This window comes from Equus caballus, chromosome 5, assembly GCF_041296265.1.
Source record: "Equus caballus isolate H_3958 breed thoroughbred chromosome 5, TB-T2T, whole genome shotgun sequence".
NCBI lineage: Eukaryota > Metazoa > Chordata > Mammalia > Perissodactyla > Equidae > Equus > Equus caballus.
This window is the reverse complement of record NC_091688.1, coordinates 6,908,174-7,414,618: the sequence shown is the minus strand read 5'-3', so window position 1 is coordinate 7,414,618 and position 506,445 is coordinate 6,908,174. Positions and strand designations below refer to the sequence as shown.

Below are 506,445 nucleotides of genomic sequence, written 5' to 3'. Positions count from 1 at the left end.
TTTATATATACATACATATACACACACAAACAAAAATGGAATCACACTCTAATTTGCGACTGGATTTTTCACTTTCCAGTATATCAATAACTTTATACTTATAGCAGCCTTTTTTCAGTGGTTGCATGAATTGCATTTAGTTGATGGCTTAATTATCTATCTAACAAATATTCATTTCAAGGGTTAGGTACTGTATCTGGCATATCACTGTGCCCAAATGAATAAGACAGATTGTGTCCTTGATCTCATGGAATTTAGATTCTTATTATGGTCTGGTGTTCTTAGACTTGACAACTTCTGGATCCTAGCACACCGAGCTTATCTGTTCCAAGATGGCTTACCCTGCCCAGACCCATGTCTCATCTTGATCTTTCCCTTAGGTAGATGCTGGCTTGGATGAACCTAGTGGGACTTCTAAGATCTCCCTGTCTATTGCTCTCTTTTTTGGCTTGGTACAGACCTGGATAACTTACCTTTGCTTGCAATCGCAGCTATTAGCACTAACATTAATTAGAAAGAGTAAATCAAGTGGCTACAAAGCCCTGTGCACTTTGGATATAGTCTAAAAGACGAAGGGAAAGGACTCTGTTCTTCAACCAACAAGACCAGTGAATCTAAGGACCCTGAGATGTTTCACATAAATTCATTCACCAAATATTTATTGAATACCTCCTAGGTACCAGACACACCAATGAACAAAAAAGACGAAACTCCTTGCCCTCCTGGAAGCTGCTTTCTAATGGGAGGACACAGAGGAAGAACTGATAAAACAAAATAAACAAGTATGTAGATGGTACTGAGTGCTATGGAGAAAAACAAAGCAGAGAAGTGGGCTCTAGAGTACAGGAGTGAAGGGCAGACTGACAATTTTAAATAAGGTTTTCAGGAAACCTCATTTTCCTGGAATTTCCCCAACTGAATTTGGTCATGATAAAAGGCTTTTTCTGTCTAATATATAGAACAACTCTGTGAAAAGAGTAAAAGACACAACAAAGGTGATGATCAATGACTAGGGAACAGGAGCTGAACGCATTTCTCAATTAAAAAGAAAAAAAGATAAATCACCTCATTGACAATTGGGTCACAGATTTTGTAACTAGCCTGTGAAAAATTCCCCAGTTGTATCTTCACTCTCCTTTCTTTAGTTAATTATAATCTCAATAGAAGTCCTGTCAGTACTCGTTGTACCTGACAAGTCTACAGAGAAAACAAAGCACGTGTTAGCAAATTTTTTAGCTGACTGAACCCTTGGACAAATGGTATGGTTCTCCCCCAGGAGGTGACTTATCTGGAGATGTTAATGTTCTTTTATGTCAAATTTAACATGTACCTGTGTCCACAGCAGCAGCCATCAGCTTAGGAGCAGGCATCTTCTTGACACCAGCACCAGCTGAGAAGCTTGCTCTGCAGATAGCGCTGGCTGGCAAATGGTACTTAGGAGGGCTGAGTACTGATAAGCCTCCTGAGGAGAATGGGAGTATCCACAAATAAACCATAAAGCACACAACAGCTTTCCGTTAATGGACCTGTAGTGTCTGTTTTTGCTGTTATAAAAATGCTGTGATGAACGCTTCTCACGTAGATCTCTTCCACACTTAGCTAATCATATTCTCAAGACAAACACCCTGAAAGGGGAATTGCTGAGGGAAAATATACGCACACTCTTAAGTCTACAGTGCTCTTTAAACTTTAATGCGTGTATGAAACACTTGGAGATCTTAAAACTGCAGATGTGGATTTAATAGATATGGGGTGGGCCTCAGAGTCTATCTTTAACCAGCTTCTGGGTGATGCCAACACTGCTGGTTCTTGGACCACATCTTGAGTCACCAGTTTCTAATATGTTTTGACACGTTGTCTTCCAGGAAGCAGATACATTCTAATAGTATTTTATGTTTACAAAATAGTGCTTTAAAATGTAAAAATACTTTCACATACATTCATTCATTTGGTTAGTTCAGGGTTAACCAAGGCAAGGATAGGCATTATCACCCCTCCTTGTTTTACGAATGTGGAAACAAGCTTGGCTTGTCTACCAGGAAGTTCAGGAATAACAGGGATGGTAATGAGCATCTTAAAACCTTGTCACATAAATTCACCAAAGAAACTTTTGATGTTTGGCCTAGAGGATATATGTTGAAGAGTACATGATAATTACCTTCAAAAAGGCTGTTACATGAGGCCGGCCCCATGGCCCAGTGGTTAAGTACATGTGCTCCGCTTGGGCGGCCTGGGGTTCATAGGTTCGGATTCTGGTTGTGGACATATGCACCACTTGTCGGGCCATGCTGTGGTGGCATCCCACACAGAAGAACTAGAATGACTTACAGCTAGGATATGCAACCATGTACTGGGGCTTTGGGGAGAGAGAGAGAAAAAAAAAGAGGAAGATTGGCAACAGATGTTAGCTCAGGGCCAACCCCCTCAGCAAAAACAAACAAACAAACAAACAAAAAAACCTGTTATATGGAAAAGGTCATATAAGCCTATTTTGAGTAGACACAAAAATCTATCTAGGACCAAATATGTGAATGTTACAGAAAAGCTGAACTTCCCTCAACAATAAGGAAGAACTTCTGGTTAACAATGCTGCACAAATATAGAATGGACTGTTGTGGAAGGTATGAATCCCCTGTCACTGTAAGTATTCAAACAGAGGCTAGATTACCACTTTTGGCGGATAATAGAGGGATTCAGGCAGAACGTGATAGTGAAGTGTTGCCAAAGATTCTGAGGTCTGAGAGCTGAGATTCTATCTTTATCAATTGCAGTTCCGAGATAGGCACAGGGAGCTGAGAAGGCTTTAGAGTGGATTGAAAGTGTGCAGGTTATTAGGGGAATGGGAGGCTGTCGGCACCATTCAGCCATCCACGTGGTTGGGGTCCTGCAGTACCCCCCTGAACCATTCCTGGAAGAGTGCAAGCTCCCTTAATTTTGGCTACTCTCGTGAGAACAATGTATATATCAGCCTTGGTATCTCTTCCTCCTTCAATTTTAACTTTCCATTATATATTTCAACAGAAAAACTTCTTCCTAAAACCATGAGAACAGGAATCACAGAGCCAGGAGGACAAGTTCTCTCACTAAGTTCCTTTAGAGCTTAGGCAAATGACAAGCTAAACTAGTCTTATTATCCCTCGACCATGACTCACTTTTTTTCTGTTTAGATGAACTCATCTGTGTCTCCTGTGTGCTGTGTGTAGTCCCATCCCTTCTGTATTTCTGGAGCAGTTCTCTTTAAAAGTGCTCCAGGGAGCTTCTGGATCAAGAGGGTGAACTGAGCAAGCACGTTTACTACTCCTCCCAAAATCTCGTTGAAGTGGTAGGAAAGTTATACAAAAGGAATAAATTGATGACGGCACTGAGAAAAGGAAATGCTCTATGGACTAGATTTTTAAAAAACAGTTGTATTGAGATATAATTCATATGCTATATAATTCACCTATTTAAAGGGTACGATTCCATGGTTTTTAGTATAGTCACAGAATTGTACAACCATCATCACAACCAATTTGAGGACGTTTCATCATTCCCAAAAGAACTCCTGTACCCATTAGTAATCGCTACCCATTTCCCTCCAGCATCCCTCAGTCTCAGGCAGCTGCTAATTTACTTTCTGTCACTCTACATTTGCCGATCTGAACATTTTATATAAATGGAATTATACAATTATAATTATACAATAATTATACAATTATTCCATTCCATTTTGTGTGACTGGCTTCTTCCACTTAGCATAATGCTTTCAAGGTTCATCCATGTTGTAGCACGTATTAGTACTTCATTCCTTTTTATTGCTAAATAATATTCCATTGTATGGATACCCCATTTTATTTATCCGTTCATCAGTTGATGGACATTTGGGTTGTTTTTACTTTTTGGCCATCATGAATAATGCTGCTATGTGACTGATGTGCAAATTTTTGTGTGGATGTATTTTTCATTTCTTTTGGGTAAATATCTAGGAGTGGAATTGCTAGGTCATATGGTAGCTCTATGGTTAGCATTCTGAGAAACTGCCAAACTGTTTCTAAAACAGCTATAACATTTTACATTCCTACCAGCAATTTATGAAGGTTCCAATTTCTCCATATCCTCTCCAATATTTGTTATTATTTGTCTTTTCGGTTATAGCCATCCTAGTATATGTGAAGTGTTCTCTTATCGTGGGTTTGATTTCCATTTTCCTGAGGGCTAATGATATTGGCCATCTTTTAATGTACTTAGCAGTTGTATATTTTCTTTGGAGAAATGTCTATTCAGATCCTTTACCAATTTTGCCTTTTTATTATTGAGTTGTGAGAGTTCTTTATATATTCTAGGTGCAAATCCCTTAGTTACATGATTTGCAAATATTTTCTCCCATTCTGTGGGTTGTCTTTTAACCTTCTTGATGGTGTCCTTTGAAGCACATAAGTTTAATTTTGATAAAAGACAATTCGTCCATTTACTCTTTTTCGTTTGTAGCTTGTACTTTTGGTGTCATATCTAAGAAGACTTTGCCTATCTGTGGACCAGATTTTGATGAAATTTTTGTCAGATGGAATTTAGATGAGATCATCTTGACAAACCAGAGTAGAAGCCATGGCTCTGAACGCATGGGAGAAGGCTGGACCAGAGATGGGAGATATGTTTACTAGTGGAGGTGTGAGAGGCTCCATCAGGTCAACCATTTATGTAGTGCTTATTATTTACCAAACATTACCTAAATTTTACAGGGATTAACTTGCTTGATCATTACAACAATCCTCTGAGAGAGTAAGTCTTGTTAGCTACATTTTATGAGTGAGAAAGCTGATACACAGAAGAATTAAGTAAAATGCTGAAAATCACACAACAATGAGGGCTTAGAATCTGGGCCATCTAACTCCACAGGGTGTGTTCATAATCACTGCAGCAAACTACCTCTAAGCCCTAAATTCAGAAGTGGCAGATGTGGGGCAAGGAGTATATTGTGGGACTCTAATCAAGGTAATTAATTAAATGAGAGTTTATGAAACAGCTGTGCTGGTTCTTCTTCATGTTTTTACCCATCACCTCCCTGCATAGAGACTGGGAGCCCCAGTATTTGCTGGATTAATTCTAATTAACAGGATAAAATTCAAAGTCCTTAGAATAATATGTTCATTCTCATAGTCTACCATATCCTTGAGTTCCTAGACTTCATTGTCATGTAACTTTTTGCCTTTCCCTCTAACTTAGCCTTTTACAAAGAGTCTCACAGTTATTACTTTTGAAAAATGTAGTCTGACACTTTTGTCTGTAACTGGAATACTGTATTTACATTTAAACTATATCTACCATTCTACCATCTATATTCTATGTGCCTCACCTGTTTTTTATTTTTCCTTTTCTCCTGTTGTGGTTACTTTTGAATTGATAAAATACATTTATCCTTCCTTTTCCCTTAGCTTGTTTGTTAAATTGTCATCTACTATTCTTTTAGGAGTTTCCCTAGAGATTACGACATGCATCCTTGACTTCTTAAAGTTTATATTTGTATTTTTACTACTTCCCAGCGTCAGGTCTACACAACTCTTTAAATTCATTTATTACCCTCAAACCTTTGTAGTAGTGTTGTCATGTATATTTGATTCTTCATATGTTTAACACCTCACAAGACGTTTTGTTTATTGCTTCATACAGTCAATATTCATTTAAATGCACACACATGTTTACCTCTTCGTTCCTTAGTAGTTCCATCTAGGATCATTTTCATTTGCCCAAAGAACTCCAATATTTCCTTTAGTGTGGGTCTGCTGGTGACTATCTCAGTTTCTTTCCTTTTTTTCTTGAGCATTAATTATTTTACCTTCATTTTTAAAGGACATTTTCAACAGGTATAGAATTTTGGATTGGCAGTATTCTCCCCCCAAGCACATGGAAGATATTATTCATTTGTTTTGTGACTTCTGTTATTTCAACTGAAAAGTCAGCTGTAAGTCTTATTGTTTGTCTTTCAAAGACAGGGCATCCTTTTTATTCCCTTGTGTCTAGTCTTAAAATATTCTCTTTGTATTTGGTTTTCTTCAGTTTTACTACAAGGTGCATAGATTATCTCTCTGGGGGGCTCTGGAAGGCAGTGAGGCTGTGTTTGCCTGACTAAAAAGTCCTTTCTGAATCCCAGGCAAGTCAAATTGGGTATTTGCCAATTTCCCTTTCCGCTTGAATTTCAAATTTTGCCTCCTTAGCTGCTTTAGATTTCTAGAAATCCAAGTTTTCAGTTTCTGCTTTCTTAATGGTACACGCCCTCAAAGAAATAGTGAAGCTGAATGTCTGGCTACGCTCTCTGAGCTTTCCTTCTTTCCAGGATCTTGCTTCTGGCTGCTTTGGTAGCTCTCTGATACTTTAAATAAACATTTAAAAAAATAATGTTTTATACAGTTTTTCTAGTTGTTATCAGTGGAAAGGCTGGCCAAATACAAGCTAGCTAGTCATAGCTGGAAAATTTCAATGATATTCAGCTATTTCTAATAGTTTCCTAGGTTTCTATCTCTTATATGTTCAGAAAAACATTATTTTGTTTTTTATGCTTTGATCTCTTCATCTTGCCAACATTTAACTATGGATGAACTTTGTGAGACAATGTCTTTTTGGCATAGCTGTTCTTTGTTGCTCAACTCTGTGTAAACCCTCACCCTGAGACGGCTTCTCCTTAAATCACTGTTGCACTGCAAAGACAGAGGTGTAACTTTATTTCTAGTATTTATAAATATATTACAAAATATTTAAGTATGTGAAAGGTATAATTTAACTCACATTCATGTCCTCACTACCCAACTGGGGCCTCTTGTACCCTCCCTGATTTTATACCTTTCCATGCCTACCAAAGGTAACCAGTCTCTTGAATTTATTATCTTTTTTGCGTATTTCTTTATACTTTTACTAATATATAGGAATCAAAACAATATACAGTATCACAAAAATGTATCATGCCATAAAATTTCTTGTGCAACCTTTTTTTTACCCAATGGTATCTTTGTGAGATCCATGTTTTCTAAATCTAAGCAACTTTATCATTTATTTGCATCATGTGAGAATTCCTGTATACAAATATTTACAATTCATTTAGTTCTTTTCCACTGATGAAGGTTTAGATTCTTTCATTTTTTTCTGTTACAAACAATGATGCCATAAATATTCTTGTATTTGTGTACTTGTGCACCTGTGCAAGAGTTCCTACAGCACACATGCCTCACTGTGGAATGGTTAGGTTATACAGTATGAATATTTTCAACTTTACTTGATATTGATAAATTGTTCTCTAAAATGTTTGTACTAATTAATGCTCCCTCCAACAATGAAGAATTCTCCTTGGTCCTTATTCTGTCTGGTACTTGGTACTGTCAGACTTTAATCTTTTTGCTGATATAAATGATGTAAAATGATATTTCATTATGGTTTTAACTTACATTTGCTTGATTACTAGTCAATGCTATGAATTAACAAAGGCTTGGGGGTAATAGTACAATAGAGAGAGTAAGTTATAGTTGACACTGGAATTGTCTCCTCTGAAAGCCCGTGTCCCCAAATCAGATCTGAGTCCCTTGCCAGATTGACTCTCTGCTTAGCTTCTAGCAGAGTCTAACCTTAGAGCCCAGGCCTGGCTGTCTTCAAACCCAGGGAGCAAAATCACCATTGCCTATCTCATTCGCTTCTTTAGGATTATCCCATTCTCAGTAAAGTTGACAATAGGCACTTCATATTCTTCACGGAAACTCCATGCCCATAAAGAAGGGTATCTTCTGTCTCTAATGTCTGGACAAACCATAAGAATAGAACAAGAGTATAATAGACTCTCAGAACGACAGTAAAGATATTCCAAAGGTGGAGTTATGGAGTTTCAACACCATGTGGGTGACACCAACAGTTGGGATATGTTGGGCTGCCAAGGCCAATATCTTCCTATCCCACTCTTTCCTCTCAGGGAGTGACTGCCTGAATGTTCCTTTTTGCTGTATTCTCTTTTCTACTTTTGCATCCTGGAAACCAAATTGTAAATAAACACAACTCACATGCATCACTCAACGATGCTTTTAAGCATAGACCAACCGGTCTAGCTCCAGATTTATGGAAAATAAAAACAAAGCAAAAAACAATGCCAAATATTTCACTAGGTCTGAAGGATCACGGCTTTGCTGAAACACTCAACGTTTATTTCTAAACAAAATATCTAATCCTATAAATATAGTTGAATGTATGTGAAACGATTCATGCACAAGATTATTTAATGAAGAAAATAGCAAAACATTGGAAATAAATGAAATGTTAATCAATGGGAAACTGGTTCCATAAATTACAGTGCATCCATACAATTGAATAATATGCAGCTTTTAGAAGAATGAGAAAGTTCTCTGTATGTTAATTGCCAAGATGTATTATTAACTGTAAAAGCAAGGCACAGAACAGTGTACGTACTATGCTGTACTTTGTGTGAAAACAAGGAAAAATAAGAAAGTGAATTCTAATTTTCTCACATTTGCATAAATAAACTCTGAAAAATATTCAGAAAATTAATGATTTTCTGAAAAACTTCAGGAATTAATAAAAGTGGATACCTGAGGAGATCAGAGGATGGGAACTGAAAAGAAGTGGGCAAGACTTGGGCAGATAGAGGCCAAATGTGAAAGATTTTTCATTATTTACTTAAAAATTGTTTTTTTTTTTTTTTAGGAAGATTAGCCCTGAGCTAACATCTGCTGCCAATCCTCCTCTTTTTGCTGGGGAAGATTGGCCCTGAGCTAACATCCGTGCCCATCTTCCTCTATTCTAATATGTGGTACGTCCGCCACAGCATGGCTTGACAAGTAGTGCGTAGGTCTGCACCCAGGATCCGAACTGGTGACCTCCTGGCCACGGAAGCAGAAAATGCAAACTTAACCGCTGCGCCAACAGGCTGGCCCCTACTTAAAAATTCTTGAACCATGAAAAAATAAAACTATGAAAACGCAACAAATACACACACAAACACAACACTTATTGTTAGTCCATGATCAAAAAAGTGTCTGCATTTGGATTACTTCACTGAATTCTAGGCTTGCCTAAGCAAAGTGCATGAGCACTTGTCTGACATTGTCATTGCTAATACAATGCAGCAATGAACAAAGGGACAAAGGGAACAGAGGGAGGATATACCCCAAAAAGTAAATGGCAGTTCACTTAGGAAAGCAGACGCCGACTATATCTGTCAAAACGGCAGTTTTATCAGTTTCAGAATATTCTAAGTTCCAGTCATTGCAGAACATTTGTTACAAATAAATGGTAATGATTATTCATCTACCTTAGAATGCTCTGCCTCTGTGTTCATCTACCAGATTCTTACCCAACTTTGGAGTCTTCTGTCCACCAGCTAGAAATTAGAACTTACGGTTGCTACTGTTGAATTGTAAGCTGTGCAAGTTCCTTTCGCATACTGTATCTGTTTGTCTTCTCTTTTACAACCAATCACCAACCCCAGTTGTTTCTATCAATTTAGCTTGTTTCAAATTTGTCCTCTTATCTCCGTTATTCTTGCTACTATCATAGTTCAGATCTTCATCACTTTTTACTGAAAAAATCCTGACTGTCTCCTTGCTCTCAGTCTTGGCCCATCACTGCCCTCTACCTTAACTCTCCATCACCCCCCACCACCTCCAATTCGTTCTTTACTTGCAAGTGTAATTAAGAGAACTTCAGGTTAAATATGGTGAAATGAACATATTTTTTTTCTGCTTCCTTTTGAGGCTCCACTAAAATAAGAATAAAAAATAAAAAGGCATAAACTCAAAGGATATACAGAATAAGAAGGGAGAATACATTAGAGAAGAAACATCAACACATTTTCTGAAGACGGGAAGTAAGTTGATGAGTCATCAGAAATGAGAAAGTTAACACCGAGTACTTACAGGGGGATCCAACGTGAGAAAGGTGAATTCATATCAGTGGATGTCAGGATGGCTCAGGGATTGGAGGCCTCAGGAACTGCAAGATGTTGGTAAGGAGACACAGCAGTATTGATAGAAAATTTGTTTAAGGAACAAATATGTCTCTCTCCCATCTTGCACAACCATGAGGCTGACCTTCCTCCATTTAGGATAGATGCTGGAGGTTTGATCTTTGTAGAAATTGAACTGGTGGAGTTTTAGATTTGGAGATACAAAAAAGACCCCAAACCAAGGCACTTCACCATGAAATTTCAGAACTGCAGAGATAAAAAGAAGGCCCTACAACCTTCTAGAAAAAGGAAAAGTCATGTATAAAGACAGAGAATAAAAATGACAATGAACTTTTAACAATAATACTGAAGCTAGAAGACACAGGGGCAAGGACTTCAAAAGTCTAAGGTAATATCATTTTCAGCTTATGATTTTATATCCAACTGAACTACTAATCAAGTATGAGGCTAGAAGTAGTACACTTGAGACATATGAGAGATGACACACAGTAAACATGCATGTGTTTATTGGCTACTCAAAAGCTTCTAAGTTTCCTTGTCCCTTTCTGCCTTCCACTGCAGGTGCAATTTTTCATTTCCAGTACTGTATTCTTCATTTCTGATTGGTTCTTTTTTATATTTTCCACTTCTTTGGCCATGTTCTCACTGTGTCCATCCATTCTTCTCCCAAGATAAGTGAGCACCTTATGACTTTTTGCTTGAAGTCTTTGTCAGATCGATTTTTTACTTCTGTTTCATTTAGTTCTTTTTCTGGAGTTTTGTCCAGTTCCCTTGCTTGGAACATATTCCTTTGCCTCCTCATTTTGCCTCTTTCTCTGTGCTTATATCTATGTATTAGGTGAGTCAGCTACGTCTCCTGATCTTGGAGAAGTGGCCTTATGTATGAGATGCCTTATGAGATCCAGCAGTGTGCTTCCCTCTCATCACCAATCCAAATGTTCCAGGAGTGACCCCTGTGTAGGCTATGTGTGTCCTTCTGTTGTGGCAGCGTTGCTCTTGCTGCAGGTGACCAGGGAGGCTAGACTGTCCCCCTGGCCAGCTGGTTGTAATTCTCAGCTGTGTCTGGCTGCTATGGACCCTTCAGTATCTTTATTGGGTTTGGGGAGCACCAGCACAGTCACAGTTGGCTGCAAGGTCTAACAGCACACTCCTATTCTCATTTTTCTGTTAAGTGAGTAGGCCCCCAGCATGGCTGGTTGCTAGGTTCAGGGGCTTACAATTGCTGTAGGCCTCCAGCCTGCAAAGCTGTTGTCAGCTCTCTCAGGATTGCAGCTGAGTCCGGCTGGCCCTAGGCATGGAAATACACAATTGTTTCAGGCTTTGGAAGATGGGGCTGATCCCCTATGTGGCTGTTTGAGAAACACAGGTCTTCTGCCTCTGATAAGCTCCATGGTCTACAGGTCCACACCCACCATCAACACAGTCCTGGCCCATGAACACATCCCAATGACCTGGAGCAGACTCAGTCGCCCCACTGCAGAAGCCCTCAGATGCTCCACCAATGCCCCACACTCTCTGCCTGCTCCTCACACCCACACTGCCCTGCAGAGGCAGACCCACTTTCCTGCCTGCAGAGATCCAGGCACCCAGCCTATGCAGGCTGAAATGTTGCCTGAGGGCTTGTTGTTGGGTGGGGCCAGTCCCTAGGGTGGGCTGTCTGCCCTGGTTGAGCTGAATTAAATCAGTGCTCTAGTGGGTAGGGCAGACCTTGGGCTAAAAGTCCAGGGGAAGAACTCCAATGGCATCTACCAGCATCTGTGTCAGCATACCTGTACTAGGTCACAATAATGGCTGCCACCAATGTCTCAGTCCCTGGAGAGGTCTCACCTCTCACCTAGATGCACCCAGAGCCTATCAAGGGAGTCTCTTTTCACCAAAGGACTTGGCACCTTTCTGTCTGGTGATTTTAGGTTGCTTTCCAAAATGAGTGAGTTTGTGCATGGGTTAGTTAAGAGCTGGGTTTTTCCCACTTACATCACATAGCTTTTCTAGGAGTATTCCCTGTTGTAGTTAATAGCCAGCAAAGCCAGATATTATGACACTTGACTCAGTTGTGCTGAGTCCAAAGGATGCTTATAGCATAATGCCCCCCTGCTTGGGTCCCCCACTCCTCCAGGGAAGGCTGTGTATCTTCGGATTGCTCCTGCCCAGCTATGAAGGTCTGCAGCTCGTGGGGTGGCTTTTTTTCTCTCCAGATAGGAATTTCTGCCTCTTCTGCCTTAGTCAGGACTGTCCCTTGTTGCAGGGATTCTTTTTATCCAGTTTTCAGTTCTCTCTCAGGGGTAATTTTTCCAAAAACAGTTGTAAGTTGGTTGTGTTTGTGGGAGGAGGTGAGTTCAGAGTCGACCTATGCTGCCATCTTGATACCCTGGAATAGCTCTCATTTTTAAGTTATTTTGCTGATAAATTTGTAAGAGGAATAACATGAACTTGTTTGACCAATAAACATAGAATAAAGGCTGCAAGTCTGTATCATATCCAATGCTGATAACTCAGAGGACATGTCCATTTTAACCAAACCAATAATCTTAAATAAGTTTTTATTTACCAAACATAAATTTTATCATGTTAACCTGAAAGACATTTGTGTTAGTTTCTATTACATTTAGAAATAGTTTCTGTAAGTGCTTACTTAAGCCAATTAAAAGAGCTGTTAATTTTGGCCATACTGTCTGGAGGTAGAAAAATATCTCACACTTACAACACATACCTGTAGATAAACACAAGCACACAAGTAGACACAGAGACCTTACAGCTTCCATTAAATTTTTGTTATGAATCAGGTCCAATACAAAACCCACTAGTTTGTGAGAAATATTTGCATTTAAAAGAATGGCTCTCAGGTCCTAGAGAAGATGGGAGCAGAAAATCTACATCATAAAGACACACAGAAAGCAGTCAAGTTTTCTTCAAGATGGAGTTTCTGAGGCATATTGCCTAATCAGTTTCTAATGTCTTAATCTTTTGTCTCAATATCTAGGAGCATTTTGAGAGGAACAGGAGAGGCTTTGGGATTGCCAAAGGGCAAGTGAACTTTGAACTGCTTTCTAGAGTCATATGTCTGGTCTTGCAGAGATTTGCAAGACAAAGATGGTTACTTCCAGTTCCCTAAAGAACTGCATTACAGTCTGAATGACAAAAGAAGTTGACCCACCTTTCCAGCTACATTTTTCCAATTGTTTCTTTATATCAGGGAAATTTTTAACTGAAGAGGTGAATCAAAAGATTTTTATGTTCTAAAACTTCAGGACAATATATTGCACCTTTAAAAAGCCTGCACAAAGTGTATAATAAGGTCCTTCTCTCTAAGTGTACATTTTAACCCTAGACCAATTTACCTTGGAGAGGGGAGAGCTTTTATTATCTTTTTTATTAGCACCTGATATTAGGCTCAAGTTTTTATTTCACGTGATGTGGGCTCAAGCAAACTTATTGACTTCCCTTTAGTATGTTTAATTAACATTATCTGAAGGGCAGATTTATAAGCTATCCTATAATCAGGCAGGGGAGAGGTTCCCCAGTGAGACACATGTCTATCCCCACAATATAATCTATGATCCAATCAGGCAAAAAGAGTTGTAATCACTTTATATAAAGCCCATAAACATATCAATTTTCTTACAAAATTTTGTCCGAATTCCATCAACTATTATACCTCTGATCATGGTTTTCAATAGGACTTTATGAATAGATCTTGGTCTTATAATTTTGGATAGGAGAAGTATTCCCAACCAGATATAACATCCATTTTCAAAACACATTCAGGCAAAGTTGGTATAACCTCTTTACATAAAATTAGCTCAAACACTCCAACCTTTATAACCTTATCAATACTTACACGTTTACATTTTCTCAATTTATTGTAGTCTGAGTCAGGGTCTCAAGGCTAGTCATTATTATTATTGTTTTTGTGAGGAAGATTTTCCCTGAGCTAACATCCCTTGCCAATCTTGCTCATTTTTTTTTCTTTTTTGCTTGGGGAAGATTAGCTCTGAGCTAACATCTGTGCCAGTCTTCCTCTACTTTGTATGTGGTGTTGATGAAAATAAGCCATAACCAATCTATAAATGAAAATTTAGAAGAGTTTATTCTGAGCTAAAATCTGAAGACCATGGCCCAGGGCCTTTCTTCCTGAAGGAAGAAAGGGCACCAAAGAAGTGAGGTATACAGAGTGGTTATATAACCCCAAAAAGGGTGTTTCACACACGATTGAAATCTCCCTCCCGCAATAGTCAGGAGACTGCTCTGTCAGCACAGCGCTTGATGGACACAGCAGGTAGTGGGTCTGCTATCTCGGAGGGCATAGCAGGAGGCAAGTCTATTGTCTCGAGCTGGGTGGTCACAGGTGAGCACAGCAATCAGTTTCTAGCCTAAGGAAAGATGCTTAATCCTTAAGGAAATGCCAACGTTGGGAGGGGGAGGGAAGTTGCACCTTTATCTCAAGGGCCTTTGTTCTTGCCATAGGGAATATCTAAAGCAGATATACAATGCATGCTCAACGGCCACGGTCAGGCCCTTTTGGAAAGACAAGGTCAGGCTGAATTAGGTTTATACCAAATGCCTTCCTCATATTCTCCAATATATCCTATTGCTTGCCATTTTTATTTGTCAGTGGGATGCCTCCACAGCGTGGCTGATGAGTGGAGTAGGTGTGCACCCAGGATCCGAACCTGCAAACCTGGGCCGCCGAAGCAGAGCACATGGAACTTTAACCACTTGGCCATTGGGCCAGCCCCTAGTCATTATTTTGTATTTCCTTTTTTTTTTTTTTTTTTTTTTTTTTATTAATGTTATGATAGATTACAACCTTGTGAGATTTCAGTTGTACATTTTTGTTAGTCATGTTGTGGGTACACCACTTCCCCCTCCGTACCCTCCCCCCACCCCCCCTTTTCCCTGGTAACCACCGATCAGATCTCCTTCTCAATATACTAATTTCCACCTATGAGTGGAGTCATATAGAGTTCGTCTTTCTCTGACTGACTTATTTCGCTTAACATAATGCCCTCGAGGTCCATCCACATTGTTGTGAATGGGCCAATTTCGTCTTTTTTTATGGCTGAGTAGTATTCCATTGTGTATATATACCACATCTTCTTTATCCAATCATCAGTTTCTGGGCATGTAGGCTGGTTCCACGTCTTGGCTATTGTAAATAATGCTGCGATGAACATAGGGGTGCAACGGACTCTTGAGATATCTGATATCAGGTTCTTAGGATAGATACCCAGTAATGGGATGGCTGGGTCATAGGGTATTTCTATTTTTAACTTTTTGAGAAATCTCCATACTGTTTTCCATAGTGGCTGTACCAGTTTGCATTCCCATCAACAGTGTATGAGGGTTCCTCTTTCTCCACAACCTCTCCAACATTTGTCGTTCTTGGTTTTGGATGTTTTTGCCAATCTAACGAGGGTAAGGTGATATCTTAGCGTAGTTTTGATTTGCATTTCCCTGATGATCAGCGATGATGAACATCTTTTCATGTGTCTATTGGCCATATTCATATCTTCTTTTGAGAAATGTCTGTTCATGTCCTCTGCCCATTTTTTGATCGGGTTGTTTGTTTTTTTGTTGTTAAGCAGTGTGAGTTCTTTGTATATTATGGAGATTAACCCTTTGTCGGATAAGTGGCTTGTAAATATTTTTTCCCAATTAGTGAGCTGTTTTTTTGTTTCAATCCTGTTTTCCCTTGCCTTGAAGAAGCTCTTTAGTCTGATGAAGTCCCATTTGTTTATTCTTTCTATTGTTTCCCTCAACTGAGGAGTTACAGTGTCCGAAAAGATTCTTTTGAAACTGATGTCAAAGAGTGTACTGCCTATATTCTCTTCCAAAAGACTTATTGTCTCAGGCCTAATCTTTAGGTCTTTGGTCCATTTTGAGTTTATTTTGGTGTGTGGTGAAAAAGAATGGTCAATTTTCAATCTTTTGCATGTGGCTGTCCAGTTTTCCCAGCACCATTTGTTGAAGAGACTTTCTTTTCTCCATTGTAGGCCCTCTGCTCCTTTGTCGAAGATTAGCTGTCCATAGATGTGTGGTTTTATCTCTGGGCTTTCAATTCTGTTCCATTGATCTGTGGACCTGTTTTTGTACCAGTACCGTGCTGTTTTGATCACTGTAGCTTTGTAGTATGTTTTGAAATCGGGGATTGTGATTCCGCCGGCTTTGTTTTTCTTGCTCAGGATTGCTTTAGCAATTCGCGGTCTTTTGTTGCCCCATATGAATTTTAGGATTGTTTGTTCAATTTCTGTGAAGAATGTTCTTGGGATTCTGATTGGGATAGCATTGAATCTGTATATTGCTTTAGGTAGTATGGACATTTTAACTATGTTTATCCTTCCAATCCATGTGCATGGAATGTCTTTCCATCTCTTTATGTCATCGTCTATTTCTTTCAAGAAAGTCTTGTAGTTTTCATTGTATAGATCCTTCACTTCCTTGGTTAAGTTTATCCCAAGGTATTTTATTCTTTTTGTTGCGATTGTGAATGGGATAGAGTTCTTGAGTTCTTTTTCTGTTAGTTTATTGTTAGTGTATAGAAATGCTACTGATTTATGCACGTTAATTTTATACCCTGCTACTTTGCTGTAGTTGTTGATTATTTCTAATAGTTTTTCTGTGGATTCTTTGGGGTTTTCTATGTATAAGATCATGTCGTCTGCAAACAACGAGAGTTTTACTTCTTCGTTACCTATTTGGATTCCTTTTATTTCTTTTTCCTGCCGAATTGCTCTGGCCAGCACCTCCAGAACTATGTTGAATAGGAGTGGTGAAAGTGGGCACCCTTGTCTTGTTCCTGTCCTCAGAGGGATGGCTTTCAGCTTTTGTCCATTGAGTATGATGTTGGCTGTGGGTCTATCATATATGGCCTTTATTATGTTGAGGTACTTTCCTTCTATACCCATTTTACTGAGGGTTTTTATCATAAATGGGTGTTGGATCTTGTCGAATGCTTTCTCTGCATCTATTGAGATGATCATGTGGTTTTTGGTTTTCATTTTGTTGATGTAGTGTATCACGTTGATTGACTTGCGGATGTTGAACCATCCCTGTGTCCCTGGTATAAATCCCACTTGATCATGGTGTATAATCTTTTTGATGTATTGCTGTAATCGGTTTGCCAAAATTTTGTTGAGGATTTTTGCATCTATGTTCATCAGTGATATCGGCCTGTAGTTCTCCTTCTTTGTGTTGTCCTTGTCAGGTTTGGGGATCAGAGTGATGTTGGCTTCATAGAATGTGTTAGGGAGTTCTCCATCTTTCTCAATTTTCTGGAACAGTTTGAGGAGAATAGGTATTAAGTCTTCTTTGAATGTTTGGTAGAATTCTCCAGAGAAGCCGTCTGGTCCTGGACTCTTGTTTTTGGGGAGGTTTTTGATTACCGTTTCTATTTCCTTACTTGTGATTGGTCTATTCAGATTCTCCATTTCTTCCTGATTCAGTTTGGGGAGATTGTAGGAGTCTAGGAATTTGTCCATTTCTTCCAGGTTGTTCAATTTGTTGGCATATAGTTTTTCATAGTATTCTCTTATGATCTCTTGTATTTCATTGGTATCTGTTGTGATTTCTCCTCTGTCATTCCTGATTTTATTAATTTGCGATTTCTCTCTTCTTTTCTTGGTGAGTCTGGCTAGGGGTTTGTCAATTTTGTTAATTCTTTCGAAGAACCAACTCTTTGTTTCATTGATCCTTTCTATTGTCTTTTTTGTTTCAATATCGTTTATTTCTGCTCTTATTTTTATTATTTCCCTCCTTCTACTGACTCTGGGCCTTGTTTGTTCTTCTTTTTCTAGTTCTGTTAGGTGTCGTTTGAGGTTGCTTACGTGAGCTTTTTCTTGTTTAGTGAGGTGAGCCTGTATTGCGATGAATTTCCCTTTTAGGACTGCTTTTGCTGCATCCCAAATGATTTGGTATGTCGTGTTCTCATTTTCATTTGTCTCCAGATAATATTTGAGTTCTTCTTTAATTTCTTCAATGATCCATTGTTTGTTGAGAAGTGTGTTGTTTAGTCTCCACATTTTTGCACCTTTCTCTGCTTTTTTCTTGTAGTTGATTTCTAGTTTAATAGCGTTATGATCAGAAAAGATGCTTGATATTATTTCAACTCTCTTGTATTTATTGATGTTTGCTTTGGTTCCCAAAATATGGTCAATCCTTGAGAATGTTCCATGTGCACTTGAGAAGAATGTGTAACCTGCTATTTTTGGATGAAGCGTTCTATATATATCTATTAAGTCCATCTGGTCTAATTTTTCACTTAATTCTATTATTTCCTTGTTGATTTTCTGTCTGGATGTTCTGTCCATTGGTGTTAATGGTGTGTTGAGGTCCCCTACTATTATTGTATTGTTGTTGATGTCTTCTTTTAGTTCTATTAAGAGTTGCTTTACAAATTTTGGTGCTCCTGTGTTGGGTGCGTATATATTTATAAGTGTTATGTCTTCTTGGTGGAGAGTCCCTTTTATCATTATATACTGTCCCTCTTTGTCTTTCTTTATCTGTTTTGCTTTGAAATCTACCTTGTCTGATATTAGTATAGCGACACCTGCTTTCTTTTGTTCATTATTAGCTTGGAGTATTGTTCTCCATCCCTTCACTCTGAGTCTGTGTTTGTCTTTGGGGCTGAGGTGTGTTTCCTGGAGGCAGCATATTGTTGGATCTTGTTCTTTGATCCATCCTGCCACTCTGTGTCTTTTGATTGGGGAGTTCAATCCGTTTACATTTAGAGTGATTATTGAGACGTGGGGGCCTACCACTACCATTTTGTGTCTTGTTTTCCGGTTTTCTTCAGTTTCCTTTGTTTCTCGTCCCATGGTTTAATCTGTTCTGATGTAGAGCTGCTACTCTCTGTTGTTGTCCTTCTACTTATCTCCTCTGCTCTTGGTTTTGTAGCCCCTTTCCTTTTTTGGATTTTTCAGGAATGAGGGTTTTCCTGAGGATTTCCTGAAGAGGAGGTTTTGTGGCAATGAACTCCCTTAATTTTTGTTTATCTGGGAAAGTTTTTATTTCTCCATCGTATTTGAAGGATATTTTCGCTGGGTAGAGAATTCTCGGCTGTAGGTTTTTGTCCTTCAGATTTTTGAATATATCATTCCACTCTCTTCTAGCCTGTAAAGTTTCTGCTGAGAAATCTGCTGATAGCCTGATGGGGGTTCCTTTGTAGGTTAGTTTCTTTTGCCTGGCTGTCCTTAATATTTTCTCCTTGTCGTTGACTTTTGCTAGCTTCACTACTATATGCCGTGGAGTTGGTCTTCCTGCATTGATAAAGTTTGGAGATCTATTGGCTTCTGTCACCTGAAGTTCCATCTCCCTCACCAGATTTGGGAAGTTCTCAGCCATTATTTCTTTGAATAGGTTTTCTGCCCCTTTCTCCTTCTCTTCTCCCTCTGGTATACCTATAATCCTTACGTTGCATCTCCTAATTGTGTCTGATAATTCTCGGAGAGTTTCTTCATTTCTTTTAAGTCTTGCTTCTCTCTCCTCCTCTGCCTGCAACAATTCTATATTGCCATCTTCCAAATTGCTAATTCTTTCCTCCATATTATCGGCCCTACTGTTCAGAGCATCTAGATTTTTCTTAATCTCCTCTATTGTGTTCTTCATTTCCAATATTTCTGTTTGGTTCTTCTTTATCGTATCAAACTCTTTTGTGACATAGCTCCTGAACTCGTTGAGTTGTCGGTCAGAATTCTCTCTTAACTCGGTGAGTATTTTAATGATGGCTGTTTTGAAGTCATCATCATTTAGGTTATATATCTCATTTTCTTTGGGATTGTTTTCTGTGTATTTGTTACTTTCTTTCTGTTCTGGAGATTTAATGTATTTTTTCATATTGCTTGATGATGTTGATTTGTGCCTCGGCATGGAGATAGAGTTTAGTTGCTCCTTTCACTTGTTTCAGCTGCTGCGGTGGGGGGAGCAGCTGTTTATACTTCACCAACCAGGAACCCTGTCCGTAGTTGCTAACTGGGCCTGGGCCCCTCTTCGTAGCCACAGTGGCCCTTTGGATTCCCTCCTCTGCCGTGGGGGCCGTCACGGGGGGCTTCAGGCTGCAGGTGCCTACTGTTGTTGCCCACCTAGATGCGCTCTCTCCTTGGGGTCTGCAACGGTGTTATGGGCTTTTCCAGCGGCCAGGGGTGGGATCACTTTTATTTGTCGCTCCGTTGCTGTTGGCACCCACCAAATCTCACTTGTCCTCTATGGGTCGCAGGAGAGCTATTGGCATCTTCTACAGTCTGTGGTTAGTACACCTAGCTATGCTGCTTTTGCCCTGGGGTCTTCCAGCCTTGTGGCTGGCGGCTGGGTGCCTTCTACTGGTGCTGTGCAGAGGCTTTCCCTAAGGCTTCTGTGAGCCTGTAGGGTTTCCCCCTAGGCTACTAAGCTGGGTCTCTGGAACTCTCTCCAGCCCCAGTCCTCTCCGAGATCTCCGGCAATCCCTAGCCTCACCGGGTGGGCAACGGCAGCTGGGGGTCGCCCCGCCCTCTGGGATTCTCTCCGGGCCTCTGCCGGAGCCGTGAATGCTCAGCGTGGCCCCTCTGCTAACGGCACACAGAGAGTTTTGTCTGCTGCCCGGGCGGAGCTCCAGCGCTTCCCCTCCGGGTCGCCGAACCGGCCTTTGAAAGTTCCCCCGCCCCGGTCCTCTCCGAGATCTCCGGCAATCCCTAGTCCCACGGGGCGGGCAATGGCAGCTGGGTGTCGCCCCACCCTCTGGGCTTCTCTCCGGGCCTCTGCCGGGAGCCCTGAATGCTCAGCGTGGCCCCTCTGCTACCGGCAGACAGAGAGTTTTGTCTGCTGCCTGGCGGAGCTCCGGCGCTTCCCCTCCGGGTCGCCGAACCGGCCTTTGAATGTTCCCCCGCCCCGGTCCTCTCCGAGATCTCCGGCAATCCCTAGTCCCACGGGGCGGGCAACGGCAGCTGGGGGTCGCCCCGCCCTCTGGGATTCTCTCCGGGCCTCTCCCGGAGCCGTGAATGCTCGGCGTGGCCCCTCTGCTACCGGCAGACAGAGAGTTTTGTCTGCTGCCTGGCGGAGCTCCGGCGCTTCCCCACCGGGTCGCCGGACCCGCCTTTGAAAGTTCCCCCGCCCCGGTCCTCTCCGAGATCTCCGGCAATCCCTAGTCCCACGGGGCGGGCAACGGCAGCTGGGAGACCTCCGTGCCCTCCGTGTCTCTCTCTGGGACCCTCTGGGCGCCCCGAGCACCAGGCTGGGTCTCCCCGCCAATGGCGGGGAGAGACTCTCCCCGCGGGCTCAGGTGTGCAACTCCAAAGTTTCCCTCTGCATTTAGGAGTAATTGCGGGGGGTTTAGGTAGGGTTCTGGTCACCTGTTTCCACCGTCGCTCCTCTGTTGTGTTCTCGCTCCTGCCCTAGATGTGTGTGGATCCTCTGGGGGCGTCCGTTGGAAGAAAGCCGCTTGCGGGTACTAGGCTGCCCGTCGGGGTCGGAGAGTTTTCACCTATTTCCACATCCTCCCGGAGGAAAGTCCGTCCGCCTTCCGATGTATAGTCGCGTGGGTGTCTCAGACGTCCTGAGATGCTGTCTGGATATCCTTTGTCAAGCGACAAGTGTCCAAATAATTGTAGACTCGAAGGGCGAGAGACAAAGAGGACTACTCACGGCGCCATCTTGGATCTTCTCTTGTATTTCCTTTTTAATTTATTCTTTTTTGTAGTTACTAATAAAACAATTATGACTAGAGCTCTCAAAATTTTTTTTCCAATTTAAATGATCCATCGTCTGGCTACATTGATGAGTAGGAGCTTTAAGAGTGACTCAAATCAATAGGCCTTTTTCATCTTAACCATGGACATGAGAGGCATCCCCAAAAGAGAGTGCAAAAGAAGCAGCCCTCAAAAGATTCAGAAAATTCACTCCCAAAAGTAGCCTAAGAAAGCAAAGGCTTTCGTTGCATTTGCACAGTGCATTAACAAGAAATGAAGGTTGGAATGACAAACGCCTCTGCTGAAAGCAGTTGGGACCCCTTATGACAAACTTCCCTGAGAACTGAGACAGCAAGACACAGAGAGTGAGTCTTGGAATCCCAGTGTATTCAACTGGCCACCAAGATGTATGCTGGTATGTGCAATCTCCGGATGGCAGAGACCAGAAAGTTCACAAAGCCAAGATCCCAAGACAGAAAAAGACAAAAGAAAAAAACCTTATCATATATACATCAACAGCTTTAGCTAAGCTTTGGGTCTCTTGGAGCCAGATTAATACCTAGTTGGGAGGTGCTGTGGGATTGGGGATTGTATATGCTTTACAGAGTACCTTGTTGCATGGACGTTTTCTTGACGTTGGTGGGGGACCTGTGTCATCTACCCAGTTCTGTGACCAACTTATCCTATCATAGGTGTCTTCTTGAGGTGGGGAGTGCTCTAATGGTTCTTAACCCATGCCCACATTTGAGGCCTTTTTGGCTTCAAAGATATCCCCAAACAACAGCTTTCACCTTATGCACATATTCCCAGAAAATAGGCTTATAGAGATTCCTGTGTCTTGCCCTATGGTTCTTCTTTTTTATGACAAATGACAAAACAGACAGAGACAAGGAAAAATAGTGACCATCTCTGGGAGAAGGATCAATAAACCAAGGAGTACTCAAACCAAATTTCCCCGAGTCACTGAGTCCAAGAAGCCTAGTTTCACCAATATTTTCTCCTGCTAATCTAAATTTAGAAAAGGAAACAAAATTCACCACTCTCATTTCCATTGGACCCTGCAAGCAGAGATCCAGGAGACTGATGTGGTAAGAAATCTTCCTCCTGCCAGATCTTCTCAGGTGTCTAGGATCTCTCAGCTGCAGTAGTCTAGGAGTGAGCAGCATCCAGCCAATGAAATTTTATCTCACCCAAGCTGCCAAACTGTAGGGGAGGAAGACAATTCCTCTACCCTCTAGATCCTTCTGGCTGGTCTAAGAATTAAATTGACATGAGACAGAATAATAGGAGAAAATCAAACAAAACTTTATGACGTGTATACACAGGAGAAACCCAGAAAAACTGAGTAACTCACCAGAATGGCCAAAGCCACCACCTTAAATATCATCTTCAGGTAAAGACAAAGGAGGATGTTGAGGGTAGTGGTTCCTGACTTCAAAGGGGAGGAAGGCAATTCACATGGAAATGGAAAAGCAAGTGTTTGATAGACAGAACTTTGATAAGAATGGGCTTAGCAAGGACCCTCACAGTCTACCGATACCCAGAGTTATCTATGCTGATGGTCTGTCCTGGGAACAGAGCTTCTATCTTAAATTCTTTTAGGAAGTTGGGGGAAGGTCAAAGTTTCATTCAGAGTCTTTTGTCCTTTAGCAAAGAGGCACATTTTGAGGTGGCCAATTCTGATACCTCAAAGTCTCAAGGACCTTGGTGGACACTTTCTTAGTAAAGAGATCATCATTTCTAATTTCCATAGTTCTTATTTTTATAGATTTTGTGTTACATTAGTATCTGATTAGTTTGTTTTCTTAAGTAGGCTAAGTGTTTCCCATTGAAATATTATTCACTTTGTTTGCTTTTCAAACGTAAAAACAGAAGTCTTAGTTAGCAAAAGTTAGCTTTGGCTCACACTCTATTCATGACATCATGAATTCTATGTAGAGATTTAGTAAGACTTACGAATGATTATTATTTTCATAAAGCCTCTTAGAAAAGGAGATGCTGCATTTCTGCTGGCCAGTCATTCTTCTTTTAGCAGTCTTTACTATTAGAAAGTTATTCGTTATGTTTAACCAAATCTTTTAAATCTCATTAACAACATGCCTTCAACATGACCAATGCTTAAGAAAACGATTTGAATTTTTGCTGACTTTGTTCTCTGTAGTCACGTCTGTAAGTTTTAATCCTACTGTATTTTGTGCAAATTAAAAAATATGGTCTAACTTTGTAAGTCAAGGATAATGTCTGGTCTGTTTTTAAATATTCTAAAATATATGCTAGGATTATAGCTCACACTTTGTTTTATGAGAATATTTCACGAATAGAAGACATAATTCATAGAACTCTGGGGGAGAGGGAAGCCAGTCAATTGGTATAACATCTGAATGAGGGGCTATTTTTAAAGAAGTGATGAAAATGTATATTTATTCAGTAAATATTTATCGAGTATGTAGTATGTGAAAGGTATTGCAAGTACTTGAAGTACTGGACAAGATGTTGCCCACTCAAAGTCTTTTAAGAACATACTTTTAAAAATAAATAATTGTTTACAACCAGCACATTTATCATGGGAACATGATTGCTTCTAAAGTACTTAAAATATTTTGTACTGTGTAATAGTTTAAACTTTCTCTTACAATTTTGTTTATAGTATTAAATGTTCATGAAACTCTTCTGTTATAGATAAAATAAAGGAACACTTCAGCCACATTTTATTGGAATTGTCAGAACTTCTGAATTATAGAAATAAGACCTGGATTATTGCAATGGCTTTCTAACTGATCCGCTTGTTTCTATTCTTGCCCATTTGCAGTAAATCCGCCAGCCTGAAGCCAGTAATTTTCTTATATTGTTAATTTAATTTATGCCACCTCTGTGCTTATAAACCCCACCTTGGTTTCCCATTTTAAAAATTTTTTGAGTCTTTTAATATATGTTATAAGTCTTTTAGGTCAATCATATTTTGTTGTATGTAACATATTTCCAAAACAAAAAACAATGCAATACATACGAATGAAACAGTGAATTTAATCAGCAACAAGCTCTGTCATAACCAGATATGTAGGGAATACAAAAGCTTGTCGATCTACATATGTTAAGAGTTTTGAGATAAACAGAGGTCCAAAATTATAGTGTATCCAGAAAAGAGTTGTGGAGAAAATCTCCAAATTTTAGAAGAAAATCCACATTCCTCATCAGTCTTCTTGGCTCTAAATTCTAGAAAAAGCCAAGTAACTACTTTTTCCCTCCTTTCTATGCTATTTCTCTAGTTTCAGGATGCTTCTTTGTGGCGTCTTTCACCTTTCAAGTCTGCCCTTGATTTCCCTGGGACAGGACAGATAATTATGAGTCATAGCACATGGGGAAAAGAAGAAAAGTAGTTGTTATGGATAATCCTTAACTGTGTTCAAAGGATGATTCTTTGCTGACCGAGATGATAGATGTGAAAGTGTGGATTGGGGAAGCCAGAGAGAACAGAATTGTTCTAATAAGAAAAGAGTGGAAGGTTGGTGAGAAGAAGATAGGAAGGCAGTTAGTTTGAACCAGAGGATAGAGCAGCTGTGGGGAGAAAGGGTTGAGAAGACAGTAAGAATGATGTGTCATCAAAGAGGAACTTTGGAGGAAACAGAGATGTCTAATGAGGATTTTTAAATTAAGTTTTGCCTTATGGTATCAGATGTATCCTTTTGTCTTCCCACAGAAAAATCTGAATTATTCACTAATACTTTATAGAATTAGATTTATTTTTAGGGAGTAGTGGAAACAAGAACAGAGGTTGCCAATAGGATTAATTTATTTACTTTAAGGCCAATGTACTCCACACTCAGCTTATATGTGTGTGTGTGATACAGAACCTCTTAATCTCAAGTTTGCATGCCCGATGTGTGGTAAGCCAAACAGTGAGACAACAGTGCTTGGAGATGGAGAAAGGTTTATTTGAGTTGGCCAAAATAAGAAGGCGAGAGTACAGGTTCACTCAAATATGTCTTAACAAGAGAGAAAACAGGGAGTTTTATAGAGCTAAGGTGCTTGGCTGGAGGAGTTTTGGAGCAACAAAGGAGTCACTCCTGATAAGCCCCTGGGCAATCTCCAGTGGCTACTGGAGGCTGGCCATCCTGTGATCCCAACCTCCCTGAAGGCGTTCTGTTTCTTCTGCAAAACGAACCTGTAAATCCTAGAGACATGAGTCACTCCTCAGAATAAACAAGAAAACAGCAAATTGATAAGATTCATCCACGTCTGTGCTGGGAACAAGGTCAAAGACAATCATGTTCTTATTGAATATATCTACATTAACCCTCAGGTACCTGGCTTCATGTGGAGGGAGGAGTGCAGGAAGAATGTGGATATCTTGTGCTTTCACCTTCTGTCTTCTGTTCCCACGGACATCTCTATTTTCAGAACTTGATGACTTAATCGCTACAAATAGCTAAGGAGACAGAGATAAAGATTATTTGTGAGATTTTAAGCCTTGTGGATCATCATATGCTAGGAAGAAAAGCCTTCTTGGTGCAGCCTGTTTAGAATCAGTTTTAGAAGTGATGCTGGGATAGCTAAGAGGTAGCAGGATATGTAGGTGTAAGCCATTGACAGAGAGGGCTGAAGATAGACTTGGGGTCATAAGAACAGAGATGAGAATTATGGCAGAGAGAAGACAGCTCCTAGACGAACAAGCATTTGAACACACTAAGGTCAGACTTAGGAGAAGGCCCTTCTCTCAGAGCATGATTTAGGAGTGGTGGGAAGCCTGATAAATGCTCTCCATCTGCTGGTTGGTACTTGAACTCCCAGTCTTGGGTCTTTATCCCTTTCATTTAGGTGAAGCCTTTGATACTTCTGCTTGCCTCCTGCGGTATAAGCACAATGCCTTACACAGTAGTTGCTAAACTGATAAAATCCAGATGCCCTGGGGATAGAAACACAAATATTGCATGGGCTACACTTTCACTAAAAAATTATTTGCTGTCTCTGAAATTTAAAATTAACTGAGTGTTCTGTATTTTTATTTGCTAAATCTGGAGACCCTGTCTGGAAAATCTCAACAAAGTTAGCAGATGTCAGTCATTTAACACTGAATGTAAATTAATTTGTCAGACTTTTCTTTTTCTCGAAAGCAGATTTTTTATGAGAAAGGATAAGTCTATGAGCCAAGTGTGGACAAAAGAAGAGTCAGGACAGTGGCCCCCAGGAATCCCACTGTGGAGAAAGAATAAATAACAAAAGAGTAAGAGTTATCTAAGGGCACAGTGGTGGAGATGTGTGTGGGGTGATGGAGGGAATCTGTGACAAGGGGAACAGCAGGAACCAGGGCAAAGAGGTGAGAATGACTATGGTATGAGTTTAGGAAATCTGACCAATCTAGTATCACCTGCGTATAAAGAGGGAGGCAGGGAGAAGTAAGAACGAAGTAGACTAGGGACGGATCATGGAGTGTCTTATATGCTATGGACTTTGACATTATCCAAAAGGTGATGGGAAGTCTTTGGAGGGTTTTGAGGATGGGTTTGCCGTGCCAGATTTGCAGCAATGTGCAAGGAAGATAGAGGTGGCAGGGCATTATCAACACCTGTCTCTTCCAGATTTCAGCATTTGTCTGGGTGATCCATTATGAAGCATCATTTACATGAGTTACCTGGGGACTTTCACAATCCGTTATTCTCACCTTTCTCATTTATAGGGCAAAGTATCCTACTATTGGCCTGAGACTCTCTGGCCCCAGGGTATTTATCCACAGGCCAGGCATTGTGAGTTTATTGTTTGTCTACAGCCTTGACTGAGCTTTTGTCAACTCATCCACAATAGTTTGATTTGATAATTCCAGTAGTGAGTACAAAGCTCTCTAATCATAGCCCTCTCAAGCAGCATAAGAATATATATTGTTATATAATGTATAAAACTCAGTCATCTTAATACAGGGTGTGGTAATATGACTCACAGGGCAAAGTAGTGTCATTGAGAAAGCAGGAACATTAATTTGCAGTTGAGGCTGGAACTCATATACAAAATCTTTCATTTCCCCTTGTCTTCATGAAGTTCACCAATTAGGCATCTTGTAGGTGTTTTCCGGGCTGAATGATATCTCTTTTCAAAATAATTCTGAAAAACATCATCTATGAACATATTCTCATTGAACGTATACATATATATGAACATATTTTCGTTGAAAACATATACATATATACATGTGCATTTACGTAAGTGAGAAAATATGTATTATTTTGTTACTTGCTTTTTTTCATTATACAATATATTTTGGAGAGGTCCATGTCAGGCTGCACTCATACATTTTATTTTATATTGTTTTACACTAGAGGGTATTTGAGTTGTTTCCAGTTTTTCACCATAACAAACAAAGCTGCACTGAAAGTCCTTGTTCATCCATCTTTGTGCATTTATGCAAATATTTCTATAGGACAGATTTCTGGAAGTAATGACTCCTTTTTCAATATTCACTTGAGTAATGGAAACCCTAGTTTGGAATGAATTCAGTGCTTCACTGTTGTTTGTTGAGCACGTAGAGGTGGCTCCTGCATTTGAACCTGGCTCTTGATTCTTTCTATGACAGGTCTGGTGGCCCCCACTGTGAACGAATAGTTGTCACACTGGATAAATGGCAGAGGCAGTCAATGATCTGAAGGCTTCGTCAGAGGGCAATGAATGATGTGTCCAGAGAATTATTAAAGCGGAGGCTGGATACTGTAGAGAGCACACAAATATCAATCAAGGGTTAAATTAGGAGAGCTTTAAAACTCCTTTGAACTCTGAAAATGGTGATTGTGTGATTGCAGTACTTATTGTTTTCAGGAAAGATGAGGAAAAGACCTTAATTTGGATACCTTAGGCTGAAAATTGCCGTCACCTGAGTTTTATCTGGCCTGTCCAAAGCTTAAAAATTATAAAAAAAAGTTGCTAAAAAAGTTAAAAATCTAGGAAAAAACATAAAAATATCAATACCAGGCTTTCTAAAAAACTTAGAAAATCTGGCTGTGCTGGGCCTGCAAATTTCTTTGTGGAAGAAAAGATTAATTCCTCCATGTTTAATTTGCCAAAAGAATGATTACTATGCAATCTGTCTGCTTCACTCATTTATTTGTCAGTCTAGTCCCTGAAGGCATCCAGGTATGGATGCTTAGGGATTTCTGTAACACGTAAAGAAGGCAGGTTAGTAGTATGAATCATCCCTTAATAGGTGCAAGACTCATGACATGATTAGCAGGGTGGTTAGTGAAGGTTCTGTGATGATATTTTCTTTTCTCAGGGAGAGGTGATTAACAAACACGGGCATTAAGGCTCTGGTTACATCTCTTTTATATGAGACAAGAAAAGGTAGTCAGTGAAGCCACACCTTATTAAATCGAAACAGAGGACAACTGAATCAGCCTGGGTCACTGAAATTCAATGTAAGATGTGAACTTTAAATACATGCATGGGAATTTCAGCTATCACTTCCTATGGCTTTAAAATTTTGTTTACCTAATATTCATTTTGCCTTTGTGGGGGCCTGGAATTGGCCACCCCAAGATATGTCTCTTTGGCAGGATGATTATTTGGGGCTGGTTACTTTGCAGACAGGAAAGCAACTGAAGAGTAAAATTTACTTACCCTTTGTAAGAGACATTTACATTGTAAAGGAAATCTCCATCTGTAAAGATATCTCCCTCTCTGTACCAGGAAGAAGGGGAGATGAACTTATCTCTAAAAACTCTTAATCAATGGGGAAGGCAAGGACTTAAATCTGCATTTTTTTATTGTGCTTGTCTGGTAACCTCCTGTAACTGACTCCCCCCACCCCCAACATCCTCCTTTGTCTTTAGCTGGATATGATATTTAAGGTGGGGGCTTCAGCCATTTTGGTGAGTTGCTCAGCTTGCCTGAGCCTCTCCCATGTATACATGTTATAAAGCTTTGTTTAATCTTCTCTTGCTATTCTGTCTCATGTGAATTTAATTTGTTCTCTGGCCAGAAGAACCCAGAGAGGGTAGAGGAAATGTCTTCCTCCCCTACACCTTTATTTGTTACTAAAAACCATATTATGACACTGCATCTAGGTATATGTATGTTGATTATCAAAGCATTATATTACCAGGTTGTGGTCTTATCTTTTTAAAGAAATTGGTAAATACAGACCCAGGTGGTATGTCCAAGGGACTGCCTTTCGATCTGTGCAGCTGCCTAGTAACTAGGTTCTGTTTCAGACCTTCCACTCAAAGCCCAGACCTTTGCGAGGAGTGGAAGGAGAATCTCCCTTGCCACTAGAAGTCCTTGCTTTCCTCTGCAGACTCACCCTTGCCTTTCCCAATAACATCCAAAAATGTGAAATACTTAGGATAGATCTGACATAAGATAGGTAAGACCTATATACTAAAAACTACAAAATAATGCTGAGAGAAATTTAAAAAGGTCTAAATAAGTGGAGAGATATACTACATCATGGGTTGGAAGATTCCACATTGTTGTGATGTCAATTCTCCCCATCATAAAACACCCTTTAAAAAGTTTATTAGGGGCTGGCCCCATGGCCGAGTAGTTAAGTTTGTGTGCTTCGCTTCAGCATCTGGGGCTTGCCGGTTTGGATCCTGGGGATGACCTACACACCACTCATCAAGCCATGCTGTGGTGGCGTCCCACATAGAAGAACCAGAATGACCTACAACTAGGATATATGACTATGTACTGTGGCTTTGGGGAGAATTAAAAAAAAAGGGGAAGATTGGCAACAGATGTTAGCTCAGGGTCAATCTTCCTGACCAAAAAGTATATTTAAAAAATAAAAGTTCATTAAACTTTGTTCAGCCTGCAAATCTGTGCTCACTCTGATTCACCCTCTCATATTCTTCCTTATCTCAAACATCTCCAAGCTTGCCGACTCAGCATGTGAAAAACCTTTTAGAGTATAGATTCTCATTAGAAAGGGAGAGACTGAATATTTTCAATTTTATTTAGACTTTGAGTTAAATAAGCCAGGATTCATTTTCACATCTGCAGGAAGGGAAAGAGGAGCTCTGAGATTTTATACTTGTACACATGTGTATACAGTCTCATGTCACTTAACCATGGGGATACGTTCTGAGAAATGCGTCATTAGACAATTTCCTCATTAGGCAATTTTCTCATTGTGTGAACGTCATAGAGTGTCCTTATACAAACCTAGATGGTATAGCCTACTACATGCCTAGGCTACATGGTGCTAATCTTATGGGACTACTGTTGTGTATGCAATCTGTTGTTAACCAAAATGTCATTATGCAGTGCATGACTGTACATATCTGTAATTAAACTTCTAGGCTAAACTCTGATACTCAAAGGAGTTTCTCATTAATAAAATGTTAGCAAAACAGCTGGAAGAAGCACTGGGAATGAAAGTATTCTGAGCAAATTGTAAAAGGGTTGGGGTCTCTGAACTTGACTGACAGCTCTTGTCCTGGGGGGCTTTACTGTCTGATCCCATTGGGTCAGGATGGCATTTCTGGCCCCATTCCACTTCCCTGGTCACATCAGCTGAAACTGGTATGGGCTGCTGCAGGGACCAAAGTACACCTCCAGGGCCAGCTGGGGATCATGAGGAAGAGTCACGGTATGTTAGGCTTGGCCCTTATGTAGGAGCCCAGCTCATCCACGTGTGTGATGTAATCTGTCTTCAAAGTCTGCCTCTGGCCAAACCCGATAAAAGAAAACAATATATTAGAATAAGTGTCACAGTTGCAAATAGAAGCACATTTTCTATCTCAGAGAAGTAGTATTTTAGTTAGCACCTCCAGTAATATCCATACTCCTTTCTTTTCCAAACATTGAATTTATCATTTATTCTTTGGCAGTAAATGAACTAAGTAAGCTGTTTTTTTTCCCTCCTTCCTAATCTCTATCCAAGTTTGAGATCACTTCGGACTTTTGCCTCTGGTCATGTGGCCTGGAGTAAACCGACTCTAGGGTCTCAAGCTGACGTATTAACTTGTTTTGCCCTTCAACACGTGAGTCTTCCTTATCTGACCTCGCTTAGGATCTGCCTCAATGTTAAACTCTTACATCCATGTGTTTAACATTGGATTTATGCATGGTTTTAATATTGCTGCAATTCACTAATATAAATTGTTTCATTTTTTTAGTTGGCACATGGGCTCATTTGCTTTTCGGAACCCTGAAGAGCAGCCTACCATTTACGCAATAAGATTGACGCTGAGGCCCCTCTTTTTCCTCCTCTTTGTTCCTGTTAGCCTCTAACATAAAGGGTAGTAAGTGGAGTGAGCTGCTGACTTTTGGCACACAGCAGGGCCCCCGTCACAGAGCCGTCCCGGGAACTGGAGGAGCGCAGGGGAGTTTTGTGGAGTTCGAGGATTCCACGTCTTCTTTTGTCTAGGTCCTTAGCCAGCGACCACCTTGGGGCATTCAATGAATGACACGTTGGGGGCTTGAAAGAGGAAAGAAACTTCCTAGACAGTCACTTATTCATCCGTTAAGTGTGATCCATTATCTAACTATTCTTTCAACAAATTTCCATATGTAATTTGAAAAGGATTTACTTTTATAGAAGTAATTAATATGAAAAAATTACATTTGTCTAGCTACTTAAATGCCTTTCTATAAATCCCATTTATGGTGTAGTTGGATGAATTAGATGTGAATAATCTTTTAGGAGAAAATATTAGGGCAGGTGAACTCAATAAAATTCTTCATTTGGTGCTCTTATTACAGCACTGCCACTGTTCCGTTTCCAGCTCGCTGACTTGCTGACAGACATGCGGCTGGTGGAAAAGGAGCTCTTGGAGAAAGCATTAGAGTCCTCTGTCAGTCTCCACACTATTGACAGTTCGAGTTGGATAATTCTTTGTTTAGGCGGACTGTCCTCTGCATTGTGGGATGTTTAGCAGCATCCCCGGCTTGCACCCATGAGATTAGATTAGCATGTCCTTTTCACTTGCAAAGACCAAAAACGTCTTCAGACTTTGCCAAATGTCCTCTGGGGGGCAAAATCACCCCTATTGAGAACTTCTGCTCTAGAGTTAGACAGAAGAAGTGTAATGACTACTATTTGTCCATCTAATACTGCTTGATTATAGCAAATGTTCCAAAAATGTGAACTTTGACTAGTGACAATATAATACAATATATTAACGTTTTCCTATATATCAAGACAAATTTTAGGATTTATTTCATCAGCAAGTAGAATCTCTCTCTTTTTTTTTTTCTGCTTTATTTCCCAACTCCCCCCCCCCCCCCCCCCCCCCCCCCCCGGGGACATAGTTGTATATCTTAGTTGCAGGTCCTTCTAGTTGTGGGATGTGGATGCCTCAACGTGGCCTGACGAGCGGTGCCATGTCCGCGCCCAGCGTCCGAAACCTGGGCCGCCGCAGCGGAGCGCGCGAACTTAAACACTCGGCCACGGAGCCTACCCAAGCAAGTAGAATCTCTTACCACTTGAGTTTCTTCTCCACTTTCTCATCAATGTTATCCATCATTTCATTTGTAGTTGGCAAGGTATATGAGTCTAGGAAGGAAATGAAGAGAGAAATATTGAAAAAGACAAATAAATCAGAAGTATATAATGACACATGATGAATATCATTCAGTATTTCTGAATTATATCCTTAAAAGATTTTGTAGCAAGAGGAGCTGCCTTTGGTAGCTTTAGCAGAATAGCAATTTTCAGAAACAAAGACTTGAGAAGTCAACAAACCTGCTCTGGGAATAGTGAAGCTGGCCTGCAGTCGGAGAGCGACAGCAGACAAATTTATATCTTCAAATCACCCAATCTTATATTTCTGTGACATTATGGAGGGCCTAATCCTCAACAAGCCTCAGGTACACTGCATGCACATAATAGCTTAACAGTTTCTTCATGTTTCTTTTCTGCATCTTCTTATTAAGAAGTCTCTCAAGAAAGAATCTGGTAAAATAATTCACTCTAAGGTACACGGCAATTAAAACAGGACAATGGAAGGAAGCATAGGTTTTCCAACATCAGCTTGCAGCCAGGGAGGATATTTTAAGGAGCAGCAGAAAACTTTCAGTTTCTTGCAAATTTCACTACATCAGTGGAGGGCTTATCTGGTTGCTGTTAGTAGTTCATTTGCCTTTGTGACAATGGCAGGAAGTTATTATGACATTCACAGTACATGAACGCTTCCCAGTCACTACTAGCATCTTCTCTCAGCCTGGTAGTACCCTGTGGTCAGGTGTTTGCTGGGCCCCCACTGGAAAGTAAGAGACCAGAATTTTGGTCTGTTTTGCTGGATGTTGTGTTCCAAGTGCCAAGACAGAGCCTGGCACATAGCAGGTGCTCAACAAATATTTGCTGAAATGCATAAATGAAGCCTTTGTTTCATGTAAATTTTTTTGGTGTATGAACTGTATCCAATCTTCCCATAAAACCTCAGATGCTTGGCACTATTGTGCCTTTCAAGAGATAAAAGACAGTAGAAGTATTTTACAGGGGAGCACCCTTATAAAAGATTTTATGAGAGTGTTTATTTAAATAATGATCCTTCGTGATACATTTGAAATGGAGGTTTATTTATTCACAACATTTTTAGAAAACATACACACACTCTATGATTGTAACATTTTCTTCATTACCTATAGTCTAAGTTTTTATGGATAGTATGTTAGGTAAAGTATACTTATATTGGCCAAGATTCTCAAACCCTTAGGTTCGAGACACTTTCAATAACAATGATGATCAATGTGATTGGAGTAAATTGAAATCAATGTATTTGAGACACTGTCTTTCTCCATGTAATCTTCATATTCTTGATTTCCTCACATAAGCATACTGGTAGCCCCTGGAGACCATGGGTCTAGATTGGAGGGAGGGGGAGAAGACTGTCAATAGAGTAGGAGTGACCTGACATTGCTATTCTGACACAGGCTGACACCAAGAAGGTCTCCAGCAGGCCCCTGGCACCCACTGGGGGCCCTTCCAACTTTTGCAATGTACCTTGACATTGCAGTGACCCATTGCTGTCCTCTTGCTTAAAGCTTTGCAAAGTCCTCCCCAACTGCCCTACAAGAAATCTAAGCCCCCTAACACAGCTTATGAGGCCCTCCTTGCTCTGGTCTCTTCCTCCATTTCTTGCCACACTCTGCCTCTGCTTTATATTCCCTTATACCAAAATGTTTCCAGTTCCTCACATACTCCATGCTGTTCCTCATTGTTATGCCTTTCCTCATGCTGGTCCCTCTTCACGGAATAACTCATTGCCCAACTCCCCTCACCAGAACACCCTAAACCTTCCCCTATTGTGGCATTCCCACTACTCTATTTTAAACTCTGTGAGGTCAAGGAGCATGTCTGTCTGGTTCCCTTTATGTTCCTAGGACCTAGTACAGTGCTTGGCATAAAGTAGTTATCCAATAAATGTTCATTGACTAAATGAATGAAAAACAGAATGGCCCCACCTCCTTGCAAACACTTTAGCTGGCCAGTGGGCCTGCAGGTCAGCTGTGGGGATGGCAGCCCCAAGGGACTGGACACAGCCAATTACAGCCAAGTTTGGTTCTCCACCAGTGGGGGAAACTGCCTTTAAACAAGCTGACCTCATTGTTTCTGCTTTTGATGATGGAGTCATCAAGGAAGGGGTAGGTGTAATCATAGCCTGTTGCAAAGATGATAGAGTCAATGGCCTCAAACACAGTCCCATCCTCAAACATGGCTGAGGTCTCTGTGAACTCCTTCACAGAGATGGACACGGTGCCACGTAGGATGTGGGATGGGAGCTCATCATTGAACACAGGCTCTTTCCTCAGGATACTGTACAGAAACAAGAGACAGAGGGCCTTGCTATCAAGTACCTCATTTACAAGAAATATCTTCAACAGTCTGCAGCATTGAAACCAAATTTGAGCAGTTAAATAGCAGCATGAGGACCACTGAACCCTTTTCTTTTAGGCAATTCTTGTCCTATTGCCTATAACAATCTTTAAGAATTTCTGTCTCAGCTGACTCTCTGGGCCCCTTGAAACTTGAAGGTTCTCTTATGGGCACTTATGTTATTTGGAGACTCACCAAATAGACGAGAATAAAACTAATTCCTAGACATAATAAAGTGGTTAAGAGAGCTGACTCTGCAGCCAGTTAGCCAAAGTTTGTAACCTTGCTCCATCCCTTACTAGACGCTACTTCTCCATATTTGTTTCTTTACGTTTAAAATGGGGATAATATAGACTCTACCTTGTAGGGTTGGTGTGAGGATTAAATGAACAATTATCTGTAAAGCACTGAAAAGAGTGCCTTATTATAAGTGACCTGTTCCTATAACTAAGGTCTCATCCTACATGAGGAAACCCAGTCAGCTCTGCGGGATGTTTCATTGCCACAGTTGGTTTCCTTTCGTTGGCTTGTGGTCGCAAGAGAAAGTATACAACTTGGATACTGCACTTCAGTTGCCAAAATTCTAGAAATGATGGTTTTTTCTTTTGGATAATATTCCTCATTTTGACTTAAGTTTCCTTCAGGGATTCTGGAATTTCCTACAACTATCTCAAACACTAAGAAACTTTATAAGTCTTAGAATTTGTCTCTATACTTCTACACTGTTCTTGACCTCTATAATTCTGCAACTTCTTCTTTTATCTTATAAGGTGGCCAAAAGTAGGTAACAGCAAAACCTGTTTTCCTCCCCCACCCTTCCCCACATGAGAGGTGTCATCAACACCTCAGGGTAACTGGAATCCTTTCCAGGAGGCAACTCAGTTTTCAGAATGAATGGATTTCCAAAATTATGTTTTTGGGTTTTTTTTGAGGAAGATTAGCCCTGAGCTAACATCTGCTGCCAGTCCTCCTCTTTTTGCTGAGGAAGACTGGCCCTGAGCTCACATCCGTGCCCATCTTCCTCTACTTTATATGTGGGACGCCTACCACAGCATGGCTTTTGCCAAGTGGTGCCATGTCCGCACCTGGGATCCGAACCGGCGAACACCGGGCCACCGAAGTGGAACGTGTGCATTTAACTGCTGTGCCACTGGGGCAGCTCCCCAAAATTATGTTTTAATTGTCTAAAGGACAAAGCCAAAATATAGCTTGCAGTTACTCTTACAAGACAAAAAATCTTAACTAGCTCACGCTTCGGAACTTTATTACATTAAACATAATTTTAAATGCATGAAATCAACATTTTTTCCCTTAGAATATGGAAGTCTGCCAGCCTAGGTGGGGTAAGTGCAATGGAGTCAGGGTTTGTCTATTAAACCTGGCATTTACTATTCCCATTTACACTTTCTCTTACTTTTCCTTAATCCGTTTTTCTAAACACAAGGAAACACTTTTGCTAGCATGGGCCAAAAGGTGAAATTTCTAATGAATCCTTTCTTTCCTTACCCACTTAAATATTTTTCTTTTCTATTGATATACTGATTCTTTTCCCTAGGATGCCTTTCTAATGAGTAGGTGTTGGGCTCTGTCTCTATAGAGAAGTAAATAAACAAGCTTACCAGTTATACAGGCTCCATCAGTTCCGTGACTCTCCATTGCTCTGCGTGCTCCGTGCTTCCTGACTGTCCTGCAGAGATGTCACCCCATCGGTGGCAGAGGAGGTGTGTACATTCATTTTGAGACTTCCTACTTGCTCAGAAATGTTGATTAACACTACTTTGTTAATTACTCCTTAGAAGCATATCAGAAAATTTGAGACTAATAAGAACCAATATTTGTAAAGCTTTATAGTTTACAAAGTAATTCTTATATTTTTTATCCTATTGAATACCACAACAGACTTGAGGAGTAGGTATTATTATTGCTATCCCCATTTACCCATAAACATGGACAAGATATTCCTCAGAAAAACAATTTATGAGTTGGCTCAGCCCTCAAAATTCTACACTATGGCTTCTGGCTACCATACATGATTCCTGCATGTCAGGGCGATCCAGCTGCCTGCTCCACCCCCATTTTGTATTCTTCCATACTCCTTTCCTCCCTCAACTAATTTCAATAAGATTTTCATCCCATACATGGTCTCAGGTATATCACGTCACCTATGCATTCTTTAATTTAACCCCTCGAGTCTCAATGAGACAACCAAAGTAAGACCTAGAGAGAAGAAATTCAGCTGAAATGAGTACCCCACTCTTTTGAATGATAAAACACGTATTATTTGTAGTACCCATTTAAAGACATCAGGTCATAGTTCTCACTCTTAAACCACATGTTCATCTTCTTGACATATAACAAGTCAGAGGCAAATGAAGGAAGGGTGTTCTGGAGAAAAGATGCAAAGCGGGTAACATACAGTACGTCCCAAGGATAGCCATCTGTCGGTGTCGCAATCCAATGTGCACATCAGGATAGATGCGGAGAGGGCTGATGGCCACTCTGAGTTTATTATAACCAGTGTTTCAATATATACATTGCTTACATCAGTTAAACATACACAGGTGTTCCAGATGAAGTAATTAGCGAAAGCCAAGAATTCTTAGTGATTTCTCAAGGAGCCCTCCCTTGGCCTCTGTTTTGATATCATGTTATTGCTGTGCTCCTATATTTTTATCTTGGAGCGAGCAAGGTCTCTTAGGCAACGGTCCCTCCTGCTCCTGATATCAATATTGTTTCTCCATCTGTGCCCCCCGGGCGGCCGCCGCCTGTCTTAGGTTGCCCCCCCAGGGGGTCTTACCCGTCATTGGCTAACCGGCCTTCTCACCTCCGGGTCACAGTTTGTTGGCAATCTTTTTCCAGTGATTATTAACCCTTCCTGTGTCAGGGGCGGCTACACCATCATCCCAAAACTGACTCATGACCCAGGAACCACTTCTGGTACTGATAATGGCCTGTGGGAAAGGCAACATGGGTTTCAAGATCACTCTGTAAGAAGTAAGCAAATATGACACGATTATGGACATCTCCATACATTTCCCTCAATATTCAGGCAGGAGCATTTTTAAAGAGGTGGGTCAAGATGAATAGTCCATGACTGAAGGTAGGTAGAGGCAGAACAGCTCCCTCTCTGCACCCCAGAAGGCTAGTGCATAGCTGTTGAAAGAATAAGAACCTGACATCTGGGGACAAAAGGGCTCTGTATTCAAGTGTGACTGACAGGTTTAACCTTCACGTACTCATACCCAGATGGTGGGTCTGGGAGGGACCAGCCAATCCAGTGAGCCGTAGCAGGAGTGGGTGGCGGTAGTTGCTGGGTTGGATGGGGGAAATGTAGCTAAGCCTCTAGCTGAAATTAGGCTCAGAAGATGCCAAGGATTTAGTTCTGCTCTCTGTCCCCTTTCTCCTTTCCAGCCCTCCCTACACATCCACCCCAGCGCCTCTGCTGCACATCCCAAATCATGGCAGCTGCCTCAGCCCTGAGACAAGCCTGGCTGCTTATCTATTTTACCGTCTTTCTAATAACCCAAGGGGATTTGACTTAAAAATAAATCCTTAGGTTTTATTTACAGCTACTTAAGAATTTATTTATCAAGAACCTATTTCTTTAAAAATATGTTAAGTTCCTTCAGGGTCTACTGGTCATGTATGACTCAGTTGGAGCCCTTTGGGAGGTCTTCCTTGACTTCGTTCAGGCTAAGTTAGGTTCTCTTTTCACAGTGCTGCCACTGCCACACTTAATGTCACTGAAGTCTCATGACCTCCTCTTGCCATGGTTTGTGTACCTGTCATCCAACCTCCACCCATTACTGCTCCTCGAAGTCAGGAAGTAGTCTGACTTACTTCTGTATTTATTTCTAGTCTGGCATAGTTCTGACACATAAGTCTCAGATGTTTGTTGATCACTGGTTGATGAATTGAGAAACGATACTAAGAACCAAATCTTGTGTATCTTCCAGACCTTCAGAGTGGGGAGCACAGCAGCTCTTGCATGGTAGCTGATAAGAAATACTGTTAAATAAATAAAGGTAGAGCTTGACTCGCACACAGTTTGCTTGGAGGTGATCAGAAGATAAAATTAAAGCCCAAAATGCACACACATATATTTACGCATGTACACTTACCTCTGGTTCCAGCAGAACATACTTGCTTACCAGCATGGGCCACATTACCTTGCTTCATGGAGAGAATGTCTCAAGTCCTCCTGATTTGACGGGCACATAGAATAGTTGGATCCCTTGTGGCATGACATGGCAAACACCCTCCCCAGTGCCCGGGCTGTCGATTCAGTAGCACAGTTGTAGCCTAGGATGGCTTCCCCAAATCTTTTATGTCATGTACCTATGTAGCCAGATGACTGAGTGCGACAGAAACGTCAGATCCTGAGTTCCCCAGGTCAATCACAAGGACCCTTTGCCCCTCGAAGGCTTCTGGGCCCCTATAGTCATGGCTGTGGCGGTAGCGGCCTTGAAACTGGTGTAGGCCTAGTGAAACACAGGTAATGGTTTCAGTTGATTCTCAGAAGAAGTGCTGAAGAATCACTTTTTTGTTATTTTTTTTAAACCTAATATCAATCTTAATTTTTAAAAAAGTTCCCTAGTTGAAATGCTTCTATCCTTTTAGTGGTTTTTGATATTAAACTTCCAAATAATTACTTTAGTACCTTAAAAAAAATACTTAAGGGATGGGAACTTATATTTTGATAATAATAATGGCTAGAATTTACTGAGTACTTACCATGGGCTAGGCCCTCTGCTAAAGGGTTTATATGTCTTGGACATTTAGTCTTTTTTTTTTTTAACAGTTTAATGATGTTTAATAAATTTATATGTAACCACCACCACAATCCAGCTTTAGAACATTTTCCATCATCTTCCAAAATTCCCTGGAGCCCATTTGTAGTCAACTCCCCTCACAGCATGAGGCTAAGAAGAAAAAGAAGGTGTTCCTGTAAGTCACTCAGTGCCGTTTTGAGGGGGGTGTGAGGGACAGAGTGAATGCTTGGACGGTGAACTTACAATGAACTAGGAGGAACTGAAGTTTTTGTGACGAGGAATTATTTCTAATACATGGTAAGTAGCCATGCCGGGTAAGACAGGAGGGGCTGAAGCGTCACGGGACACACAGCGCATGATAATGAGAGCAAATATTTACGCAGTGCGAATGCTGCCCCGGGGCTCTTCTAAGCACTTGTGCAACACACAGTAACCCTCTGCGGTGGTACCACGCCCATCCCACCTCACTAAGAGAGAAACTCAGGCCCAGGCAAAGTAAATGAGCAGATGAGGGATGGAACTTGGATTTAAAACCAGGAAGTCTCGTTTTAAAATCCACACGGTCACCAACTACTTTACGCTTCCCATCAGCGTCACCTGGGTTACAAAACCTGACTAAATATGAGGGAGACATTGTATAAGTTGGAGCCAACTGATGAATGATGGTTAAGATTCTGGGAAGCAGAATGAGCAGCCCAGGAAAGAGGCACCGGGTGCAGGGCTAAGGCTGTTTGAACCGGCTGCACTACCAGTGACACAAGCGGAGGTGCTGGTGTGAAGTAGAAAGTTTTGGTGGGAGTGAGAGGGAAGCAATAACTGAGAAGGAGCTAGGCAAGCACACTGGCAACAGTCTCTCTTGGAACGAGTGTCCTCTGGCAGAGACCAGGTTAGCCATTTAATCCTGATAACATCTCTGAATGGCAGGTAGTGGTATTATCTCTATTTTAAAAGACAAGGAAATTGAAACAAAGAGGCTAAGTGGCTTGTCTAAGGTCACATGGTAAGGAACTGAGGACTCAGGAGTTGAGCCCAGGTGTTCTAAGCCTACACTCAGAACCCCTAAATATACTGCCTCTATCATTAATGGTTTCAATCTTCTATTCTCCCTGAATCTCTACTCTTTTCATTATCTCAGCCTATGAATATCATGCCTTGAGATGGGAACTCCAATATTTTTGAGCAGACATGTGTTCCTGTGGCAGGGAAGGAAGGAAGGAAGGAGAGCCTTTAGCATAGCACCTGGCACAGAGCTGGCCGTTCTCCACCTTAGTCCCCTTATACTAATTACCCCCAGTTTAGCTCTGTGTTTATAGTCCTGATGTCCTACATGGTTCTGATCTCATACTCATGCTAAAAAATACAACTAAATGGTCCAAAGGAGGCTGCAGCTTTTAGCCTATTTGAGCGGCTGTATGGAGTTCAGTGAACTCTTCACCTTCTATTTTGAAGTAGTTTCCAACTTTGGCGTAACCGGAATCACCTGAAGGGCTCCTTAGATCGTAGACTCCTGGGTCTCACTCCAGGTATTTCTGATTCAGCGTGTCTGGGGGAGGCCCGAGAATTTCCCTCAAGTTCCCAGGTGATGCTGATTCTGCTGGTCCAGGGAGCACCCTGTGAGAACCACTGCTGTGTTGTAAATGAATTCAGCGCTTGAGGAGCCACTGAACTCACCAGTTAGTGATATTCTCTCCTTATCAAAGAAACACAGGAAACCGGAAGCCTCAGAACTTGTGTTAAATCTTGGCACTTCGTTTTAAAACCACTGTGTAGTTGAAAAGTGGCTTCTTTTCTAGAAGTGATTAAAGGCTAAATGGAAAATAAACATTTCCTCTCTGTTGCAGGGAGAGGATAAGCGTTCACACAATGTGCTGCCTTGAAAGCCCATTTAACAGCTGGCAGCCTCTGCTTCCCGAGATCCTGAAGGAACTCTAATGAAATGAAGGAAAAGGGTGGAATGGTGTGTTGCTGCCGGATTCAAGACATCTATCTCCCCTCAGCCCTAAACGACCTCTGAAGGGGGACACAAAGTGCTGGAAAGGACTGAGAGGACCGTGTCTCTGGGGGTCTGTTTGAGGCTTCAGTGCCTCGCCTCAAGTTGAAAACAAAACTTCCTCTCCTCATGGTTGCTGTATTTCTCGTACATAGCTAAGCTCAGAGATTTTAACTTTTTAAATCCTCACTTTGAAATTTCTGCTAAGGTCAGAAAAAGGGTGCGGCTCATGCCTGGCAGGATGTCAGGGTTGAGTCTGCCCTTCACGCACAGCCCGTACCTGTTGTCGATGGCTGTGAGAAGGAGGGGTGGGAAGGAGCTTTCTCAGCTGCTGCCTGAAGAGAGGGAGGGCTGAGCTGCGGGCTGGGGACTGGCCACAAAAATGTAAGACTGCCCTGGGAAACAGTGGCGATGAGATTTTGGATTACTTCCGATGTTAATGAACCTCTGCTCTTTTGCCTCGACCCCAGCCAATCATAACGACAGGAGGGAAGAGTGTGTGCCCTACAGATAATTGGAATATTCCCTAAATAAAACTTTGTTCTCCAAACAAAGGAAAACAAAGGTGTTATATAACAACAGACAATTGCTCCAGAGAGCTCACATTTTCATTTTGTCAATGTGTGGGGTGGTTTGAGCCAGTAAGGAGGAAATTAAGCTCAGACTCTGCCTCTGGCTGAGAGATCTTGCCCCGGACCTAGCGATCCGAGCAGCTGTGGGCACATTATCACCATCTGTCTTGGGTTAAAACTGTGTCCTTGTGTCATCTTCCCCACCAGAACATAAGGAACTTGAGGGCAAGGTCAGAGGCTAATTCAAGAACGTTGTGCGTGCATCTAAGCAATGTGCTGCGATCTTCTTTCATACTCCATCTCTGCTTATCGGTGCCATTTCTGCCTGTCTAAATACACCCTTAAGCTTGCCTCCTTCATCATGCCTTTCCTTGCCTTCCCTCTCACCAGCTGGAAGTCATCTCTACCTCTCCTAAGCTCTGATTGTCTTCACCGTCCTCATCCCATATTCACTTGTATTAAAGTTATTCTCATACTTGTTTTCTGTCTGCTTTCAAAATGCCAGCTGCCCGTTGTACCTCTTATCTGCAGCTATAGCTAATATAGTACCCTATACAGAACGTCCTCAAATATGTATTTGTTGAATGAATAAATGCATAAATGAGTGAAATAAAAGTCCAGGTAGTTCCTGGTTTCGTTGTTTTCCCTTCTGCAGTCAAAATGACACTGATCTATTGTACACGGCTTGTTGAGCAACCTCTTCTTACAGCAGCGTTACAATCTTTCAAGGACCTGAGGCTCTATATTGGAGTATATGAAACTTAAAACACACTCACATTCAGCCTGCTAGTGTTTAAACCCCATTTGGTGTTTATTTTGCAGAAAAAACACACAGTGAAAAGTTCAGAATTACCAGGTGTCTCTCTTCCGGAATAGGACTTGCAAGATGAAAGCTTATATAACACATCTTTCAAAAACCCCTCTCTGAGCACACATTGTACCAAGCAACCTTTCTTAGAAAAGAAGGAAGTGGTGGGGTGTCTGGAGAGGGTTAAATTCAGAATGTTTGTATGTGTTTACATCCCCACAGGGCCTTCGAGTAGAATTCTGCTTATGCCCAGTGACCTTATGGAAAAGAGACATCCTCTCTTATGGATAACTCAGCTTCTGACCTTGCATCTTACTGCTCTGTCATATATTGCTTCCTTAAATAACCTCTCTGATCTGGCTGCAGTGGTTAGCTTACAGATCCCCGAAGACACCATGTTCATTGCCTTCTCTGTGCCTTTTGTGGAAGGCTGGTCACCCCTACTTAGAAACCTCTCCCACCTGGTACTGGCACACTGTCGGTGACTGCATGTCTATGGGGTACCATTCAGACTGTGATGGGAATGGCACTCTCTGGAATTGTGTCACATAGTGGTCCTCTACTTTCCCTGTCTGAGAACATCCATCAAGTCTCAGCTAAATGCTATCTCTGCAGGGAGATTCCCTTGACCTGCTAACATTTCAATTGTCCACCCTCTTCCAAATCTCAAAGCTCTTGTTTGTTGATGATCATCAAGGGCTACCTTGTTTTGGTAAAATTCTATGGTCTCTTATTTGAAACTCTTAGAGCCAGGTATATTTTCAAATTTGTAGATTTTTGGGTTTTTCTCCACAACACTCTTGTGAGATCTGGCGCAGCACTCCGTAATCAAATGCAGTAAAATTTCTCAAGCAAAACGCAAAGTGGGACAAATGAAGACTATAAATAGCCTCATATCAATTCAACTCATGTGTTCTGACCATATGACTTCAGGACAGGTTTTTCTATCAAATGAGTTTTTGCCTATTTTCTGTCAAAGGCTTGTGGGTCTATATTATGGCTTGCTTCACCAAATGGGTTGGAAACCATTTATGTAGAGTCACTATGTCACATATTTGTCATTCCAGTACCTAGCACAAAACTGCCGAAATAGATGCTCAAGCTGCATTTACTTGTTGCTCACGAGGTCATAGAGAACCATTTCATGATTTAGGCTAAGCTGGTCATAATCTCCCAGAGCAAATGGAAATAAAGAACATTGAATTCTTGAAGAAAATAACTCTTGAATATCCCCTAATGGAAATGATCTTATATCTCATATAATACTTTCAGGGTTATAGGAACCTAAATTTTTTGTGAAAAAACTCTTGAGATGAATACAAATGTGTTCTCAGTTAGCACTGATAAAGTCTATTACAGCAATTGGTTGTTGCAGGTTGGGCAAAAACTGAGACCAGGATCGAATATGGTTACAAGGTGAATGATATGATATAATGTCTTCATGCCAAATATGTATCATCTATATTCTGTCACAGTGGCTGGGAGATTCAGGACAGAAAGACTAGAAATTTCCCCAAACCTGGCTTTTGAAATTTTAAAATTGTTTTTATAGTGAATATTTTCTGATTATATTATTTCTCCCACAATGAGCATGAATGGCAAAGACAATACTTTTTCTCTCTGGATTTGGAGTTGACAGAGTATCCAATAAGCACACACACAACACACACAATCATCACTGAAATAACTTACAGTGTCTGCCTAATAGACGTGAGTTAATTATAGAATCATACTTCGTTAGAATTGGAAGGCACATTAGAGGTAACAATTTCCAATCTCTGTATTTGACAAATGAGCATTTGAGGTCCAGAAAGAAAAAAGTGACTTGCCTAAAATCAATCTGCCCGGAAAAGTTGAGACTAGAACTCGGACCTTCTGACTCTAGTCTAGATTTTTCTTCCTCCTCCACCACCCCAACCCACGTTCCTAGAATTTAAGAGCAATAGGGAGAGAATCTTCTCAATTACATGGAGGAGGCAGTGGTGCATTTTTTTTTTTTGGCTAATTACTGACATAAGCACCCTTTACAGCCTGGAGATCTGGGCTCTATCATGCAGACGACAATGTTTAATGAGCCGGAGGAGTCCTGTTCAGGACAAGCACTGCTTGTGTGAAACAGTTTTGAGTGATTGGACATGAGTGTGTTGAGAGAGATAAGACTTTACTTTCCAGATCCAGAACTATTGTGACCTAGCTCCCAAGTCTGAATTTGAACTGATTAGATTTGATTTGCATTGGGACCCATCTCGCTTCTATTGATGTCCCAGTGATGTGCCACTCACCGAGAATTTCCACAGGCCTCCAACATCATTGCTCCTCTCAAAGCGGGTGGGTTCCAGAATCTCTTCCAGACAGCACGTCTGGAGGCTGAGCCAGTAACGCCAGCTCCGATGACGGCCACTCTCTTCCCATGGTCGCCTGTGGGAGGGTCTGGAGAGAGCTTCTTCAGAAGAACGTCCATGAATACCTAGGATTTTTCAATAGAGATAACTGGCCAAGGTTTATGTGTCAGGACCCTCACCTTAACACAAGAAGACACAGATGCACACTAACAGTTTTTATGCTCATTATTTTTATCACTTTTGTTATAGTAAGATACTAAATCTGTTTTCTTCTGATTGTTCAAGATGCCAAAAATAGCAGAGTCAGTGACTGTTAGAGCAGGAAGGACTTTGAAGTTCATCAGTCCAATGCTCTGAATTGCAAAGGAAGCAACTGTCACGCCAAGAAGATTAGAAATTACTTCTTCAAGGTCTCAGAGCTAACAAGTAAAGGAGTCAGAACCAGAACTCAAGCCTTCTGCATGAAATCCACTGTACCAAATCACCCCTACTCACTTTGAAGGCTTGGCGGTAAGGGGCTTTACTCTTAATCAACCGCTTTCCTTTCCCCCGAGAATGAGCAGTTCTCTAAATGTAGAAAAGAATGGCTTTTAACAATGTCTTCTGTTGTAGAAATTGGGGAAGGGGGAGGAGTTATTATTCTTAAAGTAAGCATTCCTTTTTCTTTGTATTTTTCATGGTATAGAGCCCTGGTAAAACCTGGAAGAGACGGACTCAGTGTGGTGGGGATAACAGAATAGGAGAGGGGATGGGAGACAGAGGAAGAAGAGGATGGGGGAGGGCAAGAGTGAGGTCCCTGCTCCTGGTTCCAGAAAATAAAACAGTAATTGATATGGTCACCAAAGCTGTAAGGTGAAACCCCTGGGAGATTAAAGGAACAACGGTTCTTTTATTTATTGTTGCTGGAACTATAGAATTATTTTTGGAACTATAGAATATGTAAACAAAGGCTATGCACCTGGCCTATAATGAAAGGTTTAGTTGTGCTAAAGCGAAAAAAAATTTCAATTTTCTGGAAACTTAGAGGGCATGACTTGAGGAGCTGAGCTAACCCTTGGAGATGATGAGTTTGTAAAACTAGTGAATTCAAAGGACAGATTGTGAAGTCACTGAATCTTGTCTCTGGCTCCCTCCCACTTCTATCTGCTCTTCCTGCTTCTATACCTCTCCTTCTCCCACTTCATCCTTCCCACCCTCCCTTCCATGTCCTGAGTGCCTACCATATGTTATGCATTTTGTTAGTCTCTTGGGGATTCAAGGATGAGAAGTGCTTTCCATCTAGAAGCATACAGTCTAATGGAGAGAGAGATGATCAATGTCATGATGGAAGTATGATCCAGTGCAGTGCTGGCGCTCGGGCAGGAACATCTAAGTCCACCTGGGATAAGAATAAGAGAGGCTTCCAGAGGAAATGAGAAGGCAAGTGAGTCTTGAAGGAAGAATAGACGCTTGCTAGGTAGTAGACAACAGACAAGGAACACACGACAGGCAGAGAGAAAAATATGTGCACATGCACAGAAAAGTAAGAGAACATGATAGAGTGAGCTACAATTAGTTCAGTGTTGTGAACCATAAGGTGATGGGAATAGCAGAAGATGAAATTAAACACTCAGGGACCAGATTGTGAGGGATATTGAAATGCCACACTCAAGGGGTTGGATGCCATCCGCTGGTTTATGGTGAGCCATTCAAGAATTTTGAAGAAGAATGTGACAAGATCAGAAAAGATCAGATTCACATGGAAGCTAGAGTGGACAGTGACTAGACTCAGGGATGTTATTTCAATAGTTTAGAACAGAGATACTGAGGACCTCGATTAGAACAGTGTCTGGGAATGGAGAGTAGACAGTGGAGACAAGAGATACTAAGAAGTAGCTGTTTGGGGACTGGCTGACTGATCACAGACTTGATGCCTCAAAGAAGGTCCTTCCATCTTGAAGATTTTATGTTATGATTTATACATACATCACTCCTGATTTAGTACAGGAAGCAGAAATCATTCTATTTCGTGAATAAAGGGATATAGTACAGGGAATTAGGTGCTTGCAATAGATGGAGGGGCTGGAGGAGCAGAATACAGGGGCCTGCCACAGCTAGGGGCTGTCACACCCCTAGCACTGCCATCCAAAGGTCAGGAAACTGCTATTGCCAAAAACAGACACCTCCAAAGGGTGGGACATGCAGTTTGGCTGAAGTAAACACACCTGTTGGAGCATATTTGCTGATCAACAGAGTTGCAGAAATTCAGCCTCTGCTTCCCTTTGCCTTCCAAGCCCAGATGTCTATCTCACTGGAAGAAGCAAAATTGTATGCAAACCCTAACTGCAAGGAAGTCTTAGAAATGTAGTTTTTAGCCTTTTACTCCTTGCAATGCAGGAGGGAGCCCACAGGGGGAGAGACGATATGCCAAGTGTCACCAGGCAGCATCTAGCACAGTGGGTTATGTGCTATTAAATGGAAGCCATTACCACATTCTTAGAATACCTAAACACATTCACATCCTCCTCTAATAGTAATATAGTAAATAGTCAGAGATTTATCCCTTTGGTTGTATATTTTGTGATAATTCTTGTAGGACTACAGATCTCTCTTCCGTAAAATGAGCAAGTTAGATGATTTCTAAAGTCCTTTTGACATTCTGTGAATCTCTTAATTTACTGAGTAAACCTCAGTAAATCTTTTCAAAGATAGAAAATATAAGCCAAAGACAACACAAATATATTTAAATTGCTTAAGAGGATCTTCATTAGCCTATGTGCCCCCACTACCAAAAATTTGATTTAATTTGGCTGCTGAGAGCCACCTATGAAATTGGAAGTTTCAGCTGATGCATGAGAGTCAAGAAAGTGGAGCTGGAGAGAGAATCTTTGAAGTGGATCTCTTTGGAAGGAGCAGCTGGTGTGCTGCATGTTCCTTTCCCATCCAAGAAGTGGGATCAGAAGACCTGCTTCTCACCGCGGGCTCAACCCCACCACTTGGCGAGCAGTTCGGGGCGCCATGGAAATTTGTCTACCTGACTCCTGCCTGAGAAATCTGGAGAATGTGACACGGGCCGGCTAGCTGTGACCGAGAATTGCTTCTGTGTCGGGTTTGGCCTGTGCTCCCAGAGTTTGTTGAGATGAAGTGCGTATAAGGATTTCCTGAGAGCCAGATGTGAGCCACCCGAGAGAGCTAATATGGGGTCATATTAGATTCTGTGCAATAGGGCTAAAGAAGTGTCTGCCAGAACAGGGTCCATTCTTCTGGGTCAAGGGAACTATCAGGGAGAGGCCACCACTGTTCTGGGTCCCCTGAAGTATAAACCAAAAGATCCATACAAGTAAGAATTAGTTTTAAGCATCTACCAGGCCCAGAGACTTGGAAGCCAGAATATGACATATCAATTAAAGTAAAATCTCCTCCCCACCCTCACTATTTTTGGTGAGGAAGATTGGCCCTGAGGTAACATCTGTTGCCAATCTTCTTCTTTTTGCTTGAGGAAGGTTGTTGCTGAACTAACATCTGTGCCAATCCTCCTGTATTTTTATATGTGGGATGCTGCCACAACATGGCTTGATCAGTGGTGTGTAGGTCTGTACCCAGGATCCGAAGCTGTGAATCCTGGGCCACTGAAGCAGAGCATGTGAACTTAACCACTACGCCACTGGGCCGCCCCCTCTCACTTTTTTTAACCTCTCTTTCCCTTTCCTCCTCCCTACCTGCTTCCTCACCTTCCTGAGAGTCAGAAACCTCCTGTCAGCCTCGTGGAGAAGAAGAGCGGAAACATAAGGTGGTAAAGGAGAAAAGTTTCATGCTTCCCTTCCAGGACCTCAGGTTTCCTCTTTCAAAAGGTCCAGCTGGAGGTGCTAGAGAAAAGATTAGAACTTTAAATAAAGTCTAGGGTTTTGATTATTACACGAGAGACTGGCTCTTCTATTTTCTGAATGGAGACTGTGTTTGTGACTCAATAAGACTAGAGAAATGCCCGTTATTCAAAAGTGATCAGGAAGGTCAGGAGCTTGTGTGTCTTTTGCCTCTGAGTTCCCACAGCCTGGCAGCATCTTTAGAGAGATAAGTGGGGGTACTCTAGGTACTTAATCAGACAAGTGATTTCATCCCTGGGGTTACTTGATAGATCAAAGTGAGCAAAATCATGAAACAATGGGAGAATTGTTCACAGTCTCTTGTTCTTTCTCAGACCCAGTGACCCTCTCCTTCAGGGCTGGCCCTGGGCATTATGGAGGACCCAGGAGTTGGAGACGTCTTAAGGCCAGGGAGAAGGGTGGTCATTTCCAGGCCTCCTCCACCTCCCCCTCAGCTGGAGTCTACCTCCTGGTTGGCATCCCAGGTCTCCATGTGCATAAAGTCCTGCGCTGTTCTCTTGCAGCTCAGGGCTCTCCAGCTCAAACCACCGGTTCACACTAGGCTTTCCAAGAACCACACAAGGATCAGACTGAGATTAAGGAACATTTGCAGAATACTGAAAAATATTTAGAAAGTGCTTTCCATTTATTATCTTCCAGTAACCTGGTAAGATAATTGTTATCATGATCCTCAATTTCCCGATGAAAGAACTGAGCTGTTCTTTCTCGGCAAACCAGCAAAAACTTATGACTTGATGCTGTGTTTTTTCCAATATCCTATAAAATGGGAGTAATGAGAATACTTACTTTAGAGTGTACAGAAAAGATAACACTTCAGAAGGTTGTTCAACAGATAGTAATGAGCACTGACACTGTGCCGGGCGCTGTCTGAGGCACTGAGATTCAGTAACAAAAGAGAGGTCAGAGGACTGTCCCCTAGAAACATGTTGTCTGGGGCAAACTTCAGGCTGTGGCCTGTAAAAGGCTCCGCACTGTGCCCGTGCTCAGGAAATGCCGGGGTGGGGAGACCACTAGAAATAACCACCGTTGATTCCCCTGACTGCACACTCACTGGCACTAGGCTGGCCCTTTAATTACGTTATCTCATTGATTTTCATGAGGACCTTAGGAGTCAAGTGTTATTGTCTCCATTATCCAGATGAAAAATTGAGATTTAGGGAGATTAATCTGCACAGGGTCACACAACTAATACGAGTGGGGTTAGGACCCCATGCTGTCTCTCCTCAAGGGAAGGAAAAGAAGATGGAAAGGAATGAACATGCACGGAGTATTTATTACGTGACAGGCACTGCAGTAGACGACTTAGATGGGAGGAAGCCCCATACATTGCTGACTGTGGGACAGCTTTGATGGTGATAGCACAGTAACAGGGCCTTATGAAAAGGTCGTTAAACTCAGAGGAGCGAGGAGTTCACCCTGTGGGAAGGGACTGGAGAGAGAGTAGCAGTAGGGTTAGTGTTTGAGTTAGGTCTTGAAGAATGAAAGGAAAAGTGTGGCTACAGAGAGGGGAAAGCTCTGTCAGCCCTGGGACCACAGGAGCAAAGGGGCACACCTGGGAGAGTGCACAGAGCGGTGTGTACCTCCCACCGGAAACCTTTCAAGGCCGTCTCCCAGGTAACCATGTCTCTTTGCAAGGGATCTGAATAGCAGTTACACTCAGTGGTTAAGACTAAGAAAGTATTGATATGGCAATTCATGATGGGGAAATTTGGCTTTTAAGAGACAGCAATGTTTTAAAGCAAAGGAATATGTTTCTTATGGTGGAAGTTCAAGCATCAGAGAAAGGTCAGGTTGGTAGAGAGGATATGTTCCCATAAGTACAGTGGCCACGTGTCCTGGTTTACTCCAGACAGTCTTTGAGTATCAGTTGTGCCGGTATCTTTATTTTTTTTTAATTTTATTTTTAAAAATTTTTTTAAAGATTTTATTTTTTTCCTTGTTCTCCCCAAAGCCCCCAGGTACATAGCTGTATATTCTTCGTTGTGGGTCCTTCTAGTTGTGGCATGTGGGATGCTGCCTCAGTGTGGTTTGATGAGCAGTGCCATGTCTGCGCCCAGGATTCGAACCAACGAAACACTGGGCCGCCTGCAGTGGAGCGCGCAAACTTAACCACTCGGCCACGGGGCCAGCCCCCCGGTATCTTTATTAATAACGCCCTTTCTCACTCTCAAAAATGGTCTGACTTAATTGAAAAATGATATGATCACCTAACTTGTAAGAGACGCTCTATTGTGGTTCAGATTCTATTCCAGAGGCCCATTCAACCTTATACAAATAGTGCTGGCTTTCTTTCTGGTGGCTACTGTGTTAGATTAGACATGTGGCATGTCAGGCTATTTCCTGGAAACCTCTTATCCAGCAAGTAGAAAATAGTCAGTCTTCTGCAAGAGTCAATTTTATTTATGGAGCAGTTCTACTTTATAAGAAGACAAGTCTACCAAGGAGAACATTTTCTTAAATGATACCAGCACACCTTAGCTTAGTTGTTTCCCGAAAGCTGTGACTCAGAGCAAATGTCTCCAGCTGGGCTTATTTCCCAGCGTATTTCTGGTTTGTATTCAAGTCGGTGGTGATGCCCTGTGGGTACTTTTTCCTAGGAGTCCAGTTTCTATCTGAATCTCCCTTTTCTGATCTCCTGTTACTTTTCTAGTCAGTTTCATAGCATTCTAAGCTACCCTTTTTTATTTTTTGAGTATAGGAAATATATATTTTATTTTTTTAATTGAGGTATAATTGAGATGTAACATTATATTAGTTTCAGGTGTACAACACAATGATTTGATATTTGTATATATTGCAAAATGATCATCACAAGTCTGGTTAATATCCACCACGATACGTAGTTACATTTTTTTTTTCTTATGATGAGAACTGTTAAGATTTACCCTCTTAGCGACTCTCAAATGTGCAATCCAGTGTTATTAACTATACTCGCCATGCTGTACATTGCATCCCCCGGGCTTATATTAGCAACTGGAAATTTGTACCTTTTGACCTTCTTCTCCCATTTCACTTGCTCCCCACCCTCCCCAGCCCCGCCCCCCCACCCCGACCTCTGGTAACCACCAATCTGTTCTCTGTATCTATGAACTTGTCTTTTTGTTTATTTTTTTAGGTTCCATGTATAGCGTTTGTCTTTTTCTGTCCAACTTATTTCCCTTGGAGTAATGCCCTCAAAATCCATCCACATTGTCACAAAGGGCAAGATTTCATTCTTTTTATGACTGAATAACAATCTATTCTATCTATGTATAAATATATACACCACCATACAGAAAACTATGTACAATATACATACACCATTTTATATATATATATATATATATATATACACACACACACACACACACCCCACATTTTTTTTTTTAAGATTTTATTTTTTCCTTTTTCTCCCCAAAGCCCCCCGGTACATAGTTATATGTTCTTCGTTGTGGGTCTTTCTGTTTGTGGTATGTGGGACGCTGCCTCAGTGTGGTTTGATGAGCAGTGCCATGTCCGCGCCCAGGATTCGAACCAACAAAACACTGGGCCGCCTGCAGTGGAGCTAGTGAACTTAACCACTCAGCCACCGGGCCAGCCCCTACATACCACATTTTTTAATCCATTAACCCGTCACTGGACACTTGGTCGTTTCCATACCTTGGCTACTATAAATAATGCTGCAATGAAATTGGGGGTGAAGATATGTTTTTCAAATTAGTGTTTTTGTTTCCTTCAGCTAAAAATGCAGAAGTGGAATTGTTGGATCATACAGTAGTTCCATTTTTAATTTCTTGAGGAAAATCCACACTGTTTCCTTCTTTTTAAAAAATTATTTTTCCTTTTTCTCCCCAAAGCCCCCTGGTACATAGTTGTATATTTTTAGTTGTGGGTCCTTCTAGTTGTGGCATGTGGGATGCCACCTCAGTATGGCTTGATGAGCGGTGCCATGTCTGCGCCCAGGATTCGAACTGGCGAAACTCCAGGCCGCCGAAGCAGAGCCCGAGAACTTAACCACTCGGCCACGGGGCCAGACCCCACACTGTTTTCTATAGTGGCTGCACCAATCTATATTCCTACCAACCTGGCACAAGGGTTCCCTTTTCTCCACATCCTCGCCAGCACTTATGATCTCTTCTCTTTAATGATAGCCCTTCTGATGGGCATGAGGTGACATCTCATTGTGGTTTTGATTTGCATTTCCCTGATGATCAGTGATGTTAAGCATATTTTTGTGTACCTGTTGGCCATCTTTATGGCTTCTTTCTAAACTATTCTGTACCTTGCATTGTTTTAATGATTAGGGAGGGAAATTCTTCACCTCAAAGCCCACACCTCATTCATCTTCTCGTCCCTCTGCCTAAGGCACGGCAAAGCACATAGCAGGTGTCCAATAAGTATGTTATCAAATGGCTGACGGGGATTATAGTGTGCTTCGAAATACACAGCTCCTTCTCTTGATAGGAGCTGGAAGAAATTTAAGAGGGTCGTAAATTCTGTCCTTCCCCTGGAGCTGACGTAGAGCTTGCCGTGGGAAGACGGGGCAGCAACAGCCACCTGGTCAGGCTCTTGGATTTTTATAGACTTCAGTTCTCCATTTATCAAATTCCATAAGCAGCTCATAGTTTGAACACCAAACCGAGCAAGAGTGGTTGGAACAGGCTGCCTGTTATCCGGCTTCCCTGGGCAACAACCAGGATTTTGAGGGAGGACAAGAGAATTCACTGTGAACCTTACAGTAAAGTGTGGGAAGTTCTGGCTCTTGGCTGACAAGCTGACTATTGCTGAATACGTGAGGGTTTGGGGAGATTTCCAGATCACGTTGCATTTTGTAATTCTCATTATTGTATTTTGCTGAACCTAAGGGACTCTTGTGGGATCCACAACTGTAGGCAGAGGCCTTGATTTATTGTGATTTCTTCATCCTTGGGCTTCACTGCATCACATCTCTAGGCCTGCTGTTACCACAGTGATCCCTGCTCACTCCCTTGTCTGGGCCTGTGCTCCCTGGTTCTGTCTGATCCCAGGGATAGAAGGAGTGAGACAGGGAAAAAGGTTTAGCCTTCCCTTTCCTGGGAATTTCCTTCAGTAACAAGATCTAATGGCCCATCACTTGCTGTGACCCTTCCCGTTGCCAAGAGGAGGCCCTGGGCTGCACAGAGGGAAGCTGTTCAATCAGGCAGGCTGAAAGGTCAGAACGGCAGGGTCCCCTTTCCTTTCTCCAGAGACGACCTTGTCTTGGTACCACCTTGCTCTGTCAGATGAACTGAGGCTCCCCGCGATTCTTTTTGTGGAGCTCTTTTACTTGTAGCAGTAAGTTTCTTTCTTTTTCTCTTGCTCAGGGGCCACTCTTCTGAAGCTGGCTTCAAGAAATTAGTCTTCCTAAACCCCCCATTCTGTCCTGCCCCTCCCTAGGCTTGGCAGTTGCTTCCCACTGGCGTTCACACTCTGCCTCGCTTTACCCAACTCGGCATTTCTCTGCATACAACCTGTCTGCCAGGATATCTGGTACCCTTAGCACCCAGCACACACACCACATTCCTTCTCATCTTTCTGCCTGTGGTCGTTTTGTACAAGCCCTGTGAATGCTTCAAGACCCCCAACAAGCTTCACTCTCTTCTAGGAGAAGGCTTCCTAGCACCTGCACACTTCCCATAGATCAAATAATATGTCCCACGCTGCCTAATGTTGTAGACTTCCAGAGGTTGTTTGCTAATTATCTCACGAATATTAATTCTTATCTCTGTAGATAGATTTCACATTTCCTCTCAGAGCTCATCATGTGCACTTTTAATTTTATCTTCCTCAACACCCAGTAGGGAGTTGAGTATTCCTTGGGAGCTCCATAAGTAAATGTTGATTTAACTTGGTGACCCCTTTCTAAGTGTTTCCTGATTAGTAGCAAAGAACAACAACTAAATTCATCTGCCAAGGGTACTCTTGGTAACTGTATCTTTGGAACAGACTCCATCTCTTTCCACAGCAATGTTTGGAAACGTTCTTCCTTTGTTTTGAATATAATATGTTATGCTTATCTTTTCAGGCAAGTTTACGCAAGTACTTTTTTTGTTGTTAGTTCTGGTTGCAAAATACGTTCTCTACATTCATCGTATTATGGGAAATTAGCCTCAATTTTGGATCCACTTAAATCCGTGTGATTTTGGCACACGTCTTCCTTCTCACGTGGTCAGGAGGCAGAGTGGAGGAGGGCAGTGAGTTAGATGCTGAGAAGTTTCCTGAGTTTGAGATTATGTCCATCATTCCACAAAGAAGACATTTTCTTCTGTTTACTCAAACGGCATAGCTGTTTAACTAAGGCATTTCTGTATTCAAAAACCCCTAGTGTCACTCAGGCTTAATTTCTCTAGACGGATATTCAGTTAGTTAAATTCATTCGCTAACTCTTTTAGTTATTCATTAAAATATATATACCTCCTATGTGCCAGGGCCAGTTGTGGGCCGTGGGGATTCAGCAGTGAATAAATTCAACAACCAGTTATTGAGCAGTGACAGGAGACGTGGAGGTCAAGGAGGCACTGTCCCAGCATTCTAGCACATATGTGCCTGTATATGGAGGATGACAGCAGAGAGCGGAGAGGTCAAGACAGACAAAGCTCTGGTACAGGGCCGAATATAGGTGACACCAAAAGGAAACCAAGTTACTATATTGATTCAAAGGAAAGAAAGAACACATTTATAGAGAGTAAATTAAGAAAACCTTTATGGAAGAAGTGTCATTTGAGATGCATTTAAAGAACATTTGCTCATTGATTGTTAAGTTGTTTTCTCTTGAACTCAACCCATTCTTTTAGGCTCTGCTTTACGACGCCCAGCCTGAGATGCTGCAAACCTCTTTCTCCTTTGTCAGCTGGTGCCTTGTCTGGGGGAGTCTAGAAGCCTGGGAAAGAAGGGACTTGCTTCCTCCTGTTTGCTTCCTGTTCCCGTCAGCATTGCTGCAGCAAAATGTCCTCCTTCTGGCTGCCATGCTGGTGCTGGAGCTGTTTCCAGTTGACAGCTGTTCCAGCAGTCCTAGATCCAGTGTCTTCAGGCTGCCTCAGAGAGACCAGCACCGGCCAGCCGGCCCTCTCCGCAGGGGTGTGGGCCTGCTCTGCATGGTCCCTCTCAGCTTCTCAGTTTCAGTCTTCGCAGTCTCTCCCTTGTTTCCTCAGGGCTGGAGGCAGTAGCGCCTGCTGCAGTTAGCACCTCTGTGATATTTGTTCCCTTTTTGCCTTTTGGCTTCTCTGATATCTTGCCAAAAATTTTTAACATTGTCTTCTCTATGTTAAAATAACTGGTGAGATTTCTGTTTCCTGACTGGACACCAACTGATACAAAAGTTGGTGCCAGGAATGGTCCAAGGAAATGGACACTGAGATTTTGGGATGGGTTTGGTCATGTCCTTGGACTTGAATGCAGTGCTGAGCTCCTTGGAAGTTGGGAATTGGGATGCAGCAACCCATGGCAAGTGGTGGTGTCACAATTAGCCATATTACCACCTATGTTTGCTTGTGAGGAAATACCTAGTGAAGCAAGCACCTGTGGGAACAAGTGGCTGCTGCAATTATCTATGTGGCAACAATGACGACCACAAGGTCAAGGGGAGGAGTGACTACTTCTGGGAGCACTGAAGCACACGAGAAAGAAAACGACGAGCTCAGGTCCTTAGACTCAGCTCAATTCATGGTCAGAGAGCCAGAGAACTTCTGTGATTGACCTAAAAGAATCTCTTATTTCTTGTAGCTTCAGGGCTAACCTTGCTGAAAATCCAAACAGATTTTCATTTTTCAGGTGTCAGAATTAAAGTGTAAGCCAAATCCCCAGCCCCATCAATTCTTTCGGTGAAGCTGAGAATCTTGAACCTTTGAGTCACTCTAAGCCTCTCCGACAGTGGAACCAGCCCACCTCCCATGTCTGAGGATCCTTAAAGATCCTGTAATAAGCCCACCTGGGGCCCTTGCTTTGCAAAAGGATGGCTATTCTTCTCAAGATCTATCCCAATCCACCCTTTGTTGCCATTAGACTCGTGACCAGAGTTAGACCTAAGCATGCTCTACAGGAACAAGGATGAAGTCTGACCCAGGAGGAAAGAGTTTAGATTTAAGATGGGTTTGAAAGATGCTTGGATTCTAAGCAGGAAGATAACCACAAATGTAGACATGAAGATGGGTTTATTCAGGGAGCAAACTGTAAATCATATAGTTAGCCTGGAACATAGTTACAAGTAAGGCTAGAAAAGTAGGTTGAACCATATTGGGAGGCACCTTGTATGTATTTAAATGGGGGAAGAAGCAGGGAAGGATTGGGAGCAGGAGTGATGCGTCTAGACTCTTACTTCGGGGAGGTAGTCTGGCAGTGCTGTGCAGGATGGGCTGTGACAGGCAAACTAAGGTCTAGCTGGCCAGTTAGAGGCTTATTTCAAAAGTTTAGGAAATGATGGTAGCTGGATCTAGCTTGTCGGCAGTGGGACTTAAAAGGTGGAGAGAAGACTGCAAAATCCTGTGCCACTTTGGAAGACAGTTTGGCAGTTTCTTGCTGAAAAATTGATGACAAATGCATCAGGTTTGGGGCTGATCTGCTTTATGAATTTAATTGTAGTAGCTAAAAAAAAAAAAGGCGCACCTCGGATTCAAATGGGATTGGGGTTGGTAACCATCAACACTGCGTATTCCCTGGCTCATTTTGGTCTGAAGCTAGAGGATTGGACCAGATAACTTTTTAGGCCCTTTATTATGCATTTTCTATTATTCTATGACATGGAATTTTCTTCTTTTATTAATTTGTTTATTAACTGTTTCGCCCCAATAGAGTAACCTTCTTAAGAGTAGGGACAATTTCTATCTAATTCACGTTGAATCCCCCGGGCCTGATATAAACCCTAGTGCATAATAAGCACTCAATAACTGTTGGCAGAAAGCATGAATTCTACTTATTCCTTAATATTATCATTTTTATTGAAACTTTTGGACTGGAAAACACGATAATGATTTTGGAGCTGAAAATGCTGGCATTGGAATGCTGTTTGTAGTAAAGTTGCGGGCTGAGAAATAAGCAGATTACGTCACCTCCACTATTCTGTTTAGTGTTCTGCAGGAAGAAGGCTGATTGAGAAGAGGTTGGCAGAACATCATAAAACACTGGACAGGAGTAGCATTATCGGAGAGGATGCAAGTGACACAGTGAAATTTAGATAGGAGCTTGCCGTTATCTTGTGGGAAAAATTTTCCAGAAGCTATAATTTTCTTATTTGAAGGCTCTGGGTCTAATTTCATAGTTTAGAGCCTCTCCTTAATTTATGGAAGCCTGAGATTAATCGTTAATCATTGCCAATTCACACAAGGCCCAAGTTCACCTACACGCAGAGGATTTTCCGTCTGTTGATTTTGCTGCCCTCACACCCAGAGCTAATCCACACCAAGGTGGAAGGCGCACAGCGGCCAGCTGCAGGGTCCGGAATGAATGTTGGTATCTGACATGAGCTCTTCACCTGTCCCCTCTCCAAGACCTGTGGTAAATCCTACTGGGCTGGCCCCTTCTAGTGGCCATGAGAATGCACAGATCTCCAACGGCAGGAAGCATAATTGACCAAGGACTCAAGCTGCTCACTGGTCACTGCCTTTGAACCAAGGCCGTACTTATTCAGGCTGCTCCCAGGCAATGACTGAGTGTGGCAGGGATAGTAAGCCTATTACTTGTAGACACAGGACCCCTCTGATGTTCAACTTTGGATTCGCAATTCTCCTACGGCCTGGCCTTGCCAAACCCTTCTTAGACCGCGTGGCAGTCTAGGATACTTCTCCGGTCCCTCCTCCACTCTTTCCTTTGCTCGGGCCAGACTTGCATCCCTGTCTGACAGCTCTCCCTATCCTCCTGCTCCCTCCCTGCTGTCTCTCACAGGCCTTCTCCTGATGAAATTCTTGCTGCTTTAGTCCTGCCTTGGCATATGCTTCTTGGAGAACCCTGGACTAACACACCCATTCTCTATGATTGGACTTTTACCCTCACTGTCTTTTAGGTCAGAACTCAAGCCCTATTCTGCTCCCTAGGCCACTCGATTGGGACTCTGAGAGCCTGTCTGGTTCTTAGCAATATTCCCCCCTTGCCAATTAGATGCTGGATCTTTTCTTCATGCCACCTGCTTCTGGCTGGAGCCCTACTCAAATAGGTGGACCATCTAAGAATCACAGTGTTCTTCCAGAACTATCTGCAAGACTTTGACAATCGCCACCACCTGGAAACTTACCACCTTGTTTTCATTGTTGCTATGACCAGGAAATCGCCAACTGGTTCTCCTCTTGGATATCACCTAGGCATTCTGGCAACTGGAATTGGACACTGAAGTTGGACACTGAGGTTTTGACCACTGGCCACCTATCTGCGGTGCTAGTCCTGGAATGAGCAGGTAAGTAACATAAGCCTGTGGCCTACATGATTTGGGGCTTTGTTCCCTTCCACACCAGCCTGCAGTTGAGGTCCAGCTTCCCATATGTCAAGAATTAGATGTTGAAATATACTTCCCCCGAGGAGAGGTGACATTTTCAGCTGTTTTCAGTAATCCTTAATGGGAATGAATTATAGATCTTTCATTGAGGTTAGCATGAAAGCAGAAGAAATATGAAAGCAGTGGATATTTGAGTGACATTGAAAATATTCTAAGGAGCACAAAAGGAGAAAGGGAAAGCTGGTCACTTCAAAGGAAACATCATTGCCCCCATAGTTTGTCCTAATGTCAGGGAGTGACTTGGGCTTTCTGCATGCCTGTGTCATGGACTTGACCCAGACACAACTGCAGTCTCTGTCAGATACCCACACAGTTACACAACAAGCAGCAGGCTATACATTTCCATGTAGGGTGTGGGGTTACAACTTAATCCTTTTGGCAATCAAAAACGGACAATTGTTCTGACCAACTTGTGTTTCCAACTTAGCAAGCTGTTTATTTTCAGGGCTTCATCCATAGCTAAGTGTGGTAACTGAGTCTGTGAAAAGGAGTTGTGAATACAGTGGGTACTAAAGTCTGTAGGAAAAGATTTGAGTGATGTAGGTGGCATCTCAGGATTAGAAAGGGTAGTCGGAATTTCCTTTGTTAAATAGTGTTATCTTAACCCAAAGAAACTGTCCCCAGAGAGCTGGACTTCTGGATTGTTGGTGCTTTCCTCCTATGCTTTGTCATAAGAGTAACCCTCACCCTGTCAAGGAATTGGAAGGTCCCTCATCCACCACTACCTCTTGAGTCTTTATGTCCTCATCTGTAATATGGGCACAGAGAATGTCCCGGTCAGCTTACACGTTGCTCGTGAAAGGAGGATGCTAAAGTAAATATGACAGCTCTTGGAGAACGGTGTTGTGTCCTAAAAACCCAGGGCAATGCTGTCTAGATAGAGATGGTGATAATAGTGGACCAGGGTGATCAATTTATGTATAAATTTCACGTTAGGACTGTAAACCGAGTGTTACTAATTACTTGCTATTAAAAGGGGCATTTCACTGAACTGTATTGAGGACCATTGATCGCTAACATCTTGATCAGAAGGGCCATCAAAGAGGCCAGTTGGCCCAGTACTCACATTCCTAAAGAGCCTCACATTCATACTTCTGATGTCATCTCCAAATGAGATTACACATGTAGTCACAGATTCACAGTGATAGAACTGAAAGAAGTTATCTATCTTAAAATCTTGACTTGCAGCTGTATCTTTGGGTATGGCTAGGGTAATATGAATCTCTATTTTTGTAATAAAACCTGTAATTATATGGTGAATATATACGCAATATTGCATCGTATTCTTTTGTTTTAAAGTTTTAATTTGTCCTATATAAACATTTAAAGTAAATTATAATTTTGATAATTTTTCTGACATTTCTTCATTAACAAAATATTCTGGTAAAGAAAAAATGTCTCAGGCTTCTCTTGACCTCTGAGAGGACTTGGTGATAAGACCTATGTCAAAGGATTATTCTGGGGAGTAACTAAGCTTTAATACTTTCATTAAACTCTAAACTGAGAGCAGGTGCTTGCAATTTCTGAAAATTTTGGACTGTTGGGAGCACAGAGGATGGATTTCCATAAAAGTGTTTTTGCTCGCTCAAAGCAAAGTGAGATTTTTCTTCAGTTCTCTTGTAACATATCAGACTGCAACTGACAGAAGTCAGGGACCATATCTAAATCAGCCTTTTCATCCTAGCATTTAGCATGGCGGCTTGGCCATAATAGCTTATCAGTTAACGTTTGGGGAACTGGTCTGAGATGCTGGCAAAGAGAATTTATGAGTGAAACCCTGTCAATCTCATGTTGCTGCAATTGTTACTGAGAACAACAGATAGCTGACTTTTATTTTAATAAACTGTTACATCTGATTAAGACTCTCTCTAGATTATAGCATAGTAATACACAGGCATGGAGAATCAGAAGATTTATGTGAAGAGAAAGAAAAGAATAATTAAAAATCACAAATGTTTATTGCTCAAAGGTGGAAGCGACCTGAAAAGGAGTAAATTTATACATGCGCTTGTCAATGTTGGTTCTCACGTCCCAGGCTGTAAACTCTGTGGAGACAAGGAAAGTGTCTATCACCTAACACAGGGCCCAGCCCTCACAGAGAGCTTCCAAAAGGTATGTTGCATGCATGAATTAAAAAAAATATATATTGTTATATTTTAAAAGCACAAGCCTTGGCCAGCAGGGGCTCCTTTCTGGCTTTGGAAGGCAATAATAATAATAGAACGGTTTCTGGGAGAGCACAGTGCAATATTCCAGGGGTGTGGGAGACACAGGGGACACTTAACTCCTTATTATAGACACTTGGCTTGTTTCCAACATGTTGTTATTAAGCACTATAGAACAGGCAAAACTAACGGAAGGTGAATTATATATTCAAAAAAATATTCAAGGAAAAAAATCCTGACAAAAGGACTTCATGTATTTTTTATTCAAATAGAAGAAAATTAATTTTATAGATAAAAGTGCTTAAACAGACATAGTTTTGCAAGACTTCCTCTCGGAGTACCAAAATGACCCATATGTGGAAGGCCAGTGTTAGGAATGTTCACCTTTTAACTAATTGCCTTGAGAGCAGATGGTTTTCCACTAAATCTCCTGGCTTAAAGACAGCAGGGGTTTCTAGACTCTTGTCATACAGCTGCTATAGCCTTCTGGTGGCCTCTGCCACCACTCTAGGCTCCCGGGAGTTGGCTTTGTTACCTCACTTCAACCACTGTCAGTTAGCTTTCTGAAGCCCTCCCCTCTTAGGGTCTGACTCCTGCCTTTTTCTTCCCCCCAGAGGACAGAGTTGGCCATTGTATTAATCATGTCTCTTCATTCTGTATTTTTGGTGCTCTGACATCTCGGAGTTTTGCTAACCCTGGAGGGACTGCCACTCTCTCAGGGCTAGCTAATTCCTAGAGCTAGCAAACAACTCACCTGGCCTGAGGAGTGTGCCTTTCATAAGCAAGCCTACCAACCCCAAATCCACACTCCGACCACCTCCTTTATTGGGCTCTTATTCTTGGGGCTACTACCCACCAGCCCTGATCACCCCAGAGCCAGGTATCAGACAGCTAGGGACAGCCCTGTGCCCCAGAGCCTGCTGAAGTTATTCAAACTAGCCAATCCTAAGCCTGCTTCCCCTGCCTTGATTGTACCTTCCCAAGGACACCGCAATAAAGGCTCTTGCCCGTGTTTTTCCTTCACTTTCCTCTGCCTCCTGACTGACTCTGGTGCTTCTTCATGTGGCCCCCTGTGGTGTGGCGTGCCCCCTCCTCTTAAGATCTGTGAGTATAACAAACAAGTTTTTCAATGACAATCGTCTCCTGATCTGTTGGCCTCACCATATCTGAATAATAACAAAATCTACATTTTAAAACAGTCACCCATAGCACAGCCATTTCTTATCCTCTTGTACTTAATGCTTTGTATCTAGAACGTTTTGACTGAGGCTGAATAACCCTTAGTTTCAGCAGGAACAGCTAATACTTATTGGTTGGTTAGTAGGTGCCAGGTATGGTTCCAGGCACTGGAGATACAGCTCTGGACAAAATGGTCCTGTCTTCACACAGTTTATGTTCTAGTAAGGAGACACATTCACAAATGCGTACAGACTGTATCAGATGCCATGAGGAGAAACAAAGCGGGACAGGAGGGTAGAGAGTGACGAGAGATTGAATTGTTACATAGAATTGACATTTGAGCAGAGGCTGAAATGAATGGTGAAGTTGGATCTTACATAAAGTTGAGTCGGCTAGGTAGTTACATCTGCAAGAATATACCTATTTCTTAGAAGACTGGGGTTAGCATCTGGGATACCATTCCAGAAGATCCAAGAGTCCTTCAAAACGAATAGTCCTGCTTCCGATCATTTCAGCTGAAGGAGAAGGAAGAAGGAAGAAGGAAGGGGAGGCAGGAAGACAAAGAAGTTAGAGAAAGAAAAAATAAGAAGGAAGTAAAAATAGTAAAAAAGAGGAAAGAAGAGGAAGATAAAGAGGAAGGAAAAGAGGAATGCAAGGAAGATTGGTAGTGGGACACACTGGAGTTGGGCTTTGGCCTCGGTATTTGGCTAAAAACTACGACTTGGCTTCAGAAGCTTGAAACCTCTAGAAGGCTGAACAGCCAAAAGCCCACTTCAGGGTCCTTCCTCCCATTCTGGAAACTGGGTGTGGGCAATAATCCTGCGACCATGCAGGTTCACTTCAGATCTAATCAGCATTGCTCTGTCAGCTGTACAGAGAAAATTTTCATTTAGTTTTATTTTTAATATCTGACTGTGCACTTTTAAATACTGGTAAAAATTTCTAGATAAAATTGGGAGTGAAAAAAATCTTTTGTGCTTCATATGCTCAAATTTTTTAAGTCAGTTGAGGTATAAATATATACATATTTAGTTTTCTCAGAGTAAACTATGCAAAAATGAATGATTGAAAATCATTACTGTTGTGTACAAAAGTAGTTAAGACATTGGTAATAGTTCAGTTAGTATGGAAATAGATTGACACTAATTAGACTATTAAGACAGTGTGTTGGCTACATTAGCTTAGGAAGAATATAATATCCTTTATGAGACAATGTTTATGAAAACAATCATAGAAGGAAGAATAATAGAAATTGGACTATGGCAATTTTAATCTCCAACTTATTTTGTGCACTAGCATTTATAACATCAAACAAAGTAAACTTTATGAGCTTTATTTAATTTTCAGTTACGTGATTCCAGTTAGGCCACAAGGTTTCAAGAAAAGTTCTCTTTCACTTGGGAATATTTCACATATTGTGAGAAGACTTTAAAAGCAGAATATTACTTTGCTACCTTCAACAATTAGGAAAAGCGAAAGATTTAAAACTGTGTATAACAACATTCATGATAAATCTTAGCTCCAAGGATAAAATATAAAGAGAATAAAAAAAAGAAAAGAAGAAAGTATTGAAGGAAATCGGGTCTCCTGCTGCCCTCCCATATCTAGATCTTCTTGTCCCACTGGCCCACTTAGAAGCGAAGGCGTGGCAGGAAATACGGACTCTAACATGCTGTGGAGGTCCCCTGGTGACTGACAGTGCTGACAGATTACATTATCTGCTCCATAAGGTCAAACTTTAAAAATTTTAAATATCAAAATTTTAATTATAAAATGTAGTAATACTTTAAAAAATAAAATTTAGTTTTATTCTGATACCCCAGGAGTTCATTCTATAAGGGTAGTGTTAAACTTAGCTCATAGTTTTGACTAACTATGTAATTTTTTAAAAGACTTTCCATTCAGACAAAAGGTATATTTGGAGTTCTATTTGTTGTTGTTATTTTGCTGCTACATTCTGGAAAGTTTGTTTCCTTATTGAGAATATAAATAAAATGAGTTACTTCTCCTTAACTTTCCTTATAGAGCAGGACTCCATGCTGTGTTTCTTGGTGGGGAACAGGAGTCATCGCCTGGAGGATGCAGCATACAACAGAAAGAATGTAATCTCCAAACTCTCCCCTCCGTCCTGCAAATGGTTTGCAGAGGTAGCCTGAGAATATCATAACTACTCTGCTTAATTTGCTCTTTGTTTAGATTTAGAGTACATATTTCAAACATTGTTTAAAGGAGAAAAGAAATCATGTCAAAATGTTTCAGGAGATGATTTAGGTGAGAGAGAGAGAAAATCTTCCTGATTACGGACTGGTAGTGAAACCTAAAAGAAATGATAAATGCCCTCTTCAGATGATGATATGATTCTTAAAGGGGCTTATTTAAAAGCCTAGAAATAGTACTGTTTTACTGACTCTTGCTGAATAGGAAAGTGGAAGGTGTGAAATTCTTAATTTTTAAATAGCAAAGTTCAGGTATTGTTGGTGACTTTCAGAGTCCTAGAGGGCATCATGATTAAATCAACACAAGGAAAATAGCAATGAATAGAATAGGAATAGCAAGGAGCTTGAGCCAGTGGGAGAATAAGCAAGGTTTCTGAGGACTCCCAACAACTCTCGTGTTCGTGGGTTTCAGTACCCGGTCCCATTGGGTCAGGATGGCATTTCTGGCTCCTGGCCACTTCCCTGGGCCCACCAGCCTATACTGATATGGACTACAAGGGCCAAAGAACACTTCCACAGCCAGCTTGGGATCCGTGAGAAACAGCCATGGGATGCTGGGCTTTACCCCAATGAAGGAGGCAATTTCATCCAAATAAACAATGTAATCCGTCTGTATGGCTTCGCTTTTGCCAAACCTAGAAATGAGAGAGGAAACAGCACTGAGGATATCCAAGCTCTGTGTAGATACTTTGTAGAAACAAGAGCGGGGAAAACTCTTCAAAGCTTTTTATCAGTGAGAACCAACATCCATCCCTTGTATTGGTAATGGGAATGTTGTTCATTTGTCCTGTACTTTGCAGTTTTTTTCAAAGAACTTTCACATTGATCTCATTTGGACATTCCCCAACACTGCAAGATAGCTGAGAAAGGCATTTTTATCCCCATAGACAAATGGAGAAATTGTCTCTTGCTTAAATGAAGTTATAGTTCATGGCCATTGAACTAATTAGTAACGGAGCTAGGACTGGAGCCTGGTTGTCTCTACTCATCCTCATTTTGCTGAGTCGTTTGCATTAGAGCCATCTGTTTGAAGGCATCCCATCCTCTACCTCTCAGAGGATTTATGGGCCAGAAAACAGAAATCCACATCCATGTTCTCCTAACTCCTGTAATTTCTGATCCTTTCTGGATCTCCTTCCTGCGATGTATTGAGGAGCCATGGAGAGCTAAAACTGACTGTATCATGTAGCTTCTCAGTCCACTGTTGCAGTTCACTGTCTTGCAGAAAACACAACTTGGTACGGTGTCAGGATCCAAGTAAATCCTCAATAAATACTTGTTGAATGGAGGAATTTAGCTCCTAACTGTCACCCTAATGACCTCACTCAGGACTATTTAAGACAAAAAACAGTTCCAAGTATTCACAAATTCAGACTTTTCTATGGAAATTCTGGACCCCTGGACAATAGACGTTCTTACCATTTGAGCTTTTTCCCCATTTTCTCATCAATATCATTCATCATGTCTCTCACAGAAGGCAAAGTGCAAGTTCCTCAAAAAGAAGGAAAGACAGGTAATAGTTAAACAAGTCTGGCATAGGACTACCTTGCAATTTTTTCTCTTTAATTATGAGGTATGAATCATATTAGTATTTCCAATATTTTTGTCACTGTCTAGCAAAATAAAATCTTGAGCAAGTGAACATGTGGTCATTTTGAGACAAACAAATAAGTCATTCCCAGTCTTCTCAGAACTAGTACTTGTCACAATAATTAAAAACCACTACCAGAATAGCTTTGTATCTTTACTCTTAGGCTAGTTACCAGATGTTTAAACTCAGTTTCAAGGATTATTTTCTAATCTCTCAGCTGTACTTATAAGAATGTTATCTAATAAATTATAGCCAAACAAAGGTAAATTGGCATCTCTTTTTTAGGATTTAAGAAGAAAAACTTTATAGGAAATTATCCTGCTTTTCCAGAAAAGAGAATTTCCAGCAGATAAGATATACAATTTAACAAAGCCCCAAGTTTCTCTCTGAAGAGCCAACAGTTCCTGGATGAGACTGAGCGTATGGACTGTTCACAACTCACCAAGGACGTCACCCCAGCAGACCAGATCCGAGTTGGGGCTGTCCCAGGATTTCAGGCTCATTCTGGCATAGGTTTACGGAGTTCTCTGAGACCCAGACTAAAACATGCTTCTGTGCCCAGAGACCCTTCAAATTTAGGGTGGTTTCTTTGGCAATTTTGGGATCCCCTTGAACAAGATTAGAACTCCCAGCCCAGATCTGATTCCTCAAGATCTACAGCGACTTGCCTAGGTCTCTGTTCCTGCAATCCTTATAGGCAGGGTCACTTGAACAGCCTTTGTAGGTATGGCTTTGTTCCAAACCTTGCAACCCATCCTGTCCTTGGGCAGAAGGAGAGATCAAGAAGAAAGAGGCTGTGCTCAATAGCCCACCAGCTACTTCCACTCGGTGACTTGTAACTGGCCCCTCTGTCCTGTCATTCTGGTTCCCCCAATTGGATTGTTTGACTTATCTCCCATTTCCCCTAAGACTGAGTCTTTGCTTTGTACATCAATTCTGCATTGACTGGGTCTCTGCCTTTTCTTTCTTCAGAGCCCAAGTTACAACTCTTGTCCTCACAGGGAATAAATGTCCCAGCCTTTAATGCCAGTCTCTCTGAGCCTGAACCCTAAGCTTACTTCTTTCTGAATAGAATTTCATGCAATCACCTTCCTGGCTGCTGCCTAAACTGGAGCAACATCATCCTGCAACACATCTCTGCCTGAAGGGAAAGTGAAGGAGATTCAGGGGGTCACTGAAGTGCAGGACTATAAAGACATGGATGGCAGCCTAGGGGGGAGAGGTGGCCCGAGATAAGTAGTGGCAGGTCCCAAACTCCTGTATAGAAAGAGCCTTTAAACCCCAGCAAGTCAGGTAGGACTAGAAGCCTTACATGTGGCTTCAAAGGAAGCAGGGCTGTTAAGATCTCTCATACAGGAGTTTTTCATCTCTAGGTCTAACTAAACTTTGACACCTCTATTTGTTCTTTAACCGTGGCCTTGTTTGGTCTTAGGATATGAATCTGCTCACAGCTTCATTCAAATCATAAGTCATACCTTAGTGTGACTCTGATCCCAGTATCTGCTATTGGAGGATGTTGCCTGCCTTCCTTGCCTGACCCCAATCAAGTTTGTTGTTTCCTTTTTCTTTTTAAAATACAGGAATTCAGTATTCCTATACCTTAGAGACTGACCGTCTACCATACCTAGTACTTCCTGCCTCTAATGATCCCCTGCTTGTCTTTATCTGACACATGATAGGGAAGAAAATAAAGGAGAAAAGCCACTGCCTTTCCAAAAATCATAATTTTTTCCATAACTGGATATTTGAATTTGACTGGATATTGGCTTGGAAATATCTTCTCTTGTCAACCTTTCAAATAATGCCATTCTATTGATTTTTGAAAGCATAATTTTATAAAGTTGTCATGCACCTAAGACCAGGAGCTCTGGTGTTCTTAAATTTAATGAAAGATCTTAAGTAATTTACAGCTCTAAGGAGTTACAAATCACAAAAAACTCCTCTATTAATATCTTGTACTGTTGCATATGATAATGCAATGCATATATTTTAAAGTGCTTATAAAATATAGTACCCAAAATACAGAATTATAGGGTCTCCAAACTGCATGGGACCTAGGATTTGTCCCTTGCTATTAGGATTATCATTTTTACAAAGACCCAAAGGCATTCTCATTGGCATCCATCTTCCCCATCAATGAGTGTCTTTATCTACTTACCTTTTATTATTTGTGCTGCCCAGCGGGCCTGCATGTCAGCTGTGGGAATGGCAGACCCAAGGGACTGGACAAGGCCAATCACTGCCAAGGTGGGCTTCTCCAGTTGAGGAGGGAAGATGCCTTTAAACAAGGTGACCTCATTGTCTCTGCTTTTGATGATTGAGTCATCAAGGAAAGGATAGGCATAACCATAGCCTGTTGCAAAAATGACACAATCAATGGCCTCAAACACTGCCCCATCCTCAAAAATGGCTGAAGTCTCTGTAAACTCCTTCACATTAGGCTTAATGGACACTCTTCCGCAGAGAATGCAAGCTAAGAGCTCATCATTAAACACAGGCTCCTTCCTCAATGTTCTGCATGGAAAATAGAGACAACCACAAGAACTTTAATATTTCCTCTTTGTTTTATTGATTCATAATAATTAATGATTATTCATAATTAATTAACAAGGAAGGAGAAAACTACTCAAGATTTTTTTCTATGCCATTGAGTGTCACCAGTATGGTTGAAGAACAAAACTGATGTAAGGCAACATTGTGAAGTAACAGAAGTCGCCCTTTGCTGATGTCTTCTCTATTTCCTGTGATCCTTTTCTCTTCTACAGATCTTTCTCCAAATCCAAGAATAAACCTGCCAGGCCCTATCCCCTGTTAAAGTCTATATCAGGAAAAGTCCTAGAGTCAGAGTACCCAGGTATTTGAATTTTTCTTTGCAACCTATTAACTGTGAACTTTGATCAGATGAAGGTTTTTTAGTTTCTCTGTGTCTCATCTTTCTCACTGGGAGTGGCAGTAACAATTCTATCTGCGTCAGGTCACTGGGAGACCTAAATAATATAAAGAATTTGGCATAGTCTGTAGCACATAGACAGTGCTAGAAAATGTTAGCCATTATTCCTAACACAGTATACTCCAAAGTGGCCATTGTGATGTAAAGAAGATCAAATAGAGGAAGGAAGCCACGGTGGGAAAGCTGCAGCCAGCTCTCCCATACAGACAAAGTGTCAGCCCCATGCAGACTAAGGCACAAGTCAGGTGAGGGAGGGAAGGTCCCGGAAGTTAAATAAGACCAGGTGAAGGAGAGGGCCAGTTTGAAGCCTTGCTCAGTGGAAGTCTTGAAAGAGAGAGCTGTTGACTACTTTTTATTCAGTAATATCTCTAGTGAGTGCAGATAAATCTGAATTTAGAGATGAAGATGGATAATGTTGAAGAAAAGGCTTTGTTCTTGTAGGACTGTGGGAGCTGTGAGAGAGAGCCCAGGTAGATTCCACTGGGGATGAGACTGAGCTGGACAATGAGATTGGTTGGAATTCTGGTTGGAAAAAAGCTGGACTCAACTGTGAGAATTACCTGCCATTTATCTTAAACACACTGCCATCAGGCTTTCACTCCCACCACCAAGCCGAAGCTGCACTTGTCAAGGCCACCAGGATCTTCAAGCTACCCACTTGATGGATCAAGTGGGCCAGATCCAATAGTCCACTCTCCTCGTTTTACTCAACTTATTAGCAGCCTTTGACACAGTTGATGGTTTCCTCCTTCTTGAAACACTGTCTTCATTTTGCTTCTAGTCATCAGTCTCTCTGGATTCCTTTCCTACCTTTTCTTCCTATTGTCTCTCAGTGTCTCCTGCTGAATTCTTCTCCTCTTCCTTACTTCTTAACAATGATATGCCCAAGAACTCGGCCCTCAGAACTTTTGTCTTCTCCATCTCCATTCATTCCTCAAGAGATTTCATCTAGTTTCTTTAAGTACTGTCTATATTTTGTTGAATCCACATTTTTAACTTATGGTTTGAATCTCTCTTCTGCATTGTGTCTCCCACTGCTACTCAGCATTCCTCTATTCAAATGTCTAATAGGAATTTCAACTTTGATTTGCCTAAAACTAAACTCCTCCTGTGGTCTTCCACATTTTAGTAAATGTCAACTCCATCCTTGCATCCTGGCTCAGATCAAAACTCTGGAAGACATCCTTGACCTTTTTCTTGCTCTCATATCCTTTATCCAATCTAACTCAAAATCCTGTTTGTTTTTACCTTCAAACTATATCCAAAATCCGACCACTTCTGAGCTCTCGTTGCTAACAGCCCTAGTCTAAGTTACCATCTCCTCTCATCTGGGTTTTTGACATAAGTCTGTTAACTAGTCTTTTTACTTCCTTCCTTGACCTAGCCCCCCCCGCGCCCCACACACTGAATGATGACCACAGCAACCAGAGTGATCTCCTCAAACTAACTTAGATTTTTGTCCCTAATTTGCTAAGGTGTCTGTAATGGCTTGCCATTGTATTAGGAGTAAAAGCCAGAGTCCTTACAATGGCCTACAAGGCCCAATGCCACCTGACTATTTTGATGTCTCTAGTTTCATCTTCTGCTACTCTCTCTAGCCATCTTTTCTCCAGGAAGAGAAGCCCATTGCAATCTGTTGAACATGCCAGTGATGCCCCTGAAGAGGCAATGCCCTAGCCCTCTGTCTGGAATACTCTTCCCCAGATATCCTCATGGCTCACTTCTTCTCCTTCAGGAACTTGCTTCAAAATGTCCTTCTCGGTGAGACCTCCTCTGAGGACACCATTTAGAATTGTCCTGATGGCACTCTCCATTCCCTTGCCTGCTTTGTTTTTTCTCTACAGTACACCTCACCGTATGATCTTCTGCTATTTCTTCATTGCCTCTTTCCCACTACTAGAATGCAAGCTCCATAAGTTCAAGGATTTTGCCTATTTTGTTCATTTCTGTCTCCACAGGGCTTAACACAGGATCTGGCACATAATAAATGTTTAATAAATATTTGTTGAATCAATGAATTCACTTTGATGTAAATGGTTTAACACTTGGGTTTTTCACCTCCATCAAAGTAATTTCTTATCCTGTGACTGGTTTAGGGGATATTTTAGGAGAGAGTGAGGAGGACACTTAAGATGCAGACATTATGGCCATGTTAAGGGGCGAGTGGTGAGAGTGGAGCACAAGGAGAGTCCCTGGGCTTAACTTAGCTCTGCCGTCAAGTGAGAGGCAGTAGAGCAAGGTGGCTATGAGTGAGGGGCTCTGAACTCAGCAGATCTGGCTTTGTTTTGAACGCTGCTTCTGCTTCCTGGCTTTGGGTCTTTGGCGAAGTTTCTCATCTCTAAAATGAGCATAATAATAGATTTTTCCTGATAGTTATTGTGAGGACAAAACGAGATAGTGCGTGTCAGAGTTTTGTTAAGGCTCAACAAGGCTCTGACATGTATTAAGTGCCTAAAACATGTTAATGATTATTGTCATTACTCTAGGGACTAGAGGTGTTATACAACTTTCCAGCTGTGCAAATCTGGTAAGGAGGATTGTGAAACAGGAAACCACTCCTAATTTTTGCAGTTCTTTATCCTCTGAAATGTGAGATGTGATTATTCTACTAATACTATTTTGATTTGTTTGACGCTTGCAACACATTAGGATTGCTGACATTGAAATAAAAGTTAGCAGGCATATCATGTTTAACTCTACTTTACCCATTTAAAGGCATCAAGCCATAGTTTTCGTGCTTGAATCTTGAATTCATTTGCTTCATGTACCACCAGTCAGAGAAGGCTGTCGGTAGATTGTTCTTGAGGAAGGTTTCAAATCGAGTGACAAGCATCATGTCCCATGGATAGCCATTATCCCAGTCCCGGGTTATCACCCAGGAGCCACTTCTGGAGCTGATGATGACCTTGAAAAAAACACCAATTCAGCCAGTGAAGTAGTGATTGTTTGTAGTGGATATTGTGGTCTGCTCCCCAGATCCCACTTTAGGAATGAGTATATTACGCCAACTGCAGGGAGCGCTGTCAGAGGCAGCCCTCAGCTGTTGGCCCTCTCTGGGAGTTGCTTTGGGTGAAGAGAGGAGCCTCACGCAAGGTCTTATACCTTCTCTGGACTCCCTGCATCCAGTGATTGGTTGATGCAATGATTTATAGGCCCACAGCACCTCACCCCAATTTGGGACAATGTGGAAGGACTACCCCAGCTTCAGAGTAAGGCTAAGGGAGGCTTCCTTCCCTTCCTGCAGAAGTACTGAACCAGAGAGCACTCTCAAATAAGCCTCCTGCACGCTGATCTACATCTCAGGGTCAACCATCCCGTCATACTCTTCCAGGCAAATTTTTGTATTTTAATAAAACCTTCTCTGGAGTAGATGACCAATAACTGAAGTCTAGTCGTATTTTCCATAGTGCTTATCTGATGATCATTGTCTACAAACAAGCGACTATGATCCCCAAATAGGCATTTTGACCTAAAATGCCTACCACTGTCCCAACAGAATTTGGATTCAGAAAATGGGCTCCAATCTTGGCTCGGCTACTTACTGGTGATGTGATTTAGGGCAAATTCCTTTAAACTCTCTAATCTTCAGTTTCTTCATTCATAAAATGGAGCTCATAGGTTCCCGCCACATTGAATTTGTGTGAGGATTAGTTCAATGTGATAACCCATGCTATATAGCTAACATTGCCTGGCATGGAGTATGAGCTCCTTTCCTCCTCCTTCTGTTGTGTTAATCCCCAACAGTGAAGTTTTTCAGGTATTTTTTCTTTTTTACAGTTATTACCTATAATCTCACTTCAAGGCATTTCTCATAATGGTAGCTAAACAGAGACAAAGGATCAATTTGTTGAGAGCCTCTGAAGTTGGTCTTTCTTCCCTCTAATTTATCCTATATACAATGAATGAATGAATCTCTTAAAACTATAGTTTCATCATATTTTTCCTTAGCTCAAGAAGCTGAAATGATTTACCACTATTTATGGAGAAATCCAAATTCTGTAGCCTGTCGTTGAATTCCTTAAAGCATATGACATAACCTGATTCCAATTTTTCTTTTCTCCTTCAATTCCTATAGCTACTCTGTTCTTTGGAATCAGATCTGGCCTTCAGTCCTCTAACACTTTAGTGGCTCAAGTATTAATTTCCTCTATGAATTTTAAGAAGGCAATTGACATTTCTTCTAGTTCTCAGTTGCCTTTTCTTTGAATTGGGCATAGTAAAACCCAGACTACTTTCTTCCTGCAGTCAAGGGAGCACATTCATAAGCAGGCACTTGAGTACCATAATGCGTTATACAAATTGTTATTATTAAGAACCTCCCTTCCAGCAAGACAAATCCACATAGTCAAATAGGCAGGGCTCACTCCTGTCTCCATACCTTTGCTCATGTCATTTTCCCTCCCAAAAACACCCTCTGCCACCTCTTCAACCATGTGACTTATACATGTCCTTCAAGGACTGGTTCAGGTCTACCCGCTTTGAGGAGCCTCCAGTTCTGTAATCATAGCGTTTAGTTCTTGAGTCACTTGTTTATCCTTTATTCCAGTGGCAGCTCTTGTACTGTTGTCATGCTTTCCACTTAACTTTTGAGGTTATGTTTAATCTATGCTATCAATGTATTATTTTCCCAAACATTTTCCTTGAGGGGCCACGTAGTTGACTTCTTTGTGCCTCTATGGTTTCTAGCATAGTGCTTTGACCGGATAAATAGAAATATATTTTTATTCCTTTTGTGCTGCCATTGATCTCCTTGCTTCATTGATCATACTGCTATATTATAAAATGGACCTATGTTGGGGATAACCAGTATGACATCAGTAGGCGTGACATCTGGAGATAGGATTCCCATCTGGGGCTTCTGGGCAGTTAATCTCTAAAGAATCTTCCAAAGCAGGAAGGTGGCATTTGTTTAAACTCCCTAACGTGCCCCAAAGGGTCCTCTATCACCTCTTCTCCATCTTCTCTTCAACATCTCACACCATTCTTTTCCAAACCCACTGGGTTGCAGCCAAGGGGCCTTCTCTCAGTTTCTTGAAGCTCTAGGCTTCTTCCTGCTTCAAGACCTTCTTCCTGTACTCCTATTCTGACACTGTGCCTCTTTCTCAAATTTTAGCTCTCAGCTTAAATGTCATCAGCTCAAAACGGCCTTTCCACTTCCCAGTCTCACGTAGGTCATCCCTATGATCCACTCTTATAGCATGCTGTTCTTTTCCTTACTAATGCTTTTCATAATTATAAATTATACCTCCTTGCCTGTACTAATTTAATATCTATTTCTTCACTGGACTCTGAGTTCCAGGACAGGTATCATGTCTGTTTTGTTCACCACTCTCTCTCCAACACCCAAGCCACTTTCTGGCGCATAGGAAGCTCTCAACAAATAGCCATGGATGACCGTACACATGAATGAATGCATATAGAACTCCATATTGCTGAAATCATGTTCAAATGCTTTAACTCCTTAACAAGCTCAGAAAATACTTTCTATTTTTGTCTGTTTTCTTGAAAACCGACACTCAGAGGGATTGAGGGATTTACCCAAGAGTCTCAGAGATATAACCTTAAGCCTGAATCCACACTAGCTTTGGAAGAATTGATCAGACACATGCTGGACACCAAATGTCTTGAAGAAGATTGTCGAACAACAACGTCACTCCTTGCTGATGTTCTGTCTTTGCTGTATCAAGCTATTTAAAACCTCACCTGTCACTGAGGGAAGTTGGGCTATATGAAATGCCGCTAAGTTTTTGCATCAAGTCCCTGCCCCTCACCCCTTTTCATATCATACCTTTCAAATGGTTACTGTTTCTGTCCCTTTAAAGATAGTCCCCAAACACCTGGGAAGTGGTACCTGTTTAGCTATGTGGCTGAGTTCCGTGGCGATATCACAGCCCGAATTCCCCAGGCCGATCACCAGGACTCTCTTCCCCTTGAATGCTCCTGGTTCCTTATAGTCCCGGCTGTGGATGCATTTGCCTTTAAAAAGTTCTAGTCCTGAGCGAAAGGTGGGAAACATATGAATCATTGTGATTTCCATTTAAAAAACTGCTGTGAGAGAACTTGCGGGTGAATGCAGTCACAGCAAAATGAAATTTTAACCCTCCAGGTATGTTAGATATAATAGAAGCATATTTTAATTTAATCTGTTTGTACTTTTATATATAAAAAGACATTATCAAGATATTCATCTATGCCAGATGTGTAGTTGGCAGCCTAAATTTCAGCCTTACCTGGAAAGGACTCTTTCGGTAGGTTGGGGTACACGTGATGTCCAGAACAAACCATTACAGCATCAAAGATAGACGATTCTTTTTTACCATCCTTTTCAGTGGTGACATTCCATTGGCCGGTGATTGAGAAATCAGGATGTTTCTCTACACTGGTTACAAATGTCTAAGAGAAAGACAGAAAGATGGCCTTCTTTTCTGTGCTAACAGGTAGATTTGGCACCAACTTCATCAAATAGTATGAAAAAAATCCTTAATAGATAGTGGCTTAGGAAAAATACTTAATTCATTATTAAGGAACATATTATAAATTCAAAATTTCCTCAGAATAGAACAAACATTAAGTGGTATATATATTTCTTATGTATATTTTATACCAATATACCAAAAAAAGAATATTTTGTATTTTTTTACACCCACAAGATTTCTTGTGCGTGACCAATTTTCTGCAGTACAGAGTGACTCGTCTTGGAGATGTGACAGTGAATTCAATCATAGTCTACAAGGGGCATGTACCACGTCTATAAAGTAACCTGGTGGCTAATGATTTTTGTAACAACAACTACTTCTGAACGTATCTCCTTAGCCATTTTATTTTTTAACATTATTGTTGGCTTACAATGAAAATCTGATCTATATTCAGAGCTTCAGTTCTTCTCAAATTTTAATGTGCATAAGAATTACCTGTAAAACTTGTTAAAGTACAGACTCCTGGGCCGTTATCCTCAGATGTTTTGGTTAGTAGGTCTGGGGTAGGCATGAAAATTTGAATTTCTAATAAGCTCCCAGGTGATGTTCATGCTGGAAGAATCACTGGACTAGATTACCTGCAAATATTTATTCACGGCTAAATGGCTGCCTGTTGGTGTGCTCTCTCTTCTAAAAAAACCTTTCAGTTCTTCAGGTTATATTAGGAAGAGAATCTTTATCTGGTATTAACTGTTCTTAAAAACTTTATGGCGTAGTATTTCATATGTACTGAAGAATACACATACACCTATATGTGTAATGTTTTCCTACTTAGGAAGCATGATAATAAAATAAGCACTTATGAACCCATAAGATCTTGCGCATCATTTATTTATAGAATAACTCTGAGATTATTTATTTATTTATGCTACTGTAAATGGCTCCTTTTTTGGCTCATAATTTCTGTTTGTTGTTGCTGACATATAGAAAAGCAATTGATTTTTATATGTTGATCTTATATATCATCACCTTGCCTAACTTTTTTGTATTAAATGTTATTAATTCTAGTAATTTGCCTCTAGATTCATTTGGATTTTCACGCAGAAAATCTTATCACCTACGATTAATGATATTTTCTTTCTTTCTTGTTGTCATTCCTTTTATTTATTATTCTTTACTTACTGGACTGTTTCTTAAATGTAAGACTATTGAAAAGAGGCATAATAATAAGAATCATTATCTTGTTCTGGATTTTAAAGGAAATGATTCTAACTTTGTACTTTTTGATTCAGCACCGTCCATAGCAATATAATATGAGCAACATAAGTAATTTAAAATTTTTTAGTTGTCACATTAAAAATTGAAAAAATGTGTAATTTAACCTAATTTATCTGATATATCACTGTCTCGACAAGTAATCAAAATAAAAATTGTTGAATGAGGTATGTTATATTCTTTTTCATAATAAGACTTTGAAATATAGCGTGTATTTTATGCTTACAAGCACATCTCAACTTTGTGGCTAGTGGTTACCATATTGAACAGTGCAGATTTAAGATAATGTTTGTATATATTTTGATGGGTCAAGAAAATTCTCTTCTAATCTTAGTTTGGACAGAGTTTCCTTTTCTTTCCTCTTCTTTCTTTCAGGCACCAATGGGTGTTAAATTTTATTGAATACCTTTTCTGAACTTGGTGACTATATGGTTTTCTTTCTGTAACAGGTTTTTGTAGTGAATCACACATTTATATTTCATAATATTAAAATATTCTGTATCTTTAGTCCAAACTCAACTCAATCAATCTTTTTTTAAATACTTTGTTGGATTCATTCTTGCATCAATTTTCCTGAGGAAGATTGGTCTGTAATTTTCCTATTTCCTATTATCCTTGTCTACTTTTGATGTCAAGGTTATAAAGTCAAAGAATAGTTTGGGAATCATACTTCATTTTTTAGTCCCTGGAAGAGTTTATAAAATATTGAAATAATTTGTTCATTAAAAATTTTGAAATACATATGGAACTGTTTATTTTCTGTATAGGAAAATTTTCAGTTTCTGAGTCAAAAGAACTATAAGTCATTAAAGGTCTGTGCAGGCTTTCTACTTCTTTTCGAGTGAGTTTTGATAATTATTTTTAAAAAGAGATTTAAAAGTTTAGCCAATTTAAAAATTATTTGGTGAACACTTTTAATAGTATTCATATAGTATTCATTTATTTCATCTATGTCAATTTTGTCCATTTTTTCCTTTCTAATATTATTTATTTGTAACTTTGCTCTTTTTTCCTCAAACTGTCAGCTATTTTTCTATTGTTTATTTTTTAGACTTTTCAAAAAATGAACTTTTAATCTTCTTAATATTCTTTATTTTCCACTTTATTAATTTTTTATTATCTTCTTCATTCTACAGTCTTTGGGTTTATTCTGCTTTTCTTTTCCTAATCTTATAAATTTTTAAATCATTCTTAATTTCTAATTTAAGCTTATAATTTTCATGAAAGTTTTGATCTCTATGCTTCCTACAAGTATTGATATGTAGAATTTAAATTATCATTCAGTTCTAAGTATTTTAAAATTTCCATTGCAATTTCTTTTTTGACCCATAAGTTGTTGAGAAAAAAATTTAATGTATAAATTCATGCCTATTTTACATTTACTTCTTTATGTTGATTTCTAAGTAAATGGCATTTTGGTCTAAGAATTATATGTGGTCAAATGTTGTAAATTTCCCATATATTCTTGAGAAGAATGTATATTCTTTAAATCTAGGGTCAGAGAGCCACACTGTTAAAAATGTTGACAAGTAAGAAAGAGATACTGAAAGGAACAAATAAATATAGAATTCTTCACAGTTATGTCCCAAACTAACTTTTTGATACCATCTTACGTTAAATTGTGTGTATTTCAGGAGGTTTTTTTCTTTGGCAAATGCAGTAATGTATTCCTGGAGCTTGCTGTGGTGCATGAAGTTGGGGAAGTCATCGGGATACGGGAAGTCGGGGAAGCACATCATCTCTTTGGAAGAGTTGGTGAAGACTGACCGGTAGATGCTGGCCCTGCCTTCCTCCACACGGTCCTGCGAATGCATGGTTTCAAATGGAAGAGAGTTTGTAAATGAGTCTACTTGTCACAGTCAAAGCCACTTCCAAATAGTTATCACTCATTTTGACTCAGCCTTTGCTCACAAGTGAATTCAGTAAGATGAGGCATTAATTAACTTCACTTAAACAATTTGATGCTAATCAAAAGAATTTAGAATATGGAAAAATATATTTGCCTTAACATCTTTTCTAAGGGAAACAAATTCCGAATTTCATTATGTCCTTTTAGGAATACATAATTAGAATTATTTTATTCCTTTGAGCAATTAGATACAGTGATAGATATCTTCCAAAATTCAACCCTGCAAGATTTCAGTGTATCAACTCACGAGCATGGATAAACAAAATGTGGCATATATGTACAACGGAATATTATTTGGCTTTAAAAAGAAAGAAAATTCTTTTTTTATATGTTTTTAATCAATTCACTGTATACATTTCAGAATGGGTATCACATCATTTCGTTGAAATAGCAATGTGCTGAATGCACGATGCACAAAATTTGTTATAAAAATTTTTTTTAATGAATTTTTTATTGAGGTAACATTGATTTATAACATTATATAAATTTCAGGTGTACATCGTTATATTTCAACTTCTGTGTAGACTACATTGTGTTCACCACCAAGAGTCTAGTTGCCATTAGTCACCGTACGGGTGTGCCCTTGTGAAGGAAAGTCTGACATATGCTGCTGTGGGAATTAACTTTGAGGAGTTCCATTACACTGAGTGAAATGAGCCACTCACAAAAAGACAAATACTGTATGATTCCACTTATATGAGGTACTCAGAGTAATCAAATTCATAGAGACAGAAAGAATGGTGGTTGCCTGGAGCTGGGGAGAGGGAAGAATCAGGAGTTATCTTTACCGGTTTTGGTTTTTTATTTGTGGTGAGGAAGATTGGCCCTGAGCTGACATCTGTTGCCAATCTTCCTCTTTTTGCTTGAGGAATATTGTTGCTGAGCTAACACCTGAGCCAATCTTCCTCTATTTTATGTGGGATGCTGCCACAGTGTGCCTTGACGTGTGGTGCTAGGTCCGCGCCTGGGATCCCAACCTGCTTACCCTGGGCCACCAAAGTGGAGCACAAGAACTTAACCACTATGTTACCAGACTGGCCCAGGAGTTATTTTTAATTGGAACAGAGTGCTAGTTTGGGAAGATTAAGAAAGTTCTTAGAAGGATGGTGGTATGATTGTACAACAACATGAATGAACTTAATGCCACAGAACTGTACACTTTAAAATGGCTAAATAGTAAATTCATAATAAAAAAAATCTCCTTTAACCCTTCATGAGGTAGTTCTGGCAGATTAGCTCACAATATTTTCTTATGTACCTAGGGCGGAAGGAACTTTGGCTGTGTTTAGACTAGTGTTTTTCAAATGTTTTTGACCACAATCTATGGTGAATAATGTATTTTATATTGCAACCCAATACACACACACACACACACACAATGGAAACAAAAGTTTTATGAAACAAATCATATTCAACTACTCAAGTTGCCCTCTGATATTTTCTATACATTCCATTTAAAACTGCAGATTCATTCATTAATTTATTTCATAGCACACTAGTGGTTATCTCTAGGGTGGAAAACATTGGTTTAAAGGAAATGGAAAGTGGATAAAGCATTGAAAACTAGCAAGAACCCACAAGGAGAAGATGAGAGAGGATCTCCCAGGACAGAGTGAGGGTTTTAGGGTTGGCTGACATGCTTCACTCAACAATCTCATGATTGTTCCCTCAACTTGTGACATAAGGCAGATGGTAGACAGAATTTTAAGAATGACTCAGTGCCCCTCATCCTTGTATGGTTCTCTCCCCTTTGAGTTTGGATGAAACCTGTAAATATCATATCACTCCCATGACTATGTTGCTATGTGGGCTTCATTTAATCACAAGATCCCTTTAAAAGCAGAGTTTTCTTTGGCTAGTAGCAGAAGAAGTCAGAGTTTCAAAGCATGAGGCGACTTCAGCTTGTTGTTCCTAGCTTTGGACATGGAGGGATCCATATGCCAAGGAATACTGGCAGCCTTTAGGAGCCGAGAGGAATTCCCATCTTGCGGCCAGCGAGGAAACAAAGACCTTAGTCTTACAACAGCAGAGAACTGAATTCAGCACCAACCTGTATGAACTTGGAAGCAGATTCTTTCCCGGCGCCTCCAGATAAGAGCCCAGCCCAGCCAACAACTTGGTTTTGGCCTTGTGAGACCCTAAGCAAAGAACCCAGCTGAGCTCATCTGGACTTCTGGCCTAAGTAGCTGAGAGATAATAAATGGGTGCTGTTTTGAGCTGGTAAGGTTATAGTAATTTGTTATGCGGCAATAGAAAATTAATACGAGGCCAAAAGTGAGGTCCTGGAGCTGGCCAAAGTTGGGAAAAATTATGTACTGTTACACCAAGGGAGGAGTTTCACGTAATAAAAATGATATGAAACTTTGAGACAGGCTCGAGGTGCTTTTTCAGGTTTTGGGTGCCCCAGGATAATAAATCTCTCTAGCAATGCTGAACTCATTGGTCTTCAGCTTTTCTTAGGTCCCCAAAAGGCCATATTTACTGAGAAGTGAGTTGTAACAGCAATTAAACACATCATTTATGACTTGCTTTATTTAACCTAATAACACATCATGGACATCTTACTGTTCCTACTCAGTGTTATAGGGTATCTTAAATCCCATGTTTATAGACTGATTCCTTTAAATTGATTATATAGGAAGTTCATAAGAGAATGACTTATAGAGACCATAATTGCATTTTCAATTACAATTTTTTGGGGGAGAGTGGTCAACAAAGATCCACACCCTGCTTATTTATGGAAGTAGCTTTATTCTTTTCTGTTTACAAAAGTAATCCAGATTTCTGATTAAATATGACAAATTGTGTAGATGCATTTAACTCTTCTTTCACCCAGAACTCCTCTAAAGTGACTGTAAAGGTGTCAGGGGTATGAACCCACAAGGAATAAACAAGGGAGCGGAAAGTAGAAGCAAACAAGAAATAACATTTTGGAAGATAGAACATAGGTCGATGAATGACAACTGATGGAACAGACCAGAGAAAGCTGAAAGTTAAACCTAGATCTAATTAACTGGGAATCTGGATCGAATAATGGTATTACAAGACATTCAAGGTCTACAATCTTTTACCTCACCGGTATAATTTCTCAGCAAACTACTGGAGGACATACTCTGATGTACTCTGTTAAAATTAGAGAATAAACTAAATGGGAGGAAGATAAGAGTTCCAGAAACCAGGGTTCCCCAGGGTACCAGCGATGTGGCAGGCCCAGATGAGAGAAGGAAGACAATCCAGAAGAATACCTTTAAGACAGAGTTCAGAAGAATTAAGCTGATGGAACACCTGCTGAGCTTAAACATATTGAGGAGAGAATCATAATTCCATGGGAGAACTTGGGGGATAAATTAGAGATAGTATTTGTAAAATTAAAACAAACAAGAATACAAGGCAATTGTTAACTCCAGTGAAAACAAAAAACTGTCCAAGAAAGACAGTGTCATTAGAATCCAGTAAGTGACTCAGCAATGAACAATATTTACATGATTATAATGATATAAACATGAAGGTTTATTTAAACTAAAAGGATCATAAAACTGCCTGAGGAAGGAGGAGATGGAAAATTTTGCACATAGGTATGTCTTTTGTTCCATATATCCTAAAGGATTGCTATTTCCATATAGCATTGGTCACACAAACTCTATAGGTGCAGAAAAAGTTATAAAAGAAATGAGTGAAATGGGCCAAACCTGAATATGGCAAAACAGAGAATTCAAATTCAGTCTAAAAGGGGCTGATTATTACTATGAGTAAGGGGAGATCCAGTGTTGCCTGATCTTCTGATTTTTCAAAAGAAGAAAGATCCCTAGATTTTATGTGAAACATCCTGATTTTAAAATATTGGATCAAAATTTTAAAAACTGTGTAGCTCAAATAAAATAGATCAGCTGTAGTATAAAAAGAGCTGGTTTGGTAACTCTAAAATATATAAAAACTATGGATTTTTATCTAGTAATTTTGTGATCATCCACTCTAATGTATTATTTTTCGTAACAATTTTCCTAGAATTTTCTTGGTATAAAGCTATATAGTAAACAAATGATAATTTTCCCTCCTTTCCATTTTTCTCTTTATTTTTATTATTAATTGCTTGTCTTATTGATTGGCTCAAACTTCTAGAACATCAGTTAATAGATCTTTAAGAGAAAAGTTTAAAATTTCCTGGTGGCAGTGTTGCCCTTCTTCATTTTGCTACAACGTTCTATTTCATTGTATTGTTAACAGAGAATTTCATTTTTTTTATATATATATATTTTCAAAATTATTGAGGATTTTTGGTTAAAAAATCAGTTTTAGAAATGTTCCGTGGGTGCTTGAAAATGAGGCATATTTCCTCCGGTTAAAGTACAGGATTTACTGAGTATCAGCTAGTGACAGACCAAAGTGCAAGATGCCATGGTTGCTAAGGAAACATCTGGTCAAAAGTAACCAGGATCCTTAAGAAAAGAAAAACCAGATAAACATTAATCTAACTTTAAGATAATATTTTCTTTCTTTTTAAGATTTTATTTTTTTCCTTTTTCTCCCCAAAGCCCCCCGGTACATAGTTGTATATTCTTCATTGTGGGTCCTTCTAGTTGTGGCATGTGGGACGCTGCCTCAGCGTGGTTTGATGAGCAGTGCCATGTCCACGCCCAGGATTCGAATCAATGAAACACTGGGTCGCCTGCAGCGGAGCACGCGAACTTAACCTCTCCGCCACGGCGCCAGCCCCTTTAAGATAATATTTTCAATTTTAAAGAGCCAATAAAACCTCAAAGGGTGCTCCAAAGAAAAAAATATTTTTTCCTTAAAAAAATTAAGTTTCCACCTGAAATGGTTTTCTCTCTGAAGGAATATCAAATTGCAGATCTCTATGTATAGTTGCTAGTTCATAATGGAAAGCACTGAGCACCAGAAATTTCTAATTGGGGCTCATATAACTCAAAATTTTCAGGGCCCCCAGAATATCCATTTTAAGTATAATATTAGAATATTACAATCACATCAGCATCGCTGGACTGACATCAGGGTGTTAATGGGGCTGCGTTCATTCCAGAGGCTCTAGGGGAGCGTCCATTCCTTGCCTCTCACAGCTTCTGGGGGATGCCAGCATTCCCTGACGTTTTCAGCTTCTAGAGGCCGCCTGTCTTCCTAGGCTAATGGCCCCTTCCTCCATCTTCAAGGCCACATCACAGCATCTTCCAATCTCTCTCTTTTTGCTGAGCAGATCACATTGCCTTTTCTCTTCTGTCTCTGTGTGCCAAATCTCCCCCGCCTCTCCCTTATGAGGATATATATTATGGCATTTTAAGATCACTCAGATAATTCAGGATAATTTCACCATCTCAAGGTTCTTAACTTCATCGTATCTGCAAATATCCTTTTTTCCTTTTTAGGTAACACTTACAGGGTTCAGGAATTCGGCCTGATGACTTTGGTGGGGAGGCATTGTTCAATTGTTCATCCTACTACAGTCCACTGTCTGGCCCTTAAAGATTCGCATGCATCCCACCTGAAAAAAATACATTCACCTCATCCTAACATCCAAAAGTCTCAATCCACTGCAGCATCAAATCAAGTCCCGAATCTTATCTATGTATCATCAGCTCAAAAGTCCCAAGTCTCATCATCTAAAATTATCTAAATCAGATATGGATGAGACTCTGGGTATGATCCATCCTGGGACAAAATTCCTCTCCATCTATGGACCTGTGAAACTAGAAAACAACTCATCTTCTTCTAAAATACCATGATTGGACAGGCATATGTTACTAGTTATAGATAGTCCCATTCCAAAAGGGAAAAAGTGGAAAAGAGGAAAGGAGCCACCAGTCTCAAGCAATTTTGAAATCCAGTAGGGTAAACTTTGTTAGCTGTCAAGGCCTGAGAATAACCCTCTGTAGCTCAAGGCTCGAGCCTCTGGGTTTGAGATTCTACCCCTGGGCTTTTCCTTTTTCTCCAAGGGTAGCACATTTAGCAGCTGAGTGGTCTATCACTCTATGATGCCAGGTTCAAATTTTAACTCTTCCTTCAGCAGCAAGAGGGCAGCTGCTCTCCAAGGCCATATGAGCAGTGTGTATCTTCAGTCATGTTTTGCAAAGCCAGTTGGAATATGATGATTTGGTTAAGACGACCGTGTAGAAGAGCGCGCCAGCTCAATAGGCCGCTTGTTGAAATGACACGCAGCAGTTAAACAAAGGGGTTAAGTATTCAGGCTGGAGACACAGGCCACCTTGAACTGGCATCTTGTCTTCACCATTTACCACTTTTTAATTTTCTTTTTAAGCTTCAGATTCATTTGTAAAAGGGAAAACATCATACGTAGCTTATAGGATTATTGTAAAGATTGAATTATTCAAGATGCTGGGAGGTTTCAAGAGTTCTTTACAGTCTAGAAAATATTTATATTAATGAGAATAATGCTCATCTCTTTATAATATTTAAAGAGCTGTCAAAGACACTGTATCCTTATATACAACCTTTTTATTGAGTCATAAAATATAATACTAATTTTGCATTTGAGGAGGAAATAGTGGTTTAAAAAGGATTATCTAGCTACTTAAATTTGCATATATATTAATAGTTTATCAGAAGAAGAAGAAAACAGACGGGGAATACTTGGCCAAACACTGTTTCTACGGTTGGAGATGTGATGGAGTGGGGGGCACTAGGAAGCTCCCACACTCACTGATGTGGTTGTAAGGCAACACTGGAAGTGATTTAATAAGTGCATATAAGCATGTCTGCTGATAGAGTCCTCGTTACAAATGCACAGAGACAAAAGGGCATTGAGCAACTTCAGATCAGTGTGTCCTATTCTTGGTTCCTTGTGTAGCTGTCTCATTAATTATGCGTTTTTTGCAAGACCAAAATTAGCACCAGAAACCTTAAAGTCTGTGGTCTGAATCACTAAGAGGACCTCTAGTAACCTCAGCAAAAGAATGGGAAGAGTCATTGTTTTTTAAATGTGTAACTCTGTTTTACATGAACCTAACCAATATTTCACCATAGATTTTATCCCCAAGTGACTTACACATCAATGATTTATCAGGGGTGAATTCTGTATGCAGAGACCTTCAAGGCTAGCATGCAATCTCATTTACTTCTGAAGTAAGTAACGAACTTACTTTCCAACCTGCTTCTGATTTGTGCTTTGTAGATTCCAAACCTAGGAGGGATTATAACTGCCACGGCACCTGGTTTGGAAGCCTGTGCTCAAGCAATGTGTTCTCACCCACTTTCCACCTCACTTTCTGGTCTACTGCAGTGACGTCCAGCTCACCGAGAATTTCCATAGGCCACCGATGTCGTTGCTCCTCTCAAAGCAGGTGGGCTCCAGCCCCACTTCCAGACAGCACCTGATGGAAGCCAAGCCACTGACACCAGCTCCAACGATGGCCACTCTCTTCCCCATGGTCACCTGTGTAAAAGCCCAGAGAACATTTCCAGCAACAGGATTTCTGAAAACCTATTTTTTTGTATCACTCTTTGGAATAATAAGAAACTTTATTTTTGTACCAAGAAAGCAATATTTTAAAAAAACTAGATTAGAACTCCTTTTAGTCATCTAACTACATTTTGCAATTCTCTCTAACATTCTCTAAAGAGAATGTTTTCTCCCAAAAAAAAGAATCACTTTGCTTTTAGCCAACTCTCCAAAATTAAGAGACTGATGGTCCGGCATATGTATTTATCATTTTTGCCTTTGGTCTTTTGTAATTTACTCGTCATCAGAGAGAGTGAACAGGGTAAAGAGAAGGAAATTCACAACTAAAACACATATCTACGCACCTATGACCACAAACACATATGTATAAATGAATAAAGAAACAAATATATATATGCATGTGTACACAGTGTCTCCCCCTTATCTGCACTTTCGCTTTTGTGGTTTCAGCTATCTGCAGTGAACCACAATCCAAAAATATTAAAGGGAAAATTCCAGAAATAAATAATTCGTAAGTTTTAAATTGTGCCCCCTCCTGAGTAGTGTGGTGAAATCTTCCAATGTCTTGCCAGGGACACTATGTGTCACTGCCTACGTCATTCACTGATATCGCTTCATCTCATCATGTGGGCATTGTATCATCTCATGGCACCACTGGAAGAAGAAGGGTGAGTAAACACAATATTTTGAGAGAGAGAGAGCGAGCGAGACCACAGCCACATAACTTTCTTTACAGTATATTGTTATAATTTTTCTATTTTGTTATTAGTTGTTAATCTCTTACTGTGCCTAATTTATAAATTAAACTTTATCATAGTTATGTTTGTATAGGAAAAGCCATAGTCTATGTAGGGTTCAGTACTATCCACAGTTCAGGCATCCACTGGGCATCTTGGACCATATCCCCTGTGCATTAGGGAGGACCACCGTATATATATGTGTATGCATAAATACTGAAATATCCACATATCCACAACTATATGTATGAATGAAGAAACAAACATATATGTACATGTGTGTACATATGTACATACACATACACACACACGCCCACACATATATTTTTATTTATTTCTTCTTTCTACTTTAAGACGTGATGAGGAACAAAGTCTGGCTACGTCTGTATTTCAGTACGCCAGGTGGGCACCCTCTTTCCTCTCCTAACAATGTTCTTCACCTTCTTAATTAAAAAGAGAAGTCTCTTCATCCAAAACAATTTCTTCCCATTAATGGCCCTCCTCAACCTCCATTCTCTTCTAAGAAAATTACATTTCCTAATCTTTTCCTGTTCCTGGCACTATCTTTAGGCCCTGCTTCTAATTTTTCTATACTTTTATTTTTTTTCTTTTTGGACAAAATCACATAGATATGCAGAGAAATAGACTTGAATGACAAGAATCATGATCCTTAATTCTAAAAAAAACAACAAAAAAATCTACCTGAATACATGTCATCCTCATTCTGGCCATATTTGGTATAAACCACAGCATGTTCCTTCTCCATTTGCCCACCCCCCCACCCCCTCCCTCTCAGTCCATTACAATATGATCCTTTTTACCTTTTCTACCTTGTCCTTATCTTCCCTTCTTCTGTACGTTTAGGTCCCGTCCAAGTTGTTTGGGCAGTTTGAAAGAATAAAAGACTTTCCGTGAACCAACACTGGGGAGATGATTGTTGGAAAATAGGAGGAGCCGCTCTTAAAGAGATATTCATTTGTTGGTCCTCTAACAAGTGAGGGCAACCGTCAATTCACTGTGATGGACAGGGCTCTGTGCCAGCCCTTCGGGCTGCCCAGTCTCTGAGTTCCCTTTAGTGACAGAAAACAGGATCTACTCCTTATGCTCCCGGATGCTTGGCCTGGGAGTCAGGCCGTTTCTCTCTGCCGACTCTGCAGATTTCTGCTGCCTTTAATTATGTGCTATTTCAAAGCTCACCTTATTTTTCTCACTCCTAATTCTTTGGTGGGTATCTCACAGTAGCCCGCCACTACTGTAGAAAACCAGCTGCTTAGCTGACATATCCCAGCAGCGAAGATGGATTTCTCTGCTCCTTTTCCTCCTATCCTTTCCTTTGCCCTTTGTGGCCAAAGGTCTGGATTTCTCAAGTTTGTATTTCTTTGATACAGGGAACAATGTGTAGCCACAGAAAAGATCAAATTCCAGAAATTGATCCCCTAGTACTGGGTAAAATTATGTTGGCAGTAAGACTAAATAAACTGCACCTAACTCCCAGTCATGAAATAAAGTGAAATTTCTAAAAATTGTTTCCCTTTCAGCCATATTCCTGCATCACTTAAAATTATGACACCTCAATTATTTTACCCAGTGAGTCTCTTCATTAAGTAGGTGATACTTAGCATAAGCTGGCATATATTTAATTCTTGAGGAATTTTGCTTTTTTATGTCTTTTGGAGACGGTAATGTTTATCTCTAAGTAAGTGCGGTGAGATGAAGAGCCAGAGACATTTCAAATCTTAGTTCTGTCACTTATAGTCGTGTGGCCTTGGGCAGGTCCTTTAACCTCTCCATGTCTTGATTTCTTCATTAATAAAATGGGGATACTCTACTATTACTACCTGTCCTACTCAGTTGTTGCAAGGGTTGGAGGAGATTCTACTAGCTCGTTCTCTTTTTTCTATTCCTTGACTTGTACAGTCCCCATAACTGCATAGAGGAGGCGTCTATACAAGCTCGTAAAGACATGGTCATTTTGTATATACCCAGAGGGATATGGCGCCTCCCTTGCTCCCATAGGCCCTAGAGCTGGGATTGACAAGTTTTTTATGCAAGGGCCAGATAAAGGATATTTTAGGCTTTGCAGACCATACAGTCTCTGTTCCAACTACTCAACTCTGCCACTGCAGTGTGAAAACAGCCATAGGCAATATGTAAATTGAAGGGCATAGTTAAGTTCCAAATAAAACTTACTTATAGATGCTGAACTTTGAATTTCATATTTTTCGTGTGTTATGAAATATTATTCTTCTTTTGACTTTTTTCCCAATATTTGAAAATGTAAAAGCCATGCTTGGCTCGCAAGTCATACAAAAAAATATGGGGCCAGATTTGGCCTCAGGTCTACTCCTACTTTAGAGAAATCACATTATTCTAGTGAACAATGGATTCAGGGGGTTGCGGGTCTTCTGTCTGGCGATGTTACTAACAAGCTGCAAAGTGTGAGCACGTAGTTGTGCTTTTAAGGAATTTCCTAGGGAAGAGAATTTTGAAATGAATATGCCTCCTGCAAATTCACTTTGCCTGTCCTGATGGATCTCTCTGTAGTGGGTTAAAGGTGTTCATTCCACTCCTGCCCACCTCAGAAAGGAGGCAAGAAGGCAGAATTACTCTCCAGTTGGTGGAGACATGGCTGGAAGCTGCACCCATTCTCCAGGACTATCACTAAGTTATCAATTCCATCTGTTTATCATCTGCTTACAAATAGAGGTCATGAATCCCAACAGGCCTCAACAATGACCAAGAATGATGTAAAAGAATATTTAAAAAGTCCAACAAAATAAACACAAATCCAAGTGAAACAAGTCCTTAACTGACAAGTCCCACTGTTGTACACATTCCCTTCCAGATTAGTTGCATCCCAGAGAACTGCGTTAGTCCTACTTCATAAGAGATCATTGATTTCCAATACTCGGTATCTCATGATCAGACATGTGTGAATGAATGGAAGAGCAAAGTAAACTTTGTCTATCCAGATAGGTTCTAGGTCTGAGTCAGAGTGCTGTTGAAGAGCAAATGTCCAAAAGCGTTTTTTCTTAAATAGAAAAACACTAGACACTTTACATACACAGAAAATTTCTTCTCACAGATGGTAAGTTATTTGGATTATCCTGAGGAGGAAACAAAGGAGAATTATGCCTAGCACCTAGTGACCCAAATGGGACTGTGATCACAGGTAGTTAGAACTAAGGAAAGGTATCCTATCTGAGGGGTCAAGAAGTGGAGAGAATCAGGCCCAATTTTAGAAAGCAATGAGGATTAAGGTAGCAAAGCCAAGATGAGCCACCAATCCAAAAGGCAGGAGTGGGGACTCAAATAGGAGAAAAATCAAGGGTTCAGAGATAGATGCAAATGGAACAGAACAGAAAGGGGCCATGATCAAAGAAAGAAGGTCCTGAGAATTAATACTACTGAATGAAATATCTACATACTGATTTATTGCTTAATTTGCGTGTGGTACTTGACTGCATTTTTCTGGCTATAAGATACCAGGAGTGGAGCCCCCCCATGGCCGAGTGGTTGGGTTCGCGCACTCCACTTCGGCGGCCCAGGGTTTTGCAGGTTCCGATCCTGGGCGCGGACGTGGCACTGCTCATCAGGGCATGCTGGGGCGGCCTCCCACATACCACAACTAGAAGAACCCACAACTAAAAAAATACACAACTATGTGATGGGGGGCTTTGGGGAGAAAAAGGAAAAAAAGAATAAAAGATACCAGGAGTAATCCTAGTGTTGCAAGGAATTACTTGATGAAGATAACAGTCATAAGCATATATGAACCAAACATAGCAGCTAAATACAGAAAGCAAAAAACAGCTAAAAATCCAAAAAGAACTTGATTTGAAAATGCATTCAAAATTTAGGGGAAATTTTTAAAATAACTCTGTCAGAATTATTCTCTTCTAATAAACAAACAAAATAGATAAGTAAGGACACAGAGGGACTAGATATCACAAATCAGTAAATAAGACTATATGTAATACGTATATTATGTAAATATGTGTATATAGTACCTTACATCCTTGAACGGGTATTTGCATTTAAGTATTTCCATGGAGTGTATAAAACTCGACCAGGTACTTGACCTTAAAGTCTTAACACATTTTTTTTTTAAAGAAGTAATTTTTACAGCCCTGTTGTCTGTTAAGCCAATAAATGCATCTTTAAATGGCTCTTTTGTTGAAAGAGTTATCCTTCTGAAAAATTGAGACTTAGGAAATTTACTCAAAGGGGATATTTTCAAAATGAGCCATCTCGGTACGAGTCTCTGAGTCTGATATTGCCTCATTATTCAAAGATAAATAGAAGGCAAGTGTGTGATGTTCAGTAATCATTTCTGTGCCTGGAGCAAGAGCTGCTTTTGAACTTTCGAAAGCAAAATAAAGACCAGATAAAAACCTACTTGATTTGTTAAGAAATCACTTTTGTCATCAGAGGGAGATTAATCATGTCAGTAAGTAGAAATACACCCATTCCATTTTAGCTGGCGCAATCTATTTGCCAATCAAACTTACTGTGTCCAAAATATCTTTGTCCTAATTGCATAATTACCTGTACCTGTGGTAAAAAATGGGCTAAGGTCTTATGGCCAAAAGCAGTAATTACTGTCTTGCTCATAAAGGAGTAGTTATACCTAAATTTCTTGAGGATTGTGTAGCAGATGTAAATTAGTAGGGTAATAGGCCTAGTAAATTTGTTGAATGAGTAAACAGAAAAGTGATATAAGTATTAGGAAAAAAGTCCATTATTTAACATTATGTAGAGATATTATTTCTTTTGATATAAGTCAAATTAATCATTATTGAATAGAAACTAAATGATTATTGAATAGGTGATTAGATGTAGGGAATAAAACACTAGGAAATAAAATAATTAAAACAACAATAAGTATCATTGTCGGAGTAATGAAAGAGGTGAATAAATTTTCATTCATTTTGTCTCTCAGGGGGTTGAGTATTTTGATATTTCAATTGTCTTGGTTCCGGCTTTGAGGATTAAAGTGTTTTGAAATTTGTTATTGAAATATAATGAATAATACTGTAATCATTGAGACAATAATAATGAGTCATGTTGATGCATCTAGTTGCGGCATGTCACTGAGGCGGGATTAAAACTCTCAGTCTTTAACTTAAAAGGTTAATGCATTTAGCTTCTCAATGGTTTTTATATTATCACTGCTGATCATTTTCCAAAATATTTTAGTGAAACTAATGCAAGTACAACAGGCCTGAAGCAGTGGTTTGATACACAAATTTCTGAACATTGTAATGTAAGCCTGGTTGTGTAGATATTAAAGTTGTTTGATTGAGGCATCCTGGAATAGTGTCTGTTTTTTTTGTTCTTAAAGATTGGCACCTGAGCTAACATCTGTTGTCAATCTGCTTTTCTTTTCTCCTCCTTCTTCTTCCCAAAACCTCCCAGTACATAGTTGTATGTTCTAGTTGTGAGTGCCTCTGGTTGTGCTATGTGGGACGCCGCCTCAGCATGGCCTGATGGGTGGTGCCATGTCCACGCCCAGGATCCAAACCAGCGAAACCCGTGGCCGCAGAAGCAGAGCATGTGAACTTAACCATTTGGCCACAGGTTGGCTCCCAACAGTGTCTATTTTTAAGCCTAGAGAGGGGATGGTTCAAGAATATAAAACAACTTCAGATGAAATTAATATACCAATTGTCATTTCTATGGGTAATATAAATTGGTTATCAACTTCTACTAGTTGCAATTCTCCTGATTTAAGATCTGTTGTGGGATTATGTAAGAATGAAAATTTAGGTCTTCATCATCTGCGTATTCACAGCTTCAATGTCATTGATGTCCTATAGTTTTTAGCAGTTAGAGAAGGATTGTAAATTTTGTCTATTGTATAGAGAATCCTTAAAGATGGTAGGGCAATTAAAATTAGAATAATAGAAGGTAAAATAGTTTATATCGTTTCCACTTCTTGAACATCTGTTGTACTTGTATGAGTCAATTTAGTTGTTAATATAAATGAAATCATGTAAATGACTAGAGAACTAATTAAGAATACAATTATTAAAGTATGCTCATGAAAATGTGAAAGCTCTTCTATAATGAATGATGTTGCTTCTTGAAAATCCAACTGAAATGGGTATGATAGGTTGGTATAAAGAAGTTAAACCCATAATTTACCTTTGCCAAAGTTAACACCTCACTTATTGAGAAAGATATAATACTTATGGGTTGGTTTGAAACCAGTTGTAAGGGGTCCAATGTCTTCCTTTCTTAATTTAAATTTTCATGTAATTAGGTTGTTCAAATTTGTAATACGGTGGCAGGCATCTGTGCAGTCAGTCAACGGTAGTAGCTGTTAATTCTACTACTGATCCTTCTCATTTTGATGCAAACGCTTCTCAGATTATAAAGACTATTAATATTCCTACTGTTAATGAAATGAATGAACCTGTAGATCAAACAGTATTTCATATTGTGAAAGTATTGGGATAAGCAGAGAAATGTCAAGCATTTCTGAGAGACCTAGGAAATGTGGAAAGAAAGTCATGTTGACAGCTAAAAGTGTAAAATAGATTTTAGCTCAGGTAGAGTTGAGCGTAGAGCCTGAAAATAATGGGAATCAGTGAACAAATCTTCCTATAATGGCGAAAACTACTCTATAATATGTACCATGGAGAACAATATCTAAAAATGAATTAGAGCAATTCCTGTTAAGCCTCCTACTGTAAATAAGAAAATAAAGCCTAAAGCTCATATTATGGCTGGTGATCATTTGCTATTACTTCTGTGAAGAGTTGATAGCCAGCTAAATGCTTTTACTCCTGTGGGAATAACCATAATTATAATGGCTGATGTAAAATGTGCTCATGTGTCTGCATCTATACCAACTGTAAATATATGGTGAGGTCACATGATAAATTCTAGGAAGCCAATAGATAATATGGCTCAAATTACTTCTATATATCCAAAATGCTCTTTTTTCCCCCTGAATAATATGTAACAGTATGTGAAATTATTCCAAATCTGGGTAAAATAAGACTACATGCTTCTGGGTGGTTGAGGAATCAGAATAGACGTTGATATAAAATTGACTCCCACTCCTCCTGCAGGATCAAAGAAAGTGGTTCTTAAATTATGATCTCTTGATAACATCGCAATACCAGCTGCTAGCACTAGGAGTTAATGTTTTAATAGTATGCCTATAACTAGAATGCATCAAACAAATAGTGGCGTTTGATATTGAGATACGGCGGGTGGCTTTATATTGATTAAGTGTTGTAATAAAATTGATCGCACCTAAAATTGATGAGACATCTGCTAAATGTGATGAAAAGATAATCAGACCTATAGAAGCTTCTGCATGGGCTAAGTTACCGATCGGTTAAGGAGTATGCTGTTGATCTCGTTCCAGCACTTGCTTCAATTATTGACGAAGCAAGTAGAAGTAAGAATGACGGTGGGAGAAGTAAGAGCTTATATTGTTTGTTCCAGGTAATGCTATATCAAGGGCTGCAATTATTAAATGGCACGAATCAGTTGCCAAAGCCCCTGATTATAACAGATATTACTTACTTTAAGAAACATTATTACAAATGCGTGGGCAGTAACAATTACATTATAAATTTTACCGTTTCCTAATAAAGCTCCGGGTTGGCATAATTCAGCACAGATAAGAAGGCTGAGAGAAGTTTCTGCTATTCTGGTTCAAGCACCAAATGGTAAACACGATGTGCCAATATCTTTACGGTTTATTGTCAGTAATGAGTGATCTATGAACATAGGTAAATGGCTGAGTAAGCATTAGACTGTAAATCGAAGAATCCTCTTTTTATCAAGCCCTGTGGTGAATAACAGGTTGAACTGCAGATTCAAAGCAGCATCTGGCTGTTAACTAAAATTTCATGGGCAGGAAGTCCACCAGTCTAGTGAGGATTTAGCGTAATGAAAGTGTTTGATTTGCATTCAACTGATGTAAGATAGAGTCCTGCAATTCATATTTCAGCAACAAAGTAGGTAATACTTGCTTAGGGCTTTGAAGGTGCTTGCTCTGTGTTAACCTAAATTCCTAGTCCAGCACTGATAACATTGGTGTTAGCAGAAGGCATATAGGCACACCTTGGAGATATTGTGGGTTTGGTTCCAGACCACTGCAATAAAGTGAATATCACAATAAAGTGAGTCACACAAAGTTTTAGTTTTCCAGTGCATAAGAAAGTTATGTTTACGCTATACTGTAGTCTATTAAGTGTGAAATAGCATTATGTCTAAAAAATATACATACTTTAATTAAAAAAATACTTTACTGCTAAAATATGCTAGCCATCGTTGGAGCCTTCAGTGAGTCATAATCTTTTTGCCGGTGGAGAGTGTTGCTTCCATGTTGATGGCTGCTGACTGATCAGGGTGGTGAAGTTTGGGGTGACTGTGGCAATTTCCTGAAATAAGATAACTATGACATTTGCTGCATCAACTGACTTTTCCTTTCACGAACAACTTCTCAGTAGCATGCGATGATGATTGACAGCATTTTACCCACAGTAGAACTTCTTTCAAAATTGGAGTCAATCCTCTCAAACCCTGCCACTGCTTTATCAACTAAGTTTATGAAATATTCTAAATCTTTTGCTGTCATTTCAACAATCTTCACAGCATCTTCACCAGGAGCAGATTATGCCTCAAGAAATCACTTTCTGGGGCCAGTCTGGTGCCACAGCAGTTGAGTTTGCGTGCTCCACTTTGGTGGCCCGGGGTTCACTGGTTCAGATCCTGAGTGTGGACCTATGCACTGCTTGTCAAGCCATGCCTTGGGAGGTGTCCCACATATAAAATACAGGAAGATGGGCATGGATGTTAGCTCAGGGCCAATCTTCCTCAGCAAAAAAAAAGAGGAAGATTGGCAGCAGATGTTAGCTCAGGGCTAATCTTCCTTAAAACAAAAAAGAAAGAAAGAAAACACTTTCTTTGCTCATCTATAAGAAGCAACTTCTCATTTGTTAAAATTTTATCATGGGACTGCAGCAATTCAGTCACATCTTCAGGCTCCACTTGTGATTCTAGTTCTCTTGTTATTTGCATCACATCTGCAGGTGCTTTCTCCACTGAAGTCTTGAACCCCTCAAAGTCATCTGTGAGGGTTGGAATCAACTTCTTCCAAACTCGTTAGTGTTGATATTTTGACCTCTTCCCATGAGTCACAAATGTTTTTACTGGCATCTAGAATAGAGAATCCTTTCCAGAAAGTTTGCAATTTACTTTGCCCAGATCCATCTGAGGAATAACTATCTGTGACAGCTACAGTCTTACGAAATATATTTCTGAAATAATAAAACATGAAACTCAAAATTCCTACTTAATCCATGGGCTGCAGAATGGATGTTGTGTTGGTGAAACCAAGGATGAAGGAGTCAAAATTTCCCTGGATTAGGATGAGACCATGCTCATACCCACAAAGTTGACGTGGGAAACAAAGTAACCAAAGTTTCTGAGCTTGCTTTGCAGAACAAAAGGAGGAACCCCGATAAGAGAGTTGCTGACAGTCCCCCTGCCCCCCACCTGACTAAGCATCACACAGGAGTACTGAGAAGCTGAAATGACCAAATATAAACCTTACATGTCACGGACTGAAAATGCACCATGTGCAACACATAGAATCCTGCAAAATTTGCAGATGTGACCCATGAAGAAATATGAAAGATCGCCACACCTGCACAGAGGACTTTTAAAACTTCAGCCCTCAAAGCCATATGCTCCTCCTTCCCTCCCTAAAACCCAAGATAAAAAGCCCTGCCTCTTTCCCTTTGAGGAGGTGGATCTGAGTTTTAAGTCCCGTCTCCTTGTCCAGCTGCCTTTCGATAATAAACCTCTTTCCTTGCCACAAGCCTGGCATTCTACTTTTGGCCCTCCTGTGCACAGGTAAATGAACCCGTGTTTGGGTTTGGTAACCTTAGCAGGCATGAAAACAATGTTCATCTTGTTGTACATCTCCATCAGAGCTCTTGGGTGACCAAGTGCATTGTCAATGAGCAGTAATATTTTGAAAGAAATTTTTTTTTCTGAACAGTAGTTCTCAACAGTGGGCTTAAAATAGTCAGTAAACTATGTTGCAGACAGATGTGCTGTCATCCAGGCTTTGTTGTTCCATTTACACAGCACAGGTAGAGTAGATTTAGCTAATTCTTAAGGGCCCTAGGATTTTTGTAAGGGTAAATGAGCATTGGCTTCAACTCAAAGTCACCAGCTGCATTCTCCCCTAACAAGAGAGTCAGCCTGTCCTTTGAAGCTTTGAAGCCAGGCATTGACTTCTCCTCTCTAGCTATGAAAGTCCTAGATGGCATCTTCTTCCAGTACAAGGCTGTTTCATCTACATTGAGAATCTGTAGTTTAGTGTAGCCCCTTCACGAATTAGCTTCGCTGGATCTTCTGGAGAACTTGCTGCAGCTTCTACGTGAGCACTTGCTGCTTCCCCTGGCACTTTTGTGTTATGACGACGGCTTCTTTCCTTAAACCTCCTGAACCAACCTCTGCTGGCTTTAGACTTTTCTTCTGCAGCTTCCTCCCCTCTCTCAGCCTTTATAGAATTGAAGAGAGTTGGGGCCTTCTCTGGATTAGGCTTTGGCTTAGGGAATGTTGTGGCTGGTTTGATCTTCTTTCCACATCACGAAAACTTTCTCCTTATCAGCAAAAAGGTTGTTTCACTTTCTTATCATTTGTGTGTTCATTGGTGTAGCACTTTTAATTTCTTTCAAGAACTTTTCCTTTGCATTCACAACTTGGCTAACTGTTTGGCACAAGAGGCCTAACTTTCAGCCTGTCTCAGCTTTTGATACGCCTTCCTCACTAAGATTAATCATTTTTAGCTTTTGATTTAAAGTGAGAGACGTGTGACTCTTCCTTTCACTTCAACACTTAGAGGCCACTGTAGGGCTATTTGGGCCTAATTTCAATATTGTCAGGGCATGGAGAGGAGAGCGTGGGGAACAGTCAGTTTGTGGAGCAGTCAGAACACATATAGCATTTATAGATTAAGTTTGCTGTCTTAATGGACACAGTTCACGGCACCTCAAAACAATTTCAATAGTAACATCATATATAACTGATCACAGGTCATCATAACAAATATAATAATAATGAAAAAGTTTGGAACATTGTGAGAATTACCAAAATGTGACATAGAGACATGAAGTGGGCAAATGCTGTTGGAAAAATGGTGCTGATAGACTTGCTTGATGCAGAGTTGCCACAAATCTCAATTTGTAAAAAATGCAGTATCTGCAAAGTGCAATAAAATGAGGTATGCATAGGGGGCTGGCCTGGTGGCATAGTGGTTAAGTTTGCATGCTTCACTTCGGCAGCCTAGGGTTCACAGGTTTGGATCCTGGGCATGGACCTATATACCATTCATCAAGCCATGCTGTGGTGGTGTCCTATATACAAAAAATAGAGGAAGATTGGCACAGATGTTAGCTCAGTGACAATCTTCCTCAAGCAAAAAGAGGAAGATTGGCAACAGATGTTACCTCAGGGCCATTCTTCCTCACCAAAAAAAAAAAAAAAAAAAGAGAGAGATATGCCTGTAATATTGATACAGTAATGAATGGAGATAAAAAATTATTCTTTTTATATTTCTAAATTGTCATTTTGTTTTTATATCATTTATTGATGGAAATAATGTTAGTGATTTAGAATAAGTTAATTGTATGTAGAAGTTTAGATTAAGTAATGCTAAAATAGCTGTTAATGTTGATATAATAATGCTGCTAATTTTTGAACAATTATTATTTTGGGGAAAAAACCTGTGTGTGGTGGGAGGCCTCCTAGGGATAATATTATGAGAAGAATTATGGTAGTAATTAAAGGTATTCTGCTTCATGTGTATGGATCTGTTGTGGTGGATGAATTGTAAGTAAATAATATAAATGTAGTAAATGTTAACATAATATAAATGAACACATTTAGAGCTAGGATGGTTGGGTTATAAATCGTGTTAGCTGCTATTCAGCCTGAATGGCCAATTGATGAATAGGCTAGAATTTTTTGTAGTTGTGTTTAGTTGAGCCTTTCTCATTCTCCTAACTATAATGGATATTATAGCAATAATTAATGTATTTAGATTAATTAATGATTAAATGACATAAAACTGATATGGGTGCAAGTTTTTGTCACGTCAATAAGATTAAGTCTGATATTAATGGAATACCCTGTATAGCTTTTGGTACTCCAAAGTGGAATGAGGAAAGTCCAAGTTTTATAATGAGGACTACTGTAATAACAAAGGATGCTGTTGGATTAAAATTTTTCATAATTGTTAATTGACCAGAATATTTTAATTTAATAATGATAGCTGTTATGAAAAGTATAGATGCAGTGACTTGTGCTAGGAAATATTTAGTAGATACATCTATGGATTTTAGATTATCATTTTTAATTAGGATAGGAATAATGGTTAATTATATTTATCTCAAAACCAATTCTGGTTATTAATCAGTGTGAGCTTAATATAATGATTATGGTACATGTAATAATGTTAAGCAAAATAATAATAAAGATAAGAGGATTTATTTGTACAGGAAGGATACAAACCAACATTTTTGGGGTACTGGCCGAATAGTTTATTTAGCTGACCTTACTATAGAATATGTTGTAATACGGTAACATGGAGGTTTTTGTATTTTTACGATTAGGTTCAACCCCTATAATTATAGAAATAAGAGGGTTTAAGACTCTATTATTTATTCTATCAAAGTAACTCTTTTATCTGGCATATTTCTTATGTTTGTGGTGAAGTACTTGATGTAATAATGGGAACTGATACATGTCATGTGCATAAAGCTAGTGTTAGCAGTTAGCAGTCTTTTTCATAACAGATATATAAGTTGGTCATATCAGAATCATGGATACCATGCTTGGATTCATAAAAAGAAAATAGAACAAGGGTTTTGATAATAAAATTAATTATACAAATTTCCAATATATAGGGATTGTGGAATGGTCCTAGGAAAAGAATTATTGTCAAAGTACTTATTACGATAATGTTGGCATATTCTGCTAGAAAAATAGGTCAAATGGGTCTGTTGTGTATTTGACATCAAAACCAGAGACAATTTCTGATTCTCCCTCTGTTAAGTCAAAAGGGGCTCAGTTGCTTTCTGCTAGGGTTGAAATAAATTCTGTTATGGCTAGTGGTCATGATGGAAAAATTAATCATAATTTTGGTTGATAGTGTAAATGATCTAGTTAACAGTAGTACTGATAATAGAATAATTGCTAGCGTTACTTCATATGAAATTGTGCTTCTGCTCAGAGTGCACCAATTAAGGCATATTTTGAATTTGAAGCTCATCCTGGTCAGAGAATAGAATAAACAGCTAAACATGATACAGCTAATATGAATAATACACCTAAATTTATGTTGCTAAGTGGATATGCTACAGGTAGTGGAATTCATATTGTTAAGGATAGTGTAAGGGCTAGGATTGGTAGATATTGATGATGCTGATGATTATAAAGATTCCTTTACAAGTAACTTTAAAGTATTGGCAATGGGTTGAAGTAGACCATGAGGACCAATGATATTTGATCCTTTTCAAAGTTCTATATAACCTAATACTTCTCGTCAGATTAATATAGGAATGCTATGGCAAGTAAAATAGCAGTAATTAACAGATGATTAAATATGAAAATCCTGTTAAAAAGAGGAATTGAACTTTTAGTTATAAAAGTGTAAGTATTATATCATTACTGGATTCTGCCACTTTAACAAGCCCTGTTCTTGGTCAGCGCTGATAGAAATTAATTAGATTAAGATTATATTATCTATGAGGTGGAAGGCACTTTTGTCAAGTTGGCTTCATTTCTCTTGTCTTTTCATACTGGGAGAAATAGTAAAAAGATAGAAACCAACCGGGATCACTCCAGTCTTTAGTGATTGAACAAAAGAACCGTTAATAGATTACAACATTGGGATGTCTTGATTCAACACCAAGGTCATAAACCCTATCGTCAATATCAACCCTAGGACAGGATTGCACAGTTATCCCTGGGGAAACTTGTTGCATTGATCAATTTTTGGATCAATAAGTGACAAAATACCAACATCCACTTATGATAAAATCTCTCAATAAAATGGGTATAGAAGGAAAGTACCTCAACATAAAAAAGGCCATATATGACAAACCCACAGCGAACATCATACTCAATGGGGAAAAACTGAACGCCATCCCTCTGAGAACAGGAGCAAGACAAGAGTGCCCACTCTCACCACTCTTATTCGACATAGTACTGAAGGTTTTGGCCAGAGCAATTAAGCAAGAGAAAGGAATAAAAGGAATCCAAATAGGGAGTGAAGAAGTGAAACTCTCGCTGTTTGCAGACGACATGATCTTAAGTATAGAAAACCCTAAAGAATCCATCAGAAAAAGATTAGAAATAATCAACAACTACAGTAAAGTTGCAGGGTACAAAATCAATTTATAAAAATAAGTTGCATTTCTATATTCTAATAACGAACTAACAGAGAGAGAATTCAAGAATACAATCCCATTTATAACGGCAACAAAAAGAATAAAATCTCAGGGAATAAATTTAACCAAGGAGGTGAAAGACCTTTACAATGAAAACTATAAGACATTATTGAAAGAAATTGATGATGATATAAAGAAATGGAATTATATTCCATGCACATGGATTGGAAGAATAAATATAGTCAAAATGTCCATACTACCTAAAGCAATCTACAGATTCAATGCAATCCCAACCAGAATCCCAATGTCATTCTTCATGTAAATAGAACAAAGAATCCTAAAATTCGTATGGGGCAACAAAAGACCCCGAATAGCTACGGCAATCTCGTGAAAAAAGAACAAAGCTGGAGATATCACAATCCGTGACTTCAAAATATACTACAAAGCTATAGTAATCAAATCAGCATGGTACTGGCACATAAACAGACACAGGGGTAAATGGAACAGAATTGAAAGCCCAGAAATAAAGCCACGCACCCACGGACAGCTAACCTTCGACAAAGGAGTCAAGAACATAAAATAGAGAAAGGAAAGTCTCTTCAATAAATGGTGCTGGGAAAACAAGACAGCTATATGAAAAATAATGAAAGTAGACCATTGTCTTTCACCATACACAAAAATTAAGTTGAAACAGATTAAAGATTTGAAGGTAAGACGTGAAACCATAAAACTCCTAGAAGAATATATATATGGTACACTCTTTGACATCGGTCTTAGAAGGATCATTTTGAATACTATGTCTACTCAGGGAAGGAAAACAAAAGAAAAAATGTGACAAAATATATTTTAAGTAGCTTGGTCTACATTTAAATCACTCAGAGATTATTTTATATTTCGAGGTTATCTCAACCCAAAGTATTAATCCATTCAAATTTCTATTATTCCTCAGTTTGGGTAAAATGCTTATATTTGGATTAATTAATTAAACTCCATAGGGTCTTATCTTATTTTGTTGTTCTGCCTCTTTACAGGAAGGTCAATTTCACTGATTGAAGTAAGAGAGTATAAAACACTCAAGTGCCCATTCATAAAAATCCTTTAGAGAACAAATGACTATGTTACCTTTGCATGGTCAGGATACTCCAGCCATTAAACATATGTCACTGAGTAGGCAATGCCTGTAATACTAGAAATGCTGGAGGTGATGTTTTTGGTAAACAGGTGGGGTTTATGCTTGCTGAGTTTCTTTTACTTTTTAAAATCTTAGGTGCATGCCTTGTTGGATTAACAACCAACAAGGTTGTTGTTTAATGTAATCTAATGATTATTGTTAGATTCTAATAGAATCTAATTCTATCAGATTATTAGATTAAATTTATGTAATCTAATAAATTAGATTAAGTTTATTAGATTAAATTTTTCTAGCATTAGATTAGATTAGTCTATTAATTAGATTAATCACTAGATTAAATTTATCTAATCTAAATTTATTAGATTAAATTTATTTAATTGTTAACAATCCGTGGTTATCCAATCTGATGTATTCTTACAATAGAAGATAATTCTTGTTACCAATATGGACGGTATTTCTTCTGCTAATTAATAGATTAATCCACTATTTTATTGAGTTAATTTTTATTATTTGAATTAAAATAAGGTTGTTGAGGTTGAATGCTTTCTTAACTCATGGTTGCTTTTAAGCCAACTATGGATTTATTAATATTTACTCTCCCAGGAAGGTTTTTTCCCTATGTCTGAAGAGTCATACCTTTTTAGATTAACATTTAAATTCACATAGGACTTACTATCTTTTTAGGTAAATTTAAAGTTGAACTAAGATTCTGTCCTGGATAGCCGGTTATCACCAGGCTTGGCACGCTTTTCACCTATATTTATAGATCTTCTCACTATTTGCCACATAGACGAGTTTGTCCCTTAAATTGTCTGTAGCTTGTCTGGTTTTGGGGTATTTGACTTAGGTTCTCTTTGTGAAATTATTCTAGTTAATTCATTATGCAAAAGGTAAAAGGAGTAAACTCTGCTTTATTTATTTATTTGGTGAGGAAGATTGGGCCTGAGCTAACATTTGTGCCAATCTTCTTCTGTTTCATATGTGGGATGCCACCTCAGCATGGCTGACAAATGGTGTAGGTCTGCAACCAGGATCCAAACTCGTGAACCCAGGCTGCTGAAGCAGAGTGTGCAGAACTTAACCAATATGTCATGGGGCTGGGCCCGTGTTCTTTTTAAATACTTATTTCATCATTTCCTTATGGCACTTTCTCTATAACACCCAATAGAATTTCTATCCCCTATACTTTTATTAGTAAATAGATGTTTTATTTAATTTAGACATAATTATTAAGCTTAGCTAAGTTTGGGCTAGCTTTAGTGCAAAGTGGTCACTTTAAGATGAAATCTCCTGGGTGTAAACTAGGTGCTTTATTTAAGCTACACTTTGATTTGTCCAAGCACACTTTCTCTTGAGTTCCCGTCAGTTGCACAGATAACTTCGAGTCACTAGAAAAATCTGCCAGAGCCTTCCTTCCAGAACAGGAGACCTAGGGAATAAGGAAGATCACTTGCATGGCTCGTTAGGAGGAGATTCTTTATTTTGGTGGCTTTCACAATATTTTTGAGCAGAGAGATAAGACAGCCTTTTGGCCCCATTGCATTTCCCTTGATCTTAACCGCTGGAACTGGATTGGTGTACAAGGGTAAAAACAGATTTCCCAGGCTAGTTTTGGATCCAGGAGGAACCGGGACAGGAGTTCAGAGTTCACACCAGAAAAGCTGACCATTTCATTCTTATAGTCCACATACTGCGCCTGGCAGCAATATGCCAGCTGGAAACATACCTAACAGCAAATAGGAAGAAAAACAGGAATCTTCTTAGCTGATGCTAGCTTGATGCTCATGTCTTTACTTTAAAGCAATAATTTTCAAAGTTTAATTTCCACTTAGAATCACAGAATTTTGAAACTTGAGAGGACTTTAAGGATTAAAATTCTGAATGGCCTTACTATGACATTTTGGGCAAGGCAATTCTTCAATGTGTGGGACTATCCTTTAGGTTGCGGCATATTTAGCTTGCCTGGTACTGAGTCAATGAATGCCAGTGATATCTTGCCACTGACAGCTACTGATAGATCAACCCACTTCTTTTATTATTAGACAACAAAATGTGAAGGATGTCAATGGACTCATTCAAATTGTAGCTGACTAGTTCAACAAATATTTATAACTCTTACCATGTGTCGGGACCTGAGCTAGATGCCGAGGATATTAAGATTTATAAGATGCAGATTTGGTTCAGAGTCTAGCAGAGGAGGCAGACATGTAAATAGTTATCTTCATTATTTATACACATACACACACACCATCTACTGTGCCAACGTGGATGACACAGTAAATAGGCAAAATAGCAAATACATAAGGTTCGTGGAGCTTGTTGGAATTTATAACCAAGGAGAATGCACATGACCCCTTTAATTTGCATCTTAAACTACATTCACGTGTACTTTTCATTCATTAATCTAGCCAGTGGGTGCCTGCTGTGATCCAGGTAATGTTCTAAGCATGGGGATACATTCCCTCCTGTAGTTTACATTTGAGCCATTTTCTTTCTTGCTACTTTTCCAGTTCTACTCCTAAATGACTCACACAATGGTATATCTTTAAAATTTAGGATACCATCAGTAAGTTTTAAAGTGAGCATTCTTCCCTTTCACTATTCCTTCCCGCCCCAGAATATCAAGAGGAGATGCATCACTTATTGGCCCATAAGTAACAGAGAAGCCACTAGAAACAAGTTCTTACTTAAAAAAAAAGTTTTGAAATTGCTTTAGTAAAAGGTGAAAGATTTATACGATTTGAAGAGAAACCAGGGTATGAAATTGCTTTAGAAAGTTTAAAGTTTATTAGAATGTTATATGATTACTGCTGATTTTATCTTTGGATTAATCAGGTTGATTTGAAGCTTAGCATGCATTGGTTATATGAAACCTAGTATGTTTGTGAACCAGTTTTGTTGGCTTGACTTCTGAAGTTGTGGGAACAAATTCAAATCTTTCTTTTATCTTTTCATCAGAGAACAAAAAGAACCTTGTTTAAGCACCTAACTTAGCATTTTCTGGTGTAATAAAAGTTAAAGTTGTTATATGATCCCGATTTTATAGTTGTTAACCTCAAAAATAAAATAGCCAGTTTTTTTTTTTTTCAACCAGCAAAATGAGTTTATTTGGGATACCAGAGAATTGTAATTTCAGACAAGCAAGCTATGGTGAACCACAGGCAAGTCTGAAGCGACAAAAGTGTGAAAACAAACAGAAACCTCATTAAAAACGGAGTGGACAGGCCAGAAGAGGGAGCTCTGCAAGGATGGCGGACCCAACAGGAAGAAGAAAGACTTCCTCTTCTTGCCCAGCTACAGCTCAGCCAATGAGAGACTGTCACAACTTAGCCAATGAAAAGCCGCTATACTTCCAACTTGCGATTCCTCCAATGCGCTGCAATGGCCCTCCCAACTATAAAAGAGTTTTTCCTCCCCTGGAGGCCAGGGCTCGGATGTGGCTGGTCATGGCTGCAGACTTTGAATTGGAGTCTATTGCTAATCCCAGATAAAGCCATTTTTTGCTGGAGGGATAACCGCCTCTCTATTTGTTTAAGGTCCGCATATGGTCAGCTGTTATTAGGTTTTAGGAGGAAATTGGGGAGAGTTGTTTTGAATAAAAGTTCGCTGGAGAACAAGAGTTCCAGGTTGTGGTGGTTTCTTATTGTCTGTAAGCAGTGGCTAGTGCTTTGCTGCTGGAGTGGGGTGGGTTCTTCCTTCCCTTTCCTAAAAGCAGGGACGAAATTCCCATGGGAAAAATGTCCTCCCTTGTACCGGAAAAACGCTAACATTCTTATCATCACAGATAAGAAGTTGAGACAGAGAATTTTACACAAAGGATTCTATACAAACAGATCTTGTTGAAATAATTTTTATCTTCCTTCTTCCTGCTGGTTTTGTAGGCTGCAATGAATGGTATACGCATGAGAACTCCCCCTGCAGGGCTTCCTGACTCCATTTTAAATGAAGTTTTCCTTTATTTATTATTTATTTATTTTCCTTGTTTATTTATTTATTTTCCTTTATTTATTTTCATTTTATATAGTAAAATGAATTTTTTTCTGTTGTTCCAAGGAATTACTTCAGCTCAAAGAAGCACCTGTTTATTTTTACATCTTAACTTTCCTTGTACCCATTATCTACTGTCAAAAGAAATTTAGGGAGCTTTACTTGATGTGATTATTTTTTTGAGCCGGAAACAAACTGGTCTTGAACAGGGAGACTGTAAAGTCAAAAGTGATGTGGAGTTCAGAGGCATGCCATCACAGGATGACTTATAAAGTGAAAAGGAGGAAATTGTTTAGCCTTTAAATGGTGATGATGATGATGATGATGGTGACAATTACGATAGGGGTTTCCAGACAGCAGGGGATTGGTCAAAAGTGATTATCTTATACTATTTTAGGAAGACGACTTAAGTTTTATTTATCATTATCGGAGACATTTATGATGTAATAAGAAATACCTTGAGTCGCACTTACATTTATGAAATAAGGTAGATTAAGTTTTGCTTAAGTGGCTTAGCTGGTTTTGTCTGCTCAGGGGATCTTCAAGCCTGGTCTCCGTCTTATTTTATTTTGACATTATAATATCTTAGTTATCATCATCATCATTGGATAATGATATTTCATTTCTAATGATATTTCATTTCATTTCATTTCATTTCTGATAGATTCTTGCAGAGTTTAGGAGCCCTGTCCTGTATTCTTACTTGGATTTTCCTTGGCACCCAGTACAGCGTTCTACGTATAAATGTGTTCTCACCAAATTATTTACTGAATCTTCTGAGGTTTCAGAAATGTAGCCCAATTGTAGACGTGGAAGTCCAGTACAACAGAAGAGACTATGGTTTTTAGCAATTTTCCCTGAACTCAAGCCAACAAAGTTATAAAACCTTGACAAATACAGTCGTCCCTCGGTATCTGCAGGGGATTGGTTCCAGGACCCTGCCCCCTCACCTGTGGATGCCAAAATCCGTGGATGTTCCTGTCCTTTATAGAAAATGGTATAGTGTTTACATAGAACCTACACAATCCTCCCATGTACTTTAAATAATCTCTAGATTACTTATAATACCTAATATAATGTAAATGCAGTGTAAACGGTTGTTACACTGACTTGTTTAGGGAATGACAAGGAAAAAAAGTCTACACATGTTCAGTGCAGACTCAGCCATGGTAGGCCTTTTGATTTGAGATTGGTTGAATCTGTGGATGCCGAACCTGAGGATACAAGGGCCGACTGTACTGTTGCACTGTTCTCCTTCCTCCTCTTGATGATATCAACCGTCAGCACATCATTGCTAGGGAGTTTGATCAGACCTGGGAAAAAAAGAGTCCAATAACAGAAATATTTTCTTTTCACTTGGAGACCTTATATACCTAGCAAATAAATCAATCTTGACAATAAGAGGCAAGCATTATAATTTATAATAAGAAATATATATATACACATATTTTTTTTATTTTGCAAAGAAAAATTCATCTTGAGCTAACATTTGTTGCCAATCTTTCTTCTTTTTTTTTTCTCCCCAAAGCCCCAGGGCATGGTTGTGTATCCTAGTTGTAAGTCCTTCTATGTGAGCCACCACCACAACTTGGCAACTGACAGACGGGTGGTTTGGTTCCATGACTGTGGAATGAACCTGAGCAGCTGAAGCAGAGAGAGCACTGACGTTTAACCACTAGACCATCAGGGCTGGCTCAAGAAATGTATATTTGATCTTCATCCCCATTTCTGGCACAGAGCTCCCAAAACTATTTGAAGTTCCAAAGTGATGAGAATGGTAAAGATGTCTTATGTTGTGTTAATGAAGTGTTTTGGAATGCTCCTAGGTCACCTAAGGATGGAGGCTGGTTGCCAGAGGAACCAACCCCGTTATTAGGGGGTTGGAACTTTCAGAGGAGAAGAAAGGGGGCTGGAGATGGAATCTATTTCCAATGGCCAATGATTTAATCAATCATGCCTATGTAATGAAGCCTCCATTAAAACCTAAAAGGACAGGGTTCAGAGAGCTTCTGAGTTGGTGACCATGGAGGTGGTGGGAGAGTGGTGTGCTCTGAGAGGGCATGGAAGCTCCACACCCCTTCTCCATACCTTGCCCTATGTATCTCTTCCATTTGGGTGTTCCTGAGTTATATCCTTTCATAATACACTGGTAATTTAATAAGTAGAATGTTTCTCTGAGCTTCTCTAGCAAATTAATCAAACCCGAGGAAGGAGTCTTGGGAACCTCCAATATGTAGCCAGTCAAACAGAAGCACAGGTAACACCCTGGACTTGTGAGTGGCAACTGAAGTGAGGCAAGGGGGTGGCAGTGTTGTGGGACAGAACTCTTAACCTGTGGGGCCTGATGCTATCTCCAGGAAGTTAGTGTCAGAACTGAGCTGAATTGTGGGACATGCAGCTGGCATCCTGAGAATTGCTTGGTGGTGTTGGGGAACCCCCTGACACACACGTGGCAATTGGTCTCAGAACTGTAATATTAGATAAGAATGAGGTGAATGAATAAGGAGTAGACAAAATTTATGTATAACCTCCATAATGAAACTTGAGGTCACCAAACAATAATCTTGTTGGTCTTTTTAGTATACATCAAACCAATGAATTATCCAAAGACTCATATATGCGCAGAAGGTCTAGTTAGAAATCTACCTAGCACCAAGGTCGACAACTCCCTCAATCCTAAAAGCCAGGAATAAGACTAAGATACACTTGTGGGTAATAGTATAGGGCTCAAGACATGGGCAGAGAATAGGGCATGAAATAAAATGAAGAAAAAGAGTGAAAGATTGAAGGATGGTGATTTAGAATCAGACAGACCTGGTTTGAAACTCAGCTCCAGGAAGTATTAACTGCATGACCTTGAGAAAGTTATTTCATTTCTGAATCTTTTTTTTTTTTAAATCAGTAAAATAGGGATGGGAGACTACTGCAAAGGTGTCCACAGGGATAAATTAGCTGATGTACATGAAACAATGGCATATGCTACTTAGCAAGGAGCGTTTCTGCACACATAACTCATTTAGCAGCAAAGTATGATCTTCCTGGAAGAAAGCATAGCTGGTAAGGAAAATAGAAGCACAATAAGTATACTCTTCTGTTTAAGAGAACCTTTCTTAGATTAAGGCAGTGCATTTTCTAGGTCTTAGTAGAAGTAAGCAAACAGCTCTAGAATTCATGTGATGAATCACTAAATGTGCCCTTATTTAATCACTTAAGCCTAAACTAAACGTAATCTATTTTGCCCTGAAACATGCATTAGAGTAATGGTTCTTAAACATCAGTGAATATCAAGATAACTTGAATAGATTACAAATCACAATAAAAAAAATTACCATGACCAGACTTTATTCCAAGCCTACTGGATCAGAAAAGAAGGGTGAAGCCCAGAAATTAATCACTTTCCCTGTAATACCTCACCTCATCCACTGGCCCTAAAGGAAAAGAAAGCAAAAAGCTTCTCCAGGCATGAACACTGCTGAGTTTAAGGATCAGGAAAGTCCAGTATATAAACTAGACCAGACCACACTAGATTTGGTACTCCTGGTCACACAGGCTAGGGGTTCTGGATACCTTGGCCAGCTCCTTAGTAAGGAGTGTCAGCATCCTGCTTCATGTCTTTTACGTAATGCTACTTATATTTATGCTTAACTTAGCTACGGGGAAGGTCATCTGGTTCTTAAACCCAAGTGTGGGTTTGAGATACTCTTAAATTCTTGTGTGACTTGCGTAAAGTCTAGAATTAAGAAAGAATGTTTGACCTTGTATAAATTACTTAATATTTCTGAGTTTCAATTTTCTTTCATAAAATGGGGTTATTAATAGTAGCAACTTGATAGGATTGTGTTGTAGTGGTAAATTCCGACAATAAATGACTATTTGTATTTTCTATTACAATCAAGATTCTGAAGTCTCAAATAGCCGAAACTCAGGGAAACAGCATTAGTTATAGAATACTGACTAACAAAGTTTGTTGCCATCTAGAAATGCGTTAAACTATAAAACCACCCAGTAAAGAACAAGGCATAAGGTACAGTTTTCTTTCTGACTCCCTCTCCCTGACTCCTGGCAACTTTTGATGTTCTGTCTTCTTTGTTATTTTGCACTGTTACTATTATCTCTTGCATTATTATTTAATTTCTTATGCTTGTCTTGTCTTTCCAATTACCCTTTAAACTCTCTGAGGGAAGGGAATACATATCACACTCATGGTAGTATTTCAGGGCCTAGCACAGAACCTTGAAACAGAAAGTGCTCAGTAGAAGATTCAATTGATGTAGGATAAAGATGCTAAAAAGAGTGATAGGGAGGAGAGACAGGAGTCTGTGGTGAGCAGAGTTAAGTGTGTCAGATGCAGAGCAGCATGGGTATTAAGGATGCTTAATCTCTCCCAACAGCTGGATTCTGGCTTCTGTAGAGTCCCATCTTCATTACTTAAACTTTGTGTATATGATTATTTAAACTGAATACATATTTGAAAAGCATTTAAACAATGCAAATATTTCCAAAAGGTACATATTTGAAGCTAGAATTACGATGTCATTTTAAGTTAAATATAACTAATATGGCTAAACATGATAGATTGGACCCGGGGTGTGTAGACTGGCAGACACACCTACACTTGATATCTCCCCAGCAATTGAGTGGCATGAAAATATTATACGAGGGAGCTGACCAAATGTCTTTTCAGAGAAGAGGAAGAGCAGAGCATGATTCTGATAAAATTTGTTTGTGAAGTTGGATTATGAAGAGTTGGTAGGCTTACTATTAAGAATTTTAATTTCTGAAATGTTCTTTCATTTTCAGTCAGATCACCAAAACAGAGGAAAATTGAAAAGTGAAAGGAGTGTCTTTGAAGGAAAAAAATATTATTTATTCAGTTGTGTTGAAGATCTCTCTTTCATCTCCATTTGAAGAATAAAGAATCTCTTCTATTAAAGTGCCTTTGTGTCAATGCAAATCAGAGTGATGGGAGGTAATTTTAGGACTACACGTTTAGAAAAGACCTACAGAGATAGTGCCATCAAAACCTTCCCGTAGACAGGGAATATGGTGAAACGGCTGTCAACAGGGAGTGAGGGCTGAAATGATAAGGAGGTGAAGGTCCCTAGATGCAAAGAGAGCAAAGCACACAATATAAAGGTAAATAATTTAAAACCAACTTTGTGATGTTGCAAGAGACCGAAATTTAACATTGGTGGCAATTGAGGGATCATTTTACAATATGCTTTGTAAATATCTTTTGTAACAAAAATAGTTGTGAGCTAATAAATGTGAAAGTGCGTTTTTATTTCAAGCCATAAAATAAATCTCTGAAGCCAAGTACGCATAAATATAGGCCTCTTAAGAAATAAACGTTTTCTAGTGCATGCTCTGATTTATCTGCCCTGCAAAAATACTATCTTCTTATAACTTTTCCTCTTCTATAAATTCAATTTAATATGGCAACTAGATTATATGGGTGGAAAGTGACCAGGGACAGCACAGAGGCAGGCATGCAGCCTGGTGTTTGTTGAACTGGTAGATGGCTCTGGAAAGGGCGAGTCATCCAATTCCTCCTCCTGATGGTGGGCCTCCCAAATTATCTGGACCTCCCAAGATAAACAACCTTAGCAATAACAGGACATTTCCAATCCATGTAGGAGAAGCCTCCAACCTCGCACTTCCCAGTGCCTCTTTGTCACCACTTTCTCAAAGCAGGCAGGCTCAAGTGCTTCTAATTCCAGGAAGAGTAGCTCTCGTAGCCATGATCTCCTGTGGTCGGGAAAAAGTATAGGGCCCCTGTTGTCATTCATCTAGCACCTCGATGTCCTTTTCTGTTTTTGGCCCCTAAGCATGTGCAGACAGAAGAGGCTACGTGGAGCAGCTTGCTCTTGTCCACCTTTCTCCCCCTTCCTGACTTTACTTTTCCCCACAATACCTCCCACCAGCCAAGATGATCTTTTATTTACTTACTTTATTTACTGTCTGTTCCCCTACTGTCTGCTGGGATACAAGCTCCATAAAGGCAAGGGTTCCTTTTGATTTTATTCACTGCTGCATCCCCAGCACTTAGCATAATGCCTGAGACACAGCAGACGCTCAGTAGTAATGTGAAATGAAGACTCTACTAAAATGTTTTCTATTTGCCCCCAACTCTGCCTGAGTCCAGTTTTGACCCATTTACCAGAAGGTTGATTTGGGAGCTGGTTTTTGGATATCTCTGGGGCCTGAGGAAGAGTTACGCCAAGTGAAGCCTTTTGAAATTTTTATAGGGTGACGAGATGCTTGACCCTGCTTGCGTTGAAGCCACAATGCTACTCAAAACTGTTTTCATTTGTGTAGCGTGTTTCCCTACGGTTACCCAAGGACATGTCAGAGCATGTAGCAGGGAATTATAAGGGTCTGTGACAGTGGGTGCGCCACTGCAGTCTGAGTGTTAGTTTCCTCCAATGCAAAGTATCAATAATAATACCTATATCCCAGTGATGTCCTGAGAATTAAATGAGGTATATGTGACCTGGTACACTGTAGGCATTTAGCACGGAGCAACAATTTTTGATCCTCCACCATGTGTCAGTGACCATTTTAAATTGTGTACATGCATGGCCTCTAATCCTCACCACAAACCTACAAGATAGATGTCATCTTTTCCATTTTATAGATGAGCGATATAGCTCAAAGGAGGTTAAGTGACTTCGCAAGCCATACAGTTGCTGTTAAATCTCAGCACATTGGGCACAGATATTTTACATTAACCAGACTAACCCTATGGGTGCACGAAATACTACTAACCTACAGCTAGGTTATGGATCATTTAAAACCCATTTATTTAAAATGGATCATAGGCTATGCCAGCATATGCATGGTGGATCTGTGGATTCTATGGCTCCCTCCCATAGTCTGATCATTCTAAGCATGATATCCCTTCATCTTCCTCAGGAGAGCATGGCTGAGTTTAAAGAATTTTTCTCCATTGCCTGGTAACTGGTGTCAAGATTATCCAAAAATTCTAGAATTCCTTGGTGAAAGAGCAGAGAATGAATCTCATTATTTTAGCATAGACTTAGTATCCCTTTGGCCACCTGGAGCTGTGAACCATGAACGAACGCTGGGCAGCTGTCAGAACAGTTTTTCCTCTCTCAGATTATTTCTGTTTGTCTTCCTCCACTAGACTGTGCGGACCATAAAATGCCAAGTATGCCCCCCGGTTTCTGGGGCAGTGCCCAGTGCTAGTAGAAATCTACTTAAATGAATAAAAATGGAATGAGTGAATAAATGAAGATAAGGAGTCTTTCCAAAGTGTGTTTAGTTAAATAGTTGTAAATCTGTGTTCCATACCTGACTTTAATGCTGGTCAGGGTAGAGATTTCCATCCCATCTTATAGAGTCATACAGATCATTTTCTTCTGGGAGTGACACAGTGGTTTGTTTCCTCTCAATAGTTATAGAACCAATTCCCATATGTGCAATGATCAAGCTCTTGCCAAATGTTAGGGGAAGAGCGTGACAAGTTTAGTAGTCATAGTAGCAAACACTCATATTGCATTTACCATCTGTGCTGTTCTGAACACTTTACCTTCATTATCTCATTCAACACAAAAAGCAACCCTGTGAGGAATGTACTATGATCATCTCCATGACCCAAATGAGGAAATCAAGGCACTAAAAACGTAGGCAATCACCCAAGCTCATACAGCTAGTAAGTGGTAGAGCTGGGATTTGAACCCAAGCCATCTGGCTCCAGAGTCTACGTGTTCAGTTACTACTTTGTAAAGCCTCCTTAAATCAAGGAATATACAGTAAATATAAACAACTGTAATAACTATATAGTGGGACAATATCTTGATATATTAACTAATTTTCTTGTTGTTTTCAGTACTTCCTGAACTTTATGATCCTTTCTCTCCTTCAAAGCAGCGCCTTAGTACCCTGAGGGAAGGCATGACAGAATAGAACACAGAACACAGAAAAGATTAAATTGTGAGCTCTGGGCATAAACAAAAGATTTGAAAAATACGATTTTCTCTCATCCTCCAGGCCAGGTGGGCTTGTCTACTCAGTGGACTGGAGAGAACTGGAACATACGATTCTAACTACCCCTCTGGTAAGTTCCATTGATGGGAGGGGGGATAAATGCACTCCAGGGATTTGCATATCTCTGGCAGAGAGGCCCTGAGCCTCCTGCCCATCCTTACAGACTTGAGGAAGCATGTAGAAGCTGATTGGGCCCCAGAGCTTCCTGGGGCTTGAGTGCGGAGGGTAGAATTAAAGGGCAACAGGCCTTAGGCAGCCCCATCTAATTTACCACAGTTGGCGTTTAGCAAAAGGAACTGATGCGTTGTCGTGTATCGGGAGGCCTGAGTGATTGGGAGAGCTGAGTGTCATGAGATCTCGAAGGTGGGGATGAACGGGGTCCAGTGGTGGCTTAATGGATGAATGACGCAACGTCTGACAAACGACAAACATGAAGCAGTCTCAGAGGATGTCATTGTGGTGATGATGACTGAGGACCAACTTCATCATGTGTCTGTCCCCCTCAAGCACCTGACCGTTTGGTGCTGTGTGAGCGACCTCAGGATCCTACCCACAGATGGAAGTGGGACAACAAGGTGAATTAACTGAGTATAAGTTTCTGTCACCAGATAGAAAAAGAGCTTGTGACAAAAATTAAGTTGTTATAGAAAAATGCAGATAATATAGATAATATAGAAAACTAAATGTCTTACATATTAAAATTTGTGCTTGTGAAAAACCTTCAGTACAGTAGGTAACATTTATTGTTTAATGTATACTAAGAACTATGCCAAGTACTTTAAAATAGTCATCTCATTTAGTCTTTATAATAAATTTAGGACGGGGGTTCCATTCATGTTTCCCCATTTTACACATGTGGGAATTGAGGCTTGAGGTAGGTAAGTAAATTGCCCAAAGTCACAACTGAATCACTGAGTGAGGAGTCAATTCCCATCTCACTAGATCCAAAGCTTCTGCTCTTAAACATTCCGTCACTTCCTCAGGCTTTATCTCCATGGAGTTGAAATAATATAATAGAAATTTGGGACTAATGTTTATCGTCTTGTTTCTCTTATCCCTGATATTCCATTTTCAAGACCTCTGGCATCTACACCCAAAATCCACACGGACTCCATCTACTTGTTTTTCTTGTCCCTGGTACCACCAAATTTTACTGTCAAAGCTGCCACGTACAAAGACCAGAGGGAAGCCTGCAGACCATGAAAAGCTGCAAGAACGCTGCCTTGACGATCTTCTCAGTGTCTTAAAAGAGGGGACTAGGGAAAGGTACTTAGGTGTTTTGGGAGCTGGAGTTATCAAAGGGAGGTTTTAAGACAGAAGAAAGAAAGCAAGGTCCTGGTCAGAATGTGTGAACTTGGCCGAAGATATTGGTTTTTCCTTGGGAATGCCTAAGTCTGTGCAGAGTTCTGTTAGGTCGGTTAGTCTGTGGTCTTCTCTTGGAGCATATGGATCTGAGGGAGCTGGTGGTAAAGCTCTCTGAGCTTAGTTCATGCTACACATCACCTTTTGGTGTGGTTTATCCGTCTTGTGAGTCACCGCACATTTCACCACCACTGCTTCTCTCTTGGCCTCATGCAACAGCCCAACTATTCTGTCATCGTCTTGCTCTTCAATGGCTGCCTTGGACTTGAAATAAAACCCAAAATTCTTGGCACAACCTACACTTCTGTCAACAATTCCAGTGTCATCCTGTGCCACTCCCCACACACACACTGGTCCGCCAACCCTGGCTGCTTTCATTTCTTCAACACATCAACTTGTTATGGCCTCTGTCCCTTCACGCATAGTGTTCCTTCTGCCTGAATGATCTTCTCCACTCTTCCACTGCTACATTCTGGTATAACTGCCACATATTAGCTTAAAGAAGCCTCTCAAATCCTCATTTTATGCTAGGTGTCTTGAGGACATGATCTCAAAGTGTATTGTATTTCCTTTCATAGCATACATAGAAATTTACAATTGTACAGTTGTTTGTATGCTTCTTTGTTTAATGTTGCCTCCCCAGCAGACAGTGAACTCCCTGGGCTTAGTATCACATCCTCAGTACTGCTTGGCAGACAGCACTTGAGAACTATTAACTCAATCACAAATGAAGAATTGTGGGGAGTATACCTGGGGTTGGTTTTGGAAAAGATGCTGGGTGTCCTTCTGATGGCTCAGGCTCGCCACTTCATGTATGAACCTGTGGCTAGCTCGGTCTGTGACCAGCTCTTGATTAAGGAAGGTAATAAACCTAAAGTTTTTTTTTGGAAAAACTTAATTAGGAATATATCCTCCTACAATAAGTAAAGTTGTTGTGAAGGTAACAGATGTAAAAGGTTTCTGTAATCAGGATCTTCGTATGAATGGAAGGTCCTGTAACCACAAAGCGCAATGACCTCATGTTATGAGCCTAGTAAGACTGGAAGCCGCAGAGCTTAACAACGAGTGTTGGGCAGGGTATAGTCAAGAAGTCTAGGTTCCAACCCTTGCACCTCCACTTACTAGATGTGTGTCCTTGGCAAATTACTCTCTATCTCTGTGCCTTGGTTTCTTTATCTATAAAAAGGGAATAAAGCGATTGCTTACTTTCAGAGGGTGGTTATGTGGATGAAATCACACAATGTAGATAAAGTGCTTGGCTCTTAGGAAGAGCTTGATGAAAGTTTACTATGCTCACTTTAGACATGGAAACATGCTTTTGGGAGGGAAGTGGGAAAGCTGTGGGACCTGCAGAGCCAAGCAAGTGTTTGTTATTTTGTAATGTGGCTGAACAAATTAAAAAACTGTGAAGAACTTTCAGAAGTCAACATTAAATCTGTGAAAGGATAGTATTTTGAAAAAATATTTCTTCATTTAGTAAAGACTTAACCAGTGTTTGAAATACTTTAATATCCTCTGAACGCATGGATTCTACTTATTTAAACTTTTCTGAAGTAGTTAGAGAACACTTCACGGTTGGGAATTTTTGCTAGAAAACACATCTGTAAATTGGTAGACATTTTGAAAGCAAGGAATGAACTAAAATACTCCAAAATTCCAAGATGTTATGCAATGATTTATGAAATTCATATTGCATGTATATTAGGCCTTCTTGCTTTCTACCTTCTGTGTCTTCTTGAGGAACACCGTGGAGTACCCTTTCCTAGCTTATTTGTTGCAATGGTCATCATGTTCATTTTAGCCACTGTTGGCCCAAACAACTCCTATTTCTTGGGGGTTTTCCTCCATCCACTCATCCTTCTCTATTAAAATGTCAATTTTTTTTTTTTTGCTGTTCTTGGCTACAGTTATAACCCCTTCCTCTGTAGCCGATACTTTGTGAAAGAAAATTTTATCTTGGAACATATTTCATATCTACAGCTGGTGAAAAGAGAGACTAAAAGGAAGGGAGAAAGGCATTAACTGAAATCAAGCTGTAAAGAAACAGGACCCTAAAGTACTAGGAATTAAATTCCCTGCCATTGTGGGATAGTTTAGTGCTTCTGGCCTCGTAAATGTATTTCTAAGTAACGATATAATTCCAATCAACATATTATTATAGAATTCCAGTTCCCATGTTCTTTGACAAAGGACCTCCAAAAAGAATGTTTCTTACCATTGTCCTTCTAAGCTGTGGATTCTTGGTTCTACTGGATTTTCTCTCAATGTCACAGTGAGGTGGTGAGGGAAGAGGCCAGGAGAGAAGGTTTCCTTGAAGAGGAATCAGCAGAGTCTGGTGAGAACAGAGCATTAGGAGCAAAACTGCTGACTTCAACTCTTATTCTGCTGGAGCATCTGGTGGCCTGTGGAGGCTGGGTTAACTTTCAGAGGCTTTGCGTTTTGCATCTTACCCTATCCTTACTGGGTTTGGAGGATAAAGTGGGATATTGCCTTTCATAAGTGTAATCTTGTATTTTGAAATATTCCAAGTGCAACAGAACCACAAGGTTCCCCATCTCATTGCCCTGGCAGTCTTGACGGCAGCCCTCCTATGACCTCACCTGCAGTACCTTAGTGGCAGCTTGGCTGGATTTCCCAGCTGTACTCTTTCTGCTTCAATCTCTGGCAGATTGCTCAACAAACCAATTTTTCCTGATATTCTACTTTAATTAAATTACAGCCCTGCTGCAAATCACGTTCATGTTCAACGCATCTAGCTTAAATTCCTCTGCAGGACGTGGTTTTATAGTTCCCCGAGTATTTATCTAGTTCCCAATGTGGGCCAGGCATTGTGCAATGTGCTGGGGATTCAATAACAAATATGACATGGCCCTTATCACAATGGAGCTTGTAGATTAATGGTGAGACAGCAGATGACTTCTGTCTTAGTCCATTCGGGCTGTTATAACAAAGTACCACAGGCTGGGCGGCTTATAAACAACAGAAATGTATTTCTCACAGTTTTGGAGGCTGGAAGAGTGGGATCAGGGTGCCAGCATGGTCAGGAAAGGGCCCTCTTCTGGGTCACAACTTCTGGGTATATCTTCACATGGTGGAAGGGGCTAGGGAGCTCTGTGGCATCTCTTTCATAAGGGCAAAAATCCCATTCATGAGGGCTCTGCCTAATGGCCTAATCAACCTCAAAGACCCCACCTCCTAATACTGTCACATTGGGCATTAGGATTTCAACATACGAATTTTGGGGGGACACTAACATTCATACCATAGCAATTTCTTTATTTCCTTTTCAATGATAGTCACTTATTTAAAAATCATTCATTTGATCAACATATATTTGAGTGCCTGCCAAATGACAGGCACTGTTCTGGTATTTGAGATTATAGTGGTGAATAATATTAAATTTTCCATCCTCATAGTGCTTACATTTTGGCTTAGATTACTCATAAAAGTCATACATCTTTATAATTAAAGAAAACAAAATGTAAAAATCTGCTTTCCTATACTATATCCTTCATTTCTACTTCTCAGAGATAATCAGCATTAATGTCTTTTTGGGTACTTTTCCAGCAATTTCTATGTATATGCCAAAAGGTATGAGTATTTTATATTTTAAGCAAATGGATCAAACTCTAACTCTACATAATGTATTTAATTGAGTCACATTTTAACATCTCTGCAATGGTGACTTGTCTTACAATCAATGCCATCTTATAATTTTAATCTGCAGAATGTTTTCTTTTTTCTTTGTGGTACGCAAAATAATGGTGAGTCTTAGAATTGAGCCAACAAAATATGGTATTCAAATAGTAAACAACTTGGTTACAAGTAAAGAAAACAATACTGTACCAGTCAGAAATTACGTTAGACTGCGAGTAACAGAAATTAAAACCAATAGCGTAAAAAAGGAGTGTAATTTTTCTCTTCTAACAAGGAGTCAGGAGTTGGGAAGGCAGGGTTAAGGCTTGGCTTTTATGTACCACTAGCGCTCAGGCTCCTTTTATCTCGCTCCTCCTCCTGTGGTCCACAAGATGGCTCCTTTTCTTCCCAGTGGTATGACCACATTCCAAGCAAGAAGAAAGGGTGTTATCCACCTTTAACCATTCAAAATATGATACTGGAGAAGGAACATGGTAAATGCAATAAAAGCTAGGGTTCAGAAAATGGGAGGATGGGAAACAGTCCACACATACCATCAAATCCTGCTGGACAGAGACAGTGAGGACTCCGGGCCCTAGCATGGGAGTAAGCTCATTGGTTGGACATTTTGGCAACTCCTGGTCCTGCTTTCTGAGAGAATCTCCCTTGTCCATTGTCCTCTGTGACCTGGATCTTTCCTCTTCAAGGTGGAGATTATGATGGATGCATTTCTAGGAGTTTGTCTGGCTTTTGAAGCTCAGGTTTTTTTGGTGTGACTTTGGGTGCACTGAGATTATTCTAGTAATCAAAAACTGTTGTAATCCAGGCTTGGGGTTTCTTTGACCAATCTATTCCATCAAAATAAGCAGGCTTGCTGTCTGTTTGCTTGCAGTCATTTTCACACACAAGAAACAACAGCCAAGGAGCTTGTAAAGACGTACTTTTTATATATGAAAATTCTGATCTTTTACTTACCGGCTTCTGTGCTGCCTCTTTAGATGGCTCCTGCTGTGAGAAAATTTGAGAAAATGGAAAATGACAATACCCTTAATCCCATTTACAATAGAGACTTTTGCATAATAAAATTTTACAAATTTATATTTTTGCAAATACAAATTTTGCAGTCACACTAATTTTACCGCCTAAACTTCTGCTTGTAATGTCTTCCGCTTGGAGTTGGCTTTCTTAACTCTGTACATCTACAGGCTATGGGACTGTGGCAGATAGTATTCCCCCTAAATGTGTGCAACTTTATTTCCAATCCTCCACATTCTTCTTACAATCTTACTGTGACATTCCTCCTATTGAATGATGGGGTCTATGTTCCTTTCTCAAGCATCTTGGCAGACTTGTGGCTACAGCAGAAGTGACACAATGTGACTTCCAAGCATAGGTCATAAAAAGCAATACAGGTTCCTTTGGGTTCTTTTGGGATGCTTGCTCTTGGAGCTCTAGGAAGCCCAGGTCACATGGAGAGGCCACGGGTTCTGGCCGACAGACCCAGGTGAGTTCCAGTAACTGCCCCTTCAACCTCCATTCACGTGAATGTTTGGGACCATTCCATCAAACAAAATAAAAGTAAAAAGGGTCATTTTCACATAATGCTGAAAGTGGACACGCTGATGACATGCGAGATGATATAGAGACACTAGTCTAGACGATAATTAAATAAAAATGCTTTAATTGCAGATTGATGCATTAAAGACATAAATAATTGCCATCAGTTAGAACCTCTGAAGAGAGATACTTGGAGGACTATTATTTACTCTGTAAAACACGGAAGTTTTTGTTTGCTCAAAGCAAGAGTTTTATCAAGATAACTGACAAGCAATTGTTTTTAAGTTTGAGAATTCTCACTTTGCACACTTTTTTGAAAGATAGTTACTGATTTCTTAAAGGGGATTAAATATTCAAAATGGTAAATGAATAATTTGAAAGACATGAGACTTTAAGGAAACACAGTGAGTGAGTATATTGAAGGTACAAAGCAATGATAGGGAAATATAAAAATTTTATATCAAAAAGTTCATTTTGAAAACCCTATCTCTCAAATAATTCATTGTTTGACTCATAGAGAAGCTATTATATGTATATATTTGCCAATATGTCTGAATTCCACATAAGACATTATATTAGCCAAGATATTTAAGCTACGCTTTGGGAATACAAAGAAGCTGAAATCCAACGGCTTAACATTAAAAGTGTATTTTTTGCTCATATGACAGTCTAACATGGGTGGGCACCTTTTCTGGGAAATTGTCCTTCAAGTAATAACTCAGAGATTCAAGCACCTGTCATCTTGTGAAGCCATCCTCTTTAACAAATGGCCTCTGATACAGAAGAGAAAGAGCGAGTTTAATACTTAACCACTCAGAGACAGAAGTGACACCCATCACTGTCACTCACATGTGACTGGCCAGAACTAGTCACTCGGCCAACCTAACTGCAAGGGAGTCTGGGAAATCTCCTCTTCCTATGTACTAGAAGGGGAAAAAATAGCAAAGGATCTAGCTACTCTGTGTCACAAATTCTGTCATTAAACTGATTATACCAATAAAATCAAAGCACTATAGAGTCGTCCATTTTCACCGCTGTACAAAAACACTGGCTCCGACTACAACTCTACTCTTGTCAGTCCAATGGAAGAATTTTGCTGTTGTATACCAGGCCAGACCTAGGGAAGCCACACCTGGCTAAGGAGCCAGCGTGTTACCCAGAGGACACAGCACTGGAGCTGAGAGCAGGAACTAAGTGAGAGTATTGTCTTCCTCCGGGAAGGGGGACGTTTTGGTGGTATGAAGAGTTGTGTTATGTTCTTCATTCTCCTCCAGAAAGGATCCTTTAGACTCATTTATTTGAAGACACAATTGATGAATACTTCTCCATTATGCTAATCCTTCCTGAGATACAGTGTTTGCATTTTAACAGGGGTGTTTTTATGGCAAAGGGTAAACAATTAAAACTGTAACTTCAGGCTTTGGGGAGGCTGGGTGCTTGGAGAGGGGCTGTATTAGTGAGTGAAGACTCAATCACTGCAATAAAGAGATCTGTAAATGAAAGGCTAAAACAGACAATTCTTTATGTTTCTTTAATGTAAAAGCCCAGAATGGGTCAGGCTTGCTCTGAGAAGCCATCTGGATATCCAGGCTGGTGGGGGCTCTGCCATATTCCAAAGGGAATATTATTGTCTGCAAGGTTGAAGCTGAGTTCCACATCCACATTCATACAGCAGGAAGGATAGAGCAGATGTTTAGGGTATGAGATTTCCTCCTTAAGCAGCTAAAGTGATACACTTTGCTTTGTGTACAAAGTGGTGAGAACTCTGGCCTCCCCTAGTCCCAAAGGGGCTGGTCTCTGGCTGAGGAGCCATGTGCCCATGTTGGGGCAATCAGCAGACTCCACCGTGGAGTGCTTTCCTTTGCCTTGAATTCGCTTCTTCAGACCTGCCTCATATGCTCCACTGCCATGGAACTCCACGTTCAGAAGTTATACTTTCTTTCTCTTATTTGAAAAATAGGGACCGGCCCCGTGGCCAAGTGGTTAAGTTTGCATACTCTGCTTCAGTGGCCCAGGGTTTCACTGGTTTGGATCCTGGGTGCAGACATGGCACTGGTCCTCAGGCCACGCTGAGACGGCATCCCACATGGCACAACTAGAAGGACTCACAACTAAAATATACAACTATGTACTCGGGGGATTTGGGGAGAAAACGCAGAAAAAACAAAGGAAAAATGAAGGAGATTGGCAACAGCTGTTAGCTCAGATGCCAATCTTTAAAAGGAAAAAAAAATTAAAAAAAAAGAAAAGGAAAGAAGATATCTCCGTTGTTATGATGGTCGCACTAGGCAAACCGTTCCTTACAGTGTGTTGACAACCCTGGCAAGTAGCTTGTCCATGGGTTTGGACTATAATACCATCACTGACTTACAGACTGATGCTATTCACCAAATACATTCGCTGGCTGATCTTCGGGCCTCATAAGGATACACTGAGCAGACAGGCCCTGATGACCGAACCTTGCCCTTTAGTCTAAGTGCACCTGAGGTTGTGTAACAGGAGCTCAAGGGAGATTCCCCTGGGGTCATGCTGTCTCAGGCCGGGTGGGAGTGACGCACGTTCCAGCAGAGGCTAAAGCCATCACCACTCCTCAGGATCCTGGTACAGGGAGGGTAGGGTTTGCTCAGGAAGTCAAGTCAGTGTGCTCAAGGAGAGTGGGACTGTTTCCTATCATTCTTTCTTTTTCTTTTTTTTTTAAATCGAGGTATCACAGAAATAAAAGAAATAAACCTAAAATTTGCATGGAATTGCAAAAGACCCCAAATAACCAAATCAATTTTGAGAAAGAAGAACAAAACTGGAGGCATCGTGCTCCCTAATTTCAAACTATATTACAAAACTATAGGAACCAAAACAATATGGTACTGGCATAAAAACAGACAGATAGATCAGTGGAACAGATAAACCCATGCATATACGGTCAATTAATTTATGACAAGGGAGCCAATAATATACGATGGGGAAAGGACAGTCTCTTAAATAAATGGTTTTGGAAAAACTGGACAGCCACATGCAAAAGAATGAAACTGGACCACTATCTTACACCATACACAAAAATTAACTCAAAATGAATTAAAGACTTGAACATAAGACCTGAAACCATAAAATTCCTAGAAGAAAACATAGGCGGTAAGCTCCTTGATACTGCTCTTGGCAATGATTGTTTTGAATCCGGCACCAAAAATGAAAGCAACAAAAGTGAAAATAAACAAATGAGACTACATCAAACTAAAAAGCTTCTGCACAGCAATGGAAACCATCAACAAAATAAAAAGGCAACCTACTGAATGGCAGAAAATATTTGCAAATCATATATCTGATAAGGGGTTAATATCAAAAATATTTGAAGAGCTCATATAACTCAATAAGAAAAAACCAAAAAATCTGGTTAAAAAATGGGCAGAAGATCTGAATAGACATTTTGCCAAAGAAGACATACAAAAGGCCAGCAGGTACATGAAAAGATGCTCAACATCACTAATCATCAGGGAAACGCAAATCAAAACTACAATGAGATGTCACCTCACACCTATTAGAATGGCTATCATCAAAAAGACAAGTAATCACAAGTGTTATTACTTGTGATGTGTGAGGATGTGGCGAGGATAGGTGAGGATGTGGAGACAAGGGAACTCTTGTGCACCGTTGGTGGGAATGTAAATTGCTGCAGCCACTGTGGAAAACAGTGTGGAGGTTCCTCAGGAAATTGGAAATAGAGCTACCATATGATCCAGAAGTTCCACTTGTGGGTATTTATCTGAAGAAAATGAAAACACTAACTCAAAGAGGTATCTGCGCCCCACGTTCATTGCAGCATTATTTATAACAGCCAAGACGTAGAAACAGCCTAAGTGTCCATCAGTGGAGGAACAGATAAAGAAGATATATATATATACACACACAATGAAATATTAGTCAGCCATAAAAACGATGAAGTGTTGCCATTTGCCACAACATGGACAGAACTCGAGGGTATTATGCTAAGTGAAATAAGTCAGAGAAAGACAAATATTGTATGATCTCTCTTATATGTGGAATCTAAAAAGCAAAAAAAAACAAAAACAAAACAACACAAAATCAAAGTCTCAGATACAGAGAACAGATTGGCGGCTGCCAGATGTGGGGCAACGGGGGTGGAAGAAATGGGTAAAAAAGAAAAAAAGTTGAGCTTCTGAATGGAAATAAGCATCTCTAACAAAAGTAAACAGCAAATGAATGAGAAAATGAAGGCAAGTGTGCCCCCGACCTCGGCGCTGGCACCAAGGGTTCCATTTCAAATGCTGCTCAACCATTTCCCGGAGAAGCCACCCAGGAAAGTCACTTTACCTTTCTCATCCGATGGTTTCCTCATCGGTGAAACAGGGAGGGTACTGCCATGGCTCAGATGAGATGCTGCCCGGGGTCTTTATTTCTGTCTGACTGCCAACATCCTCTGAGTCCGAGGAGCCCTTCCCCAGAGAGCCAGTGAGCTGCCAACTCCATCCTCCTGCCTTTGCTGCACAATCTGGGCTGTGGTCCAGTCTGCCACTGCCCTCTCTTGTTCTTGCCCCTTCCCAAGGTGCTGCTTCATCACTTCCAAACTCTGTAAGTTGCCCCGTTAAAAAAAAATTGAGGTAAAATTCACATAACCTAATAGCAATCATTTAAAAGTAATTTAGTGACATTTAGTATATTCATAATGTTGTGCAGCCATCATCTCTGTCTAATTCTAGAACATTTTCATCACCCCACAAGGAAATCCCATATCTCTTAAGTAGTTACTCCCCATTGCTCCCTGGTCCAAGCGCCTGGAAACTGCTAATCTCCTTTCTGTCTCTGTGGATTTACCTATTCCAGATATTTCATATAAATGGAACCATATAGTATGCGGACTTTTTGTCTGGCTATTTTCACTTAGCACAATGTTTTAAAGATTCATCCATGTTGTAACATGTATCAGTACTTCATTCTTTTTTATGGCTGGATAATATTCTACTGTGTAGATATACTGCATATTGTTTATCCATCCACGTGTTGATGGGCATTTGGTTTATTTCCGCCTTTTTTTCTATCACTTTTGACATAGACACTGTTAGGTAATTTTTTTCCTGAGAAGTTCGGTGTTCAGCTATCATTGACTTGGTAATTTAACACACTAGATACTTTTGCATTTTAGGTCTTGGCTAAAATACATCACACTGCTGGAGGAAGAGGCTAGAGAGAGCCCAGCCACGTTCTGGGAGGAGCTGGCTCTGTGGCTCCTGCAGAGCTGTGTGTCAATCCCGTGCTCCTGGCAGTACCTCCCTAACCTTAGGCACTTAGAGAGCCTTTCTTCATCTGCAAGTCTGGGATGGTAAGGTTTGCCTTAAAGTGTTACCATGAAGATTGCAGGAGATAACATTTATGCAGGGTAACTTGCACGGTGACTAGAGTACCTTGCACTTGTCAGTTTCCCTTCAAACGTAGAAAGCCTTTAGGGTATGTTTCAGAGAAGACTGGCTGCCAAGATGGAAGATGTGTTGGGATCACCCCAATATGCCTTTCTGATCCTAGGTGTCAATTGCAAGCTCCAAGGCTTAGCCCAGTTGGGTCTGGTTGGCAAGCTACAAATTCCTTTTGATTTCAGGGTGGCACCAGCTACTTAAAATTTCCTATTCCTTTAATTGCACCCTTTCCTCAGACCTGTTAGTTCACTCTTTCATTGGACCAAACCCAAAAAACTCCACTGGGAGCAAAAAAAAAAAAAAAAAAAATGAATGGGAAAGAATGCTTTTCTCAAATAACTCTCATCAGTTGGAGAAAACAGACCTGAAAACAGGCATTTGAAATCTGCTGTAATAAATATTCTGACTCTGTATGGAATCATAGAAGGAGGACACTCCAGCTAGTCTTAAGAAGCCAGGGAAGAGTGCCAGGAAGAGATGAAGAACTGGCTGAATCTCCAAATCAAGTGCGAATTGGTGATTCACTATTTATCAGCCTGGCATCAATGTCTATTTAGATATTGAAAAAAAAAAAGCAAGCTATACTGGAAAGTAGACTAATACAAGTGTATTAAAATTCTAATTTTTAATTTGCCGGATGCTTAGAATCCTGACTGTGCCTGTCTAAAGAGCAACTCTTTTAGAATTTAGATATCTTTATTTAGATCTTGAAAAAAATATCTTTTTAAAATAGTGAAACAGTCTCTCTTCCCCTGCTGCCTCACTCTATTGTGGAAGAACTCAGTGGCAATATCTTCTCAGAATCAGGCATCTGGAAATGCTTAATTTGTATCCTTATTTCCCAGTACAGTGCCTTGCTTACATTAGACACTACATAAATGTTTATGTGTACATGATTGCTTCCTGTCTAATTGGTTCCTATTAGCAGGCAAATCATAGATAAATTTTATGAAGTTTTTCTCCACACGTTCGACACAGCGCTGAATGCTGGGGATACAGAAATATCTAGATCCCACCTCAAGGAGCAACTAACACATTGACTCAGAATACTGTCTTTCCTCTAGACTCACCAGGACTCTTAACAAACGCTGATGCCCAGGCCTCAGGCCTAAAGATTCTGATGAAAATGGTCTGGATTGAAGTCTGCTTATTGGTATTTTTTTTTAAACTGTCCAAGTGATTACAAGGCACAACCTGGGTTTATACCTGGCAGGAAAAACACATCCATAAAAAGGCAAATACATGGTATAATGATGAAGAGCCCTGGGTCTGGAGTCCTTGAGTTCAGATGTACTGCTCTCCTCTCCCTAAGTTGCGTGACGATTTACCCACTCTCTCTAAGACTCAGATTCCTTATCCATAAATGAAAGCGGTAATAACACTCAACTGCTAAGATTTTTGGGAAGAATAAATTGGATAATGCAAGTAAAGCACTTTGTACAGTATCTGTCATATAGTAGCCATTCAGATTTTATCAATTATTATTGTTCTTTTGTTTGAGGGTGTAGGCAGAGTGTGCTACGGGAATACATTGAGGACTAGAGAAGGTCTCTCGGTGGGAGGGTATTTTCTTCTCTGCCAGGTGCCACCATAATTTTGTTGCGCAAAATGGAGGCCAACTGTCATTCCTGAAATAGTGACTTCATCAGGGACCACTTGCATCCCCTCCACCTACATGGATATCAAAGGCAATGGAGTGTATGCTAGTGCCTCATCTGAACAACGGGGCAAAAATATCTCTTTTTCAGGGTTATGGTGAAGATGAAATAAAGCAATTACATGAAAAGTGCCTATCACATAGTAGGTCTGTAGCAAATGTCAGCCCCTTTCCCTATACCAGGGCCACAGCAATGTGTCCAATCAAGCTCAGGATTAATCTTCCCTTAAGCATAGTTACTGACACATCTGACCACCCAATATCAGAAAACCTGGTCATGGGTTTGTTCATTCATTCATTCATCCAGCCATCCATCCATGTGAAAAATATATATATTAAATACTACTACATGTATGGCACTGTGACAGCCCCCGTGGATACAGGTGTGACCAAACAGACACAATTTATGATATTAGGAGCTGATGTTTTAGCAATGGGATCAGAGTACAGGCAACTACTTGTACTTTTTTCATTTAATTTGATCCATAACTAATTATCTAGTTATTGTTATTGCGGTAAGTGCTACAAAAGTATATAGGGGTTCAGAGAAGCTTCCTGTTGGAATAACTTGTGGATTGGAATTTGAAAGATGGGTAGGAACTGACTGGGTAGTAAGAAAGGAAGAGTGTCTCAGGTATAAGAAGAGCATGAGTGAGGGCCCTAATGCATGGGTGACATGAGGAGCTGAGAAGGCTGGTACCTTTAGAGCAGAGTAAGGAGGTGGGTGTTGCATGGAGTTGGCAAATCATGCAGGGCCAGATCCCACAGGGCATCAAAGGTCATATTAACTATTTCCATCTTACCTCTACAAACAATGGGGAAGCTTGCAAGGATTATTATAATTTTTAAAAAATGAGAGTGGCATCATCATGTGCTAAGGGGAAATGTGTAATTCAAAACCACAACTGTCTACTCAAGAAAGTAGAATCTATGGAAGAGATGCATTTATGTCTTCAGAGCAAGTGGAAGATCTGGGTATCCAGGTTGGAGTTGGAACCTGTGGAGAGCCAAGTGTTTTAGAAAATAAAGTGAAAATATCTCAGAGTTCCTGGGGGAATCAGGAAATTATGGGGTGAAGAGAAGTGATGGGAGGGAGAAAGAGAAGAGCACTAGGAGATGATGAAATAGGTTACTGTGTAGGTTGAGAGTGAAGGAGAAATCCCTGGTGGTGTGGTGGTCTAACAGACGTTGAAGAACATGTCCACTATAAACATCACAGACCATCAAACCTTTTATAGAAACCTTAAAATTTGTATACGGTCCACTATACTCATTTTTTTGTCAGGGGGAAGAGACAGTTATGATCTGGTTTGATTTGTTTTGTTTTGTAGAAATCTAGGCATATTAGTTTCCTATTACAGCTCTAACAAATTACCACAAATGTAGTGTCTTAAAACAGCACAGATTTATTATTTTACAGTTCTGAAGGCCAGACATCCAAAATAGGTTTCAATGGGCCGAAATCAAGGTGTTGGCAGGACCATAGTTACTCTGGAGACTGTAGAGAAGAATCCATTTTCTTGCCTTCTTTCAGCTTCTAGAATTGCATTTCTTGCATTTCTTGGCTTATGGCTCCTATCTTCATTTTCAAAGCTAGCATTATAGCATCTTTTAAAAAAATCACCTCCCACCTTCCTCTTGTAAAGACTGTTGTGATTACATTGGGCCCACCTGGATAATCCAGGATAATCTCCCCATTTTGAGATTCTTAATTTAATCAAATCTGTAAAGACCCTTTTGCCATGTAAGGTAACATATTTGCAGATTCTGGCGATTAGGCATTGGATACCTTTGGGGGGTCATTATTCAGCCCACCACAGCAGACATCCTGCTAGTGTAGAAAATGGGAAAGGAATTTGCCCTGACTTTGAAAAGTGAGGTCTTGGACATCTAAGTAATATGAAATAATACAGATTAAGGAGAAAATAAAGTCATCCATTCTTTTATTATTTCTAATATTAAGTAACACTCATAAATATCTGAAAATTTTTGTTGAAGCACTAGGGCAATATGTCCTGTTCGCGTTTCATTCACTTGGCAAGTGTTCATTGAGTATACATCAGGTACCAGGCACTGTGGGTGACAGAGGACTCAACCAAGTGTAAGATACAACATTTGCTTTCAAGAAACTTCAATTTTATGGGACAGAAAAAGGAAATTAGTAACTGCAGTACAGTCTGATGAATGCAGTGAAAGGTATACAGAGCGTTACAACAGTCACCTGCTTGACCCAAGGGGCCTGGAAATTGCATCTCAGATGTATCAGTCAGGGTTCAATTAGAGATGCAGAACCAGGGATTTGATTGAAAGCAATTGCGGGAGTGGGTTAAGTAGTCTCTGCAAGGCTGCCGTCTTCACATTGGATGCTGGAGTTTAAAGTCTGCAGGGTAGACAGTTGGGAAGGGAAGAGAGGATGGGTGTAAAGTGGGAGAGCAAGGTCAAGGTAGAACCCACAAGCTGGGGACTTTGTCAGTCTCTTACTGCCGCCAACATCGATGATGATGATGATGATGATGCAGGTGTCCTGCAGGAGAAGCTGTTGTCCTTTGTCAACAGAACTAAACCCATCTGGCCCCGAAGTCAGAGAAGCTGGAGGAGGACCCAAGGAAAGGTGGAGCTGCTGGTGCCCCACACCAGCGAGGTGAGCCAGCAGAGAAATGAAAACCTGTGCAAACTGCAAGTCGACACATTACAAGGCCACAGTATGTGCATCAACAGAGGAAAAGGGGCTTTCATCTAACAGCAAGTAGTTTATTGTGGCTGGAATGGTTTATGCTAGGGTGGAAATACAGGATTGGGAGGAGGCTGAGGTGAGAAGAATGAAAGATGAGCCTTCAGTCAAAACAGATCACTGAGGATCAACATTCATACATCAACTCTCTTATAAACCAGGACAAAGTGTCTGGCTGGATCCTGACGGCTGTGGAGAACCACTAACTATGATGGACTATCTAATTTTCATTTTAAAGTGTTTGAGCCAATTAGCACAGCATAATCTTCCCCCCGAGTCTCACCACTCCCCATTTTTCTTTCCTCTCAGTTGAGAAGTGACAGTTTTATCCACCACAAACTCTCCAGCTTCCCCCAACACTCTTCTTGCCTCAGTGTCTCTACCTGGAATACCTTTCCCTGCTCTCTTTCCCCTTCCCCTGCAAGTTCCATTTCCTGCTTTGTAGACATGACCCCAGGCAGCATTCATCCCGGCAGGATGAAAATGACCATATTGTGTGTCACTAGACTGTGACCTTCCCGAGCATGGGAACGTTGTCTATATTATCCAAATATGTATGTGTGTATATATATATATATGTATGTATGTATATATCCTTGTATGTGTTGTCCCCATTGCCTAGCACAGTGTCTGGCACTTTGAAGGTGTTCAGTAGATGCTTATTGATTGAATCAAGTTCCAGGAGCTTCTCATCAAACACTTTGTTTATATGATTTTTCAATTTTATTAGTGGATTTGATGAATTAGGGCTTCTGATTACTGTCAGAAAGAGAGAGGCAACAAATTCTCAGGTTTCTATATTTAAAAAGAGAATTAAGAAGAGACAGTCAAGGCTTCCAGAATCCTTTGAAAAAGCATCTACAAACAGACTTAAGTTATCAAGAGGGAAAGGAGAATCATTCCTCTTCAGAGGCACGAGTGAACCTCTCATCCTTTCCCAAAATCTCTTCAAAATTCTCATCCATAAGGCCTTCTTTGTCATTCTTGGTTTCCTTAATCCCCTCAGGACTGCCTGTCAGGTTGTTGTGCTGGTTATAATTATAAAGAGGCTTCAATTTTTTGGTGTAGATGAACTTAAACAATCTTTGGAGGCTTTGTTTAACATTTGAAGTGTTCAATCCATTGGCTACTTCCTTAAAAATGTTGTGGGTTATTTTCGCCAACTCCCTAATCACAGGGTCTTCATCCCAAAGCACTCGGTCAACAGCTATAACAGCAGAAGGGTCTTTAGTTCAAGGCATCTCTCTCAGAGTCTGAAAGTCCTAAACTTGAATAGCCCCACCACCTTTCACAGAGTCCCCCTCCTTCCCTCCCCACACTCTCAGTTTTCATTACTTTGACAAATAGCACCCAGGAAGTTTTATCTGCTATCACACCAGATTTTATTAACAGAAAAACAGAAATATTCACTAAACATTGACTGAGTGGCTATCATGTGCTGGGTATTTCTGATAGATGAGCAAAAATATATATTCATGAAGAGGTTCAATATTGCTCATAATAATGAAAAAAGTTGGAGTCAGTCAAATGTTCATCAATAGGGAACTACTTAAAAATTAGGAATATCAGAGGCTACCCCAGTGGCATAGTGATTTAGTTCATGCTCTCTGCTTTGGCGGCCCAGGGTTTGCGGGTTTGGATCCTGGGTGTGGACCTACATACTGCTCATCAAGCCATGCTGTGGCAGCATCCCACATATAAAGTAGAGGAAGATTGGCAAGGATATTAGCTCAGGGACAATCTTCCTCACCAAAAAAAAAAAAAAAGGGAATAATGAATATCATAAAATGAACTAGCACATACATGGACATGATGATGTAGATCCATATGTCTTGGCATGAAAAGATGTTTATGATACATGAATAAGTGAAAAATGTTATAAACAGTTATGATAGTCTTAAAAATAAATATGTAATAGTTTATATTCTTAAAAATGTCTGGAATAATATATATACTAAAATGTTAATATCATTATACCAAGACACTGGGCTTGTGGGAAACTATTATTTTCTTTCCTAATGAAAAGAAATAGAGAGGGAAAAACAGGATAGATTTAGAAAAGAGAGAGAGGGGAAAGAGGAGGAGGAAGAAGAGAGAAAGAAGAAAAGGATTCTGAGAGACATGGAGGGAGAATTACAGTACTTAGCATTTCGAAGGCAGTAAGTAAACAGACGTCGAATAAACAAGTGAATGAATGAATAAATGAATGAAGAAGGAAGGAAGATAAAGATGTGTAAATGTAAGTTCATCAGCTGTAACAAACGCATCCTTCTGGTGGGGGATGCAGGTAATGGGGGAGGTCACACATGTGTAGGGGCAGAGAGTACATGGGAAATCTCTGTAACTTCCTTTTAATTTTGTTGTAAATCTAAAACTGCTCTAAAAAATAAAGTCTATTACAACACCCCCTCCAAAACAGAAGGAAGGCAGCCACCCTATTGTCTACCTTGACTGTTATAATTCTGATCCTGATGGGGAAATAGACGGAGGCTAAGAGAGAGATGCCGAAGATGCAAACATTTTGATAGAATAAACATTACCTTTCTTAAATTCCCTTTGGGGCAAATGTACATTGCGTTCCTCTAAAGTGTAAATTCTTGGAGGAAAGGGACTTTGCTTTGTTTGCTGAAGATACACCTCAGCAGCTAGAATAGTGCTGTCACATAGTAGATGCTGGAAAAATATTTGTTGGATGAATGAGTGAATGAATCCTCAACTCTCTGTAGTTCCCAAGAGCTCTAGGATGATAGCTAGGTCTCAGGTAATGAGTGGGATAGATGGAGAAGTTGAAACAGATTGAGAGAGACAGAGAAAGGAAGAATGGAAAAGAAAAAAAGATGTCCCTTAACCCAGTCCGTCAATTGATTCCCCCAACTACCACCCACCACTCCCACTCTCCTCCCATCATCCCTGGCACAATTATAGAACTCAGATGTTAATCAAATCACAATGGTGAATTTATTTAGACCTATGCATAAAGATTTCACTATAGCTTCAACACTTACCCTCAAGCATGACTTCGATTTCATCTCTGAGTAGCAAATGGCCACCCAATTTTGCCAAGTACCCTATGCACAAAGTAAAATTAAAGTTACCCCAAAACACATCATGAAAACACATTCTCCCATATTATCTGGCTACCTTTATTGCTTTCTTCAAAGCAAAGCATCTCTAGATTATCCTTGAATCACCTTTTAGTGCTTTCAAGTAATTAGTATTTAGTAAAACTTGTATTGAGTTATATGTATGTGTATAAATGTGCACAAATCGTAATGGCATGGTTCAGTGAATGACCACAAAGTGAACACTTCTAGCTACCACCTGGGTCATTAAATAGTATATTACTAGCATCCCAGAAGCCTCCCTCATGCCCTTCCCAATCTGCAACTCCACCCTTCAGAATACATTCTTTCTTGTCTGCCTCCTTTTGTTCAACATTATGTTGTAAGATTAATCCATGTTCTCTAATATAGCAATAGTTCATATATTTCTATTTGCTACATGGCAGAGGTTGGCAAACAGTTTTCTTGAGCCATAACCATACTCATTGGCTCATTTGTTTACATATTATCTCTGGCTACTTTCACCCTACAATAGCAGAGTTGAGTAGTTGTGACAGAGACCACATAGTACTTGAAGCCTAAAATATTTGCTATTATTCCTTTTACAGAAAGAGTTTGCTGAACGCTGCTATATGATATTCCATGCTATGAATGAAGCATCTTTTATTCATTCTGTTGATGAGGGGCAATGTGTTGTTTCCAATTGGTGGCTATTATGGATATGATGTTATTATGGGCATTCTTGCACATAAATTTTGGTATGCATTTGTATGCACTGATGTTTGGTATATAGCTAGGAGAGAATTTATTGGCTAATAGATATGCTTTTATTCACCTTTAATTGTTACTGTCAAACAGTTTCCAAAGTGGTTGTACCAACTTTTACTCCCACCAGTAGTGCACGAACATTTTCATTGCTCTACATCCTCTCTAACACCTGATTTTGTTAGTCTTTTTCCTTTTAGTCCTTCTCATGGGTTTGGTGGTAGTATCACACAGTGATTTTAATTTGCTTCATTTGTGAAGATTCATAAGAGTTTTGTATATTTATTGGCCATTTGGACATGTTTTTTTGTGAAATGCCTATTCAAGTGACCTTCCTGTTTTCATATTGAGTTGTCTGGCCTTTTCTTATTTATTTGTAGGCATTTTATATTCTGGATACTGATCTTTTTAAATGTTAAATGTTACCCACCTTACAAATATCTTCCTACTCCATGGCTAAACTTTTCCATTTGTATTGTTTTTTGATGAACAGAAGTCCCCAGTTTTAATGTAGGCCAATCCATCATCTTTTTATTTATGGTTATTGATGGTTGGCATTTTTTTAACTCAATTGTTTAGTTGTTTATTGATAGTGTATAGAAACCCAGCTGATCTTTGTCTATTGATGTTGGACCTAGAAAACTTGATAAATTAACTGATTCAAATAGCTTTTCTGAATTCTTTGCATTGTTTTAAATATGCAATTATTTGTCTGCAAATTTTGAAAGTTTTACTTTCTTTTATCCAAACTTATACATTTTATTTCTTGTTATTACTTTATTTCAGTTTTGGAAAATTTTTGTTTCCAAAATTCAGTTTTGTTCCTCCAGCTCAGTGAGATAGTTAAAATTTCTGCACAGTTTCTCAGCCTTCCAATTACCGTTTTTGCATTTAGAATTGGCAAAATCTAAAAGGCAAAATAATCCAAATATCAGGCCTATTTCTTTTGGTTTTTCTATGCTTCTGTTCTGGATCACTGCCTTTAGAAGGCTCTCCAATGTCTTCAGATAGGTTTTAAAAGTCTTTTTGAGGATGTTTTTATTATCCTCATTTTACAGACAATAAAACCAAAGCTCATAGAGATTAAAAGTAACTTGGCAAAGGGGCTGGCCCCGTGGCCGAGTGGTTAAGTTTGCGCGCTCCACTGCAGGCGGCCCAGTGTTTCGTTGGTTCGAATCCTGGGTGCGGACATGGCACTGCTCATCAGACCACGCTGAGGCAGCGTCCCACATGCCACAACTAGAAGGACCCACAACGAAGAATATACAACTATGTACTGGGGGGCTGTGGGGAGAAAAAGGAAAAAAATTAAAAAAAAAATCTAAAAAAAAAAAGATTTCTTTAAAAAAAAACGTAACTTGGCAAAGGTCACATAGCTAGGGGTGTTCATTCTGAGATTTGAATGCAAGCTTATCTGACTCATACTAATATTTGGTATTGTTTCTGCTTCAGTCAAAATACTGACCACAAAAATCACAACAATCGATCGATCATTTTTATAATACAATCTACGGTAAAGTTCAAGATACTCTGTTGGTGGGTGGAGCATGGGCTTAAAAATTTCAAAATAATACTTGAAACACAAACCTGTGTTGTAAAGGTATCCTTAATTGGCATGCTCTTCTATCTGTTTAATTTGTAATGCAATGCAGTTCCTTTTAGAATTAGATTGAAGATACGAATAAATGAACGAAAATTTCCTATGTTGGAGAGTATTAATTTCCCCTACTATCAAATTACCTTTTTTTCCCTTTAGTTCTCTTACTAAAACTATTGAGTTTTGACTGGACACATGGCCACCCAACAGATGAGTAGATTTTCAAAACTTCTTTGCTGCTAGGAGTGGCAACACACCTATCTTCTGGGCTAATGATCATTTAGCAGAAGTGATATTTGCTCTTTAAAGAGATGGCTGTGTCGGGGCCAGCCCCATGGCCTATTAGTTAAGTTCAGCACACTCTACTTGGCAGCCCAGGCCCGGTTCCCGGACATGGACCTACAGCACTTGTTCACCATTTGTCGAGGCCATGCTGTGATGGCATCCCACATACAAAACAGAGGAAGATTGGCACAGATGTCAGCTCAGGGTGAATCTTCCCCAGCAAAATGAGGAGGACTGGCAACAGACGTTAGCTCAAGGCCAATCTTCCTGAAGAAAGAAAAAAGATAGAGAAAGAGATGGATGTGACTGAAGTGGTTGCAGGAGCTGGGGCATTTTGGACCTGATGTAGGAAACTGTTTGATGGGAATTCTAGAGCTACAAAAAGCTGGCACTAGTCTAATCAGACTGTTAGATGAGAGAGAAATAAACTATTATGTTGTTTAAGCCTTAGTTATATTTGGGTCTTTCTTATACCGCAGGAACTTATTTCATAAATACAATATTACCACCAAAGGAACAAAACAGGTGGCAAAATTAAGCAAAAACACCTAAAAATTAAATGGCCCTATTGAAAGTCACAAATAACGTTCAAGCAGAATTTGATGTATTGAAGAACTTGGCAGATTAACTAAAATGCAGACCAGGCTCACCCGGCTGTGATCGCAGCTGGGTGGAGAGAGCAATGGGTGGTGGTGTGCAGGCGGGTGAACAGGAAGCACACCTCCGTCCACAAGTGGGGTTGACAGTCAGCTCCACTCAGTTGCTACCACGCAGAAACGTGGTTCAGGGTAGCCTTATCTTCCCTTTCTCCCCCCAAAATAATTAGAAATCCAGATACTTATGTAAAAACTCAAATTTTAAATGTTGACAGTTGTGACACGCTTCTAGCTGCCAATCCAATTTCATTGTCCCCTTCTTGCCTATTTAAAAACTCATAATTCCAAGCATCTCGTGGAACTAATGGTGGCACTGTGACAGTTATGATCCTAGGGGAGTCTAAGATAAATCACTGGCTGGGACTTTGAAGAAAGCTTTTTAAAATTGGGTTGACCTAGCTACACCTTCTGCCCTTTACTTTCTTGTTTTTCCCCTTGGTGTAACACTTGAAATGCTGAAGGTAATCAGAAAACACAAATGAGGATAGAAGCCACATGCTAATGATAGATGGCATTGTAAGGCCAATGATGCTGTGAATGTCTATGTACACACATCATTTCTCACGTGTGAGTATATCAGAGGATAAATTTTCTTAAGAGGAGATTACAGAGTCAAAAGAATATGCATTTCACATTTTGATGGATGTTACCACACTGTTCTTCTTAGAAATTGTAGCAATTCACACTCTCACCAGTAATTGGATTACCTACTTCCTGTAACCCCGCCAAAACCATGTAGTGTGAAACTTTTTGATCTTTGTCAGTTTGATGGATGGAAACATTTCGTCATTTCAATTTGCATCACTTTTTGGATGAAGTTGTGAAAATTTTATTTTATGAGCCAAATAATTTTTTTTCATGTTCTCTGTCTGTTTTTCTAGTGGGTTGTCTTTTCCTATGGATTTCTAAGGATTCTTTAGACAGTAAGAACTCACCCTTTCTATGTGATAAATGTCAAAAGTATTTTATCCCAATTTGGCTTTTGACTCTGTTTATAGTCATTTTTCCTGGCAGAAATATGTACTTTTTATATAGTCTATCAGTCTTTTCTTTATGGTTTCTGGATTTTGACTTTTACTTAGAAAGATACTACTCACCTCATGATTGTAAAACAAATTCTTCCATACTATTTTATCTAATTTTATTTATTATTACAGTTTCATTTTTCTTATTTGAGCTTTTGACCATCTGGAACTTATTTAGTGTAAGAAATGAGATAGGAACAAAATAATTTTTAAAATTCCAGATGGCTCACCAGGTGTCCCTAAATCATTTAAGGAATATTCTATATTTTCATCACTGTTAGTTAAAGCTAATGATTCACTTTCTAAAATACCACATGCTTTGGGGCTTATTTCTGGATCACATTTTGTTCCACTTGTCTGTGTGTTCGTTCCACGTGATTTTGATTACTGTAGCTATATTAATATCTGATAGAGCTAGTCCTCTCTCTCTCTCTCTCTCTTTTTGGGTTAGAATTTCCTGGAGGTTCTTGCATGCTAACTTTTCCACATTAATTTTTTTCTACATTAATTTTAGAATCAGCATGTCAATTCTCTTAAAAAAGAGCCCTGTTGATATTTTAATTGGCATCTCATTCTGTGTACAGATTCATTTCGGAAAGAATTGGCACATTTTAAATTTTGACTCTTTCCTTTCCAAAATATGGTTTATACCTTTCTATTTACTCAAATCTTCTTTGTGTTTTTCAGTAATGTTTGCAAGTTTTCTTCAAAGAAATATTGCACACGTTTTAAAATTTCTTTTTAGATCTCCCTTCCGCCTCCCGTCTGTCCATTTCTCCTTCCTTCCTTCCTTCCTCCTCTGCTCCCCGTGTCGTCTCCCTCCTTCCCTCTGGGACTCTCCCCACCTTCCTCCCTCCCTCTTTCCTTTCTTCCTTCTTCCTGGCTTCTCCTCTTCCTCATTCTTTCCTTCCTTCTTTATTTTTCACCTATTGTAAATGAAATCTTTTCTTCCACTGTATTTTCCAACAAGTTAGTTGTTTTTGTACAGGAAAGTTATTGATTTTTAAGATGAGCATAATTTAAAAGCATATATTTTTAAATTAAAAATATAATACATACAAAAAGGTATATATAATGGATGTACATTTTAAAGAATTATAATAAATTGAACATTCACATGCCCTGCTACAGGCTTAAGAAATAGAAAATACCAGTGCTTTTCAAGCGTCCTCTAAGTCCTCCCACAAATAGATTTCCTTCCCTCTCCTTCCTAGTAAACCATTATGCTGAATTTTGCATGGACTATTTCTTTGGTTTTCCATACAGTTTTCTAGCAAATTAGTATGGATTCCCAAATAATGTACTTCTACTTGTGTGTGCTTTGCCCTTTATACAAATGGTATATATTCTTTTTTTTCCATGCTATGTTAGGTTTTTGGCGTTCTTCTATTTTGGTGAGTGGAATTATTTTTTTTTTTAATTTCCTTGTTATCTAATGTTTCATTTATTATTATACAACAATTATTTACCTACCCTACTTGTCATGGACGTTTGGATCATTTCCAGCTTTTCTGCTATTACAGATAGTACTGAAGTGAACTTTTGTTCATCTGTCTCCAAGTACACTTATGCAAGAGTTTCTCTAAGGCATACAATACCTAAGATTGGTATTTGTGGCTCATAGGGACATTATGTTCAACTTCAGCTTGCAAGACAATGTCTATTTTCCAAGTGTTTGTATCAATTACTACTCCCAGTATTACCAACAAAAATTCCCATTGCTCCACATCTTTTTCAACCCCATGATATATGTGTGTGTGTATAACTCTAATTTTTTCATTTAAGTATAACATACATATCAAAAAGTGCATATGTCATAAATGTACAGCATGTGGAATATTCACATGCTAATCATATGTAAGGTCAAGACACAGGACATTATCAGTAACCCAGAAATCCCCTCTTAGGCTTCCTTTCACTGTCCACAGCATAAACATTATCCCAATTGCTAATACCACTGGTTACTTCTAGCTGTTTTTGTATTTTATACCAATGGAATCATACAGTATGTACTCTTTTTGTGACTGGCTCTTCTTTCTCAACCCTGTAAAGTTTATCCACATCGCTGTGTGTAGTTGGAGATTTTTTATTTTTCTTTGCTGTGTAGCATTTCATTGTGTGAATCTACCACAATTTATTCATCTAAATATTGACTCATAGGATTGAGTTATAACTAATAGTGCTTCTTTGAATATTCTAGTGAATATTTTTTTGTGAAAACATGTATGTATTTCTGTTAGTATTTACAGAATTCCTGAGTTATAGGATATGGGTGTGTTCAGTTTTAACAGGTACAACTGAACAGTTCTCCAAAGCAGTTTGTAAATTTTCACTTCCAACAGCATGTGAGAGAGTTCCGATTGTTCCATATCCTTAACAACACTTGGTATCATCAGTCTTTTCCATTTTAGACATTCCACTGGATGTATAATGGTATCTTATTGTGGTTATAATTTGCATTTTCCTGATGACTAATGATGTCAAATATCTTTTCACATGTTTGTTGGTCATTCGCTATCCTTTTCTAAGAAATTTCAGTGAAGTCATCATCCATTTTTCTATTAGGTGGTCTTTTTCTTATTGATTTATATAAGTCCTTTATATATTCTGATATTATTTTTTTGTTAGATATCCATATTGTAAACATCTCCTTACATTTGCCTTTCCTTTCTGATAATGGTGTCTTTTGATGAAGAGAAACTCTCAATTTTAACATCCATTTTTCTTTTCCTATATTTAAAAAAAATTTTGCCACTCTGTTGATTGTGAATTGGAATGTTATTGTTGTTTTAGTCTGCATGCCTCTAATTATTAATATCATTGAGCATATCTCACAAGGTTATTTGTATTCATGTTTTCCCTTCTGTGAAATTTCTCTTTTCATGGTCTTTATTTTAATTTATTCGTTGTCCTTTTTATTTTTTCTGCTATTGAATGTTTGTATTTTGCTTAATAGGTTATTATACTTAATATATTTGGGATATTAACATGTTTTGTTATATGTATTGCAAATATTTTCTCCCCATATGTTGCTTGATTTTCATTTTTTTGTCTTTAGAAATATTTTGATTACTTTTGGTTATAAGGACATTTTCCTACATTTTCTTCTAAAAATTTTTAAAGATTTGTGCTTCACATTTACATGGCTTGATACACCTGGAATTAATTTTTATGTAGGGTGTCAGCCAGGAATTCATGTATGTGTGTATTCCCAATTGTCTTAGCATCTTGATTAGACAGCCCATCATTTATCATCTGATATACACTGCCACTTCTGATTTATACATTAGCTCTCTATATGTGTGGATCTGTTTCTAGGCTTTCTATTCTGTTTCATGGGTCTGTTTGTCTTTCCTTGGGTCAGTAACAGACTATCTAAAATTCTATAGCATTGTGATAAAGCTTTATAACTGGTTGAATTGGTAGCCCACATTTTTTTCTTTAGGAGTATCTTGGCCTTTTGCTCTTCCACATACATTTGGAATCAACTTGTCAAGATCTATACAATTATCTGGTTTTTTACTATTACATTGAACTTGTTGATGAGTGTTTCTCAACAGGTGCTCAGTGGGGTTCTAGATAGGATAGTTTGTTTGCGAATAGCACTGTCACAATTAGTATGCTGAATACTAAGCATACTCTTGTCCACTAAATGCATTATCAATCTGGAAGCAAGCTGGCAAGGTAGCTTGGGAGATGTAGACCATAGCGGTCAGCTTCTTAAGGCATAGAGAAAAGCAAAAGATGGTGGAGAATGGACTGGGAGATGGAAGTCCGCAATTAAGTAGCTATTGCACATCCTTTGCAATAGTTGATCCTTTCAATCTTTAGTTGGCTGAATTCCATCCTTCAATGATATCTTCAAGAAGGATTCACAGCAATTATTTACCCTGAGTTCTTCTGTTTTTGAAAATGATTTCCTCTTATCATCATGGTTGGATATAATTTTGCTGATTATAAAATCCTTCAGTTACAATTTTCCGTCCATTTATGATTTTGCAGGCACGATTCTACTTTATTTTAGAATTGAATACTGAAGTGGAGAAATCTAACACCAGATTTATTTATTTTGTAACTTAAAGGTGACTTCTATTTTTTTTTTTTTTTTTTTTTTTGCCTAAATGCTCCAGGCATTCTTTAACTCTAAAGTCCCATAACTGTATTAGGAAATGTCTTAATGTTTCATTCTGTATGAAATATTCCCTGAAAAATTGTTTACCATCTTGGGCCTGCCCAGTGGCATAGTGATTAAGTTTATGTGCTCTGCTTTGGTGGCCTGGGGTTTGCAGCTTCGGGTCCCGGGTGCAGACCTACACACTGCTCATCAAGCCATGCAAAGTAGAGGAAGACTGGCACAGATGTTAGCTCAGTGACAATCTTCCTTAAGCAAAAAGATTTATATTGGCAACAGATGTTAGCTCAGGGCCAATCTTCCTCATCAAAAAAAATATATATTATTTACCACCTCAGTATATTTAATCAGGCCTTTTTTATTTCTTAAATTAAATGTTTGAATACTTTTTTCCCATTATAATTGTATATTTTTCTTCTTTAGTGATATCATTTATGTATATTTACATTTCTTTCATCTATCTTCTATACCTCTCATTGCTCCCTAATTTTTCAAATCGTTTCTTGTTGCTTTCCATTTCATTTTGCTAGCATTTCTCAACCCTGAACTCCTGTCCCTTACTGGGTTGAATGAACAATATGTATTTTCTCTTCTGCTGGTTGCAATGCAGTTTTTGTAATGGTTATGTATTTTTTTCTTCTACTTTCCCCCCTACACTTTGAAAGCTTATTTTTCATGTGCTCCTACTATCCTATCATATAGTCTCTGTGTGCTCGTATGTATACTTTAGATCTTTATTTCAAAAAGCTTTGGGTTCACAGAAATATTTATCATGATCTTCATGCTCTGTAGAAACATTTTCTAAATTTGTTTTTCTTTTTTCTTTCCTCTCTTTTGCCCCAGCGAATACCCTGTAGAAAGACAATGCCATTTCCTTTTTGATTACTTGTTTTTGGATCTTGCAATATTATATGCAGAGGACTGTTTGTGGAAAGTTCCAGGGTAGAATTCAGGATAGCAGGAATTCTTTCTAGTTTGAAATAAAGTTCTTATGACACAAGGCTTTCTGTGAGTGTGTGTGTGTCTCCTCTCTGATCGACACAGATCTAGTGCTGATGATTCAGTTTGTCTCCTACCCTGACTAACTGACAGACTCCTGTCTACAAGGACGATGGGACGGTGTATTTCCTTGTTCCGTGGTGGCCCTGCTGCTCCATCATGCCAAATAGCGTCACGGAAAGATCCCACCACCGAGTCAGGAACTCACTTCCTGTTGTTCCAAATAAAGCATTATCGGTTTTGATGTTCGTGGAGAGAATCTAGTGGAAAAACCTAGTCAGGTTTATCAAAGATCAAAAAAAATTTCGTTGCCTTCTCTTGGAATCTTCCTGTACTCCCCTCCACCCCTATGTTTTTTAAAAGTTGACTGGATTTGGTCGCTCTTCCTCATCTATTGTAGTTTGCGATTACAGATGTCCCAGCTTTGTTGAAGATGGTGTTTATGTTTTTTAATATTCGGATTCTTTGGGCAGCAATTTTAAGTGGTGAAGAGGAATAATTAGTAGTGATATGCCACCATCTTAAATTTCAAAATTCACCTGTTGATTACACTTTATATAATAATCTAATCACACAGCTGTACTCACTGTGAACCATAAAATAGAGCTCTATTCTCATCACACCTATTAACATCTATTCATCATAGACATCACCATGACAGGTGCTGTCCATCACAAAGAAAATTATGATTTCTTCAAGGAAGACTTCCGGCTGCTACCCGATTCTGTACATTTTGAGGCAAATTAGGAAATGAAAATTGAATTTTATTTACCTACTAAGATAACTGATGATCTCCTCAGATATGCCCGAGAGCTCCTCAAGAATCCTAAGGTATCAGATATCAAATCTGTAATGTAGTTCCCACGAGAAAGAAGCTAGAATAAAAAGTAAAAACAATACTCTCTCAATTGTTGAAAAAGCACATTGACTGCCTCCATAGTGGCTTCCAGAGAAAACAACTTGGTTGCTTATACCAAATCCAGACCAATTTAAAACTTGGGGATTTTTATGTATGAACTTCACCCTTCTGCTTTTGTGTATTATTCAATTTATTAAATGAGTCCCAAGACCGACTTGGTGTTTCCAACCTTTGCTTAGCATTCTTCCATCCCCACTTGTCTATCATTGCAGTTCATGCTGGTTTTCAGAGGACCAGCCCATTGTGCGGTGACAAAGAAATCCCGGTTTTTCTTTTGATGATCTGGAAAGCTGTTCCTACCTTTAAACCCACCCATAGCTCAAAGTAGGTGGGTTGGAGGAAGAAAATAAGATAGATGATCAATGTTGAGGCAAAGGAAGTGGGAAACTTTAATTTTCTCTGGTCCTAAGCCCTGGATGTAATCACTCGTTTGTTATCTTTTCTTCACATTCCTTCTCCAAGACCCGCTCTTGTCCCCACAACACTTTTCGCCACTTTGGGTATCCTTTAAAGTCCTGTCTGTAACTCTTAAGGCAGTAAACATGAGGAGTCACTTACGAGATTGTTACAGATGTTGAGTACCACCAGCTCAAAATTGTAATACTCGTCTTTGAGCAAGTACGATTTTGACCAATTTAACTCTAAGGCACAGATTTCTAACGTGTATTTACATGCCTGTGAAGTGGAAAAGAGGTCGGTGAGGATCTATTCATCCAGTGTTACGCGAAACACTGTGATTCTCTGCAAAACTAGGAAAAACAAGATCACAGGACTTACTTTAACTACGCTTGTCTCTGTGTCCTCCAAAAACAGGATCAGAGGCACCAAGCCCATAAGGACCACATCATTCAGCATCCATGTGTATTGACTCATGTCTTTGAGCAATTCACCAAAGTGTCGAATGGCCATACTCCGAATGCCTCCGTTATGCTGGAACATGCACACAGAAAAAGGTCTCATTTAAGCATTACTAGGGCTTCTTTCTTTAAGCATTTCTATAAACATTTTCATATGTATGTTTAAATATATTTATATACTATATGTGTATATATACTATATATGTATACGTACATATACACATATTTATGAAATTATTCCTATCATTTATTTTTAGAAAAGATTCACCTTGGGTCTGTCTAAGTAGTCAGCTCTTCTTTTGATTTTAAAACAAGATTTGTTTACCAAAATCTAAATTCCACTAAAAAAATCCCCTGTGAAAGTAAGTTTCCTAAATTTAGGAAGACAGTATTTAATAAAGTCCTAAACATATAAACTGGAACAATCTGTGTAACTTGGGGATAATTTCTACAAAAACACTTAAAGTAACCACACTGTGTTCAAATGTTGCAGGCCTTTGCAGAGGTGCCGGTGAACACCAACAAGACCTCTTTGCACACTGGCATAGAACCAGGTTTCCAAGGACTTGCTTATGCCAAATAGGAAGGTGATTAGATTATAAATATTCTAGAAGAGAAAAATTGCAATTTCTTCCTCTGAAAAATTGTTAGAGGAATAGGTTAATTTTTAAAAATATAATATCACCTGCCAGTTTTTAAGACATGTTTATGATCTTTTTTAATCTCTTCATTTCTGTTCTCAGGAATATATCAGATACATTCCCCTAAAAATATAAATGGCTAATATGGCTTCATATGTTCCTTCCCAGATGTATTTATGGGGAGCGAAGTCTAACCCTAAAGCAGTGGTAGTCAAATCATAAGTTGCAGGGGCCGGACGGGGGATGTGGATGAGCAAAGCAGATGGCATTTCAGGAAGGCAGGGAGATGACGGAGACCGGGACAAAGAAGAACCTGGCCAGTGTCAGAGAGGACACCCAGCTCCGGCAGACTGTTGCCAAGTGGGTTTGTGGGTTCCAGTATTCCCTGACATTTCATTCACGATTCAGATTTTTGTGAGAAATCTTTCAGCTTAAGAATATTGGATTTATACTGTTTTGGGGCTAAACTTAACACACCTGCATGTTGCATTCATCTATGGGCCACTTGTTTGTGTCCATGGATGCCAGGAAGACATGCAAACCATTGAAAGGCCATGTGGACCTGTGGAAAGAGCTCTGGAGTGCCCACACTTGTTGAAATCTCAGTTTTGTCCCCCAGAGGTTCAGTAAACTTGAGGAAGTTAATTTTTTTTCTTTTAATATAGAGAAACATAGTAACATAGGCTCATTGATATCCTAACATTTTTCAAATACTCTGCCTTCAGGGAATGACATAGGGTAAACTGATACTTGATAGTTTTCTATTTTCTCTAATTTTCTTCTTTTCATTTGGCTTGGTTTGATTAGTTTAGTCGGGGTTTTCTCCAAAATGATTTCCTTTTGAAAATAGTTTTTTACTTGCACACTCTAACTACATACTAGCATATGAACTTGGCCAAATATTCACTTCTCTTTGCCACAGTTTCCTTATATGTAAACTGGATAATAGTAATCGAATTGTTTAGAGAATTATAGAAGATAGTGCATGTAAATCCCTTAGAATAGTGCCTTGTATGTGGTAAATGCTCAATAAATTTTAGCCACTATGACTATTACTATCATTGTTTGGGAAAATAATTTTTGCCACTAAATCCCTTAATTTCTGTAATTTAATAATATTGTGCCCTTCTTCAGTGAAATCTGAATAACTAAGAACATAAATTTTGGCAGGATAATTTACTATGAAATAATTCTCTGGTTCACAAACAACTCATTACAGAAATCTTTAAAAAGAAATAGATTCCCCATGGCATGCCAAACTGTTTTTGCTTATTAATATGTATTACTGTCATCCAACTTTTCTGGAACACACTTAACATACAAAATAAGAATTTTCAAAATGCACAACCTTCTGATGAGATACGTTTTAATTAAAGTTTTATATGATAACAACAAACACATTTGAGGCATTACATGTCATTTCTAATCCCCATAACACACCTGCTACTGTCTCTGTTTTACAGATGGGGAGACAGACGCACTAAGAGACTGGATCACTTGCTCAAGATTTCGCAGCTAGTAGGAGGCAGAACGGGGATTTGAACCCAGGCAGTTCAGACCCAGGGTTAACCAATATATAGCCACTAAGCTACAATTCCTCTTTCAACCAAGGACAGAGGCTTTTCCTGGATTCTCCTTTCTTATGGGTAGACTTTTCCAGGTTCTCATAAAAGAAAAAGACAGTACTTATCTGACAAATATCCTCATCTCTGGAAAAGAAATGGTGGCTTTGCCCCAAATGACAATCTTGTGTCAACTTATTCTGTGATGTAATATCATTGCTTCAGCTGAACTGGAAAACTAATGATCTCACACATCTTACTGTGTAACTCACATGATCCATCAGAGGGCAGTAGCTGGAAGCAATTCTGGTACACAAAGAGGAGTAAGTCACCTTGTCCAGTTTGCCTAAAAGTCTTCGAACGGTGACCAACGCCCGAATTACAACAGTCTTGTCTTTGGAAAGGAAGGCATCCAGGATGGATGTTAATAAGCTGCAGACATTTTCTATCTGCATAAAAGGAAGACAACGGTGGGGTTTGGAACTCCAGGAAGACTTGAGCTGGCCTTTGGTATGCAGTGCTGTGCTGGACAGGCTCACAGGAGTCAATTGTCAAACGGTGAAAAATTTTGTAAGTTGATCATTAAAAAAAGTCACTATTAAAATTTAAATTTCACAAATTTAGAAATAAATAAAAACAATGGCAATACATACTTAAAACATATCACTTCCTATTTCTTTGCTATGTTTTACTCTCATATGTCCTTGAGGTTATTTATATGTATCATATGCATATGGTGGGAACATTAGGTAACGACGCGCTGCTGTGTATCTGTTCCCAACTCCATGTTCAATGACATCCCCTTGATAGCTTGAAATCAGCCAGGTGGGAGTATTTACACCAGGGAAATTGGTCTCATTGCCAGAAAACTGATTGTTAAACATTTACCAACACACCACCTGCAGTATGACCTCTAAAGTGTGATCTGTTTGGACATGAGAGACACTGAGCTGCTGAGCCAGGTCACAGGAGTAAACTGCAGATCAGAACCAAACAGAATAGAAAGCAAAGAAAAAAATGAAAAGGAGACAACAAAGAAAAGAAGGAAAGACTGGAAAGACAAGAAGTAAAATAAATAAATAAATACTATTTGCAAAAACAATAGCCAGAAGCCACTTGTGTCCAGCTGGAAAGTTGAGTCTTTACTGATAGTAGGTGAAACCTCAGCTCTGGTTCACAAACAACTAGTTCTCTCACTCTCCACTAGTTTTCTCTCACTCTCTTAGATAACCTTGGCACAGACTCTCCCTTTCAGTTGTTAATAACATCGGGAAAAGTGTTAGTCAAGGCAATAAATAACCTGCTGTATACTAAAAGAACGCGCATTGAATCGTATGATTTATTTAAAGCAAATAGACCATGGCTCATTTCATTCTAAATTCAAAATAGGTGTCCAATGACAGGCTTTAAGTTTTCAGAGACTACGCTTAATAGATAAATGAAGATTTGTTATTAAATTTATTATTAAATCAACAATGATTTATGGAGCATCTGCACTCTCAGCAATGTGCAAAGTACTTTGGAATTTATGAGAGAATTACGAAACATTTGGGTATGCTTAGATTCAATCTTCCTAGAAGGCAAGAAGTATTCATGTGACTTGGGAAACAATGTAAGACAGTGGTTCTAAGTTTAACCTGTATTAGAATCATCTGGAGGACTTTTGAGACACAGATTGGTGGGCCCCACCTCCAGGATTTCTGATTCTAGTGACCTGGGGTCAACCCTGACAATTTGCATTTCTGGCAAGTTTCCAGGAGATGCAGATGCTGCTGGTTCAAGAATTGTACGTAGAGAACCAGTGATACAGAATATTATATAGGCAAGTGCTCGTAGTTAGTGTGGCTCTGAGAGGGAGGAGGCTGCTAGAGATCAGAATATTCAGTGAAAATTAACTTGAGCCAATTATTGAAAAAGTAGAAAAATGCAAATATGTAGAAGTGAAGGAATAAAGTGTTACGCGTGGAAGAAAAAGCTTGAGTTTGTGCTCTGAGATAGGAACTAAAATGTATGCATACGTGGATGCTGGAGGGGAAATGCACATATGTGTGTGGTTTAGACTATAAGGAGTGAGCTCGTGTTGGGCAATGCTTACACATTCTGAATTCAGTGAACGATCTTCTGGGAAAAATGCAAATAAGGTGATAAAGCCACTAACCTGACTTAACCCATCCCCTCCATTCAATCCAGTTTCCTTATTGATAAACATCAGGCTTTGATATTGTTTTGGCTACATAGAAACTGAAAAATATCAATGTTTTATCAGTAAGGATATTGAGCAATATCCAGTCTCAGATCATGACGGTGACGGTGCTGTCAGACACAGATCCCACACACCTTATTGATAACTGGCGCCAGGCTGGCAATTTTCTGAAGGCTCAGCTTGCTGACCACAGGGTTGGAGTCATTGACCCAGTTTCTGAAGAGAACCAAAAATTCTTCTGGGAATGGGTCCTTGAAGAAGTTATTCAGAAGCTGAAAGAACACAGTTAATAAGTTTATAAGTAGAGTAAAGGCCAATGCATCATTTCTGCTTCAGTTATAAAAATCAAGACATTTTTAATAGAACTGGAACACAAGTCACACTAAAACTCCAAATACTTATACGTACTCTTGCGTATATTTCTGTGCTCGTAGAAAGAAGTAGCAGTCATAATGGGAAATAGATGTTTTATACATGTATTTATTTATTATTTATATATTAATGTGTATGTTTACATATTTTACAAATAATATATTTATATATATGCTCATTTATTTACTTATTTTTCTCTTTTTCTCTCCATTGTTGGAAACCAAGTGACCAAATTTAACTGAACTCTCTCTCCCAGGTTGTAGTCAGGTGGGTGAGTTCCTTGACAATGACGGTTTATATACACTAGGAGGTCACGCCTACTACGAGCTAGGCACTGTGCTAGTAAATCGGGCTACAGCAGTGAGCAAAACAGTCTCCATCCATGACCTTGGAGCCTACAGACTAGCTGCAGGGACTGATACTGTACAACGATACTATAGTACACTATAATATACTATTCTAATGAAAACAGAGCTGGTAACCGTGGTGAGTACTGAAAAGAAAAGCTACGAGGTGCCACGAGAACATTTAAAGGAGTGCTGAATCCGGACTGTGCAGTGTAGATTGAATTTAGAATGAAAAGTGATATTCAGATTTGGAGTTGAAAGCAGAGTTGGCATTAGCCAGATAACGTGTTTGGAGAGACATCTCCAAGGAGGGTAACTCACGTGCAAGGACCTGAGGTAGATGAAGCAGGGTGTGTTTGAGTACCTGAGAGAGGGCCAGAGTGAGAGGAGGGAAAGGAAAGAAGACTGGAGGCCAGGTTAAGGGTTTTAGTCTTCAACAGCTAATACCCAAAATCAAGGTGCTGTTATCGCGAGCCTTTATGCATTTAATAACTAGTAGCCAAAATATACATATTTGTAAAATCTCTTATAAACACTATCACAGTTTTATAAAAAACTAGTTTTCAGGGAAGAGTTTAAAATATCACCCGGTCAGATCAAGTGCACAGAAAAATAGAGTGAGAGAAAGCAAGAGGAAGAGAAAGTGAGTGAGAGGGGAGCAGAGACCATGCAGTATTCTTCTCGACGTCCCAAAGAACTTTCACAAAAGTTAAATACCAGATCACGAAAACCAATAACTTCCTGAAAGTAAAACATTTAAAAAGCAGGTTTTTAAAAAAACATAGCATATATAATAAAAGAAGAAACCAAGAAGAAAGTTTAAATGGAAAAAAAAAGAAAGCCTATAAGCACTCAGAATTTAAGAGAATACTCCTCCATTTTGTGCATTAAAATTATAAACCACAGAGGAAATCAAACATACAATAAGGATTACTACAAGACACCGAAAACAGTAAAAAATTATATAATACAATAGATATTTACACTGTAATTAGAAGTAAATGCATAACTTGACTTAGAAATATTAAAAATGAACAAATTATTTCCTGAAATTACAAGAAATAAAATGTTACAAAAAATAAAGCTGTGCTAAATAAAATCAGTGTAAGAAAATAATAAAGATAAAAGCAGAGATTATTGAATTGGAAACAGAAAGCCAGTAGAATTAATAAATCTAATGCCTGGTACACACAAAAAATCATTAAAATAGATTTTGACAAATATAATATTAAAAAAGGACAAGTAAAATGAGCAGGAAGGAAAAAAGTGTGAAATAGACTAAAATTTAGAGAGAATACTGTGTATACTCTGTCGGTGGTTTTTAACCAAGGATGCACACCAGCATCTTCTGGGGAAGCTTTTCTGTATTACACATGTTGGGGCTTTATTTCAGTCATGAAGCAAAGAAAGTTGGATAATTGAAATAAGATTAAGAAATAGAAGAATGATAGTTATCAAATAAGATCAAGTTCAGTTCTTTTCGAGTGATCTCCATGATTCAAAATGTAAAGGCATATTTTTCCTTTATAATTAGTAACTATTCTCTGGGGTGATAATTTGATACTATGTGAATATTCTGTTCTCCAACAACCTTTCCCTTAGTGGTTTTAAAATTCATTGATGATTTTTTCTTCCTTCAGTTATTACACTGGGCCTTGCAAAATGGTGATTTTCTACATCTAGCGTTCCTTCTACATTTATTGGCTGGCATCCATCTCTGTCTCTGTCTGACCGTCTGTCTGTCTGTCTCTCTCTTCCAGCTGTCCAATTTTGAGTATCACCAAAGACTCATGGATTTAAAATTTTTTTTTCAATATACTACAGTTATTTGCAGTTACTATTTCTTTGATGCCCAAATTTGGCCAGTAGGAGCCCCTCAAGTTGGACTCTTGTGTCCTTTTGACGTGACCCACTTACCTTTGAGCATGTCTTTGCTTGTGAAAAAATTAGATGCCCCAGGCTCATCTTATATGTTCCTTGCCCCCTGACATCAGCCATTTCTTCAAGAAGACAAGTTTCCTTCTTAGTGAGAAATGTTGTTGAGAAACCATTAGACATGGGTACTTGAGTGTACTCACTGCTCTTGGAATATCATGTCTTCTTGGCCTTTACTTGAGCTGGGAAAATACTTTTTTTTTAGTCATGAGTTCATTTTGTCAATGTTGATATATTCAACTCAAATCTAATATAACAGAGTTGATGTTAACTTTTCAGTTTTATGTTTTCCCCATTCTTCTCTTCCCCGGAAAACCTTGGTATCTAATAGCATTAATATAGTAACTCATTTGTTTTCTGCTATATAATACATACCATTGTCTTAAAATTATATTATCAACACACAATATCAATAAGCTTCCTGAGTTAAAGTGAGTATTTCTTTCTTTTTTTTTGAGGAAGATTAGCCCTGAGCTAACTGCTGCCAGTCCTCCTCTTTTTTGCTGAGGAAGCCTGGCCCTGAGCTAACATCCATGCCCATCTTCCTCTACTTTCTATGTGGGACGCCTACCACAGCACGGTGTGCCAAGGGGTGCCATGTCCGCACCCGGGATCCGAACCGGCGAACCCTGGGCCGCAGAGAAGCGGAACATGCGCACTTAACAGCTGCGCCCCTGGGCTGGCCCCAAAGTGAGTATTTCCTTACAGATGTTTTTGTCCTTAGAATTTGTCTTGCTGAGGATGTACTGCTAAAGCACTGTGTTCATAAGTTATTTGATGTCCTTCACGAATTTGCGTGTGTGTGCATGAGGGAGGGAGAGACAGAGAGAGAATCAGACAATTCATTGAGAAAAACACTACGATCATAAAAGGTAAGTGGGCCAGGAGAGATTATTCACAAAACGGAACTGTAAACTAAAGGCCAAGGCAAAAGACGTGATTCGGGAAAATAAAGGTAACAATTCGAGCAGAGGGAACAATGTCATCCTTATTTTTCATACATCAGGATCATAGGACTAGAAAACGCAAGAGAATCAACTAAAACATTGTTAGAATTACTAAAAGAGCACAGAAAAGTAGCTGAATTCAAGTTAATACGGTTTAGTTTTCCTGAACATACAGTAATATTGAGCTCAGAAATCTAATGAAAAAGGCCACATTCTCACTAACAATTTAAAATAGTATAAGCTACTTAGTACTTTCAAAATTAATATGTAAGATTTAGATGATACTGCTAAAATACTGAATAAAGAGAAGTGAAAATACTATAAAAATATCAAACATTCATAAGAAGCTCATAGCTAAGTTGTAATTGTAATGACACTTTCAGCAAGAGGATTTTTGTTTTTCATTTAAACCTGGAAAAATTATTTTAAAATTTAACTAGAAGAGCAAATATACAGGAAAGACTAAAGAAATTCTGAAAAGAAGAAAGTTGCTTTGCTAGATATTAAAATTTATTTGCAAACTGCTGTAATTCAACAGTGCGCTACCTCCACAAGAATGAAAAAATAAATGGAACCTAACAGAGTAACCTGAGACAGACCCTGAGATGTGTGTGTGTGTGTGGATGTGTATGTGTGTATGTACACGAAATTAACAAAGGTAATATCACCGGTGAGTAGTGCATTTGAGGCATATTAATTAATGATGCTGGGGTAGGTTAATTATTTAGCAAAAACTAAAGTTAGATCCTCACTACATGGTATATGACATAAACTTCATGTGAAAGAAAATTACATGTAAAAAATGTATCAAAAAATATATACATATAAATACATTATAAATAAATATTTATCAACTCTTTGACCAGGGTAGCTTTTTTTAATGCTCAATTTTTTTGAAAAATGCACATTGCATAAATAAAATTAAAAGGCAAACAACAAACTGAGTACTGACTCTCTACAGGCATTATAACCAAATATATAATAAACAATATTCTTCACAAATCTGTGGATTTGTGTGTGTGTGAGAGAGAGGGAAAGAGAGAGACAGCGAGAGAATCATAAAGTTCGTTGAGAAAAACACAAGGATCATAATAGGTAAATGGGCAAAGGAGAGATCAAATTGTTCAGAATATGGAACTTTAATTTATGAATAATTATATTTTTTAAATGTTTAATCTCTCTAAAAATTTAAAAATTAAGGATAAATCAAATGACCCACAGGACATCATGTCTACCTCTCAAATTGGAAAGCTCATCATTGTGGCGAGAGTGCAGTGGGTGAGCAGCCCATGAACTGCGTGGGGAGCATTGGTGGGCACCGCCTTCCGGAAATAAGCTTGGCGTTAAAAATCCTAAGGCTTGAGAATGCTTATACCTTTTAGTTATTATTTTAGATTCTTGGAATTTTTTAAAAGAAAAGAATCAAAATACTAAAAGAAAAAGATTTAAGCACAAAGATATAAACTCTATTGCTATTTACATTAGTAGAAAATTAGAAATAACAAATATATATATAAATAAATGGCATAAGCATCCATAGTACTATCTTAAGTATTTCTGGCTGATAAAATTAAAATAAAGTAAAATGCACAGATGGTGTGATCAGAACAACTAAAGGCCAAGTGACCTCACAGTGAGCTGGACAGTTGAGGATTGCCCAGAAGTTCCAATTACAGAAAGTGGAGGAAGAATGTGGTCATCGCTGAGTCCTTGGAAAGACATGTATTCCAATCTCCAACAGCAGTAAGCATGTACTCATGATGAGAGAGACAATTGGGTTTCATTAAACATCATCTGTCATATTAATGATGCTTATATAAATCTATGAGTTTGTAAATTTCTTTGAATGTATTATTTTATGGGAGCAATTATGTATGTCATATTTAGATCTATTTAATGTTTGTACATACTTAAATTGCAATGCAATAAACATAATGAGAGATTCAAGTGCATTAAGCAAGTTTGAAAATTAGATTCGACTCAGATAATTTCAATTTATAGAACTTTCTACATATCTTTAGCAAGCAAAAGGACTTCCTCAATTTGCATGGCTCTAGTATGGCATTACAATATATGACGTGATATTAGCAGATAAAGTAAATCGTTCTACATCTTTATTTTACCTAGTTATTTGGCCCATTACTTTTTTTCTTTTAGATGCTCTGAAGCATCATTTAGATCCCAGTACCTAGTATCATTAGTGAACTCAGTTATCCCTTGATATACTTTAACAAGCATGCAAAGATATGTGAACTGGTAGTACAAAAATAATCAGTGTTTGTGCAAATCCATGCCCCCTAGGGCAAAACAAAAGCCAACTTTTGGAGCAGGCTAAGGGACAACCCTCCTATAATCCAGATCTATCTCCACCTCACCCCCTCAACTTCAGATATCTGTCATTGTCTTAACTCTTGGTAAGAATCAACATTCAGAGAGGGAGATAAAAGGTTGGAGTGTTGATTTAAATTTGTATAAGGAAGGGGAATGGGAATCCGGTTGTTCACAGTCTCCTAATAAAACTCACTTCAGTGAGGAATATTACTGTGATGACACTGTCTTCTGACCCTCTAGGACCTTCTACTGAGAGCTTGTAGAGATAATGCAAAGTCTCTGGAAACTGCGGGAACTTATAGTCACTGAGAGTTCTGTAAAGGAGAATAAGGCACTGAATTAGCAAAGAAGATGAAAACACTTTCTGCATCAGTAAATGCTAATGGTAATAAAGAGAGAATCATTATTCTCAGGTCTTGTACCACCCACATAAAAAGAAAGATATTATGTAATATTCCCTAATCCAAGGTGAACTGCAGCCCCATTATAAATTCTACACAGACTCTCGGGAATTATATATACTTGGATCACTGACAACATCTCTTTCCTTAAAGTCATCCCCTTTCCTGTCTCTCCCATCCCGTGCCACAGGACAGAATGTCCTATATTACCAAACGATGCCTGGCCAAAGGGAGAGAAAATAAATAGTTCCAAATAAATGTCTTGGTAATCCAAGACAGGCATGTGGTTCACCTTTGTGGTTTTAGACCAAGTCCTTTTTTTGAATGATAGAACAAAGAAGAGAGTTTGGGGTTATCTATCTGGGTTATTCAGAAGAGGTGGTGAGCTCTGATTCACTAAGCCATTCTCCATAACACACTTGGGCGCTGGCCAGGCTCATGTTGGCCTGGATCGGATCAATAGCAGCAGGATTGCAAAGGATGATGTGACAGTGGTTCCATTTGAAGACTTCAGGTCGGGATTCCAAACCAGTGCTCCTCAAACTTTAACGTGTGTACAAATCACCCAGGTATCTTGCTAAAATGCAGATTCTGATTCAGTAGGTCTGGAAAGGGTCATGAGATTCTGTATTTTTAACTCCCAGATGATGCTGTTGCTCCTTGTCTTTGAGTAAAAAGATACTAGGTACTAGGGACTCTTCATTAGTGGCCACTCGCAGAGGACAGCTGTACTACACTTTTACAAAGTAAGATGAGTTCTTGAAATCTATGTGCAAATAAGATGCCATTTTAAAAGCACCAAGAACTCTGAGACCATATAGACTACATTTCTGGGTCAGTCACAACTTCAAATGGTCTATTATGTTGTCAAGGCCACGTATCTTGATTCTTGATCAGAAAATCTGATCCCTATAATCAGAAGCTTGCTGTTCACTAATGGGCTAAGTAGAAAAAACCCTTTCTAGTACAATAAAAATAAAAGTCCTCTTTTATTATACTTTCCCAAGTTTATTTGTCTTTCTGAGCACAGGTTTTTGTCAGACCTCTAAAGTGGGAGCACGTCTATAACTGATGCTGTCAGAGCAGGACTCAGCTAACGACAGAGGAAGGAGAAAGCAGACTGACCTCTAGCTCTCCCTATCTGAGAGAGGAAACTGTCCTACAGAGGGAGGATTAGTGGGTATCTGTCTCACCAGGCAAGAGGGAAGGAAACGGAAACGTATCCCAAAGTAAAATTCCCTCAGAACAAGAAAAGAAGTAGAAATCAAATGGCAGTTCAGATCATTAGGAGAGATTTGGAAGTTGGAGTGGATATTGATTGTGTTCCCACGTGGCTTCATGGTAGAAAGACGGAGAAGGTGGGACGGAGACTCAGCGCCTGCTCTTACTTGGCCACAAGGTGGACCCCGTGATGGTGAAACAGCTCTTGGGAAAACTGGTTCCGGCAATTCTTTTTCTTTAGAGCCATATCCACCTGTTGCAGTCCAGAACAATTCAGCAGAACACTCAGGGCGTCCCAGGCATACCTAAGGCCCCAGAGAAGAGCAGAGTCATCACCTGACAGCAGCCTTCACATGGCTAAGTACATGTGACCTCCCTTTTCACTACACCTTGGACAGGATGCAGGTTTTGGGAAAGGGGATGTTTCAAAGGAAGGAGACTTCTTAATGCCCTTCATTTCCCCTGATTATCAGTACATGGGATGTGGCGTTAAACTGAAATTGTAGCACGTACGATCCGAGATTAATCATGGAGGAGCTTATTACTTTATTAGTTTATGAAGAGCTTATTAGCAAAAGAAATTGAAAGATGTGATGACTTGCTAAAGGTGCCTGTTGATTTTCTTCTTTGGATGCTTTAAATAAATAGGACATATCCTCCTCCACTTGGCATGGTTTGAGGCATGCCTGCTTGGAAGACAGAGAGTGATTAAATATCTTAATGGGACTGATTGTGTTTTAGAGTTCTTCCGGGTTTAGAAGTCCACAATAGACAAGAGCAAATAGCAGACAATTGCGTCCAGATTTCCCTGGAGAGCAGCAAAGCTATTTGTACTCTCTTGGGTGAAAGGGAAAGGCTGACCCTCACCTTCTGTGGATGGAATGACTGCAGGCTATCACAAGCCCACATCTCACATCACCAACCGCAAAACAACTTTACAGTCTGCAGAGCACGTTTGTGCACGTTATTTTATCTCACACATACGATTACCCTGAGAGATCACTATCAGAGAGTAAAAAGCAGAGCTGCACTGTGTCTGGCTTTGGGTCTAATGCTCCTCTCGGCTCTCTCTTTGGTGGCCTCCCGTTGCGGCAGGAGTGTGGGAGTGGTTCTCCATACACTACACACACACTTAGGGAGGGTCCTAGCTAACTTCTAGCTACTTAGGATAGCTACTTTTCTGAAGCTACCCTTCAGAGGAGAGAAAACTGTAATAAATGAATGCACTGCATATGGGAGTATAAAGAGTTCCACATGCACCCAAAGGAGCGGAAATAATTGATAGCTAGAAGCTTATTTCTTATTCAATCTAAAATAACCACTACTGTCTCACAAAGGCCTGTCCTCTGTCATCAGTTTCAGGTTGCTGCTGTAAGAGAGTTGAAGCATGAGAGCCATCAGGAGCTGAGGGAAAAACTGGGCCACTGCTTTCTTGTAAGGACAAACAGGTAGCAATGTGCACAGGGCCTGCGATGCCTATAAAGGAAGGACAAAGGAGTCAAGAAAGTAACCATCTCTCTCTAAACTCAGTCATCCTTAGTGTGGGGGGTGAAGGAAGGGACTCTGCAACCCCTCCCTCAGCTTTCTTGAAGGAAGCCTGAAGCATGCACGTGTATTCATTCATTCAATGACAGTTACTAAGTTCGTTCTTAACCAAGAGCTGTGCCAAGCATCGTATGCAAGGGGCTCCCAAAGCACTATCAACATTCCCCTGGCTGCCAAACCAGCAGGAAGTAAGCTGTTACCCAAGGAGGGTGCACATCCCAAGGTCCCCTTCATATGTGGCCATGAAGAATAGTCAAACTAATAACCCAGGTTCTCCCTGTGCTAAACAACACAGGGCAGTGAGATATCTGAGGGGGTGCGTGCCAGGTCACTAACAAATCATTTGGTCCACTGCAGTACCCACCACATCAGAGGAACACATCCCACCCCCTCCACGTGTTTTTTCTACTATATCTCTCTAAGACTTGAATTTACTCCCAGGAGAGGTGATTTTGGTCCTTGGGAGATACATAATGATGGACACAAATGAGATTAGGCCTTCACATGCCTATAAAAGTCTATATGACCTAGCTGGTGGCTACTACCCTGACATCATCTCTTATACGTTCATCCTTGCTCAGTTCTCTCCAGACTTTTTGCCTCCTTGCATTCACTGACCTACCAGGTAAGCTCACATCACTACAGGACTTTTGCCCTTCTCTCTGTCTAGAATGCTCTTGCCCGGATACCTGCAAGGATCACTGTGTCACCTCATTCAGGTCTCTGATTAGCTGTCACCTCAGCATAGAGGCCAGCCCTGAGCAAGCTACCTAAACTCTCCCTGTCACTTTCTTTTCCCCACACCACCTTATGTTTCTTCTAAGCTTTATACCGTCTGACATATGATACATTTATTTGTTCATTGTCTGTGTTTCTTACCAGAATATAAGATCCAAAATCAGGATATGGCACATAGTAGGCACTCAATAAATACGTGTTGAATGAATGAAAGAATGAATGAGAGCAGGGCTGTGTCAAGGAAGGATGACTGAGTCCTTGGGCAGATAGGGATTTTCATGATCAGGAAGACAGTGCTGAGAAAAAGAAACACTCATCATATTATTTACCGCCACTGGCATCATATTGGTAGCATCCAAAGAGAAACGTCTCCTGTCCATTAGTTTATCGTGCATTTCCCCAGGCTTTCCTTTCAGTATCAACAAGATCGTCTTCAGCACGTGAGGGGCCACGCTCGACTCAGAACCAGCCGCGTGCCACATCATTATCAAGGTGCTGAAAACACAATCCCACACCCAGAAAGAGAATCGTAAGTTTTCATTGCCTACTTAATACAGTGACATGAATCAGGAAAAGAGTCTTGGTTTGACACCTTTATATAGCAAAGATATTGCAAACAAGTCCAAAACAAACTGATATTCCCATTTCCAAAGGATCTCATTAAGTCTTTTGTCCTTGAAAACCGAGGAAGAATTTCGAAAGGTCTTATGGAAAATACAGCCTGCAAGTCTGCAAGTTCATTTCCTACTACTATTTAAACGTCTGTCCAGCTCACCGTCAAGAGCTGATCAGCTTTCTGCACCCCATACTCTCTCTGTACTTCCCACCTTGTGATCTTGTTTGCCCAGAGATAAAAGAATATTTAAAAACTGATAGGGAAATACAAATTAGCATATAAAGAAACATATCGATTAAAAAACCTAAATAGATTTTAAAAAAACCCATGTAAATTTAAAAATTTAAAAAATCCTTTCACACAGTTGGGGTTTAGTTCCTGAAGAGAAAACATTGAGTCTTATGAAGATTTTCTGTTTTCAGGAATTTCCTAAATAGTGAAATACTTTGTGAGTTTAAATTTCTTAAATAAATACAAGCTTTCATTTGGAAAGAGGTCAATCATATAATTTATTTAGCATTTTGTTGATTTTGATGCCTCTCACAGATGTGAACTCATTTAAACCATACAACAGCTTTATAGATAGAATTTCCTCATTTCACAGATGAAGAAATTGAGGATCAAGAGGTTTATGAAACTTGTACGATATCACACAGAATGTAAGAGTCAAGGCTCGGTTGGGTTTTAGGTTCATTTGTTTCCAAAGCCTGAATCCTTTCCATGATATGACCTCCTGCCTTTTACACTGTCGATGGTAGAGAAGTAATACCTTCCTTTCCAACGTGTAAACGATAGAAATGGAGTGATAGGATTTACTAAGCTCTTCTAATGTGCTGTTATTCATACTGTCCCATAGGCTCACGGTAACATTCTTTTCTTCTTAAATATTTCTTGTGATCTTGGATCATGAATTTTGGGTGAACAGTTAATGGACAAGGCACTCCCAGTTATACCTTGGAATATTTAATGTTTTGTTATTTCATTGGTGGGTGGGAATATCCTACATCGGTACTTCATAATTGAGAAAAACACTCTAAGAATGTTATCACATATGGTTTGGAAAAAAATCTATTACTACTTTGAAAAGAGATTTGTTCCTATGGAATAAGCAGAACATAATTTAAAGCCTAAGGTAAATAATAGTGACAATGATCATTTCTTGATGGCCTCCTGTGTGCCAACTATCGTACAAGGATATGAATAGCACATATCGTATTTAAGCCTTACAATCATCCTCTGTGATGTGAAAATAGATATTCTCTTTCAGCGAAAAGGAAACCACACCAGACCTGTCCAGTCTGTCTGACTCTGGAGACTGGGAACAAACTCTTGCGGAAGGGACAAGGGGGCCCTTACTTGTCTGCTGGGACTGGGTAGTCCATCATTTGAAAGATGACCTTCTTTGGTGACATGCGTGTCAGCAGGGTGATGACCTGCAACATAGCTTGCTTCATAATGTGAGAAGAATTGCCTCGCAATTGCTTATAAATAAAATCCACAATCTTAGACACCTGGAAAAGTAATTTCACAGGTCAACAAGGGTCTCCAGTTTCATGGCTATGTCTAAACCAAAGCATTTCTTAGACAAAAGAATTCAGTCCTTCTCAGAATGACCAAGGCAGCACTTAACACATAAATAAGCATGAGCAGAAAGAAAATTTATGTGCTTGACTAAACAATGCAAAATATTTATTTGGATGAGGAATAAATCTGTGCATTTATGGATAGCATGAAAATATCCATTTTTTAAAAAAAGTTTATTTTAGGGGGTAGACTTCATTGTATAAGACATACAAGCTCAATGTAGAAAACATATGTATAATTCAAGTCCTTTAAGAAGAAAGTAAAAATAATGGAACAGAATAACAATGGAACTATAAACATCAAAAAAAACTTTCAGAAAATTAAAGATTTGAATCTACATATTGAAGGAGTGGACCGTGTGTTGGAGGAACGGCCCAGAACGGTAAATGTTGAGTCATAATTTTGCAAACTCTAGTCATAGGCTTCATGTTAGTTTTATTTTTTCCTCTTCTTATTCATTCTTGAGCAAGGCGAGTTCTAGCTAGACCTGGGATTTGTCTTATATCAATGGTTGTATATTCAGCTTCAAATTTAACCCACCCAGATCACCTCACTTCTTATTTTGAAAATACTCAGAGATCATAAACTGAAAAGTTGTTGATGTAAATTTACATTCCATTGCAATTGCATAACGTGCAATTCAATTATCTGTGCACTGCCTTCTACTCCAAAGAAAAACAAAAACATAAATGAAGTGTTGTTAAATAGCGCAGGACATTCCTCCCACCACATTTGCTCCAAGGGGAACGTGACATGGGAGACAGTAAACCGCGGTTCTTCTCCACTGACCTCTTCACTATCGGGTTTGGAACTTCTCCTTCTCCTCCTCTCCCCCTCCTTAAATGCAGCATGTCTCTAAAACAAGCCCATATGTTACTGGATGCTTGATTATAGAACCAGCGATCTGCTTTAATCCTCAAGGAAAGACTTGCTGTGTTAGATTTATTTAGAGCCTGTAAGCCCACACACTATATGCAATTTAGGGGATTTTCAGGGATGATTTTAACCAAACACAATTTTTCATTATAACTGACTTTAGAAGCTAACTCTGTTTAAGACGAGAATCCACTATATTCAGTAGTTCAATAGTTTGTGGCAGCTGGGATGGGGCAGTAAGTTGCTGAACTCCATTTCTGTTCAGTTTTTTCTCGGTGTTCAATGATTTAACTGTAACAGAGGCTAGTTTTACGTATCTAGTTTTCTGTTTGGCTCTTCTTCCTCTCTGGGGATGTGATATGGCTTTATCTAGCCTCCCTTTTGGTGTTCTTTCTCACAGCATGAGAGGAGAACTTTATTTTGCCAAGGAAATGACTGCTGCCCTCCAGTTTACCCCTTGGCTGTGGCTGCCTTCTGGAATACTCCTGTCTAGCAGCATTGGAGTTCTGTAAGAAGCGTTGCTTCCTCTTTCCTGCTCTCTGAATTTGAGTATGAGCTCTTGGTTTATTTTCAATCATATAACACAGCTACATCAGGAGCGGGAACTGGGAGTTTCAGGGAGCTGGCTTCATGGGCAGGTGATCTATGCATTTGCACAGGGTCCCATACTCAGAAGGTCCCCTCACTTTGTTTAAAGCTGTGCTGCTGCCATCTTGAAATTTTTAACAATTTCATCTTTGAGCTTGTGTTTTTTAAGTGAAGTCCTATTGGACTTCATGCATCAGGAGGCATGTGAGCAGAGATCTGTGCAATATGTGAGTCAGCCGTGGTTCCTGCAGTCCCATTCACATGCAACGTTTATGATAAGTGCACAGAATTCTAGTGGACCCACGATGTATAACATTTAAGTGGGAAATCAAAGCGAGTGTAACCACAATAAGCATTTATTGAAGCCTCAACCACTTAAGCTGAAAATGATGACATAGAAAGAAAGAGAAAGATGAGGTAACCCGTAAATTCTTTTCCTTCCAGTCTTTCTTTATTTATCAATAAGCTGAAGATAGAGACTGTTAATAGAATGTGTGAGTGACAAGAAGTGAAATAAAGACAACTGAGTTAGTTTTATGTAGTGTTTCTACTCTTCTAGTAAGAATGAGCTACATATGCATGGACAAGCCATGAAATATGAATTACATTATTTTGTTGATTCTGTGTATGACTTAAATGCTGTTATATTTATATCTATAACTGGCATTGCACAGTATAAATATAGATGGTAAAATTCATGCTAATAACTTAAAATTTTAATTTTTTGTTTACTTAGAAAGAGATTAAATAGAAAATAAAAACACCTCAACAAACCGAGAGAGAGAGACTGTGGAGGAAAGGAAAAAACTTCATATGCTTGTATATTTAATGGTACTTTTTTCCTACGTTTTGAACAAGAAGCTCCACACTTCATTTTGCAATAGACCCCACAAATTATATAGCCAGCCCTACAGCAAGCTGAAGTTCTTTGAAAAGTTTCCTTAATGATTAAGCAGTGGATTTCAATTATAGCTGTACCATTTTACTGTTATTAATATATTTCTTTAAAAAATTTGAAGCAAATACCGCAAAATATTATGACTTGATGTGACTGGTGGTGAAAGTTCATCCCATTATTTTCAAAACTTTTTGGTATACTTGAAACATTTCACAAAATAATTCCCATGATTAAAGTGACACAATGAGCAATGGCAAGACATATATTTGAAAAGAAGTAGGCATATAACAAATTCAGCAAGAGCACTTTGGAGAATAAGCTCTGTGCTCACTGCTCATTGTCAATATCTTACCATGGTGACCTTATGGGCGTGATATTCCAGAGTCAGTTTCAGTATGGTCGATGCCTCCAACGCAGTTGTATAATCAGACGCAGACAGTCGCACCAGGAGACTCCACACAAAGTCAGTCAGCAAGGATGGCATTAAGGTTTCTCCCACATTCTGAAACCAAAAAAGAGAACCATGACTCCAGCCTTACCTACACAGACAGAGAAGCTCGGACATCCTGAGGGAAACTCCAGGCCGAGCAGGCCACGTGATTTTCCCGGGCCCTACGTGCTTTTGCTGTTGTGGGCCTTTTTCTATTAAAAAATGTTAAAAAACATATTTTACAACTCTGTTGATATTAAGCTGACTATCATTCAAGCTGAATTATATATATATATTTTTTTCTTCTGATTTTGAAAGCAACTAAAACATTTTCATATGGATATGTCAGCTCTGGAGGCAGACCAGGGAGAAGAGGAAAACTATGGCATTAAAAATAAGAGGAACTATAAAATATTGATTTTACCTAAGTTTAGCTGTTCAAATATTGGAAACTATTATGAACTTCTTCAGCTTTGGAAATGAGTTTGCTCAGATCAGAAACAAGCATGATTAGTAGAAGGTGCAGGAGGGGATGAGATAAGAAAGGCAAGGCGATTCTGCGGTGTGGACTTTTCTCTTTCCCAGAGAAGGATCAAGAAACAGGAAGAGATAAAAGGCCCATATGTCCATGGTTGAGGTACAAAAACTACAGTTCAAACAATCTCTTTCTAAAGTTAGGGGAATATCCATGGACCATAAAATATGAACAAAATTACACGATTATGGATCTCTCAGTTAAGAAAGATGGATGAGCTGTGTTTTCTCCTGTGTCATTCTCCCAAGTACACAAGGTACCCAATCTTGACAATAAAAGCTTTTCTGCATGCCCTGTGAAAGGATGGAGTGTTGCTCTTTTTTCCAGTAGGGTAGGACTGAGGTCTGAAAAAGAATGGATGATCACCAGCCTCCCTCCCACTGGGCAGAGGGGTAAGGGACGGTATTGTTGGAACGCTATGGAGAAAGCCAAAGGAGGGTCACTAAGGCTTGGTTAGGCAGACTGAACATCACTAATAGTTTACCCCTCTTTAAGAAAGCCAGATTTAATTATATAAGATGGTGAATTTTTCAAAAATCATTGGAAGGAGGAATATTCTCTTTTGAATAATTATTTGTTTATTCAACAAACTATTTTATGTTAGTGTCTATTTAAAAGTTGTAGAAGAAGCAATTCCTAGTGAAACTTAGAGCTGGTGTTAGAAGTTTCTGTCATATGAAGGTACAGATATGACAGGGAGTGCATCAAACGACAGGGCTCACTTTGTAACAGGTGATCTACATGCAACTCATCAGAAATATGCCAATCACAGAGAACAGCTGGACTCTCAAGAGACCCCCTTTATCTCCCCCTGTTTCTCACTGTTACACCGTGTTGTTACATATTATGTAATTCTAACTACGTATTACATACTCGTATATACGAGTACACATCCAATGCGCTACTCATTGTAATAGTTGTATAATATACTGTTAACTTGATATTCCACAATTTGTCATTTATTTATCCATATTTGACACACAGTTTTTAAAAGAAAATCATACATTTGTGAAGGACTTCTTCTAATAGGTAGATATATTATTTTGAGTTATTTCCTTTCTATAAATTCCCATGAGTGAGATTGCTAGGTTATTTGGTATGAATATTTTTTGTTTGTTCAATCTGTGACACTTTCAGGGCCCTCAATAGCTCCTGTAGAAGACAGTGTCCTCTCTTATAAGTGGTCACTATATAAAAAGGAGAGCCTCTTAGTTTGTAAACTCCTTTCTTTCTTTTTTTTTCCAATCCAATCATCCTATTTACTGGGGTTTTGCTTCTGCCTCTCTTGGCTAAAAACCTTGCTGCTTATACTCCTATTTGTGTCCTTTGAGCTTTTTCTTTGGCTAAGGTCCTCTTGGTCCCCTTCTTACAACCTTAGCTTCTCTCAACCCACCTGTTCCAATCTACCTTTGAAAGGCCCTACCTCAGGGATTTCCAGCTACTGATCTCGCACACAGTCCTAGCACTGGGCCCGCATTGGTCTCACAGTTGGGTCCTGAATACAAGGACCCAGGGCACCTCGCTCCAAACCCAAGGATTTCTAAATCTGATGGACATTAAACTCAGGTAAGAGAGGACACCGACCTGAAAGTGGTGATAATACACTTCAAGAAATGCTCGGAAGAGGCTCTGAGAAGGCTGCCAGTCCTAGGCTCACTGGCGCAATCGTGGCATTCAGGATTTCAACTCCAGGATACTGGAGTAGCGGATGGAAGACTGTAGAAGGACTTTCAGTACACCTATACAGGTAAGCCCAGTTTCTTCATGTAAATGGACAACTTCATAGTCAACAAGGCTTGTGATTTTTGAGGGGTGGTGGATTATGAATAATGCTGATTTCGGAAAGATGCATCATCATGTAGATGCATACTTAAGACATCTATGCAGTATTTTTGACCATATTATGTGAGGTGTATCACTTCTGCATCTCCTCGGGCTCCCACAGTTCTATCTACCTCAGTTGTGGGAGGGAAAGGCACTGCTTCATATATGTAGTTTTAGGAGGAACCATAAGACCTTCCCTACTCAAGAGATGAGATAACCTGAAGGGCCTCTCCAGCAGATTTCCTGAGCTGTCGGCACAATGAGAACAATAGAAGGCTGTTTGTTGGACAGCCCAACCTAGGCTGCCATGCTGGGTGACCTCTCAAGCATGGAGAAGCTTGTGTACTTGAAAGAAACTGAGGGAGTATATAGAGCGATAGAGCCTCATGGTTTTCCCTGAGGGTTTGGTCCGTGTAAAAACTATTTACTTGGTCCTGAGGTTTATCACTTAAACTTCAAAAAAAATTTAATGGGTTTTTAAAACAAAATCTAAAACATATTATTTTGATGTTTGCTGAGTAAATTATAATAGTATTGAAGAGCCGTTAATTGGTGACTCCATTAGTTTTGCTAAATAACCAGAACTTCCCCATCTGTATGACCTATTTATTAACCAAACAAAAAGAAGAAATAAAACTAGGAAAGACGTCTGTCTCTCATTTGCATTCTATAAGAATTAAGCAAAATAATATAAATTGCTATATTCAGGAATAATAGGCATAAATTATTATTAATAGAGATGAAAATCAGGAAGCCAAATACTCTATACATCATTTACTCTTTGCTTCACTGAATTAAAAAAAATGAAAAAAATTATTAAAAATATAAACTGATGAAACAAGTTACCACTATATGTAACAACATACATTAAAAAAAGGCATACGATAAAGCAGGGACTAAGTTACCTGAGCAATTTTAGTTTTCTCTCGTTGCAAGGCCTTGGGCAGGAATTCTGCATCAGAAGCAAAAGGCAGGAGGTGCTGGCTTCCAGATTTATCATACTTTGCACTTTTGTTTTTTAAGATATCCGCTGTATTAAGGAAAAGAGTTTAAGATTTTTATTTGATCACTGGTTCCTTCTGTGGCATTGCTATTACCAATTTCCTCTTCCTGCCAATTCTGGAGATCTAAAGTTTTCTGAATCTTGAACTCTCTGCTGATAGTTTAGTCACACGAAATATTATGACTGCACTGACCCAGAGTTTAGAAAGTGTTTAAGAGAGGTCTCTCTGAAGTAGACATGGAGGACATTGATAATTTTAATAGGTTGACCAGAAGTCAAATACATTTAGGCCATCAAACGCACTGTTTAGTTCACTGGAAAAGCTATTGCTAAGTTGGAGAGACATTGGTAGAAGAATAGACTTGCAGGGGTTTTGCAAAGAGCTGAGGGAGAGGTAAAGCAGGAAAGTGAAAAGCTCTCAATGAAAGCTTCAGGCGCGGGTGTCTTTAGTTCCAGAGAAGGTGGGTTTTAAATGACTTTGTTTGTTAGTTAACAGATTTATAGAGATGTAATCGAATGCAACATATTTAAAGTGTACAATTTGGTAAGTTTTTGTAGATGTATATACCTATGAAATATTAGCACAGTCAAAAAAAAATATTCATCACCTCCAAAAGTTTTCCTTGTGTCCTTTTATAATCCCTCACATCTGCTCCCTGTACCCAAACCCCCCTAAGCCAAAGGTAACCACTGATCTGCTTTCTGTCAAGGTTGCATTTCTGATTTTTATATAAGTGGAGTCGTATATAAAAGTGCTCCTTTGTTGTTTGACATCTTTCACTCAACAAAATTATTTTGCGATCCATCCATGGTGTTGCATGTATCAATGGTTCATTACTCTTTACTGATGAATACTATTCCATTGTATGTATATACCAACATCTATTTATCCATTTTCCTGTTGATGGACATTTGGGTTGTTTTCAGTTTTTGGCTATTACAAATAAAAGTGCTATCAACCTTTGTATGCAAGTCTTTGCACAAATATTTGCTTTCATTTCTCTTAGGTAAATACTAAGTTGTAGAATGACCAGATCATACAACAGACGTGTATTTAACTTTTTAGAATACTGGCGAATTATTTTCCAAAGTAGTTGTACCATTTCACATTCCTTTCAGCAATGTATGTTCCAGTTGCTTCACGTCTTAAATAACATATGGTATGGTCAGTCTTTAAATTTTAGACATTCTTATGGGTGTGTAGTGGTATCTCATTGAAGTTTTACTTTACATTTCTTTTATGACTATACACTCAACATCTTTTGATATGCTTCCTCGCCCTCTGTGCTTCTTTGGTGAAATGAATATTCAAATCTACCAATGTTTTTTAATTTGTCTGTTTTCTTATTGAGTTTTGAGTGTTCTTTTAAAATTCTCGATGCAAGTCTTTTATCAGACATATAACTTGCAAATATTTTCTCCCAGTCTGTGGCTTACCTATTCTCTTAACAGTGTCTTTCAAAGAGCAGAAATATTTAATTTATCATTTTTTTCATTAATTGGTCATGCTTTGATGTTGTATTTAATAAATCTTTGCCTAACCCAAGGCACAAAGATTTCTTCTAGTTTCATAGTTTTAGATTTTACATTTAGTCCTATGATCCATTTTGAATTAACTTTTGTATATGTATGAGATATAGATCAAAGTTCTTTTTTTAGGATATAAATAATTTTTCCAACACTGCTTATTGAAATTTATCCTTTCTCCACTGAATTGGCTTTGAACCTTAGTCAAAAATCATTTGATCATATATGTGTGGATCTATTTATGGACTCTGTTCTATTATATTCAGTACAATGTTGAGTAGAAGTAATGACTGCACATCCTTGTCTTTTTCCTGATCTTTTGGGGAAATCACTGAGCATTTCACCATTAAGTATACTGTTAGCTTTAGGTTTTTCAAAGATGTACTTTAGCAGGTGGAGGAAGTTCTCTTTCTACTCCCAGTTTTCTGAGAGTATTTACCAGGAATGGATGTTGAATTTCGTCAATGCTTTTTCTGTATCTACTGAAATGATTATATGGTTACCTTTTTCATCTGTTAATATGGTATGTTACATTGATTGGTTTTCAAATGTTAAATTGCTATTACACTCCTGGGATAAATTCTACATGGTCACGAATATTATTCTTTTTATGTATTGTAGTATTTGATTTGCTAAACTTGTTAAAAAATTTTTGCTTCTATGTTCTTGAGGGACATTACTCTGTAGTTTTTGTTTTTGTTTTTATTTTTTGCATAATGCCTTTATGTGATTTTGGTATCCCAATAATGCCAGCCTTATAGAATGAATTGGCAAGTATTCCTTTACCCTCACATTTCTGAAAGACTTTGTGTAGAATTGGTATAATTTCTTCCTTAAATATTTGCTATATCATTTCAGTCTGGAGTTTTCTTTACAAGAAGGATTTAACTGCAAGTTCAATTTCTTTGATAGACGTAGGCTATTTCTCTTATCTATTTCTTCTTGAGTGAATTTTGGTAATTTGTGTCTTTCAATGAATTTGTCTATTTTATCTAAGTTGTCAAATTTATTGCCATAAAGTTATTCATAATACTCCTTATTATTCTTTTAATATACATAGAATTGCTAGTGAAGTCATCTCTTTCATTTCTAATATTGATTATTTGTGTCTTCTCTTATAATTTTCCCCCGATCTTCTCAAAGAATCTGCTTTTGGCTTCATTGCTTTTCTATTATTGTTTTTCTGCTTTCATTTTTACTGTTTTTTGTTCAGATCTTTATTATTTTCTCTCCTCTGCTTACTTTTGACTTTATTTGCTCTTCTTTCTCTACTTAAGGTGGAAGCTGAGGTCATTAGCTTGAGAACTTTTCTAGATTCTTATATAGGCATATAGTACTATGAACTTCCCCCCTGGGAGCTTGTTTAGCTGCATCTCATGAATTTTGAAATTTTGTATTGTCATTTAGTTAAAAATATTTTTAATTTCACTTTTTATTTCTTTTTTAGACACATGGGTTATTTAGAAGTAGGCTATCTAGTTTCCAAATATTTTGGATTTTTCAGATATCTTTCTGGTTTTGATTTCTAATTTAATTCTATTTTGGTCAGAGAATATATTTATTTGACTTAACCACCTTTTCATTTCTTGACACTTGTTTTATGGCCTAAAATATGGTCTATTTTGATAAATTTTCTTCTTTCCCTGGAAAAGAAGTTTCATTTTCCATGATTGGTGGAGTGTTCTATAAATGTCACTTAGGACAAGTTGATTCAAATCTTAATCCTTACTGAATTTCTCTGTAAGTATGAATTATTGAGAAAGAGGTATTGAATTCTTTGACTGTAATTGTAGATCTATCTATTTCTTCTTGCAGTTCTATCAGTTTTTGTTTAGTGTATTTTGATTTTTTATTTTAATATATTTTTGTTTTCAGGTACGTAAGTGTTTAGGATTATTATGTCTTCTTAATTAATTGACTCCTTTATCATGACAAAATCACTATCTTTTTCCCTGGATGCATTCCTTGTTCTGAAATGTATTCTTTTGATATTGGTATAACCATTTCAGTTTTCTTTTGACTAATGTTGGCCTGTTATATCATTTTCTAACTTTTAACTTTTATTCTGTTTGTGCCTTTACATTTAAAGTGATTTTCTCATAGGCAGCATATTTATAGTTGAGTCTTGCTTTTTATCCAATCTGATAATCTCTGTCTTTTCACCAGAGGTATATGGAGCATTTACATTTATTCTGGAGGGGTTAAGTCTTCACCTCACCATTTTCTTTTTACTTTCCCCGTCTGTCCTTCTTTCTATTTTTCTTCTTTTTGCTAATGTTTTATGATTCCTTTTTATCTCCATTTTGGCTTACTATATAGAACTCTTTGCTATATAATTTAAGTGATTGCTTTAGGGTTTATATTATACATCTGTAATTTATCACAGCTTACTTTTAAGTGATATTTCATGACTTTATGTATAAGAAACTTAAGTAGTGTTCATATTTGACCCTCTTTCAATCCTCTGTGCTATTGTTGTCATATATTTAGCTTTCACACTGTTATTATTTTTTGCTTTAAACAATTGATTATCATTTAAAGAGATTTAATAATAAGAAAGAAAATTTTAATATTTACCTACACAATTTTAATCCAGTGTTCTTCATTATTTTATGTTGATCTAGATTTTCACCTCATATCATTTTTTTAAAGTTATGTATTTATTTTATGTATTTATGCAGGTATTTTATGTATTTTTATGTACGTATTTTTGTTTGTGTATTTTTTCTCTTCATTTTTATTGCAGTAACATTGATTTATAACATTATATAAATTTCAGGTGTATATCATTGTATTTCTATTTCTGTGTAGATTACGTCATGTTCAACACCCAAAGACTAATTACAATCCACCACCACACATAAGTGCCAGCACCCTTTCACTCTCCTCCCTCCCCTCTTCCCCTCTGGTAAACACCAATCTAATCTCTGTTTCTACATGTTTGTCATTGTTTTTATCTTCTACTTATGAGTGAGCTCATATGGTATTTGACTTTCTCCCTCTGACTCTTTACTTAGCATAATACCCTCAAGGTTCATTCATGCTGTTACAAAAGGCTGGATTTCGTTGTTTCTTATGGCTGAATAGTATTCAGTTGTGTATATATACCACATCTTCTTTATCTGTTTGTCCCTTAATGGACACCTAGGTTGCTTCCAAGTCTTGGCTATTGTGAATAATGCTGCAGTGAACATAGGGGTGCATGTATCTTTATGCATTCATGTTCTTTGGATAAATACCCAGCAGTGGAATAGTTGGATCATATGGCATTTCTATTCTTAATTTTTTGAGGAATCTCCACACTGTTTTTCATCATGGCTGCACCAGTTTGCACTCCCACCAGCAGTGTATGAGAGTTCCCTTCTCTCCACATCCTCTTCAACACTTGTTTCCTGTCTTGTTAATTATAGCCATTCTGATGGGAGTCAGGTGATATCTCATTGTAGTTTTGATTTGCATTTTCCCTGATAGTTAATGATGTTGAACATATTTTCATGTGCTTGTTGGCCACCTGTATATCTTCTTTGGAGAAATATCTGTTCAGATCTTTTGCCACTTGTTAATTGGGTTGTTAGTTTTTTTTGTTGTTGAGATGTAGGAATTCTTTGCATATTTTGGATATTAACCCCTTATCAGATATATGGTTTGAAAATATCTTTTCCCAATTGTTAGGTTGTCTTTTCGTTTTGTTGATGGTTTTCTTTGCTGTGCAGAAGCTGCTTAGTTTGATGTGGTCCCATTTGCTTATTTTTTCTATTGTTTCCATTGCCTGGTCAGACATGGTGCTTGAAAATACGCTGCTAAGACTGATGTTGAAGAGTGTACTGCCTATGTTTTCTTCTAGAAGTTTAATGGTTCCAGGTCTTACATTGAAGTCTTTAACCCTTTTTGAGTTAATTTTTGTGTATGGTGTAAGATAATGGTCTACTTTCATTCTTTCGCGTGTGGCTGTCCTGTTTTCCCAACTCCATTTATGGAAGAGACTTCCCTTTCTCCATTGTATGTTCTTGGCTCCTTTGTCGAAAATTAGCTGTCCATAGGTATGTGAGTTTATTTCTGGGCTCTTGATTCTGTTCCATTGATCTGTGTGTCTGTTTTTGTGCCAGTACCATGCTATTTTGGTTACAATCGCTTTGTAGTATATTTTGAAATCAGGGAGTATGACACCTCCAGGTTTGTTCTCTTTTTTCAAGATTCCTTGGGATATTTGGGGTCCTTTTTTGCTCCATATAAATTTTGGGATCTTTATTCTGTATCTGTGAAAAATGTTGTTGGAACTTTGATAGAGATTGCATTGAATAAGTAGATTGCTTTAGGAAGTATGGACATTTTAACTCTATTAATTCTTCCAATCCAAGAGTACAGGATATCTTTCCATTTCTTTGTATCTGCTTCAATTTCTTTCAACAATGTTTTATAGATTTCAGTGTACAGATCTTTCACCTCTTTGATTAAGTTTATTCTTAGGTATTTTATTCTTTTCTTGCAATCGTAAATGCGATTGCATTCCTAATTTCTCTTGATGCTACTTCATTGTTAGTGTACAGAAATGCAACTGATTTTTTCCCCCCATGGAAAACTAGCCATGAGCTAACATCTGCCGCCAATCCTCCTCTTTTTACTGAGGAAGATTGGCCCTGAGATACCATCTGTGCCCATCTTCTTCTATTTTTTATATGTGGGTTGCCTGCCACAGCATGGCTTGGTAAGTGATGCATAGGTCTGTACCTGGGATCTGAACCAGTGAACCCTGGGCCGCCAAAGCAGAGTGTGTGATCTTAACTGCTGTGCCACCAGGCAGGCCCCATAAACACAACTGATTTTTGGATGTTGATTTTGTCTCATGCAATTCGACTGTATTCATTTATTATTTCTAAAAGTTTTTCAGTGGATTCTTTAGGGTTTTCTATATATAGAATCATGTCATCTGCAAATAGTGACAGTTTCACTTCTTCCTTTCCAATCTGAATCCCTTTTATTTCTTTTTCTTGCCTGATTGCTCTGCCTAAGACTTCCAACCCTATGTTAAATAAGAGTGGTGACAGTGGGCATCCTTGTCTGGTTCCTGTTCTTAGAGGGATAGCTTTCAGTTTTTCTGCATTGAGAATGATATTAGCTGTGGATTTGTCATATATGGCCTTTATTATGTACTTTCCAGCTAAATCCATTTTATTCAGAGTTTTTATCATAAATTGATGCTGTATCTTGTCAAATGCTTTCTCTGCATCTATTGAGATGATCATGATCATGTAATTTTTATTCATCATTTTGTTAATGTGGTGTATCACAATGATTGTTTTGCGGATGTTGAACCATCCTTGCATCCCTGGAATAAATCCCACTCAATCATGGTGTATGATCTTTTTAATGTATTGATGTATTCCATTTGCTAGTATTTCCTTGAGGGTTTTTGCAGGGATGTTCATCAGTGATATTGGCCTGTATTTTTCTTTTTTTGTGTTGTCCTTGTCTGGTTTTGCTGTCAGGGTAATGTTGGCTTCATAGAATGAGTTAGGAAGATTCCCTTCCTCTTCAAGATTTTGGAAGAGTTTGAGAAGGATAGGTATTAAGTCTTCTTTGAATGTTTAGCAGAATTCACCAGGGAAGCCATCTGGTCCCGGACTGTTGTTTTTTGATTACTATTTTGATCTCCTTACTGGTGACTGGTCTATTTAAATTCTGTATTTCTTCTTGATTCAGTTTTGGAAGGTTGTATGATTCTAAGAATTTATCCATTTCTTCTAGGTTATCCAATTTGTTGGCATATGGCTTTTTGTAGTATTCTCTTATAATCTTTTATATCTCTGAGGTGTCCATTGCAATTTCTTCTCTTTCATTTCTCATTTTATTTATTTGAGCCTTCTCTCTTTTTTTCTTGGTGAGTCTAGCTAAAAGTTTGTCAATTTTGTTTATCTTTTCAAAGAACCAACTCTTGGTTTCATTGATTTTTTAATTGTTTTTTTAGTCTCTATTTCATTCATTTCCACTCTGAGTTTTATTATTTCCTTCCTTCTGCTGACTTTGGGTTTTGTTTCTTCTTCTTTTTCCAGTTCCTTTAGGTGCACTGTTAGGTGATTTATTTGTTTCCGTTTGTTGAGGTAGGCCTGTATTGCTATAAATTTCCTTCTTAGAACCGCTTTTGCTGTATCCTGTAAATTTTCACATGTATTTTCATTTGCATTTTTCTCAAGGTGTTTTTGGATTTCTTCATTGACTCAATCATTGTTCAGTAGAATTTTCTTTTATCTCCACGTATTTGTGGCTTTTCTGATTTTCTTCTTATAGTTTATCTTTAGTTTCATATGACTGTGGGCAGAAAAGATGCTTGGTATTATTTCAGTCTTCTTAAATTTATTGTGACTTATTTCATGGCCTACTATGAGATCCATCCTAGAGAATGTTCCATGTGCATTTGAAAAGAATGTGTATTCTGCACTTTTTGGATAAAATATTTTGTATATGTCGACTAAGTTCATCTGATCTGACATGTCATTTAAGGCCAATGTTTCCTTACTGATCTTCTGCTTGGACGATCTATCACTTGATGTAAATGTAGTGTTAAAGTCCCATACTATTATTCTGTTACTATCTATTTCTCCTTTTATGTTTGTTAATAATTGTTTTATATATTTAGATGTTCCTATGTTGGGAACATAGATATTTACAAGTGTTATATCCTCTTGTTGGATTGTTCCCTTTATTGTTATGGAGTGCCCTTCTTTGTCTATTGTTACAGTTTTTGTTTTAAAGTCTACTTTTTCTGATATAAGCATTGCTTCCCCAGCTTTCTTTTCATTACCACTTGCATGGAGCATCTTTTTCCAGCCCTTCACTTTCAGTTTGTGAGTGTCTTTAGGTCTGAAGTGTGTCTCTTGTATGCGACATATATATGGGTCTTGTTTTTTCATCCAATCAGCCACCTTATGCCTTTTGATTGAAACATTTAGTCCTTTGACATTTAAAGTAGCTATTGATAAGAATGTACTTATTGCCATTTTGTTACTTTTTTTCTGGGTGTTTTAGTAGTTCTTCTCTGCTACTTTCTTTTTCTTTATTTGTGGTTTGATGGCTTTCTTTAGTATTATGTTTGGGCTCCTTTCTCTTAATTTTTTGTGTATTAATTATAGGTATCTGGTTTGTGATTACCATGAGGTTCATATATAATAACCTACATGTACGGCAGTCTATGTTAAGTTGATGATCTCTTTAGTTTGACCTCTTGCTAAAAGCTCTACTCTTTAAACTCCTCCTCCCACATTTTATGTTTTTGATATTGTATCTAACCTCTTTGTGTGTGTGTGTTTACCCATTACTGTCCTATCATGGAAATAGATAATTTTAGTACTTGTGTCCTTTGTCCTTCATATTATCTTCATAGGTGATTGATCTACCTTTACTGTATTTTTGCCTTTACCAATGAGTTTATTGCCTTTTCTTTGGCTAATTTTCTTATTCCTAGTTGTTGTCTCCTCTTTCCCACTTAAATAAGCCCCTTTAGCATTTCTTGTAAGACTGATTTCTTTGTGATAAACATCTTTAATTTTTGCTTGTCTGGGAAATTCTTTATCTCTCCTTCCATTCTGAATGATAACCTTGCTGGGTAGAGTATTCTTGGCTGTAGGTTTTTTCTTTCAGTGCTTTAGATATATTGTGCCACTCCCTTCTAACCAGTAAGGTTTCTGCCGAGAAGTCAGTTGATAGCCTTATGGGTTTCCCTTTGTATGTAACTTGTAGCCTTTCTCTTGTGGCTTTTAGGATTCTCTCTTTATCTTTAATTCTTGACATTTTATTTATAATGTGTCTTGGTGTGGGCCTCTTTTGGTTTATCTTGTTCAATGCTCTCTGTGCTTCCTGTGTCTGGATGTCTGTTTCCTTGCCTAGATTAGAAAAGCTTCAAGCTATTATTTCTTCAAATACATTCTCTGCTCCTTTGTCTCTCTTTTCTCCTTCTGGGATGCCTATAATATGAATGTTAGTGCATTTGATGTTGTTACTGAGGTCCCTTAGACTGTTCTCGTTCTTTTTAATTCTTTTTGCTTTTATCTGTTCAGCTTGGGTGATTTCCTCTAGTCTTTCTTCCTGCTCGCTGATCTGTTCTTCTGTATCATCTACTCTGCTATTGAATCCCTCTAGTGAATTCTTCATTTGCACTATTGTATTCTTCATTTCTGGTTGGTTCTTTTTTATATTTTCCAATTCTTTGTTGAAGTTCTCACTGAATTCCTCCATTCTTCTTCCAAGATCAGTGAGCATCTTTATGACTTTTTTGTTTGAACTCTTTGTCAGGTAGGTTGTTTATTTCTGTTTCATTTAGTTCTTTACCTGGGATTTTGTCCTGTTCTTTTACTTCGAATGTATTCCTTTGACTCCTCAATTTGCCTCTTTCTCTATGCTTATATCTACATACTAGGTAGGTCAGCTATATCTCCTGATCTTGGAAAGGTGGCCTTATGTAAGAGATGCCTTATGAAGCCCAGCAGTATGCTTCCTTCTTGTCACCCATTCCAAATGTTCCAGGGGTGTCTCCTGTGTGGGCTGTGTGTGTCCTTCTGCTGTGGCAGGGTTGCTCTTGCTGCAGGTGCACAGGGAGTCCAGGCTCTCCCCCTGACCAGCTTGTTGTAATTCTCAGCTGCATGTGGCTACTATGGACCCTTCAGTCACTTTGTTGGGCATGGGGAGCTGCAGCACAGTTGGCTGCAAGGTCTAGTAGCACATTCCTGTTGCAGTTTTTCTGTTAAATGAGTAGACCCCTTGTGTGGCTGGTTGCTAGGCTCAGGGGCTTACACTTGCTCTGGCCTGCAAGGCTCTTGTCAGCTCTCTCAGGGTTGCTGCTGAGTGGGGCTGGCCCCAGCTGGGCACAGGAGCACCCAATTATTTCACGCTTTGGAAGGTGGGGCTGATCCCCTATGTAGCTGTTTGAGAAGCACAAGTCTCCTGTAGGTGACAAGCCCCACTGCCCCCAGGGCCACACACACTGTCAACACAGTCCTGCCCCACATTTGTGCCCTGAGCCACTGAAGCAGATCTAGTTGCCAAACAGCAGAGGCCCCACACACTCCATCAATGCCCCCACACACTCCACTTGCTTGTTGTGCACACCCTGCCCCACAGAGGCAGACCCAATCACCTGGCTGCAGAGGATCCAGGCACCCCATCTATGCCAGCCCACAAGTTGCTCAAGGGCTTGCTGTTGGGTGTAGCCAATTGCTAGGGTAGGCTTCTAGCTCTGGCTGAGCTGGGTTAAATTGGGCACTCTAGTGGGGAGGGCAGACTCTGGGCTAACAGGCCAGTGGGAGAACTTCAATGGTGTCTGCCAGCATCTGTGTCAGCATAGCTGTACTAGTTCACAGTAATGGCTGCTGTCAATAAGTCAGTCCCTGGAGAGGTCTCACCTCTCACTGAGATGCACCAAGAGCCTATCAGGTGAGTTTCTTTTCAAGAAGGGACTGTGCACCTTTCCTTCTGGTGATTTTAGGTTGCTTTCTGAAATGGGTGAATTTGTGCATGGGCCCTATAAGATCTGGCTTTTTTCCACTTATATCTGATAGCTTTCCTGGGGAGTATTCTCCATTGTAGTTAATAGCTAGCAAAGCTAGATATTACGACGCTTGTCTCAGTTGTGCTCAATCCAAAGGATGCTTATAGCAGTAACACTCCCCCACTCAGATCCCCTGCTCCTTTAGGGAGGGCTGTGTACCTTTGGATTGCTCCCCATCAGCCATAAAGTGCCGCAGCTCATGGAGGTGGCTGTTTTTCCTCTTCAGAAAGGAATTTCTGCCTCTTCCACTTCAGTCAGGACTGCCCCTTGTTGCAGGGGTTCTTTTTACCCAATTTTCAGTTCTCTCTCAGGGTAATTTTCCCAAGAGTAGATGTAGATTGGTTGTGTCTGTGGGAGGAGGTGAGTTCAGAGTCCACCTATGTCACCATCTTGACACCAAGTCTCATTTTTTATCTTGAAGGATTTCTTTTAATATTTCTTGTAGAGCAGATCTGCTAGTGATGAATTCTACCAAACCTTGTATATCTAAAAATGTCTTTGCTTTTGTTTTTGAAAGATATTTTTCCTAGTTAAAGAATTCTGGATTGACAGTTTTTTCATTCAATACATTATGAGGTTGCTCCATTGCCTATGGCTTGCATTGTTTCTGATGAGAAATTTGATGTCATCTTTACCTTTGCTTCTCTGAGTGAAATGAATATTTTTCCTCTGGCTTTCTTTAAGATTACCCTGTTAATCCTTGCCAGAGTGTTTTTCATCTCAGATATTGTAGTTTTCATCTCCAGAGGTTCAATTTATGTCTTTCAGAAATTTTTCTATGTCTCTACTTAACATGTTCATCCTTTCCTCTAACTCCTTAAATAAATGGGACATAGTTAGAATAATTGTTTTAATATCCCCTTCTTTTTTTTTTAAGATTTTATTTTTTCCTTTTTCTCCCCAAAGCCCCCTGGTACATAGATGTATATTCTTTGTTGTGGGTCCTTCTAGTTGTGGCATGTGGGACACTGCCTCAGCGTGGCTTGATGAGTAGCACCATGTCCGCGCCCAGGATATGAACCAATGAAACACTGGCCGCCTGCAGCGGAGCGTGTGAGCTTAACCACTCAGCCATGGGGCCAGGCCCCCTTTCTACTAATTCTATCATGTGTTTTCTTTCTGGGTCAGTTTTGATTCACTTTTCTCTTCATTATGGGCTGTATTCTACTTCTTTGCATGCCTAATAATTTTTTTTGAGGAAGATCAGTACTGAGCTAACATCAGCTGCCAACCCTCCTCTTTTTTTTGCTGAGGAAGATTGGCCCTGAGCTAACATCTGTGCCCATCTTCTTCTATTTTATATGTGGGAAGCCTGCCACAGCCAGCATGGCTTGATAAGCAGTGCATAACTCCATGCTCAGGATCTGAACCAGTGAACCCCAGGCCACCAAAGAAGAGTGCACAAACTTAATGACTGCACCACTGGTCCGGCTCCATGCCTAATCATTTTTTTATTGGATTTCAGGTGTTGTTAATTTTAACTTGTTGAGTGCTGGAATTTTTGTATTCCTAGAAGTAGTCCTGAGCTTTGTTCTGATGAGCAATTAAAGTATTTGGAGATCATGTGATCCCTTTAGGTCTTGTTTTTAAGCTTTGTTAAGTGGCACTAAAACAATTAATCTAGGGGTAAGTTTTTCCTTCTAATGAGACAAAATCCCCTTGAGTAGTCTGCCTCATTACTTGTGAATTATGAAGTTTTAAATTCTAGCTTATAGGCACAGGCACTATTTCCAGTCTTTGTGAATTCATTGGATTTTTCTCTCTAATCATTTTTGGTGTCCCTCCCTGCAGCTTTTGGCAGTTTCCTTACATCGTGTTCTGATCTCTACATAGCCAAATAGTTAAAGGGGACCCTCTGCAGATCTCTGGAGTTCTCTCTTTGGGCATGCCTCTCTGGTACTCTACTCTGTGAACTCTAGCTATCTTGGCCTCTCTGGATTCCCAATTCTGTCACTTCAATTCGGTGAGACCATTCAGCTACTCCTTTCTGTGCTGCAGCCTAGAAACTTACTCCAGGTGACAAATTCAGGCAGTTGTAGACCCCACTTCATTTGTCCATTTGTTCCCATCTCTCAGGAATCATTGTCCTCTGTTATCTGATGTCCAATGACTTGAGAACTATTATTTTATATATTAAAATATATATATAATTTTTAATAGTTTATTACAGGAGGGTAAATTTATTTATGTTATTTATTTATGTTAAAGTTACTTGGAAATAGTTTGACATTTTCAAGTCTCACTCTTATGCTTTGTTAGGCAGGTCAGAGGAGCATTTATTTTAGTCTTGGGCTGATTTTTCCCCAGCATGAAGGAAGAACCTGAGTGTTCTATTTGATACCCCATTACAGGGGGAAAAAAAATGCCTCTTTTTAAAAAGTCCCATTGGTAGCGTTTCTTTTTCTCCTTCTTCCCTGCCTCCACCCAGCATTCCTGTCCCCACCATTAACATCCAACATTAATAATGTAAGTGCAGTATCTTGAAGAACCAACCACATCACCACTAGAATTTTTTGATAATTCTAAAAGGGTTAAAAAAATACATTTTAGAAAGTGGTGCTATAGATCCTGGGGCAGGATTTAAAAATCCATAGACATAAAGCCTTCTTGGGACCCACAAGTAGAATAATTAGGGACAGATTCCTAATAACCCCTGGAACAGCTGGTGACTCTTTCTTACCATTCTGATGCTTTGCAATACAGAGGAGGTGATACATTCCCACGGATGCTTGTTGTGTGATTGAGGAATCAGCATGGGAACACAAAAGAGATAGTTCTGCTGCCAGGACACCCAAACATGGAGCATCAAAACTTGCCTAAAGAAAAACAAAAGAGAAAAATGCATTTGCTACGCATAGTCAGTATTAAATGTCTGCATCTGATCCTCTAATATCTATACCAGACTGAGATGCATTTCAGAGGATGAGTTTCAGAGTTTGCAAAATCTGTATTCAAATCTTGGCCCTGTTACTGAGCTTCAATTTCCTTATTCATGAAATGTGGATAACAAACTCTACCTGTGACAGTTATGGGGACTGAGGGAGTAACATTTATGACAAAAAAGCAAGTTCCTAGACAAGTGCTCAGAAATGATAATGACTCAACTAATGTTAGTTTCTATTCCATGAATCAGGTAGCAATTTGCAGATAGTAAATTCCCAGGATACCAGGTTAGGGAGTGGGTATCAAACAACTTTCATGCTTCCTTCTCCATATATGAAACACTTCAGATGACTCCGAAAGTTACTGGAGAAAAGTGACTTTTCCTCCTGGAATTGCTGATTCTTCCCAAGGAAATTAATTTTTAAAAACTCAGAGCGTTTACTACTGATGTCAAAGCTACGGCCACAACATTTATTTATCTTCCTCCTTGGCTGCTCAAATGTTTGGATTTTCATCTTGATTGATTTATTTGACCAGATCAAATGTGTAAAGAGAAGGGAGTGAAGACATAAAAGAAGAGAGGAGAGGTGGAAGAAACATTTTGCTTTTGTGAAGGTATGAATACCATTACCTGTGGTACTTGCGAATACTATTACCTGTGGGTTCGACCCACAGGTAGGTTTGGAAAACTAGTGGGCCAGCAGAGTCTTCTTGTCTCTAAGACAAATGATTACTTTTCCTGGATAGATGCTTTGATGATTGGAGCAAATGGAGATGGTAAAAGTTAGAGTCCAAGTCGACCCTCTAGGGAGATCCCAAGGCCTGTTTCTTCTTTCTACTTCTCTCATGCCCCTTATCTCCGCCTCTCATGTTGCTTGACCGACCCACCTCACTCTCTCCTCGGATTCTTTCTGCCCATACTTCCTTGTAAGACTGGATTTGGGCTCCCCTATTTTAGGAGTCCTATGATTTAGGCTTGCCTCTACTCTAGGCCCCAGGGAGAAATGCTTTCTTTCCCTGGGTGTTCTTTTCTTTGGATTTGCATTTCAGATTTTTTCTTTCATCTAATGGCAAGATTTTAAAACCACCATTGCACTATGGGCCTAAGGAAAAAGGCGAGGAATTGTCTTTCTGTATTGGGCATGATGGAAGAAGGAGTACTTCCCACAGCTTAGCTCACTGAAGCTGAGGACCATTTACAGGAATTGGTCCTCAAGTCTTATTGTAGCATAGTTTTTGCCTCAAATGTCCTCTCTGATTATTCTTTCTTGTGAACTTGTGAATGTGTAGTTATTAGCAAGCGTTTCTGTAAATGAAGCTACTAGTGGTCTATCCATTCTGTTTGACAGATAGGGTCTGTCTAGATGTGTGTCTAGCAGAGCAATGTGACCATATTTAGATTACAAGGCCTGTGTGAGGGGGAGGGGTAACATGACCTAGGGTAGGCTAAGACAGGAGTAAGGCTGTGTGGCCTGCGGAGTACACTGATTGTGCCCTCACAGTCCCTTCACAAGTGTGCCCCCACAAATACAAGATTTTGGCAACTTTTGATACAATATGCCTCTACTTTTATAGAAAATTCATCCAAGTGCTGAAAGAAGGAGAGAGTTAGGACCTGGAGAAAAGCAGTTTCTCAGTGTTCATTCTGAAGCCTGAGTACTCCTGCTTGGTTTTCTGACCCTTTCTCACTGGAAAGCTTCTTCTTTGTAGATCTGCCCTCTCCAGTTTCTTGTGTGAAGAATAATTATAGTTTTAAGTGCTAAATTCCAGAGGCAACCACTTCTAAGTTCTTAGCTGCTTCTTCTGGAAGTCACCTCTATATCTCAAAACGTTGGGCTTCCACATCTGTTCTGACATCACTTTGGAACATTGCCTGTCTGTTTCTGCTATGATAAATTAGGGTTTGGCTCAGTTACATCTTTCTGCTTTGCCACAATCCTCTCAATATAGCATATTACCCATTATAGAATGTTACTATTTTTAGCTCTTCCACTTTTGTGTTTTCATAATACGGTAAGACTTTTATTTCTAGTTTCATAATTATACAGATATCTTGTCGATCCTCCACTTTATAAAGTAAGTATTCTGGAGCATTCTTATTTCCCTTCAACTTCCTTCTATCGCTTCCATTTTCCTACTTTTGTTGCCTACATTTTATTTTGCACTTTTTTATTGTGGTAAAAAATATACATAACTTACGATTTACCATTCTAACCATTTAAAGTGTATAATTCAGTGGCATGAAGTATATTCACAATGTTGAGCAACTGTCACCACTATTTTGTTCCAGAACTTTTTCATCACCTCAAACGAAAACCACACACCCATTAAGCAGTCATTCCTTCTTCCTCCTTCTCCCCAGCCCCAGGCAACCACAAGCCTGCTTTCTGGCTCTATGGATTTGCCTATTCTGTCATTTCATATGAAAGGACTCATACAACCTTTAGCCTTTTGAGTCTCATTTCTTTCACTTGGTATAATATTTTCAAGTTGGTACGATGTTTCATTGTATGATACAACATTGGTACAATGTTTCATTGATGTTGGAGTATCTATCAGTTTTCATTTCTTTTTATTGCTGAGTAATATTCTTGCATAACTATACGACATTTTATTTGTCCATTCATTTGTTGACGGACATTTGGGTTGTTTCCACTTCTTGGCTATTGTGAATTGTGCTGTGAACATTTGTGTACAAGTTTTTGTTTGAAGACTTGTTTAAAATTCTTCCCGGTACATACCTGGGATTGCTGGATCGTATGGTAATTCTATGTCTAACTTGTTGAAGAACCACTAAAGTATTCCCTGCACTTTTATTTTTTGCATTTTTGAGTTATAACATTTACATTATATTCAGTAACTTATTTAAGTTTTTTTGTGATTGGTCTATAGATTGGTCCCAATAGAAATTAATAATGTGGTCTCATTCTTGTGACTAAGTAAAGTTGTTCAAGGCACGGGCCATGGTCATTTTAGTTATATTTCTTTTTGAGACTAAATTCTCATCTACATCCTGAATTATCTCTTTACTTTTGACAATCATTTTTTTTCTCTTTATTTATCTTGAGGTGTCTCTTGTATTTGGAGAGTTTTCTCAAATGTCTGGCAAACCTTGGTGGTTTAGTCATTGTAAAGAGTGTGATGCCTCTTGGTGGGGTTCTGTATGTGAGTAAGGGGTTTTGTCAACGGGAGGGCTTTGTTTTAGAGTGGTTATTTGGGGATACTGGAGTCTTGCTGAAGTATCTCTAAGCAGAATCAAGATGACTTAAGTGGGGAACTTACAATTGTTTTGAGAAAAAATTTCCTCAGATTTTGCCTGCCAATGGACTCATGTCCCTGTGGAATATAGAGTGTGTGTAAAGGGGGATAGGAGGCAACATAGATCCTTCTTTATAAACTTCCAATGAGTATTATGTATAATACATATGTTTTCATATAATACTTAATGTGTATGTTTTCATATAATACTTTCAGTTAATACATGTGTTTTCAGCCTTACTTTGCCTCCCACCTTTCAACATTATTTGGGCTTCCATAGCTCCAGCCTCTCCAGGGTTCTACAGGGCAAAGTGCCTCCCTTTTCAGCTGGCCCCCAACCTAATATTCATGAGCCTTTGCCTTTCAGCTTCCCTTGCCTGGCTTTGTCACTTACCATCTTCTGTCTATTCTATCATCCAGAAGTTTGTTCACATTCCTAGCCCATTGAAAACCCTTCACTGCTTTAGCAAATTTCATTACTATCATTTTGTGAGGACTCTAGAGAGAGAGGAGATAAAAGCATGTGGACAAGCTGTTAGCTTTGACTGGAAATCCTCCACCTATCCTTTAAATGCTGATGTGCCAAAGGAACAAACTTGGGAAAAATCTCTCTCTGTTAACACTCTAAGATGAAATGTTTAGCTGACATTTCTTTGCCTGTTGGAAAACTGAATAGTTTAATAGAAGGGAAAATATTCTTTGAGTGTAGGAGTTTCTTCACCCTGATGGGGACAGGGGACACATAAGGGGAATTACCACTGATAGAATACAAATGATAGTCGGGACTGCTCAATAGGACAAGGGCCTCTGAGACCCAGGAAGACAGGGGCTAGGGTAACTTATGAAGAAAAAGTTCTTATCCAGTGAGTGGACAGTACCTGAGAATAGAATAGGTAGCTACATTTAGTTAGAGGAGGGCAGAACAAATCTTCACTGATTATTTACAATGTGTCAGATATAGAGATACACAGACTTAGGCCTGTGGGAAGCTCAGCTTTTAATTTGTTAATAATATTTTTGATTGTTTTGTTTTATATATTTGTCTCCCAACCTCATCAATTTCACTGATGTAACCATATTTAGAAGACATTATTTTAAAGAGAAAGCTAACTAAGTTAGTAAAGTCTTAGGCTCCCATAACTGTGATGAGCTGGTGAGGCTAGCTCTTCGTTTCCACCTTCTGGAAAACGCTGGTGTGCTTCCACCTGGTGGCATTTAGCGAACATTGCAGAACACAAGTAATAGGTTATTCCATGAGGCTTCTCAGTCAAGCCTCAGTTATTGCTAGGAACTGTCAACAATTTATGAGAGCCTTCTGTGGCACGTGTGAATTTACACATTTATTCTTTCAGTTGAGGGGTGGGCTGTGTGCAGGGGAGAATGAACTTTACAACTGTGGTTGAAAGAGAGGAGAAGTGATAGAAGAAGACCAAATCCCAAAATGTTTACCTGCTACCTCAGTGGAATATATATATTCAAATGCAGAGAAGCATGCAAGTAGACCCTAGGCAGACAGTCGCCATCGAATACTTGCTGAGTGTGTAAAACGTCTTAGGAACTATGCTGAAAACAGGCTGAAGTGGTGAACTCTGCTTAACCTCAAGCCTCACTTGCAAAATTTTCTATAATGAGCCTTTTAGACATTTGAATGGACAGCTCAAACCCTTTTAGAAATAGAGGGAGGCTGCCTTCCCAGGCCAGAGAATCAGAAGATTTAAACAAGCCACTCCATTTCTTTTTTCGACACCGAAATAGGGAATCAGCATGATGCAAAGAATGTCATGGCCTGGATTTCCCCATATTATGTTCCAAAGCTGATTTTAAATAAGATCGTAAAAATTCAGATATGTTATAATGTTCATCCAGGCTTTCTGTCTCAATACGCCTGGAGCCTCTACGAGTAGTAGAAAATAGATACATGAAGATGGCAACACGAATGCCTGTTTTCAACTCCCTTTATTCTGAACCCCTGAAATGATTCAAGCAATCAGGCAAGCAATTAGTGGCGTATATTTAAAAATCACAGTGAAGGATGTGTTGCAAAACAGAGGCTGAATAGGCAGTATCCATAAGAGATGGGAGAGACGTTCATAGATAGTATGAGGTTTCTCAGAAGGCAGGCAATGATGTCATTCGAAATATAGAAAACCCCAGTAAACGCTGGCAGCTAGGAGATAGTTATTTGTTCTCCATCTGAAAGGTAACAACTAAAAAGTCTGATAATATCCCAGTGTTTGTGAAGGTGTGGGGAAATGGACACCCTGATATTCACAGGGGTGTAAAATGGAGTGCAATTGTGTGTTTCAAAACTTTCACCTATTCATACTTTTTGACCTGATTATTATCTTTCCAAGCATTTCTACATACATACATACCTCCACAAAGAAGACCATTTTTATACTATTTGAAGTAGAATAAACTAAAATATACCTCAAAGTCTATCAAAGAATAATTAAGTAAATTATAATACATCAAAACTATGGAATATATACTTCGGCTAAAAGAAGGAGATCAAAGTACATATATTGTCAAGAAAAATACCTGTAGGATGTACTGCTCAGTGAAAAAAGCAAATTGCAGAACCATATGTAAATATGATGTAACTTTAATAAAGAAAGTCTAAGTAACAAAGCCACATGTCTCAGTATGTGCATGTATGTATGTGGGTGTGTACATCAAAGATGTTTGGCAGGACACATCCCACTGACATGGCTGGGGAGGGGCTTATGGTGGAAAGGACAGTAAAGGAAGACTTCTCTATCTCTAGCGTGTTTTACAATGATGGTACTCAAGAATTACTTGTATAAATTTAAAATAAGTAAATAATGGTTTAAAAATACTTTAGAAGAAGGAGAAATAAGAAGGAAAGTAAGGATGGAAGAATTTACAAGCTTACAGACAACGTCGTGGTCCACAGAGGAGGATCCAGTGAGTCACTTGGTTTTGACACACTGATACAGTTTGTATAAAGCATGAGACATCTTAATCAATTATTTGAGAAACTCTGTTCTGATTGACATAAAGTCATGTAAGATGTTGACTCCTTTCCCAAATTCCCAATCTGCAAGCACAGTAATACCAAGCAGGCATCTAGCTCTCTCAAGACCCAAGACTTGGAAAGCACCACTGTAGAAATAGAGTCTTCAGAAGCAGGTGGCTTGATTACACTCTGTGACTTACATATCCCCTGGCTTTCCTGGATGCAAAGCTTAGCACCCTGCTGATGATCACCATGGCTCTCTCCTGCAGGTACGAACGATCTTCATTCATCCACATGACCATTTCCTGTTGAAAACACAAGAATCATCCTAAAACCACTGTGTTTCCGTCTTCACAAGTCCCTTCCTTCTAGTCTCCAACTTCAGCAAGTCAAGGATCCCCATGGTCTCCTGATTATTTCACATCTAACCTATATTTATTTCAAAAATACAACAACAAGCTAGTATATTACTATCTTGTTATTACTTCTTCTACTATAGTAACTATACCTGGGTTTTATTTTATATACGTCTATCCAACAAATATTTACTAATATCCACTATAACAGTCACTTTGCCAGGCATCGTGAAAGATTTAACACAATGCTATGATGGCATTATCAGCTGCTTCTCTTTTCTTTCAAAATATATCTTCTCTCATTTTCTTTAAATCATAAGATCTGGTTTGCGGTTTAGAAAAAGAATTGAAATGTTATCTGATTCTTAAATGTCATCTTATCCCAGAATTTCCTCTGCAAAATCACCGCCCAGGTATTTGCTGGCTCATGGTTAGAGAGTATATTCCTGGAAGCACTCAGTTAAAAGTTCTTGAAAATTTTGATTCAAATCTGTCTTTTTGTAACTTCTATCTATTTGTTCTAAATCCTCAGATGCAGGGACGTATTTACAACCTTGGGAAGAGAAGGAGATGGCATATGCCTCAGACGCCAACCACTGTGAACAGACATCCTGAGACAGTCTGTTGGAGTCCATACTGTTTAAGCCAATGCTTGGCCAAATCCCTTCCTCCTCACTTGCTCCCATTGTGTAAACTGTTCTGATGTCTGTTTCCTAGGGCAGAAGAGTCTCTAAATCTCAGGGGTCAGCCTCTGCCTTTCCCAGGAGTAAGGTTCAGCTCTTTTTGAGGATCAGGATATATTTCTAGATATGGTAGGTATAAGAACAAGGTGGTTAAGTAACAGGCTCCCGAGTGAGAGCAGCTCCTCCACTCATAGCGTGCACATATTATTGCTTCTATTTCCCCCTCCTGTGAAATGGGAGAAATAATACTAACTCCTCATAGAGTTATTTTAAGAATTAAATGAGATAATCCATACAGTAAGTATTCAGCTTAGTGCCTGACATATAGTAAATGCTCACTAAGCAGCATGGGCTGGTTGAAAGAGCATGCTTGGGAAGAGGGTTGTAATAATGGGGTAAGAATAACTGCTTTAAAGGGTTGTGAGGTTCAAATTTTAAAAATGCAAAGAAAACATTTGCCTCAAGTTAGGCACAAATTAGGTCAATATATTTTATTTTCCCTCACTTTCCTTCTTGTCTTCATAGATACCAATTCTGCTTACTAACTTGAATGTATTTTATGATTTGCACAAACCATGGATGCTCCTGGCAGAGTGAGTCAATCTAGTTTCCCAGCATGTCCAGATAGCTGCCCCCTGATACCATCATGTTAGGAATGCAAAGTTAAAGACTTGGAGAGCTCCAGAGCAATCTTCTGTCCCTGGGTGGGGCATTAAAAACACGATGAAGTCATGGGTGTGTGAAGTGGGTTTTGGATCAGTTGTTTGGCCTTCCTCTGATACTGTGGTATCTATGAAGATAGGATGCTCATGGGATTCCCTAGCCCCAGAGATGTTGGGGAAGAACATGCTTATAGACACTATCAAAGCATGGTTCCTTGTTACGTGGACTTGAAGGTCCTGTAGGCCAATCATCTTATTCTCTGCTGCCCAAGTGTCAGTTGATGCCATCCTCCCAAAATTGAATTCTTAAAATCACATCTCTGTAATTCAACCACTAAAGGGAAGTGATTTCATTTGGGGGATAATCACACATACTGGGAGGTAAAGAAAAATTTTCAGCCACAAAATACTTGTAGGAGATGTAAGTATGGCAAATGGTAAATAATAAGTGAAATACAGTGTGCTGTTTAGATTTATGACAACAAAACAAAACTGCTTATTTTCCTTTTACTTTACCTTTAAGACTTGTAGTTTGTAGAGATCTTTAGATACTAAGATCAGAAGAGTATCCTCAAATATGTTTAAAATATTTCGGTATAAATTCTGAAAAACAAAAATGTTTCACAATCAGCCAGCAGGGTAGCCTTAGATGAAATTTTACCCAACGTCTATAGTTTTGTGTCCTGGTGTCCTGAGCTCTCCCCACAAACTGAAGGTAAGAAAGGAGAGAGGTAGCCGTGGAGATGAGACCTCGCCCAATACTGTATGCCATAAATTACTTCTACACCTTAAAGGGTAAGTGCACTGTGTAGCATGCCGAGGAAATAGGGACAACAGATGTTGCTAATCTTCCTATAGGACTCTTCCTACCTCCACCTTTCTCCGCTCACATTTCCTTAATTGCAGCCCTTGCTAGTAAACTCCCTGTCCTTGCTAAACCAATTAACCAAAAATCTATTCACCCATTTGTTCCTATAAATCTTGTATAATCCATTACATCCCATAGGTTGTAGAATTCACAAAGAGTCCAGGGGTATAGATTAGTGCTCCAATGTAGTATTTATCTATTATATCTAAAAAGACTGAAGGAGACGACAACAAAGATTCTAACCTGCAGAGAGAGATTCTGCAGGATTGGTGTGGTGTCGGATGTTGTCTCATCATGATCAAAGGAAGCAAAGTCTTACCTCCAGGTCCTCTTTGTCATCTTCACAGTCCCCCATGTCTTTCACTTCTTCAAGGCTTGGTATAGCAAATACCCTTTTAAAGGATGACTCTATTATCTTCAATTGAGATTCAAATTGCAATAAGGGATCCACAAAGCTGACAAGAAAAAGACGTAATTATTAAGTTCAGAGAACAAATGTAGTGTAACTTTAGTGGTTTTTTCTTAGTGATGAGAGAGTTTACTAGAAAAGGAGGCCCAGCTCTTGGCTTTATATAACACCCAGGTTTCAAATATTCTCGTAAAAATGACAATTGTACTTTAAATACAAAGGAATGAATTTCTTTGTAAAAATCACCTGTAATCAGTTATTTAGAAATCAGAAAATATTTCTCCATAGACATAATAATATAAAGAGTGATTACATTCCAGCCAAGCCCACAAAGCCATGCAGAGCTTTAGGCAGTTGAACTATGTTACTGCCACATTTTCTCTAATCCCTGATACTATATTTCTCACATTTTAATATTTCTGATATTGGAATGAATCTTCTAATTGACAGCAAAAGAAACCGGGCCCTCAGCAACTAGAAAGACAAGTTGTGACACAGATGTTATTGCTTGGTGTGTGTGATCTGGATAAGAGCCCTTCCTGAATTTTTTTTTTTTTTTTTGATGAGGAATATTCACCCTGAGCTAACATCTGTTGCCAATCTTCCTCCACTTTGTATGTGGGTCACTGTCATGGCATGACTGACAAGTGGTGTAGGTCCATGCCCGGGATCCAAACACGTGAACCTGGGCCACCAAAGCAGAGCAGGCTGAACTTAACCACTAGGCCATGGGGCTAGCCCCAAGTCCCTCCTGATTTTTTTGAGGTGAAAATAATTCTTTATGTTTTGAAAACATAGTGATATAGATGGTAAGTGGGAAATCTTGTGTTGGAGTCGGAATCTGTTTGGTCCACTGGACAAGAAAATCTAAATATCTGAGATCCACTGTTTGAAATGGAATCTCTTTGAATATATTAGGTAATTTTTAAGTCTTTACCTAATTTTTAAATTAGGTAAATTTCAAATTTTAAATCAGGGAAGACTGATTTGACTTATTCATGGGCTCTAATAGATTATCAGACTCTGAACAGCTATCTATCAAAAGCTTCCAGGAGAATTTTCAGTGGAAGGTATTTATCTTCTAGGGATATATGATTTGATTTAGGAAAATGCAAAATTAAGGTTTTGCTGAAATAGAAAATAGTGTCCTTCAATGTACTTGGAAATCATATTGCCAGTCCTAAAAATGCTAAAATGGTCCAGGTCATAAACAAGGATCAGGAAAGTAGCATGATACTCTGATGCCATGGATAACTGCTGATGGACAAAGGGTCTTCAAATTTTAAATGGGAAGAAGGCTGAGAGTCAGACATTGGCAATACCAAAGAAAAAGTCACATGCAAATCTATCGGTCAACATGAGCAATTGTCAGCAAGTATGCATTTTTTTTTCTGCCTCCCTGTAATTTGTTTTCAAAAGAGCAGTTAGTAAATTCCTAACGTGTTTTACAAGAGATATCCTAGAAGTGAGTGTTGCAGTGTAAATGCTTTCTTATATTCCGGGATGTACGACCAGATGGTATAAAAAGGAACTTAAGAAGAAAGAACAAGCATTCCTCACTAAATTACTAGATGAGTTTGCTTTTGTTAAATTTTTGAGCTGAATGTTTGTTTCAAAGATTGGAGTTAAGTGAGAAGTAGAGGTAGACCAGAAATAGGGAAAACATTACTTGCAAATGTTTTATGTTTTCCTATTATGAAGAAATAAGACCTGTCAGATAAGTAAGCAAAAGACAATACTTACTTTTGCAAGTATAATTTCAAGAACGACAATTGAATGAAAGAAAGTTTTCTAATAAAAGCATGGGGAAATTATATTAAACATGATCAGAAATAAATCAGGAGGGCCTTATTAATATGACACAAACTTTAAATCAAGTGGAAGAGTATTAAGAGAGATATATACAATTGTTATAAAATAATAAAAGGCATAGTTAATAATAAAGACATAATATGAAATCTCCCAAACCACATAGACACAAAATTGAAAAATTATTGAAAATAATTATTAAAAGGGACAAATTATTAAAATTATTAAAGATACAAGGAGAAATGGAAATTATTAAAGAAAATTATTAAAGATAAAATGAGAAATAGAAACATAGTTATGGGAGAAGAGTAAACATTCAATTATCAGCATATGGCACGTAAAAATAAAAATTCTGCAAAGGAAGGGATCTTTAATATAATTAATAAGGAGATATAAATAAGTTGTATTAAATGAGATAACAAGGATTATCTTTTTAGATAATCATGGAATGCTGACATATATTTGTCATATACTCAGCCATAGAAAGTTTCAAAATATCAAAGGATATATGTTTTATTCTCTAATCACAATGAGAAATCTATCTGGAAAATTAAAAGATTCTCAGTGCTTAAAAATACTTGAGTACTATCAAGAGTTTTTCTCATTTATAATGAGAGAAAAATAAGCATACAACTTAAGATTTTAAAAGGACTAAAACATAGTCAAAGAAATGAAGGACAAAGGCAAAATGAAAATGCATTATAAAATGAGGAGAAGGGGAAATAAGTATAATGGCCCTCACTGGGAAATTTAAATAAAGATTTATAAAAGAAGGAAAAGAGGAAGCAGAAACTGAATAATAATTAAGAAAGACTACATTAGCGGTAAAAAGAAGCAAGCTATTGGGGCTGGCTCCCTGGGTGAGTGGTTAAGTTTGCGCGCTCTGCTTTGGCAGCCCAGGGTTTTGCCAGTTCTGATCCTGGGGGCAGACATGGCATCGCTCGTCAGGCCATGCTGAGGTGGCGTCCCACATAGCACAACTCGAGTCACTCACAACTAGAATATACAACTTCTACTAGGCAGCTTTGGGGAGAAGAAGAAACAACAGAAAAAGAAGATTGGCAACAGATGTTAGCTCTGGTGCCAATCTTTAAAAGAAAAAAAAAGGAGAAGGTATTATATAGGTCTAGTAGAAACAAATAGGATTGATTTATATTACTAAATTGTACAGGTATATATGATGATGTAACATGCATGAATCTTTATGTACCAAATAATACTTGGCCAAAATATGAAAAGCAAAATCCATGATAAAAACAAAAAAAAATTAAAGAATGACTATTACATGGGAGATTTTTGATGCATTTAGGTAGACCAAAAAATTAAAAAACAGAACAGGGTATCCTAATCCAGGGTCTGCCTTTCCATGGACCTTGTAAAATTATATGCCGAATTTTGTTGATATGTGTCTGTGTATTTTGGGGGGGAAAGTCCAAAAGTTTCATCAGATTCCTAAAGGAGTATTAAAATAGGTTAAGAAGCACTGATACTGAGGACTTGAACACTGTGCACCAGGTGATTTACTTGCTCTGCGTTCTTATCTCAATACATCTTTACAGCGACACCAGGAGTAAATATTATTGTCACCCTCAATTTTCAGATAGGGAATCCTAAGCTTAGAGATTAAGCAACTTCATCAAAATCAAAATCTGTGAATGGTGGAGTTGATATCAGAAGCTTGGTCTGTCTGATTCCTAAGTCATCATGCTTAACCACTGTTTCTCTTTGTTTAGTACTATTTTGTAAATTCGAGTTAATTCAGGCAGGCAAGATAGACACACACACACACACACACACACACACACTCTAAAACAATAACTGAATTTATAAATCCAGAAAAATCACCAATGAATGGAAATCAGGTATCTGATTCAGATTGAGTTGTAATAGAAGACAATCTCAAAAATATTAACTAATTTCACTTCTGAGTATAAATTTTTAGAACAATAATTAAAAAAATATTAAAATAATATAATACCACCAATTATGATTTATCATTGGAATGTAGGGATGGTCCAATATCCTAAAAACTATTAATCAATACATACCTATTAATAGATTAAATAATAAAATAGCCCTTTAATCAATCCTGAAGAAGTATTTAATACACGTCCATGTTATTTTCTAAGAAAAAACTATGAAGTAGTTCCTTAAAAGGTTTTATTTACACCAAGAACCAATATTTTGCTAATTGATAAGTAGTATAACTGTTGTTATTAAAAACAGGGAAAACATGAGATCAGTTTCCTGTTTTAAAATATTGTGTTAGAGTTTCTCGTATTTCTAATAAGACGTGATATAATAAAAAATGTTCAGTAAGTTCAATCAAATACAGAATAAATATAAGCCCGTCCAAAAAAATCCCATTTTCATCCCAGTATATCGGTAATTGCTTTCCAAACAATAAAATGAAAAAGAAACCAAAATACAATATATTGAAGAAATTAATCTAAGAATGTGCAGAATCTATATTAAAAATGCTTCAAAATTTCAGGAGAGACATAAAATAGAACTTAAATAATTAGAAAGCTATATTATTAAATAGGAAGATTATTTATAAATGCCAATTATTCTTAAATTATTTTAAAAACTCTAAAATTGCAATTAAAATTTGAGAACATTTTTTAAGCTCAATCAGATATTAGACTCTATTAGAAAACAGCACTAAATAAAAATAGTGTAGTGGTGGCACAATAGAACTCTAACAATGGAATATGATGGAAATACTGGAAAATACCCTAATCTGAGAATAACAAACACATGGATAATATTATATCTTCCTTTCCAGGACAAATGTGGCACTCATTTATTGTGGCAGTATTTCATGTTGGGTCAGAATGCAGTCTCAAAACCCTTTTTTCTCTTGAAAATTTTTTGGAGATATTTGTAGATTCATATGCTGTTGTAAGAAATATTCCAGAGAGGCCCCTTGGACACTTCATCCGGTTTCCCACAATGGTGACATTCTCCAGAAACTATGGTATATCATCACCAGGATATTGACATTGATTCAAGCCACTGATTTTGTTCAGATTTCCCCAGTTTTGCTTGTGCTCGTGTGTGTGTGTGTGTGTGTATTTAGTTCTATATAATTTTATCATACATGGAGGCTCATATATCTACCACTACTGTCAAGATACTAAACAGCTCAGAAACCTTTAAAAGCATAGCTATTCCATTATACAGACAAACACAAAAAACATTTAAAGAGTTAAATAAGCCTTTGGAAATGAAGCATTTTAAATAAGTATTATCTGTATCGGGGTCAGGAAACATTTTCTGCGATGGTCCAGTTAATAAATAAGGCTTTGCTGGCCAGACGATCTCTGTCTACTCAACTCTGCCTTTGTAACTCGAAAGCAACCATAGACAATACATGAAGGAATGAGTGTGGTTCTTCTCCAAAAAAACTTTGTATATGGACCCTAAAATTTGACTTTCACATAATGTTTACATGTTATGAATAATTCTTCTTTTGATTTTTTCCCCCGACTATTTAAAAATGTCAAAGACATTCATATCTCTCAGGATGTACAAAAATAGGCTGCAAAAATAGCAGGATTTAGCTCAGGGCCCACAGTTTGTCGACTTCTGGTCTGTATAATGGAATTGTGAAGCATAAATTAATTCATAAATAAAAATAAATATCATAGACTAAAGGGTAAAAAACATCAAGTAACAAAAAACTAGGGGAAATTGAACGTAATATTAAAGTGCAATGTAGAATTAACTTTATATCAGATATCATACAAAAAAGTAAAAGAAAAAATATATAGCTATGACTATAAAATCAATTCTAACAAAATAGCATAAAAACATAAAACATCACGTGAAGCTTACTAAACACATACTACCACTAAAATCCTAATAACTGGCAAAGATCATGAGAAAATTCCCACATGATAAAATTTGTAAATACATAAACATATAGAAAATACTGAGTCTTGCTTGTAATGAAAGTAATATAAATTAAAATGACAATGAGGTATAATTTTGAACCTGGTAAATGAGTAAAATAGAAAAAAGCATGTATGTATGTATCTTTGAAGAAACCTTTATTATTAGTGCAGTTCTTCTGGACAACAAATTGATGGTATTTATTAAAAGCTTTTAAAGGTTCATCCCAGCAGCATTAGTTCAGGTTCGGGGGAAGCAAATGCCAAAACAGGGATAAGAGGGGCAGGTGACTTCCAGGAGAAGGTGAGAAGGAAAGAAGGAGGATTAAGGTAGGAAGAATTTTGAACTGCAGCAAGTTCCAGGAAAGGTCTGGCCAGGCTGGTGGGGCTTGTCAAGCCAAAGTCACCCACTTGAGTTGTTTGTCCCATCACACAGCCTGGGTCCTCAGCGGGAGCAGCCTGCCAGATTGAGGCCTCAGCGATGGTGTTCGTGGATCTACGGGGGCAGCAGCTGGGGCTGTCGACCAGTTAGGATCCCTAGCAGTATGGCATCTGTGTGGTTTCCTGTCACCTAAATCAATAACCTCACTCTCAGAAGGGTATTTCAGAGAAGTTTTTCAGAGAAGACATGATCTTTTATGTACAAAGATGGTCATCATAGTATTGGTAACATAATTTAGAAAACTTTGAAATTTAGAAATATTATACTGCCACTAAAATGAAAATATGATTATGTAGAAAAGTAAAAACTTAAGACAAAATGCCAGAATGAAAAGAATTACAGAAAGTTGAATGTGCAATCTACTTATGAATCTGCAATAATTAGATTATCTGCCTCCCAATGCAATACAGAAAGATTCGGAACGAATATGAAAAAGAAGGAAATAATAGTTGCTGAGTTAGGATGGTGGAATTTGGAGTATTTTTTTATTTTTCATAATTGCAATTTTTCTCTATTAAATTTTAAAGATGTTCAATCAGTGAAATAACAGAATTACAGTTTCTCATACCTGGAGTTCATGGCCAGGATCATGGCTTGATCAGTTACAACATTTGAGTATGCATCGCATAGGCTGGTAGCCATGTGCTCCTGTAAGTGTGGGGAAAAAGAAAAGAATCAGTGCTAACAGACCTGTGAGGTTTATAACATCATGTGTAATTCGCTCTTTCACAGAGACTAAAGGGACCATATTGGACTGGGATATAAGCTCAAAAGTTCATAAAAGTGTTGAGACCAGACAAACTGTAATTTAAAGCCACAATACTAAATGCTGGTCATTTACCGCTAAAGATTGTACTTATATAATTAGGATTTCCAGACAACATTGTGTTAGTAATGCTCTTTACCAGGTGCTCTTCTGTACGCCACTGTAACTGTTAAGTGCAATCTACTCAGTGTGGAGTCTACCAATAAAAATACCAGAAGGGTGATTTAAGTCAGGCCTCACTAAAGAATGTCTAAACTCACACTATGGAATGAGAACCACTTACAGGTCAATGCATAGTTGTCTAATGTAACTATTTAACTGTATACATGATGATAAATGGAATCCATTGAGAATTTCCTGTTCTTTATTCAAGAAACTAGAGAACTGGAGAAAGCCTAATAGAATAGCATCTCTTTTCTTCTGTGCACCCCAGTCTTGTTCATGCAAGCGTCTGTTGCAATGTCACTTTCTTGTATCAGGGCCATTAGTACTGTTTATAGAGATTCTCAGTTTCTACTTCTGAAATAGCTCAAAGTTCTCTTCTGTACTGCTGTATAATCATGATATTTCTTATGGGATTTATTCCCGCTAATGCATAGGCAAATGTCTGCCCCTGATGACTTACCACCCTACCAAAAGACTTCCCCTGTTTGCTCAATGCTGCGTCTCTGGGCCCAGCATTGAGCACCCTATGGGATCTGTGTCTGCCTCGGTGGGATGTGAGAGCTGTCTTAATGGATAGGGCTAGATGCCTGTCTGTTAAGTCCCTGTTGTGGACTGCATACTTGTGTCCCTTCAAAATTCATATGTAGAAACTCTAATCCTCAATGTGATGGTCTTGGGAGGTGAGGCCTTTGGGAGGTAGTTAGGTTCAGATGAGGTCATGAGGGTGGAGCCCCCATGATGGGCTTAGTGCCTTTATAAGGAGAAACATGAGAGAGCTTGCTTTCAGTCTCTCCACCATGTGAGGATGCAAGGAGAATATGGCTGTATGAAATCCAGGAAGAGGAATCTCACCAGACACTGAATCTGCCATACTCTGGTCTTAGACTTCCCAGCCTCCAGGACTATGAGAAATAAATTTCTGTTGTTTTAGCCACCCAGGCTATGGTACCTTGTTAATTGCCCAAATTGACTAAGGTAGTCAGATAAACTTCCTGAGTGGGGGTCTGAACTAAACAATGGCAATCTCCCACTAGGCCTAAGCCTCCTGCCATGACCTTCCTGGGAAACAGCACATGGAACATTTTCTACACCCCGCTCTGGGCTATGCTCAGACTAAGTGGTGCAGAGGACTTATTCTCCTTTCTCTAAAATGTTTACATTCATCTCTCTCATTGATTCCTAACAACACCAAACATAATTTTCCTTAATCTTGAAAGAATAATTCTTTGCTGTGTTGCTTATTAGCATATTGCATGTTATTATTACTTAGAGAACATAAAACCTTCTCTATGGCAGACAGCTCTCACTATAATGTGGGACTTACTGGTGATTTGTCTATTTTGATCTATAATAATATGGGCCTCTGCTTCCATCCGTTAACTAGCTTCTCTTTTTTTTCATGGAGCCAAATTGTTACTCCGAGTCCATCCCCAGGTTATTGTTCTGTCCGTATACTTTACCATCACATCTTTTGTTGATTCACTGATTTGCAGCATGTCCCTTTCTTGTTGTAAGAATGCTTTCACCTGTGCCGTATTACTGCTGATGTTTGTTTAATGCCAAAAGCCAATGCACACATTGATAGGCAACGAGGATTGCCTAACAGATAAACTGGTTGTCCCGCGGTGTCAGTCTAGGATGTTATAGGAATTAGCCAGGAATTTCACCTGCTTTCCCCAGTTAGGCTTTTTTTTATTGTTCACAATATATAACATGCTCATCAGTGTTCCCAGAAATTCTTCAATGCCTCCTCTGGGGAGGTATGAGTATCATTCTGGCTTTAACTTCTATTATATGGCTAAGTTCTCTTTTATCTCATTTTCAATTACTCTCTAATCACTATGGATCTTTATTGGAAACCCACAGTAAATAATAAAATGGTCACAATCCCAAAATCTGTACTTTGTAATATATATCATAATGCTAGGACCAGTCTGGTGGGCTTAAGCTTCCAGACTTATTATTTTGGCTTTCTTCTCTAAGCTGACCATCTGCTTTTTATATATATCTTATATCATTGACATTTTTGTTCAATATCTGCTGTCGTTCTTGGCCAGTAAAATTGGAGACATGCCAATTTGACTAGTTCCTGAAATCTCAGATGTTTCAAATCACATACATATAATGTGTGCTTCTGATGCCACCTTAGCCTGGGAGAAAATGGGATTATCATAAGCATTATTCTGAGGGAATTTGAACTCCCCTCGAGTAATTCCCAAACAATTCTGGGAATGCTCACAAGGAGCCATGGACTCGGTTGTCTAGAATACTATGCGAGTCAGCACCTTTTCCTTCATCTCTAGATCACTAGAATGTCTTTCTCTGAAAATATCAAAAGTGTGGAGAGATGAGTCATCTGAATTGAGAGCATGAATATCCAATGGCCTTACCTCTTAGGCTTCCTGTCTGTGCTGCTGCCTTACTGAAGATGGTGACGCTGTCGCTGATGCAGTCACGTGTCTACCACCTTTGCCAAGGCCAGATATTGACAGAGCTGAAGGCTACACTCAGAATAAATTCACCCACTACTCCCAAAGCTAGTTAAATTATTTCCCAATACTGCAGAAGCCACCAGAACCAGTGTAACTACACTGTGCACTCTCAGTATTGTAGTTCTTTCAGTTTCTACTTGTTTTTATATTCGTTGCCTTATGACTTAAACGCTGGGGAAGGTTGGTGTGATAAATCCCTGAAAGACAGTTACTGTGTTGTATACAGAATTGTCCCAATATTTTTTCATGGTCCTTCTCTTCTAACTGATTTTGTGCCTCAACTGTCTTTCCTTAGAAAGTTGCTTTCCAGGAAGGTGTGGGGCCCTCAGCTCCACACGCTATTGGAAGGCCTAACTCACCAATTCGCCATTTTAGACTCTTAGGATCTACACGGCCTAGGCTCAAGATGGGACCCCAAATACACACTTCCCTCATCAAAAAGTCTTTGCCATACTTAAAAATCTCCCCTCTTCACCAAGTATCTTGTTATGAAAAGGTGGAGAACTAAACAGTTCTTTAATATCTCTCCAAGGTTGAATTCCCAGGACACAGACATTTTCAATGGACCATCAGAGATTTATTGTCTATTTTGTACTAGTCACTGTGTTAGGCAATGGGGCCAGAGCAGCAGCAAGACAGTTTTTGCCTATAGTCTGGTAGGAAAGCAAACTTGAAACAAATGACAGAAATTATGATAAGTGTTTCAAAAAAGAAATTACAGGAATTATTGAGAAGCTAAACTAGCAGAGGATATAAAAGAAAATTTGGTTTTTGAAGATGTTTTAAGCCCAAACTTAGAGATTATGGAGGTGGGGGGAGCAAAGAAAGAGTCTTTCAAACAGAGGGACAGTATGCACTAAGGCCTTGAGTTGAGAAAGTGTTTGATGCCTAGAGAAGTTGTTCTTAACCCTGGCTGAGCCTTAAAATCTCTTCAGATACCTTTTGAAAATACAAATGCCTATACCTCATCCCACACCAGTGAATCAAAATCTCCAGAGGTGTGGCCCTCACAACAGTATTTTTTTTAAAACTCCATACACCATTCTAACATGAAGCCAGAATTGAGAAGTGCTGTATTAGAGGACACGAAAGGAGACCATGAGGCTGGAGCAAAGAGAGTAAGGAGAGTGGTTAGTCACACAGCCAGAGAGGTCAGATCACAGCTAGTCCTTTTGTGAGCCCTAGATAAAGATTTACTACTCATCTCTGAGGACAATGGGAAGCCATTTAATGGGAGGCAGAAGATCACAGGGCTGCTTTGTAGAGACTTGAAGTAGGTGCAAGGAGATCGATTAAGGCTAATGTTACCCGAGAGAGATTGTAACAGGCTAGGGTTCAGGTATGGGCAGCGGAAATAGAGAGAAGAGATTTAACAGCTGTATAGCGATGGATAGCAGTGTCAAAAGCTACTTAAAGGTCACACAATGAAAAGATAGAAAATTACTCTTTGGATGTGGAGACATGAAGGCCATTGGAGACCTGGGGAGCCATAGTTCATTAGACGGTTGCTGTAGATGCTCAGACTGGCAGGTCATCATGCTGAACATTCAGCTTAAGTCTTACATTAGGATCTAAAGTCCTCAGGTACCTTCAGACACAAATGAATCTATAAACAAATAAACAATGAAAAAGACTCTACCAGCCAAAGGTTGCTTTTCCTTTCTACATGACCAAAGTCAAGTGAGGCTCTCAAAAAAGCAGGATTACGGGGCCGGCTCCTGGGCGCGGACATGGCACTGCTCGTCAGGCCGCGTTGAGGCAGTGTCCCACAACCCACAACTAGAAGGACCTGCAACTAGGATATACAACTGTGTACGGGGGTGGTTTGGGGAGATAAAGCAGAAAAAATAAATAAAAAATAAATAAATAAAAAAAAGCAGGATTCCATTATTGTGGCAAAATCATTTGTTACCATTTCAGAACCACGTGGACTTGGTGCAAAACCTGCTATTGTACTGATTCTGGTGTAAAATATTAATACTCGTTGAAGGGACCTTGACATTCTACGCCTGGAGAACTTAGGCCTTCCTCTTTGTCGTTTTTCTCAGCTGGACTTCTGCCCTTGTGCTTTCTTTGATTCCTCTACGCCAAACAGAGCAGTGAGCATTTCTGGTGAATTGCATTGTTGATGGCCACTATAGTGTACTCTCTTGGGATTACTCAAAAGTCATAGCATGACTGTGAAAGCAGAGAACCACCACAAACGCAGAGACCCAAATATCCCTGACTTCCTTAATGGGGAGGATTTCCACTCTCTTTGAGTGGGGCCAGCAAAAAGACCTTTATTTTTAAGCTTAAGTATACATGGACATCATAAGTTAGTGCACCCAATATCAGTGCCCAGTAATATCTAACTTGGTACCAGTTAGTCAAAGTGTTGTTTTAAGTTCAAGTCTCAATGTGACTTCATACATGCATTCCAAAACTTGTTGGTGACCGCTCACTTTGGAACCCTATGTTCAATACATCTGTCTCAATATCTAATAAAATTCTGCTGATAAAAATTACCGGTTTCTTTCTCTCTCATATTTTTAATATAATCTTATAAACCCTAAGAACTAGTAATACATGGTATTATTAGTGTGTAAAATATAAAAAAAGAACCTCAGAAAAACAGATCATGAAAACCATCATGTTCATATCCATTCCACCAGTTCAAGAGGATGAGGATCCCTGATTACTATCTTATTTTTTGAAGGCTCCTCATGACTCCTTTCTAGAGCATATCTCTAGTTTAGACCTGGATTAGGCCCCAGGTTGGGTGAGCAAGAATTATTATAATAACAGAAAATTCTTCACAACTCACCTATGATATCTATTGAAGCAGAAAATTTTAACTCCAAATAATTGATAAGATTTAGCCAGCTGGTGATTGCAGACCCTGTTTCTTTATTCTCACATTTTAAAAAGTCCTATAGAACTGGCATTTGCTTTGGAACAATTTCAAGTCAGCTTTACCCAGTCCAGCTAGGACTTTCATTTTCCATCCCTTATGCCTTTTGTTATCTGCTTTGATGATATTAACGTTATCTATGAACACTAATACTTCTAGCTAGATCATATTACCAAACTACTTCTCAATTCAGTATAAAAGGTTCCCCTTTAAACTAATAAATATCTACTGGGCAGAAAAAGTCTTTGTTAGTATCCTTATCGGTCAATGTTATCTAGTCAAGTTCGAAGTGGTAATACTGACTTAGCAATCTAACCGGTGGAGAACCACAGACATGCCGGCAAGGAGTCTAGTGACCCTTGAAGGCAAGATCGTGTGAACTGATTCAGTGATTATGCTAATATGCACACATTGAAAAAACTTCCAGATTTCTTTTTACTATTACTATTGGAGAGACATTTAACAATAGCAGTTAGAATGAACCGCAAAACTACATTTTAATTATATTAATACTCAAGCCATTAATCTCTCTTCCAAACTCCTAGAGCATTATTGAAATTATCTTGTCAGTTAACATTCTGATGTGCCCGTTCACTAATACACACACCTCAATCCATACACATGGAGAAACACTTGGGCTCTGTCCTGAGTTGATTCTTCAGTATGTTTTCATGCGTCTCAGATAGCGGGGAGTCCCAAAATTCAGACCCATGAGATCTTGGGATTTCTTAGAGTGTTTCAATGCAATATCTAACTAACAGGAGTCCCAGAAAGAAGGAACGCAGAAACGTAAGGAAGGAACTTGTCCAATCAATAACGCAAGGTAATTTCTTGGAGATAAATGGCTGGAGTCTTTAGATTGAAACATGAGTGCGTGCCTAGTATATTTGAATAAAAAATACACCTAGACACATTGTTATTAAGTTTCAGTTTACTCAAGATAAAGATAAATCTTAAAGGCTTCTCTAGAGAAAACAAGTGACAAAGAATCCAAGTGTGATCAGATTTTCCATTGATAATACTGGATACCAGAAAAAAATGTAAGTTATGCCTTCAAATTTTTTTTAGAGAAATGACTTGCAACCTAGAGAAATCACTAGAACAACAATTGATGTTGGTTGCTTTTATGGTGGTAAGATTTTATTTACTCATCTTTACTGCATAGATTCTTGAAAATGAGAACATGCCATACGACCCAGCAATCCCACTATTGGGTATCTATCCAAAGAACTTGAAATCAGCAATTCCAAAAGTCCCATGCACCCCTATGTTCACTGCAGCATTATTTACACTAGCCAAGACATGGAAGCAACCTAAGCACCCATCAACTAATGGTTGGATAAAGAAGATATGGTAAGTATATACAATGGAATACTACTCAGCCATAAAAAAGGATAAAATCGTCCCATTCACAACAACATGGATGGATCTTGAGGGTATGATGTTAAGTGAAATAAGCCAGCTAGAGAAAGACAATCTCTGCCTGACTCCACTCATATGCGGAAGTTAAACATGTAGACAGAGAGAACAGATTAGTGGTTACCAGGGGAAAGGGGGGCATAGGAGTGGGCACAAAGGGTGAAGTGGTGCACCTACAAGACGACTGACAAGCAATAATGTACAACTGAAATTTCACAAGATTGTAAACTGTCATAATCTCAATAAAAAGTTAAAAAAAATGAGAACATGCCACTTTCGTAAGACTATAAAAGCATTTAAAATTGATCATACATCCTCTACACAAGGAAAGTCTCTTCAAGTTCCCAGAGACAGAAATTGTACAGGTCATAATGTCTTGCAACAAAGCTATGAGATTATACATTAAAAATAAAAGAATGAGTTAATGGATATCTATATGCAAAAAGATGAATTTATATTCCTATCTCATACCTATTCAAAAATAACTCAAAATGGATGATTGATCTAAAAGTATGAGCTAAAACTATAAAACCTTTAGAAGAAAACATAGGAGAAAAATTGTTTTCACTTTTGGTTTAGGCAAAGTTTTCTTAGATACAGCCCCTAAAGAACAGTCAACAAAAGAAAAAATTAATAAATTGGACTTGGTCAGTACTAAAATCTTTTGGTCTTCAAAAGATTCCATTAAAGAAAAGACAAGCAATGTACTAGGAGAAAATATCTGCAAGTCATGTGTTCTCACCAATAACTATGCAATCTATAAGGTGCCCCTAGATAAATGATCAAGAATTAGATAAGTTCTACATGAAGAAGAAAACTTTACTGAAGATTTAAGTAAGTGGAAAGAAAAAAAGTTCCTGATGACAAGACAATAATTTAAATAAGTAAATTCTCCATAAATTAGTCTATAAATTTAGTGCAATTCCAATCAAAATGGCAAAAGAAATTCTGGGAGAAATTTGACAAGTATATTCCAAAGTTCATCTGAAAGTTTAAATGAGTAAAATTAGCCAATACATTTTTGAAAAAGAAGTAATCAGATAGACTTCTTGTTGTTAGTGCCATTGAGTCAACTCTGACTCCTAGTGACCCTGTGTGCAGCAAAGTGGAACCCTGCCCGGTCTTTTTGCACCAACCTCTCACCATCCAGTGCTATATCGGGCAATGTTCCACTGCTATTCACAGGGTTTTCATGGCCAATTTTCTCAGAAGTGGGTGACCAGGTCCTTATTCCTAGTCTGTCTTAGTCTGGAAGTTCTGCTGAAACCTATCTGCCCTGGGTGCCCCTGCTGCTGTTTGAAATACTGGTGGCAGAGTTTTCAGCATCACAGCAACACGCAGCAGCCGCAGTGTGACAACCGATGTGTGGGGTGCTTCCCTGACCAGGAAGAACCTGGGCCATGGTGGTGACAGTGCCTAATCTTAACCACTAGATCACCTGGGCTGACTATAGACTTGCTGAATTAGATATAAAAAGATTTTGTGTCATATATCTGAGCTATCCACAGTGGTTTAAAAGTGCGATAGCTCCTTTACTGCTACTGCCTGCCATGATGACACTGCCTATCCCTGCTGAAGCCAAAAGATGCTGCTGAGGCTGCTGCTGCCATCTGTCAAAGGCGCTGATCCTATTGCTCACTGATAGAGTCCCATGGCTGCTGATGCTCATTATCAAGAGAACTGGTTTGCATAAAAGTGCTCTCACTTTATAGCAAAAGCCACAGGCAACCTCATTCACTCTCACCATTTCCAGCTGCTAACTGTTTTCTCTCCTTTACTGCAGCCCCATCTTTCTAGGACTCAGCAGTTGGGACTATGCTGTAGTAAGACCCATTCTTCCCCCTCTTCTACCAGCCTGTCCTCCTTGAATCACGTCTTGATCGTCTCTTCACCTAAGATGTGTTCTTTCCTTCACTCTTTCGTCCTGCTAGTCTTGCCTCATCCTGGGTGGTCCAGACACACCTGAATCCTAGTGAGAACTTGATGTAGGCTCAAACCCTGACCTTGACATCGAACAAGCTTCTGTTTTATTTTCTAAGAGCCATTTGACTATCTCTTTTTTTCTATATATAACTATTTTCAACCCGTCTATGTTCTTGAATATAATTTGAATATAATTTGGTTTCTGGGCTTGATCTTTTCCAAGATGACTGAAATATAGACCCTGCTTCTGAACAACAAATTAAGACCTGAAATTGTAGTGCAGCTTTAACCTTTTTAGGATCACGTTTTACTCCGGAGGCTTAGCACTGGCTCACTAATTCCTGCTCTGGCTCCACAGACAAATTGGTGGATCTGACAAACTTGTTTCTGTAACTGGAACACCATAAATTAACTCTTTAGGTTTTCTAAATATTATGTACACTTTATCTTGTCAATAAAACTCCTCATCAACCTTTTGGCAATCAGTGTGTTTGGACTATTTTATTTCTCTAACAGTATCTAAATCCCACTAGATCAAAATTTAGTATGGCCTTCTCACAGATGGAAAATCTCCACTTTACAATCCCTACTAGCAAAAGAAAAGAAAAGAAAATCTCACATCCACATAGGAGGATATCATCTTGCTCTCTACTAATTTACTTTATTGATTAAGAACCACTATCCCCCTGGTGAAATAAAGAGGGATTTCAGGTAGCATAGAGAAAAAGCAAGAAAACCCCAATGATATAAAAATAAAGGCTAAAAGAAAATAACAGTAAAAATTAAGATCATTTGAGGGTGAGGGACATTCACAGACATAAATAATAAACAGCCCTTTTACTGAAGCAGGAGATGGATTGAAAATTTAGATACAAATACACAGTTTTGATCCAGCGATGAAGCTTAGATGATCTATGGAAGCGTCTCTTTGAATAAACTTTTAAAGCATTATAGCCTATTTATTTAAACATTTAACAAAGTAATGCATGCACATGTGCAGTACAGTACAAAAGGGTAAAGGGTGGACTAAGCCTCCGAGTCTTCTCGCCGCGTCAGGATCCCATCCCCAGAGTGTACAATTGTTGCTGGTTTCCTGTGCATCCTTCCAGAGACAGCATATGAAGGTATAGGAATGTTAATAATCTCTTTGGGCAGAGAAGACTCAGCCTGTAAAGTATGCCTAGGAATTGGTTCTATTTTTTGCTACGATTGCTGCCCATGTGGTCTGTCCCTCTTCTCTGCCAGTCCCCAGCTCTAGATTCCCTCCTAGATAGCTGTCTCCCTTATTGACCTCTAAGTGTGATGCCATGAATTTTCTACTACTTTTGTTTATTAAAACAGCTTCACCATTATTAATACTGAATCCTGTTTACTTAAAATCTTCAACCTCATAATTTATTTACAGGTCTTCCTCGATCCCCAAGACAGGCAAGATTCTCGATTTTAGGTTCAACACAGTATAGCCTGGTGCTTAGATCAGTGACTCTGGAACCAGATTCCATGGGCTTGCATCCTGGTTCTGTCACTTGGTAGTTATGAGACCACGGGCAGGTCACCTTCTGCCTCAGTTTCCTCATTTGCCAAATGGGAATAAGTAGTACTTGCCCCGTGGGGCTGTTGTGATGATTAGATGAGTTATTCACGGAAAGCTCTCAGCACATGCCTGACATTATAAATGCAATATGTGTCGGCCATTTTTACTATTATTGGAGTAAGGAAGAGGGTTCCCCTCTCACAGCTCCCTCATGTCCCCTGTCTTAATTTCTCTGGAGTTCTGGCTGTGAACTGGGAAAAATATTTTTCTTTTTTGGTCTGCCCATGGTGTGACTTCTTGTCCTCTTCCTGTTGGTCATTTTTTTCTGACCCAGTTTGGTGAGAAGGATTTCCACAGTGGTGATGGAAGGAAGGGTATGAAAAGTCAGGAGATGGTGGGTGGGTGGGAAAAACAGTGGGATGGGTCAAAATCTATATTGTTTTGAATTAGTGTTGAAGGTCATTTCTAGGGGCACACAAGGATGAGCAAGAACACGTCTCTGCAGGGAAGAAAAAGCTAAAAACAGTTTTCAACAAAACTTTTCTTTTTCCGTTCCGTACACACACATGTATTTTAAACATTAATTATGACAGCCTCATAATGGAGACAGGGAACAAATTATTTTTTCCCAAGAGATTTCAGTTACATTAATATCTTTATTGAATATCACTTACCATGTGATGCCATTTCACACTGGACTGCAGAATCTGGAGACTACTTGCTAGTTAGAGAGAAGAGGAGACTAATTAAAGGGAATAAATTTAACCTTTTGTCACCTTAGTGGGACATATCCCCAAATCTGAAGCTAGTATGACCTTGATGGCAAAGCCCCACACATACACATGCACTAAAACCTCAGACAAACTTATTATGAATATTACTGAAGAACACTTAGCAAAAAGATTAGCAAACAGAATACAGAACCACATTAAAAGAAAGATGCACTATAGCCAAGTGGTATTTATTCCAAAAACATAAAGATGGGTCAATAAACGTGAATCTATAAAACAATTCTCAACACTAATTGCTAAAAGAAAAGAAAATTTGCATGATAATTTTTATCAAGACAAAAAATTCTGATAAAATTTTAAATCTATTCTTAATAACAATTCTTAATAAAATAAATATGTAGTTAATTTCTTAATGTGGCATATAAATACAAAGCCAGAACCAGATGCAAAGAAATAATTAGAAGCATTCTCATTAAAGAACAAGACAAAGATGAGTATTATTACTACTTTATTTGCCATTACGGGACATACCTTCTAGTATTATTAGAAAATAGAAACAAAATTTGAGGGAAAAAAGACTGTATTATTGTTGAATTATTTACTTCATGGAAAAGAATATAAGTGACTTTTATATTTCTCTTTGCTATCAGAATGATTTAATTAGAATTTGAGTTTTTAGTTACTGAAATGCTTGGCAAAATTCCCTTACAGAAACTTTAGGAACTGGAAAGTCTCTGTTTGAGGTGGTAGCCCTTTGATAATTATTTTTATTTCTTTCATTTTAACTGCTCTGTTTAGATTTTCTAGGTCTTCTGTAATTTTTCCCAATAAATTGTTTATTTTGGAGTAATTTTAGATTTACAGAAAAGTTGCAAAGATAGTACAGAGTTCTCATATGCCCTCACCCAGTTTCCCCTAATGTCAACATCTTACATAACCGTGGCACATTTTATAAAACTAAGGGATTAATATTGGTACAATTTTATTAAGTAAACTATAGATTTTATTTGGATTTCACCCATTTTCCCATCAACGTCCTTCTCCTATTCCGTGATCCAATCCAGAACCCCACATTGCATTTAGTCATCATGTCTCCTTAATTTCCTCTGATCTGTAACTGTTTTCTAATATTTCCTTGACAGTTTCGAAGAGTACTGATGAGGTATTTTGTAGAATGTCCCTGAATTTGCATTTATCTGCTTTTCTCATGATGAGGCTGGGAATATAGGATTTTGAAAAGAATATCACAGAAGGGAAGTGCCCTTATCAGGAGAAAGTATCAGATTTTGAATTTATTCATTAGTCCTACTATTTTTCTCCTATCAAATTTAGGAATTCACCTGCATCTTTCTGTATGCCTTGTTTTCTTCTGCCTTCTTTGGATTTATTTTGTTTTCCTCTTTCTAACTTCTTATTTTGGATAATTGATTCAATTATTTTCATTCTTTCTGGTCTATTATTCTAGGTATTTAAGGTTATGTATTTTTCTCTGTGCATCATTTTGGCTGTAAGCTATAGGTTCTGATATGTAGTGTTGTCAATATTCTGTATTTTTAAAATTAATTTCCTCTTTGACTCAAGCATTATTTAAAATAAGAGAGATGGCAAATGATAGGTTGTTTTTTATTTGTTCCATAAGTTCATTATTACTTTCTAATTCTTTTGCATTGAATATGTCTCTCTCACACACACACATACACCTATATACAAACACTTACCTTTGTCCTTACTTTGTCTTAAAGTCTTACATCTTTTATGACTCCTTGATTTCATGTTGACAGAGATGAATTAAAGTCTTGTAGTACTAATGCTGCAAAAAAGTATTTTTTATTAGTACATAATCCAGTAACTTTCCTATAGTTTTGCTTTGCTATATCAGTTTTGATGCTACTATGTTTATGCGGTATGTAGATCATATTAATTTTCTATTGCTGTGTAACAAATTACCACAAACTCAATGGCTTAAAAAAACCATCCACTTATAATTTGACAGTTTCTGTAGGTCAGAAGGTCAGGCTCTGCTTAGGGGCTCACATGGCTGGAATTGAGATATCAGCCGGGATGGACTCTCATTTGAGGTTTGGGATACTCTTCCAAGGTCATTTAGGTTGTTGGCAGAATTCAGTTCCTTGAAGCTCCAAGACTGAGGGCTCTGTTCTCCTGCTGGCTGTGCCTGAGGGAATCTCTCAGCTCCTAGCACCTGTCTGCAGTTCATTATCACATGGCCCCTCCACAGGCCTTCTCACACTGCCGGTATCTGACTCCCTCCCGTCTGCGACCTCAAGACCCAGACTGCAAGGGCTTGAGTGATTACAGCAGGCCCACTTCGATAGCATCCCTTTTGATTAACTCAAAGTCAGCTGACTGGTAACCTTAATTACATCCATGAAATCCCTGTTGCCATATTATGCAAAGTAATCACATCCCAGGATACTCGGAGCTTCAGCCCATCTCCTCCCGTAAATTTTCAGCTTCAAGGGGAGGGATTTATACTGAGACAGAAATATCGAGGGACATCTTACAATTCTTCTTACCACGTAGATTTTTATAATTATTTTGTCTTCATTATGGATTATAAGCTTTCTCATTATGTGATGCTTTAAAAAAATCATATTTAAAGCTTTAAAATTCAAAGGCTGGATTCAAGGTTGTCTGAATGAAGATCCTAACTCTTCATTTGTTATTACTGTTGTTGTCTACATTTTCCTGGTCTGCTTTTTTTCCATCTTTTCATTTACAACCATTTTGAGATATTTTGTTTTATAAATATCTCTAGTATGTAGCATATTGCTGGGTTTTCTTGGTAATTTAACCAGACTCTTTTCTCCTTATAGGTGAGTTCAACCCATTTTGACTTATTGACTTAGATTTTGGTTTCAGTTTTGTCTTATATTTTATGTTATGCTTTTGTTGTTGTTGTTGCTATTTTTAAATCTTTTAGTCTTTGGTATTTTTTCCCCTTACCTTTTCTGTGTGTGTGATGTGGTGTGTTTGTGTGTTTCTTCAATGTGGAAGTTTTATATTCCTGTCATGATTATGGTTAAGACTACTATACCTGTTTGTAATATATTTATTCCTCAAAGCATTAGATTGATCTGTTGATTCCCAGCTGTAAGCAAAGATGGAATTTCTTATTTCTGTTTCCTCCCGTTCCTTGTTCCCGTATGATTTTAGTTGATTAAATTACTTAGTGGAACCTTTATGTATTTTTGTTTATATTACTTATTAACTCAAGTTTTAATAATGAAGAAATCGATTTATTTATATTACTTTCCCCTTTATTTCTTAATTTTTTAGTGCTATTAGTTATATAATTTCTATACTTTCAAGGTTTATAATATTTCCATTCAGTTCTGTAACAATAATCTCCACTTTCTGTGAGGTCTTAGCCCTTCATTTAAATAGATTTCAAGCACACTGCCGTGCCTTTTGCATTCATCCCTCATGGGGCTAAAGTTCATTTTCTATTAGTCTATTTAGGAAGGAAATCACATTCCTTGAGTTCTTTCATATTGAAAAATGTTTGTTACACACACTCATATTGAGTTAAAGTTTGGCTAGGGATAACATTCTTGGGCACAATGTTTTCCTCAAGGATTTTATAGGCACTGCTCCATTGTCACCTAGCGTTGCTGTGGAAAAGGCTAAGCTGGGCTGGAGTTTTTCTTCTCCTATGTAGGTTAATTGAACATTTTTCCTTTTCCTGGATTTTGAAAGCATTCCCTGTTTCTCTTTGAGAATCAGTAACTTTACTGGGATACAGCTCACCATTGATTGTCCTGAGTCAAATATTCTGGGGCCATAGTCTGCTTTTCAGTCTATATGTTCACGAAAAGTCGTATTAAAATTTTTATCTAAATATTTTCTTCTCTTCTATGATTTTGGTTCTCTTCTCTGATGATACTAATTATGCTTATCTTTGATCTCTTTTTTCTAGCTTACCTCAATCTTGTCCTTCATGCTCCTTATCATCTTTTCAGTAAAGTTTATTTTCTTTGTGCTGCTTCCAACATGGTCCCTGTTGTTGTGAGAATAGTTTTTATCCTCCACTTCTTTCCTGAGCTGCACTCTTTTTCCCTAAATTCTTATATCTGTATTTTGAGATCACATTTTATAGATAAAATGGCTTCATTAAATTATAAAATTTTTTTCATCTGCTTTGTGATGATATTTTTCTAGAATTATTTAACTTCACTGATTTTTATATTACTTTCCTGCTTTCTTTCTTGTAAAGTCTTTGTTTACATCCTCTATTGATTCCTTTTTAATTATTATTCAGTATTGAATGAAATGAGGTACTCTCGGATCAAATGTTTGCTAAACTTTCACTTGAAGGAATTCTCCTCTTGAACCAGAATTGTGGTGTAAATTTGCTCTTTTAGCCTTATTTTCCCCCAGCTCTTTGATCCTGCAGCTTCAGAGCCACTGTGGAATTTATCTCCTCATCCTCACCCACCTGCAACAATGGCTTGTCTTTGTGATTTCTTGTTCAGTTCAACCTCACTAGCGTATCCTTGGTCCAAAACCAAAACCAAAGAAGATGCTTCAGTGTACACGTTCCATTCCTATTTCTCTGTCTAAGCCTTTCACTTTGTTTTCCTCATGCTTCCATCACACAAGAAAAACATCAGTCAGCTACTCAGGGAGGAAGCTCTGGATCCAAATATATGATCAATAGCTTCCTTTCAAAGATGTCATATTTACTCACAATTCAGTTCTGATTTGATTACTGGAGTATTTTCAAACATTCCATATTTTACTAAATGTATAGTACTAGTCTACCCTATCAAAGGCTTTGCTTTAGTAAATATTTGCTCTTTAAAAATCTCACAGGATTAGATATATACATAAGGAAATTTTAGAACAGATCTAGAATTTTCCCCATGGCACAATTTTTGCTATTCTATGTTTTTATGTGTGTATGATTTATTTTAATAAATAATTGAGACCTACATTTATAAACTGATGTTTAAACTATTTGGTCTCACGAACTTTTCACCACCTCCTAAAGTTTTCTATTTCCTGACTCCTTGAAACCCAGCTTCACTGAGAAAAATGAAATGTTTTCTGGAGGGGAGTTCAGTTTTAGAGCTTGAGTGCTTGGGGTGAGACCAAACTTTTGTGGTGCCAATTTATGTGTAGTTTACACTGCCATAAGTTATCACACCTGTAAGGCAGGAGAGATGTGGTCAGATGGCGGAAAAGAAGACAGGAAGTTAGGAGATCCATTAACGAAGATGGACTCTGCCAACTGGAAAATTTGGTGAGAAATTTAAAAGAGGGTCTGTGGTAAGGTAAATTCTAATATATGCATAATTCTTTTAACAGAGCAAAAACAAAGAAAAGTAGTCAAAGTTAGAAAGAAGACAGGCTTTTGACTGACTGAAGAATTAATAGGAGAAAAAAAATCACTTACTTGGGTGTAACTTCTTTGTAATTGTTGATGAGGCGGGGTAGTGAAGAGAAACTCAAGTATTTTACCTCTTAGCCAAAGAAAAAATACTCTATCTACCAAAGGAATCCTTTGAGATGTTGTCACTTGTCATGGCAACCACATATTTCAAAGATTCCATTCTGGAATGGATGTGATTCCTGCCCAGAAAGTACTGACATACCCAAAGGGCTGCTGCTAATGCTCGCCTGTCACTACCGAGGGGGGAAGCTTCTGGTTCCTACCTTACCAACACTGAAAGGTAGTTCTGCAAACCAACCGTCCCGTAGAAGGTGGGCAAAGGGTATGAACAGAAAACTCACAGAACAGGAAAACTGAATGGACAAGAAATATTAAAAGATGCTTACTCTCCCTTGAAGTCTTGGAAATGCAAATCAATGAAATATAATTTCACAATAAATAAGTCAAAATAAAATAACTAAAAATGAGTAAAAATTTAAAAATGGATAAGTTCAAATATTGGTGAAGATAAAAAGAAACTGGAACTTCCTCTTGTCACTGAAGGAAGTATAAATGGATACAGCTACTTTGTAGAGCAATTTGTCAAATTCTAGCAAAATTAAAAACCTACAACCCAGAATTTTCAGTTGTAGGTTGATAGCCTATAGAAACATTTGTAAAATTTGTGCACTAGGAGACATGGAGGACGATGTTCATTGTAGCCTTCTTTTTAATAATAGATTTATTAAGATATAGTTCATGTTCCACAAAATTCTTCCTTTTAAAGGGTATATAGTTCAGTAGTTTTAAGCATACTTACATAGTTGTACAACTATCAGCAATATCTGAGTTTAGGACATTTTCATTAGCCCCCAAAGAAACCCTGTGCTCATTAGCAGTCACTCTCTGTCTCCCTCTTCTCCTAGCACCTGGAGGCCACTGATCTACTTTCTGTCTCCATGGATTTGCTTATTCTGAACGTTTCCTATAAATGCAATCATGCAATATATGGCCTTTTGTGATTGGCTTTATTCACTTTTCATAATGTTTTCAAAATGCATCCATGTCCCAGCATGTATCAGTCCTTCATTCCTTTCTATGGCTGAATAATGCTCCATCGTGTGGATATGCCACTTTTTGTTTATCCCTTCATCAGTTGTACATTTGCATTGTTTCCTGCTTTTGACTATTCTGAATGATGCTGCTGTGAACATCTATGTACAAAGTTTTGTGTGAACACATGTTTTTATTTTTCTTGGGTGTATACCTAGGAGCGGAATTGCTGGTTCATACGCCAACTTTATTTTTAACTTTTTGGGGAACTACCAAACCACCTTCTAAAGTGGTTACACCATTTCATGATTTCATCAGGAATGTATGAGGGTTCCACTTTCCCCACATGTTTGCCAACACTTGATATTGTCTTTTTAAATTGTTTTTTATAGCCGTCCGAGTGGATGTGAAGTGGTATCTCATTGTAATTTTGATTAGTATTTCCCTAATGACTAATAATGTTGAGCATGTTTTTATCTAATAATTAGCCATTTGTATATCTTCTTTGGAGAAATGTCTATTTAAGGTCCTTTGTCCATTTTTAAGTTGGATTATTGGTCTTTTTATTGAGTTGTAAGTAATTTTTTCTATCTTCTGGATACTAGACCTTTATCAGATATATGATTTGCAAATATTTTCTCCCATTCCTTGGAGTCTTAATAATGTCTCTTGAAGCTCAAAAGTTTGTAATTTTAACGAATTCCAATTTATCTATTTTTTCTTTTGTTGTGTGTGCTTTTAATGTAATATCTAAGAAATGATTACCTAAACCAACTTCACAAAGACTTAAACCTGTGTTTTCTTCCAAGAATTTTATAGTTTTAGGTCTTTGATCCAATTTGAGTTAGTATGGGTATATGGTTTGAAGTAGGAGTCTAACTTTATTCTTTTGCATGTGGATATCTAGTTGTCTCAGTACTATTTGTTAAAAAGACTATTATTTCCCCCATTGTATTGTCTTGGTATCCTTGTTGAATATATTGACTGAAATAGTAAGGGTGTATTTTTGGATACAGTTCTATCCCATTGCTCTATATGTCTATCCTACCATCTTGGTTATTGTAGTTTTGTAGTAAGTTTTGAAATCATGAAGTATGAGTCCTCCAACTTTGGTATCTTTTTTCAAGATTGTCTCGGGCATTCTGGGTCCCTTCCATTTCTTACATGCATTTTCAGATCAGCTGGTCAATTTCTACAATAAATACAGCTCAGATTTTGGTAGGAATCTGGATGCCTTTTATTTCTTTTTTTACCTAATTGCCCTGGCTGGAACCTCCATTATAATGTTGACACTTTAGACATAGATAGCAAATTGAGAGAGTTCAGTCTTTTACCACAGTATGCTATCAGCCATGGGCTTTTGGTAGATTCTCTTTATGATGTTGAGGAAGTTCTTTTCTACTCTTAGTTACATGTTTTTATCATGAAAAGGTGTTGTAATGTATCCAGAATTTGAAATATGAGGTACATCCAAAAAAAATAAAAATTAAAAAAAAATTGAATAAAAAAAAAGAAAAGGTGTTGAGTTTTGTCAGATTTTTTTCTATGTTTATTAAGGTACTCATAAGATTTTTAAAAATTCTATTAAGATGGTGTTTTGCATTAATTGATTTTTAGATGAAAAGCCAACATTGCATTCATGCAATAAAGTCCACTTGGTCGTGGTTATATAATCCTTTTTATATGTTGCTGGATTCATAATCCTTTTTATATGTTGCTGGATTCAGTTTGCTACTATTTTGCTGAGGATATTTCTGTCTATATTCATAAGAGATATTGGTCTGTAGTTTTCTTTTCTTGTGATATCTTTGTCTGGTTTTGGTATCAGGGTAATGCTGGCCTCATAGAATCCTCTTCCATTTTGTTGGGAGAGTTTGTAAAGGATTGGTGTTGATTCGTCTTTAAACATTTGGTAGAATTCACCAGTAAAGCTATCTGGTCCTGGGATTTTCTTTATAGGAAGGTTTTTGGTTACTAATTTAATCTCTTAACTTGTTAGAGTTCTGTTCAAATGTTTTCTACTTCTTGAGCCACTTTTGATAGTTTGTGTCTCTCTAGAAATCTGTATTTCTTCTATGCTGATTTGTTGACATACAATTGTTCAGAGCATTCTCTTATAATCCTTTCTATTTCTGTAAGATTGGTTGTAATGTTCTCTCATTCCTGATTTTAGTCATTTGAGTCTTCTCCCTTTTTTCTTGGACATTATAACAGAAGGTTTGTCAATTTTGCTATTTTTTCAAAGAACGAAACTTTGGTCTCAATTAATTTCTCTTTTTTTCCTAATCTCTATTTCATCCACGTTCACACTAATCTTTATTGTTTCTTTTTTTCTGCTAGCTTTGGATTAGTTCGCTTTTCTTTTTCTAATTTTTAAAGTGGAAAGTTTGGTTATTGATTTGAGATCTCTCTCCTTTCTTTTTTTTTTAAAAATTGGCACCTGAGCTAACATTTGTTGCCAGTCTTCTTTTTTTTTCCCCTTCTTCTTTTCCCCAAAGCACCCCAGTACACAGTTGTATATTCTAGTTGTGAGTGCCTCTGGTTGTGCTGTGGGGCCACCACCTCAACATGGCTCAATGAGTGGTGCTACGTCTGCGCCTAGGCAGAGAACTGGTAAAACCCTGAGCTGCCGAGACGGACTGTGCGAACTTAACCACTCTGCCACAGCGCCAGCTCCTCTTCTTTCTTAACATAGATATTTACTGCTATAAATTTAGCTGCATCCTATAACTTTTGCTCTATGCTATGTTTTTGTTTTTATTCATCTCAAAGTATTTTCTAATTTCCTTTTTGATTTCTTCTTTGACCTATTAGTTACCTAGGAACGTACTGTTTAATTTTTGCATGTTTGTGCATTTTCCAAATTTCCTTCTGTTAATCTTATTCCATCATAAATGGATAAACTAGTTTGCATTGTTTCAATTCTTTTAAATATATTCTAGCTTGTTTTATGGCTTTATGTGGTCTATCTTGGAGAAAGTTCCGTGTGCACTTGAGAAGAATGTGAATTCTGCTTTGTTAGGTGAGTGTTCTATAGCTGTCTCTTAGGTCCAGTTGGTGTATAGTGTCATTGAAGTCTTTTATTTTCTAGTTAATTTTCTGACATTGTCCTATCAATTGTTCTGACAATTGTTAATTATAAAAAGTGGATTATGGAAGTCTCCAACAATTGTTGTTGAATTTTATTTCTCCCTCCTATTCTGTCAGCTTTTGTTTCATGTATTTCCAGGCTCTTTGGTTAGGTGCATGCATGTATATAATTGTTATGTCTTCCTGATGGATTGACTCTTTTATCATTATAAAATATCCTTCTTATCTCTGGTAATAATTTTAGTCTTAAAGTTTATTTTTGTCTGCTATTATTAGAGCCACTTCATCTCTCTTTTGGTTATGCCATTTGAACGACATATCTTTTCTCATCCGTTTACTTTTAATTTATTTGTATGTTTAAATTTAAAGTATATCCCAGCAAATATTTGGATCATTTTTCTTACCCGTTCTGCCTGTTTCTAACTTTTGATTGAAGTGCTTGTTCCATTTATGTTTGATTATTGATGTAGCAGGAATTACATCTACCATTTTGCTATTTGTTTTATATATGTCTCATGCTTTTTTTGTTTCTCTGTTTCTCTATTTCTGCTAAAATTGTTAATCAAGTAGAAATTTTCTAGTGTATCATTTTAATTTTCTTTTTGTTTCTTTTACTATATATTTTTAAATTATTTTGTTAATGCAGTCTTAGAGATTATAATTAAAGCTTTAGCCTAAAACAATGTAGTTTGAAGAAATATTAGTTTAACTTCAATAGTATACAAAAACTTTGTTCCAATATAGCTCATTCCCTCCCTTTTCCTATGTGCTATTATTGTCATAGATATTATACATGTACATATAACGATATATATACATAGACACATTTTTACGTTATCATCTCATCAACTCAGTTTTATAATTATTGCCGTATGCAGTCGCCTTTTAAATCTTCTAGGCAAATACAACAAAAATACATTTCTATTGCCTTTTATATTTAGTTACATAGTTAACATTACTGGTGTTCTCTCTTTGTATAGATTTTACTGTCTAATACCCTATTATTTCAGCCTGAAGCAATATTTTTAGTAGTTACTGTAGGGCAGATATGCTAGCAAAAAATTCCCTCATTTTTGTTTATCTTGGAATATCTATGATTTAATTTTTCCTTAATTTTTTAAGCATAGTTTTGCCAGATGCAGAAAACTTGGTTGACAATCTTTTTTTTCTCCCAGCCCTTGAATATTTCATCCCACTACTTTCCGGCCTCCATGGTTTCTGATGATGAATCAGCTGTTAATCTTACTGACAATATCTCGTACACAGTAAGTTGCTTTTCACCTGCCACTTTTAAGATTTTCTTTGTTGTTTTGGCTTTAGACATACTACTGAAGTAGTTTAGCTTTTTGGATGTGTAGGTTAATTTTTCTAATCAAAGTTTGGAAGTTTTTGGCCACTATTTCTGTAAATATTATTTCTACTCTTTCTCTCCTCTCCTTCTGTGACTCCTATGAGGCATATGTTGGTATACTTGATCCCATCTGACAAATCCTTGAGGCTCTGGGGTTTTTTCTTCATTCTTTCTTATTTCTATTCTTTAGACTGGATAACATCAATTGACCTGTGGTTAAGTTTGCTGATTTTTCCTTCTGCTAATCAAATCTGCTGTTAATCTCCTTTAGTAAATTTTTTATTTCATTTATTCTTTTACTCCAGAATTTCTACTTGGTTATGTCATATAATTATCTTTTTTTTATATTCTCTATTTGATGATGGAGATATTGTTTTTGTGCTTTCCTTTAGTTCTTTAAAGACATGGTTTCCTTTAGTTCTTTGACTGTATTTATAATAGTTCATTAAAAATCTTTGTCTAGTGAGTCCAGCATCTGGTTTCCTCAGGGAGAGTTTCTATTCATTGTTTTATCTTCCTGTATATGGGTTATATTTTTCTTTTTCTTTGGGTGTGTCATAATTTTCATTAAAATCTGGATATTTTAAATAATATAATCTGGTAGCTCTGGAGAAATATTCCCCCTTTTCTCAGAGTTTGTTTTATGCTTCTTGTTGCTGTAGTTGCAGTTTTTATTTTTTGAATGTAGTGACTTTCCTGGACTAAATCTGTAAAATCTGTATTCTTTGTCATATGTGGCCCCTGAATTTTCTGCTCAGTTAGCTTAGAAGTCAATTAATGATTGTATAGATTTTCTTAAAGGCTTTGAACCAATAAGTCTGCCAGCCTTTGCCAATGGGCTTTGTGTGTCTGTGTTTTGGAACGCCTTGGACACTCCTAGCAGTTTACAACACTAACTTAGCCTTTGCTTCCTAATTGAAAAGAGCCTACAGTTGGCCAGAGGTGAGAGATTAGAGCCTTTTTAGGTCTTTCCTTGGTGTGTGCAGATCCCTGCACATGTACATGCCTTCTAGATTTCCAGGAATATGTCTCAGCTTTCAAGGCCCCCTATGGACATCTCATTCCCCAAATTTCTCTTTTATGTTTTTTGGTCAGCTTCTTGTTTACCCCAAATGGTATTGCCACCACAGGCAGATTGCAGTGTTAAACAATCGCCACCAATTGGTTTTGACTAATGCTTTAGGAATAAATGTGTTTGCACTGAAAGACCTCTGAGTCAGGTAAAATAAAGACAAATCTTGTGAATGGTACTTTTCCAGGGAGATAACAAATAAGGCAAATGGTGATGGTTCCCTGGAGGATATTGAGGAAACTACAAACCTATTCTGCCCTCTGTAGCAGCGGGTAGGCTGCTGGTTTTCACAGCTACAATGGTTTTAAAGTTGTTGTTTTCTGCCATTTTTCTTGAATAAACACTTCGTAGATGATTGCAATCTTTTGATTAATTCCTCGACTTCTGAAAAAGTTGACTTTGACAATTTTGCCAGTGTTATTGCTTTTATAGAGGAACAGATTTTTAGGGGTCCTTACTTCACCATTACAAGTACTCATGCACTATTGTTTTTGATAGGAAAAAAAATCAGAAAAAATTTTCTTAAAGTAAGAAAATGGACAAATAAATTGTAATCTCTTCATTCAGTGGAACTCAGCAGTTAAAATAACGGACTAAGATTAAATATCTAAACATGGATAACTATAAAAAACCAAATTGTAGAATGATACCTACAGTAGAATATTTATATAATTAAAACGCACACTGAATAATATTTTTGATGGACACGTATATGGAGAGCAAGTTATTTTTATAAAACATGGGCTGGAGGATAAATACCATATGCATGATAGTGATAGAGAATAGGATTGGAATGAAGGAAAAAATAAGGTCAATTTTTTTCCATGATATTTTCTTTATTTTGTTAAGGAAAATCTGGACACACGAGTATTTGCTATATTATTTTGTGTGCTTCTCTTTATTTAAAACTTAGGAAGAAAGAAGAAGAAAATCACAGTAGATTAGATTCTTCTGTTCTCTGGGAATTCACTTGACTCTGTCCAATTTTTCATAATCTATGGGTGGTGAGAAAACAAAAGAGTAAGATAAACAACCACCGAACCACAACTGGGTCTGTTATAAAATGATTTTGAAATGGCTTTCAAATCTGGAATGTCGAATTCTGGTTTTCATTTTCCTTTTAAATAATCACAAGTTCAAACCAGACAGAAAAATGTGAACCATTGGCTTCCTCCTATCTAAAAATCTCCACAGTATGTCTCTGCTGCAGCCAGGGAAAAGAAACTTTTGACATTGTTTCTCTCCTTTTTCCTGCAGCGTTGGTTTGTAAAACTTGCACAGCTTCCAAAGGAGGGGAAGAGAGTTGCTTTACAATTACAACCATTTGAAAAAACAGAGCACCTGTCTTCCAGAGGTATTTGACATCCTATCAATGATGTGGAAGCACAAATATCAGTTCTTCTTTACAAATAGGAAGTGGGAGAATCTGAATCACCACGGCACAAAGTCATTTTTCTCACATGACTATTTGACAAGCGTACAGATGAAAAACAAACCCAAGCCTGGCCCCTCTTGGTCTATTCCTCAGCCAGAGAAAGTTTCAAAGCCCAACAGTGTTCTCATTATAACATGGAACCACTAGATGTCACTAAAGATAAAAATTTGAAGGTATTAGCGCTTATAAATAGGAAGCAGAAAAGGAGAGTGAAATTCACCATGTTGATGGAAAGAACTGAAATTTCCACCTTTAGGTCACACAATGGAAAGTGACCTCCCTCCAGCCCAATACCCCCCAAAAATGGTTTCAGACCCTGTATGCCATATCTGTATAGTATGGACCCATTTGGGTTGACATCAGGTTTCAACAGAAAAATAACAAAATGAGCTCACAAAACTCGAGAAGTATGTTATAGTGATGACTTTGTTAATCAAATACGGTTAAAATTCTCAGCCTCAAGTGGTGGAGTCCTTCCTAGGAATTTTGTCTAAAATTTCTGCAGCTGACCCCGGGTGGTAGTGAGACAGATAATTGAAGTTCTCTTTAGAAAGGAGAATTGAGATAAGTCTTTTTTCAAAACCGTTTCTACTGTTTGCTGTGATTTCTTTCCCCTTTCTATGTCTTTATTCTGAACACCATAACTGGCAAATAGCATGAATTCAATGTGTATTTGTTTAATGAACAGTATGAATCAAGGAAAGGAAACCAACATTTATTTAGTGCCTCTCTATGCCTTGCTCTCTACTGCTTTCTTACATTCCTTTTTTACATAATCTTCACAAAAAACCCTGTGAAGTAGTTATTGTAATCATTGCTTTCTACAAGTAATACTCATGAGATATAATCACAAGTGATCTTTGCTTTTATTTCTCATTATCCATTTGAACTTCATTCAGTAGGAAAGCTCTTTCCCCGCTCCTGGATAAAGACCTCAGGTACACCCATGACATTGCCGATCTCTTGATGCTGCTAAAAAGTCCTATAATCACTTTAAGTAGCAGAATGATCACAATTTAATCATTAAACCCATTGAATTTCATATAATAACACAACCTAATTCACTCAAAACTAAAATTTCTCCTCTTCCAAGCTAGAGCTGCTCTCCAGAAGGAGGTAAAGTATATTTCTTCTCTTTTTCTTACTCAGCTCCTCCCCAACTCCCTAACTTGGGTTGAAGAGGATGGGAAGGAAGGAGAGATGAGGAGGGCGGTAAAGTTTCTTTCTGTAAGTGGTGCTTTTGAGATATTCAGATGTCCCTATGGAAACATTTGACTGCACTTCCCAAGATGCAAGCTAAGAATTTTCTTTTGGCTGGCCATTTTCCCTCAGTTTTTCATATATTTTTATTTTCTTTAATGTACTATTAAAATTTTCTTTCATATAGTTTATTTTCTTTAATATGCTTTTTTCAATTTATTAAATAAACTGTGGCATGTTCTCCTTCGTCTGTGATAATAGAATTCCCAATTTTTAGCTGAGTACATGGCTGCACTTCCAGCCTCCCTTACCATGGTCCACGTGCAAATTCTTGGAAGCGTCCTTCAAGCGAGAGGCTTGTTTTGCTTTCTCTTTCCTCTTTTCTGCTGCCTGCTGCAAGGACATAATTGCAGACTGGACTAGGAGGTGGAAGCCCTGTGCTGCGGGCCTTGATAACCACAGAGCTGACTTGCCAGCCTTGCACAGCCTGCCTCTGGCCTTGAGCATAAACAAAGATAAATAAACTTCTTATCTACTCTGTTAAGCTTTTATTACTTGCAGACAAACATGATCCTAACTGATGGAAACATGCAACTAAATGTGATTTAATTTTAGGGAAGCTTTTGCAATAAATAAAGTTAAGATTAGAAAAATAGTCTTTACTCCTGCATCCTGATGTTTATCACCTTGCATATACAATACTGGATGAGGTTCCGGAAGAGAAGAGCACCAAGGTGAAATAGGGAGGTCCTGCCCACAAGAAGTCGCTCGCATCCCCTTCTTGTCCTCCCGGCACAGTCCATTGGATCTATATCCTGTGGCTGATTCCCTCTCCAGCGTTTCACAGCTGCTGCTTCTCTATTCTCTGAGGTTGCAAACTGTTTTGTTCTTATTAAGTTCCAAGAATATCTATTGACATAAGGGAAAATAAATAAATAAACAAATAAACTTACCACCGTTTCCTCATGCTTAACTGCCTAGAATTCTATTTCTCTTAGATAAATTGACTTTATTGTAACGTGTTATGAAAGTTGTAACAGGAAATCAGGGTTTTCTTTTTTTTTTCCCCTTAGAACAGTCAATTCTCTGTCACTTTCTGAGGCGATTAATGAACATTTCCCTGTGTGACTTCCAGTTTAACCCTATGTGCTCCATGAACCAAAGATTGCATAGTCCCTGCCTTCTTTTGCAAATTCACGTTGTGCATTCTTCACCCCGAGGTGAAGAAATGTATTTAACTTTAACTTAACATTTTCCCATCTCATTTGATTATGGGACCCTTTTATCCTATAGCACCTATTAACATGTGTGAGCAGAGCACCCTCTGCATCGTGGGGTGTCACAGTGAGCTCCTTGTAATTCCTGTGGCAATCACCTATGAGTTTGATCACTGATATTGAATAATGACAGTCTTTTCTTAATTTGCAGATAAAAGTTAGGCTTTTGGAGAGAATTTCCTTAATTTAAAGTTATTGTCATAAATTTTGCTTAAATCTTTAGTGCCAGTTATTATCTGCTTTACAAAATAAATGAGCAAGTGGGGCTGGTCCCGTGGCCGAGTGGTTAAGTTCGCGCGCTCCGCTGCAGGCGGCCCAGTGTTTCGTTGGTTCGAATCCTGGGCGTGGACATGGCATTGCTCATCAGACCGCGCTGAGGCAGCGTCCCACATGCCACAACGAAGAATATACAACTATGTACCGGGGGGCTTTGGGGAGAAAAAGGAAATAATAAAATCTTTAAAAAAAAAAATGAGCAAGTAACAAGCATATAATACCGGAAAAAAATTTAAAACACCAATAATACTTAGATTTATGGCTTATTTTTCTAAAGTAACAGTTTCCATGGCTGTGATTTCACATTACCCATATATGGCATCATCAATTTGCTAGAAAATTGTCTATCTTACAATAAAATACATTCTGACAGTATTTCATGGTTAATCTCAAAGTAGAGCTGAGGAACTAAGACCCGTCACTCTCTGGATTCAATAGTGGACGCTTGAAGGAGCAGGAAGGCATGGTGGAGGGCCTGGGGAGGGAAAGGAGGAGAGGGAGAGGAGGCATTGCTTTCTTTCTAATGAAAACTTGAAGAAGCCCACATTTCCCATGTTATAAGCCATCCCAAAGAAACTTTCTTGTTTTCTCCTCCTGTGTTCCCCCTTTCTCTCTTTACTTTCCTCTTTTCATAATGTATCAAAATGGAAAGGATTTGGTTAGGATGAGCAGAAACCATTCTGAGTCTTCTATTACCTAACATTTAATTATAGAAATGGTAAATATATGGAGCTAAAAAAAATCCCAAATGGTAAACAATATCTAACGGAAAAACCAACTGGAAAGCAGGATGTTGGCTCCATCCCCGGCATGTGCCTTATAGTTTAGTTCCATTGTATTTGATTTTTCATTTACTTATCTTTAAACTTTCCTTTTATTTAGTAGGGAAATTTCTTTAAAACTACAACTATAATTAACTATGCCTAGTTTAAAAAGAAAATTTCCCACCTTCACAGTAAAGAAAATCCCCCAAACGATAAGCCTTAATTTTTTATGGTTCCTTTCTGGAGATGTGGAAATTTGGCAGGGGGGTGTGGGGAGGCTGGTTATATTGCACTTTTATTTAGACATGGTAATTCTTAGGACAGATTACTGAATTCAGGATGAAATTTTTATGATGGGAAATGGGGAAAAAAAGATGGCCATATACAATTATAATACACAATCTACTACATTCTATTTTATGGTAAATTTGAGAATTGTTGCAAGAGACTCAAGATTCTCCCTTGGCAGCATTTATGAAAAATCTCTAATAATCTTAGGACTCTACCACCCAGTTTTTATTTTTAAAATAGTCTCATATAACACATAGAGCACAAGAACATTGTATACTACCTTCTCTGGCCTTTCACACTACCAAATTGCCGAAGTAGAGAGAAAACACAGAAAAGCATCTACATTCAATAAAAGCAAACAAACAAAAATCTCTCAAAAATTATGATCTAGTCAAACACCTAGAATTCTTTTTCAAAGCATTTAATAGAATGAAAACATTAAAGAATACTTGATGGGATTATGACGTATAAAAACTGAGAGACTGAAGATTCATCAGTGAAAAAAAGAACAGCATTCTTGCCCTCACAGTTACCCGCTGGTGTGGGGAGACAGACAATAAACAAGTAAATAAATACAAACTGTAGTATGTCTTATGTTTGTAAGTGCTACAAAGAAAAACAAGGTAGAGAAAGGGAAAGAGATTTAGGGCATAAGAGAGATGTGAGTGTAGTCTGCAATTTTAAATAGCATGGATACCAAATGCTTCAGCAAGATCATAACATTTAGTCAAAGAACTAAAGAAAGTGAGAATGAGAGCTATGTGTCTACCTGGGGGGAGGCCGTTCCAAGTAGAGGGAACAGCAGGTGTACAGGCTCTGAGGCCAGGGCATGCTTGGACTTCTCAAAGGAACACTGTAATTGGACATAAGTGAGACAGGGGTCGAGGATTAGGAGAGGAGGTGAGAAGGGGACCTCAAAGACTGGTATGGGCAGCTCACTGTTACTATGCATGAGAAGGGAAGCCATTGGAGGCTTTGGGCAGGGGAAGGACCAGAGCTGACATATCATTCTGATGCTGTTTTGAGAATAGTCTGAAATTGACCTAATGCAGAAGTACACAGACCAGTTAAGAGGTGGTGGTAATAATTCAAGCAAGAGGTGATGGTGCTGGACTAGAGTGGAAGCAGTGCAGGTAGGAACAGCAGTCAGATTCTGACTCTTTTCAAAGTGGGGCTTCTGGATTAGGTAATGGACTGGATGTGGAGATGTGAGAGAAAGAGAGAAGTCATGAACAAGCAGAAGGGTGGGCACTCCGTTCTGCAAGACAGGAAAGCCTGTGGGGGGAGCAGGGATGGTGTAGAAGACAAGGAGTTTAATTTTCATATGTTAATTATGCAGATGTTCCAGCAGAGATACTGAGCAGACAATCAGATATGAGAAAGCAGTTTATCAGATAAGATGGATCACAAGGCCCTGGAGGAGGTACGGGTTGGTCAACAAAGAGTGCAGACAAGACCAGTTATTCGTAGGGGAGAATCAGTTTAGAGCTTAAACTCACACAGTACAGCAAAAGTAACTCAAGTTGGAAGGAAAAAGTAAATGTAAAAAAAAAATAACAGTAGAAAATATAAGTAAATTTCTGACCTCTGAATGGAAAAAGATCTTTCTGAGTATAAAAATAATTGAAAAATCACAAGGGAAGATATGGGCGAATTTAGGCACCTACAAATTTGAGATACCATCAAAAACACTTAATGTGAATAATAAACTAGGGAAATATACTGCAGATATGACAAACATGGGTCAATAGTCTTACATTAAGAGGTTTTACAAGTTAGCGATAAAAAGACTAAAATCCAATATAAAAAAAGTCAAAGTTCATGAAGATACAATTTATGGAAAAAGAAAAGGCCAATAAATATATTTTAAGTGTTCAAACTGGCCAATAATCAAAATTTAAACAAAGTACTCCTGCCTCTTTCTTTGCTTATCAAAAGGCGTGTTCCCAGCAGCACTGCAGGGGAGCACTGCCGGCTGTGCTCAGACTGTCACCAGTGTTCCTGGGAGCACACGTCTGGACCTTCCTGCCCCATGATTCGGAAACATAAGTCAAGAGCCTTGGAAGAGTTCACGCTGTGACACAGCACTCACACTTCAGGAGATCTAAAAGAGATAGAGATTCATTCAAAATTTTGTTTATGGATATTTATCACGGTATTCTTCATCCTGTGAAACATAGGAATAATGCAAGTATCCATAAAAGAAAAATGATTACCTTGCTTATGAGGATCCCCCAAAGTAAAGAATACTATGCAGCTATGAAAATTATGTTTTGGAGAATTTTTAAAGATGAAAACTCTAACAATGTAATTTTTAAATAAAATCAGAATGCAAAACTACATATATCATGAAACTCATTGCATAAATGTTAAAGAAAAATATATAAGACAAAAAAATAGCACCCCATATACAAAAAAAAAATTAATGGATGCTTTATTTATATAATTTAAACGCATAGGAATGGAAAAATAAGACAATAGAGATAACCTACAAGCTAGAGTTGTGAGGCCATCCTAGACCATCAAGCCCCAGCTGAGTCAACCCGGACCCTCAGAACCTCCCAGGAAACCTGTAAGATATGAGGAAATAATAAATCATTGTTTTAAGCTACTAATTTTTCTTACAATTTCTTACATCACAAAGCTAATGATATGCTTAGTTACTCAAACCCATGGAGCGGTTTTTCCTCTCTCATTGTTAAAGTATCTGGGGAAGGAAGGATCCGACTTTCAATAAGAGAAATGGTACAAGTGAACCAGCAGACAAAGGGCACATCTCATGTTGCCCCCACCCCATCGCCCACACTTTTACCTCCAGAAAAGCAAGGTTTGTCATGGATGGAACTTTCTCCCTGTTAACTCGGAGTGGTAACATAATCCCACACCGGCCCTGTGAGAAGCCTGTGAGCAAAGGCTCATTAGAGCTTCAGCACCTCGTGAGTGCTGCCTGCTTCCATGGCTTCATGAGCTATTCTTGCAAGACTCTGGGTGCCCCTTCAGTTTGTGTAATAGGAACAAAGCCTGGACCTTAGTTAACAGAATTAATAAAGTCACACTTCAGAGTGGAAGAAAGCAACTGAGTATTAAATATTTTTTGTCATGTGCCTGAAAAGGCAAGGCAAGGAATTCGAATGACATTTGAGTGTTGGAAAACAGGTTTTCATTTCTTGGCAACACATTCTAATTCTTCCTTAAAGATCTTGGGTGGAAATTTTTCCTTCCCTTGACTTTTCAGCCCATGTGTATTTCCAGGGAAATCCAATCCTTATATTTCTGATTCATTTACACTTAACTCATCACAGTGTTCTTCAAGAACTACGTCTAGTGGGCCTTTAAAACATGATTCCATTTACTCGGAGAATGACTTCTGAATCCTGCCTATCCCAGATAGCACACACACAAAGAGGAAGTGCCAGTCCCTAGGAAAATTACTGGAAGGCATTTTCATGGAGGAAATAGGACTCAATTGAATAATTTGCTTTAATGCTCCCCATGCTCCATAGAACTAAATGGAGGAAACCAGAATGTCCTGGTGGCTTCAAGCAACCAGCGATTAGTTTGGTGGAGAGGGACCTACCAGAACCATCCTGGAAATGATGACAGACTCTAGGCCTAGTGGGATGCATAGATCACCTCATCTGACTGAGTGGGCCGTCAGTAACGACTACAGTAACTGACTGGGAGCTACCCACGTGGACAGGGACTTACGTATGCTCTCCTGAACAGGATTCAGCAATCTATTTAATGACATTGAGTAAATTCAATCTGATGCACACTTCTAGAGAAAAGCACTCAACTATCTTAGAGGAGTGTTGTCCTACCTCCTTTCCTCAATCAATTCATCTACCTGTATCCTATCCTAATGTTCTCTTCAGAGAGGTTGATTCATCAGCTATCTTCCCTCTTCTGTATTCTTTGTCAATTGTTGCCCTCCAATCAGTGTATAAGCAGAGTTCTCCGTTTAAAGACCCTCCCTTAGCTTTCTGTCTCTTTATCGTTTTACTTCCTTCCCTTCAACTGGGATTCTAGAAAAATTAACTCATACTCACACTATCCGTACTTTGATTCCTAATTGCTGCTTAGCCCCTATAATCTGTCTTTAACATTTACTTAAAATTTTTCTTGCTAAGACTGGCCAAAGATCTTCATAATTAGTATGTCTAATGGAGGGGATGTGTTGCACTGCCCATCATTCTGGATATCTCTGTTGCACTGAGCACTGCAGAAGCATACCCCTTCATTCATGTGTATCACCAACAAGGAAATGTAACTGAGCTTTGGTGTCCAGGGTTTCTGTTGGGGGTCCATTAAGTAGGCATGATTGATTGAATCCTTGGCCATGTGATCTAACTAGATCTCCAGCCCCTATCCACTTCCTGCAACCCTCTACTTACAGAGTTGGTCTTTTTGTATGGCCAGAAGCTATCTAGAGGCCCACCATGAATCACCTGGTTAGCATCAACTCAGTGTAGTCTCCGGGGGTCCACCATGAACAGCAAAGACACCCCTCTTACTAAGGAAATTGTAATGGTTTTAGAGGCTCCCTCCCAGGAACCAGGGACAAAGGCCAGCTCAAATTATTTTTTATATAACACTCAGTGAAAACCATTGCAGCCACATTGAAATTCTATAGGGAAATGGTGATTCACAGAAGGGTGCTATAGGGTTTCAATACATATTGAGTGTGTGCCTGTTTTAAAAAACTCAGATTTCTGAAAACAAATCGAATACAATGATAATGGAGAGTTATGGAATAATCACATGACAGAGGGCAGAATATGTAGGCATTAAAATTATGCTCAAAGAATTTTTAAAGACAGGAGAAAAATGCTTGGATAATATTAACTTGAGAAAGATCAAGCAGGAAGGACAAAAACACAGTGAAGCAACATTAGCAAAGACCATAGTCAGGAAGGAGGGGAAATGGTGAAGGAGGAAAGAAGCTCTGGAGACTGGAAGCTCTCAGTAGACTCCAGATCCACTGCTCACCCGACAGGACCTGGGGGGCAGGAGGCTCTGAAGTCCACACTGGCTGTGAGATTAAAATGGTAAAGCTTGGTGTCCTCTCCTATATATCAGTATGAGATAGAAAATAAAGTTGCAACCTAGCCTACTTGAAGACAATGATGAGGAAAAAAATATAACTATTTCATGTTTTTATTCCTACTGAGTTCAGATTTAATTAATTGGTTTAATGAGAGAGACAGAATTTTAAAAGTGGTTACCACATTTTTATGAGTCCTGCTTTCTTACGCCAACTTTTATTTGTATATTTCCCAACTTTTTTTTCACATTGAATCTATATTTTTCTCTAAAAAAAACTCATGAGGTACAAATGCTAACATGGCATTAAGAGTGATTTTCTATTGCCTTCTCCCACCCATTTTCCTCCCCTTTTTTCTTCTAGAAAAAAATATAAAACACTTTCTACATCTTCCACAAGGAAAAGTTTTACTTTTATGCTTAGAAAGGACAACCAGTAAAATGTTTAAAAAATAGAAAGTGATTACTTACCTGACAAAACTTCAGCTGAGAATTCTTTTCAAAATCAAGTTTTCTTGATGAATATTAAATGTGTCAATGTACAAAAATGTGCTTTCCAGTTGACCCACACACTTATTGTATTAAACTAGGTGCATCTGCACCTGAGTTGGCTTTATTCGTTACATTATTTTGGGGTAAATTTTCCCCTAATTCTGAGGTTAGTAATAGAGTTGCTATCCAATGCTGATAAACTAAAGCCACCGATTTTACATTTCTTTGAATGTTAAAGTGCAATTCTAAAATAAGAAATTATCATTCTTGTATACTATACACAAACTTAGAGTCCTTTCTTAAATTTCTCCAGTGAAGTATTTTCAAATGAAGATTATTCCCATGGTAGAAAGGAAATAATATTAGGGAGAATCCAAATGTATTTTACACATTTCAGATGCAAAATGCTTTTATCATATTTAGCTTAATTTCTTATTTTGTGTTGGATATTTTTTAAACATAATAAAAATAAGTTAAAAAATTTTTTATAGAGGTAACCTTGGTTTATAATGTTATATAAATTTCAAGTGTACAACGTTGTATTTCAACTTCTGTATAGACTACATCATGTTCACCACCAAAAGTTTTGGTTGACATCCTTCACTGTACAAATGTGCCCCTTTACCTCCTTTGCCCTCTCCCCATCCCCCTTCCTCTCGGGTAACCACCAATCTGTTCTCCGTAACTGTGTGTTTGTTTGTTGTTTTTTTTTTATCCTCCATATAAGAGTGAAATCATACAGTATTTGTCTTTCTCTGTCTGACTTATTTTGCTTAGCATAATAGCCCAAAGCCCATCCATGTTGTCACAAATGGCGAGATTTCATCTTTCTTTATGGCTGAGTAATATTCCATTATACATACATACCACACCTTCTTTATCCATTCATCTGTTGATGGGCATTTAGGTTGTTTCCAAGTCTTGGCTATTGGGATTAATGCTGCAATGAACATAGACGTGCATATATCTTTTCAAATTAGTGTTTTCTGTTCTGTAGATAAATATTCAGAAGTGGAATAGCTGGATCATATGGCAGTTCTATTTTTAATTTTTTGAGAACTCTCCCTATTGCTTTCCATAGTGGCTGCACCAATTTACATTCCCACTAACAGTGCACAAGTATTCCCTTTTCTCCACATCCTCTCCAACACTTGTTATGTCTTGTCTTTTTAATAATAGCCGTTCTGACAGGCATGAAGTGATATCTCATCATGGTTTTGATTTGCATTTCCCTAACAATTAATGATGTTGAACATCTTTTTATGTGTCTGTTGGCCATCTGTATATCTTCTTTGGAAAAATGTCTGTTGAGGTCCTCTGCCCATTTATTAATTGGGTTGATTCTTTTTTGTTTTTGACTTGTATAAATTATTTATATATTTGGATATTAACCCCTTATCAGTTATACGGTCTGAAAATATCTTCTCCCAGTTGGTAGGTCATCTTTTCACTTCATTAGTCACTTCGCTTGCCATGTAGAAACTTTTTAGTTTGATGTAGTCCCATTTGCTTATTTTTTATTTTGTTTCCCTTGCCTGAGGAGACATATTCAAAAAGCTACTAGTAAGACAGAGAAAGACAAACACCATATGATTTCACTCATATGTGGAAGATAAACTCACGGACAAAGAGAACAATTCAGTGGTTACGAGGGGGAAGAGGGCTGGGGTGTGGCACAAAGAGTGAAGGGGAACACTTAGGTGGTGACAGACAAATAATAATATACGACTGGAATTTCACAATGTTGCAACCTACTATGACCTCAATAAAAAAAAGATACTGCCAAGATTCTAGGGGTTTTATGGTTTCAGGTCTTGCATTCAAGTGTTTAATCCATTTTGAGTTAATTTTGGTGTATGATGTAAGGTAGTGGTCCAGTATCACTCTTTTGCATGTGGCTGTCCAGTTTTCCCAATACCATTTATTGAAGAGACTTTCCTTTCTCCATTGTATGTTCTTGGCTCCTTTGTTAAAAATTAGCTGTCCATAGATGTATAGTTTTATTTCTGGGATCTCAGTTCTGTTCCGTTGATCTGTGTGCCTGTTTTCCTGCCAGTACCAGGCTGTTTTGATTACTACAGGTTTGTAGTATACCTTGAAATCAGGGAGTGTGATGCCTCCAGCTTTGTTCTTTTTTCTCAGGATTGCTTTGGCCATTTGGTGTCTTTTGGTGTTCCACATAAATTTTAGGATTCTTTGTTCTATTTCTATCCTGTGAAAAATTTTGTTGGGACTTTGAAATGGTTTGCATTGAATGTATAGATTGCTTTAGGCAGTATGGACATTTTAACTATGTTAATTCTTCCCATCCTTTAGCATGGAATATCTTTCCATTACCTTGTGTCTTCCTTGATTCCTTTCCATGATGTCTTATAGTTTTCAGTGTACGGGTCTTTCACTTCCTTGGTTAAATTTATTCCCGTGTATTTTATTCTTTTTGTTGTGATTGTACATGGGATTGTATTCTTGATTTCTCTTTCTGTTATTTCATTGTTTGTGTAGAGAAATGCAACTAATTTTTGTGTGTTGATTTTGTACCCTGTAACTTTACTGCACTTGTTTATTATTTCTAGCAGGTTTTGTTTTGGTGGATTCTTTAGGGTTTTCTATTTAGAAAATTGTGTCATTTGTAAATAATGACAGTTTTACTTCTTCCTTTCCAATTTGGATCCCTTTTATTTCTTTTTCTTGCCTGATTGCTCTGGCAAGGACTTCTAATACAATGTTGAATAAGAGTGGCAAAAGTGGGCATCCTTGTCTTGTTCCTGTTTTTAGAGGGATACCTTTCATTTTTTCACTGTTGAGTATGATGTTAGCTGTGGGTTTGTCATATATGGCTTTTATTATGTTGAGATACTTTCCTTCTATGCCCATTTTATTCAGATGCTGAATCTTGTCAAATGCTTTCTCTGGATCTGTTGAGATGATCATGTGATTTTTAATCCTCTTTCGTTAATGTGGTCTACCACATTGGTTGATTTGCAAATGTTGACCCATCCTTGCATCCCTGGAATAAATTCCACTTGATCATTATGTATGATCCTTTTAAGGTATTGTTGTATTCAATTTACTAACATTTTGTTGAGGATTTTTGCATCTATGTTCATCAGTGATATTGGCCTGTAATTTTCCTTTTTTTGTTGTCCTTGTCTGGTTTTGGCATCAGGGTAATTTTAGCCTCATAAAATGAGTTAGGAAGTGTTCCCTCCTCTTCAATTTTTTGGAAGAGGCCCAGAAGGATAGGTATTAAATCTTCTTTGAGTGTTTAGTAGAATTCACTGGGGAAGTTGTCTGGTCCTGGACTTTTGTTTTTTTGGAGGTTTTTGATCTCCTTATTAGTGATCCATCTATTCAGAATTTGTTTCTTCTTGATTCAGTTTTGGAAGGTTGTATAATTATAAGAATTTATCCATTTCTTCTAGATTGTCCAAGTAATTGTCATATAGCTTTTCATAGTATTCTCTTACAGTCTTTTTTGTTTCTGTGGTATCCATTGTAATTTCTCCTCTTTCACTTCTGATTTTATTTATTTGAGCCTTCTCTCTTTTTTTCTTAGTAAGTATAGCTAAAGGTTTGTCAGTTTTGTTTATCTGTACAAAGAACCAACTCTTAGTTTCATTGATCTTTTCTATTGTCTTTTTAGTCTCTATTTCAATTATTTCTGCTTTGATTTTTATTATTTCCTTCCTTCTACAAATTTTAGGCTTTGTTTTTTCTTCTTCTTCTAGTTCCTTTATGTGTAATGTTAGATTGTTTGAGATTTTAATTGTTTCTTGAGGTAGGCCTGTATTACTCTAAATTTCCCTCCTAGAACTGCTTTTGCTGTATCCCATAGATTATGGTATGTCATATTTTCATTTTCATTTGTCTCTGAGTATTTTTTTATTTCTTTGACTTTTTAATTAACCTAATAGCTGTTCAGTAGCATTTTGTCTAATCTCCACATAATTGAGACTTTTCCAATTGTCTTCTTGTAGTTGATTTCTAGTCTTATACTGTCATTGTCAGAAAAGATGCTTGGTATTATTTCAGTCTTCTTAAGATTACTGAGCCTTGTTTTGTGGCCTAATATGTGATCTATCTTGGAGAACATTCCATGTGCATTTGACAAGAATGTGTATTCTGCAGTTTTTGGATGGAATGTTCTGTACATATCAACTAAGTCCATCTAGTCTAGTGTGTCAATTATGGCCAATGTTCCCTTATTGATATTCTTTCCGGGTGATGTATCCATTGATGCAAGTGAAGTGTTAAAGTGTCTTACTATTATTGTGTTACTGTCAGTTTCTCCTTTTTTGTCTGTTAATATTTGCTTTGTGTTTTTAGGTGCTCCTATGTTGGGCACATAGGTATTTACAAATGTTATATCCTCTTGTTGGATTGTTCCCTTTATCATTATGTAATGCCCTTCTTCATCTCTTGTTAAAGTTTTTGTTTTAAAATCTATTTTGTCTGATACAAGTATTGATATCCCAGCTTTATTTTTGTTCCCATTTGCATGAAATATCTTTTTCATCTCTTTACTTTCAGTCTGTGAGTGCCTTTAGATCTGAAATTTGTCTCTGATAGGCAGTATATACATATGAGTCTTGTTTTTTAATCTTTTCAGCCAGTCTATGTCTTTTGACCAGAATGTTTATTCCATTTACTTTAAAGTGACTATTGATAATTATGTGCTTATTGCCATTTCGTTACTTTTTTTCTTGACGGTTTTGTAGTTCTTCTCTGTTCCTTTTTTCTTCTCTTGCTCTCTTCCCTTATGATTTGATGACTTTTTTTAGTGTCATTTTTTGTGTATTTATTATAAGTTTTTGGTTTTCTTTGTTATAGGTTTTTGTTTGTTTTATTACAGGTTTTTGCTTTGTGGTTACCATGAGGTTTATATATAATAACCTATGTATATAATAAGCTATATTAACTTGATGGTCCCTTAGGTTTGATATCGTACTGAAAGCCTTACACTTTTGCTCTCTGACCATCACCCCAGTTTTATGTTTTAGACATCATATTTTACCTCTTTTAATTTTGTGTATCCCTTAACCTATTATTGTAGTTACAGATGATTTTTGTACTTTTGTCTTTTGGCCTTTGTACGGGCTTTATAGGTGGTTGATCCTTTACCTTTACTATACATTTGCCTTGCTAGTGAAATTTTTTCTTTGATAATTTTCTAATTCCTGTTTGTGGCCTTTTCTTTTTCATTTAAAGAAGTCCCTTTAACATTTCCTGTAAGGCTGATTTATTGGTGATGAACTTCTTTAGTTTTTGCTTGTCTGGGAAACTCTTTGTCTCTCCTTCCATTCTGAATGATAACCTTGCTGGGTAGAGTATTCTTGTTCATAGGTTTTTTCCTTTCACACTTTGAATATATCATGCCACTTCTTTCTAGTCTGTAACAATTCTGCTGAAACGTCAGCTGATAGCCTTATGAGGTTTCCTTGATACATAACTTGCTGCTTTTCTCCTGCAGCTTTTAGGATTCTCTGTTTATTTTTTAATTCTTGACATTTTAATTATAATGTGTTTTGGTCAGGCCTCTTTGGGTTCATCTTGTGTCATACTCTCTGTGTTTCCTGTACCTGGATATCTGTTTCCTTCCCCACATTAGGGAAATTTTCAGCTATTATTTCTTTAAATATGTTCTTTGTCCCTTTGTCTGTCTCTTCTCCTTCTGGGACACCTATAATCTGGATGTTTGTGCACTTAGTGTTGTCCCAGAGGTCTCTTAAACTGTCTTCATTCTTCTAAATTCTCTTTTCCGTTGAACATGAGTGATTTCCTCTACTCTGTCATCCAGTTTGCTGATCTATTCTTCTGTGTCATCTGCTGTACTGTTGATTCCCTCTAGTGAATTCTTCCTTTCCATTATTGTATTCTTCAGCTCTGATTGGTTCTTTTTTATATTTGCTAATTCTTTGTTGAAGTTCTCACTGTGTTCATCTATTCTTCTCCCCTGTTCAGTGAAAATCTTTATTACCATTAGTTTGTACTTTTTATCAGGTAGATTGTTTATCTTTGTTTTGTTTAGTTCTTTTTCTGAAGATTTTCCTCTTCTTTTATTTGGAAGATATTCCTTTGTCTCTTCATTTTGCTTATTTCTCTGTGCTTATTTCTATATATTAGGTAGATTAGCTATGTCTCCTGATCTTAGAAATGTGTCATTATGTAGGAGATGTCTTGTGGGGTCCAGCAGCATGCTCCTCTCTCATCCCCCATGCCAAAGGTTCCAGGTGTGCCCCTTGTGTGGGCTTCATGTACCCTTCTGTTGTCTCAGGGCTGCTATTGCTGCAGGCACATGGGCAGGCTGGGCTGGCCCCTGGGCCAGCTGGTTGTAAGACCCACCCATGTGAAGCTGTTTCAGGTGTGTTATTGGGTGGTGCAAGCCCCCAGAGTGACTGGCTGGGAGGTCTGGTAGCTCACAACTACTGCGGGTTTGCTGGTGAGCAAGTCAGGCCCCCAGTGTGGCTGACTGCTAGGCCTAGGGGTGCATAACTGCTGCAGGTCCCTAGTGTGACTGGCTGCATGGCACGTGACTGTTGCTAGCTTGCTCTTGGGTGGGGCAGGCCCCCAGCATGACTGTTTCATACACTGCCATGCTTTCAGCCTGCCCCTCCCATCGCTGCACATGAGGCAGTTACACACCTCCAGGCCACACAGCCAGCCAGCTCCAAGGCCCCTGTGCTATCAGGCTAGAGGATTCCAAGAGTGCCTGCCAGCATCTGTGTCAGTATGGCTGAACTAGGTCACAATAATGGTGGCTACCAGTGTCTCAATCCCGGGGGGGGTGGGTCCAGTCACCTCCTGCCCCTCCAGGATGCACTCTGAGCTCAGTAAGTGAGTTTCTTTTACCAATGGACTGTGTACTTTTCTATCTGGTGTTTTTGTTCTGGTTTCTGGGTCAAGTGAGTCTGTATGTGAGCCCTTTAAGAGCAGGTTTTCCTTTCCTTAAAGTTTCTATAGTGCTCTTGGCTGTATTTCCTGTTGGTTTTCAAAGCCAGGTGTTTTGGGATCTTGTGTCTCTTGTACTAGATCTAAGGGCTAGTGTGCCTAACTTGGAGCTTGAATCCCCTGCTTCTCTGGGAAAAGCTCTGTACCCTTGACATTGCTCTGGATCATGAAGCGCTGCAGTTAGGGCGTGATTTTTTCCTCAGCAGGACTGTATCTCTGCCTCTTTCACCCCACTCTGTGCTGTTCCTTGCTGTGAAAGTTCTCTTCATCCAGTTTCCATATCTCTTTCAGATGAAATTGTTCCACAGGTAGTCCTAGGTTTGTTGTGTCTGAAGGAGGAGGCAAGCTCAGCATCCCCCTATGCCGCCATCTTCCAAACTCTCTAGATTTTTATTCATTTCATTCCATCATTTTACTGTTGAACTGAAGTGAGCAGGTTTGTAGTCTTCCCCTAAGATACTCTACTTTAAGTGTCATCCATTAAAGGTTACTTTCGATACAACTCAAGGGGAAACTAAGCTCTCCTTTTTAAAGTTTAAGCTAGGATTTTTCCTCCTTGCCTCTCCTGTATTCTTTCTTTATGACATTTTTGTTGCAAATTACATTCGTTCAGAATTAATATACCATAGGGCAGCAGTTTTCTTTTTTCTTTCTTTAATTTTGTTTTATTCAGGTCATTTTGGTTTATAACACTGTGTAATTTCCAGTGTACATTATTGTATATCAGTTTCTCTATAGACTGCATCGTGCTCACCACCAATAGTCTAGTTTTTATCCATCACCATACAAATGTGCCCCTTTACCCCTTTCGCCCAACCCCCAACCTCTTCCCCTCTAGTAACCACTAATCTGTTCTCCTTATCCATGTGTTTGTTTATCTTCCACGCACGAGTGAAATCATATGATGTTTGTCTGTCTCTGTCTGGCTTATTTCACTTAACATAATACCCTTGAGGTCCATCCATGTTGTTGCAAATGGGACAATTTTGCCTTTTTTATGGCTGAGTAGTATTCCATTATATATATGCATACACCATATCTTCTTTATCCATTCATCAGTTGATGGGTGCTTGGGTTGCTTCTACATCTTGGCTACTGTAAATAATGAGGGCAGCAGTTTTAAAAGTGTTATCAGGGGCTGGCCCCGTGGCCGAGTGGTTAAGTTCGCGCGCTCCGCTGCAGGCGGCCCAGTGTTTCGGTGGTTCGAATCCTGGGCGCGGACATGGCACTGCTCATCAGACCACGCTGGGGCAGCGTCCCACATGCCACAACTAGAAGAACCCACAACAAAGAATACACGACTATGTACCGGGGGGCTTTGGGGAGAAAAAGGAAAAAGTAAAATCTTTAAAAGTGTTATCAATAGAGCCTTAGAGGCCTCTGAGATCCTATCAAATCTAAAATAGTCAAAACTATTTTCATAGTAATGCACTTATGGTGTAAAAGCATTGGTGGATAAAACTGCTAGTCTTTTAGCATGAATCAATGCAGTGGCACCAAACTGTACTAGTGGCCATGACATTCTTCACCACCACACATTCACAGTAAAAACAAAACAGGCAAAGCTACTACATGTCTCTTTAACATTCTGTGTAATGAAATGAGAAGCACACACAAAGCACTTCTGCTCCATAATGAAAGACGACTTCTTATTTTTTAGGAAAAGCACTTACACGATTATTTGAGTTGTGAGCTGACTTGCCATTTTATTCATTAAACTTTTTTTACTTGATAGAAGGAATGACACACTATGGTTTTTCAGACTTGGGTATTTGGCAGACAATTTCTCAAAAATGAGTGAAGTGAGTCTGTCACTTCAGGGAAAACAAGTATCTGTTGCCAGTATTAAATTAAAGTTTTAAAGAGAAAATTAGAATCTTGGAAAATTTTATCCACCACCACAAGTTTGACAGCTTCCCAATACTTAAAGACTTTTTTGATGAAATTGGTGGTGATATTGATAAACGTGGCGACCTTGGAAGATCTGCGTAACTTAGAAAACCAATATGTTTGAAATCACCAATGTACGATGCTACAAAATCAGGCAAGAGTGAAAGACCTCCTCAAAGCGTAAGACAGACAAATGGATTTTCATCTAATAGACTGAAAAGTTTGTTGACATGGTTTCAGATTCCACATTACAACTAACCTTAGTAAATTACTGCTTATCAAATTTTAGTATAGTAGCAAAGAATGGCCACAAATATGTGAAAAAGCATATGGGAAGACATGATGTCAAGGGGACTATAAGTAGTTCAATAATGTCTAGAACAGTAGTTCTTTTGCAAGCATGTTTGCTATTGAGAAGTGTTTTTAAGACACTGAACTACTTTGTTGAAATTATCGCTTCGTTTACAAAAAGCTTCCCTGTGTAAGATGGTCTCTAAGAGCAGTACACTGCTTCATAGTTGTCTCTCCCATCAACAGTTTACATGGTGAGGAGACATAAATGGGGTTGATGGACCTTTGTAAAGGCCCATTTTGATTAACAGAATATTTTAAAGACAATATTTTGAATAATGGCTTCGATGTTTAATTTCCTTGTGAAAATTTCTTCAATTTAGCTACTGAAATTTCCCAAGAATAGCTGACCTATTAAGAGATAAGTTTAATATGTCTTTGAAATACACATTAGCTCTTAAGTGCCTCACCAATTAAATCTTTGTTCTTGGCAGTGCAAGAAATATACACCCTTCTTGAAAACTGTTTTTGGGAAAGAATATGCTTATTTTGGATGTTCCCCTTGAACAGTTAGGACACTCTCAAATAAAACAAATTTTTCCTTTATTCAAAGAAAATAAATGATATTTTCAGATGCTTCCAAACAGACCTCAAAAATGATCCACGCCACTGTCACTGAGCTCTTGGAGTGACCATTCAGAGGGGTCTTATTAGCTATGAAGGAAACCGGAGCCTGAACAATTATAGGCACCACTGCCCAGGGTTTGACCTAGGAAATGCTTTAGAGACTTGACCCTGCAAATAACGAGATGAGTAGTAGGGAATGATTCAGTTTCCTACTGGCCAGGAGGTGATGCTCGGGCTGTTTGCCCCAGCCCTCCTCAGCCCCACAGCACTGATTCCTTTCTCTGCTTCCCAATCTTTAGGGAAATCCCAAAATAAGACACCTTACAGCTCTATCATAGTTGGTTTAATGGATGAATGGACTTTCCCCACTGGTGCAACACTAGGATATAACACATAACTCGCCTGACCAGAACCTTGAGATATGGATTTAGGGACTGTTTAGTTGAGTGCTTTGTGATTTTTAGCAAATTACTTGACCTCTCTGGTCCCCAGTTTTCTCCTCAGTAAAAGAAAGGAATAAAGTTGATTCCAGTTACAAAATTCTATAATTTTATGAAAACTGTCCTATCATTGGTTTTAGGGCTCCACAGAAAAGAGTAGGTAAATATTTCCATACACACACTCACTTTCCCCACCCTTGCAGACCTAAGCCCAAGTTATCTTTTGCTGTGCCCACATTTGGTCTCAAAATCATACTCATTTCCAGACTTTAGGAAGCGACTACCAAATGATTAGAGTTGGAAAGTTGTCCAGCTGAGCTTCAAAATTAATTCCTGGTTAGGATGGCTTCTTATTTAAATTTGTTGTTGGTGCAGTAGAATAGGTTGCGACTCCTTGCAACCCTGTGTACAGCAGAGCAGAACCCTGCCCAGTCTTTTTGTGCCGTCCTCTCGCCTTCCAGTGCTCTATCAGACAATGTTCCACTGCTCTTCATGGGGTCTTCACTGCCAGTTTTTTCAGAAGTGGGTGGCCAGGTCCTTCTTCCTAGTCTGTCTTAGTCTGGAAGCTCCGCTGAAATCTGTCCACCATGGGTGACCCTGCTGGTATTTGAAATACCGATGGCAGAGCTTTCAGCATCACAGCAACACGCAGTCGCCACAGTTTGACAACCAAAAGATGGGTGGTGTGGTTCCCTGACTAGGAAAGAAACCCAGACTGTGGCTGTGAGAGTGCTGAATCTTAACCACTAGACTGCCAGGGCTGGACCTCTTTAAGTAGCTAACACGTATTAGCATACGCTACGTGTCTGTCACTGTCCTAAGTGCTTTACATGTATTAATTCACTGAGTCTTGGAAACTTTTTAGATAAATACCATTATCCCTTATCTTCTCCAACTAGATTATTTTGAAGCAAATTCCATGTATCACATCCTTTATCCATAAGTACTTCAGTATGTACCTCTAAAAGATTCCCGTTGATATCACTTTCATGCCTAAAATAAACAAATAATTTCTTAATATGATCAAATATTTAGTCAATATTCAAGTGTTCCTGATCATCTCATAACTTTTAAAATTTGTTTTTTTTACAGTTCGTTCAAATAAGAACCCAAAAGTGTTTACACATTGCATTTGGCTGAAGTGTCTTTTAAATCTCTTTCAAACCATAGGGTTCCCCTCCCTCTTTTTTTACCCTTTGCCATGTACTGGTTGGGGGAACTGAGCTGTTCATTCTGTAGAATTTCCTGGTCTGGTTTGCTTATTGCCCTCTACAGTGTCACTAACATGTTCCTCTGTCTCCTGTTGTTCCTGTAAACTGAAAATTTCATCTAGAGGTTTGATAAGACACAGGTTTGATTTTTGGCAAGAATGCTTCACAGATGGTATTTTGAATGTTCTATGCATCACACCAGTAGTCACAAAATATCTGGTTATTTTTCTTTTTGTGATATTAAGATCAGTGGGTTTGGGTGTTGTCGGCCTGAGCCATCCATTACAATGTTCCCCTTCAGCTTTTTGTCTAATGGTTTTAGCACCCACTGATGATCACTGACTACATCTATTAGTTTATTAGGGTTTGAAAAATGATGATTTCTAACTCTGTCATTTCTCTTGCATTTGTTAGCTGGAATTCTGACACAAGAAAGAACCTCTGTTTATGAACTATTTAGCTCATGTAGAGTTTATACATCTTTCTGCCTATCTTTGACTATGTGGTTGACAACGTACAACTTAAATTAGTTATAGCAAGATGCATGTGTTTAATTTTGGAAAGGGTAAACAATAAAACAGAGAGAATGTTGAAATATTATAATTTACATGCCAGTCTTCTGACAACTCATTAAATGTTATAACACATGAAAGATTGTTAGCTTAGTTTTCATATTAAGTTTTTATCTTAATTTTTAATTCCAATTTGAACTTTTTAAATTTATTCATTTATATGTTCAAGAAAAGTGTATTGAGACCTCACTATGAGCAAGATATTCTGCTAGTTACTGGCTACACAACACTAAACAAAACAGTCTTTGCTCTCTCTGGTCTCCTAGTCCAGTGGGAAAGAGAAAAATCAAACAATTACACAAATGTGACATGATGCATGAATAGTATATGGTGCTATAAGAGCACATAACAGAGAAACCCCAGAGATCAGTGGCTATTCAAGGAGTCTGTTATAAGTCTTTGTTTCTTTAGAATCTTCATTTCTAAATTCTGAATCATTTGGGCAGACAACACTAAAGCCTTAGTTGTTCATGGAAGTCATAAAATGACCAACTAGCTAAACTATAATAACTTTACTGAAACCTGCTAAAGAATGCTATTTATTCCTATCTTTATCATTATTACATTTTCCCAGAGTAGTTAATGCTTAGCAAAATGTCACATGATCTTGACTGACGTATTGAAGGAAGCATCAAAGCATTGAGGAAATGTGATTAAATCACAGTGACTGATATATGTCTTTTCAGCATTCTGTGCAAGAAGATGAGAAGCAATTACACAGCACTGGTCCTACACACTGCAGTGCACTGGCTATCCAAGTTCAAGTTGCCAATTTGACATTCTGAAATGGGTGATGATAAAATTTTCTTATTAACACTGGAAATTCCATTGGGTCAATTTTATAAGTGCCAGCAGCTTACTCCAGTGACATATTTCAGAAGCCTCGTCAGCATTTATATAGCCAGAAATTATTAGATTGGGGCCAATATTATCACAGTTTTTATGATTGAAAATGAGATATTAGGACTTTGAAAGGAAGATTGAGCTGGCACTATACTTAGTCACAGAGATCTTGATTCTTCTGCATTTGGGAATTTTCTCTTCTCACTGAAGAAAGAAATTGATGATGTGTTAAGAATTGAGGAAAACAAATCAAAGCAAAACAAAACAGCACACACAAGAGAGAATTAAGAAATGCTTTCCACAGCCAGATGAAAAAAAAAAAACCACAACTGTATTAGGAAACCATTAGTCTTAATCCGTTAATGCCTAATCTCTGAGGTTGAAGCATTTTTTTCTTCCACACTTGATGGGAGCGAAACTGGCTGACTTGGCAACTGACACAGCACTGACTTATTCAGTTAGAAACCTTCTCAGTGTTCCTGGGCCCAAAGTTGAATATGAATATCTGGAACTGTTGGATAGTGTCAACAAATGCTTCTATTCCTAGCAATCTGTAATTGTGAGTTGATTTTTTTTTCTAATTTTGTAAACTAAAAAAGGAAGAAAAAGAATTGCATGTGATAAAATGATACTTCAAGCTGATGAGTGTGTATTATGTGCCTTGCACTCATCTTGGCACCTGACATACATTCTCTCACTTAATCTTCACAAGCATTTTATAAAATTGATTCTGTATCTTGTAGATGAAAAACTGAAGCACATCTCTAACTACCTTACTCAAGGTCACAGAAGCAATAAGAGGTAGAATTAGGTTTTGAAACCAAACATTGTAACCTGGGAACACTACTTTTAATGACTACATTATACTACATCCAGGATGGAATCAAGTGACCTATTAGTCAAGATACCTCCACTGAGCAAGAGGTAAACAGACAGGCTGACAAAATTCATAAACAGTGCCACTGGAATAAAGTAATCATTATAACAAATGATCTTTACTACTAGGAGGTTTGACTATTTAAAATTTTGATGATCAAATTTTGAATTGATATAAAATTAGTAGTCTTGTGAACAGAACGTTCAATCAAAAGCCTGCAGAAATGTTGCTTTAGATTATACCACTGTGATGAAAAATAAAATCTATAAAGACTAGCCTAAGGATAAGGATACCAAGAAAAAGAAGGGAAGAGGAAGAAAGAAGTAGAAGGGGAAGAATACAGGTTTCTCTTTGAGGTTTAGACTAGAATTGCTCACTCTGATCTTGCCCAGGGCTCTCAGGGTACAAGACCTCTGAAGCAGGAAGTAAATTCCAAGAAGGTAAGGACTATACCCATTCTAATCACTAGTGGCTGTCCAAGGGCTTTAGGCACAAATAAAAATTGCTGAAGGAACCAATGAGTGTTTTAAGAATGCTTGACTCCTCAGCAATGAGGCCTAGTGGGTTTGTGGGAAATGAAAAAAGAAAAGCTGTGAACTTCCCTGCAGAGACTGAGACCCAGAGGTTAAAAAGGCATAGCATCTGGGGCTGGCCTCTTAGCTTAGTGGTTAAGTCTGGTGCTCTCTGCTTTGGCTGCTTGGGTTCGGTTCCCAGGTGTGGACTTACACTACTTGTTGGCAGCCGTGCTGTGGTGGTGTCCCACATACAAAATAGAGGAAGATTGGCACAGATGTTAGCTCAGAGACAATCTTCCTCAAGCAAAAAGAGGAAGATTGGCAACAGATGTTAGCTGAGGGTGAATCTTCCTTAGCAAAAAACCCCCACAAAAAACAAAAACAGAAACAAAACAAAGGTATACTATCCAATAAAGCCAAGTATACTTGTGTGGGAAAAAAAGGTGTACTGATTTACCTTCTAGAGCCAAGGCAATATTTTACAGAGAATTTAGTGCCTTTAGTATCTACTGGGGGCTGTAGCTACATCAATCAGTGCACATGTACCTTTGAGAATAACTTGTCCAATATGGTAGCTGCTCGCCACATGTTGCTATTTAAATTAACAAAACTAAATAAAATTAAAAGTCCAGTTCCTCAGTCACTCTAGCCACATTTCAAATGCTCAAAAGCCACATGAGACTTGACTAGCAAATTGGACAGCTCAGCTCAAGGATATTTTCATCATTATAAAACATTCTATTGAGCAGTGGTGCTGTGAGAAATGAACAGAACGTGACTGTTCTATTGAAAGAGTCGATCTTGATAGATTGCAAAATAAACAAGCAAGTCAACTACCACCATCAATACTAGCACCAACACCAACAGTCTTTATCCTTTACTCACCCATACTAGATAAAATTGTTTTTCTGCGGTTTGCTGCTCCCCAGCTCTCGGGCGAAATCTAGAGCAGATCCTATGACTTTTCTGATCACTGTCAAATGTGATTTTTATTTGTGAAAGTTATTTCAGTAATTATTTTCTTTAATTTCATTTAATAATCACAATTCCAATCTTCACTACTCAGAGTTCCTTTAACAAAGTCAACATTCCCCTCGCTGGCCAGGTACATCTCCCCTTTGCCCCCAGTTTTCAGCCTTTGTCACATTGCCTTCTTTGAGATGACTCTAGGCTGATCCTTGGGGAAAAACTTATTGCTGTATTTCCAGGACACACAACTCTGCATGGCACTGGTACTCAATATATGCTTGTAGTTAAATAAAGATGGTCACAAATTTTGTAAGTAAATGAAGTTTAATTTTTTACTCAAATACTCGTCAGAAATGGAAAAATATGTGGTAGGCATTTTTGGAGAGAAGATACCAAAGAGCAAAATTATAGTATGCTTTTTTTCATTACAAATTTTTCTTAATATGAAAGAATAATTTACATCAAATGAAATAATGCACAGATTTTAAGGACTGATGAGTTTTCCCAAATGGATACACCCGTGTAACCTATATTTTTTTCAAGACAGAGAACATTCTAATCACACCAGAGATATCTTTCCTGCCTCTTCACAGTCAATCCCTGCTAACCACACATTGTCCCACCCCAGGGAACCATAGATTTGTTTTAACTGTTACAGAACAGTTGAATGAAAATCAAACACTATTAAATGAAATCAAACATTATGGAGTCTTTTGTCTCTGACTTAACTCAGCATGTTTTTAAAGTTCAGCCATGTTGCATGTAATATTCCATTATATGAATGTACCACACTTTGTTTATTTATTTGTTAATGGGCACTGGGTCATTTTCAGGTTTTTAACTGTTATGAATGAAGTTGCCTTGAACATCCACTTTTTTAAACTTATGGTTTCATTTCTGTTGGGTAAGTGCCTAAAAATAGGATTGCTGAGTCATAGATACGTGTATGTTTAACTTAATGAAAGACTCCTAGAATGTTTCCAAAGTGATTTTTACCATATAATATTCCCATCAGCAGTGTATATGAGGTTAGATTATTCCACATCTTTACCAACAATTGGTGTTATCAGCCTTTAAATTTTACCCATTCTAGTGAGCGTCAATTCATATCTTGTGATTTTTAGTTTGCTTTCCCCTGATGACTAATGATGTAGTGTACTTTGTACTTTTTCATATGCAAGTTGGCCATTTGTATATTGTCCTCATAAAATACTCATTTAAATCTTTTGTTCATTTAAAAAAATTATATATGTATATATATAATATGTGTAAAATGTTTTCTCCCAGTCTGTGGCATGCCTTTGGATTGTCTTAATAGAATCTTTCAAAATTTTAATTTTGATGAAGTTGATTTGACATTTTTTTCTTTTATGGTCAGTGTTTCCCAGGTCATATGTAGGAAAGTATTGCCTATACCCACATCATGAAGATATTTTTCTCTGTTTTCTTCTAGAAACTATATATGTTTGACTTTTACATTTAGGTCTATGATCCATCTCAAAATAATTGTTTCTGTGTCATGTGAGGTGTAGATTGAGTCTCACTGATTTTCATATAGGTAGCCGGTTGATCTGGCATCATTTGTTGAAAAGATTTTCTTTCCCCCATTAAATTGCCTTGTACTCTTAGTTAAAAAAAATCAGTTGACTGTAAAATTCATCATCAGTTATTTCTGAACTTTATTTTGTTTCATTGACCTATTTGCCTTTCTTTACACTACTATCCCTCTCTTGATTACTGCAACTTTATGTCATCTTGAAATCAGCAGTGTGTGTCCTTCAAGTTTATTATTTTTCAAGATTGTTTTGACTATTCTTATCCTTTGCATTTTTCTATAGCTATTATAAACAGATTGCCAGTTTCATTAAAAATCCTGGTGATTTCGGTTGATATTGTTTTGAATTCATAGATTAATTTCAAGAGGATTGACATCATAACAATATTGAGTCTTTTATGTATGAACAAGCCATATCTCTCCATTTATTTAGCTCTTTAATTTCAGCAATGTTTATAGTTTTGCATGTAAAGGTCTTGCATATATATTGCTATATTTGGCTCTAAGTATATTATATGCTTGGAAGCTATTGTAAATGTTATTGTTTTCTCAATTTTATTTTCCAAATTTCCTTGTTAGTATCTAGAATGAAAATTAAATTTTTGTTTATTGGCCCTATAGCCTGTGACTTTGACATATTTATGTATTAGTTATAATAGATCATTTGAGGATTTCTTAGGGTTGTCTATGCACATGACTATGTCACTGGTGAATAAAGAGTGTTTTATATCTTTCTTCCAATATGTAGGTCTTTTATTTTTCTTGCCTTATTCAATTGGCTAGGATGGCCAGTAAAATGTTGGATAGAAGTTGTAAAGTGGATATCTTTCTTTGTCAGCTCCAGAAATCTATATTGAAACTTTGGGCAAATCATAAGCTGCACACGCTCAGTGCAAGATTCTACAAGCCTGGGCAAAGTACAAGTACTGGGGAAGAACAAGTGCTGAGAAGCTGTGAGCTAAACAACTACCAGACTCGCACAGCAAGGGGGGTGGGGGTGGACATTCAAAGTTTCACAGAAAGCGTGGAAAGACCTTATAGAACAGCCTGAGAATCCAGTAAAGACCCAATAAATGCTAAGAAAATTAGTTGGTGACCTGTTCACCCCACCATAATAAAACGTTGGAACTAATATACTCATCCACCAAGCTGTCTTTTGATTTTAGTTTCCTTTCAAGTTACCATCTAACGATTACTTTAAACGGATGTCACATCTCGGTGGTTGGGAAGTCCTCACTCAGATTCTGCAACATCCCACACCCTTATACGTACCCATCCTCACTCTCAGTACATTAGATGAGGGAAATGCTTAAATGTGTTTCTTGATATGAAGGTTATCACCTCACGTTAGGATTACAGCATGATATAGACAGATGTAGTTCAGAGAAAAATAAGTAGAAATTTTGGAGATTGAGGAAAAAAAAAACAGAATCAGAAAGAAATCCCCATAATAAAAATCACTAGATTTGGGAGACATGTTTCAGAGAGAATAGTAAGAGCATTACCATAATTTAAGGTTAGCTTAGTTCATAGAAGTCCTAGAATACACATCATAGGGGATAATTCTTTGGCCAGAGCAATAGAGAAGATGACTTAATGCCTTTTCTAAGCTTTGGAAAATACTACATTACCTCAGTTTAAAAAATCATAAAGAAAAAAATACCAAAGCAAAATTTGAGTTCTCTTCCTTGCCAAGAATAACAGGAAGACACTTATGCTGTCATTCAAAGCACAAAAACACAGCAAACTGCAGTTCAAATCCATCATCTGCCTTTGACACCAGCTTTTTACCAGCCATATAGAGTCTGTCCTGCCTTTTTTATCTCTGAACTATTTGGAAAATATTTTGAGAACTTTGGATTAATGCTGGTCCTCAGTTGTGCGCCTGCCTCTTCCAATGCGTTCTTTAGGAATTCCATCAATACACATACAAGGAGCTCTAGGTTGGGCTGGCCTTTCTGGCTCTATCCAATTAGGAGAAGCTATGGGTGTAAATAATCAAGGACAAAGAAGCACAGTGGTCAGCAAACTGGGGCCTCATTGTCTTTAGTCCACAGTATACGTGATTTTTCTCCACTATCTTATATCTCACAGCAATATAGTGCATTATGTACTGGTAAGGAAGTCAAGGTATAATCTCAATGTTTGGTGAATTTTTTTTTTTTTGGCTGAGGAAGATTTGGCCTGAGCTAACGTCCATGCCAGTCTTCTTCCACTTTATACATGGGTTGTCACCACAGCATGGCTGATGAGTGGTGTAGGTCTGTGTCCAGGATCCAAACTCCCAAACCTGGGCTGCCAAAGTGGAGTGCACTGAACTCAGCCACTGTGCCATGGGGCCAGACCCTGAGTTTTTTGGAATTAGTCTTTAGCTGAAGTGTCTCTTATTTTGAGTTGCAAAGTCATCAAAACTGAATGGATCATAAACAGTCAACAGATTAGTGAAATAGACTAAAATTGGTAGGACACAGGAACTGGTCCAAATAAGTTGTCAAAACAGAGAGGGATCTAAAGCAGGTAATAGGAGCTGGGCCACAAAGCCAAAAGATCAAAGTTTCAGGAGAGGAGAGCTGGAAAAAGCTGGTCAAGTGAGTAAGCAAGAAAGTGGGAGGGTGACTCGAGCAAACATTGGTGAAAGAGAGCTGTTATCTGGGGCTCTTGACTTCTCCTACTAATAAGAAAGTGGACCAAGATTAGAGCAAGCAGTTACTGAACTGAGCTGATCTCATCTGGACTAAACTGATATGAACCAATTGAACTAGATTGAAAGAAATTGTATTGCTTGTACAATTTCCATTTAGAAACAGACTATTTTATATATTATACACACACACACGTACAACTGCGAAATTCAGATAACACAATGCTTTGTCCAAATTATTGTTAAGTACTTAGGCTTGGAATGGAAATTAAAAGATTTAAGTGTATTCTCTTTACCACTAGGGCTACATGCAAACCACCTTAGTGGTATAACAATTCATCTTCTTTAAACACACACACACACATACATATTATATATAGTTTTGGCCTTTAAAAAATAATTTATATTCATTTTTAGATATCATGAGAAGGAAAACCAACACACCTGCTTCTCTCAACCATTTTAACCTGGTATAATGCTGTATAGTGCTTCATGATAGCAAATAACTTTGTAAAACTATGAGCCCAGAGGCCAGCCCGGTTGCATAGTGGTGAGGTTCATGTGGTCTGCTTATGTGGCCTGGGGTTCGCAGGTTTGGATCCTGGATGCGGACCTACACGCCACTCATCAAGCCATGCTGTGGTGGCATCCCAAATGCAAAATAGAGGAGGATTGTACGGGTGTTAGCTCAGCAGCAATCCTCCTCAAGCAAAAACAGGAGGATTGTCAACCAATGTTAGCTCAAAGCCAATATTCCTCAGAAAAGAAAAAAGAGCCCAAAGATTGGATGAGACAAAAGAATGAGATGAAAAAGGAAGTTGTAGAACTAATGAAACAGATTATGAACTAAAATAACAGTATTGTGGGATTTATAATTCATTAGAAAGGACAAAGAAACGAATAGCCATGTTTAAAAGTTATATTTATGACACAGAGGAGACATTGAAATAATCTCAGACAATTGCATAGATTTGAGCGATTAGAGAGAAGATGACAGTTATGAAAAACAGATATAATCTGGTATTGAAGGCATTTGTCATTCCTGAAATAAAGCCCTCCACTAAAGATAAACCACAATAACAAACATTTTTCTGAAATGAAGAATGAATTGAACTTATACCTCGTAAGGACGCTTTGCATACTAAGAAATAATGATACAAAATTAGTGTTATCTAGAATCCTGGTTAGGATTACTGAGCTAAGAAAACTTTTCTAAACAATTGCTTTAGCTATTCAGGCAGAAAAAGTGAGTCACCAAAGGAGGAAAAAACATTCCAGAAGATGATGAAGCCATGTTTATAAAGTTCTACAGGAATAAATATCAGACCCGAGAATATTCACCCCAGACAAGCGGCAATTCAGGAACATAGGAGAAAACGCAGACACCTCATATATGAAAAAAGTAAAGGACTACAGAGCTCAATGAAGCTTCTTTGACTAAAACATTCAATAAGAAAAACCAGGCAATTAAGTGATTTTTAAAGAACTTAAGAATAACCAGATTGTAAAACTGTGATAAAATTAAACAAAAACAAACACTAGTGGGTACTGAATCCATTTAAAAATAGAACAAAATTTAACAATTGCTGGAATTATGGTTGCAAAACACAATGTAAGTGTTATAAGCCTTAAACAAGTACAAATAATATAAGTAACAAAAATAGGAAGGTGGGAGGACTAAAGGAAGTGTAGCAATGCCAATTGTTTCATTGTTGGTAGCGGAGAGAAAAACGACACTAAGATTGGAAATTCAGTTTAAAAAAAAATGACAATGATATCAATTAAATTTTCTTTGTATATTTCTTTTAAAGTTAAAGTAATTTTTAAAAAGTAATAACCGATACATAAGAAATTTTTATCTCATATTTAAGAATTTATTTCTGTTTGTTTTTCTTCTTAAAGTAAAATTAAACAGGTATTTTACTTAAAATAGCATCAAGAGGAGCGTCCCATTCTTACAAAATTAATTCCATCTATCTATCCTATCTGATACTCTCTACTGTTTTGTTGGATTCAAATTTTATTAATTTCTGTTCTTTTTCTAGGGTTAATTTTTCTTTTACTTAATTCCATATAATTATCACATTAGCTAGATCTTAACAAATTACAAAATTCAGTATTTTCAACATTGTTTGGTTGTAGATACATTTCTATTTTTTAGTGCTTTCTCCTTTAAGCCATGAGTTTTTTTAAAGTGTTTTTTAAAATTTCACATACATGGCAAACTTTGGTTATCTTTTTGTTATTGATTTTTCATTTAATTTTATGCTACCATTGGTTAATTTTTTTATACATTTTAAAATTCTTGAAAACGCTGTATATTTTCTAAGTAAAGGGAGAAGGATAATCTCTGTAAATATAGACAGCAGTATGGATAGCAGATCAAGCTTGGTAATATTTGGTTCAAGTCTTCTCATTCTTGCTTGTTTTTGATTTGCTTTAATGTAGAACATGCCTATTACAGGTTTTTTCTCATAAATTAGAAATTGAGCTTTTAAGTGCACATACATTTGTGATTAGTATTTCTTCATGGTTGATTTCTCCTTATATTGTTATGTTGTATCACACTTTATTTATAGTAACTCTCTTACTCTAAATTCTATGTTATCTGGTATTAGCAATATAAAATAAGCTTTATTTTCAAGTACAGTTTACATGCTGTATCTTTTCTTCATAGCTTCATTTTCAGCCTGCATAGTTTTATTTCAGTTGTGTGTCTTATAAGTAGCATATAGCTGGATTTTATTCTTTATTTTTTCTAAACTGCTAATCTCTGTCTTTTAATAGATGCTTTCATTGTACTTACATTTACTTTAATTATTAAAATGTGGATTTATTCCTCATGTCTTATTTTGTATTTTTCTATACTACAATTTCTTTGCTCTATTTTTTTTCTTTCCTTTTTTCTGTTGGGTTAATAAAGTTCAATGTTTTTCCTTCTTCTTTTCCTCTCTCAGTTCAGAAACCAAATATTTCCATTCCTTTAGTGCTTACTCTAAACTTTCTATTGTTTTATCATGCATAATTAGCTCTGCTTTTTTTTTTTTATTGTGAGGAAGTTTGGCCCTGAGCTAGCATCTGTTGCCAATTTTCCTCTATTTTGTATGTGGGATGCCACCACAGCATGACTTCAGTGTGTAGGTCCACTCCTGGGATCCAAACTGGCAAAGCCTGGGCTGACAAAGTAGAGCATGTGAGCAACACTACATCACTGGGCCAGCCCCAGCTCTGAATTTGTTTTTTTTTTTTAAGATTTTACTTTTTCCTTTTTCTCCCCAAAGCCCCCCGGTACATAGTTGTGTATTCTTCGTTGTGGGTTCCTCTAGTTGTGGCATGTGGGACGCTGCCTCAGCGTGGTCTGACGAGCAGTACCATGTCCGCGCCCAGGATTCGAACCGACGATACGCTGGGCCGCCTGCAGCGGAGCGCGCGAACGTAACCACTCGGCCACGGGGCCAGCCCCCCAGCTCTGAATGTTTTAATGGCATATAAAGCTATTCATTATTTGCATCCTCTTCTTGAGTAATGAGATGCTAGCACTCTCTTAACCCACAAAAATTAGTCATTAGTTTTTTTATGGTCACTGATGTAGTAATTTATTGGTGTGGTTTGTTAATTTCCACACCTGCTGTAGTTACTTATATTCTATTCCTTCCCCATAGATTTCCTTTTCTTCTTGGCTTCCCTTAATATTTGCAGGGCCTAGAGTAAGATAAAAAAGGAGGTCCACATACCGTACATCTAAACATTTTACAGTTGTAAATAAAGCCTGCAAATTATTAAATGAATGATGTTCTATCCTCCTTGACAGCTGTATCTTCCTAAAAACCTGGAAGGCCAGGTCCAAATTTAGATTTCTGGGACTTCAAAACCAGAAAATCATGTGTGGGGAGAGTGGGGCCTGTTCTGCAGCTTGCACCCACTCTGTTTTCACTCTGGCTCCATCCTACACAATTAAAGGACTTCCGTACATGTTTCCAATTCTCCCTGCCCACCCATCCAAGCTCCATCCACAATTCCTGCAAACAGCACCTCTTGGCTGCCTCCTGGGTCTAGGGGTATGACTACCGGCAGCACCTCCCACTCTTGGGACAACAGACTGGGACAGAGACCCATGCAGGATCTGTAAGTAGGCTGAGGACTATTTTGGCAGGAATTTTGGCAGGGTATCGGGAGCAGGGTCTAGAAAGAGAAGTAAATTCCAGGTGGGCACAACCCCTTGGCCCTATAGATTCTACCTTGTGGGTAGAGGCACAGCAAAAGCAGCAGCACAGAGCAGAGCATAGCGTGGGGCTCAGAGGAGCTGCCTGGTTCTTAAAGTGACAGTGTCATGAAGCACTTCATTTGATAATTGTTTCAGTGAGAAACTATGCATGGTAAACTGTGTTTTCCCTGGTTGTTTGTGGGCAGTGGGTTCATTGATCCATAAACTCAATACCAGGAACGATCTTAGAAGTCATTTGCATAGAAGAGAAAATTACTTTTCTGCTCCTTCTCCATCCCCTGCTTCCACCTTCATCCATTCAGAAGGGAAAGTTCACCCACATTTTTGACCCTGTGTTTCTTTGCCCTGAGGCACGTTGATGATCCTTATCCATGAGGCTAGTTATCTAAGTAAATCTGGAATATGCTATGTGGATCCAATCATGCTAGATGCGAGGAGGGAAAGGAAGGCCCAACCCAACCTCAAAGCCCAAGATGTTCCAGTGTGACCTAGCCAGGAAGCCCTCAACCTGAAATGCTGGCAGAGCGTTTCCTGTTTGGCTATTTGTACAAATACTTCCTTCAGCAGAGAACCCTGAGGTAGGGGTAGGGTGGGATTTGGGCACCAAAACTTCCCACTGAAGTCCTTAACAGCATTAAATTCATCTCCTTAGTTTGATAGAATAGATGATACTTTAAAGCCATACAGAAAAAGCAACTTACCCAAGTTATAAAGTTAGCGAAGCAGCAGAAAATAGAACTTAAGTCTAATTTCTAGCTAAGGAATAATTCCAGGATCCTATAGTAAAATTTTAACTTCTTCTCTGCTTGCTCAATCTGCTTCCTTCATAGAACAAAATTTTCTGCACCACATTCTCTACTAATATGATCGTTAAGACAAATTGCTTTAATATGGGAAGGGCAGAGGTTTTGAGTCAGAAAGAACTTTTACTAGCTCTGGAACCTAAAAATGTTAATCTATCTTGAGCCTCAATTTTCTCATCTGTAAAATGGGGATAAAAACATTCATTTCAAAGGCTCCTTATAAGGTCACTATGAAGCTCCTAGCACTGAGCCTGGCACATAGTAGAAGCTAAATAAATGGTATTATTTTTGCTGTTGTTATTATCGTTATTAGTGCTTTTCATTTTAACATATTGACTTTTGCCACATGGTAACATTCTTATTTTCTTTGAGGGAGCTATTAGCTCTTATCTTCATCCCACAGTTGTGTACGTGTGTGTTTAATGAATTGAAATGTATCTCTACCTAGATGGGGTAGCTCTTAGCACACTGTGTATGAAGACTAAGAAGCCTTGATTGATATTATTCAGTGATAGATGAACAGTTGACAGACAGATCATAGCCATTCTAACAGAATTAGTGCTTCTGGTTTGTTCACAACTCATTAGTCTGCTCCAGCCCCAGCATATGAGTCATAGCCCCTAAATGCCAGGCTCAAGGACATGGAGACCAGCTTCCTCCTTGACCACATAATTTCAGAAGCCACTCATTTGTGTGAGTGTGTTAAGATCCTCAGCCACTGCAGAATTAGTGTGTCTCAGTCCTCTTTCCCAACTTTTCATCATTTCCCTCTCTGTTTCCCATTGTTACGTCACCCCGTACTGCCTCTCCCTTGACATTCCCACAGGAATTCCTGACTGATTTCTGGAAAGTTTGGGATGGGACTAAATTATGAAGGTTTAAAGGATTTTGTTACACTTCCATTTAAATCATCAGAGGAAGAGAGCGTGGGATAATGGGTGGTTTTCTTTCGTTCAAGCCTGCCAAGTCCATCCAACCTGACAGAATAACATTTCAATTCCAAAGGGAGAAAAATATATTGCTTACCTCATGATTCTTGGGAAACAAGGAGATTATCTGCTTTTTGGATGGAGCCCATGAGACCGAAAAGCTACAGATGCTCTAGCTTCAGGAAGCCAAAGTTGAAGGATGTTGTAGTTATTAGGAGGCCCAGTTAACGTACAACTCTGGCAACTTCAAAGAGGAACGGTAATGAGAACTGTTGTTTCCCAAATGATGAGAATGTGGTTTCAGATTTTTAAGTACATGACCATGAAATCCCTAAGCTGTGGTGTGTGAGAGGCAAGGCTTCATGTAGGACACTGAGCAGCGCATGAGAGACAACAGACAGCACGTGTGAACATCGACTTTCAGTTGAGACAGACCCGAACTCCTAATCTCGCGTAGGCATTTACTAACCGATCAGCCCAGTAAGTTATTTTCCAAACATAAGCTTCAGCTCCTAATCTAAACATTGGAGATATTTCATATCTACTTCACGGGGTGTTTATTTGTTTGTTTTGACGATAAGAGGAGCTCATGTGTGTAAAACACTCATCACAGTGAATGGAACTTATTAAAGGCTCAGTAAATGGTAGCTTCCTTAGGTGGTAGCCAAGACACGGATGCTTGTTGAGCTAAATTAATCAAATGCTTATTAAACACCAACTCTGCCCCAGACATTTTGCATCAGACACTATCTAGGCACAGCGGTGATCTTGTTCTGTTCTTGAGATGCTTGTGATGGATATGTCTTGTCTTTTTTGAAGAAGAAGAAGATTAGCCCTGAGCTAACATCTGCTGCCAATCTTCCTCTTTTTGTTGAGGAAGACTGGCCCTGAGCTAACATCTTTGCCCATTTTCCTCTATTTTATATGTGGGACGCCTGCCACAGCATGGCTTGATAAGCGGTGCGTAGGTCCACGTCCGAGATCGGAACTGGCAAACCCCAGGCCGCCAAAGCAGAGCGCATGAACTTAACTGCTGCACCTCTGGGCCAGTCCTGGATATGTCTTATCTTTTGACCATTTTGTTTTCATCGCCAGGATACCGTAAGAACAGACTTCATCTGTATTAATGTGTCCTCATGGTCTAGAAGAGTGAATAAATTTGACAAATATTCACTGACGGTCTATTTGTACCAGATACTGTTCTAGGTATTTGGGACACATCAGCATACAAACCAGCCAAAAATCTGTCCTTGAGAAACTTACATTTTGGAGGAATGAAGCTACTTGATAATAATAGCCAAAAATTTACCATAAACCATTTTTCTAACCTGTGGATAGAAAATTTCCTGAAGAACAGAGGCAATTCAGAAATAACTCTTCTCTAGGTAGTATGATGCCACTTACAAGCTACTACCACAGACAGTGCATTTTGCGAAGTCGTCCAGCCTTCTTACAGCTTTTATGAGAGTGACATGCGATCGTGTGGTCTATGAGAATGTCTGGCTCCTTTGAGGAGGGGGTTCATACTGATGCAGCTTAGGATTCCTGGTCTCCCATCCACCAAGTCTCTTCCTCAGTCCCCACCAGAGAAGGCAGCACGGGGGCAAGCGTGGAGCCCAGGAGGGGAAGCGAACTTGCTCTGACCAGTAGGTGTGTATCTGCTGCGTTTCTAGATCTGCTCTCCTCAGGGGGCTCTGTGCCTCCTTCATCAAGAAAGCTGCCAGCATTCACAATTGGAACATAAACAGGCCAGCAGGTTCTGATTAATCCAAATTGGAACTATTCAAACAGTCACAAAAAGAGATCTTTTCCCCTGAAGGAATTTACATGTGAAGAGAGACTAAGATGGGAAATAAACATTTCTATAATGATTAAAGTTAATTGGCTTGAAAGGATGCCTCTGAAAGAAATGCTTTCTGGTTTTAGTTCCAATCTATTTCGGGACAAGCCTGTTTTTCATAAGATTGGTAACTGCAAACAGATACTGCCCTTTCATTGGAAACAGATGGTACAGGACATAATTAAAGAAGTATGCACTGGCATCTCAAGTAACTGCTTTCAATTACAGCATTTCAAGAGTATTAAGGGGAAATATTTTAAACAAGACCACTGCAAAAATAGATTTTGTTATTAACTTTGAAATAATATTTGACTTAAGGCTGAAATTTCCATGTGCCAGGTCTGGATCTCACAGGCTGACGCTGATTGGTGCAAGAGAAATTGAACCATTATGGTCTTATTGTTCAGCGGAAAAAAAATCTTCTCATATATATATATATATGTTTAAAGCAGAGAAAAAAATGTATTTTTCCTCTGGTAAGATTTGTATCTCATTTTGCACTTGAATCTAGGTTACATTTCACAACCTTGAGGAGACTTCAGAGTGAAACAATCTCAGTGTTAAGTCCAAGGTTGTCTGTCACTAATGTGGTTGTCTGTGTGTGTAGGCAGTGGGTACAGGCCCTCCGTTCACAATGGAGTGGCTCACATGGTCAAGTATACACTGGACATGTTCATACTGAGACCTACACGTAAAACCCTCAAATTAGATAACATGTAAAGTCGGCAGATTGCCTGGGAGGGTTCATTTGTAATCTGTGGTGTGCTTATTGTAATTTTTCCCATTAGGTAATTTTAATGGAGATTATAATAATTATAACATAGTTATATAACATTGACAAGTTACAAAATGCTTTGCTTGTATTGTCCTATGTAATATATTGAAATAATGTGTATTTCTCTTAATAAATATTTATTTATTGAGCATCTAACACATGGCAGGCATTGTAACAAGAGATGAAGTGATGAACACAGACAGCCACTTACTTAGATAGAGACAGATAGAGACAAGTGAACAGTTGCAATCCAGGATTCTAAAGGCTCTGTGAAAGGTAGGCAAGGTGGCATAGGAGCACTGAATAGGGGCACTTCCCCACAGAAGCAACTCTCCCCATTACCTTACACTTGGTCTTAGAAACAGAATAGTAAAGCAACTGTACGATATATTACCTTAGTGACTCAAACCTGGGTACTTTTTGATGGACTAATGGCTCCTAATGACGATAGCAGCAATCAGGCAGATGTAGTACAATTTATTGATTACCGATGGACATTAATTGATCAATAAACACAGCATAAGTTTACTTTTGATTATATGTGCACACACATGTGCACATACAGGGAGAGACAAGAGACACAGAGATCATGCTTGAGCCATACTACTGCTGAGCCACCAAAGTTGCATGGGCTTTAAGTTCTGTGCAGTTGTGGTTACGGGTTGGTTCTGAGCTATCCCTCCTCTCATTCACCAGCCTTTGCATGAATGGTCTTTATTCCTGAGAGTGCTGGACAAAAGGTGGTGGTGAATAACAAGTAAAAGAGTGAAATACTAACCAGTCCACACATCTGTTTCCCCATCATCTGAGAAGGGAGTGGAATGTTGTAATTGGATTTTTGGACTATTTAAAAAAATTTTGGAGTAATTAAGCCCTTAAAAAGCTTAGTAATTTCCTTCAAGGTTATACTCAATATTCAAATTCTCTATGAAAATGCTCTGATTAACCCCACCTAATAGTTAGTTTTTCCTCATTTTGGATACTCTATGGTTTGTGTGTGTGTGTGCACGCTTGTCCTATATCCTTTATTATTATTTCTTGGGAGTGAACTTAGGGATTACCACAAATGTTAATGCCATTTGTTCAAGAAAACACTATATAGATTGGTTCCCAAAGAATTAGAAAGAAAATATGGCATAAAAAATAACATTTTTTTTAAGATTTTATTTTTTTCCTTTTCTCCCCAAAGCCCCCCAGTACATAGTTGTATATTCTTCATTGTGAGTCCTTCTAGTTGTGGCAGGTGGGACGCTGCCTCAGCATGGTTTGATGAGCAGTGCCATGTCCGCGCCCAGGATTCGAACCTTTCCCTGCATCCATACCCTTGCTGCAGCCTCATTGTAGGTGGCATGTATTTCCCTGTTTCTTAGACTTTGGACTTGGCCATGTGGCTTGCTTTGACCACGTGGGTGGGAGTGACAGGGGCCAGTTCCATGTCTAGGTTTTAAGAGGCCTCACATGCTTCCTCTTGCTCCCTTTTGCGTCTGCTTCCTGCATGAAAGAAGCGTGCCTTGGCTAGCTCTCAATCCCAGCACTACCAAAGACATGTGGAGCTGGCCCCTAGACCTGCGCTGAGAAGCACAGTCGATGAGGGAGCCTCACTTTGCCTGAAGCGGATTCACCGGGCTGAGTCCAGCCTCAAGCCCATCTCAGCCAACTCACAGACCCTTGGAAATAAATGATTGTTCTTGTAAGCCACTGAGTTTTGGGGTTATTTGTTATTCACAAATATTGTGTCAAAGATAATTATAATACATTGTGAAATAAATGGTGGTGTCTAGAGGGAGGAAGAGAGCGGAGCTGGAGACGGGCTTCCTTCTGGCTGTCTTTCCCTAGTCCTCCACAATCTCTGGAAAGGCAGCTATCAGGCAGACGGCTGGCCTGCCCAGGGGTTGGCTGACTTCCTTGACTAGGTGAAATTCATGTCCTGCTTGCTTGACCAGAAACTCTGCTTTTCAAAATTCAGAGGTGGTTCACACAGTTTGAGAGGTAGGGGGCTATTATTTCTGGTTCATAAATCTTCAAAACCTGACAATTACTGAACTGAAAATAGCCTGGGGTAAATAGATTAATTTAGGATTATCTATGCTTCTTACATTCTAAAATATCATGTAAGCTTCTTGATTGTAAAGGGTAATTCCAATCATCCTTTTGCCTAGTTCAGCTCTAGGTAAATACAACTTAATAACTTCTACTAAAGGACTAAATGTCAAAAGATCCTGGGTTGCAAGACCTATGTTTCAGAATCTGGGTAATCAGTTCAATGTTCAATTTGCAACTCTCTTCTCCAATCCATCCCCAATGTCACCAAAAGCTCTTGAATCTCTTTTTGCCAAACTTTATTCCCATCAAAATATTGGATATACATTATGTGATTTCTAAAGCTATATACTGAGATTGTGAATGCCGAGACTTTGAATGATGTGATCTCTCTGCATCAAGACATCAGTTAGGAAATCTAGCCGTGTATAATTATAGAGACTGATGGCTAATTGCCTCACCAAGTATGCACTGAAAATGCATGATTGAGGGCCAGCCCCATGGCCAAGTGGTTAAGTTCGAGCGCTCCGCTTTGGCAGCCCAGGGTTTCACCAGTTCGGATCCTGGGCGCGGACATAGCATCGCTCATTGAGCCATGGTGAGGTGGCATCCCACATGCCACATCTAGAAAGACTTACAACTAAAATATACAACTATGTACTGGGGTGCTGTGGGGAAAGAGAAGGAAAAATAAAATCTTAAAAAAAAAAGAAAATGCATGATAGATCGGTGTCACTGAGCAGTTTAAGTCTATGTCCTGGGTCAAGGCTATTTATCCCATCTGTCATCTCACCTTGGTCTTAGAAAAATCCTCTTCTACCGTACAGGATTGTAAGCTTGAGGTGATGACTAGATACCCAACTGGAAATGTCCTGTCACACCAGTTGGACTGAATTAAATATTTACATCCAGAAAATAAAATAATAATAATAATAATAATAGCAGCCAAAATATTGATTGAACTTAGGATCAAAGGGCACTGTGCTAAGTGCTTTGTTTGCATTATCTCATTAAACTGCACAACAATCCCAAGGTAGTAACTATTATTAACCTCAGAGGTATTAAACCATTGTGGTTAACAAGTAGCTGATGTGGGATTTGAAGTCTTGGTCATTGCTTCTCACTACTTTGCTGAGCGGTGTTAGTCGAAAGCATGATTTTGAATATTCTCTCAAAAGAATCTTTTCCACCTACTTGTCTTTCCCACAAGTAGAGGGTAGTCTTAGTCTTACTTTACTCCAAATTTCTCTTGATAGAAGTCCAAAAACACTTACTAGCTTCTAAATGTAGCAGTGGGTGATCCCTGCTCTTTTCTCGTTTGCACACTCTCTTTCAGTTCAATTCAAGGGTCACCAGGCTGTAGCCTTCAAGCAGGGTGGGTTCATGCGAGAAATAAAGAAAAATCTAATTTGTTGTCAAGAACTTCATAAGGCAACAGACCTACAAACTATTGTGGCCTTACTCAAACAAGGTCCTTACCTCTATGGAGTTTTGTCATAAAAATTAATTTTTAAAATAAATCTCACATGTTTCATCTAATATTTTCTTCTTTCTGAAAACAGTAAAGTATTCCTAAGACATTACCTGGGGCTGAGAAGAGTAAATCACTGTCTTAGTCATAGCAAAGGTCTGAAAACAGTCTACTTGAATAGTTTTCATGTAGCACGTTCTCTAGGTCCTAAGGACGGGACAAGGCACAGAGGTTAAAAAAAGAAAAGAAAAAGAAAAAAATCCTCTTTTCTTAAAGACTATGAGAAAATCATTACTTTATGCTATTTAGAGAAACTTGGGAGATTTTTTTTTCCTTTGGTAAATGCCACAAAGGAGACGTTTCTCATGAAAACTTAACTGAGAGACAGGCTGTAGCATGGTGAGGGATGGCCTCTGGGAATAGTTATGGGAGAGAGCTTGGAGCCAGGACCAGTAATTATGAGATACCAAGGAAAAAAGGAGAGGTTGCATAGATGCAAAATATTCCAAAAGCAATCACGGAAGTGGAATGAGAGGAAGAAAGAGAATAAATGTTTTAAATAAAAGTAGCTCTTACCATACAAAACCCAGCAGCATTTATATTTGGTGTAGCAGAAAATACACTAGACTCGGACATATCCTTGAAAATAAACTTGGGTATATACTTAAAACTACACTGGATGGAGAGAACTGGAATTTGAATCTCGGACGTACAGCTACAATTTGAGTGACCTCGAGCAATTTACTACAGCTTCAAATTCATAATTTTCAAGATGGAAGTCATGAAACAACACATGTGGATGTACCTAGCATATATAGTAAGTGTTTAACGTGTAGCATGAACCTACACTCATCAGCGGCCACGCTGTGGTAGCAACCCACATACAAAATAGAGGAAGACTGACACAGATGCTGGCTCAGGGCAAATCTTCCTCAAGCAAAAAGAGGAAGATTGGTAACAGATGTTAGCTCAGGGCCAATCTTCCTCACCAAAAAACAACAAAAAAAAGTATTTGTTGAATCTAAATCATAAAACTCGTTCTACACTAGAGGCAAAAGTGCCTCTTATGGCCAACAGAACTTGAAACATAGTGCTCAGACCTCAGATTTCTCTAGAACAATCATCACTTGACAAACATCAGAAAGGATGGTAGAGTTCTGTTACAGAGCTGAAAACACATGATGTGAATTCACTGAGACCCTGAGTAAACATAGCCCTTTGGTAGGCACTTGGTGCTGAGGAGAATGGGCGTTAAGAGGTAGGAGCAGAGAATGAAAATGAATTGGACACTACTTCTCTCAGTCAAGTTTAGGCTTCAGGTGTATCTGGCTGAGCGACACCATGAAAAGAACACAAGCTTTGGGGTCAGACCTGCTTTCAAATCTTGACTTGCTTGTGTGACCTGGGCACAACATTTCCAAGCCTCAGATTCCCCATCCAGAGAATGGGGACAAAAATGTCTTTACTGCAATGCTATTTAAAGATTACCGGTGATTTATGAAAAATGCCAGCAGTTAGTAGACATATGACACAGGGCAGCTATTGTTACTTGAAAGGTCATAGCTCCTTCAGAGTAGAAACTGAGCCTCATGAATCTTTGTAATCTTCATTGTGTTTACCACAATGCCTGTCATGTATTAAGTTTAATAAATCTTCATTGAATGGGTGAATAACCAAAAAGTTTGTTCAATGCTCTTGCCTTTTGCACTAATTGCCATCAGATGGGGCTTTTGCCTGATTTGAGAGTACTTTCCCTCTAAAAGACCAATAGCACCACCTTTGACTTCAGAGCCTACCTCCAAGACAGAAGAACTACAATAGACATCAATTGGCTGTCTGGGGTGCTTGCCTATGAATGGCAGATTCAGATCCCACCTAAACATGGTTATACCTCTGGTTTTGGACTCAGTCCTATATTCATTTCCCAGCGCCATCATGTCTGACAAGTCACTTTGAAAAAGTTAGTTACCTCTTTGAACTTAATTTCCTCATTCATAAATAATGACCTTAACGGTTGACGTGAAGATTAAATTAGACGGCATACATATAGTGTCAGACATATAATAGGCAGGGCAAGATTTGAAACTGAGTATATGACACCAAAACTAAGCTCCTTATATTACATTTGATTTCCAAAGGATTTTAAGCTCCTTGAAGAAAGGAGCCATATCTTATTCAGAACCACTTGGCATACACCTTGGTGCCTAGCATAATGCAGGCAAAGAGGAGACATGTAATCAATACTTGTGGAGCTGAATTGCTTCCAACTGTTATCCATTCTCTAAGTGAATCAAGAACATTTCTCCTGGAAAATGTGCCTTTGGGCACAAGGAACTGTAATTGATTCACAAAAACAAGAAATACCAAAGAAACTTTCTTCCTTTCTTAGTATTATTAGACTGGTTGTTCAGAAAAAAAACGTAGACATCATATCTCTTCATTTTAGTAAGACTTTAGGCAAGTTAAGCACTTATGCTGCTTTTAGATGCAAACAACAGAAAACTCAAATCAAGTTTGCTTTGAGAGTAAGTACATTTATTGCCTTACTGCTTGGAAGTGTGTATCAGGATTGGTTGATCCATCAGTTAGATGAAGTAATCGAGGATCTAGTTTCTTTCTGTCTCTCTCTTCTGATAGCGGTATTGGCTTCATCACAAATGTAAGATGGCCACTAGTATAAAGTAGGCTACATGTTTCCTCATTCATTTCTGGAAAGAGAAAATGGAAGAGAGTGTGCTACTCCCAAAGACTGAACACAATTTTTCCTTTTATAATATTTCCACTCCTTAAACAGTGATTGTCGTCAATGGAATGCTAGGCACCGAGAGGCTTAGATTAGCAATCCCGGCCTGAGTTATGCTATTATGACTGGAGTTGGGGTCAATTCCTCACATATCATTGCTTCTACATAGGAGCGGGAGTGGAGAAAGAGTGATGGAGATTCAGTCACTATGCCCCTAGCAAAGATTATTATGTTCACAGAAAAAATGTAGGAGTTGGGTCTGGATGGTATAGTTGGGTTGATTTGTAGCTGATTAAATTTTTGCATGGTTAACAAACTAGAGAGAGAAGTGACATATCACATCCTCCAGGAATCTTCCTTTCTTTTACCCTGCCAGCCCAGACTGGGTTAGGTGCTCCTCTATCCTTTTGTACAAGGTACGTATCTTTTCACATAGACACAGCATATTAATTACATATTTATGTAACTATCTTCCAACTCAACCATGAGGCTGTTGAAAGCAGAAACTGTGACTTACCCATATTTCTAGTCTCAACACCTAGTACATTATCTGACATATAATGAGGAGCTCAATTTTCAAATATTAGTTAATGGGAAAACGATGAGTAGAAGTTTCAGGAAGGGAGATTTCAAATCCTCAGATGTGTGAAAAGGAAACTTCTTAACAGTAAATGTATTACATAAATTACTAACAGTCATCAATAGCTTGATTATAAAGAGGATTAAGACACCTTTAATGTCCCTTTTGACCTCGGAATTCAATGATTTTCCATGTTTACTGACGGTGATCACAATGTACAACCCATGATGGTGGCCCAGATGGCTCCCATATAGAAGTCGGGACATTCCGGGTAGTGGGAGGTGCTAGAGTCAACTGTTTGACTCATGAAAATTTGAACCTTCTTCCCAGGGCCATGATCTCCACAAAGGGAACACATTTCATTCTCTGTGCCAGCTGTGATGATGAGTCCTTGCTGATTATGATCTGGTATGAACTTGGCATTCTCTGTCTGCTTATTGGTCAGATGCCAAGACAACAAGAAACATAACTGAAGGAAGCCCACGAGCCAATATAGTACCAGGGATGGAGAAGGAATTTCTTAACAGCTTGAGTAATCTTTAGCTCAAACAATCTTTAAGAAAGAGAATAAACAAAAGCAGAGGTCAACATGGCAGACATTCAACGTTTACCTAGTGCTGGGTACTGTGCAAGCCCTCTGGTTAGGGGGATAATAAACACGTGGGGACAAGGTTCTGCTCTACAATAAAGTTTAGAGTTTAGTTGTATATTTGCAAAACACACGTGCACACACACACACACATACAGTACTTGAGAAATGTACAAAATGACATCCAAGACAGCAAAGGGTTGACCAGACAATATGACATCCAGGAATGAGGTTAATACACACAGGATACCTTCCACTCACCCTCCTAGCCTGCCCTAATCTCTCAGTTTGCTTCCAACACTCTCCAACCTTAGGACTGACTTTCTTAAACTCTTTGACTCCCCTAAATATTCCATGAGACCTTAGCTTGCTGTCTGTTGAAGTCATATTTTTAACACCATTTTTATCAGCATAAAAGTTTATATCCCTCTTAATCTTACCGCTCAGTCATAACCGCTGTCAGCATAGTGGTATGTGTTCTCAGACTTTTTTCTATGCATATTCTTTTCTTTCACAGATTTACAGGGTTCACACACTATTCCTAGAACACTACTTATTCAGATGTGTAAATGCATAGAAAAAGATCTGGAAGAATATTTGAAAAATTGTTCACTGTGGTTTACTCTGAGGAAGGAAGGGTGTTGGCACTTTTATTTTGTTCTATGCACTTCTGTGTTGCTGTTTTAAACAACAAAGACGTAGGTAAATTAATAAAATTTCTAAAAGGAGAAAATAAAATCTCTACTTCCTGCACAGTTATGAATAAAAAATATCTGCTCTTTCACTCAGACTCATGGCAGTATCCTCATCCTTGGGGGCATGGCAAGAAATGAAAGTACTCAATCTTGATTCTAACATTTTTTTTTCCCAGAGAAGAATAAGGAAAGAAAAATGAGAAAGAGGAGCCTTCATTTTCTATTAGAGCCCCAAAGTGCTTAATGATCAAAAGAGCAAATAGGAGGAATAAGGGCGCTCCAAGCTGGAAAGGGATCATCCTCAGATGGAGGAGTTTTGTGTAGAGAAAGCAGAACTGACTGGCAGTGAGAAAGCGTGAATTTTAGTTCCAGTCCTGCTAAAACCTAGATCTGTGAACCTGCAGGAGTCACAGCATCTGTTTTGGCTTCACTTTCCTACCTTAGAAAATATCTAATTCTAGAACATCTAAAAATTGGAAATTTTTGAGGACTCTAAACTTTTAACCTGACCAAGTAAGGACAATGAAAAGGAAAGAGCAAACAAACAAACTGCAAAACCAAACACTGTCATCAAACTCCACCATCATTTCACAAATGAAAGGATGCATTAGCGCCAAAAGTATAAGGACCCAATCTCACATTTTCAAAACTAGCTTGATGTGAGAATTCTCACAATTTGCCTTGCTTGTCTCTTTCCTCCATGGGCAAGTGCAAATTTTGCCATGGACTCAGCAGTAAGCCCTCTGACATTTCTGGTCCCATCATGCTGGCATGCTGTGCCCTCAAGCCTGACCTCCGACAGCATGCTTGACATTGAATGGCAAGTTCAGGGACGCAGAAGGGGAAGCCAAAGGCACACTGCAGAGCAGAGAAGTTCAGCACTGAGGAAAGAGTCATTACTGAACAACTTTACATGCCGGGGACTCTTCTGTGTGATGGAATTCCACCGAGAATGAAACAAACACGAGAACTGCCCTTGTGGAACTTATTATGTTCTATTAAGGAAATCAGACCGTTAACAAAGACACAGCAAACATAGATAGAGTACATCACATGGTCTTAAATACCATAGAGAAAAATACAGCATGGTAAGTATGATAGGTAGAGTCACTCAAATGCGAAAAGTGATCAGAGAAGGTCTCCCTGAGCAAAATCTAGAAGGAAAGGAAGGGAGTGAGCCATGTGTATATCTAAGGGAAGAACATTTTGAGCTCACAGAATAGTACCTACGAATGCCCTGAGGCAAGAGTGTGCTTGATGTAGTTGAGGAATGTTATACACAGAGGTAAGGAGAGGGAGGAAAAGGAAGGCAGAGCTAGCTGAGGACCAGAACACAGGGGACCTGAAAAGCTCCGGCAAGGACTGACTTCTCTGAGTGCATGGTGAGGGCATGCCAGAGGGCATTGTACAGAGGACTGACGTGGTCTGACTTAGGTCTTAATGAAATTGCTCCGCTACTGTATAAGGAGACTCTATGGGACAAAAGTGGAAGCAGGGAATCCAGCTGGGGCTAGAAGTTCCAGTCTGGGGAGTGCAAAAGAACATTTATAACAGAGAAAGGAGATACCTGCAAAGTATCCCTGTGCTGTTATTGTTGTTGCTGCTGTTTGGGGTTGGAGAAATAGGGAAACAATATGTTATTCAGCGGGAGGAAGGCTAAGATCTGGAAATATGTTATATTGGTTTAGGTACGTATTTTCAAATATATGTATATGTATAATATACAATCTATATATGTAATCCGTCTGTCTATATAGACTTACTTACTTTGTATACTACACATGAAACATTTGTCCACAGCTTACTAAATAATTCTTGTCCTCTAATTCCCCTAAAACTAATGCTTCCTAATTTTAGGTTCTTTAAGACTTTCCATCTTATTTTTACTTTTATTAGCTAATTCTTTCATATATTCCATGGGAACCCTGTGTACTAATCAAGATGAACTAGGTTATGCTTCAGTAACAAACAAACCTCAAAATTTTGACAATTTAAATGCCATAAAAGTATATATCTGATGTGGATTAGCAGGCAGATTCTGATCATCTTGTTTACCCAGGGACGGCCTGAGAGGAGCTTCATCCCAAAATTTAGACCCACAATTGCTGAGGCTGGAAAAGGACATGGAAAATTCTGTATTAGCTTTTAGATCTTCTTCCCAGGAGTAACACACACTGTTTTCCCTCACATTTCACTGGTGGAAGTTACATAGCTACGCCTAACTTCAATGAGGTGGGAAAACGCAATTGTACTAAGTACCTGGAAAAACAGGACATGGAAAAAAATTGAATAGGCCTAATGACTCCTACAGTCTGGCTCTCTATTTCTGATTGGATCCCAGATTTTCTTTACTTTCATCTTTACAATTTGAGCTTCTTCATGCGGGTCTTACCCATTTATCTTAATTGGAATTTTTATGACCTATAAACTCCCAAATGACTCCATCCATTTGAATGACATTGCACATTGCCTTGTATTGTAGTTATTTTTGTACATACACACAATGGGTATCTGCTATTCTCAGTGCAGACCTATCTTGTTCCTTACCCTACTAGGTTGGTCTTTGTAGCCAGAAAACCAATCCAAAGAAGTCCTAGGGACAAAATCTTGCCCAAAGATAAAAAACAGAGATGCCCATTTCCTTGAGACCCTTTCTATTTTGTGATGATACCACTCTTATTCCCCACCTGCTATGCTCACTTAGGTTTTCAATAAATGTGGCAATGGCAGCAAGCAACTCCAGATTTTCTCCGTCTGAAGGCCAGCCAAAAGTCAACTTTGTCATGTGCTTGCTAGCAATGGAAAAGCAATAGAATCTGCCATTTCATTGTTAGACTAATGCATTAGTGAGTGGCAAGGTGCCATCTTGAGCAACAGCGGTAGACTTCCAGCTCTGAAGACACTCTAAAACCATCGCAAACAATGACATTGTTTTGATTTTCCAGGTTAGGGACTAAGATCCACACGTCATCTCATGGCCAGAGTATCAAACTGATTTTTCTTTCTTGACATTTGGAGGTTTATGACCATGTAGCAATGACAAGTGGAGGAAAGTGCCAAGCTGCTGAAGCCCCATAAATGGAACCATCTTTGTTGACTTGTTAAACAATTATCTGACTTATTGAAAGTGATATCTCCTCTTAGTTAAGCGGCAAGTGTTCAAGATGGCCATTTTTTCTTTCAGCAGTCCCATAAAAGGAGAGTGAGCACACAAGGTATGAAGGAGCAATAGAGCAAATGCCAAGAGAGAGAATGTAATCCTTGGGAAGATTTGGGAGGAAAAATGTCAGGTTTTAAAATAGAGACTTGTCCCTGAGCTATGAGTAGAAACAACCTTGCATTTGCTTTACTAAGTAGGAGGCTTCTTGCAAGTGGGGATAGTTTTTCATTTTTCTTTCTTTCTCATCTTGCAGTCCAACAGTTTGCATTGCCTAGAGGAGGCATAAACACTTATCCAATGAACAAACAAAAATTGATTCAGGCTTCTTCTTCTATCCGACAGGTGGCATTGTTGTTTTATAAACGGCTTTAGAACGAGCACTGCAGCTAAGCGACCACCAGCATCCGTTTTTGTTGTTGTTTTTGGGTTTTTTTCATAATCAACTTTTATAGAATAGGGCAGTCACGAGGAGCACATATATTATTCTTTTCAGAACACTTTGTCTTTGAGAGGACATATAAGGCTGATGAGTCATTTCAATTACAGAGCATTAGCAAATGATAAGAAATATCCGAATTTCTCCTTTTGATTCCTCTGGATGAACAGAGAAGAATTCTGTTTTCTCTTCATTTCTATCAGAGATCGATTTAACCATAACTCATACTACTTGAATTTACATATTAATTTGCTAATTCACTTATGCATTGTAACAGTGGCATTACACAATGTGGGTTTCATGCTTACCGTACAAAGCTGGAAAAGGAGGGAGCTACAAAAGAAAAATGATACCCTATCTTTGTTGTCCAAGACTTTTGAAATAATTAGTAAGAATAAAATATATATAAATCCCCCTAGAATAATCCAGGCACGATGCTTTTGTGTTGAGTACTAATTGTGTTGAGAACAAAAACTAACAATTTGCTGAGAATTTACCATATGCCGAACACTGTTCTAAGCATTTTTTGGATGCCAATAGCAATTTTATGGAGTAGGCACTGTTATTATCCTCACTTTGTCAATGAGGAAACTGAGATCTGTGGGATTTAAGTAGCCAGGTCATGGCAGGCAGCGTGACTCCGCTTACAAAAACAGCTGATACTCAGTCCTTGCCACACGCCAAGTAAGTGTTTAAGCCCTTTGCCTACGCTATATTAGTTAATTTTCATGATAACAATTTCAATTATTAGCCATTATCTTTATGTTACTTTTATTTCCTGAAAAGGGTTAGCTGTCTTTCTTAACAAAATATAAAGTCGTTTACCTCTCGACTCTCTGAAAATAAGCATAAGAGATTTGTGTAAACATGGATTTGTTAATTTAACTTCAAACATGACCAAACTCCGGAACCTAGTGATTTACAGGCATACTTCATTTTATTGTGTTTCACTTCATTGTGCTTCACTGATATTGCATTTTTTACAAATTGAAAGTTTACGGGAACTCTGTGTCGGGCAAGTCTATCAGTGTCATGTTTCCAACAGCATTTGCTGGCTTTTGTGTCTCTGTGTCACATTTTGGTAATTCTTGTAATATTTCAAACTTTTTCCTTATTATTATTATATTTGTTATGGTGATCTGTCATCAGTGATCTTTGATGTTACTTTTGTAATTGTTTAGGGGTGCTGTGAACCATGACCATATAAGATGGCGAACTGAATCTATAAATGCTGTGTGTGTTCTGACTGCTCCATCAACCAGCTGTTTCCCAATCTCTCCCCTTCTCTTCAGGCCTCCCTATTCCCTGAGATACAGAAATATTGAAATTAGGCCAAAATAACCGTACAATGGCCTTAAGTATTCAAGTGAAAGGAAGAGTTGCACGTCTCTCACTTTAAATCGAAAGCTAGAGATGATTAAGCTTAGTGAGGAAGGCATGTCAGAAGCTGAAATGGGCTAAAATCTAGGCCTTTTAAGCCAGTTAGCCAAGTTGTGAATGCAAAGAAAAACTTCTTGAAGGAGATTAAACGTGCTACTCCAGTGAACACACAAATGATGAGAAAGCAAAACAGCCTTTTTGCTGATGTGGAGAAAGTTTTCGTGGTCTGGAGAGAAGATCAAACCAGTCACAACATTCCCTAAGCCAAAGCCTAATCCAGAGAAGGCCCTAACTCTCTTCAATTCTATGAAGGCTGAGAGAGGGGAGGAAGCTGCAGAAGAAAAGTCTAACGCCAGCAGAGGTCGGTTCATGAGGTTTAAGGAAAGAAGCCGTCGTCATAACACAAAAGTGCCAGGGGAAGCAGCAAGTGCTGATGGAGAAGCTGCAGCAAGTTCTCCAGAAGAGCTAGCTAAGATAATTCATGAAGGGGCTACACTAAACTACAGATTTTCAATGTAGATGAAACACCCTTGTATTGAAAGAAGATGCCATTTAGGACTTTCATAGCTAGAGAGGAGAAGTCAATGCCTGGCTTCAAAGCTTCAAAGGACAGGCTGACTCTCTTGTTAGGGGCTAATGCATCTGGTGACTTTAACATGAAGCCAATACTCATTTACCCTTACAAAAATCCTAGCACTCTTAAGAATTATGCTAAATCTACCCTACCTGTGCTCTATAAATGGCACAACAAAGTCTGGATGACAGCGCATCTGTTTACAACATTGTTTACTGCATATTTTAAGTGCATAGCTGAGATCTACTGCTCAAAAAAGCAGATTTCTTTCAAAATATTGCTGCTCACTGATAATGCATTTGATCACCCAAGAGCTCTGGTGGACATGTACGACAAGATTAATGTTGTTTTCATGCCTGCCAACACAGCATCAATTCTGCAGCCCATGGATCAAGGAGTAACTTCAACTTTCAAGTTTTATCATTTAAGAAATACAATTCATAAGGCTATAGCTGCCATAGACAATGATTCCTATGATGGATCTGGGCAGAGCAAATTGAAAACCTTCTGGAAAGGATTCACGGTTCTAGATGCCATTAGAAACATTCACGATTCACAGGAAGAGGTCAAAATATCAACATTAACAGGAGTTTGGAAGAAGTTGATTCTAATCCTCATGGATGACTGTGAGGGGTTCAAGACTTCAATGGAGGAAGTAACTCAGATGTAGTGGAAACAGCAAGAAAACTAGATCAGAAGTGGAGCCTGAAGATGTGACTGAATTGCTGCAATCTCACGATACAGCTTTAACAGATGAGGAGTTGGGTCTTATGGATGAGCAAAGAAAGTTGTTTCTTGAGATGGAATCTACCCCTGGTGAAGATGCTGCGAAGATTGTTGAAATGACAACAAGGGCTTTAGAATATTTCGTAAAAGTAGTTGATGAAGCAGCAGTAGGGTTTGAGAGGATTGACTCCAACTTTGAAAGAAATTCTACTGGGGGTAAAATGCTATCAAACAGCATTGCACGCTACAGAGAAATTGTTTGTGAAAGGAAAAGTCAATCCATGCAGCAAACTTCATCGTTGTCTGATTTTAAGAATTGCCACAACCACCCCAGGCTTCAGCAACCACCACCCTGATCAGACAGCAGCCACCAACATCAAGGCAAGACCCTCACCAGCAAAAGGATTACAACTCACTGAAGACTTAGATGATGGCTAGAAGTTTCTAGCAATAAAGTATTTTTTAACTAAGGTATGTACATTGTGTTTTTAGACATAACACTATTGCACACTTAATAGACTACAGTATAGTGTAAACAGAACTCTTATATGCACTAGGAAACCAAAAAAATTTGTGTGGCTTGCTTTATTGTAATAATTGCTTTTTGCAATGGTCTGGAACCAAACCTGCAATATCTCTGAGATATGCTTGTACTAAATGTCATGAGAGTATGCACTTTTCCCCATAAGGGACATCAGTTACATTTTATCAAGCATTTTAGTAGAAATTAAAAATATACATATTTGCAACTCTTCATTCCTTCCACTTCAAAAAAACCTGTTTTCAGCTATGGGAAGAGTGGCCAAATGGCTAATTAGTATTGCTGAAACTCCACCCATTTCGTTTTGTTAATATACCACAAAGCCTTTAAAATAGGGAAATTATGTGTATATAGGTAATATAATGCAACTAAGTAAAAAATAGCTAATTTTTTTTATCCTTCAAAAAAACTGAGAAAACCCACATAAACTCTGACAACCTATAGGCTTTCTTTGGCTGAAAGCGACTATGAGAACTTTCAGTCCCCAAAATATATATTCCCGGGGGTGGGGAGTGGGCGTTGAGTGGAAACAGCAAAAAATAAGGGAGATAAACTTGATTTCTAACAGTTTGATTCTAATCACAGTATAGGTTACCAAGAACATGTAAATATAATGATCTTATTTAGAAATTTACCAAACCATTTTGACAGCTCATTTTATAAACTTATTTTTTCCATTGTTGAGGAATGGGATATTCTGGTTAATCTAATATTCCGAGTAATACTTGCCACAGATACTTATTAACTCAATAAAGCTGAGTTTTAGGATTCCTAATTAGGCATCTGGACACTTTACATGAAGGCTAAAAAGATTTTATTTTTAAAGGGAAGTGACTAAGTGTTATAAATATACATTTTAAATTTCTACTAAAATACTGGTAGAAATATTACTGGTATCTCTTACTGCAAATTGGACATAATAAATTGCTGGAATTCTGTAATTTGTCTAGAATTAAATTAATACCTAAATGTTTCCCCAAATCTCAAATCAGAGTTCAAAGAATGAAACTTTTTCTTGTGATTCTCATGTTTATTTTCAACGAGTTGAGAGGCAATGCCTTTATATTCATCCTTTAAAAAAAAAGGAAAGAAAAAAAAACTTTGACATAAGTTTAGACTCACACAGGGAGAAAATTCATGGCTCTCTAAATTGCTTATGATCTATTTTTCCATGTTTGTTACGCATTTCCATAGGTTTAATTAGTCTATTTTCCAATCATAGGGAACTAATTATCAGGGTATAAAATACATAAAATGTTGCCTTGATGGTTTTTAACTTTCTCTGTTCTCTGGAAAAACCCTAAAACCAAATCGAGTTTTATTTCCTACCACTAGGAAGAATTTCTAGATACCTCCTAAGACAAATTGTATATTCATGAGGCAATATGTGATGAGAATAGGGAGATTTTAGTGTTCATTTCAGCAATGGCCTTCTGAAAAATTAGAAAGAAGGCTGATACCTCAAGGTGGCAAGATGTGGGAGAGGCAGGCATTCTCAAACTGTGTTGGCTGGGAGGAGATATTGTTTACAAACTTTCTGGAAGTCACTTGAGTAATTTGTGTTAAAAAAAAAACCTTTAGCAAAGTGCAAACTCTTTGACTTTGCAATTCTACCCCAGAGTTTATCTTAAGAAAACAAATGGGCATTTGTGCAGGGATGTAGGTACAAGGATATTCAACACATTGCTGTTTATAGTAACTAAAAATTCAAAATAACCCAGTGTCCATCAATAGGGAATTGATTAAATAAGTTATATTGATCCATACAACAGAATACTATACAATGATTAGAGAGGAAGGCATTTAGTAACACGGAGAATGTTCATGGCATACTGTTGAGTGACAAAAAGATTACAAATGTTGATGCTTTTGTGGAAATAAATATGAATTTATGTATGTGTGCACATACGAATAGAAATAATCAAGAGCGCTACATACTAAAATTCTAACCATGGTTTCATTTAGATAAGATTACAGATTATTTTAATTTCTTCTTATTTATTGTGCTTTCAGAATCTATGTAACATTTAGTACAGGCATATCTCGGAGATGTTGTGAGTTCGGTTTATGTATACATGTGTTTATATGTATACTCAGAAAAATAAAGTAAAGCTGTTTGATTTAACACACAGAGCAAAACAAAACAAAATGAACCCCTGGAAATGATATCCACGCCCTGGTTATCTAACTCTCCAATCAAGAGCTTTAACTCTTAATTTAATACACATTTTTGAGTAATGGCTATGTACCAGGCTCTATACTCCTGGTTTCTTCTTTAGCTCTTCAACATTGTGCCTCCCTTCGCCTCCCTTTCCCTCTCGTCTCCTCTCCTCTTCTTCCCTTTCCTCTTATCCCCTTTCTTTATTCCCCTCTTCTCTGATTTCTTCCCCTTGGCTTGTTTTGAATCCCCTGATCCTGCTTCTCCTCAAACAAACACATATGCAATTTTCTTCCATGCACCAGGACCCTCTGAAAGGTTCATCTACTCTCACGCTTTCTATTTTCTTCCACTCTCCCTTTTCAATTTCATTTGCTCCTCAACCTTCTTCAACCCGGATTTTGTGCTTTCCTTTCAAAGGAAATTTATCTGGCAAAACCATTAATAAACTCCTAACTGAAAATTCAAAAACCCTCATATAAAGGCTTATTTTTATATTTTCTTCTGGTGTTTCCCCATATGTCTACGTAGTTTCACATAGCTATAACTATAGCATAGAAACAATTTTTGTATTTTATTTCTTTTTAACCCAGTACTGTTATTCTCTATATCTCCATTCCATATTCATCATAATCACATTCAACATTTGCATGACATTGAATGGTTTTACTCAGGGTTAAGAACCTGGGCTTTGGAGTTACCCTGTATTCAAATTTTATCTCGACCACTTACTGGCTGTGTGATAGGTTCCTTAAAATGCAACATAGTGAAATGGGGATAGTATAGCACTTATGTCATAGGGCTATTAAGAAGATAAAATGAGATAATGTAAATTAAGCCTCAGAACAGTGGCAAGCACATAGTAAACATTCAATAAAAGCTACTTTTATTACATTCTATCTAAATGCACCTTACTTAACTCACATACTCTTCTTTCCTGGACATCTAAGTTAAACCTCTATTTTATTACTATAAAGAAAATTGCAGTGAGCATTTGGTGCAAATACAACTTTTTCTGTCCTTCAGATTATTTGGTTTAATTTTTAAATATAATTCTCTAAAAATGAATTCCCAGAATCAGAACAAAAGTGTTCAAGAGGCATGGACATCTCATATCTCTGGACCACTTTTCTTCAAATGATGGTTCTCATCTGAATTGTCATCTGCAGTTGGTGCATATACAAGCTCTCCCAACACACCCAACACTGGAAAGCATCATGTCTTTCAATGATTGATAGCTTAATAGATGTAGAATTGCACCTTATTGTTATTTCAATAAGAATCTCTTTAATTTTTTATTGTGACAACTCTTCTAAATGCTTGTCCACTTATTAAATTTTGTCTTGCATAAATCACCTCTTCTTTAATGTTCAAAACTAAACTGTTGATTTTCCCCACACAAAACTGCTCTGTTTCCCAAAATCTCTATCTAACAGTAGCACTTCCGCACTCAGTTTCTCAGGGCGAAAGTTTGGAATCATCCTTGACTCCTTTTACCCACAATTTACATCCGATCGTCAGTAAGTCTGTGCCTTTTTCTTCAATAAAATCTGGAACACAATTCAATCCAAGACAACCCAGGCTACAAAGAGGCTTGAGTAAATTTTCTGGGTTGATGTAACTGTTCTTTATCTTGATTATGGTGCGGTCACTTGACTGCACATATTTGTGAAAGCTTATTGAAATGTATGTTTAGAATGGATGAATTCTTTATGTAATTTATACCCCTACAAAACTGCTTTGAAATTTTTCTCTTGAAAGGAAACTTGGCATTCAATTTACAGTGCTTTGCCTTTTGTGTTTTAACAGAAATTCAGTTTCCAACATGTTTTAGTTTCTGTCCTTGATTTTCCATTTGGATCTAGATTATGCCTTTCCCAAAAGTTGCAAATTCATAAAGATCTCTCCCAGCTTGGTCTTGTCTGAAGAATTTGCTTCTCCAAGAGGACTTGAGCCACATAATCCATGTATCTCACAGCTATTGCAACTGCCAAGAGTGCCCAGTGGGACAGGTGTCATCTGTTCTTGAAGCACTCAGTGCCTTCCTTGATCAACTATGTGTGGTGCCTCCACATGAACGATACCACTAGGGTCTCTGTGGATTTGGCCACAGACAAGTGCCTGAAATTAATGCACTTATAGTTTTTATTTTGAAGCCGAGTGAAGGATCAGGGGATGCCACAGAGGAGCAACACCATAAGCAGCTTGCACCTTAACGTGAGTTGGTTATTCAGCTGTTGACAGTTCCCAACATTCCAAGGGAATGAGATTTAAGTTAGGAGAAAGGGATAAATCCAGAGAAAGAAGAGCTTTCAAGAAGGCCTGGAATGAAGAACTCTGGGAAATTAGTGCAAACACTGGATACCCAGAAAATGAGAGGCTGGGGCTGAATGAGAAGCAGGATCCTCGGGAACCAAACACAGGAGACCCTGCTTTATAATTGTGGCCGATTCCTGCTTGATTGGAGCTCTGGGGGTGGCTAGAGCTTCTAGAGATAGAGCTGAGCTCCTAGTGCCCCTTGCATGTTGAACTAAAGGCCACCCCTTTGGGAACTCACCCTTATGGAATGCTGGGATAGTTTATAACAAATAATTTTAAATTTATTCTTTAACCATAGCTAGTTATCAGCAAAACCATGATTCAAACCTGAGACTTCTGATTCTGAAGCCCTTTCTCAGCCCACTGTGCTGAGCTACCTCACAGACCATTCCCTAGGAGTTCCCACAGATAGTAATGATAATAATAATAACAACATCAACCACCACAACAACTATTATTACTAACATTTATAGAACATTTAATATGTGGCGGGCATTATATAAGCCAGAAACTAGGAGTTACTGTTGGTCTGTCCCCAAACCTTTCAATTTTGCTTCTTAAACCCATTTCTTCATCTCCATTGCCTTATTCTGAGCCCCTCACCTAGACGACTGCAACTGCCTCCTAGCCAGGTACCTCTCATCAACCTTGGTCTTCTCAGAATGCTCCACATTTCATCCAGAGAAACTTTTTCAGAACACAAATTCTATTATGCCCCTCCCATGCTCCATGCTTAAAATGCTTCAGTGATTTCCCATTTCCGTCAAAACAAAGACAGAACTTCTTAATGTGGCCCACAAGGCCCCACCCCTGCTTCTAGGCTCTTAAACAGCCCCGCTCTGTTCCGTGGCCTTCAATCATTTTAGCTTTCTTTTTTCTGTGAATGTTGCAAGCTCGCCCCAGCCACAGACGTTTGTCTATGCTCTTCTCTTTGCGTGGAATGACACCTCCTCTGCCACTCTGCTTCACCCTTCACCTACGAAATTCCTGCCTCTTCTTCACGTCTCGGCTCCAGCATTATTTCCTCAAAGAAGTCCACGCTCATTCCATATTTTGGTTGAGTCCAATTATCATACACCTTCATAAAACATGTCCTCTCCTCCAGAGCACCTATTTAGTTATAATACATTTACTAATATGGTTCTTTGATTGCTATCTCTTCCTGTCTAAATTGAAAGTTACATGAGAATAGTAACTGTGTCTGTTTTGATAACTGTTCTATCTTTAGTATCAAGTATAAAACATTTATTTAGTAAATATTTTTTAAATAAACAATCCTAAGAGATAAGTTTCTATTATTACCCCAATTTTCCACAACGCAACTAGAGACAGGTAATATTAAACGTATAAACTGCAAATTTTAATTGTGTTCTGGATAACGCTTTCTGGGTAGGTGATATGAATTAGCTTTATCTGGTTCCCTCATTGTCACTCAGCAGCAAGACCGACTTTAGAGAATGGGGAACAGGAGGTAAGGTTTGATGCGGTACCACGAGGTGAGAAAGGTTCAAACGCACTTTCTGCTAGAGTCCACAGGAGATAAAGTGCTCTGAAGACACAGCCTGGGCTAAGGGAAATGGTCTTCAGGCTTGGAGAGGCCTGGGGTTGCATTCCAGCATTTCCCTCTTAGTAGGTGGGTAACCTTGAGATAGTAACCTAACTCCCCTGAGTTCCTCATTATAAATGGGACAATTGATCTTTCATGAGCTTGTTGCAAAGATTAAGTTATGTGATAGCATAAATCTAGCAATTTCATTCCAAGGTATTTACCCAAGAGAAATGAAAATATATGTCCAAAAAACCACACCATGTACATGAAATTTCACAGCAGCTTTATTCATAATAGGTAAAAACCAGAAACAGCCTACTTGTCTATCAATAAGAATATGGAAAACCATCCTGGGATATACTCATTCAATGGACTACTTTTCAACAACAAAAAAGGAATGCAAAGTACTGATACACAGAACATGGATAATCTCATCAACCTGTTGTGAGTCAAAAAAGCCAGACTCAAAAAGAACAAATGCTGTATGATTCCATTTATGTGAAGTTCTATATCATGCAAAACCATTTTTTTGTGAAGTAAAAATAAATATATAAATGATAAAATTAGTAATAATTGGAATGGTGATTGCCTTTGTGAGGGAGTGGAGCAAGGATTGACTGGGAAGGGCCATGAGGGAACTTTGTAGGGTAAGCATAATATTTTCTATCTTGAAAGGGACTTGGGTTCACATATATGAAATATATGTATATTTATCAAAACTCAGCAAATGTTTGCTTAAAATTTATGCACTTCATTGTATGTAAATTCTACCACAAAAGTAAATAAAACTGTAAACACGTATCAAACTAACGATGTTCACACTGGTATCTTTAGGGGAAGTGTAATGATGGCTACAGTTTGCCTAGAATTGCATTTTGTAAAAGGTGGATTGATGGAGCGATGAATAGATAAACAGCTGTGTAATAAAACAAGTCTGGTGAATGTTACTGGTAGAATTTCATTGGTGGGTATATGGGTGGCCACTGTAAAATACTTTCAACCTCTCTATATATCTGAACATTTTCACCATAGAATATTGAAAAAAGAAAAATCAAATGAGAGCAGCTGGATGCAGTGATCATTCACTGATTAAATTGCAGGTTTCCCTATTGCTTCAGTCTAAAGAAAATTCTCCCATGAAAGCCATATAAGATGTTCTGGTTGTTATGGGAACCAATCCTCAGTCTTTTGAATCAGTCTGTGCTGCTGTTTACTATTATCTACATCTTTCCTGACATGCTCTCCTCTCTCTTTCCAGGACTCCTTGCTCTCGCGTTCTCCTTTCTAGCTCTGTATTCCTCCTCTTTCTCTCTCATGTTGCTACTCTTCCTCCATCTCTCTAAATACAGGTGTATACTCTTTTTTTCTCTCTCTGATATCTCCCTCGGTAATTCCATTCAGACTCATGTCTTCCATTATAATATCCACTCCAATAACTACCAAATCTATTGTCAGCCCTATCCTCATTCCAGAACGTCAGTTGTACATTCTGAACTGTTTTCTGGTCACTTCTATCTGGATGTCCCCAGAATCTCACACCCAAATCTCTAAGTCTCTGTAATCACCTTCTATGCGTTCCCAGCACGTGTCCGTTGTACCGCCGTCTTCGTAGTCACCTTCTATGCGTTCCCAGCACGTGTCCGTTGTACCGCCGTCTTCGTAATCACCTTCTATGCGTTCCCAGCACGTGTCTATTGTACCGCCGTCTTCCCAGCATCTCTGACTCCTCCTCTAGCCCCTCAGCCTGCATAGCAGGTGAACGAACCAACCTCCTAAATCTCTCGAGCACCCATCCCATCTTCTCCAAACCTTCTGTTACCACCCTAGTTCGGTTGCTTGTTACTTTTCTGCAACAACTCTGTTGGAACAGTCTCCAACTTGGTCTTCTGCTTCCTGTTTCTCCTGTTTATCTCTCCTGACAATTGTCTTTCTAAAGCTCAACTACAGGGATGTAACCCTTCAGCTCAAGTATTTCTAATGATTTCTTATTGCTTAGAAAGTAAAGTTCAAGCTGCTTAGCCAGACTTTCAAGGTCACAATGTGGCCTGATCATGGAATTTTAACCCCATTTCCCAGTTCTTCCGTTATCTCCCAATCCCATATTCCAAACGAATGCTCCCAGTTGTTTCCCCATTCCCATCCCAAGACTTCTCATCCATGTAGATTGGATTGAAATATCTCATGAAGTGCTCCCTGGCCTTTCCTACTGGAGAGACTCTCTAGTCTCTGGACATGCACAGTGCTGCATTTGATGTTCTCTGAGTGAACTGAGCATTTGCTCTCCTGCCTTGTAATTACTCATTTGTTTACCCCATGCCCCTTAATTAGCTGCTAGCTCCTTGAGGGGAGAGTGCATATATTTGATTCATCTTTGTATCTCTCACAGTGCCTACCAGGGAGCCTTGCGCATAGTGGAAACTAAATAAAAATCTGTTTATTCAACTAATGAAAATTATATGGGAGAGAAATGTAAGTTAAATAGCAATATGGGTATTTAGAAATAGGTCATGTTTTAGCATTTCTATTACTATACTGTTAATTTTTTTCATGTGTAAGTTATTGCTAACTACTTATTTCTTCTTTGTTGCAATTCCCTTTATACCCATCATTTTTTAAAACCACTGGCAAAGGATTCTTTTTATGCGTGGATTATAGAGCACAGAGGCCAGATTAAAGCATAGCACCACATAACAGCATCACCATATTGGTGAGCATGTGCACATGTATGTTCAGCTGCTTTCCCCAAACACTTATGCTCCAGTAGAAAGCTGAATGTCATTTGAATATTTTACCCAGAATAGTACTTTTCAATTTGGGCCATATTAGGAGATTACCATAAGGTTGTATTCTCTTGTTACACTATCTTTTAATCTCAAATTCATAAATAGCTGCAAGTTACAAAAAACCTAGTATAATCCTACTGCTGAAAAAATATAAATAATAATTATTGATTAAATAGGGTCAAGTTTAAGGGGAAAATGGCAATTTAATACAAAGAAAGTATTGGAGAAATTTTGATATTTTCAAACGTTAAACACTGGGGATCAACTATCAGACACTGGGGGGTCAGCTAAAAGTGATCTTGGGTATTTTAAACCAACACTGTCATTTTCACGTTAGAAATGTGAGCCATTGGCTAAGGAAACTTGGTTAATTAAAAGGATTGAGAGGGGAACCAGGCATCTGACTCCTTATCCAGTGTTCCTCACTGCTCTATGCCATGTCCCTCAAGAGATTTTAAAGTAAAAGAATTGCCTGAAAATGATTTCCCCTGTCTCTCCGGTTAACCACGTACATCATCATTATCATCTTCATCACCATCCCTAACTGCACTGCATCTGACTATGTGCCAGGCACTGGGATATATAATTCATGAACATTATCACCTTACGAGGTTGTAAGAGGACTCTCTTACTACCGACTTCTGAGATATTATTAATCCCTTTTCACAGATGAGGAAACTAAGCTCACAGTGCTGGAAGTCAAATGACCAACAGCCCCTGCCTCAGAGTTCACAACTTAGTGCAGGAGAAAGATGCTGCCAAGGTAACTGCACCTCTCCCTCACAGTTTCATCAGGGGGCCTCTAGTGTACCTTTGCTTGCCATAATTAAATCTGATTACTCTGTTGTAATCATGTTGTTCTCACATGGGAGAAGACAGAACAAGGCAGAGGTCTTTTTCGCTATCACTCATGTTCCTTCTCATCCATCTGGGCATATTTCAGGAGCCCCATATGTCCTCTTCACACTGGGTCTTCTATCCTACAGCTATCTGCTGCAAAGACTTTTATTCCTTCTTTCTTGGTATTTATTATTCAGCCTTACATACACACACTCTGTAACCTATCACAATTTAGCAACTCCAGAAAATATATTTGTTATAAGAGCCAAGAATTAATACAGATAGACTGTATGCAAATAAATAGGATGGATAGCACAATAGTCCTTTCAAAAGAGAATTAGAGAGGGAAAAAGTCATTGTCATTCTGGGGGAAGTCCAGTATTAGGCTGATGGTTTGAAGTGGATTTCTTGCTCCCACACCGGGACTCAATTTTCAGAAATCTCATTCAGGCCTTCCTTTTCCTTGATGCTGAAGTGAATACAATTGTTTTTTCCCAGGACCTTGTCAGCAGAGATCTGGATTGGCTAATTGTGTTCGTTCTAGCAGACTGCCAGCATGGTCACAATTTGATGTAAGTTCGTTCTGTGTAGAGTGTTGCTGTCACAAATGGTGCATGTAAGGGATTTCAAAATCTGTCTCATGACTTTCTAATCATTCCAAAACAACCCTGTTTTCCCAGCACCACTAATCCTGCCCTGGCACCAACCTCTCCTCCTTTGTGGTTAGCCAGCAGTGGAAGGGGCAGAGGAAGAGGCTTCTTGGTGACAAATCTGGTCACTGTATTGATGACTTACTCATTTATTAACTGCCTGAGCTTGTACACATGACATGATTTCTCAAAATCTCCATTTCTCTTAGGTAAAATAGATGGAATAATAATGCCCACTTTGTGGAGTTTTTGTGATGATTAAATTAGATAAAACAGTGCAAAGAACAGTACATGTCACATAGTCAGTGCTTAATAAATATTAGCAAACATTATTATTATTCCATCATGACACCCCCGTCTAATGGGCAGCTGAGACTGGGGGCAAGACAAGGAGCAGAAAAAAAAGCCAAAGAGTAGATTTGAAGCAGAGCAATCCAATGACAATAGACTATTGTCCCTCCACGTTTCTTGTCAACCCTGATGCTGAAATGCCTACAAATCTTGGGTTTATGAATAAAACTTAACTTACCTGTAATTCACAATCAAAATGCAAGGATTAAAAAAGAAGATAGAAAGTCATCTTTTCCTCTGTCTTTCTACATTTGGACAGACGAGAAGCAGGGTACAGAGAGACAGATAGAAGGGTTAAAATGGATCCTCCCCTTGTGCACCAAGACAACACAGACATTGCTGCCAGCCAGTCAAAGGGCTAGCATCTCTGCTTTCCCTCACTCTAGGAAACTGACCCATGGTAGCCTACCATGTGAGCAGGAAAGATCAGAAGTAAGTTTGACTTTCAAAAGGGAGGAGGATTATCTTGGGAGAAAATGTAGTTTTCACATAACAGGTCACTGTGTCAGCAGAAAGTTTATTAGACAAAATGCACAGTCTGTTTGCAGAGAAGTATGTTGTTACCTGGCATGAATAAATGTAGTCGCTAAGTGGTGCAATTAACATTTGGCAAACCCAACCCAGGGCACATGATCTTCACTTCCAAGCTAAGCTTGGTTTTAGGTGAGTTTCTTCTCTGTCAGGGGGACAACGTAGTTTGGTCCCTACATATCCCTTTCTATTTCTTACCAGGAGTCAAAGATGAGCTCACACAGCCTCTGGATCTATATTAAGATAATAAAGAATCCCCGCTATGATGGCACCTTTTTGTCCCAGCAGCAGTAACACCAAAGGCCTTTGTACTTCTTCCTCCCCAGACCTGCTCTCTCTTCTTCTACAGGAAGAGAGACAATTTGGGGCAGGCTCACAATAGCACATCAGTGAGACAGCCAGAGTCCATGGGGAGAAAATTTAACCACAGGGATGATAAAATCCCCAGGCTTCTGGACTAGCTGTGTGTTTGAAAGTAAGTAGGACGGTAGAGATGAGAAGAGGAAGAAAACTCGCTGTCCATCCTGCCACCCATCACTATTTCCCCAAAGATCCCCAAACCTACGTTTTACCTAGCCCGCTGGGATCAAGCGCTGATTCATTGATTAATGCATTCAACAAATATTGATTGATTATGTTCTATGTGCAAGACACTGGGGATACAGCAATGAACAAAACAGACAAAAATCTCTGCTTGAGAAAAGTAGCAGATAGGATCAGAGGTTTAACAGGGTGTAAGGTACGGGGTGCAGTGGACATACAGGCTGCTATAAGGACTTTGGATTTTACTTTGAAAGATATAGGAAAGCGTTGGTTATGAACAGGGGAGTGACATCATCTGCCTTACATTTTAGCAGGATTGTTCTGACTCTGGTGAGTACAGCCTAAGGAGCCACAAAGGCAGAAGCAGGTAGAGGACTATTGAAATCATCCAAATGGGAGATGATGACAGTTTGGCCCAGGGATGGCAGTTAGGGGCTAATAAATTGGGTTCCATCATTATGTAAATGGATTTTGAAACTTTGAGAAAGGATGAGATCACTTGGGGAGTGAGTTCAGCCAACAGCTGAAGGCTGGGACACTCCCACATTTAGAGGACAGGGAGAGGAGGAAGAAACAGCAAAAGAGACTGAGAAGGAACAGCTAGGAAAATAGAAGTTATTCTAGAAGCCAGTTAAAGAAAGTGTGTCAAATACTACTGCTAAATCAAATAAGATGAGAATTGAGACAAAATCTTTGGTTTTAGCAGCTTGGAGGTCATTTGAAACCTTGCTGAGGCAGTTTCAGTGGAGTGGTGGGAGGAGAAGGAGGGGCATGTAAGACAGCTATTGGGGAGAGCAGGAGGGAGACTTGAGTAGGGGGATAAAATATGGTTGTTGGGCAGCATTAAGGACTCGCTTGAGTTGGTGAAAATGACCTTAAGGAAGACAAGTCAGTGTGGTTCGTGTCTTTCTCCAGCCACACTTAACTGCATTGTTGGACATAATCAGGGTTGTAGTTTTGCCAAGCAGATAAGATGAAGTACGAGGGAGGCATGAGATTTGGAAGTGTGTGAAAGGGACTCATTATAACAACTGATCATGGACTTTAAGCTGCATAAGGAAGGTGGAGAGGAGTGAGAATAGGGAGGAGTTCATAGGATCAATAAACTAAAGGAACAGTGACATCGAAGGGTGGTTGACTTGGGTACTACAGGGAAAGAGTAGGAATGTAGGTTGAAGTGTAGGATGTTTGAGATTGAGATTACAGAAGATTCCAATTATTGATAATGAAGAGTTCTGGAGCATGGCATGATTAGCTGGCATGGCTATAATAGGTCAGCATTTGTGATAAAAAATAACAAAGCCTGCATTAAAACTTTCATTAGCCCGTAAAATTGTCATTGGCCCTATAATACTTGATTTAATTTACAAATACTTGTTCCCATCTGTCCCCATTCCTGTTGACTGAGCTATGCTAGCCTAAGAGTACAATTATCAGACTTTTTGAAATCCATCTTCAAACTATTTATAGGACATATAGGAAAAGTTTTGGGGAAAATATTTTGCCTGGCAACCACTTAAATATGGCTTTATTCAAACCTTGTCAAGCACATAATATGCATTCAATAAATAGCAGTCTACGTTATGGTTGCTGTTCTTATTGCCATCATTTGTTGACAGACACAGCCCTCCCCGGACTAACATGAAACGATCATCATCAGAATTTCAGCTCTTCTCTCCTTGTGATTGTTCATAACTGTACATTCTAGAAATCACTTAGGTAAAAATCCTAGTGGTCCTTTTTCTGAGCAATGAATTACAGAGCTAAGAGGTAAGTGGAATGTCAGAATGTAAGTGAAAATTCGGTATAGTTTCAAGATTCTCATGCAGCAGAGCAAGATGCCCAGGCAGAGACGGCAGTCCTGGCTTCCACGGCCACTCCTGGACCCATCCGTAGATGTCAAACCAGGAGGAGGGCTTGCCAGTTGTGTTCCCTGTCCACCTGCCTATGCACCCTGGCCACTGCCCTGAGATCAGGAAGGGATTTTCGGCCTTTATAGCTGCAAGGAAATTAGACTATGCAGGGAAAGGGTGCTTACCAGTATAGTACGTCAGACTGGTAGAGCCTTTAATAATTTCAGATGTTGGGATTCGGTCCAAAGGGGAACAGTGTACCTGGAATCAGCTGAAATATAGAGAAGGGCCTGGAGAGTAAGGAGGGTACTTCTGGGAATCTGAGCTTCGTCCATGAATGTCTCTTGGAGGTGGGTGGGCCTCAGCCTTCTTTTACTGTTGTCCAGCCTGTTTGTGCTTAGAACAGGAAAAGTCAAGGTTGAGAGGATGGCAGCCTCTGGACTTGGGGTAAGGAAAGGGAAAGAGAAACCTGTCTTGGCTGCCATGTATGCAACATGTGCTCAGCCCTTTATGTCCATTATTTGGTGCAATCATCACAACAACACCATGTAGTTGGTATTAATACTATCTCTATTTTATAGCTGAAGAAACCGAGGTTTAAAAATAAAAGTAACTTGCCTGAGATTACCCAGCTATTTCAGTGGCCGAGCAGAGCTTTGAACTTGTGTCTGCCTGACTCCAAAGTCCGTATCTTTCACACCTCTACGTGTTCCCCTCTGTGATCGTCCCACAAGAGCTTACAATGGACAAGGCAGTGTATATACCCTGTGTCTATCTAACATAATCTCCACAATCCACAGAGAAGGTTACATGGCTAAGCTTGCACAACTGGTACACGCTAAGGTCAGCGCTAGGACACCCTGTTTGTCTTGAGTCCTAACCTTCTTGGAGTGATAGTCAGATAAGAAGAAAGGAGAGTAGTTAGCCCCCCTGCCCTTGGCCTGCACAATGACAGCCAACATTTTCACAGCTCTTCACAGTTAACACATCATTTTCACATTACAGCTATTTCATTTACCACTCAAATAACTCCTGCAGGCATTTACTAATACTATTTCCATTTTTCATGTGAAAAAGAGATTCAGAAAGGCTGAGTGACTCTCCCTGTAACACTCAGCTAGTAAGCCGTTAAGAAGGGCCAGGCCTTTGGACTTTTGACTGTAGATGTAATTCACTCATTTGTTCAACATTTGTTGAGCACTTCCTGCATGTCAAGCATCCTGATAAGGCCTTGGGATCTGGAGGTGAATGAGGCACAGTTCTGGCTGTCAAGGAGCTCACAGTCTAACAGGGGATGCAGCCAAACAAATCAGGTAATTACAGTGGTGGGTAGCAAGCCTTTCCTCTGAGTTAATGCAGCCACAGCAATTGACAGGGAACTTGGGAATGAGGCCTCCCCTGGCAGAACTAGTAAGGTACTGATGGTAAGACTCCTTCATACACTCCAGCCTTTGTCAACAGCAGTCATTTTTTTTATGTGTGTGAAAAGTAATGTGTAACCAAGTTCTTACTGAAGGAAAGAGGGAATTGATTACAGGATGGAAGGACAATTCGTTTCAGGGTTTCAATATCTAGCTGTCATTACCTCAAATGTCTTCACACTCTCGTGATCAAAGGACCACACTTCTATACTACCACAAGCTCCTCTCAGACACTGCTATCAGGCCCAGAGAAGGGAGCTCAGGTCCTTGGTTGGGTAAGAAAAGAGATTTTAGAATTGTGAAAGAATGGTAAAGGAGGGAAAGACACAGCTTTGCATGGGTCCTAATAAAAACAAGTCTCTGATGAGAAAAAGACCCAAAGCACTATTTTCATAAAAATCCCTCTGGAAAGCAGCCAGACAGGCCAGGTCAACTCTAGCTTTGGAGCCCGCCTCTGTGACTATTTTGGGATTCAGAAGAGGGAAAGCCACAGAGACGAAGCACAGCTGAACAAGAGGAAGCCAAGAGTTTCATCAACAAAGACTTCATCTTGACTTGTTTTACAGGGGAAACAAAGGTGAGGGGGCCCTTTGCTCTCCCTCAGGGATGTGTTAAGTATTCAAAAATATTAATTTTGGAACAACGGTGCCTACAATTTTGAAAACAAGCATACAAGCCAGAGCTGTAGTTGATTGGATTGGCAGAAAGTCCCTCTGAACCCCCTGAGGATGCCCATTCCAAGTCCCCACAGCCCTTCTACAGAAAATCAAAATGACATGACACACAGACCAGGAAATACTCAGCCAAGTGAACTGCAACTCCTGGGCACCCCCAAATGTCTAACACAAACCATAATTTAGCATGTTGGGGGAGCCCAGAATTTTTAACAGTTACAAAGGAAATAAAAGCTTTATTTGACTATCCTCAAGCACTTTGCTACAAGTTTCAGTGTCAAGTTTTCATTCTTGCAGCCGAGTCTTCCAGAATGCAGGGTCAGCTCCTCACTACATGCCTCCAGCACTTGTATGCACTTTGAAGCCCTGTTTCCCTAACTCCAAATGCGGGGTTTAATCCTACTGCCCAGTATCCACTCCGAATCTCCAGCACTAAGTTTAGCCTTCTTTCTTGTGTCCTCAAAATTCAAAGCTGGCCTGCACAACTCAGTTGGGACCTTCTGTTTAGTAGCTGCTCATTTGAATGTATAAATGTGTACAGTACCACAGTAGTGGCTTGATGTATTCTTTCTCCAGACCTCGTCTTATGTTTAACTCTAGAAAGAATGCATTAACTTGAAAGAATGACTACCTACTGATGGAACTTTGAAGAACCAGAGCAGATTGGAGAGGGTGTCTGAAAGCAGAGGGTATCTTCCTCATCTCCTTATATGATGACACAGAGATAGTTACTCCATCTCTTTCTGGGTAAATTTAACTCTACTTCCAAAAGTACACTTGAGAAAATATTTTGGTCACCGATGATAGAATTTATAAGCTTATGGAATCCTATTACACAGGAAAAAAGAATCTATTAGTGTTTGATATATTTTCTTCCAGTCCTGGACTGTAGGACTCAGCATTGTAAAAAATGTCATATTTTCCCAAGCTGATCTGTAAACTCAAAGGATAGTGGATAGATACATGATAAGGCAAAAAAATGTCAATGATAGAATCAAAGTGATGGGTATGAATGTATTCACTGTAAAATTCTTCCAACTTTTCCATATGTTTAAAATTTTTATGATAACATTTTGGGGAAATATATTACTATTGTTGTGCCCATAATTATAGAAAAATATTTGCCCCTCGACTCTTGTTTTAGGATAAATTTTTTAAACTGTAATTACTGAGTCAAAAGTATGAATATTTCAAGGTTTTTTAATACTTACATGAAAATATTTCTCCAAACATTTGTTCCAAGTTATACTCTCACCAGTAGAATATGTGAGACTGTTGAGATAGCATTCTTTAAAATTATGAGCAACTTTTATGACTCATAATTCACAGTCATGCACTGCATAATGATGTTTCAGCCAATGACGGACCACATATCTGACAGTGGCCCCATAAGATTAGTACCACACAGCCTAGATGTGTAGTAGGCTATATTACCTACGTTTCTGTAAGTACACTCTGTGATGTTTACAAAACAACGAAATTGCATAATGACACATTTCTCAGAATGTCTCTCCATCATTAAGCAGCACAACTGTATATATAGTAAAGTTCACAGATCTTAAATGGACAGCTCAATAAGTTTGTATACTTGTATACAGCTGTGTAACCAACAGCCCAAACAAGACAAAGAACACTTCCATCACCCCAGAAAATTCTCTCATGCTCCTTATACTGTTCCCTACCGGCTCCACCTCATGCTGATGTCTATCTACACAGATTAGATTAGTGTTTTCTAGAGTTTCTTATAAATGGAGTGATATGCTTATACTCTTCTGAGTCTGTATTCTTTTGCTCAGCATGTTTTAAAGATTCATTCCTGTTGTTTCAGTAGTTTATTCCTTTTTATTGCTGAGTAGTATTTCATTGTATAGATAAATTGCAATCTATTAATTCGTTTGTTAATGGACATGAGATAGCATTTAAATAAAAAATATCCTATGTCTCTTCATACCATTCATATGAGAAAGCAAGTTGTATGCATTTGACCAAGGTCTTTTGAAGTCAATGGTTGTGCACAAATAAGTAGATAAAACGTAGTGAGGGTTTTAGGCACCTGTTTCAGGTCAGAGGAAAGGCACCTGCAGGAGGGTGAACCTGCAGGCACCCCGGAGGCTGGACATGTTTAGAACACAGAAATAGGACACTCAAAAATCATCTTAATCCATATATATTTCTCTTAAAAACATACAAATGGTCTATAAGAAAAGACAATGTTTTATGGCCAATTTATACTTTCATTTTTTGGCATATACTTTGAACAGTGTATGAGAATTTCCCACGAGAAAGTTCATTTTATCTTTTCTCCACACATTTCACTACAACTTAATTAACTGGAAATGAATTCTATATTTAATTCTTATGGAATTAGGTTTATGTAAGAAATGAAAGGCATCCAGTCAAAAATCACAGAATAGTATCATAGAATGTTAGAGCTGGAAGGGACCCTGCGGTCATCGAGCTCAAATTCCTTATTGTGCAAGTAAAGAAAGTGTGGTGTTGGAGAGATTGCATGATTTGTCAAAGGCCCCACAGCAGGTTGTACCAGACCTAGGGCCAGAACTTTGGCCTCCTGGGGCCCAGGCCATTTTCCGTCATACTCTACCACCTTGCCTTTCAATGGGCTGAGGCCAGGTGGCCTTATAACTCAGGTCCTTTGGACCGTGGGCTGTTTTCTAGGGCACAGAGGATTCATCAGGCCAAAGTGGGAGTGTGTTCCCCTCCTGCTTTGACTGTGAAGCCTCCTTACCTTCCAGACCTTGGGCTATGAAGCCACCCTGTACTTTGCTGTATGTGCAGATCTCAAGTTGTGCCATTCTGCAAGTCTAGCCTCAGACTTAATAGCATAGCAAGGGTGTGTCAAGCTCAACACCCATTAAGCTTAAGAATTTTTAATTATTATTTCTGAAAATTTCACATTTTTATAGCAGCTGAAATGATTCAGAATGTCCACACGGGGTAATGAGCCTCTACTTCAGCAAAGGCAACAAAAAAAGAAACCTTTATGAAATACTCAGCCCATAGCAATAAATTCAAACTTAAAGACATCATCAGAAATAAATAACTTTCCAAATGAAAAAAGGATTGCTAGAACTGGTGAAGGGCAAAGGCTGGCCTCCGTATTAGATAAACATAAAGCAGGATGGTGCATGACAGCGTTCATATGGAGCTTTGGTGCAATCTCAGCTATTAGGTGAAGCAAGCCGACTGATCACGGAAAACTCCTGGGTGCAAGTTTGCATTAGCATAATGAGGCACTGAGGTGTCCCTGGCTCCGTGTTTTGTAATATTCTCGGGAAAAGGTTTATCAACACCTCTTTGATGGTGGAAGAGGGGAATGTGATGCCAACTCACAGCCAGCTATCTGTTAGATTCTTAAACAGAATCATGATCCTCAAACTTGTTCAGGGAAATAACTAGAAGCCATGATGCTCGGAGTAAAGAAAGCAACATGGAACGCTGATCTATTTCATTCCATCAAACATATCTGAACACTTTTACTAGGAGAAAATATGACTCTGTTATATGTAAGCAATGTGAAGTCGTAGCCACAGCACACCATCCACAGAAAAGCAAGGTCTTACACTAAGAACACTTGGTTGTTTACAGGTACTTTCTGTTTTTCCAAGAGAGCAAAAGCTTAAGGCAAATTAAAAAGGAAGACATTTTATTCACTCTATTTTGTTTTTCAGTGAACTGTGAGAACAGAGCCACTATTTAGAAGCTGCACACCTCTGCCCAATGTTTTGTTGGAATTCAGTTTGACAACCACTATTTTAGAAGAAAACATTCTCTCCAAAGGGCCCTGGATTCCTTTTTTCCTCCTCATTTATTACCCCATCATCCACTTCAGTCACACAAGGCTCTAAGGCTGTTTCTACACCCGCTTTGTAAAAAAATGATAATTATTATTCAATAAGCTCCTTTGCAATGAGATATAAATTACTGTAAGGGACAATGTTTTTATCATATCCAAGCTGATTTAATTCTGTTTTGATAAGAATGAATAGTCTTATGTCAAAGGAATGAAGCTCTAATTGTAGGCTTCAATGAACAATGTAAGGAGCCCAAATGGCAGCTGATGAGGACAGGGAAAGACAAGAGTGCTCACTATTACAAGAATTAAAGGCAACATTGCACATGCCAGGAAGAAATGGCTGAGCTCTGAAGGATGCAAAGTTACATAAGGAAAAAGAAGAAGCTGTAGAAAAAGCTATTTTATCTTAGGGTGGCTGGCTTAAAGTTTATATCCCCTCATTTGGATGTAGTACTGATTAGTGAAGGATGGTTTGAAGTTGAGACTACTGCTGGGGTTCCAATTTTCTCCATCTGAAACTGGGGTCTCACTGCCCATTTCTCTATATTCTAAAACTCCTGCTTAGATTGATTAATTTTTCTTTTTAATTAGAATTGTTTTTTAGCTTTCCATTGTGAAATAATTTCAGACTCATGAAAAATTTGCAAAATAGTACTAAGCATCTTGGCCTACCCTTTACACAGATTTTCCAAATGTTACATCTTAAATATCCATAGTCCAACGATCAAAACCAAAAAACCTCAAAAAACCAAAAAACTGATATAGTATTATTAACTAATCTACAGATATACCTTATTAAAATTTCACTAGTTGTCCCACTAATGTCCTTTTTTTGGTCCAGAAACCATTTGGTTATCATGTCTCAGTCTCATCCAATCTAGGACAGTCCATCAGTCATTCATTATATTTCTTGACCTTGAAACTTTCAATGAGTCCCTCAATTTGGTTTGTTTGGTGCTTTCCTATGATTTATTTGGGATACTCATTTTTGGGAAGGAAAGCAGAAGAGATTTTGCTCCCTTCTCAGGGCATCATGTCACGAGATACATTATACTGATAGGTCTCGTTACAGCCGTCGCTAACTTTGATGCCATGGTTAAGGTGATGACTTCCAACTTTCTATACTAAGTCACTATCTTTCTTTTTGAAATTAATAAGTATCTTGTGGGGAGCTACTTTGAGAAAATGCAAAACTCTTGTGTCTCATCGTACTTTTATCTACCAATTTTAATATCCATGGTAATTTTTCCCTGCAACAACTATTACTGTGGTGTTTGACAAACAGTGATTTTCTACGGCCAGCTTGCTTTCTTATCGTCCCCCCTCCTTTCCTACTTCCCTCCTCTTTTCCTTCCTTCCTTCTTTCTTTTCTCTCTCTCCCTCTCTCTCTCCTTTTTTCCTTTCCTCTCTCCCTTCTTCCTTCCTTTTTGCTTTCTGTTCAAATTGTACCAATCTAGCCATTAGGAGTTCCTTAAATTTGGCTCCTAAATCTTTTCAACATACTTCCATCATTTCTGAGCACTTCCTTAATTCCTGCCACCACAAAATATTCCAGGCTACTTCTATATTTTCCCTCTTCCAGGCCTGGAATCACTCATTTCTCCAAGGAGCCCTGGTTTTTTTTTTGGACAGTGGTATTTAGAAACCAAAGCCTTGGTGCTAGTTATGCTCATTCTACTGTCGTTGCTTCTAGGCCCTCTCAGCAGACAGAGCTAGGAAATACACATATGTGCATACATATACATGCACATTATCTATCTATCTATCTACCTATCTATCTATCTATTTATCTTTCATCTATTACTTGTTAAAGCCCATGAGTTCATATTGATACCTCCAATTCTAACCCAGCACCACAGGGTCCTACATGTAGACTTCTCTCTTTCTGTATTTGTAACTCGTTTCTCTCATAGGGAGAAATCTGGCTTTCACTATGCACAATATATTTTTCTATTTGTTCAATCTTAGAAAGCACATAAAATAGTTTCAGAACTGCTAACCCATACCCCTGTGCCAAACAAGTTTATCACTTGGAGAACAACACGTGTGCAACATTTTTTGGTATTCACTCTTACAGTATATAGTCAAACACTGTTTTCTAAAGTTACTTAGGCTAGTTGTTTTCTTGAGTGAGTTTTTGTTATTCATTTTTTTATGCGGTTAGATTCATTTGTTGCTATTTGTATTACATTTTGGGTTTGCCTTCACACCTCAGCCGATTTAATTATTTTATTTATTTGTCAACTTAATTATTTTATTTATTTGGGGGGTAAGTGGAACATGGTAATGATTCTAAAAGTCAGAATTAAACAAAAGGATGCACCTAGAAAAGTTTGACTCATGGTTTACAATTAATATTACATATCAATTGTTTATTTATGTTTCTCTCTGGATAGTATTTCAGCCCCAAATGAAAGCTTAACGTCTGCTCTTCTCTGTCATCATCTCAGGTAGTTTGTAGAATGGAATTCTAGATACAGGCAGAGGTAAGATAGATATATAAAGAAGGATAAAGACAAGGATTTATACACACACACACATTTATATATTAATAGAAATCACTTCCGGCTTCAACACGTTCTTCACTCAGCAATTTACACTCACAAACAGCACTTCCGCAGCACTCCTGACTGCGACCAGGGCATTAGGAAGCTCTGTGGCACCAGGACAAGCAGAGCCTGTTGAGGAGCATTGAGAGGACTGTTCCCCAAACTTTTCTTAACCGCACAACATGTGCCTGTGGAAACGAGGACACATGCCACATGGGCGCCAGTGACCAGCTGATGGCCTCTTTCCTTGCTGATTTTCTATTCTTTAGAGAGCTTTTGGCTGTGTCCCCTTTTTTGGTCTCTGTAACACCTTGTATGCAGGGCAGCTTTTTCCTCCTTCCATCACTAATTTTCAAACTCTTGTTCTCCATTGGAGAGCATCTTATCCTCATCTGCTGCCACAAATTCTGAGAAAAAACTTAAATACAGGATCAAAAATCAAAACTTGCGCTGTCTTCTTTATAAATGGCTATTCATGTTCTCTCTTTTCCCTCCAAACTACTGCAGAAAATTTTCCAAAAGTAATGAGAACAAGTGGTTCAAAGCAAATCATAAACTCTTTAGTGAATAGCAAATCCTCCCCCAATCCCTCTTGATCACGGACAATACGAGTCAGGAGAGAAATAGAATCCTACTGGAGAGGGTAGTGTGTGGGAGGAAGGAGTTAACAGCCCATTCTGCCCAGAGTTAAACCATGCAAATCAGCCTCGCAAATGCACAATATTGGTCTTTTGTATTGTGCACCACACAGACTATGGTATTAAATTATTTTTATATGAATATAAAAGAAGATGGAGAAATCAAGGTAACACAAAGAATTATGAACTGCAGATAATTCTTTTTCAGTAAGTTATCAATGCTTCAACATATCTCTAATATTGAGGCACCATATTCTGAGAAGCATTATTAAGTTGGAATACTATATTGGAAAACTGTATTATTTAATGCTATTCAGTATCTAATGAGTCTCTACTATGATATGTGAGGAAAATAGTTCACCTAAGGTTTTTGCTAATTATGTTATTTTTACAATGTCAAAATTTAACCATTAAATTTTATTCTTTGGCTTCAATTTCATAGTTGCTTAACTTTAGTTCTGAATTTAAATCAAGTCACTAACTTCTACCAGTCTTTGCATCATGGTTTCTCCCTTTCTGAGGTCTTGGTTGGCTAGATTTTGTCCAGGAGTATGTTTTAAGATGCTCCAGTGGGGGCTATCTTCTCTGAGTTCTTGTAAGCTTTAAAGTGTGTGTCTCTTGCATTTGTACCTGGACAATGATTCGTTGAACAATAAAATTCTTTAGTTTTATTTTGTTATCTGCAGGTTTTGTAGACCTTGCTGCACTGTTTTCATTGACCACTGCAACACTAGATCTGGCACCAGCTTGATTTTTCCCCCTCTATAAGTTACTGGCATGTCTGTTTTGCTTATGGCCTGGATGTTTTGACATTCTTTCTTTCTCCTCCAAGTTCAGTAGCTTTACTGAGACGTTTTTCCAAGTTCATGCCCACGTGCGCTTTTCCTAGGACACACTTTTTCCTCTATGTCCAACATATCTTGCTCCCCATCTTACAACCTTTCTGACCACCAGTCTTTTTCAGTCTTTTCTGCAGGAACCAGCTTAATAAGATATAACCTGACAGCATCTTGCCTAAAACAACACTCAAATCCATCCTTTTCTGCCCAGGGCTTCTCTGATGTAAGGATTTGGGATTCCTGTGGGGACCCTTTAGGTACCTGTACATATACAGTCCTGGAAGTGCATGGGGTTAACACTCCATGGAGGTACTCTTGACCAGGGGAGGATAGAAGACCATGGATAAACACCGCCCCCTTCAACCTTGAGTGAACGCCCTATTCAGTGGCTCAGAGGGTCCCACCGCAGTGCCTGACTTGGGAACAACCCACATTGGCATGTTTCCTTCTCGTCTTTACTCTTCCCAGTCCTCTCCTATTTCCTGGGATTACTTCCCAAAATAGCTAAGTGCACATAAGACCATTTCTCAGACTGCTTTCTGGGGGAAAATTTATTTCTAAAAATGTCCTTATATTATAGGTCTGCAATTTTTTCTTTATTCATTTTTCTGTTTTTCTTCTCTGTAGATGTTTTCCTATCTTCATTTTTTTTTTTCCATTTTCTTTATTGATATTCCCTCAAGCCTGCCCTGAGTTTTCAAACAGATTTTCTCAGTCCAAATTGACTTAAGTCTTTGAAATGACATCATTTTTCTCCTTTATTTCTTTCTGGAGCTCTGCCAGCTTACTTTTCACTTCTTTTGATCATTCTCTTTGAGTTCTCGTTTCTCCTTTTTGTATTTTTTTTAACTTTCAAGGGATCACAACCTATGTAGGGGTAATTAACTTCATGATATATGAACTTCACATGCCTTTTGCTTATGTCCCTTTCTACCTTTTAAAAAAGAATCATTGCTTTACCTACACATGGTCCCCATGCTAGTTTCTTTCTGCATAGATGTCATTTTTAATGAGTCAACAATTTGCTGGAGAAGAATGGGGAGGAGGGTGGTGGGAACGAGGGATGCAATCTGTATTTTGGGGTCTGTGCTATTTCCCTTTTCTTGGGGGACCATCTCAGCTCAGTTTCAACATTCAAACAGATTATGTAGCTCACAGCAAAGCTGTTTATATCACTGCCTGTGTTGCACTCCTAAGGTTTCTATTTCCTCTCCCTTTTTCACCTCTTTTTCACCTCTGGCAGCCTCTCTCAGCCAGAAGACCATATTGTAGGCTGTAGCTACTTTCCTTGTGTTATTTTGTGGTATTTAACTGGTCATCTAAAGAGACCATCTTTGATTTTTCAAAGGCTGGTATCAACCCCTAGAGTTCCTTGCTCTAATTAAAAGACTATATAGGGCCTTCAGCTTCCCAAATTGTGGTCCCTAACCAAGAATGTCAGCATTACCTGTGAACTTGTTAGAAATGCGGGTTCTCAGGACTCACTGTTGAATGAGAAACCCTGGGGTGGAACCCAGTAGTCTATGCCTTAAGAAGTTCCCTCAAGTTTGAGAACCACTCTTTTAGAAGAATCTCTTTCCCAAAACAAGGGCTAAGAAGATTCTCAGCATCTTTCCTCATTTTGGGACAAATTACACAGAATTTGGGGTTTAGGATTGTGGCTTAGGGTTGTGGCTCTTTCTTTGTTATAAGAAGATGGAGCATATTTTTTTCTTTTAAAAATTATTTTTAGTGTGATTCGAGGGAGAAGGCAGGAGCAAAACATATACTTAAACTCGCAATTTATAACTGGAATTCTAAGCCAATGATCCAAAAGGAAAGTTGCATGGAAAAGGATGAGGCTTGGACCTAGAGGCTGGAGGCCCAGCTCTGGTCCCAGGTCTGCCTCTGATTAGTCTGTGACCTCTGACAAGCCACTTGACCTCTTCAGGCTCCTGTGGGCATGTAAACTCCACTCTTTTAAGCAACAAAAGTGCTCCTTGTATTTTTTCTTTAGCTCAAGTTTAAGTGCCTCAAGTGATAAGGTTTCTGTTTCCTCTCTTATGACATGTCATCATTGGGGAGCATTCACTGCCATAGCTTTGAAGCCTGAGCTAGTTCTAATCTTGATTTAGATTCATTCTTGTCCAGAGACAGTGACACTTTCCTCCAAGTCAGGGCAATTTATGCAAATTTGGAGTCTTCATCCAAAGTTGTGGAGCCCAGGCCGGGCCTGCTTTCCATTTGCCCCAGCTCTGCTGCTCTGGGGGTAGAAAGTACAGGAGGAGAACGTGCTGACTCCTGCTACAAAGGGTGAGACTGGTGCAAGTCACTGTAACGTTTGTGTGCTATTTCTGACTTTTCCTGTGTCTCCTCCCATTCTAAATTGAGATCATCACCCTCCTTCTTCTTGACCAGATGATTATTGTTAAAAATTTACAATAGCTCTAGGCTAAGCTGTGGCAGACAGCAGGAACACCCACAAACAGAAACTCCCTCCCTCTAGTCATTTCAGGAACCCCTACTCCCTACATCCAAATGGATTCATTTACTCCTTCATTTTGTTGGTCGACAATTTAATGTCTAGGAAAGTGCTACAGGAAGTGTGTCTTTTAGCCAATCCATGACTAGTTGTTGTTACCAGTTTTTGATGAGAGAAGTCCAGAAATGGAGACTAAGCATTTAGAAACTTGTACAGTAATTTGACATTGCCATGACATCCAAGCAGGCGGGCAGTGGACTGGGCCCACTGAGCAGGGCATAAACCAATATGGGTGTGATTAAACTTAAGAAGTGAGTTGCATGTGTCTTGAGTTATGTTATTCATGCCAGCCAGGATTGGCTACATAATTTTCAGAGCCCAATGCTGAATAAAAATGTTGAATCTCTTGTTAAAAAGTTATTAAGAATTTCAAGATGGCAGCAGCAGCAGAGCATTAAAACCATTGAAGAGGCCCTTCTAAGGACTGGGCCCTGTGCAAATGCACAGGTCACACACCCATGAAACTGGGTCTGCATGCACTTTAGGATTATGATATCACTTGCGATATTTTAAAATTAATTTGTCATCTGTAAACAAAAAAGTGTGCAAAAATCTGAGAAAATATGAGCATATATTTTTATAACTTATTGTTTTTACAGTCAATTTAAATTTAAATCATCTTTTTAAAAATGTATAGTTTAACATTATTAGATAAATTAAAATAGTAAAAAATCTATTTTGTTTATTTTTAGCTCTTATTTTCAGATTGTACAACAGTTTCACTGATTTTTGTCAAGAAAAGACACTCGCCTCTGGATGTGGCAGTGGTAATAAAGCAAATGATGACCACGGGAGTAACTTTAAAAATTCAAAATCCAAAGAGTTTGTATTAATTTGACTTAGAAGTCTCATAATTCTTGTACATTGGGTTCCATTTCATAGTCATAATTGAGAAGTGTGTTATTGCAGAGATATATTGACTGATAAAGCAATGAAACCTTCAAAGCATAGGTACCATTAACACAGAAGACATGAAGAACTAAGTTAAAAATGAAACAAATATCTCAAAGAAAGAATATTGTGTTAAAAAGCTGCCAGACAAAGGTGCAAACTTCCAGTTATAAGATAAATAAATCCTCGGGATGTAACGTACAACATGATGACTATAGTTGACACTGCCATATGGCATATATGAAAGTTGTTAAGAGAGTTGATCCTAAGAGTTCTCAGCACAAGGAAAAAAAATGCTTTTCTGTTTTTGCTTTTTCTTTTTATTGTAGCTGTATGAGATGGTGGATGCTAACAAAACTTATTGTGGTGATCATTTCACAATATATATAGGTCAAACTATTATGCTCTATACCTTAAACTTATACAGTGATGCATGCCAATTATATCTCAAGAAAATTGGGGAAAAATATGTTGACAGAGTATATGTTCAAATACTATACTTAGATGTGCGTAAGTATCTAAGCATATGTATTAATACTATACCTATGTATAAATACATACCTATAAATACTAGGCCTCTACAGATTTCTTATAAAGTAAGACTTCATGTTGCTGAAACAGACAAACAAAAACTTAGGTAGAAATTTGATAGTTTCTCTGCTTTATCAGCCAGTACATCGCTACAGTAACACACTTCATCCTCAATATCTTAGTAAAAGAATGTATTGAAGATGGCTGCTTGGAGATTTGGGATGAAATTTGCAACCCTGAAGGGAACTCAAGCACAACTTTCCAGTGACACCACAGGTCAACATGCTCAGGAACTGACTACTGATATGGAAGACCAATTCTCAGAACAAGCAAAGCTAGCAAATGATTTTTTGCTGCGTCTTGACAAATGTACAGATACTGCTAACACAGTAATTCTTTTAGTACACCGGCAATTTAATTGTCAGTACATGAAAGAAGGGTTTTTCTTTCAGCTTCATTGCTGACAATCACAACTGGCTCTGAACTGTACAAAACTCTGAAAAATTACATTGTGAAATGTGGTTTGGAGTTTAAGTTTCGTGTCGGAGAATGTTCTGACGACATAGCTGCAATAACAGAAAAAGATTTTGGCGTTTGTTTGAGATTATAGAGCTTGCGCCAGAATCTAAAACAATGCACTAGTTCCTTCATAAAGAAAATCTTGCTAGGAAAAATGTGTCAGGTGAACTAAATAGTGGGCTTAGCAACATAGTAAAAATTATGAAATACTTAGAGACGAATGTGTTAAACGTGAGATTATTCTTTATTATTATGATAATATGAAAGCAGGTCATAAATGACTCAGTGCATGCTGAGATACGATAGCTATCAGTGGGAAAAGTTTTGTTGGGACTATTTGAACTAGGAAACGAACTCTTAGTGTTCCTGCAAAATAAGAAACCACTTTGTTTCTACATTTTTAAAGATATGCATTGAAAAATCAGATTTGCTATGTCTGATATCTCCAGTAATTCTAATAATCTCAATTCTTCCATTCAAGGAAAGAATGTAACATGTTTTCCAATGGCACATAAAATCAAAGGGCAAAAGATGGAAGATAGAAGCTTGGAACACCAGAGTTAGTACAGATTATTATGATATTTATATAATTTCACAATTATTAATAATATTGATGTTGCTTATCTGCAAAAAGTTATAGACCTAGTACCTTAGAATTGGATAGAATTTTGGATTTTCTTTTCCAACAAAAAAACCCTCACTGAGGAAGTTCAAGGACCTGGAATCTATTTCTTTCTTTGAAAAATGATTTAAATTTAACTATAAATTTTAGGATAAATTGTTGAAATTGGCTCCTGATGGATTGAATTTTGAAAATTCAACAACACTTGCTTCATTTTGGATAAAAGATAAAAATGGCTATCTTGAGACTGCTGGAATCACTTTAAAACCTCTTCCATTTCTGTCAGCAAAGCTCCGTGGATCTAGTTTCTCTGCTCTGAGTATTATTAAAACAAAACAGAAAAATAATTTAGATACATGTTATCCCATGGGAGTAATATTGGTCCAACCCTGATTAGATAAGCTAACAAGAAAAAGACAAACCTATTCATTATCAATATACATGGGATTGTTTCAGTGTGCGAGTATGGCATTTAATTGGAAGAAGGGCTATTTTGCTCATAACTTACTGTTTAATTATAATTGAAAATCACCTCAAACTACAAATATAACAGCAATTCTCTCTATTAGTCACTGTACACACACTTTTGGTGATATCTGCCTGTAATTTTTATAATTACTTACTATTTTTCCTATGTTATGCTAGTTCTAATTATGTTTGTTGACAAGTCGAAAAGAGTAATGTATGTCTCCTGAATCCAATAATAAAAAATTCTATCTTGGAACAACAAACGACCCCGAATAGCCAAAAGATTCTTGAGAAAAAAGAACAAGGCTGAAGGTATCACACTCCTTGATTTCAAAATATACTACAAAGCCATAGTAACCAAAACAGCATGGTACTGGCACAAAAACAGACACACAGATCAATGGAACAGAATTGAGAGCCGAGAAGTAAAACCACACGTTTATGAACAGCTAATATTCGACAAGGGAGCCAACAGCATACAATGGAGAAAGGAGAGTCTCTTCAATAAATGGTGTTGGGAAAACTGGACAGCCACATGCAAAAGAATGAAAGTAGACCATTATCTTACACCATGCACAACAATCAACTCAAAATGGATTAAAGACTTGAATGTAAGACCCGAAACCATGACACTTCTAGAAGAAAACATAGGCAGTACGCTCTTTGACATCGATCTGAGCAGCATATTTTCAAGTCCCATGTCTGACCGGGCAAGGGAAACAAAAGAAAAAATGAACAAATGGGACTACGTCAAACTAAAAAGCTTCTGCACAGCAAAGGAAACCATCAACAAAACAAAAAGACAACCTAACAATTGGGAGAAGATATTTGCAAACCATATATCAGATAAGGGGTTAATATCCAAAATATGCAAAGAACTAATACAGCTGAACAACAAAAAACCCAACAATCCAATTAAAAAATGGGCAAAAGATCTGAACAGAGATTTCTCCAAAGAACACATACAGATGGCCAACAGGCATATGAAAAGGTGCTCAACATTATTAGCTATCAGGGAGTTGCAAATCAAAACTCCAATGAGGTATCACCTCACTCCGGTCAGAATGGCTGTAATTAACAAGACAGGAAACAACAAATGTTGGAGAGGGTGTGGAGAGAAGGGAACCCTTGTTCACTGCTGGTGGGAGTGCAAACTGGTGCAGCCACTGTGTAAAGCAGTATGGAGTATCCTCAGATAATAAAGGATAGATCTACCATATGATCCAGCTATCCCACTGCTGGGTATTTATCCAAAGAACTTGAAAACGCAAAGGCATAAAGACACATGCACCCCTATGTTCATTGCAGCATTATTCACAATAGCCAAGACATGGAAGCAACCTAGGTGCCCATCAAGGGACGAATGCATAAAGAAGATGTGGTATTTATACACAATGGACTACTACTCAGCCCTAAGAAATGATGAAATCCAGCCATTTGTGACAACATGGATGGACCTTGAGGGTATTATGCTGAGTGAAATAAGTCAGAAGGAGAAAGTCAAATTCCATGTGATCTCACTCATAAGTAGAAGACAAAAACGACAAACAAACACATAGCATTGGAAATTGGATTGGTGGTTACCATAGGGGGAGGGGGGAGGGCAAAAGGGGTGATTAAGCTCACATGTGAGGGGATGGACTATAATTAGTTTTCGGGTGGTGAACATGATGTAATCTACACAGAATTCAAAATATATTATGATGTACATCTGAAAAAAATTCTTTCTTCTTGTCTGAATTTTATCTTATTTTTAAGTAATTTATTTCTTATTCTATTTCATTAAATATTAATCTGTTATAGACCAGAAATTAACAAAAAAATTTGAGAAATTTAAAAAATAGTTTTAAATCAAAAATTCAAAAATTTAAATTTGAAAAATAGCATTGATTGACAGGAAGCTCAGCTTCATCCCGTCAGTCAATTCGCAACAAGGAGGAGCTGTAATATAGACAAAACAAGGAAAAACATGGCAGATACTACCACTTGACTAGCAAAAAATGAATCTCCTTCCCTTTTTTTTTTTTGGTCTTAAAGATTGGCCCTGAGTTAACATCTGTTGCTAATCCTCCTTTTTTCGCTTGAGGAAGATTGTCCCTAAGCTAACATCCATGCCAACCTTCTTCTAGTTTGTATGTGGGATGCTGCCACAGCATGGCTTGATGAGCTGTGTATAGGTCTGTGCCTGGGATCTGAACCCACCAACTCTGGGCTGCCAAAGCAGAGCATGTGAACTTAACCGCTACGCCACTAGGCCAGCCCGCCCCCACCCCCTTATTTTTTAAGAACAAATTCCTAATTTTATTTTAGGAGACAACATGCCCAGGTGAAACATTATAGTTACTAGCCCCCTGGAAGCATTGGGTAGCCAATGAACAGTAAGCAGAAATTAGTTGGGGGGAAATCTCTTAAGGAGATACGTAGGCAGCAGGTATTTGTTTCTTTTGCCCTTTCCCTCTTTTCCCTGTTTTCTTCCTGGAATAAGAATATGATGAGTGGAACTCCAGTAGACATCTTGGAACAAGCACTGATCTTGAGGATAATGACCACCTACTGAGGATTCTGTAACAGGAACATGGAAGGACTCAGTCTCTGATGACTAGGGTGATTATATAATCAAGCTCTTCAATCATCACAGTTTTTAGAGTGAAAGGGATTACTGAAATAATTCAAATCATGTACTTCTGAAATGCTTACTTCTTGTCTTACAAATTGGCTTGATTCTATTGATGAAACTATAAAATAGTTCAATTCAAAAACTATTTTCAAAAAGTGAATTTCTTTCTAACAAAAAGCATACATCCTTGTTCCTAAAGCAAAACTAAAAATCCTTTACATTGATTCTCTGAATATTAAAAAACAGCAAGCAGGATAGCTATTCTCAGTAAATGTGCACATACTTAGATCAGTTTCTTATACATATCTGCCTCTGACACTGTGATACTGATATGTTTCTGCAATATATAGTTTTTCCATATGGTCATATAATAGTCAATTTTTTCACGAAATTGTCTGCAATGTTCCTTAAAGTTTTTCTCATTTTATGATTAATGAATATGAAAGTGCTAATACCTTCAGTTGACTCATCTCTGTAGACCACATTATTTTTAAGTGAGTAGGTACTTTCTTACAGGGGCTAGGGTATCTGGTAGGTTGGAGTACCAGAGGACATTCTAGATTCCAATTTATTGGTATTGACATGTGACTGTCTCAGCCCAATGTCTTTCACAGGTGCTGTCTTTTTGCCTCCATTGAGAGGCCCTTTTTTCAACAAATATTTTTACAAAACGAAATGAATTAAATAAGTTCTTTCTAGTCATGATTCTTTGGAATGTTTTGTTAAATTTAAATACTGAAAAATCATGGACTGCCTCAAAATTTTATTTCATTCTGGTATGATTATAAATTCATCTTATCAAAAGTAGGAGCTCCATCAAAAGATTCTCAGCATTAACTGTGATTTCCAAAGTACAATCACAGAATTTCAGAATTGAATCTCATAAACCATTTGAGCTCTAGTCATTAAATTTGTTTGGTTCCACTCTCACTTTTGGAGAGAGAGCTTTTCTTTGTAAGCATTGTTTTCAATAATTGTAATTTTAGAAAAGCCCAAATGCTATCATTTTGGCCCTCCATTTATTAGTTTTTTGAAGTAAAAATTTTCCACTGATTTTCAACAATAATAAAAAAAGCTCAATTTAGACAATTTGTTTCCTCAAAAGTTCAGTATCATTGTAAAAAAACTTGGATTGATTTATATAATACTTCAAAGACTCAGAAACTTCTACAGTTGATTTGACAATGGGCACAAAAGCAAAAGCACACACTGACGTAGTGAAATACTTTTTGTATTCAAAATCTGGATAGTCACAAAACTTTGGTTGTTACTTGAATCCTATGTATATATACATGTGTAGTAAAACAGTACGTAGTAAATATAAAGTAAAAACTAGAAAGTGATGATTTTTGAGTATTTAAAGTCTTTGCTTTAATGTAGTTTATTTGTAACTTCACACAACTTAATTTTTTATCATGGCCATGTTTAACAACATGCTTCCAAAATTCCTGAAAATTTAACAATGGGCCCCTGCAAGTTAGTAGCAAGGCAGCTCCAACACACAACTCAGCATGTCTATAAAATTACACTTGTACTCCAACTGATTCTATTTATGATCTATATGTTTCTTAATTCAGTATGAACATTGCTTTGATGAGAATGCTGTTACACCAAAATTTTTATTTGCAGTATTACTGCAAAAACAAATAATTTGTTCTTTAATGTTGAACTTATAAATATACTTCAAAATATCACAGCTTCCACTTTCAAACAAACAATTTTATAGACTCTCTGCTTTTTTTTATTCAATATATGTTTATTAAATACCTACTGTGTACCTGGACAGATAATTGAATGTAAAAGTATTTTTCTTTCCTGTTTTAAAAAAATACATATTTTAAAATATATACATACAGAAAGGTAAACAAAATTATAAGTGTACAGCTTGATAAATTTTTTTAATAAGTGAATACTCCTATAATCAAGATTATAAAAAATATATCAGACTCCACATTTCCTTCATGACCTTCTCGGCTATTATGCCTCAACGGTAGCTTCTGTCTGAACTTCTGCCACCACAGATTTGTTTTGCCTGCTACAATATATCTTTATAAATAAATCATTCTTTTGCACCTCCTTTAGTTCATCTCAGTAATTTCTCTAAAATCTCTGTGTAGAGATGGTATACATTTGTGTTAGATTTATATCTTTGTATTTTGATGTTGTTGCTATGATTATAAATTGTGTCATATTTTAAGTCTCATTTTCTAATTACCTGTGACCCTTATATAGAAATTCAAATTCAGAACTTGTTTGAATTCTCATCTTGGGTCCCAGTGATTGCTAAAATCAGTTCTTAATTGTAAGAGATTAAATGTAGAGGCTCTCTTTTTCTCTATGAACAAAATCACGTGATGGGCAAAATAACGGACAGCTCCATTTCTTTCTGTCCAATCCTTTTATCTTCTATTTATTCTTCTCTCCTTGCTCCATTGGGGACGGGACCTTCGTACAATGTTTGTAGAAGGGACAACATTGAACATGCTTGTCTCGTTCTTGATCGAAAGGTTTCAAGAGTTCACAATTTAGTATGATGTCTGTTTTACATTTCTTTTTAAAAAATAGCTTTATTTATTAAAGAAACAGGAAGTTTCCTCTGTTCTTAGTTTGTGCCTACTCCTAAGGCTTAACCCATCCAAAGTTTCAGCGAAACATCTGGAGTGTTTACAAAATCCCTTCTCTTTGATAAGCTCTGAATTCTAGTTTCTGTCACCTCAGCATCTGAGATACCTCTACTTGCTTTCCCAACGCAGCGATCCCACATTTAAGTGTGTACCCAAGAGAAGTGACAACTTACATTTTCCCAAAAACCTCTAAGTGAATATTTATAAGCAGCTTTATTCATAATCTTTAAAAACTGGAAATAAATACCTTCAAATGGTGAATGGATCAACAAAACTGGAACATTCATACAATGAACTACACTTTAATAATAAAAAGGAACAAACTGCTGATACACACAACCACATGGGTAATTGTCAAACATATTATCCTAAGAGAACACAGGCAGCCTCAAATAGCTACATACTGATGATTTCATTGATAAGACATTCTGGAAAAGGTAAGACTACAGGGAAGAAAACATCAGTATTTGCCAGGGTCACCCTGCCCCTACCGACCCAAAAGAAATTTGCAACTGCAGATTGGCAGCAGTCAGTTGCCACTCGCACGTGCTGCCTCTTGGGGACCAGGGACTTCTCCGGCAACCAGAGCACAGAGGCGTCTCTTATTGGAGGACATCTCAGCCAGTCTGCCCGCCCCGCCCCGTCAAGGCAGTGAGTTCCCTCCAGATCTGCCTCCAGAGGGAACAGGCACCATTGCATAGGTCAGGGCTTGCAATTACTCAGCCACCTTGTTCCCACAAGAGCCCTCTCAGGTGACCCTGCCTCTCCGGAACCCATATTCTGTTACAGAACCCTGGCTACCATGAAGCACATCCAGTGCGCATGAGTAGTATGTCCCTCTCGCCTGGCCTTGGGCAGCTAGGTACTTGCAGACCTTGTGGAGTTGTGGCCTGGCCCCAACCACCTGCACATCTTCTTGGGTGGAGGGAGCCCACCCCTCAAAACACTCTGAGGCAGCGTCGGAAAATTGGCGACAGTCAGTTCCAGTTTGGATTTGCTGCGTCCTGGGGTCCCAGGGGCTTCTCCAGCAACTACGGCGCCCAGGTGTCTCTTGTTGGCAGATATCCTGGCCAGCCCTGGCCCACCCCGCCCTTGCAAGGCAGTGAAGTTCAGGCCAGATCTACCGTAACGGAAAATAGGCGCCTTTCTGTAGGTAAGGGCTTGGAAAAACGCAGATGTCGTGTTCCCAAAGAATCTGCTTTGAAAGAGGAGAAACGATCTGGAAATAAATGATGGTGAAGGTTGCACAGCAGTGTAAACGTGCTTAATGCCACTGAACTGTACACTGAAAAATAGTTAAAATGGTAAATTTCATGTTATGTATCTTATCAGAATTTTTAAAAAGTATTAAAAAAGAAACATTTAGAACTGAATAATGATAATAAAACATAAATTTATGGATACAGGTGAAGAAATACTTGAAGGGAAACTTTTACTTTGAAAACGTTCGTTAAGAACCAAGACAGTTTTTTAAAATAAAAGCTATGCATTTAAATTAAGAAGTTTATAATAGATCTAGAACAAACCTCCAAAATAAGCAAGTAACTCAAAAAGTGAAAAAACAAGGAAACCAATAAAAGAATAGTCTGCTATACCTGGATCTGAAAAAAAAAAATCAATAAGATAGGTGAATTTCATAGGACTAATCAAGAGAAAAGATACAAATAAGCATATATGCGACTTAAAATGGAAAAATACATAGAAATACTAGAGATTTTATATACATATATGTATATATACTGTTTTGAATATCTGCTGATTATAAATTTGAACAGCTAAATAAAATGAACACATCCAATGTGCTTATAAAATGTGATGTTGGCACAAGAACAGAGGACTTAAGTAGATCAATATTATTTAGAAAAATATACTTTTTAAAGGCGATCGAAGATCTCTTTTCTTCAAAAACCTTGGCTTATACAGTTTTACACTTAAATTCTATCTTACTTTCACGAAATCAGATCCTACCTTATTCAAGTTATCCCCCAAAAAGAAAAAAAATACAAAGCTGCCAGACCATTTTTGAAACTATTTGAATTTTGATTCTAAAACTAGAAAAAGACAATACAAGAAAAGAATATTATGGCCCATTTCACTTAGGAACATGGATGCAAAAATCCTATAAACAATGTTAACTAGGGCCAGCCCAGTGGTGTAGTGGTTAAGTTCCCATGCTCCAGTTTGGTGGCCTGGGGTTCCCGGGTTCGGATCCCGGGGGTGGACCTGCACAGTGCTCATCAAGCCATGCTGTGGAGGCATCCCACATACAAGAGAGAGGAAGATGGGCACAGATGTTAGCTCAGGGCCAATCTTCCTCACACAAAAAAATAATAAAATAAAAAATAAAATAAGGGTAGGCCGTGTTGCCGAGTGGTTAAGTTTGCGTGCTCCGCTTTGGCAGCCCAGGGTTTCGCTGGTTTGGATTCTGGGCGTGGACATGGCATCACTCATCAGGCCATGCTGAGGCATCATCCCACATAGCACAACCAGAGGGACTCACAACTAGAATATACAACTATGTACTGTGGGGCTTTGGAGAGGAGAAGATAAAAAGAAGAAGAAGAAGACTGGCAACAAACGTTGGCTCAGGTGCCAATCTGGAAAATAAATAAATAAATAAAAAACAGTGTTAACTAATCCAATAGTGTATTTTAAAACTAATAAATATCATCAGAAGAAATTTCATCTGTAATAAAAGGATGATTATTCATAGGAAAATCTATCAATAAAATCACAAAAATTATTTGATTATCTCAGAGCAGAATACTGTTTCATACGATTGAACTTACATGTTGATTCTTTTTTTGTTTTTAGGAAGATTAGCCCTGAGCTAACATCTGCCACCAATCCGTCTCGTTTTTATTGAGGAGTACTGGCCCCTAGCTAACGTCCGTGTCCATCTCCCTCTGCTTTATATGTGGAACGCCTGCCATAGCATGGCTTGACAAGCGGTGTGTAGGTCCACACTCGGGATCCAAAGCAGTGAACCCCGGGCTGCTGAAGCAGAAGTGGGAACTTAACTGTTGCACCACCGGGCCAGCCCCTACATGTTGATTTTTAAGATTAGCAAATCAGAACTATAAGAGAGCTTTCTTAACTTGATAATATGTGAATATAAAAATTTACAACAAACAGTCCAGTTCCTTTAGGATCTAGAACCACTCAAGGCTATTCACTTTGGAATTATATTTAATATAGAAGTGGAGATGGCCAATGAAATAAGGGGGAAATGGCATATAGGTTGGAAAGGAAAAGATAAAAATTATTGTTATTTGCAGATGATATGATTGTCAACAGAAAAATCAGAACTCTTATTACCAGTAAGAGAGTTCAGGTAGATTATCAGGTAAAAGGCAAATTTACAAAAATCAGTAGCATTTATTTATAGCAACAGTAACTAACCAGGGAAAACTCTACAGAATAAGATGACATTCAAGGTAGTAAGAAAAATAATGTCTAGGAAATAATCAAGAATATACAAAACTTTGTTGAGAAAATTTTAACACTTTAAGCAAGAATAAGAAAGATAATCTGAATAAGCAGAGAGAAATTCCATGCATTGGATGGAAGACTTTTTTATTATAAAGAAGTCAGCTCTCCCCCAAATTAATCTATTAATTAAATTTAATCTTAATCAAAATTGCAATTTTTTTATATTTAATTATTTATAGAGGGCCAAAAGTCTGTGAATAGCTATGTCAACATGAAAATTTAAGAATCAAATGGTGGGATTGTCCTATCACATGTTATGGCGTACTACAAAGTTGGAGTAATTTAAAAATATGGCATTGGTGTAAAACCAAACAAATAGACTGATAGAACAGAACAGAGAGCCCAGAGATGAAGCCATTTGTATTGGGCAAACTAATATACAATAAAGGTGGCATCAGAAATGAATGGGGATGGGAAAGGTAAATTCTTTGACAGATGATGTTAGGAAGCTGGCTCAAAATATGAAGAAAAATAAAACTGAAGTCCCACATAATATCACACATAAAGGGGAATTATACATTAGATTTAAAATTTTGAATATGAATATTAAATCAATGTGGTTCATGAAAAAATGTGGGTGAGTAATCTGCAGTAGTATTTCTTAAAGCAAACTTAAAAAGGCAAAATAATTTTATACAATACATATATATATTATATATATAATTATATCAAAATTAATGTTCCCACTCAGTGAAAGACTCCTAGACAAAGTTAACAGCTGGGTAACATTGTGTTTCTGTCAAAAAACAACATGAAATTATTATTTAGAATATATTAGAAACTCTTCATCAATTAACCAGAAGAAGACAAAAACACCAAAGATATGAAAACCTATTTAGCAGAAGAGGAAGTCTTAAAAGCTAAAAGACCCATAAAAGAGTTACTCATAAGCCTGAGTAATCAGAGAAATACAGGCTAAAATAATGAGCTGTTACTTTATATATATTATTGTGGTCCAAAAACAAGGGAAGGGGAGGGGATTGCAATGCCAAGTACTGGAGAGAATGTGGGGATATAGGACCCCTCAACACTGCATTGAACACACAACAAAGTCCTGCTGCAGCTGTTCTGGACATCAATCTGACCCGACATTTGCAAATGCCTGAGCTGCACCCTCCATCACCTAAGAGTACTGCCTAACCATATTCACCAAAGACTTCTCACTCAGGTCCATAAGAGGAGGTGCCAAAGATGTTCATTACCGTACACTCATGATGGTTAGTGTACGATGGCGAAAAGTTAGAGGCACTTCGGGAGTCCATCACCAGGAGAATGGTTAGTAAAATGTGTTAAGTGAAAATGATGCAGGAGCTAAAAGCAAGCAAGTAAGTGCAAACAAAGCAACATAAACAAATATTGAAGAATACATCACTTAGTGAAAAAAAGAAAAGAAACAGAATGTGATATATAAAGAAATCAATATAGTTTAGATAAATTAAGAATGCCTGCCATGATAACCACATGATATACATTTTGCAAGAACACATTGAAACTAAAAGACAGAGCCAACCCTGGTGGCCTAGTGTTAAAGTTTGGCGCTAACCTCTTTGGTGGCCCCTGTTCATTTCCAGGTCATGGAACCACACCCCCTGTCTGTCAGTTGCCATGCTGTGGCAGGGGTTCACATAGAAGAACTAGAACAACTTACAACTAGGATATACAACCATGCACTGGGGCTTTGGGGAGGAAAAAAAAGAGGAAGATTGGCGATAAATGTTAGCTCAGAGAGAATCATTCCTTGCAAAAAAACAAATAAAACTAAAAGACACACCTCAGAATGCTTGTCTATGGACTGGTGGCACTGGGAGTGGAAAACAAGGATATAAAGGAATGAATAAACAAACAACAAGCAAAACAAGAAGCCACAATGATAATGTACCATGAACTGAGGAAAACAATTAACATAACTCAGTGTACCTGAAATAGAAATAAAAACAAAAATGCAAAAAAGGAAGTAAAAGAAGAAAGAAAGGAAGGGAGGGAGGAAAGAAAGAAGGAAGGAAGGATGGAAAGATGGAAGAGGTAAACTAAGACGGATAGGGCGTGACCGCATGAAATGGAATGGAATAGCGGGCAAAGGCCAGTTCTTCTCCAGACCATAGTGGAGCAAAAAGGAATCCTCTTTGCTGCTGTCCTTTTTCTGTCAAATCAGGTGACACTCAGGTTAAAGAGCAGACTAGTCAATGTATCTCTATATATTTTCCTTCTAAGAAACCAGGCCAACTCTGAGATAAACATTTGTCACTTGTAGCCTGCAACGTCCTTTTAACGCCATCACTTTATTTTAACAGTTTCCTACATTGTAAATCTTGCCTTCCAAGGGAAGATGTCAGGACATTCACCTTCTCAGCTCCTTCACAGCCAGGCGGCAGGCATTGTGAAACCATGTGTTCCATCCATCAGACACACCCGCTTGAGACTGATTTGGTGAGCAGTGTGAGCAAGTGTGTGCATGGGAAATTGAGCTTCTTCATGGACACACAGTTTGTGGCCTCTGCCTCTTTGGGGTCAGCAAGGGCAGAACTTCTGTTATCCCAATGCATCATCACGGTTACAAGCTGTGGTGGTGGTGTTGAGAGGTGGCAGCCCCACCGTGTGGTTGGGCATGGTTCCTGGCCTGGCTGTTATGCTCCATGTTTGGCTCTCCAGCCCTCCCAGAGTGTCTGAGAGCTCCCTGATCTCCTTTAATGACCACAAGGAATGGTTTTTGTCATGTGCAACTCATAAGCCTGATTAATACGGACCCACAAGTGTCACATGTGGTCATTGCTTTCTGCACTGCACAAATATATATTAATGCCAGGCACTGGCCTAGATCATGGGAGTACAAAGGTGGAAATTTCCCTGCTCTCGTGGGTACTCGAGTAGATCTATGCCAGTTCTTCAGGACAGGGCACCAGATGGGTGTCAGAAACTTGGTGAGCAACAACTACATGGACAAAAGTCATGTGCCGCGAATGGTGGAGCAGGAAAACGGAGGAAGTCTGCTTCCTTCAAATCGTCTTTGAGCGACGACACTGCCCTGGATTGCTTTCCTCCAGACTTCTTGTTAAGTGGGGAAAAAACAACACAGTTCTTGAGTGGTTTTCAACCAGGGTCTATTTTCCTCCAAGGGGACATTTGCAAATGTTTTGAGACATTTTTGGTTGTCACAATTAAAGGAGGACCACTGGCATCTGGTGTGGAAAGGCCAGGAATGCTGCTAAACATCCTACAATACCCTTCTCAGCAAAGATTTATCTGGCTCAAAATGCTAATAGTGCCAAGAAACTTTGCTTTATAGCCACTCTGTCAGGTTCTCTGTAACTAACACCTGAGCACAATCCCATTTGATACAGGTAGGTCTGATTGCTGGTCTCATTTCACACGTGGGAAAACTAATACATGGAATTTAAGTAACCTGCCCACATCATTGAGGCATAAACAAATAGCTGTCTCCCATATCTATTTCCCCTATAAATTTTATAGTAATGAAATTTTAGCTGGCACATCGCCATCCAGCTAAGGCTATACTTCTCAAACTCCCTTTCAGTTAAGGATAGCTATGTGATCAAGTGCTGGCTAATGGATATGACTACAAGTGATGAGTACAACTTCCTGGTCATGCCCTTAAATGCTAGGGACATGCCTGCCCTTTATTTCTCTCTCTTTCACTGTCTAGAAAGCAGACCTGATGATACGAGCTGGAGCAGCCTTCTTGGACAAAGAGTTGGAAATGGCCTGTTGAGGGTGAAAAAGCTACATGAAAAAGGAATCTGGGTTCCTGATATTGGTGGAGCTGCCATAACAGCCCCAACCAATCTACCTGGAATTAACAGCCCCAGTCATCTCATCTTGAATTTTACATGTTAAAGAAACAAATTTCTAACTTAAGGGACTGATTTTTTTAGATCCCTTTATTATGGGATCCCTTTGTTATAGAAGCCTAGCCTATATGCTAACTAACACAGACACTAATACAGTTACCAAGTGAAGGAGCTAGGATTTGAACCCAAGCATACACTTACGTGTGTGGAACCCACACCCTCAACCACTTAAACTACACAGAACACATTGCCTGTCTGTCTTCCTCCTTCCCATACTGTTGCCCTGTGCCCACCATGATAGCTCCTGTTTATACTGAATTGGACAGTCCAACTAATTGACAGCCTCTCCTCTTCCCCTCCTCACCCTAGAGCTGCACAGAGTGACCTCAGCACTTAATGTAAGAGAGCCATCTAGCAATGTTGTAAGAAAGCCATCTAGCAATGTTATAATTATTACAAAAGGGTCAGTGTACAATTCATTTTGCTGAGTTCCTCATTGCATTCAGGGTTGGTGTCCCATTTAGAATGCTTTTGGTTGCAAGAAGAAAATGGAACTCTAAGTGGCTCAAATACTAAGTAATGTTTAGTTTTGCATAGTAACAAGAAGTCCTAGGGTAGGGTAGTTCTGGGGTTGACTAATTCAGCACTCAGGGATGTCATCAAGAACCAGAAGCATTCCATCTTTCGCCTCTGCCATCCTCAACATGTTGCTACTCCATGTGGACCTCAGACGGCTGCAGCAGATTTGGGGATGAAATGCCAATGATAGCATTTAGAGGCAGAAATGGCACAACCTCTCATTGTGTACCTTTCTTAAAAAAAACAAGATACCCTGTAGTAGACTTCTCCTCAAATATTACTGGTCAAATACTTTACATGCCCATTCTTAAGTGAGATCATAGAGAGAGGAATAGAATTACTGTCTTTGCTTAGACTAACGAAGATTCTCTCTTTGGGAGAGGGAAGCCTAGTCTCCTCCAAAACACAAGACCAGTAAATGAAAATAAGTACCGAAAAGTCCTGAAAAAAAGTAACCATTCTTTTAGAAAGGCCAAAGAGGTAGACTGGCTATTGGATAGGCAACCAATGGTGACCTTTGGTTTTTGTGTTTGCTGTAAATACTTTCAAGGCAAAGGCATATATAGAGAGAGGTTTACAGGATCTGTGTAAAAAAGACTGGAGAGCAACCAGGTTAAAGATCCATAACAACTTGGAGTGAATTGAAAGTGGCAAGTGAGAGCAATTGCAAAGTGATGATGTGAACACAAAATTGACATTACAGCATGAGTCTCAGAGAGGCTCGATTGAAGAAGAGAACTATGGTATCGTAAAGCGAGCGCCAGACTGGATGTGAGAATGCAGCCCCAGTTCTGCCCCTTACTAGTTCTATGGCTTCAAGCACACATAAATTTTGTTAACCTTAGTTAATTTGTCTGCAAAAATAAATAATGCTGCTTACCTTCAGAACATTTTTGACAGGCAAATGAGGTAATGCATTCATTCCTCCAAGAATTATTTAATAAATGCTTACTGTGTATCATGACACAATCTCTACCTAAAGACCCAGAGTCTAGAGGGAGGACCCAGAGAAGCCAACTGGCAATGATAACTCAGTGTTAAAATGGGGGTGAGCATTTGGAGCTGTGGGAAAGGAGAAGAGAGACTCCTCACTCAGTCACCATGAGTCCAGAAAGGAGTCCCAGAGAAGATGATCTCATCTGGGAAGAAAGAGAAACAAGGAGTAGAAGTTAGCCAAGGAAAGGAAAAGCAACTCAGGAGGAGAAAAGAGCTGGAAGAGAGAGAGAGAGAGAGAGAGAAAGAAATTCAGGGACCTATAAGAAGTCCAGTATAACTGCATTTAAGAAGGTAACATTTTTTGAAGAAATCATTAGCAACAAGACCTGTGAAGTAAGCACAGATCAGACAGTGACAAACAATTTAAGCCACATTATTCAGGGTTCAGTGTTTACCCTGAATATCATTTGGAGTCAGCCATTCAAGGGTCTAAGCGGCAAATCACACAGTCATTCTTCCCTTTCAGGAAGATGACTCTTGGCTCTGTGGCAGAGACTATTGGTTGTCCCACAATATTGTTTCCCATGTCTTCTTTAATAATAGAAACCCCAATTTCAGCTAAATGGATGGCTACTTGCGTTAAACCCGACACTTACCAGCTTCTCACAGCTAAGTGTTGCAATGTGACTAAATAGTGTCCAATGAGTTGTAAGCAGAACGAATGAGTATAACTTCTAGAAGGTGGGATTGCTTCTTTGTCTTTTCCTCCATTCTGCTAGTTGAAATATGATTGTGATTGCTAGAGCTTAAGCAAGTGTTTTGGAACACGGCGAAAAAGTCGTATGCTAAAAAATGGAGGAGTGACAAGGTAGAAAGAACCTTGGTCCCTGCCAAGGAACTCCAGTTCTAACCCTTACCCCATCGAATATCTTATTCATAAGAGGGAAATATATTTCTATCTTTCTTATTTTGATTTTTCTTCCATGTGTAGCCAAACTTTGATATAGGATGCATTGGGTTAAGTGGATTTGATGGCAGCAAAATTGGACATCCCAGTTAGAAAAATGGTGCAAGTAAAGTAATACAAAAAATTATACCAAAAAAAGAAAGGTGATAGTGACCTGAAGGAAGAAAATGGCAGTGAAAAGTCAGAGATGTACAAACTGCAGAGATATTTGGCAGTTGGCATTGAACAGAGGTTGTGATCCACGGGATGTGGGGATAACAAAGAAAGATGTTGATACTACTGACATTTGGGGCTGGATAACCCCTTGTTGTGGAGGCTGTCCTATGCACTGTGGGGTGTTTAGCAGCATCTCTGACCTCTACCCACTAGAGGCCATTAGCACCACAGTCGCAGTCATAATAATCAAAACTGACTTCAGACATCGTCCCTTGGGGGCAAAATCATCCGTGGTTGAGAACCACTGATATAAGAGAAATTTCAGTGCTTGTAGGTAAGGCACTTGCAGAGTATTCCCCGGGACTTAAGGCTTGTTTCAGGAATCGGCACGTGACACATAACTCACAATAAGAAAATACTGAAAGAAGTTTTCTGGGAGTTTCTAGGAAAAGTTTTTATGTTCCCGAAAGAAAGCCACCAGAAAAGAAAGCTTTTTGTCTTCTGAACATCATTGTGTGTTAATGTAAAGGCTGGATCTACTGCAGCCATTTTATACCCAGCTGACTCATGTGGGAGTGTAGACCTGGAGCCAATGGATTGAGTGATATCCGATCATTGTTCTGCTCCTAGTTTTCCATTTATGTGAGCCCCAAATCTCCTTTATAATTTAATCCAGTTTGAGTTGAATCTTCTGTTACTTGCGGCCAGCAACTTCTAACCTAAACAATGACTTAGACAGGATCAGATCCAGAGGAGTTTTTAGAGACAGAAGCCCAACTGAGATAGCTTGAGGATTGAATGGGACACGAAGAGTAGAAGACAGTGAGTGAGAAAGAGTCTTTCAAGAAGTTTAGCAGTGAAAGGAGAACACAGATAAGGTGATAGATGGGGGTGGAGTTTGACAGAAGTGTATTTGTTTAGCTAAATGTGTGGAGGACTTGAGCTTGCTCAAATGCTAATGAGAAGGAGCCAGTTAAAAAAAAGAGGTTGCACATAGAACAAGGAGGGAAATTTTCCCATAGATCAAAGTCCATTAGGAAAGAGAAGAGGAATGTGTGGAGTGGCTCCTCTTGGGTAGAAGGAAACATGTCTCTCCTATCCGGACATCAGGGATGGAAAAGGAGATGCAGATAAATGAGTAGTGTGGAGGTAAAATGTTAGGAAATTCCTTTTTTGATCATTCCAATTTTTCCATGAGGTAGCAGGGAGGGACTGGGAAAGGACGTAGATCAAATACCTGGGGAAATGTTTGGAAACTCTAAGGAGCTATCCGGATATAAGGTGCTACATTTCATTTACATTAATTGGGGCTGTAATCAGCTCACTGGGGTCACAGTTACCAGGCAAAATGAGTCCTTTTCACTCGCCACATCTTGGAAAATGCCCTAGAGACAGATTAAAAGAGAGATGTCTGAGAGTGGCAGCAAGCCTGTGCTTCACGTAACACAAAGCTGCGAAAGTAAGGGAGACCTCCGAAATTCTGGGCTGCTTCTCCTCCGTGAACCATGTTGCCCATTCTAGGCCCTTCTCCTGAGATGGAGCTCAGAGCTGAGGGAGTCATGATGGCTATTGCTTACCGAACAAATGTGAGAAACGGCTGTTTAAAGTCCGTTTTAACATGGCTTTCCTCTCAAACCTCCTGTCTGAACTTTAATAATCGAATGTTTGGAAATCGTTAAGTAGCTGCCTTGACTTGTTTAACTCTATGGCCACAGACATTTCATCACACTGACACAGGATTTATGTCTCAATAACACAATAACATTTAGTGAGCACCGTGGTTTCAGAACGATTTATGCCTGATCTGCAGTTGGAGAGTGATTTACGCCCAAGTGAGGGGCAGAGTTATGAGAGACACCACGTATCCTGCTGCTGGACTGCTTTCCACTGGGGGTGGAGGGGACATGGCAATGCTCACTCCCTGACATTTTTCCTTGATAGCTTTTTCATTAGAAAAAAATTAGAAGTCTGAGCTAGTTCCCTTTTTTCTGCAAAATGTTTCCAATCACTCTGGTTCTCATTAAACTCCAAATCAGTCTTGGACAATACAAAGATGAAAGCAGTCACAGAAACTCAGCACCAGACAAGACTCTTCAGTTTTCCCATCACTAATTTGGCCTTACTGCAGGGCCCAGGCAATGGCCATGATGTGTGTCTCTAGGGGCAGATGGCCTCAGTGTGAAGGTCACTAGATGCTTTTCTCAAATCTGTGCGATACCCGCAACAAATCAGCTAGTGGGTTTCCAGGGTGCCAGGGAGGTCACAGTCAACACTGGGCAGCCCCCTGGGGACATAGATTCAGAGGAGGAAGCCCCCAGTGGTTCAAAGTGTGGGCTCTGGAGCGCCATGCCTGAAACCACATCCTGGCTGCACCATTATCTAGCTTTGCAACCTTGAGCCCATCACTTAACTGTTTGTGCCTCAGGCGCCTCACCTATAAAATGGGACAATAATACCTAACTCAGGGGATTGTTCTGAGAAAATCCGACTCCAAGAATATTCAAGATGCCAGTCGTGGGATAATCAAAAGCAAAAAAAGGTAGAGACCGAAGTGAACAAGCTTATTTTAAGCACTGAAGCACCTTGGAATAGCAAAAAGAGAAGTGGACTTATAGTTAGAAGTCCCGGTTTAAATTCCAGCTCTTCCTTGCTAGCAATGGAAATGCTAATAGGTATGCCATGCCGCTCTTACGAGAAATACAGAAGAAATGATTTATGCAAACACCTAATTCTTTGCAGATACTAAATATATGTGCATTTTCTTCTTTCTTTCCAAGCAAGCAGAAAAAATGGAATGAGTTCAGATCTCGATTAACAAAGTGTTAGGTTGTGAGGCTGGTGTCAGTTTTGCAGGGTAAGGCTATCCCGGCACAAACATGTGAAGCAGCTATAGGTTTCCTTTGGCATCTTCCCACATTTCCCCTCAGCATCCTTTCTCCAGCCAGGCACACCTACTTCCAGCCTCCAGAGACTTGCCCTTTTGAATTGCTGTCACAGTTAAAAAGCAATACTTATTTGTTGTTAACTAATAATGGCTGAAAAGGTTATGAAAGCCAAAGGTGCTGGAATTTTAACACAAAACCCCAAGAAGAGAAAGAAAGCCTGGAAAACGACGTACGGGGCACTATCATTATAATGATGACCTATTAGAAGGACCTTTTGGATGCAGGCCCTTTCTAGACTTTCCGTCTCTTCCACAATATCGTCCAGCCAGATAGCTTGAGGGCTCTAAGTTATCCAGATCCAATGTTTTTTGCTCAAGCCAGTTATCATGAACCTGCTCTGCTCTCACGTGGGCCAACCAGCCCTGGTCTCTGTAGTAACAGATTCTGTCCTTCCCTACATTTGCTGCAAGCCATTCTGGGAGCTCGTGCACCAGACCTGAAGGATGACAAGTCCATGTTGTCATAGTTCTTTTTTTATCCCGTTCCCTCTGCCACACATTCATTATGATGAAAATAAATGCCTAAACTAGCCCAAATTTCCCATAATGCAAAGCTTCCATAGTGCTTTCTACCTCTAATTTAAGAGACATCTGCCCAAGTTATTGAATTTAAATTTGATTTAGGTATTTGCTTCCTAAGCAATAAGGAAATAGGGAGTAAAAACACACGTGGTTTTCAAAAATACTTGAGTGTCAAATCATTTTTTGAAAATATTTAATTTTCTTTGGATCCAAGGGAAAATAAGTAAAATTATAATTCATTTACTTCAAGCAAAATTTTTGAAGGTGAGAAAAATGGATTAGCACATTGACCCAAAGTTGCAATATTTCTTCCATTCAGTTCTGCAAGTAGTTACTCACCACATACCTGGGACACTACTAGGCGTTGTCCAGACACAGCTTAGACTTGGCTTCTGCTCTCTGAGAGAGCACACCCTCTGCAAACAGAGCATCGGAGTTTCACCAGGTGGATTCAAATTACCCTTTTAGGTTGTCCATCTCCCTCAGCTAGACAGTGAGTTACTCCAAGGCAGGAAAGTGGCTTAGTTAACTTTGTGATTCAGATGTCTTATGTCATCAGTTGACACTTAAGATCCCTTTTGATGCATATTTCAATGCTATTTAATATTCCCCAGAGGAAAAGAAATCCCCAGTGCCAACTGCATTATTGTACAGTAGAGACTTTCTTGAAGTTTTTGCAGGAGAGATTGAGATGGGGGTTTAAATCTTAAACCCCATGGCAATCTGTTAAAGTTCTTCATCAGATGTAGGTTTTCTCCAAAATCCTTTTGTCTCCCCAGACAGTCAATGTAATTCTCAGATCTGAGAACTGTGCTAGTTCAGGAGGCGGGGTAAATGGGGCCTGAAATCCAGCTCACGCCGCCCTCCCCGTGCCAAGAGCCCGAGTGTGGGCTGTAGCCACCCAAAGGAATGAACTCTTTTTTCTTTGCACATAGGCACTGTCCACTTCGCGAAGCTTGCCTCATGGCTATGTATCTCCTGAACAGAAAGCTTTTCCTCCTTCTAACAAAAGCTCTGATGAGATAGAGACCCTGGTGCTACTCTGGCGTCTCAGTACATGTGTGTTGAACTGAATCTCGTTTAGAACAAAAGCTTTACAAGTAAGAAACAAGTATAAAACATTATCAGACAACATCAAAAGAGTATCTGAGACAACAAATGCTAAGCAGTCTTATAACAGAAAGTGGCATGATTTTTAAGTGCCTTTATATTATGCTGGTAGGAAATTATGTGTCTTGGCAAAATTTGCTGTGGCATCAACATAATTCTTATTAAATTCAGTTTTATCATGTAAACAATTCATTTTTTTCACAGCAAGATCTTCAAGAGCATTTGTTATACATCTCTTTTAACTGTCAATAAAATTTACTTCAGAGAAATGAGAAAAGGGGAAAGTTTGTTCTCCATTAGTGAAAAGCTTGAAGTATAAAGTGTCTTTAGAGAAATGCACTTTTTTTACTTCCAATTACTCAATAACTTGTAATTAGGACAACAAAATGTTGCCAAGTGGAGGAACTTTAGCGATCCATTTTAGTGAGTACATAAAAGTTTGTAATTAAAATACAAATTTCTGTATTGCAAACAGGTCTTTCCAAAATTTGGAAATTTCCTCTCTCCTACGTAAATTAAGCATCTCTCTTTGCATTTTTATTGAGAGTTACATTCGTTTAGTAAACTATTTGTAAACAATTTAAAAGTAAATTTTGTCTTCTGTGAAAATGATCATTTTCTTAAATACTAAAGTCTCAAATCAAAGTTCATTCTACTTTTTTTCCAGTGCAGCAATGTATGTAGGATTACCATCCCTCCTGCTACTCCTGCCCATCGTTGCCTCCCCCACCACATCCACACACGTATAGACACTATTTTCCCTTCTAAGATGTCCTCAGGGAAGAGAATATAGAAGTACCACTGTTGGATGTGGTCAGGGCTCATAAATAAAAGAGCTGAATTTCAGTTACCTGGAAATACCTACATCCTGCCAAGGCTGCAATCATTCTCTCACTTATAAATTCTAAGTTTAAATTAAACCGAATCCCAGTCTTTCTTGGTTCCAATTCTTCTCTTTTGGTGAAGCTTGCATTCTTGGTTCAAAAAGAAGAAAGGCTTACTTTTTTTTAAGGAGCTCAAGGCTTCTTGGACACTGAATGGCTTTTACAAAGTACCATTTTGTTGAGTGCAAAAGAATAAGAAACAGCTGGGTTACGTTTCCTTTGAAATGCATATTTAGTTAAAAATTAAAGGCAAAAATAAAAAGCAATAGAGAAAAATACTTTTTGGTTTTGCCAAGACCCAAACCATTTAAGAAAAAGAAAGGATAAGGAGAAAAGAATAGCCTGAAATGTTTTGCCAAACCGTTTCCCTCTTCTGCGCTCCTAAGTTCATTAAGCCCAAAATAAAATAGTGCAAGACACAGAATTAGTCTGCACTGGTTCTGGAAACAGTTATAGGTCTGTTAAGCATGAAGAGATTCAATAAATATTTTTCCTCTCTCTTTTCTTCTATCCCAAGAATAGTTGCAGTCATTTTTTTTCTTACTAGTTTTTGAATTTTGCCAAACTCTCTCTGCTAGATAGAAGTTTCCTAAACAGAGGGATTGAATTTAAGGAGAAAACTACATTCTAGTTGCTTAAGTTCCTGGAAACATGTTTGTACTACAAATAGTAAATAAATAATAAAAGTGATTCCAGGGAATGAAAAGTTGCTAGCTTCCTGCCAAGTTGCTTTCATCACACAACAAAAAAACAAAAAGGCAATCTTGCCCTAGAATTATAGGTAAAATGGGCCCACATGTGGTCATGTTGACTTAAATTCAACTTAACAAACAGTACTCAGCACCTGCATGTTCAAATCATAGAATCTTTAGGTGCTATAAGAGGATTAAAAAAAAAATGAGCAAGGAGCTCAGAAATGGAAAGAAGGAAGAGAAGAACTAAAATGCAAAATATAGAAAAGAACCTGAAAACGAACAGCTGCCCTTTCCCAGCATAGAAATTCGTTTACTCAATTCCAGAGATCTCAAGATGCAAAACCTTATGAAACTGTCTTTCTTCTAAAGTTGTTTGCAATTCGGGGTACAGAAATGTCTATCAAAAACTTGCATAAAAGGTGTCATATGACTATTCCATTATTCCAGAAACACTTTTTGAAAAAGTGATTCAGAATGGCTAAATTTGGAGTGATTAATTATGTTTTATTTGAAAGTCTCTCTCTAGGATTTTCAGAACTAAGTTAACAGACAAGAAAAATATTATTATGGTTTCATACATTTATTAGAGAGAAGTTTAACTGCCTTGTGACAGTATTGGCAAACTTGAGAAACGTTAATCTTCTGTACTTGCTAGTTTTCATTTTTTCAGATTTCCTTCCACCCCCAACACAAACCCAACAGACCTGGGGTTCTTACTACAATTCTGTGCTGCCTGTATGTTTCCACTGAAAATCTGATATGTCAATTAACACTAAAGTAATACAAAGTTACGTCTTCCTGAAAGTCTTTATACTTTGTAAGAAGATACTTGAGAGAGGATTTTAATAACCCATAAAGATTTTCTCATCAGGATTTGTAAGTAATCAAGTAAGGTGGGAGCTTTAAGGAGAAGGACCCAGGGCTGGCAATAGACAGGTGGTTCATCACAACTAAAATAGGGGAGGTCAGCATTATTGGGGTCTTCAGTGAAGATCCAGGCAAATGGTTGGCATTGGGGACCCAACATGACAGTGTAGGCACCCTACAGGTGAATAGGATCCAGCAGCTGGGAATCCTGGCAGCAGATGCCATTCAGATACTGTAGGTCCAGACTGATTTGCAGGCTGTAGTCAGGGGCTTGGGGCTTGGGTACCCATGCACTAGCCCCTGGCATGGGTACAGGGGAGGAACCTCATTGTCTGGAGAAGGAGAACGCAGGGGCTGACAAAAGGACCCGAGAAACTAGTTTCTCAGAAGGGAGCCCAACATAGAAGCTCTGATGTAAACTGGGACAGCCAATAGGTTTCCTGGAGGGTATAATGGCTGGGAGGGTATGTGTGACAGGTAAGGTGTTAATACCCACTCTGGCTCAAAAATAAGAACCTCAGACTCCAAAAGCCCCATCACTAGTGTGAAGTTACTGCTAGAAGGAGCTGGGAGTCTTGTACAAATGTGAGAAATCCTTTGGCCAATCCTGGAGCTGAGTGAGTCAAGTTAGTTCACAAATGGAGCCTGCCCACGTGGATAGGCAGAAGGGAAGGCAAAAGCAGGGAAGAGGAAGCAGAAGATGGCAGAAATGGGTTTCTTTAATGGTGGGAGAAATATACCAAGGATGAAGAAAGAGGACTTTCTTTGGTGTTCAAAGGATGCTCCTGTCTATTTCTTCTTCTTCTTTTTTATATTTTCATTTTTTAAGGTACAATTTACATACATTAAATTCAGTCCTTATGTGTGAGTTGCTTTCACATATTTGAACTTAAAGAGGTATGTAATCTTTGGAATGTAAAAGTCCTGAGTGTAAGGACTATGTCTTTAAAAATTAAAAGAGTTTTTTTGTAAGACCATGTGGTAGGTTTTTAATTGAAAAAACCACAGATACTTCCCTTTCCTGTTTTCATAGCCTTTCAGTGGAGGACTTTGCAGCTCCTTCTGTCGAGAGGTTCAATTTGCATTCCTTCCCTTGAATGTAGGCTGGTCTTGTGACTTGCTTTGGCCAATAGAACGCGGCAGAAGCAGTGTTGTCTCAGTTCTGAGCCTAGACCAAAAGAGACCTGGCAGCTTCCCTTCCATCTTGGGACCCTACCAGTCCCCACGGACAGCCTAGGTCAGCATGCTGGCAGATGTGAGACCACTAGAGACGAACCATCTCAGCTGAGCCCATCCTAGGCTAGCGGCCCCCAGCTGACCCAGTAGCTGAACACAGACGCCCAAGTGAGACCCAAAGAGCAGCCCCACTGAGCTCAGCCTAATTTGCCAACCCATGTTAACTAAAAGACTGCTGGTTTTGTTTGTTTGTTTTAATTGACGTATATATTTCTCCTTCTTCTTAGACATTTATTTTAGGAATACACTGGTTTTGAAGTCTGATACAGTACTGCTTTTTCTTCTTTCAGCAAAAGTTTCTGTTCCCCGATTCTCAAACGAGCAATGGATAACCCTAGCTTCAATTTTAAGTGTTTACTACAGTGGGATTTACCTATTTCCTACTGAGGGCATTGCAAATACTTTAAAATTAGAAGGAGACCTCCAAAAATTCCTGGAGGATAATTTCCCAGTTTTGGCAAAAGTTGATAATAATGTCATAGGGAATAAGAAATTCCTGGGTAAACTTAGGATGGTAAAAACTTTGAGATTAGGGACCATGTGTCTCATTCTATCAGTACTCTCTCAAAAACCCAGACGCACTGGGGCTGCCCCTTTAAGATTCGGCTAAACTGTGTGATCCCATACATGAACTGCTAACCAGTGACTGCAGGTGACCGTCCACATGACCTTACCTTGCTTTGCCCAGCTCTGGCTTTGTCTTGCTAAGGACTCCATTCTACTCTGACACACCCTCTCAGGTTCACGGTCTGCCCATCCAGCCCTCACTTCTGTCTTTCCTTCCCACTTGACCCTCCTAGTAGTGACCTGCCTGCTAGCCCCTAGACACAGTCCAGTAGCGTTCCAGCTACCACAGTGGTCTCATTCCGGAGTTTTCTAAATCTAGCTTCTCTCTCTGTTCTCGATTAAACCTAAACAACTTCGACAGTACCTAACGGTGCTTGATACTTAAAAAAAGTTGCTTAAAAATACTTAATGAATTTAATTCAACTCTGGTAGAATCTTCTCCTTACTAATAGTGCATAAAAGTAGGATTTCCCAAGTTATCGTATATGTGATAGATTGAAAAGACTTCTGAACTATACCTGGGGTCAGAGGACCTGGAGCCATGGGGGACAAGGCAAACACCAGTTATGTTACCTGTTTCGTGGGAGCAAGACAGGCTACAAGTGGGATTAATAATGTATCATTCTCTGGATTGTTGTAAGAGTCAGAATGAAATAAGGAGGACAAAAAACAAAACACTTTTGCACACTTTATTAAATCATAACGCAAATCTAAGTATCATCTGAAAAATGCATTTCTGTGGAACAGCCTGTTCCCGTGGGGCTGGATAAGTGAGATATCTCTGTATTTGATTCTGTTTTACAAAGAACACAAACAATTTGGGACTTTTAAGAAAACCCTCTGGGCTTCTCTAGCAATGTTGAGACTGGCCACGAGCCACCCCTGCTGCAGAGCGGAATACTAAACAGCCTGTGGATGGCAAATATTCTGTTTTATAACAGAAACCTAAGCCAGCCCCCTGCATGACAGTTCGTCATCGTTGCCGCTGCTTCTGGTTAACACAAAAGTTTCCCAAAAGGAACTGTTTGGGAAGCCCTCACCCCGCTTCCCCTCTGACTCTTCCCCCCTCCTTCCTGCCTGTGCACCCCATCAACAGGGGTGCGTCACTCGAAGCATCCAATAAAGAAAGCAACATGTGCCCTGAAAGAACAGGTTTTCCAACATGAAATGGAGAACTCGGACAGGAAAGCCTCCTCTTCAGGTGTAAACTGAGTGTTTGCCTGTTGTTCAAAGAACCAGGGGGAGCCATGGTTCTTCCAGGATGGATTTGCTCAGAACACTTTGTGCCGTGACAGGCTGGTGCCGGTCTCCAGTGGGCACAACTGATAGTCACGGGACCCCCTTCCTCCCAACAAACCTATAAGTAACAGGTTGTCAAGATGAAACTATTTCAGTCTTGGTTTTATACATGGCTCCGAGGAAACAGACTCCAACTCCTCCCACGCCCCAGTATCCGTACAGGGTTTGCAAAGAAGATGTCTAATTACAGGCTTCGGTACCTTGGCCTGGCACCCACTTGAGAGCATGAAATGTTTGAAATTAAAGTGCCCAGGGAGGGTAAAATCAAAAAGGATTTTTGAAAAGAGCTATTGGTGTACTGTGTGCTCCATTCTCACCCAGTCCCCATCTGTACCCCTAGGGAAAAGAGCGTTTTGGCGAGTTTGATATACATCCTCGGGATGTATGGTAGCGTCTGGCTCACACCTGAGAAATCTAAGAGACAAGAGACTGGGGCTGACTAGATGGTCTGCCAGCAGAGCAGAGACAGGAGGCATTGGGGGTGACCTGCAGTCCCAGGGTGTAACAGTGGGAGAGGGCGCCTCTCCCAAGGGTCACCAGAGAGAGAGAGAGGGATGCCATCTCGCATCAGTACTAGTCAAGTAAACTTCTTTTGCCCCCTTTCAGGGTACTGGACAGAAGGAGGGAATGAAAACAGATTACCAGCCCTGCTGCAGGTGCTGAAAGAAGATGGAATCAGAGAGTGGGAACCAGGCTGAACTACACAACAGACAGTAGACCACAACAACTGCAGCGGGATTCTGGGGGCCCCAAAGACCTGTTTCTTGGCTTGCTGTACTTAGACATTTTAGGGTGGCATACTGTTTTGAGAATTTAACCAAACCTTCAAGACTTCTCCTTGCACAACATTTTAGAGAGGAGTTCAGGGTGTTTCCAGACCTCTTAAAAGCTGTCCATGGACCACTGTTCACTCTTCTCTGCCATCCGTCCCACCAGGTGAAGAACCCCTGACTTAATTCCCGCACCCCGTGTAGCTTGCACCATTTAACAACAGGTTTATGGCATTCTCTGTGTTGTTCACAGCCTCCCTCTGAACCAGTGGGCCTGCAACGCTAGTCTCATGCTCCACTTCCCAGCCTGGACCCCTTCGTCCTGGTATCTGACCTGGAATCTTATTTCTTCACATTTGTGTTGTTTCCCCTTTGTACTCTGTCTCCTGCTGTTTTACCTCCTAGACTAGAATTCTACAGTTCCCCTGGTCAAACTCTAATAATCTGCCCCATATGATCTCATCTAGCCTCTGGGAAGCCCCTGCTTCCCATCCAACGTCCATGCGTCTTTGTCCGGAGAACATTTTTCTAAATCTTGCTTGGCTTAAGGATTGGATCCAGGTTAAAATAAAAAATGCCTGTAGGAGAAGTAACACTTAAATGCTTGTCTTTCATTTGCATTTCCGTGTTAATAAGTTTCAGATCTTTGTTTCAGAGAAGATTTTGTTGAAGAGAGTTTGAGAATTAAATGGCATTGAGAGAAAGAACTCTGGTAAGAGAGGAAAGGGGAGTTTGGAGGGTGGAGTGTAAAATTATTAATTTTTCCTGTTCCTCATTTTTACTTTGGACCCACACTAAGCTGAATGTCTAAAATTTAGTACAGAAAAAGCTTTCCTGACAGAAAACACTTGGGTTATTGCTGAGGGTGTTTTTGGATGGTGTGGCATGCTGCCATGCCTTTGGCATCGACGACCACTAGCTAAAAATTGTGTGTTTATAGTGTTGATGTGTGCCTGATGAGTGAGAGACTAAACCAGTGTGCTCTACCCCGAGCGTGGCCCCTCTTAAGACAGAGAATGGATGCAGCCCACTCCCACGGCTGCAGCTCTCAGTGCATCAGCAACAGACTTAGGTCAGCCAGCCCATCCAACCCGACGGCCTGACTTCTTCTTGCCCAACAGAAACTTGAATTTATAAAATGCATTCACATCTCATCATTTTGGGATTTATGCCTGCAAGTCTGCTATCATTAAAGAGTTATGCGCATACATTCCCCTTTCCATTGTAGGGATTACAAACCCCTAATGATAGTAAATTATTCTCTCCTGCGCTGTAGACTACTATTACTCTGTGGAATTTTCTAGGCTGTTTTGTAAGGCACTATAGGACTAATGAGGTGTTATTTATACTACACACTGATTTTCTGTTTTGTTTTTCTTGAAGTTTCTCCTTGTTCCATCTTTTTTGATTTATCATACATTTAGCAGGCCTAAGTATGAAAGCCATTTTTCTGTCAGTCTTCGAACTTTAAATGAACAAGACTTTTTATGAAGTGTAATTTTCAATAACAATGAAATATTAGAAGCCCCTCTTGGAGTTCCTCGTGTTTTCATTCCTGCCTGTGTTTTTTCTGTTTTTCTTTTCTTTTTTTCCTGGTTTCCCACCAGTGCTGTCTAGGATTGCCATCTCCTCTGATATATGGAAATAAGGATCCAGTGGAGAGTCAGGAAAGCTTCCTCTTACTCAATTATCCAGTGCCAGGAAATAAGACATAGACAAGTGCACAGCAGATTGTGCATACAATTAATGAGCTAATGACTCAGCTTAATTTGGGGTTTTGGGAGGGTTGAAGTTGTGAAGAAGCATTGGACTAGTTTTCCGGGAGAAGAAGGCAGTTTTCCTTTGATATTGGTCTCTTTTATGCTTGTGTCTAAAATGAATAAGCTCCAATCATTTTCCCCTAAGAGCAAAAGAGCATGTACTTTCTAATCAATCAATTTGGATTCAAATCATCACTCCACCATTTTCAGGCTGTGTGATTTGGGGGCATTTATAGGGTTTCTAGAAACTGGGTATAATTAATGTAAGTACCACAGGAACAACATATAGTGAAGTATGTGAAAAGGGCTAACATACATAATAAATGCTCAATAAATGTTATCTTCCCTCATCTCTTCTTTCCTCTCCTCCCCTCCTCTCTCCTCTCCTGTCCTCTCCTTGGCTTTCCTTTCCTCTTCTCTCCTCCATCAGTTGTATTAGAACTAAATTAGTTCCTAGAACAATGTTTGTTATAGTATCTGTGGCAGACAAATTTGCTTGCCTCCCCAACTGCCGTAGCTACCACCCCTCTCCCTACACATCCCCTTCTTTCGCTGGCTAAGGGAAGTTGACCCTATAGCAGACTCAGGCAGTGAATCATGACTGATCAAAGCCAACCATAGTAATTCCATGATCTTGGAAGGTGACTGGATTTAGGCATAGACGTGTAGCTTAATACTAGTCAATAGCACACGCAGAGAAAACTACTTGGGGGCATTGGAGGAAAGGTTTTCTCTAATCTTTATAAAAAAGATTAATGAAAAAGAGATTTATGGAGGACATTCCCCCTCCTCTTTTTAAATAAATGTGGTCATGTCTTCACGGGATGCCTGAAATGCTACGGCTATGCTCTTGAACACGAGATATCATCAACACATATGGCGGAGTAGAAAGATGGAAACCTCAGTCCTTGATGACATGACTGTGCTGCTGAACAGGCCCCCTCCAGATTCCCCACGATGTTAAGCAACATAAGCCTTAGGATTTAAGGGACTTTGGGTCTGTATTCTGTTATCTACAGCAGAAATCAGCTAACTACCAAAGTGTTCCACAGACCCAAGTTGAAGTCCCGGCTTTCTTTGTGTGTGAGCTTGGGCAACTTATCAAAAGCCACAAGCCTCAGTTTCCTTTCTGTGTAACGGAGACAGCCATTTTACCCATCCCGTAGATTGATATGAGGATTCAGTAAACACACGTAGAGTAATTCTTGACGTGAAGTTCTCAGTACACGATACTTAAAATGATTTTGACAATTTCCCCCAATTCCCGTGCAGAACATTCTGATTATACCCCCAGATACAGACACAGCTTGCAGTGGAGGATGTGGATAAAAACGTCCCTGATCTTTAATATTAAATTCTGCTGCTCTGGGCAGCTAGGCGGTTGTTCTCTTCACTCTCCATTCACTGTGTGTCTGTCCCTGAAGCGATGGGCCCAGAGAGAGGTTGGACACCCCCATTACACACACTCACACATCAAAGGAAATATGAAAGGGCTTAGCGTCCATGTGACGCAGTTAGGAATCTGTGGTCTTGCTGGAAAATAAGAGGCAGGAACATCCTTTTTAATTGTGCAGGGGAAAGATAGGGGAACTGGAACTTTAATTTTCTTTTGTAATTTCTGACACAGTACCCCAAAGTCTCCTCTCTTGGCCCCCTAATCTCTTCCTGTAACTAGCCCCATTATTTCCATTATGATCTCTACCTCAGGCTCTCCCACATTATTAGATATTGATTCTCTGCTTTTTTTCTTTTTCCCAAATATTACATAAAAGTAGTCTTGTTTTCTTAACCCTCATTAGGATCCTTTCCTAGACTTGTAATATTCGTGTTCATGTTTCATTTTCTTCCTCACTTTGCTGACACTTGAACTTCTTGATTCTTTCACAGTAACTGCAATCCCAGCCCCCTTCCCTTCTTTGTGCTTATTCTATATCATCTCAGTTTCCCAGAAGTCTACACAGAAATACCCCAAACTTGAAACCTGAATCTTTCCCTTCTGTACTGATGGTGCCTTGTTGGCTCGGAATCCAGGCACCTCAGGCAGAACAGATAAAGTCAGCATCACCATTCCCTAGATTTAAAGTGTATCTTTTGCTTTGGATCACAAGGAAAGTCAGCCCAGTTTCCAAAAGAAACCCTATAGTGTGATTAGTGGACATGTGTTACTTATTTATTTATTTCGGTTGCCCAGCAGCAGCACCTCCTCCTGTGTGGGGGAATCCAGCACCATAGATTTGGAGTGGCAAGGCCTCCAGAATCCAGCTACCTGGTTTCCCTGGTCCCTAGACACTAGCGGACAGCCACACCTGCAGCATAAAACTACAGCATTGTCATGAAGAAGCAGGGACTGTGTCGAATCTGCTCTGGTGGCCATGCTGGCAGAATTCTGTGTCCCCGACTGGGGGCCATGGTGGCACACTAATCAGGCTGTGCTTCCAGACACTCAGCTTCCCTTTGTAGATGTGGCCTCTAGCCATAGGATCAGCCTGACAGTTGCCCTTCCAGTCATTTCCTTTTGCAATAAGTTAGCCAATCTCTGTTTCTGTTGTTTGCAACCAAAAAACCCAGAGTGGGACATTTTACTTCTTCTCTTATCTCATGATGTCATGGAAATGGCAGGATCTTTACAGTGAGAGGATGTGGGATCAAATTCTCCCGTTTACTTGCTGACAAGCCTGAGCAATTAAGTAAACATCGCTGAGCCTTAGCCTTCACCTCTGAAACAAGGGGAAAAGAATATCAAACTCAGAGAATTATTGAAAGAATTAAGGGAAATTTCATGTGGAAAACTCTTGGCCTTTTTTAATGAAAACTCGGTTATGCCTTCTGGAACTTACAATTTAGTTGAGGAATTCTGGCATGCACACATATTAGCAATAGGTCACATTTATGTTGAAGCTTAACAATCGTGCAGCGTTCTAAACAAACACATTGCTGAATTTATTAGCTCACTTAACCTTTGCAACAACTCTGTAAAGTAGATATTATTATTTGTATTTTATAGATGAGGAATCTGAAGCTTCTAGAGAGGATAATAAGTAATGAAATATCACACAGCTGGGATTCAAACCCAAGGCAAACCCAGGGACTCTTACCCAGAGCCCACGGTCCTAACTGGCTCACCCATATGAAAAGTTATCCTGCTTTCTGAGGAGAGCGTGGAAGTGCCAAAAGAGAGACACAGGCAATATAGTCTGCAGAGTCACAGGACAGAAGAACACTATGCTTCGGAGAAGCAAGGGGAGGTCTTGTAAGAGAATGAGGCCACGTTCCTAAGATGTCGGATTGCAGTGGTGCCAGAATCCAAGACTATTGGACATAACGTTGTCACGAGTTTTTTCTTCTGTCAATTCCGTCCCATATTCCTCGGCCTATCTAACTCTTATTTATTCTGAAAACTCAACCAAGCATCCTTCCCTCCAGGAAATCTTCTCTGACTCTCTTTGACTGGGTCAGGCACCTCTTCTGTGTGCACCCATAACTTACATATCCCTATACATTTGTCCTGTAAATATTGGCTCCTTAGTCTGCTTTCAGTCGCTAGTCTGTGGATGCCATGAATGCAGGGGCCATGTCTGTCTTACTAATAATTCAACTCACAACATGTAACACAGCACCAGGCACATGGTAAGTTGTCCATCAGTGTTTATTGAACGAATGTGTAATGAGCATCTCCAGCCCAGAAAACCACACAGAGACAAATATGGCTGAAGATAGAACATTTGGGGTAAAAATATTTTGCAACTTCATCAACGTCAAAATATCCTGACCCCTTATAGAACCTGATTGCAAAAATATAGATGATCAAGATAATTACATTAGAAGAGAGGCCAAAGCAAACTTGTTGGGGGCTGTATAAAAAAGATATGAAAATGAAATTTTATGAGTATGCTTAATCTAAACAAAAGAAAATGACCACCCTACCTTTCTATGATCAAAACCAGTCATTTTGAATGAATAGTAGTAATTATAAGCTCCGGACAGGTGTGTGTGTGTGTGTGTGTGTGTGTGTACTCATGTGGTTGTATGTATATTCTTCAATGAAATCTTATGATTAATCATTTCATAGACAATCAGAATTTCATGTGCACTGGTATTTTGCCCTAAGTTATCCTCCTGAAAGTCTCACACTCATAGAAAAATATTGGCTCTTTATTCGACATAACGTTTTGATTACTCTGGCTCCAGCAAGTCTGGGGTTTGTCCTCTATCTGCATGCTTTTTAAGGAAAAAGCTTTTGGTCATGACAGACCAATATATGCACCTGAAACATTTTTTGAATAATCTAAGTGTTAGAATATGTGCCAAGAAGAAGGATACAGGAAGAGTTATAGGAGTCAAGACACGGCAGGGCAGAGTGAGCCAGAGTTATCAGGGAAGCCCTTATGGGCAGGACAATGGGGATCATGAGTGCCTTTTGGGAGCAATTTCACACAGAGAACAAGGTGCTGAATATCATGGAGTAAGTAGAAGAAGTGGTGTCGATCACTTCAGGAAAAGATAGCAATGTTGCAATAGAATGCAAGAACATGGCTTGCATTTGTTGATACAGAGACCCTGGGAGGGTGCTGGCCCTAACAATTTTTTTATTATTAGCATACAGTAAAATTAGCTTTTTCATGTGCAATTCTATGAATTTTAACACATGTATAGATTCATATCACCACCACCACCACCACAATCAGGACACAGAACTGATCCATCATCCCAAATAAGTCCTTGTGATGCCCCTCTGCAGCCACTCCTCTCCCCAGTCCCAGGACCTGGCAACCGCTGATCTGTTGTTCATCACTATAGCTTTGTCCTTTCAAGAATATCATATTAATAGAATCATGCAGTATGTAACATTTTGAGACTGGCTTCTTTCAATCAGCATAATGTCTTCGAGGTTCATCCAACTAATGCATCACTAGTTAATTCCTTTTCCTTGTTGAGTAGTATACCATTGTATGGACGTACCTCCGTTTGTCTATCCATTCAGCTGTTAAAGGACAATTGAGCTATTTCCAGTTTTTGGCAATCATGAATAGAGCTGTTATAAACATTCATGTGCAGATTTTTGTTTTCATTTCTCTAAAGTAAATACCTAGGAGTGGAATCGCTGGGTCATATGTTAAGTGTAGTTTAATTTTGTAATAACTGCCAAACTGTTTTCCAGAGTGGATGTACCATTTTGCATTACCAGCAGCAATGTATGAGAATTTCAGTTGTTTTACATCCTTCCAGTTTGTATAGTATTATCTCACCATAGTTTTAATTTGCATTAACCCAATGGCTAAGGATGTGGAACATCTTTTCATGCATTTATTTGACATCAATCTCTCCTCTTTCATGAAGAGTCTGTTCAAATCATTTGCCCATTTTAAAATTGGGTTATTTGTGCTTTGACTGTTGAGTTTTAAGAGTTCTTTGTGTTCTGGATACAAGTCCTTTATCAAGTATGTGATTTGCAAATATTTTCTTCCAGTCTGTAGTTTGTCTTTTCATTCTCTTCATATGTCTTTTGCAGGGCAAATGTTTTTAAATTTTGAAGAATTCCAATTTATCAAGTTTTTTTCTTTAGTGGATCATACATTTGGTGTAACATCTAAGAATTCATTGCCTAATCCCAGGTCACGAAGATTTTCTTCCACATTTTATTATGAAAGATTTGAAGTTTTATCTTTTACATGTAGATCTATGAACCAATTTGAGTTCACTTTTGTAAAAGGTGTGAGGTGAAAGTCGAAGTTCATTGTTTTTTGTGTATGAAGGTCAGTTGTACCGTTTATTGAAAAGACTACCCTTTCCTCCACTGAAATGCCATTGCACATGAGTCCAAAAGCCCAAGAACCAGGAGTGCCAGTGTCCAAGGGCAGGAGAAGATGAATATCTCAGCTTAGAGGAGAGCAAATTCACCCTTCCTCTGACTTTTCGTTTTATTTGCTTCCTTAAAAGACTGGATGATGCAAACCCACATTGGGGAGGGTCATGTGCTCTACTCAGTTCACCAATTCAAATGCTACTCTCTTCTGGAAACACTCTCACCAACATGCCCAGAAATATTTTTACCAGCTCTCTGGGCATCCCTTAGCCCAGTCAAATCGACACATAAAAGTTTTCTTCTAGTGTCACCAGTGCTTCCTAGGCTTTTGACACAATTTCATATAAAATAATGCCTGAAGAATCTCTGGGAGGAAAATATTAATACTATCAACTCTACAGGCAAAAAGGTTAAGGCTCAAATTCACTAAGTAATTTGCCAGAGGGATTCCTAGATTTCGGATTTAGATGAAGATCTTGTGACTGCAAATACTGTTACTTTTTCCATAAAACCATAAAAAAAGGCTTAGAAATCATCTGCCAACTTGTCTACCAACGCTAGTGCCTTCTGCCGATCATTCAAGTTCCCTTTATATGCTGACATATGGTAAAGGCAGAGCAGGTTCTGAACATGTCTGCTTGATCATAGTGTCAATGAAGTTTTTGCATAGCAAAGAAATTAAGGCCAGAGATATTGTAGCCGCAAAGAACCTCATTTGAATTCTACCTCTTCCACTTACTTAGACACATTTCCTAAACTCTGTAAGCTTCACTTTCCATGGACAAAATAAAGATAATAAGTACCCCAAAGAATTGTTAAGAGTAGAAAAGGAGTCAGCATGTAAAGTTTTTAATCTTGTTCCTAAAATGTAACTCTTCCTCAAGAAATGGCAATTGTTACTGATTTATTGATTAATTATTACTACGTTTTGAACATATTAGGTAAAATATTAAGTATATATCTGAGCATATTAGATAATCGTATTCAATATATCTTCTTTTTTATGAGCAAGAATGCACTATCATGGGTAAGGTTTCCACAGTTCACATGGTCTCTAACATTTGCAATTAAATCAATTTTTAAAACAGCACTCAGGATAGCAGCAAATTGGACTGCAGAGTAAGGTTCAGGAAATGAGATGCAAAGCAGAAAGTTTCCTCAAAGAAATGAATTAAAATCTGGTTAGGATTTATGCTATTCAGAGTATATTGAAAACGGTAGAGGATTAAATTTCAGCCATCTTTAGTCCAAAGAAATGTATAAAGCAAAAGTTAGTTTGAGATACATTTTCATTTCAAGGAATTATTTTTAAAACGTAATTATTAGCATCCTCACTCTGTTTGCTGCCAGGAGGTAAAATAAGACCATCACCCTTGTCCCTCATAATCAGCTGGTTATTCTCTTTTGGCAAATGCTATAAGTGAATGGTTTCCCCACTTCTCACTTTTTTTCTTTTCTATTTTTTGGAAAGAAAACAACAGATTAAGAAACAAAATACCTCTTTTCCCAATAGTCATATTTAGAGACTGTAATCATTAAAGGAAGATAATGTTGAAAAATCAAACTGAACATAAATGATCAGGTGCGCTTATTCTATGTCGAGCAATATGGTGAATTTAAATAAATACAATACAAACCATTAATCATCTAGTGAAGACAGGACTGAAACACACAAAGCAATATTAAGAAAAGTAGTTTCATAATTAAGCATTGACGGTGATACATACATAAAAGTAACACAGAATGATGGCATCAGATTTCCACGAAGCTAACTTGAAGCGACAGAATAATTCCCTGACCAAGTGTAAGAAAACACACTCATGACGTTATGCTTCTAAGGGGAGAAGATGTAAATCCAAAGGGACAGTCTGTCAGATCATAAAAGTCTGAGAGGGAGCAATTGGTTGCATCAGTTATGGATCAGGCAACAATACCAAATAGACAACAGATACACTTCTAATGATCACATTTTATCACATTCATTTCTGTATCCCCAGTGCAAAGTATTATGCTTGGCTTTGTGTAGATGTTTGATGCAGATACTTTAGAAGCCTCTAAGGATATAGTGCTGAACATGAGAGATAGGTCCCAAACTCCCATGGAGCTTATATGAATAAAGAATATACTAGATAGTGATGAAAGCTCTGAAGGGCCATGTTATAAAGAAAAGCTGAGGGGAAGAGAATGATCAGGGTGCCTTCTCTGAGCAGGTGACAATCATTTCAGCTGATACCTGAAGAGTAGAAGAAGCCAGTCAACTAAGGATCTGGACAAGTGCTACAGGCAGAGGGAAAGGCTAATGCAAAAGCTCTAACAGAGAACAAGTTTGGTGTGGTAGTGGAACAGAAAGCAAGCCAGTGTGGATTTAATAAAGAGAGCAAGGAGTCATATAAAATAGAGTTAGAAACGGAGCAGGAACCGTACCATCTAGGCCCTTAAAAGTTGAAGTAAATTATTATAAGTGTGGTAAGGTATGAGGCATTGGGCAATGCCCTTATATTATTAATATTTTTAAAAGATTACTCTGGCTGATGTGTGGAGAATGAATTATAGATGAGCAAAAGAGAAAGTAATTGCAGAGGTCAAAGGGCAAGTTGACAGTAACTTGGACAAGGATGACAATTTGTTGGATTAATGAGTAATTAACATGTATTGGTACCCAGATATCTAAAGGGGAGAAAAAAATCAAAGATAATGAAAAGATGTGGAACCTGGGTGACAGACACTTGAAAGATTCTGTGAAGGCCAGAGCTGTGAAAATTGGAAGAGTGAGTACCATCAGGGAAGAAGGTCAATCCTGTTGGGGATATATTAAGACAGAAGTGGCGATGGACTATATATTCCCAGGAATCTGAGGATGATATGAGACTGAAACTAATAAAAATGAAGATAAAAAATGGAAATGGTTGTTTATAAATCATTCTAATAAATATGATGGTAAAATCAGAAGAGTGGAAAAGTATAAAGGAACAAGAGGAGAAAGTGAGACCTTCTTAAGAATAATTTTAGACCATCTAATAAAGAATGTTATTTTTCACTTAAAGTTACAGTTTCGTTTCTCTCGTAGGTGAGGGCTACAGCAGTGTAAGCCAGGGATGCCAAGCTGATCTTGAAAACGTGACCTGTCATTTGTTGCCTTGTCACTCCTTTACCCTAGTCTAACAAATGATAAGATCACATCACTGCCCAATTTACATCAAAGGTGTTATGTGTCCCTCCATGAGACATTAAGTTTTTTAATGTCCAGATTTGTCTAAGATGACATTTCATTCGTCTTTACATGCTCTGAATTTTCTCGCCTAAAGCCTTGCACATATTAGCAAACAAGGAATATTTGTTGACTTAAATGGACACAGTCTATTTAAAACTTGTTTACTTGTTTTACGTTACTGCTTGTTTACATTACTAGCATGATTGTTTACATTACTAGTATATCTCTTTCTCCATATCACAGTATAAGAAGATTACATGTGTCCTATTTCCCTACTTCCCCAAAACATTGCCACTCTTCGTATGGATAGTTCTCACTCTGGGTATTGTTGCAAACCCAGACTATTTTTGACCTGATTTTCATCACTAATGGGAATCCTATGAGGGAACATATGAGATTGTTACAGGGATCCTGAATAGTTGAGCCTGGACTATACAGAAAAGGAATTAAAAGTCTGTCCTCCTAAAGGAAGACCCCAGGAGAAGTCAAGAAAAATATGCTAACCCAGGCAATACTGGTAACCTAAGATTCTTATACACAATGAATCAAGAAAAAGTCAAAGATGCTACAAATATAGCAGTGGATGCAAAAATCTAAGTGACTCTAAAGACTTGGGCTTGGACTTGTGACTAGAGCTTGAGACTACTACTAGGGACAAATAAATCCAAGAAATGTTCAGAAATCTGTCCACCGTTACTTAGGAGTGCAACCTATAAGCAGATCTAAAAATAAGGTACTAACAAGAGACATCCAATATCCCCAAGAAATTCAGAGATCCAGGTGCTGAATGGAAGTGGCCACCAAATGTCACCCAAAGGCATAAGCAACCAAAAGCCTTAGGCCCCAACGGAAGGTAATCTTGTCTTACGGATTCCTTCTACATTTACCCACATTCAGTCCTAGCTATGCCTCCCTTGAGGACCTTGCCATGACGAAGCAGAGAAGAACCTACTTACTCCTCCCTCTTTAGATGTGGACTCAGTCAGAGAGAATGGTGTACAGTTACTTTACTTTCTCCTAACCCAATAAGCCCAAGGGTTCATGTGAAAATCAGCCCAACAGTAAGTTTGGCTTTCATGATTACATGTCATTACATGTCTGCCATTAGATGGCTTGTTAGACGTCACACTCCTATCTTGTTATAAAATGTGTTTCACTCAGCTGCTATGAGACTTAACTGTCCCCATTTCTCCACTCTAGCAGCAGTTTATCTCCCAAATAAAACAAATAACACTGTCAGAAAGTTTATCCTAATAATTAGGTTGAATTTATTGCTCTAAAAGCACTAAATCTTTCTTCTTCATAGGCATTGGGAACTTTAAAACATTCGTGCATCATTACCCACATACCTCCTGAATTATGGCTTAACCAGACAGAGTTGACTATTTCATTATTTCCTCAATCCTACTCCCAATCCTTCAAATCACTTCTGTTTTTCTATACATTCTCAAACAATCACCAGCAACTCTGTCGCATTGAGACTCCAACGTTTAAACCTCTTAGATGGAGTACCCATTGGAAGGCCCCTAATTCTTTCCTAAAACTCAGCAATGCCCTTAGTGACTTAATTTTCTGTCTAATGTAATCCATGGATGGTTTCCACAACTCAAATTTCTTGCTGGATAACAGGATAAAAGGATGTAATGCTTGAGAGAATAAACTTCTTCTGATATACCCATCAACCTTTTTTTAAATTCTGCTTTGTTCATTTATTCAGTGAGATTCACACCTATTTGTGTCTATAGCTTTGAAATATTCCTAACACTCTTCCCTGAGCAATGTAATTGATGTACTTTGTTTGATTCTTTAATCCACCTTTAGGCCATGTCAATTGACACGGCTAAGCTGAACTTCATCTTCAAGACTAAGTCATAATAATTGGGACAGACATTTGACAGTTTATCAGTTCACCAGTATTCTTGGGATCCTACCAACTGTGACTTTTCCTACTTAAAATGTATCTCTTATTGCTCAGAGCTCATTCAATTGATTGGCAACATTCCCCACTGCGACATTATCCCTTAGTTTTGCTTTGCTTGGCAGAAGCTCTCACATTATTTGACACCACATAATCACTAATTTAAAAATTACAGTTAAAGATGACACATAAGGATTTGAATTCTGTAGCAGTAACTGCAGTCATTAGCTTAGGATCTTTGTTCTCTTGGAATTCATCTAGTTCTAAATATTCTGACCATAAACTTAAAAATAAAGAAAAAATATTCTCTGTGGTCTTCTTTGCTTACCAACAGATAAATGTTCATTTTAAAAGTGTAAGTTGAATAACAGCTACCAAGCCAACAGTAGAGTACAATCTAAACACTCAAGGAAAATAAAATCCCAGTCTGACCAGCTTGATATTTGAGACTGTGAGAACCTAGATTGTGCCAAATGTGAGATTCCTACTAACCCTTACCACATACCTGACATCAGAATAAGTCACTTAGAAACAGTCTAGCCAACACCATGACTTTCTCTAAACATTTCCTCCAAACGTCCTTTAGTGGAAGTTTAAATTTCACATCTTCAGGCTAAAATAAAATTCCTTAAATCTTTCCTTGCATGACTTGTTTTGAAACACAATAAGCTTTCTCCTGATTGACCAAAATAATTATGCTTGTGTGCAGTTTCCAAGATTTAAATTGGGAGTAAATCGTAGCAGGATAAAATGTCTGGCACTGTTCTTTGCTGGGTATAAAGAAATGGGAGTGGGGAATGTGCTCTTAGCAGGTTTTAAAGAAAATTCAATGTTTTGGACACTGGCTGCCCCACCACCGCCTGAATACCTCCACCATCACTAACTCCACATCACTAAAGCATGAGCAACATCTGAGCATTCCTGTCCCCCAGCTAGCAGGACATTTTGTTGCTTTCATGCTTGAAAAGCCTTTTTCCATTCCCAGATATTTCCAATATTTTATTCTAAGTTTTTTTCTTATGATTCCTTTAAAAAAAGCCAAACAACTTTTAAGTTCACCTAGCATTTTCGCTGTATGATGTAAGGTGAGAATCTAATTTGGCGTTTTTATTCTAAACAGTCAATTTTAACACCATCCTACCTCTAATTGAATAGTATTTTTATTTTATAGGTATAGAGGTTAAAAGAAATCAATAGTTGGGTAATCAGATTTCCAAGTGACCTCCTAACTTACAATAATGAAAGCCTTTGCTAACAAAATAATCTAAACAACTACCTATTGGCATAGCAATGGTTGAAGAAATAGCCATTTAAACCCCTTATAAAGTATAATGTGTTACATTACTGTGAAGTAGTTTTAAAAATAGGAAAGTCCTATTCAACCTCCTCTCTCCATTAAATAAACACACTTCTCATCCCCTCGTTATACATCTACAACCCTAGACCTTCCACTCTCTGCTTTCCATAGCCCAAACTTCTCCACAGACTTCCATTTTCATGCCCCAAAGCTTTGTTTCCTGTTAAGATTCTCCAAGGAGGACGTTTATTTCATTCGTTCTAACTCCCTGTGATGGAAAACAAAGAGGTGGCTTTGGCATTGGACAAACCCAGATTCAGACATTGGCTTGATTACTTAGTCTTTGGATAAATTACACAGACACTCTGGATCTCACTTTCCATATCTGTCCGTTGGAGAATCTCTGAGAGGTAAGATTAGCACTAATGTAAATATACTACTGTATAACAGAAAGCCATGATTATTTTTGTGTGTGTGATTTTACTTGAGCCATAGGCTGCAGACTCCTGAGACAGGTTGACAACAGAGTTAGGGAATAAACACATATTGCTCAGAAAGCCTGGACTTGGAGATGGATGCAGTTTGAGATTATTCATCCTTAGAGAGAAGATGAATGCATTTTCGTTGTGGAATATTTACATTATGTTAAGCCAAAGCATTATTGAAAGCTTATGTATAGGAATATAAATGTGGATATTTGGATAGCCAAAAGCATGGAGTATATGTGGCAACTACCCTCCATCCTTTCTTGACAACATTCTTCTGCAGTTTGATGGAACCAAAGATAAGGATGCTCTGTGCTTCTCTGGCTGGAAGATAAGCAAAGAATCTAAATTAGCCTGCTTATATCTAAACTTGCTAGAATTTGAAATTGGAGCACACTGACAAAGGCGGAAAACTGAATATTGTGTATCAAGGGGCCAGGATGTTTGATGAACAATCTCTCCTTTACTGCTGTATGGATGTATGGAGTTATCCCAGTTTCTGCTCTTCCTGAGCCTGGTTCTGCAGCTTTCCCATTGATTCGTGGACTGCCCCATATTCTCCCAATGAGTTCAAGTTAGCCAGAGTCACTTTCTATAACTTGCAACAAAGAACCTGGACGAATAGAATCCTCACTTGGTAAAAGTGGAGGCTGAAACTTCAGAAGCTAAGTTACTTGCACAAAGTTTTCGCAGGTAGTATGTGGTAGTACCAGGACAGGAACCCACAGACTTTAACTTTAGAATTTGCCTCCTTCTGATGCTGGCTTTTGCCACACATGCCATTTTTGATCTCGTGAGATCACCGTGGCTGGAAGAATCTCCCCTACCCTTCAAGGTCATGTACTGGTGCCAGGGTTAGAAAAACAACAACAACAACATCCACATCAACAAGCAAGGAAGCAAATGACACTACTTAGACTATTCTCTCTTTCTATCTGGTTACAGTACAAATTTTTCATAACTACATGGTTTGCCATGCCCTTGCAATAGTCCAAGCCACTGTCTTTGTTCTTAGTCACTCCCAGTTGTTGAAAGTGTGCCAAGATTCATTAGTGTCCCAAAGGAGAGGATTACAGTCAGGACCCAGATGCAGCCTGACCCTCATGTAGCGGCTGGGAAAGTAGGTAGTTAATCCCTTCCAGGGAGAAACTGAGAGATGGATGTTTTGCCTCCTTCCTCTGCACTGAGTCTGGGTGTAAGCTGCTCCCGCACCCATTTAAAATCTGCTTATTTGTTTGCTACAGTCCTGTGTGCCTCATGAATGCAAGGCTTGTTGTCTATCAGAGCCAGCAATCTGAGACCCCATCCCTCGGGCAGTAGCCACAAAAGCTGGGGTGCCAGATGTGTGTACAAGTTCCTTCCAGAGAGATGCTGGCGATTTGGCTTTATCATTGGTATGAGTGAGAGGAAGAAGGTGGGGAAGTGCCCACCAGCTCTCCCAGGCTCTGGGGAGGATTGCAGCCAGCCCCTAAATTCATGCTAAATTAGAAGCTTGACCCCCAGGCGGCATCTTCTAAATTAGGCAGTCAGACTCCTTTCACAGAAAGACTAGAAGATGGGCATTTTTGTTTACTCCCTCTGAGCCGGGCCCTGAATGGTTAGCTGTGATGAATTCTTGTGCACCAGTTAAGAACTGCTTCTTTGTTTGCTTTAGTCTTGTGGGTCTTGTGGGTCTTGTGAACACAAGCCCCATTGGCTTTCAGAGCTGGAGGTTTGGGGGGTCCATCCTTCTGGTAGAAGTCTTAAAAGTTCAAATGCTAGATGTGTGGTCTAAGCACTTCACTCCTCGGGGAGAAGCTGAGAGTTGAAAATTCCCTCCTGATTGCATGGCATTGTGCTAAGGGTGGGGGTTTATGGCGAGAGTCTGTCTCAGCCTTTCACGTTCATTTCTGTGTGGGTATTTTCTCATTCACCCAGTATGTAGGAGTCACTCAGCCAGTTTCTGGATTTCTTTCAGAGGGAATTGTTCCAAGTGTAGTTGTACATTTGGTATGTCCATGGGAAGAACGATGTTCAAAAGCCTTGCCATCTTGGTCCCTCCCTCTGAATATATCATTCTTAACTAACATTTCATCTTATGGTTTTAGTGATGGTCATTAGCACAATCAATTATTTCATTGTGAAGTTGCAAAGTGCTGGGTATTTTTTTAAGTTATATTATTTTCTATGTTTATTAGTTGGTATTTTTCTATAATGAAGAGTTTTCTTTTATCAACTAGAAATAAACTACAGTTCCTCTTTAAAAATTGGATAAATACTTACTTTTCCCTTTATTTACTAGTAATATTTTGATATAATGATCACCTCCAGTGTTGATTTGGCCCATAGAAGCTCCTCAAAACTGACACATTGCTATTAGTTTTGAACTCTTGCCTTCTGACATAAAAAGTCTCAGGATAACCTTGTTATTTCCCAAACCAAGACCTAGAATTTACCATTTCACCACACCATCCTAATTGCTCTAGAAGGGAATTATAGAGCAGAAACCAATTATGAACACTAACGTGATAATTGTCACTTGGAAGATAGTCATTTTAGGCATCTTAAGTGAACAGAGCTAAAGAAAATATTTAAAAAGGAATTACGAGTTCTGACTTCTCTTTTTGGCCAAGGTGGACTAAGAGGGACCAGATTTATCCTCTTGCTGCAAACAACCAAAAAATAATCTATATGAAATAACAGTTTTCAAGATACTGGCTATCAGGCAAGGGATACCGATCTCCAAAAGATGGAAAACAAACAAGATGAGTCTTATGATTATCAAAGTTATTTCCTTAAGAGAGTTCCCAGACCCCATTTCAGGAAGTGGGAGCCCAAGTAAAGTCCAGTAGATTGCCCAAGTTGAGGAGAAGAATCTGAATATCCAGAAAGAACAAGGCACTAGAGTTTCACATTAGATTCCTGGGGACTAAGGCATATAAAGAAGCAAGAAAATATTTGGGGCTGGCCTGGTGGCATAGGGGTTAAGTTTGCATGCTCCACTTCAGTGGCCTGGGGTTTGCAGGTTTGGATTCTGGGCACAGACCTACAAACCACTTGTCGAGCCACATTGTTGTGGTGACTCACACACAAAATAGAGGATGATTGGCACAAATGTTAGCTCAGCGGTAACCTTCCTCAAGCAAAAAGGGGAAGGTTGGCAGCAGTTGTTAGGTCTGGGCCAATTTGCCTCACCAAAAAAAAAAAAAAAAAAAAAGGAAGAAAATATGACCGTTAATGAAAAGAAACTTAAATCAACCAAAAATGATGCAGAACATACATAAGTACTAAAATTTCAAAAAAGGACATTAAAATAGTTATAATAACTACATTTCATATATGCAAAAAAGTAGAAATATGGAAGATATAATATAAATAAAAAACTTCTAGCAATGAAAACTATACTGAGTTAAAGAAATACACTGGATGGGATTAATGGCAGATTAGACATCACAAAAGAAAAATTAATAAACTTGAGGATGTAACAATAGAAATTCTCCAAAATAAAACATAAATAGAAAAAAATAATTTTAAAAAAGACCATTAGTGCACTGTGGGAGCACTTTAAGTGGGCTTTTATAGGTATAATTGGAGCCCTAAAAGGAAAAGGGGTTACACAAAAAGTATATGAAGACATAATGGCCAAAATGTTTCCAAATTGGATGAAAATTAAAAATTCACAGATCTTAGAATCTCAGAAAAACTCTAGCACAAGAATCTTGAAGAAAGCTATACCAATGCACATCATAATCCAATTGCTTGAACCCAGAGATGAAGAGAAAAGTCTAAAAGCATCTGTAAAACAAAGAAACATTAAAAATATAGGAACAAAAGTAAGGATGGCTACAGATTTATTGTCAGAAACAATGCAAGTGGGAATACTGGAGCAACATCTTTAAAGAACTGAAAGAAAAAAATTGTCAACCTAGAATTCTATACTTAATGAAATCATCCTTCAAAAATGAATGACAGTCTTTAAAAAAGAAAGAGATTCTCAGACATTCAAAACTGTAATAATGTATCAGCAGCAGACCCAAACTACAAGAAATGTTAAAGGAGTTCCATCAGGCAGAAGGAAAACGATATCAGATGGAAGTATGGATCTTCACAAAGGAGCAAAAAGCACCAGAAATGGTAACTGTGTGGATAAATGTACAAGAATTTTTTCTTATTATTTAAATGACTTTAAAACATAATTTTAGTTTTAAACAAAATTATAAATGAAAATAATAACAATGTAGTGTGAGGTTTATAAATCTGGAAAAGCAAAATGTTTCATAACAACAGCATAAAGTTAAGAGCAGATAAAGAAAAGTATAGTATTGTGAAGTTGTTATGGTGTATATGAAGTGGCATATCACTTGAAGGTTGACTATGATAAGTTAAAGATGTATACTATAAACCCTAAAGCAACTAGTAAGCTAAGAAAACAAAAAGTTATAGCTAATAAGTCAACAAAGGAGATGAATGGAATCATTTTAAAAAAAAAACTAATCCAAAAGAAGATTAAAAAAAAAGAGGAAACATAGATCTCATCAAGATGGCAGTGTAAGCAGACTCTGAACTCATCTCCTCCCAGGAAAACAACCAGGTTACAACTATTTTTGGAAAAATTACCCTGGATGGAAAACTGAAAACTGGATAAAAAGAACCCCCACAACAAGGGACAGTCCTGACTAAGGCGGAAGAGGCAGAAATTCCTGCTGGAGAAGAAAAAAGCCACCTTTGGGAGCAGCAGAGCTTCTCAACTGGCCAGGTGGGAGCTACCCTAAGGTACGCAGCCCTCCTTGGAGGAGTGAGGTCCGGGGCAGGGGCCGATATTGCTATAAGCATCCTTCAGACTCAGCCCAACTGAGATGAGGGTCTTACTGTCTGGCTTTGCTGGCTGTTATCTGCAGTGAGGACACCCCCAGAAAAGCTATCAGCCGAAAGCCCAAAAGACCTGGGTCTTAAAGGGCCCATGCACAAACTCACTCATTGCAGCAACCTAAAATCACCAGAGAGAAGGCTGACAGTCCTTTGGTGAAATGAGACTCACCTATTGGGCTCTGGTGGCATCTTGGTGAGAGGGGAGGCTTCTCCAGGGACTGAGACATTGGTGGGGATCATCGTTCTGACCTGGGCCAAGTGTGCTAGCATGGACCCAGGTGGGCGCCATTGAGGTTCTTTCCTTGGCCTGTTAGCCCAGGGGTCTGCCACACCCACTAGAGCACAGATTTAATCCAGCTGAGCCAGTGCAGGCAGGTGCCCTAGGGACAGGCCCCACCCAACAGCAAGCCCTCAAGCTACTTTTTGGCCTGCATTGACTGGGTGCCTTGATCCTCTACTGGCAGGCGACTGTGTCTGCCTCTGTGGGGCAGGGCCTGTGTGAGGACCACGTGAACTGTAGGGGGCATTGATGGAGAGGTGGGGACCTCTGCAGTGCCGTGTCGGGGTATGCTCCAGGGGTTTGGGAAGTATGCAGGGACCAGGACTGTGTTGACAGTGTTTGTGGTCTCGTGGGGATGAAGCTTATCAGCAGCACAAGACCTGTGCTTCACAAATAGCCATAAAAAGGATCAGCCCCACCTTCCAAAGCCTGAAACAATTGAGTGCTCCTATGCCTAGAGCCAGCCCCACACAGCTGCACTCCTAAGAGAACTGACAACAGCCTTGTAGGCCTGAGGCCTATGGCAACTGTAAGCCCCCGAGACCAGCAACCAGCTACACTGGGTAACAACCCAATTAAGAGGAAATCTGCAATAGGAGTGTGCTGATAGACTTTGTAGCCAATGGTGCTGAAGCTCCCCAAGCCAGATTCACAAACAGCTGGTCAGGGAAGGAAAGACTAGACTCCCTGGGTACCTGCAGTAAGAACAATCCTGCCGCAGCAGAAAGACACAAGTAGCCCACAAAGTGTCATGCCTGGATCATTTGGACCAGTGATGAGAGGGAAGTACCCTGCTGGGCCTCATAAGACACCTCATACATAAGGCCACTTCTCCAAGACCAGGAGACGTAGCTGACTCACCTAATACATGGAAATTAGCACAGAGAAAGAGGCATAATGAGGAGACAAAGGAATACTTTCCAAGCAAGGGAACAGGACAAAACCCCAGAAAAAGGACTAAATGAAACAGAAATAAGTGACCTACTCGACAAAGAGGTTCAAACAAAATATCATGATGCTCACAGATATTGGGAGAAGAATGGATGAACAAAGTGAGCTCATCAGCAAAGAACTGGAAAATATGAAAAAGAAACAATCAGAAATGAAGAATACAATACTGTAAATGAAAAATTCACTAGAGGGACTCAATAGCAGAGTAGAGGATGAAGAAGAATGGATCAGCGAGCTAGACAAAAGACTAGAGGAAATCACCCAAGCTGAGCAGAAAAAATAAAAAAGAGTTAGAATGAGAACAGTCTAAGGGAATTCTGGGACAATATCAAGCACACCAACATTTGGATTATAGGTGTCCCCGAAGGAGAAGAGAGAGACATAGGGGCAGAAAATTTATTTGAAGAAATAATAGATGAAAATTTTCCTAACCTAAGGAAGGAAACAGACATCCAAATACAGGAAGCACAGAGAGCTCCAAACAAGATAAGCCCAAAGAGGCCCATACCAAGACACATTATAATTAAAATGTCCTAAATTAAAGATAAAGAGAGAATCCTAAAAGCAGCAAGAGAAAGGACACAAGTGACATACCAAGGAAAGCCCATTAGGCTATCAGCGGACTTTTCAGTCGAGACCCTACAGGCAAGAAGAGAATGGCACAACATGTTTAAAGTCCTAAAAGGAAAAAACCCTACAGCCAAGAATACTCTATCCATCAAGGTTGTCATTCAGAATGGAAGGAGAGATAAAGAGCTCCCCAGACAAGCAAAAATTAAAGGAGTTTATCACCAAGAAACCAGTTGTACAAGAAATGCTGAAGGGGCTTATTTAAGTGGGAAAATGATGACCCACAAATAGAGATTAAAAAAAAAATTATCAAAAAAAACAACATAAAAAACCAGGCAACAAAATCACTTGTAAAGGTAAAAATATGGTAAAAGTAGCAGATCAACTACCTGTAAAGATAATATGAAGGTTAAAATACAAATGTACTAAAATCACCTATTTCAATGACAAAAGATACTATGATTTCGAAAACATAAAATGTGGGAAGAGGGGAGTGAAAAAGTAGATCTTTTAGAAAGAGGTCAAGCTAACGAGTTTATCAACTCAATATAAATTGTTATATACATAGACTATTAAATAGGATCCTCATGGTAATCACAAATCAGAAACCTATAATAAGTAGGCAAAAAAATAAGACAAAAGAAATCAAACATATTACTAAAGAAAGCCATCAAACCACAAGGGAATAGAGCAAGAGAAAAAGACAGGAACAGAAAAGAACTACTAAAACACCCAGAAAAAAAAAAGTAACAAAATGGCAAGAAACATGTATTTATCAATAGCTACTTTAAATGTCAATGGACTAAATGTTCCAATCAAATGCCACAGGGTGGCCAACTGGATAAAAAAACAAGACCCATGCATATGCTGCATACAAGAGACATACTTCAGACCTAAAGACACTCACAAACTGAAAGTGAAAGGATGGAAAAAGATATTCCATGGAAATGGAAAGAAAAGAAAGTGGAGTTAGCAATACTTATATGAGACAAAATAGACTTTGAAACAAAAACTGTAACAAGAGACAAAGAGGGGCACTACATAATGATAAAGGGAACAATCTGACAAGAAAATATAGCACTTGTAAATATCTATGCACCCAATATAGGAGCACCTAAATACATAAAGCAATTATTAACAGACATAAAAGGAGAAATAGACAGTAATACAATAATAGTAGGGGACTTTAACACTCCACTTACACCAATGGATAGATCATCCAAACAGAAGATCAATAAGGAAACACTGGTCTTAAAGGACACATTAAACCAGATGGACTTAGTAGATATATAGAGAACTTTCCATCCAAAAAACACAGAATACGTATTCTTTTCAAATGCACGTGGAACCTTCTCCAGGATTGATCACATATTGGGCCACAAAATAAGTCTCAATAAATTTAAGAAGATAGAAATAATACCATGCATATATTCTGACCACAAAGGTATGAAACTAGAAATCAACTACAGGAAGAAAACCAGAAAAGCCACAAAAATGTGGAGATTAAACAAAATGCTACCGAACAACAATTGGGTCAATGAGTAAATCAAAGGAGAAATCAAAAAATTCCTGGAGACAAATGAAAATGAAAATACGACATGCCAAAATCTTTGGGATACAGCAAAAGCAGTTCTGAGAGGGAAATTTATAGCAATTCAGGCCTACCTCAACAAACAAGAAAAATCCCAAATAAACTATCTAAAAGCGCATCTAAAGGTAGTGGAAAAAGAAGAATAAACAAAGCCCAAAATCAGCAGAAGGAAGGAAATAATAAAAATCAGAGCAGAAATAAATGAAATAGAGACTAAAAAAAAGTAGAAAAAAATTAATAAAACCAAGAGCTGGTTCTTTGGAAAGATAAACAAAATGGACAAACCCTTAGCTAGACTCACCAAGAAAAAAAGAGAGAAGGCTCAAATAAATAAAATCAGAAATGAAAGAGGAGAGATTACAATGGACACCTCAGAAATACAAAAGATAATAAGAGAATACTATGAAAAGCTATACACCAACAAATTGGATAATCTAGAAGAAATGGATAAATTCTTAGAAAGATACAACCTTCCAAAACTGGACCAAGAAGAAGTAGAGAATTTGAATAGGCCAATCACCAGTAAGGAGATCGAAAACAGCAATCAGAAACCTCCCCAAAAATAAAAGTCCAGGACCAGATGGCTTCCCCGATGAATTCTACCAAACATTCAAAGAAGACTTAATATCTATCCTTCTCAAATTCTTCCACAAAATTGAAGAGCAGCGGAGACTTCCTAACTCTTTCTATGAAGCCAACATTATCCTGATACCAAAACCAGACAAGGACAACACAAAAAAAGAAAATTACAGGCCAATATCACTGATGAACATCGATGCAAAAATCCTCAACAAAATACCAGCAAATCAAACACAACAATACAATAAAAAGAGCATGCATCATGATCAAGTGGGTTTCATTCCAGGGATGCAGGGATGGTTCAACATCTGCAAATCTATCAACGTGATACACCACATTAACAAAATGAAGAATGAAAATCATATGATCATCTCAATAGATGCAGAGAAAGCATTTGACAAGATACAGAATCCATTTATGATAAAAACTCTAAATAAAATGGGTATAGAAGGAAAATACCTCAACATAATAAAGGCCATATATGACAAACCCACAGCAAATATCATTCTCAATGGAGAAAAACTGAAAGCTAGCCCTCTAAGAACAGGAACCAGACAAGGATGCCCACTGTCACCACTCTTATTTAACATAGTATTGGAAGTCCTAGCCAGAGCAATCAGGCAAGAAAAAGAAATAAAAGGGATACAAATTGGAAAGGAAGAAGTGAAACTGTCACTCTTTGCAGATGACATGATTTTATATGTAGAAAACCCTAAAGAGTCCACTAAAAAACTTTTAGAAACAATAAAGGAATACAGTCAGGTCATAGGATACAAAATCAGCATACAAAAATTGGTTGCGTTTCTATACACTAACAACAAAGTCGCAGAAAGAGAAATTAAGAATACAATCCCATTTACAAATGCAACAAAAAGAATAAAATACCTAGGAATAAACTTAACCAAAGAGGTGAAAGATCTGTACACCGAAAACTATAAAACGTTGTTGAAAGAAATCAAAGAAGACACAAAGAAATGGAAAGATATTCCATGTTCTTGGAGTGAAAGAATTAACATCATTAAAATGTCCATACTTCCTAAAGCAATCTATAGATTCAACACAATCCCTATCAAAGTTCCAACAACATTTTTCACAGAACTAGAACAAAGAATCCTAAAATTTACATGGAACAACAAAAGACCCTGAATAGCCAAAGGATCCCTGAGAAAAAAGAACAAAGCTGGGGTATCACACTCCCTGATTTCAAAATATACTACAAAGCCGTCGTAACCAAAAGAGCATGTACAGGCACAAACACAGACACACAGATCAATGGAACAGAATTGAGAGCCGAGAAGTAAACCCACACGTTTATGGACAGCTAATATTCGACAAGGGAGCCAAGAGCATAGGATGGAGAAAGAAGAGTCTCTTCAATAAATGGTGTTGGGAGAACTGGACAGCCACATGCAAAAGAATGAAAGTAGACCATTCCCTTACACCATGCACAAAAATCAACTCAAAATGGGTTAAAGACTTGAATGTAAGACCCAAAACCATGAAACTTCTAGAAGAAAAAGAGTCAGTACACTCTTTGACATCATTCTTAGCAGCATATTTTCAAGTACCATGTCTGACTGGGCAAGGGAAACAAAGGAAAAAATGAACAAACGGGACTACGTCAAACTAAAAAGCTTCTGCACAGCAAAGGAAACCATCAACAAAATGAAAAGACAACCTAACAATTGGGAGAAGATATTTGGAAACCATATATCAGATAAGGGGTTAATATCCAAAATATACAAAGGGCTCATACCTCTCAACAACAAGAAAACTAACAACCCAGTGGGCAAAAGATCTGAACAGAGATTTCTCCAAAGAAGATATACTGATGGCCAACAGGCATATGAAAAGATGCTCAACATTATTAGCTATCAGGGAGTTGCAAATCAAAACCACAATGAGGTATCACCTCACTCCGGTCAGAATGGCTGTAATTAACAAGACAGGAAACAACAAATGTTGGAGAGGATGTGGAGAGAAAGGAACCCTTGTTCACTGCTGGTGGGAGTGCAAACTGGTGCAGCCACTATGGAAAGCAGTATGGAGTATCCTCAGAAAATTAAGAATAGATCTACCATATGATCTAGCTATCCCACTGCTGGGTATTTATCCAAAGAACTTGAAAACGCAAAGGCATAAAGATACTTGCACCCCTATGTTCATTGCAGCATTATACACAATAGCCAAGACTTGGAAGCAACCTAGGTGCCCATCAAGGGACGAATGGATGAAGAAGATGTGGTATTTATACACTATGGAATACTACTCAGCCCTAAGAAATGATGAAATCCAGCCATTTGTGACAACATGGATGGACCTTGAGGGTATTACGCTGAATGAAATAAGTCAGAGGGGGAAAGTCAAATACCGTATGATCTCACTCATAAGTAGAAGATAAAAATGATGACAAACAAACACATAGCAATGGAGAATCGATTGGTGGTTACCAGAGGGGAAGGGGAGGGAGGGCAAAAGGGGTGATTAGGCTCACATGTGAGGGGATGGACTATAATTAGTTTTTGGGTGGTGAACATAATGTAATCTGCACAGAATTTGAAATATAGTACGATGTATATCTGAAAGCTATATATTGTTATAATCCAATGTTACTGCAATTAAAAAAACAATAAAAACTTTAAATAAAAAGAGGAAACATAAAACAAAAACAGAATCGACAAATAGAAAATAAATAGTAAGATGATTCAATAAAAACCCCTAGCTTTCAATTTTTTGTGTTTACCTCTGCCACCCAGCCTCCAAAGGAATCTATAGCTCCCAAAACCTCTCCCTCCCTTCCAAAGCCTTTTCCTGTGCACTTTCCAAGTCCCATTTTTTTCACTCTCAAGAATCCAATGCTTTGACTCACCAGATCTTCTAATCTGTGCCTAGTATCTAATCTGTGTTCAATATCTTGTGTGGATAGATTTCATTTATAGGCAGCTACCATTATCGAAAGGACTCCTTCCTGTCTTCCTTCTCACTTTCCATTCATTTTTCAATGATATGTAAGGCGGCTTCTGATTCAGCACAGCTTTCTTTCCAAGATCAGCAGTGCCCTTATTGCAGACTTTAATGGATACATCTCAGTCCTTACCTTACTTGATAAGTTTGTACCTTTAGACATTTTTGGCTACTCCCCATTTCTTGAAACATTCAGTTTTTACTTTTTTTGAAATAACGCCCTCTTGATTTTCCTTCCATCTTCTTGCTTGCTTCTTGGTGTTGTAAACTCTTTCTTCTATCTGTCTCTGTTTGACCCAGAGTTCTTTCCTAAATCCTAATCTCTTCTCACTCTAAACATGTTCTCTTCCTTTTATAGCTTTACTTTTCATCTCTGCGCTAATGATTCTCGAATAGTTTACTAAACCAAGATCTCAACCTGCATACCTAACTGGCTGTTGAACACTTCTATTTTATGTTCCAAAGATACCTCAAACTCATCATGTCCCAAATTAAATTTATTACTATCTAAGCCTTCGCCTTTCCCAATCCTACTCATCCTTTTAAGCACTACTATCAATGATTTATCACCAACCATACAATTATCCAAACCCGAAACGTGGTGATCATTCGTGCCTCTTCCTCTCTCTCTTCCTCATGGTCCTGATGGTTCTACCCCTTTGGTATCTGTTGACTCTGTCCACTTATTACAATTATTATTACCATTACCTTAGTTCAAGTCTATCATTTTTCGTCTGGATTATATCACAGCCTTCTATTTCCTGCCTGCAATAATTTTCTTCTTCCAATCCATTACTCATACCAAAGTCAGAGGGCCAGCCCGGTGGCTCAGCGGTTAAGTGCACAGTTTCCACTTTGGCAGCCCAGGGTTTGCCGGTTCGGATCCTGGGTGCGGACATGGCACCACTTGGCAAACCATGCTGTGGCAGGCATCCCACATATAAAGTAGAGGAAGATGGGCATGGATGTTAGCTCAGGGCCAGTCTTCCTCAGGAAAAAGAGGAGGCTTGGCAGCAGATGTTAGCTCAGGGCTAATCTTCCTCAAAAACAAAAAAAAAAAACAAAGTCAGAGTGAGTTTTGTAAACTACAATTTAATCGTGTCCCTCAATTGCTTAAAATTTTAAAGGCTCAACGTGCCTTCAGAATAAGATCTAAATTCCTTAAAATGGCATATAAAGTCAATAGGTTAGCCCCCTCAAATTCAGCCTCTTATCTCACTACACTTCTACTTCACATTCTACATTCTAGTCATACTGAACCCTGTGCAATTTTTATCAACAATTTCAGGACTTTGTTCATGATTTCCCTCTTTTTTCGCATAGTTAACTCTCCATGACCTTTTAGATCTCATGTTAGATCTTCCTTCCTCTTTGAAGCCTTTCCTGATCTCCTACTGCCTCAAGAATGAATGAGAGGCACCTCTCTGATTCCATTATACCTGGTACTTAACCCTCTCATAGATCTTGTCATACTGCAATTGTAATTTCTTGATTACAGGTCTGTGCCTCTATTAGATGATGAATTCAAATAACGATGAGAAAAGACGTCTTCGTCAACTTATCACTAGCACCTAGGAGGGAACCTGGTATATAACAAGTACTCAGTGAATAACTTAAATGAATAGATAAATGCATGCATACATATACAAATAAGTGACTTACATGTAAATGTTTATTCCAGTTGTTAAGCTATCTATTGATACTTCCCTTTGTACATTAAAAAAGCATGAACGTTATTCCCAGGTGGGTATGACTTGTAAAACTCACAATGTCAATAAAAATCAGAGTTATGTTTATTATTTTAGACTGAAAGATTTTCAAATCCCTTGAAGTAGTAGGTACATATTTTCAAAGAAAAGTGGAACTTTGCTAAGTTCTACTTTATAGATGGTAATAATAGATAACACTTACTGAGCACTCACTCTGTGTCAATCAGCGTTCTTAGCACTTTACACATAATAAGTTATTGAATTTTCACAACAACCCAATGAGATTGCTATTGTCCCATTTTATAGATGATAATCTGAGGCATAGTTAGATTTAGCAACTTCCCCCAAATTACACGGCTACTAAGCAGAGCTGAAATTTTAACCCTGACAGTCTAGCTGAAAAATGCTTTTGGTTTGAGAGCTTTAGTATGTGAATGCTCTTTCCACTCTTTGATTTATCTTCCAATCTTTGTTATGTCTACACGTGTAAATGTGGAATCTATTCTATGAAGACTTTACAAAACCAACTCAGAGTTAACTTTATCCTTTAAAACCAAAAGCACAAATGCTAATACCTATTCTTGTTATAATGTAGAATAATGCCCCCATGTGTGCATTCGTTTCCATAAATTTGACCAAGCATGCATATAGCACTTAATTTCCCTCCTAAGTCTCAGGATTGACTACATAATTTGCAGGGACCAGTGCAAAATGAAAATGCATGGCCCCCTGTTAAAAAATTATTAAGAATTTCAAGGTGTCAACAGCAGAGCATTAAACCAAGCGTGAGGCCCTTCTAAGCACAGGGCCCTTTGCAATTGCACAGGAAGCACGTCCATGAAGCCAGTCCTGCTAAGTCTCCTTCCTAAGAGGCGATGGAAAACCCATCCCTTGCCTACAGTTGACAATCACTCAACAACAATACCGCTTAGCTTTTTAGTATGTAAGACTGAAAATTGTATCCTCGACTTTAAAACCACACCTTTTAGTTGTTTAAGATAGCAATCCTCACTACCATTATCACAGCACAGAAATTTTATAATCAAATTGAAAATCCAGCACGTATAATGTGTCTATGTATTTTACCCACCAAAACACCTTCTCCACAGTTCTGTGTGATAGAAATAAGTGTTTCTATTTTACACATAAATAAACAGACTGAGAAAGATTAAGTAACTTCTATAAGGTCACTTAGCTAGAAGATTTGAGGAGCTGCCAGTTAAGCCCAGAGCCACTGCCTTCAAAGCCCACTCTTTCCATTATATCATGCAACTTCTTTTGTCGCAATGGTGAAAAGCGCAACCAGTGATGGACTGAGAAGTTGGATGTGAGACATTTAGTTTTTGCTGTAAACAAAAAAATCTTACTGTTGTTTTCTCTATTGATTGCAGATTCTTCAATCTCGGGCATGTATGCACAAGACAATATATGATTTTTAAAGAGAACAAAGCTATCTTCTGAGGCTTGGTGAGATCGCTACTGGGAGTGCTGTCATGATGGTCACTCTCAAATACCCGGGGCAGATGCAGTCTATTAGGAATTACAAGGCCAGCTGTTGTTTTATATCATTAGACATTTGAAACCAACTGGGAAAAATCTACTTCTGCCAAGAGGCAAGTCCCCGGGCTCTGCAACAAGTATCAATTCCAATTTGGTTGAAGTTGCACAGGGTTAGCTTTTTTCTATATTTCTTATGGTTCCAGAAGTGATTCTCTGCATGTTGGTTGGAGCTTAACCTGAAGTATGTCATATTTTCCACCTAGATTGAAGAAGATGTGCGTTTACTCATGTCCTCTAAAATAGAGCTGGGGCACACGTTTTCCATCAAGATTGAAGAAGATGTAAGTTTATTCATGCCCTCTAAAACAGAGCTGGGCATAAAACTTGGGACTTCGAGTTGAGAACAGTGCATAATTTGCAGAACCAACTGTCTTGCCTTAGACAATGTGAAAAAGAATTATAATTTGTTATTCTACCTCATGAACAGTTATATTGTCCACTCAAGGTTTTTAGCCATCCAGAAACTCACAAGTGGCTCTCCTTGGTGAAATTTGATTTTGAATTTGACAGCAAGTCTGATGATTTCATAACATTTTAGAATCATGAAGTGTTAACATTGGAAGGGACCTTGGAGATCACATAATCTAAATACCTCATTTTGCAGATGAAGACATTGATATTCAGAGATGTTTCAAGGTGGCTGAAGTCATAACGTTAGCATATGAGCTGGTCCTGGAAATCAGAGCTTCTGATCCTGGTTTAGTTCTCTTTCCATTACTCCACAGCTGCCTTGTTCTACTTAATGGACGTGTCAAACTCCATTTTCTCTTATTCTGCCAGCAGTTTCCAGTTCAGCAGGGAAGCTCTTTGAAATTGGAACACTTCAATGAATCAAGTTCTATTGAGCATATACTTATTTTTTTTAGTATTCAATGCAACATTCAGCATGGTGCTTGGTACATAGGGAGCCTTCAGTCATTTTTATGTTCACTTATTCAGTCAACAAATATTTATTGTGCAGAAAAAAACATAATAGGTGCTTATGAGAATGGAACTCATTGTTCATTTCTGCTAAGTAAGACACGATCCTTGCCCTAAAGGGGCTTACAGTCCAGTGGGACATAAACAATAATTGCTTAATTAATAATTACATGCATATATATATTATTGCATGTATACATGCTATAACAAAGACACAATAAAATACTGCAGAAAGAAAGATGAACTTTGGCAAAAGGCTTTATTAAGTAGGTGACGTATGGAATCAAATAATGTCACCAAAAAACTCAGATGTGAGGAATAGCACTACAGATTATGGAAAAAGCATGAACAAAGGCACAGAAGCATAAAGGGTCATGAAATAAGTTTTGGAGGATAGGCTGCACAGCAGGTGAGCAGGATATTGAGGTAGAAGGGCAAGATTAGTTCAGATCTTGGAGGCTATGGACTATCAGGCAAAGGAATATAGATGTTATCATGTAAACAATGGGGATATTAAGGTGAGGGAACTGAGATGATTCAATCTGTGTTTGGAGATAGTGTATAAGTTGTACTGGAAAAGCAAGACAAGAGAGAGAATCAGTAAATAATTAGGCATTTGTCTCTACTCAGTGTAAATAAGATAATCCCACTGATTGTGTTTAATTATATCACTTTCTTCTTTAGGATCATAAACAGCTCTCTATGGTCAATCCTTTAAAATTTAAAATCCTCAGCCCTTCACCGAATTCCTCCTCTATACCATGTAGCCACGAAGAAAAACAAATGTAATAAAATCTTCATGTTTGTACATTGGTGCATTATTACAAGCCACTTCCTGATACATTGTCCCATTTGATCCTCACAAGTGTCCTCTAAAGTAAGCAGGAAAAGGTTAATATCTTCTTTTTATAGATGACGAAATAAAGGCTCAGAAAGATAAAGATCAATTTATCGAGGGCCTATTAACCATGTTATTCCAGTCCTCAATTTCCCTAAGTTCACACATCCAGTAAAGCGCAATGACATCACAGTTCCTTGACTTCTCTCCTCCAAAGATCATGTCCTCCCTGACCTCTGCCACACTCTCCCATGGTCATTCCTTGGACATTGTTGCTACCAATAACTGCAACATCTCCAACTTTTTTTCACTCTTATTCTGTTTTTCCCACTTGCTCCCGTTGTCAACCCAACCCTAATAACCCTTCAAGCTCACCACAATTAATACCCTACTACTTTCTCACTGGGTCTCCCTTGCTGTCCTTTTTCCCTTCCCTTACACATCTTACATTTATAGCTAAAGATTAGAATCACTACATTGTATATACCCTCAATAACCTTGCCCTTTCTCACTTATCAAAGCTGCAGCCTAAAAACCCAACCATCCCATCTATTTCATGTCTCCATGTATCCATGCCTGCACTCATGCAGCTGAACACGGCTGGGAAAAAACACACAGCCATGTTATCCGCTTTGACCTTGATTTCATAACCACAGACTTCACATGGGCCTTAATACTGTCAGGAAATCAAAGTATCCACACCTAGTCCATTTACTGTCCTACTGTTCTAGATGAATAGTTAACACCTTCTCTCTTCTCAAATGTCCAACACCTTCTCCCTCATCCTCACTTTCAGCTGATGACCTTGCTTCCTGCTTTACTGAAACACTGAAGTAAATAGAAGAGAATTTTTAGACTCTGATCATCACTTTGACTTACCTATCAGCATATGTAGGTACATACTCTCCCTTCTTGCCTGTTGTTAATCATAAACTCTCCCTATGCTCTTACGTAAGGCCAAAGTATCCACCTGCACAGAGCAGATCCCACCGCCTCTCACCCGCTCAAGGACGTTACTCCAGGATTTCTCCCCTCTCACTCCTACAACATCAATTTTTCTCTTGGTACTGGAAAATTCCAAACAGCATGCAAATAACTTCATTATTTCTTCCATCTTGAGATCAAAACCAAAAGTATTGCTTCACCCATCAACACTAGCCCCATCCCTTTACTTCTCTCTGCAGCAAAGAGTTATTTATACTTGGTGTTTCTGATTCCTCTCATTTCTTAAATTCATTTTTTTTTAATTCTATGTGATTTTTTTTTTTTTTTGGCAGGGAAGGATTCAGCCTGAGCTAACATCTATTGCCAATCTTTCCTCTTTTTTTTCTTCTCTCCAAAGCCCCAAGCATTGTTGTATATCCTAGTTGTAAGTCCTTCTAGCTCTTCTATTTGAGCTGCCACAGCATGGCAACTGACAGACAGGCGCTGTGGTTCTGCAACCAGGAAGCGAACCCAGGCTGCCAAATGGAGAGTATGGAACTTTAACCACTAGACCATCAGGGCTGGCTCACTTAAACTCATTTTAATCAAGCTGTTACCTCCACCATAATCAAAACTGCTCTTGACAAGGTCACTAATAGCTTCCCCATTGCTAAGCCCACTTGTCAATTCTCAGGCTTCTTTTTACTTGAACCATCAGCAATATATGACACCATTGATCACTTTTCCTTGACATATTTTCTTCATTTGGCTTTTACAACTTCAACTATCTTGTATTTTCTTCTGTTATTGCCCCTTCTCAACTTGCTTTTGTTGGTTTCTCCTGGTCTGCTTACCTCTCAATGTTGCAGTGTTCCAGAGTTCAGTCCTTGGTCCTTTTTTCTTTCTCTAACTATACTCCCTCCTTTGGTGATCTCACTCAGTTGCATGGCTTTAAATACAATCTGTAGGCCAATGACTCTCACATTTATGTCTTCAACTCAGAACTCTCCAGTAGACGACAGATCTGTGTATCTACTCCCCTACCTGACATTTTACTTGAATTTCTACTAAGCCAACCCAAATTCAACCTGTCCCAGACTAAACTCCTGATTTTCTTTTCTGCTCTGCCCAGATCTGTTCCTCCCAAAGCATTACATATCTCTGTTAATGGCAATTCCATCCTTCCATTTGTACAGGCCAAAAGTTTCCGGTCATTCTTGACTCTTCTCTTTTTCTCACATCACCATTCAATCCATCAGTAATTCTGTTTGTCTCTATCTTCAGAATCTATGCAGAATTCAAACACCACACAGAATGTCTTCTGCTACCATCCTAGTCTGAGCCACCATGATCTCTAGGCTGGATTATTGCAGTAGCCTCCTGAAAGATCTCCCTATTTCTATTCTTGCCCCTCAATAGTCTATCCAAGTGGCTCTCAACTAGGGGCAAATTTGTGCCCCCCAAGGTACATTTGGCAATATCTGAAGATATTTCTGATTGTCACAAATGGGGGAGGTGGTACTATTGGCATCTAGTGGGTAGAAGTCAGAGATGCTCTAAACACTATAAATGCACAGGACAGCCCCACAACAAAGAATCATTTTATTCAAAATGGCAGTGGTGCTGAGTTGAGAAACTGTTGTTTATCATCATCACAGCTGCTAGAGTGATCCTTTTTTCAAAACAAAGTCAAATCTGTGAATTTCTCTGTTAAGAACTCTTCAAAATTTCTCCATGTCACTTAAAGTAGAACCAAAGCTTCTACAGTGACCCATGAGGCCCTACACGATCTGGTCCCCAGACAACTCTCTAATGTTCTTCTCCCATGCTCCGTCATGCTTATTCTGCTCCAGAGGCACAACCTCCTTGCTGTTCCTCAAACATGCCAGTTATGCTGTCACTCCAGGCCTTTGCTCTAATCATTCACTCTGGCTGGGATGCCCTTACCCTGGATACATGTTTCGCTAAGTCCCTCATCTCCTCTAAATCTCATCTACTCTTACTAGTTAGCATTACAAACTGCTTCCTCCCCTCGCATTTCTTGCTCTCCTTACTCTGTTTTCTTTTTCCATAGCAATTACTACCTTCTAAGACGTTACAAAATTTACTTTTTTTTTTAAAGATTTTATTTTTCCTTTTCCTCCCAAAGCCCCTGGGTACATTGTTGTGTATTTTTAGTTGTGGGTCATTCTAGTTGTGGCATGTGGGATGCCGCCTCAGCATGGCTTGACGAGCACTGCCATGTCTGTGCCAAGGATTCAAACTGGCAAAACCCTGGGCCACCAAAGCAGAGCTTGCAAACTTAACCACTTGGCCCTGGGGCCGGCCCCTAAAATTTACCTTATTATGTACATTGTTTACTGTCTGTCTCTGGAACCTAAGCTCTATCAATGTATCTAGAAGTATACTTGCATACAGAAAGCACTCAATAAATATTTTTTGACTGAATGAAGAGGTTGTTTGAAGCAAGAAGCCCAACAAGATAAAGCTGGATATGTTAGCATAAGTAGATAGATCAAGTCATTCTCACAACAAATCTAAAAGGAAGACATTCTTAACCCTATTCTCCAGGTGGGCAAGAAGTTTAAGTGACTTGCCCAAAGTCACATGGCTAGTAAATAGGGGAGCTAGGATCTGAACCCAAGTCTATGTGACTCCAAACCCTCTGCCCTTTAAACAGTGTTAAATGCACCTCAATAATCAATATGAGATTAACATAGGCTGGAGAAGGGGAATCTCAGATGACTTTTACCACTTAACAAGCTGAGCAAAATAAAGATGGGAAAACCCAAGAACAGATAAATAAACAAGGCTGGCAAAATTCTGTCTGAAAGAATAGAGGTAATGAGAGTAGAAGAAAGAAGAACAAAAAGAGAAAAATATGGTATTGTCAGAGAATCACAGAGCTGGTAGGAACTTAGAGGCTGTGTAGTCCTCATTTAATAGATGGGGATGCCGAAGTCCAGGGGCAGGACGATTTAATCTAGTTCAAAAGTGGCTCTGACATGGCAGAGTCGGAGTGGAAACTGGGACATCCTATTTTAATCTAGCACCTTTTTTCATCATGTCTCCCTCATGTTTTTGTACAAAATAGAGCCGCTCCTCAAAATAAAATTGGCCACTGTGAGAAGACATAGTAAAAACTTGAATAATTTGATTTAACTCAAGAGTGAGGGAAGTGACTACTCAGAATAATAAACTATTTCTTAATAGATTATCTTTAACTTCAGATGATGACAAAAACTAAGTTTAAAAGGTGTTAAATATTGATGCTTCAGTGATCTATTTTAATTAACATGCTATTGTTAATGTGTATTGCTGATACATAAATGTTATATACATATATAAATAATGTATTGTTAATATATAGCTTTTCTTTCTAAAGTAACTAAGAATTGTTTTCTTTCTTAAATTCCAGAACATTTCCACAGGCTACGATCCACCTCTCTAATCTAGCAGAGACGTATTTATTTATGTAGGTATAAGTATTATATACATGTTTGTATTTATTTATCAATCTTCTCTGAGCATGCCAGGAGTATGAACTTATTTCTCAGATCATGACACTGTCTCACTCATGTGTATTTATAGCCAACGGAACTGTGTAGAAGATGGGCAGCTTCTCCAAGCCTGGGCGTGAAGCAGCTTTCCAGAGCATTAGATTCTCCTCTCTTCTCAGTGACCAGAATCTCTCTGGCATTAGGGATTCCATTCTGGCTGGTGACAAACAGCTGTGACACCTACAAAATGGAAGTAAAAGAGGGTAAGAACTGGATTCCAGAGCACCTTCCCCTGAGCTCCAATCTCTTGGGTTAAACTATAATAAACTGCTAAGAAATGTTAGTCTCTCTTCAATTAATTTTCTATATAGTAAGTCAGAAAATGCTTTCTTCTGCTTAAATTATACATGCTAATGCACTATAAAAAGTCACACTTATGCTACAGCTCTACAGAATGTTTCTTGACCTCAAAGCAATTCTACTAGAATATCTGCTTCCCTGGAATAGGACAGCCTAAGGGGCTGATCTAGCCATTTATCTAATATACAGCATGAAGATCCTCAGGCTTACTTGGAATTATATACAGCCTTGCATTGCTTAACAACGGGGATATGTTCTGAGAAATGCGTCATTAGGTGATTTCGTCATCCTGAGAACATCATAAGAGTGTACTTATGCAAACCTAGATGGTATAGCCTACTACACACCTAGGCTATAGAGGACTAATCTTATGGGAACACCATTGTATACATGGTCGGTAGTTGATCGAAACATCATCATGTGCTACATGACTATAGTGATATAATAATATGGTTGTATCATAATTATGTAGTGACACAACTTTCCTGTATTTTGCACTTACTTTCTCATGGGGGATCTCTGGCTTCCATAGTCTCTTCCAACTATGTCTGAAAATTTCCAGGCAGTGACAGATGTGCTCACAAATCACTCTTTCTACTATAGCCACCATCACACATCTGCTGTGTTTTTCCTCCGTGACTCCTTTCTGTCCCCTGCCCACTCCTCCGTAAGTGGATGTCTTCTCACAAAGCCATGGCACAGTTCTCCTTAGCTGCTACCCCTGCTATCCATCATGCTGTCACCTGATGCTCCTCAATCTTCCCATTTTCAGGGTTCCAGGGCTGTCTGTGTTCTAAGTAAGCATGAGTAGAATGCCTTTCTCTATCTCAGTCTCTATCTAGCATAGAAAAGTTCACTATCTTAATAGCTGGCACCAGATCTTCTCTTACAGAGGGAAATGACTTTGTTTAGGAAAATACTCTGATAAGCAACCTGGAGTTGAAGGTAAAACCTTACAGCCGTGGGGGTTGTCTGGACAGAGGCCTGGGAAAGAAGCAGGTGACTAAATTCCTCTGCATGAGACTGTTTTATTCTGGAGAAGGAAGGAGAAAGAAGGGAAGCACAAACAAGAGCCCCTTAGGTAGTGTGAGGCTGGGGTTTATGTGGATCAAAGACCCAGTAGAAGTTTCCTGGAGATGGAGACATTTTAAGAATGGGAAAGCCTAATTGCATAAATTACATAATTATATAATTAAATGCTTCCATTTCTGCAGTGTAAAGCCCTCCTGTCTCCCAGTTACCTTCAAATACTCAAGTCTGCATGCTGAACTCAGGCATGCATGTTCCGTGGGAATGGAAGCCCTGAGGAGGAAGGCCAATATATGTGGTGTAAAATATAGTTTGAACAAAGGCAGAGGTAATCATTAGAATATCAGTCCAGCTCCCTATTCTACCTCTGCCAAGAAATTTGTGGAAATGTTGGAGAGGAGAGGTCTTTTGGACTTCCTTGGCCCATGGAACGAGTGGGGAGGTTTAATGGTGGTTACACTTAACCACTTTGAGGACAAAGCTGCATTGCTTGTGTAGCTCTTCCCTCCCCCGTTGTGAACACCTCCAAAGTAGTGGCTCATTAAACTTTCATGAAAATTCTCCAACTTCTGCCTCTGGCCTTCTACTGTTTTACTCAAAAACTGGTTAAAAGAGCCTAGCAGGAAACAGATACCACACTACCGAGAAAAGGAAATACAAATTATATTGTGGAGGCTTACTAGGTATTGAGATATGAGATAACAAAGTGAAGGGGTAAGAGAATTAAATCAAATGATGGCCAAAATTCCCCTAGCAGGAGTAGAGTTAAAAGAAGAGATTCTTCCAAAACAGCACTTTTCAACCTCGGCATGATTAACATTTGGGCCGAATAATTCTTTGTTGTCCTGTGCATTGTAAGATGCGTAGCAGCATCTCTGACCTCTACCTACTAAATGTTAATAGCATTCCCCCCCAGGTGACAACCAGCAATTTCACCAGACATTGCCAAATGTCTCCGGAGGGGGAAATCTGTCCCCTGCTAAGAACAACCGTCCTAGAGGAAGTTCAGAGAAAGGTGAATTACCATTAAAATGTAACTTAGGAAAGTCTATCTTTATTGTCATTCTAGAACTTTATTTGTAAGAAATGAGCACAATGTAATAATGGTATATATTCTCTGAGCCACACAGCTCTTGCCTACTTTTCCAGAATCTTCTACTGCATCACGTGTATCCTACAGGGCTATTTGACTAGAATCATCTTCCTACCATTGATCTTATCCATCTTTAAGATTCTACTTAAAGATCTACTCTCTGTATCAATATCATTCCTTCATCAATTTCAGAAAGTAATCAAATGCCCACTCTTTATCCACCCCTACCTAGTCACTCCATTCTAAGTTTTCAAAAAAACTGGTTCTTTTAGCACTCATCTGTCTATTTCTAAATTATCTTGCTTAGATCTTCCTTTGCCAGTAGACAGTAGGGTCTTCCAGAGCAGGATTTGTTTCTAATTAATCTTGTGTCTCTGATAACAGTAAGAGCAATAATTCTTAATATAAGTACAACACTTCACAATTTTCGAAGAGCTTTCATAGACCCTGTCTTAGTTTATTCTCATGACTTGGTCTATTTAGAAGTCAAGGTTCAAAGACCTTTAGGGAGACTAATTTGATATCATAAAACTAATAAACCGTGTCTTTGGATCTAGAACACAGAACTTTCATTCTAACCAATGTTAAAACCTAAAAGTATAACAATAAGATTTTTAAAGTCCACAAAATTAAATGATTACAAAGTCACTGGAGATGTTCAAGAGTAGATTTAGTTTCTGTGGCACAGTGAGTAATAAACCAGTTTTGAAAGTTTGTAGTATGTTTTCTCAGTGAAGAAATGGAAGGGAAACATTAACTTGAGAATTTTGAAAGTAAAATGGAGAAAGATATAAGATTAGGTTGATGGAGTTGCAGGTCAAGGGAATATTTTTAAGTCATAAATCTGTGAGCATATTGACATGTGTAGTAGAAGGAGAGGTTGAAGAGTCAGGCCAGAAAAATTATATAAGCACAATACACAGAGTATCTTCCTGAAGAGGTGATACAAGAGAAGATCAAAAGAAAGGACAGAAAGGGTATAAAAGGAGAGAATTTTATTTTAATGCTTCTTAAATTGCATTTTTGAAAAAATACTGCAGACACAAGTTTCAAAATGAAAAACACAAGCAGATGGTTTACAGATGCATCTTACATTCATTCAACAATTATTAAGTGTCTGCTATGTACTAAGCACTCTTCATCCATGAACTTACCTTTTTGGCAATGACTCTTTGAAGCAGCTATTTTGATCCCCACTTTTCCAATTAGGAAACTGAGTCTAATAAGTACACAATTTTCCTAAGTTTACACAGTTACGCCTGGAACAGGCAGTGTCTCACAGGAGCTCTTTCCTCCACACCAGCCTGCCTTTCACAGATGAAAGACACAGCCCTATCCTCAAGAGATTTACCTCCCACTGGGCGAGAAAGACCGGTAAAGTGGGCAATTACCCTACACGGGAGTGCCGGAGGCGCCTATCAGAGAAGGCTTCATAAAATATAATAGTTCAAAAGATTTCTTTGAAATATTTAAGAAGCTATTTCTTATATTTAGCAAATTTTCTATTTTTAATTGTGCCTGTTTTTGTGAAAGCCTCACAATGCCCCTGAGAAAGACGCTGTGTGCAGGGGAACCAGGTGTAGACATTTTGTCCTCTCAGTGTAGTTCTTTCTGGAGCCACCGCGTGGTATCGTTGTGCAATGAAAATAAGCGCTTCTTTTAGCAATCTGGCCTTTGCATTGACTGGTTCTAATTCAAGGAGTATCTTTTCTAAATCTTATCTGTCAATTCTGGAGTAGGTGCTTGTATTCTCCCCGTGAAGTAGGGCTTTTTAAATGTTTATGTTGTCAAATTTCTCCAGAAGCTGAGGTAAATGGCTGGCCAAATGTGTTTGTTCAGAAAAAGCCATGAAGGCTCATGTGTCCGTGTCACTGCTTCAAGGAAGGACAATTTTATATTTCTTGGCTGACCACCTTTTATCACAGCACCACACAGCATAGTAGTGCTTGGCCCACAGGCCCCCGTTGGGAGGGACACCAAGGTCTGTACAGGGGACAGAACCACTGGGACACACTGGCCTGAGCTAGTTCTTCGATGCTCTCCATCCAGCTCTTCCTCGTGAAAGCGACGTAAAAGCACATGGAAAATTAGGTCTCATTTTATAACTCTCTAGGGGAGAACCTCCCTGGGGAGGGCAGTACAGGAGAGGGAGCACACTGAGCTCTGAAATTTGCATCAGAAGTCCTGGAATCTCCTTGGAAACTTCTGGAAAATTTCAGGCCTGTTTTTCCTTTCTGTGCTTGAAAGCTTTTCCTTGTTTTTTACCCATCACAGTCACCATCATTACAGCTTATTAAAATTTTATTGACTTTTCATTATTTTGCTGTTATATCTGGACACTCTAAAGGACAATTGCTTAGACACCATCTAAGATTGTTTTTGAAGGGAGACCACACCCCAAATCAAATAGAAAGGTGCAGCTAAGGCAAATAATAATACAACCCCTAAGACTTTTGTATTACCTAGGAGTTTTCAAAGTGCTTTCTCACACATTATCTCAATTCATCCTCACAGCTACTCTGGAAGGCAGGTATTGCTAATTACAAATCAAGAAACCGAGCTTCTGAAAGGTTAAATGATTTTCCTTCAATCACCATCTGACAGAGGCAAGGTAGAACTCCAGTTTCTAACTCTCAGTATGTTGTGTTTCCACTGGATCTCCGCTACCCAAGCTGAGTGGCAGAATATACAAACAAATGCCTGCTCGATAAACGGAGTTTGGGATAAAAGGCAAGAACAAGGGCATAACAAGTGGTGAGAAATTGGGGAATCAGAAGATTTCCACAAAATGAGTCAGATTTTAATAATCAAAATGTAGTACATGCTTCAAACTTGCTTTAGGCAGAATTCTTATAAAATAGCTTGGTAGACAGCAGGAAAGTTGATTCCGTGGCTTTAAAGGAAAAAACTCTCATCAGCTAATGTTTGTCATGATGTCTTTCATTTGAAAATGTGCTTTGCACATGTGAGGGCCTAATAAATGCCATTGCTAATGACAATGAGGACTGATGAACTGAAATCACCTTTGGCACCAAACTTGTCAGCTTCACATGAGTAGCATATGATGAAGAATGCTGCATCCTATTAACAGCTTGCTTAGCATTTGGGTCTGTAATAGGAACTTTTTGAACCCACTGTGGTGGGGATACAAAGGCTGATAACACAAGGGCCGTATACACACAATGCCAATCATTCCGATGAAAACTGAAAAATTCAGTCAATCATCTGGAGATTTATCCACATGACACCAAACATCTGGATGACTGTTTCCAGTTTTCACTAGGATGGTGCCGTATAGATGCTTTGGTCTACTCTTAGAGACTGGAACACTCCAAGATAAATAAACTTTTACATAGCATGGCACATTCAGGCCACAAGAGTACTTTTCATTCATTCATTCCCTCAGGTCAGTATTTTGGTATGACAGACCAAACATGCACAAAATACTCACAGTCTGATGGAGGAAGATGGTGATTACAATGCAAGGCAATGAAGGGTGCTATAGAGGCATAAGCAAAATGCCAGGGGAATGAATGCAAAGCAGAAATGAACTATCTGTGCCTAAAAGTGTTTGCAAGGCTTCAAAGGTGAGGTGGCATTTGAATAAGATCTTATGATATTTCAACAGAGTAGGCGTGTAGATTCTAGGGGGGGGAAAAAAAGGCAGAGAGTGACATATGCAAAGACAAAGAGATACTTAAAAATACTCTTCAGGGAAAAGGAGAAATTAGGAAGGGGGTAGAACGTAGGATATATTGGCTATACCTGCCCAGGTCTTGTGCATTACAGGGCCAGGCTTCAGCCCTCCTCCAACTACATACCTTGCGTGAAACAAGAAGTCCATGGGCAAGAGGACGTGCTCACCCAGAACCCAGGCCCACCCCCTCCCTTCCACCCCACCCCTGCCCTTTGCAGACCGCAATCTCGTTTCCCAGGATCCATTGTCTGCCCAAATGGCCCCAAACCTACTTGAGGGCCTGCACAGGGCTTTTCCCCAAATCCATCGTCCCAGAGGCAGATCGTGCTGCAGCTGTGAGCAGCCAGACACTGAGGTGAGGCCAAAGGTCAGCCATTTGTGGGCATGTGGATGAGCTTGGATGTGTGAGCTGGAGTCCCCATGGTGTGTGTGAGGTCTCTCACATTGTGGGCTGGAGTGCCATACAGTACCAGAAGGGGAGCAGGCTGAACCCTGGGACTGGGAGCCAGCTATCCCCACCCCACCCTGCTCAAAAGGGGAACTCCCAGGAGTCCAGGAAACCTAAATGGGAACCTAGCTTTCCAGATTGTTATGAAGGTAGGATAATCAACATAGGATAGCATGATATGCATTATCTAACAGTTGTTACCTTGCTTTATAACTTTGAATATCTAAATACAGGGTCTGTGAGCCTCTATTGACACTCTTGACCTGGGTTTTGTAATCTTTAGGGACAGGTCTGTATTTGGGGAAACTGAGTAAAGAACAGCTGGAGAGAGGTTGGGACGAGACTGTGAAGGGTTTTACATGACAGCTTAGCATAGACATTTCTAAAAACAGATCTGTGAGATCTTAAATCGCTCAAGTCTTTCCCTTTCACATCTTCTCCAACTGTTCCTGTCCTCAGAGATGCCTTTCTTTTGCAAACTCCAATTATAATTATTATCCACTACATACAATTTAGCTTTTAATTATGGAATATCTAATTGATTAATGAATATCATCTTAACTCCCCAACCTGACTATAGGCTCTAATATGAGATAATAAATATCTAACATTTCTTTTTTATCTTCCACAAGGTCTTACATAATTTTAGGGTGGTAGCTTTTCTAATAACTACTTAATGATTCATTGAGAACAGTTGATGATGAAAAATTAATTTCAGGATCACAACTGAGCCATGTTCTGATGCCAATCCTTTTATATTCCTCCATCCCTTCAAGACTGGCTATATAATTTGCAGCACCTAGTGTAAAATGAAAATGTGGGACTTCTTGTTCAAAATGTATTGAGAATTTCAAGATGGTGATAGCGGAGCATTAAACCAAGCACAGGGGCCTTCTGAGCATGGGGTCCTGTGTGACTGCACAGGTCTACTTCCCCTGATTCATTAAGACAAGATGCCTTTCAGGGCCAGCCTCGGTGGCGCAGCAGTTAAGTTTGCTTGTTCCACTTTTGCAGCCCGGGGTTTGCCGGTTTGGATCCCGGGTGCGGACATGGCACCACTTGGCACACCGTGCTGTGGCAGATGTCCCATATATAAAGTAGAGGAAGATGGGCATGGATGTTAGCTCAGGGCCAGTCTTCCTCAAAAAAAAAAAAAAAGACAAGATACCTTTTCATAGGCTTTGTTAGTAAACTCAGTGAAAATGGTCTTTATAAATCCTTCCCAAAGTGTGGTCAAGTGGCAGACGAGATGATTTTAGATGGTACACAGATGGACATTTGTTTTGTGTAATAGTTATGTGCCAATGTGTCATGATATGTGTAATAGCTATGCAAATGTGCTTTAGGGAAATATAACTTGCACATCAATCAATAATTTCATGTTTATTATTGTTTGGGACAAGACTAAGTTAAAAATGGAGCAAATTAAAGAAAAATATTAAGGAAATAAGAGTACGGATGGTACGCAGATGTTATAGAAAGTAAAATATGGTACTTAAATGATTGAAGTTGGGAAACAGTGGAAAAATTGGGTGGTTAAGACAGCCTAATGACCTTAAGTATTTGGGAAGCATTCTTGGGCCACATATGACCTTTGATTTTCTGTTCTGACTGATCCCTTTTTTGTTTTCCTGCTAGGGTGGTAAAAGATTTTCCAGTATTGAAAAAGAAAGGTCACTGAATCTGGAGCTTGTTGGAGACAGTCAGCAGAAATCTCCTGGATCTCAAAGTCCATCAGCCATTTACCACACCCTTTCCTGATCCTGTTTAGCAGACGGGCAAGACTCTTCGCTGGGGCAGAGTACTTGGAACCAGTCACAAAGCTCCTTCTACCAATTTCCCAGTCAGCTCTCCACCCCAGTTTTTGCTCTTCCCAATTTTATACACGGTCATGCCAAATTTAGCAAGTATTATTTCAGATGATTGACTGAATTTATACTCCTTATTTATATAAAGTGCAGAAAAGGGTACAACATGAGATTCCTAATCTTATTTGATCTTATCAACAATCCCGGTAAAGTATTAGTATTTCTGTGTTGTCAGTGGCTTGCCCAAGGCTGCCTAGAGGGAAAGTCTCTGAAGGAAGGTTTATATCTAGCTCTTCCAATTCTTAACTCCAAAATATTTTCACTACTCTTTGCTAGGTACTGAAGAATGAGGCCGCAGTATTTCATTCTAAAATGATGTTTCTTCCTAAATTCACCCAGGACTAGTGCTCCAAACTCCCAACAGGTATTAATCAGGGATCTGGGAACAAGAAATCAGAATTTCTGGGGATACCCAAAGTCATAAGTTATTTTTAAAATATTACCAGCATTCTTTATTCTCTGTACTTGTTATTATGGATGTCTAAAAAATGTTTGTTTAATAAGTATATTAATTATTAATTTATTAATGTTTAGTATTAACAAGTAATAAATATTAAGCTTGGTAATATTAAAAAGAACTATAGCATATAGCAAGTATTCAAATGCCAGACAATATTATTGGGTAGTATTTAAACGATGTAACTTTTAGATCTTCCAAGAGGGTTAACAGCACTACACAGAATCACATGTCAATATCATCAATTTAAGGACTTAATTTGCTTCCAAGACCAGTTATTTCTAGAAACACTACTCATAGAATTAGTATAAAATATTCTATGTGATTAAGCTTTCTAATATTCATTTTATTTACAAGAATGACTCACTATGAACAGCAAACAGGACGTGAGCACACCCTTGTACCGTGGTACCAGCTACAAGCAAGACTGACCAGACAGCGGTCTCTCCTTCAGCTCCGGAGCTGGTAGCTAGAATGCCGACCTTAAACTTCCCCTCCCCATGTCACCATTTCCTGAGATTCTTTTGACTCAGCTCTGCTGTATGTTTATTAAGTTTAATTCTCTCAGGAGATAATACATTTCTTCTCATTTTCCCGATTTCTCAGCTGATTCTGCTTGAGATTCAGGATTTAGAAAAGAGTATAAACGTAAAGGAAATGCTGGGAAGAAGTATCCACACGAAGATGCTACCTAGGACAGGCAGCCATCTGGGATCGTGGGCTTTGGGTGGAGCAGTTACATCAAATTATTGGTCTTCCAAGAAAGAGAAGGGCAGCAGCTAGTAAGGTTTTTAACAGCACTTCCTCCTTTATGAAATAAAGAGCCTTTTAAACCTTCTATTAGGTAATGAGTGTTCTACGTGGATTTAAAATTCACTATCTTCCCAGGAAGAACTATTATTTAGGAGTTAATTGCTAGTTGCTTGTTTAGTCTTTCTATGGCTGTCAGATTATTGCTTAGTGGGGGCCTCATAAACAAGAAGCTTCCTAGCACGTCCTCTCCAGACCAAATGGACATGTGTTTCCCATTTAAACATTTCATTGCCCCAACTGAAAACAAATCAGCTGTGTCTTTGGGAATCTTAAGGAGAAGAGGTTGGGATTTATTCCTGGACAAGCCTGAGGAAAACATTACCCTAATGGATGAAATATGTTTGTACTAAAGACTTCTTGAAAGTGTTGAATTGGTCTTTCTCAACTTGATCTCCTCTTCCTTGAAAAGAGAGAAAATGCAGAAATGTTCATTGGTATTATCCTAGCTTTGTCCTTAAATGAGGAGTAATGGATAAAACTTGCTTTCGTATAGATAAGTATCAGAAGAAGTAGTCACTGTCTCCAGAGATTATTCACACACCTTTGACAATGTGGTCAAGAAGTCCCGTTCTCTCTTGGCTGTATACAGCAATAGAAACCCATTTCCTGTTTTCTAAAGCCAAATTCCTCCTTCAATTCAATTTTCCCGAGAAGGCTCTCACTGATTTCTCAATGTGGTCAGCAAGAAAATTGGTTCTGGAAAAAATATTTGACTTTCTGCATAGAAAATAATGGTCTCCTTAAGACTGAAAGCCCACTGTGGAGGAATTTTGGCTTATTTTGTGTTTTGTACCCTGATGGAGCAAAGGAAATAGGAAAATAGGTTATTTTCCTTGGCAAACCTGGGGTATGTTTGGTTTAGCAATTGGACAATTTTTAGAGTTCAACCTGGGCAGCACAACATGAAGCCACTCTCAGAATTGTGTGTCAGGGTCTGAAGCATAATGAAAATTCATCAACACTAATGATTTTATTCTGGAATCTATGTGATAGGGCTGCCCAGCAATCAAAAATATGTTGTTTCTTTTTTTTCTTTTTTGATTTTGATGTTGCCATAAAAGGTGTGCAACAAAGAAACTTGAGAGCTGGCACACTCCACAATGCACCCCAAGAACAGTTGCTAACCAGAAGCTGACATCTCACTGGCAGCTTGCTCATACTGATGCCATGCCACTCAAGCATTGAAAATACATCAAAATAGTGTAAAAAGTCTATTTAAAAATTATCCTCACATAACTATCTAATTCAAATTTAGAATTAAATGTAGAAGTCACTTCTCCATCACTCAAATCGTTAAGCCTGCATCTGGAGCAAGTACACTATATAACTGTCTTTGTTTTAGGTTTGCTCCTAGAACCAGCCTGACTTGGCTCTTAGCAGAAAAAATTTTAGCAGAACTAATGGGAGTCAGTCTGTAGTTTTCTCTAAATTATCTTCTGGCTTTCATATTTTTGTTGTATGATGTCTATCTTTTTGAATTTCAATTTTTTAAAGTAAGATCCAAGGTTTTCCTTTTAATTGTCATTCTGTGATGTAAAGTGAGACCTTACTTGACAAGATGATTCACATTCATGTGAAATTTAAGCACATTATCTCATATTGAAAATCAGATTCAGTTTGTATTTGGCACCAACATTATTGTCTTCCAATAATAGACTGTGCTTAAATTTCAGGAAATTTCAATGTGAACATACAGATATATTATTCACTAGAGAACTATAAATACAATCAAAAATAATAATTAAGATCATCATAGTGGTTATCGTTCCTTGCTTGCGGACCCTAGGCCTTGAGGGAATTCTGAATGTATAATATTCTCTGAAGTCATAGGGGGAATTTTGTTTTTGGTATGGAGGCCTAATTAACTGAATTAATCAACATATACCAAAAGTTTGTTCATTACTTTGCAGCTCAAGTCATTGATCAACAACTATTCCTACAACTCAAACCCTTTGTCACAGGGTCATTCAAGGAGCTTCTCTTTCTGCTACTACATACTTTATTGGTATCTCCAACTTTTTCTTCGAGTTGTATGATCATATTACTTTTTAATCAACTTTATTGAAATATGATTTACATACAAGAAAATATGCATATTTTATGAATATGGTTTGATGAGCTTCAACAAAGGTGTGATGTCATGTGGTCCACCGCCCCAGTCAAGACAGAGAACAATTCCATCACATCAGAATGATCCCTTGCAACCTTTGCAATCAATCCTCCAAACCCCACCCCCAGGCAACCCACTAAATTTCTATTCCTCTGGATTAGATTGTCTTTTCTAGAGTTTCATGTAATGGAATCAAACTTATATACTCTTTTATCTCTGTCTTCTTGAATGCAACATAATGTTTTTGAGATTCGTCCATGTTATTGCGTGAATCAATAGTTTTTTCCTTTTCATTGCTGAGTAGCATTCAGTTATACAAATATACAATACATGTGTTTATTCATTCACCTATTATGGGCATTTAGGTTGTTTCCATTGGGGGCTACTATGAATAAAATGGCTATAAACATTTGTGTATAGGTCTTCATATAGACAAATGTTTTCATTTCTCTTGGATAAATATCTAGGAGTGGAATTCTCCTTGGTAATACGGTAACTGTATTTTCAGCTTGGTAAGAAACTGACCAACTGTTCTCCAAAGTGATTATATCATTTTTTATTTCCACCAGCAAGATTTCCAGTTGTTCCACATCCTCACCAACAGTTGATACTGATGATCTCTTTAATTTTAGTGATTCTAGCAGGTGTGCAGTGGAAATTAGACTAGCAAAAGATGTTGCTTTACATAGGTGTTGTTTGGCTTGGGATTAGGAGCCCACTCATGTATTATCTAAAATATATACAAAGTGAAGAGCATCTTGAAATGAGTCCTGTGATTCAAGTGCATTAGCTATTCCTTCAAGGCTTGGGCCATTTGAAATTTTGATAAGCATAAAATGTTTTACCTTTGTACAAATAATTGATTAAAATATTGAGCAAAAGTAGATCTACAATAAAGTCCTGAAATATTCTAATGAAGAAAGATAATCTTGGTATTCAGCCAGTCAAAAATTATATCCAACCTTACTATATCATTATCCATTTCAGATTTCTCTATTTTTTTTCTGTTGGGAAGTAAGAAACTTGGAAAATCCTCTTATTTTCAACTTTCCAGCTACCAGTCTGAGGACAAAGCCATCCAGTAGAATATGACTGATGCCCTGTCACAATAAGTTTCTTAATTTTTAAAAGGCCTCCAAAACTGAAGATAAACAAGTACTTTAGCATATCCTAATCTACTGGTTTACTAATCCTGACAATTTAAAGGAGTGTAATAAACACGTCCTATCTTCTTGTGGCCATATTCTCTCTTCCTTTTTCTTAAAAAGCATCCTCTCAATAGTTTTCTGGGAAGCAAAGTCAAATAGGACTTAAATTTCAGCAGGGAGCCTGGATTTACCAAAAGACCAAACACAGATATTGCTTCATTAAATCAAGCTTGATTCACTTTTCTAAAGGATCCTTAAGGAAGTTAGTGCTGTCCGGATACAGAGCACATTTTCCAGGACAGATGGAAGGTCAAATTTCCACCCCCTAAGGTACTGCACAGTAATGGATTACAATGTCTCAGTGAATGAGAGTAACATCAGCTTTCAGGAAGCCCAGCTGCTCTGCTCCCTCAGGCTCCATCTTATATAGAGCAGAGCAGGCCTGAGCATAAGCTAATCTGAATATATGTCTGAGATCATCAAACTTATTGTTATGCAACACACAAGATTATTACTGTGTGCAGGTCAGTTTAGTACATTCAGGAATCTCCCACAGCCTCCATAGATTGACATGAGTTCAGTCCAGGTACATTCCTGAACTCAATACAGTAGGATGAGGGCAAAGGTCAATTGCTCTGATGTCTCCGGGAGCCAGACCAACAGGGCCTTAGACTGGCTGTAGGTCTTATTCCCTAGACACATATAGCTACAAGGTCTGTTATCTCCTTTCCTTAAAAGGTGGAAACAACTTCCTGGACCTACTCTTCTGGAATATGTTCTGCTATCTGTAGCTTTCAAACATGGCTATGATGTTTACTTTATCATATTTCTTTCGTTAATGATATTGTATTTTACTAATTTACAATAAGATGGTGGTCTATATGAGTTCTTTCATATTTAAAAAGCATTTTATATTGTCAATATTCATAAAGATCAAGATGGTTAATTGTCCTGTTCAACTCTTCTATCAGCTTCCTAATTTTTAATTTTCTTTATTACTTACCAAGAGAAGTATGTTAAAATTTCCAGTTGTGATTGTGGATTTCTAAATTTCTTTTTGTAATTCTGTCAATTTATGCTTTAGACATTTTTAAGCTATGTCATTGTGTTAAGCGTTATTTAAAACTGTTATAGCTTCATGCTGTTTGTCTTCTTTACCATTATGTAATGGTCCTCGCCATCCGTTAGCATGCTCTTTGCCTTAAAGTCTGTGTCATCTCTCATTAATATGGATAAACTAGGATTCTTTGACTAGTATTTGTCTGATTTATGTTTTCTTCAAAATCTCATCCTTGTGATTTATGCATCTCTTGTCAATAGGATATTTGCAGGATATTTTTAGTCCCATCTGACCATCAGCAACTTATTTGGTGTTGGGGTGAGATGAGAAGGAGATGCATTCTTACCCTGGGAAGGCAGGGGGTGAGTTAGGTATCTAGTGACAGAGACAGCGGGGGCATGTGGGAGTCACTCCAGACTTCAACTTTTTGAGGCTTGGCCGACAATTCCGTAATCATTAGTGGACCTGCATGATGACTGCTTTTATCCTCACTTGAGTGAAAGCAGTTAATTTTAAGAACACTCTTTGAAAACTCACCTGGAGCCAGGAAAGGAGAGGTTGGGGCTCAGGAGAAACAGGGAATGCTGTCCACGCTGGGGAAGTTTCCCCACAGCTGACTGGCATCAAACACTCCATCCCTGACAAGGAGGGGCATTGCACAGACAGGAAACAGTGGGGAGGATTGAAGCAAAGCACTTCCGGGGCTTTGCCTTCACTCAAAAATTAGCTCTGTGCTCTCCTGCTTTGGGGCTGGGCTATTCTGTGTTCCTAAAGAGAAAATAGAAATTCAGCGGAACTCAGTCCTGTTCTGTAGAATTTCCATTGGGGTGGGGACAGGGGCTTCTAAATTTCTGAGTACCATTTTTGTATCCAAGGAAAAAACACCAAAAACCAAAAGAACTGAAAACCTTCACTTTTTAGCTGGGCAACAAGAAAAACATCTCGTGTATACTTCTGGAAAGAGCAGGGCAGTTGCACGTTCTATGCACTCCCTCTTTTCCTTTCTGCATCTTTCCTCCACCTCTTGCTGCCACACTTCACTCATCTTTGAATTCCTTCTGCTAAATTGCCAGACAGAGAGCCTAGACCTCCTGACCTACATCCCTGACTCTCTGTATCTGGGTTACCCGTTGATAGTATGGAAGAAAAAGGAAATCTACAGTGTGATTCAAGTAGGATGTTAACCCTTTATGTATGTTGTCTCATTTAATCCCCCCACCAATCTATGGTGTAGGTCTCATTTTACAAAAGAAGAAAAAAGACAGGGATAAGCAATTTCCCAAGATTGTACTACAAGTAAGTAACTAAGCAGGGACTAGAAACAAAGTCCATGCTTTTCCCATTACATCTTGTCATCCCCTAAAATTCCCCTCTGTGGAGTTCCCATCAATGTTTGTTATTCTGTAACAGGCCTCTCATACCCCACACACAGACCTCTCTTTTACCCCTATCTGACGCATCAGAACTATGTCCTATTCCTTAAGACCATGCAGGAATGATAACGGCTAATAATAACTTCAAGGTATGGGTTACCTCAAACAGTGCAGGCAACGGGAGACTCCTGGAAGGCCGTACTGTGAAGGCAGGAATTTAGGTCCAGTAGTAAACCGGGAGAGATATCTTTGTAGAAATCTTTCAGAGACATTGCCTCTTCTATGCCTGGAAGCTTGATTAGGTAAGTTAAGTTATACACAGGGGTTTTTTTAGTCTTTTAAAAAATGTATTATAACATCCTTCCTTCTTGCTTGAACGAAGTCTAGGATTACACAAACACACTCACCTCAATCTGGCATCTCCTGCTGCTGAGTTTGTAAGACATACAGGCCCATTCTTTCTTTTCCACATTTAACCAATTTTGAAATATGAAATTACAGAGATCAACATCATGAACATGCTGTACTTACCACTCAGCTTTTCTCAAACTTTAATGTTTGTCATATTTGCTTCTCATATTTTTAATTTTTTATTTATTTGTATTTTTATTTTTTTGAGGAAGATTAGCCCTGAGCGAACATCCCCTGCCAATCCTCCTCTTTTTGCTAAGGAAGACTGGCCCTGAGCTAACATCTGTACCCATCCTCCTCTATTTTATATGTGGGACACCTGCTACAGTATGGCGTGATAAGTGGTGCGTAGGTCCACACCCAGGATCCAAACCGGCGAACCATGGGCCGGCAAATCGGAACATGTGCACTTAACAACTGCGCCACTGGGCTGGCCCCGCCTCTTGTATTTTTTAAGAAATAAAATATTTCAGATGGATTTAAAGCACCCCCCAATCTTATCTCCTACCTCCTTAATCAGGAATTTTTTTTCCAAAGCATCTTTTATATTTTTACCACGTACATATATATTTACAAACAGTATATGATTTTAGTGTGCTTTTTAAACTTTATAAAAACAGCGTTATACATCCTTCTGCAGCTTATTTTTTCCCCTTAAAGTTATGTTTCTGAGAGATATCCAAGTGGATATATGTAGCCGTGGTTCATTTGTTCATTTTTGTTTCTGAATAGTATTCCATAGTGTGAATATATCACACTTTGTTCTTCCATTGATGGACATTTTGTTTGTTTCCAATATTTTGTTATTGCAAACCATGCTGCAATGAACATTTCTGTTCATGTCTTCCTGTGCACATGTGTGAGTTTCTCTAGCTGTCCAGGATTGCTAGCCTTATTTTACCTCTGCTTAAGTGAGTGACACTAAGTAAATAAATATGTGTCTCTAGGAAATAGTTTTCAGATGCCTTCAATTTATAGATGACCTGGCTATCTTCCCTTTAGGAATGCTGCCTTTTTTTAACTAGGATAACATTTTGAGAGATTTTTCAGGAACTTCAGAGTGTCAGGCATTAATTTATTGAAAGTGTTATTTAGTGTATTCATTTACTACAACATTCAATTACTTAATTAGGTAGAATCCAAAGGGCACAAGATGATACATAACTATATATTAAAATATTCAAATATCCAATGTGGAAGAATAGAATGTGTGGTCATTGAAAGCTATAAGTCTGTGAGTTACCAGGATCTTGAAATGCAGGTGATGTGGAAGGAAAGAAGGAAGTAAGGGAGGAAGGAAAGGAGAGAAAGAGAGAAGAAAGGGGAAGGAGTTGTATTAGTTAGGTTGGGCTGAGCTGCGGTGAACAAATAGACCTTGTCACATAATGGTTCAGCAGAATAGAACCTTCTTTCTCTGTCTCATGACACTCCAAGATGGTTCCAGGTGAGTGAGGATTTCAGCTTTACTTCCTACAGTCGCTTGTCAGGGTCCCAGGTTGATGGTTGCTTTACCTTCTCTAAGCTGTGGCTCCCAAAGTTGACCAGAAGTTGTCATATCAGGAAGTCAGATGGAAGAAAGAGCAAGGAAGAGGGCAAATGGGAGAGATGAGCCAGGATTGAACTTGTTAATTACCATTTCTGCTCACATTCCATCAGCCAGAAACTGGTCACAAGACCACATCTAACTATAAGAGATGCCGGGATTTCATGTTTGTACAGAAAGAAGACTGAATGGACTTTACTGAAATGCTAGTTCTGTATTCCATAGGAAAAAGGAAAGAAGCTGATGTGGTTTTAATTCAAGTATTTCCAGCAAATATTTGCCAACATTAGTAAAAAGAAATAGTTAATACCAGTTGAGCTGGAAAACAATTTACCATCAACAGTGCTTTGTCTCTTCTTCCTTGCTCTGGAGGATCTGTACTACTTTTGTCTATCTACATTCCATTTCCTTCTCCTTCTTCTGGTAGCAACAGGTCCCAACTACTCAATCTACATAATTTTGGGGACAATGTCCCTGGCAAGAAGAACACACCTTTTCTTAAGCATACCCAAAAGTTTTCTTAAGAACACCCAAAAGCATAATTGGAGGTAATGAGTGACACGCAGGTTTGGAAAATGATCCCGGGAAACATGAACAAGGGACTGAGGGAATAATAATGTAGAAAGGGAAAACCAATGCAAGGATGTGCTATCAGGGTGGCCACTACTGCTATGGGGACTGATGCTCAGTAGTTATATGCCTGTAGACAAAAGTGGAGAACATTTATCCATTGGTTCAGTTGAGGTTCTATCTATAGGATGCTGGAAATATCCTGGGCACTGAGTGCTGCAGTAGTGACTAGAGCTAGAGGTGAGGACAAGAGGAGTTGTATTGGCACTCAAGTGGTGCCTGATACAGGCAGGCAAGCCTGGGCTGGATGCTTGGTACACCTCCACGCCCAGGGCACAGTGATTGGGTCTTGGGTGTGCACAAACCAAGCCAAGACGTTAAAGACCTCTCCCAGGATTTTTATACCAGGAGCTTGCTTATCAGATCTTTTTTCCAAAGTGGAGCGGATAAAGTCCACATCTGCCAGTAGGCTGCAGAGATGAGAGACAGACAGACAGTTCTGGTGATGTCAGGTCTCAGTTCCAGGACCTGAGTTTCTCAGAGCTGCCCTGATTCCTATAACTCCTCCTTTCATTCTGTGATCTACTCCATCCATCTAATAATTCCCCTAATTAAATACTTCAACCTAATTTCAATTGTGTTTTTACCACTTGCAGCTGAAATGTCCCTGAAGATATAGAAATGGATAGATAAAAGTGGAGTGTAATTTGTTATAGTCCTTCAAACCTAGAACGAGATGACCTGAGGAATTTTGTGGAATAGGGAGGATCTCAACCCAGTGCTGGATCTCCACGACCCCTGAGGGTCAGACCATAGCAGACTCTGTGAAAGGTGAAAGAATTTCCCCCTTTTCAAGTAAAGTTGGACGTTTGGAACACAGTGGAAAGTATTGGGGCTTAAAGGGAGCTAGAGAAATGACTGGCAGTCTCCTTTCTTGGCCCCTTCCCAAACCTCTCTGCTTCCCCTCTCCCCACAGGCCTGATAAAAGGTATCAACCCCCATCCACTGTAAATTACAATATGCTAAGATGCTGCCTGAAGATACGGAGCAGATCAACTCTGTTCAAAACTCTTTGGTCACCCTGTCCCAAGGCTGAAGACTAGATGATGGCTTTAAACTAAGTTCCATAGGGATGAGCAGAGCTCTGAGTCCCATTTCTAAGAGAAAAAAAAGTGGGGCCAGGATAGATTCAGATGCAAGAATTAGGACTCAACATGATTTCCAGCACTGATTTCTAGTTAATGGTGTCTGCAGAAATTGAATCAAAAGGGAGCCACGCCAGGTCTTAAGGGAGGTGTGTCTGGCTCATCTACTTGGATGCTGGTACAGTGCCTGTGCAAGAGCACAAATGAAAGCCCCTATATTTACATCCATACATTTATGTTATAAATCAAGCTACCAAACTGTTAAACAAATTACCTTCTACCCTCCTACCTTAATGAATACACCTTCCTAATGACCTGAAAAGCCAGGTTTACATTTAGAATCCTCAGACTATTTGAAGTCTTTTTCCAGAACATGTCAGTGTAGGGACGGTGGGACCCTGCCCCCCAGCCTGTGGCCTGCCCACTGCTCTTCTCACCCCAGCCCCATCCTGCACCAAAAGCAAACTTGTGCATACACAGGTGGCAACTGCATCATCGTGCATATCCAAAGGTTATCTACAAACCCTGACCCCCAAAACAGTGACCTCCACAGGCCCTGATAGAGGGTTCTGGATCATTTGGACAGAGAATTCCAAATCCCAAGTGCCTAAAGGATGGTCTACAATGAGGGGTGCAGGTTCCAGGTGGGCACATGGGGCTGTCTCCACAGACTCTTTGCCCAGGGGAGGAGCACAATCAGAGGAGTGCTGGTGGGGCCCAGGGCAGGGTGTCTTGCCTGGTCTAAGAGCATGGGTCTCATTCCAGGGTCCAGGATCCCCAGAGCTGCTCTGGCTCCCGCAGCACTGCTCTGGGGTCAGTGGGCAACCTTAGTGTCGCTTAATTAAAGCTGCTTGTAATTTCAACTAGTTTGATAGATCTCTGCCACCTGCAACTGAAAGAATCCTTATTAAAATTGAGCTCTCAGCGCCAAAAGTCTCAAGCAAATATTCTATGGCCACTGCTTCTACTTTTTTTGTAAAGCAATTATTCTTACCATAACTTGCCAAAATTTACCTTCTTCTTCCAGGACTTTGGTAAACTTTTTACTTTAGAGCAAACTTGTTACTCTAGAAATTCACTAATCCAATGGCTGATCTGCTCTACAGCATTTGAGTATATTAAACATCCCTTTCTTTTTGAAAACTTCTCTTTTCTTAATCCTGGATAACAAACAAGCTGATCCTTCTCCAATTTCTCAAACAGCTCCTCGTAAATTGCCTTTGGAGGCCCTCTCCAGAAGTGTGGATGTTCTTTCCTGGGCTGAAACTGCTTCTAAAAGCCATTTATTAGAATAATTATTTGAGTCACAGTGATATCCTCTGTCCTTGAAGCACTCATTCGCTTTTGTACCTCGAGGAGTCACCTCCTTAAACATGAATCCCAAACTTCTATCTCTATCCTTGATCTTGGCTCCAAACCGTACTTCATATCTTCACTTACTGGACTCTTACGTTTTGGTTTTCAAATTCAATAATACATCTAAAACTGCAATTATCATTTCCTGTACCGGATCTCTCCTGTTTCTGTTGATTGTCAGTTTTCTCTGCGATTCATTCTCCTAGTCCCCAGGCTTTGAACCAGTGTTGTCTTCAACTCCTTTCTCTTTTTCCTGCCATGAAGGTCTGTTAATTCTTTCCTTGCAAGAGGTTTCCTAGTCATCCTTTGTTTTTTGCTCCCCTTCTATCTGTTCTTCTGCTTCCAGTTCCTATTCTCCTCTAGTTTATCTTCATTCTTTTACCACAATCATTCTGCTAAAGTAGTGTTTTTTTGGCATGGCATTTTTTTTCTGCTTCATAACTGTCAACGGATCTCTATCGCCTGAGGAAAAGGCCAAACTCCTTTGTCTGACACACGATACCCACCAAGATGAAGACTCAACTCCCATCTCCAGTGTTTTCTTTTATTCTGTTTCAAAATAAACTCTCCGTCCCATCTAGGCCCATATTGCCCCGTCCCTGAACACGAATTCCTCCTTCCTGTATCGCTCCCTTCATGCCGTCTTCTCCACTCCCCCAGTGGAAAGCCCGTCGCCTCCTCTTCTCCTGCCCAAATCCTGGCTGATGCAACTCAGTCCCAGTTCCCCCATGAAACCCTCTCCTACTCCACTTCACAGTCTTTTCTTTCTTCCTCTTCTGAACTCCCGTCTGCTCTATTTGATTGACACTTAGTCATTTGTTGTCTTGAACTGTTGCATACCTTTGTTCACGCTAGAGTTGCCTTCTAAATCAGGTATTAATTTGTATGAAAACAGAAGCTGTGTCTCCAAATTTGGGTTTTCTGTTCTTGCCTCCGTTACCACACACCCAATGCTAGGCACCATAGAAATTTTACTGTTTTGCTTCTTTATTCTAAAATAAAAGGCTGTACTTTATATGAAGTCTGCTTTGTCATATGCTATCTGGTATTGTGGATGCTAAAGATATGGGCAAAAGAGTAGCTACACTCTCGTAAAAGTCCCACCCTTTACTTACTTCCTCCCACCATTGTCTTTGCTTTTGGGGAACAATAGATTATTTTCCTTTTTAGGAAATAATATCACACTCTGATAAAAGTTCTCTTGTTCATAAATCCATCTTACTTTCGCTCTTTTCTGAATGTAACCTTAGATCCTAGCAGATCTGTTTTTGAAGTTCAAAGAGAAAAGAATCAGCAGACTCAAATGTATATAACAAAAGACGACATAGTAGCATCCTTCTTTCTTTTTATTGAAAAGGAATCATTTCTATTCTAGCGCAGACAATGTATATTTTACATCATAAAGCAAGATATAATTTACATATTACATTTCTTATGAAATCTTTATACCCTAAATGTCATTCCCTTTTTTATTCGGTCACCTCTTCTGATTTGATTTAATGTGTCAAGTATCCTACAATTCAGCATCTTGTCTGGGGAGGGATTGGGGGCACAGGCAGTTTGTATGTATTCACCCGTGTCTGGGTACAATGATGGTGAGGAACAGGGGCATGCTTTCATACTTTGTGGCCCTGAGACCCTCTGTTGACGCCTGGCTTAGGAGCCAGAAAGCTACTCCTCCAAATCACATACCAAACTTCTGTTTTTTTAAAATCAATAATAAATGAACAAAACTGAGTGCTTGAACCATGTGTATACTTCTTGATCAGGTGCTTAGATAATAGATGCTTGTGGTATTATTAACCAACAATGAAAGTTCCTATGGCTGACCAGCACTTTATGATATTCCCAGATATTGCTTGCCCAGGCATTGGGTAAAACTGCCCAGTTTCATCTCCCATTTGGGTCATGGCTTCAGTCTTCTCTGTTCCCCACGGAAAATGGATGTCAGCATGAATGCTTCAAAAGGCTTTGTTTCACATAACCCTCTATCTCTTTACTCCCTCTTCTAAGATTCCCCTTCATAGTAAAATCTCTTAATGTGCGATTTCTGTTCCCTGCACTATGACCCAAATCCTCTTTTAGCTGTTCTCCCCAAACTCCAAACTCCAAAAGTTCACCAATGTCTTGGATTAAACTCATTTCACAAAGAATGTTTAAATCTGTTAGGATACACGGTTCCTTTGAAATTTGATAATCTGCAGCAGCTAGTGAGACAAAAGAATTAGTTGAGAGACTCTTTAGGAAGCAAGTAATGTGTGTTGTTCAGCCAGCCTACATGAACCATTCAGTAAGAAATGTTTCAATACTAGGTTAAAAGAAGAGGGAATCAGTTGATAAGAGCAAAATGCTTTAGATGAGCTTCCTTCTCGTTATCAAAGGAAGTAACAGAATCAACATTTGAAATAACATTTTCAGTTTGGTGGCTATTTGACTGAAAAAATACCACCGTTTTCTCAATCTGATATGCCCAAGGAATAACAAATGTGTGCTAAAAGTGCATCTTAAACTTCAAATTCCTTTTCTGTACTCAAAGTTGGCATAGTTGGCCAAAATCAATCTAAAGCTTTTTAATCACTGATAACTAAAATTATAAGAGCCAAGCTGGTCAGGATGGAAATATGTCAAAAATATGTCTATTCTGTGTGTCTTAAATTATTCTTTGGTCAAACGATGTGATTTTTGAGAGGTCTGTAAATTATAAACCTATTTCCCCTTTCCAAATGCAAGGTTATAAGTATATACAGCAAGGTCGCATTCCCTTGCTAGAAAACCAGGCTTCCAGGTACTGTATCCTTCTATTAACTTTCAGAGTCCCTTTCCTCCCATGGCTACAAAGTGCTGGACATACAGAGAACACAGGAAAGAGCGAAGGAGCGAATGAACAGAGCCTCACAACACCCCTGTGAGGTAGGTAAGTATTGTTAAACCCATTTTGCAAAAAAGTAAACTGAGGCACAGCATGGTAATGTGGTTTGGTCAAGTCCACCTGACAAATTAAAAAAGCACAGCTGGAAACAAGGGGAAAGAAACAAAGAAAGGTCAGTCCTGGCTCCCAGCCCTAGATACTAAACTTTATTTCAAAATATTAGAAAACTAAAATAACCCACAATTACCATTTAAACTTTTACAATTTAGGCAAATCTTTAAGCATTCCACATAAACCTGGGTCTTTCAGGTTCCTGTTGCATAGAGACAGGGCAGATGACTAAATGGCTTTTCCTCCTCTCTCTAAGAGGAATTCTCATGACAGATCAGGATGTGCCAGCATTCCACCAGAGCTCAGGCTCCAAACTCATGGACATTTTTATAGCCTCAATAGTTTCTAATTTATTTAAAGTCCCAAGGTAAAAATAAAACCTGTTCTCAAACAGCTGCCCTATCGATTGCTCTGTGGCCTTAATGAGAAAGCAAGGAAACAGGATCCCTAATGGAACATCTCATCGCTATAGAGGTAAGGACAGTGGTGGTGGTGCGAAATTTGCATTTCGTAGTGTTTGAGAAACTGCAAACTGAAGCTTGCAAGAATATTTTATATATATATATAATATATAAATATATACAGTATATATATAAGTGTGCATCTGACTACCCTTAAGGCACCAAAGAGATGTAGGCCATGCCTTTCACAACTCAGTCTTTGTTTTCCTAGAGAAATTTCCCTCCCTCTCTCAAGTGAAAAATATTTCTTCTATCAAATAGCCCACGATAGCAAATCATTCAAAAACAACAAATATTGTTAACTTGAGATGGCTGATTGTTTGGATGGGGGTGAGGGGTGGTAGTGATGGCAATATTATCATCTATATCTTAGAGCTTAAATCTAGAGCTTATATCTAGAGCTTAAATCTAGAGCTTAGAGCTTAGAATTAGCCAGACACAGCCAATCACATTGAATCAGAGAGGCCAGTGACCAGATGTTGTGCACAATTGCTTTTTTTCCAGTAGCTGATGGAAAAATCTTACCATGACCGACAGAGATGGAGACAATGAGAAAGGGAATCATGTCTGGCACAGATTCTTCAGAAAGACTTTGGCTTTTCAGAAGTTCTTAGAGCTTCTATACAGAGAATTGGGAAGATGGATAGGGTAAGGCACTGAGGTTCCAATAGGTCATTGAGGAGACTATAGACAATTGTTCTGAATATTTATATGGTTTCTTTGGCTGCTGTAGATTTTTTTAAAACCCATACATCATTGGGGTGGGTGGTCTGAACCTAACAGAAGAAGCTCGGAGTATATTAAGCAAAGCGCATGAATAGAAGGAAAAACAAAATTAACACACACAGAAACAAGTGGTGGTGGTATCCCAGAGGGAGGAGGAACATTTGGTAACTAATTTTCATTTTGCTCCTCTCCTGCTTTTCTCTGCCATGGTCCCAATATTTTAGTTCTGTTTTTTGTTTGTTTGTTTTTATTTTTTTTTTTCCAGCAGATGAAGAAATGACAGAGCAGGATAGGTGTCTTATGGTTTTTGATTTCTTCTCGGGCCTGTTTATTTATTTTTTTCCTCAGTTGACTGTTGGCACCTGGTTCCTCTGTAAACTATATTCCTTGGCCTTCAGTCTCAGGTTGGCAATGCTGTTGGCCATGTTGATGCCCTGTGCAGGGCTATTGTTGGCACATGTGGCAGAGTAAGTAGCCATGGCGCTGTAGGGACAAAGGAGAGAGCAGGGAGAATATCAGGCATTAGTTTCACAAAGCTGCAAGTCTGCGCCCCAGAGGGATGCAACTCTCAAGGTGTGGGCAGGCAAGGGCGGGAGTTGGACTAGACGACCTCTGAGGTCCCTCACAGCCCCAGATTTCCAGGAGTCTAAGGCCCTTGGGAAAGGGTGGTAGTGTTTTGAAGGGCAGGGGACAGCAGTGGAGAGTGGAGCAAGGCAGGGGCAGAGGTATTTGCTGTGTTGGATACAGTGAGTAACGATTTATTTCTGGGGTGAGAGAAGAAAGTTGCTTATGTTGAGTAGCAGGTGTTTCATCAGCTGAACAATTAAAACAGTATTTAATCTCTCTTCCTGCCTACATCACCAGCCTGTAGGAGCAAGGAAGAAGAGAAGCAGGCATTTGAAAAGAAGTTAAAGGGCCTTCTTCATTCTAGGTAGCTGACTTTAACTCGAACATATTTTCGATAACCAATAAACACCATATTAAATAGTGCACTTGGAGAACCATTTAAACAGACCAAGATAACTTCTCTGCCATTCTGGGTTCGCTGGCTGATAGGATAAGTATTGCTGAATCAAGAGCTTCCCATCCCGATTGGCCTGGAGTTTATAGCTTCTCCTTAAAGTACTTGAGTAGCTCACGCTGCCTTTTGGGTCAGTTATTTAGAAAACGTTTAAATCTCCCAGACAAACTAGCAAAGTCTCCAGTTTCAGGATTCGTGACCTCAGAGGTAACTATTTCTCATTGTCCTTATTGCTGAGAAAAACCTGAAGTTGTTTCTCATTGTCAGAGATTGTAATTAAAACCTAGGAATACCACTGGGCAGAAATTTGTAACTAGCAGTTTTCTATTAATTGCAGCCATGAATACTTTCTAAAGGAAAAACTAATGGTTTCTTAGACATGGATGCAAAATATCCATTACGTTATAAGAAACAGTTAAAAGGAAACTCATTTTAATTAAATGAAAATGTTTCTAGTTGTTGCTAAGATTAGCAAAACCCCTTTCAACTGAGGACTGGAATGAGATAGACTTATAAATGGAATGACATGTGCTCTTCTGTTGCCTGCATTCCAATGCAATTTTGTCAGCCACACAGGAGTTTGTGGTTCTGGGGATCAAGTGACAGACCAGAAAGAGAGAAAACTAAAGCTACTCTACACATAGAGAGACTGTCATTAATACTTATTTGGGACACCAAATGTAAGTCTTATAGTCAAGACTTATAATCAAGTCTTATGGTCAAGACTCACAATAGCCTATTGCAGCTCAGTGACTAGCAATTAACCCAGGAAAATTAGGTTAAAGAAAAATAATTGGTCCCAGATCACTAGTTCTTTCCAGAAATACACATCATTAGCTTAAAATCTTTGTAGCACTGGCATGTGTGTGAGCATGTGTGTGTGTGTGTGTGCATGTCTTATGGCAGGAGAGGGAAGACTCAGAAGGGTTCCAAAAGAATCCTACATTCTTCCATTTCATTTTTCCCTGCGTCACTCCTACTCATTTCAGGGTAGATGATCTTAACCGTCTACACAAAGTTAGTTCTCCAATAGCATCCTGTAATTTGCCTTTTAGCACGTATTTTGACTCCTCAACTGCAAGCCCATAGATTAGACACCACATGTGCCTTGTTCACCACTGTAGCCCCAGGTAGAATGGACACCATACCTAGCATATATTTGGCATTTAAGAAAGTACTTAACAAATGAGTAAATAAATGGGAAATAAATTGATATAGTATGATTAAATTGATTCCTGCTCCACGTCATTGATCTCTGTCATCCAGCAGTGAGTAATGATTCTAAAAATATTTTCCCCAATATGCTTTTATTCTGAGGAACTAGTCTTTCCTGTTAATTTTTCTGTCTTAATAGAATGAGCAAAATACTAAGGGACATGACTAAGCCGAGGCTGATGACTGCAGATTCTCAGATCTATCAAAAATATCTGTTAATAGTAAAGAAAATGAACAAATATTAGTGCAGGTGGGATTTATAGACTAGACTATGACTTTTGCCACCATCTACCAAAAGACAGAGGCAGAAGAAGAGTCCCCAGTTAAAGCAGGTTTCAATTAGGAGTCAGATAAATGATCAGAACAACCCTTTAAAATGGGACAAGGTTTTTTTTAATAATATACCAGGAAATTTCATTTATTTTCAAAACCCAAGTAGATATCGTCATTTAATTCCTACATGAATGGCATGCTCACACTGAAGACTCCACCAGGAGAATATGCAAATGTGTAAATCCTATACCCAAGAAATTTCTAGGATATACCGAAATCTAAGATTTCAAAGAAATCAAAGATCTAAGTAGGTAAAAAAAAGAGAGACGATTGGATTTGGGAAATGTACCTAAGTTATAGATCATGGAATTAACCAAGTCAGTCTTTCTCAACCAGATTTCTGTGAGAGAATTCAGCCCTAAAGATGCGACATAGTACTATTTAACATGCATGGGAGAGAAGCTGGAATTGTGAGTTATCTGTATTATTTGTTAAGTACTGAGAATAATTTTGAATGACTTCTGAAAACAGAAGCTGAAACTACATGAGACAGCACAAAGAAAAAATTGGCAAATTGTAGCTTGTCATGGAGTATTGTGCTTTTAAGTACTTGGCCTTCTGAGGGATATGTTTTCTATCCTTTGAGATTCTGCACAACTAATTCCTATTTAATAGAAATTCTCTCCTTTTTCGATCATCAGAGGTATGGTCTATTTTTCTCAGACAAAGAGAACTGGAAACTTGGGGCGTTATTTGAGTTTACTAAAGATGCTGTTACTATTTTCTAGAAATTTGTACTATAGTTGTGATTTCAATTTTACCTATTATATGACCATTTTTTCTATAGTTACTTTATAGTTTACTAAAGTCATCTGATATTCTAAAGACTTAGTGTGGTAACGTAGTTCTTGGAAATACTGAGATTTTCTCTCTAATGCAGCCCAGATATTAATATCCCAAATGAGATGAATGTTGATCCACTTTCCATCTCAAAAACAAATTAATGGAAATTAGGGTTATATTTTGCACAGGAAATTTGATTTTCACTGAGACATTCTCCCTTAAATGGCAGCCTGTGTTTCCAGATTTGAGAAGAGCACCCTTGTCTGGTTGTACTGTGGTGGTGTTATCATTAGTGAGGCCATGACACTGCCTTGTAGGAAGCCCTCAAGTTAGTGGGGCATGAGGATAAAAAAGCAGTCAAATTAATGAGTGAGTTTTGCAGTTCCCTAGGAGCTTGATAAGAGGCAACACTTTCACTTGATAAATGTTTAGGAAAATTATAAACTTTCAAAAATTGATCTAATTTAGTCCAGCATTACATAGCTATAAGAAGTAAGAGTCAGAGGCAGTCTTCATTCACAGCCTCTGAACAAGCATTTAGAATATAGAACTCTACAAGTAAAGACTATAGTGACATTTTGTGCACACACTCAAGAATTAGGAGTCTGTTTTCCCTCCAGAAGCTTAGCATTGGTCTAGTTTCTCAACTTGAACTGAAAGTGCCATATAGGCAAGCGGTGAGTAGTCCTTTGACATACCAGTGACAAGCAAGACTTGTTACAGGTCAGAAAAGACAGAATTAATGAGTGGATATTCTAAGAGCAGCTTAATCATGCTTTAAAAACAGCATTAGAAGTAACATGGAGAGGACCCACTTCCCAAAGTGACAACAGATGCAAGAGAGCCTTGAGTGACTGCCAATCTGAAAGATTGTTGATGACCACCTGTTTTCCATGTCATCAAAACTTCTGAAGCTCTGTGTCAGGAACAGAAAGAGAACCTTGAAATATTTTCTCACAAGACAGAAACCAATGAGAGTAATTAGCTGTTTTCAACCAATTTTATAGGGCCATTCAAACCATGTAAAATGACCACTCATTCCTATGCAGGATTATGCTTCCTGGGATTAAAAAAGTGAGATTAAAACTAAGTGATTTATACAGATCAAGCACATAACACCAAGAGCCTGCTTATCAACACCAAGCCCATTGGACTTGGCTTCTATGTAAGACCCACCTATTCCTGCAACAGGATGCAAACATAAGCTGAGTTCTGGGACTAGGTTTGTAGGGTTTGGCTAAAGCACCATTTCTGTTTAGTTTTTAAGAAAGTAAAGTTCTTTGTGTCTGTGACCAAGAAACTACATTGCCAAATAAAGTACATTGAGGAATTAGAGATGAAAAAGAAATGCTTGCGTCCCATCTGTTGATTCAGCAAATCTGCACTGGGACTTGTGCAGAGCTGACACATTTAAGTAAGCTTGAAATTTTTCCATCTCCATATTTGGAGATTCCTAACAGATGGAGTTCAGCCATGGACAGCAGAATGCTAACCACCAGCAGGGTTAGAGCTCTGTGTTCACTGGGGACAAATCATTTTTGATCACTTCAACCTACCCTGAAAGGTTGTCATGAAGAAGAATGCATTAAAATGACTGCCAAACACCAAAGAAGTATGGAAAATACTATACATGGTATGATTTTAAACCAGGAAACTTAAGGACATCTGCCCATCCACTTTCCAATCGCCCACGGTGTAAGTCCACAAATCACAAAACGATTGAGGAGAGCTGGAGGAAAAATAGTACCTGACTCAGTTTTCACCTCTAACTTTGTTTTCTATTTGGCCCTTTTGGACAAATGATGACAGGCTGTTGAAAATTTCACCCCAAAGACAAATCTGTCAGTGAAAGAATTTGTGTGCCTTCCTGAGGTCCTAGCGTCTCACCAGCTTGGGATTTTTCCAAAGGCTGTACAGCTTGAGGTTTTTGCCACTCTGTCTGTCAAGTGTAGAGGATGGAGACCATCTCTCTGGTCAGTGCAAGAACAATGGAGGTGTACTTGCTTCATCTAAGAAAATTCAATACCAGTTTTCCTAGGGAAATTTACTTTTAAAGAGAGACCCTACAAATCCTTTTGGAAGTGATCTTTTGTTATTTAAATAATCATTTCTAGGTTCTGGTTTTAAAATTCATAAGTTGATTTTTTAAATGTATATTTAGCACTTAAAATGGACATACTTGACTACATTTCATTGATAAGCCTTCAGTTTGCACTACATGTCCAGTGATCCTTCTGCCATCTTTCTAGAAAAGTTTTTATATATGAAGTCTTGCATCTTTCTATTGTCTCAGGATCTTTTTGAAATGCACCTTTCTTACCTCTAGGTTCCAAACACCCCTGAGACATGCTGTAGGGAAATTATTGGTAGCTCAATGTTAGATACAAGGCTACATAAGAGATTGATGATCCAACCAGCCTGAGGAACAACAGGAGCCAGGACAAGAACACAGTTCTTCCAAGCCTGCCCCATATTCTACAGTCATCTAAAGCTTAACTATTCAAAGTATGTACCGAGTGTCCACAGCATCAGCATCACATGGGAGCATGTTAGAGATGCAGATCCCAGGTCCTGCTCCAGACCTACTAATCCGAGACTACGTCGTAACACGATCCTGGGTGATTCATACACTCAGTAATCTTTGAGGAGCTCTTCTCCAGACTATCAGACTACCCTTAACTTTATGAACAAATTTTCTTGCAGCTCTGATTTACAATAGTATTCCCCATTGGAGGAGCTCGCTGCTTTACATTTCTAGAACTGCAAGCCCCACTTTCTTGAACACACTTAATTCCCACTTAAACCCTACCCCCAGCAACCACCCTCTTCCCCCTCTGACAAGTTACCTTTTCAGTGTCTTCCGTTAGAATCCGTTATGAAGCCCCTCGTGTAAACAACATCTTGGGAGGGACGAGGATCTATTTTTGAAAGTGTGAAAGGGAGAAATGAGCCAAATGCGTTCAGCAGATGTCAGGCAGCACCGTGACCACGATCAATGAGGGAGGAGGAGGATGGGGGAGGGAAACTGCGGACAAGGAGAGCTGGCCTCTCGTTCACTTGTCATTGGTTTTCTTGGAGCCCAGCCCTCCCTCTGGGAATGGCACTCCAGACCAATACTGCAGATCCAGGCCATTCTCTATCTATCTCTCATAGGAAAGGATGTCTCTGGGGAAAGGTTTCTTGACTACTTCATCTAAAATGAACTTTTGACTTCTACTTCAGTCAAAAGTCCAGGACTCAGTTAATCACTGCTACCCAAGAGACAAAGCACCACAAGATTTGTGAGTCTACATAACTCTGGTGCTTGTGTGTGCTTTCCTTGCCTAAGAAAAACAGCTCTGAGCTAAGCAGTGGGCGTGTGTGCTAAAAACAAGCTTCCTTCAACTGGCTACGGGTAGATCAAGAAGACACCTGCCGGGACAGTAGTGTCTCTGTTAGGGAAGGCTTTGCTCTTTCTGGTCACTCAGTTGCCTGCCTGACATCATCACCTCTGACATGTTCAAGGGAAGGAATGAGGTCATGACATGCTATAAATAGAGTGAGCCATATGTCCCAGTTTGCCAGGGACAATCCCGGTTTATGCCTGTTGTCCTAGGGTCATTATTAATAGCACTCCCTTTCACTCTCAAAAGTGTCCCAGTTTGGATGATAAATTAGACAGCCACCACTCTGGATACAAAAGACACCCACAAAAAAATGTGCTGGCTATTTCCCATCCCATAATTCTGACCATATGCAAACAACTGCTTTGAATCTTGGTTTCCTCCTCTCTTCTTCCAGGGGAGAGCTGTGGAAGTCAGGAAACTGTCCTCTCTGGCAAAACTGTCTGCTCACTGTCCCTGGGTTGTGTGACTAAGCCACATCAGTCATCCCAAGGGGATGCCCACACACCCCAGAATGTGGAACTCAGCTGCAGGCATGCTTCACTGATCTGAAACAGACTCTGAATCGAAAGGGTGTGTTTACGTAGTTTCCCAGTCTTGTGTTTTTTACTACTTTCAATATAATGTAAGTTTTAATTTGAATGAAAATATGGTTATGCGGCCTAAGACGTTGGACAGAAACAGGGATCACGAGCACTGAGTCTAATTCTGCTTGCTGAAGGCTTAAACTTGGGCAATGTTCAGTCTCTTCTTTGGAACCAGAGCAAGGACAGAGCTACCACACAGGAGCGTTCCAAGGATTAACCAAGAGAAATGCCTTTTAATGAATGTCACATGTGAGATGACTAACTTGACATAACAGTACCAACAGAGATAGCGCGTTAGTTTCCCATAACACAAAAGGCCTATCATTTCCTTTGATTTTCTTCACGTGTTTCTCTTTTATATTTCCTTAACAAAACTTTTATTTCCTACCAAGCTTCAAAATGTGAAATCATAATGTAGTTTGGTTCTAAACATAGCAGAAAAATCTCCAAATAACAGAATAGCTTTTTGCCACTTTTAGAAATTAATCAAAATATAAACACTCCAATCAACATTGGGTCAAAAACATTGTCGTTGATTAAATTAATGCTTTAAACCATCATTTTTCTACTTATATCTGGAGGTTAACTTATTCTTCATACAGAATATGAACAATCAAATTCTATGAAATTTTTAATTATTTTTTACAAACTCTGTATCTAAGAGAGAAACAATATAAAAGTATACCATGAAATGAATAAAAAGTACTAAGTTATATGATTTTAAGTGAAAAGAGCAGAATACAAAAGTATATGTACACTAAGGCTGCACTATATAAAATACTGAACTCTAATTGCAAAAATCAACAGTTATGTCAAGATGGTGGAATTATGAATGTTTTTAAAAACTGTATCTAGTATTTCTACATAATCTTTCCAATTAAAATAGAACATTTCCCAAAAAGGCACATATAAATTGCATGTTAATAATTTCAGTTAGATGCCCATATACAAAATATACATGATGCAGGCACTGGGGCTTGAACTTTTGCTGAGGCCCAGGTTGTCTAACCCAATATTAACTCAGCAAGTATTTCATCCCCACTCATGCAGTGTACTGCCCTCAGCCCTCACTAGTGTGGACCAAATGACAGCCATCTGGACTGTTGAGAGCTGATGTGAAAAGTTCCGAACTAGGATCCAGGTAGAAAAAAGAGCAATACTTCCTGGTTGTGATCAAATTCAAACCAGAGGCCTTGAAACATCAAGCTTTGAACCACATCAGTTTCCCAAGCCACTTAATGAGTCTATGAACTATCAATGTTTACCAGAGAAACAAAGCAGTCTTCCACTTATTTAAAATTGTAAAGAATATGTGATTTCACAATGGTCTTCAAACTGTATTTTTAGTAAATCCTATGGGACAGGAGTCAAATTTTGAATAGGACACACAAACATGACTAATCTTTTGAAATCAGCAAGGCATATTATGTCTGAGAGCAACAGCAATTTCCAATTTCCTATGTATAGGATCTCTATGTACTAATACCAAAGTAATTCAGGCTAATTTCATGATGAGGGATTTAAAAGAGAAATTTCCAAATGCATTTATGGTGTTTCTTTCAAAGAACTAATTTGGAATAGAAAAAACATTTAGGTGAGGTCTTTTGCTTTAATTAGTGTGATCAAATTTTGAAAAGTATTTCCAATTCACCAATGTGGCATTTCACATCAGGAGTTCAGCTTAGATTGGGAGATAATCTCTTATAATTAGTTTAAAACCTCTCCTTAAACCATTAATTAACCTTGACAATAAAAAGGTAAACAAAAGCGTAATACATGAATTTATGAATACTTCTTCCTCCGCTGCAATGGGCCAAAGAGAACAAACAGCCTTGCTCTGGCTTCCAAGAGCGCTCACATTTAGGTTCAAAGAAAGGCACTTTAGACTGACGACAATGCATTAGGCACTTGTGTCTCAGCTTCCCTCTGGAATTAACTTATATTTTCAGAACAGCATAAGAAATGGAAGTTAAATGACTCTCCAAGAGATTGAAATATTACTCTGTTATTTGCCTCTTTAAAAATTTTGACCTTTTTAATATAAAAGTTTAGTGTAAATTATACATTGTCTTTATATTTTAAAAAACCCATACAAACTGACCCCAAAGAACTTCAGATAAGTAGATAAGAATTACCAATAGAGTGGGAAGGCATTTTGGATCACCAGACATCTCCACCTACTAACAGAGAACTGTGGCCATGAAAGGGATCAGAATGTTCTTGGGTTTTTTTTCCTTCTCTGTCTCAGTCTCTCTCCTTCTTTCTTTCCTTCCTTTCTTCCTTCCCTCCTTCTTTCCTTCCTTCCTTCCTTCCTCCCTTTGCTTTTAATTCAAAATCAGCTTACTATGAAATTTGCCTTCGGTCCTACACTTACAGCCTCGCAACTTAAATTCCTACTTGAGCATAAGAAAACAAATCTATCTCAAATTTGGAAGTGGAGTAAAGTCTTGTTCCAGAATGGTTGCAAGAGGGACTCTGGGCATAGCTTAATGATCTTTTGCTTTTAGATTCTTCCCCATCTTTGAAACCTTTGCAAGAGTTCCTGAGTCCAAGAAGAGATTGCTGTTGGCCTGCCTCTCTCTCTTCTGCCCCAAACCCTGCTCCTGGGGCAACTAGTAATCTCCTGTGAAAATCTGGGGATGTCAACAAGTTGAATGTCTTTGAAGAGGTTAACCCAGTAAGAAATGTCAGACAGCTGCACAAGCAGCTTTGAACGTGACCAACCGCTGAGAAACATGTGGAAGTGGAGCAAGGGAGGGTGGGCCAGTCATTCACCTGTACGGAGAGGCCGTCCCCCAGGAGAGATAATCGGTGGGTCTTGGAGCAGGACGAGGTACAATGGGCTGCTCCACAGCAGTCACATCTCCTGAGTAGGATTTGAGGAGGGAAGCGTTTTTATTGGCCAGCATGGCTCTCTCATTCCTGCGGAATTTGGCTCTTCGGTTCTGAAACCACACCTGGAAGATGTTGGGAGGAGAAAAGGGCATGAGGAAGGAGAGGAGAAACAAAGAAGAGGTTACTTGAACGAAGTACTACTGGTTGATTTCACCATATAATGCCTTCCCAGGGAAGATGCAGGATAGGTCCGGAATTCTTCCTAGAAGAAGAGAAATCTGCCGCGATCCTTCCCTGATGGGCGGTCTTAGACAGCTATTAAGGGTGAAGACTATTCTAACAGGACCATGGAGTACTTCCAGTAATCAAGGTTCCAGAGATGAGATCCATGTCTAACCCACGGGATAGTAAAATATGGGTTATAATCCCTGTTGTAACCAAGAACAAGAAGAAAAATCTCATTAGACTTCTGCCACAGATAAGATGACATTTTAAAAGTTTCTTCAAAATTCTTGAAAATGTGAAAACTTCATCTGCTTTCATGATACTCATTGATAATTAAAGAAAACTCTGCATCTTTCCAAAAGTAGACCCTGTGACAAGGATTGCAGAAGCAAAAGATTTCTTGGGGAGGTGCAAGGAGCACAAGTAGGAGGAAGTAACAGAAGAAAAGGAACCTTCCAGAACGTGCTACTAAACGAGCACCCTCTGTGGTGGCTCAGTCTCTCAGGGGCCTTAAGGGCTGACCAGCAAACATACTTCCCGCCCAGGGGTGAGAAGCCTGGGGATTCATACACTGGCTACTGTCCGTCACTGGTTGTTAATGTTCTAGCACTTCTCCCATGCTAAACACAGGCAGGGCAGTCTCTTGGAGTTCTAGAAAGAAGCTTGTGGCACAGAAATGCAAATGCTAAAGGTTGGAAGCCGACTGGAGTACATTTAATTGCAAGGTTTGAGGGATTTGGGTAGTGCTGACAGCATCAGCTACAGCTAACAGTAAACCTGCCCTTTATTAAGTGCTACTAGGACTGGGAACTTATATAAGCACATGACAAACATTATTTATAGTTATCATGACAATTCCGTACATCAGGCTTTATTATTTTTATTTCAGCACTGAGGAAACGGGTCCTATGAGATTAAGTAATGTGTTGAAGTTCACACAAATAATAAATGGATCATTCAAGGACATCTGAATGACGATCATACAACTCTTCCAGACTGCCAAGGAATTGTATTCATTCATTTACTAATTCAAGAAATCTTTACGGAGTGCCTGCTGTGTTCTAAGCTCTGTGCTAACTGCTGAGAACAGAGAGATGAGACATGCTCTGCTCAGAAGCAGCTCATAGTCTATTAAAAGAAGACAAGCATGTAAATTTGAAAAACTGCAAAACAAGTATTTTAGGTGCCATTATAGAAACATGTAACAAAGTATGGGAAAAAGAAATTCTGTGGTGTGGAGTGGAACAGTTGCACAGCTCTTGCAAGGAATATTCACATAAAATACCATGGGGTTGGTACCCGGTGGAGTCGTGCAGCCTGAAGGGCCTGGGTGGAAATCATTAAGGTGGAATCTGGACACCTCTTTCCAGACTTTGCAGCCTCCCAGTTCTTTTGTTTCTAACGTGCCATTCACATTGCTATTAGAGTTATCACTTTAAATGCAAATATAATTCTATTAGTGCCCTGCTTTATATTATCCACTGGCTCCCGTCCCTCATAGAATAAAGTCAAAACTTCTTACCATGGAACAAAGGCTGTTCAGGAGTCAGCTCTTTGTCCACCAATCCAGCCACATCCTGCATCACTGGGACCTCTTGCTCTGGCCCTCCATCATTGCAACTCCTGCCCTGGGCTCAAGACTATCAAATGTATTCAGTTCCTCCCCACCTGCGGATATTCACACCAAATGCTCCCTCTGCCTGCAATAGTCTCCCCTTCTTTGTCTAGGTGTCAAAAGACATAATATTTTTCAAGATTTGACTTTAACAGCGTCTCCTTTGTAAAATGTTGTAGTGGAGAGAACATGGCTTTAAAGTCTAACAGACTTTGCTTGTCTCCACTACTGTAAAGATGTGTTGTTGGATAGTTATTTAATTTCTCTGATCCTTCATCTCCTAACCAAAAGGAAATAATAATGACTACACACAGGTTTGTTATGAGACTTGGCACAGAATGAGTGCTTAATATATGTGTAATCTCACCCTTTTTCCCCAGGCAGATTTGATCATTCCTCCCTCTGGTCTATCACTAATTCTTGTACATCCTTTTAGTGTAGGAATCATCTGACTACATCATAACAGTATGGTACACACATCTGTCTTCTCTGCCTCCAGTCTATTACATCCTTAAGGAGAGGGCCAGGGTCTTATTCATCCCCAGGAAGCCAAAAACAGTTCCAAGAGTATAATAAGTGCTTGATAAATGTTTGAGGGGGAATTAAAGAAGGAGAAAAAGAAAGAAAAAAATAAATTTTACAAAGATGATAAGACATGGCTTCCGTCCAAGAGATCTTCACAGTCTAGTTGGGGAAGTTGGCCCACATACAACTGAATACAATACATGTCACGTTGTGATAAATACCAAAAGTATAAAAAAGGCCAGAGTCAGAAGGGAGTGGTTCTGACTGGGAAAAAGTAAGACTTCGTGGAGGAAGAAGCAAGTCTTGGAGGGAGAATTCTGTCCACTCACACACAAAATGTCTACAGCTCTGAAAGCCATTGGGACATAGTAGCGTGGGAAAGGAGGAAGATGAAATAGTTTCAACATATAAGACAGGCGTTTTCTTATTGTTGTAATGGGGGCAAGATAGCTCCCCAACCCACAGATTTCTCTTTCACATTAAAAAAAAAAATTTCCAACATTGCTCATTGCTCTGTCCAGGTTTCCTTATTTAAAATTCAGATCACCATGGCAAAAATGGTATTTCAAGGTACTGTGGGTTTCTGGTCTAAAATTATTTATTACACCACTGCAAGCCAAGCCTGGGGCATAAAAGATATAGGGATTTTGAAGGAGAGAGGAAGGGATTTAGGAGTAGAAACAGAGCATGTTTAGAGAGCTGTGGTCAGCAGCATGAGGAAAGAGGATGTGGGAAGGCAGACCTCAGAGCTGTGCTTTGGATGGCGGGACGGAGAGAGAAAAAGTGAGTTTTGTCCCTGTGGCTCCCTCTCACTTGAGCCCTGATGGATTGCCAAGCAGCAGCGAGCGCGTCCTCACTCCTGCTTTCTCTAACCTGTGCTCGGAGGCACCATGGCGCCCAGATAACCTTCCCCCTTTTGTCATTGGCATTTTTTTTTCTCCTGGGGAGCATTTCTAGGCGAGGTCCCTGTTTCCTGTGGGGAAAACTCTAACACACCTTCTTTTCCAACTGAAGGGAGCTCCAGGACCCTCTCCCTCAACTCAGCAAATGTCTCTCACAGCATACAGTGCCCCATGGAATACACATGGTTCTTACTCTCAAGGGCCTTGGGGTCTAGCTCAAGTCCCCAGTGGTCAAAACTTTCATCATTTGCATAAAGAAATCCCTCAAGTCCAGACTGAACACAGATATACAAAAAATAATGTCCTCAGGAAGACAAGACAGATTTGGTCCACGGTCCTTACTAAAAGAGCAGCCTACCGGTGGCAATACGGAAGACAATAAGGTCTTGACCGTCAGCAGAGAGAACAGGCACCACATGAAAAAGCATTTAGCCAGGAGACTTTCACTGATTCAAAGTTTACTGTGGCGCTTAAAAGCATGAACTCTAGATCTGTGTATCTGTGTTCGAATCCTAGTTCAGCCACTTCCTAACTGTGAGACATTGGGTAAAACACTTTAACATCTCTGCGCCTCAGCTTCCTCATCTATAAGATGAAGAACACTGTCCACCTCATTGAACTGGTGTGAGGATTAGCAGATTCATTTATGTGAAGTATTTAGAAGACTGCTTGGCCTCTCAGGGCTCAGGTAGTGTTTAGTTATTACATTATTATCATTATTATGATTACTAATCACAGACTGTGTCATTTCTAGATGCCTGGCTTGTAGTTCATGTGTCATGTCACTATTGTTAGAAAGAATCACTGTTCTCTCTCTACCCTGGGCTGACATGTCCTTATCTTCCCTCACTTCACAGAAACAAAGAGCCATCTGCTTGAATGTGCTTTTTTTTTCTTTTGAGGAAGATTAGCCCTGAGCTAACTTTTGCTGCCAATCCTCCTCTTTTTGCTGAGGAAGACTGGCCCTAAGCTAACATCCGTGCCCATCTTCCTCTACTTTATATATGGGATGCCTGCCACAGCATGGCTTGATGAGCGGTGCCATGTCCACACCTGGGATCCAAACCGGTGAACCCCGGGCTGCCAGAGTGGAACGTGTGCACTTAACGGCTGCACCACTGGGCTGGCCCCAATTTGAATGTGCTCTTAACACAGGTCCTAAGTGCAATGTCTTTAATGTGTTTATCTCCCACTCCCACCAGTATCCAGAATCGTGTGTACTTATAATGAGTTTCTTGAAGGTTTGTACATTCCCAAAGTCTGGGGAGGAAAACTGAGATGGGGACAGAGAGTTCATCTCTTTGGCCACATGAAGCTCAGATTGAAAACTCGGAAGTGTGGAGTCAAATGCTCAGGTGGACGATGTTTATTACATGAATCTGGAAGGATGGGAAACAAAGAGGAGGAGTGAGCCCTGTAAAAAGGCATATTCCATCCCACCTAAAGGCATTCAATTAGATTTTTAAAAATACTATGTTGCCCAAAGATACACAGTTAGAAACTGATTGTGACCTCATGCTGCCCATATATAATGCTTATTAGTCCCAGCTCCAGCCTGAAACCTACACCTTGTTTTGTGTATCTTTTTCCTTGAGGAAGATTGTCCCTGACATAACATCTGTGCCAATCGTCCTCTCTTTTGTTTTATATGTGGGATGCCACCACAACATGTCTTGATGAGCAGCATGTAGGTCCGTTCTGGGGATCTGAACCTGCGAACCCCAGGTTGCTGAAGCAGAGCATGCAAATTTGACTACTACACCACCAGGCTGGCCCCTACACCTTGTGTTTTTAAACAGTCTTCTGAGATGTGCCTCTGAGGAGGGGAAGATTTCGGTTACCTGCACTCTGGCCTCGGTGAGGTTCACCCGGCGTGCCAGGTCTTCTCGCACAAAAGCATCTGGGTAGTGTGTCCGCTCAAAGACACGCTCCAAAGCCTGCAGCTGGCTGCTGTTGAAGGTCGTCCTGTTCCTCCGCTGCTTTCTCTTCTTCTTTTCCTCTGAGTTCATCTGATCATCTGGAATAGAAGAAATTAATGATAAGGAGCTAAAGTCATGTTGGGGGGTCCTAGTTTATACTTCTTGACTATATATCTGCAGTGAGATATTGTTTCATTTGCTTACGTCCTTATCAAAGTGTTACAGCCAACACCACTTTCAATGTGCAAATGTGGGCATTGGTGCTCTCAAGTTCATAAGCGAAGACTACCCAGCAGTTCTGTCGCTTACTTGTTTCTAAGTCTGGGACCAGACCTGAACTATCAGAGGGACATTTCTTGCATGCTCCTATTTTGTCAAAGAGGGCTAAAGGAAAATCTTACTCCTGCCCCTGTTCTCTGGACTTCTCTAGAGATGGGGGAAGAAGGGTAGATTGCTTCAGAATTTGTCTTAGACAGTATTATGTTCATTCATATAATTTCATAACCAAAGAGACCAACCATCCCTGATGCCTTCTCCTCAACATACCCACATAAACACAAATGCAGAGGTAAAGAGGAAAAACCATGTTCAAAGTCATTAGAGGGATTTCTGTTTTACCATGCATTCTCCTGGAAACAGCAAGTAATTCCTAACGGCATTCACTCAAGGCTCCATGCTGTTGCTAAGGCAGGCTTCCGGAGCCTTGGCCTAGATCAGGGTTAGTGCTACAACACCATCAACCCAAGCCTATGTTGGCCTGGAAACACCCTATGAGAACTCTAGAACTGGAAAGAGTACTGAAAGATCGCTAAAACATTTTCACCCAAAAATTGAGTTCTAGGGCCCTGAGATCTTAGGAACCTTTGGAGAATCACGACCCCAAGTTATAACCTGTCCTTCCCTGGTTTTCTCTGAGTTTCCCCAAAGGCACCTTGGCAAGCTGATCATCCAGCCTGCCCATGGCAGTCCGAGAGCAGTGTGCTCCTGTCCGGGCGCCCCCACCCAGCCCAGGCAGGAATGATGGATGTATGATGCTGAGTGGAATACCAGCTGTGCTAACACCACCATCAAGTTATCACTCTGAGGCCCAAGCCACTGCAGAGCCTGTGCGGTGCCGGGAGATTTACAGCGCTGAGCTGCTGGGGCCCAGACACACACTCGGCTTGATGAACTGGACTTACACTTCCAACAGCCCTCCCCAAAGAAACTCAGCCCAAAGAAAAATATGAGGAACGAGAGGGAGGATGGAGAGAAAGGAGAGCTGGGCCGCTTGTTCCTCATTCAATAGAAAGTAGCTCTCAGCCATTTTTTTCAACATGCGAAGTCTCTCGATCCTCTCTGACTATAAACACATGACATATTCAAGAAAACTACTGGCAGGAGTCACGACACCATAAGAAAAGTGATTCTTACCTGAGCTATACTATAATTCTTATAAGAAATTGAGGGCATGTTCTAGATTTGGACGTGGATTCAAAGTGTAGCTTAAATGGAGGAGTTCCTAGCCCAGATCCCTCAGTGCCAAACAACTGAGGCCTCTAAGTCTTTTTGAGCAAAGACCCCTTCTTCTGCACCAGGAATGCGCTTGGAACTCGGAATAGAGACTGCACATTTCCCCTTGATATTTAAAGTGGCCAGATATAGAAAGTGCTTATTGAATTGGTTTTCAGGGAAAATGTGAAAATTTTCTTGTGTTAAGACAACCATTTCTACACAAAAAAACACCAATATGATCTCAATCACATTCCTCCAGCTAAGCAGCTGCTGCCACCCATTCTCTCAGCTTCATGGTTGTGTTCACGGTTGACCACTTCTCTGTTTTGTTACATTTGTGGTGTGTCAACTAGAAGCCCTGCTTTGAAGGCACTGCTGTGACACTGTCAATGTCAGACCAGTGGCATCTTGAGAACGCAGCCAATTTAATTATCATAGATCTATCAAGGCCTGGGATGTTTCAAGTAACAGCCCTGATTATACCACTATTTAGCTATTAGCAAAATTAGTTTAGAATATTATCAACGCAGAATTCAAACACCTATCAGCAGTTGCCTTGCGTTTGTATTCTGCTTCCTATTTGAGTATTTGGAGGCATTTCTGGTGTTCCCACTCAGTTTCCCAGATCTTTTTTGTCTCCAGTTCTATATGCCTTGCACTTCAGCTCTCTCTAGGTCATCTTTATGACAGCACCGCGACCTGCATTTCATGCTCCTATTAAACAGAAGTATGCAAAAAATCCTTAGCTTCCTCACCGACCCCCAGATGGAGACTAATTAGACAGACTCTAGGCTATCATTTTCAATCATATAAAGGAAATCCTTTATTAAGCCAATCCCATGATTTGCTTTGTTCTCTCAAAGAAAATCCCTTCTCAGGTATAACCACAACTTCTAAATCCTTTATGCTGTTTTGTAAGCCTATCTCTTCTTGTCCTGCCAAACTGTGATTGAGAACAAGAATATTTTATGGTTTGTTCTTAGTACTACAACCTGCTACATAATCTTTCTTTGAAATCTTCCACAGTTCACTCAAATTCCACCGACTGCCCACCGTAAACCACCAAGTCCCCTGACGTGGGAGTAAGGGAAATGGAGAATTACAGTTTATGACAGAGAATAAATAGCTATGATGACCTGAAACAATTCCAGCGAAAGTTTCCCAGTGAACGTTCTTGTTGTTTTTAACAAATGAAAACACCAGTCCAGACCATGCTGAAGGTGAGAAAAGACACACAAGTAACAGGGGTCCAAGGAGTCTGGATCTGGTAAATGTCCTTCAAAGTGTGAGTATAATAGGAAGAGACAATGAGGGGACAACAGAGACAGCTTGAGCGGCAGCCCTGCAGCTCATCTGTCTTTGCTCACGACTCACAAAGTGTGAGCTCCCTGCTTTCCTCCAAGAACACGGAAGAACAGAACCCAGCACAGTCTCTTCAGCAGCGTGAGAGGTAAAGTCAACATTGCAGAGGTTAACAAATGCGGGGCGTCTGAAGGGCCTGTGATAAGCACTTATCAGACTCCAGACTCTGGTTGAATACAGGGGAGAGAAAGTAGTATATTTTTATCACTGCCAGAAGATCATCTTTCTTGTAAAAACAGCTACAGTAAAGGTTGATTTTGAAACATGCTGTCTGAGGACACTAACGTCCAACTGGGCAACAGGAAGCATCTGATTCTTTGGAATTCTGAAGTGGGTAAGAGTCACCAAATGGAAGAATAACCACAGGCTACATGGATGCATTCTTATCAAAATCATGTTTCAAGTCCAAGGTGTTTACAGATCTTATGGATGATTACGTATGCTATGGATGGTTGAGTGAATTGCAAGTATGCAGTTATTGCCACACTTTCCAATAAAAACAGGCAAAATGACCTTATTAACAAATATATTTTCACTTGGAATCATGAGTCATAAAATATTGGCACCAAATGAAACCAGGGAAATTGTCTAACTCAACTGTCTTATTTTACAGTTGAGGTAAATGAGGCCTAGAAGAATGAAGTAACTTCCCCCAAATCACAATACAAGCTGTGACTGAGCCAGAGCCAGAAACCAGGGCTCCTAATTCTACTCCATTCTCAAGTGCAAATGACAATATACATGCTGTGCATGAGAGGAACAATGAAGCATCAGAGACATAAATAAAAACCATTACCCCAAGAAAATTTTTATAGGAAAGATAGGTTTTTTCATGCTACCTATATAAACAGGGTCTAAGAAACAGGGTCCATCTATATCCATGTTGTCATTTCTACCAGAATAGCCAGTAAAAAAATGCAGCCACTCTCATGCAGAATAGCTACTTTGATCCAGATGTTCTTGAATTTTCCTTTTCAATGGCCTCTGTAAGTCCTTGATTCACCAATTAAATCTATGCAGAGTTATTTTAGCACACCAGTACACCCCATCTTCCATCTTCTCCTTACATCCATATTGGCACTTCTCTTTCTTTCATTTTAGGACTGAGTTCAAAATCTCTGTTTCCAGGGCAGGCCCCATGGCTGGGCGGTTAAGTTTGCGCACTCTGCTTCAGCAGCCCAGGGTTTTGCTGGTTCTAAACCTGGGCATGGACGTAGACCTGCTCATCAAGCCATGCTGAAATGGCATCCCACATAGCACAACAAGAAGGACCTACAACTAGAATATACAACTATGGACTGGGGGTGCTTTGGGGAGAAGAAGAAGAAGAAAAAGGAGATTGGCAACAGATGGTAGCTCAGGTGCCAAGCTTTAAAAAAAAAAAAAAGCTGTCCCCTGTGACACATCTCAAATCTTATCTCCTCTATAAAACTTTGCTGGTAACTCCAATCCATATTGATATCCATTCTCCAAATCCCTATATATATTTTAGTATATAATCAAATACTTTTTTAAAATTATGGGTCAATTCTTTCTATGTAAATGCTTTATCACCTAAATGCATTCAGATCTTCCTACGGAAAAGATATAGGGTCTCTTGATAAATCAAATTTAAATAAAATTTGAAAGATTTATAGTGGTGTGGTATAGAAGCAGTCTCGGAAAATTAGAACATTGGTGATTCATCTGAAGTTTTAAAGGGCTGAAGAATTTCTGAATTCCAATTATTCTTTTTAATAGTGCATAGAAAATAATTAGGTTAACATTATCTTTTGTCTCTGGATAATTTTACCCACAGAGGGAAAAAACCTTTTGCTGTGTTTCTTTTTCAAATAAATAGGTTAGTCATCAGATTTAGAGATGGGAGGAGCTGTGTGGTTTGATTCCTTTGTAAATGCAGGAATTAGTCCTTCATTTTTATTTCTTGCTAGAAAAGCAGCTCCAAGATGAATGATTTAAACAAACAGGAACACATATGAGAAAGAGATGTTAAAGAGAATGGTGTGTCCAATGGATCAGGATGTTAGAAAACACAAGAAGCACTTCTCCAGTAAAGCAAGCCCTTAGTTTTAAGCAGGAGGCCCCTTGTGCACTCAAATACAAGTTCAAGAGGACAATAGCTGTGTCCTTGGCTCTAGAGTGAAATTCACTCTGGACTCCAGATGTGGCTGCCAAAGTTGCGCTGAAGGGAGATTAGAGAAGACAGTGTGAAGTGCTATCCTCAAGCATGAGGACGAGGCAGCTTGCCGTGATCCCTACTCACTAAGGCCTTGCACTCACCAGGCAGCCTTCAGTTAACTGCCAAACACCCTGACCCTCTTCTGGGAGAAGTCTTGGAGATTCCAACTGGTCAGCCAAATATAATTTAAAGGTACAGCAAAAACATATTTTAGGAATAAAATCTGAAGAAAAATGTCTCTCATATGCCTGAGTCATGTCAATTTGGGAAGAAATCTGATGCAAGAAGATAAAACGCCAGCTTCAGTAGCAGAAACCAACCACCACATCAAAGCTTGTCATCTGCCTTTTGGTTGAAAACATGGCAGGCAAGCGGATCTAAAGAGCAGCCCGAAGATCATTTTATGGGCATTGAAGAATGTTTTCAAAGGAACTTATGTTGCACAACAACTACTTACTTTAATGGGATTTGTGTGGTTCAGGCCCTGTAACCTTTGGAAAATTGAAGGGAAGTATAATTGCAAAAGCCACTAAAAACTGTTTGGCTTTTATTGCAAGGCCTATGAAAAGCAGCGAGATATAACTGTGGCATTCATTTGAATTTCTTTGGTTACACTAAACTCCGATTGCAATTACGACAGCATCCTTTTAATATGTACCCCAATCAATGGCACACAGGCCAGATAACTGGGATGACCGTTGCAGCGCAGATGGAGCTTAGTACATCACAATGACCAAAGCCAAGTATATAAGCACATCCACACCTTCTCAACAGCATACCTGGCATCCTCCATCACTGAATCCCAGCAACAGTCAAGAGGGACGAGGTCTCTGCCAGTACAAATGCCCAACTGTGCAGCTCTGGTTCACCTTAGGGTGCATTATCATGACAGCAGCCAGAGCCTGAACTTGTCATGATGGTCTTTGATGTGCATATTTTTTCCCTTACTGTCAACTTGTCAGGGATGTGGTTTATTTTTAGTCAAGTATCAGTCTTAAACCTTAGAAAATAACATTAAAACATCTTAAGTGTAATTTGGGGGACATATACTCTTTGGAGAATAAAATGTTCTAAAAAGTGTGAAATGACATTATTTTGAATGGTTTTGACCAAAAAGGTGAGTCAGTGGCTCTGGGTAAAGCTACACCAGTTTTATGTAGATACAGCTCAAAGTTTAGCTCTCTCGGTATAGCCAACGCTCCTTTGAAACAAAACACTGAAGAACGTGAGGTATCATAATGCAATTGGTACTACTTTTGAGTTCTTCACTCACATATTTCCTTTCACCTCTCTAGGACAAATACATTTCCATGGATCCAAAAATGTTAACACAACCCATATCACTTTATCTGTCCTAACTCTTAAGACATTTTTCTAAAATGATTCTTGATCGGAACCCTGAGGATATCCAACACAAAGTGAGCCTTCCCATGAAGTCCTAGCTTTCTTCTGGGACTATGTAGATAATTTCCCCCATGCTGGCATTTTCCCATGTGACTCAGTATATTTTAAACTGTAACTTCAGAGTACAAAGTTTACGTTTGCATATAATTGAGGTTCTTATAAATGCTCAGTAAATACAAATTAGTAATCAGACATGAAATATTTATATATTTGAATTATTATTATAGGATTTCAGTTACTGAACAGAATGCCTTCTCTATGATAAAGACTGGCTTTAGATGTGTAACCCAATCCCAATTCTCTATGGATAAATCACTTATTTACTCATTTTTTGGTTCATTTCTGGATGTTGAAAAAAGTGGAAAATAAGAATGTTTTTTAATCAGACCCAACTAAACTAGAATGGGGAGGGGGCCACTGTGGAGTAGAGTGGCTAGTTAACTGGCTTGGAAATCAGAACCACCTGTGTTCTCCTATAGGCCCAGCTATTTACTAGCTGTGTGGCCTTGGGTAAGATACTTCACTTCTCTGAGCCTCAGTGCTCGAAACAATAAAATGGAAGTAAGACTACCTACTTCCTAGAGTCATTTGAAAATATAATGAACACATAGTAGGCATTTAGCAAGTGGTGGATTTTTTGGCTACCACAGCTGCTGCAGTTTCTCTCTGGAGATGGGTTAGTCAAAAACCACTGCTGTTGTTCCTTTTTTCTTTTGTTTACTTAACTATTCAGTAAGATTTCTATCACAGCATAACTGGGGAGAAAGTGAGAGAACCGTTCAAATACGTTGATATGGCTTAGTTACTTTTGATGGAGAGCATAATTGAGATCTAAGGGGCTTTAAAAATGAATAAAAGCTTTAAAAAATCAAAAAGAACTGAGACACAGTGGTAGACCCAAAATTGTATATGAAAATCATACATAGACGTTTATCCAAAAATCCCCATTTGGGACACTTTTCTGCTACAGGCCAACTCCTGGCTTTCCAACAAAATAATTTTCTTTTTTCAATTCAAATTTTGAACAAACATTCAGGAAGTAGGCAGATTCTAGCACTCAAAGATAGGTAAACAACTGGTAGCTTTAACAAGCAATCTCACTAAAAATGAGTTTAAAAAAAACAAAAAAAGACAGAGAAAAGGAAGAAGAAGTCCAAGGGCTAAAACCAGGCTATGAAAATTCAATGATTTCCCAGCCTGCTTGCCTTGGATTGACTAATTTGGTTGCCACATGTCTAAAAACACAAAAGTTGGGTCATATTACTCAATATTTATCCAGTGACTTTTCTTTTTTATAAATGTCTGAGCGCTTTGGTAAATTCCAAAGGGATAAAAAGAAACCAATGAAGGCAAGTTCTGGGAAAAGAGTGAGTTCTAACTGATATTTTAAAAGCTTTCTAAACTTGCAACATTCCAGGTGTGTGGTCCCCTTGGAAGTGCATGGAATTTGACTAGGATTACAAACAGAGCCCTAGATGAGCCATAAGCTCCTGCCTTCTTCTGGTAGTTTTTCCTTTGTAGTGAGACTGCTGTCATTTTGTAAAAGGCACAACATCAATCTTGCCATTAGCAGTAGAAATTGGTGTGTCTTCATGGGAGGCAACCACCGTAAGTCATTTTTTTTAATGATTCATTTTTTTTGGCAATAAATTTTAATGTTCTAAAGAAAAACCTGGTAAAAAAAAACAAGAGGTTTTCAGAAAAATACAACCGAAAGCAGTAGCAATGAAGGAGATGTACATAATGAAGGAGTAAGCTCAGCTCTTGGAAGGACAGTAGTGATGGAACAAGACTCTTTTACTTGAATAAAAAGACAGTTACGAGACACTTGATTATTCGGGAATAGGAGCATGACTTGTACTTTCTTATACTTTCCCATCTGAAGTTAAAAGGACAGAATGCCTACAGCAAAGAAAGCCGCAGGGAACAGAGAATTAGCTTTTCATCACAAGAAGAGATGGAGCCGAGGGTAATTCTGTACCACTACATAGAGTAAATCAGGAGGGCTGAAGAAGAAAGGAAAGCCCCTCTCAAGTGTTACTCTGTCTTGACATCAAACTAACATGAAAACTGAAATATGCTAAAATGGTTAACATAAGGAACTTGGTATTTTTAAATAATGTTTAAGCGAAAGGAAATTAAAATTCTCTTTCAAGAATAAGAAAAGTGTAAACAGTGGTTTAAAGTTTGACATTTTTACTCCACATTGTAACATCGCTGGGTTTCAACTTTCTTGTCTGTAAAAATGGGTTGCTTTAAGATATAAACAGTACAAGCTTTTAGATTGTAGCAAGTAGGTGTACACATTTCTGTCTATTTTGCTTTAAATTCTATTACGAGCAATTGTGGACAGGGCTTTGGATGGGCTCAGGGATTCGGACTCTAACTCAGCAGGTTTACTGACCAAAGCTGTGAGGTGCGGCCTTAATGTCCTTACTGGCGAAGTTACACGTTGGACGAGGTGACTACGATCTCTTTCAAATCCAGCATTGTGGGTTTTAGAGATTGTTCCTATATTTTCAGTATCTAGCCCAACAGAAAACTTTCAATAATTGTTTGTTAAGGCATTGACTGAATCATGTTCTTTTCTTGTTGTTGTTATGTTTTTGGTTTTGATTTGTTTATTTTTGTCTTTTTTTTTTAGCAAACCTTTGACTAGAGGACATATTGACTGAGGACTATTCTGTGATTACCTATGCCCAGCGAAAGCTTATGTGATTGACCTGCTCTTCCATGCCCAGAGCACTCTGAAGAGTGAAGTCTCCAAATTGAAATTAATGTGAATCTTTATTTTAAAAGAAATTAGTTCACCTATAAGTACAGTCTAGTGAAAGAGGAAACCTGAGAGGTTCTTAAGAGACAGTTATTCTGACCTTTAAATTTACTAAACAGAAAGAAGAATAACTGCTATTTCTTTTCTTTCTAGCCTTGACCTCCTAACCATGGGGGGGGGCGGGTAGCCTTGCTGTAAACACCGTCTACTAAAACCACCTTAACCTGATCCCAAAATTGGTGCCACAAACAATGGTCACACTCAATCATGACCTTCACAACCTCTCACTATTACCTTATTTATTGACTTGAACAAATATTTGTTGAGCATCTGCTACATGCCAGGCAGGTAGGTGCTCTGAGAAATGCATGTAGTCTCCCTTCAAGGGACTTTATAATTGGTTTGGGGAAAGAAGTCACAAGTGCTAGAAAAGTAAAGCAACAGTAGCAAAAAGATATTCCAGAAGAGCCAGTGGCCATCAGAGCTAGCAACGGGCAAGGACGGAGGACGGAGACACCAAAGTGGGCGGCGGGTCAGAAGACAGTCAGCATGAGTCTTTCTCTGTCATTCTTTAAGTTCAGCATCCCTCTCTCAGCTGTATTGTGACTTGTCATTCCATTCACCCTACTATTGTTCTGCTGCCAATGGAGGTGACAAAAGTACATTTTCCTTGTCTTTCATTTATATTCTTCTTTGGCATTGTCTCTCTTTGCCTAAAAACATATCCTAGACCCTTCCCTTATCCACAGATTCTTCATATTGATGGCTCCTTCTTCTGCTCCAAGTCTCAGTTCACCTGTCAGCTCTTCGTAGGGACCTTTTCTGATCATCAACCAGAAGTAACCTTTCCCTCACTATTCTCCTTCTAGCCTCTGAACCATCTGCTTTATCACACTTATGACAATCTGTAATTATTGATGCTGATTGCCCCAAACACTAGAATATGAGCTTCACGAGGGCAGGAAACTTTTCTGACTTGTTCACTGTCAGAATCTAGTATTGGTACCCCGGTATATTTTAGGCACTTTTCTTAGAATGACTGAATGCATATGTTAACTGTGCTTGGTGAAAATGCCTACTCTGCACACCCTGGTCAGTTAACACTCAGCCATCAAAACTGACAGCCCTTGCCGGGATGAGGTTCTGTAAAGTCTTGACACACAAATTTTCCTGATCTGAAGGCTTACACCTCCAAGTCTTTCATGTACTTTCTTTGTGCATGACTTTGCATCAGTAATTACCACCCCAATAAGAGGTAAGCCTTGAAGACAGGTGAATCATGCATGTAGAATAGAGTCCAATACATCTTAGCAGCACTCAATAAATGTCTGACTTTGACGACGATGACACATGGAATTATTGACCATTTTAGACATGATCTGGTACAGTTATTTCTGTTTTTAAAAATAGGTTTAGCTTTAGGTTGTATTCACTGTTTAGTGACTTGTTTCCTGTTCCCTTTCACTGTCAAAGGAGCTTGGGAAAAGCCTGCTTAATTCATTTTCTAACATACAGCAACATTACTGTCTGGCAACCACACCTAAACCTTAATTATATGGTGATTTCCTCTCCAGGGATATGGGACTATTTTAACTAGTAAGGAAGCTGATGCACTAAGGTCATATGAGAAAAAAGAGTTTTTGGACAAAACACTCAAAAATCCATGTGGAATAATCTTATTCCACTGAATCATGTCCCTGTTGTTGAACAGCTCTAAAGAACTCCTTGTTAATAGGAGATTCTGTCTGCTGGACTGGAAACCTATGAGTAATCTATGTGTCACTGTGACTCATGTCATGGCCATCACTCCAACTCCCCATCATCTGAAAGTTGGCAAGAAGAATTCATACTGCTCAACTCATAACAGGAAGAAGCCAGGATGGAGGAAAGCTCTAATAACCACTTTTGTTGATTAAAAAGAAGATGATGACTAGAAAAGAAAGACAACCAAGCGTAAGAACAATGCCTTTTTAGTCACCACCTAAATCATTCTCTGCCTTGGCATCTGTTTCCAATATGCCTTCAATGCCAATACAGGTGTTCTTCCTTCCACATCCTTCGATCTTTTTTCAGATTTCCTCTATTTTAAAACTTTTCCAACTTTTAAATTACTTTTAAGGAAGGACTTTGATAGCAATATGTTAAACCAAGAGGAAGGACAAACTGTTAAACCAAGAGGAAGGACAAGCCAGCATTTAATTCCACTACAAAACCATTAATAGAACTTTCCATTGATAGAACTTTCATTTGTCAGCTTCCCTCTAATTTCTTCTCTATTCCTCTGCAATTCTGATTAAAATGGCACAGGGTTTAACGACTTGGTTAACTTACTGGGAAGTCAACACCTTTAAAATAAAGTGTCTTAGGAATAAACTGGAAGATTTTACGAACTCAGGGGACTCATAAAAAACAGATACTGATCTGGTGTGTAGGTGGGAGAAGAAGTTTTGGAAAATCAGATTTTATAAACATAATGTCTGCCATAAATTGGTTAAAGAAAATTTGTGTATGGTAACCGATTTGGGCAAAGGTAGGGACATCTTAAGCTGCAGTTTTAAAAGTTTTTACCTAGCCAAAGAGGAAGTTATTTACAAGGAAATCTGCTCCCTTTGTGCTATTCAGACGTGTTTTGCAGACCCTTGCTGGGCTCCTTCCCTTTGTTCTATTTTGTGATTTCTATACTAACGTTTTCTACGGGTAGTAGCCCCATCTCCTTTGAAGCATCATTAAACTTCTTTCTTTACTACGGATCTGTTAGTTTGGGGGTAAATTTCCTTGGCTAGAGGATTGTTATGATTTTCTTTCCTAGAGACTTGCAGTTTTAGCATCAGTTCCAGCTCCTCTCAAGGCCAAGGGGTACTAGCTTTGCTGGCCACTAAACCTAGGTGGTCACCAAGTGATATCAGCAAAGTTAACTTCTTGAGTTGCGAGAGCCTACTTTCTATTTCAAAAATTTATCTCTAGTTTGTCATAGCTCCGGATCAGATTTACACCATATGATTTTATTCCCTTTCCCACATTTTAGGCAATTCAATATTTATAAAAATCTTTTCATAGAATTTTATCATAAAGACTACTTTATATAATGGAGGGCGGGGAGGACTCCAGTGGATTAGAAGTCAGACTGCATGTCTAGCCCTAAAAAATCATGTGATTTTTTTCCCCAGTCATGTGATCTTAAGAATGTAACTTTGCCAATCTGGATTTCCATTTCTATTGCTATCAAATAAGGCATAGTATTAGACTGTTTCTAATTTCTCTTCCTGATTTTAAATTCTAAATTTCTCTTCAAATACTTGACCAATGGATAAATCTGTGCCTTCAAAGAGATATGTAGTAAAGAATAATATATTATTTACCAATTATCTCCAATTTTGAAATCTACGAATTTAACAGTGGATTAACTATATACTATGTAATTCCATGAATATGCATTTCTGTAGTCAAATCTGCAGTGCTCTTGATGTTTTAAATAACATTACTGATGATCTTTGTGGATATCAGGGTTATTTCAACATTGCGTAGGTGCTTATTTTCTTTTAGATAATTTTTAAAGAAAATGTTCGGTTTTAGCAGGTGTTAAAACAATTGAGAAGAGAACAGAGATGAAAAACTGTTTTATAAAGTTTTGGAAATTTAAAATAATCTAACATTTAATGATAGGGGACATATTTCTTACAAAACATCTGTATGCATGTGCGTGTGTGTGTATCTCACAAAACGTGAGTGTGTGAGTGGTGAGTGTGTGTGACTCAGCTCAGAGAGTCCTTGGTTGAACTGTAACAGTGCTATAAACATAAGAGCTAGAAGCAGATCCAATTGCCCACAGTGGGAAGGACCAAGCTGTGGCATTGTGAAAGATTTTACTTGTTTAGACTTTCTGTATAGCTCACTAAAACTGCCAAGACCTATCATCATTACCCACTCTCATGCCAACTCTATCTGGTAACTCACTTTGACATATTAGTTTCTAGGTAGGAGCTCCCAGACAATGGCTCATGTGATATAAGTGCCAGTGAGACTCATCTATAAAAAAAAAAAAAAAAAGTATTTAAAATAGATATTTCAGATGTTTAAAATTTAAATAAACCAAGGCAAAGTGTGTAAGGATCCAAGCAAAGTCAATTGCCAAGTTGTGCTGGTTGATACAACCAAGTACTACATCAACAGGGTCTTAAACTGCTGCATCATGTAGACAGGGAGGAGGAAATCTGGCCAAAAAAGGAGTGGGGGTGAATTAAAGATGAATCACTAAGGATGCTCTTCCATTAAACTCTGAGAGTTTGTGCACTGACACCATCTCACTAGGACCCAAGTAGCATGTGAGCCTTTCGAACCATTTGCAGTATATGTTTCAAAGTCCAGACCAAAGCCACTAGGTAAGTTTTATGAGTCCCTGAAGAAAGCAGTTTCTTGTCAGGGCTGGAAAAATAATGTTACTAGGGATCCAGTAACAACAGAATCTAGGCCTGTTAGTTAGATTCCAAGTTGATGCCTCTTAAAAGGAGAGTATCCAGAAAAACAATTCACTCCCCAGACCAGGAGAGAAAGTCTAATATTTAGGATTAATAAAAGTTTGGTGTATGGTCTAGTATACACAGGGTGCAGATATGTTGAGGCAGATCTGGCTACCATTTTATTTGTTTCAACAAAGATTATCGTGAAGGGGAATTTCTCCAAGATCATCTCTTGTGGGAGCTCAGGACAGGAGACAGGAAGATGTATGTCACTGGCTTTCCAAAGTCTATCTTGTTTCTAAAGGTTCCTTTAAGAATATAGCATAGCTGAGAAGGCAAGTTTGCATATAGCCCTATACAATGAATGCACTGACCAATGGCCAATAAATCAATTACATCTTATGTACCCTACTTAACCTTTGGAGATGATGAATATTTTGAGTGTGTTTTTTGTGGTCTCAAGCCAAAAGTTAACCACAGCCTAGAGATTTTTGAACATCAGGAAAAGAACCAGAAATCTATGTTTCCCACTTTATTCTTAGTGCAGTTGGAGAGAACAGAATTCCATTAGAGAGAGACAACGTAATTGTGTTCATAACTTCTGGGGGTTGAGAGGTTGCATTTATACAGTGCCTTTCTTCCAAAGATCATAAAACAGCTCACATATGCTATTTCATTTACATTCCAAATGTCTTTATAATATAAGAAAAGAGCACTTAATACAATTTTAGCAAAAAAGTATTTATTTTTTAATACAGTTTAGCAAAACTAAGCAAAGCAACATTTATCTAATTTAATATACAGGGGAAACCAATGTTTATAACATTCTGAATAAAAATAGTCAGTGGATGAGTTCATTATTTTTACCTTTAATTAAAATTTTTATTTTTATTTTACTTTTCTCAACTTCTCTAGATGACATTCATTATTCTCTTTTCTTACCTCTAAACGCGCTAAGTGCTTGATTCACACAATTTAGCACATTGCTCTACACTGTTGTATTGTCTTTGTTTGCTGTGTATTTTAGTCACAATAGCTACTCAAAAGGAGAGATGGGGTGTATTGGCAATGACACTAACTAAAAGACAGAGACCTGACGGCCAGCCCTGTCCCTGTCACTCAGTATCTTTCAGCAAACTCACTCATTTTTCCCAAGCTCCAGGTTCTTTACTAACAAATGAAAGAAAAAGTCCTAAAAGTCTTAAAGGATTGTTGTGTGGTTCAAATAAAATGATTTTTCTAAAAATACAATGCATATAAGTAAAACATTATCATTATAGTAAATTCTGTGAAGGCAGAGACAATATTTTGTACCTTTCTTGTATACTTTCCAGGATCTAATATGGTGTTGGGTCAATACGATTTTCCATTAAGTACCTAATAAATATTTCTTAATAACAATCACTCAGTACTTACTATTTGCCAAGAACCATTGTTAAGTGCTTTACATGGAATATTTCATATTTCACTACCCTGGGAGGTCTTTCTATTATTGTTCCCATATTGCAGATAAAGAAACTGAGGCTGCAAGAGGTTGCACAGCCTGACCAAGGGCACATAGCTGACCCTTGTCTTCTGGTAGCTTGGCTACAGAGCCTACGATCTGAAACACTTTATTCTACCTGCCTTTCCTAGAACCAAAGATCCTGAAGGAATGCAGAGGCTATGGAATTTCCTTCCTAAAAGTATTAAAAAGTGGAAGAACTTTTAAGAAGTAGACAGGAACTTGTGAGAGTGTGTTGGGTACAATTTTAACCCAGAAACTGAAATAAACAAATAGACCATCTTCTTGATATGTTAGAGTTGTAATCATGTGATTTTCCTAAGAGTAATTTAGTTCAGAGGAACACTTCTGCGCATTTGATTTGGAAAAAATTGAGAATTGCAGTTAGAGCCTGCAAGATACTTCTATTCTTCTCCCAATCAACTAGTTACAATCCTTCCCAGAATCGTGGGAGCATAAATCCAATTATGCACAAGGCCAGTGGGAACAAGATAATTGCATAGATCTAGTACCCATCCATTACACTCGGCAGCATAAATCACTGAACTGACACAACCTCAGCTTTCTGGAATCCCCAAGTTGTTTGAAATACTCTGTTATTGCCATTTATGGAAGAACCATATTATACTGTCTTTGCCTAAGTGCTATCAAAATAAAATTAAAATTCAAGTGTTTACCCTTCAGAGGGTGCTCATGTGACAGAACCATGGAATACATGAGAGAACAAATCAAAATTTATATCTGTTATCATGAAAATGCGCATGCATCTCAATTTAAGGAATTGGTTAGCCCCATTAAGAATTAAGTTGGGTAGTTCTCTTTTCAGTCTTTTTGTGTTGGAAATTAAATTTATTAGCAGAATTGTAGGTCTGCTTTTCCCTCACACACATGCCAATTCCACAGGAGAGAGCCTGACAAATGTGTAATTCTTGAACAAAGCAAGCAAGCCGTTTGGTCTGAGTAGAGATGGAACAATCGGATGCCTACAGATTAAACTGAGTTCATGCCCAAGGCTTATCTGAGCTTTTAAACCATGGAATTAAAACTAAGTTACAATGATGAGTCAATTCAGATTTCCTATCTTGTGTTATCTTTCTATTCAACGTAACACACGTTTATTGAACACCTACTGGTTGGTGAGTGTGAAAGGTCAACGGCCTCTACCCCCACAAGGAGCTCACAGTTTAGCAAGAGCTAAATAAAATAATGGAGGCATACACTGTAAAGTTGTGGCACAAAGTAGGGGTCAACTCTATCTTAATATGTGAGACAAGAGTCACAGAAAAGATGGAACTAATTGCACTGGATTTTGAAAGAAAATAAACATTTTGACCAGGGGAAGAAGACTGTTTGTAATGGATAGAGCAGAGTGATAGAAAGCAATATGACTCCTTCCTAATAGTGGATTCTCATCACATTTACCCTTCAATGCAGCCCCATGAAGGAACATGACATTGTCCTAATTTTAGAGCTGCAGAAAAACAGACTCCCCAAGAAGGCAGGGCTGGTAAGTGATAGGATCTTGACTCTCCTGTGTTGCTGGCACCCGAGCATTTGGGAGCTTTGAGGAGAGAAGAAAGATGAAGCTGAGGGAAAGCGGGCCAGATGGTAGCAGGCCTCTTACAACATGCGTTTGGACTTCCTCCCTCAGCGCAGGGGAGTCAGTAATGGACTTTTCAGCAGGGGAGTGGGTGACAGGAGCGGTGTTGCCTTTCAGATAGCATCCTAGTAATTGCAGGGAGCTTGGTTTTGGCTGGGCATGAGGCAAACATCAATGCTTTACAGATTCGGAAGGTCAATGCTAATAATGTGGCCCATCCTGCTACTTTTACTGATCAGGATGCTTGAGGCTTCTCTAATTCTTAAACTTCCACCATGACATCTTTGTCCATCATCTCCCAGTATCTCCCCATCTGGGCCTGTTTTTAACTCTCCTGCCCATCTTTCTTTCCATCTATGAAGTATATGTGTATCCAACTTAGTAAAGATGCCTAGCACAAATTCAGGATACAAAGAAGTATAATTTTTCAATGTCTGGGAGAGCTCTGAAGGACTTTCCAAATGGTCCAAATATATATCTCAAAAGTCCATGTACCCCTCTGTTAGGGGCCTGCAGTAACACAACCACCAAAGGCTCTATATTAGTGGGGAGTGCCTCTACCCTCCAACTTCCCACCTGGGACCTACTGAACTTCTTGGGCTCCAGAGGAGCCTCACTTTAAGCAACTTAATTCACAAAAAATTGAAAATTTCCAAAAACATAGTGTCAGATACAACAACAAAAAAATGATCTTAGGATATTTCAAAATTGCTAGTTCACTGGTACATTTAAAATATAATCACATATATATGAAAACACCAGATATGCATCCATTTATACTTTGAGGCAAACTGGTATTTCTCATCATATTTTTGCATCGCTTTGTTTCATTTTTAAAAGCAGTCATCCCAATCCAAATCTAAGCAAGACTGTCTCCTTTTGAGCCACGGGAACCCTTGTTTCTCTGCTCTTTGCCATTCTCCAGCTCCTTTTACTGTCACTTTCCCCCTCAGTCTTGCAGTGGCAGATCCCTAGAGTTCCTCTTCTCCAAACCCATTGCTAATAACAGTTTTCTGTGAACTGACGAGAGAGTCACCTTCTTGCCATTTATCTGGAGGAGCTGTATAAAAACCAGAGTTCCAGAATGGAACTGAGAAAGAAGTGAGACACATTTAAAAACTCAAAGAATCCCTCTCATTTCAAGGAACCAAACATTTACCTCTCTGAAAGGGTTTTGTAAAAGAATAAAAATTAAAAGTAAAAAAAGAATAAAAAACCTTATTAATGCTTGCTGGAGAAACAGAAGAGCTTTTTCCACAAGAAAAGTCCTTTCTGTACAGAAATTGGCAGCCAGACGGCCCGAGCATTTATCTCCTGCATAGAAAGTGCTCTGTCAGGCAAGCTGTGACTAACAATAAGCTGAAAAACACGCCACAGACTTCCACTGTATTTTATTTGGCAGAGAGGAATTATTCCTCAGCACAAAGTATTTGCAACTGGCATTGGTTAAACAAGAAATTACAACCTTTAAAAGCCCTATTTATCATTAGCTGCAAAAGTGCAGACTTCACCGTCAATTAGTCTGACAAAGGATTACAGACCATCAACACCGCACACAGGATAACAACAGTCTTGGCAGCCAGCGGGCCCCTCTGAAGGGAAGATTAGAAAGTTAACAGTCAGGAGTCCCTTCTCCAGAGACCCCGTCTCGATCCTTCCTTGCTTACCTCTTCTCCGTTATAGGGTCGTTCTCCCATTTCTAACACTGTCTTTCCCTTCACCTCAGCCAGCAGAGGCTGGTGGACCAGCAAACTTTCAGCAGAAAGCTGGGCTGGTTGTGAAAGTCAATGCTTAAGAATCACTGGCCAAATCAAGTCAGCAGCAACTTTGCCCCAATTCTGCCTTGAATGTGTTCTGTTGATAAATATGGAAATTACAAGATTGATTTCCGAAAGCTAAGAAATAATATGGTGTTATTCCTCTCAGATGTTTCATTTAGAGGCTAAATGGTCAGAAAAATAGTGGATTTTAATAAGCAAAAGAACTCTTCTGTCATTCTAAAACACCCTCCCCCAAACCCTGACTAGTACCTATGTATTCTTGGAAGAAGCCCTTTTGCATTTCACTGAGGCATTAACCCATCTTTAAATAATTTCATTCCTTAGGAACAGGACAACAAAGAGAAACTTTGTTTTCCAGACTTCCAAAATTGTTTAAAAATTTTACTGTTGAGCGCTTATATAAGTGGTAAGAGATCTTCCTTAAGAAACTTATGAATATATCCTTATTTAGCTTTAACTTTCCAAACAAGTTTGAGGTCGTTATCAGTGTCACGATCACCTTGTTGACAGTTAAATTAGTTTAAATGGCCCTGGAGTTTCTCTTGTAGACTTGTATGTTAATATTATTATTGTCTTCGATATTTTGTTTATATTGGCTATATTTTTCTCAGTATACAAACCTCAATATTTCATGAGACTAAAGTAAAAAACATATAAACCACTTACATATGGTTTGGTACATAGTGTTCAATAAATGATGATGATGATGCCGGTGATAACGTTGATGAAGATGGGGGTGGAATATGCAGTATTAAAAGTTACGTTTATAAAGGCTTTTTAATGATGTGAGAGAACACTTATGAATATATATGTCCATATATATATGAATGCAAGTTACACATATGGTATACTCTTAACTATAAAATAATATTTGGCAATAAAAGACTGGAAGAAAATAAATCAAAATGTTAAGAGTGTACACCTCTGAGTGGTCAATAATGGGTATTTTCTCTTATTGTCTTTTCTGTGCTCTTCTCTACTTTTCTATAATGAACTTGTCTTACATTTATTTTGAGAAAAAATTAGAAAAGTTAGAGACAAGGGAAAAATCATAACTAAAATACTATACTGGTAAGGTGATTGTGAAAGTATAAACTTTTTCACATCCAATATGCTAACCCTTCAAGGGAGACATTTGTTCCCATTTTACAATAAAGTAGCTGAGGTTCAAGGAGATTAAATGATTTGCCCAATGGAAACCTGGTGACGAGCCACACAGCTACAACTAAGACTCAGCTTATTTGACTTCCAGACCTACATGTTTTCCCCGCTTCTTGCGGCCTCCCGGACTGGTGTGTGTGTGTGTGTGTGTGTGTGCACTCATGCACACTAGCATATTCACACTCCGTATCTCTTCCAGTTAATGTGTGTTTAAGGAGCAGGTCTATTCATGCAGGAGGCTCCTAATCTCCAGACTAGAGCACGTTCCTTCACATTCGGTCTGCTATGTTCACAAAAACTATCACGGGGCTATCTCTTGTGGGTGACCTCCTCCAAAAATCACAGGACTTTGGCTAGCTTTATTTAGCTCTATTAGATTCAAAGAATGTGCCAGGCAGATTCTCAGTCCAAAAATAATCTCCTTTTATTGGTGCTCTAAATTAACTCATGGAGGAGTGAGCCGCGCTAAATTAAAGCTTTCATACAGCGTGGCCCAGGGATTTTTACTGAGTGGTAAACGTTTTCTCTCTCTGTGAGAACTTTACTGTTTCCTTCCTCTAAGAGAGGCTGTGCTTAGATGCAAAGAAAGTAGCTCAAAGCAGATCTTGGAGAATTCATTTTATTTGACAAAGACTCTTAGTTTAAGCCCCCCCCCCCACATGTGGAACATTTAAAATTTTATAGGTTTTCCTAGCTTTTAAAGTAATTTGCATGTAAATAAAGAGATCCTAATCTCTGGCACAAACAGCAAAATGTGTTCTTTGCCCTTTTTTAACTGGAAAATTGAATTCATAAGAGTCATTGGGTGAAGCATTTTTACTTATAAAGACTTCAAGTGGCTTAACAAATCTTAACCACATCCCTTCTGGACTGCCAGCTGCACCTTAGTTATCTTTTCATAACTATTGGAGTACTGTGGTACATTTCTCTCAGAGACTGCACTCTAGGGAACAGCCAACATAAGACATAAAATCTGATCCTGAGATTCAAGGTTGCCTCTTTTTCTCTAATACAGACATGTCACTTCTGGTCATAGCTAGTGATGCATTTAACACCATTCCCGCAGTGTGGGAGTGACACCCACTGAGTGTTCAAACGGCCCTATACAAGCACGCCTCACTGCCGGATAGCCCTGGGACTTGTCATGTGTCAGTCTCTCCTTAGCCCGGCACCTTGAATGAGTGGCCCACACAGGTGTGAGGCACACATCAATCCTCTCTGTCTCTTTCTCGTACTGGAGTTTGGACATGCACCTCACTACAGAGAGAGGAAACTCATTGCCAAAGTCTTTTATATTGACGTCTAGGGGAAAGCATATCTTCTTTTTCCACACTGAACATCTAGAAGGTCCCAGAACAATCATCCTAAGTTGCTGAAACGTGTGCCACTTCTTTACCTGAGGTTCCAGTAAATGTCCCAGAGAAGGGAGCAAAAAAGAGTATTTCCAGGAAAAGAAGTGAAGAGAGAAGATGAGGTCACGATAGCCGAGGGGAAGATGCAAGTTCCTACCTCTTATAAACTTCTTGTTGACTAGAGAAGTGAGTTTGAACTAATAGGAAGTGATTTGAGCTAACAGAAAATGTAATTGACTGGGAGTTGATATCCGAGTGAAAAGAACTCAAGGCTGGCAGTATAGAGGCTTTTGGTCCTGACTCTGAAAAAGAAAATGCTCTCCTCTATCTACACTGTGGCCAAGAATCTCACATATGTACGTATGTATTCCCAGCATGAAAAAATGACCTTTCTACCCGAGGACGCATCCTCCTTCCACCAAGTGTATGTGAACAGACAGACGACATTACCATCAAATGTGTTCCATAAAGGTTTTGCTAAAAGGGCGTGGGGGATGATTGAATGTTTATGTATGTAGTATGTATGCAGCATCTTATTTTGCATGGTTTGAACCATAACGCAGGTTAGAAAAGCTATTGGTGGAACGTAATGGGCATTAAACAGGAGCTCAAGTTCCAGTCACAGTTCTGCAACTAGCTAGCTGATCTTGTGCAAATCACCTCAGTTTCCTCATTTCGTAAATAAGAGGTTTGGAAGGATACCATCTCTTGCCCCTTGTAGTTCTAACCATCCATCAGGTATAGCTATTGCATTTAGCCATTCTACTATCAGATATCTTGTAAGTCAGGCCACCAAAGACATCCCAGTGGGAGAACTAGACCCTTCCATTGCAAGTTCTTGCAACTACATGCAAGGTCAGAGCACCTGGGCTTCTTTCCCAGTTCACTGCATTGATAGGCTTTGCCAGTTTCCTAATTTATTGCATGAGGAGGCTGAATGACAAATGAGAAGAACTGATGACTTTAGCCAAATGTGAGTTTCTACCTCTGTTGTTATTCTAACAGCAAAAAATTCTTAGATGTTATCACACTTTTCATTTTTATCTATAGAAACACTTTGAGCACAGCTGTAACGCATTAGACCCCAGCGGCTGAAAGCATTTGGTTATTACAGGAAAAGGAAAAAAAAGAAAATCAGTAAAGTTTTATTTACAATCTGCTTTCGTTGTGAAATAGTAGAAGTCCCTGAATCAATAAAAGGATGTGCTTGGTACAAAAAGCATAAATAATCTTTCTTAAAACAGTGGTAAATACTGTGGGCACATTTCCCAGGTTTTAAGTGCTATTCCAATTCTCTTATCTTCCCCACAAGTATGCTCACACTTCTGAGCCCATGTGACTAGTTTTTGAATAAGAAAGTGCACTTACATAGGGAAGACGCCTCTTCTAAATGGGCATCTGTATTACATATGCACACAACCATACACATACACAAAATTCTCATGTAAATTTCACAAAGATAATTTCCACCCTACAAGAGAAACAGCTGTCCTGTGAGAGAGTGGACTCTTTAGCTGTGAAACTCTTTAAGCGAGCGTTGATTCTGTCTGCCAGAAATACCAGAGAAGGAATTTCAGGTCTCGGACTAGATTTGGTTTGATCGCTTATAAGCTCTCTTTCAATTCTGAATTCAAAGATTCTGTGAGTTTTATTTTTTCCTAAATTCATTTAAAAAATTTATCCAACCTTTCTACTGCGTTTCCTGTGTTGGCAGGTACAACAACAAACACAAGTGAGAAATTGAAACCTTGTGGTGCTGAAATTTGGATACATTTGCAACTGGGATTTTGGACACACTTGAACCTGGAAACCAAAGAATGTGGTAATAAAGTCTTCACGGCAGCACCCTCCCTCCAAGGAAACTGAAAAGTGCTTTAGAAAACTAAAAATACATTTGCCTCATGGAATCTGTGTGGTGAACAATACTATTCTCACTTCTAACAGGCAGAAAACATGAAAATTAGGAATCAAATATTTGTAAATAGGATGGAATTTTTGCTCCTAAACGTTTTACTTTGTGGGCAAAAGCTCACCTGAGTTTCATGCTGTGTAGACTCATGACTTTGCCACTAGATCTCACCTTCCTCCAATAAGATCAGATTTCTGAGAGAACCAATTTTCCTTGATCTCTTCTCTCACCTCAAAATTTAGTCCAATTCAAGACCTGAGCTTCTCATCTTTTTAATTCAATTTCCAAGAAATTGCAAGTAATAAATTGCCCCATCAACCCATTACCCATCCTCCATTATACTACTCACGCTATCAAACTTCTTAATCCTAAAAGTTTTCCTTTTGAAGAGTCTAGCTGAGCAAGTTTTACCCAGCAACACAAATTTTCAAATTATTTACGATGGTGATTGTTGAGTTTAGTGCGTGTGGGGAGTGGGGGAAGAGAGGGATCACAGCCCAGCAAGAAAGTCAACTGTTATTCTTTCCTTGTCCCCTTCATAAGTAAGGCAGTACGGCCATATCAAATATCCTGTTTCCTGAAAGCCTGCCTCTGAGACTGGTATGTGCAGGAAATTACATCATTGCAGAGTTCAGTCACACTGACCCTAAGTGCACCCATATTCCAGCATTTGTCCTCTGACCCCACCTCCTTAATCACATTTGCATGCTGTCTCCACTCTTTAGAGTAATATTTAGAACCTTTCTACAGCATATTCTATTTTACAAGTCATTTATCAATGCTAATTCATCTCTTCTCACCTTCATTCCTTTTAGGTGGAGCTCTGTGATTACTAATAATAACAAAACCATGGGATTTGGCTTTTCTATAGCTTCTGTCTCCTGAGAACTCAACAAATATTAACAGCACACATATTGGTCTCCCAGAATGGCTTAGGTCACAGAAGGAGTGGGGAAGAATGCTATGACTAGCCTAAGTGGAATAAATTAAACGTTGGGTTGGAACTGAATCAAGATGCTGGTGTTAATATGCCTGACTATTTAGGAAAAGTTCCAGGATCACTTAATGATGAAAAGCAATAAGGCTGTCAAAATTTGCCTGGAATATACACAGGATTAGGGCAGCTCCTAAAATTTCCCAAGGTACCTCAAGGTCAAGGGCTTTCTGCAGAAGGTAAGCCTTTTAGATGATATAAAAATTCCAAAAGCCCCAGATGCAGAAAAATGTAAGATAGGGGTGTATGTCTGTGTGTGTGTGTGTGTGTGTGAGAGAGAGAGAGAGAGAGAGTGAGTTAATTAGTTAGGTAAGAGTTTCTTTCACTTATTTCCATGAAGGTTCTCTATTGGACCCATTTTAATCCTCAATACTTTTTGTGGACTCATTTCTTATCTTGAAAAAAAATAATTCCACAACTAGGTCAAATCCGACTCTTAAATAATAAGAGAATACTAGTGGCCTGAAATAAAAACAGCTTTACTTTTTCACCAAATAAATGTAATACAGCAACTTAATAATAATGTAAGATGATAATGTGTATAACCTTATAATATAACGTGATACTTAATAATAATGTAAGATGATAATGTTTATAACCTTATAATATAAGGTGATGCTTAATAATAATGTAAGGTTATCCTTTAACTACCTTCTAGAAAGTTAGCTACATTGTAATATGTAACCCAACAGTGAATCAAGGAAGGATATCCCAACAGGCTTACTAACCCCATTTTTGGGGATTTTTAATGCTCTTCTTTTGAGTTAAACCCTTCAAATTAAGACTTGAATCAGAAGTGTTGAAACTATGGAAAAATAATAAATTGGATTTTTAACTCACAAGGATTAATATCAGTTATTAGGAAGGACTTCTTGTTCTTGCACAATTGTTAATATAAATGCAAATTCTTTCCTGGAAATGTAAACCTGAATAGACCCTACTCCAATTTTGGACTACCAAGATAAAAGTAACTCCTGTATCATATCATTGTTCCTCTCTCATAGCATCACTTTCCACCTGATATTATGTTTACTTGTGAGTATATCTAATCTAGAGTCTATATTCTAGACCCATCAATCAGCTCTTAAGTGTCTTCAAGGACAAGGCAGTTTGCATCCCTCAGAGGGCTTATCCCAGTACTATGTGCACACAGTTGTGCATTAAATGTTTCTTGAACAAATGTTGCAATAAAGCAGGCTTCAGTGTTGTAACAAGGCACTGCTCCCTCCACCTCAACAGAAGGTCCTGTAGTCCCCTGAATCCTGCTGCTGGGACTCAGTTGGCCACCCAGAGCACATGGGTTAAAATTTTCCCACTTTACATTAAACTCTTGTGGCTACACTCCTTAATTTTATTTATTTTCAATACTGTATTTGCTACTCACACAAGAATACGGGAGGGAAAAGAGGGGAAGAGAGGAGGAGAGAGAGGAAGGAGAAGAGGAGAAAAGGATGGGTGGGGAAGAAAAAGAAGAAAGGGTAGCAGAAAAGAAAGGAAGATAGGGAGGGAAGAAGGAAGGAAGGAAGGAAGGAAGAAAAGGGAGGGAGGGAGGAAGAGAGGAAGAAAGGAAGGGTGGAAGGAAGGAAAGAAACTTCTCCTCAGTGATATCAGAACCCATTTGAGTGGCAACTCTGTACAACCAAGCTGGTTCTCATCACTTACGCAAGTTTAACCTGATCAAACCCATCAGCAGTCTCTAAAACACAGTACTTTGTATTTCTCTCCGAGGTTGGCTAATAAACATTTTAACTCGATCTTTGCTTGCTTGTTGGCACCCAACCCATCTGCTTTATTTTGTTTATTCATTCAAGAAATCTTTTTGAGCAACAATTCTCCAGGTCTGTGATTGGTAGTGGAAAAACAGTGGTGAACAAAACACATCCCTGCCTTGAAAGGCTTACCCTACTCTCTCCACAGCCTGAAACCCAAATTAGTGTTACCATCCATCATCGAATTTTGTCAAGCAAGCACCTTTTTACCACATTATCCTTCCTAGACTCTTGCTGTCTGCCTAGACAAACCATTAGTACCTTCTCCCTGCAATCAAGCGTTTTCCAGTAGACCACCTCTGCTCAGTTCACACGGTCCCTTGTTCTGAGGCCCAGGCTCTGACGTTTTCTGAAATTTCCAAGTCTGAATAGTTTCTAAATTTTATTTTATTTTATTCATACTCTTTCCAGAATCACACTTTCAGGACCTCTCTGGCACATAATCCAGGTGGCCCATACTTCATCCATCCTGACTCAATGTGAACATTTGAATATTTAAAGCCAAATTTATACTGTAATTACATACTCTTATCACACAAATTCTCATATATGAGGGGTGGGGGTAAGTCGAGTTTTGCCAAATGTGTATTTTCTCAAATTTTCAAGATCAAAAACTGACCTACTTATGGTAACTACTGATGGTGCTTCTGAGTATGACTATGAATAAACAGACCCAACCAATTTTTCTCACACACACCACACACACTTGAACTGTTCAAGGTGGCAAAATTAACAATTATAATAATTTCCCTCCCCCAATCTAGTCTCAGTGATGAACTTCTATTCCTCTTTCACTCTTTAGCTCAACGTTCACGTCTTCCACGCAGTTTTTCCTTAGCCGTTGGACTGACAACTCTGTCCTTTGTGACTCTTCTTGATCCTGCCCTGATTGTGACTCTATTCTAGAATCCGTAACACGTTGCTGATTTAGGGGTCACATGTCTGCCTCTTCTAAACGACGAGCTTCTGGGGGTCAGGGACCAAACCTTACACAACACAATATTTCCAGTGCTTGGGACACTACAGGTGCTCTGTAAATGTTGAGTGAATGGAAGGGAAGAGGGGAGGAAGAATCTCATATATAATGAAATATGAACCAAAAATGGCTAGTAGGAGCTAGAGACTTTTAGTAGCTTCTGAATTTTTCAAGTGAAATATTGTCTGGAATCTGGTGAGAAAAGTGTTTCATACAGATGGCGAATGCCAGGCTAGTCTTTCTCAGCCAAAAGGTAACCAAACCTTTACAAAGTTTTCCTTTTTTGGATTTGTCTCTGTCTCCCAAACATACATCACACACGCACAGAATTAAATCTGATCAGCTTGCTCTCCAGATCTCCACGTGCTTCCTCCTCCACTATGGCATTATCCAACCTCAGGCCCCAAGCTCCCCACACCTCACCCCATATCGCCACCTGCTGTCCAAAAGCACAAAAAATACCTAAGAAATGAAAACGATTTTGTTACGCTTATAAGTATCAGGACCCTGGAACCATATACTGAAAGTTAAAAAAAAAAAAAGTGTGCTTCTTGGCACAGACTTCTGGTCAAAACATAAAGATGAAATGCACAAAGCTCCCTCAAAGCACAGCCTTGTTTCCACTCGCATCTTCACAAAAAGTGTGAATGCTCTCAATTTTTTCAGCTCCAAGGACGGCCTTCTGACCATAGCTTCCAAGTTTTAAAAGCTTTTCTACCAAATAAAATATATTTTTGTCATTTGCATTAAGTAAAACTCAAAATTGTCAGTCTACGCTACCATTTAGCCTGTGATAGTCAGGAATATCGTCATTCATTCATGAGTTCATTCATCTCCTTGATGAGTCCCGCCATGTTCCAAGAAATGTACAAGCCTCCACAGAGTCACAATAAATTTAAATCAATCCAATTAAAAAAATCTTGAAGTTTTTTTGTCTGTAGAGAGTAAACACATATTTCCATTAGGTGTTTTGAAATTACTGAAAGTTAGGAAAGGTTTCCTGTTACTCCCCCTAACAAGTTGGGGAATCTGAGATTGTTACCGACGGATTAGGAAAAAGTATATCCTGATGGATTCGGTACAAATTCAAATCAAAAATTTCTGAAAAGAAAGTCTCAACTTTTAGCTCAGATTATCTTTCATCTGATTTTAAATGTGCAATTGTCGTTAATGTACACGGATGATAATTTTACTGTCACAGAACTAAGAACCAAAAGGTGCATAGCTAAAGAATAATATGAATTTTACTTGAACTCAGGTCACCACAAAATTATCAAATGAGTTTCAGTAACAAAATCAGCAATTACATAGTGAAGATATAGGAAGCAAAAATGCCTCACTCAAGGATTTCCAGTCCACAGTGCTCCAAACAAAGACAAAGTTTTCAAGCTTCCAAAATAAAGTGGGGGTGGAGGGGATGAGAACAACATGGTGAGTTTCTTCAGACATTAAATGCACCCATTTGTTTTACTTTGCGATTTCAGTCATTTTTCTTAGTTTGGTGCTATAATATTCTTTCTTTTCTGAAACAACATACTCAGAAAATGGTAGACGGTTTATTTAAATGTCCTTACTTGGCTACATAAATAAGGGTACCCAGGTTTTTTGAAACGCAGTTTTACTGGTAAATAAATTTCTCAAGTCTGGGTAACTCTGAGCGTGAATCTGAAATTAATTTTGAAGGGCTGAAAGCTAGAAACCCTTGAAACTTACCTGACTTTATGTTATCTTTAAGATCAAGTTGAAAAATCCATTGCTTTTTCAAATGGATTGGTTAAATAAAAACAATTTTTAATAAAAATAGAAAAAAACATACACCTTAATTTTTCCATCAAGTATAGCCAATTCCAGTGATATCTCTCAACATTACGTAACATTACATTTTTCTGACCCACGTTGTACTTTCAGTGTTAGTGCTTCCTTTAGTTATTTTAAACTGCATCTGGGTCCAAAGTTAGTAGGAGGTTCTAGGCTTTCTTTTATCTCTCAAGATCTCTAAGTTAATAGATAAAATAATAATAATAATCATAGTCATAATTTTAAGAGAGGTATGACAATAGATTTAAAAGTCACTCAGCAAATAAATGGATATACAGCCTGGATGCTTTGACTTCTAAATCATATAGCAAACCCCATGTTGCCTCTTAATCCAAATACTCCTGATGCTCAGCTTCAAGCAAAATCTATTTCTCTCCCACTTCTCCTTCTCCCTCTTTCTTTTTCCCTTTCTCTCACCACAAAGCTTTCTGGATTGAGTAGAAGTTATTTGGTCACTTGCTCTTTGACCCCAGAGTCTCCTGAGACCATATATTCATTTTAAGAATGAGTCCCTTTAGTTACCTAAAGTGTCCTCAGACTAAATTGCTTCCAGATGTTTACAAATATTTCAAGGAAATAGCCACACAGTTTTATGGCTGAGTGATAAAGGACTCCACAGTCTGCTCAATTGTAAAATGCGGATCAAGTACTTATTGTAAAAGAACTTCCATTCGGTAAGTATTTGCTACATACCAGGCACAGGGCTAACCATGTTCGATACATCATCTCACTGAATGCTCACAGCAGCCCTGGATGGGAGGAACTGTGGTGCTCGTTTTGGAGAAAAGGAAGGTGAGGCTCAGAGCAACTTCACAGAACAAGCAAGTGAGGGAAGTGGCCTGCCACGCCACGTCCACATTCTTAGTCCATGGGTCCTGCCGCTTGCTCAGAGCAAAACTCCTGTACTGTTGGCTTAGAACAGGAAAGAACAGAGAGAATTCACAGAAGTCATGGGCATCCCTGAGCATGCAAAGAAATGTCCTTAGAGAGGCTCAAGAGGGAGGTATGTAGACCAAGAGTACTTGTTTCGTCTCAGCAAGTCCCTCCGACGGACTCGTTCACGGATGTGACTTCAACAGACTGTGAATGTGCAATGCCAAAACAGACTCATTACGTATTTCAAACTACCTCTCACATATGAGCTTTGAAATTTGCCAGTTCAGTGTTTATATTGTTCTTCTCTCACAATATTCTGACCTGTAAAAAAAAAGTCCTAAATGGTCAAGGTAACCTTTTTTTAAAAAAGCTCTTAATATCATAGAAATCATGCTTTTTGTTTAACTTTATGCTACTCTTAAAAGAGGCTACTATTAATAAGAAAACTGAAATGACTTGCCTGTGGGGTACGGATGAGGAAGTGTCCAATCAAGTCTTGATTATTCTAACTAACGGCGAGAAGCAAGACATCACCATTTACAAGGGTAGTCCATGCCCCAAAACAAAAGGTAATCAAAAAGCCTTCCATGTCTATGCTTGGGAAATATTACATAGTTTCTTTGTTTGCAATTACCTAGGTACACATTTCTAACCAGTTTTGCCGAGGCTGCTTCTAGATGATTTTGATTCTCAAAGTGTACTCTCTCTGACAATGAAACGAAACAACTCTGGAGTGTGCACGTTAGAGATGGCAACTGCAGATTTTAAAAGAATCCACCAAGTGGGAAATCCATATGCAGGCAATTAAGAGGTGATGCTGTTTGTTCTGGAAATGTCTCTCATGGAATTGAGGGCACAAGCTGCTGCAGCCGCCCGTCTCCTACTGATGTTAAATGTCATCTATTCATGCCACCTCTTCCCCTGTTCTCATCAAACAGCTACCCCCCCTCAGGCTAGAATTTGAATGAGTGTCAGAAATTGCTGACCTTGGCAAGTCACATTTTCCTTAGCGCCGCTCCCCAAGGCACCACAGAACTCTCAGACTTTTGACCTTGCTGAAAACCACGGGATTATTTGAATGAGAAATTCTTTTCTCCACTTCTCTTCCTTCCCCTTCTGCTTCCCTCCCCCCCTCCCACCCCGCCCCCAGTGCTGCCACAGCTCCTTTTAAAGAAAAGCTGGGTTATAAAACGCAGAGCTGCTCGCTTTTGCCCTCTTAGGTTTTTGGTCCTCTAAGCCAGCATTCTTTCCGAGCTGCCTTTCTCCACTCACCAGACCATATTTTTAAAAAATATCTGGAACACAAACAGCAACTTGTTTTTTGTACCCTTAACTAAAAATCTACCAGGCTTTTTTTTTTAATGTAATGTTGTTTCAAATCATTTTAAAGTGAGTTTAATGCTGGTGAAAGGTGCCAGATTGACAGCCTGGAGGCGGAGGGTCTATATTTTTAACTATAACAGAGTGAAGCCACGTCAGCTCCTGCCAGGGAAATTCACAGGCCTCACCTTTCTGCTTAGAAGCGTACTTGTGGGACTGAACAGGTACATGACCATTTGAAATTTTCTTGCTTAGTGTAGATATTGTTCTTAACTCGTAATATTCTGACTTGTAAAACAAATTCTACTACACTCAAGCCCCATTCAAATGCTGCCGCTTCCATGAAGACTTCTCTCATGTCTCCCTGCTAGATATGAAAATCCACCTTTGGAATCCCTGGCAGGTTATTACCCTCTTATTATACTAGAGTTTTATAGTAGTGTTGATCAGATCTCAAACCACACATACTCTTTCTTCCACATTGCACCCCCTCAAGACTCTAATATAAAAAAATAAAATGAAACAGGCATCCTCGCTCCATTTCACAGATAGGTAATAGAGGCGAAGAGTGGGGCACACAGGCAGAAAGAGAGGCAGAATGGAAATCTAGGTTTTCTGATTCTAAATTCCAAATTCTGTTTTGCTCCATCTGCCAAAACAAATATGTGTTTTAACTTCCTAGTTTGTAATTCCCCAATCATCTTCCCTCTGAATGTGTCTTGCAGACTGCCTTCACAAATCCCCAGGCTTGGAATCAGCCTTCTGAGGGGCACTGATTGTTTCCTAGTCAGCCGCTAGTCCAGCTGGAATCACCCTTTGACAGGACTTACCAAACCTGAGCCGGCTATGACCCACCTTCCCAGGCTGCAGGTTTTACCCACCTCACGGTGTCCCCTGGGTCCCACTGCATCAGGAGATGTGCGGGACTGGCGGTTGCAGCCACAACTGGTGTAAACTGGTTTATCCTGACCCAATTTCCTCTCCTCTTTTTCTCTGATCATTAACGAGGACATTCTTGGAAGCTCAGAAGAGGAAAGCCTAATAAAACCTCAAATCAGCCCTGTTGTAAAGTCAATATGTCAGCCTCAGGAAAAAATCGATTAAATTCCCTGTGCAAAGAAATTAATAAACTGATTGTCTCTGAATTCTGGACTGAAAGTCAGGGGACTGTCATCTTTTCCCAAGGTTTCGTTTATTTGAAATTCAGTTCTTCTGATCAAATACTGAACTTTTCTGCGTGGTCTGCTTAGTTAGTTGCATAATTATAAGTTTAGGTTGACTATATCTTATCATTTGTCAAATTACTTGAAATATCATGAAAAGTGTTGGAAGGTTTAGAATGCTGAGAACACGAGACAGTGAGGCATTTCCGAACCCTCATGGTGCTACAAGCTGCAGAATGCTTAAAGTATCTGGGGCTCAAAAGCTTCTTTAAAAGCAAGATGTATCTATCCAAAGTTTCTTCTTTTTTTTCAAACTAGTGGTTTCTTACAGCTTTGAAACTCTTCCTACTGTCTGGAATCACCTTTGGATCATAGAAAGTTCCATCTGTAAGGAACTACAAGGAAAGATCTGAGGAAGGCCCTGTGAGACAAAATGATTGCCCTGAGAAACAGGCATGCAGAATGAAAGACATGAAGGGGTTGGAGTTGCTGTCGAAATTTCGAGCTGGTCCCATGTGATAGCCTGAGGTGCCGTTGAGTGATGGAGAGAGGAGGAAGAGCCAGTGAGGAGCGTGGGTCATCTCAGCATTGGACACATTGAAACTACACTGAAGGTGAGCTACGTCAGGCCCAGGATTAGATTCATCTCCCCAATTAGATGACTGACTTTTTTGTCCAGAGCTCATGTCATGTGCTTCTTTAGAATCCTCCAGAGCGCTGGGCACGATGCTGAACATAATAAATACCTGTTAACTGCAGGACCAGTGGTAGGTAAAATGTTCTGATTTCAGCTCACCTGAACTCTGCTTACTATTTCGTTGTTTGGAGAAAAGACCTGACTGCTTTCTGACCTTGGGCTGCATGAATGCAGACATATGAAAGGGGAGGAACTCTGACCCAGGAAATCCAAATAATTTCTCAAGGCATTTCAGTTACACAAGTCTTCACATATCTGAACCATAGTCGTTAGTAATGCTGCCTTCTGATGTTTTGCTAAATTACAAAGAGGCTGGTTTGCAGAACTTAAAACAGAACCCTTCCTTTCTCGGAAAATTATAGGCAGTACCTGAATTACAGGCTTCAACTTTTCGAATAACAAACTTAAGAAAAAATTGCTCCCATTTCACACCCCGTTGCACTCAACCACTCCCTCTCCTTTGTCAACTGCTTCCAGGGAGCCTGCCACTGAAAGGCTCGCAAGTTTGAGGGAAAACCTGGGTACAGAAACACAGAAAAGAAGAGGCTAAGAAAAGTGAGTGCCCTGGGTCAGTCCTCCAGGCAAGGCCTCTTTCATCTACTAAGACAGCTGGCTCCTATCAGCCTCCTGAGCCCCTCTAGTAAGCACGGTCTGGGTGCCAACTACCGCTGCTCAGCTCCTCCTGGATACAGCGGGTTCAAAACGCCATCGTCTCTCATCCGGCCCGTTGCAATAACCTCCTGATTTCCTTCCTTCCTCCTCTAATATCCATTCTCCATATAGCAATCAGATTGTTCTTTTAAGTACGTAAATCAGATTACAAAACTCCCCAGCTTAAATCTCTCCAATGACTTGCCATTGCAACACTCTTAGAATACAAGTCCAACTTCTCACTGTGACCTACAAGGTCCCTATCACCTGGCCCCCACATGCCTCTCTGACCTCATCTACCAAACTCCCATCACTTGCCATCTTGCAGTCACATTGACCTTCTTTCTGTCCCCTGGATACATCAAGTTTGTTCCTGCCTCAGAGCCTTTGTACTTGCTGTTCATTCCTACCGCCTGAGTCTCTAGATGGTTAGCTCCTTCTTTTCACTCATATCCTTTCTTAAATAAGCCTGTTTCATTTCCTTTATAGAGTTTATCATTATTTATAACTGAATTATTTCTTTAGTTGTTTGTTTATCTCATTCCCAGGAGAATGTAAGGCTTATGAGAAGGAGCAATTTGTCTGTTCCATTGCTGTCTCCTCAAAACCGAAGCTAATGACAGGCACACAGCAGGCACTCAATACGTATTTGTCAAACTTATGGGAAAATGAGCGAGAGAAAGACAGAGAGTGGAATGGGAGTCTGTTCTGCAATCATAACACACTTAAACCTAGGCCTCCAGCTTTGCTTTATCAGCAAATCCCAGAGGATGGGGCCTTGGGTGCCCAGTGTTCATTGAGTGTTTGCCCAGATCTCGACAATTCAGTACAGTATTTCCCATTCAGCTCCTGTTCTTCGTGTTTGTATTGCTCACTGGGAACTCTAGAGAAGAGGAGTAAGTAGGATGAATGAGGCAGCAAAACCAGGTTCCAGGATGCAACACTCTGGCTGCTTCCGTTGTCACTACAGTTCATCTACATCATACAATTTACTAGTTTTTTGGTGGCTTCCTGGGAACATAATCACCACTTATAACATTGCCTCTAGAAAAATGAATTTCCAGTTCCAAAAAACCAAATCAGACTGTCTGAATATTGCAAATAAAATCCTATTCCTAATGCAAAAAACAAACAAAAACAAAACAAAACAAAAAAAAACAGCTCATCCCCATAGCAGGAGAGAATTTAACCAGAAATTTTGGACCTGTCATTTTTTTTCAATATGTTAATCAAGTTTTAGACCTGACACAATTTATAAGCTTTGTACCACCTGTGAAGTAAGGTAAGGAAGATCCACATAGATCTGATTTAATCTTCAATAGACCTGTCAAAATTATATTGCTATTCTTCCCATTTCATAGGATTATGGCTCAGGTGGTTGGGTGGAATGTTCAAGGTCAGAGCCATGATCAAAGTCAACTCCTCATCTTCAGGAAAGCTCTCTGGCTCACCTAGTTTCTTCTCTAGTACTGTTTTCTAACTCACTCTTTCATTCAAGATCACTGAGCCCCGTAATTAACCTCAGTTTTACTGCTCAACTTTCACTGAAGTGTCCAGTGTCATCAGGGGGTTTTCTTTGCAAAGATATAATTTTCTGAAGGATTATTTGCATTTTTCATTTGTAATCCCAATACACAGTCCAGTACTACAGTTATAGGACTTCTGTGTTCCACTGAATAAACGTCACAGAAAAGCCATTCAACTCAACCATGTACTTCCAATTTTGTAGCCACTGGAGGCTAAATGTGAGGATAATGGAATACCGGGTACAGAAGGGTCAAGAGAAGTTCTGGTTTTGTTGTGACTAACTTTGAGGCTTCAGAGAAGTTGCTAAGCCTCCTCTGAGTCTCAAAGCCTATTTGTAAATTGAGGGTGACAATATCTACCACTCAGCATTACTGTGTAAATTTAAACAACACAAGTGGTATAAATCACCCAGCAGAGTGATGGGTGCTCAATAAATCATGTCTTTCCTTTAGCCCCCTTCCTTCATTGAAAGACCCAAAGACCCTAGATAAGTAGGGTCATTTGTGAGCCGCAGGGCCAAACACAAAGAAATATGGAGACTAACCCAAATTCCCTTTGCTAACCTAGAAACCTTGTTATCTCATTGGTACCTTTTACATCCTTGTGGGTTAACAGAAATAGAACCACGTTTTATAGTTACATTATAGAAGTCAATACCATGTGGGAGGTTATCTTTCTATGGAAGCATTATGCTGGCTACGCAGAAAACTGAGTATTTAAACCAGGAAGCCCAGCTATCTTTGGTAACAGTTCCCCCAAAGGAAAACTCATTGAAAAGGTGAGTCAGCCAGGACAACTCTCAGGACAATCTCAACCAAGACCAGCATCTGCAAGGCCTGAAATACGGCATGTTATGACACTTGGTGAATTAATTCTGACGTACTTAATTATGCAACAACAAGATTTGCAGGAGCATAACCACATAGTTCCCCTGGGTATGCTGCCAGTGTGCTCCACAAATGATTAAATATAAAATAAACAACAGCTAACTGTGAATTATGAAGTTGTAATTCCACCAAGGGGGTTCCAGTGATGTCATAAACCACTAGAGCAAAGTTCACGTCACCAAAGGCTCCCAGATGGGCTTAGAGTCCTGTAACTCAGCAGTGGTCTCTGCCGCAGACGTGGCTCTGGGAAAGCTTACCCCTAGTTTTTTGTCCTTTCTCATCTCTGCAAGCGCCCTCCTTTCTTGTTCTCTTTCTCTGAGCTTTCTAAAATCACACTACCCTGCTTTTCTAGATGTAGTTCTTTTTTAATTAGTTAAATGGTCTGTCATTTAAAAGGCTATTCCGATCTCCCCATGCACCCTGTGGACAGAAATCTGTGAATTACATATACACCATTAGAAAAAAACAAAGGCTGATATTCATTGGAAGACCCATTTAGGACAAAGCCCTGGAGTATACCTCAACAGGAGACATTTGAGATGTAACTTTAGGATGTGCCAAGCCCAGTACCCCACTAATGGAATAAATTTGATTTTAAACATGGCAATCTTGGAAAAGTTATGTTGAAATTTCAAACACAATCGTCCCACAATCAGCATCTGAAAACAGAGTAAATTAAAATTTGGCTTTCTCAGACCACGTAGATGGTAAAATTGCATAAATTTTAGAAAAACTGTGCTTTATTAACCATCAGAAAGAAAGGAAGTGCTTTGTAAGAAAAGAAGATACAAAATACTCAGCTCTATCTTCCTAAATGTGGCATACTTTCATCTGAAGCCTTACTTACAACGAAAGTTCAGTTGCAAATATTGTTATCTGTGTGATAGACAGCCCCTTCTTTGCCGCAAGTTTTTTCTTCTAGAATAAGAGCTGAGATGACAATCACCTAAAGTTGGTCACACTTAGGATTTTTGCATCCTCTAACAATGGCCTCAAATTGTTTTTCATTGTTATATGTGAAGCACGTAGAACAGTGCCCAGCACCTGGCGAGAACTGCATGCATGTTGTTTTTTTTATCTCCCACTTCTTTGCTCATGCCTTCATTTAATCAATAACTGCTTATTGAGTCATCTGTAACATGAAAAGCACCATGATAAGTGCTCCAAAGTATAAAACACCTGCCTCTCTGTCCTTGTCTTCAAAACTTTATACATCTGGTTGAAGAGAGAAGACTAACACTTAGGGAGAGTTACGTAACAATGGAAAGCACAAGAAAATACATCATTCAACACCAATCGCAAGGAGACAACGTGGTCTACATCAGTATTTTCAAAGTCTGCCGTGTATAAAAATCATCTGGGGTATTTTAAATGCACACGCTTTTGCAGATTCTGATTCACTGGGCATGGGTGGGCCCTGGAATCTGCATTTTAAGACACTGAGGTTCATTCTGGTGCAGGTGAACCAGGCATCACACCTTAAGATATCCAGGATTAGACTGTAAGCGCATTAGAGAAATCCCTTTTCTCTAAATCATTAGAAGTGAATTTCATATGGGAGAGACATACATAGAAGAAAGAAATGAGGAAAACAAGGACCAAAGGAAAGTTTTCTAGATGAGGAAGAACTCCATGCTCTCTAAAGGAGAACTGTAACCCAGAGCTATCTGCACCTCCTATTTAGTGACTCTAGCATCGTAAAGCACACAGAGCATTTTTAGCAAACACATGAACACTTTTCCGTATATCAGAACTGATCTTCCCGACAGAGCTGTGCTCCTAATCTCTGACTAACACCCACTGAGCATGTTCAGGAGATGATCTGTCTCTCTCTTGCCTAAGGCACATGGCAAACTGCTTCTCTAAACCACTAGCACACTAGTCATGCAACAAACCGTTGTCAGCCTCACCCACGGTGACCCGCTTTCTCTACATGGACCACAAGTATTAGCCGTGCTGATTTATTACCAAAGAATGCCAAGGAGATTTAATTGTTAATTACTTGGCAAAAAAATAAAGGGTCCTGGATGCATCACGATGTAGAAATGCAGTCTGTACGTCTTCCAGGTTTATCAGATTTCAAAGCAATCCATATGAAAGCAGATCACATATCAAACTGAGAATGGAATGTTTATCTTGCTCAACTGGTTAGGAAATCTAAGTTGGCAAAAGAATGGCAACTTTATGTATAATCACGGTTAACATGGTGAGTATTATTCATGTACAAAAAATTAAGTAAACCCCACAGAAATCTCAGAGGAGTGGTAAGACACGGCTATGTTAGAGACACTATACTACAGAGAAAATTTAATATAGTTGGTGTCCTGGAAACTTACTGGTTGTGTTAGGTCTCGAATAAGAAGACTTGACACCTGGTGTCCTAAACATATGTCATATTTTCTCCATTAAATTCAGTGGCTAAATTAGGGGAGAGCATTTGTCTCCTCCAGTCACTGAAAAATCCTTGGTGATGAATGAAGCAAGTGGAAAAACGAAAAGTTGGTGTTATCTCAAAGGTTAAACTGATTTACGTGACTGTTTCATGCTAGAGAGGGGAAAGGTGGTCTGAAGGAGATGACCATAGTCAGGAACTTCTGAGCCAGACCCCTGTCTCTGCCAGGCACTTATGGTGTGGCCTTCGTGTGTGACTAAAAGTCATAAGGCATCAGCTCCCAGCTGTACATCAAAAATGGATGTCTCCTGGGGCAAGCCCAGTGGCATAGTGGTTAAGTTCTCGTGCTATGCTTTGGTGGCCCAGGGTTTGCAGGTCTGGATCCTGGCTGTGGACCTAGCACTGCTCATCAAGCCATGCTGTGGTAGAATCCCACATAATACAGAGAAAGATTGGCATAGATGTTAGCTCAGAGACAATCGTCCTCAAGAAAAAAGAGGAAGATAGGCAACAGATGTTGGCTCAGAGCCAATCTTCCTCAGCAAAAAAAAAAAAACAAAAAAAAAGGATGCCTCCTTACTCACTCAGAAAGTGACATACTGTAGGAGCGTGACTTTTGGAGTATGGGGATATTCCTAATTTCAGTGACATGAAATGGCCTCCAACCTTGATTGGGAAACTGCATTGAATATATATCCAAGCCTGGAATAAGTGATACTTGTCAGAGATGTTGTGGAAGTGGAGAGCAGGAAAAGAGCAAGCATGTATTTGCACGCCTTCCGTGGGAAGGGAAGTAGGGTATTGGGGTCTTTGTTTACATTATCCCACTATTCCAAACGACAAACCTGTGTGATAAATATTAATGAACCGTTTTAATACATGATAGAATTGAGACCCAGAGATTTGTCGAAAGTCAACCAGCAAGAACAGTGTAGAACTGTATCTAAACACAGAATTCTCTGAATACAAGGTGAAATGCTTTGAAACTCCTAATGTCCTAAATCTCAATGAAAGGTTCTCACTTTTTGAGGGCTGAGTATAAATTTATTGAAACACATTCTTAGTTTTTGATCTTTACTTGAGAACTTAATTTAGAAAAGTCTCCATTGATTCCTTATGGTACAATAATGTACACAAATGTATCCTTTTATTTCTCAAATACTTTCATAAATGCACTATCTTTTTGGCTTGCTACATTGCCATGAGGAAGACAGGCACAGCACTTTGTAATGAAGACTATAGGCCAGAGGAATTAAAAATAATTTGTGCAGCGTAGCAGTGTGCGCTGTCTCTCTCATCCTAACCCAGTATTGTTCCGCTAGACAATAACGCATCTGAAAGAATTTGGTTGACATCAGAGATGGTGGGATACAATGAAAAAAAATTAAAATGGGATCATTAGAGAAAGATTCAAGTCACTTAACATTAGCTCACTAAAATTCCTCAAGCCAGTTTTCTTATCTGTAAGTGAAAATCATTATGCTTTCCCTCCTGGCTTCTTAGAATTGGCTTTATAAAACAGAAGAGCATTGATATATCTTCTTAGAGTGTGTGAAGTTTTTTCATATTTTTTCTGACTTTACCGTTCATATTATTTATGTTATTCATCCTTTAAGACAACATCAGTCATCAACTTATACAAGTTATCGGGGAAAAGAATTAAATACACTAATATACAGTCTGAGTATATTAATTCAGTTCCAAAGACTGCCCCTTGAGGCCTACCCAAACACAGCTGGAATTTCCTGCCTGTTGAAGGTAGTAGCCCTGAATCTCCAAACCAAAAAATCCAAAACAGTGTAGACAACAGATATTCTCAGCACCCTAAGAAAGGAGAATGCTGGGGTGAAGAAAAAAAAGAAGATATAAATTTAAATGGCACTCCATATATTCAGAGTAAGAATGCTCACACCCGGAAAATCTCTTCTTCCCTGGGGGCAGCTAAGCACAGACTCACGACAGTCAAACGTGCGATGATGCTATTTTCTGTCTCTCTTGTCAGAAGGGATTCAACCTTTGAAATATGTGCAGCAAAACTGCAGATTTCAGTTTTGTGATTAATGAACTAAATTACGTTTTATTTCTTAAATGTGTTGAGGATTCATCCTGTGGTCTTCCCTCGAACTTGAGGATTAGAGCTGCTGAACAGCACATCTGGTTACAGGCAAAAGCTCTCTGGGTGGTTCTCCTTCTTTCCTCCCTTAGAAATAGGCAATGTGGGAACTGCAGAAACTTTTATTGGGCAAGTGTGGTTCTTAATCCTCAACAATGATGATTACTCTCTCTGTTCCCCCTTTCTGATGAGAAAGAGAAAGATTAATTATTAAGATGTATCTAATTCATATTTTAAAAATTTTGTTCTACATGATTTTATATCACTTGTTAATACTTTCCCTAAAGAAAATATTTGCATCCGTCAGGCAAGTGTTTTAGTGTCAACGTGCCTGTGAACGACTTTTAAATAGACTTCATAATAACAATTTATATTTTCGCTGTAATTATCACTTTAAATAAGGGCTGGGGTCCTGTAGACCCTCATATCTAGATAAATGCACTACCTTTGATTTTTATAAGTGTTTCTTCCTCTGTCAAAACACATTCCTGTGTCCTGGAACAGGTCACTATCGTTTCTGATCATCGTTCTACAAAGTGCAGAGAAATAAATGCCATCTTCCTCTTCCTTTCTCTACAAAAGCATGCATGAGTCTTAAAACATTTAATAAAAGAAAATTCAAGATCCAGGGATCTACAATAATAGAAAATGCTCAGTCTCTTAAGATATTTTCTCCCTCATTTGTTTTCTGAAGCTCTTCCTCACTAAACTATGCAAAAGCGAATGTTCTGAGCGGTAGCTCTCCAACTGTGGTCTCGGAATGTCCTTCAGGTATTAGGCAGGCTTTTCCAATTTCAAAAGGAGACATGTGCTCATGTCTAAAGAAGGTTCCCGGCTAGAACAGAAAAAGCAGAAAAGAAAAAGAAACTGTTTCCTCAGAAGGTCTTTACTGCTGGAAACGTACCCACTGGAACTCGAGAAGGCTGGGAAATAACTGTGACGTCGCAATCCTTGGGGAGCTTTGGTTTATTGTTGGTGTGTTTGTTGGCTTAACTTTTGTGATGAAAGTGAGTGGGTTAAATGTGTGTTTCTCAATTTGGGGGAAACACAATCTTTGAAAATGGGATTAAAGAGTCCTCCATTGATTAAAGAAAAATCAGTAATCAAGAATATTAATACAAAAATTGTATTAAAAATAGAAAGGAAATATTTTAACACCAAGCTATTAACTGTGTCTACCTCAGGGTAGTGACATATAGGTGACTTTACTTTCCCACTTAAACTTTTTTAAGGTAAAATAATATATCTTCTAAAATGAGCAGGTATTGCACTTTGATATTACTTTCATATTTAAAAAATTACTTGTGGCTAAGAGAATGCAAAAACAGCAGAACCAGACTATACCAAAAAGTTATCTACGTATTTGCTTACTGCAGCTTTGCTATATATACGGTGGAATATGCTTCCTCCCTCAGCCCCCAAAAAGTCTCTAACCTTAAGAAAATTCTCCAGGTAAACGAATAATCATGAAACATAGTGAAGTAATATTTGTGGACGCATTGATTATTTTTAGAGCAAGCATGGAGACAGGCATTTGCTTCGTCTGAAATGAAGCAGTCAAGGGAGATGTCACAAGGAGGTGTGTTGGGAGTAGAACCTTGAAAGGTAGCATGGGTGACTTTGCAAAAAAGGGACACGGGGCAAGGCCATTTCAGGCCAGAAGTCAGAGAAGCAGAAAGGAGACTAGTGCACAGGGGGAATGGCCTAGCCTAACTTGCATCCTAGGGAAAAGGAGGGAAACAGTCAGACCTGCATGTGTGTGTGAACAGGCAAGTTGCTAGGGCAGGGATGGAAATATAGACTATAAAGAGCAATTTTAAAAAGTGAGACAAATAGTTGTGTCTTGACGTAGAAAAGAACGAAAAGCATTTGTGAGTTCTAAAGAAGGGGAGAGCCATGATTCTTACGAATGTGCCTGCAAAGGACGCGCTAGCATTCATCATCTATTCATTCAGTAAATATTCTTTGAGGCTCTGTGATATCCACTCTGTCCATTACCCACACAGAGAGGAGGACAAGCAAGGATGCGGGGAGACCCGAATAGTTAGCAGGCTGGTACAGCAGCGCGGCTGAGCTCTCACGGAGATCCACAAAGAAGACGGATTCCAGTGACTTCAGAAGGTAATCTTGTTAGGATTTGGAGATAGATTGGACAGAGGCATAAAGGACGGAGTCAAGGACGAGTCTAAAATTTCTGAGTTTTGTGCCCATGTGTTGTGATGCAGGAAAATAGGGAAAGCTATAAGAGGATCAGGTTGGGGAAAGGGAGCTCATTAGTGCCACATTTTGTGGTTTTTGAGGTTGAAGCACTTCTGTGATGTTCAAATGGAAACATCGAATAGGTAGCTGTATATATATAGATCTGGAGCTCCAGGAGGCCCTTGAAACTATAACCTGGGAGTCATTAGTATATGGATGTTTACAGAAATGGTGGCCTGGAGGAGATCTCCAAGCAAAGGGTACAAAGTGTGAAGGGGAGAGAAGAGGCCCTAGTCCTTCAATTGGAAAGGGGATCCACTGAAATGGGGAGCTCATTCTATCACTTAATAAGCATTTACTGAGCACAGGCCACAGTTTGGCAGCTGGTCCAGTGGTATACGACGAATGTAATCCAGACCACTATCTGGGGAAGTAGCACTGGTAGAAAATGGAAAGAAAAGTCACAATGTACATAATTATTTTATGTCACCTCCCCGTCTGGATTAATGCTGATATATGTCAATGCCCAGGGCTAAAGGTTTAGATTCAATATCTATTTCCATTGGAACTTTCAACTTCATATATTTATGAGTTACCTGAGAAAGAAACAGAACAGTAACCAGTTCCCCAACCCTCTATTCCCGAGAAGTTTCTAACTGGGCAACTGTAACGTGAATTATCAGAGAGGAAAAATATACAAAAATAGCTGGCACATTACATGTCGCTGGGCTCAACAGCCCTTTCTTTCTCTGAAGATTCTAGAAAACAGTACTTAGGGGGCCTCTGTGCCCTGCAGGCACCGGTTTTCTCTGCAGCACACAGATCTTGGACAGCCAGTCGGGGCACAGGGAATGCAAAGAAGAAAAGGACGGTGGACAAGATCAGGAGGCTGTGATACTGACCCCCCTACCACCCACCGGGCCCAAGCCAATTGTCCCAAGCCCTCCACAGACTAGCATGAATTTGTGTGGACAAATACAGTGGAAACGAGAAAACATGGTTCTCTGTATATATCTGCAGTGCCGGCTAGGCCTTGCCCTTTGCCCATAGTCAAGCTGATTGAACCTAGCATTTCCTGGCTCAAATTTTGATTGAGTTGGGCCTGTTGGCCTTTAAGTTGTATATCTGAATCCTCTTTGAAAAGACTTGGCCTCCCTATACATATTTAATGTATCGAGAGAGCACCCATCTGTTTTTATGCTTGCTTATAACTATACCACCTTCCAGCACTGTGAGGTCCTTTAAAATATAATGACATGACTCATGATGAGAAATTAAGCAAACAGCGTGAATGTTCTTATTCTCAGATGAACGATTGTGGGAAAGCAATTTCCCTTACAGTTCTGGCCTCGTGCCTCTGTTTCTAGTGAACACCCAAGCTGGGATGATCTTGGAAGGTATGCATTAACCACCACCTATGCTAAGACAAAGTATTCATCCTGCCATTTGTTGCTCCCAGCGTTGCCTTGTCTTGTTGATCTCCAATGTTAGGGTGTGGTAAAGAGAGAAGCAGAAAATCCCAAGATTTACAAAGGAGGGTTACCAATTTATCCTCATATGTCCTGTAAGTCCCTTGAAACTCTTGCCTAAAAAGAGGATCAGTGGAGGCCAGGAGTCAGATCTGAGTACTGGAAACAGCTGTGGGTGCCCTAATTGCAGGCACACACAAGACTCGGGCCAGCTATGCTTGTCCTTTTGCGCGAAAGAGGGTTACCCTAACCCCAGGGCCTAACTCCAAAGTGGCCAGTGTTCTGCCCTATCTGAAGACTTCACCTACTATGACGATTTCAGTGGCAGTTTTGCAGCATCTCACTAATACTACCAGCTCTCCCTCTCTCAAATCTGCCCTTTAAATACCTAAGGTTCATAAGCAGAAATGTCTCATTCACCTCCACAGGGACAAACCCTCTCCTTTCCCTTGGCACCCACGCATGAGCCCTCGCACCCACCGACCCAGGGTCATCTAGCGCCACTCCTCTCCCGCTCCTTCCTGCTATCCCTGGAATCCTGACCACCCCCTTTCCAAACAGGGAGATACAACGCCTACCGGTTGTCTCTGTTTCCGTTAAAACGCATGTGTAGCATGTATTTACGCAGTCCCTGGAGTGTCTTCACGCTATTGATACTTCCTTTCTTTTGCTACTTGTGTAAGGGGGTCTTCCCGCATGTCTCCTCCTGCCGCAGTCCAAGGGTTTTGAAGGCAGGATAGGTCCCAGCGCGGGCCTGGGAGGAAAGCGCCCCCTTTCGGAGAGAGAACTCAAAGAGAGGCGCGTCTGGCGAGGCTCGCGGGCACGTTCCACCCCGCAACAGCCGCGCCCCAGCGCCCTTGGCACATGGAGGACAGGGCGGAGGTGGGGTGGGGGTTTCTGCATCTTTGTCTTGGCCCAGATGGAGAACATTAAAATCTGAGATACCGTGGGCTCTGTTTTAAAAGTTCAAATTCTTCACTGAATTACTGATTTAATTCTCTCTGGCCCTATTCACTCCTTTCCCCTCCTCCTCCATCCCCCCAAAAAGGTGAGACTCAAAGAGATCCTGCTGCTACCGCTGGGTTCGATCTCCATCCGGCATGGGGGTTTCCATATAGTCTCTCCGCGCCGTCCAATAAGAAAATTTCCAATCGCTTGTAAATAACTCCAGGAAAGCAGACAAAACAGGAAACAGAGGACCTGTCCTTGTCCTTTCTCATAGGATCTTGGGGATTCAAATTACTACACACTTTTCAAATTTATTCCTCGTTTGGAGCTGAGTCTGGGGAAATCAATAATGGTAAAAATAAGCCCCAAAGTTCTTGGGAATTAATGCTCTCTCATTACATGGTGCAGCGAAGGGCCTGGGACATCGAGTACCCAAAGACTGCGTTCTGGTCGTAACACAGATCATTATTCCTATATTTGAGAACTGCGAACTGCGGGAACAGCAGAATCCTTACGATTCCGATAGCCCTCAGACTCTTCCAAGAAGTCATTTTGAGTATGTGATTGATATGTTCTGACATGTTTTCTTTCGTAAAATTTCCTTAACCATCCACCATTTGTGTCTTTGTTCCCCTCCCGTCCCCTGAAGTGGTTATCGCCCCTGTAATCGGCTTTCCAGATATTTTCTCATCAAGAAAAGTGGTTTCAGGACAAGTGAAATGTAGTGCGGGTGGTTGTTGTTTTTGTTGTTTAGTCTTAAACCTAAAATCGATAGCCCGTAATTATCCTACGACTACTTCCTTGAGACTGCCTTGCTAAATTAGACAAATGACGACGCCCAGAATCTGCTGATATTCAGACCTCTGTGGAAACTTCTTATTCAAGAGCTTCCACACGTGGAAAACAAAACTGACGACTGTCGTTCCTCAGATGTCTCGGCAACGTTATCTCCGCATTTACTGATTTAATAAGAAACAGCATTTAGAGAAAAGGAGGTTGTGGCAGTTTGTTGATATTATCATTACTGCTTGAGATGGTTAGTTTTTAATTGAGTGTTGTTAGCCTGCTCACCAAGCTGTTTGATTTTACAAGAATCCAAATTCCTGTGGATAAATAATAATGCTGTTGACATATGCATCCTCTTTGTATTGTTGCAAAGGGGGTTAAGGGGCCGCAGAACGAGGGGAGTGATCCTCAGCCGGGCGTCAAATTCAAAGAGCGCCCAATCGGATTACAACGGCTGCGCTCCCAGGTAGTTCTGTAAATGTTTGCACGCGGAGTGGCCACGGGGAGTTGGCCCCTTATCCAAATATTTCCTGTAAATGTCTAATCTCTAGCTCAGAGGAATACTCGGAGGATCCTGTTGGCTGAATTTACGAATGGCTTGGATGGAGGATGCTGAGCTCTCACGTTTTGCTTTTTCTTCGGGGGGGGGGGGGGAGGATTCTTCCCCTAAAAACTCTTTCACCCCTTGCAAAAAAAATATAAGCAAAACTCAAGCCTTATCTCCTTCTCTAAAAACACATTCCTCCGATTTCTAAAAGTTGTACCTCCTATGGCTTCTTCTGACTCTATCTTTCCCGAAGGGTAAAAAATAAATACATATTCTCAGAGCCGTTGAAAGCCAGCACCGCCAGAAGCAGAAGGCACGCGGGGGTCGCTGCGCGCGCACAGATTTGCAACCTCTGTGTACCCCTGGCCCTGGCGCCCCCGAGAAGGACACTTTTCCAGAACTAGAGGTCTACTTTGGTGGTTTGCCTTGCTAAAGGAGCGAGCGGGTAAACAGGGTATAGGAGAGGAATTGTAAAAGAAACACATCTTTGAAAATAAAAATCAAACTGGTCTAGGGATCCTCGTAGTTGAAAATCTACAGATGCCATTTAAAAGTGAAAAAGGGTCCCGGAGGTGGGTGCTGGCCCGGAGAGACGTTCAAAACTTGGATCTGAGCCACTGGCCACTGGCGTAGGAAGGTATTCTTGGTTCTGAAGGGGTTTTTTCGCAGGGGACGGGAGGCAGGGTGACATCTTGTTGTTTTAGAGATGATTTATTCCCTCGTGTTGTAAAATCTAAAATAACCCTCCTGGGAAGACGCAGGGATCCATGTGACCCCCCGCTGCCCGCTTGACGCCCCTACTGTCTGACCTGAGCGTGCCGGGGGGAAAAGGTTAAGGTCGCCGGGCCAAAATGCACGGCTGCGCGACGCCTAAGGTGCAGGAAAGGCGCAGGAAAGGCGCTCCGGAGTCCTGGAAAGGGCTTCATCGGTGAAATGAACGGTGGAAGCAGTGGCTTAGTGTCTCCTAGAATTGGGGGATCTGGAGCCCCAGGGAGTGTTGGCGGTCGGGGGCCTCGGACTTTACAGGCCCAGCTCCCCGACCCTTCAAAATCCAAGCAGCCCTACGCTCCAGAGAAAGTGTGTCACTAGACTGTCAATTTCTCCAAAATATTAAGACAAGGAGTCTATCCTGTCCCCTGCCCCCGCATGAAAGATAAAAAGGATTCACCACCTCTTCTCTGGACTTGACATTCGACTTCGGGGACTCAGTGACCTCCCTTGATCCTGGATTTCACTGCCTCCTCTAAAGAGAACAATTTTTCAGGCTACCCTTAAAACGATATGTTTCGTTGGCTTCCCCTTGAATAGAGATAATTGAGGCCCAGATTCAGAGTGCCAACACCGGTTCCAGGGCCCCAGGGTGGTGCCTCATAAGAAAATTTCTGGCGCCATAGTTGATGAAAACGCAGAGACTCCAGAGGAATTGATTTTCTGATGCGAATTCCAACTGGGGAGCGCCCTCGAGTGTGTTCCCGCTCCCCTGGGCGTTTTTCTGGCACTGAGGAGTTGGAGCCGGGCGCCGGGGAGCGTGGCGGGCAGATTGGGCGGGCGGGCGAGTCCTTCGCGCCGCGTTTACACCTCTCCCTTTGTGACAAATCGATTTCCCGCGCCGCTGTTCTGTATTTGCATCCCGCAGCGGCCCAGGGCCCAGCTGCACCCAGTGCACACTTAGCACCGGTTTGTGAGTGTGTGCGTGTGCGCGCGTATCTAATTGACTTTCCGTCTACCTTTTTATGACTACATGTGTTTCTAACAAAAGGTCTTATTAGGACAATCTGGTTTCACTAATTTAGAGTTTGGGAACGCGGAAGGCAGGCGCTTTTTTTTTTTTTTTTTGAGAGTTTGCAGAAGTTCAGATTAAGAAGTGACAGCGGGATGCACCGGGTCTGGCTATTTTTATGACCTGTTCCTTTTTCCTCTCCCTGACTACCCCTGCTCTACCACTACCTCCCTTCATTCCACACTCCCCCATTAGCCACTAGATTCATAACAGTGTTTAAAAAAAAAATAACCTTTCTTTAGACACAAGATATTTGAACCCAGAAGGTTGAAAATTTTTACTGGGCTGGGAGAATCAGTAAAAGGGGAAAGAAGTCATTCTACAGAGAGGAAAGTGGAGTGAATATCAACCAAAAGGGAAACAGAATTGCAGACTGGCCGGCAGGATCAGCGGGAAGCCCTCACTTCGGATGGTACTTAGCTAAGGTTGGTCCAGGCTGCACTTCGAAAATGTGCAGTATTAACGATCTAATATTGCAGGTGTAAATGGAGTCTGTTTTACTAATTTCAGCCAAAAAGAAAATTTAGGAAGGATCTGTTTCTGTATAGCTGGACGAATAAAAGATGTCTTGTAAATGTTTCCCATCTCTCTGAAGGAGATTATAGTCTCCCACTCTGGAGTAGAGTCCCAGCAGGCTGCAAGGGGTGCCTGACTTTTGCTGTGATCCCCTGTCCCCTGGTGGCTCTGAGCTTAGCTCCAGCCCTCCGCCTGGAGACTGCTCTCTTCCCTGATTCATGGTCTCAGCCTCACTGTCCACAGCAGACTGGGGGCCTAGGCAGCCCCAGAGGTTCCACTTCCAAGTAGTCCACAACAGCTTCCTAGGCAACTCCTGGTGGGGGCCCAAGAACTAAGCACGAGGGGCCTCCTGGGCACTTGCTAGCACCTAATTTACCAGATCCTCCTATTCTCACCCCAGAGATCCAGGAGGAGGTTGAGTAAACACTGCTTCTAAAAGCAACAACTATTTGATAGAAGAATAGCCCCCAGTCATCTCTGGAAAGCAAGGACTGTCGTGTGTGGTGTGTGTGTGTGTGTGTGTGTGTGTGTGTTTTCTCAGCTACTTTCCCAGCCCCAGGTGTCTTCTTCCCTATCACCTTGCTCTGCATTCTGCAACCTCCTTCCAGAATTGTCTGTCCACCATGCTTCCTCAAGCATCCTCTCCCTGGCTGGCCTCCGAACCTCAATTTCCTTGAGGGTCCACTTCCCACTAGGCCTCACTACTCCTTGAAACTCCAAGATGTGCTCAAGTATCAAGCGGGCAGGTTCCCAGAGGTCTCATCCCCTTCCTTCTGGACACACAGTCCCTAACTCCCCCGGCTGCCTTATGTGTGTCCTTGTGCGCCCCGGTGGATGCCACGTGTGTAGCGCAGCCTTGTTGCGCCAGGCCTGGGTCTCGGAGGAACCATCCCTGGGCAGCCTCCTCACCACCGCGTGCAGACTCTGCCTCAGCTTGGGGCTGCTTCCCAAACCAGCCTCGCTTGGTACCCACTAGAAGGTCACCACTAACCCGAGCTTCCTTCTCGCGGCACCCGCTCAGAGACAAACGACAGCAACGGCCAGCATCCCTCCAGCCCTGTAACATCTGGCAGCCACCGCTGCCAGCATGGGCCCCGGGCTTGCCGTGGCCACTGGCCTTGGGCCTGCTTTTCGAATCACTCCGCTTGCTCTGGGGCAAAGCAACACTGGCTGGCCTCTCCCGCCCCACCCTGATCTTCTAGGAAGCAGTTTCCTCACGACCCTATTTTCTATAGTGGATCCAGCCTCTGGTTCTCGAACAGTGATACAAGTTGTGATTAATAATTAACCACGGCGAAACAAGAACAGCAGAAAGAACGTGCAGAATTAGTGAAGCTGGGTGATAGGCACACGGAAATTCGGAATACTATTCTCCCTACTCTTTGTATGTTTAAATTTTCCCTAGTAAAACTTTTTAAAGTAATCATATTATGTCGCAGTGCATTTTCTTGGAGCTAAAAATGTCTATGCAAGCAATTAACTCACACTGTGCTTGCAGCACGAGTAGCCCCGTCAAGCACCAATATCCTGAAGGATGCCTGTGCCTCGGTGCCTAGCCGTTATCCAGGACTCGAGGACACCGGGTCTTCATTCTTCAGAGTTGGCCCTCTTTCCCTAGTGACAAGCCAGGCCAGACTCCTCCTCGTGCCCTCTGCCTTTGCAAGTAGTAGGGTGGATGGGCCCTGGTTGGCTTTTGGGTAAAAACCACTGAGGAAAGCCCAGGCCTGGACCAAGGAAGAAGGGCCAGGGCAGGAGGCCTGTGGGACAAAGGGGTTCTCCCTGGGGCCTACATTAGCCTGGCCCCCAGGTTCCCACCACTTTGCCCAGGCCTTGCTTCCAGTTGTTTCTGGGTCCCATTTGCTTTGTCTATCTATTTTCTGAAAGCCTAAGATTGGCAATGTTTTTTGAAAATGATAGAATGCCTGCGGGCCCCCGAGTTCCACAGGGTCCAAATCTGGAGACAAAATAGCAGTAGGCAAATAGTAGTGTGGAAAGGGATCAGCCTCATTTTAGAACTTCCAGCCGAGTTCAGACTCTTGCAACTTTGGAGGAGGAAATATCCGGTCCCATGTCAACTGGGATAAGCCAGGTGACAGGTCTGTTATAGAGTCCGGGACAAATGGATACACTTGGAGTCACATTTAAGGCCTGGCTAATAACGGGAGGCGAGATTTCCACGTGGGCAAGATATCAGTAGGGGAGGGTGCGCAGGGGGACTGTGCGCGGACTTTTCTGGAGGTCTTGGGGCCAATAGGGAGAGCTCCTCGAATATGGCACCGGCATTGGAGCCCGCGCTTCCACAGTGCATCTCTCTCGTGCAGGACCTTGCGGGGCAGGAGCTCGGATTTCATCTCTAAAGAACACTCCCTTCGCTTCGCCTGCATCTTCCCCAGTCATTCAGGCCTCTGCCAGGGGTCTCCAACCCGTTTGCAGGTGGAGGCAACAGCGGAGGACAGAGAGCAGCTCCTGCTCGGGCCGCGCGCTGCAGCGCGGCCGCTCCCCCGCGCCCTGCGCGGCTTTCGGAGCCCGCGCTGTGCGCCACCGGGGCAGCGCGGTCTCGCTCCTGTGCTCGCTGCCCTCCGCCGCCTCTGTCCGCCTGCCCGCGAACCCGCACATGCCAGGGGAGTAGCCCTCCCGACCCGACTCCTCATCTTAACCCGCTGCCTTCCCAAACGGGGCGAGCTCCCCCAGTTTGCGCCCCTCTGGGACCCTTACCCCGCCCAGCCCTGTCGCCCCGCAGGCGGGAAGATCTGGCCGCCGTGCTCGCCCCGGACCGAGAGGCAGCCCAGTCGGCTTCAGCGAGAGGCCGCGGCGCCAGCCAGCGTCCCTGACCCAGAGCGCAGGGCCTCGGAGCCTCCCTCCTGCGTCGGCCCTGGCTACTCCCTCAGCGGAGCTCTCCTTTTCTCATCTTTTTTCCTTCTGTGACCGGCCCTTCCTCAGGCCACTGCCACCACCTCTCCTTGTCCCCCGACTTCCCCCCCCTGGCTCCGGGCTGGCTCCAGCCGCCCAGCCCGGACCCCCGCCCCCGGTCCGGGACACACACACCCGTGGGCATGCGCCCCTCACTCACTGTCCTGCTGCGGGGTGTCGCTGCCGCTGGTGAGTCCCGGCGACTCCAGTAGGCTCCGGCCCGCCTCACCCACGCTCTCGTCCGCCTGCGCCGCCACCATGTCCCCGGCTTCCTCCAGGTCTAGCAGGTGACTGACGGAGAAGTTCTTTTTCGCCTGCAGGGTGTCGAGGTTGCCCGGGCTGTCCAAGCGGCCGCCCAGCGCCGGTTGCCGCTCCAGAACGTGCCCGTAGCTGGAGGTCATGGTCTCCCCCTCCGATCCCACCCACCCCCCTCTTCCCGCTCGAATCAACACCAAACGCTGTGGGCGCGAGGGGGGAGAGGAGCCGAGTGGGGAAGAGAGAGGGGGGAGTGGAGAGAGAGAGAGAGAGAGGGAGAGAGAGAAGGAGGGGAAGGACAAAAAAAAGTGAAAAGAGGGCGGGGGACCCCCTTCTGCAGAGCAGGGCGTTCTGCACCAGCAGCCTTCGATAGCCTCGGTTGCTTTCCTGAGGCCAAATCCGGCGCGGTCCAAAGAGATAATCCACACCAAAAAGTAAAATTAAAAAGTCACCCTATGTTCAAGTCAGGAGAAAAAAATTCCTTGGAGCTCTCCAAAAGCGTCCACACGCACACACTAAAAATAATAAGGGGGAGAGAGGAAAGGGGAGGCCAGCAGGGCGGGGGAGTTAGGCAAACAGAAGAAGAGAGAAGAAGGGGTGGGAGAGAAGAATCAAAGTGGGTTTTTTTTTTAAGGTTAAAAAAGTTATTCCCAGGCAAGAGTTCAAGCACCAACAGAAGAGGCTTGTTCCAGCTTTAAAACATCTTCAAGAAAACGTGTTCCCCCTCTCTGCACTCCTGTGGATTCTCAGGAGTGACTAAAGTTTCAGGAGGAGAGGGTGATGTCTTGCAGATGTACTGGAGAGCAGGATTCTCACTTTACTTTTCGTAAGGAGGGGAAAAAAGAAAAAAAAAGGTCTTCAAGAGTCCGACGGAGGGTGGTGGTGGGTTTGCCCCCTTTCCCTTCTCTCTCTCCCCCTCTTCTTGCTGAGCTCCTTTTTCCTTCTCAGTTGGATCAAGAAGCTCTCTGGCACTTCAAAAGGCACAAACTGGCATGCAGAGGAGGCTTTGTAGGGAATACAAGAAAATTGGAGACCCCTGGGAGGGCAGATCTCGACTTAATAGGAGCCTGTAATTACGTGGCAAAGCCTTTGTGCGGTGCCTGACGTTTTACAGACCCTCTTTCTCCATCACAATCTCCTTCTTCCTCCTTTCCCTCGGACCAAAAAACAGTCTGATTAAGAAAACCCCCTTTGCCAACATCTGAGCAAGAGGGAAAGAGAGAGGGAGGGAGCGAGAGAGGGAGAGAGGGAGGAGGGAGAGAAAAGGGAGGGAAGAGAAAGCGAGAGAGCCCCTCTGGATTTTTTAAGTAAAGGTCTAATTATCATTCCCCTGCAATAGTATCACCGGGAGAAAAGACGAAGTGAAACCCACAGTCACTTCAAACGGGCTGATTATTTTGCTTAGGCATTAACTCCTCCAGATTTGTTTAAGATCCTGTTGGAAAATCTCATTTGCATGTTTTGATAACAGCTGCGGGGAAACTTTTTGGAAAAAATCCACCACTATCTCAATCAAATTTTCTTCTCCCTCTGCCATTTTTTTTTTCTTAACGTTTCCTGCTGTTCTAACAGTTTTTTGGGCTGGGGGTGGAGGAGCGTCTGGGAGAGAACGAGGGAGAGAGCAAGCATATTAAGGCTACGTTTGGCTCTGTAGAGACAGCCTATTAAATAATGTAATAAAATAACAGGCGCGATAATCATGGGAGGCTCCCCCACGCTTCTTCTGCCGACTAAAGTCGAGTTGGGGGAGACCTAGAAGGTGCCGAATCGATTCGAGTCTCTCCGCGCTGCTAAGAAGCCCCCGGTCAGGGCAGTAGGAAATCTACGTATTTATTTAGCTGGAAGAAAGGACTCTTGGAGTAAGTCACAATTGCTTCCCCCTCCCCCACCCTGGCCAATTTCGTAACCTCTTTGGTGCGGCCAAGGTCGCTTCCCCAGGCGACGATGCTAAGCCGGGAGGGTCGCGCTGCCCAGATGCGGAGGAGGCAGGGGCACTCCTAGAGCCAGCGGCCGGCCAGGCTCCTGCGAGGTTCAGCGTCCAGCCCGGGGGCCCTGGGAGTGGGGGAGGGGAGGGAGGAGGGGAGGAACCCCCATCAAAGTCCACGGATAATGCTCGGTCGTCCGTCTGCTGAGCTGTAGCTTGACAGAGGACAGAGAGGTGCTGAGCGATTTTTTCATGACCTCTTGGAATTTGGTAACAGCTTTAATAGTCTCATTAGAAATGAGTTACTATATGAAGAGTAAGTAAATTATTAAGTGCTTATTTGTGGCGTTTTATGTTCTTTAGACACACATACATACACATACATATACATATACATACTCCCTCACTCCCTTGATTACTAGATTTCTTTCTTTTTTTCCTCCGATAGCCGAGAGGCTGGACTGGAGAGAAAGAAGGGTCCGAGTGTGTGTAAATGGTTTCTGGGCTCCAAACGGCCATAGTTAGCCCAGAACTTCCAGCCCTGATCTGGGGAAAGAACATTTGATGCCATCAAAGGGCTGCAGATTGAAACCAGATGTGCTCGCCTCGGTTCTTTCCATGCATTTAATTAAGGAGCCGAGATGGAGGAGACTTTTTCATCATTAGTCCACCCACTCCTCCCTCCTCTTTCCATCCCCTCGCCCTCCCCCCGGCCCGCTCGCACCCCCGACCGGGAGCCCCGAGCCCCGCCAGCGCCGCGCGGTGCGCCGCGCCCGTCGCTCCGTCTCCCCAGCGGTCGGGGCTCTAAGCAGTAAACATCTGTCCGCGTCTGGGCCAGGGCGAGCGGCTCGGCGGGGCGAGGGAGATGCTGGTGGGAGGCGGATGGGCCCCGGGTGGGCCTGGACTGAGTGGGAGCGTCGGTGGGGGTGCCTTCCGCGGGGATTTCCAACCCCGCTATCTCCTCGAGCCTGGACCGAGGGCCACACGTGTCAGTGCCACCGGCTCGAATGGACGCGGCTTAAACGCGCAGAGAGGTTTCATCAGGCGTCCTGCTGGATGAGCTTAGGGGAAAGGGCCGAGAGGCCGTTTCTCGCTTCCCTCTACGCCGCGCGAGGCCCTGCTGGGTTAGTCCCGCAGCCGGGTCAGCCTCCTCGAATCTCCGCACAACTGGAGCAGGCCGGAGCCTCCCGCTCCTCCTCCACCCTCATTCACACAGTCGTATTTTAACATTCCTTTTCGCCCATCACACCGGCCGGCTGCCCTTTTTGACAAAGGTCTGGCTAAGGGGCCAGGGGATTCTGACACACCGGGACACGCGGCTTCCCCTGGAGACTGGGGGGTCTCCGATGGTTGCGGGGAGATCGCCCTTCTGAGGAAGTTGCCTTGTCCCGAGTGTCCCGTCAGTCTGGTTGGTGACCGAGAGGGCGCGACAGGGAAGACCAGTCAGAGATGGGCAGTTGGACACATAGTCGGACATCTCCGCTTATATTCCGCCGCGTTCTTCAGAGGGATCCGGCTCTCTCTTCACATCATTCACTTCTCATTCCTGTAATAATATCAGACAATCATACCAATACCAACAAGGATGCTAACGGTTTCAACAAAAACACCAAGACACATTTTGCTTAACATTTGTTGACCAAATATGTATATATGTGTATATATATGCCATATTATAGCATATACATTGCTCTGCACAATATTTTCCCAATGTGCCTCCCGGACCTAGAGCTCAAACACCGGCCGACTGTGCCGGGCTGGTCCAGACCCGCAGCGCAGCTCCGGCTGCAACTCCAGAGGCTGGAGGCCCGAGGTCCTCCTCCAGGAATTGGGGTGGCCTTTGTGCCCTGCGGGGTTGGGGAGCAGAAGGTCCTCCAAGCCCAGAAGCTGGAACTCGAGGGCAGACTCCTAAGATATCCAGGGAAAGGGAGATGCCAGTGTTGGGACAGAGACTCGAGGCAGGCGGCAGCGTCCGCTCTCGCTGTCCCGGCGCGCTTTTTTCAGAATCCTGCAGAGGCCGCGGGGCGCGAAAGGCTCCAAAGGCTCTTCACTCGGGAAGGCGGCTCCTTCCCACGGTATTCCGTAGGCCTCCGCTGCTGTAGCCAAGCCCCAGAGTCCTCCAGCCTCGGCCCCGAAATCACTGTAGGGATGGAGAGGGGTGGGGGAGCGGCAGGGTGGGCTGGCTGGAAGCGCTGGAAGGGTCCCCAAGAAAGCAAATCCTCGAGCAGAATAGATCTTTTTTTTTTTTTTTTTGCTTGTTTGGGTCTTTGTATTTTTTCTTTTCCTTTTTTTTTTCCTATTAACAATTACTAGTGAATTGGACCCTCACCCTGATTATGTTTACACACAACATTTGTAGTTTGTTGAGATTCTGGATTGTAATTAAAAACCATGGGGATGACCCTACAGGGAGACTGTCGGAGCGGAGAGTACATTCACCCGGTAAACGGTGAAAGGCGTCGGTCCCCACCGCCAGCTGGCGGGCGGAGCAGGCTCTCTCCGAACCCTCGGAGCCAGCGCCGACGCTCTCCTTCGGGCGCACAGAGGCGGCCGGTGGGCGAGCTGCTTCTCAGAGCGCCAAGGGTCGCCGCGCCTGGCCTCTCCTTGCCGTCCAGGCGCCAGGCCCTGCTTGCTAGAGGGGTGGAGGGAGGGGAAAATTGGTGGATCAAAGTTCTCTAGGCTCAGGTTGCAAGAACCAGGAGGGCCAAGCACCTCTAGAATTCGAGAACGACCATCTGGCAGAAAGATGTCAGCAGAGGAGAAGCTGTGGCTGGGAGCACATGCTCATCTCTCAAGCAGGCGGCAGGCCTGGCCTGGGCACTCAGAAGGCCCCAGAGAACGCTGTGGCCTGTTTAGTTCCTTAATCACTAGTTTGCTTTCCCCATGTGACTTCCTTTTGGGAAGAGTTGGAAGGAGAGCCTTTCTAACTCAAAATCTCTGACCGTGTGTAGATCTTTCCTTAGCTTTTGCTTTGACTTCCATCCACTAATTAACATTGATTAAAAATTTGAAGTGCTAGGTGATATAAGCAACCAGAACTCTCTTCCTCACCACCCTTCCAGCATCTGAGAGTGGCTTTCCAAGCCTTCTTTCTGCCCTACCCTCTTTAAAATATCTCCTGTTTCGGGGATTCCTCCCCACGTAAGTGGGAGCAAAGCTGGGACTAGCAAGGAAACTTGCCAAGAGGTCAGACCAAGGTAGCAAGGAGGTTTGGTTCCCAGCCATGTGCCCTTGGGTGGTCTTATTCATAGTTAGGTTTGGTATTGATTACTGTCCAGCATTTCCCTGGCACTGGAAGCTGGCAGAACTCTGTCTCATCTGGCTAGCAGAATGTCCCCCACCCTAAGAAGTTTCCCCGCTGAGGTGGAAGCCGGGAGTTGCACTCCCTGACATGTTAATAAGCTGACATGATAACCACATGTGGCAAGTCACAGGTTTCATGACATAAACATGACAATACCACCCTCATGCAGATATGCTGTGGATGTGGAAATGCTTTCCTGCTCATGGTTGACAATCTAGGATATATTCATTAATAACAAAACAGGGAAAAAGAGTGAAATGCATGATGGATTCCGCAAGGTTCCTGTATTTTAGTGTTTCTGAGAAGGAGATTTTATGCCAGGCTTGAAAAAACTCTCCTTTGCCCTTCCAATTCTGGTTCTTGTAATCATAAGTGGCATTTCAGGAACAGTCCTCCTATGCATGGGTGAATGCTCTCTACCGACCCCCACCTCCATAGAATAGCTCTATTGAATTATTTTGAAGTTTTGCAATAATCAAAGGAAGTAGGACTAAAAATGCAATCCCAAGTAGTGAACTGGTAATGGGTCCATTCTGTTACAGGCTGGGAGGTCCAACATATTCAGCTGGGACCTAGTTTCACTGGGGCTATCTGTTCCTCAAACCACTGTGTATCAGTGAGTCTAAAACCTAAATCTTAAGCTTTGTTACCCACTCACTATCACTGTGAGCAAACCGGGCAAGTTACGTACCTCTGTAAGCCTCCATTTACTCATCTTTCAAATAAGACTAACCATGACTTCTACCAAATATATTTGTAAGAATTAAATGAGAATGCAAGCAAGCCATTAAACATGATGTTTAGCATAAAGTAAAGCCCTCAAAAAAAAAAATAGCTTATCTTCTTGCTGGACATGCACATTCACTGAAGAACCTTAAACTCAACATGTCCAAAACTAAATTCAGCTAATTTCCCCATGCTCCTCCTCTTTTCTCAGTAGGAAATGTAGGAGTTACCCCAAATTCCTCCCTCTCTGATGCCACTTCCAGTTCATCCAGGCAATCACTAAGGTCTGCCTATTTTATCTAGCTAGCATCAATCCTGTCACTAAAAAGTCAGTATAAGTACTTGTCAAATTGGAACCAAAGATTAAGTAAGACAGGAGCAAATGAACAGGCAACATTACATATGAGTATGTAGTTATGATAGTATAGTGTGTTCACGTTATATAAACATAGTAACAATTAGTAGTCAGGATGCCTTGCCAAACAGCTCCAGAGGAAGTATGAATGTGTAAGTGCCATAGCTTCTCTGTCCTGAGGAATTTAAGCCTTACTCACCAGGAAGATGCAGATATACCACAAATGGCTGTTGGTAGGATTAAGAAAGAAACAAAAGAAAAATGCCTTACCATAGTCATTATTCAACAAATGTTTATTCCCTTCCTCTGCTCTTTCCCTTACACTCAAATGGCCCGGGGTTACAGGTTTCCCTGGGCTCCACAGAATAGGAGGCTAAATTCTTGCTATCTTCCTATTTTAGGAAAACCTTTAAAGATGGGCATATGCATTTGACTAAGCAGCTTAAAACTGGGAATTGTTCTAGGCAAGCAGCAGCACACAGAGCTGCCAGGGAAACCATTGGTGACCCTTCAATCCCGTCCTGGAAGAGCTCAAGCCTGGGGGATTGCTGTATCACACTCTGAGAAGTAGAGAACCTGTACGCTCACTGGATTCTTGGACCCGCATAAGACTTCTGAGCTGTGGCCCCAGGTTGGGTTGCTGCCTCTGTAAGCCCCCAACTTTGGGGCCCTGAAGCTTTGTTTCTGGGCCAAGCAAAAGTGGAGTGGAATCTTACAGGATAGGTTTGAAATGCTTTGGGCTGGGGTAACTTGGGCCAATTTGAAACCCTTCAGGTCCTTCAGCTGACTTAAGTGCTTATTTACAGCATGCCAGGTGGGTGTGCCGCTTTGGATAACCTTCCTTGGCTTGCTGCTCTCATAAATCTGGAGCCAAGCACAACCCATTCTCCACCTGCTTTCCTCTCCTGAGTCCTTCCATAAATCGCTAATTTTCCAAACAGGCCTTTCTCTTCTCTTCTCTTAGTTCTCCACTTTTCCTATGATTCTAGCTCATAGGTAAAGAACCAAGCTGGATGCATCTTCTGTTGTCCAGTTACACTTGTTAAGTTAGAGATATATTTTACCCACCTTTTTCCTGTGTTTAGCATGTTAAGCACACCCGAATCTACCTTACTTAAAGTTTTGCTCCACAGTAAATAGTAGTAACATATTTCAGCATTTTTTTCATTTATTTCATTTTTTTCTTGCTTGCCTCAAAAGGATGCTGTGAGGGGCTGGCCTGGTGGCTTAGCAGTTAAATTCACAAGCTCCACCTTGGCGGCCCAGGGTTCACTGGTTCAGATCCCTGGTGCGGACCTATGGACCGCTCATCGAGCCATGCTGTGGCAGGTGTCCCACATATAAAACAGAGGAAGATGGGCACAGATGTTGGCTCTGGACTCGTCTTCCAAACAAGAAAAAAAGGATGCTGTGAGATAACGTGTATGTGAAGAACTTTAGTATAAAAGGCAGGACTATAAAAGACCAGTTGTGGTTATTATTACCTCCAGTTGTCAAATTTTCCTGCCATTCTTTTCTTGCTTTTCATCACTACAGACAAGAAGGAAGAATTTACATAATGGAATTTAGAATCCTGATTTTTTTTATTTCTGAAATAATATATTGTTTCAACACTCTGCAGATTGTGAACCTGTTACTTCAACACTTTGTTAAGTCAGGATTCACCTCTTTTATACAATATGTACCTTTGCTTTTCACAAACCTGGTGTCGAGCCCTGCATTTAAAGCACTAGAACCTCCTCTGCCCATCACACATGCTTAAAAAAATATATAACTTTCTTTTGCCACTCACCTTTTTATCCTTTCCTCTTTCTGGAATTTTTCTTTTGAGCATCTTCTGCTCCTTTAAGCCAGAAGTCTGAATTATTTCTTTCAAAATTTGAAGGGTGAGATTTGGTGATCTCTCTAATCTTCCTTACTGTTGGGTATCTCAGTTTTTCCTTTAAAAGTTATTATACAGGATCTCAGATATCCAATTTTATGTTATTTTGGACTAAACAACATGAAGTAGGAATTCGCCATTAATCTTTAATCATTACCAGATAGTCTATTATGTCCCACTTTGAGCCTACTATGATGAAAAGAGTAGAGACTTTAGAGGCCTGGGAAGTATATTCCTTGGTTCTGCCTCTTAAAAACTTTGAGCAAGTTACTTAGTCCCTCTGAGCCTCTGCATCTGAAGGTACTGCTGAAAACAAGGTAAGCTAACACAGGTAAGGATCTAACAGAGTGCCTGGGAAATAGCAAATACTCAACAAAAATTAGTTCAGAATTTCCACTTTTGGCTATGATGTAGTGGCTTGTAGCAGACCAGCAATGCTCCCTCCAAGAGCAACTAGAAAATCTGAAATATTTGTATCCTCCTCATCCCAAATATCCAGGAGCTTCCAAAGCACGCAGAACTTGAACAATCATCTTCCAGAGAAGGACACTCTTTGAGGTAAACCAAACTCTCTATTGCCCTTTATCCTTGGGTTAACTGCCACATTTGGCACGGAGCAAGAAACTTAAAAAGAGAAAGTACCTGCAAGTTAATGCAATTGTATGGTCTTAGAGGAAGGAAAAACAGAGTTTGGGATTGTTGAGATTCATAGAGAAGGGAGGCTGAGACAAATGAGACCAACATTCACACCAGTTTTCCCCCTCACGGTATTTGCCAATTAAGCTGCACAAGGCAAAAGGCTAAGAAGCACAGCATAACGTGAACAAAAAACAGATCAGAGGTGTTGGCAACGTGACAGGGCCAGGAGGACCAAAATGGAAGTTCACGACATACCAAGGAGGAGAATCCACAAGAAACATTTCAGGCTCTCTGTCAGGAGATCTAAAAAGCTACACCCTAAGAATGCAAAAAAATTAGGTATAGACTGAATCTTACTAAGACTGAGTTTAGTCCCAGATTGAATTTAGTTGATTTGCCTCCCTGTTGCCTTCCAAGATAGGTTTAATCCTCTCTGGAGGAATATAACATCCAATGTCACTATAATTTTTATACAAAATTTCCTTCATTTGATTAAAAAAATACTTATATATTCAGAAACATGACCAAGAGAAACAATACACCACAGAAATAGGTGGCCCAGCTATTGGAGGTTCAGACATGGACTTAAAAACAGTAATAATCAATATAATCAAAGTAATATATGATAAGATGAGAACTTCACCATTGAAACTGTAAGAATCAAATAGAAGTTCTAGAACTAAAAAAATACAACTGAACTTAAGAACCCAGTAGAATTAACTGGATATTTGAGACAGCTCATGAGAGAACTAGTGAGCTGGAAAATAGATCAAAATATCCAGATTGAAGCATGAAGGGAAAAAGTAATGGGAAGTAGAGAGGGCTCTGGGAAGATGGAAGAATAAGAAGCACCAGGAAATTGTCTCCCCACTTGGACGACAGTTTTACTGGCAGAATCTGTCTAATGTAATTAATTTAAAACTCTGGAGTCTATTGAAGGCTTGTGACTTCAGGGGAAGGCTTGGATGATAAGTTGAGGTTAATTTCTGTCAATTTTAGCTCTTAACACAGCAGCAGCTACCCATCCCCCACCCTCAGCCCCATGGTATCAGGGATCTGTGCTCTCATTGCTGCTCGCTACTTCTGATCACAGAGGTGCGGACAAAGACGAGGGTGGCAACAGTTGCAAGCTCCTCTCCTCAAGCTGAAGTGACTTCCAGGGGATTTAAATGGCCAGTACTCTCCCTTCTGCCTTCATCTTCCCCTTTTTTTCCAGTATGGGAGACAGACATTAAAGACTAGGACATTCAAAAGCAACTGCATATATAGAAAAAAATTAGAAAGTGACCATACATGCCCAGGGAAAGGTGCAGGCCCAAAAAAAGGCCTGAGGTGAACTTAGGTTTACACCTCAGGCTGATCCTTGGAACAGAGACAGCCTGCAACAATAAAAAAAAACCAAAGCACAGAAACAGAAACAATAGCAATACCTAGTGAACTCTAGGGAAAGTAGAGAATCTGATTTCCAGAGTTACCACATTATTAGATTCCAATGTCCAGTTTTCAACAAAAAATCACAAATCATACAAAGAAATAAGACAGTATGGCCTATTCAAAGTAAAAAATAAACAGAAAATGTTCCTGAAAAAGACCTGGTAGAAGACCTACTAGACATAGATATTGAAACAAGATGTTCAAAGAACTGAAGGAAGACGCGGAGAAAGTCAAGAGAATGATGCACGAACAAAATAGAAATATCAATAAATAGGTATAAAAGAAACCAAGAAGAAATTCTGGAGCTGAAAAGTACAATAACTGAAATGAAAAATTCACTAAAGGGATTCAAAGGCCGATTTGAGCAGGCAGGAAAAGAATCAGTGAACTTGAAGAGAGGACAATGGATATTATCAAACATGAGAAACAGAAAGAAAAAAGACTGAAGAAAAATGAACAGAGCGTAGGTGGCCTGTGAGACACCATCGAGAAGATCATTTATGCATTGTGAGAGTCCCAGAAGAAGAAGAGAAAGAGAAAGTGGCAGAGAGAATATTAGAAGAAATAATGGCAGAAAACTTCCCAAAATTGATGAAAAACATGAATATAAACATCTAAGAAGTTCAATGAACTCCAACAAGATCAACTCAGAGACCCACAGCAAGACACATTGTAATCAAACTTTCAAAAGCCAAAGATAAAGAGAGAAACTTGAAAGCAACAAGAGAGAAGTGACTCATCACACACAAAGGATTCTCAATAAGATAATCAAGTTTTTTCATCACAAACTTTGGACACCAGAAGACAGTGGGCCTATATATTCAAAGTGCTCAAAGAAAAAAAACCTGTCAACCAAGAATCCTATATCCAGCAAAATTGTCCTTCAAGAGTGAGAGAGAAATTGAGACATTCCCAGATAAGTAAAAGCTGAGAAAGTTCATTACCACTAGAACTTCTCTCCAAGAAATGCTCAAAGGAATCCTGCAGGGTAAAATGAAAGGAAACTACACAGTAAACTGAAGCCACATGAACAAATAAAGATCTCAATAAAGCTAAATACATGAACAATTATAAAAGCTGGTGTTATTGTGACACTGGTTTGTAACTCCACTTTTTCTGTTCTACCTGATATGAGACTAATATATTTTTTAAAAATTATTGTCTAAAAGCTAATATTATTGTAACTTTGATTTGTAACTATACATGTTGTTTGATATGTAATTTAAGAGACTAAGGCATTCAAAGAATTGTTAGCTTAGATTTAGGGGCACATGATGTAAAAGATGTAATTTTATGACATCAACAAGTGGAAGAGGTAGAGAAAGAGCTGTAAAGAAGCAGAGTTTTTGTATGTTATTGAAGCTAATCTGGTATAAATTCAAATTAGAGCATTATGACTTTAGGATGTTAAATGTAATCCCCATGGCCCTCACAAAGAAATAGCTATAAAATATACACAAAAGGAAATGAGAAAGAAATTGTAATGTTTCACTATCAAAAATCAACTAAACACAAAAGAGGACAGTAATGCAAGAAATGAGGGACAAAAAATCCTGTAAGGAATGTAGAAAACAAACAGCAAAATGACAGAAGTAAGCTCCTCCTTATCAGTAATCACTTTAAATGTAAATAGATTAAACCCCCCAATCAATAGACAGAGGTTGGCAGAAAGGATAAAAAATGCATAATCTAACTATATGTCATCTACAAAAGACTTACTTTAGATCCAAAGACACAAGTAGATTGAAAGCGTGGAAAAAGATACTCCATGCAAATAACCAAAGGAAAGTATGGGTGGTTAATACATTAAAAGAGGCAAAGAAAAATGCTATATGTTAATAAATTTCAATACAGCAAGAAAATATAACGATTCTAAACATTTACACATTCAGTTAAAGACCAGCAAAATATATGAAGCCAAACTGACAGAATTGAATGGAAAAACAGAGAGCTCTACAATAATAGTAGGAGACTTCAACACTCCACTCTCAATAATAGATAGAAAAACCATACAGAAGATAAGAAAGGAAATAGAGAACTTAACACAATAAATCAACTATATCTAACAGACATATTGCAGAATACTCTACCCAACCACAACAGTGTATACATTCTTCTCAAGTGCACATGGGGCATTTTTCAGTTTAGACCATATGGTAGCCACAAATTAGGTCTCAATAGATTTAAAAAGACAGATATCATACAAATTATCTTCTCTGATCACAACAGGATGTAATTAGAAATCAACAACAGAAGTAAAACTGGAAAATTCACAAATTTGTGGAAATTAAATAAGATACTCTTAAACAGCGGATCAAAAACGAAATCACAAGGGAAATTAGAGACTACTTAGAGATGAATGAAAATGAAAACACAACATACCAAAAACCAGACAAAGAGACTATAAGAAAAGAAAATTACAGACCAATACCTCTTATGAACACTGATGTAAAAATTCTCAACAAAATACTAGCAAAATGGTTTCAACAGCATATCAAAAGGATTATACATAATGACCAAGTGGGATTTATTCCTGGAATACAAGGATGGTTCAACATATGAAACATCTACCAAAAGAAATGTTAAAAAAAATTATAACAGTACTATTTGTAACAGACTCAAACTGCAAATAGCCCAAATATTCAACAACAACATTATGGATAATAAATTGTGTTATATTTACGTAATTGCATACTATTTGCTGCTACATGCAGCAATATGGATGAGTCTCACAAAGATAATATTGATCAAAAAATACCCAACACAAAGAGCACATTTTGTTAGTTACATCCATTTTTTAAAAAAGATGGTTCCTTCCCAGTTCCACTTCCAAAACTGAGGGCATCCCATATTATGTTTTTCACAGAAACTATAACTCAAGAAGGAAATTGGAGGTCTAGCTCTTGCCGCTTATCTACTATTTGTCTTCCACAGAGAATTTCTGCAAGGATGAGCAGGAGCATGAGGAAAAAATGCTTAAAACAGAATATTGCTTGGCTTGTTAGCATCAAATATTTTCAAAAATTGCCTTCTGATATTTAGCAGCATCTTAACTATGCTTTTATATGTTCAATTAAATGACATACTAAGTATACAGCACTGAAAACAGATGTCTCAAATATATAAGGCCATGATAATTTTCTCCTAACTATATACTTATTTACACTCACCTCAATTTCATAACATTTGAACTGTAATATAGTAATAATTGCTATCATTTGATGAGTATTTACTATGAGCCAAACACTGTGCTAAGTGTTTTATATCCATTATCTTATTTAATCTTTACAACAACTCCAGAAGGCAAGTTTTACTATCCACTTTTACAGATAAGGAAACCAAGACTAAGTAACTTTCCCAAAGGGTTACCCAGCCATGATTAGAATCTGGTTTTCTCTAATAATCAGGCATGTGCTCTTAGCTACCTTGCTAAATGGTGTGTCTTGTTGTTGTGCATCAGTGATTTAAAGAAATGCCAATTCAATGGTATGAAACTGCAAATGTAAGGTTTAGTATAAATTTAGCTCCAAGAATCCCTCTGTTTCCCCTCCCTTAACCTCTACTTTATCCTCACTTGACTCTCTTGAGTCATGTTGTACTACAGTGGCAATTGAAAAACTAGAAATATCATAAGGAAGAGGAGAGCATTGATCCCTTTCCTCATCTCATCAAAGAGTTCATGTCCCAAAATAGGGTTACCATTGAATGTTTCAGGCCCTGTTTTTGCTGTCTTTTCCTGGGGATGGAGTAAAGAGGGAAGCTGTACAGTAACATTCAGACTTACTATTTTTTTTTTGTAGAACAATGGAAAAGAAAGAATTATAAAATGTATGCTTAGATAGCCTAAAAATCAGAAGATACGTGTACTTCGATTATTTTTTATCTTTACCTTTACACCCACTTCCTTTTTGAAAGGTTCCAGTTTTTTATTTGTAATGAAAGATTCCTTTGCCGTGTCACATGAGGATGCATATCATCAGCAGCATGTTTCTCAGCTGCCAGGAACCAGACTCCTGCTCTTAGACCTAGGGAAGACTTGTTATCATGACTCTGCCCTTGGATTGTGTTCTTAAAATATGTTCTTTCTGGAGATAACAGCCTCAAGTGAAAAATGAATCTGTACTTACAAGGTTGAAGAATTTCAGCCCCTGCACCCTGCTGCAGCAAGAGGACTAATAAAAACCTTGAACCCATTACTCATGTATGAGAACAAAGGAAGCTTTATTGAAGATCAAATAAAAAATATAAATAGTGAGTCAGGCAGCACATGAAGTGAAGATTCCAGCATTCTTTTTTGCTCATATTGCTTTTAATGACCTTTGAAATTAAAGATCAGATAGAATTCAACACAGTGATCCTTGTAAAGCTTGATTTTCTATATTTGCAGATTCTAGCTATTCACCTCTTCACCCAGAATGTCACTTCTCAACAAGATGTCTGTCTTCATTGCACTTTTCATATCTGTTTATCAGGAATCCTAATCAGCAAAATGTGTACTTTTAAAACAATCTCTCAGGACTTTCTGCATTAGATGCTCATTCATTCACTCACTCAACACGTGTTGAGTGCCTCCTAACCCTGAAGATTAAAAAAACAAAGGTCAAAAGGTCTGTCCACAGTATGCTCACCGTCTAACTGGGGAGATAAACAAACTTTTTAGAAAATTATTTTTGTGGCAGAGTTGATGATTGAACACTATATTTCTCAAATTCAAAAAAAGTAATTTATAAAATTGATCTATTCTCCTACCCCTTCATCCCGCAGGACCAAAAGAGAAGCTTAATTCAGTAATTAATGGTATCTCAGACTCCTGGGGCTCTAACAGTCTCTCAAAGATAACTCAGTCTCTTCAGGGATGTTGATGCCCAGTCTTTCAGCTTGCTTTCCATCTCCCTGGCCTTCCTCTAGGACAGCATCTGAGTATATCAGGGAGAGATTTCAAGTCTCAAAGAGGCTGGGGAGAGGGGGTCTAAGATCCACAAATAAGATCCAAGACCCAAGAATAAGTCCTCTGTTGATTTTTGGGTCCTCTGTGACAAGGCTTCTGTGTGGGACCAATTCCTGGCCTCTCTTTTGCAGGTGTTATTGATGAAGGTGTGCTTTTTTTCTCTGAGCTGGCTAGGCCCTAAATGTCCATCCTGGCTCACTAAGCCTCAATTTGACTCTATTTAGCATTGGGTATCCCTCTCAGTTTCAGCCCACCGGGTTCAGCTTGCCAGCGCTAGCATCCTTCTGGTAAGTCTCCTCATAGTAATACCATGCAGGTCCAATGGCTCAACTCAATTACTTTCCTTACCACACTCCCTACCTGCACTGTGGGACATGCAAACTTCTGGATCTCTTCTATATACTAGAGGAGATAAGGGGGGTTTTGGAGGGCTAATGCAGGCATTATAAGCAAACCAAACCTTTCTGTCATTTAAAAAGCTTTTTTGGATTGGATAGCATCCTGTGAGGTCATCTCTTTTCAGAGTTCCAAATAGGAAGTAGGAGAAAAATCTCAGAGTTGGTGGGGGACAGGGGGACCTTTGTGGGGAGAATGCCTGTGGAGCTCAGTCTGATCACTTACCTTCTCTTACCTCTTTTTCTTCTCACAACTCTTAGGCCTGAAAGGGTGGGATTTTTCACTTTCCTATGTGGAAAGGACATATGTCTTCTGAATTCTCTCTGGCCATGGGAATTTGATGTTCAGGTTGGCCTGTCTCTGTTCTTGATATTTTAAAGAGGATATAAAAAATTAGAGATTTATGTTCTTTCTCTACAATGCTTGGCTTCTAAGAATATTGTTATAAAAATCACTCAAAAATCCCATTTTTGGTAGTCAGTAGTTGAATATCAACTACTTTCTTTTCCATTCTTCTTTGCTATCTCCAGAAGACGGATATTTCTGAATAACTAGAAAGTTACATTCATGGAAATATAAAATTAAGTTTACATTTTTATATTTATCATGTATTATGTATATTTATTGTATCTTATGATGTTTAAAATAGATTACATAGTTGTAATTTTAATATATTATATGCTATAACATTTTAGAAGATACCATCCCCATTTTAAATACATAAATTACAACAGAAACATCAAGAAGGAACACATAAGTGTGCAGATAATTAGAGTAAAAGAACCAGAAAGAGAATTAATTAAATTGCTAGAATTTGTTTTCTTTTGGGAAACTGGAGAAAAATATACAGTCAATTTTCTTGCCATTATTATCTCTGAGAATTTTCATTAATAGAGCACAGGTTCTCCAAGGACAATGTCTAAAGCATAGTATCTTTTCCAATAAGCCATTTAGACTGAAGGAAAAACAAATGGGGAAGTAAAATGCAATTTATCAATTAATGAAGAGCCCTTAAGGGCTTTAGGACAAAGTTGCTTTATCATCCTTAAAGTTAATACAAATCAAATAGCATTACTAACATTGGATACTTAGGAATATATTTGAAAATGAGCGTGTGTGTGCACACACACACAAACATACACATACATTCACAAAAAGGCCTGGGAAAGAAGAATTACAGACTGATATTCCAGGTAGATGCTAGTGATCCATTCAGTCATGGATACCCTGTACATCTCACTCTATGCCCAGCTGACACTGTTCTCCCTTTTCCATGTGAGCAGCAACTCAATTGTACTATGCTGAAAGAAGTTTACTAATAAAGTCGGATTGTGAAACGTTTGCATTAATAGAGTCAAGTTACAATTCTCAATTCTCTTTGAGGCCAGTGATACAACTATGAGTGTCCAAAACACAGACAATATTGTTGAAACTTATAGACACTACGTGGGCAGACAAAATGTTGCCCAATGTTACATCTTTTGAGTTTAGTTGCCTCTCTATCCAGGCAGAAGTGAACTAACTTGTTAATGATTCTGTAGTATTCAGTTAGCTGAAGACAGATAAGTCTTAGACAGTCAAAGAATATTCCGTTGGCTTCTATGATTGGTTGCACAAAGAAGAGTTGAACTGGTTGTTGCCATCACAGCCAGATGCCATTTATCCATATAGTTTATGCCAAAAAGAAAGGCACAGAAAAGAAAAATAAAACAAGTCTTTTCTGACAATAAGACAGTAAAGCTAAAAATTACCTTTTGAAAAAGTAATGGAAATAAACTACAACTAATGGAAAATTAAAATTTAAAATTTGTAAAAATATATGAACTTAAACATAATTAAAACTAAAATTACAAAATATTTTAAAAATTATATAGACCTCTGGTAAACATGGCGGGTTGACTAGGCAAACTCAAAACCTAGGAAAAGCAATCTCTGGAGTCAGAAAGGAGGCCCTGAAGAAGTCCCGTGAAAAACAACTTTCACTTAGTTTTCCTCTGGTTTTTTTGATCTTCTCTTTACCTTAAATTTTCTTAATTTTGCTACTGTTTGAATAAATGTGGGCTTGTTTTATGCACCCACTAAAGATTTGATATGTTCCTTTTCATGTCTTTTTTCAATTCTGGAAAATTCTTAGTTATTATTTCTACCATAATTATCTTTCTCCCATTCTGTCTATGCCCTCTTTCTGGAATTTCTTTTAAGGATCTCTTAGAATTGGTGATTACATGCTTCATATTTTCTAACTTGTCTGTCATATATACTGTCTATTTATCTCTCTGTGTTGTGTTTTGAATGACTTCCTCAGCTCTATTTTCCAATTTATTAGTTCTCTCTGCAGCAGGATCTGGTCTATGGTTCTATCTATTGAGTTATTTCATTCAATGACTATCTACATCAATTGATTCTTTTTCACTCTCTCCTGTTCTTTCCTAGTAATTTCTATCACCTCTTGTATTTTAATACTTCGAACATATTTGTTTAATCTCTTTCAGATTGCTCTATTAACTTTTTTTAAGGTAAAAGTGTTCCCATTTATGCATCCAATGGCTTTCTCTCAAGTTGTTTTGTTCATTTCTGATGTTTGTGATTTTTTTTTTAACGAAGATTAGCCTTGAGCTAACATCTGCCACCAATCCGCCTGTCTTTTGCTGAGGAAGACTGGCCCTGAGCTAACATCTGTATCCATCTTCCTCCACTTTATATGTGGGATGCCTGCCACAGCATGGCTTGCCAAGCAGTGCATAGGTCTGCACCTAGGAACCGAACCGGCAAACCCTGGGCCACCAAAGCAGAACGTACGAATTTAACCACTGCACCACCAAGCCATCCCCAAGTTTGTGATTTTTTTTATGAGTAACTATAAAAATAATCACCAAACTTGTGTAATTAAAAATCAAACTTGACCAAAAATCTAGACAAAAATGTCATGGAAAATAAGAGTGTGGAGTTAAATGATTCTAAAGCTTTTGCATTGTTTGGGAAGAAGATATGGCTAATGATTAATTTTAGTCCTTGCTAAACTAAGTTAAATTAAACTTATGTGCTACAAATTTGAGGTTAACCACTAAAAATATATAAATAGAATGCATAATTTCAAAACTACTAGGGGAACATAAAGAATTAAGAAAATTCAATAAAGTCAATAGAAAGCAGAAAACAAGAAAATATAGAGAAGCATAATAGAGTAGTGCCTCCTTATCCATGGGAAATACATTCCAAGACCCCCCGGTGGATGCCTGAAACTGCGAAGAGTACTGAACTCTATATCCTATGTTTTTTCCCATACATACATACATACCTATGATAAAGTTTAATTTATAAATTAGGCACAGTAAGAGATTAAGAGCAATAACTAATAATAAACTAGAACAATTATAACAAAAAACTGTAACAAAAGTTCCATGAATGTAATCTCTCTCAAAATATCATGTACAAACTTAATGCCTTTTCCGTCTTAACTAAGCACTTACGCACCGTGGCCTTAACTTTTATAATTTGAGGTGCAACAGCAAAACTAACACAAATCTCTTTCTCCTTCTTCACAATCTCACAAATTAAAGACTCACTCTTACCACAGATCTTAGCAACCTCAGTATACGATTTTTTTTCTTTCCTTATTAAGTCAGAACTTTCACCTTTTCACTTAAAGGAAGCACTTTACAGCTTCTCTTTGTCATATTCAAATTGCCAGCATCATTACTCTTGCGATTTGGGGCCATTATTAAGTAAAATAAGGGCTGCTTGAACACAAGCACTGCAATATCATAATGTGACAGTTGACCTGATAACCAAGATGACTACTAAATGACTAACAGACAGGTGGCGTATACAGCGTGGATATTCTGGACAAATGTCCCAGTGGGCTGGAGCGGGCTGGCTCAAGATTTCATCTCTCTACTCAGAGTGACACATAATTTAAAATTTATGAATTGCTTATTTCTGGAATTTTCCATGTAATATTTTTGGACCGAGGCTGATCTCAGGTAACTGAAACTGTGGAAAGTGAAACTGCGGGTAAGGGGGACTAATATAAATATAAAACACAAAACCGAGTACATCAGTACTCACAATGTTGCAAGCAGATTAAACACATTTATTAGAAGTCAGAATTGGTCAGATAATATTTAAAGAAAAAGTCACTGATATGATACTAACAAAAGACAAAGTAAATTACACCAATAAGATAAATATGCTCTGGGAATGTAATGTACAAAATGGTGACTATAATTAATAATACTATATTTTATATTTGAAACTTGCTAAGAGACTAGATCTTGAAAGTTCTCATCACAAGAAAAAAAATTATAGCTAAGTGCGGTGATGGATGCTAACTAAATTTATTGTGGTGATCATTTCACAATGTCTACATGTATCAAACCATTATGTTGTATACCTAAAACTAATGCAATGTTATATGATTATTATATCTCAATTTAAAAAAATTAAATTGCACCTAAAGATTGAAAAATAAGAAGAGGGAAATATTAATAAAGAAAGGGATTAAGTAAACTCTGGGTTAGTCACTTGATAGAATGCTACACAGAAGTTAAAAAAAATGATCTCTCTCTATCAATATGTATAAATACATCAATCAAGCTATAGGTCTATTAGCATAGTTTTTGAAAATACATTGAACATAAAAGATATAGAAGTATATATCAGCATGGTAGTATTTATTTGCTTTAAAATAATATAAAGCAATGTTGTATATTGTTCATGAATTTGTAGATTTGTAAGATTTAAAAGTGTAGATTTGACAGATTCACCTCAAATTCATGATAGAGGTTGCTTCTATGGAAGGAAAGAGAAAAATTATCATAGAACAAGAAACAAAGATAACTTTAACTTTACGATGTTTTATTTTCTTTGCCAAAAGGAAGAAAAAGTCAAGAATATAACAATAAATACACTACTTAATAAAGTAGAATAATAGGTACATTTAAAGAAGACATTATATGTGCCAGATATATATATAGTAATTTAAATATATAAACACATCTATGTGCCATATACATAACTATACATATGTATACTATATGCATATATATACTATATATATACTAATTTAAATACATTTATCACTAAGCCAGGAAGAACGAAAATCAATTGCTTACAAGTAGCTAGAAAAATGAAATCTAACACAACTAATGAATACAAAAGGAAAGAGCTACAAAAACTAGAACTTAATAAATTAGAACAGAGAGAGAATAAATAAACAAATCCAAGAGTTAGTGCCTTTGAAGAATTTTTAAAAATAGAGATAATACACTAACTAGCTTTATTTTTTCAAAAAAGAGAACAATAGAAATGAGTTATATCATTGATAAGAGAATACATCCTATAATTCTACGTTAATAACACGAAAATAGATAGGCAATCTTTCAGGAAACAAAAATAAAATGTATTGACCCTAAAGGAGGTAGAAATATTTAGCAGGTCAAAGGTCATGGAAGAAATAAAGAAATTTATTAAATAACTATCCCTTTAAAAGGCACTGGAGCTGAGTAGTTTTATGTGTTTATTCATCCAAACATTCAGGGAACAAATAATTCTGGTCTATTTAAATTTTTCCAGAAGATAGAGAAAGAATGTTTCCAATTTCTTTTTTTACATATATAGTTAACACAACCCTGATACCAAAATCTTACAGAGAGAACACAAAAACCAAAGGACTCACCAATTTGCTAAATGAAATACTAACTAAACAACCTAAATTTTTATTAAAAGACTAAGCTACAATGACTAAGTAGGATTTGTTCTGGCAAGAAATTAATGGTTTGATATTAGAATATGCATTACCTTTATTCATCAAAGGAAAAGCATCAGAGAGATACTGAAGAGGCATTTAATAAAATTCAGCATCTATTCTCAATAAAACTTAAAAAATAGGATTAGAGAGTGACTTTTTAACATGATAAGATGCATAGCTTAAAATAATTGAACAATATCATGTCTCGGAATATAACCCTACAGAAATTCCCGTTAAAGTCAAGAACAATGAAAGAAGCATATGATCATAAAGATTGTATAACACTGTCCAGGAAATGCCAGCTAGCACAATTAAATAAGAAAACTATGTAAAAGTTTAATAATATTGGAAAGAGGAAGCAAATTTATCAATGATTATAAAATGATATGATTGTCCACTGGAATAGCCTGAGAAAATCACCGGGAAAAAAACCCCTAGAACGAATGAGTTCAATAATGCAGCCAGTTCCAAATTAAATATTAAAAGTTCCGCAGTTTTTCTATATCTCAAATATAGTCAATTGGACTATATACTGTTAAATAAAATACCCCGACCACAATGGTAATAAAATGTCAAATACCTAAGGATAAAATGAAAAAGAAATGTGTAGGGCTTACAAAAGGCCGCTACAAAGCACTACTGAAGGAAATCAAAGGCTTGCCTTGCAGTGGAGACACAGCACGTCCCCAGATGAAAATACTCAATATGTTAGAAATGTCAATTAGCCCAAAATTATCCAGTAAATTGAATGTAGTCCCAACAAAAGTTACTTTTTTTTTTTGCAACTTGCCAAAATTGTTTTAGAGTTCATCTAGAAGAACAAGGGTACAAGAAGAATCCAATTTTCTAAAAGGTATTCTGGCAAATTGTATCAAAACACTAAAAAAAATATTATATGCTTTGACATAATAATTCAGCTTTTAGGACTATATTCTTAAAACATAATTGGACAGGGGCACAATAATACATATACAAGAATATTCAAAACAGCATTTTTTATAATGCAAAAGTGTGGAAAGAACAAAATGATTAAATAAATTATAAATATAATTAAATACAAAGCATATATTAAAATAATGAAAGCATTGGAATATACTAGTTTGGAAAGATGTTTACAAGGTAGATGTTACGTGAAAAATTAGACAAAATATTTATAAACCACATATTTGTTTCCATAGAAATTAGACCAGAAGAATGCACACAAAATATTGAGCTTTAAGTGCTGGAATTTTTAGTGCTTCTAACTGTCTTATTTTTTGCTTGGTGGTTTCTTTCTTTCACGCATTACATGCATTTCTTGTATTATAAACAATAAATAAAAGTCAAATAAAGCACGTAAAAAGAAATCATCATATAGCTATAGGAAATTATGTCCTGTCAATTCTCCTTCCTTAAGATCACTACATCAATGCTTTCTCCACTGACCGGACCACTGTAGCAAGTTTCTAACTGGTTCCTTTGTGACCACCTCTCTACTCTGCCAAGAAAAGTAGATTTGTTAACATGCAAATATGAACATATTTGTGTCTGTTAACATTATCCAGTGATTCCTTATTTGGTATAAGAGAGTATTGGGTATAATACAATAAACACCTTAGTACAGTGATGACATGCACTTCCTTTCATTAACTGGATCAACCTTATCTCGCATCCTCCTCTTCATGTATCAGGGCCTACGCCATTTACTTACCTATAACGGTCCCATCTATTTGCTTAAGATTAGCTTTTGCTCATTCTTCAGGTGTCAGTTTCAAAGTTACCTCTCACAAGAGCAATTCCTGGACTTTAAAGACCATTTCTGTCCCTTTTCATCTCCCTTTCTCTATTCTCTATCTTAGCTCTCACTTTTTTTTCTTTGTAAACATTTATAATTTGTAATTATCTTATATACTTATTTTTATAGTACTTTTAAAACTGACTCCATCACGATACAGTAGTCTTCATGCAGGCATGGACTGAGCATATTTTGTTCACTATTCTAAGGACTTTGTTCAATAAATGAATAAATGAAACCTTGCTCCAAATGGAGATAGCTTTAGCTCTCTGAATGTATTCAGCTATTTCAATGCCTCTCTTCACATGTTCAGTTTCCTCTGTCTGGAGCATTTGTCCTTCTCTGGAAAGTCTGGGGAGTGTCTGGTCCTATTTCATGACTTGGCTCAAGTATTACTTCCTCTGGAAATCCTGGTAGAGTTGACCACTCTTATCTTTGGGCCCTGCTGAATAGTTCACCCTCTTACACAGAATCCATCACATTCTATTGCTGTTGTTAGTTCGCATATCTATTTCCCTTCCTAGAAAGTAAGCGTCTGCTGGGCAGGGATTGGTCCTTATTCATATCTATTCTCCCAGTGCCTAGCACAACATGTAGTTGGTCCTCAGAGATCAATCAGAGTTGGTTGGATGAATGAATAAATGCATTTCTCTGAAACACGTCAAAGCACTTGTGATTGATATCGTCATTTTATGCCAAATGATTCTTATTAAAAATCACCACAGGATTATTGAATTTATGGTAAGAAGAAAAGACAAGAGTTTTCCAAAGCAAACTTTGAAGGATACTCCATCTCTCTGTAATCAATGGAATTTGTGAAAATAACCTCCATGGTCCTTGACCAATACCACCACCAACTTCAGCAAGAAATAACAGTTGGAATAAAGGTTAAAGCCATTGACATCATCAGCTTCAGCCAAGCACTACACTGCATTGCAGCTGCGTGGCCCTTTGAAATCATTTAAATTGAGCATGGCCTGGAATTCTCAAATCTTTGGTTTGTATTTCACTAAAAACAACAACAACAACAAAAAAAACTGCACTGACTTATTCTCTGCTCACCACCTCTGAACTGGAGGCGCTCTTGGCTTTGACGGGACCAAGCCTCAGGAAACTGCCTTTGTCTCAGTGGCACTGGACACCTTCTTCTTTTCGTTTTGGGACCATGATTATGCTTTCACCTCCAGGCCCACAGTAGTCATGTTACTTCCTCAGCTTCAAACTCACACAGTTATGCACAGACAGCCTCTGGTGCACAAATGAGCATAGAAGAACCATCGCTGCAGGTGCACAGACGCTTTTATAATGAATTACCGCCTCCTTACTGGGAACCAGGAGAAACCTGCTGTGTTCGTCACTTTTTAGTTATTAGGCAATGTCTGCAGGCACTCAAGATTTCTATTGCACACTCTGCGCCTTTTTCTGGAGCAGAAAGCAAGTGCTATAACAGCTGTGTGTGTATTTGTTTTCTTTGGGGCAGATAGAGGCCTAAGAAACCACAAAACGGTCTGAATCACAGCTCTTCCTTCACTTACATAAGGATTACAGAGGCAGGTGCATAGTGTTTGTTTCTTCTGAGTGTATAAAAAGGCCTCTGAGTTTTCATATTAATAATTTATAAGTAGCCTATCATTACTGTCATATGTATGGTTTGAGTGCTGTCTTAGCTACGCTACAGAACTACTTTAAAAGACACGCTTGATGGGTGTCTCGGCCCTGTATACCTGCTTCATATCAGCATCGTGATCCTTACACTCACATTTGAGGATCAGCAAAGTGAAGGATCACAGCTACCTGGTATAGGCAAGATCTGTGTTGAGTTGAAACTCTCATTCTAAACATTCTAAAGAAAATATTTGCCGTTTTAGGCATATTTCTCACTCCACCCTATTCTACTCTTGATTGTCCACTGAGGTGAAGAGCAGACTGTTTCTGAAAGATCCACATCCTGAAGCACCCAAAGTCTGGACTTTTTCCTAATTTTCAAACCCTCCAAGCTTGTATCTACTTTAAGGCCCATGTGGAATTGCTTGGTCATACATGATCATTACATTTTTAATTTTTATAGCTATTGCCAAACTGTGAAACACTGAATTTCAGAAGAAGTTTCTCACATGGCAATTTATCTAGAGATATGGAGGATGTGGTAAACGATATAATGTTAATGGTCGCAGTAACTTTGTAGGTGATGCCCAAAGCAGCTGTAATGTTTGGGTCAAGAGCATTTGAAGGGGCAGGAACATTGGCCAGGAGGAGGAATTGCAGTAGTAATGATATAAACAAGGCAAGTTGTGACACTATTCATAATTAGGAGACCATAATACTATCCAACATTAGTATGTTAGACCCTTCTAAATTCTTTCTTTGTTCTAATTTTGTTGTTTTTTCTTGTTACTTTTGAGTTCCTATAGTTTTATACTGATTTAATTTAGGTTGGATTTAATCCAAACTGGGTTTTGCAGCAATAAAGTTTCTTTTCCTGAAGACTTCCGTGTTCCGTATTTATTATCTGAAGACTGCAAATTCTATTAAAAGAGGGTTAAAGAAATAATTCTGTGAAATCATTTGATGCTAGATGTGCACCTTTTGTTTTAAAGAAGATGACCAGAAGGATCTAAGAAAAGTGTGAATATGTCTACAAATCCAAGTCAGAGAGAAATGTTGCAACTTTCTTTTTCCTCCTCATAAATCAATTTAATTCATATTTTAAGCCTCTAACCCATGAAGCCGAAAACATAAGCATTCATCCTTCCTGGACTTTCCCATCCTGGGTTGTATCAGTTCTTAGATTTTATATAGGTGAACATATTGGGTGAGGGGCATCTGGTCTTCAGTCATTCTGCCACATTGACAGTCATTGAAACATCGGCTGCCTGCATGACTCTTTCAGTACCAACAGATTCCTACTGCTTCCATACGTATTTGGAGCATAGAACCCTTTTTTGGTGAGATTGCCTGTGCTTCCTTCTGCCTGAACACCACTCAGCCATTTCTTCTTGGAGGTCTCAGCGTGTTCCCTGTGGTGCTACTGAGAAGCTGGACATAGGTCTCTTCTCCAAGGGCCCACAGATCTCTGTCTTCTCTTTCTACCCCCTAGCTTGTAGGGGTGATTTTCAATTTGATGAAAATCATTTTCCATTTGTCCATGGTATTGAGTTTCCTTCTTTCTACTTCCTCAGCAAATTCCACAACCAATCAAGTCTCCTAAAGCTTGGGCTTTTAGAAAACAACAGACAAAATGACTTTTGGTCTATTTTTGCTTTCTTCTCTGACCTGTATCATCTCTCCTGAGGTAATGAGGACTCTCCTGAGAACTAGCAACCTTGAATGTGAATAAGAGAAGGTGGACAGTAGGAAGAGAGAAAGGTTAGTGAATATCAAAAAATATTATTCCAGGAACACAAATAAGGCACAGGTGTTCTGAAAGCAGTTACATTGTCATACACACTGAGTGACAACCAAGACTAATACGGAAGCTGATATCAAGCAGGAAGACCACATCTGGAGTTAGCCGACAGCTTCTTCACCATCTTGGTGGGGAAAGAACTGGTGAAATCTGACCTAATAAAAATTTATCAACAGCTTTTTTCATCTTCTGAGAATAATATGAGCTAAATCCCTTCAGTTTAGAATTTGGTGCCTCTGGAATCCCCCAATGCTTCTCTGAGATCTTGCTTTCTAGAATCCATTCGTAGCTTGTATATCACTGATACCCTGGTCATAGTATCAGCAAAGGATGGAGCAATGGAAGACACTCCATTCTATTAAAGCATCAAATTTTCTGCTAAAAAGAGGAAAAGTAAATTGGAAATTGCAGTTGCTTTCCAGAGATCTGCATGTCTCAGTCTGCATTGTAGTCACCCTATGTAAGATGTGTCTATTCAAAAATAAATTTTTTTAAGGAAGGTCGCCAGCCTTCTAGAGACCGCTCCATTTCTTCCATACTTTTTCCCACAAAAGGCAGACATTCCTGGGCTGCTTCATTATCTATCAGAAAAAGTCATCCCAGGGCATTCGGCTCACCAGAATAAGAACCCTTTTTCAGATTGTTAAGCAGCTACTGAGTTTAGAATCTCTGTTCTAACATCACAATGAATGTAAGCACTGTTGCTAAAAGACAATGCTCATCTGACATCATGGAACTGAAATTAAGCACAAAATTACAGATAGCATTGGAATATTATTTACTCACTTCTCAGAAACAATATCACCTAGGCACAGATGGATAAATAAGTGCTCACTGTTGTTTTATAGGACAAGCAATTAGCCAACTGCAATAAGCATACATTTATAATTTTACATATCACAAATTAGACTCTGGCCCAATATGCCAGGATCTTAGAAATCATGATTTCCAAACTCATACCAAGAAAAAAGCTGAAAAAACTGAAAAACAACAACTATTTTCAGATTCATCAGAAAACTGAGGTCACAGAGCAAACCACTGTCCCCGAAAATGGAGAAACGGGTGAATACAGAGGACCACAGCTGACCAGAGCAGACACCCAGGAGTATGAAACCTCTGTGAGAACAAGCACCAGGGTAAGAAAATTTAAACTATAACTGACAAATTTCTAGAGCTCAGTGTAGACAAGTTTGAGAGTTAAAAACTCTGGGGGGGTGGGGAGGGCTCAACCTTAGAGGAGCCCCCATACTTTTGTGAGTTTTACCTCCAGGAGTCCTACTAGGTGTGAAGATCCTACACAGTGAAGATATGGTAAAAACATCCTTGTGTGTTTAGCCTTGAAATTCACCCAGAGTATTCTGTTGCTCTCAACAAGGCTTGCCCTCAAGAGAAACTATTTTACCAGAACCAAGCTGACTGGGGTTTTCTCAGAGCCTAACTGACCTGGGAGAAAGGAAACACACAACTCTAGCCCTCTCTAGTCTTCCTGACTCATCTGCAGAGGTGTTGATTGAGAAGCACTTCTGAAGGTCACAGTCCAGGGATACAGGCTTCCTAAAAGTCTGAGACCTAATCACGGGACTACAGAACCCTTTCCCTCTCCCCACACCTTACCCTCAAACCAATAAGCCTCCTGTAGAATAACCAGGGGATGCAACTGAAAGAATTGTATGCCTCAGACATTGTTTAAGAAGAAATCTCTAAGGAAACCAAAGACAACAAGGGGAGACGAACACAAAGGCACCAGGGGAAATTTTGGCCTCTGACACCTACAGCTGCAGCAAATAGTAAACATAGCCTAACTCCTAGGAAAATAGACATAAAACTTCACACAAAAGGCCTACTTACCTCAGTTCATTTTACTCAGTACACTATGTCTAGCTTTCAATAAAAAATTACGAGGCATACTATAAGACAAAAAGCAGTTTGAAGAGACAGAGAAAACATCAGAACCAGAGTCAGATACGGCAGGGGTGTTGGAATTATTAGACTGGAAATTTAAAACAATTATGGTTAATAAGCTAAGAGCTGTCATGGAAAAGATGGACAACATGCAAGAACAGATGGGTGATGTGAACAGGGAGAAGGAAATTCTAAGGAAGAATCAAAAGGAAATACCAGAATCAAAAACAGTGTAGCAGGAATGCAGAATGCCTTCATGGGCTCCTCAACAGACTGAGCAAAACCAAGGAAAGAATCAGTAAGCCTGAAGAAATGTCAATAGAAACTTTTAAGACTGAAATGCAAAGAGAAAAAAAGAATAAAAAAGACAACAGAATATCCAAGAAGTTTAGGACAACTACAAAAAGTATAACATATACATAACAGGAATACCAGAAGGGAAAGAAAAAGATAAAGGAACACAAGAAATATTTGAAGCAATAAGACTGAGAATCTTCCAAAATTAATGATAGACATCAAACACAGATCCAGAAAGCTCATAAAACATTGAGCAGGATAAAACAAAAAGTCTACACACAGGCATATAATAGTCAAACTGCAGAAAATCAAAGACAAAGAGAAAACCTTGAAAGAAATCAGAGGGGAAAAAACACCTTACCTACAGAGAAGCAAAGATAGGAATTATATCTGATTTCTCTTCAGAAGCCATTCAAGTAAGAAGAGAGCTGAGTGAAATACTTAAGGTGTTGAAAAAAACCCCCACCTTTAAAAGTGAAAGAGAAATAAAGATTTTTTTCAAAAAAACCCAAAAGTTGAGAGTATTGGTTGCCAGGAGACCTGCCTTGCAAGAAACATTAAAAGAAATTCTTCAGAAATAAGCCTTCTGTTCTTCTCAATGTGATTCACATGAGTGGCTTAAGGAGCTCCTATATGCTGATGACCTTCACATGTCTACACCTCCCATTCAGATTTCTATTTAAGGTAGATACATAGCCTTCTTCTGGGCCTATTCTCCTAGGGATAGACTCTCGCTTCTTCCAAGGGTGGCTTGCTGCATGTTCCTTAGTCAGAGACTAGAGGCTGGAGTACAGCCCACCTCTGGCTGAGTGTGCAGACTGGCTTCTTACTTGATGATTCAGGACTCCATGAGTAAGTGTTCCAGTAAGCAAGGTGGAAATTGCCTGCCATTTTATCAACTAGCCTCAGAAGTTATGTAGCATCACAAGTTCACCGAAATCAAGGGGAGGGGACGTAGATCCAACATCTTTATGAGAGAAGTAGCAAAGATTTGCATGCATGTTTTTAAAACTCTCATATTTATTAAAGGTGTTTGAGAATGAAATGATAACAAAAATGATGAGCTAAGCTTGACTAGCTATGTGCTATGGTGTGAGAATGGTATAGAACTTTAATTTGAAAGACTTATGCTAGAATTAGGTTTCCAAAGTTCAGAGGTCATGCAAGGAACATGTGGATTCATTCATTTATTTATTCCCCAAATATTGAGAATACTGTGGTGAAAAGACAAAGCGCGTGATCTCATGAATTTTACGTGTTGGTAGAAGAATGGTGAGTAGTGAAACAGACAATAAAGAAGCAATGGAGTACTTGGACAAGATGCTTTAGGACAGTGATGTATCTCTGAAGAAAACAAATCAGGTTGATAAAGATTCAGCATCTGATAGGAAGTTTAAAGGATCTAGTTTGCCACAATCCTGAGAACAGGATACATGAGTTATGTAAATCCAGAAAATCTACATAAGGAGGAAAAGAGCTGAGATGATAAATGTTGAGTGCTGGGCAACAATTTCGAGGAGAATAGAATATCAAAACATTGACGTTTAAATGTCATACAAAAGATCAGATGTGGAGCCAAAGAAAGGAAATGGAGCCCGGGGTCAGAAGAAAGTTGTAACTGGAACTGAACAAGAATGGAGTTGATAGAAGAGCAAAGTAAAGTTGCTGTAATATTTCTCTTTGGTGGATGGGGCTGTCTTAAAGAACAGAGGTGGGGCACACCAATATGTAAGCATTGTGTACAGAAAAAGATATAGTAGAGGGAAGTTATTTGCAAGGCATATAATTGTCAATTGATATCTGGAATATACTAGGAACTCCTGCAAATTAATTTCAAAAAGTCAAACAACCCAGTGGGAAAACAGGCAAAGGATATGAACAGGAAAATCATAGAACTCAGTCTCACTATAATCTAGGAAATGCAAAATAAAACAGTAAAATAAAATGTACAATAAAAATGAAAAAATAATAGCAAATTATCATTAAGTGGTATTCCCCCTACCCCTCTACATGAAAGCAGACCCGTTTTAGTGGTTATAATGATTAAACTAGATACATATACTAACAGATAAATGCCGAAAACAATGTGGAGGGGTAACAAGTAGAAAAAAATGTAAACAATATTATACCATTTGGATAAAGTTTAAAAATATGCAAACTATGCCACATAATGAGTTTTGATATATCTACATATAATAAAATATGAAAATAACAACAACAACAACAAAATAGTGCAACAAAAATGCACTAATTTAGGTTATTGCTGAGGAGAGAGGAGAAGAAATTGAACTGCAGGTGCGGGAGGTGTTGCACTGTGGGCTACGAAAGTATGTGCTGTCTTCTTTTTTTATAAAAAAATAGATCTAAAGCAAATGTGGCAAGACACTAAGGTTTGTAAAATGTAGCTGATAGTAGTATACCATTTTTTATATACTATTTGAAATATTTAACATTTTCTTAAAATATTAAAACACAAACTATATGGAATATTAACATTTAATTTCTCTTTGTGGGACAATTGGGGAAAGCCTCTTGTTCAGATCTGACTAAGGAGGTATGTCTGTCCTTTTCCAGTTTGGGTCATATTCTCCTTTTGTAGACTTTTTTTGGTAGCCAATGAATGTTTAGTCCTGTGCCTTATGATTGAAATGTTTACTTCTATACATAGAATTTTAATATTAATTATAGAAAATTCTCAGTTTCTGCGCTTTAAATATTTTAGAGTCATACATGAAGTGCAGGGTTTTTTTTTAATCAAAGTACCTGGCAACTGGTACTTTTCTGAAAAATACCGACTATAATTCTCTTTGTGTTTCTCTCAATTGAGTTCTCAATGTTGCTGTTTTCTATGTTGTGATGGGAGACGGATTTTTTTCTAACTCTCTGGTGGGAAATGGACAGCTATTACTTTGGGTAAGATCTCGAAAAAGACTTATTCATTATTCAGATATCATAGATTTCATGATATTTCATCTCCAAAATTATTTAAACACCTAGTTGCTACTGCTAAGCAGCATCCTGGGATAGAAGCGTTGTTCCATCCCATAGCCATGTGGACCATACCAGAATACAGAGAAATAGCCCCCTGGAGACTCATGAAAGAGATACCACCCTTACGTGGGTTAATGCAACGATTTTGCAAAGGGTAGGTTGTTAGCTAAGAGCAAGTTTTGTAGCAATTTAAATGCCAACTCAAATGCTCCAGTATTAATGGGCAGTTGATGCTTTCCCTGTCTTAATCCCAATGTTCATAATAGTAACAGTAATTTCGGAAATTGCTTCCAATAAGATTTTGCTCAAGTTATTACTCCTAACGTTTGATTTCTTCTGCTTAGTGACATCACATCCATATCAAGCACTCATTTCTGAATAAGCTCTAAGCTTTGGCTGGGGCAACCTGAGGCTTGCTTTCTGCCAGGCACACTGGAATGCAAAACTCACAATGGTTTCCAGATATATCAGTTCCCTGCCTGTCTAGGACATTGCATTGCCACATGACCTTTGCCAAGTCACTTCTTTCTGCCCTCCCATAACATAAGGTTGTAATTATGATGATCGCCCTCATAGAAATGTGATGAGAAGCTATTCATAACAAAGACTGTAAAAATTGCAAACATGATGAGAGAGTCAGATATTAAAATGTATGAAAAAGTTCTAAATCGAATATCCATTTCCGCCCTGGCTTGACGTGTCCTTAAAATTTATTTGTAAGGACAACAGTAGGAAGAGTGCCTCATTAGGCTCTTCTGTTAATGCTATCCACTAAATATATTTTTTTCTGACCCCAAATATGGGCTTGATTTTCAGATAAATAGTCTTTGTGTGTGAGAGATATTTTTTCATTGTTCTCTCATCAGCCACATGGTCTTTCTTTTTTCTGTCCCAAGAAAACTGAGGTCATTTAGCTGGTTTTAAATTGGCAATGTGATCTTGCTCAGTGCCAGACACATGACATATTCTAGTAGTCGTCTGGACTTGGGTCTGGGATCATATTCCCTTCCATCCCCAATATACGTTCCAAACACTTGTGAGTGCGCTGGAGGGCACAAGGCTTAAAGGGGTGAGATCAGGCCAGGCTGGCATCCACTCTGTAGGATTCAGGGACAGAGCCATACTTCAAAGTGGTGTGAGGGAGTGATTGACAATGCACCAGGGCTGCTCATGGTAGGTGGAAGGACAAAGGGAGAAAAATAAGCTGCCTTAGTACATTTTTTTCCAGTTTCTGTTTATCTTCCATCTGTAGACTCTTTAAACTGCCTTCATATTTGGATGTGGACATTGAAGTATTGCTGACCAATGCCAGAGTCACAGGAATATCCTGCTGTGCTTTTGATCTTCCCATATGACTGGATTTCCTGAATCATCATGTTACTGTGTGTGTGCACACATGTGCACACGTGAATCTTCTGGCACATCTCCCAGAAGCTTTAGTCCCAGGACAAAGGGTCCATTGGTGCTTTCAGAATGTAATATTGATCACTTTGGCTTTCCTTGGCTCAGAGCCAGACACTCTGTCTTTCACTGCACAAGATGGCTGCCAACTCCATACGCTTGTCTCATTGTGACAGGGCTCAGCAGTGCTTCCTGAAGAGCAGAGTAACTTTGTAGAAGCTTTGGAAAAAGTTGTTTGAAAATGGAACTCTGTGTTTTGCCAACTATGGGCAGTGCTTGGAATTTGGCTCTTGTCTTTTAACCCTTACAGTCTGTGGTACGTTCTATATTTAGTTACATTATGCTTTCCAATATTCAGTTGAGCAGGAAAGTCAAGGAGACAGAACAACTCACTGGGTTTTTTTTCCCCTATGGTTTTGCACAATTTGCTGTCTAGTGCCACTCTCGGTCAAATCCATAATTTGGGCTTCAAACTTAATGATAGTTCAAGGTCAAATTCACAAGGATGAGGGAAAGAAATCTCCTCCAAAGTTTTCAAAGTGTACCTTTCATGTATAGGATTATGAAAATTATAAAAGCAACTGATGCAGAAAATATTTTGCCAATTCTTGACATTTAAAATGATACAAATTGTCAGTGACCACTAGAACAGAATAAAAAAATTGTGATTATCTTCAGGCAGACTTCCTTCAAATCAAGAACATGGCTACAAATTTCAGATCCATTGCAAGTTCTATATTGCCCAAAGAAAAATACACCAGAATCTTATTTTATCCTTTTTTTCCTCCAAGTATTGAATCTAAGATTTTATCTAAGCAAGAGGCAAAAGAGACAGAGTGTTCTCTCATTTCTGGATTTCCATTCTTTTCAACCCCACTGCCTTCCACACACCAAAAATGTAACTGCCTTTTCTCTTCTCTCATAAGAAGGCTATTTGATTAGTCACAGAACACCTGAGTGTGGATTTATTTCATCTGCAAACCTTTCCTGTCTTTCAGAGAAATCACTTTTTCAAAAAGAGGGCTTACGGAAGGAAGATTCAGCACACTTTCAGACATCACGGCATCTATGAGAGGGAATGGCTGAGACGAGAGCTTTCAATCCTGCCGTGGTTTTTATTCCAATGGCGAGACCCCGTCCCTTGCTGCTGTGCTGTGTTATGCTGTGTTAGGAGGTGAATCAGCTGTTTTCATTGGTCTCTATTTTATTCGACTCCTGAGAGATGCCACAGAGCATGTCTTTAATTCAAGCCAAAATAGAATTTAATCTGAATTCCAAACATTCCAATTGTAATGGAAAGAGCACAGGCTTTGAAATCAGGTAGACATGGGTCAGTTTCCTTGTTCTGTCACTCACCAGCTGTGTGATCTTGGAGAAGGTATCTAAATTTTTCAAACCTTCAGTGTCTCACGTATAGAATAAGGATAATAATACTTAGTTAATGGGGTTATTATGAGGCTAAATGAGATAATGAATGTCAAAGGCCTACAGAGTATTTGACACAGCTGATTCTTTAATAAAGTAAATTGCCTTCACTGTATATCCCTTAATGTCGTGGTCTCTATCAAACTCCATGAAGCTCACTTCTTAATGACAATTTATGTGATCTAAAAACTCAGCTGTGATATTTTTTTAAAAATTATTTTCCATGGTTATGATATCACCAGTGTCAAGTTTAAACTTGTGATGACAGCACAGCTGTGAACTTTTTGAGTGTCATATCCTTTGGAAGCCGGGCAATGTGACAGTCCTGGAGAAAACTGCCATGTTTGGCATTCTTTGGGTACACTTAGATTCTCAAATTCCCAGACAGGAGGGGCTCATTGAATAGCTTTCATTTACTCTGAATAGCACACCTCAAATCTTTTCCTTGAAAGTAGATTGTAAATAAATTTGTAGTGTTATTATACTCTTTATATTCCCATCGTTTATAAGTGGACCCAATACTCTTTGAGGTTAGTAATTGTCTGTTTTGAAACTCATGTTTCAGACTCTCTGAGAGAGAAACTTAATAAACAAAAAAATTTAAAATTAGAGACTACAATGAGATGGATTTGATGATAAGCCCAGGACTGGCTGTTGACTGAGTAGAATGATGCTTTTTTATTCCAGAATAATAACAGCAGCCTTGACAGTCCAGACTTTAATATTTTGACCCAGGAAACCACTCTCTCTCTCCACGCTCTTGAGCGAACACCATGTTGTGCCACAATTGTTACACAGTGTGCCTGGTACCGTCTGTTAATCCCACACATCTTGATATCATCTAGGAATACCAAAAGCACATTGTAATTAGGAATAGAGTTCAGGTTAATACAGGCAGCACTATGATGAACAGACCATCAGAGCCCAGTCAAGGATTAAGTAGGTCTGTAATTCAAAACCTGGATTTAGGGCCTTTCTCCCTCAAATTTTGAAATCATATTTGAGTTCTGATCTCAGGCAATCATTTCTTCAGCAGTATAATATTCAGATTCTACGTTTGTAAAATATAGGACAATCATTTCGTTGTTTTCCTTTCTCTACAAAAGTCTCTTGAAGAAGCACAGAAAATAGAAAAAATTGCAAATCCGTTGTTCTGAGTTCATCCTCAGACCTCACCTTACTAGACGCAGCTTTGCATGTAGATGGTTGTTAGACCATGAAATCTTCAAATCCACGTGGTTGGGACAAAACTTTTTCTTCCTCATTAAGCAGTATTCATTGTCTAGCTAACTCTTTGCCAGAGAAAGTTGAACAGTTAAGATTTTGAAAATATTCTGTAGAAAACTTACATTCTACTTACCTCCACTAAAAGGAATTTCCAGTAACTTTTTCTTCATGACACCATGTCTCATCCCTCTTACATTTCCAATCGCCACATTGACAGCTTCCTTTCTTGCAGTACTGTTTATATTCACAAAAGTCAGACCAATGATCCACTAGTCTCTGACAGTGGCACCAAGGGTTTTCTTTCTTCATTCCATAAATACATATTAAATGTCCTGTGTATACCTCATGCTCTACCTGTAACTTTGGGGAATACAAAATTGCATAGAGGACATAGTTCTGCCTCCAGGGAGCTTGACAAAAGAGAAAGCATGATAGTTTCCCTCCATGATGCAGAACTTAACAGTCTGAGATGACCATCTATCATTCAAAGTAACGTCTACTCCAGAGATCCTAACCTAGGAGCTGGCAGGCTAAACTCAAATTACAGACATATTGGGTTTGGCTCAAAAAGTATTTACAAAAACAAATTAAGACGTCATCGCCATTTTGAAATGGGAAGATATTACATAAGAAGCTGGATTTATGGCTTCTCTTGAAAAAATGAGGCGATGTGGCAACACAGGGTCTTCCTTCCCACATGGCAATAATTGAATGGAGTACCCAGTTTTTCACAGTCCCCATCACTCTGTTACTTTGTTCTCTCAATTTCAATAATTTTTACAGAAAATAGTGGGAAGTTTCTAGGAAGGTGGTAACCTGAATATATTTTGTTTTGCCTTTTCTTTCAACTTCAGCCTATTCTGTTCTCTGAGCCTCCAGAGCACTGAAGTTGATTGGTAAACACTCATGTGCTGATGAAACACAAGCTCCATGGGACCCCCAGAGGAGAAATATCATATAGGGCTTTTTTCTGTGTGGTCTGGGAGAGCCTGGAGATCCCCAAGGTGAAGACTGAGAAGCCATGGATGCTGGAAAGTACTTGGATCTAAGAGAGCATGGATCCTTGTAGGAAGTTTGGCATTAGTTCCGTTGAAGGTGCCTGGTCTTCTGGCCTTCAGGAGCTAAGGAGGAACAAAGCAGATTGGTTGAACGCTCATTATTCCTGGGATTGGAAGAGAGGGAGGTTAGCTGGGAAAGGGAGATTTTCACATAGTGTCTTAACAGGAGTCAGACTCTTGTTTGTAAAGTCTGCTTCATCTTTCACAATTCAAGGGCCTATAGTCACTTGAGGTATTCCAATAACTAGACAATGAGCTCATGATGAAGATTAATCAGCTGAGGGCAGCCCCACAGGCCACAAGAAAAGATAGAAGACTCTACACAGCTGCTCAAGGAGACAGATGATAATTCATAAATATTCAAATGCAGCCCCAAATACTTCCAGCATGTAAAATCATAATTCCTGAATTAAGCAATTCAGTAAATGAATTGATAGAATGGTTGGTTACTGCTGAGACTCAAATTAGCAGCCTGGAATACCAAATAAAAGCAATACCTCAAAGCATGAAATAATATCTCAAAAATATGGAAATCACACACACACACAAAGAAACTTGGAGGATAGAGCAGGAACCCCACAAGTGACTGATGGAAGTTCTAGAAAAAAAGGCACAAAAGAAGTGGAGCAATAAGGAGAAGATAATAGAACATTTCCTTCAAGTTCAAATAAAGGTCTGATCTGCAAATTAAAAGGACTGATGAGAAAAGACATAAACCTGATAGATTTTTGAGAAAGAAAAAAATAGTACTATGATTAAATTTTCTCATAAAACTGTTAAAGCGAAAAAGAGATAAAGCAAAAATAGATAATCATCAGGAATTTAAAAAGAGATATCATAGATCCTTAAAAGATAAGAAGAATTATAAAAGAACATTTCATACAACTTTTAACAACATATCTGGAGAAGTCAAAAAGAAAAAAGAATAATTTTCTAGCAAAATAAAATTACTAAAGATGACCCAGAAAAACTGCAATGGATGAATGACCACAGAAGAGATGGTCAAATTATTAAAGATTTACCATCAAAAATAGTACCAGGAACAGACAGATTCATAATTGTTTTATCTAACCATTTAAAAGTAGATAAGTCCAATGGTGGTTTTACTATTCCAGGCCATGGAAAAAGATGGAAGAATTCTCCAACTTAGTTTTCAAAGCCTACGTGGCTTTCAAACCAAATCTAACAATAATAGTACAAAAGAGGAAAAATAAAGGCCAATCTCATCTACAGATAATGATGCAAAAAATCCACATAAAATGTAAGCAAATAGAATCTTGTGTTATATTAAAAGAATAAACAGTTGTTTTTACAGGCATAGTTCATTGCAGACATGAAAGGATAGTTTATAAATTATGAAGATAATCCATCATCAAAAATTAGAAGGTAAAAACCCACATAATTATATTACTAGATGCTAAAAAGTCATTTTATAAATTCAGCAGTAATTCCTAATTTTTAAAAAGTATATTTATCCAAAAAAAAAAAGTATATTTATCCAAAACCAAAGTTAAGGTTACCTTAAATGACAAAACAGTAAAGCAATTTCAATAAAAGTCAAGAACAAGATAGGGTGGGTGCAAAGCCTGTTATTAGTGAACATTATTGCAGAGGTAGGCTGTAGCAAGTGAATCACATAGGAGAAACTATTATTCTTGGAGAGAATTTTCTTAAAGGAACAGAACCTATATGAAGAAAACATAAAATGGATTGAAAGATATAAAGTAAAATCTTCACAAATAAGGTCTTTCCACATTCTTTGATGGAAAGATCTACTATAGTAAAAATGTCAATTTGCCAAAAATTATTGTTTAAATTTAATGTCATCTTAGTTTTAATCCTTTAAATCTTTTAAATCTTTAATTTAAGAGGTTAGCGGGAAGTGGATAAAAAGACTTCAGAAGTTGCAAGAAAGAAAACATTTCTGAGAATAGCCAAACAAATTTTGATAAAGATGAATACTGAGTAGAGACTTGCTTTACTATCAGAATATACTATTACACAGTTGAAATTGAATTAATATGGTTATAGGCATAGGAAGAAACAAATAGATTAGTATAACAGAATAGGGAATCCCAGAAAAACACGTGATTTGATATATGAAAAGAGGGAAAATAATGGATTATTTAATAAACAGTGCTGGCACAAAAAGCTACCCATCTGAAAAAAATTGAAATTGAACACTACTTTGTACAAAAGTTAATTTTATATGGGCTAAAACTTTAAATAAATAAAAACCCAATAAAATATGGCAAGAAAATCTAGTATACAGCAAGTACAATCCAGAGGCAGGAAAGATCCAGCAGCATAAAAGACATTTTGACAACACGAAAATTAAATTTTTTGAATGAGAAAATGTAAATGGCACCATACGAAGTTATGAGCATGGTGTGGCAGAGTTAGTTAATGATTGTGTCTCCCTGTCTCTTCTAATTTCTTCTTTGTGTCTCTCAACATTTCTCAAATATCTTTGCAGTTAGGCTGGGGCCGTGCGGCAAGTTCGGCCAATGGACTATGAGTAAAAATGATGCCATTAAGAAATGATGTGCCTCTTGCATTTGTCTCTTCACTTGCCTTGGAAAACTTGGAGGCCACATGTTCCAGATGGCATAGCTACAAGTTTGAGGAAGACTGTCACTCCACATTAAACTTTGCATGAGGAAAATTAAACGTATTTTGTTAAGTCTTTGAGATGTTGACATTTTTCTTTTATGGCAGCTACATTAATTATTCTAATCCAAAGATTAATATTTTGAAGTGAGGTATTGCTTACAATTAAAAAGCTGAAATATATGCCTCATATTAGTGTGAAGCAGGCAGTGAGAAAATTGACGTCAGAGGAAAAAAAGATAGAAATTGATGTTCAGTGGCCAAAAACAAAAGAAAAGGTAAAACCATTACTTGTGGTAACATGGGCATTAGGCCAGACCACATGCCTAACAGAAGAGATTAGAAAAGACAACAATTAGAAGTGAATATTGGCTGCTGCTGATTGCTTTTGTCAAAATATCATAAGAAAGTAATAAACTCAGAAAAAAAATATTGACCAATTTGCAAGCAGAAATTAAAAGAATTAATTTCAGAGAGAAGAGAAATTTGGGATTATGCAGGGTTGGAAAAGTTGATTATTTATCAACCTCAAAGAGTATGAGATAGTAACAACACCAACAAATTTAAGGGTAAATGTCCCATAAAACCTCCTTGTTGGCCAAAGTGGTCACATTCTAATTTCTCACCTTCAAGCCTGAAAGCCTCCAGGTGGCTGCTATTAAGCTGAGAAAAACAAGCGTAGAGATAAGAAAGCAAAGACATAAAGCAGATCTGAAAACTATGCCTCAAAAAGATTTAGGGTGTGGTTACTGGCAGGCAGAACTGAGCAAGTAGATGAGAAGCCTACTACATTTTTAAGTGTTAAGCCTACCAAGATTTTAAGGAAATACATTGCCAAAGAAACTAGTAGCTTAAACCACTGTGAGACTTTGTTCAAGATATGGAGACGTCTACTCCCCATCAAAATGGATTACCATTCCACATAAAACAACTAAGAAACCACAGAAAACATGAAAAACTGCAGGCATGAGGCAATGCAGAAAAATGATCCTCGAGAGATGGGAGATACATGAGGCGAGCCCTACAATTATCCCAGTTTATAGTCCTTAGAAAGTTTCTAGCCAGGGCACAGACAGGGAAATTCAGGGGGACCATGGCAACCTCCTTGAGTTTAGGAGACAGAACTGCGAGCCTGGGGAGCACATGCCTAGATTTTGCAGGCAGAGTACCAGAGAAGAAAGAGCTACACAGACAGAAAATTCTAGACTAGACGTCTACAGAGGATTCTTCTCAAGTATTCAGCTAAATACTGATCAGCACAAGAATGTCATGAAATACTCAAGACTGAGGAAAAAAGCACCAGAAAGGATTAGAGGGAACAATCCCATCAGCCAAAGTGGAAAACCCCGTAATGCATGGAGCTTTGGTTAGAGTACTCAGAAGGATTTTATCTCAAGGTAAGGAAAAATTAGTCCTTTTCTCAATGCTGCTATGTTCTAGTCTAACAAAGCTTAAAAGCAAGAACCAAAGGTTCAAATTTACCCCAAATAATTTAACAATGTCCTAGAATAAAGAATATTTATAGGATATTCATATGAAAATAAACAAACAAAAAAACTCCCTACCACCATCAAAGTCAAATTCACAATGTCTGGCATCCAATCAAAAATTATCAAGCATAAAATCAATATTACTGATAATATGGAAAAAATGTATTAAAATCAAATCATAAATGACACAGATAGGCAAGGACATTAAAATAATTATAACTGCATTTTCTATGTTCAAGAAACTAGAGGAAAGATTGAATATAAGTAGAGATATAAAAGAGAACCAAACTGGACTTCTAAAAATGAAAACTACAATGTCAAAAATGAAAACTACCCTGAACAGGATTAATGATAGATTAGACATTGCAAAGGAGAAGATTAGTGAACTTGAAGATATAGCAATAGAAACTATCCAAAATGAATCACAGAGAGGAGAATAAGTTATGGAAAAAAGAACAGAGTTTCAATTAATTGTGATATAACTTTAAGCAACTTAATATACATGTAATTCTAGTCCCCAAAGGAGAAGAGAGGAGGGACAGAAAAAGTTTTTGAAGAAATAATGCTGAAATAATGGTCAAAACAATGTCAAATATGATGAAAACTATAAACCTATGTATCCAAGAGCTCAAAGAATCCTAAACAACAACAAAAATATGAAGATAATGACACCAAGGAACATCATAATGAGATTTCTTAAAAATAATAATAAAAATAAAATTCTTACAAGCAGCCAAAGAAAACAGATTACAAACAGAAAAACAAAGATAACAGTGAGGGTAGACTGTTTTATTGGAAATAATAAAAGTAAGAAGAGAGTAGAGAAATGTCTTCAAAGTACTGAAAGAAAAAATCTATAAACCATAAAATTCTTTACTCAGTGAAAATATCTTTCAAATCAAAAGTGAAATAGAAACTTTTTCAGACGTAAAAAACTGAAAGAATTTTTCACCAACATACCTGCACTTCAGAAAATTCCTCCAGATGGAAATTTAGATCTACACAAAGGAATGAAGAGCACCAGAGAGGATAACTATGTACATAAATATGAAGATGATTTTTAATATTTAAGTTTCTTTAAAATATAATCGATTTCAGGCTATGGCAAAGTGAGGAAGGTCGCAAATCTTCTCCCAAAGAACAGCTATAATGCTGAAAAAAAATTCACAAACACAATCATTTCAGTCTCAAAATCAATCAAACGCATACAACAATTTGAGAAGTATCTCTTCTTGAAAACAGCTGAACTTCAAATAAGGACAGTAGGAATTTGGAACATTCTGGATTAGGGATCTCCCAGCCTGCTGTCCCAACTCAGTCAGCTTGGAGGTTTCATCAGGGTTGGGTAAGCCACAATAACTGATTTCTGCCAATTTGGAGCAGTGGGTAATGCCCACACTCCGTGGCATTGTCAGTATAAGTGACTTTTGGGAGATAGAAGCATTTACCCCATTTACACATGACCTTGGCTCAACTGACCTGAAGTTGCAGTCATGGTTTGGGCAAACTTATTCCTAACTGAAGCTGCATACTTGTGGAGACTGGAGAGGGGCAAAGTTATTCATGTATTCCTGGCCAACTCTGAGGCTGCAAACATGCACTCAGGAGATGGGAAAAGACTTGGTGGAAAGTAAAACCTGGATCAAATTTTAAAACGCTCTGAACTTTGAAGATGCTCTCCTACCCACACACTGATTCATCTGCAGAAGAGGGAAGACTTACTGGCTTAAGGTATTTAAGCATGACCTCTATCTAATCATTGGCTGAGGCCATGCAAGTGCAGGGACCACTCCTAGGAAGTCAGGCTTAAAAATCAAAATAGAAGCAACAACACCAAAATACCTACAATAGGTAAAGACATCAGTGACCACACTGGAGAAGGGAGTGAGATTTCACAGATTTAGCCTAGTCAAGTTACCAAAGAAAGGAAGAAACAAACAAAAACCAGCAATGATCTTTAGAGGAAAAATATCAGAAACCAGAGTTGCTATTAAAAAATTACAAGACATGAAAAGAAATAGGAAAGTGTGGCCTACTCAGGAAAAATAAAAGTAGTCAATAGAAACTGTCTATGAGTGCCCCCAGAATTTGCGTTTAGCAGGCAAGGACTTCAAAGGATCTGCTATGAACATGTTCAAAAAACCAAAGTAAACTATCTTTAAAGAATTAAAAGAAAACATGGCAACAATAAGTCAATTAATAGAAAATTTTCAATAAAGATCTAGAAATTATTATTTTTTCTTAAAGAACCAGATGGAAAATTTGGAGCTAAAGAGTAAAATAACTTAATTAAAAAATTCTCTAGAGGGGCTCAATAGCAGAGTTGAGATAGTAGAAAAAATAAACCAGTGAATTTGAAGATTGATCATCAGAATTCATCCAATTTGAAGAACAGAAAAGAAAAAGATTAAACAAAAATGTGTGGCATCTCAGGGACATGTGGGATAACATCAAGCTGACAACATACATGCAATTGGAGTCCAGCATAACAGGAGAGAGAAAGGGTCCAGAAAATATGTTTAAAGAAGTGATGACCAGAAAATTCCCAAATTTCATGAAAAACATTGAAGCTCAATGAACTCCAAGTAGGATGAATTTCAGGAGATTCACATATAGACATGAACTATTGAAAGACAGAGACACACAGGAAATCTTGAAAGCAGCAAGAGAAAGTCACGTAGGTACAGGACAGCATCAATACAATTAAGAACTGATTTCTCATTGTAAACATTGGAGACCTGAAGGCAATAGAATGATATAGTCAAAGTGTAGAAAGAGGTACAAACTAGTAACCAAGAACTCTATATCCAGAAAAACTAGTCTTCTCAGGTAAACAAAGGCTAAAAGAATTTGGTGTTAACAGACCAGTCTTAAAAGAAAGACTAAAGGGGGGCCGGCCGGCCCGTTTGCGCAGCGGTTAAGTTCGCACGTTCCGCTTCTCGGCGGCCCGGGGTTCGCTGGTTCGGATCCCGGGTGCGGACATGGCACTGCTTGGCAGCCATGCTGTGGTAGGCGTCCCACGTATAAACTAGAGGAAGATGGGCACGGATGTTAGCTCAGAGCCAGGCTTCCTCAGCAAAAAGAGGAGGACTGGCAGTAGTTAGCTGAGGGCTAATCTTCCTCCAAAAAAAAAAAAAACAAAAAACAAAAAAGAAAGACTAAAGGAATTTTTTTATGCTGAAAGGAAATGACATCAGGGATTAAGTTGAATCCAGAGAAAAAAATGAAGAGTAACAGAAGTGATAACTGGATGGGTTAATGTCAAACACCCTTTATATACATAAATATGTATACACACATACACACATATATTATCATTTTCTTCTTAACTTAAAACACATAAGATTGTATATAGTAATAATTATACTATTGCATTATTTTGTTTACAACATATAGAGGTATAATATCTATAACAATAAGAGCACTAAGTATGGTGGGGCAGGGAATAGAGCTATAATGAAAGAAAGTTCTATATTTTACTGAGATTAGGTTAGTATTAATCTATATTGTGATAAATTATAATGCATATTTTAATCCCTAGAATAACAGAAGACTAGAATATAACTCAATGATATAATAAAAAAAGTCAACAGAAGTATTAAAATTATACACTAAAACTATTTATTTAACAAAGAAGGAGGCAGCAAAGGAAGAATGGAGAAACAAAAAGGACAGAGAACATACAGAAAACAAATAGGAAAATGGCAAACATCGATAATCATATTAAAGTGAATGATCTAGATAATCCATTAGAAAGGCAGAAACTGTCAGATTGTATTAAAAAAATTTATCCAAAGGAGACATGCTTTAGGTTCAAAGATACAAATAGGTTGACATTAAGGATGGAAAAAATATATCATACTAATGATAATTTAAGAGAGCAGGAGTGGTTAGATTAATATTAGATAAATTAGACTTTCAGGCAAGAAACATTATTAGAGATAAAGAAAGATATTTCATAATGTTAAAAGATGCTAGAACACAAGTGAATATCCATATGTGTATGGAGGGATAACTTCCATCCATATTTTGCATCATATACAAGGATTACTCAAAATGAATCATAAACCTAAGCATAATGCCTAAAACTATAAAACTCTTGATGGAAACTCTGCATGAAATCTTTATGACCTTCGGTTAGGCAGAGATTGGTTAGATATAACATCAAAAGCATGGTCCACAATAGAAAAAAACCGATAAATTAACCTTCATCAAAATTAAGAATTTCTGCTCTTTGAAGGATACTATTAAGAATATGAAAAGACAACCTTCTAGCTGGGAAAAGATGATTGAAAATCATGTATCTGATAAGAGATTTATATCCAGAATATAGGAAGAACTCTCAAAATTCAATAAAAAAATAAACAACCCAATCAAAAAATGGGCAAAAGAGTATAGCTGACACTTCACCAAAGGAGATATTCTGATGGCAAAGTACACATAAAGAAGTTTAAGGTCATCATCCATTAGTGAAATGTAAGTCAAAATCACAATAAGATAACGCTACACACATATTAGAATGTTTGAAATTAGAAAGACCTACCATACTAAGTGTTGTTGATGGAGAGAAATTGAAACTCACACACTGTTGGTAGGAAGGTAAAATGATACAATTACTTTGGAAAACTGTTTGGTGGGATTTTAAAACTTAAAAATACAACCACCATATGACCTAGCCATTCTACTTGTAGGTATTTAATGAAGATAAATGAATTCATATCCTCAAACAAAGACTGTTCATGAGTGTCAAAGCAGTTATGTTGATAATATTTGAAAACTACAAACAACCCACATATCTGTTAACAGGTGAATAGGTAAACAAATGATGGCATATTCATATAATAAAACACTACTGAGCAATGAAAAGGAATGAGATGTCCATACATGCCATAGGATGGATGAATCTAAAGATAATCATGCTGAGTGAAAGAAGCCAGACCAAAGAAAAAGTACATACTGTGTGAGTCCATGTATAAAAAACTCTAGACAATACAAATGAATCATATTTATAGCAAGCAGATCAGTAGTTGCCTGAGGATGAGGAGCATGCAAAGGGGAGGTAGGGAAGAATTCTAAGGGACTTGAGGAAAGTTTTGTATGTGATGGATATGCTTATTACCTGAATGTGATGGTTTCATGGAGTATAAATATGCCAAAACCTATCAAATTATTTTTAAATATGAGCAACTTATTATATCTCAATAAATCTGTATCTAAAAAAACAACAGAACTCGCATCCGCAAAGTTCTGCAAGCAGAATGTGAACTGGGAAAGGTGTTCTAAGGACAGGATATTCTCCAAATGTCTTTTTCAGATGTGGACAAGGAATATGATCAAAAAGAATTATGAGATGTAAAGCCAAAGGTTACTGAGGACAGTGGACAGAGAATATTCTTTCAGAAGGCAGGACCAGGGACTGATTACACACACATTCCCTTCCCAGCCAGGAGGCCTTCGTATTGCCTCCTCAGAGGACTTCAGAATTGCTGTGGACCAGTAACTGCTGTGTGTCATCCACCCTTCCCTTTACCTTGGGTTGTCTCTTTTGAGAAGACATCGGCTGTATGGAAAGAAAGAGAAAAAAGGGCTATTTGTCACAATGACGGTTCTCACCACATATTCCATGAACTGCCTTTAACTTCCCAGTCTCTTTTACAGTTTAACTGGGGCTATGTGACCAGTTTTGCTAACGGTCTGCGAGCAGAATTTTTGTGTTACTTTCAGGTCAAAATTGTTAAAAACTCTTTTCGTGTATAGTGATCTTGAAGGTCATGTCTTCCAGACAGTATAGCTGCAAGTTGGAAGAGGACTACCCTACCTTCATCAGATTTGAAATAAGTGACAAATTTTTATTGTGCTAAGTCACTGGGATTTCAATGGTGGACACATTTAGGTTATTGGGGCCAGGGTGGGGAGGAGGCAGAGGAACAGTGGACAGAGAAGTCAAGAAAAAGAGAAAAATAATCAAAAAGACCACTTTAAAAGTGGGTAAATATAATCAATTTATTAGTTGCCATAATATATACGTATTTACATAAAGGTCTTTTGAAAATAATAGAACTACAGAGATATTACAGAGAAAAATCCCAAAGGTTTCTATACACGTAATTGCTTGTCACTGTGTATGTATAGTAAATGTTATTGTTTATTAATATATTGTATATATTGATTGTATAATAAATACTTAATAGCAATGCTATAGAAACTTTGAAGAATTGAGGAAAAAAATTCCTAAACCGTACTCTTGTTAAAGTAACTTTAAAAGTTTCTGTACATTCTTTTCTAATCTTTTTCCATCTGCATATACATTTCACCTAGAGTAATAATAGTGTAAGGAGACCTGTTATATTTACTTTATATTATCACTTTTAGTAGTTGTAATAATATTTCACTGTGTATGTCAGTATTTAGTTATTCATTTTCAAAGTTTGGTGTAGTTCCAATGTTTTCAAAATTTTGTTATGTGAATATCTTCCTACATATAACTATTCCCTCATAAAATTTTCTTCTTAGGCTAGAGTCCAAGAAATGTGTTTACTGTCATTTTATATTTTAACTTTCTAGATTTTGTCACTCCACCACTTTATCTATTCATTATTACTTTGGATCAAATATATGAAGGCTGACTACTGCTCTCGACCTACTCACCTTCTCTGTTTCTCTGCTTCAACTTGAACCCCAACCTATTAGTATTGTGGTACACCTGGAGCCCACTTTCCTATCTTAGAGGCTCTGCCTGAAACCGTGGAACGGGTTTTATTTTATGTTTTTTAACTACTGAACTCTCCACTATTTAAAGAAAAAATTATCACTTCCTTTAAGAAAACATACTATATGTCATCAACTAAAACATATGGAATTAAAAAAATTAGATTCCACTGAGAAAAGGAGGGATGAGAAATAATTTATCAAGTGAACAGTAAACTAGTTTACTCAGAAGACTTCATGGAGAAAGTAACCTTGAGTTATTGGCTTAATATATATATCCTGGATTTAACACACTGAGAAAAAGAAGACAAGCGACCAAACATATATTTGTTTATCGCCTGAGATTTTTTCTTTCTATGTACTCTGAGACTCGGCAAAGTTGATTAAGAGATGTTGGTTAGGGAGTGAAGTGGAACCCAAAGGCAGTGCAGAGGGTCACTTTGTCTGGGATTACATTCCTGACTCTGTCTCCAGCGATGGAAACTTGGGCAATTATCTAACTTCTCTGAGCCCTGGTTTCCTGATTTACAAACTGGGAATAGCCATATGTTCTTCATACGGTTGTAGTAAGAAATAAAGTGTTTACGTCTGTAACTTGCCACGCCCAGTAGGTGCGCAATCGACAGCAAGGACAGGAACAT

At 39.1% G+C, this 506,445-nt stretch overlaps 3 protein-coding genes, 3 long non-coding RNA genes and 1 pseudogene across 11 annotated transcripts; 3 read left to right on the top strand and 4 right to left on the bottom strand.

Moving 5' to 3' along the window:
• Positions 1-30,508: 30,508 nt before the first annotated feature.
• Positions 30,509-45,992, bottom strand: LOC100059620 (putative dimethylaniline monooxygenase [N-oxide-forming] 6; annotated as a pseudogene).
• Positions 45,993-46,230: 238 nt separating this feature from the next.
• On the top strand, positions 46,231-62,644 carry LOC138924215 (uncharacterized). Its single transcript, XR_011438987.1, has 3 exons — positions 46,231-46,383; positions 59,985-60,114; positions 62,183-62,644. It is a non-coding gene; the product is annotated as an uncharacterized lncRNA (long non-coding RNA).
• Positions 62,645-64,874: 2,230 nt separating this feature from the next.
• Positions 64,875-89,524, bottom strand: FMO3 (flavin containing dimethylaniline monoxygenase 3). 2 transcript variants are annotated; one of them, XM_001495951.5, is made up of 9 exons: positions 88,902-89,524; positions 87,179-87,316; positions 79,619-79,807; positions 76,545-76,707; positions 76,166-76,308; positions 73,020-73,219; positions 69,523-69,878; positions 67,193-67,265; positions 64,875-66,408 (listed from the first exon to the last, which is right to left on the bottom strand). In XM_001495951.5, the coding sequence occupies exons 2-9, from the start codon at positions 87,308-87,310 to the stop codon at positions 66,066-66,068; spliced, it is 1,599 nt and encodes a 532-aa protein (XP_001496001.2). In that variant the 5' UTR covers positions 87,311-87,316; positions 88,902-89,524; the 3' UTR covers positions 64,875-66,065. The 2 variants fall into 2 exon arrangements, with proteins under 2 accessions (XP_001496001.2, XP_070123765.1); XM_070267664.1 differs by having other exon boundaries at positions 89,278-89,480.
• On the top strand, positions 87,972-149,163 carry LOC138924216 (uncharacterized). The gene is made up of 3 exons (XR_011438988.1): positions 87,972-88,011; positions 115,642-115,708; positions 148,406-149,163. It is a non-coding gene; the product is annotated as an uncharacterized lncRNA (long non-coding RNA).
• MROH9 (maestro heat like repeat family member 9) lies at positions 132,705-215,694 on the bottom strand. 2 transcript variants are annotated; one of them, XR_011438986.1, is made up of 22 exons: positions 215,549-215,694; positions 211,851-211,942; positions 210,076-210,122; positions 198,778-198,857; positions 191,973-192,108; positions 191,302-191,388; positions 189,285-189,389; positions 182,644-182,779; positions 168,801-168,925; positions 165,459-165,608; positions 162,517-162,671; positions 160,874-161,039; positions 159,595-159,737; positions 158,429-158,566; positions 156,833-156,953; positions 150,842-150,979; positions 148,777-149,099; positions 146,222-146,374; positions 146,003-146,119; positions 145,298-145,400; positions 135,010-135,072; positions 132,705-133,211 (listed from the first exon to the last, which is right to left on the bottom strand). XR_011438986.1 is itself a non-coding variant. In XM_023640541.2 (22 exons), the coding sequence occupies exons 2-22, from the start codon at positions 211,903-211,905 to the stop codon at positions 132,901-132,903; spliced, it is 2,706 nt and encodes a 901-aa protein (XP_023496309.2). In that variant the 5' UTR covers positions 211,906-211,942; positions 215,549-215,694; the 3' UTR covers positions 132,705-132,900. The 2 variants fall into 2 exon arrangements, 1 of the variants encoding a protein (XP_023496309.2); XM_023640541.2 differs by having other exon boundaries at positions 148,777-148,953.
• A 9-nt stretch (positions 215,695-215,703) lies between these two features.
• On the top strand, positions 215,704-376,388 carry LOC111773381 (uncharacterized). 2 transcript variants are annotated; one of them, XR_011438985.1, is made up of 11 exons: positions 215,704-215,825; positions 220,843-220,932; positions 223,348-223,444; positions 285,233-285,326; positions 285,902-285,975; positions 360,247-360,525; positions 360,619-360,696; positions 366,517-366,573; positions 366,690-366,861; positions 374,864-375,457; positions 375,908-376,388. It is a non-coding gene; the product is annotated as an uncharacterized lncRNA (long non-coding RNA). The 2 variants fall into 2 exon arrangements; XR_002807750.2 differs by lacking the exons at positions 285,233-285,326; positions 285,902-285,975; positions 360,247-360,525; ... (3 more) ...; positions 374,864-375,457; positions 375,908-376,388 and having other exon boundaries at positions 215,718-215,825; positions 223,348-225,677.
• Positions 364,683-460,310, bottom strand: PRRX1 (paired related homeobox 1). Of its 3 annotated transcripts, none has more exons than XM_023640540.2 (5): positions 458,064-460,203; positions 406,512-406,687; positions 401,344-401,525; positions 397,445-397,516; positions 364,683-366,838 (listed from the first exon to the last, which is right to left on the bottom strand). In XM_023640540.2, the coding sequence occupies exons 1-4, from the start codon at positions 458,302-458,304 to the stop codon at positions 397,462-397,464; spliced, it is 654 nt and encodes a 217-aa protein (XP_023496308.1). In that variant the 5' UTR covers positions 458,305-460,203; the 3' UTR covers positions 364,683-366,838; positions 397,445-397,461. The 3 variants fall into 3 exon arrangements, with proteins under 3 accessions (XP_023496308.1, XP_070123764.1, XP_001495768.1); XM_070267663.1 differs by lacking the exon at positions 364,683-366,838 and adding an exon at positions 391,210-391,729 and having other exon boundaries at positions 458,064-460,310; XM_001495718.5 differs by lacking the exons at positions 364,683-366,838; positions 397,445-397,516 and adding an exon at positions 391,210-391,729.
• Between the last annotated feature and the right edge of the window lie 46,135 nt (positions 460,311-506,445).

Excerpts from the sequence above, each read along its gene's own strand:
- FMO3 (XM_001495951.5), bottom strand. The coding sequence starts at position 87,310 with ATGGGGAAGAGAGTGGCCATCGTTGGAGCTGGTGTCAGTGGCTTGGCT. Across the intron at positions 73,220-76,165 it reads TCAGCCACATAGCTAAACAG|GTCATCATCAGCTCCAGAAG; the intron begins GTACCACTTCCC and ends GTTTTTTTCAAG. Across the intron at positions 67,266-69,522 it reads GGCAGCACAAATAATAAAAG|GAACTTGCACTTTGCCTTCT; the intron begins GTAAGTAGATAA and ends CTTCTTTTTGAG.
- PRRX1 (XM_001495718.5), bottom strand. The coding sequence starts at position 458,304 with ATGACCTCCAGCTACGGGCACGTTCTGGAGCGGCAACCGGCGCTGGGC. Across the intron at positions 401,526-406,511 it reads TCACCGAGGCCAGAGTGCAG|GTGTGGTTTCAGAACCGAAG; the intron begins GTAACCGAAATC and ends AACATCTTCCAG. Across the intron at positions 391,730-401,343 it reads GGGACGGCCTCTCCGTACAG|CGCCATGGCTACTTACTCTG; the intron begins GTGAATGACTGG and ends TTGTCCCTACAG.
- MROH9 (XM_023640541.2), bottom strand. The coding sequence starts at position 211,905 with ATGAAATCAAGGAGTCATAAAAGATGTAAGACTTTAAGACAAAGTAAG. Across the intron at positions 165,609-168,800 it reads AGAAAACTAAAATTGCTCAG|AATGTGGGAGAAACCTTAAT; the intron begins GTAACTTAGTCC and ends TTTTGGTTTCAG. Across the intron at positions 156,954-158,428 it reads GGGGTCCACCTTGTGGCCAA|AACTCTCAGTGACTATAAGT; the intron begins GTAAGAGCAGGC and ends TCTCCTTTACAG.